Source organism: Macaca thibetana, chromosome 6, assembly GCF_024542745.1.
Source record: "Macaca thibetana thibetana isolate TM-01 chromosome 6, ASM2454274v1, whole genome shotgun sequence".
NCBI lineage: Eukaryota > Metazoa > Chordata > Mammalia > Primates > Cercopithecidae > Macaca > Macaca thibetana.
This window is the reverse complement of record NC_065583.1, coordinates 118,726,260-119,218,948: the sequence shown is the minus strand read 5'-3', so window position 1 is coordinate 119,218,948 and position 492,689 is coordinate 118,726,260. Positions and strand designations below refer to the sequence as shown.

The 492,689-nt window shown below is 37.9% G+C and overlaps 6 protein-coding genes, 1 long non-coding RNA gene and 1 pseudogene across 12 annotated transcripts; 2 read left to right on the top strand and 6 right to left on the bottom strand.

Annotated features, from left to right (window-relative positions):
* Positions 1-43,410: 43,410 nt before the first annotated feature.
* Positions 43,411-44,534, bottom strand: LOC126956992 (keratin, type II cytoskeletal 8-like; annotated as a pseudogene).
* A 7,024-nt stretch (positions 44,535-51,558) lies between these two features.
* On the bottom strand, positions 51,559-148,039 carry ELOVL7 (ELOVL fatty acid elongase 7). Of its 3 annotated transcripts, XM_050794382.1 has the most exons (9): positions 114,759-114,911; positions 98,563-98,613; positions 85,717-85,848; positions 70,458-70,648; positions 66,346-66,426; positions 64,993-65,049; positions 62,640-62,745; positions 57,283-57,419; positions 51,559-54,613 (listed from the first exon to the last, which is right to left on the bottom strand). In XM_050794382.1, the coding sequence occupies exons 3-9, from the start codon at positions 85,778-85,780 to the stop codon at positions 54,404-54,406; spliced, it is 846 nt and encodes a 281-aa protein (XP_050650339.1). In that variant the 5' UTR covers positions 85,781-85,848; positions 98,563-98,613; positions 114,759-114,911; the 3' UTR covers positions 51,559-54,403. The 3 variants fall into 3 exon arrangements, with proteins under 3 accessions (XP_050650339.1, XP_050650341.1, XP_050650340.1); XM_050794384.1 differs by lacking the exons at positions 98,563-98,613; positions 114,759-114,911 and adding an exon at positions 147,924-148,039; XM_050794383.1 differs by lacking the exon at positions 98,563-98,613.
* LOC126956990 (dihydrolipoyllysine-residue acetyltransferase component of pyruvate dehydrogenase complex, mitochondrial-like) lies at positions 112,826-114,425 on the bottom strand. The gene is given in 2 exon segments (XM_050794379.1): positions 112,826-114,297; positions 114,300-114,425. Coding segments are annotated over 2 exon segments (1,476 nt in total). The 5' UTR covers positions 114,337-114,425; the 3' UTR covers positions 112,826-112,858.
* A 21,279-nt stretch (positions 148,040-169,318) lies between the features above and the next one.
* Positions 169,319-256,236, bottom strand: ERCC8 (ERCC excision repair 8, CSA ubiquitin ligase complex subunit). Of its 2 annotated transcripts, XM_050794380.1 has the most exons (12): positions 256,090-256,236; positions 231,978-232,073; positions 225,094-225,195; positions 221,376-221,499; positions 207,524-207,605; positions 206,425-206,493; positions 205,250-205,316; positions 202,435-202,535; positions 201,094-201,218; positions 180,279-180,476; positions 176,856-176,936; positions 169,319-170,170 (listed from the first exon to the last, which is right to left on the bottom strand). In XM_050794380.1, the coding sequence occupies exons 1-12, from the start codon at positions 256,164-256,166 to the stop codon at positions 170,102-170,104; spliced, it is 1,191 nt and encodes a 396-aa protein (XP_050650337.1). In that variant the 5' UTR covers positions 256,167-256,236; the 3' UTR covers positions 169,319-170,101. The 2 variants fall into 2 exon arrangements, with proteins under 2 accessions (XP_050650337.1, XP_050650338.1); XM_050794381.1 differs by lacking the exon at positions 231,978-232,073 and having other exon boundaries at positions 256,090-256,225.
* Positions 181,188-190,031, bottom strand: LOC126956988 (guanine nucleotide-binding protein-like 3-like protein). Its single transcript, XM_050794376.1, is given in 2 exon segments — positions 181,188-181,508; positions 181,510-190,031. Coding segments are annotated over 2 exon segments (1,629 nt in total). The 5' UTR covers positions 182,893-190,031; the 3' UTR covers positions 181,188-181,262.
* Positions 256,237-256,336: 100 nt separating the features above from the next.
* Positions 256,337-454,664, top strand: NDUFAF2 (NADH:ubiquinone oxidoreductase complex assembly factor 2). Its single transcript, XM_050794386.1, has 4 exons — positions 256,337-256,540; positions 370,270-370,359; positions 405,129-405,169; positions 454,341-454,664. The coding sequence occupies exons 1-4, from the start codon at positions 256,414-256,416 to the stop codon at positions 454,590-454,592; spliced, it is 510 nt and encodes a 169-aa protein (XP_050650343.1). The 5' UTR covers positions 256,337-256,413; the 3' UTR covers positions 454,593-454,664.
* Positions 271,718-369,295, top strand: LOC126957002 (uncharacterized). Its single transcript, XR_007726627.1, has 3 exons — positions 271,718-271,749; positions 285,057-285,128; positions 369,243-369,295. It is a non-coding gene; the product is annotated as an uncharacterized LOC126957002 (long non-coding RNA).
* Positions 454,665-461,183: 6,519 nt separating the features above from the next.
* Positions 461,184-465,174, bottom strand: SMIM15 (small integral membrane protein 15). Of its 3 annotated transcripts, none has more exons than XM_050794389.1 (3): positions 465,052-465,174; positions 463,670-463,812; positions 461,184-462,779 (listed from the first exon to the last, which is right to left on the bottom strand). In XM_050794389.1, exon 3 carries the CDS (start codon positions 462,749-462,751, stop codon positions 462,527-462,529), a length of 225 nt encoding a protein of 74 aa, XP_050650346.1. In that variant the 5' UTR covers positions 462,752-462,779; positions 463,670-463,812; positions 465,052-465,174; the 3' UTR covers positions 461,184-462,526. The 3 variants fall into 3 exon arrangements, with proteins under 3 accessions (XP_050650346.1, XP_050650345.1, XP_050650347.1); XM_050794388.1 differs by lacking the exon at positions 465,052-465,174 and adding an exon at positions 464,831-464,948; XM_050794390.1 differs by lacking the exon at positions 465,052-465,174 and adding an exon at positions 464,800-464,902.
* Positions 465,175-492,689: the final 27,515 nt, after the last annotated feature.

Genomic DNA, 492,689 nt, shown 5'->3' with positions numbered 1-492,689 from the left:
ATGGTAGTTTCAGAAAGGGCAAGCTGACCGGCCTCTTCCGATGCAGCAGGCCATAAAGATTTCTCTGGGTCGGGCATCCTCTCCCTACCACGGTGAGAAAATAGTCCGTATCACCAAAGGCTTGGAATTGAAGGCTGCAGTTGACCTGAATAAACATTCTTAACGAAGTAACCCTATCTTCCACTAGGAGATACAGGAAATTTTTTACATTTATCTTCTAGTGACTCCCTAGAAAATGTTACTGTCTTTGTGAGCTATGGAAGTTACTCGAGTCACAGGGCACCAAAATATGTTAGCAGCTGCCCATATCCGAGACACCACCCCAAAGTATGTTACAGGCAGCGAATCCCTATAGATCTGCAGCACCCTCAATCGTTGCCTCCTCAGAAGAAAGAATTCGAGTGAGGGGCTTAAGACGGAAGGAGAAACCCAGGCAAGTATTAGACCAGAAGTGAAAATTTATTAAAAAGCTTTGAATGAAAGGAAGTACACTTGGAAGAGGGCCAAGCCGGTGACTTGAGAGATCTAGTGCATAGTTTGACCTTTTGACCTGGGGTTTTATACGTTGGCATACTTCTGGGGTCTTGCTTTGGGGCTTTGCATTACTTCTCTCCTGATTCTTCCCTTGGGGTGGGCTGTCCACATGCGCATACTTGAGCCCACTTGCCCAACTCCTAAGCTCTTATCAGGAAGCCTCTGATCAACAGTTCAAGTGTTTTCTATTAGGAGACTGCCTTTCCCTGGTGCTGGCTGTGACCAACTATTATTTTAGAGAGACAATTAACAACCGCCTGACCATCACCTGATGGCTGCCTGACATTCCTGATGTGTGTGTGTATGAGGGGGAGCCCTCTCCTGCCCTGCTCATGCCTGACTAGCTACTTATACTGTAACACCTTAGCCAAATTTTCTTTGTCATGGGTTTTCTTCTCAAATGTATCTCTTTGTCTAAAAAAATAAGTGAAAGCATCTTCGGCCACTTCTTCAGACTTCACTCTCTTGTGAAGATCCCCATGTGTATGTAAAACTAATAAAATGTGTATACTTTTCTCCTGGTAATCTTCCTGGTGTCAGTGTGGTTTCTAGATACAGCTGGAGAGCTCATTAAGAGGTAAAAGGGAGCTTGGAAGTGACCTCTGGCTCCCCTATAACATGATGAGAAAGACCTAAGTAAGGGATTGGACTCCCACCTCTTCTCATCCTCAAAACCACACCACTACCACCACCCATTTGCTGCTTTAGGTTTTTACTTAGAAAGCCCAAGAAATGTCCGAGATGATACATACATATTGCTTTTGTAATTAGAAAAAACAATTAAAAATTTTTTTGTTACTTCCAGTAAGTGAATCCTTATCAGAACTTTTTTTTTTTTTTAACCTCTAAGCTCTATGGAAGAGAGCTTGTCTTCTGTGCTGCTTGTCCTTGGCAAGGAATATAAAGGGATACTTGTGTTCTTGACACAAGAAACAGGAGAAAGGAAATTTTAGAGCCTTGTCTGTCTGAGACCTGCCACCGTCTATGATGGTGGTGAAACTGGAATCTGATACAAAACATCGTGTCCAGCATTATGCAGCTCTATAGTTCTGTAAGTATCACAGACTGTGAAACTCCATAGATCTGGATTTCAATAATGACTGGTACTACTTACCAGCAGAGTGACTTCAAGCTAATTATTTAATTTCCATCTACGCACTGGTAAACTGGGAACATTAATGATTATCTTGCAGAGTCATAAGGATGTATGTAAAGTGCTAAATATAGTGCTCAGCATATATTTACAGTGCCCAGCATATATCAGTAATAAAAAGAACTATATATATATATTTTTTAAATGATACCAGCTTCTTGAGCATTTCCCAAGAGCCTGTTATTAGCCATAGACAAGATGGCTATTACTACAAAGGCATACTTCCAAAAGATCTACATATGAGAAGCCACAGAGAGTCGTTGCAGGGGCCGGGGGCATCTGGACAATGCTGTGCAGCACCCTTCCCAGACTTCTGCACCCACACAACACAAACATGTACACTGTTTCTCTACAAAAGGGTCAATAAAAGGTTGTCATCCAGTGATGCCTCACGCCTATAATCCCAGTACTTTGGGAGACCAAGGCAGGTGGATCACTTGAGCCCAGGAGTTCAAGACCAGCCTGGGTAACATGGCAAAACCCTGTCTCTACTAAAAATATGAAAATTAGCTGGCTGTGGTGGCACACTCCTGTAGTCCCAGCTACTCAGGAGGCTGAGGTGGGAGAATCGCTTCAACCCAGGAGGTGGAAGCTGCAGTGAGCCAGGATCGCCCCACTACACTCCAGGCTGGGTGACAGTGAGATGTCTCTAAATAAATAAATAAATGCCTCAAAGAAATCGAGGTTTTACATTTGTTCATTCACTTATTCAGCAAGTATGTAAGAATACACTACTGTGTGCCAGCTGTAATTCCAGTCACTGAAATCATGCAATAGATAAAATGCAGCTTCTAGGAGCTGACTCCTAAGTAGAGGAAGGGATGACAAGCTAGCTATAATACATTCAAATATGTATTATATATCAGGTGGTGATTGAGTACTGAGAAGAAAAGTAAGACTAAAGTGGAGAGGGTGGTAGGGTGAAGTTGCTCTTTTGGTTCGGGTAGTCAGGGAAGGCATCTTTGATGACGTGACATCTGAGTAGATGATCTGAGTGAAGTAAGGGGTAGTTGTCTGCAGAAGAGCTTCTAAGCCGAAAAATGAACAGCCCATGAGAAACTTTCAGGAGACATGGGAAGGAGGCTGGTGCTGACTAAAGTGAGGGAGTAAAAGGGGCAGTGGAGAAGATGGGGTTGAATACAGAACGGAGTGGGGCTTTCAGGCCACATTATGGGCCATGGGATTCTGATACTATTCTGAATTAGTGAAAATATATTGGAAAGTTTTGATCAACAGAGTGATCAAAACAGATCACAATCACTCTGCTAATCTTTGGCCAGTCATTTTGGCCAAATCACTCTAGCCATGTGTGGATACTGGACTCGGGTAGGCATTGAGGGTGAGAAAGGAGGCAGGAAAATCAGTAGAGGAAGCTGCTACAATACCTCATTGGAGAAAGTAAACAAATTTGCTTTGTGTGGTGCTTGGCACATAGTGGCATTCAATAACCATTTACTGAGTGAGTAAATGAGTGAGCAAATGAAACTAAGCTTTAGAAGTTATTCATTTCTTAAAGATCAATTTGATTCATTCATTCTGTTTGCCATTTCTCATATGAGTATGGGGAACAAAATAATAGCTAGCTTTTATATTTTTATTTTAATGCATCAGATTTGTTTTTAAAACTCTTACTTTTTATCATTAAAGTCCTCTGAGCTTTTGAGTTTGGGAAAATACAATCTGCACATACTCCATGACTTGTGTTATAATTGCCCCTCCACCTCCTGCCGCCTCACACTTACACCATTACAGTACAAAGTTACCATAATAAAACCTGTGCCAAAGAATATAGCTGAATGGATTTTCATATTTGAGAATAAGCTCAATTTCTGACACATCACAGTTATGCCAAGGCATATATGGTAAAGTATAATTCTCTACACCTTGGAAAGAGATGTAATGAAAAAAGTTTTTAACTAACATTGATCTGGCCAAGAAATATAGGATAAATTAAAGGAGGAAGATTCTAAAGATAAGAAAGCCATTTGGAAGACAGCTGAAGGAAAACAGGCATAGAATTCCATGAGTAATAGAGTGTTATGAGAAAATACCCATATAATCTTGAGCAAGACTCAACTTCTCTGATTATCAGTTTCCTCATCAGTAAAATAGAAATAATAATGGTACCTGCTTCATAGGGTTGTTGAAAGACTTAACTGAGGAAATATATACAAAGCTCTTAGAATTTTGTTTCCCTTATATGGTAGGCAGAATTCTAAGAAGGCCCCTATTTCAGAAAAAGAACTAATAGAAGACATATACATATATGTACAGAGAGAAAGAGACAAAGACAGACAGAGATTTATTAAAAGGAACTGGCTCACATAACTATGGAGCCTGGTAAGTCCCAAGATCTGTAGTCGGGAAACAGAAAACCCGGCAGACATGATGGTATATTTACAGTCCAAGTTCAAAGATCTGAGAACCAGGGCCAATGGCATAGCTCCAGTTTGAAGTCTGGTAGGCTTGAGACCAGGAAGAGCTGACGTTTGTTTCAGTTTGAGTTTAAAGTCAGGAGAAAAAAAAAAAAAGTTCCAGCCTGAAGGCATTCAGGCAGAAGAAATTCCCTCTTACTCAAGAGAGAAACAGTCTTTTGTTTTATTCAAGCCTTCCACTGATTGGATGAGGCCCACCTATATTAGAGAAGGCAATAACTTTAGTCTATTGACTTACATGTTAAACTATCAAAAACACCCTCAAGAAATACTCAGAATAATGTTTGACCACATATCTGGGCACCCTGTGGCAGATAAATTAACCACAATTTTATGGTTAACGTAAAATTAACCATTATAGCCCCTGAGACCCCCAGCCCCTGATATACATAAACCTTCTTCCCATTATTTAACCAAACACTAATGTAGATACTGCTGTAACGAGATTTTGCACATGTAATTAAGGTTGTTGATCTTGAGGTAGGACAAATATCTAGGTGGTCCTGCTTAATCATATGAGCTCCTTAAAAGGACAGAATTTTCTCCAACTAGTTGTATAAGGAAAGCCAGGACTAAATTCCATCAACCTGAATGAGCTTAGAAGCAAATTTTCCCCTAGAGCCTCTATAGGAGAACTCAGCTGACTGATGCCTTGATTTCAGCCTCCCAATACCTGATACATTGAGCAGAGAGCCACCACACTGTGCCAGATTTCTGACCAACTGAACCGTGAACTAATAAATAAATGTTGCTTAAAATCCAGTAAATCTGTAGTAATTTCCTATGTGCCAACACAAAACTAATGTACCTTTTACATACAAAATTCTCAAATGCTTGTTCTAGTTACTCTATGGCTAGAGTAGGAATGGGAGGAAAAAAGTCAATATTTAATGAGTAATTATTTACAAGGGATGAGGGAGAAGAAAACGTCAAAGAAGGCTCCAAATATATTCTGGAAAGCTGGCAAAAAATATTGTGCCATTAACCATAAGGAAAGAAGAATTGTCTGAGTAAGCAAGAAGGAACATGGAGAAGGGGTCTCAGACTTTCCTGTGCATAAGAAGTGTCATGGTTCTTATGCATAGTAAAGTGCATAAAACTCAATTTTATGGGTTCCACCCACAGAGGTACCTAGAAGTACCTAGATCCCATAGCTAATTTACTGTTTGACTATTTGCTAGTAGCTCCAAAGATCCCTGATATGTACAGATTTCTAATTTTGATGAATCAAAAACTTAAAATCCCCACCTCAGGGGCTGGAGTGTAAGAGAATATCATCCAGCTTGTAATTAAGCCCATCCAGCCACCTGAGATCTTCAGCTCAATATGGCTTTCTACTTTTCTAATAGAGAAAAGTCCAGTTGGGGAAGTTAGAGGGAGAAAGAATACAGAGAGGAACAGAAGACCTTTCCAATGTCCCATTTCAAGCCTTTTGGTTTACGGCCTTGACTGACCTGTTTCTCCGGCCCTCATACTACTGCCTCACCCCTGTGTCTAGACTTATCTGCCTGCACCTGGCTCTTCCTGTACCACAATCTCTCAGCCTTCCTTGGGCCCTTGATAGATCTTATGATAGGGGCTTGTCCCACTCTTGGCTCCATCCCTGGAGGCTAAAGCTCTGGACATTCATCAAAGACCTTCTCCTCTGTTTTACTCTTAAAGGCACAAGATTCAAGTTTCTGCCTCAGCAGAATTACAAATCATTGCATATTACTGAACTTTGGGGTAGCTGACACATAGTCAAACAATATATTGTTTGATATCCAGTATTAGCAGATCAGTTTTCTGGCCCATGGCACCTAAGCTCAGTTTTAAAAGAAATGAAAAAAGTAAGATAAAATTATTGCCTTTTTTTAAAGATTCATCACAAATGGTCCCCGAAATAGCAACTGTACTTAATTTAGCTGGGGGGAGGGGCGGGGGGGAAACTCAATTAAAAACGTAAAAAGGAAGTCAGGGTGGAAGGGGTGGGGAATATACAGAACTTTTGGGAAGCACTACTGCCAGATCCTACAGACACTTATAAGAAGTAAGGTGCTCAAGGCAGAAGTTGCTTCCTTCAGGAAGATATTTAACAGGAAATTTCCTACACCTGGACTCAACAGCGGAGCGTCCTGGATGCCTAGACCCATGGACCACACGCACATGCAAGAACCCAGAATCAGAAGTGGAGAGTAGCTGGGTGCACAATCTCAGCGACTGCAGAGGACTGCTTGAGGCCAAGAGTTTGAGATCAGCCTTGGCAAAATAGTGAAACAATTGTCACTACAAAAAAATTTTTTTTTTAATTAGCCAGACTTGAGGGCACACACCTGTGGTCCCAGTTACTGAGGAGGCTGAGGTGGGAGGATTGTTTAAGTCCAGGAGTTTGAGGCTGAAGTGAGCTATGATCATGCCACTGCACTCCAGCCTGGGAAACGGAGTGAGATTCTGTCTCTGAAAAAAAATAAATAAATTTTAAAAAATGGATAGTGGTCAGCGTCACTAAGCCAGAAACAGGATGAAATTGAGATTGTGAGCAAAAGCAGTTGGGGAACAAGGAAGGTCTGTGAGCTGGGGTTGGGGCAGGGTGTCTGTATGTATTGGGCTACCTTGAAGGGCTAACAAAGGCAACAATGGTTATTGTATTCGCCCGCAACGCTGCTACTCTTATTTTCTGGCAGAGCCAAGCAACAGAAACTTGCAAGGATATAAAAATATAAAAAACAAAATCATTTTAAGCTTTTGTCCTTGCTGATGATGATTAGATTTTATATTTTACTTTTGTTTATTCTTAATATTTTTGCTTTTTCTATCTTTCTTTTATTTTCAAAGGTTTTAATGAGAGTTCAAATATAGGCTTATCATTTAATCATATTAAATGTTTTGAATCTGATAAATCCTCTGTGGTATAAAAAAATACATTTTATTAAAAGACTTTTTAGAGTAGTTTTAGGCTCACAGCAAAATTGAGAGAAAGGTTCAGAGATTTCTCATATACCCTTTTACCCACGTGTGCATAGCTTCTCTCATTATCAACATCCTCCACCACAGTGGTGCATTTGTTACAACTGATGTTTTAACTTTTTGGGGGGTTATAATACATTGATATATATTCTTTTTTAGTAGGAATCTAAGTCCCTTCCCAAATCTTAAGTGAAATTGTAATCCCCAGTGTTGGAGGTGGGGCCTAGTGGGAGGTGACTGGATCACGGGGGTGGTTTTTAATGGTTTAGCATCATCCTCCTAGTGCTATTCTCTTGAGGGAGTTCTCACGAGATCTGGTTATTTTAAAGTGTATAGTGCCTCTCCCCTTTCTCTCTTCTTCCTGCTCCCACCATGTAAGATGAGCCTGCTTCCCCTTTGCCTTCTGCCATAATTGTACGTTTCCTGAGGCCTCCCCAGAAGCTGAGCAGATGGCCAGCATCATGCTTCCTGTACAGCTTGTGGAACTGTGAGCCAATTAAACCTCTTCTTTATGAATTATCATCCCAAGTATTTCTTTATAGCAATGCAAGAATGGACTAAAACACATATGGAGAAAAGTACACACATCTTCTTTATATTTCTTGGCGAATTTCACAACCGAAACACAGCCTGTAACCAGCACCCAGATCAAGAAACAATATATGAAGAGTATCCCTCCTCCAGCAGTTCCACAGTGCAATAGTGAACACTCTGGATTCTGAATCCAGCTGTTCAAGTTCAAGAAACAAAGCACGACCAGCACCTGTGAAGATGCTCTCATGCCACTGCCAGTCTCTACTCACTAAGGGTAGCTGAAACGGATATTTTACTGTGTAAGAAAAAAAAGAAGCAAGAAAAATTATATAACAGACCAAAAAGGGAACGGAGGCTGAGACACAAGTTACTAGGAATTTAGTCCCTCTACATTATAACCCAAAACCAATGTTGAAAACTTAAGGAGAAAAGGAGAAAAGGATTTTATTTAATAGACAAAACTCTTATAGTATCCAATTTCAGCCTTGACTGGATCTACCATTTGTGAATTTTCCTGTTTCAATTAAAACTAAAAAGTGACTTTCTAGACATTGAAACCTATTTGACTGCATTTTCTTGTCTAACTTTCTCTGAAAAGCCTTTGGCTTGCCCTGGAATTAATTTGCACGGCAGTGGTTTTATTCCAGTTCCAATGAGGGATTAGTAGAGAGAGTGGCTCTGCAGAATTCACTATGAAGTTGCCTCCAAATCTGTCAACAAACCAGAACCCTGGAAAGTATTTTAAAAAGAGTTACCAAGGCCTGACTTCAGAGCTCTTGAAAGTAGCTGCTTTTAGGAGAGAGGGACCAGAAGAGTTACCACAGAAATGTCTTTTTTTTTTTTTTTTCTTTTTTTAAGACAGGGCCTCACTCTGTTGCCCAAACTGGAGTGCAGTGGTGTTATCTCTTGTCTCACTGCAATCTCTGCTTCCTGGGCTCAAGCAATCCTCCCATTTCAGCCTCCCAAGTAGCCGGAACCACAGGCGCATGCCACCATGCCCAGCTAATTTTTGTATTTTTTGTAGAGATGGGGTTTTGCCATGTTGCCCAGGCTGGTCTTCGACTCCTGGTCTCAAGAGATCTGCCCACCTAGGCCTCTCAAAGTGCTGGAATTACAGACATGAGCCACCGTGCCCAGGCCTTTTTTTTTTTTTTTTTAAAGACAGAATCTCACTGTCACCGAATGACATCACTGGAATGCAGTGGTACAATCACAGCTCATAGCTCACTGTAACCTCAAACTCCTGAGCTCAATTATCCTCCTGCCCCAGCCTCCTGAGTCGCTAGGACTATCACACCTGGCTAATTTGTTTTCTTAATTTTTGTAGAGAAGGGGTCTTGCTGTGCTATCCAGGCTAGTCTTTAGCTCCTGCTTGGATTACAGGTATGAGCCACCCTGTCCAGCCAGAAATGCCATTATTACCTGATCTCCTCCTGCAAGCTAGCTGACAGCTGAAAGTGGGGTTCTGCAGGCCTTGCTAGTAAGTGTCATGAGGACCTGGGCAGAATCCTAGGAGAGAATAGCTCTTGCTGTTCTTCTGTGCTTGAAGCTCAAGCTATCAGAAATAGCATCTTAAAGGAATATTAGATAAAGGTCATAAAGAGATTCAAGTCAAGTCTTCAAACTGAGCCAGGAAAAGTACAGAGCTGAAAGAGATGGAAACAGAGGAGGTACAATCAGAGAGGATGTTGAGGCAGAGGTTGGAGCAACTGTAAGCTGCAGTGCAAATAGCCAGAGCCAAGTTGTGACCAGGAACCTTTAAAGAAATAAGGACCACAGCTCCATCTACTGACAGTTCTTGCCCCAAAATTTAACCTAAAACTGACCATACCTCATCATTATGATCCAATTACCAATTTACAGGAATGCAGAGGATAGAAGAAAAGAGGGGTGGGGGTGCAACGAGTAAAATTTTATAAATGTGGGAAATTCTATACATGATCAAGTGTTTGCAATTGCAGGAAGAGGGAATGTGACTTAGATATTTAAGACAAATTAACTAATCACAGTATGTGGACATTATTTAGATCATTACTCAATGAACTGTAAACATAATGAAAATGAAAAATTTTAAAAGCAATTATGAGATAATTGGAAGTTGGAATTCTGAATCGCTATTTGAGGATAATCAGAAATTACAGTTTAATTTTTTACACATGATTGTTGTATTGTGGTTATTAAAAAAAAAAAGAAAAAGAAAAAGAAACTCCTGAATCTTTCAGGTAGTGATTCTAGATCTGGAGTGGGCATCAGAATCACCAGGAGTACTTATTAAAACACAGATGATTGGGCCCTAGTCCCCAAGAAATTCTGATTCAGTAGGACATTGTTGGCACCTAAGAATTTCCATTTTGAACAACTTTCCAGTAGATTGTGATGTGCAAGTCTGGAGACCACATGCTAAAAACAATTGTTTTAGATGTATATTTTGAGATATACATGATTAAAGGATACAATTTCTAAGATGTGCTTAAAAATCATATGGAGGAATGGGCATGGGTGGAGACAGACAAGATTGCCTGTAAATAATAATTGCTGGAGCTGGGAGATGATGGGTATACGAGGGACTATTGTTACTTTTCTGTCTACTTTTATTATGTTTGAAATTTCCATTTTAAAAAGATTTTTTCAGATACAAGAACATAAAAACCAATAAAGCGTTTGACGAAATTCAACATCCATTCCTGATTTTAAAAACCAACCATGGATGCTTGGTACCAAAAAAAACTCTCAACAAACTAAGGAATGGACAGAAACTTCCTCAACCTGATAAAAAGAATCTATGAAAATCCTACAGCTAACATTACAATTAACGCTGAAAGACTGAATGCTTTATCCCTAATATCAGCAACAAGGCAAGGATGTCTGCCTTCATTATTATTATTTTTTATTACATCCATGTAACTTTCTGTATTGTCTTTTTAAATTTGATTTTATTTTTTATTATACTTTAAGTTCTGGGATACATATGGAGATCGTTCAGGTTTGTTACATAGGTATACATCTGCCATGGTGGTTTGCTGCACCCCTCAACCCATCATCGACATTAGGTATTTCTCCTAATTCTATCGTTCCCCTTGCCCCCCACCCCTTGGCAGGCCCTGGTATGTGATGTTCACCTCCCTGTGCCCATATGTTCTCATTGTTCAACTCCCACTTATGAGTGAGAACATGCAGTGTTTTGTTTTCTGTTCCTGTGTTAGTTTGCCGAGAATGATAGTTTCCAGCTTCATCCATGTCCTTGCAAAGGACATGGTCTCATTCTTTTTTATGACTGCATAGTATTCCATGGTGTATATATGCCACATTTTTTTAATCCAGTCTATCATTGATGGGCATTTGGGTTGGTTCCAAGTCTTTGCTATTGTAAATAGTGCTGTAATAAACATATGTGTGCATGTGTCTTTATAGTACAATGATTTGTAATCCTTTGGGTATATACACAGTAATGGGATTGCTGGATCAGATGGTATTTCTGGTACTAGATCCTTGAGGAATTTCCACACTGTCTTCCACAATGGTTTAACTAATTTTTTTTTTTTTTTTTTTTTTTTTTTTAAGATGGAGTCTTCACTGTCTCCCAGGCTGAACTGCAGTGGTGCAATCTCAGCTCACTGCAACCTCCGCCTCCCAGCTTCAAGCAATTCTCCTGCCTCAGCCTCCCAAGTAACTGGGATTACAGGCACCCGCCACCACGCCCAGCTAATTTTTTGTATTTTTAGTAGAGATGGGGTTTCCCTATGTTGGCCAGGCTGGTCTCAAACTCCTGACATCATGATCCATCCACGTTGGCCTCCCAAAGTGCTGGGATTACAGACATGAGCCACTGCATCCAGCCAGTTGAACTAATTTACACTTCCACCAACAGTGTAAAAGCGTTCCTGTTTCTCCACATCCTCTCCAGCATCTGTTGTTTCCTGACTTTTTAATGATCTCCATTTTAACTGGCATGAGATGGTATCTTATTGTGGTTTTGATTTGCTTTTCTCGCTTTTTTTCATGTTTGTTGGCTGCATAAATGTGTTCTTTTGAAAAATATCTGTTCACATCCTTTGCTCACTTTTTGATGGGGTTGTTTTTTTCTTATAAATTTGTTTAAGTTCTTTGTAGATTCTGGATATTAGGCCTCTGTCAGATGGATAGTTTGCAAAAAATTTTTTTTGCTTTCCATTTGCCTAGTAAACCTTCCTCCATCCCTTTATTTTGAGCCTATGTGTGTCTCTGCATGTGAGATGGGTCTCTTGAATACAGCACACTGATGGGTCTTCACTCTTTATCTGAATTGCCAATCTGTGCCTTTTAATTGGGGCATTTAGCCTGTTTACATTTAAGGTTAATATTGTTATGTGCAAATTTAATCCTGTCATTACGATGCCAGCTGGTTATTTTGCCCATTAGCTGATGCAGTTTATTCATAGTGTTGATGGTCTTTACATTTTGGTTTGTTTTTGCAGTAGCTGGTACCAGTTTTTCCTTTCCATTTTTAGTGCTTCCTTCAGGAGCTCTTGTAAGGCAGGCCTGGTGGTGAAAAAATCCCTCAGCATTTGCTTGTATGTAAAGGATTTTATTTCTCCTTTGCTTATGAAACTTAGTTTGCCTGGATATGAAATTCTGGGTTGAATCAGAGAAATGCAAATCAAAACCACAATGAGATACCATCTCACACCAGTTAGAATGGCGATCATTAAAAAGTCAGGAAACAACAGGTGCTGGAGAGGATGTGGAGAAATGGGAATGCTTTTACTCTGTTGGGGGGACTGTAAACTAATTCAACCATTGTGGAAGACAGTGTGGCGATTCCTCAAGGATCTAGAACTAGAAATACCATTTGACCCAGCCATCCCATTACTGACCATATACCCAAAGGATTATAAATCATGCTGCTATAAAGACACATGCACACATATGTTTATTGCAGCACTATTCACAATAGCAAAGACTTGGAACCAACCCGAATGTCCATCAATGATAGACTAGATTAAGAAAATGTGGCACATATACACCATGGAATACTATGCAGCCATAAAAAAGGATGAGTTCATGTCCTTTGTAGGGACATGGATGCAACTGGAAACCATTATTCTGAGCAAACTATCACAAGGACAGAAAACCAAACACTGCATGTTCCTACTCATAGGTGGGAATTGAACAATGAGAACACTTGGACACAGGGTGGGGAACATCACACACCAGGGCCTGTCATGGGGTGGGGGGAGGGAAGAGGGATAGCATTAGGAGATATACATAATGTAAATGATGAGTTAACAGGTACAGCACACCAACATGGCACATGTATACATATGTGACAAACCTGCACGTTGGGCACATGTACCCTAGAACTTAAAGTATGATAAAAATAAAAATAAAAATAATTTTAAAAAGAGAAATTCGGGGTTGAAAATTCTTTTCTTTAAGAATGTCAAATATTGGCCCCCACTCTCTTCTGGCTTCTAGGGTTTCTGCAGAGAGATCTGCTGTTAATCTGATGGGCTTCCCTCTGTGGGCAACCCACTCTTTTTCTCTGGCTGCCCTTAACATTTTTTTCCTTCATTTCAACCTTGGTAAATCTGACAATTATGTGTCTTGGGGTTGCTCTTCTCAAGGAGTGTCTTTGTGGTGTTCTCTCTATTTCCTGAATTTGAATGTCGGCCTGCCTTGCTAGGTCGGGGAAGTTCTCCTGGATAATATCCTGAAGTGTGTTTTCCAACTTGGTTCCATTCTCCCCGTCACTTTCAGGTATACCAATGAAATGTAGGTTTGGTCTTTTCACATCATCCCATATTTCTTGGAAGCTTTGTTCATTCCTTTCATTCTTTTTTCTCTAATCTTGTCTTCTCACTTTATTTCATTAAGTTGATCTTCAATCTCTGATATCCTTTCTGCCACTTGATTGATTCAGCTATTCATACATGTATAGTTTCATGAAGTTCTCATGCTGTGTTTTTCAGTTCCATCAGGTAATTTATGGTCTTCTCTAAATGGGTTATTCTAGTTAGCAATTCCTCTAACCTTTTATCAAGGTTCTTAGCTCCCTTGCATTGGGTTAGAACATGCTCCTTTAGCTCGAAGGAGTTGTTATTACCCACCTTCTGAAGCCCACTTCTGTCAATTGTCATACTCATCCTCTATCCAGTTTTGTTCCCTTGCTGGCGAGGAGTTTGGAGGAGAAGAGTCTTTCTGGTTTTTGGAATTTTCTTCCTTTTTGCACTGGTATTTCCTCATGTTCATGGATTTATTTACCTTTGGTCTTTGGTGTTGGTGACCTTCGGATGGAGTTTCTGTGTGGTGGTCCTGTTTGTTGATGTTGATGCTATTGCTTTCTGTTTGTTATGTTTCCTTCTAACAGTCAGGCCCCTCTTCTGCAGGTCTACTGGAGTTTGCTGGGGGTCCACTCTAGACCCTGTTTGCCTGGGTATCACCAGCGGATACTGCAGAACAGCAAAGATTGCTGCCTGCTCTTTCCTCTGAAAGCTTTGTCCCAGCGGGGCACCCACCAGATGCCAGCCAGAGCTCTTCTCTATGAGGTGTCTGTCAACCCCTGCTGGGAGGTGTCTCCCAGTCAGGAGGCACGGGAGTCAGGGACCCACTTGAGGAGGCATCTGTCCCTAAGCAGAGCTCAAGTGCTGTGCTGGGAGCTCTGCTGTTCTCTTCAGAGCCAGCAGGCAGGAATGCTTAAGTCTGCAGTAGCTGCCCCTACAGCCGCCTCTCCCCCCAGGTGCTCTGTCCCAGGGAGATGGTAGTTTTATCTATAAGTTCCTGACTGGGGCTGCTGCCTTTCTTTCAGAGATGGCCTTCCCAGAGAGGGGGAATCTAGAGAGGCAGTCTGGCTATAGCAGCTTTGCCCGTGCTGTGGTGGGCTCTGCCCAGTCCAAACTTCCTGGTGGCTTTGTTTACACAGTGAGGGAAAACCACCTACTCAAGCCTCAGTAATGGTGGATGCCCCTCCTCCCACCAAGCTCAAGCATCCCAGGTTGCCCTCAGAATGCTGTGCTGGCAATGAGAATTTCAAGCCAGTAGATCTTAGCTTGTTAGACTCAGTGAGGGTGGGATCCACTGAGCAAGACCACTTGGCTCCCTGGCTTCAGCCCCCTTTTCCAGGGGAGTGAAGAGTTCTGTCTCACATGCTTTCCAGGGGCCACTGGAGTACAAACAAACAAACAAACAAACAAACAAAAAAACCACCTCCTGCAGCTAGCTTGATGTCTGCCCAAATGGCCGCCCAGTTTTGTGCTTGAAACTCAAGGCCCTGGTGGTGTAGGCACCCAAGGGAATCTCCTGGCCTGTGGATTGTGAAGACCATGGGAAAAGCATAGTATTTGGGCCGAAAAGCTCCATCCGTCACGGCATGATCCCTCCTGGCTTCCCTTGACCAGGGGAGGGAGTTCCCCAACCCCTTGTGCTTCCTGGGTGAGGTGACACCCCCCACCCCCCCTGCTTCTGCTCATCCTCCATGGGTTGCATCCACTGTTTAACCAGTCTCAATGAGATGAACTGGGTACCTTAGTTGGAAATGCAGAAATCACCCGCCTTCTCCATTGGTTTCCCTGGGAGCTGAAGACCAGAGCTGTTCCTATTCAGCCATCTTGCCCCAATCAACTGCCTTCATTATTTTTATTCAACATTATATTGGTTGTTCTAGCTAGTGCAGTGAGGCAAAAAAAGAAATAAAAGTTCTTCAGGTTGGAAAGAATAAGTAAAATTGTCTTTCTTTGCAGAAAACATTATAGTCTATGTAGAAAATATTATGACGTCTACAAAATAGCTACTGAATTAATAAGAAAGCTTTGCCATTTTCAGGATATAAAATCAATAAACAAAAATCAGTTGCACTTCCATATGCTATCAATGAACAATCAAAAATTTGAATTTTTAAAAATGTCATTTGTAATAGCATCAAAAACCCATAGGGTTAAATATCTAGGGATAAACCTTATGAAAGATGCATAAGACCACACACTGAAACTATAAAACACTTAAAAAATTAACGACATAAATTAATAGGGAGATACATAATGTCCATGGATCATAAGACTCACATAACAAAGATGTCTTGTCTCCAAAAATTGACTTATAGATTTCATGCAATCTCAGTCAAAATCTCATCAGAGATGAGATTTGCCATAGAAAACATCAAGGTAATATCAAAATTTATAAGGAAATGCAAAGGACCTAGAATAGCCACTTGAAAATGAAGAACAAATTTGGAGGATTAACACTCTCTGATTTCAAACTACAGTAATCAAAAGAATGTGTGGCATTGGTATAAAGATAGACAAATAGACAAATGGAAAAGAAAAGAGTCCAGGTATTAATGTATTATAATCCCAACATTTATTTGTAAATAAATTCTTTGAACTCAAAACACAAATATTCTATATAAACTGGAAATACTATACATTATAGAAAGATTGCCAACACTCCCAACAAGAGCCTATTGAGCCCTCAATACCGCAAATTTACTGTTCTACTAGTATTACCATTGAATGTCACCACCACACTTAAATATGTTAACAAACTCTTCCGTTCTTGGGTCTAACTGGCAAGCTCTGTATCTCCTTCCCCAAGCCCACCTGCTAGGAAATTGGAGGAGGAATTCTCTCCACTATGTACCACTGGGGACCATCCCTGAAGCCAAGGATAGGAACTCTAGCAGGGTAGGGGCTGAATAATTGTAGGGCTCTGATATGGTTTGGTTCTGTGTCCCCACCAAAATCTTATGTTGAATTGTAATCCCCAATGTTGGGGGAGGGACCTGGTGGGAGGTGACTGGATCATGGGGGTGGATTTTTCCCTTTGTTGTTCTTGTCATAGTGAGTGAGTTTGCATGAGATCTGGTTGTTTGAAAGTGTGTAGCACGTCCCCCTTTGTTCTCACTCTCTCTCCTACTGGCCATGTGACCAGGTAATTGCTTTTCTTTGCCTTCTGCCATGATTGTAAGTTTCCTGAGGCCTCCCCAGAAGCAGAAGCCTGGATAGCCCACAGAATCATGAGCCAATTAAACCTCTTTTCTTTATAAATTACCCAGTTTCAGTTTCAGGTAGATCTTTATAGCAGTGTGAGAAAGGACTAATACAGGCTTTCTATTGTAAGAGTTCCTAGGAGCATATTTCTTTCTAAATCTGCATTCTGTCCCCAACTTGGGAGCCCCGGGTGGGTTTATTTTCTTCCTTAACGAATATTGAGAATGAATACCTATTCTGCTCTTAGTCATATTACCACATGGAGAAATTTCCTTAAAGCAGTGGTTCTCAAGCTTGTCTGCACATTGCAATCACCTGGGGAGTTTCAAAACTACTGATGCCTGTGTTCCACCTCCATGGATTGTAGTTTAATGGTTCTGGGATCGGGGAGCATAAGATTCCCAAGCATAAGATTCAAATGTGCAATCCAGCGTAAGAACCATTGCCCTTGAGGAGTATTTCTGGCCTTGTAACTTGTCTGAACAGGTGGTTTAGGAGGTAAAACTGGAAAGCATGTTTCAGACACTTCTGGGTTATCTGCGGGATCTGACTGCCTGCAAAATCTACCAATTCTGTACTGCTGTTCTGAGCCATCAATTTTTATAAGACCAGGCCTTACGCAAGGGGCAGAGGGAGCAGTAAGTGGAAGAAGTCTATTCTTGCCTAGGAGTGACTATGACAAGATAATTATGACTAACTCAGGCATAAGGAAGTATCAGCAAGCTCGTTTAGTCATAGACCTAAAGTCATCTAACCACTTACCTACCCAACTTTTTATTAGAAAAAATTTCAAAGGCACAGAAAAGGTAAAATAATCCAATGACACCTATGTACTCTCCACCTACATACATAAATTGTTAACATTTTGTTCCAGTTGCCATCTGTCTCTCTGTCTCACTCACCCTCCCTCTGCGTGCACCTGTATGCACACTTTTTTTTTTTTTCCTGAACATATACAGCTGACTCGAATGACATGGGTTTGAACTATGCAGGTCCATTTTGATGAAATTTTTCAATAAGAGTTATACCAATTGTTCGTGCCTTTCCTGCCTCCCCTTCCACCTTCTCCAACTCTTTCACCTCTGCCACCAGAGACAGAAAAACCAACCTCTCCTCTTCCTTCTCCTCTTCAGCCTATTCAGTGTGAAAACAATGAGGATGAAGACTTTATGATGATCCATTTCTACTTAATAAATAGTAAATACATTTCCTCTTCCTTATGATTTGCTTGAAAACATTTCTCTAGCTTAATTTATTATAAGAACACAATAAATAATACATAAAACATACAAAATATGAAAGCTATTAGTAGTTGAGTTTTTGGAGAGTCAAAAGTTATATGTGGATTTTTGACTGCACAGGGGATTGGTACTCCTAACCCCCATGTTGTTCAAGGGTGAACTATATATCTCCACAGGTATCTCCTAAGAACAAGGGAATCTTCTACTTCACCACAATACCACTTTTACACTTACAGTTTAACTTTGATAAAATAATGTTATCTAATATATGATTCATATATACATTTCTCCAATTTACCTCAAACATTTCTTTATAGCTATTTTAAAGAAAGACTACATACTGCGTTTGGTTTGTTTCTTTACTCTCCATAATGTAGAATAATCTCTCTCCTTTTTACTAGACATTGACAAATTTGAAAAGTCCAGACCACTTGTATCATAGAATGCCCTATAATGATTGTTCCTTATGATTTAATTCATGTTGAAAATTGAACAAGAATAGTATGTTGATGATTTTATGCACTTCCAGTTGTATCAAATCAGGAAGAATGTAGTGTCAGTTTGTCCCATTATCTAAAGCTAAATTTAATCATTTGGATAGGGTAGTGCCTACCAGATGTCCCCATTGTAAAGATAACCTTTTCCTTTATACTTAATAAGTAATATGTGGGATGATACTGTGAGACCATACAAATATCCCGTTCCCCAACAAACTTTCACTCAATGTTTTTTGACAGTATTCACTGTATAATTTAGTACACTGGTGGTTTCAAATAATGATCTTCTAATTCAACCATTCCTCCTACATTTTTAACAGGTATTCTTCTGTTAACAAGAGCTTTTCTCATGATTAGAAATGACAAAGGGTGCATTACCACTGACATCACAGAAATACAAAAAACCTCCAGACACTATTAGAAATTATGCATACAAACTAGAAAACCTGAAAGAAATAGATAAATTTCTGAAAACATACAATCTCCCAAGACTGATTCAGGAAGAAATTGAAACCCTGAATAAACCAAAAATGAGTTCTGAAATTGAATCAGAAATAAAAAGCCTACAATCAGAAAAAGCGCTTCATAAGTTCTACCAGACATATGATAGAGGAAGATCTACCAAGCAAATAGAAAACAAAAAAAGGCAGGGGTTGCAATCCTAGTCTCTGATAAAACAGACTTCAAACCAACAAAGATCAAAACAGACAAAGAAGGTCATTACATAATGGTAAAGGGATCCATTCAACAAGAAGAGCTAACTATCCTAAATATATATGCACCCAATACAGGAGCACCCAGATTCATAAAGCTAGTCCTTAGAGATTCACAAAGAGACTTAGACCTCCACACAACAATAATGGGAGGCTTTAACACCCCACTGTCAACATTAGACAGATCAACGAGACAGAAAGTTAACAAGGATATCCAGGAATTGAACTCAGCTCTGCACCAAGTGGACCTAATAGACATCTACAGAACTCTCCACCCAAAAACAACAGAATATACATTCTTCTCAGCACCACATCACACTTATTCCAAAATGTACCAGATAGTTGGAAGTAAAGCACTCCTCAGCAAATGTAAAAGAAGAGAAATTATAACAAACTGTCTCTCACACCACAGTGCAATCAAACTAGAACTCAGGATTAAGAAACTCACTCAAAACCGCTCAACTATATGGAAACTGAACAATCTGCTCCTGAATGACTACTGGTTATGTAACAAAATAAAGGCAGAAATAAAGATGTTCTTTGAAATCAATGAGAACAAAGATACAACATACCAGAATCTCTGGGACACATTTAAAGCAGTGTGTATAGGGAAATTTATAGCACTAAATGCCCACAAGAGAAAGCAGGAAAGATATAAAATTGACACCCTAACATCACAATTAAAAGAACTAGAGAAGCAGTAGCAAACACATTCAAAAGCTAGCAGAAGGCAAGAAATAACTAAGATCAGAGCAGAACTGAAGGAGATAGAGACACAAAAAAACCCTTCAAAAAATCAAAGAATCCAAGAGCTGGATTTTTGAAAAGACCTACAAAATTGATAGATTGCTAGCAAGACTAACAAAGAAGAAAAAAGAATCAAATAGATGCAATAAAAAGTAATAAAGGAGATATCACCACCGATCCCACGGAAATACAAACTATCATCAGAAAATACTATGAACACCTCCACACAAATAAACTAGAAAATCTAGAAGAAATGAATAAATTCCTGGACACATACACTCTCCCAAGACTAAACCAGGAAGAAGTTGAATCCCTGAATAGACCAATAACAGGCTCTGAAATTGAGGCCATAATTAATAGCCTACCAAGCAAAAAAAGTCCAGGACCAGACGGATTCACAGCTGAATTCTACCAGAGGTACAAGGAGGAGCTGGTACCATTCCTTCTGAAACTATTCCAGTCAATAGAAAAAGAGGGAATCCTCCCTAACTCATTTTATGACTCCAACATCATCCTGATACCAAAGCCTGGCAGAGACACAACAAAAAAAGAGAATTTTAGACCAATATCCCTGATGAACATTGAGGCAAAAATCTTCAGTAAAATACTGGCAAACTGAATCCAGCAGCACATCCAAAAGCTTATCCACCATGATCAACTGGGCTTCATCCTTGGGATGCAAGACTGGTTCAACATGCACAAATCAATAACAAAATTCAACAGCCCTTCATGCTAAAAACTCTCAATAAATTCGGTATTGATGGAACGTATCTCAAAATAATAAGAGCTCTTTATGACAAACCCACAGCCAATATCATACTGAATGGACAAAAACTGGAAGCATTCCCTTTGAAAACTGGCACAAGACAGGGACGCCCTCTCTCACCACTCCTATTCAACGTACTGTTGGAAGTTCTGCCCAGGGCATTCAGGCAGGAGAAAGAAATAAAGGGTATTCAATTAGGAAAAGAGGAAGTCAAATTGTCCCTGTTTGCAGATGACATCATTGTATATTTAGAAAACCCCACCATCTCAGCCCAAAATCTCCTTAAGCTAATAAGCAACTTCAGCAAAGTCTCAGGATACAAAATCAATGTACAAAAATCGCAAGCATTCTTATACATCAATAACAGACAAACAGAGAGCCAAATCATGAGTGAATTCCCATTCACAATTGTTTCAAAGAGAATAAAATACCTAGGAATCCAACTTACAAGGGATGTGAAGGACCTCTTTAAGGAAAACTACAAACCACTTCTCAATGAAATAAAAGAGGACACAAACAAATGGAAGAACATTCCGTGCTCATGGATAGGAAGAATCAATATCTTGAAAATGGCCATACCACCCAAAGTAATTTATAGATTCAATGCCATCCCCATTAAGCTACCAATGACGGTCTTCACAAAATTGGAAAAAACTACTTTAAAGTTCATATGGAACCAAAAAAGAACCCACATTGACAAGACAATCCTCAGCCAAAAGAACTAAGTTGGAGGCATCACGCTACCTGACCTCAAACTATACTACAAGGCTACAGTAACCAAAACAGCATGGTACTGGTACCAAAACAGAGATATAGACCAATGGAACAGAACAGAGCCCTCAGAAATAATACTACACATCTACAACCATCTGATCTTTGACAAACCTGACAAAAACAAGAAATGGGAAAGGATTCCCTATTTAATAAATGGTGCTGGGGAAACTGGCTAGCCATATGTAGAAAGCTGAAACTGGATCCCTTCCTTACACCTTATACAAAAATTAATTCAAGATGGATTAGAGACTTAAATGTTAGACCTAAAACCATAAAAACCCTAGAAGAAAACTTAGGCAACACCATTCAGGAAACAGGCATGGGCAAATACTTCATGTCTAAAACACCAAAAGCAATGGCAACAAAAGCCAAAATTGACAAATGGGACCTAATTAAACTAAAGAGCTTCTGTACAGCAAAATAAACTACCATCAGAGTGAACAGGCAACCTACGGAATGGGAGAAAATTTTTGCAATCTACTCATCTGACAAAGCGTAATATTCAGAACTTACAAAGAACTCAAACAAATTTACAAGAAAAAACAAACCACCCCATTAAAATTGGGCAAAGGATATGAACAGACACTTCTCAAAAGAAGACATGTATGCAGCCAACAGACACATGAAAAAATACTCATCATCATTCACCATCAGAGAAATGCAAATTAAAACCACAATGAGATACCATCTCACACCAATTAGAATGGTGATCATTAAAAAAATCAGGAAACAACAGGTGCTGGAGAGGATGTGGAGAAATAGGAACACTTTTACACTGTTGGTGGGACTGTAAACTAGTTCAACCATTGTGGAAGACAGTGTGGCGATTCCTCACGGATCTAGAACTAGAAATACCGTTTGACCCAGCCATCCCATTACTAGGCATATACCCAAAGGATTATAAATCATGCTACTATAAAGACACATGCACACATATGTTTATTGCAGCACTATTCACAATAGCAAAGACTTGGAACCAATCCAAATGTCCATCAATGATAGATTGGATTAAGAAAATGTGGCACATATACACCATGGAATACTATGCAGCCATAAAAAAGGATGAGTTCATGTCCTTTGTAGGGACATGGATGCAGCTGGAAACCATCATTCTGAGCAAACTATCACAAGAATAGAAAACCAAACACTGCATGTTCTCACTCATAGGTGGAAATTGAACAATGAGAACACGTGGACACAGGAAGGGGAACATCACACACTGGGGACTGTCATGAGGTTGAGGGAAAGGGGAGGGATAGCATCAGGAGATATACCTAATGTGAATGACAAGTTAATGGGTGCAGCACACTAACATGGCATATGTATACATATGTGACAAACCTGCACTTGTGCACATGTACCCTAGAACTTAAAGTATTAAAAAAAAAAAAAAAAACCTGGCAGAGACAGAGAAAAAAAAGAAAGAAAACTTCAGGCCAATGTCCTTGATAAACATAGATACAAAATACTAGCAAACTGAATCCAGCAGCACATCAAAAAGCTTATCTACTATGATTAAGTAGGCTTTATCCCTGGGATGCAAGGGTTGGTTTAACATATACAAATCAATAAATGTGAATCACATAAACAGAACTGAAAACACAACCACATGATCATCTCAATAGATCTGGAAAACACTTTTTCAATAAAATTCAATGCCCTTCAATGTTAAAAACATGAATAAACTAGGCATTGAAAGAACATACTTCAAAATAATAAAAGCCATCTATGACAAACCCACAGACAACATTATACTGAATGGGCGCAAGCTGGAAGCATTCCTCTTGAGAAGCAGATCAAGATGAGGATGCCCACTCTCACCATTCCTATTCAACATAGTACTAGAACTCCTAGCCAGAACAATCAGGCAAAAAAATGTGAATCAGGTGATCATACATTTGATTTTTAATCAAATTTTGATCAAATTTTTGATTTAACTAAAAATAGGTTAAGTACTCCCAAAATAGACTAAGTTCTAGGAATGTAACAAGGAATCTGATACATACTGGGTAGTTAGGAAGAGGCTTTCCTAAAAATATAAACTGAGACCTAATGTCTGAAAAATGGGTAGAAGTTACTGAAGCCAAGGGTGAGGGGTTTATGTTCTTGTTAGTGGGGAGATAGAGCCTGGAGGAAGGTAGTCAAGCGAGCAGGTTCAGACACAGGCAGGTAAACTTGGACATTTTTTTGTTTTTGTTTTTGTTTTTTAGACATAGCCTGGGTGCTAAGATTACAGGTGTCAGCCGCTGCACCCAACCCCTAAAACTTGAACATTTGAGAAACCAAAAGAATATTTAGGTCCTTATACAGCAGCTATAGCTAAAAGTCTGGGCAGATGCTGACTCCTTGAGGGTCTTCTTCTTTCTTCTTTCTTCTTTCTTCTTTCTTTCTTCTTCTTCCTTTCTTCTTCTTTCTTCTTTCTTTCCTCTTCTTCTTCCTCTTCTTCTTCTTCTTCTTCTTCTTCTTTCCTCCTCCTCCTCCTCCTCCTCCTCCTCCTCCTCCTCCTCCTCCTCCTCCTCCTCCTCCTCCTCCTCCTCCTCCTCCTCCTCCTCCTCCTCCTCCTCCTCCTCCTCCTCCTCCTCCTTCTTCTTCTTCTTCTTCTTCTTCTTCTTCTTCTTCTTCTTCTTCTTCTTCTTCTTCTTCTTCTTCTTCTTCTTCTTCTTCTTCTTCTTCTTCTTCTTCTTCTGTTGTTGTTGAGTCTCGCTCTCTCACCCAGGCTGGAGTGCAGTGGTGTGATCTCGGCTCACTGCAACCTCTGCCTCCCGGGTTCAGGTGATTCTCCTGCCTCAGCCTCCCGGGAAGCTGGGATTACAGGCATGTGCCACCACGACCAGCTTTTTTTTTTTTTTTTTTTTTTTTTTTAGTAGAGACGAGGTTCCACCATGTTAGTCAGGCTGGTCTTGAACTCCCAAAGTGCTGAGATTACAGGGTGTGCCATTGCACCTGGCCAAGGGTTTTAGTCTTTATTCTCAGTGTATTCTTAGTAAGAAAGCTATGAAAGGGCTTAAGCAGGATAGAGGCATAACCAGATCTATATTTTAAAAGGGATATTGTCTAATACAGAAATGATTAGTTGGAGCAAGGCAGGATGTTAGCATGCCAGCTGGAAGTCTCTTTGCAATAGTGTAGTAGAGAGAGCTGACAAGTAATGTGTTCTAGGGTGGTGTCTGTGAAATTTCACTGTCACTTCCCACCACTGAACAAGCATACATCTTTTTTTTTTTTTTTTTTTTTTTTTTTTTGGCCCTCTAAGGATTTCTATGGACAATAGGAAATCTAGTTAATGGGCTTCTTGCTAAGCTCTCTGTCCCTCCATTACTCTCTCTGTTCCCCATTTTTCTTTTATGCCTAGTAGAGAAATACAAAAGCGAGCCTGAAATTGATGAATTGATGATGAGACTTTAGGAACACAAAGCCAGTAAACAAATAGACTCCAAAAGTCTCCAAAAGTAGAGTGGGGGTCTCTGAGGGAAGGCACATAAATGGAACCGGAGCTGGCAATTTATTTGGATCTTTGGAGGGGAGAAAAAGAGGGTAGGTGAGAGGGTAAAGGAAGGAAGTGCCTAGCAGAGGTTTTACTTTCATTCCCCCCTTACTCCAAAGGATCTGCTCCTTTGCCACCATAAGATGTGGCACCACTAAAAATCTGCTCATCCCAGCACTGAAAATGGTTTGAAACAGAGAGCAGTGGTAATGGTTAAGGGTTACCACCAAAAGGATGTTGAGGAAGGTCTGAATTTTAGGAGTGATAGCTGGGAGGAGAGCCAGAGACTAAATGGAATGCTTCTTCAAAATTATATAAAATTATTATGCTATGTGAAAATATTCTAAAAGATTTTTAAAAACTCAAATGTTTCCCAACTCCTTTTACAATGCTAGCATAACTCTGACATCAAATCTGATGGTCATAATAAATGCAAAGGGGAAGGGATAACACACAAAAGTTATGAGCTTAACTATTTTGAAGTGAACAGTTCAGCAGTGTGAAGTGCATTCACATTGTTGTGCAACCAATTTCCAGAACTCTTTTCAATTTGCAGTGTTGAAACTCTGTACCCATGGAACAACTCCCGACTCTGCCTTCCCCCCAGCCCCAGACAACCACCATTCTACTTCCTGTCTCTATGAATTTGAATATACTAGGTACCTCATGTAAGTGGAATCACAAAGCACTTGTTTTTTTGTAACTGGCTTATTTCATTTAGCATAATGTTCTCAAGGTTCATCCATATTGTAGCATGTGTCAGAATTGTGTTCCTTTTTAAGGCTGAATAGTATGATATTGTATGTCTATACCACATTTTGTTTATCCATTTATCTTTCAATTTATTGCTTCCACCTTTTGGCTATTGTGAACAATGATGCTATGAACATGGGTGTACAAATATCTCTTCAAGACCCTGCTCAGTTCTTTTGGATATATACCCAAAGTGGAACTGTCAGATCAAATGGTAATTCAATTTTTAATTTTTTGAGGGACCACCATATGTTTTTCATAGGAGCTGAACCATTTTATAATCCCACCAACAATGCACAATGGTTTGTTTCTCCACATCCTTTCCAATATTTGTTATTTTCTTTTTTTTCTTCTTCTTTTTTTTTTTTTTAATAGCAGCCATCCTGTCAGGCATGGTGGTTCATGCCTATAATCCCAGCACTTAGCACTTTGGGAGGCCGAGGTGGGCGGATCGCCTGAGGTCAGGACTTCAAGACCAGCCTGACCAACATGGTGAAACCCCATCTCTACCAAAAATATAAAAATTAGCTGAGCAGTAGTGGCACGCGCCTGTAATCCCAGCTACTTGGGAGGCTGAGGCAGGAGAATTGCCTGAACCCGGGAGGTGAAGATTGCGATGGGCCAAGATCATGACACTGTACTCCAGTCTGGGCAACCGAATGAGACTCTGTCTCAAAAAATAAATAAATAAAATAAAAAAATAAAATCGAGTGTTTTTAAATGTTACATTTTAAAATAAAAAAAGCAAAACTTTGCTATGTAAATATAAAAAGAGCCATTATTTTTAAAAATATAAAACCTTTAATAGAAAATTGAGCAAACAACAAACAAAGGAAGAATGCCAGGGATGAAATAGAAGTAGCTAAGAACTATATGAAAGAGCTGGTTTTGGGTGATAGGGAGCCAGGGCTGGAGACTTCTCTAGCTCTCTGATTGCTTCTAAGGTAGTCATGAGGGTGAAGCGGTCTCATGCCCCTATTGCTGCAGGGAGTTGTCAAGGGCAGTTTTGTTCTGCTCTGCAGGGACTATAACTCCAATTGGTTGATCTGTTTAATACAAGAAAATAGAGGCCAGACAGCCAGAGGAAATATTTCCTTTTCTAATGTCAAAAATGATATATCGGGAATGCTCCAGGGAAGACAAGGAAAAGAATCGAGTACTTAAAAAGCTCTACCAACACATCTGAGATGGCTGAACCACACATTTTGTTTCAGAGAATGAATACTTGGGCTATTTGGGGGTTAAAAAAAAAAAGGATATTAAAGGACTCTGTTTAGACTGCAAGGCTAGACTGAAATTACCTGCAAACACATCATTTATCAAGCTGATAATGCAGCACATGACCTGGATAGTTTGGAAGGTGCAGTAGCGCTACATGAAATCTAAAATTGCAGTGGTTTGAAAACATGGCCTCAGAACACTTTGAAATACCTCCCATTAAGAAGTGAGCTCTATGTTTCCTCCTGTGAATCTGGATGAACCTGTGACTCAGACAAAAATGTATGACGAAAGTGATACCATGTGATTTCCAGTTAGGTGCTACAAAGCCATGCAGCTTCCCCTAATGTTCTCGGACCACTCTCTGTTCAGATGTTCCTTCACTGGATACACACCGGTGGAACCCAGCCACCATGCTGTGAGGAGCCAAGTTATGGAAAGGCCAACTACTGGTGCACCACTGACTGTCTCAGCAGAGCCCAGCCTTCAAGTCATCTCAGACCAAGTACCAGATGTAAATCAAGCAGCCATCAGAGAGTTCCAGGCCTCAGTCTTTTAAGACACTCCCAGCCTTTTGAGTCTTCCCAACTGAGGCCAAACATCTCATAGCATAGAATAGAGATGAGCCATGTATGCTATGCCCTGTCTGCATTTCTGATCCATGGAATCTGAGAGCATAACAAATGGTATCTCCCATTCTGTTTCTTATCAAGCTTATTTGGATTTTCTCTCTTCTTTTATTGATTAATCTTGCTAATGGTCTATCAATGTTATTTATGTTTTCAAAGAACCAGCTGCGGTGGCTCAAGCCTGTAATCCCAGCACTTTGGGAGGCCGAGACGGGTGGATCACGAGGTCAGGAGACCGAGACCATCCTGGTGAACACAGTGAAACCCCGTCTCTACTAAAACTACAAAAAACTAGCCGGGCGAGGTGGCGGGCACCTGTAGTCCCAGCTACTCGGGAGGCTGAGGCAGGAGAATGGCGTGAACCCGGGAGGCGGAGCTTGCAGTGAGCTGAGATCAGGCCACTGCACTCCAGCCTGGGCGACAGAGCGAGACTCCGTCTCAAAAAAAAAAAAAAAAAAAAAGAACCAGCTTTTTGTTTTATTTATCTTTTGTATTGTTTTTGTTTGTTTCAATTTCATTTACTTTGGCTCTGATCTCGGTTATTTCCTTTTCTCTGCTGGGTTTGGGTTTTATTTGTTCTTGTTTCTCTAGTACCTTGAGGTGTGACCTTAGATTGTCTGTTTGTGCTCTTTCAGACTTTTTGATATAGGCATTTAGGGCTATGAACTTTCCTCTTGGCACTACCTTTGTTGTATCCCAGTGGTTTTGATAGGTTGTGTCACTATTGTCATTCAGTTTGAAGAATTTTTTAATTTCCATCTTGAGTTCATTTTTTTACCCAATGATCACTCAGGAACAGGTTATTTAATTTCCATGTACTTTCATGGTTTTGAAAGTTCCTTTTGGAGTTAATTTGCAGTTTTATTCCACTGTGGTCAGAGAGAATGCTTGATATAATTCCAATTTTCTTAAATTTATTGAGGCTCATTTTGTGGGCTATCATATGGTCTATCTTAAAGAAAGTTCTGGCTGAGCATGGTGGCTCATGCCTGTAATTCCAGCACTGTGGGAGGCCAAGGTGGGTGAATCACAAGGTCAGGAATTCAAGACCAGCGTGACCAAGATGGTGAAACCCCGTCTCTACTAAAAATACAAAAAAATTAGCCAGGTGTGGTGGCAGGCACCTGTAATCCCAGCTACTTGGGAGGTTGAGGTAGAGAATCACTTGAACCTGGGAGGCAGAGGTTGCAGTGAGTTGAGATCACACCACTGCACTCCAGCCTGGGTGACAGAGCAAGACTCTGTCTCAAAAAACAAAAAGGGTCACTTCCAAGATGGCCAAATAGGAACTGCTCCAGTCTACAGCTCCCAGTGAGATCAACACAGAAGACAGGAGATTTCTGCATTTCCAACTGAGGTACCTGGTTTATCTCACTGGGACTCATTGGACAGTGGGTGCAGCCCACGGAGGGCGAGCCAAAGCAGGATGGGGCATCGCTTCACCTGGGAAGCACAAGGGGTCAGGAGATTTCCCTTTCCTAGCCAAGGGAAGCTGTGAGTGACTGTACCTGGAGGAGCAGTACACTCCTGTTCAAATACTGTGCTTTTCCCACGGTCTTCCCAACTGGCAGACCAGGAAACTCCCTCCCGTGCCTGGATCAGCAGGTCCCATGCCCACGGAGCCTTGCTTGCTGCTAGCACAGCAGTCTGAGATTGACCTGGGATGCTGAAGTTTGGCAGGGAGCAGGGCGTCCACTATTACTGAGGCTTCAGTAGGCAGTTCTATTCTCACAGAGTAAACAAAGCGGCAGGGAAGCTCAAACTGGGTGGAGCCTATCTCAGCTCAGCAAGGCCTACTGCCTCTCTAGATTCCACCTCTGGGGGCAAGGCATATCTGAACAAAAGGCAACAGACAGCTTCTCTAGACTTAAATGTCCCTGCCTGATAGCTCTGAAGAGAGCAGTGGTTCTCCCAGCATGGCGTTCAAACTCCAATAACGGACGGACTGCCTCCTCAAGTGGGTTCCTGAACCCCGTGTAGCCTGACTGGGAGACACCTCCCAGTAGGGGCCAATAGACGCCTCATACAGGCAGGTGCCCCTCTGGGACAAAGGATCAGGCAGCAATATTTGCTATTCTGCAGTCTCCGTTGGTGATGCCCAGGCAAACAGGGTCTGAAGTGGACCTCCAGCACACTCCAACAGACCTGCAGCTGAGGGGCTGGATGGTTACAAACAGAAAGGAATAGGAACAACATCAACAAAAAGGACATTCACACCAAAACCCCACCCATAGGTCACCAACATCAAAGACCAAAGATAGATAAAACCACAAAGATGGGGAGAAAACAGAGCAGAAAGGCTGAAAATTCCAAAAACCAGAATGCCTCTTCTCCTCCAAGGAACACAACTCCTCACCAGCAAGGGAACAAAACTGGATGGAGAATGAGTTTGATGAGTTGACAGAAGTAGGCTTCAAAACGTTGGTAATAACAAACTTCTCCGAGCTAAAGGAGCATGTTCTAATCCATTGCAAGGAAGCTAAAAACCTTGAAAAAAGGTTAGATGAATTGCCAACTAGAATAACCAGTGTAGAGAACAGCTTAAATGAGCTGATGGAGCGGAAAACCACAGTACAAGAACTTCATGAAGCATACACAAGCTTCAATAGCCAATTTGATCAAGCGGAAAAAAAGATATCAGCGATTGAAGATCAAATTAATGAAATAAAGTGAGAAAACAAGATTAGAGAAAAAAGAGTGAAAAGAAGTAAGCAAAGCCTCCAAGAAATACGGGACTATGTGAAAAGACCAAATCTATGTTTGATTGGTGTACCTAAAAGTGATGGGGAGAATGCAATCAAGGTAGAAGACACTTCTCAGGATATTATCCAGGAGAACTTCCCCAACCTAACAAGACAGGTCAACATTCAAATTCAGGAAATACAGAGAACACCACAAAGACCCTCCACAAGGAGAACAACCCTGAGACACATAATTGTCAGATTCACCAAGGCTGAAATGGAGGAACAAATGTTAAGGGCAGCCAGAAAGAAAGGTCAGGTTACCCACAAAGGAAAACCCATCAAACTAACAGCAGATCTCTTAGCAGAAACCCTACAAGCCAGAACAGAGTGGGGGTCAATATTCAACACTCTTAAAGAAAAGAATTTTCAACTAAGAACTTCATATGCAGCCAAACTAAGCTTCATAAGTGAAGGAGAAATAAAATCCTTTACAGACAAGCAAATGCTGAGAGATTTTGTCACCACCAGGCCTGCCTTACAAGAGCTTCTGAAGGAAACACTAAACATGGAAAGAAACAACCAGTACCATCCACTGCAAAAACATGCCGAATTGTAAAGACCGTCAACACTATGAAAAAACTGCATCAATTAACAGGTAAAATAACCAGCTAGCATCATAATGACGGGATCAAATTCACATATAACAATATTAACCTTAAATGTAAATGGGTTAAAGGCCCCAATTAAAAGACACAGACTGGCAAATTGGATAGAGTCAAGACCCATTGGTGTGCTGTATTCAGGAGACCCACCTCACGTGCAAAGACACACATAGGCTCAAAATAAAGGGATGCAGGAAGTTCTACCAAGCAAATGGAAAGAAAAAACAAAACAAAACAAAACAGGGGTTACAATCCTGGTCTCTGATAAAACAGACTTTAAACCAACAAAGATCAAAAGAGACAAAGAAGGTCATTACATAATGGTAAAGGAATCAATGCAACAAGAAGAGCTAACTATCCTAAATATATATGCACGCAATACAGCAGCACCCAGATTCATAAAGCAAGTTCTTAGAGACCTACAAAGAGACTTAGACTCCCACACAATAATAATGGGAAACTTTAACATCCCACTGTTAATATTAGACAGATCAACAAGACAGAAAATTAACAAGGATATCCAGGACTTGAACTTAGCTCTGGACAAAGCCGACCTAATAGAATATACAGAACTCTCCACCCCAAATTAAGAGCATATACATTCTTCCCAGCACCACATCACACTTATTCTAAAACTGACCACATAATTGGAAGTAAAACACTCCTCAGCAAATGTAAAAGAACAGAAATAACATCAAACTGTCACTCAGACCACAGTGCCATCAAATCAGAACTCGGGATTAAAAATCTCACTCAAAACCACACAACTACATGGAAACTGAACAACCTGCTCCTGAATGACTACTGGCTAAATAACAAAATGAAACCAGAAATAAAAATGTTCTTTGAAACCAATGAGAACAAAGACACAATGTACCAGAATCTCTGGGACACAGCAAAAGCAGTGTGCAGAGGGAAATTTATAGCACCAATTGCCCATAAGAGAAAGCAGGAGAGAAAACAAGTTCAAAGATCAGAGCAGAACTGAAGGAGACAGAGACATAAAAAACCCTTCAAAAAAAAAATCAATGAATCCCGGAGCTGTTTTTTTGAAAAGATCAACAGAATAGATAGACTGCTAGCCAGGCAAATAAAGAAGGAAAGAGAGAAGAATCAAACAGACACAATAAAAAGTGATAAAGGGGATATCACCACTGATCCCGCAGAAATACAAACTACCATCAGAGAATACTATAAACACCTCTAGCAAATAAACTAGAAAATCTAGAAGAAATGGATAAATTCCTGGACATATATACCCTCCCAAAAATCAACCAGGAAGAAGTTGAATCTCTGAATAGACCAACAACAGGTTCTGAAATTGAGGCAATAATTAACACCCTACCAAGCAAAAAAAGTCCAGGACCAGACGGATTCATAGCTAAATTCTACCAGAGGTACAAGGAGGAGCTGGTACCATTCCTTCTGAAACTATTCCAATCAATAGAAAAAGAGGGAATCCTCCCTAACTCATTTTTTGAGGCCAGCATCATCCTGATACCAAAGCCTGGCAGAGACACAACCAAAAACGAGAATTTTAGACCAATATCCCTGATGAAAATCAATGCAAAAATCCTGAATAAAATACTGGCAAACCGAGTCCAGCAGCACATCCAAAAGCTTATCCACCACGATCAAATTGGCTTCATCCCTGGGATGCAAGGTTGGTTCAACATATGCAAATCAATAAATGTAATCCATCACATAAACAGAACCAAAGGCAAAAACCACATGATTATCTCAATAGATGCAGAAAAGGCCTTTGACAAAATTCAACAGCCTTTCATGCTAAAAACTCTCAATAAACTAGGGGTTGATGGGATGTATCTCAAAATAATAAAAGCTATTTATGACAAACCCACAGCCAATATCATACTGAATGGGCAAAAACTGGAAGCATTCTTTTTGAAAACCAGCACAAGATAAGGATGACCTCTCTCACCACTCCTATTCAAGATAGTATTGGAAGTTCTGCCCAGGGCACTAGGCAAGAGAAAGCAATAAAGCATATTCAGATTGGAAGAGAGGAAGTCAAATTGTCTCTATTTGCAGATGACATGATTGTATATTTTGAAAATCCCATCTCTCAGCCCAAAATCTCCTTAAGCTGATAAGCAACTTCAGCAAAGTCTCAGGATGCAAAATCAATGTGCAAAAATCACAAGCATTCCTATACACCAATAACAGACAAACAGAGAGCCAAATCATGAGCAAACTCCCATTCACAATTGCTACTAAGAGAATAAAATACCTAGGAATCCAACTTACAAGGGATGTGAAGGACCTCTTCAAGGAGAACTACAAACCACTGCTCAACAAAATAAAAGAGAACACAAATAAATAGAAGAGCATTCCATGCTCATGGAGAGGAAGAATCAATATTGTGAAAATGGCCTTACTGCCCAAAGTAATTTATACATTCAATGCTATCCCCATCAAGCTACCATGACTTTCTTCATAGAATTGGAAAAAACTATTTTAACCTTCATATGGAACCAAAATAGAGCCCGCATAGTCAATGCAATCCTGGGCAAGAAGAACAAAGCTGGAGGCATCACGCTACCTGACTTCAAACTACACTACAAGGCTACAGTAACCAAAAGAGCATGGTACAGGTACCAAAATAGATATATAGACCAACGGAACAGAATGGAAGCCTCAGAAATAGCACTACACATCTACCACAATCTGATCTTTCACAACCCTGATATACACAAGCAATGGGGAAAAGATTCCCTATTTAATAAATGGTGTTGGGAAAACTGGCTAGCCATATGCAGAAAACTGTGCCCCTTCCTTACATCTTATACAAAAATCAACTCAAGATGGATCAAAGACTTAAATGTAAGACCTAGGACCATAAAAATTTTAGAAGAAAACCTAGGCAATACCATTCAGGATATACGCATGGGCAAAGACTTCATGTCTAAAACACCAAAAGCAATGCAACAAAAGCCAAAATTGACAAATGGGATCTAATTAAACTAAAGAGCTTTTGCACAGCAAAATAAACTATCATCAGATGGTTTATTTTGAATGGGAAAAACCTATAGAGTGGGAGAAAATTTTTGCAATCTCTCCATCTGACAAAGTGCTAATATCCAGAATCTACAAAGAACTTAAACAAATTCTCAAGAAACAAACAAACAACCCCCTCAAAACATGGGCAAAGGATATGAACAGACACTTCTCAAAAGAAGACATTTGTGCAGCCAACAGATATATGAAAAAATGCTCATCATCACTGGTCATTAGAGAAATGCAAATCAAAACCACAATGAGATACCATCTCACGCCAGTTAGAAAGGCGATGATTGAAAAGTCAGGAAACGACTGGGTGTGGTGGCTCATACCTGTAATCCCAGCACTTTGGGAGGCCGAGGCGGGCAGATCATGAGGTCAAGAGATTGAGACCATCTTGGCCAAGATGGTGAAACCCTGTCTCTACTAAAAATACAAAAATTACCTGGGTGTGGTGGTGCATGCCTATAGTCCCAGTCACTCGGGAAGCTGAGGCAGGAGAATCACTTGAACCAGGGAGGTGGAGGTTGCAGTGAGCTGAGATCATGCCACTGCACTCCAGCCAGGTGACAGAGTGAGACTCTGTTTAAAAAAAAAAAAAAAAAAAAAAAAAAGTCAGGAAGCAACAGATGCTGGAGAGATTGTGGAAAAATAGGAACATTTTTACACTGTTGGTGGGAGTGTAAATTAGTTCAACCATTGTGGAAGACAGTGTGGTGATTCCTTAAGGATCTAGAATTAGAAATACCATTTGATCCAGCCATCCCATTACTGGGCATATACCCAAAGGATTATAAATCATTCTATGATAAAGACACACGTACATGTATGTTTATTGTGGCACTTTTCACAATAGCAAAGACTTGGAACCAACCCAAATGTCCATCAGTGATAGACTGGATTAAGAAAATGTGGCACATATACACTATGGAATACTATGCAGCCATAAAAAAAAGATGAGGTCTTGTCCTTTGCAGGGACATGGATAAAGCTGGAAACCATCACTCTCAGCAAACTCACAATGACAGAAAACCAAACGCTGCATATTCTCACTCATAAGTGGGAGTTGAAGAATGAGAACACTTGGACACAGAGAGGGGAACATCACACACTGGGGCCTGTGGTGGTTGGGGGATAGGAGAGGGATAACATTAGGAGAAATATCTAATGTTGGTGATGGGTTGATGGGTGCAGCAAGCCACCATGGCATTTGTATACCTATGTAACAAAACTGCATATTCCACACATGTAACCCAGAACTTAAAGTATAATTAAAAAATAATAAAACCAAAAATAAATAAACAAATAAAAGAAAGTCCCATGTGCTGTTGAATAGAATGTATGTTCTGTGGTTGCTGGATGGAATGTTCTGTATATATCTGTTAAGTCCATTTGTTCTAGGGTATAGTTTAAATCCGTTTTTCTTTGTTGGCTTTCTGTCTTGATGAACTGTCTAGTGCTGTCAGTGGAGTATTGAAGTCCTGCACTACTACTGCGTTGCTTTCTATCTCGTTTCTTAGGTCTATGAGTAACTGTTTTATAAATTTGAGAGCTCTAGTGTCAGGTGCATATATGTTTAGGATTGTGATATTTTTGTGTTGGATAAGTCATTTGTCATTATATAATGCCCCTCTTTGTCTTTTTTAACTACTGTTGCTTTAAAGTTTGTTTTGTCTGATATAAGAATACCTACTCCTGCTCACTTTTGGTGTCCATTTGCATGAAATGTCTTTTTCCACCACTTTACCTTAAGTTTATGTGAGTCCTTATGTGTTAGGTAAGTCTTTTGAAGGCAGCAGATGGTTGGGGGGTGAATTCTTATACTTTCTGCAGTTCTGTATCTTTTAAATGGAGCATTTAGGCCATTTGCATTCAGTGTTAGTATTGAGATGTGAGTTACCATTCCATTCATTGTGCTATTTGTTGTCTGTATACCTTAATTTTTCGTTTTTAAATTGTATTTTTTTAATATGTCCTATGAGATTTATGCTTTAAAGAAGTTCTGTTTTGATGTATTTCCAGGGTTCATTTCAAGATTTAGAGCTCCTTTTAGTAGTTCTTGTAGTGGTGGTTTGGTAGTTGTGAATGATCTCAGCATTTGTTTATCTGAAAAAGACGGTATATTTCCTTCATATATGAAGCTTAGCTTCACTGGATACGAAATTCTTGGCTGATAATTGTTTTGTTTGAGGAGGCTGATGATAGGGCCCCAATCCCTTCTAGCTGGTAGGATTTCTGCTGAGAAATCTGCTGTTAATCTGATAGGTTTTCCTTTATGGGTTACCTGGTGCTTTTGTCTCACAATTCTTAAGATTCTCTCCTTTGTCTTAACTTTAGACAACCTGATGACAATGTGCCTAGGCAGTGATCTTTTTGTGATGAATTTCCCAGGCATTCTTTGTGCTTCTTGTATTTGGATGTCTAGGTCTCTAGCAAGGCTGGGTAAGTTTTCCTCGATTATTCCCCCAAGTATGTTTTCCAAGATTTTAGATTTCTCTTCTTTCTCAGGAATGTTGCTTATTCTTAGGTTCAGTTGTTTAACATAATCCCAGACTTCTTGGAGGATTTGTTCATATTTTCTTATTCTTTTTTCTTTGTCTTTGTTGGATTGAGTTAATTTGAAGACCTTGTCTTCGAGTTCTGAATTTCTTTCTACTATTTGTTTGCTTCTGTTGCTGAGACACTCCAGAGCATTTTGCATTTCTCTGTGTCCAATGTTTCCTGAAGTTTTTATTGTTTTCTTTGTGCTATCTATTTCATTGAATATTTCTCCCTCACTTCTCATATCATTTTAAAAATTTCCTTACATTGGGCTTCACCTTTGTCTGGTGACTCCCTGATTAGCTTAAAGACTAACCTCCTGAATTTTTTTTTCAGGTAAATCAGGGATTTGATTTCTTCCTGGTTTGGATCCATTGCCGATGAACTAGTGTGATTTTTGGGGGTACTAAAGAATCTTGTTTTGTCATATTACCGGAGTTGGCTTTCTGGTTCCTTCTCATTTGGGTAGGCTCTGTCAGAGGAAAGGTCTAGGGATGAAGGCTGTTGTTCAGATTCTTTTGCCCCACTATTCCCTTAATGTAGTACTCTCCTCCTTTTCCTATGGATGTGCTTCCTGAGAGCCAAGGTGTAGTGATTTTTCTCTCTCTTCTGGATCCAGCCATTCAACAAGTCTACCAGGCTCTGGGCTGGTACTGGATTGTCTGCACAGAGTCCTGTGATGTGAACCGTCAGTGGGTCCCTCAGTCGTGGATACCAGAACAGTATTTGGGGTGTATCCTGGGTCCTGCAGGAACAATCCACTTCCTTCAGAGGGTCTGTGGGTCCTCTTGGGTTTCCTGATTTATTCCTGTAGTCATTCTGGAGCAAAAATTCACTATGTGAATTCACTATGTGAATTTTTCGGATCGTGTGGTTCCTCCACATGTTGTTCTGTCCATCCAAGTCAAAGTTACCATCTAGTCCTGCCACCTATCTGCCACAATCCCTAATGTTGAATGGATTTTAAAATGTAGTATTTACGGCCAGGTGCGGTGGCTCCCGTGTGTAATCCCAGAACTCTGGGAGGCTGAGGTGGGTGGATCAACTGAGGTCAGGAGTTCGAGACCAGGCTGGCCAACATGGTGAAACCCCATCTCTACTAAAAATAAAAAAATTAGCCAGGCACAGTGTCAAGCACCTGTAGTCCCAGCTACTCAGGAGGCTGAGGCAGGAGAATTGCTTGAACCCAGGAGGTGGAGGTTGCAGTGAGCTGAGATCATGCCACTGTACTCCAGCCTGGGTGACAGAGTGAGACTCCATCTCAAAAAAAAAAAAAAAAAAAAAAGTAGTATTTATATACAGTACTGTTTGGCCTTTAAACACACACACACACACACACACACACACACACACACACACACACAGAGGAAATTCTAGGCCAGGCAGAGTAGTTCACGCCTGTAATGCTCCGGGAGGCTGAGGCAGGAGATCTTGTGAGGTCAAGAGTTCAAGACCAGCCTTGGCAGTACAGCAAGACCTCGTCTCTACCCTCTACTGTCTTTAAACACCTAAACCACACGTTTCTGCCTTATTTTAAAAACAGTTTGTTAATTGTAAAACAATAAAAAGAGAGACTGTGAAGGATTGACATGTTATTTAATCATCAACTAACTACAGGGAAAAGATTGAAATGTAGCTCTCATGATAGTGAAGAATCCCACCTATTTATCTACTTTTAAACCATGATAATACTCTGTTCCACTTTCTTATTTCATGTATCACAGTAAAAGTTATTTATCTATACAGCTAAGTTCTTTTTCCATATTAGCTCATATTGTCTTTAATTATAAGTGAGTGCCCATGTTTGCTACCTAGCTCTTTTCAGCCATAAAAACATATGCTGGGGAGTCAGAGCAAGATAGCTAAACAGAAGTCATCGTCCTCCCAACAGGAACACCAAATTTAACAACTGTCTACACAAAAAAGCACCTTCATAAGAACCAAAACTCAGATGAATGGTCACAGTGCTGGTGCTGAAGAGGGTAGAAAAGACAGTCTTGAATCACCAACACCACCCCTCCACCATTCCCCAGCAGCAGCCATGTGGTGCAGATAATCTGTGCACTTTAGGGAGGGAGAACACAGTGACTGTGAAACTTTGCATTGGAACTCAGTGCTGTCAACATTAGGCAGAACTCAGCCAATGTCCACAGCAGGCGCATTTGGACCAGCCCTAGCTAGAGGGGAACCACCCATGCCAACAGTCAGAACATGAGTTTCAGCAAGCCTCGCCACTGCAGGTTAAAGTGCTCTAGGGAACTAAATAAACTTGAAGTCTAGGCCACAAGGATTGCAACTCCCAGGCAAGTCTGAGTGCTGTGCTAGGTGAGCTCAGAGCCAATGGACTTGGAGGGCATGCAACCTAGTAAGACACTAGCCAGGGCAGTTAAGGAAGAGCTTGCACCACCCCTCTCACAAACCCAGGCACTGTAGCTTACCACTCTTAAAGATGATTTTGTCTTGCAAATTGGATACCAGCTCAGCTGTATTACAATAGGGCACCAGGCAGAGTTGAGAAGCCCCTATTCCAGGCCTTAGCTCCCAGATGACATGTCTAGACACACCCTGGGCCAGAAGAGAAACTGCTGCCTTGAAGGAAAAAACCGAGTCCTGGCAGGATTCATGACCTGCTGATGGAAGGCTGGGCCCTGAATAATCAGCAGAGTAACCAGGTAGTACACTCCATGGGTCTTGGACGAGACTCACATGTGTTAGCGTCATGTGTGACCCATCATATTCCCAGCTGTGATGGTCATAGGGAGAAACTCCTTCTGATTAAGAAAAGGAGATGGAAAAATAAAGGGGACTTTGTCTTGCAGCTTAGATACTAGCTTGGCCACCCTGGGGTAGAGCACCAAGCAGGCCTGTGGGGCCCCTGACGCCAGGCCTTGGCTCTTGTACAGCATTTCTGGACCTACCCTGGGCCAGAGAGGAGGTCATTGCCCTGAAGGATGAGTCCCAGGCCTGGCAGCATTCACCACAAGCTAACTGAAGAGTCCTTGGGCCTTAAGTGAACATTGCTGGCACCCTGGCAGTACTCCCTGTGGATCTGTGGTGGTAGTGGCACAGGGAGAGATACCTCTGCTTATGGAAAGGGGAGGGAAGAGTGGGAAGGACTTTGTCTTGTGGTTTTGGTACCAGCTTAGCCATAGTAGAATAGAGCAGTAGGTTGAGTTCAAAGGTTTCTGACTCTAGGCCCTGGCTTTTAGACAGCATCTCTGGACCTGCTTGGGACCCAGGGGAACTGGCTGCCCTGAAGGGAAGGACACAAGCCTGGATGGCTTCACCCCTTCTGACTGTAGAGCCCTAGAGGCTTGAGCAAACATAGGTAGTAGCCAGGTAGTAGTCACAGTGGGCCTTGTGCAAGACCTAGGGCTGTATTGCTTTCAGGTATGGCCCAGTGCAGTCCCAGTCATGGTGGCCACAGGGGTCCATGTGTCACCCCTTTCCCAGCTACACACAGCTCAGCACAGAGAAAGAGACTCCATTTGTTTGGGAGAAAGTAAGAGAAGAGAACAAGAGTCTCTGCTTGGTAATTCAGAAAATTCTTCCAGGTTTTATCCAAGGTCACCAAGGTAGTACCTCTATGAGTCTGCAAGAACCACAGATGCAGTGGCCAAAAACTTAGATCACAACACCCAAGTCCTTTCAAATACTTGGAAAGCCTTCCCAAAAAGGATGAGTACAAACAAACCCAGTCTGTGAAGACTACAAGAAATACTGAACTCTTCAATGCTCAGACACTGACAAACATCCACAAACATCAAAACCATCCAGGAAAACACCCCCTCACCAAATAAACTGAATAATACACTGGAGACCAATCCTGGAGAGATAGAGACATGTGACCTTTAGACAGATAATTCAAAATAGCTCTTTGAGGAAACTCAAAGAAATTCAAGGCACACAAAAGGAATTCATAATCCTATCAGATAAATCTAACAAAGAGATAGAAATCATTTAAAAGAATCAGGCGGAAATACTGGAGTTGAAAAATATAATTGACACACTGAAGAATGCATCAGAGTCTCTTAATAGCAGAACTGATCAAGCAGAAAAAAGATTTACTGACCTTGACAACAAGCTGTTTGAAAAACACATTCACAGAAGACAGAAGAAAAAAGAATAGAAATGAATAAAGCATACCTACAAGATATACACAATAGCCTCAACAGGACAAATTTAAGAGTTATTGGCCTTAAAGAGGAGGTAGAGAGAGAGAGGAGTAGAAAATTTAGTCAAAGGAATAACAACAGAGAACTTCCCAAACCTAGAGAAAGGTATTAATATTCAAGTACAAAAATATTTAACCCAAAGAAGACTACCTCAAGGCATTTAATAATCAAATTCCCAAAGGTCAAGGATAAAGAAAGGACCCAAAAGCAACAAAAGAGAATAAACAAATAACATACAATGGAGCTCCAAAATGTCTGGTAGCAAACTCCTCAGGAGAAATCTTACAGGCCAGGAGAGAGTGGCATGACATATTTAAAGGTCTGAAGGGAAAAAAAATCTTTTATCCTAGAATAGTATATCCAGCAAAAATATCCTTCATGCATGAAGGAGATTCAAAGACTTTCCTAGAAAAACAAAAGCCACGCGATTTCACCAATACCAGACCTGTCCTACAATAAATGCTAAAGGGAGTTTATCAGTCTTCAAGAAAAGGATGTTAATGAGCAACAATAAGACACCTGAAGGCACGAAACTCACTTAGTAACTACACAGAAAAACACAGAATATTATAATGCTGTAATTGTGATATGTAAAGTACTCATATCTTAAATAGAAAGATGAAAAGATGAACCAATTAAAAATAATTACAATAACTTTTTAAGATATACACAGTATAATAAGATATAAATGGAAACAACAAAACATTAAAAAGTGGGGAAATGAAGTGTAGAGTTTTTATTAGTTTTCTTTTTGCTTGTTACTTTGTTTGCTTATGCAATCAGCGCTATCATTGGTTTAAAATAATGGGTTATGGCTGGGTGCGGTGGCTCACGCCTGTGATCCCAGCACTTTGGGAGGCCGAGGCAGGTGGATCACCTTAGGTCAGGAGTTCGAGACCATCCTGGCCAACATGATGAAACCCCGTCTCTATTAAAAATACAAAAATTAAGGCCGGGTGAAGTGGTTCCTGCCTGTAATCCCAGCACTTTGGGAGGCTGAGGCAGGTGGATCATGAGGTCAGGAGTCCAAGACCAGCCTGGCCAATATGGTGAAACCCTGTCTCTACTAAAACTACAAAAATTAGCCAGATGCGGTGACAGGTGCCTATAATCCCAGCTACTCTGGAGGCTGAGGCAGGAGAATCACTTGAACCTGGGCAGCAGAGGTTGCGCTACTGCACTCCATCCTGGGCGACGGAGTGAGACTTTGTCTCAAACAAACAAACAAACAAACAAAAAACAACAAAAATTAGCTGGCTGTGGTGGCAGGCACCTGTAATCCCAGCTGCTCGGGAGGCTGAGGCAGGAGAATCGCTTGAATCCAGGAAGCAGAGGTTGCAGTGAGCCAAGATCGCTCCATTGTACTCCAGCCTGTGGGAGAAGAGCAAGACTTTGTCTCAAAAAACAAAAACAAAAACAAAAAAAAAACACAAGGATTATAAGATAGTATTTGCAAGCCACATGATAGCCTCAAATCTAAAAATATACAACAGATGCAAAAAAAATAAAAAATAAAAATAAATTAAGACATACCACCACAAAAAATAACATTCACTAATAGGAAGTCAGGAAGGAAGAGAAGACTACAAAACAATTAGAAAACAAATAACAAAATGACAGAAGAAAGTCCTTACTTATCAGTAATAACATTGAATGTAAATGGAGTAAACGTTCCAATTAAAAGACATAGGGTGGCTGAATAAATAAAAAGAAAAATATCCAATGATCTGTTGCCCACAAGAAATACATTTTGTCTGTAATGACACACATAGACTGAAAATAAAGTGATGAGAAAAGATAATCCATGCAAAGGGAAACCAAAAAAGGGCAGGAGTAGCTATACTTATATCAGACAAAATAGATTTCAAGACAGAATCTATAAGAAGATACAAGGACAGTCATTATAGAATGATAAAGGGGTCAATTCAGCAAAAGGATATCACAATTGTAAATATATGTGCACTCAACACTGGAGCACCCAGATGTATGAAGCAAATATTATGAGAGCTAAAGAAAGAGATAGACCCCAACACAATATTAGCTGGAGACTTCAACACCCCACTTTCAGGATTGGACAGATCTTCCAAACAAAAGATAATGAAGAAATGTTGGACTTAATCTGCCCTATAGAACAAAGGGACCTAATAGATATTTACAGAACATTTCATCCAACAGCTGCAAAATACACATTCTTTTCTTCATCACATGGATTGTTCTCAAGAATAGGCCATAGATATACTACAAAACAAATCTTAAAACATTCGGGAAAACAAATAACATCAATCATCTTCTCTGACCACAAACAACTCACCATTCACCCCGCCCCTCCCATCCCAATCAATACTTCTCCTGGTCCTGCACTCTTGAAGCCAAAACACTGGGCTCGCCTTTCACATTTTCCTCAAGCTCAGGCCAGGGTGTTTCTTTCCTTTTCTCATCTGCAATTACCTGTTGGGCACACTCTTCTCCCTCATTTTCTGTCTAGCAAACATCCCCTTATTGTTCATGAGGCAGCTGTTATTACCTCCCCTTTCAAGTCTCTGCTTAAGTCCTACCCACAGCCCAGATAGAACTATTTCTCCTTTCTATCCCTACATTGTACAGGCTAAAAACTTCTTCCTTCTCCCTTCGCCTTCCCTTCCCCTCCCTTCTCCTCCCTTCCCCTTCCCTTCCCCTCCCTTCTCCTCCCTTCCCCTTCCCTTCCCCTTCCCTTCCCCTCCCTTCTCCTCCCTTCTCCTTCCCTTCCCCTTCCCTTCCCCTTCCCTTCCCTTCTTCCCTTCCTTCTTTTCTTCCTTTCTTTCTTCTTTCTTTCTCTTTCCGCAGAGCTAGCTGAGGTTTTATTTTGGACCCCCTCCCCTCCCCCCAAAAAAAGCAATTGAATTGTTTTGTAGCTGGAGGCACGGGCAAGGGGGATCCTCAGGCAGTAAACTCCCCTGGGGGTGGGCTGAGGGCTAGGGCTGAGCCTCAGGTGGGTGGGTCTCCCATTCTCTGTTCTCCTCTGCACAGCGGTCGCCCTCGCGTGCTCCAGGGCAGCCGCAGGAGGGGCAGGCTGGGAGGGGCTGCCGCCTCAGCTGCTCACTTGGGCAGGACGTCAGAGGACTCGGACACCAGCTTCCCGTCGCCGGTGTCGATCTTCTTCACAATCATGGCCCTGATGGAGCTGGTGCAGCCGAAGGCGCTGGAGCCCAGGCCTTAGCTGAGGCCGGGGCTTGTGAGGCCGCCATAGGTCGAGCTCAGACCACCTGCATAGCCGCTGGTGGTCTTCGTATGGATACGCATGTTTTGAATCCCAGACGCCAGCCGGCTCTCATCGCCCTCCGGCAGCTTCCTGTAGGTGGCGATCTCAATGTCCAGGGCCAGCTTGACGTTCATCAGCTCCTGGTACTCACGCAGCTGCCGTGCCATGTCCTGCTTGGTCCGCTGCAGGGCGGCCTCCAGCTCAGACAGCTTGGCGTTGGCATCCTTAAGGGCCAGCTCCCCAGGCTGCTCGGCATCTGTGATGGCGGCCTCCAGGGAAGCCCGCTGGCCTTCGAGGCGCTCAGTCTCAGCCTGAAGCCAGCTTATGTTCCAGTTCATCTGGGAGATCTCAGTCTTCGTTCACTGCAGGTCATCCCCCTGCTTCCCAGCCAGCATCTGGAGCTCCTCATACTTGATCTGGTACATGCTCTCAGCCTCAGCCCAGCTGCAGTTGCCGATCTCCTCGTACTGCGCGCCTTGACCTCAGCGATGACGCTGTCCATGTCCAGGGAGCGGCTGTTGTCCGTGGACAGCACCACAGACGTGTCTGAGATCTGGGACTGCAGCTCCCGGATCTCCTCTTCATACAGCTGCCTGAGGAAGTTGATCTCCTCAGCTTCATCTTCTCCTGGCCCAGCCTCCAGCTGCCACCTAAAGTTGTTGATGTAGCTCTCGAACATGTTGTCCATGTTGCTCCCAGCCTTCTTCTGCTGCCGCAGGAGGCTCCACTTGGTCTCCAGTATCTTGTTCTCTGTACCTTGTCTATGAAGGAGGCAAACTTGTTGTTGAGGGTCTTGACCTGGTCCTTCTCCTGGGTGCGGACTCCTGGATGTTGGAGTCCCTCTCCAGGTAAGGGGGCTCAGCAGGCTCTGCTTGACCATGATGGTGGTGATGCCTTCCATGCCACTGGCCCCACTATGGCCTCTGCCCAGGCCACCCTGGAAGCTGCTGCTGCCCACTTGGGAGAGGCTCCAGGAGCTGATGCAGGCACCGGGCCCACAAGGTGGACACCTTGTAGGACCTCTGGGTCATCCTGATGGACATGGTGGAGGCAGGAGAGGAGGCAGGTGGGCTGAACCAGGCAGAGATTCCAGAAGGAGAGGAGAAGCTGCTTCTTGGTATTTACTTATTTATATTTTAAATTCAGGGGTACATGTGCAGGTTTGTTATATAGGTAAACCTGTGCCGCGGGGGTGTGTTGCATACATTGTTTCATCACTCAGGTATTAAGCCTAGACTCTCATTATTTTTCCTGATCCTCTCCCTCCTCCCAGCCTTCACCCTCAGATCCCAGTGTCTGTTGTTCCCTCTATATGTCCATGCGTTCTCATCATTTAGCTTCCACTTATAAGTGAGAACATGTGTTATTTGGTTTTCTGTTCCTGTGTTAGTTTGCTAAGGATAATAGCCTCCAGCCCCATCCAGTTTCCTGCAAAGGGCATGACCTTGTTCCTTGTTATGGCTGCATGTATTCCATGGTGTATCTGTACCACATTTTCCTTATGCAGTCTACCATTGGTGGGCATTTAGGTTGATTCCATGTCTTTACTATTGTGAATAGTGCTGGAGTGAACATATGTGTGCATGTGTCTTTATGATAGAATGATTTATATTTCTTTGGATATATGCCCTGTAATGGGATGGCTGGATCAAATGGTAGTTCTGTTTTAAGCTCTTTGAGGAATCACCACATTGCTTTCTACAGTGGTTGAACTAATTTACACTCCCACCAACAGTGTATAAGCGTTCTTTTTCTCTGCAACCTTGCCAGCATCTGTTTTATTTTTTGACTTTTTAATAATAGTCATTCTGACTGGTGTGACATGAAATCTCATTGTGATTTTGATTTGTATTTCTCTAATGATCAGTGATGTTGAGGTTTTTTTCATGTGCTTACTGGGCGCATATATGTCTTCTTCTGAAAACTGTTCATGTCCTTTGCTCACTTTTTAATATTTTTTTTTCTTTTACGTTTGTTTAAGTTCCTTGTAGATGCTGGATATCAGACCTTTGTTAGATGCATAGTTTCCAAAAATTTTCTTTCATTCTATAAACTGTCTACTTATGCTCTTGATAGTTTCTTTTGCTGTGCAGAAGCTCTTTAGTTTAATTATATCCATTTGTCAATTTTTGCTTTTGTTGCAATTGCGTTTGGCATCTTTGTCACGAAATCTTTGCTTGTTCCCATGTCCAGAATGGTATTACCTAGGTTGTCCTTCAGGGTTTTTATAGTTTGGGGTTATACATTTAAGTCTTTAATCCATTGTATGTGGTGTAAGGAAGGGGTCCAGTTTTTATTGTCTCTACTAAAAATACAAAAATTAGCCAGGTGTGATGGCAGGTGTCTACAATCCCAGCTACTCAGGAGGCTAAGGCAGGAGAATTGCTTGTACCCGGAAGGCGGAGGTTGCAGTGAGCTGAGATCACGCCTCTGTACTCCATCCTGGACGACAGAGAGATACTCCATCTCAAAACAAACAAACAAACAAGCAAGCAAACAAACAAAAACTACTCATTTAACAGCAGAATATCTGACTTGACTTGTTTACATGTTTGTTGCCCTCTAGCCAAGTGAAAATCTCTGTGGGGATTGGTATTATTTGACTTGTTTTTTTATATTCTAGCACAGTGGTTGGCATACAGTAGGAGTTTAACAAATTGTTGGATGATTGCCTAAACCACTAACTAGAGTGAGCAGAGGAAGAAAACTTGTAACAATAGCACATGCTTATTCAGTGCTTCATTCATTCATTCAACAACAGTTATTGAACTCCTGTAACATGCCAGTCATTGTTCTAGGCACTTGCAGTGAACAAAATAGACAAAATCATCTACCCTTGAAGAGATTACTTTCTCATGAGGAAGACAGTTAATAAACAATATTAATAGTAACTAAATGCATTGTATAGCATGTTAGAAGGTAATAAGTGCTGTATAGAAAAAAGAAAGATCAGGGTGCAGGCTGCAGTACTGAAAAAGTGAGATTTGAACAAAGGAGGGAATTGAAGGGTTTAGCCAAGCAGTTATTTTGGAAACAGTCCTGTAGGCAGAGAAAAATAAATGAAGAACCCTAAGATGGAAATGCACTTACAATGGTCCAGCAACCAGCAAGGAGGCCAGTGTGGCTGGAGCAGAGGGAGCAAAGTGGGGGTTTGTACGCGGTGAGAACAGAGAAGCAATGACACGGTTTTTATGCTCAGTAAAACCAGAAACCTTTGGAGGGTTCGGAAGAAAAGAGTTACATGGTCTGATGTATATTTCAAGAGATGACTTTGGTTGCTATTTGGACAAGAAGTTTTAGGGAAGTAAAGGCAGAAGCAGAGAGTCAGACAGGAAGCTATTCCAGGAATCCAGGCATGACATGATAAGGGCCCAGGGTTGGTCAGATTCTGGTTATACTTTGAGAGGAAGCCAGCAGGATTTCTTGTTGGATTTGACGTTGAGTGAGAGAGAAAGGACCTGAGGATGACTCTGAGGTTTTTAGCCTGAGTAACTGGAAGGAAAGCACTGCTCTAAAAGTTTTCCCTGTTTTAACTCATCTAATATCCCTCAATAACTGGATAAAGAAGTATTGTCTCCATTTTCAGTTGGGACACTAAGAGACAGAGAAGCTGTCCAGGTTATAGAGCGATTAAAAAACAGAGTCAGGATTTCACCAGGCAGGCTGTGCTCCCAACCAGTGTACCATGCGTCCTCACCATGACAGCATCTAGTAGGATGAAAGGCTTTTATACAGAGATAATATAATAATATTATAATCTAGGCAAATATTATTATAATATAATCTAGACTATATTATAATCTAGGATAATATGATAATCTAGGAAAAATTATTCGGGTCTGAACGAGGGTGGCCACAAGAATAAAAGGAAAGGCATAAATTCATGGGCGAGATAACCCCTAATGGGCAAAAGACACACTGACCAGAATTTGTGCAACTTTTAAGATAGAAGGTTAGGCAAGGGGGCTCCTGTCTGTAATCCCAGTGCTTTGAGAGGCTGAAGTGGGAGAGTCGTTTGCTGCTAGGAGTTCCAGACCAGCCAGGGCTACATGACAAGACCTCGTCTCTACAAAAGATAAAAAAAATTATCCAGGCATGTTGCCACTCAGGAAGCTGAGGCAGGAAGATTGCTTGAACCCAGTAGTGTAAGGCTACTGTGAGCTATGAAGGTGCCACTGTGCTCCAGCTGGGGCAACAGAGCAAGACCCATCTCTTAAAAAAAAAAAAGAAAAAAGAACACAGTAGCTCTGAGTTTACATCTCCACATTCAAATACTCAGATGCTTATATCATTCTTATTTAAGTTGTAAGGACTATGTACAGAGTGTCCTTTGGTGTGGCCTGGGCACTTAGAGATACTACCTCATGCCAAGCTTTCTCCCTTTAGTAACCTGAGTGCATCCCACACTCATTGAATCCTGTAGGTCCTAGAATACAAACAAGGTGCAGCAATGTTTTCATAATGCTGTAGTTTGAATATAGGCAAAAATGTTCATATTTAGATTTGAAGAGTGTTATAGTTTGTAACTTTGTTGAGTTATAGGTACATGTACAGCCTGACCTGATACCGGCTGTCAATAAAAGGTATGAACATGCCCAGCCAGCACCAGGAAGAGCCCTGTGGCCCTCTCTCTGGGGCAGCCTGGTATAAAAGACATGTTGTGTGGCCTGTTATATTGTGGTTGTATCTGCTAGAAACATCTAGAGGGATTTCCATCCCCACCCCCTCCCCAATCATTATGTACCTTATGCTGCTTGAAACAAAGAGAACTATAACCCTTGCTCTCATTTAATCAAGGGACCTACCTTCAACTCCACACTCAAATCTGAGTCTATTTCTCTGTGCAAGGGGCCATTTTCTTAGTGAAAAAATAAAACAGCACTTACTTTCATCTACAGCACTAGTCAATACAAACCAGAACTGTGTGAATTAAAGATAGGCTTTAACTCTTCTAAAGAGAAAAATAAGTATTCCTATCCATTTTAGGTAATACTTTGTGTGGCAGACTGTATTTTCCAAGTACAGTATTTCTCCCATCCTACATGTTCTTATGAGGTAACTTTTACATTCCTCCCATTGAGGGACATGGTCTGTGTCCTCTCCTCTTGAAAACGGGTGGGCTTTTGTACAGGGGAAGTGACATTCCCTGACTTCTATGGCTATGTTATAAAAGGCAATACTGCTTTCATTTTGTTCACTGGAATGCTTACTGCTGAAGCCTTCGGTCCGACTCCCCTGAGACTGCCATGCTCTGAGGAAGCTCAAAGTAGCCCAAGGGGAAAGATTACACGGAGAGGACTTGAGACTACACAGAGATCTCCAGTCATCCCCCACTGCCTCAACCCCCTGGTTCCTGGTTAAGCCACAGTCTGACTGCAGTTGCACTAGGGACCCCAAACAATAACCACTCAGCTTCTCAAATCATTGATCCTTCAAAGTAGTGAGAGATGTAGCTTTGATGTAGCTGTAAGTCATCACATTTAGGGGTGATTTGTTAGTCAATAATAGATAAACTGTAACAGCTTGAGAAACAACAATACTATTTATATAAAGATAATAAAGGCTATACAAATAGTATACTGATGGAAAAATATATGTTAAATATATACACTGAATTATAATATATAGACTATATTTTAAATTATATTAGTATATCATTTTGAATGAATCTATTATATATAATACATTATGTGTAACTTATGTGTATATATATTCATCCAAAAGTAATGATTTAATCATTTGCTGATGCCAGGCACAGTGCTGGCCCTAAATAAGTGTGTTCAATCACTTTTCCATTTAGACACTTGAAAAATTATATGTACTTCTGTGCAAAATAATGGCCCATCATGGTGGTGGATTGTCAGTGGGTGAGGTTACATCAGGTGCTTACTCAAACTTCATCTCTTACCTTCTTTCTAACAGAATCTAATTTCGTTGGAGAGGACAATGTACTCGTCTAGAAAATTAGTTCACAGCTTCCCTTGCAGCTAGAGATGGCCATGAGGCAGTTTTGACCATTGACATGTAAGTGAAAGTTGTTGTGTAGGACTCCTGGGAAAGTAGAAGGAAACAGACCTAGACTCTATTGTATTTGGTACCCAAGGAGGCATACAAAGACATCTTCTTCCCTGGTGGTATATGGTATATGCAGATTTTCTCTGTATCCCTGCCCCTCCCCAGAGTACTTAGCTACATGGCATGATGCTTTGGAATGACAGACAATAACTACAGTCTGTTACACCCAATTACCTCCTACAAGAGGGAAATACTGGAAAATGCTGGTGACGGGGAGCCTTGGGCTCCATGGAAGGGATTCTTTTCCAGAGGCTCTCCTAACCAGGCTGATATTGCTACTCCTCCATCAAACATCTTCAGTGGGTCCTGATGAACATTATTTTTTGTTTCATCAAAGGTAACTACTTAACATTAGGAAAATATATATTGCAAATCTGTAATACACTTTTCACTTGTCAACAGGTATGCCACCTTTGTTTTTATTAAAATTTGATATAGGCCTGTCTTTTTAAACTGTAAACATTTTAAGGGCAGGGACCACGTCTAGTACATTTTAAAGTTTTTCATGACACTTAGATGCAGTGAGCACCCTAAATACTGACTAACTACCAGTGAAAATCATGTCAATTCTGTCATTTTGGTTCCTAACTTAAATAACATCTATTCAAAATATTATAATACATACATTGCTTTTTAAAAACTGGATAATTTCAAACATACACAAAAGTAGACAGAAGAGTAAAATAAACTCCTATTAAGTGAACCCATTAGCCAACTTTAACAATTATGAACACCTCCTTTCTTTTTACTAGAGTATGTTAAAGTGAAATCAGACAACCTATCATTTTACATATATGTACTTCAGTGTATGTATCTCACAGGTAAGGACTTTAAAAATATACATCTGCAATACAGTAATAATATCCAATATTAATCATTTCTGTCTTTTAAAATTTAGTTCTTGTTCAGTTATATCTGATTGTTATAAGAATATCCTTTTATGATTTGGTTTGTTCAAATCAGGATTCAAATGACATTTGGTTAGTATATCTTAAGTCTTTTATCTACAAAAGTTGCCTTCTCTGCTTTTCTTTTTTTTAAAATGTCATTTATTTATTAAAGAAACCAGGTCATTTGTTCTATGGAATTTCCTACATTTTGGACTTGGCTGATTGTATCCTCTTGGCGTCTTTTAACTCTTCCTCTATATATTGTATTTCCTGTAACTAGAAGTTTATAAAAAGAGGATTGATTAGATTCAAGTTCAAAAAACTTTTTGCCATGAAAACCTCAGAGTATTATAGTGTATTAAGAGACAAAATATCTGGTTGTCCCACTCTGAATGACATTAAGATTGATCAATGTGTTCGGTCGTATCAGCACAAGCCATCCCCATCAACCTTTCATCTAATTGTTTTAGCAACCAGTGATCCCATTTATTAGAGCCAGCAGGATGGCAAAATTATTCTTTTTTGTTAATTCTTTCCACTTAAAAAACCTTGCCTACTAACATACCACCAATTTTGAAATTCTGTACAACCAAAACACATAACTCAAATTCAAATTCCTTCATAGAGTCTTCCCTGTCTGCTAAGTGGCAGAACTGTCACTCATCTGGCACCTGTCATCTACTGCCCTGTCACATAATTTCATCCGCCAGTTGGTAAGCTCCAGGAGATCCCAATTATGTCCCAGGTATCTCTGTACCCCAAAGATGAACACAGCACGTGTACAAGAAACATGTAAAATAACTTTGATTTGTGAGTATTCAAATTAAAAGCCACCAACCCATGCAAACACATGCAGCTAGATTCCAAAATGAAAAATACACACACATATACATGCGATATCACAAATTTATTATAGTACACGGAAAAACAAACTCAAACTTTGACAACATCCACAGAATGTTCCAGTCTTTAAAAAGTTAACAGAAATAAAGGGTAATGGAGAGAAAATAATCTCATAATTTTATAATTAAGGCTGTAAATGGCAAAGTCCCATAGATATTTAAAAATCTATATTTGTATTTATTTATAATATAGATATAGGCCCTCAAGGATTCATAGAGATTTATGTAATAAACTAGATTTTGGAACTGCTTATTTTGTTGTTGTTGCTGGTTAGGTAAGCAAACCCAAACAAAATAAGTCCTGAAAAGTGGGATGAAATCCCAAAAGAACTCTATGTGACCAAACAGAACTCTTTTAATAAATATGGCCCATACAAATTCTATATCCAGTGAAAATCATTTTGATCCACAATCATGTTGATGTTTCTATGGAGGATACTTCTAGCAGCCGTGATTTCTTTTGTAGCATTCTGGCTCTCCACTTCTATTCATATAATTGAGTACGTGCTTTATTACATGTTAGCTCATAGGCAAGTTAAACATTTTAAAGACTACGGGGAGGTTAGGAGAGGTTGTATGATGAAGGTCGGAAAGTATGCAAGAAATAAACTCTCCTGTTTCATCTCTTTTATTTTTGCCTCATTTTGGTCTCTATACTACTTGGGGTCTTTGGAAATGGTGTGATTTATAACAGCACCTAGCATACCTTCTCATTTTAGCACAGGTTAGATATGAAGAGCCAAACCTGGAAAACAGTTAAGGAGTCCTGAGACCTTTCCAGTGGAATAAATTAGAGCAGTAGTTTCATTTAGCTGTGCTTTTTTGTCCTTTATTCTTTTTTTTCTAAAAATATAAAATTATGGCCGGGCGCAGTGGCTCACCCCTGTAATCCCAGCACTTTGGGAGCGCGAGGTGGAAGGATCACCTGAGGTCAGGAGTTCGAGACCAGCCTGGCCAACCCTGTATCTACTAAAAATACAAAAATCAGCTGGGCGTGGTGGCAGGCGCCTGTAATCCCAGCTACTTGGGAGGCTGAGGCAGGAGAATCACTTGAACCAGAGAGGCGAGGTTGCAGTGAGCCAAGATCGCGCCATTGCACTCTAGCCTGGTCAACAAGAGTAAAACTCTGCTTCAGAAAAAAAAAATAATAAATGTTATATATATAATTACTCCCATTTATCAACCTTTACCTTCTCATACAGTAATCAAGTAAAAATCACAAGAGATCACTTAAAGGCAAATAACCTTATGAATCTGGTAAGTGTAAACATAAAAGGCCATGGTATTGAGTAAAACTTAGGCATTGTTGTACAATAAGTATCTCTGTGTGTTCAACATTCACTGGGGCTTTAAGTACTAGTTGTTTAACGTCCTACAAACATAAACAGTCCTTCAAAATTGACTATAAATAAAAGAAGAAAAAAATAGGGAAAAATTCACAAATGTCCAAATATTGTTATTGCTTGGACAAAACTCTACTGACTAGTAGTTTTGATTCTCTAACAGGAAAATGTAAAAATAACAGAATTTTAGAAAGTAGCAATTTTAAAGAAACAAAGCCTATGCCAAATGAATTTCAGTCTTTCATTACATGGTTTATAGGTCTGGAAACAGAAATCCAGGTTGTTAATTAATTCATAATTCCAGAAAATACTTTATTGGTCAGTGTATCTATAACATTAATTATATAATCTATAACTATTATATAGTCTGTCTGTCTCTCTCTCAAAGTAGAACAGCCCTTGCTTACATAATCAATTTTCCCCTGGATATTCTCTGTGCCACAATTTGCCTCTAGTTGCTTCACAGCCACTCTAAACCATATCTGGAAACTGTGTACAATGGGTAATATTATTTATAATTTAAGGGTAGTACCTGTAGTATGCTCATGATATGAACATTTAAGTATCTAACCTATATATTTAACCAAGATAATAATTTAAACCATGACAATGTAAGACAGTGATGTGATACTATAACAGACAACTTTTTCCCACTGAACCACACAGTACTTTTTTCATTGACAAATTCACCTCTTTCCAGAGATCTACAAAGTTAATTGTAAAACAGTAATAGCAAAGTGTTCATTAACCCATTAAAACAAATCACCTTGTTTTGAAAATAATCAGCTGAATGAAACTTGGTGTCAAGTGCATTAGCGTACTAACCCAAAGTATGGTTACTCTGAAACAGTTTGTACAACAAATGGGTTGTGAGGAACTCTTATCAGCAAAACTGGTGATGGCTACTCAAAAGATCCATTGAAAATTATCAATAATGATTTTGAATGACAAGTTATCAAAAACTCACTCAATTTTCACCTGTGCTAGCTTGCTAAAATGGGAGTTAACTCTAGAGCAAACATAGCATCTTCTGAGTACAGCCAATAAATGACAAAGCTAGGGCCTATGGTTGGTTTCCAGACTTTCCAGACCCGGCAGAAGGAATCTATTGTAACACATGGATCTCTGTCTGTGCTCAAAATATCTAATGATATTTTTCATCTTTACTGGACTTCCTTGAAGAGTACTGTATTGCTTCATATCTTTTTGCACTGTAACAAAATGTGTTAAACAAAACCTTTGGATTAGCTTTAAAAGCAGCTAAAAAAAAAAAAAAAAAAAACAACTTCTGGCTGCTGTAGGCTCTAATTATCAGAAGACTGTTATCTGGAAGCTTTGGGCTCTCAAATATCAGACATCCCAATAACTTATCATAAAAATACAAGCTCTTAGTTTTGAAAAATATACAAAATGCACTGCATAGGCAAATATCTCTTGATTGTCAAGGAAGACAATGTATCAGTTTCAATCATAGACTTATGTTGGGCTTCAGTTATCTTTGTATTTGCAAGTTCCATTTTTCACAGTTTTGGGCAACCTCTGACCTTTGGTGTAAGCACGGTACCAAAAATGGAGAAAGAGCAGCAGAAACATGCAACTGTAACTCATTATGATGCACGCAAAGACTGGAAACTGATACTTGCAATCCTCCATGAAAAAGAACTGGCTTATGTGGATGGTGACAATAACAAACTGGACCTAAGAAATGAAAACACGAAAAAAAGTTATTCAGATATCGAGAGTTACAATTCTTTACCTACCTATGTTTATCCACTCCCAAAGTGCAGGGAGTGCACTGTTGGGCAGAGAAGTCCATCTTTAAATCTAGCCTCCCTGGGAGTGATAATGGGTAGTATAATGTCAAAAGCCAGTTGGAAGTATGGATCCACTATTCAGAACCACAAAATGGCACAACCGCAGGGTCTATATTTAAATGTTCCCTGGAGCTGTGCAGTGCAGCAACCTTTTTACTACTCAGAGAATCAACAGAGCAGGTTTTCCCTATAAGTCTCTGACTTGAGTCCTTGACTATGATGAAATGACCATGTACTACATTGTGGCCTATTTTCTCAGGATGAGTTCAATTTCAAATATTCTGTCCTGTTATTGGACCAGATATATTAATTTTTGGAAAATAATTACATTTTACTTAGAGCCCCTTGAATTTTGTAGTAGCCAAAGCATCTCTGAGTCCTTATACCTGCCACTTGTCCTCCACGGTCATAGATAAAAATGTGTCTGGGCCAGGTGCAGTGGATTACGCCTGTAATCGCAGCACTTTGGGAGGCTGAGGTGGGTGGATCACGAGGTCAGGAGTTCGAGACCAGCCTGGCCAAGATAGTGAAACCCCGTCTCTACTAAAAATACAAAAATTAGCCAAGCACCTGTAGTCCCAGCTACTCAGGAGGCTGAGGCAGAAGAATTGCTTGAACCTGGGAGGCCGAGGTTGCAGTGAGCCGAAATTGTGCCACTGCACTCTAGCCTGGGTGACAGAGCGAGATTCCATCTCAAAAAAAAAAAAAAGGGTCTGAACTGCCAACTGAGGCAGAGAATCTATAAGGTGTGAGAGAGAAGGTGGCCCTTCTAGTAGTGCTCAAGGGCTCTGTGGGGCAGAACATCTTACACAGTCCCAAGAGGGACCTTTTCTAAGCTAATATTCAGATTTTCTGGTTATCATGTTTTCCCTGATTAAAAAGCAACATGTGTTCTGCAGAAATTTTAGAAAAGTAAAACTCTATAAAGAAATAGGTAACAATTACCCACAATTGGTCTTATTAATCATGGTTAAGATTTTCTTATAGTTTATTTTATTATTTTATCCTTATCATCAACTTTCCTTGCATTATCTTAATGTATATTTATGACATTCCCATAGCATAGCCACTTATTCCTCTCATTTTGCAAAAGAGAAAAAAAAAACTTTAGGAAGGCTAAGCGATGTCCTCAACATTCTATGCATGTGTATGTTTGTGTATAATTGACATCTTTGAGAATATAATAAACAAATGTTCATCCTATTTTTTCTACATCCATATTTTTCCACATTATTAAAAAGTTTGTACAACATTTAAGAGTATGCTAAGAGAAAAAAAAAGCCTAAATACAAAATACAAAATTATATATGCAATCTATACAAATAATGTAAAAGGTGTACACATATGCCTGAGAGAAAAACTGGACGAAAACAAAATAAAAATATCATCAGTGATTATCCCTGGGTGGCAGAATTACATGTATTTTTTTCTCTTTTCTTAATTAGGTGTTCTCACATATTTGCAATGAGCATATACTACTTTGAGAAAATAATATTTTTTAAAGAAGCAATGGTGAGTAATTTTCATGACTTCATAGTATCTCAAAGTATGAATTAAAATAATCTGTTTTACCATTTCCTTATGGTTGGTCATTTAGTTTGCTGCCTGTTTCAGATACAACAAATAACTGCAAGGAAATACTCTGATCTTGATTTAGGATCCTTATACATTAAAATGTCAGTCTCTCACCTGGGAGAATACATTATATGAATGTGCCAAATTTCATTTAGGAAGTTACAGAATTTTAATAAAGAATTAATCTTCAACATGCTATCTAAATCAAATTCATACTTTCTCATTGATGTTACTGGCAGAATATGACATCAATTTATCATAGATTGCAAATGTGGAAATACAAGGATGGCAGAATTCTCCTTTTAATGGACACTAATAAAATGTAAAGCAAATCATCATCTCAATCCCATAATGAGTCTCCAAAAAAGTTAAATACCATATATGTTGAGAATTAACACTTAGAATGTATTATTAGGTCTAAACTGAGTGCCTCTGCTCTTTCAAACATTGTTTATATAAGGGCAGTATTCAAATTTAGGTAATACATATATGTTGGTCTAACCCTCTACATGTTTAATTCTCACAATGCTTTTTATTGACTGGAGGAAAGACGAACTTATAAATGTTAGGACTAGATAGGTAAGCACACAGGAAGGCTCATCGTTCCCTCAAAGTTGCATTCCCTCAAGGCCATCTAGAGCTAATGGAATTTCTAATTTCTAACAGGTATTATGCCTATTGAGGGTCATATAACTTTGGAGTTACTTTAATCACAAATTTATTTATTCTTGTATAAATGCATAAAATAGTATAAAGATGGCATAAAAATGCACACTTGTTTAATTGTCTCAGCCTTTTGGTTACCAAAGTTCATCTAATGTTATTAAGAACAATGATGGCATATCATGTAGGGGACAGACACTCTACCCCTATTGTTTTGTTAACTTTCTTCTTTATATAACTAGTATCCTAGTTCACAGTGAAAACAAGTGACTGTAGTTGCTTCATATATGGTTTTAAAGAGAGTTAATTACTCACAAGTTGTAATGATGTCAAATATTTTTTCCACCACAAATACTTCTGGTAGGCTGGTCCCAGTGCTGAGAGTCCGTAGTAGGAATACATGACTACATGTACAGCTGTATTTAGAAGGGCATGGAATGTTCCCAAACCACCTGGAAAATAAAATTATTGTAACGTGGGGCCATTGTTCCTTAAAATGAACCACATTTTCATCCGAACTGAGATTTTTGTATAATTATTTCTTGAATTTTGGAAAAAAATATATAAAATATCAATCCTGTTAAATAACTATCAACTTAGAGGGGGCTGGATAGTATATTTAGTAAAATATAAGATATGAACCTGAGAAAGTAAATTAGCATATCTTCATTTTGTTATATCTTAGCTTAAGGTGGTCTTACAATTTGAGTTTACTTACACTTAGTTGAGTTACCTTTTAAATATATGTTGCTAAATAATTATGCTAAATGCTAAAAATATATGCTAAATGCTAAATAAATATATGTTGCTAAATAATAATAGTTGCTAAATAATGTTAATTCATATTTTAGTGAGGGTTAATGTATAAAAATATACAAAGTACATTAATCTTAACTTGATGATTTTTCATGTATGTATACACCCATGTCACTACCAAGATCAAGATATAGAACATTTCCAACACCACTTAAGATTCCCATGAGCTCCCAAGGTAGCTTTAACTTCTTATCACCAACTATTACTTTTGTCTGCTATTAAACTTCACATAAATGGAATTACACAGGATGTACTCTTTTGTACCTGGTACATATATTGGTAGTTTGTATTTTTACTACTGTGTAGTATTATACCATATAAATGCATCATCATTTACCCATTCTCCTATCGACAGACATGTGGGTTGCTTCCAAACTGGGCTATTCTGAATAAAGCTGCTAAGAATATTTTTGTATATGTGTGGAATCAAATTTACTTTTCCTACTCTCAATAATCTTCATTAAATAATTTTGGCAGTAAAACCACTGGCTTTCATTAGCAAACTGCTGAATTTACTTTAATGAATTATTGTTTTCCCAAAGTAAATATCTACTAACTGTTACACCATCCTTATTTACGGCTTCCAATTGATTATGCCTTCCCATCTTGGTTTTCCTCTTCTCATTTCACCACATTTCCTACCGATCCCCTTCAATTGAGAATAGAAGCAAAGAACACATGGGAATGTAAGAAAAGATCACTTCAGTTGTCTTTAGCTGGACCAGTAATACAGCAGAAGGGGTAATGGTGTTTAGCTGAAAGTGTGGCAGAGGGAACACTCTCCCTGGGGTCCCTTGCCTAAGAGAACAATCTGGAAGAATATGTGTTCTTTATGTATAGCCTGACTCAGCTTAGTAATGTTGACCTGGAATTTACATTTTTCTCAGAAACATTCTATTTTCTTAATTCCAGTATTCTTTAATTCTGGAAATAAAGCAAAACCTCATCGATTTAGATTATGGTAGAAGAACTGAATTCATAAACACTATGCATTACAGAAAGTTTAAAGGAAAATACAAATTCATCACTTCTAATATAATCTAATGAAAAATCTAATAAAACCATTACACAGTAGAAATTGCTTTTAAATAATTATTCATAATTGCAGCAATTCTAGATATTTCTAGATACTAGCAATGCTGAAGTACTCTGTTAAAATAACCTGTTTTAAATAATTACTTTTAAGTAGTTAAGTATTCTCCCAAAGCCTCATTTATGCTACACTGTTCTACATAAACTTTCTCCTTCTGACGAGAGAAAGCCATATTTTAGCTAATCCCTCAATTACCATAAATTTCAAGTCAGAAGGAACTGAATTAATTAAGCTTATTAACAACTTTCCAGCTTGTATTATTTACATTTGGATTGGTCTTCTTTCCCAAAGGAAATTTGAATAAACACATTATTGTGGTGTAAGAACACCTTTTCTAGGTTAATTTAAAAATAGAATAGTTGTCTACTACTGATAGTTTAGGAGTCAAGGTGCTTAAAAGGAAGATAAGCCAAATACCTCTCAAATTCATTTGTGTTTCATAATAATACACACATAGGAAATCTATTTCACTTTTGATATGGAACTATGTCAGAGCTTTTCTAAGACACCTATCCTATTATTTAATAGAGGAGTGCCTATTTTCTGTTTGGATACTGTCACCATTAAATGTCCTAAAATGAGGATGTTAGACACAGGGATTTAACAAAGCACTAGCGTAGCCAAAAGTATTTAGTAAGGTTTACTGATCAAAATAAGCTATCAAATAAAAGTAACATGTTTACTTTCTCTAGTTATGATTTTTTCTGACAAGCTATTTTAATAAGTTTATTTACAAAACAACCATATTTTAATTAGTAATGTTTTTTGTATCTTCTTTGGAAAGCTTTCCTAACAAAATATTTTCTAAGCCTGTTTGTTTTCTGCTTTATGACAATGGGTCTGTAAACAAACATCTCAGAATGAATTAGGATTAGTACCCATCACATTTTACTCCTTTGCACAAAACAAAGGAATCACCTGGGTAATTATCACAATTCTCCCTATCTCTGGAAGGGGATATATGCATAAATTAATATTATAATTCACATAATTAATATTATAATATAATTAATATTATAATTAATATAAAAACCTACCACAGAAATATTTTCATTCTATTCAAAAGAAAAGCTGGATTGCTATTACCCTATTGAAGAGTACAACAGAAAAACAGGAAATTAAATACTAGATAGAGATCAGCTGTGCTCAAGTTTTTGCAAAGAACAGTTTAGAATGGACAGTTTCATTCTAGGAATGGACATCAGTACCAAACATTTCTGGGAACAGCTTTTGTTGCTGTGTTTGTCACTGAAATAGGTATCAGATCTGCTAAACAAGTGTTTACTAGAATTCCACATGTAAGACTGAACAGAAGTGCCAATGCATGGAACATATGAGAGAGAAGAAAACTATCTTGTACTATTTTCATTTTGTAAAGAAGAAGAAGGATTAAGGTGTGGACAAGAAACCTGTTATAAAGTGACTGATGTCCATAAACATAGTACCACTTAAAAACTGTGGTATGTCACTTGAACCTGGGAAGAGGAGGTTGCAGTGATCCGAGATCACACCATTGCACTCCACTTGGGCAACAAGAGTGAAACTCTGCCTCAAAAAAAAAAAAAGTTGAGGTATATCGTATTTAAATTATCATTATTGAAAGCACTGTTTGCTTTTTAAATGGAAACCACACTATCAATGAACTCAAACATAGAAGTTAGAAAAATGCTCAATTGTATTCATTAAATAAAATTTACTTCTCCCATTCTTTAACAGTAGGATATTCAGTATTTAACAATTAGAAAATACAGAGAAAGGGAGGAAAACACAGAGGGAGAAAAAAACCACTTTTTGTTTCAATATCTCCCAATTACCTCTGTTTATATTTTGGGATATTGCCTTCCAATCTTTCTTCTATTCACATTTAGTTTTCAGTGTGTATCCTGGCCTCATGAGAGAAATCAGAATAAATAAACTATAAGAATATGAAAGCACCTTTTCTAGCATACTTTAAAAATAGAATAAGTTCATCTACTTCTGATAATTTTGGAGTCAAGCCGCTTAACAAAGAAGATGAGCTTTGTTAAATCCTTGTGTATAGAATCCTCATTTTAGGACATTTAATACCTCTCAATATCATTTTTGTTTCACAGTTATATACACACAAGTAATAATAACCACTCTATTAGTGAATGTTTAGGTATTTTCCAGTTTTTCACAAACACCAGTAAGTGTCAATGTATATCACTGTAGAAAGAATGGGAAGGGGCAATATGCATATAAGAGGAAACAAAAACACAGAAAGTAAGGATAAGTAAAATAATGGAGATTAATATAGTCACTGTTGATTTGGCAAATGGACACCGCTGAGACTATCTTGTTTTAATGTAAATGAAATGTTTATACTAACAAACCTCGTAAGAAAAAGCAGCCAGTTTTAAGCCACTTTTGAGCAAGGAGGTACTTTACATCCTGGAAAATCCGATGCCCATAAGCCATGGTAGCGACAACTGTTCACTCATGATTCACAGCCCCTGTGGCTCCTCTGAGTTTTGGCATCCCCTTCCTGACATGGGCTTATCCATGTCCTCTCATGCTCTGAGACACGCAGATCTTTTTCCTCCATGCTTAGAGAGTCTAGAACTCAAACAAGAGTTCCTCAATTGTGGTTCCCCCTTTCTTTTAGTCTGGCAGAGTTAGAAAGGCCAAAAGAGGCAAGCTATTCACAGAAATGTTATGAACTATGGGTCTATTTGAAGACTTTTAAAATTTAAGAGCCGGGCGCGGTGGCTCACGCCTGTAATCCCAGCACTTTGGGAGGCCGAGGCGGGCGGATCACAAGGTCAGGAGATCGAGACCACGGTGAAACCCCGTCTCTACTAAAAATACAAAAAATTAGCCGGGCGCGGTTGTGGGCGCCTGTAGTCCCAGCTACTCGGGAGGCTGAGGCAGGAGAATGGCGTGAACCCGGGAGGCGGAGCTTGCAGTGAGCCGAGATCGCGCCACTGCACTCCAGCCTGGGTGACAGAGCAAGACTCGTCTCAAAAAAAAAAAAAAAAAAAAAAAAAAAATTTAAGAAACTGGAGCAAATAAATCCCCCAACCAAATTTTCCTAAGGTAAAAACATATCCTTGGGGATATCACTTATTTAAAACTGTGTAATAGGATAAAATTACTTCTGGTTTCTCCAATTCTAGACGATCAGAAGCCTAAAACGAAAAAGAAACAACCAACCTGTTTTCCACGCTTTCAAATTAAACTATTTTGGACCTTAAAAATAGTATCAACACATTCTTTACTATGGTAGGATGCTTTAGGAAGTTGGGTAACCACAATTTGACACATCTTTAAAGAGCTGTTAGGGGTTACAGTGTGTGTCAGCTATTAGAAATTTGAAGGCAAATAAGACATAGAATTTGAGATAAGCATTCTAACTTCCTGGGAACATGCAGGAAATTGTTCTCTATACTTCTATAAAGTCAAAGCTTTTGGCATTTTAGTTATTTGTTTGTTTATATTATTTATTTCTTTAAATGTATTTAATAAACCTCTCTGGGAAAATAATAAAATACAAACAAAATGACTAAAGAATATGTGCAGAAGGCTGTGCCCGGAAATTATGCATATCTAAAGAGTGGGGCAAACCTAATTATTATGAGTCTTACGTTTATTTTTCAAGTAATAGTTAATGAAAGAAGTAGAAACAAAGGGACTCTTTGATTTTTTGAGTTTCTTATAAATCACATTTCAGAAAAATATTTTGTTTATAGCATATAGAAATGTTATTGTTTATAACACATGATCCCAACTCCCCCTTATCTACCTGCAGCAAATTTGACTCCAAACCACCAGGTCCACGGCATGATGGTATGATGGAATACGTGAAGGAAAGTCACTTGGTTATTTTTCTTGCGCAGAACAAAAAAGATCTGAAATAATTTAAAGAATATCAAGTTCATAGAAAATCATGTGATAGTGTATTGAGTATTATTAAAATATTGGCAAAGTGCAAAGTATTTCATATCATGATTTCCTCTAAAAGCGTTGCCTTATAGAATGCTTACAGAAGCAGCTAATTCCCCGAAGGGCAGCTCAAAATCTCATTATTATGAAGTAACTTAGGTACGATGCCTACACATGGAAGAACCAACAAAAAGGTGAAAAGAAATTGTATGCTGATTTAAAAATCAAAGATATAAAGTAAGGAATATGGCCAAAAATTATTGAAAGAAACTGTATTAGTAAAAAAAAAAAAAAAAAAAAAAAAAAAATTCCAGTGGATTTTGAAGTATATGGGAAAGCAGAAGACTTAGGATTGAAATATTCTACTTGCTCTCTAATACATCTTACCGATATGGATAAGGGATTAGGCAAACGAAGAGGACTTGCAACAAATCAAAAGTTAGCAAATTATTATTAAAGAAAAATGAAGGGAGAAAAAGTTGAAAAGTTAATTTGAGAAATATGAGAGAAAATAAAGCAAAACTGTATAGAAAAAAATGAGAAGGGGAAGGAAGGTAACACTCAGAATGAACATTATCCAGTGGTTTGTAAAAACCCTATAAACAAGATGGTAGAATTTGGGAGAGGGGGAAATGTTTAAAAAATATTCGAAAGTGAAATTCAGAATACAAGTGTTAAGATTTTTAAACACAAGACTAAATAGAATAGCACAAAGAAAAGTATTAAGAGGAGTATTTGAGAAATGTAGTTTAGGGAAGGACATAGAAGCAGTACAGTTTCCTTATGGAAGCTGGAACTGAGAATATGCAAAGCAACTGAGAATATGGAAATTTTGCACATTTCCAAGTGCAAAATGCATTTGCTTATGCACATGGAAGAAGGCTGAGTGGCGCAACAGAAAAAGCCATACACTAACAATCTAGGTCCTTGTCCCACTTAGTAGGAGCATTCCTCTGGGTAAGTCACTTAACTTCTTGGCTTCAGTTTCTCAGAGTGAAGGTTCTGGACTAATGCTTCTCAATCCTGGCTGCATATTACAATATCCAAGAAGCTTTTTAGAAATAGCTATGCTTGGTCTCTGTTCCAAACCATTTGGCACCAAATCTCTGGAGGTAGGGCCTTTTCTTGTCGTCGTCGTTTTCCCTAATGCAATTAATTCTATTGCACAATGAGGGCTGAGAACCACTAGAATACAGGTTCTCAAAACGTGGTCCCTGTATTAGTATCATCTGAGAACTTGTTAGAAATGCAAATTTTGAGCCCCCATCCAAGGCCTAGTGAATCAGAAACTCTGGGAGTAGGGGGTTGAGGCATCTGTGTTTTAACAAGTCTTCCAAGTGATGCTAAATGCATAAAGTTTGAGAACCACTAGATTGTTCACACAAGTCCTTTCCAATTCTAACGTTATGTGATTAGTCATTTCAAAAGGTGAAGCATATTGAGATTTCCTACAAGAAATACCATGGTATGCATTCCAAAGAAAACACACTTTTCAGTCTCAGAGCCAAAACTAGCTCCAAATAACTAAGATACACTTGCTGCAAAGATACAACAAATATTCAGCTTTCCTAAGCTCCTCTGGAAACAAAGGTTCATGGCTTTCTCCTCTAAATCACAGACCTAATTCATGACACTTGCTTCTCCCAGGACTCGTTCATACAAGTTCAGAGGTGATCCTCACTAGGATCTAAAGTAGGAAGAGATAGGGCCCAGTAAGCAGAGACTTCAGAAAAGCAGCTGAATTACTGATACCCCAGGGGTAATGCAACATTCTCACGTAAGTTTATGAATTTTTAAGCATTTATCCTCCTAAAGGAATATAGAGGACTGTGCTTTGGGATTAAAAAAAAAAAAAAAGTAAGATGTTTTCTGCTTTTTACTTCCTGAACTTGATTCATAAAACAACTGTCATCCATCTATATAAAGATGCAGTTTTGTAGTATATGACACAGTTACCGTGCTTATCTTAATCAACTGATAGCTACATAACAGAAACCTTTTAGAGTTTGTAAAATACTGAAAAAATAAGGTTATCCTATCTATTCTCTAAAGTTACTGATAATAAAAGGTAAAAAAGATAACAGTAGGTCTGCCTGAAAAGGAGAAATGACCAAAGTTATCAGACAACTGAAACTACAGCAGTTTATTGGTTTCATTGAAAGATCAAACATTTAAGATCAAACATTTACCAAATGTGGTGGCCATATACTCACCGTATCTAATAGCTCAACAAATTTGGAGAAGTAATAAAGCCAGCAGGTACGTGCCATCTGCAGAAGCACAAATAAATCTAAATTTATTTTATTTTACTTTGTATATGGAAGAAAATCTTGTATTTTTAAATTTTGGTAAAATATGCATATATTTAAACATAATGGTTATGTTAACCATTTTTTAGTGCACAGTTAAGTGGCATTAAGTACCTTTCACATTGTCATGTCACACTGTCATGTTAACCATTTTTTAGTGCACAGTTAAGTGGCATTAAGTACCTTTCACATTGTTGTTCAACTATTACCACCATCCATCCATAGAACTTCTTTCATCTTGCAAAACTGAAACTACACCCACTAAACTACATCCCATTCCCCCTTTCCCCTCACCCCAGCTACAATTCTACTTTCTGTGTCTATGAATTTGACTATCCTAGGCTCCTCATATAAGCCAAATCACGCAGTATTTGTCCTTTTGTGACCTAATTATTTCACTTTGCATAGTGTTCTCAGGGTTCATCCATGTTGCAGCATGAGTTAGAATTCCCTTCCTTTTAAAGGCCGAATCATATTCCATTCTATGCATATGCCACATTTTGTTTATCCATTTATCTTATTTATCTTCTTTTTCTTTTTTTTTTTGAGACGGAGTCTCACTTTGTCACCTAGGTTGGAGTGCAATGGTGCGATCTCGGCTCACTGCAACCTCTGCCTCCTGGGTTCAAGCGATTTTCCTGCCTCAGCCTCCCGAGTAGCTGGGACTACAGACCCACGCTGCCATGGCCGGCTAATTATTGTATTGTAGTAGAGACGGGGTTTCACCACGTTGCCCGGGCTGGTCTCAAACTTCTGAGCTCAGGCAATCCACCCGCTTCAGCCTCCCAAAGTGCTAGGATTACAAGCGTGAGCCACTGAGCCTGGCCTTGTTTATCCATTTATCTATCCATGGACTATTGAGTTGCTTCTACCATTTGGCTATTATGAATAATACTGCTATAAACATGAGTATATAAATATCTCTTCAAGTATCTGTTTTCAATTCTTTTAGGTATATACCCAGAAGTGGAATTGCTGGATCTTATGGTAATTCTATTTTCAATTTTTTGAGGACCCAGATGTTAATTTATTTTTAAATCCAAGAAATTCAAAAAGTAAAGCACCAATTTTCATTTTATACAAAATTATACACATGACCTTCTTTTATTCTTGTAATTTTTCACTTTCTCCACCACAACACACACAATCTGATAACTGAGTCATTTGCTTATTCTAAGTTTACATTCAATGTTACAAACAGTTCACAAAATTTTAACACTGATTTTGAATTTCAAGTTTTTCCAAAGAGAAACTTACCCTCAAAGCTGTGGGTGACTGTGAATAGTCAACAATTTCACATCGAAATGAATAACCTATACCCCAGCCAGACATCACAAACTGCAAGAGAGCACATGCATATTAAGAAAGGAAAGCATTTTCCCAACAGCCACAACAAAGGTAGTTTTGATAGTGTCTCTTCATTACATTTTCAGCTGAGTCAGTGCAGAGGAAAAGGTAGCTGGAACAAATACAAACTATGAACATGCTTGATATCAGAGCTTGATATCAAGAATTTTCAAAACCACAAACCCATATATTATTTATATAAACTGTGTTCTGACTAAAATGCTCATCTCTTGGGATGATTATTCTAACATGTGAAGAATAAAACACTTGCAGTGTTTTGCTTAAACAGCAAATACTGGTAGGTGACTTATCTTAGGTTCATCTGTATATGTGTGAGTGAATGTGTTTCTATACTCTTAAAGGGGACACTTGGATCTGAATCAGTCATTTCTAGCAATTTCCAGTCTTTCTACTTAGTCAAGAACTAAACATGCAAACCAAAATGCCTCAATGTACTCATAAGATGGCTGCGAAAACTAGGCTTTTCCCATCATTGGCTGGTGAGTGTGATGTGAGGTGGTAGTCCATGGCTCAGATATTATTAATAGTTTTACTGTGGATTCACAAGACAAGTAAAAGAAGAAAATGCTCTTGTTAACAATAAAAGTGCAATCTGGCACGCCTTAATTCCAACACACCCACAAAGTGATCCAAGGCTGATGGTGAGAAGAAAGAGCCTATTGTTGATAAATCTGAACTGTAATTCAAAGATTATAAAGATTATACTGACATTCTTTCAGTCTGATGGTGGGAAGGTCTTCTTTTAAAACAGTATCTGAAAAGGAAAAGCCAAGGGCTCCAATTTTAACTTAACACATATATGAAATGATTGGCTTAATTTAGGGTACTGACAATACGATCTGTTCTTCTCTTTTCTGACTTCTTATTCTCATACACGCCAAATCCGCCCTGGGAGATCTTCTCTCTCAGTATAATGGTTATATCCTTTTCTGCCATCGAATCATATTTTAAATTTCTAGTTTTAATTACTATTAAAGCTAAAATTGCAACCTTACAATAAATTAAATTCTAAAAACAAAAGCTTATGAGGCATTGTCAGAATAAAATTCTGATGGTGTAAAGAAAAGAAACGAAGAACAATTATTAGACACTATGGTATTATAAAATGCATCGCTCTTTTCTGAGACTAGCCCCTAGCTTGACTATAAGATAATTTAATCACACTGTTAACTTAGTAAGTTATAAAATCTTGAAAATTAAGACTCAGAAAAGCACAAGACATATATTTCATGAATGAGAAAAATATTTAACAAAAACAAATCAATAGATTTTGCCAAATGAAAAAGGGGACATGACATAGAAATGGCTAATTCTGTTTTGAAAATCCTACTGTGAGTGAGTGCCCTCATATTCTCTTGTGCTCAGACTCATTTTTGACTAATGTAACGCTCCATGGCCAGGAGCTATTTACTGGAATTGTGATGAATAATTCTCCACCTTACCCTACCCCAAACAAGCACTGTGTTGAATGAAAGTTGCATGACTTGGCCTTCTGTTGGGTCTTAAGTGGTCTCTGCTAGTGTCTGACTGGTGCCAAGTAACTAGCACTTTCAAACAATCACTACGCAAGAAGGCATCTGAGTTCCTTGAGTCTGATGTGCTTCCCTTTCAACTTCCTCAAATTTGGCCTAATATCACTGGTGGAGGTGTTTGCTTTGTTAACCAAATGAAATCATACTCCATACAATAAACCATGTGTTCAGATGTGCCATCAACAGATGGATGGCATGCTGTGTGGCTATTAAAAGCCTTTGTTTAAATAAAGAAGAACATTTAAGAACATTCCAACAGCCTGTGGAACTTTTTACATATATGTCTATATTCCAGGCTAGTAATAAGAAAAATCAGGCCAGGCCCAGTGGGTCACACCTCTAATCCCAGCAGTTTGGGAGGCTCAGGCAGGTGGATCACTAGAGCCTAGGAGTTTGAGACCAGTCTGGGCAACATGGCAAAACACCATCTCTACAAAAAATACAAAAAATTAGCTAGACATGGTAGCGCATGCCTGTAGTCCCAGCCACTTGGGAGGCTGAGGTGGGAGGATCACTAGAGTCTGGGAGGTCAAGGCTGCAGTGAGCCAAGATTGTGCCACTGTACTCCAGCTTGGGCAACAGAGAGAGACCCTTTTTGGAGCGGGGGGAAGTGGGGGAAGAATTCCCTGAATTCAAAAGTAATAATTTATATTTGGCAGGTAGTTCCTGAAACTGACACATAAGTAACTCAAGTATTAGCAGTAAATGAGAGTCAGAAACTCTCAAATTCAGATATTTTAAAACCTTCTTTTACATTGTAATTCATCAAGTAGGAATCAAAGCTGCCTGGTGATGACTGGATTCTTTCCAAGCCTGAGAAATATATTTGGGGACATTACAATCAATGACAAATCAGACATAGACTCTAAGAATATGAGAGCAAGGAGGGACCTGAGTGACTATTTGGTTCAATCCTGTCTTTATAAAATGACAGAACTGAGGCCCAGAGAGGTTAAATAACTTGCTAAAAATCAGGTAGCCAGTCAGTGGCAGAACCAGAACTAACTAGTCCCTAACCTCCTGGCTTCCAGGTATGTTCTTAACACCTTACTACAGCATGCTGTCCCCTAAGACCATGCTAGGACCTTGTGTTTTCTTTGCTCTCACCTCTATCACTCTTTTCCTCTCAGTTGCTCATACTCCTGAAGGGACATTAAGAGTGGCCTGTGAGTTAATTTTGAAAATAAAATAGAAGAAATGGAAAGCAGCAGAGTGAGTCTAGATTATAGGGAGGACTGTGAGAAATAAGGCCAGAGTATTTTATTTATTTATCTATATATTTATTTATTTATTTATTTATTTTGAGACAGGGTCTTGCTCCATCACTAGACATGATCACGGCTCATTGCAGTCTCGATCTCCCAGGCTCAAGTAATCCTCTCACCTCAGCCTCCCAAGTAGCTGGGACCACGGGCATGCACCACCATGCCGGGCTAATTTTTTTTGTATTTTTTGTAGATACGAGGTCTTCCTATGTTGTCCAGGCTGGTCTCAAACTCCGGGGCTCAAGCAATCCTCTTACTTCAGCCTACCAAAGTGCTGGGATTACAGGTGTAGGCCACCACACCTGGCCAGCCAGAGTAGATTTAAAGTGATCAATATGATGGATCTATAGTAAGAGTCAGGTCAGAAGAATGTATGTGGAGAAACTATGGTGTCAGGAGAGGTCAGTGGGGCCACATTGGGCCCTCATGAGCCCTACTTATGACTAAGCATGAGGTATGCTATAGAGGAAGTTAATAAAAAAGGATGATGAAGCCAGCCAGAGTTGGAAAAGAAGGAAGCAATCTCAGAAAAGAACATACACGGGGGTGGCTGAGGCATGTTAATAGCACAGGGGAAGAGAGAGAATTCATGAATCTGTTTTAGGGTCCTGGAAGAGCCCCATCTCTCTTATTAACAATTAAGGAACAGCAATGAATTAATTAGTTAATAGGAAAAAAAATGAAGGAACAGGCTCCCTCACCTACTGCTTTATATGAGTCTATGCTCTCTGTCCCCACAAAGCCCAGCTAAACCAACCAAAACAGTCTACCATCCTATAGTTCATCAGAGTATCCAGAAACCAAAGGTTCCTACCATGATGATGACATAGTGAACTCTGATGTCAGACAGACCTGGGTTCAAATATCAGCCCTCCACTTACCAGCTATGTTACTTTAAGTTATGAGTTTCCTCAAAACTAAAATTTATGGATTAATTCAATCATCCATTAAGGCAATTATGTACAAATCCATGGACTAGATGTTAATTTTTCTCATTATCTGTGAGATAGATTATACCGAGATCCTCAAATGAGGTTATTATGTGGTCTATACCCAACACTATTTTGGCAAACACCTGCTCTAGTGAGATCAGTTTCTTAATTCCTTAAATTGCAAAGGTTACCCTTATAACAGAAAACATAATGACACATAGACAGAAAAACTCAGGCAAAATTCTCCCATTAGGAATACTGAAGACACTTGCCTCATAACACATATACACAGAAAAGAGTACTATTAAAAAATTGTACGTTATCATCACTTTCTTGAGTTCAAAGGGCTTGCGATTTTCCATGAGCTTTGGTCCCAGAGAAGTGACAAAATAGACGTAGAATCCTAGAAGGATGGTTTGCGGCAGAGGCGAGGACATGAGGAGCCAATCTTCAACTCTTGGATCTAAGAGAAAAACAATATGTGAGTATACACCTGCTTAGCCAAGGGATAACTAACAGCAACCAACATTTCTTTAATTGAGCATCCAGATCCTACTATTGACTGCAAGCTATTTGGACAATGATCACTAGTATCTGTAGAAAGGTGGAAAATAAATCAACAGGAATAAGGAAGTATCCTGGGCCTAGAAACAGTGGGGCTCTCAAGAACCCCAGGCCTCAACAGGCTAGGGGAAGTAGTAGTTACCAGAACTCAAAAGGAAAGAGAAGCCCTCCTGGAGAGGAGCTGTGTTATGCTCTGATCGCCTGCATGATGGTGTCAGTGCGCTGATAAAAGGCACCCCAGGGAGCCCTCTTTCCCCATGTAAGGATACAATGAGAAGATGGCAGTCTGCAACCTGGAAGAGGGTCCTCACCAGTACCTGACAGTGCTGGCACCCTGATCTCAGACTTCTACCCTCAGAACTGTTAGAAATAAATTTCCATTGCTTATAAACTACCCAGTCTATGATAATTTCTTATAGCATCCTGAGTATGCTAAGACAAGCTTTGACTGTCAGTTGAGGGATTCGGCCAGCCCAAGACAATTTTGTAAGTATGGGGCCAGAGAAATAGATACCCCAACTCCACCCTCCTCCCTCTCTCCACTGGGTGAACCTAACCAGAAAGTATACGGCAGGGGAGCAAACCCAAGGATACAGTCTTCATGGATCGTTCTCCAGGGCCCAGCACAGGGCACAAAGCTATCTGGAAGAGAGAACATCCAGCAACATCCTGCCATGTGTCTATAGCCACTATTAATATCTTGGAGTTTTTCCATCCATATGTGCTTTTATATATTTAAAAAATGTTTGTATTTGCTGCTTCTTATTTTTTTCCTTCCCTAGGAAAACTGGCACACTTCCACATATACTGCATCACAGGATCACAGAATAGAAAGGGAGCTGAACATCCTCTAAGTAGCTAAAGTATGGGATTTTGGAGTCCATGTGGGCTAACCACTGTGATATTCTGAGCAAAAAAAATGCACCGGCCTCACAACTGCAAACAGAAACTTATCTGCTTACTGTCAGCTCCAGGCCAGCAGAGATGGATGAATAAAAAATTACAACTCAGGATGAAATGTGATTAAGTCTATAATTTCTAGTAGTTCAAGTTTAATTTTACTAAATGGCCTCATGAAGCCAGATTATTATAAAGGAAAGGAAGTATGGACAAGTTTTCAGAAGGATCTGACTCAAAATTATGCCATGACTAACCTCAGGATGCTAACTACTATCACTTTTATCAGTTGGAAATGAAGGGTAGGGAGAATGCTGCTCTTGCTTTTTTAAGCTGCTAATGATGTGGCCAAGCACTGACAAATTCTGAATACCCCTGCAAGTGTGACTTCCCACTCAAAATTTCTTCAGTAGGACTCTACGACTGATAACTCACTTGGCCTCAATTTTAGTGCTGGAGTGCTTACATTTGACCGTCAGATGTGCATGGGTGATTATTCTGCATTCAAATAGCCTCCCTCAAAAATACTGGCAGAAGTCTCTGTCTCAAAAAAATAAAGAAATAAATAAAGCCAAAGAGTCAAGAGTCAGCTCCAGACTAGATCCCAGGACATTTAAGAATTTAATATATGATTAAGGAAGTGCTCGCTTCGGCAGCACATATACTAAAAATAGGAAGTCCCAGAAACAAGCAGGGAAGGAAGAGATCTTTAACAAATGTTGACAGGAAAACTGACTGCTTGGGAGAAAAATGAGTTTGGTTCTTATCCGATATTCTATAAGAGTATGTTCCAAACTATGCATGGAAACAAGCTATTTAAAGACTTTCCACAAAGAATTGGGGAGTACTGGAATGCTGGATTAAACAAACAGGTTGCATTACTACAGGATTTCTTAATACTTCATGTTCATCATGAATTGCCAAGATGGGAATGGTAGTATGCCATAGTCTCCAAACTTATTTGACCAAAAAACACTTATTTTTTTTAGTAGAATATTATTTAACATCTTATGAAACTAGTGTTCTGTGGAACACAGTTTGGGAAATATAGCCATTCACTAAAATAAATTTATAAATTAAACGACTGAAGATTAGGTGGTCAGACATACAAAGAAGAGTTAGTACCAATCCTACGGAAACTATTCCAAAAAATTGAGGAAGAGAGATTCCTCCCTAACTCATTCTATGAAACCAGTATCATCCTGACACCAAAATCTGGCACAGACACCACTATCACCACCACCACCACAACAAAGAAAACTACAGGACAATATCCCTCATGAACACAGATATAAAAATCCTCAACAAACTAGCCAGGTGAATCCAGGAGCACATCAAAAAGTTAATTCACCACAATCAAGTGGGCTTTATTCCTGGGATGCAAAGTTGGTTCAACACAGTCAAGTCAATAAATGTGATTCACCACATATATAGAATTTAAAACAAAGACCATATGATTATCTCAATAGATGCAGAAAAAGCTTTCAATAAAATCTAACATCTATTCATGATAAAAACCCTCAACAAACTAGGCATTAAAGGAATATACCTCAAATAATAAGGGCCATCTATGACAAACCCACAGCCAACATCATACCTAATGGGCAAACATTGGAAGTATTACATTTAAGAGCTGCAACAAGACAAGGATGCCCACTCCTATTCGACATAGTACTAGAAATCCTAGCCCAGAGCAATCAGGCAAGAGAAAGAAATACAAGGCATCCAAATTTGAAAAGAGGAAGTAAAATTATCCCTGCTTGCTGATAATATGATCTTCTACCTAGAAAAACCTAAAGACTCCACCATAAAACTCTTTTTTTTTTTTTTGAGACGGAATCTTGCTCTTGTTGCCCAGGCTGGAGTGCAATGGCACGATCTCAGCTCACTGCAACCTCTGCCTCCTGGGTTCAAGCGAAACTCCTGCCTCATCCTCCTGAGGAGCTGGGATTACAGGTGCCCGCCACCATGCCCAGCTAATTTTTGTATTTTTAGTAGAGACGGGGTTTCGCCATGTTGGCCAGGCTAGTCTCAATCTCCTGACCTCGTGATCTGCCCACCTTGGCCTCCCAAAGTGCTGGGATTACAGGCGTAAGCCACCATGCCTGGCCAAAACTCTTATATTTGATAAATGAATTCAGTAAAGTTACAGGATACAAAATCAATGTATGAAAATCAGTAGCATTTCTATGCACCAAAGTATTATCCTCAAGAGCTGGAACAGCTCTTCAACCCTCAAGCTGACAGCCAAATCAAGAGTTCAATCCTATTTACAATAACCACACGCACAAAAAATAAAACACATAGGAATACATCAAACCAAGGAGGTAAAAGATCTCTACAAGGAGCATTACAAAACACTGCTGAAAGAAATATGGAAAACACAAATGGAAGAACATTCCATGCTTGTGGATTAGAAGAATCGACATTGTTAAGATGTCCATACTGTCCAAAACAATCTAAAGATTCAATGCTATTCCTATCAAATTACCAATGTTATTTTTTACAAAATTAGAAAAAACTATTCTCAAATTCATAGAAAACCAAAAACGAGCCCAAATAGCCAAAGCAATCCTATGCAAAAAGAACAAAGCTGGAGGCATCACATTATCTTACTTCAAACTATACTACACAGCTACAGTAACCAAAACAGAACGGTATTGATACAAAAATAGACACATCGGCCAATGGAACGGAATAGAAAACCCAGAAATAAAGGAGCATACCTAAAACCAATTGATATTCAACAAAGCCAATGAAAATAAGCAATGGGGAAAGGATTCCCTATTCAATAGATGGTTCTAGGAAAACTGGCTAATCATATGTGGAAGACTGAAACTGGACCACTACCTACCACCATAAACAAAAATTAACTTAAGATGGATTAAAGACTTAAATGCAAGACCTAAAACTATAAAAATCCCAGGAGAAAACCTAGGAAACACTCTTCTGGACACTGGCCTTGGCAAAGGCTTTATGACCAAGTCCTCAAAAGCAATTGCAACACAAATAAAAATCAACAATTAAGACCTAATTAAATTAAAGAGCTTTTGCACAGCAAAAGAAACTAACAGAGTAAACAGACAACCTGTGAACTGGGAGAAAACACTTACAAACTATGCATCCAACACAGGACTAATATCCAGAATCCACAAGAAACTTAAATTGACATGAAAAAATAAATAACTTCATTAAAAAGTGGGCAAAGAACATGAACAGACACTTCACAAAAGAAGACATACAAGCGGCCAACAAACATTAAAAAGTCAAATAATTACAGAAGTTGTTGAGGCTGTGGAGAAAAGGGAATGCTTAAACACTGTTGGTGGGAATGTAAATTAGTTCAGCCACTGTAGAAAGCAGTTTGGAGATTTCTCAAAGAACTGCAAATAGAACTATTATTCAACCCAGCAATTCCACTATTGAGTATATACTGAAAGGAAAATGCCAAAAATATACATACACTTGCATGTTCACTGCAGGACGATTCTTAATAGCAAAGACATGTAATCAACCTAGGTGCCCATTAATGGTGGATTGGATAAAGAAAATGTGGTACATATACACTGTGGAGTACTATGCAGTCATTAAAAAGAACAAAATCATATCCTTTGCAGCAACATGAATGTAGCTGGAGACTATTATCCTAAGCAAATGAACACAGAAATGCAAAACCAAACACTGCATGTTCTCACTTATAAGTGGAAGCTAAGTCTTGGGTACACGCAGGTATAGATGGGAACAACAGACTGGAGAATCCAAAATGTGGGAGGGAAGGAAGGGGACAAGGGCTGAAAAACATCCTTTTAAGTACTATGTTCACTATATTCATGATGCAATCACTAAAAGCCCAAACCTCAGCATCACGCAATATACCCTAGTAAAAAACTTGCACGTGTACCACCTGAATCTAAAATAAAAAGGAAAATTTTAAAAACAGGTAGTGATAGCGAAAGATAAATAGGAGATTATTTTGATATACAGTAAGGAAGAAGAAAATATAAAAATTTATAATTGGTTAAACACAGGGAATGGAAATAGGTAAATGTTAAGAAAAATATTCAGATGATCTCATTTATATGTGGGATGTAAGAATCAAAACAATTAAGCTCATGGAGATAGAGTAGAAGGGTGGTTGCCAGAGGCTAGGAAGGGTACTAGGCGGGGGGGGGGGGGGGTGGCAATAGCTAATGGGTACAAAGAAAATAGAATGAATAAGACCTAGTATTTGGTAGCACAACAGGGTGACTTATAGTCAATAATAAGATCTAGAATTAGGAGAGAGATCTGTGCCAGAGATGTAGGATTGAGGGTTGCCATCACGTAAATGATGAACAATAGAAGCAGTGAGATTGGCTTAGGCTAAGTGGGTAGAGTAAGGAGAGTAAGTGCTGAAGTCAGGATCCTGAGGACTCAGCATTCACAAAAGGAATTACTGAAGGAAAAAACATAAAAACCAAAAAGGAGCAGTTAAAGAGGTAGAGTGAAAACCATAAAAGTGAGATATCCTGAAGCCAGAGAAGAGTGAATTTTCAGAAGTCAAAACATTAAGTGTGGCAGAAAGGGGAAATAATATATGGAAAGAAAAGTGCCACTACATTTAACAAAAAGAAGTCATTGATGCTCTTAGCAAGAATAATTTTAACAAGGTATCATGCACAAAATGAAATTAAACAAAAGTTTGATGACAGACACTTTTCAAAACATAAAGTTCTAACAACTTTGGAAGTATTTTCTCATATTAAGATTTGTCACAGTTCTAAATCAGGAAAAACTTCGAAATCAGCTATCCAGGTACACATCACTGAAATCTTTTATTGTTTCTATTGGTTCCCCTCCTTGCTTTTAACAATGACAACTTTTCTAGGATGTCTGATTGCTTTGTGCAATTAAAACCACCACAAGGAATGCTTGCTATGGGTCTGCATGTCACAAAGAAGTCTCCAAATATAAAAGTTGTCACAGAACCAGGGACCAAGGGAAAAAATTAGAACTGATCAAACTTTGATAGATTTCTTCTATAAGTGGGTAGTACAAACCTTAAATACATGAATATCAGTGTATTAATCCATTCTTGCGCTGCTATGAAGAAATACCCGAGACTGGGTAATTTATAAAGGAAAGAAGTTTAATTGACTCACAGTTCTGCATGGTTGGGGAGATGTCAGGAAACTTACAATCACAATGGAAGGCACCTCTTCATGAAGTGGCAGGAGAGAGAATGCGTGCCAGCAGGGGAAATGCCACACACTTAAAAAACCATCAGCTCTTGTGAGAAACAATCACAAGAACAGCATGGGGAAACCGTCCCCATGATTCAATTACCTCCCACCAGGCCCCTCCCGTAACATGTGGGAATTATGAGAACTATAATACAAGATGAAATTCGGGTGGGGACACAGTCAAACCATATCATTCTGCCCCTGGGCCCTCCCAAATCTCATGTCCTCACATTTCAAAACACAATCATGCCTTCCCAACAGTCCCCCAAAGTCTTAATGCATTCCAGCATTAACTCAAAAGTCCAAATCCAAAGTCTCATCTGAGACAAGGCAAGTCCCTTCTGCCTATGAGCCTGTAAAATCAAAAGCAAGTTAGTTATTTCCTAAATATAATGGGAATACAGGCACTGCATAAATATATCCATTCCAAATGGCAGAAATTGGCCAAAACAAAGGGGCTACAGGCCATGCAAGTCCAAAATCCGATAGGGCAGCCATTAAATCTTAATGCTCCACAATGATCACCTTTGACTCCACATCTCACATCTAGGTCATACTGATGCAAGAGGTGGGCTCCCATGGCCTTGAGCAGCTCTGCCCCTGTGGCTTTGTATGGTACAGTGCCCCCTTCCTGCTGCTTTCACTGGCTAGAACTGATTGACTGTGGCTTCTCCAGGTACACAGTGCAAGCTGTCAGTGGATCTACCATTCTGGGGTCTGGAGGATGGTGGCCCTCTTCTCACAGCTTCACTAGGCAGTGCCCCAGTGGGGTCTCTGTGTTTTGGGTCTGACCCCACATTTCTCTTCCACATTGCCCTAGTAGAGGCTCTCCATGAGGGCTCCACCTCTGCAGCAAACTTTGGCTTGGATATCCAGCAGTTTCCATACATCCTTTGAAACCTAGACAGAGGTTCCCAAACCTCAATTCTTGATTTCTGTGCATCTACAGGCTCAGCACTATGTGAAAGCTGCCAAAGCTTGGGGTCTGCACTCTCTGAAGCTATGGCCTAAGCTGCACCTTGGCTCTTTTTGGCCATTCCAGGAGCAGCTGGCATGCAGGGCATCAAGTCCCTAGGCTGCACACATCAGGGAGGCCCTGAGCCCAGCCCAAAAAACCATTTTTTCCTCCTAGGCCTCCAGGTCTGTGATGGGAGGGGCTGCTGCCAAGGTCTCTGACATACCCTGGAGTTCAGTTCCTGCTACTTATGCAAATTTCTGCAGCAGGCTTGAATTTCACCCTAGAAAATTGTATTTTCTTTTCTATTGCATCATCAGGCTGCAAATTTTCCAAACTTTTATGATCCTTCCTCTTGAATGCTTTGCTGCTTAGAAATTTCTTCTGCCAGATACCCTCAATCATCTCTCTCAAATTAAAAGTTTCACAGATCTTTAGGGCAGGGGCAAAATGCTGCCAGTCTCTTTTCTAAAGCATAGTATTATTTATTCCAGTTCCCAGCAAGTTCCTCCTCTCCATCTGAGACCACCTCAGCCTGACCTTCATTGTCCATATCACTATCAGCATTTTGGTCAAAGCTATTCAACAAGTCTCTAGTAAGTTCCAAACTTTCCCACATTTTTTCTTTTTTTTGAGATGGAGTTTTGTTCTTGTTGCCCAGGCCAGAGTGCAATGGCGTGATCTCGGCTCACTGCAACCTCTGCCTCCCAGGTTCAAATGATTCTCCTGCCTCAGCCTCCCCAGTAGCTGGGATTACAGGCATGTGCCACCACACCCAGTTAATTTTGTATTTTTCGGTAGAGATGGGGTTTCTCCATGTTGGTCAGGCTGGTCCCAAACTCCTGACCTCAGGTGATTCACCTGCCTCGGCCTCCCAAAGTGCTGGGATTACAGGCGTGAGCCACCGTGCCCAGCCAAACTTTCCCACATTTTCCTGTCTTCTTCTGACCCCTCCAAACAGCTCTAACCTCTGCCTTTAGCCTGTTTCAAAGTCAATTCCACATTTTTGGGTATCCTTATAGTAGCGCCCCATTCTCTGAGATACCAATTTACTGTATTAGTCCATTCTCACACTGCTCTGAAGAAATACCCAAGATTGGGTAATTTATAAAGGAAAGAGATTTAAATTTGCTGGGGAGGCCTCAGGAAACTTACAGTCATGATGGAAGGCACCTCTTCACTGGGCAGCAGGAGAGAGAATGAGTGCCAGCAGGGGAAATGCCAGATGCTTAAAAAACCATCCGATCTTGTGAGAACTCACAATCATGAGAAGAGCATGGGGGAGCTGTGCCCATGATTCAATTACCTCCCACTGGGTCCCACCCAAGACACGTGGGAATTATGGGAACTACAGTCCAAGATGAGATCCATATTACTATGTCTAGTTTTCATTGCTAATGAAATTAAAAACTACTGAAAACAATACTAGCCAGGCGCCATGGCTCACACCTGTAATCCCAGCACTTTGGGAGGCCAAGGCAGGTGATCACTTGAGATCAGGAGTTTGAGACCAGCCCGGCCAACATGGTGAAACCCTGTCTCTACTAAAAATACAAAAATTAGCCAGGCATGGTGGCGCACGCCTGTAATCCCAGCTACTTAGGAGACTAAGGCAAGAAAATAGCCTGAACCTGGGAGGTGGAGGTTGCAGTGAACTGGAGATCATGCCATCGCACTCCAGCCTGGGCAACAGAGTAGGATCCTGTCTCAAAACAACAACAACAACAACAACAACCACAACAACAACAACAAAAAAAAAAAAAAAAAAAAAAGGAAAGGAAAAAAAACAATACCAAAAGAAGACCTCTGGAAAGATGTTACATCACCACCTTTGCATGGTGAGAGTTTAGTTGACTTTTGTTCTTTCTTTTGCTCTATAAACAATTTCAAATGACTCTATTATTAACAGTCATCACACATATGGTTAGAAACTAGCTTAAATGTCAGTAAAAGAATTGCTGAATTAGAGATATATTTTATTTTATTCTTTCATTGACTCAGAAGGGGGAAAAATCAAATGATATCATTTCTCTGTTCTTCCTCTGGTAGCAGTAGAAAGAAAATAAGCCAGGAAAAGCATGCTGGGCTGGCTCAGGAAGCAGAACAAAATAATTTTAAAATAAATAACTTTTTCCTGTAATTTAATATTTTCAGCACACACCTTAAGTCCTGTATGTGACTTTCAAGTTCTACAGATAAAAAATAATTATGGGAAACACTGATTAATTTAATTGGATATTTTCAAAGCAAGTAATAAAACAAAATACCAAGCTTTAGAAATTCTACTTCAGCAAAACTCTGGAGTCAGATAGTTTGCATTCTGATCCTGGTTCTCCCACTGGCTCACTATGTCACCTTGGGCAATTGACTCACCTTCTTTGTATTTAGTTTCCTCATCTGCAAATTTGGCATTAAAAGGCATGTATTTCATAGAGGATTGATTGAGTTATTATATGTAAAGAGCCTAAGTACTCAGTATGCTTGCTACTGTTATTACAGCAGATCTCAATTCTGTTAGCACAGCCAAATTGCCTCCGCAGTATTTAAAAGTCAAATTGCAAAAAGCAATCTTGGTCCAATTGAATCAGAATCCTAGGACGTGGTTTCTATGCATCATTTTTTTAAATGAGCAAAGGACCTGAATAGACATTTCTCAAAAGATGACAAATGGCCAACAGATAGATGAAAATAATTCTCAACATCACTAATTATCAGGAAAATGCAAATTAAAAAGACAAAGAGATATAACCTTACACCTGTAAGAATGTCTGTTATCAAAAAGAAAAAAGATAACAAGTGTTGGCAAGGATGTGGAGAAAAGAGAACCCTTGTACAATGTTGGTGGGACTGTAAATTACTATACCTATAAGGAAAGCTACAGGGAGGTTCTATAAAAAACTAAAAATAGAATTACCATATGATCCTGTAATCTCATTTCCAGATATATATCCAAAGGAAATGAAATCAGCATATTGAAGGGATATCTGCACTCTCATGTTCACTGCAGCTTTATTCATAATAGCCAAGATGTGGAATCAACCTAAGTGTCCATCAGTGGGTGAATGGATAAAGAAAATGTGATATCTGTCAATCTAAAGTTATGCCTTTCTGAGTTACAGACCTGTAGATATATAGAGAGAAATAACCAATGGACAATTATTCAGCCTTCAAAAAGAAAATCCTAAAATTTGTGACAATGTGGATGAACTTGGAAGACATTATGCTAAGTAAGATAAACCAGGCACAGAAAGACAAGACATGTTCTCACTTATAAAGAAGTCTAAAATAATCACATTTATATAAGCAGAGTAGAATGGTGGTTACCAGAGGCCAGGGGGTTGGGGGAGTAGGGAGATGTTGATCAAAGGGTACAAAGTTTCAGTTCAACAGAAGAAATATCTTTTTGAGATTTATTGAACAGCATAACTAGAGCTAATAATAATGTGTATTTCAAAATTGTAGAAAGTAAATTTCAAATGTTTTCACCACAAAAAGATAAGTATTTGAAGTGATGGACAAGCTATTTAGATTGATTTAATCATTTTACATTGGATACATATATCACAACATCACTTTGTACCCCATAGATATATGTAATTATAATTTGTCAGCAGTCAACAATTTGTTAATTGGTAACTGTGATGAGCTGTCATTGTTAAGAGCTAGGGGTCTGGTGTGAGACCAAGTTTCCTCACCTATATTTAGGGCTACAGCACCCCTCACTGGGTATTCTTCAATAGTCTTTTATATGGTTTCACTGCCTCCTGATCCAATCTGCTACACTAGTCTTCCATGCAATTGTCAAATTCATTTTCTAAAAATCAAGTTGTCCCTAAATTCTTCCTTTCATTAAATTAGCTCTCCCTTACTGAGCAAATGAAATTGCTTAAATTAGCTCTCCCTGACTGAGCAAATAAAATACAAAATCATTAGGATGACACTCATGACTCTGGCCATTGTTCACTTTTCTGGCTGTCTCTCTTAACAACAATTATACCTTTCTGAATAGAGTCCACTTCCATGTAAGGTAGTGGGCATGTTACAGGGAGTATCAATGTACCTGCTGGGTGACAGTTAAAGTTAATTCTGACTCCGTCTATGATCCCATTTGGGATAGTGAATAGCAACATTTGGATAGCAGGGGATCTGTTCTTCAAAACAGCTCTATTTCAAAAAAACTGCACCCAAATCTACTTGGTTCCTAAGCTCAAATAATTAGAGTTCAGGTAGCAAGGCACATCTCTATTTGAAAAGCAATGAAAATATTAGTACTGAAGTTAAATACTGAATTTATGAGAACTACTATAAACCTTCAGAAAAGGATGACCCCCTAAAGAAACTTGAATGTTCCCTGTATCATTACATAAGTTGAAAAAGTTAGATTTAGGCATGAGGTGCTCTGTCTGCCCCAGAAAAAAAAGGCTAATGGGGTGGGGGATGTTTCATGTACCTTCTTTTCGGCATCAGATTTGGTTTAAGTGTCATGAGTAGAGCCATGATAGAAGCAGAGGATGGGAAGGCTGTCTGACAGTCTATATCCCAATGATTACCAAAGTTCTGATTTATCACTTGCTTAATAATTGTTTTCTAAGAGTGTCCCAGGGAGACAGCATAGGGAAAGTAGAATGCCACATACATAGAATATTAATGAGCTTTTCCATCATCTGCTTCTAAGAGAGTGTTCTCTTCTTAAGTAGCATGTACTGGCTCAAACAGTACATCTTTAAAATACCAAGTACCAATGAAATGAAGAAGCTGGAAGGAAAAGCAAACATGTACCTTAAGTACTTTTTGAAGTACTAAAGTTTCAGAATGGCAGCAATCTTACTCATACTCCATCTTCTTGCAAAAAAGGATCATGACTAAGTCTGAAAAGTCATCATTTCTAATCAAATACAAGGAAAGCTGTATTTTAAACATTAAAAACTTTTTTCATTTCTCTATAATCCAAAATGCTACTATAGAATTATTTCAAAATCTCACATTTCACATCTAAGAATCCAAATAAATCCTCTTATAGCTAAGTATTAATTAAACCATTTTTTATTCTGTAGCTGTGGAATTTTTCCACATGAAATAACTATGCATGACCACTACTTCTCTAGCAATCAGAAAGCCAATTAATATCAGTAAGTTTCCTTAGGCTACTCAGGGTTAGGGCTAAAGCCAAGAATACACTTGAAATTCTTGGCCCTTGATCATAAGTTCAGATATTTCCAGGGTAAGCAAACTAAAACTGGACTAAGATGGCCAGAAATGATTACTAATGGATCTCAGAGATCAATATTACACTAAGTAGAAGGCAAAAACTTCCCTGTTACACCTGACAGGGTTTCCATAAAGCTGTATATCTCAAAACAAAACATTTTAACCCTTTTAGACCATGCCTGGGAAAAAATAATGTAAAGAAAACAATTTTCAAGTATACGCTATATGAAGAGTATTTTCAGATGAAATCTATCATCTGTAACAACCAGCACCACTATTTATGTTGGGATACTTCCGAAATAGCAGAGCACTTTCATGTATGTTACCTGGTAGCTGGTAGATGCTATTCTCACTTATGTTTTGCTAATAAAGAAACAAAGACTCACAGCCAATAAATAACACGTTCAAGATCATCCAGCTGGGCTACAGCAGTGTCAGACCTTAAATCTAGGTATTCTCACTCCACATCCCCGTACCCTCTTTCCCCTCCCAAGTCTTCAAATAAGCATAACTTCAAATACAGGTATTCCTTGCCTTCTCCCTGTCTCTCTCCCCTCATCTGCCCTGCACCGTTCGCAATGCTGTTTTCAGGCCTCCACTCCACATCTAATCTAATTTTACTCAGCAATTTCAATGTAGGTATTCCTAATAAAAATTAAGGAGTTGACCCAAGGATAAAAGTGGAAGTGGAATTCTAAAGAAGTTCATATTAAGGCATTTTTAACTTCTAGGACTACATAGATATTTATCATTATCTACATCTATTGGGCTCTTAAATTAGCATGTTGATTATTTGAGTCTCGGATTCTTGTATTTGGCATAATGACTGTCAAGAATTGGATAGCAAGAGATCTGTTCTTCCAAATAACTCTATTTCAAAAACCATACCCAAATTTACTTGGTTCCTAAGTTCAAATAGTGAGAGTTCAGGTAGTAAGGCACATCTCTCTTTGAAAAGCAATGAAAATATTAGTATTTAAATTAATACTGACTTTATGAGAACTACTGTAAACCCTCAGAGAAGGATGACTCCTAAAGAAACTTGAATGCTCTCTGTATCCTTACATATATTGGAAAACTAAGAAAAAAGAACTAAGAAGAAAAGATTGGCACAGTCACTATGTATCCCCTACCAGAGTGAAGTTTCTCTATCTATGAGATACTTACAAAGAGCCTTGGCGTTCCTCAAAGGAAAAACTGTTGGGAACATTTTTAGTGAAATAAATTTGGTTTTTAGCAGCTACTGAGAAAGCTGCAAACCATGAAACAGGGTATCTTTGCTGAAATCATTGTAAATTTGAATATAATTTCAACTGTGGTAGGTGCCAAGAGGTGGTGCATTTCCCTCCTGAATTTGATAGACTTGCAATTTCTAGGTGATAGGTAAGAATCAACCTAAAGTAGTGATGTTGGTAAGTATGTATAGCTCAGTATCTCAAAAATAAACTCAAATGTTAAATACCATAATACTACAACTAATAATCAGAACACATAGGTTCTACTCTTTTCTGCCATCAACTAACCATGACTTTGAGGTCACATTTCTTCAACTGTAAAATGAGGCATAAGCTTCAATGATATCTAAGATCCATCTCAGCTGTAAGATGCTCTGATTCTTTCTTTTTGAAATTTTACTTTTGTTCTGCTTTTAAAACTTCAAAAAATGGTTATAAAAGCAACACAACATATTTGCTGTGATTTAAAAATATGTAGACAAATATAGGTAAGGAAATAAAAAAATACCCATAATCCTACTACCCAGAGATAACTGCTAAACCCCGTGAAAGAAACGTATGGAGTATTTTATAACCTGCTTTCATTTAACATATTTTAGACTTCTTGCTATGGCATTAATGTTCTTCTGAAACACTGACTTGTAAAATAAATGGGCAAGGGTAAAACGCAGGCATATCAGAATCACTCAGGGGTGTCCCAGGCAGTCATTCCCTGGCTTTTCTGTTCCCTGTTCACTCTGACAGGTTCCTGGGGGCTGCAACTCTTTCATTCAAAAGAGCTGGCAGTGGCCGAGTGCCGTGGCTCACGCCTGTAATCCCAGCACTTTGGGAGGCCGAGGCAGGCAGATCACGAGGTCAGGAGATCGAGACCATCCTAACACAGTGAAACCGTCTCTATTAAAAATACAAAAATTTAGCCGGGCGTGGTGGTGGGCGCCTGTAGTCCCAGCTACTCGAGAGGCTGAAGCAGGAGAATGGCGTGAACCCGGGAGAAGGAGCTTACAGTGAGCCAAGATTGTGCCACTGCACGACACAGCGACACTCTGTCTCAAAAACAAAAAACAAAAAAGAAAAGAAAAGAAAAAAAAAGAGTTGGCAGTAACTGTAATTTCCCTCAGGAGCATTAGGGAAGAATCAAGCCGAAGAGCACTGTCCCTCCGAAATCACTTTTAATGGCTACTCAGTTAGAATGAGCCATCATTTATTGATCAGTTCCTTTCACTGGATATCTAGGCTATTTTCATTACTGTAAACATTGTAATGAACATCTGTGTAGCTCCATCTTTGTACATATCTGTAATGAAACTCGTGCACTTCCTCTTCGTTAACTAGTAATAAGGGACTGTTAAGTTGCAAAGTCTCTCATTTTGTTCCAATGAAATCCTATTAAATATGAGAATCTGACATAAAAAGGAAGGATGAACCTCAATTAGGAAATGTGGCTACTCACCAGCATCTTTGATCCAATTATCATAAAGATGGACAGTCCTCGATGTAAGATCACTGAAGGCCATTTTCCACTGGATTTACTGGCTCTTTTAATGGGTTCTTCAGTAAAATAAACCAGAAATGAGTTTATGATCTATAAATGCAAATAAAGATAAGCTTATAGTAATACATTATTTAAAATGCTAAAAATTTAATATGAATAACTGGCAAGACAACAAACTCCCACTGAAGGCAAATGCATTAGTACATTACTTTAAACCCTGATGCAGTTGCAAACATTTCAGCTTTTCTATCCTTCTAGAGACACTGCTAACTTCACTGAAAAAGACTAATATTCTATGTACAAGACTCAAAGCAGTAAATGAGTCTAAGAACTTTCATAGGAGCAGCTCCCTTTTATGCTGACAATATAGATCAGGAATGGACTGCACTTGAAGTGACAAAGCTAAAGCAGAAACCCAGGAGAAGAAAGTCAAGAGATACACAAACTTTCAGAGAAGATAAGCTGATCCTAGACTTAGAGCTCATCTGCAGGCCTCATAAGGTCATCTACATGAAAATTTTTATAATTTAAGTAGAATAGAGACAGAAAGAGGGAAAGGAAGGTCTATAAGAGCCAAGGAAAGGCTGCTTAGTTTATCTAGACAGATACACAAGAATAACTGGAGAAAGAAATCTGAAAAAGAAGACCAGTGAGGAGAAACTAGCCTCATTATGTATTAAAAGATATTGTAAATCTGCAATAATTAAGACAGTGTGGCACTCGCACATGGAGAGAAAAATGAATGTAATAGATTAGAATGTTCAGAAATAAACTAAATACACTTGAAAACTGAGAACTATACTTCAGTAACTAAATATTTTAGTAACTAAAATATACCTAAGATGTATATTTTACCATATTTTAATATCTCTAAAATCAGGGCTTACCTTACAAATGAATGGTATGTCATAAAATTACTGGTATATTTGATTCAAAGCCATGTGATGGGAACATGAAAAAGTCCTAGAGATGATGGTGGTGATGGTTGCACAACAAATGTAAATATATTTAATGCCACAGAACTTCCCACTTAAAAATGGTTAAAGTAGTAACCATTTAAATTAAAATATATATAAAACATAAAAATAATATTTTACCACCATTTTAAAAAATTGGCTGGGCGTGGTGGCTCACACCTGTAATCTCAGCACTTTGGGAGACTGAGGCAGGCAGATCACCTGAGGTCAGGAGTTGGAGACCAGCCTGACCAACATGGTGAAACCCCGTCTCTACTAAAAATATAAAAACTAGCCAGGCATGGTGATGGGCGCCTGTAATCTCAGCTACTCAGGAGGCTGAGGCAGAAGAATTGCTTGAACCCAGGAGGCAGAGGCTGCAGTGAGAAGATTGTGCCACTGCACTCCAGCCTGGTCCAGCCTGGGCGACAGAGTGAGACTCGGTCTTAAAAAAAAAAAAATCCTCTAGTGTTCCCACAAGACAATTCAGACTTTCCCCTAGGATTCTAAAGTAAAGCCATTCTATTTACATAAGTATAGATAAAATTATATATGGCATATGGAATATGATAAAGGTGGTATCTGGGGATTGAATTACCAGGTATTATTCACTAAATGGTGTGGTACACCTGGACAGCCATCTGAGAAAAAAAGGTTCAATCCAAGTGTTATAATATAAACCAAGGCCGGGCGTGTTGGCTCAAGCCTGTAATCCCAGCACTTTGGGAAGCCGAGGCGGACGGATCACAAGGTCAGGAGATCGAGACCATCCTGGCTAACACAGTGAAACCCTGTCTCTACTAAAAATACAAAAAATTAGCCGGGCGTGGTGGCAGGCGCCTGTAGTCCCAGCTACTCGGGAGGCTGAGGCAGGAGAATGGCGTGAACCCGGGAGGCGGAGCTTGCAGTGAGCCCAGATCGCGCCATTGCACTCCAGCCTGGGCGACAGAGCAAGACTCTGTCTCGAAATAATAATAATAATAATAATATAATAATAATAATAATAATATAAACCAAGATAAACTCCAAGTAAAGCAAATATTTAAGTAAGAAAAACAGAACTATGAAATCACTAGATGACACAGTAGAAGACTTGTATAACCTTGTAGTGGGAAAGGCCTTACTAAGATCTAAAATTCAGAAGACATAAGGGAAGGCTAACAAGTTTAATCATAAATAAATGGCAAACAGTAAAAAATATGCTCAATTCATATCATAGACAAGGACAACTTTCCCTAATATATGATGAGTTTCTAGAAATTGATAAAAGACCTTAAGAGGAAATGGGCAAAGTTCATAGAAAAGGAAATACAAGTGGCACTTAAAAATACGAAAAGCTGCTTAACTAATCATATTTAAATAATCTGCAATATTTCTTATCTATTGAATAGGCCAAAATCCAAACATTTTTAATCAAATGGGCCAAAATCCAAACAACCATTAGCTGTGTTGGCAGGAGTGTGGGAAATTCTCTCACTTCATGCATTACTAGTGGAAGTACAAATTAGTATAACTCTTATTGCGGATAATTTGCCATTATCAGTCAAAATTATAAATGCATACTTTTAACACAGCATTTCTACTTCTAGAAACTTATCCTGTAGAAATACATACACATATTTAGAGTGGCATATATGCAAGTTTATTCATTGCATCAGTAAGAGCAAAAGACTGGAAACAACCCAAATATCTGCTAATAGAGAGCTGGTTAATAAATGATAATAGATTTAACACCATGAAATATTATGACATTGTAAATAAGAATGAAGAATCTCTCCAAGTGCTGATATGGAAATATTTCCAAGATAAATCACTATCTGAAAAAGCAAAGAGCTGGGCACGGTGGCTCACATCTGTAATCCCAGCGCTTTGGGAGGCTAAGGTGGACAGATCATCTGAGGTCAGGAGTTCGAGACTAGCCTGGCCAACACGGTGAAATCCTGTCTCTATAAAAATACAGAAATTAGCTGGGCATGGTAGCAGGCACCTGTAATTCCAGCTATTCGGGAGGCTGAGGCAGGGGAATCACTTGAACCTGGGAGGCAGAGGTTGCAATGAGCCAAGATTGCACCACTGTACCCTAGCTTGGGCGACAAGAGCAAGACACTACCTCAAAAAAAAAAAAAAAAAAAAAAAAAAAAAAAAAAAAAGAAGAAAGAAAGAAAAGAAAAAAGCAAAGAAAGTACAAAATTTAAAAATGATGACCTTGTATATAAAAGGAGAAAAGGCATATGAATATAATTTTACATTTACTCAAAGTTGTATAAAAGGAATTCTTAAGAGGTAGACATGAAAAAGGGAATGGGGTATAAACTGGGCTGAAGGAATAGAAGAAAGATTTTATATTGTTGTTTTGTGGCTCATATGGATATTTTACCTATCTAAAAATAAAGAATAAAATCAGTTGTACCTTTACTGGAACATTCCTATTTAAAAGCCCATAAATAAATACACATACGTAGATACACCCAAAATAGAAATTTCCTCTAAATTCTTTAAGAGTCCATCCTCTCCAGAGGATTTCTCCAAGTCCAGGAAGTCATGTCGGCATGGCCTCTGTATTGATACACCCAGTCATCTCAGCTGAGTTCAGACTCAAGACTGGTGTGGTGATGCCAGGGTCTTGCCAGAGTCAGCCTGGACTCTTAGTTTCCTAAAAAATCATCTCTCATCTCTATAGCAAAGGTGTAATGTGGGGCTGTGAGCAGGGGCTCTGGGCTCACAACGACCTTGGTTTTTCAGCCCCACCATTTAATAGCTGTGTGACTCCAGCAAAATTACAGCTCAATTTCTTAACCTGTAAAATGGGAATTCCATTCATTACTCACCAAGATAAAAGAAACTAACTCACAGAGTTGTTTTGAGGACCACATTAAATAATATATATTTGTAAAGTTTGTAAGCACAGAATCTGATTTTTAAGAATGAACATTCAATCAAACTCATCCTTTTGTTTTAGTTTTAGGGTTTCTTTTTTTTTCTTTTTTCTTTTTTTTCTGAGACAGGGTCTGGCTCTGTCACCCAGGTTGTCGTGCACTTGAGAGAGCTTGGCTCACTGCAGCCTCAACCACTCAGGCTCAAGAGATCCTCCTGTCTCAGTCTCCCAAGTAGCTGTGACTACCAAAGAGTGCCACCATACCTGGTTAATTGTTTTATTTTTTGTAGAGATGGGTTTCACTACGTTGCTTAGGCTGGTCTCAAACTCCCTGGGCTCAAGCAGTCCACCTGCCTCAACCTCCCAAAGTGCTGGGATTACAGGTGTGAGCAACCGCACCCAGCCAAAATCAGTCATTTATCATTTAGAGAGAGAAGTTGTGCCAATTTATGGGTATATACAGACATAAAGATTAGACACTGGAGACTTCAAAAAGGTGGGGGAGGAAGAGGAAAGGAGAGAGGAGGACGCAGTCTGTAAAACTTCCTATGGGTACTATATGGGTGACAAGGGTAATAGAAGCCCAAATCGCAGCATCACACACTATATACCCTTGTAAGAAACCTGCACATGTACCCCCTAAATCTAAAATATATATATTTTAAGTTGTGCCAATTTAATTGGAAAATATCTGGCCATCTCATTAGCTGGTACAGTTAAATGGCAGTTTATGGAACAAATCTAGAAAAAACTCTACTACTTTTCTTTTAAGAGCTAGCATATAACAGATTGCATGATTCTTCCCTTTGGGTCTTCCAGTTGTCTTAGTCTGAGTGTTTTAGACCACACAAAAAGCTACATTTCCCCTCATCTTAACCACAGATATACCAGCCCTTGACCCATTATTCTCAAAATTAAAGTAATGAAATAATGTTCATTAAGTTATTTAGAATCAGAGTGAAATATTCTAGTTTTACAAGCCATGTGGCAGGGTTACATTTCAAAGTATTATTCTGTTTCTGTGTGATTTTTTTCCTCTTCTTCTTTCACTAGCTCCACATAGGCCATTTTCCCCTCCCCAGTCCTCACCAAAGCACAAAGACTCAAAGAAACCACACTCTAATGCAGGTCAGAAATATTCACAGGCAGCCAAGAAAGCTGGTTTATCCAACGCCAAAACTACACAAGACTGAGACGAAGGAAGGAAGAAAGGCAGAGAGAAGAAGAACCCAAACTGGATGAGGCAGGAGTAGATGTTATCAAAGCCAGCAGGAGATGAAGGACTACAGAGGTATGAAAAAGATCCAGTAACCATAGCTTTTTGGAGTGTGGACTCCTCTCTCACTAATCTACTGCTTGTAGATAACCTGTTTTCCTGTCGGACTCCTCTCTCACTAATCTACTGCTTGTAGATAACCTGTTTTCCTGTCGGACTCCTCTCTCACTAATCTACTGCTTGTAGATAACCTGTTTTCCTGTCCATAGTCTTTAACATTTGTGGGCCCACCAGAAAAGAAGGAACATCCACAATTGCACAGGGATGGGGCACGACAGAAAAACCTGATCCCCTTACCTTACTGGAAGTGAACACAAACTACTGAGTATTTCGTTATGAGCTGAGAGTGATGGACTGGATGCCAGTGTTGCATTGTAGGGACTGACTGATCTAGAAAACTGTTAACAACTGAATTATACTGCAAGTATAGTGATATCCCTAGACTAGACCCAGACATATCTTTGCCTTCTTTTACCATGACTCATCATGGGCACTTGATAGCTAGACAATGGGCACATAAAGATAGGAGGCAAGCCTGGCATGGTGGCATGTGCCTGTAGTTCCAGCTGTACGAGAGGCCGAGGTGGGAGGATTGCTTGAGCCGGGGCAACACAGCAAGACCCCATCTCTAAAAAGAAAACAAGGGGAGCAATTTGCTCCATGTGGTATAGGTGTATAGGTAATAGAGATATCCTTTAGTTAGCAGAACTAGGACCTGAAAAGACAATTTAGAATATTTGATGGCAAAGAAGCTCAGACCTGGCAGTGGCTTAAAAATCAAGGCTCTTGTATGAATGAAGCTCACCAGACTATTAAGCACAAGAAGGAAGATCCTAAAAATGATCTACAAACCTATCCTTTTGATGCATCCCTGCCTCATCCCAGATCTGACCATCGCTGGCCTAAGTTTAGTGGAGGTGCCCCATAGCCTAAACATGGCCCATACAAACTTTTCATGGAACAGAGAGCTGGAGCAGGGAGTTGGTTGATTGCTTGAGCTATTATGAGAAGACTGAAGAGATACTATCAAGGGTTTGAGGAGTGGGAGGCCCTTCATGATGGGTCACAGGGAGCTTTCATGTTCAGGTTGTTCTTGGACAAGCACCCACTGTACCTCTCAATGCAGTAGTTAAAGAGGTTGGTGTTATGCCACAGAGGTTCAGAAACTCATCTCATACTTGGGTAACATGATCATTAGATTGCAATTTCTCAAAGGAAGAGTGGTAATTCATGAATAGGATAATACCGCTACGATTTTTTTTGCTCAGACCTGGAAGCCATGGGGAGAAAAATGGACTCACGAGACTGAACTCCAGCATCTTCAAAGTGCTAGCTCAACACTGCCCTAAGCTAGCAGGCACCAAATACCAGGATGACATGTTGCTGCTTACGGTAAAATCAAGTAGAGGAAAACTAGATTTGGGTTTGGGGGTAGCATCCACAGAGCCCTGGAAACATTAAAGTTCAAGAGCTTTAATCTGACAGACTTCTGATACCCAAGAAATGAAGCAGAGACTTAAAACTCTAAACCAGGGTAATATCTTATCCTGCTGCTAAGGGGATGTGGACCTTTTACAAAGTGAGCAGCAGAGGACAGAAGCAAGAGATCCTTGTCCTTTTTCTGGGAGGACTCTTGGAGGACTTGTCTGAAATGATCTACTTGTAAGACTACAATAAAGAGGTGCTAGCTGCATACAATATCCAAGTCCTGGGGCCCATGATGGTGAAAAAGAAAGTAGACTTAAAAAAAAGGTATTGTACCATAATACTATCTGACTATATTTTTAGCAGTTGTTAGAGATCAGAGCTCAGCAATGAAGACATTGAGAGGTTGAGAGGAAGGTAATCACAAGCAAGCAGTGGCCCAGAATTTGGGGCTACGTTAGATTACAAGGCAGTAGAAAAATCACCACCCCTCCATTAAGGGTGGAAGAAACAAGAGAGGTACTTCAGAGAAATAGCTAAGGCTCACAGTCAGAGCTCAGCCTGCTTCCAAAGGCCTGAAAAATGTGTGGCAGGAGTAGAGTAAACGGGAGCTTACTCTTGAGTCCTGGTGCCGGTGTTTCATTCCCCTCGCCTGCAACTGCCCCATGAATACTGCTCCTTGATTTTGATAGTATCACATGACAACTCAGTCATTTGGTAAAGAAGTGACTTAATTTGCCTCTTTAGACCCAAATTAAAGATGTCAGGTTCAAACGTGAGAAATATGCCTTCTTCGTAGAGCAGAAATCCCTTCCCATAGGATAACCTACCTGGAGACTACTCAGAGCCACAAGCTGCCTACGTTAGCATGATGTAGACCTAACACCAGAACATACACAGTGTGCTTGGGCACCTCGTCACTTTGTCCTTTTTGCTCAGGTCTATTTCAACAGTGATCAGAAGGCAGAACTCTGGGAGAGCATCTTGCTGGAATTCACTCAGATGAGGATGGGACCTCAGAGGTGCTTGCAGTGGGAAGTACCAGACAAGAGCCCAGAAATCATGGCCAACCATTTCCAGGTGAACTTTCAAATGTACAGATTTATTCTAATTCTGCAACAGACATTGGAGACACTGTACCTGAGTGAAAGGAGTGGTAGAACCAGCACATGGCTTTCTAGGGCATGTTTTAATCCAGGAACAGAGCCATATGGTTTTCTCTTTCTCTTTTGAAGTTTGGGAGGATCTGGCCTCCCCACTGATCTCTGCTTTGGGAATCAGATATCAGGGACAAACCTGGAAGAATAAAACTGGCTAGCCACAGATGCTGCTCAAGGGACCACACACTGAAATGAATTGCAGGAAGGTACCAACATAGGGATGGAACTCTGTGGTGGAATTACGGACTACAGGGTAAAAACCAAACAGCTAACCTTCCTATGGAAAGCTATGTCTGGCCTCATATGGGGGATGGGGTATTTGAAACTTTACCCTTGCACACAGTAAGGGAGGAGAAGGGTACACGGCAAATCAAGCTATTCCGCAGAAATAACAAACGCTTAATAAAGAATGGATCAGAACATGCCTTCAAATGCAGAAACTGTTGAGCAAGAGCAGTGTGGAGAATAAAAAGGCAAAGGCAGCTAACTGTGACTGATTAGATAGGGACAGGGAAGTCCAGATGTGAGTCAGAATGGGGCAGTGGGATCACAGCCCACAAGGTGGTGAAAGCCTCTCCGAGAGGAAGGTATTGAGAGACAGGACTAGCTGGATTTCCTGGGCCAACTAAGAATTCCTAAGCCTAGCTGGGGAAGGTGACCACACCCACCTTTAAACATGGAGCTTGTAACTCAGCTCACACCCGACCAATCAGGTAGTAAAGAGGGCTCACTAAAATACAAATTAGGCTAAAAGCAGGAGGTAAAGAAACAGTCAAATCATATATCGCCTGAGAGCACAGGAGGAGGGACAATGATCGGGATATAAACCCAGGCACTGGAGCTGGGAGCGGCAACCCCTTTGGGTCCCCTCCCATTGTATGGAGCTCTGTTTTCACTCTATTAATAATCTTGCAACTGCACTCTCTTCTGGTCTGTGTTTGTTCCAGCTTGAGCTGAGCTTTCGCTCGCCATCCACCACTGCTGAACGCTGACGTCGCGGACCGGCTGCTGTCTTCCACCCCTCCGGATCCCGCAGGGTGTCACTGTTTTTCTGATCCAGTGAGGCACCCATTGCCACTTCCCATGGGGCTAAAGGCTCACCATTGTTCCTGCACGGCTAAGTGCCCAGGTTCATCCTAACCAAGCTGAACATTAGTCCCTAGGTTCCACGGTTCTCTTCCATGACTCATGGCTTCTAAAAGAGCTATAACACTCACCGCATGGCCCAAGGTGCCATTTCCTGGAATCCCTGAGGCCAAGAACCCCAAGTTAGAGAACAAAAGGCTTGCTGCCATCTCGGGAGCGCTTGCCACCACCTTGGGAGCTCTAAGAACAAAGACCCATGTGCGGTAACAGTATTGCACAGACAGTCTCTCTCTGGGTTATGACCCTAGAAAATCAGAGGCCCCAAGTCTCTACTCCTACCATGTTAGGCAGGAAAAATCCCTGAGATAAGACATAAACTTCTTAGTAAGCATTCAAAGGTTGCTAGGGAAACTTCCACCTAGATATTACTCTACACATATCCTAGTATTCCTTTCCTCATCTGTTTTCTTACTGGAACTGGTTCCCCAGTCTCGTCCCCACCCTTTATACTTTAGCAGACACAAAATCTCAAAGAGGTCATGAGGCTGGAGGAAAGTGACCAGAAGTTCTGAAGTATATTAAAACATGAGGGATGACTATAAAGTAATTATTTGTTTAAAGCAGGATTTCTCAACCTCGACAGTATTGATATTTGGGGGCAGACAATTCTTAGTTGTGGGGAAGTGTCCTGATTATTGTAGTCCTGGCTTCTATCCACAAGTGCCAGGAACAAGTCCTACCCAGTTGAGACGATCAAAAACATTTCCAGAAATTGACAAACGTTCCCTGTGGGGCAAAATCCTCCCAAGTTGAGAACTATTGTTCTAAAGGAAGCTACCAACATGTATTCATTCAAATAAAAGCTTGCTTCTGAGTAATCACTTTGGCAATTATACATTTGTGTCAGTGATACAGTCATTAAAACAATTTTTGAGCTTTTCTTTAAAAATCAACTCCAGAATTTTTTGGAATTTCATTTAAATGGTTTTAAAGGAGGACAAATTTTGGCCTACTGCTTCTATACAACAAGTTCATAACTAATCAAAAGTTAAGGTTGGTTTAGAGGCAAATGGATCAAGTGGAGCTATATTTTGAGGTGGGAAAGGGTGGGGAATAAAGCTGGGTTTAATGAAAAAGTAATTTACTACGGACATTTTCAGCTCATGGTTTATAAAACAAGAACAATTCCAAAAAAACTTGGGAAATGTTTGGGGCTATGGCAATATTAGTGGAAAAGATATATAGTAGGCTGAGGTGAATATTTTTGAGGAAACACTCATTAGATGTATATATTCCAGCAGAACAGTTTATCTGCTGGAATTATCACTTATTATAACTCCAATTAAAAGGAAGCAAACCTAGAATGTGGAACAGTCTCAGTGAAAAATTATTTCAAATGACAAATTTTCAAATGTGTTAATTATAACATACATGCATGTCTGTATGCAACAATATATACATACCACACACACACACATTACAGAAGCAAAAATACATGTCCATTCCACCTACTACACAGGATTTTGTGTTTTGTTTTGAAGGTTCATGTTTATTAACCCACATTTCTCCCTGGTATTTTATCACCCTCCATTCTCTTTTTGCCATTTCTCTCCATTGAATAGGTTGTTAACACTGCCTTGGAAATAAAAGAGAACAGCAGAAAGCAAAGAAAGTTTTATCGTAGCTTTTGGGTTACAAAAGCTTAGGCACCTAGCCATACAGAATACAGGGTAGAGACAAGAGGTGCCCATGCGTCCTGGCACAGAAAAGCATCCTTCAGGCTTGAGGGAAGGAGAGTCCGAGGAAAGGAATTAGTACAGATCCCGGACAGAAAGGTAATAAGCCCTGAGGAAGTGCCAGGTAGGAAAACGGGAGGCAAGAACAGAAGAACTCAGGCACTATTGCCTAGGCAGAGCTGGGACAGGTGGCCAGTTGGACTTTAGGTAGCCACTGAAAGTTTCTTTTGCTCCAGTCTGGTGCAAGAGCAGTATAAAGACTTCTGAGCACCCCCAATAGGCATGGAAGTGTGAAAGGAAAATATCTTGGGCCCCCATAATCACTAAAGGGAAAAAGCAGCTGTGAACTGCTTAGGGCAAATCTGCCCCCAATTCTTTTCAAAGTTATCCTCTGCTCTCTGAGATAAATGCGTTCCTGATCACCTCTTTTGTAAAGGTTAATCAGAAATGCAAAAGAATGCAAGCAATCCTTTGTCTCTCACCTATCTGTGACCTGCAAGCCCCCTCCCTGCTTCGAGTCTTCCTGCCTTTGCTTTGAGTTGTCCCGCCTTTCCACATCGAACCAATGTACTTCTTGCATACACTGATTGATGTCTCATGTCTCCCTAAAATGTATAAAACTAAGCTGTGCCCTGACCACCATGGGTACATGTTGTCAGGACCTCCTGAGGCTGTGTCACAGGTGTGTGTCCTCAACCTTGGCAAAAAAAGTTTCTAAATTAACTGAGAAAACTTTCAGATTTTCTAGGTTTATGGAAGTATTGCATAGGAGCCATAGAAAATGAAGGAGTCATAAAAGTAGAAACAACGTATATCTCTTCGGATCTGCAAGTATAAGTGGCCAAAGACCTGATGGGACCCTGAATATCTCAAAGGATGGCATTGTAGACAGAGAACATGGAGGATTAAAGGGTTCCTCCTCCCAATTACCTTGATACTACATAAGCTTTTTTAACTTGCTGAGGTCGGAGGGGAGGTGCTTAGAGATTAAAGCTGACTAAAATAGTTTTCTACCACCCCAAGGAATAAAAGTTTGAAATAAAAATAAAGCTGTAAAAAAATAATTATTTTCTTATATCAGACCAAATAGACTTTAAGTCAAAAACTGTCACAAAAGGTAAGATCATTATATGGTGATAAAGGGGTCAATTCATCAAGAGAATATAACAATTATAAATATATATGTATCCAACATAGTAGCACCAAAAATAATGCAAAGATTAATAGATCTGAAAGGAGGGAAAGACTACAATACAACAATAGTAGGGGACTTTAATGTCCTACTTTCTTTTTTTTTTTTTTTTTTTTTTTTTTTTTTTTTGAGACGGAGTCTCGCTCTTCTGCCCAGGCTGGGGTGCAGTGGCTGGATCTCAGCTCACTGCAAGCTGCGCCTCCCGGGTTTACGCCATTCTCCTGCCTCAGCCTCCTGAGTAGCTGGGACTACAGGCGCCCGCCACGTCTTTGGGAGGCCGAGACGGGCGGATCACGAGGTCAGGAGATCGAGACCATCCTGGCTAACACGGTGAAACCCCGTCTCTACTAAAAAAAAATAAAAAATATGGCCGGGCGCGGTGGCTCAAGCCTGTAATCCCAGCACTTTGGGAGGCCGAGACGGGCGGATCACGAGGTCAGGAGATCGAGACCAGCCTGGCTAACACCGTGAAACCCCGTCTCCTACAAAAAAACTAGCCGGGCGAGGTGGCGGGTGCCTGTAGTCCCAGCTACTCGGGAGGCTGAGCCAGGAGAATGGCGTGAACCCGGGAGGCGGAGCTTGCAGTGAGCTGAGATCCGGCCACTGCACTCCAGCCTGGGCGACAGAGCCAGACTCCGTCTCAAAATAAATAAATAAATAAATAAAAATAAATAAATAAAAAAAAATAATGTCCTACTTTCAACATTGCATAAATCATGAAGACATAAGATAAATAAGGAAACACTGAACTTGAAGTACGCATTAGACTAAATGAACCTAACAGACATGTGCTGAACATTCTATCCAACAGCAGCAAAATACACATTCTCCTTAAGTGTACATAGAACTTTCTCCATGACAGATGATATACTGAGCCACAAAACCAATGTTACCAAATTTAAGAAGACTGAAATCATATCAAGCATCTTTTCTTATCACAATGGTGTGAAACTACAAATCAGTAACAGGAGGAAAAGTGGAAAATTCACAAATACATGGAAAGTAAGCAACATGCACCTGAACAACTCATGGTCAAAAAAGAAATCAAAATGAAAATTTTAAAATATTGAGACAAACGAAAATGAAAACACAACTTACCAAAACTTATGGGATGCCACAAAAGCAGTTCTAAGAGGGAAGTTTAAATGCCTATAATAGAAAAGAAAAAAAAACTTCAAATAAATAATTAACATTACACTTCAAGTAACTAGAAAAAGAAAAACAAAGTCAGCAGAAGCAAGAAAACAATATAGATTAGAGTCGAACTAAATGAAATAAAGACTAGAAAAACAATAAAAAGATAACAAAACTAACAGCTGGTTATCTAAAAAGCTCAACAAAATTGACAAACCTTTAGCTGGACAAAGGAAAAAAAGAGTATTAACAAATAAAATTGGAAATGAAAAAAGAGACATTGTAACTGATACCACAGAAATGCAAAGGATAATAAGAACTGCTACGAAAAATGATACACCAACATATCCCAGAATAAATGGATACACTCCTGGAAACATATAACCTTCCAGGATTGAATCATGAAGCGGGAGAAAATCTAAACAGACCAATAGTGGGTAAGGAGATCAAGTCAGTAATCAAAAACCTCCCATAAAATAAAAGTCCAGGACCTGATAACTTCACTGTTAAATTCTACCAAACATTTAAAGAATAACTAATAGTGATTCTTCTCAAACTCTTCCAAAAAAAACTGAAGAGGAGGGAATACTGAAGAGAAGGGAATACTTCAGAACTCATTTCAAAAGGTCAGCATTACCCAGATACCAAAGCCAGACAAGGACACTACAAGAAAAGAAAACTTCAGGCCAATACCCTTGATGAACACACAGGCAAAAATCCTGAAGAAAATACCAGCAAATGAAATTCAATAGCACATAAAAAGATCATTCACTATGATCAAGTGGGATTTATCCCTAGGATACAAGGATGGTTCAACACATGCAGATCAATAAATGTGATACACCACATTAATAACATGGAAGACAAAGACCACATAATCATTCCAATGGATGCATAAAGAGCATTTGACAAAATTCAGCATCCTTTTATAATAAAAACTCAATGAATTTGGTTTAGAAGAAACCTCAAAACAATAAAGGCCATATATAAAAAGCTAACATAATACTCAGCAGTAAAGAGTTGAAAGCTTTTCCTCTAAGATCAAGACAAGGACGCCCACTCTCACCACTTTTTTTGTTTTTTGTTTTAAAAAATAGAAATTTATTTCTCACAGTTCTAGAGGCTGGAAGTTCATGATCAAGGTGCCAGCAAGATAAGGTCCCACTCTGAGGTCTCTTCTCTTGGCTTGTGGGTGGCAACCACCTCACTGTGTGTTTGAATGACCTCTTTGTTGCGCCCTCACTTCTATTCAACACAGTAGTCTTCCCTCCATATTCATGGGTTCTGCATCCATGGAATCAGAGGGTCAATTATACATATTTTCAATCCACTGTTCGTGGATGTGGAATCCTCAGTTATGGAAGGTCAACTGTACTATACCATTAAGCATTCTACTTTTAAAAAATGTTTTACTTATTTATTTGGAGACAGGGTCATGTTTTGTCACCAAGGCTAGAATGCAGTGGCATGATCACAACTCACTGCAGCCTTCATCTCCTGGGCTAAGGCAATTCTCCCACTATAGCCTCCCGAGTAGCTGGGACTACAGGCATATGCCAAAATGCCTGGCTAATTTTTTATTTTTTGTAGAGATGGGTGTCTTACTGTGTTGCCCGGGCTGGTCTCAAACTCCTGGGCTCAGGTGATCCTCCCACCTTGACCTCCCGAAGTGCTCAGATTATAGGCATGAGCCACTGTGCCTGGCCTGGACTACAGCAATCTCAGATTTTGGTATGGGGTCCTGTAACCAATCCCCCACAGATACGAAAGGCAGACTGTATTGGAGGATCTAGCCACAGCAATTATGCAAAAAAGAAATAAAAAGGCATCCAAATCAGAAAGGAAGAAGTTAATGTGTCTCCTTGTAGACAATAGGGTCTTACAACTAGAAAACCCTAAAGAGTACTGGGTGTGGTGGCTCACATCCATAATCCCAGCACTTGGGAGGCCAAGGCAAGGGGATCACTTGAGCCTAGGAGTTGAAGACCAGCATGGGCAACAAAGTAAGCCCCCATCTCTACAAAAAGAATTAAAAAATTAGCCAGGCATGGTGGCGCACACCTGTGGTTTCAGCTACACAGGAGGCTAAGGCAGGAGGATGGCTTGAGCATGGGAGGTCAAGGCTGCAGTGACTCATGATCGTGCCACTGCACTCTAGCCTGGGTGACAGAGCAAGATCCTGTCTCAAAAAAAAAGAAAAAAAATAATGAAGAAACTAGAACAAAGCAGGCAGAAGGAAGGATAAGCAGCTTGCTGAGTCTGTTCACTCTTTTTCCCTTGCAGGACGCTTGCTCCATCTCCTCCTGCCGTTGAATGTCAGATTCCAGGCTCTTTGGCCTTTGGACTCTGGGAACTTGTACCAGCGGCCTCCCAGGGGCTCTCAGGTCTTTCACCTCAGACTGAGGGCTGCACTGTCGGCTTTCCTGGTTTTGAGGCTTTTGAACTTGAAACGAGTCACACTACTAGCTTCTCTCTCTCCAGCTTGCAGATGGCCTATTGTAAGACTTTGCCCTGTGAGCTAATTCTCCCTAATAAACTCTCTTTTATATATATACATATATCCTATTGGTTCTGTCCCTCTGGAGGACTCTAATACAGACTTGTGAGTTTGTCAAGTGAGATTTAAAACCATTTACTTTAGGTATGGGATTGGGTCAGTACAATTTTTCTTTTATATCCCTTATGTCAGTGGTTTTTAAACATGGTTGAAAACCAGAATCACCCAGAGAGAGATCTGGATTCAGTTAATGTTTGGGAAAATTCTGATGGGCCAGCTTTGAGAATCTTTTCTTAAAGCTTCATAAATCATTCTCAGACATGACGACACCCATGACAACATGAGCAACAGGCATAAAATACGTGACAAAGGATTCAGTTAAAGAAGGTCGGAGCAGTGTGAAGAAGAAGCGAGAACGACCCCCGGACCAACCAAAGCCCGCGCGCGCTGCATCTGGCGTCCAGCTCCTACCTCCCGCCGCCGCCGTCGCCACCACGCCCAAGAGAAAGGCTGAAGGGGATACTAAAGGAGATAAAGCCAAGGTGAAGGACGAACCACAGAGAAGATCCGCGAGGTTGTCTGCTAAACCTGCTCCTCCAAAGTCAGAGCCCAGGCCTAAAAAGGCCCCTGCAAAGAAGGGAGAGAAGGTACCCAAAGGGAAAAAGGGAAAAGCTGATGCCGGCAAGGAGGGGAATAACCCTGCAGAAAATGGAGATGCCAAAACAGACCAGGCACAGAAAGCTGAAGGTGCTGGAGATGCCAAGTGAAGTGTGTGCATTTTTGATAACTGTGTACTTCTGGTGACTGTACAGTTTGAAATACTATTTTTTATCAGGTTTTATAAAAATGCAGAATTTTGTTTTACTTTTTTTTTTTAAAGCTATGTTGTTAGCACACAGAACACTTCGTTGTTTTTTTGGGGGGAAGGGGCATATGTCACTAACAGAATGTCTCAAAGCTGGATTGATGTGGGGAAAACACCATTCCCTTCCAGTTTTGAGAGACTTCCTCTTGGTTCCCTGGAGGAGGGATTCCCTGACTTTGACACACATGGCCACCTTGGCACAAAAGCCTTGTGGTATGGAAAAAGAAGTTTGTTTTTATGTCCTCTTCTCCATTTCTACCTTTCAGCACAGACTTAACTCCCTTTAGCCCAGACATCTCTTGGGACCTGACCCCCAGTCATTGGTTACCAGTGTGTCAGGCAATCTGGACTTTCCAGTGATGCCACTGAGATGGCACCTGTCAAAACAGCAGTAGTTTCATTTCTAGATTGTGGATCTTCAGATAAATTCTGCCATTTTCATTTCACTTCCTGAAAGTAAGTCAGGGTCGGCTTGTGAAAAGTTGTTAAACAACATGCTAAATGTGAAATGTCAACCCTCACTCTAAACTTTCCCTGTTCAGACCATCAGATGAAGACTTCATTGGGTTTTATAGTGGCTTTCTGATTTTTGGTAGTCCATTGAAGAAGGGAGTTTGAAAGTTGTTGTATACTGTTAACAACTGTCTGCCCATGTCCTGCCTGAAATACCATGATTGTTTATGGAAAGTACCTTTAATAAAGCTGGATACAGTTTGGCTTGGGAAAAAAAAAAAAAAAAAGGTCACTCAGGAATGATAAGGCTTCTGGGTCAAGAAGGGCAGGAATAGGAGGTGCAATCAATGCTGGAAAAGATTAATCTGGGGTTTCAAAAGAACTCATGAGAGATGTGAAATATGGGGACAGATGTTTGAATCAGCACATATATCCAGGATGTAAACTAACATTTAATATCAGGGACGACTGCTTAAAGTTCTTAAGTATCTGTGAAAGAGAAAATCACTACCTACTATATCTTGTATCTTAGTAAATTACAGAAAATTAGACCACAAGCCTTGTAATTTAGGCAAACAAAACTGATGGAGAAACGTTAAAGATACTAGTCACCTAACTTTCTATTTTTCAAATGGCCATGTTACCGAATCAGGGAAGATGCTTTCATCTGCAAGTAACAGAAAACTCAAAATGGCTTAACCAGTAAGAGGATATGTTTTCTCATAGTATAAGAAGTCCAAAGATAGGCGAGTTCTACTGAGTTGGCAAAATTCTCTTTTGTCGTTTTTACGGAAAAAGATAGTAGCAACCATTCCAAATAGCACATTCTCATACACCTTTATTTAGAGCAGTGAAAGAGAATTTTCTCTGTGTCTCTTTTTAGGAGCTTCAAAATCCTTCTCAATGCTCCTCCAGGGGCCCTTAAGTGTCCCTTCCCAGAATTGCATCACATGCCAACATTTAAACCAAGCACTGAAAACAAAAACAAAAACAAAAACAAAAACAAAACAAAACACTGGGACTGCAGTGATTTCTTTGTTAATCTACATTATATTTTACCGTCCCATCCCACCCCACAAGTCACAGGCGGAAGCACATGACCTCAGGGAGAAAGGAGAATCCCAGAATAAGGAAGAAGAGTGGTTAGCTCACATGGAAGAAGGAAGGCTGAGAGACAATGCTGCCTGTAGCCGTGACACAGAGATTACCCTGCAGTGTCTTTTCAAATATAAACTGAAGCTTACAGCCTAAGCCTATCCAAGTGATCTCTACCTTTCCTCTGATAGGTGCTTAGGCTAAACGAATCTTGATTTTCATTTAAACAAAGCATGATCAATAAGTGAATATGTTAAGTATGCCTGATAAACATACTTTGCAACACCATATAAGACTTGTTAGTGAATTTTATATCTGCTATTTAGAAGTATCTTGTGCCATTGTCTCTTTGATACAGATAACACACTATAAGCCTATAAACACAGAGAGCTTAGGGTTGGGCTACTACTTGTAATTGTTGTTTTATCACTTCCATGAACTCATGTTGTTCTGACAGGTATACAACGTATTTAAAAAAAATAGATGTTTCCCATCCCCCAATAATATAACATATTACCACATTTTCTATATGAATTAACTCAGGCCTGTCTTTCAATCAGGTTTAAAAGTAGTCATTTCCATGTCAAACAGAACCTCAAACAAGTATTTTTACCATCCTTTCCACTCCCTACTACTCCGTTATTTCATCTCAATTTTCACTTCCTCATTTTCCCTTCATAAAGGGATTTATTAAGAATTAAATGCCTCTAGAAAGGAGGCATTTATATGTGCATGACCCACCAAAGTAATTCAGATTGCATTTCTGTTTGGCACAAGCTCTTCAGTATAATCATGACTCTTGAGTTTGAGCAGAGGCAAACAAACTAGATGTTTACTCACCAACCTCAACTAGTTTACATGATAACTTGTAAGAAATGAAGGAGTCCTAGAAGCCAGTGATACAGCAACAGGAACCACTAGCAAATACAATTCATGTAAAAACCTTATCACGAGTGCTAAACATTGTGCTACTTATTGCGCTTATTTTTACTCTTATTGATAATAGACGGCCTCTCAATCTAAGCAGAGCAATCAGTATCCTTCCGGAGTCTCTGGTTCTAACTCAGCATTCTATAATTGGAGAGACAGGGCAAACTTAGAAAAGAGTCAGAGAATCTTTAGGGGAAATAAAGGACCCACTGAAGTCACCATCAAGTATAAGCTCAGTGCTAGGCAGTGCGGAATGGGAGGATAAAGACAAGGGCCCTACTCTCAGGCAGCCTTAACATGTGCAAAGAGTCTAGACTCTGGGATGAATAAATGTGAGTAAAGAAAAGCATCCTAAAAACTGTATAGATGATAGTGACCACTGGGACCAACTGGGACGTCTATCAGAAGAAGTGATAAGTACCCCAAAGGCAGTTTAATTCTTGTTTGTAATTTAAGTGCTAGGACTTGAATAGTCCTAGTCTTGAATAGAACAGGTGCTTAATAAATATCTGCTGAATGAATTTAAAAATGTTGTAAACTCAGAAAAATAAGGGAAGGCAAGAGGGACAGACCAAATGCTCCATTTCTTAGGCCTTCTTCCCCACTTTTTTTGAAACAAATACAAAATACTCCTCTCATTCATTTTCTCTTCAAACATAAAGTAACTTTTGAGCATCTATTATTGTGCAAGAAGTGCTAAGCAAGACACAATATTATTTTTAAAATATGATTCCTAAATTCAAACAACTGAATCTGGCAGGGAAAAGGTACCTACTCAGGTTTCTACAACGCAAAGCAGAATGCAGGGGCATGCAAACAGTTCACACGGACTGCAAAAGTCTTTAGGAATGAAGAGTCACATCTGTGTCCACACGTGACCTAGAAGAAAGGCATAATGGAGGAAAGGACACATGAGCTGAGCCTTGAGAATAAAATTTCAATAGGGCAAAAATGTGCACAGCTGAGAGAAAGGAGAGGCCTGCATTGCAAGTAGAGAAAATTCATTTGCTTATTCAACCAATATTCTGAAGTATATGTTATAGGCCAAACACTTTTTTAGGTGACAATGATACAGCAGGAAACAAAACAAAAATCCTGGCTTCATAAGATTATGAAAAGTTGCAGATGTGTTTCCAAAATGTTTGTTGCTACACTTGGCAACATACAGGGCTAACGATGGAAACAAAAGGAAGATCAAGACAGGAAAGGTAGATTACAGCAGTGGCACCTGATTCTGGAGGAACCAAAGGCCAGTGAGGCTAAATAATTTCTTTAGAGTTAGTTCTGTTGACCATGAGGAGTCATTACAGGTTTCTCAACTGAGAAATGTCTTAATCAAAGTGGTGCTTTGGAAAGATCGACTGGGTGGTGGAATCCAGGGCTGGGTAACTAAGGGTGTGGTTTAAAAGCAGGGAGAGCAATTACACAGTATTGCATCCTATTGGGAAGGATCCAGCATAAGCCCGTATTGCATCCTACTGGGAAGGATCCAGCATAAGCATCACTTCCTCCGAGATGTCATTCTTGATTCAGCCAGTCAGGGCCAGGTGTGCCACTAAGGTATCCTCAAAAGAATCTCTCATCTATGAGAGCACTTCCTGTATACAGTATTGCAAATCTATTCTTATGTTTTCTACTCATGAAGAGGAAAGAGACTGAGCCTCATCACCTCCGTGTTCCCAGGGCCTAGACCAACGCCTGGCATGTAGCAAGAAATATGTGTGGTATGAGGAAATATCCAAGTGTTATGGATTGAATTGTGTCTTCCCAACATTTCCATGTTAAAGTCCTAACCTCCAGGATATGACCTTATCTGGAGAAAGAGTCTTTCCAGAAGTCATCAAATTATAATGAGGTCATTACGTGGTCCCTAATCCACTATGACTGGGGTCTTTATAAAAAGGGGAAATTCAGACATAGACATGCACACAGGAAGAACACCCACCTATAAGCCAAGGGGAGAGGCCTGTACAGATCCTTTCCTCACAGCCCTCAGAGAGAACCAACCCTACCAACACTTGGATTTCAGATTTCTCATCTTCAGAACTATGAAGTAATAAACATCTGTTGCTTAAACTAACTAGTTTATGTCACTTTATTACAGCAGTTGTAGCAAACTAATACACCAAAGTGAAGATGTTCACTCAACTTGAAGAAAAATCCAAAATTGGAGCCCAGGATTAAGGCCAGGGTTACCTATAAAGAGAAGCAATCATTGTCGTGGGAGCAGACTAAATCTCTGTGAGAAATAATATAGGAGGAGACATGGCAAAGGGTAACACTTAGGGGACACCAGTGTTTAGGAATCAGGAAGAGCAGCTGAGACAAATTTAAAGAAGCAACAGCCAGAAAGGTGCAGAAGGAAGCTGCCTGGTAGGAGCTTCAAATACTGCAAAAGAAGAAGAAGAAATGATGGAAAAAAAAGGAACAGAAATTTATTCTCTCACAGTTCTGGATGCTAGAAGTCTAAAACCAAAGTGTTGGTAGGGTCGGTTCCTTCTGAGGGCTGAAGGAACTGTTTGTGGTCTCTCTGCTTGGCTTGTGAACTGCCATCTTTATGTTCATAGAAAGGCAGCCCCTCAGGGAACACCCATGTTGGGGAATAGAAAGAGAATCCAGGGACAAACATAAAGAAGCAAGTCAGAGAGCTGCAGAAGGGAGTTTCTACTTTGGTATTGGTAGCAGCTGCAAATACAGAAAAAAGAAAAATAAATGGTCAAAAGAAAAACTGCCCACAAAATTTCAGAGAGGCAACCAAATAAGGAAGGGCTACACACAAATGTTCTAAATTGCAAAACGCTGTGGCCCAGGAAAGGGTTGGGAGCACAGTGGCGTCTACAACATGGCAGGGTTCCTAACCCAACATGGCCTCTTCCTCCAGCTGCGCTGGGGATGCAAAAGAGCCTGAGAATCCTCACAAGCAACCCCACATCGGAGGAGAAGCAAATGGACTAACAATCCTAATTTTTTTTTTCTCCAGGTGGTGAACGGAACAACAGGATTGATTCTGATTATGGAAACTCCATATACTAGTGAACAGATAAAAATGCCTTAAAGGGAATGGGATGCAACCTATGAGGTGGAATGAATCTTGGTATGAATATTGAAAACTACTTAAAAGTGAAAATACAACCCAGGTTCCTGAATTCTTCTTTCCTTCACTTTTCATGTCCTCAGGCTATAGGAAAAAATGACTATGAACTGAAATTATCAGCCCTCAAACTATTGCTCAGTGAGAAAAAACAAACTGGCTCAAAAATACTGAGGGAAAGAGACAGCAAAGCACCCAAATTGTATCAGAGCAAGTCTGACTAGAGGTGCCCTAATAGTCATTTGATGAAAAAAAAAATCACTGGAAAACTTTATAAGTAAACTGTAAGGGGAAAGAAAGCAAAGCAAAAAGGACCCAGAAGACAAAAAAGAACCAAGAACAACAAAAGGTAACTAAAGGAACAAAAGGAAATTCTCCAGAAGTGTTTTGAGTTAAAGACATGTATTCATAAAATGATAAAAGAATAAAATGGAATGGGAGACTGTAGAACCAATGAAACAAATTGAGGACCGAAGCATCATTAGCACACTAAAAAATAAATCAGAAACAGCCAGAAACAGAGTATTCAGAGCCAAGCAGTGATTTCTAGGTATAGGAGAAAAACTGAAGCGTTCAAATGAAAATGATAAAGGTTAAAGCAATATATATGTTTAAAAAAAAGGAGGGCAAAGATGATCCTAAACAAGGGTAATTGGTCTTTCTAAAGTACAGGATTCAACAAAAGAAAAAGTAACATATTCAAATACATAACAAAAAATAATTTCCTACTGACTTTATAGACAGACTGAGAAAACAAAATTGTAAGAAAATCTGATGCATAGCAAGACAAATCCTGATTAAATTGATGAACTCAAAGAATAAGAAAAAATTCTTATGCATCTATGCAGAAAAATCAAATTAAAGAAATCAAAGAAAACCTAAATAAATGGTAAGTGATACCATGTTCATGGTTTGGAAAACTTAATATTGTTATCAATTCTCCTAAATTGATCAACACAATTCTTATTAAAATCCCATACGCTTAGCACATGACCCAGCAATTTTACCCTTAATATTAACCCAAGAGAAAGACTTATATTCATTCCAAAACTTGTACATAAATGTTTACAGTGACTTTATTCATAGTCACCCAAAATAATACACAACTGAAATTTTCTTTGACTAATAAACGGATAAACAGTGGTATATCCATTCAATGAATTGCCACGCAGCAATAAAAAGAAAAAGGCTACTGATACAACATGGATGAATCTGAACTGTATTTCTGTTAAGTGAAATAAGCCAGACTCCAAAGAATACATACTATAAAATTCATTTATGAAATTCTGGAGAAAGCTAAACTATAAAGATAGAGAACGTGTCAGAGGTTGCCTGGGGTTGGAGGATGGAGGGGGGTTCACTACAAAGCACAGCACAAGAGAATTCTGGAGGGTGATGGAAATGTTATGAGAACAAAATGATTTTTTTCTTTAAAAAATAGTATTAAGAGACTGGTGAAATGTTGACAATTTTTGAGAATGATTGATGATAGTACATGGGTGTTAATCTCTACTTCTGTGTATGTCTGACAACTCTATTTTAAAATGTTTAAAAATGAAAAAAAGAAAATGTTAAGGATGACAACTGGTATTGGTAGTGTCAAAGAATCTAAAGAAGAACACTAGTTCTTCAGTGTTGAGTGAATATGAAGAAAAAACCTACTGAATTATGAAACTAGCTAATAATTTATAAACTTCTACAGTATAATACACAGTTGGGTGGCAGAAATCAAACCTAGGCTCCAAGGAGTGAGGAGGCATTGAAAGTAGCTTGTCTTGATAAATATAAACTCATCCTAGAGGAAGGTTTGGACTGGAGGGACTTCTAGAGTTTGTCTAGCTGTGATGACTGAAGTTCTGAAGGATTTTTCAAGAAAGAGTTGGATCCAACACTCAGCTCAACCGACTTCTGGGATCGCTCCCTTTCTATGATCCAGTTACTCAAGATACTTATTTATAGGAGGAAGAAAGAAGGTAGTAGAGAGGACAGACTTATTTCAAGGACGAAAACATCTTGAATACATTTGTAAGGCCAAGAAAAGTTGGTGGAAGAGGAGAAGCTGAAATTGCACGAGTGTTTAGGGATATGCCTAAGGCGAAAGCTTTGATTTCACAGGAAATCAGAAAAAAGTAGGAAAATAGAGAAACCATAGCTTCAAGTGAAGTTCCACTGGACACAAATGCAAAGCAGGCACGCAAGATAAAGTCCTTATTTTAGCATCTGCACTCAACCTAAACCAGCTAGGGTTCTAAAGCATATTTGCATTTCAGTCAGCTGGAAATTCACAGTAAGTATTTCACTGAAACAAAAGCATAATAGGTAGTTTTCTAGATAAGCCACAGACACTGACTTAGCCCACCGTCTGAGTACGTTTTAGCTGGAGTTCTAGTTTTGAGAAATGGAGAGATGATTGGCGCAACAGAAGGAAGGAACAGAAGGGTGTAAGATCCCTTACACCCAGGGATCTCATTCTGTCCTAAATCCATCAAGGCCTTAAATCCACCAAAAATGTCCCAAGTACACAACTGCCTAACTCTCCTCAAACAAACAAACAAAAAGTCAGTTTATTAAACTGCAACACATGTTGGCTACATAATGGAAAGAAAGTAATTTCATCATTAATTCTGAAGCTTGAATGTACATTAGGCTTTCCTGAGGTACTTGGTGAAAGATATTTCCAGGGCCTCCCCCACAGGCAATTTCATTTAGGTGGTCCTTCAACCACACTTAGGGAAACACAGCACTATGATTTTCTGGTTTTGTTTTTTAAGACAATGCTTGTTAACACAAATGAATCTTTGAATGTTTTAGGTACTTAAGAAAATGGAGCATTTCTTATAGTATGAAGGAGAACATTTGTGGGCAGAAGAACAAAAGAAGCAGTTTGGCCCAGTTTAAGGCAGTACCCCTAGGATCCTCCTCCTGTTATATTTTAATACTTAACACACACCTTCATTTCCCATTCATGGGTGAGGACATGGACACTGGAATCACATACTGAAGGGAAAGGGAGATGGTGAATTCATTCATTTATTAAAGGCTTTTCATGTGGATTTTTCTAAGCCCACTGCTTATCTAAACTTCTGTTTAAAAAGCTTCTACAAAGGCCGGGCGCGGTGGCTCAGCCTGTAATCCCAGGACTTTGAGAAGCTGAGGCGGGTGGATCACGAGGTCAGGAGATCAAGACCATCCTGGCTAACACGGTGAAACCCCATCTCTACTAAAAAATACAAGAAAAATTAGCCGGGCATGGTGGCGGATGCCTGTAGCCCCAGCTACTCGGGAGGCTGAGACAGGAGAATGGCTTGAACCTGGGAGGCGGAGCTTGCAGTGAGCCGAGATCGCGCCACTGCACTCCAGCCTGGGCGACAGAGAGAGACTTCATCTCAAAAGAAAAAAAAAAAAAGCTTCTACAGAGAATTCATGTTAGAAACATTATTTTATTCAAAACTGAAGATAGATTAGCCCATTACCTATATGTGATTATTCAGTGGAATCAATAATTACTAAAATATACAAATATGCAATCCTACAGCACATTATATGTAACCAGTACCGATATTCCACTCTTGTGCTTTAGGACAGGCAGGACAGTTTTTCAGGGCTGGCATCTGATCTGATTCATTGGACATCCATACCACACTAGTTTATTAATATTTTGGTTCTAACTCCTGCACAAACCTCTATATTTGGGAGTCATTATCTTGCATTTCATTTGCAGATATGTTTCACCTCACCTAGAATTTTGTAAGTTCTTTTAGGGTAGGGTGGAAGGGTTTCTTAAGCAAATTTGTATTGTGTACAGTACTGACTCAGGGGAGGTGAGTCAAGGACTAAATATCCATGGTATTCATCAATCAGTAAAGAAATTCTCATAGCTCTACTGGGCAGTAAGAAGGCCCAATTTTGTCAGTTTCAATTTTAACTTAGAAGAATAAGTAAATAAGGTATATTTATCTGTAAATAACTCACATGACAAGGTCAACCTCTCAGCTTTCTGTTATCTAACTGTATTCTATTTGTGCTTCTGCCCTTTACTGAGAGGCTGTATTTGATATTCTCAAAAGATTTTCTTCACTGAGATTGGTTCTCAAAAACTTGAGGAATGCATTTTCATTAAGGTCAGTTGTACTTTTTTATTAAAAAAAACTTTGTGAATTAGCTGCATTTTATTCATTTGAATTATGATCACTCATACCTAGAAGGAAAAAATAGTATATCGCATGTGTGTGTATATGCACACACTATATATATATATATATAGTACTATATATAGTATAGAAGACAGTATAGTCATTAGCATACTGGGCATTCTAAGTGTTTCTCTTTATTGGCTTCAGTGTCTTTCTCAAGTAGTCCATCTGACTTATTTTCTGATAAGTAGCAGGCACCTTCCTCTTTCCCACTACATTTTGTTAGAGTAATAAATAATGACATATTCCTGAAAGGGGAAATGGAAAAGGTAAAAATAAAAATAAATAAATAATGACATACCAAGAATAAAAGATTAGAAACTGAAAAACTGGGGCCCGTATAACTCACACAAAGGCCATCAACCTTTGTCTTCACGGATGTATATATTTTTTCTTTCATTTATATCAAGTGGCTGGTTTATATTTAGATTATCTCAAGAGGAAGGGAAACAACTGTGTATAGGGATTCACAGAAAAATAAACAATCAGCTGAAAAGGTCTAACAAAACGTTGACTTTGAAAATTTCACTTATTTTCCTTGAAGTTTTCTACCCTTCCCATCGGTGATAAACCAAGATCATATAATGGAAAATTTCAAACCAGGATTAAATTCTAAAGTAAAGCTTCAATTCAAGCCCTTCCCCTACAAGAATTAATTTTCCTGATTTCTCCTTCTCTCACATCTAAGGAGAACATTTTAGGAGATTAAATTTCAGAACTTCAAGGTTCCATCCAGGTTACCTTTATGTCCTTTTCTTTAGGGAACCACAATTCTACCTATTCTACATTTCCTAGTGGAAGTACCAGAGGGCTAGGCAAGGCCACATGTCCCTTAATTAGGAGTACAGAGCTAAAAATCTGGTGTCTGATTATTAAATGTGCACAATATTTGGGTGTAATCGGCATTTTAAAAATTCAGTAATGTCCATTATAAATAACTTATCTAGACAGACTCAATAATAAAAATAACTGGTTAAAATAAAACGAACCACCTGTTTAATACATAAACATCTTGATAAGAATGAATCATTGTGACCTGGGAGAGTCTTTTCTTCATACCCCTGCACTTCATACCCCTGCACTGGAGGATTTCTCCCCTCAATCTTTGGTGCTCTCTTTTCTTTCTATTGAGTTAGTTACAACAACATGGTGATAGGTTTTTCAAGGTACTTTCTAAACTCAGCAAGCCACTGGTCTCTAACTGCTCCATCCACCACCTGGTGATCACAACTGAGTGTAACAGACATCATGCTAGCCACATCAAACCCTTTTTCATTATCTGTGGGAACCAGTTTATCCTCTGAAGCACCAATTGCCAAAATACATGCTTGAGGTAGGTTAATAATAGCAGAGAAATTCTTAATTCCAAACAGTCCTAAATTGGAGATCGTAAAAGTGCCACCCTGGAATTCGTGTGGCTGTAGTTTACCCTCTCTTGCTTTGGTTGCTAAAGAAACAACATCATTAGTAATGGTTTCTAGCCCTTTTATATGTGCATTAAACACAATAGGTGTGATGAGTCCTATAGGAGTACTGACTGCAACACTGATATCAACAATGTGATTTTGTCTCATAACTGTGTCCATCCAAGAAGAATTTGCTTCGGGAACTTTTAGACATGCCAAAGCTGAAGCTTTTATGATAAAGTCATTGACAGAAATTTTGCTTCTCCCTTCTAAAATCTTATTAAGTTCTTTCTGTACCAACAAAACTTCTCCCATATTTACATCTATAGAAAGGTAATAATGAGGTATGGTTTGCTTTGATTGCATTAATCGTTGTGCAATAACCTGATGAACGTTGCTAATTGGGATATCTGTGAAGACATCTGTAGGAACTGGTGCCATTCCAGGACCTGTGGGAGGCACAACAGCTGCTGGAGCCGGAGCAGCTTTACTAGGCACAAAAGAGTCAATATCCTTCTTGGTGATTCTACCATCTGGTCCTGTACCTTTTACTTGTGTAAGATCAATCCCTTTCTCTACTGCCAACTTCTTGGCAAGAGGGCTAACAAACACCCTTCCCTTTGGTCCAGCAGGAGTAGCTGGGCAGGGTGCTGAAGGTGTAGGAGCTAAAGGCTGGGGAGTTAGAGGAACAGTGGCCACCGGGGGTGGGGTAGGTGGTGGTGCTTGTGGTTTTAAATCTGTTACTTCAGTTGGCCTATAGTCAGCAAATGCTGATATATCTGCCTCTTTTTCTACAATGATACAGAGTGGGGTTCCTAGAGGGACATCTCTTGTGCCTTCAGGGACCAGGATTTTTGCCAGATAACCTTCTTCCTGTACTTCAAAACCTATAGTGGCTTTGTCAGTCTCTATCTCTGCCAGTAAGTCTCCTTCACTTAGCTTCTCACCCACTTTTTTTTCCCATCTCTGAACTGTGCCCATGGTCATGGTGGGAGAGAGGGCAGGAAGAAGTACCTGCATGTGAGGGGGATATGAGCTACCAGGAGCCTGAGCAGAAGGTGTAGGTGGTGAAGCAGTGGCAGCAGGGGTTGGTGCTGGGGCCGCCTGTGGGGTAGGTGCTGCTGAGGAATCCAATGTATAATTTTTAAAAGCCTCAATATCCTCAGGCTTGCCAACTGTGATACAGATGATCGCTCCAATGGGAACATCCCTGGTACCTTCAGCAACAAGTATCTTTGCCATATAACACTCCTCCAGGCTCTCAAATCCAACAGTGGCTTTATCAGTTTCAACTTCTGCAATTAGGTCACCTTCGTTGATTTTGCCCCCCTCTTTTTTTACCCAATGGGCTATGGTGCCTGACTGCATTGTGGGGGAAAGAGAAGGCAATGGAACCTTCTGATGCGGGGGAAGACTGTAACAGCGGCGGCCAGGTGACCCCAAAAGCTGCAGCAGTAAGCGGTTCCGTGGCGTGGCCCCAGAGCTGGGGGTCCAGCCACACAGTGCCCGGACTCCGCCATATCCTGTAGTCGGATGTATGTTTTTTAAGACATCCATGTTGTATCAATAGCCTTTTTCTTTTTATTGCTGAGTAGTAATTAATGGGTTATGGAGGGAGTGAGTTACTTACCAGGAGAGTGAGTCTGTTATAAAAGCCAGTCTAGCCAACTCTCATGAGCCCCTCACCATGTGATGCCTTGTACCATCTCAGGACTTTGTAGAGAGTCCCACCAGCAAGAAGGCCCTCACCAGATGTGGCCCCTTGGCCTTGGACTTCAGCCTCCAGAACTGTAAGGAATAAATTTTTTCTTATAAATGACCCGTTCTTTAGTATTCTCTTATAGCAACATAAAGGGTAAAACACCTAATCTCAATCTTAATCTAAATTTTAGAAAAAAAACATAAAAGAGAAATATAATTCCAGGTACGGTGGCTCAGACCTTTAATCCTAGCAATTTTGGCGGCCGAGGCAGGAGGATTGCTTGAGACCAGGAGTTTGAAACCAGTCTGGACAGCACAAAGAGACCTCATCTCTACAAAATTGTTTTTAAAAAATTAACTGGGCATGATGGCACACACCTGTTGTCCCAGTTACTCAGGAGACCAAGGCAAGAGGATCACTGAAGCCCAGTAGTTTGAGGTTACAGTAAGCAATGACTGTGCCACTGCACTGCAGCCTAAACAACATAACAAGATCCTCTCTCTCAAAATAAATAAATAAATAAATAAATAAATAAATAAATAAATGAAAAGGAAAGAAAATATAAAGAATAAAATGCCATCTTGAGAGGAAATGAAACAGTTCAATGTTTAACAAAGAGTTTCTTGCTGTTAAGTTTGACAATAGAGAACCAAATTTATTGCTTGGTATATATTTAATTTTCATCAGAAAATGTGTTAGAATAGAAAAAAGTTTTACTGGTTGTGACCTATGTTGTTCAATAACAATAGTGACAAGCCCTCTCTAGGCTGGAGAGGACAAGCTGCAAAATTTAATTGGGAAAAAAAAAAAGAATAGGCATATAATAATGAAATAAAGGAAAGGGATAGTTCTTCAGTAGATCTGACAGACTGTGATTCAGCACGGCAGGGATTCTGGATCACAGCATCCAGAAAAGGGATGCTTGATGGAACGTGTGACTCTTCTCAGGTAACCGTCTTGCTTGGTTAAAGGTTTCCTCTCTCACTGGAATTATAAACAAAGGTTAGGAACCTCCCTCTTGCTAAACCCGAAGGCTTCTCCTAAGTTTTTGTCTACTCTGATCTGCCTGCAGTCCCTCATTGTTGACCTCTCCTTCCTTCTCACAGCCCTGACCTTGGCTTCCACAGTATAGCATTCATCGCACTGGCCTCAAGCCTTTCCATCATTTAGCTCTTGCTGCTTTTGTTTCGCTGGTTCTTTTCTTCATACGCCTGCACTGGAGGATTTCTCCCCTCAATCCTTGGTGCTCTCTTTTCTTTCTATCTACTTGCTCCTAAAAAAATGGCAATGACTCCTAAGTCTACACTCTGAACCCCAACCTTTCATCCATGCCAGAGTCCATTTTTTCCAACTGCCGATAAACATTATAATTTGAATATTCCACCATCACAGGAAGCCTAACTAATCCCAAAAGGAACTCATCTTGCCCAGCTTCTGTCTTCAACCAACAGGTTTCTTTATTCATCACCTTCACAGGTGTTAATGGCTTGACTTTTCTTTTACAAAATCCAAACCATCGGAATCATCTTTGACCGTGTTCTTTCACCTCCAACCTGTGAGCTGTTACAACTTGACTTTTCTCAAGTGAAAATGTTCCCCACAATTCTTACTGCTAACAACCAGAACTTCAGTTGACACGTGTATTACTATAACTGGGCCTGGATAACTCTTGCCTCTACTCGTATATCTCTTAAATCTATGCTTAGGGTGAATCTTAAGAGAAAAAAATAGTCCTAAAATACCACTTTCATCACCTTTTCCCCTTTCCCTATTTTAAATTACATCAAGTCCCAAGTTCTCAGCTCCACTATCTGACTCCACTCTTCTCATTCAACATTCCCTACTGCCCTCTGATACAAAAATCTCTATTTCCCTTCAGTAAGTTATTTCTCACCTGCTCCCATTCCTCCCTCCCAATTTCAGGAGTCATCAACTCTTTGTTTTTGTTTCTATCATATTTTTTTTCTGTCAACAGAAACTGGGATTGTTACTTCAGAGAACACTTTTTAAAAGACCACTAGCCTGGTTGTAGTACAAAACGGATTTGCAAAGAGGAGAAGCGGGAGCTAAAACTGGACAGGTAGATTGGGGCTGACTAAGAAGGTCCCTAAGGGCAAGTGCATCACAGTCTTTTCTCTTAGACAGTTAGTTCTCAGGCAAAAACACTGAAACAATCATCAAATTATGGTAAAGCCCAGACAAGCAAAACAAAATACGACGGTCTCCCTTGTGACCACCACATATGAGATTTGTAAGAACAAACATGTCCTGCCATGGGAACTTTGCCACTGTCTGCCTCAGATGAAAGCAGTTCCTCTGCTTTCATACATTAACCAAGAGGCTCAAAAGCAAGGTGGCAACAAGAACGAACTCAGCTAAGTTACTTCTCTGACAAAAGTCGGAAAGACTTCTCAGTTGCCCAAATCAGCCTGTGCCAACCTGGAATCCTCATTATCGAAATCTTTTGCAATAAGAAAGCTGTCTTGATTAAAGTTTTAAAAATTGGTGGTTCTGAAAAGAATAAAATTTTCATAATGAGTTATTATGAAATCTGTGAAATGGGTCAAAAATGCATAAGGAAGAAGCAGAACCACAGGTGACAATCAGCCTTCTCATCCAGCCTCAGTAGTCATCCTGGAGTATTGCTCAAAAGTCAAAGAGGTGTTAACAGATTCTGTGAGAAGATTGCAGAGTTTTCTTGAAACAAAGGGAGCTGACCCAGCATACCACACACAGCCTCTACTTCTTGAGGCAAAGGAGTACAGTGAGTTGCTACCCAAGTTATCCAAGAGAATAACAACAACGCCCACTAACTGAAGGCTCTGGGTCATGTACTGTGCTAGGTATTCCACTGACATTATCACATTCAATCTTCCTAGCAGCTCTATCAGAGAAATGCCATTATCTTTATTTTACAGATAAGGAAACTGAAGCTCAGAGAAGTTAAGGAACTTGCTCCAGATCACATAGTTATTAAGCTGTAGAGAAAGTGTTCAAAGTTCAGGGTTCCAGTCTATGCTCGTCATGATAGCACACAGCTTCCCAGTGTGAAGGGCAGTAAGAACAAGATGGTGAAATGAATTTTGTCAATCAACCAACATTTATTAACAGCACACTAAGCACTATGCTGGGCTTAATTATGAATGGTAGGCAGAAAATACAGGGCTGGAGACTCACCTCCACCCCATCCCCATTTACTGCTCCTAAAATCCCTATCCCATGAAAAACATCACATGAACTACATTGCAACTAATTGCCAGGAAACTACAAGAGGACCTAACAAAGCATATGAGCTGATAGTCTTAAATTCTAAGTATATACAGAATTTTAAGTGGTAGCCTTTAAACATATGCTACCAAGCTGATATATAATGAACTGAAATCAAAACTACTATTATACAATAATCAGCCCACATGACTTTTCATAACAAGTGTGATTTTAATTGGATTAAGGAATTTGTAGCATGTTTTCCCTCTAAATAACCCACATGAAAATACTTATCATTCTTTAAATGTTTTTGTTCACTTCCTCCTATATGGGAACATAAAACTATGGAAAATACTAGCAAGAATCATACAGCTGGGAAAGAATTTTAGAATTACCTAAATCTAAATAACCTAAATATACACTAAATCTACTACTTACATTCAGATAATGAAATAAGCAGATGAGTATTTCATTTTCCTTTAGCATCACTCAGAGTGAAATCACAAAAACCTTGCAGAAGTTATCTACCTTTGCTTAACCCTTTCATTAAAAAGTAGGAACTAAAAATGAACATCACATTACATTACGCAAATATACACAATAAAATTTATTTATTTTTTTCAAGACAGAGTCTCGTTCTGTTATCCAGGCTGGAATGCAATGGCACTATCTCAGCTCACTGCAACCTCTGCTTCCCGGGCTCAAGCGATTCTCCTGCCTCAGCTTCCCAAATAGCTGGGATTACAGGTGTGCACTACCATGCCTGGCTAATTTTTGTATTTCTTTTTAGTAGAGACGGGGTTTCACCATGTTGTTTAACATTTATTTTAAAAACAAAATAAAAATGGTGAAAGTCTTTAGGTTTGCTAAAGCAAAGATGGAATAGTAGAGTTATGTGTAGCTCACAGGTTATGGTAGTTTTTATCTGAGGTCAATGGAGTGAAAACACATCTTGGGCAGATCTGAGGCATGTCCTGGAATGGTATGGAATAACACTAGTAATCAAAAGACCAGAACCTGGGTTTGAGCTCTGCCAACTTGCTCTGTGACTGGATATCAGAGCAACTTTAATCTTTGAGTCTCTATTATCTACAAAATGGAGATAATATATGTCATTTAAAAGAGTTTTGGGAAGGGCCAGGTGCGGTGGCTCACCCCTGTAATCCCAGCACTTTGGGAGGCCAAGGCAGGTGGATCACTTGAGGTCAAGAGTTCGAGACCAACCTGGTCAACATGATGAATCCCCGTCTCTACTAAAAATACAAAAATCAGCCAGGCATGGTGGAGGGCCCCTGTAATCCCGGCTACTCAGGAGGTTGAGGTAGGAGAATTGCTACCAGGATTCGGAGGAGATGGCGGTTGCAGTGAGCCAAGATCACGTCACTGCACTCCAGCCTGAGCAACAGAGCAAGACTCCATCTCAAAAAAAAAAAAGAAAAGAAAAGAAAAAAAAAAAAAAGAGTATAGGGAGGATTAATTGGTTAACTTTAAGCACTACATAGTCTAAAGACTTCACCTGAATAGATTGGGATCAATAAGACAAGGTGAACTCCTGGAGGGCAAAGAATAAATGTTATTTACCTATACCCCACCACAACCCATAAGACCACACAGTTCTAGCCAAATAGGCCAAATTACACTATAAACGGATTTTTGAAACAAAGTCAGCACTGGTTATTTCAACATGTGGCCCTTGAAAAAATGTACAATGATAATGCCATGGCAACTTCTCTTCCAGTTGATACTTTAAATATTTAAGAAATTAACCAGTAGACGCAGGAATTAGTTGATGATAGATACACATGCATTTTAAATTATTGGGGAAAATACAGATTATTCAACAAATTATGTGAGGATCAATGGGTAGCCAATTGGAAAAGAATAAATTGAAATCCATATCTCACATTAAAACAAATTTCAGATAAATAAAACATTCAAATGTAAAAATGAAATTATAAAAATACCTGGTGTTTGGGGGAAACTGAATGAAAAGTACACAGATCTCTCTGTAGTAATATTGCAACTTTTTGTGAATCTATAATTATTTCAAAATTAAAAATTAAATAATTGGTAAACCTGAGATAATTATTTTATAATACTGGAATGAGGCAGGCTTTTCCAACAATGACACAAAACATAGAAGTCACAGATGTAAAGATTGAATATGACCACTTTAAATATTTATACAGTGAAAAGCTTAAGCACACAAAATCAAAAGAGAAATCAAACTGAAAGAAAAATGTAAGTATCTCATATTCCAAAACATTACTTTCTCTGATATATAAAGGCTTTCAACAAATTAAAAAAAAAAAAAAACAAACTCAACATGTCTCAGGGGAGAAATGAAAAAAAAGACACAAAAAACAGAGGGCTCACAGAAAAGGAAATACAAATAGCTCTAAAATGTATTCAAAAAGATGCCCAATGTTACTCAACAATGTGACAAGTGCAAATTTAAATTAGAGTGAAATATCATTTTTTACTTATCAGATTGGCCAAGACCATAAAGTCTGATAACACACTTTGTTAGTCAAGGTGTGGAGAAACAGGCACTCTCATACATTGCTGATGGGAATGTGAACTGGTACAACTTCTATGGGAGTGATTTGGCAATATCAACTATAAAACAAATGGTGTGTGTGTGTGTGTGTGTATATATGTATATGTATATATATGGTGTGTGTATATATATGGTGTGTGTATAAATATGGTGTGTGTATATATACATATACATACCATATATGCACACCATATGTATATACCATATATACACACACCATATATATACCATATATACACACCATATATATACACACATATATATACTTATACTTGCATGAAAGATAAACACGGGAGATTTTTTATTGTAGCAATCTTTTAATAGCAAAAGAAGTGGAAACAATCCAAATATCCACCAATATGAGACTTGTTTTAAAAAACTGGTATATTTGAACAATGGAATACTATGCCATAAAAAAAGAATAAAGTTATAAAAAGGGCCAGGTGTGATGGGTCACATCTGGAATCCCAGCACTTTGGGAGGCTAAGGCAGGTGGATCACTTGAGGTCAGGAGTTCGAGAACAGCCTGGCCAACATGATGAAACACCGTCTGTACTAAAAATACAAAAATTAGCTAGGCCTGGTGGTGGGCACCTGTAATCCCAGCTACTCTGGAGGCTGAGGCGGTAGAATTGCTTGAACCCAGGAGGCGGAGGTCGAAGTGAGCCAAGATCGCACTACTGCGCTCCAGAGTGGGCAATAGAGTGAGGCTCCATTTCAAAAAAAAAAAAAAAAAAAAAAAAAGGTTATTAAAAGAATAAAGGAATGAAATAGCTTTACCTATGCTGCTATGGAATAATCACTAAAATATATAATTAATGCCAGACACAAGACAAATACTTCCTTGTATATGCACAGATCTCTGGAAAGAGTAATAAGCAACTGTAACACTGGTTACTTGAATAAAGTTAAAAATGAAAGCAACGATAAGATACATGTAGTAATGGTTCCTAAATTTTATGGCCATACATAGAAGGAAGTAAACTAAACAGTAATTATAATAATTACTCACATTTACTGAGAACTTGGTACAGGGCTTGAAGCTATAGCATACTAAAAACAGATAATTCACTACACAGAGAAGAAAACATCAACATAAGACAAACTTATCAGTAGACAGCATAGATTTAAGAAAATTTGAGGCTGGGCATGGTGGCTCATGCCTGTAAACCCAGCACTTCAGGAGGCTGAGGCGGGTGTATCACGAGGTCAGGAGTTCGAGACCAGCCTGTCAACATGGTGAAACCCCGTCTCTACTAAAAATCCAAAAAAATTAGCTAGGCATGGTGGTGGGCACATGTAATCCCAGCTACTAGGGAGGCTGAGACAGGAGAATTGTTGGAACCTGGGAGGCGGAGGTTACAATGGGCTGAGATACTGTGCCACTGCACTTCGGCCTGGGCAACAGGGTGAGACTCCATCTCAAAATTTAAAAAATAAAGAAAGCGGGGGGGGGGGAGAGAGAGAGAGGGAGAGAGAGAGGGAGGGAGGGAGGGAGGGGGAAAGAGAGAGAGGGAGGGAGGGAGGGAGGAGGGGAGAGAGAGAGAGAGAGAAAGAGAAAGAAAGAAAGAGAAAAGAAAAAGAAAAGAAAAGAAAAGAAAACTTGATATAGACCTCAATATACTAAAAGTGAACTGACAGAAATCAGGTGTTATCTTTGTATCTCACTTTCTTCCTCATTTCTCAACCTAGCATAGACTCTTTTAAAAAAGCAGCTACTCAAATGTTTATGAATTAATGAATGAATGACTACTAGTTGAATAGATGGGATAGATGGATAGACAGATGGATGAGATGGACAATGTACTCATAGAAGAAAGAGTGGAAGCTGAAGGGTCATGATCTATCTCTGTTCCCATTCCCTTCTGACACTGAGCAAATTCAGTCTCCTTTTGCTTCCCTGTACAAATGAGAGGTCCTACAATGCATACGTGTTTAAGAACCATGATCATAGGCTGGGAACGGTGGCTCATGCCTGTAATCCCAGCACTTTGGGAGGCTGAGGAGGGTGGATCACCTGAGGTCAGGAGTTTGAGACCAGCCTGACCAACATGGTGAAACTCCGTCTCTACTAAAAATACAACAATTAGCTGGGTGTGGTGGCTGGCGGGCGCCTATAATCCCGGCTACTCAGAAGGCTGAGGCACAAGAATCACTTGAACCTAGGAGGTGGAGGTTGCAGTGAGCCGAGATTGAGCCACTGCACTCCAGCTAGGGTGACAGAGTGAGACTCTGTCTCAAAAAAAAAAAAAAAAAGAAAGAAAAAACCACAATCATAATGCCTACATGACTTGGTGGATAACTACCATTGTAGTAGACAAAATGATGCTCACCCCTCCCACCAATATGTTCAAAAGGGTTTCTACAGATGAAATTAAATTTATAGACCTTAAAATAGAGAGTTACCCTGGATTATCATGGTGGGCCCGATGTAATCAAATGCATCCTTTAAGGTAGAGAACTGTCTCTGGCTGGAAGAAGGATTTGAAGCATGAATATTCAATGCAACTTTGCTGGCTCTGGGATGGACTGGCCCACATTCAAAGACTGGGGAGAGGTTCCTAGGAGATAAGGGTGGCCTCTGACAGACAGCCTGGAAACAGGAACCTCTGTCCTACAGCCACAAAAAAAGTAAATCCTGCCAACAACCTGAATGAGCTTAGAAATGGATTCCAAGCTCCCACTGGAGCTCCAAAAGGAGCCTCCTAATAAGAGCCCAATTGACCAACACCTTAATTGGGCCTGTGAAACACAGAGCAGAAAAACCAGCTGTGCCAACCTGGAATTCTGACCTACAGAACTGTGAGATAATACATTCGTGTTATTTCAATGAACTTAAAAAGTTTGTGGTGATTTGTTACAGCAGCAATAGAAAACTAATACACTATCTTTCAGTTTAGTTTAAGAACCATTTGTTAAGCCTGTTCCACATGTCAGGCCCCGTGCCCCATGTCTGGGATAGAAAAATGGGTACACATTCTCAAGGAGCTCACAAGTACTTCAGCCCAATGGACAATTCTATGCAAGAAGTTAGCACAAAGCATTACAGGAGCACAGAGAGGCACCTAACTGGTATGACATCTTTAGATTCATGACTTCTCACTCCTCCAACACCCTCCCCTTCTATTATGCATTCTCTCAATGAGTTGGACCATGAACCTTATCACAAATCAGAAACTGTGAGCCATCCTTAAACTTCACTGATCCCTTAAGACCTGTGGTGTATACCACCTTTATGATATTTCTCCTAAAAGTCCCTTTCCCTTTCCTTCAACCCCACTTCCTCCCCTCAACCCCTGACTGCTACTTCCTGAGCTTTATCATCTCTTGGCCACACACAGAAGGAAGTGAACTAATAAGTTTGTCTACTGATAAGTCTGTCTTGTGCTGATGTTTTCTTCTCTGCTTAGTGAATTATCTATTTTTAGTATGCTGTAGCTTTAAGCCCTATACCAAGTTCTTAGTAAATTTGAGTAATAATTATAATTACTGCCTAGTTCACTTCATTCTTTGTGTGGCCAAGATTACTGAAATCACCTTTCAACTAACTTTCCTAAATGAACAGCCATCCATTGTACACAAGGCCACCAGAGTCATCTTCCCAAGGATTAAAGCAATCACACCATGCTCTACTTCAAAATCCTTCAAAGACTGCCTAAAGTTACTAAAAAGTCTAACTCTTTGGTGATGCTTAGCACCCTTCTAATCTCTAGTAGAGAAAAACTGTCCCTGCTGGACTTCTAACCCCAGTGCCTAGGCAGGGTCTGGCACATGGTTGATTCCCAAAAAGTATTCGCTGAATGAATGATCTCAACCCCACGTGACTCTCTAGCCTCATCTCTTGCCTTACAGCAACCTTTTCTACTATGTCCCCTCTATCTTCCAACTCAGCAGGCCTAAGTGCTCCTCCTTCCCCCTCTATCTATGCTCCAGTTTCTGTTCATGACTAAAAATCCTTGTTCGGCTGGCTGGGAAGCCTAGTTCACTTTTTACAATTCTGCCTTCCTCTAACATGCTTTCTGTTCTCCTTACAGCTAAACCACCCAGGCAAACTGTCCAGTCTCTTCTGAGCCCCTGACATAAGCTGTCCCCTCTCCTACCATGGCACCTATAGCAAATACTCTAGGGCAGTGGCCTGTGACCAGTACTGATGTACAAATTGTTTGTTACTAGATTGGTACCAGCTAAGTCCAGAAATCAAGTGTAAGCATTTAGAAATGTTTATAGCAATTTGACATTGCTGTGACATCCAAGGATGCGATGCCTGTTGAACAAGACATAGACCAGTTCAAGTGTTGCTGAATTTGTGAGGTGAGTCACATGTGGTGCAACCTGCATATTCATTATGTGCAATAGGACCATTGAGTGATCCACGATAGGGAAAAAAAGAAAAAAAACAAATTGAAAACCCAGTTGGTCTATCACCACAGATAGTTTGAGAAGCACTTCTCTAATGCCTTCTGGCATGTTCTTACCTTCCTCCTTTGGGGAATGTTGTTTGCTGCCTGGGACAATGCAAGTGTCTAATAAATATCAGTGAATAAACAAATGAAGATGTGAATGATAAGAAGGATTTGTGAAAGATATGAGACTGAGCTATTTCTTGGTGAAGAGTAGGAATTGGGTACTTTGGGGTGATATGATGGGCAAATGCACTGAGAAAGGAGTGCAAATGAGGAAGAGTGTGAAAGACATTGCATAGGCAATAGGAAGTGCTGAAAAGGTGAAATATTATTCAGAAGCTTAATATGTAAAAGAGCTCAACCACACAGGTCACCAGAGTGCTACCCACTGACAACCCCAAGTCTGTACCAGAAGAATCCCCTGAGTGCAAGCTTTAGCTATAGGCAAATCAGCTATGCAAAGGATGAATGTGAGGGGTGAGCCTAAGAGCAAGGAGACCGAGTGGGGTTTCATTCCAATCATCCCAGTGATAAATCCTTACAGGCCTGAACAAGGGCAGAGATAGTTTGGTGAAGTAAATCCCAATGTGACAAGCCCAGGGGACATTCAGGTGGAGATGTTTAGCAGACACTTGGGAGGAAGGTCAAGGCTAAGGATACAGCTTTTGGAACTTCACATCTAGATGGTGATTAAAACCACAGTAATAGATGCATGAGAACAATAGTGGTCTAAAGAAAAATGCCTGGAGAATACCATCATTTAAAGGGTGGGCCAGAAGATGGAATCTCACAAAGAAGACAAAAAAGAAAGAGTCAAAAAGACATGAGGAGAACTCAGTACATGCAGAATCACGAAAACAAAAGTGGGAAAAATTCTGAAGAGGGAGGCAGGGATGAACAGGGTCAAATGCACCAGAAAGGTTCAGTGCATAGAGTTGAATGGTCTTCAGCAAATTCTCCAATATTCTAAATTTACTTGTTTATAGTCTGGACTTCTCTGCCCCCAAGAATGCACTATAATATAAGCTACCTGGGGGCAGGGATCTTCTTCTGTTTTGTGCACTGCTGCCTCTCTGGCATCTGAAACAGTGCTTGACATGTAACAGACACCAAAATACTTGTTGAATGAATGAATGGATGAACCTTCTCATAAGCAGTGTATGGGCCTGAGGTTGAGGGAAAGAGCTGTGATTCAGTCATATATTCTGTGACTGGAAGGAAGGGGAAATTAAGCAATGATAAGGCTGAAGCCAAAATGCAAAGGCAGGTGATTAATAGAAGGCATTGAACAGGTATTGTTCAAAAAGCCTGGCGGTGAAGGCTAGAAGAGAAGGAGAGGCAAAATCAAGTTTTATTAGTCTAAAGGTGATAATAGCTTGAGTATTTTTGCAGTGAGGGGATGAAAGAATACAGAGAAACAGGAAGGAACAACCAATGAAGGTCTAGAGGAGAAAATGAGAGGGGATGGACAGAAGCCCTACAAGGCAGCATTCTCCCTCTACTGGAGCAAGGGTGATACTCCTCCAAGAAGGAAAACAGGAAAGAAGGAAGTGAAATAGATGAGTTACTAAAGGGGAGGAAGCCTTCTCCAGGGCCTAAGTCTGGATTAGGGCCCTTCCTACATGTGCCCGTAGCACTTACCATGTCCAGTAATTGCCTAATTAACCTGCCTGGATGCAGGGCTAGACCATAAGCACCAGGAAGGCATGGACTATACCTGTCCCATTTACCACTCTATGCCCAATACCTAACACAGTGCCTGGCTTATCTAGGCCCTAATTAAATGTATAGTTGACTAAATGGAGACTAAAAATTAAAGAGGATTCACCAATAGATGCTTCAATTTTTCTAGCAAGTAGGAGGCGGGATCAATTGCCAACAGTTTATAAAACGGAGTTAGGTAGAGGGTTTTTTAGAGATTAGTGAAAGAATAGAATAGCTTTTCAGGGAAATGGAAACTGAAAATCCTTCCAGAACAAGTTTAAAGTAGTGGTTCTCAATCTTAGTTGCACATTAGAATCACCTAAAGAACATGAAGAACTACTGATGCCTGGGTCCTGCCTCCAAATTTCAGATTTAACTGGCCTCCATAGCCTGGGCCCTAGGATTTTTTTAAGTTCCCAGTTGACTCTAGTATGCAGCCAAGATTGAGAGTCACTGAGTGAAATACTTAAGTAATGCTGGTCAGGATTGAGACAAGACTGGAAATCACAAACTGATCCATTTACCATTTTACCCAGTTTTCCACCATACTGTTCAGCTGCCTGGGTATCCATGCAGAGGATGACTGTAGGATTAATTTGGAATTAGATAAATATGGAGGTAGGATAAATAAAAAATTAAGAGATCAAGGGAAAATTGTAGTCTCTGTAAGAGTGAAGAGAGGAAGGTATAAGACAGTTGAGCAGCCAGAGACTGTGGCTTGAAAACGAGATAGTAGAGTTAATTATATCTTCTTGGCATATTTCTAGGTGATAAGGCTCAGAGATTGGCCATGAAGGCAGGTGGTTACAGTGCTGTAAAGGTTATCACAGTTGAGTCAGACAAGGAAAAAGGCCACTCACAAGTTGGCATCTGAAGGGACTTGGAAGTCTCCCAGAGCAACAGCAGGAGTGAGGATGGAGAAACGTCAAAGTCCCTAAGGCATGTGGGATTGAAGTGAAGAACAACAGACAAAGAGGACTAAGAAAGGCAGAGGCAACAAAGCCCAAGAGTGAGATGTTCAAAAAAGGAGATTTTTGTTTCATTTTCCTTTGGAAGTGAAAAAGTAACAGATTCAAATGTGGCAATGGATAGATAGGGGAATCCTGGCCAGTCCACCCAGACCTTTAAATATGGAAGAAAGCCTCCATTTCTTTCTACATAAAATTCATGACTACCTCATTTTCTAAATATATTCTAGAATCCAAATACTTTACTTTAACGGTGGCCCAAGCCACTGTTCTGCTTATCTGGATTGCTGCAGTAGCCTCTTAGCTGGTCTCCCTGACTTCATCTTTGTCCCTCTTTAATGTCTTCCTCACATTAAAAACAACAAAACAAAAACCCAAGTCATGTCCCTTCTCTGTTTAAAATGCACCAATATTTTCCCACCTCACTCACAGTAAAAGTCAAAGTTCTTATAATGGGCTCTATGGCCTTACATGATCTGGGCCCTGACTACCTCTCTGATCTCTGACCTTTCCTTCTTCTCACTTCTTTTTTTTCTTTCTTCTTTTTTTTTTTTTTTTGAGACCGAGTCTCTCTGTCGCCCAGGCTGGAGTGCAGTGGTGCAATCTCGGCTCACTGCAACCTCTGCATCCTGGGTTCAAGTGATTCTCTTGCCTCAGCTTCCCAAGTATCTGGGACTACAGGCACACACCCAGGCTGGGCTCAAACTCCTGACCTCAGGTAGATCCACCTGCCTCAGCTTCCCAAAGTGCTGGGATTACAGGCGTGCGCCACCATGCCCGGCCTCACTTCTCATACTTAGCTTCAGCCACATTGATCCCCTTGTCCTTCCTTGAACACAGCAAGAATGCTCTGCCTCAAGGTATTGGAAACCACTGTCCCCACAACCTGTAGTTCTTTTCCTCCAGATATCTGCCATGGCTCATTCCTTCACTTTCCTCAGATCCCTGCTAAAATGTCACCACCCCATGAACACGCACTTCCCTTACCTTGCTTCACTTTTCTCCATCGTACTTTTCAGTGTTATATATATTTATATGTATTTCACCAATATTCTAAATTAACTTGTTTATGGTCTGGCCCTCTGTGACCCCAAGAATGCGCTATAATATAAGCTACTTAGGGGCAGGGATCTTCTTCTGTTTTGTCTGCTGCCTCTCTGGCACCTGAAACAGTGCTTGACATGTAACAGACACCGAAATACTTGTTGAATGAATGGATGGATGAACCTTCTCATAAGCAGTATATAGGCCTGAGGTTGAGGGAAAGAGCTGTGATTCAGTTATATTTGGAAAATGAGGATACAAGAGAGCTGGAACGCAAAGGAACACCAGTCTCAGAATAAAGGACAGAGCTGAAAGTATGGTTAATAGTAACAGGAGCCAATAGAATATATAGCCAATAGAAAGGCTATAATACCCAGTAAAGGGTTTCTCTTTTAGTCAGTAACCAAAAATTACAAGAATGAGAGGAAGGGTGGGAATCAATAGCCTTAAATACCTTGCCTGAGACAAGCAAGAATTGGCAGCTATAGGTTCAGTCCAAGTAGGGACAGGAATAGGGCATGGAGCCCCATCAGGGGAAGGAATGCCCAGCAGTGGACACACAAGGCATGTGGACTGATGAATCCTGTAGAGAGCAAAAAGCATGATGGTCTTTCCTATTACAAATCTGAACATAAGGGAGGTATTACATACATATACACCAAACAGAACGTATCTATATAATGTACAGGTAAGCCAGAAAGCGAGGAAAAATAAATGGTACTCAAGGAGAGGGGTGATTAAGAAAAGTAACCAACAGTAAGATCAAATTAATTCAACCTGTTTTGTATTTATGAGTACAGCTCATTTATCCAGTCTCATCTTGTAACGCAGTGTTTCATAAAAGTATTTTAGATAACTGAAATGCTTATCTCTAGGTGTAATCAAAGATACACCTGCCCAGATACACCTGTATCTGTGATTCTCATTTTTTTACTACAAAACATTTTTTTAAAGATTTCAATCATCTTATAACTGAACTTTTCTGGATGACTCAGGGATACTATTAAGAACAACAGTATCATAGCAGTGTCCTCTGGGACTACCCCTGTTTATGGCTATGGATCTTTGCCCTGCACTAAAAGTTCCAAATTGCAAGGCATTTCTAATGCCTGTGTCTGTTTTTTAACAAATTTCCTGTCCCCTCCCTATCAGTTTGTTAGCCAGCCACTGCCCTTCTTACTGTTTGTTACTAGAATTCCTGTGTCTACAAAATCTCGCTCATTCTAATTTGTTTTCCCTAATATGCTATGGGATGGGAAATGAGAAAAACAACGATGTTGGAATGTTTAAAATAGTGCTAAATGGGCGGAGATTAAAAACTAGGGGGTTTCCCTCTGAACAGAGCACAGATGTACTCAAAAGACTTTTGGACATTGTTTTCTCTGATTGGGGATAATTTCTCTTCTTACTCATTTCCAGAAACATTTTAGGTACTGAAACTTCATGAAAAATGGCCTCTGGGTTAGCAGACTGTATCTGTATCCACACTACTTTCTTCAGTACAGTTACACTGAAACTATTGTTATTAAGGTGTCTCAATTTTCTTTAACAAATTAAACATGAACACAGATTTAGGACAACAGAGGATCTTCATTTATTCCATGTCTGCAAAAAACATCTCTAATTGAGAACAAAATTTATAATTTAGTTATTTTAGCTAAAGAAAACATTTTCCCAGGGAAAGTGTAGTTACACACCTAAGCTAGTAGACAAATTGATTTAATGCATAATATGTGTATACATTTGCAATACAATATTGCTAAAAATATCATTACTTAATTTTTAGGTTACATAATTTCGAGATTAAGGAAAAGATGCCAGAAACAACTTAGACTAATATTTCCTTCCACAATCTATCTGGATAATATATATATAGTTTAATTCAATATTACCTCAATGTAGGTTCCTCCAACTATGGCCCTTTCAAACAGCAGCTGAGCATCAACAAACAAACTGTAGACAATGCAAAATTAAAACAATGACTACCCTATAAAAAGCTGTCATGTCTAATATTTACAAATATCTTTTTACGTAAACACAGAAAAACATTTTCTTTCTAGACAATTTTATACAAGGTACTCAAATACCATGGGTTTTCTTCCTAGTTAGTTGGGAGTAGGAGAGAAATCCTGATTATTCTGGCTGGCTTTATCTACTATAATGAGATTTCATACACTTGATGTTTGAAATAGCCCAATAATTTCTAAACCTTTAAATGCCCCATCATGAAAGAATTGCCCAGAAGAGTGAAAAGTCTCAAATTCTACAAATGAGCATGTAATTTATTAACTTAACCTGCAACGATTAATAGGGAATAGAAATAAAGGAATTTTCATGATCACAACCAACACATGCCCTTGACCTAGTTTCCCTAGGTGACCAGTTTTGGCACCACAACCCACCTGCGTTACAGACCCAACCTTGGCCTCCTATCCTTCCTGCACACCCAGACTCTCCCCTTCTTCACCTTTCTTTCATTCTTTCTGCCCTTCTCACTCCTTTCCATCCACAGAGGCACAACCTCGTCTAGGCTTTGTGCTGGACCAAGTCCTCAATTTCCCCCATTTTACACCCCTAGTTCCCTCTCTCCTAACAGTGTGTGGAGGCAGCAATCTGAATCCCCAGCTCAAAGCACCTCTCACCAGGTCCTTTGTCTTTTCAGAACCCTCTAGCAATTTGTTAGTGGAGTCTGGAACCAAGCTGGACCCCGTTTACCCCTCACCTTCACCTTGCACTCTGATTCCTGATAAACTAATCTTTCAGCCAAGTAAACTTTTTTGCTGTTCCCTGCATTCTCTCTGTTACACCCTCATATGGTAAAAATTATAACAGGAATAAATTATGCAGAGACTTGGAGGATTTAGCACTTTTCATTAAAAATTAACATATATCGGCCAGGCGCGGTGGCTCAAGCCTGTAATCCCCGCACTTTGGGAGGCCAAGGCAGGCGGATCACGAGGTCAGGAGATTGAGACCATCCTGGCTAACACGGTGAAACGCTGTCTCTACTAAAAAATACAAAAAACTAGCTGGGCAAGGTGGCAGGCGCCTGTAGTCCCAGCTACTCGGGAGGCTGAGGCAGGAGAATGGCGTGAACCCGGGAGGCGAAGCTTGCAGTGAGCTGAGATCCGGCCACTGCACTCCAGCCTGGGTGACAGAGCGAGACTCCATCTCAAAAAAAAATAAATAAATAAAAATAACATATATCTTTAAGAGCACAAAAATTATTTCTACTACTGAAATTCTAAGAATGGATTTGCTCTGCTTTATTAATTTAACAAAGCATATGCCTAATATCTCATTTTTACTTTACTTCAGGTATTTATAGCTTTAGAAAAATATATTAACTGTATCATAGTATGGAAACCTATGGAAACATGTCAAAATGCTGACTTTGATGCATCCAGTTCATACTTTTTCCCTGTGCTGAGCCCAAAAATGCATAAGAGATTTTTTAAAAAATCATTAGGCATAGATGAACACTGCATTTTGAATTTAAATCATGACAATAAAGAAATAGCAAAGTTATTAAAATATAAAATGACACATTGTTTACCAATGTATTAATAGTTATCTACATGCAGTAAGCACAGCTAAATAAATTACTCCTATTGTTTTAAAACTTTTCTTGTGATTATTTATACAATTTGCTCCTTAGACTGCATATCATCCTATTACCCAAGAATCTCTCACTACTTTAGTCATAACAAAGTGGTGGTTTTTAAATATTTTCAGGTTGATCGACTATATGATGACAGTAAGGGACTATTTTTAACCTCTTAGGCATGATAATGGTATGGCTGTAATTTTTTGAAGTCCTTATTTTTAGAGGTATACTGAAATATTTACATAGGAAATAAGATTAGCCATGATTCTAAGTGATGAGTACATCAGTTCATTACGTCATTCTACTTTTATAAATGTTTGGAAATTTCTATAATAAGAGTTTTTAAGAAAGAAATAAAATGTTTATGTTGGAAAGGTTTATATTTTATGTTTAGAGCTTACAAAAAAAGCATACTAGGAAATGGTTCTTGTTCCTCATCTAAATATTTCCCAATTCTTTTCCTCAAGAAAAACTTCAAGAAGCTTTTTAAAAAGGCTACAAGAAGCTGTAAACCAGTTTATCAAAATGTTAGCAATTGTTATTTCTGGTTGGTAAGATTATAAGGGATATCTGTTTTCTTTGTTGTTTAAGTTTGTTTTATTTGTTATTTTCTGTTATAAGTTTTCTATATTTCTAAAGTCAGCATATATTATTAATACAGTCAGAAAACGATCTGATTTTTCTGATTACATGGAAGATTTTTGCATGCCAAGTACAAAAAAATCTGTCTATATCATAAGTCCCTCTATCTTTTATATTTACCATGAAAAATATTAATGAACACATGAACACAAAAGCCTAGTTGTCTATAAATCTAACTGTCTGTGACAGCAGGATGGAAAGAGTGAGTTTTGATTGTCATAGGAGAAAGGCATACTAGAGAAGAAGATAATTCTGGAATGATGGAAAGGCTGGTAAGATTTTGGTCTCATTCTGGCAAGGCAGACATATTGACTCACACAACTGAGTGCTCATAATGGGCTCTCTAAGGGCAGATGATGCACAGGAGTCAGGCATTTCTGGGAACGTGACATACAATATCTTACACCACTTTCATTTTACATTTGGCTTAGGCAAGGTTCATGAGTGGCTACTGATATATAGTTTTATTTTTGTTTTCTCTTGTTTTTATTTTAGATGGGCAGGGAGATAGAAGAGAGAAAAAGTTTATTCTACCCTTGAATAGAGGAAACATTTACTGTAATTTTGGCTCTTTGCCTCCTACATCATCTGCTCCTCTTTCTCCTCTCCTGATCATTTCATTTTGAGAAATCATTGTCTATTCTCTACATGAGGCCTGGCTGACAGGTTCTTAAAGTCCTTGCTCACAGTCACAGCTCAGGGCTCCTGAGAGTCAGACAGTATCAGAAACTGTCAGGTCCTTGAGGTACGGGACCATGTCTCTATTCATTTATTCAACAAATATTTGGCACCTGCTATGTGCCAAGCAGCCTTCTTGACACTAGGGATACAGTGAGATCCCTGCTCTCATGAAGTTTACATTCTTGTGGGAAGACATACAAGTAAACAAAGATACAAACATAAAAATAAGACAAATAGTGGCAAAAGTGATGACGAAAATAAAGTGCAACAGAGTGAAGTGATAGTAACCGGGGCAGAGGGCTGTAATAGTAGAAGGGTAGTGAGAAAGAGCTAGAATACTGGGGAGGATGTGGCAGCCGAGTGGTCCTGAAGGACAACAGCAGAGGAACAGAAAGCAGAGCACAAGGACAGTGATGCTGGATGGCACAAAGAGATGGGCACTGATGGTCTTCCAACCTCAGTAAGGTACCTGGGTTTCATTCTGGGTACAAGAGGAAACCATCAGAGGCTTTTTTTTTCTTTCTTTTTTTTTTTTTTTTGGTAGTATGACTATTCATTTTCCAATTTTAAAATTTATAGTAAAATACAAATAAAATTTACCATCTTAACCATTTTCAAAAGTATATTTCAGTATTAAATGAAATACATTCAGACTGTTGTGCAACCATAATTACCATGCATCTCTAGAACTCTTCATCTTGTGAAATTGGAACTCTCATCAGAGGCTTTTAAGCAAAGCAGTGACATGATCTGTCTTACATTTTAAAAAATAATTTTTGCTTGGTAGAGAATTGATTGTGGTAATACAGCAGGAGTAGGAGTTCCCTGAAGTAGATGGTTCAGGATGTATTTTGTTGACATAGCTGACATGAGTGCTACTAATTTACATATGGGCATGAGAAAGAGAAAAAATGAGGAGAGATGACTTCTAGATTTCATATGTCCAGTGTCTAACACATTGCAAATAGCTAATGTTTATTACATAAATGAATGAATACTGATTTAACATGTAAAAAGTAAAAACCTTTCTTCCTAGACAAGTAGGACAACCGAAAGGAAACTACTATGGACACAGGAGATTACCTTTTTTCTACTGTCTGACTATAATAATCATGTCCTTATAACATGGATAAAGTCTGTACAGTCGGTTCATGTCAACATAATTTGCCTAATTTCAATATTACCATTAAAGGTCAACCCTTTATAATGCATACAGTAAGTTAAGTTTTACTAAGCATTTTACATATATTATTTCATCCCTTTCTAAATAATAGCTTTTAAAATTTGAGACTATGGTGCTATGGGTCACCTCTCCAGAGATTACACGAATACACAAATGGGATGTTTTGGGAGTTTATGGACCTTCTGAAGTCCATCCATAGAGCAGCCTGAAGTTTTAAAAGGCTCTGCTCCATCTAGCGCTAGAGTTTTTATTGTATACATCATCAGGATAATCTTATTAGCCTAGCCCTGGAGTTTTTAGAGAAATGCTTTCAAAGAGTTTACCTTCATTAACATTCACAATTAGTGAGTTATCAAGAACCAATATTAATTTTTAAAATATCTTTGCATCTTCAGCAAAACTGTTAAAGTATTATCTATAAAGCGATTCAAGACCCTCTTTATTAGAGCCAACTTGATAAATTCCTTTTGCACTTTACTTCTAGGACAAAAAGTACCTTATATATTTATGCTTTTTTTTTTTTTTTTTTTTGAGACAAGAGTCTCACTCTGTTGCCCAGGCTGGAGTGCAGTGGCGAGATTACGATTCACTGCAACCTCCGCCTCCCGGGTTCAAGCGATTCTCCTGCCTCAGCCTCCTGAGTAGCTGGGATTACAGGTGCCTACCATCACGTCCGGCTAATTTTTGTATTTTTAGTAGAGACAGGGTTTTCTCATGTTGGCCAGCATGGTCTTGAACTCCTGACCTCAGGTGATCCACCCGCCTCAGCCTCCCAAAGTGCTGGGATTACAGGCGTGAGCCACCACGCCCGGCCATCATATTCATGCTTTTTAAAAAGCAAAAAACAAACCATTAGAGTTGTGGTTACTCTTTCAATATAAGCTGTTGGCTAACCATTAAAATCTAGTGTTCCATTTATCACAACTGCATTACCTAGATTTTCCCCTTCTATGCTCAGATCTTAATATATTTATTGCAAATATTTCAAGTCCTTCTGGGAAAAAAGTAGAATGTGAATTATATATGATCATATTTAAAATTTGCAATATTCCTATTTCATAAGCATATTGGCTACCTCTCCCAAACCAGCAATTTTTTTCTGAAGATAAGAAAATAAACTCTAAGGCAACATGTAGTAAGCAGCAAGCTGTATAGTCAGAATCTTTATATTCTAGGAATCCAGGTCTGCCAGCCACCACTCAGATGTCCTTGGGGAAATTCACTTAAATTTCTTGGAGCCTCAGAATTTTTGGTCTCTAAAAGTGAGTTTAGAGCACATGCCACATGCAGTGTTGCAATCAGAATTGAGCAGCAACATATATTTGCCTATTAATAAGGAGATGGCAACTCATACTTGCTCTGTGCTCTGTCTACTGATGAAATAGTAAAACCAAAGGACTGGGGATTGATAGATTTTTTTTTTTTTTTTTTTTTTTTTGAGACAGAGTCTTTCTCTGTTGCCCAGGCTGGAGTGCCGTGGTGCTATCTAGGCTCACTGCAACCTCCGCCTCCCAGGTTCAAGCGATTCTCTTGCATTAGCCTCCCAAGTTACTGGGATTACAGGCGCCCACCACCACACACAGCTCATTTTTGTATTTTTGGTAGAGATGGAGTTTCACCATGTTGGCCAGGATGGTCTCGATCTCTTGACCCGTGATCTGCCTGCCTCGGGCTCCCAAAGTGCTGGGATTACAGGCATGAGCCACCATGCCTGGCCGGATTTTTTTTTTTTGAGAGTGCACACCAAAGCAATGTGCACTAACTCTCCATTAACCTTGCCCCTTCCCAACTCCAAAAGTGCCACTTCCATGAGTGAGATACTCAGGCAGTCACCTAATGGGGATAAACTCAAGTGCTAAGGGCAGAGAATGAGAAAAGGAAGAGGGCTGTTAGATAAAGTCCAGGGCTTGGGCTAGGTAACTTAGTCACATCTGCTAAAATAATACCGCTTCTTCTTTCACACCTTTACTTATGGTTCAGGCTTAGGTTTTATAATACATGGGCCTCAGGACTAGGCACAGCATTGCATTGACTCAAGCTTCAGTTTCTGTACTTGTAATACGGGGGAAGCATAATCCTCGCCCTGCCATATTCTACAGTAAGTCTACAGTAAAATATTCTACAGTAACATCTGTAGGAGTAATTAATGTTGTTACTTGTAGACAAAGATGGAGGTGGGCAATCCAAGAGCTTCAAAAATTTAGTGTCAAGTCATATTCAGAATTAAGGCTAATGATGAAAATATGACTATCAGTTAGCACCTGGGCTCTAGTTGGGAGAACTTGTTTCTGGTCCCAACATACTAAATAGGCTTGTGATGTTGGCTAAAATGAAATGGCATCATGTCCTCAACAGCATAAAAGGTCAGCCTGAATGACCCCTCAGGTCCTTTGCAGCTCAAAACACTAATGTTTCTCTGAAAAACGACCAACATGCTCATGTCCCAGCAAAAGCTTCACTTCTCAGCTCCTTGGGTGGGACAATGATGAGAGATGTCCCTTGGGACTGAGTGCCAGGTGTCCACAGAGATAGCAGACTCTTCATTAACACTCCCTGTGTTGGCTGCCTCCTTTTCCTGTCTCACTTCCCCACTCCCCAACTTGTGGTACTGTCTAGGATTACCTCTCAAATAAGTTGTTTACACTAAAAAAAGAAAAAAAAATTAAACCTACATCAGAAATTAAATTCAGTTTTAAAGTACTAAGTTACAAAGTAGTAAGCGCACGAGCACTGAAGTTCAGACTAAACTAGGTCTGATTCCCAGTGCTATCACTAATCACGTGACCTTGGGCAAGGTTCTTCACTTCCATTTGTATCAGTTTCCTTGCTTATAACATGGGAACAATACCACCTTCTACGGCTTCTGTGAGGATTAAATGAGATAAGGCATAAGTAGACTTTAGCACAGTGGCTGGAATATAGCCAGTGCTTAATTGCTAATGTTATAAAATATAAAATGATATTTTATAATTATAAAAGTATAAAATTAAAATTAAAAGTATAAAATTAAAAAGTATAAAATATTTTATATTTTATTATAGTAAAATATCATTTTATTTTTATATTTTTTTAAGTTTGGCCTTTTTTCATCAACCTACTCATACTTCAGAAAAGCATAACTATACTTTTATAACTACTGTTTGAATCTAAAATAAGTTACACCTTGACCAATTCAACTTGTCAGCTTAATAACACTAATAAATTTTTCAAGTTTAATAAACTCTAGCTAATGTTATACTATGTATTTTTGCTTTCAGTTTTTATGTAAGCCATTTAATGCAGGTAGGAACCAGCTCTAAGTTCTGCATATTGGCTCACATTATTAAAATAAACTTAAATGTTATATAGATGTTACTAATGAAAGCCCAATTTAAAATAAGAAGCATGAGCCAGGCAGAGTAGCTTAAACCTGTAATCCCAGCTACTTGGGAGGCTGAGATGGGAGGAATGTTTGATGCCAGAAGTTTGAGATCAGTTTGGGCAACACGGTAAGACACTGTCTCTCAAAAAATCACATAAAATAAGAAGTATGAGTTGATTATATACCATTAGTACGGTATGCTAAATGAAGGTTCTGACTACGTACTACACTATAGCGTAAACTATTACAGTCAGACTAACAGGAGCAGGAATTCTGACTAGTTTTGATTAGTTGATTGTTAAAAATTTATTTATAGCAAAGAATCAGAAATTTATTTAGATACTATAAACATTTACTTTTTCTTAAAAAATATAAATAGGTATTAATTCTCCAATTTTCCAAAGTAGTCCCAAGGGCTGGGCACAGTGGTTCACACCTGTAATTCCAGCACTTTGGGAGGCCAAGGCGGGTAGATCACTTGAGCTCTGGAGTTCAAGACGAGCCTGGGCAACATAGGAAAACCCTGTCTCTACCAAAACACAAAAATTAGCCGGGTGTGGTGGTGCACACCTGTAGTCCCAGTTACGTGGGAGACTGAGGTGGGAGGATCAATTGAGCCTGGGAGGATCAACTGAGCCCAGCAGGCAGAGGTTGCAGCAGCTGAGACCATGCCACTGCACTCCAGCCTGGGTGACACAGTGAGATCCCATCTCGGGGAAAAAAAAAAGACAAAGTAGTCCCAAGGCTGTCCTTGGGGAAGAGGTCCTCGCCAATATTTTTCCGATATAAACCATACCTAGAACTTATCTTCTACAGTTTCCAATTTTAACTTTCTAAGTGAATTGAAAACAAAACAAAACAAAATAAAATAACACAACTACACACACTTTTCTGGCAAGCTCAGGATATTTTTCAAATTTTTACAATTTCTGTTTTTTTATTTAAAAAAATTTTTTTTAGACAGGGTCTCTGTCATCGAGGCTGAAGTACAGTGGTGCAATCATAGCGCACTGCAGCCTCGACCTCCTGGACTTAAGGGATTCTCCCACTTCAGCCTCTGGAGTAGCTAGGACTACAGATGCATGCCACCACACCCCGTTATTTTTAAAATTTTTTGTAGAGATGGATGTCTCACTATGTTGCCCAGGCTCGTCTTGAACTCTTGTCCTCAAGTGATCCTCCCACCTAGGCTTCCCGAAATGGTGGAATTACAGGCATGAGCTGCTACACCCAGCCATCTTTCTGATTTTTTTAGTTTTCCTGACCCCTTAGTGACTCACTTTTATGGAACCTTTCCAAAGAATTCAACATTCCTTTCATAATAACAATATTCTTTTTTTGCACTTACATTTCATAAGTTTATGCACATCTAAATTATCTATCACAATAACAAGTATAACTGGCACTAACATATTTTCAATAAATACAATAAATTGTTGTTAAGCCAATAACCCAGCAGTTGGAGAAGGAAGGAGACTACTAGAAGCCAGTGTTCACCATGCCTGGGCACCACCCCATGTGCTTATAGGGAAATGAAGAGCTCATTGGTCAACTGTTAGATGTCAACGGGATTGTATTTGAATCAGGATGAACCATATGCAAACTGCCAACATCCAACTGTTTATTCACCTATAGAAAGGGCAACTGTGTATGTTCAACCATATATATATACACACACACATACACATACACACACTTTATTTAAAAACACTGACTATATTTTATGTTAAATATCACATCCACTACCATTTTTTTCCTTTTGAACAATGAATAGTGGTTCTCACAGCTTGATTTAAAAAATTCCATTCCACATTTGCTTAGGAACTCACCCTAAGCTACTGAATAATCAGTCATTGGACTCTGGATTCCTAGGAATGCCATTTCTATCTTCTTTCTTTCTGCAAGTTAAAGTCACACCTGTTAGAATTACAAAGAAGAGGATGAAGGATGAAGCTATCAGCTGTGCTTTCTAGCTAACTGAATGATAAGCGGCAGAGGGATTAAAATGTGGGTCAACATTGTTCAATGGCTGGTTTATTTCTGAGACATAAATCTTTCTGTCCTGCAGGATGCAGCACAGCACTGTCTGCCTGAAGAAGGCACAAAAAGACAGGTAAGATGAGGGACAGAGAAGTCCCTGAACAGACTTAAAATAAGTCACCTTTAAGTAATAAGTACCCTTTACTTTTGTTCTGCCCTTGTTAGAGCATTTAATTAAAATAAACACACAAACAAATCACAAATGTGCTATTAGGACAAAACCCAAAAATTTGGGAGAGAAAGAAGGAGAAGGGTTGGGGGATGGGGCTGCATTTAGATTAAGGGCTGCTAATGAAACTCTCTTTGTCTAGATCTCACATTTCTACCATTGACCCTAAAAAGTCTGTATTTATTTTTATGGTTGCCCTTATGCCCTCACAAAACTATTGTAAGATATCAGAGTACTAGGGCCTCCTATATTCTCAAATATATCAATCCACAGAGTAAGTATTCAGAGGGGGAAGAGCCTAAACCTTGTAATTACACCTCAATTGAAACCCTGGCTGCATACTTCTAACAGTGTAGCCTGAGCACCCTTTCTGCTTTTTTCACCTTTCTGGACCTGTGCATATGATAAGCCAGACTTTGCTGGCTTCAAAAGATTCATTAGAAAATACATGTAAAGAGACTCACTGCAGGACGGACGCAGCGGCTCATGCCTGTAATCCCAGCACTTTGGGAGGCCGAGGTGGGCAGATCACCTGAGATCGGGAGTCGACACCAGCCTGGCTAACATGGTGAAATCCTGTCTCTACTAAAAATACAGAAATTAGTCAGGCGTGGTGGGGAGGCGTGGGAGGGTGCGCCTGTCATCCCAGCTTGTCAGGAGGCTGAACCAGAAGAATTGCTTGAACCTGGGAGGCAGAGGTTGCAGTGAGCCGAGATCGCAACACTGCCCTTCAGACTGGGTGACACAGTGAGACTCGTCTCAAAAAAAACAAAAAACAAAACAAAACAAAACACAAAACTCATTGCAACTATTACTTATGCCTAAAAGATGACAAACCTTTCACCCCATAATTTTCAATAAGATTTTTAAATGTAAATGCAGCCTTGAGTATCCTGTAAGGACAGAGGTACAGATGATGCCTATGAAGTTGATTTTCTGTTTCAAAATTCACATGCAAGCTAAGCATAATCAAGATATTTAATGTCGGCTGGGCACAGTGGCTCACACCTGTAATCCCAGCACTTTAGGAGGCCAAGGCAGGTGCATTGCCTGAGGGCAGGAGTTTGAGACCAGCCTGACCTAACATGGAGAAACCCCATCTCTACTAAAAATACAAAATTAGCCAGGCATGATGGTGCATGCCTATAATCCCAGCTACTTGGGAGGCTGAGGCAGGAGAATCACTTGAACACGGGAGGCAGAGGTTGCAGTGAGCTGAAATCACGTCATTGCACTCCAGCCTGGGCAACAGGAGCGAAACTCTGCCTCAAAAAAAAAAAAAAAAAAAAAAAAAAAAAAAAAAAAAATATATATATATATATATATATATATATATGTATATATATCTAGTGTAAACAAGGAAGGTAGCTGTCCTTTCCCAATCAGATAGGGAAAGGAAGGAGATACAGGCTTGATGGGAGGAGGAGAGGTTTCATAAAGGTGAAATGACAAGCACCAGAGAGATACAAAACTTAACAGGTCCTTTTCCTTCTTATAGGCTTCCCAGGATTCCCCACTGACGTTATGACAAAATCCAAAACCTTTTTGGGGTCAAAAAACGCTCTCAGTAAGCCTGGCCTCTACATGCTTAGGCAACTTCAACTTACACCCTCTTCTTGGTTACTTTAAAGTATCTGCATTTGCCTGATTGCACCTGCACTCTCTCTCCCTAGATTCTATTTCCCACTCCTCATTCCATTTCTCAGCTGCCCTAACTCACACTCTTCCTTCTATCCTCTCAGAAGGACTTCCTGTCTGCCCACCTCTGCCTTGCTTCCCCAGGACCTGGTGTGTGTATATCACAGCACAGTTTATCATACTGAACTGTAATTTTGTAACTTACGTTTACTTATCTATAATTCATATGGACCTGGACTGGCTTTAGCATCCTGCCAGCCACTTTGCCTGACACAAAGCTAACACTCAAATGTTTGTTGAGTATGCAGCTTCTGAAACTCCCCAGTTTTATCTAGGTTTGGCTCTATTACCCTATATTAGAAAGTCCAGGAAGCAGGGCTGCTGGTGTTCATGGCTTAAGTAGCTGCTTATCCAGATTGATTAAGATTTGTCTTTAACACGGGGAACTTGTAAGCTATGTGGAAACTTATTTCATTTGAATAATAGTCTGTATAAAAATATTTAGGGGTCAGGCGTAGTGGCTCATGCCTGTAATCCCAGCACTTTGGGAAGCTGAGGAGGGCAGATCACCTGAGGTCAAGAGTTCAAGAGCAGCCCGGCCAACATAGTGAAACCCTGTCTCTACTAAAAACATAAAAATTAGTCGTGCATGGTGGTGAGCGCCTGTAATCCCAGCTACTCAGGAGGCTGAGGCTGGAGAATCACTCGAACGCAGGAGGCAGAGGTTGCAGTGGGCAGACATGGTGCCATTGCACTCCAGCCTGGGCGACAAGAGTAAAACACTGTCTAAAAAAAAAAAAAAAAAAAATATATATATATATATGCATATATTTATGATGGGCCAGGCATGATGGCTCATGCCTGTAATCCCAGCACTTTGGGAGGCCGAGGTAAGCGGATCATCACCTGAGTTCAGGAGTTCGAGAATAGACTGGGCAACATGGTGAAACCCCGTCTCTACCAAAAATAGATAAATAAAAAATTAGCTGGCCATGGTGGCATAAGCCTGTAGTCCCAGCTACTCAGGAAGCTGCGGCAGGAGAATCGCTGAACCCGGGAGACAGAAGTTGCAGTGAGCCAAGATTGCACCACTTTACTAGTCGACAGAGCAAGATTCCATCTCAAAAAAAAAAAAGAAAGGAAATTACGATGGTATGTCAACTTCTATCATTTACAAAAACAGTGATTTCACTTGCCAGTGTAGTAATATGTACTTTTAGAAACCAATTAGAAATAATGGAAATTTCAAATTTTTTAGAAGACCAATGTTATAAAATGCCTAACTGGTATTAGTTTTCAACTTTTCGTAACTGCCTGGTCAAAACTGGATGAGTCACTGAAACACATGTAAGACATATTTCTAAAACTATGTTTATGGCATGCTTCTTTCCATGCTATATGATGTATCTTATTGAAATTCTGGCTATTCTCAGTTTAACATGCTAACATTTACCATGGCTCCAGAATTATGTGTTTGGTAAATAGTATCCTTCCAGGCCATGTACAATGGCTCACATCTGTAATCCGAGCACTTTGGGAAGCTGAGACAGAAGAATCACTTCAGCCCAGGAGTTCAAGACCAATTTGGGCAACATAGTGAGACTCTGTCTCTATAAAATACACAAAAAATTAGCCGGGCATGGTGACATGTGTCTGTAGTCCCAGCTACTGGGGAGGCTGACGTGGGCGGATTGCTTGAGTCTGGGGATTGAGGCTGCAGAAAGCCATGATTGTGTCACTGCACTCCCGCCTGGGTGACAGAGAGAGACCCTGTCTTGGGGGAAAAGAAAAACATCCTTCCGTATCTTAAAACTGATAAGCACAAGTGGCACATCATGGAGAATAAACAAATCTCAAAAATTAGAAAAAATCTTACTTTCTCAATTTGTCTAGAAATTATTTGCAGATACAGGCTTTCTTTTATGCATATTTGAAGACCCTATGGCTGGCTGAATTGTGTGCCCCAAAGAGGATATGTTGAAATCCTAACCCCCAATACCTCACAGTGTCCTATTATTTGGAAATTGAATTTTTACAGATGTTAAAATGAGGTCATACTGGAGTGGGGTGGGCCCTAAATCCAATATGACTGGTGTATTTATAAGATGGTTATGTGAAGACACAGACACAAAGGGAGAATGCATATGAAGACAGAGGCAGAGATTAGAGTGATGCTGGCACAAGGAATGCCAGAGATTGCTGCTGTCACCAGAACCTAGGAGAAGCATGGAACAAATTCTCCCTCAGAGCTTTCAGAAGGATTCAACACTGCTGACACCCTAATTTTAGACTTGTAGCCTCCAGAACTGAGACAATAAACTGCTGTTTTTTCAAGCTACCCAGTTTGTGGTACTTTGTTATGGCAGCCTGAGGAAACCGATACAACATTTAATAATACTGTTCATGTTTAATTGAATTGCTGTTACTTCATAGAGAGAAAAGTTAGGCAAAATGCATTGATCCTCTTTTTAAAATGGCTTTTAGGAATCTGACAATGCGTACTGAGAACCATAAAAATAACCATACTTGCTGACAAAGTAATTCTACTTCTGGAACAGTATCATTAGGAAACGAGTCCCAATTTGTAAAATGATACAGTTGCAAAGATAAGTATTACTATAACTTAGGTTGTTTACAATTTGTTGCTAATATACTTGTCCAACAATAGAGTTTTAGTTAAGTAAATCACATTATAATTACTAGAATACAAACAATATGAGTTCTGAAAATTACATAAGATGAAAAATGCTTACTAGGTATTATATGGAAAACAGAATACTAAGAAAAAAAATCCTTTCCTTTTTTTTTTTTTTTTTTTTTTTTTTTTTTTTAAGACAGTCTCCTTTGTTGCCCAGGCTGGAGTGCAGTGGCATGATCTCAGCTCACTGCAACCTCTGTTCAAGCAATTCTCCTGCCTCAGTCTCCCAAGTAGCTGGGATTACAGGCATGTGCCACCACACCCAGCTAACTTTTGTATTTTTAGTAGAGATGGGGTTTCACCATTTTGGCCAGGCTGGTCTCAAACTCCTGACCTCAGGTGATCCACCTGGCACATCCTTCCAAAGTGCTGGGATTACAGGTGTGAACCACCGTGCCCAGCCGGAGAATACTAAAATTCTATATGGAGTATGATGTAGGAAAATACGCATAGAAAAAAAGAGAGAGACAAAAGCACCCTGGTTAAATATTCATTGTGGTAGAATTATGCTCAGTGGGTCAGAACTCTCTTCTTGGCTCCCTGATTTTACCCTTTTGGTACCAATTTCCAGTCTCATTTTCTCCTCTCCTCAAGCCTCTCCATGCACAGCCAATTCTTTCTTGGCAATGCCTCTTGGGAGCAGTCCAGGCTCACTTCACCTTACACAGGTTTTGTGAAAAGATTCCTATTTGGCCTGACTGTAGCCTATCTATGGCCAGAATAACACAGTCATTCTACTGCTGAATACATCTACTGTGTTAATCTGTCCATTTATGTTTTATGCACTTTTATGTATGTGCTGTTTTCCAATAAAAAGGGTTTTTTTCTTAACTTTCTGCGTTTTCATATTTTGTTTTGTCAAGATAAGGATAAATGGTTCTCCGCTGATTTGCCCTGCTTCATTATACCTCTAAGTGTAATGTTTCATCAGAACAGCAGGGTACCTGTTTGTGACAACAGAGTGAACACAGGCCTTTCTCTCCTTCATCTACAATGTCTACCAGCTCCTCCGCGTTTACCAATGCAAACTCCTTAACATCCTGTAAAACCTGGCTTAAAAATTTCCACCATCATCAAACCTGCCTGATCCGTGCTACCAAAATTTATACTGTATCATATTCTATATGTATCAAGCAACTACTAGCTGTAAGGCCTGAAGATTTAATGTCCTAAGCTCTTTGCAATCTTTTTGTGGAAAGCAAACATAAAAGATGATAACAAGTAGTAGAAAAGGGCATATGATGTGTTCAAAGTGGGGAAGAGAGTGGTGAAGAGAGGATGGGATGGGTGAGGCTGATAAAGGCTAGAAGAGACCATGTAAAAATTGGATAGAACATATTTAACGAATGGGAGAGGAATGGCATGAGACACCGTGGAGACCAGGATAATGGCAGGACCCTTAATGCAAATGAGCATCTAGAGCTGTTTTGGGGAAAAGCCAGTCAAGTCCAAGTAGAATATTATAATGTGCACTGAGAGATGTTACACTAAAACTGAAGAAGACATGGAAAGCACAGAATCTTAAGCCAGATAAATACAGGTGACAGATTAAGTAACAAAGTCCCATAAATCTATTTTTCTTAAAAAAAAGAAAAGCCAGGGGGAGCGTGTGGGGATCCTAAACTAGTATAAAGACACATAAGAAGGAAAGGAGGGACCTGAGATTGACAGCCTGGTCAACGATGCCTGAAACAGCACAGGACTTCAGAAAATAAGGACGAGCAAAGGAACTCTAGGTGAGGCAGTGTAGGACAGTGGTTAACAGCTCCAGTGCTGGAGACAGAACTCCAGAGCTGGAATCTCCTACTGCTGAGATGGGTGTGGCCTTGGGTAAGTTACTTAACCTCTCCGTGCCTCAGTTACCTCATCATTAAAATGAGAATAATATTAATATCTACTTCCCAGGATGGTTGTGAAGATTAAAAGCTTTAATACAAGAACTGATATCAGTGCCTGGCACCTAAGCACTGATAAATGACTGCCACGGGGTGAGGGGTGGATTTTATTTGGTTCTCAGTGACCTTGGGGAGACCAATTTCTGAACAGTAGTACGAAGGGAAACTACAAAGAAAGGGAATTGAATAAGCTGGTGCGCGGTAAGAACGCAGACGCAGCCACCAGGTATCGATGACCCTTTGGGAGCACGTAAGCAATAAAAGCGAGGAGCGAAATAAAGGGTAATCCGAGAACACAGGGTTAAAGTGAACATGCTTTCCAAGGGGAGATCGTAGCAAGAGGGAAAAGACCACTGGCGAGGAACTCGGGTCGCTAAAACTGTTCTTCAGTCGGCGCGGGACTAATTACACAGGGAGTGGGACAGGTGTAAAGACCCGCTCCTTCCCATCCCGAGTTCCCCAGGGAGCTCCAAAGAGCGCTCTCCTCCGCACCGGGTGAAGTTTGAAACAGCGCTGACTTGAAGGGAGAAAGCCCATTTCCCAACGAACCAATGATACCTGGGACGACAAAACAACAGGCTTTCCTGTTTCCATCTCCGGCAGGACCTGTTCCACGGCTCTGTATTCATCAGCCTCCTCCCGGCCAGCAGCAGCCACCGGGACAGGATGCGGCTCGGGGAGCCGAAGGGACAGCGCCCCAAGTTCATCCGGCCGCGGGACCAAAAAAAGCTCCCAAAGGGGAAGGAAGGAAACAGAAAGAAAGGGGCTCCGGAATTTGGAGGGCTGGCTAGCGAGACCAGACCCCGGAGCTGGGACAATGACCTCCGCGTCCAAGGTCGAGCAAGTCCTTCTCCCTCCCAGTCCCGCCGACGAGCACCTCTGTCCCTCCCGCTCCGCAGAGCCGGCGCCGCGCGGGACCCCAGTCCAGGCTCCGCTCCGCAGCGCGCCCACCGGGCCCGACCTTCCCTTCAGGATGCTGCCAGGAGTGGGCTCCTGGAGAAGGCGCAGGTGAGCGCCGCGGCCCCGCGCTCTGGCGGAAAAGGGCCTCGGCCCTCCCCACGCGCAGGCGGCGGGGACAGAACTTCCCAAACGCCTCCCGAGCCCAGGGAGGGCCTGGCCCGGCTCCCGGGGCCCCCGCACCCGGGCCCCACTTCTCGCTCGCCGCGCCCAGGTTCCTCCATCCGGCCGCTCCCGACGCCGTTTCCCTCGGCTCTGCCTCCCTCCCCAGTCTCTTCTCCTCCGCGCCCCGGGAAAGTTTGGCCCCTGCCCGCCGGCCTGGAGCCCCGCACTCACCGCACAGGGAGCGGAGCCGAAGCGCCCGGCGCGCGCGGTAGAGAGGGCGGCGGCTGGCAGTGCGAGCGCGGAGCTCCTCACAGCGGCCCCTGCTGTCCCGGCCGCCGACTGGGCTGGAAAGGGGAGGAGGCCGCCGGGTGTCACCTGCCCGCTATCCCACCCAGACGCGTGACGCGCGCAGCGCCGCCCCCTGCCCGCCGCCGCCAGGTGCCCGCCGAGGGCCGGAGGGAGGAGCCGGCGCGGCGCTAGGGGGAGCGGCCGGGAGGGGCGGGGGCCGCCCTGGCGTCGCCTCCGCCGCGCGCCGTGACTGTACTGGGGCTCACCGGCCCCTCTGGGCTAGCGGGGCTGGTCGTGGTACCGATGACCTTTCTTTCCGAGAGCAGATGCCATCACTTGGGGGACATCTCCAGGCTGACATAGCAGAGTGGAAATTGTCGTCACGCGTGACTCTTTGGGAATGAGTTGTAGAAAAATCCGAAATGAGGAAAACCAAGCTGAGGCTGAGGCTGGAGGCGGAGAAAAAGGGGACTCTCTGCTCCTGAAAGGGTAATGGGAGGGTTAATTCGCACATAAAATGGAGGCCAGACCAAGAGGAGAAGGCCCTGAGAGGGGAAGGCCGACTTGGGTCCCTTCCTTATAACGAATAAGAAACTAGAGAATTGCGGCAGCCTGGGGGCCATGAGGAGAGGACTTTTAGAGCAATGAAGAGTAGATTGTATATAATCTAACTTTGTTTCTGGTAACAGCAACTGCTGCAGGAACAAAGTCTAGCAAATTCATTTCTCGTTATCTACTGTGGGATTGGAAAGTGGGATTGGGGATGAGTGTTCAGCGTGTGCACCTGCTCTTGGTTTATTTATTTTTTAAACGTACCTGGCCTTGTGTCTGGTAATGATCCTCCTAATCGCTGGTATGATTTGGAGTCGTGGCATCAATAGCTGGAAGGCAAAATAGGGGCCTAGAGAAGTTCCCTGCTTCTGAGGCAAAACCAAAGGCTGGTACTGAGCGGTCCAGAAACCTAAAAAAAAATAACCATTTTTAGTTGCAGTCCTGACCCAAGCACCTCACAAATGTGGGCTTTGAGTTTGTGTTGTGAGTTCTCAGCATGGAATCAAGAAACACAAAAAGGGGCGGGGAGCATCAGGACAACCAAAAAAGATGGGCAGGGAGAAAAAAAAATTGGGGGGATCAGAAACATATTTTCCTCACGTTTAGGGATTGCCTTCGACAGCTTAATCCCACTACATTGAACAAGAAGTTTTAATGTTTTATGTAAAACTTAAAGTGTCCATTGAAAGGAAAGAAAAAAAAATCTTAAATTGCAAAGAATCTCCAAGTCGAAGAAACTGAAGATTTCTCCTTCCTTTTAGATAACTTTGCTTTCATATTAAAAAGAGATCATTTAGTAGACTTAGAAAGTCTTTTGGGAATGGGAGACAATTACCTAATGATACTTGCCTTTGAGTCTATCACTACTTACCATTTATATATACTTATGAAATTTCAAATATGCAGAAGCTCAAATGGATTCATTTATTTAACAAATACTGGAGTGCTGCTATGTTCCAGGCCCTGAAGTTTCAATAGGTAACAAATTTCCCGTTCTTAGGGACTAGACGTTCATTCTAGTTGGAGATGACAGATAATAAATGAATAAAGAAGGTCAAAATGTAGTGTTCGGCCAGGCGCGGTGACTCACGCTTGTAATCCCAGCACTTTGGGAGGCTGAGGCGGGTGGATCATGAGGTCAGGAGTTCGAGACCAGACTGTTCAATACAGTGAAACGCTGTCTCTACTAAAAATACAAAAATTAGCTGAGTGTGGTGGTGCGTGCCTGTAGTCCCAACTACTTGGGAGGCTGAGGCAGGAGAGTCGCTTGAACCTGGGAGGTGGAGGTTGCAGTGAGCAGAGATCAAGCCACTGCACTCCTCCAGCCTGGGCGACAGAGCTAGACTCTGTCTCAAAAAAAAAGAAAAAAAAATGAAAAAAATGTAGTGTTCAGGGTTTGATAAGTGCTATGAAGAAAAATAAAGAAGGGGCCAGGCGCAGTGGCTCACGCCTGTAATCCCAGCACTTTAGGAGGCCGAGGCGGGTGGATCACAAGGTCAGGAGATCGAGACCATCCTGGCTAACACGGTGAAATCCCGTCTTTACTAAAAAAAAAAAAAAAAAAAAAAAATTAGCCAGGCGTGGTGGCGGAGGCTGAGGCAGGAGAATGGTGTGAACCGGGGAGACGGAGCTTGCAGTAAGCCGAGATCGCGCCACTGCACTCCAGCCTGGGCGACAGAGCGAGACTCCGTCTCAAAAAACAAGCAACAGCAACAACAAAACAAGCAAAGAAAAGAAAAATAAAGAAGGGAAGAGGATAGAGACTTTTGGAGGTAGGGAGTTGTGTTAACTGTTAAAGTGGTTAGGAAAGGCCCCAGTGGAAGCAGGCATTTCAGCCAAGATTTTGAACAGGTAAGGTGACGCACCTGTATGCCTATCCAGTAACATTCCACTTAATGGGAATGGCAAGGCTAAAAGCCCTGGGGGCATGGCGTGGGATATTCCATTCACAGACCAGCAAAGGGGAGAGGTCAGATGAATTTCAGTGAGTGAGGACATAAGGACAGTGAGAAATGAGGTCAAAGAGTTAAGGAAGCAGTTTAAGTAGAGAAGTGACATACTTTGACATTTTCAAGAGTATTTTGGCAACTTTTTTGAGAATAGGGCATGGAGTATGGAGGTGGAGAGGAAGGACAGAAGTAAGATGATGATCAGGAAGCTCTTGGGAAATCCAGATGAGAGATAAAGGTGGCTTCGGTCAAGTTGGTAGTAGTGAAAGATAAGATTTTAAGAAATACATTCCTAAGGTAATATCAACAGGATTTCCTGAGTATTTGATATGGGCTATGAGCGAGAGAAAAAGGAAGTCAAGGATGGCTCCAGGGTGTTTGCCTTGGGTAGCTGGAAGAAAAAAAAAAAAAAAGCCATTTACTGAAAGAAAAAAAAAAAAAAAGACTGTGAAAAAAAGTAGGGAGAAGGGCAGGTCAGGAGTTGTTTGGCATTGCTTTAATTTGAGATGCCTGTTACCTATATAAATGGGAATGAATGTCAAGTAGGTAGTTGATTACACTAGTCTGGAGGTCAAGAAAGAGAGGTCTGGGCTAGCAATATAAATCTGGGTGCAGTCAGTTTCCAGATGACACTGAAAGGCATGAGAATGACTAAGAGTACCAAGAGTGAGAATAGAGAAGAGATTATCCCTTCCTCCTCCATTTGCTAAAATCCCACACACATGGGGTTCTGTGTTTAGGCTCTTGATTCCATTCCACGGTCTATGTGTCCTGCCTTATATTTTCTTTTTCTTTTACTATTTTATGTAAATGTGAAAAGAAGCTTTCTTTCTTGTTTTCAATGAAAAGCTATGGCCGGATTTTTATTTTAATTGTCTTAAAGTTATTTAGGGTTAACCTGTCATCTTTATGATATTGAGGTGACCCTTCCATGAACATATATCTCCATTTCTGTAAATCTTCTTTTTTAATGAAGCTTTCATTTTATCTCCATTGGTCTTTCACATATTTTATTATGCTTATTCTTAGGAACCTTATAATTATTGCCATTACTATCAATATATATATATTTTTTTAGACAGGGTCTCACTCTGTTGCCCCAGGCTACAGTGCAGTGACACAATTATAGCTCACTGCAGCCTTGAACTTCTGGGCTCAAGCGATCTTCCAGCCTCGGCATCAGAGTAGCTAACACTACAGGCATGCACCACCATGGGGGGCTAATTTTTTAATTTTTTGTAGAGACAGGATCTTGCTATGTTGCCCAGACTGGTCTCAAACTCCTGGTCTCAAGAGAACCTCCTTCTTCAGCCTCCCAAAGTGCTGGGATTACAGGTATGAGCCACTGTGCCTGGCCTGGTATATGTATTTTTAAATTACATTTTCTGAATGTAAATATAAGAATTTTAATTTTTGTTTAATGGTTGTAAATCCTTTGTCTTTACTAAACTATTAGTAATTTTAGAGCGCCTTTGGTATTCTCTTGAGGCAATGAAAACCCTTGTGAATAATTACAATTTTATTTTTATCACTGTATTTTATTCTTTAAGAGAAAATTGAACCCTGTCAACTTCTTACTCTATGTATCATATGGATTTAACTTTTACCAGTGATTCTCAAACTTTGCTGAGAGTCACAATCCTTGGGATGTTATGCAAGTTCCTGAAAATTATTTTCACATGCTGATTTAGTAAGTCTGGAGAGTGGGCCAAGAAATGTGCATTTTAACACACACTCTAAATGATTCTGTTAGAGTTGCTGAGACACCTTACGTGTGACCTATCTTTTCTGATATTTATCATTGCCTCCCCAGCAGCACTATAAACCCTAAAGGGAAGATATTTTATCTACTCTCTCTTTATATCTGTGGTGCCTAGGATATTAGCCTACAAACAGTGGGTGCTAAATAAATATGTAGATGGCAAAAATAAATTTAGAAAAGTTGTGGAATGTACTATTGTGAGTTTCATATTTAAATGCTTTACAATATTTTCTTATGTTTATTTTATATAGATTTCATAATGCTAACTCTGATATCATCAGAGGAAGAACATAATTGCAATATGATAGGTTAATTGAGTGACTATCAACCATTCCCACATCTTGTTTCTTTACCACAAGGTATCTGTAGCCTGCCAGACTTAAAGGCTTCATCCTTTTAATTTTTTTTTTGGCATTGAAATGCAAACTGTGAGTTCCAGAAAAATAATTTTCTTTCTGGTAATTCTGCTCACATATCTAAGATATATGTAAAATTAATATCTCCAAGGCAATGTGAGATACGGAATGAGACCATCTCTTAAGTTATTATAACAATCAATATAATTATTTTCCTGTAAACCCCAATCATTTGAAAATACTCATGATTTTTGACTGTGAAGAATTGCCACTTATTATGATCATGAAATTAACTTTGATCTGACTTCAAATATCATAAAAATGCTTTCTGTGCCAACTGTATTATCTGAATGTTTATGCAGTTTATCTTGATATCACAGTTTTGTGAAGGCCAAATCTAACATAGTATCTAGTTAAAATTCTCATGTCCTATATTTCATAATAATAAACTGCTCTTGGCTGGGCGCGGTGGCTCAAGCCTGTAATCCCAGCACTTTGGGAGGCCGAGGCGGGCGGATCACAAGGTCAGGAGATCGAGACCACCCTGGCTAACACAGTGAAACCCTGTCTCTACTAAAAATACAAAAAATTAGCCGGGCGTGGTGGCGGGCGCCTGTAGTCCCAGCTACTCAGGAGACTGAGGCAGGAGAATGGTGTGCACCCAGGAGGCGGAGGTTGCAGTGAGCCGAGATCGCGCCACTGCACTCCATCTTGGGCGACAGAGCCAGACTTTTTCTCAAAATAAATAAATAAATAAATAAACTGCTCTTTAAATAGATAAGACTACTATCATAATTTATATTTTATTGCATGGGTAAATAATATACCATCAGGAAAAACTATATTTTAGTGATTTAATGGAAACAAACAAGAAAACATAAAAAATATTCATACTTTAAAACTCCATTTAACTCTCATGAGTTTTGGGACTTTGTACTAGACACTATATGTTATTGGCACTGCATGTTACTCATAATTTTTTGTGCTATATGTTACTCTAAGTTTTATGTAATAATAGTTAACTGATGTCTAATGTATCTTATAGGTTTACATAACAATTCATCAAATGGAGGCTCTGTCTTCCTGGAGGAGTATCGTTTATGCTAGGTTGGTGTTTCCCAAATTAGCCTGATTTTAATAATCACTAAGGATAAATGCTAAAAAACACAAATTAGTAAGTCTGGAGAGTGGGCCAAGAAATGTGCATTTTAACACCACTCTAAATGATTCTGTTAGAGTTGCTGAGAACGTGTGACCTATCTTTTCTGATATTTATTGCCTCCCCAGCAGCACTATAAACCCTAAAGGGACCAGTCATACTTTGGATGGCAATGAAATAACCAATGAAAAGAATTTTAATGAGTTTCATCTGTGTCTTTTCACATTGTACATTTTATTTTTATTCCCTAGATATACCTGCTTTTGGAGAGATAACCTGTATATTTTATTATCAATCCTGGATGATTACTTTCTTGGATAATCATTACAGTTTTAGTGTAGTGATTGAAAGGCTTATCAATTTGGGGTAAGAAAAAAACAAAGAATACTTTTATTAATAGGCTATCACATTTTATAAGATTTTATAAAAACATTAGGATTTATATATTAGATTTTACATATTGTATGATACTCTGTTAAAAAATTTCTTTTTAGAGATGGAGTCTCACTATGTTGCCCAGGCTAGAGTGTAGCAGCTATTCACAGATGCAATCATAGTGCACCACAACCTCAAATTCCTGGGCTCAATCCTCCTGCCTCAGCCTCCTGAGTATCTGGGACTAGAGGCATGTGCCATCATGCCCAGCTCGTAAATTTTTTATAGGTTTTGAATATTTCCAAGACTTCTTGTCTTAGTCTGATCAAGTTGTTACCACACTGAGTAGCTTATAAAGAGCAGAAATGTATTTCTCATAGTTCTGGAGGCTAGGAAGCCCAAGATCAAGCAGCTAGCACATTCAGTGTTTGGTGCAGTCCTTCTTGATTTATCAATGGCTCTTTCTTTCTTTTCTTTTTCTCCCTCCTTCCCTTCCTCCTTTCTTCTCTCCCCTCCTCCCTTTCTTTCTTCTTTCTTGTCAGGGTCTCACTCTGTCACCCAGGCTGGAGTACAGTGGCACAATCACAGCTTACTGCAGCCTCAACTTTCTGGGCTTAAGCAATCCTCCCACCTGAGCTTCCCAAGTAGCTGGGACCACAGGCATGCACCACCGCACCCAGCTAATTTTTGTATTTTTTTTAGAGATGGGGTTTTGCCATTTTGCCCAGGCTGGCCTCGAACTCCTGATCTCAAACCATCCTCCTACCCTAGACTCCCAAAGTGCTGGCATTACAGGAATGAGCCACTGAACCCAGGCTTGATGTCTCTTTCTATGAAAGGGGCAATCTGGGGCCTCTTTTATAAAGGCACTAATACCATGGTGTGAGGGCTCCTATCCTCATGATCTAATCATCTCTGAAAGGCCGTCCCTCCTGATATCATCACATTGGTGATTAGGTTTGAACATACGAATTTAGGAGGACAGAAACATTCAGACCATAGCAATACTACCCTAATAAAATTGTGGTAAGCAAAATGAGGCACTGGGGATTTTTTTTAAATATATATATATATATAAAATATATACTACCCTATGTATCATATAGAGTTTTTATATATATATATACTCATATAGAGTTTTTATATATATAATATATAAAATATAAAATATATAATATATAAAATATATAATATATATAAAATATATATACACACATGCACGCGTGCACACACACACAAACACATATATATATATGTATATTTTTAAAGATGGAGTCTTGTTCTGTCACCCAGGCTGTAGTGGAGTGGTGCAATCTTAGCTCATTGCAACCTCCATCTCCCAGGTTCAAGCAATTATCCCACCTCAGCCTCCGAGTAGCTGGGATTACAGGCGCCCACCTAATTTTTGTATTTTTAGTAGGGACGGGTTTCACCATGTTGGCCATGCTGGTCTTGAACTCCTGACCTCAGATGATCCATCTGCCTTGGCCTCCCAAAGTGCTGGGATTATAGGCATGAGCCACCAAGTCCGACCTAGGGGATTATATTTATTAGACAATATGTGTGAACCTTGGTTGCATACAAGAATATCAAATTAGTCAAATTATTTTTACTTGTCCAAGGAACATAGTCTTTGATTGAAATGTACATTTTAAACTGTTATTAGAATGTTTTTATTTTACAGTTTAAGATATATTTTCACAATGATTTATCATATGGTATAATCTGTAGTCAGTTAATCAGTGTTTACTGTAGTCAGTTAATCAGTGTTTACAGATCTTTTGGCATAAATGACAGTGGAGGCCAGCTTTAAAAATCAGACTGAGTAGAGATGAGCGTATATGTGTTAGTGACTGATTTCCTTTTTTTATTTTGAGACGGAGTTTCGCTCTTGTTGCCCAGGCTGGAGTGCAATGGCACGGTCTCAGCTCACTGCAGCCTCCACCTCCCGAGTTCAAGCAATTCTCCTGCATCAGGCTCCTGAGTAGCCGTGATTACAGGTGTGCACCACCATGCCCGGCTAAATTTTTTGTATTTTTAGTAGAGACAAGGTTTTACCATGTTGGTTAGGCTGGTCTCAAACTCCTGACCCTGTGATCCGCCCGCCTCGGCCTCCCAAAATGCTGGGATTACAGGCATAAGCCACTGGGCCTGGTCATGACTGACTTCCTAAGTGAAGAAAAGAAATTGTAAATTGCTTTATATTACTCATGTTTCTTTTTCTTTGGTATCGATCATCAAGAGCTGACCCTGCAAATTGATGTGATTTAAAAAATGGTATCTTTTATCTCTGTTGTTCTTGGTTTTATATATCCATTTAATGCATTTAAAATGAGTTCCCTATCTATTTTTAAGCAATTCTGCAGATAAAGCATTCTAGGAAATGAGGATGAAGGAGCTGTGACATACCCCCAAAGCAAAGTTTGTGAGTCATTTATTTACAGCTCATTTGTTTCAGCTGTTTTTTCTAGATTAGGATGAGGAAAAATTAGACTTGTTCAGAACGCTTAAGAAAAGAGTTATTGTAAGGGAAAACAGTGATGGGCAAAGAAATGGTGAGATTTAATTTAATTTAATTTAATTTTATTTTTAAGAGACAGGGTCTCGCTCTGTCGCCCAGTCTAGAGGGCAGTGGAGTAGTCATAGCTCACTGCAACTTCAAACTCCTGGGCTCAGGTGATCCTCAGGCGACTAGCTGAGACTACAGGTATGAGCCACCACAACTTTTCGTTGTTGTTGTTGTTGTTTTAGATAGGATCTTGCTCTGACACCCAGGCTGGAGTGCAGTGGTATGATCTTAGCTCATTGCAACCTCTGCCTGCTGAGTAGAAATGAAAAGCATGCCCACTCACAGTTAAAGTAGATAATGGCTAGTTATTCACTAGATTTGTTTCCTCGTTCTCCTGGGCACGCAGCTGAATTATATCTCCCAGTCTTCCTTACAGTTTAGCAGTGGCCACGAAAGTGAATTCTGGCCAATGAATTTGAGCAAAGTGTTGCTTGTCCCTTCCAGGACTCGCTCATTCACACTTACCAAGTGAAATCCTATGTGCTCTTTCTCCTGCATCACCCTGAATGATTCTGCATTCTCAAATTACCCTGTGGAGGGGAAGGATCTTCTAGGAATTATAAACAAATTTATATTGCATTAAGCCTCTGAAATTTTGTAGTTAATCTGTTACAACAGTTAGCCTGCCTCAAGTGATAAAATACTCTGAGAAGATAGTACCCAGAGAAGGATTTACAGTCTCACCCTGCAGAAAGCAGGAAATGGTTAGCTCTTCCTTTGGCCTCTCCTTGATATTTTGCTAGGTCAGGGTGGACCACCTCTTGGTGTTCTTCCTTAATGGACTAGTTTTCCTAACTTTACCTTATTACAATAGCCTCTTAACTAGCTCCCTACTTCTGTTGTTGCCCTTTGCTCTTAGAGTTTATTATCAAAACAATGACCAGACTGACCTCAGGACATTCTGCTAAATCCTCCAAGCTTTCCATTTGTTTGAAAGAATAGCCAAAGTCTTTTCAATGACCTACAAGAGCCTTTGTGATCTGCCACCTCTCCCTATTACCTTTTACCCTAATCTCCTATACTCTCCCTTTCTGCTCAGTCTGATACACCTACACAGATTTCCTTGCTATCTCTTGGACCTGGCAGGCATGCTTTAGCCTCAGGGCTTCTATGCTTGTTCCCTCTGCCTAGGATGCTTTTCTCCCAGATACCCACATGGCTTGCTCTCTTAAATCCTCCCAGTGTTTGCTCAGAGAGGCATTTTCTGAGCATGCTATTTAAAACTAAAACTCACGTTCCCTATCCCTCTCTTCTACATTATTTTTCTACATAGCACTTATCACCTAACATACTATACACATTTCCTCTGAAATATTGTCTATTGTCTGCCCCTCTCCACACCCCAATTAAAATGAAAGCTTCATGAGAAAGAATTTTTGACCTTTTTTTTTTTTAAATTGCCCATCTAGAGTAGTCCTTGGCAAACAATAATACATGTTTTAAAAATAATTAAGTGCTATTATATAGATAAGCAAAGTATGCCAAAGGAACACTAAAGAGAAACTCCTAATTCAAACTGGTTCTGGCAGGGGAAAACTTTCTGGAGAAATTTGCTCCTCTTCCAGGACTAAGGGGTGATGTAGTTGTTGCGAGCCTGAGCCAGTGGTCACTTCTTAGTCCTTATCTTAGCTGACCTATCGTCATCATTTGACACAGTTGATTACAGTTTTCTTGAAATGCTGCCTTCACTTGACATCAGGGATACCACACTTGCCTGGCTCTTCTCCTTTTTCTGGAAATTCTTTTTTAGGCTCTTCACCAATTTTTCCCTCATCTTCCACCTCTAAATTTTGCAGTGCTCCAAGGTTCAGTTCTTAGCTGTCTTCTCTCATCTATCTGCACTCATACTTCAGGTGATCTGAGTAAGAAAGGCTTAAATGCCATCTCTATGGTCATGATTCCCAAATGTGTTTTCCAGCTGTGTCTTTTTCTTGAACTCCAGATTTGTATATCTGAGTGCCCACTGGGCCTCACCATTTGATTAATAATTTGTATCTCAAACTTAAATGTCCAAACCAGAGCCACTGGTATTTCCCCTTCTTGTAGTCTTCTCTACCTCATTCAATGGCAACTCTATTCTTTTGGTTGCTCAGGCCAAAATCCTTGGAGTCATCTTTGACTCTTCTCTTCCTCTCTGCCAACTCGTCAAAATATATCTAAAACCACTTCCCACCGCTTCCACTGCTATCATGTTAGTACTGCCACCATCATCTCTTGCTTGGAATATTTCAATAGCCTCTTAACTGATTTCTTGGATTTTGCTTATTGTTCCCTTAGTCTCTTTGGGCTGCTATAACAACATACACTAAACTGGGCGACTTCTAAACAACAGAAATTGATTTCTTACAGTTCTGGAGGCTCAGATGTCCAAGATCAAGACACCAGCAGATTTGGTGCCTGGTCAGGACTAGTTTGCTGTTTTGGTTCATGGTGGTGCCTTGTTGCTGTGTCTTCACATGGTGGAAGGGGAAAAGGCAGTGCTCTGTTCTCATGACCTAATCACCTCCTAAAGTCCCTACCACCTAATACATTGGTGATTAGGTTTCAACATATGGATTTAGGGGAGACACAAACAATCAGACCATAGCACTTTCCTTCAGCCAATCCCCAATCTGACACCAGAGTTCCCCTGTTAACACCAAAGTCAGATTATGTCTCTCCTTTGCTCAAAACCTTTCAATGGCTTCCTGTCAGCCCTATAGGTACCTACAAGGCCCTTCTTGACCTGAGGTAATCTGTTACCACTATCCCCCTAATTATCCTTCTCCATCCAGCTTTCTTGCTGATCCTCTGACATGCCATTGTGCTCTTATCTCAGGGCCTTTATACTTGATACTCCCTTTGTCTGGAATGTTCTTTCCTCAGATATCTGTATGGTTAGGTCCCTCACTTCCTTGAGGTCATTACTCAAAATTCACCTTTCTCAATGAAGATTTTCCTGGATACCACATCTAAAATTTTAATGCTGTTCCCTCCTCCCACTTCCCATTCCTTTTCTCTGCTTCTTTTCCCTCCTTTGTAGTTTAATAATATACCTTATTTTACACATTTACATTGTCTTTTTCCTCCACTGCAGTATAATAAGGTCATATATGCTCAGTTTTTCAAGCCTGCTTTCTTTCACTATGCCCATTTCTGCAGTCACAACTTTAAATTCATGCTACTAAACATCCACTCTCGAGGGGAATGTTTGAGCATAGGTAAGGATTTGGTCTGTTTTATTCATTGTCACTTAGTTGGAGCTCAACTCGTGAATGAATGATTCAATAGATGAATTTGAGCTGGTAAAACTGTTTCCTAAGTGAATAAGGGTCTTTCCACCCCTAGGATTTATTGGATTTGTGAGTTGTTTAGGCTATGAAAATTTTTTGAATTGTCAACATCTGAAAATTTCACAGTTTCATATAAAAATATGAATTTTTCATTTCTTTTTGGATAATGAGCATTTCTAGCCACAACAGGCCCACATTCCCACATGGTGTAAGTTAGCTGGAGTTGAGTAGTCAAATACCATAGACTGTTGATTACTCCCAGTCTCTGTTTTCTTTTTAGGGAAGAGTAATGGAACTCCCATTTTTTGGCTGAGGACATGGCCACCTGGAATAAAGATAGCTTCCTTTTCAGTTAGGTGTGACCAGGAGTTCTGGCCAATAGGATGTCAGTAAAAATGGTATGTGAAACCTCTGGGAAGTGTTCACAAGGGGAGGGAGCGTGCCTTTTTCCTTCCTCTTTTTCCTGTTGGGTTAGAATGTGGATATCATGATTAGAGCAATTACCTTGTACCACAAGGAGGAAGCTGTTGAGAGAGGGTGCAAGACTCATCTGATAGAAAGAGCCTAGGTTCCTGATGATCTTGGAACCAGCATACCAACTGAGGACTACTTTCCTGGATTTTATCAAAAGAAACTTAATCTATATTCTATTGTAGGTATGTTATTTTGGGTTTTCAGATAAACCTACTTCTAATTCATGAAAGTCATTGCCATTGGGCAAGTGTTCTTTTTTTTTTTTTTTTTTTTTGAGACGGACCTAATGCTCTGTAACCCATTGCTGGAGTGCAGTGCCGGATCTCATCTCACATGCAAGCTCCGCCTCCCGGGTTTAGGCCATTATCCTGGGACAGCCTGAAAAACTGACACAGCCCCGTGTTTCAAAAGAAGAGCTACAGTTTTTTTGTATTTTTAGTAGAGACGGGTTTCTACGGTGTTACCAGGATGGTCTCGCACACCAACTATTAATGCACTAATTGTACATGATTAAGGAAGCTATTTCAAAACAAAATACAGTAAGAAATAATGACCAGAATAGTAAAGACATGTAATGAGAAACTTAATTTAATTAAAAACTACAATAATGAAAGCTCCCTAACATTGATAGCGGGACTTTTCATCATCACATCACAATAGTGGTTTTGCTCATTTAATGAAAAAAATGGGACAGTGAAAAACTGCTTGTGCCATGTGTTTCAAAAAAGATTGCATACAGGCCTTGGGAAGTAGGTGGTTCCTACATGCCTAAATGCCCACCACTATTAAGGCCACTAATTGTACATGATTTCAGGATCGAGCTATTGGCAAAACAAAATCGTCAGTAACTAAAATAATGACCAGAATAGTAAAGACATGTAATGAGAAACTTAATTTAATGAAAAACTCAATGAACTGAAAGCAGGGACTAGAATTATAGCAGACTTTTTTCATAAAAATACAGTAAGTGGTAATGGTGCAAAATACATTTAATGAAAAAATTTTCTTGGCATGAAAACCTTGTGCCAATGATGAGTTTATAAAAAGATTGATTGCAGCAAAAATTGTGTCCTGAACAGAAACTAATATTTGCAAATAGAAGTTTAACCAGGTATAATATTTCTTAGTATAGTGAAGCTGGGGTGAAGGGACTTATACAAAGTTTCATGAAAAGGTTAAACTATTTGTAGCTTTTTTTAAGCTATTAAGAGTAGAGATATAAAAGATATAAATACCGTCCAGTTAGCTATAGTCATTTGTGGTATCAGAAAGGTTTTAAGTGTTTGAATAACTTTTTTTTTTTTTTTTTTTTTGAGATGGAGTTTCGCTCCTCGCCCAGGATAGAATGCAATGGCGTGATCTTGGCTCATTGCAACCTCCGCCTCCCGGGTTCAAGTCCTTTTGAGTAGCTGGGACTACAGGTGCACGCCACCACGCCCGCCTAATTTTTGTATTTTTAGTAGAGCTGAAGTTTCGCCATGTTGGTCAGGCTGGTCTCAAACTCCTGATCTCAGGTGATCCACCCGCCTCAGCCCGCCAAAGTGCTGGGATAACAGGCCTGAGCCACCGTGCCCGGCCTGAATAACTTTTTAAAAACTTTTTTTTTTTGAGACGGAGTCGCACTCTGTTGCCCAGGCTGGAGTGCAGTGGCGCGATCTCCGCTCACTGCAAGTTCTGCCTCCCAGGTTCACGCCATTCTCCTGCCTCAGCCTCCCGAGTAGCTAGGACTACAGGCGCCCGCCACCACGCCCAGCTAATTTTTTTGTATTTTTAGTAGAGACGGGGTTTCACCATGTTAGCCAGGATGGTCTTGATCTCCTGACCTCACGATCTGCCCACCTCAGCCTCCCAAAGTGCTGGGATTACAGGCGTGAGCCACCGCACCCAGCCTAAAAACTTTTTTAAAGACAGGATCTTGCTGTGTTGGCCAGGCTGGTCTCAAATTCTTGGCCTCAAGCAATCCTCCCACCTTGGCCTCTCTGTGTTGGGATTACAGGTGTGAGCCACTGTGACTGGCCTTGAATAACTTGAACATTGTGACAGCAGTGGGTACATCAGGAAATCATTTTTGTGTGTTGAGTGAAGTGCTTATAAACAGGACTGCAGGAGGTACTCCAGCAAATCAATGTTAACACCGAACTTGGTTTAGAAAATGTAAACCCACAGAGGCAATTTGCACAAGTCATATGATGTTTGTTTCATAATTCAATAGGAGTAATGTTTAACTGAAAAAGAAAACATGTTATGAATGTAGTAGTTCATCCTATGAAATGGATGTGCTACCATGGTTTGAACCACAGGAGGCATATCCATGCTTTACTTGATAAATTGTGCACAATAGAAGAGGTACGAAACTGGAGATCTTTTCTTGGATGGTTGTGAGAAATTGGTTTGTGTTGTCTAAAGCAAGTGTTAGTTAAAGATTTAGTCAAAGATTGTGCCTTTGGTTGAGATTATATACACTCTATTTCTCTGCAAGTATGTTTATAACCAGTTACACAAATGAGCGTATGTTCATAACCAGTTACATACACTCTATTTTTCTGCAACTATGTTCATAACCATTTTATTGATCGAATTTCTTGCCAAACTGTGTCTTTGGGAAATTCAGCCAGGAAAAATCTGGCCTTTCACATGCAGAAGTTATTTTCCAGAAATTTAAGTGATGTTTACCCTTCGGGGGGCTAAGAATTGAATTCCAAAATAGTTGAGTTTAAAATTTATAAAATGAAGGAACTTGGATCAGTTTGCCTTTTTTCTTTTTCTTTTTTTTTTGAGACAGAGTGGGCTCTGTTGCCCTGGCTGCAGTCAGTGGCACAATCTTAGCTCATTGCAACCTCTGCATCCCGGGTTCAAGGATTCTCCTGCCTCAGCTTCCAAGTAGCTGGGACTACAGGTATGTGCCACCACGCCTGGCTTTTTTTTTTTTTTTTTTTTTTTTGTATTTTTAGTAGAGATGGGGTTTCACCGTGTTAGCCAGGATGGTCTTGATCTCCTGACCTCGTGATCTGCCTGCTTCAGCCTCCCAAAGTGCTGGGATTATAGGCGTGAGCCAACGTGCCCGGCCGCTTTTTTTAAACTAATATTAATAATGGTAAGGCCGGGCGTGGTGGCTCACTCTTGTAATCCCAGCACTTTGAGAGGCGGAGGTGGGCAGATTACCTGACAGCAGGGGTTTAAGACCAGCCTGGCCAACATGGTGAAACCCTGTCTCTACTGAAAATACAAAAATTAGCCAGACGTGGTGGCATGCACCTGTAATCCCAGCTACTCTGGAGGCTGAGGGAGGAGAATCGCTTGAACCCGGGAGGCGGAGTTTGCAGTAAGCTGAGATCACGCCATTGCACTGCAGCCTGGGCGACAGGGCAAGACTCCATTTCAAAAAAAAAAAAAGAAAAAAAAAAAAAAGAAGAGCTCAAAAATTGAAGTTACCACAGTATACTGTAGTTTTGAAAACTAACCTTGAACTGAATTATATAAATAACTCATGTTGATATTTATTATTATTTTTTGAGACAGAGTCTCACTCTGTTATCCAGGCTGGAGTACAATGGCACAATCTCAGCTCACTGCAACCTCTGCCTCCCGGGTTCAAGTGATTCTCCCTCCTCAGCTTCCCAAGTAGCTGGGATTATGGGCATGCGCCACCACGCCTGGCTAGTTTTTGTATTTTTGTAGAGACGGGGTTTCACCATGTTGGCCAGACTGCTCTCGAACTCCTGACCTCAGGTAATCTGCCTGCCTCAGCCTCCCAAAGTGCTGGGATTACAGGCATGAGCCACCATGTCCGGCCCAGGTAGCTATTTTAAGTGTATGAAAAACAAAACAAAACAAAACAAAACCCACAAAAAACAAAACTGAGCAAGGAAATCTATTTTAGAAAAACCATGTCTGTGAAAAACTTTTTTATTTATTGGACTAAAATATTGACCCCAAATAGGGCAGGAGAAACTGTCACAATTCTCTGGTTCCAGGCAAAAATATTTATTTATTTATTTATTTATTTTTGAGACGGAGTCTTGCTCTGTCACCCAGGTTGGCATACAGTGGCATGATCTCGGCTCACTGCAAGCTCCGCCTCCCAGGTTCACGCCATTCTCCTGCCTCAGCCTCCCTAGTAGCTGGGACTACAGGTGCCTGCCACCACACCTGGCTGATTTTTTGTATTTTTAATAGAGACGGGGTTTCACTGTGTTAGCCAAGATGGTCTTGATCTCCTGACCTTGTGATCTGCCCGCCTTGGCCTCCCGAAGTACTGGGATTACAGGCATGAGCCACTGTGCCCGGCAGGCAAAAATATTTATAGAAGAAAAATATAATCAAAATACCTATTTTTAATTGGATATTTGAATTTTACATCAGAAAATTTAATCTCTAATATAGTTATGTTACATTCTTATGCCACAGTACAATACAAAAAATAAAATTCTTACATTTGATTCTTGCTACCCCGACTCTTTCATTAATTTACCATGTCCTCCTGCCCTTTGTGAGGATTTGAGATTTCCTGCATTTTTTTCTGGGTACAAAGCAGTGACCTGAAACATTCAGACTTTTCAGAACAATTTGTCATTTTTCCATAATGGAGGAAAACAAGAGCAGAAAGTCCAGAACTTTAGAGTCAAGGGCAATGGAGAAATTCAGTCCAACCATATTACCAAATGGGAGCAGACTAGAAGTGAAGATCTTATTTAAAAAATCTGAACTCAAGATTTCCTAAAGTTCTCTTACTTTTGTTTTGCTGTTGAGTCACAAGGCAAGTCTCAATATAACCTGTCTATGGGAGAAAATTAGTAAGCCCCAAGAGCCCACTAGAAAGATGCAGGGAGGATCTGTGTTGGGTGTACAGGCCAATAGCAACTTAGAGAATGGAACCCTCTGCCATACTGTGAGAAGAAAAACTGTAAGATTAATGTGATACCCAGCTTATCAACTAGTATTTCATAACACCTTAAAAAATTCATACATCATAAATTACAGAAATAATAACCAATTAAGAACTTAATCATTTGTGAAGTAGAGCTATTGGTTCGTAGTTAAGTGCTTGGTAATTGTGTTGTTCCCTAATTAATTTTAAAAAATATGTATTTTTTGGCATCAACTATCTGCCAAGCAGTTTTCCAGGTGCTGGAGAGCAGTAAGAACAAAAATCTCTGCCCTTATGGAGTATATATTTTAGAAGGGAGAGAAAGACTAAATAAGCAGATCATGTCCTGGAGAAGGTGAAATTTGAGTGAATTTTGACAAGAGCTCAGAGCCCAATAATCCTGAGGTTTTTAAGTAAAAACAGTGCTATTGGCCAGGCGCGGTGGCTCACGCCTGTAATGCCAGCACTTTGGGAGGCAGAGTCGGGCGGATCATGAGGTCACGAGATCGAGACCATCCTGGCTAACATGTTGAAACCCCATCTCTACTAAAAATACAAAAAATTAGCCAGGCGTGGTGGCGGGCACCTGTAGTCCCAGCTACTGGGGAGGCTGAGGCAGGTGGATGGCGTGAACCTGGGAGGCTGAGCTTGCAAAGAGTCAAGATTGCACCACTGCATTCCAGCCTGGGCGACAGAGTGAGACTCCATCTCAAAAAAAAAACAGAATTCTATTGGCTGAGTGATTCTTATAATTCAGAAGTTTATTTCATTTATTCTTACAACTTTCTAAGGGGTATTTTATTCCCTTTCTACAAATGAAGAAACTTTCAAAATCAAATAGCTGATCAATGATGGCTTCATAATAATTCACATGGAAACTTTACTTTAAAAGTGTAATTCAGGCAAAATTCATTCCATTAGAATTTGAGTGTTCTTTCACTATTAAGACAATTCATGAAACTTTTATAATGACACTCTACCTCTGCCTTCAATGAACTTTAATTAGTTTTGAACATAAGCCTCTAATTATTTATGCATACCATTTTAAAATGCTTTCTAAATATGACAACATGTGATTTCAGAGTGGGAATAAACCTTAATAATTTTCTATTCCAGTTTTCTATCCCCTTCCTTTTATTTTTTTTGAGATGGAGTCTCGCTGTGTTGCCCAGGCTGGAGTGCAGTGGTGCGATCTCACATGCCTCTGGGGTTCACGCCATTTCCTGCCTCAGCCTCCGGAGTGGCTGGGACTACCGGTGCCTGCCTAATTTTTTTTTTAATATTTTTAGTAAAGATGGAGTTTCACTGTGTTAGCCAGGATGGTCTCGATCTCTTGACCTCATGATCTGCCCACCTCAGCCTCCCAAAGTGCTGGGATTACAGGTGTGAGCCACCACGCCCGACGCTTCCTTCATTTTTAACCAATGAAAAAAAGAAGGTAAAAAATATCCAAATATATGTGTTTCCTTGTTAGTTACCTAAGACGGACTCAGGCCTTTTGATTTCCAGTCCACTGTTATTTATTTCTCTTTCTTTTCTTTTCTTTTTTTTTTTTTCGGAGTCTCGCTTTTTTTGACTGACAGAGTCCCTCGCTCCTGCCTCAGCCTCCCAAGTAGTTGGGTCACCCATGGTAGGAGTGCAGTGGGGCGACTTCTCAGCCTCCCAAAGTGCAACAGGCTCTGCCTTTTCTTTTATTTTTTTTGAGGGTTCAAGTGGGGCGATCTCGATTCTCCTGCCTCTGATGCCCAAAGTGCTGGGATTACAGGTGTGAGCCACTGCTCCCAGCCTTATTTTTTTTAATAAAACTATTATGATTTAAAAAATAATCTTACCATTCTGTAATGTCCATAGTGATCATCAGTGATTTATTCTAATAACTTTTTCCATAGTACTCTGCATTTTGCATATATAATATATATAAGAAACCATTACAATAGTACAATAAAAAGTTAATAACTCAGTTCTCAAAGACTTATTAGGAATGTTGTTTCAGCATAACTTTGAACAGTGTATTTATTTAGAAAACATACAGATTTACACAACAGTGGATGATACCATCATGCAGGGTGTAGAGAAGCTGGAATTAAGTGTCTGAGCCACATGGGAGAAGCAGCTCTCTGGCTCCTGCTGGTGTTTTTACAGAAGGTGTTGACAAACTCTCATTTAGCACTGTTGCTGATCCTTGCCACAAAGGATGAAATGAGCAAAAGAGAAGTGGCTTGTGCCAGTCACCTGAGCCAATAAATTGTTGCCTTAAAGAGCTGACTACAGGCCGGCCGCGGTGGGCTCATGCCTGTAATCCCAGCACTTTGGGAGGCCAAAGTGGGCAGATCACCTGAGGTCAGGAGTTCGAGATCAGCCTGACCAACATGGAGAAACCCTGTCTCTACTAAAAATACAAAATAAGCCGGGCATGGTGGCGCATGCCTGTAATCCCAGCTTGATATGATCTCAACAGCACAATAACAAAAGCACAAGTACAGAAATGAAATTACATGAAACTAAAAAGCTTCTGCACAGCAAAGGAAACAATAGGGTACAACCTACAGAATGGAGATACAACCTACAGAATGGAGAAAAAATATTTATAAACTATAGATCTGATAAGGAGTTAATATCCAAAATACATAAGAAAGTCAACTCAATAGCAGGAAAACGACCCATTTAAAAATGGGCAAAGAACCTGAAAAGACAGTTCTCAAAAGAAGACATGCAAATGGCCAGCAGATATGTGAAAAAATTATCAACATCAGCAGTCACCAGGGAAATGCAAATTAAAACGAGATATCACCTAACACCTGTTAGAACGGCTATTATCAATAAGACAAAAGATAACAAGTGTTGGCAACGATGTGGAGAAAAAGGAATTCTTGCATATTCTTGGTAGGAATGTAAATTAGTACAGCCATTATGGAAGACAGTATGGAAGTTCTGCAAAAAGTTAAAAATAGAACTACATATGATCCAGCAATCCTACTACTGGGCTTATATCCAAAGGATATGAAATCAGTATGTCAAAGAGATATCTGCACTACCAGGTTCATTGCAGCATTATTCACAATAGCCAGGATATAGCATCAACCTAAGCATCTATCAATGGTTGAATGGATAAAGAAAATGTGGTACACATATGCAAACAGCTGATCTCATAGAAGTAGAGAGTAGAATGGTGGTTACCAGGAGCTAGGGTGGTTGGAGAGACATTGGTCAAAGGATACAAAACTTCAGTTAAATAGGGGGAATTAGTGCAAGAGACCTATTGCACAACATAGTAACTCTAGTTACAAGATTACAATTAATTTTGAAAAATGATAAGAGAATGGATGTAAAGTGTTCTTACCACAAAAATGGTCACTATGTGAGGTAATGCATATGTCAGTTAGCTAGATTTAGTCATTCTATAATGTATACATGCTTCAACACAGTATGTTGTACATGGTAAATACATACAATTTTATCTGTCAATTGAAAAAAAAATCAATTGTAAAAGCAGGTGCTTGGAACACATTTAGCTGGAAAGGTCTGATATGAGGTCTAACCCTTATACACTTAAAAACTGAACAACTGGCTGGGTGAAGTGGCTCACGCCTGTAATCCCAGCACTTGGAGAGGCTGAGGCGGGTGGATCATTTGAGGTCAGTAGTTCACGACCAGCCTGGCCAACATGGTGAAACACCATCTCTACTAAAAATACAAAAAATTAGCCAGGCGCCATGGCGGGAGCCTATAATCCCATCTACTTGGGAGGCTGAGGCAGAAGAATTGCTTGAACCTGGGAGGCGAATGTTGCAGTGAGCCGAGATGACAACACTGTACTCCAGCCTGGGTGACAGAGTGAAACTCCATCTCAGAAAACAAAACAAAACAAAAAAAACCCTCAACAACTGTATACTTTTGGTATTCAAACTCATAAAAGCCTCATTTACTAGTCTACTGCTGGTAAGGATCAGGAAGGGAATATTAAGATTACCTTCATGATAATCACTTGTGGGTTGACACAGGAGACAGTAACATAGAAATTTTATTACAACATTTCATATTTAAGCCAGATTCCCCGCCAGGATATTTTCTGCTTGAATTAATGAGGCAGGATTTCATCATATCTTAATGAGTTTCATAAAAAAAAGAGTTCAAGCATTAGTGCAAACTGCCTTCTGACATTAAAATAAAATAAAGCAAACATGGGATTTTCACAAAGTTAAAAGCCTCCTGTGATGCACATTTTGGATTGTAGGAGACATTAAGCCCAAAAATGTTTAACATAAAGCATGGTTAATTAAATGAAACCATTGAAAAATGTGAATACATGAAGAAGAAAGAATAAAATAATTTTGATGTTACCATTTCAACTACTATTTTTGATATAATTATTCTTGGCAAAATCATTCTTGAAGGTGGAAATGAGCAGGCTGATAGTATAGCAAGTAAGAGAAAGTCAATACTGGTGGCCTCCACTTGCTGATCCTCTGAGACTGCATCTTATAGTTCATAAAATCTGCTGAAGGTCACAATTGAGGTACAATGACTTGTGTACTTGTACTGTAGCAAGGAGGGCTTCCCCAGGCCACAGCATCTGGGATCAAGGAACACATTTTGACTAAATAAACTACACAGAAGCCTGTTTTAGAATTTTATGCAAATATTAACCTCATTTTAAAACATGAGGAAAAAAATTACCCACATTTAGAGCTAATTTAGCTGTCAGGAATAGACCGTACAGTTGAAAAAAACATACGGTCTCATTTAAAAAGTTTCAGCAGAGACACAAAGGTACTAAAGGTGATATTCATCCTTCTTCATCACTGCTGCTCCAGGCATCTTCAAAGGCTGGATTTAATTGTGATTTTGTTGCAGTCTAAAAAAAGAAAAAAGAAAAAGGAAGGTTCTGTTTTTTCTACTTCATAATTTTAGGCTCATAATAAAGTTACGAAATATATCAGATAAATAGCAATTACATTATTTTGGAAGAAAATGTAAAACTGTTAATTTCAGAACAAAAATAATATAAGAAACAACCCATATACAATATAAGATAATGTAACTTCATTTTAAACAGACAATACTAGACTTTACCCAAACATCGTTTTCTTTAATCACCTCACAAATACATACAAACATACATACATACATACATATACTATGATGCTGCTATTTCTCAAGGTATTTCTCAACAACTCTTTGGAATTATCTGGTGAAAGTGGCACTCTGATATCCATGGGCTAAGACTGGACTCCAGCCCAAAATATCAATGTTGGCAACTCTTTAATTGTTTAGATGAAAATAACTTTTATAAATAAACAAATACCCAAATATGGAGAATAAGGTATTCAAGCTGAAAAATACTTTTTAGTCCAAAAATAATGTTTTTTGTTTGTTTGTTTGTTTGTTTTTTTGAGGCAGAGTCTCTCTCTGTCACCCAGGCTGCAGTGCAGTGGCCGGATCTCAGCTCACTGCAAGCTCCGCCTCCCGGGTTCACACCATTCTCCTGCCTCAGCCTCCCGAGTAGCTGGGACTACAGGCGCCCGCCACCTCGCCCGGATAGTTTTTTGTATTTTTTAGTAGAGACAGGGTTTCACCATGTTAGCCAGGATGGTCTCGATCTCCTAACCTCGTGATCAGCCCATCTCGGCCTCCCAAAGTGCTGGGATTACAGGCTTGAGCCACCGCGCCCGGCCAATGTGGGTTATTAAGTAGTGATATTTATGTACTTATTTGTAAGTAGTGATATTTATTTACTTATTTTTGTAGGTTGGCAGGGCAGTTCAGTAAAACATGCAAAACAGGTCAGAAATGGTAACATGTTTATAATCAGCACATAGGTTTCCCTCAGGGATTTGTCTGAAGGATAACATCTATCTAGATGATGTTTATTTAAAACAACAAAAAGGTGATTAGCAACTAGAGAAATTTTAATCATCTGTGGTATTTCAAATCAGTTCATTTTGGGGAAAACTTCTGAATAGCTACTTCTGATGCTCTTGCAAATAACTAAAAGGGCTTATTTGGTCTCATTCTTAAAGTAACTGCGTATTATGAGCCAGGTTTGCTTCTTTTTGTGCAACTTTTACAACTGCTACAATTTTATTCAGATTCCAATTCCAATGCTGTATTAGCATCGAGACTACTGTTAAATTATTTTAGATGTACTGCCTTTTATAACTTACAGAAATATTTTTTAAGGATAACCCCTACTGCATGTCTGAGAATGTTTATTTTTCTTTTGATGAATATAACTGTGAATATTACAATTCGAACAATGAAAACAGTAGAAAAAGTTAAGTGTTCCCAGTAAATTTCCCAAGTATCAGCTAGAATAGTTGGAAAACAATATACTAATTTAGGCGTTCTTTACTGTTAAACAGATTACATTATTAAACCTAATGTCGACTATACTCCAAATGTCCAGATACAAAATTATTATTATTATTATTATTATTATCATTATTATTTGAGATGGAGTCTCATTCTGTCGCCCAGGCTGGAGTACAGTGACATGATCTCGGCTCACTGCAACCTCTCCCTCCTGGGTTCAAGCGAGTCTTCTGCCTCAGTCTCCTGAGTAGCGGGGACTACAGGTGCGTGCCACCACACCCGGTGAATTTTTGTATTTTTAGTAGAGATGGGGTTTCACCATATTGGCCAGGCTGGTCTCGAACTCCAGACCTTGTGATCCACCAGCCTTGGCCTCCCAAAGTGTTGGGATTACAGGCGTGAGCCACTGCTCCCGGCCATGAAACTATTATTAAACCTCAGCTAACTACTCACCGATTTCTAGCCACAGTCCACTTATTTGCAACAGTTGTATACTGAAGTCTCTTCATTTATTCTTTCATCCAAACATTTACTGAATTTCCTGTCTTTTTGGGTTTTCAATTTAACTATTAAATTACGTTATTTAGTGAGAGTTTATTAAAAGACATCTTGTCATTAGGGGTTAGCTGACTACTCTTCCCTACTCTGTCTCTAGAAGCCTTTAACTTTGCCTTTGATAGCTACCAAAAATAGCCCTGGGAAAACACACACACACACACACACACACACACACATGTCCCTAGGTGGATAAGCCACACAAGGGCCATGCTTCCTAATCCTACTATGGAAACCTAGTATGTAACCTATTAAAAATTTTAATTTCAGTTGAAAACTCAACAGAAGAGCAAAATTACACTTCATTATATGTTATTTTTGTATGGTAAACAAAGAAACAAATGAAAATCATAATCAGTTGCATATAAATTATTTCACTTTTCAGTGACACAATGATATATGAGTGCATTACAGTATTTTAGAAATATATTTTATTGCCAAAACAATCACAAATAAAATATTATACTGGTAGTATGATAAAGCTGCAGTAAAAATGTGGTAGATGGATATGGTACACATTACCATTTGAGACCCACTGATCAAGTGTCACTACTATTATTTCAGTTTTCTCTACATCTCCTCCTAGTAGACATCCAGTGTGTGCTTGAACATATTCATCTATATCTCACCAGGTTGTCAGTTCTACTGACAGATAGTGTCAATGTTATAGAAATAATGAAGCATGAGTTTAGAGGGGACCTAGTTATGAGTTTAGAGAAGAAATAGAACCAAACTTAACATCTACAAGGATATTTCTTGATAACTTTCAAATTTCTGACTGGTAATTAGTGGCAAGTCTCAGGGTTGTTTGTTAGCAAGTACATCGACACAAGTGGTATGTAAAACAGTTATATATTGTGTGAATGTCAAAACAAAGTAAAATTCTTAGTGAGAGGTCACCTGTAAACTGGAATAAACCTGCCCTATAGATCTCAGGCAGGAAAAAGTAATTAGGAGTTATAGATAGGCTTGTCTTGACCAGACCAGCTTTTAGAAAGTAGGGTCAAAAGGAAGCCACATTCCTCAAAATATAATAAAAGAGTCTGCCAATTAAATAAAAGGATTTATAGTTAAAGACCACAAATCCTGTCCCTATCATCCAGTGTTCTTCCTTTCTTTAGACAGAATTAAATTCATCTTCTACTTTGGATATCAGGAGAAACACCCCTAAGGGATTATCTTGGTTGATGGGGAGGTAACTCTCACCTGAAGAATGCATTGGAAAGGAAACCTAAGAATAAGTTTGATTAGACAATTCTGATGTTTGGAAATATCATGAGCTTGTCCCAGATCATAAGTATAATAAATGGCAGAACTGGGATTCAAACCCAGTTTCCTGAAGCTAAAGACTAAGTATGTGTATGTATACGTGTGTGTGTTCTTTTGTTTTGTAGTGTGGTACACTGCCTCCTTGGGAAATAAATATCAAATAAATATACTTATTTTATAGTTGGGATAAAAGCACTTTTAAACATGGCTTAAATTATAAACATACATGTAAGGAATAGGGTCTTCTGGACAGACTATTCTACTGGGATCTGCATTATGATCACATTCATATATTCACAGGAATGTTTCAAGCTAAAATTTTACGGGAATAACTTTAGCACATACCATTTTATATTAGTATGAGAATGACTGCTATCTTTAAATATATGAACATGACATTTTAAAAGGTAAGGTTTTATAGCACTAAAACAAATACAAAGGTCAACTTGATTTTTGTATATCTCTATGTGATTTTCTAACTTGTTTTGCTTAATTTCTCATATATACAAGTTTGTTTACACAAAGAGTTCAAACTATCACTATAATGACATAACAAGGAAATAAACCATCAGTCACATATTATCTTTTTTTTCTTTGAGTCAAGGTCTCACTCTCACCCAGGCTTTGAGTATAGTGGTGCAATTGTGGCTCACTGCAGCCTTGAACTCTTGGGCTCAAGTGAGCCTCCGACTTGATCACCCTCTTAAGTAGCTGGAACTATAGGTGAAAGCCACCAAACCTGGCTAATTTTGTTTATTTTTTGTAGAGATGGGGTCTTTCTATGTTGCCTAGGCTGGTCTTGAACTCCTGGACTCAAGTGATTCTTCCACTTCAGCCTCTCAAAGTGCTGGGATTACAGATGTGAGCCACCACACCTGGCCACATATTATCTTTATGAATTAAACAATTTAGTATTCTTCTAACATCCTTTTCTATACGTAAGTCACTATAGATTTTTCATTCATTTTTAATGTTTTCATTTGGTAAATAAAATGTTAACTTCCTAACATGGCTTACAGTGTCATAACTTGGTTTTAATGTATACAGCAATTCCCAAAGAGCAAGACACAATAATTACATAATGAAATGTAAAATAAATGGCTAAATCTAATTATTTGACCATACTAAGCTTTATACAGAAGAATATTCTGACATCAAAAGCAGCTGTATGCTAAAGTTAATCAAGCCACAATAAACCAAATTAGACATGTGATAAAATCTGGAAGTATGCATATGGCATTGGCTGGCTACTTAAAGATTTATCAAAGCGTATTTTTTTTTCTCTTTCTTTGGATTAAGGACAAAAGAAAATAATTCACAGGTTTGTACTGCAGTAAACCCTAGCAGTTGAAAATTTAGGTATGAAATACATATTGTCAATAGCTCTGAGATGCTATCAACTACCTCTATACAAATTATATTTTCATGTGGATTTTGACATAGTCCTAGTTTTATGAAGGAACTAAACACAGTATATGAAAAATGTTTTTTGAACGTCAAAAGTGCTTTACCAGTAAGTTTTCCTCCACCTCCATTTAAGATGCTTTTACTATGACTTGGTTAAGATTACCTTAAGGTATTTCTAACTACATTATCTATATTTCCAAATTAAAGAAATATACATATATATATATAAAAACTTTGTTTTTAGACATTGCATTTGGATTTTTTATATTGTAGAAATTAAGATAAATGAGGATGATTAAGAGTGCTTAGGAGAATAAACCTTGTGGGACAGAAACCACCTTTAAACAGCCTGTATCTTCCAACTGCTTGATGCAAAAGCTAAAAAAAAATACAGAAGCTATTACTTTAGGTCAGGGACAATGGTCTTGTTCATCTTTGTTTACCTACTGCGTTTTTAAGGTCTGTATTTACACTGTCATGTTTATACTGATTTATTTTCTATGAAAGGCACTGTCAGACTGCTGGTAGGGGTGTAAACTGGTAAAATTTGACATAAGAATAAAGTCTTAAAAATGTCGGCTGGGAGTGGTGGCTCATGCCTGTAATCCCAGCACTTTGGGAGGCCAAGGCAGGTGGAACACTTGAGGCCAGGAGTTGAAGACCAGCCTGACCAACATAGTGAAACCCCATCTCTACTAAAAATACAAAAATTAGCCAGGTGCAGTGGTGGGCACCTGTAATCCCAGCTACTTGGGAGGCTGAGGCAGGAGAATTGCTTGAACCCAGGAGGCTGAAGTTGCAGTGAGCTGAGATTGCGCCATTGCACTCCGGCCTGGGTGACAGAGTGAGACGCCATCTCAAAAAAAAAAAAAAAAAAAAAAAAAAAAAAGAAAAGAAAAAAAGTAGGCTGGGCGCGGTGGCTCAAGCCTGTAATCCCAGCACTTTGGAAAGCCGAGACGGGTGGATCACGAGGTCAGGAGATCGAGACCATCCTGGCTAACACGGTGAAACCCCGTCTCTACTAAAAAATACAAAAAACTATCTGGGCGAGGTGGCGGGCGCCTGTAGTCCCAGCTACTCGGGAGGCTGAGGCAGGAGAATGGCGGGAACCCGGGAGGCGGAGCTTGCAGTGAGCTGAGATCCGGCCACAGCACTCCAGCCTGGGCGACAGAGCGAGACTCCGTCTCAAAAAAAGAAAAGAAAAAAAGTCATATATAATAATTTAAGAGATAATTCCACTTCTAGGAATCTATCTAAAGACATAGTCAGAAATATTAACAATTTTTAAACAGATATTTACCTTGATATTTATAATAATCAACAGAAATTCCTCCAAAGAGGTAAATATTTAAATTGTGTTTTATCAATGACAGAATAATATATCATTAGAAATGTTTACACATAGTTATTAATGACATGAAAAAAGGTTTATTGACATGAAAAAAAAAGGCCTGTAATTTATTGTATCACCATCCTGTTGTCTCTACTAAAAAAATACAAAAAATGCGAGGTGGCGGGCGCTTGTAAACTCGGGAGTGAGGCAGGAGAATGGCGTACCAGTGAGCTGAGATTGCAATGTGACCAACCATGATACCAACCATGATATGAACTATGTTAAAAAACATACTCATAGGAAAAAACAGTTATGAAACAAATCAAAATGTTAATATTGATTAATTTGATTTGAGGAATTTTATGTTCTTTTTATATTTCTCTGAATTTTCAAAATGTATTAAAACAGTCAAATTATTTTTACAGAAAATGCCAAGAAATGCTTTTTTGTTGTTGTTGTTTTGAGATGGGGTCTCACTACATTGTCCAGGCTGGTCTTGATTTCCAGGCTCAAGTGATCATCTTGCCTCAGTCTCCCAAGTACCTGAGACTATAGGTGCATGCCACTGGCAAGAAATGCTTTAAAGTCTCTCTCATATAAAGGAACAAAACATTATTTCTTATGATTTAGAAGTCACTATACAATTTGTGAAAATAATGTTTACCTCATCATCATCAGGAACTGGTTCGTATAAGGATGGAACCCAAGCCAGAATGTTGCAGTCTCTGCTACCACTGTAAAGTTCCTACAACACAAAAGGCAAAGATGATATTGTGGATCAAGAGCTGATACCAAACTGAAATGAATTATACCATTTTTGAAATAATTAGGTCACAGTAATTAGATTAATGCTATTTCTACTCCCTAACGAAACTAGGCCGATGCTCTTTTTCCTTTGTTTCTTTGTTAGTAAAGCTTTGTTTTGTATTTAAAAATAGTATTAGGATTTGTCAAGCTTACTAATGGTGTGAAAATTTTACAAATACACCCCAAATCCTAGCAGTTTTATCAATTATAGTATCCATATATTTTTAATGTCAGAGAAAGAGTTTGTCTTTCTGTGTCCAAATAACTGAGCTTCAATAAAGACTTCAGTGAAGAAACCATATGAGCTTCTAAAACAGGCCAAGTTCTCAAAAAGTTTTATTTAACTTACAGCTGCCTAACTGGCTGCAATTCAACAGAAGAGCTTGAAGATGTATATTCCATGCCTGTTGAGAAGTTTACTTCATAAGGAAGCTTGGGGTGATGCACAGCCTATGTCAATGTCTATGGATATAGTGTTTGCTTATGGCTGAACAATGCTCACGCCCCTCCCTGCCAAAAATCAAAGAAATATGTTATATTGGCTTTTTTCCTCTGCTGTTTTATACAATTGTTTTTATTATTGTACATCTCAAAAACAATATGAGGCATGGTATAACTGTGTTTTTTATTTAAGGATGTGGGAAAAGGGAAAATAAGATTATATATTTATAGAAAATGTAGATTTAAAAAATTGTTAGATATACATTATCAAATTTCCTAACTACAAAATTTTGTTGACTATATTACAAAATCTAGACTATATGGCTACACAAACTAGCTGATGCAAAAATATATATGTTCAGTGCCTTGAGTAATTTTATTTCCCTGAGAAGGCCAGGTAATGCTCAAGATAACTTGGTCAGATAAGGTTATAGGGCAATTCACAATAAGTATTAACACACCCAGTGAAGACATAAAGGATATTCTGTACATGTTCAAGAAAGAGATATTGAAAGCAGCAACATTTAAATTAGAGTGACTAATAAAGAACACTGAGATAGAAAGATTTACATTAAGCCTTGAAGTGTCTGTGATAGATGGAGGAGTTCATTTGGGCAATAAGATTTTCTTAAAAAATAAGCGCAAAATGTAAGTTACAACTGCAGTCCAAAAGACTTTTTTTTCCCCTGAGTCATATGAGAGTAAGTTGCCAACATTAGGCCTTATTACTCTTGAATAATTCAGTGTAATTTTCCTGTGAACAAGGGTACTTTCCTTTGTAGTTACAAAGTAACCAACAAAATCAGAAAATTCATATTACTACCACCATCTAAAGACCCCATTCATGTTTCATCATTTGTTCCAATACTGTCCTTTATAGCAAAAGGGGCCAGTTAAAAATCACATCCTGCACTTAGTTGTCAAGTCTCTTCAGTTTTCAAGCTGGAACAGTTCTTCAGTCTCTGGCTTTTCTGACCTTGACAATTTTGAAGATATACACCAGTTACTTTGTAGAATGTCCTTCACATTTGGATTGTCTTATGTTTCCTCATGATTAAATTTGAGTGATCCAATTTGGCCAGGGATATCACAGAAGTGATGTCCCATAACTGGGATGCTAACTTAGATTATTTGATGAAGGTGATATGTGCCAGGCTTCTTCAGGTTAAAATTAATGTTTTTAGTTTTGTACTTCATATTTTGTAGGGTGATACATTGAGATTATGTAAATATCTCATCCTCATCAAATTTTCAATTTATTAATTTACTTACTTATCCCAGCCTAGATTCATGAATTCCTATTCTCTTGCCCATGTTGGAGTGCAGTGCTGTGAACACGGCTCACTCAATCTCCTGGGCTCAAGCAATCCTCTCGCTTCAGCCTCCTGCACAGCTGGGACTACAGGCATACACCACCACACCTGGCTGATTTTTTTATTTTCTGTAAATACAGGGCCTCATTCTGTTACTTAGGCTGGCCTGGAACTCCTGGGCTCAAGTGATCCTTTCGACCTCCCAAAGTGCTGGGATTACAGGTGTGAGCCACTGTGCCCAACCACTGGCACTATTTTAATCCATTCTAGGCACACGTATTAGATAAGCTCCAATTTGGTGGAAAGAAATAATTTGTGGTCAGAGTATCTGGGATGAAATTTCGGCTGTATCTCTAAGTAACCTTAGACAAGAAAAGAGGGACAATATTTTAATAATTTCTTTGAATAGAAATACATGTGTTATCAATAACTACTTGCAGGTTAGGGGCAAGTCATGTCACCTCCCTAGTGCTTTAGTTTTCTTCTCTCAGAACACTAAAAATGTTTAACAACTGGTATACACCTTCTTGCTGACTAGTAAGAGATAATGGCCATAGGGTTGGAGTAGGGTCTTGTAGGTCCTCTTTTAGTTGCTGGGTTAAGGTGAGGTCTAAGAGGTCCCAGGGAAGGGGCTGAGGCTGGCAGTCACTTGGGGGGCTTGGTGCAGCAGCTGTTTACCAGCCAGTAGGATACATCAATATTTAAATATTTTAATAATGAATACTGCCATAATGGTATATACTGGCTAAAAAATCAGGTCTATATATCTTGCAGCACAGTGTCAGCCACAAATTAGGCAATCAGTATTAAAGAATGAATGAATAGGAGATTCACAAAGTGATAGTCTCCTGGAGCTCTAATAATCCGTAATTTTCATTCTATCAGTATTTAACTTACATGAGTTTCATTTTCCTTACCTACAAGACAGGGAAAATACCAACTATCTTGCAATGTTAGACTCATTTAAAGGAGTACATGAGGTAATTTGTGCAAATGTTCTCTGAAAAAATGAAAAATGATCTGCTCCATTGGTGATGTGAAAAGGTCTGAATGTAAAACAAACAAAAGTCAGGGTATTTAAGAAATTATATAGGTTGTATTAACTTCAAAACCTCCCTTTATTAGCCATTGATAGAAAATAAGAATAGATAATTCACACATACATAAACCAACATATACAAATTATATTTTATAATTAAATGCCTGTATTTCATTTCTTACCCAAAAGATTGTTTGCAAGAAATTATTTTAATTCACCACAGATTTTCAATTGTTAAATAAATGAAGGTCATATGCAAAAGAAAGAGAATTCATACCAATCAAGTTGCACAGCATTATATTGATTCATTCATATATTGTATGCCATCTAAAAATCTAGACTGTGCTAGTCTCTATTAAATAAATCCTACTACAAATGTGGATTAAAAGTATAACTCCTCAGAATGAAATCATAATTTATTCTTTTACATATAACTGGTATGGCAAGCTAGCTAGCTGAACATTTTCAATTCCTGTATCATTCTTACCTGGAAATTTGACTGAAATACACAGCAGTCAACAGTTTTATAATGTCCCTTAAGCATAGTTATCTGTTCTCCTGAGTAAACTGTATAAACAGCAATGGTGCTACCATATGGTACAAAAACAAATTCTGAACTGCAGCCACAGGACACAGTGAATTTCAATCCTTTTTTACTGTTATTACAAACTTTTCCATAGTTCACCTGTAGGATTAAAATCATAAAGTTACTCATCTCTTAAATCTGAATTTAAAAGACAACAAAGACTAGGAGAAATACTTAAAATATTATGCTATAAAAAGGGCTCTTTTAAATTTAAGGAAAATGTTCAACGTTGACAGAAGAAGGGCCAATGACATGAATGTACATTTAACAAAAGAGGAAATACAAATAGTAAAAAACCACAAAGGTAAATGTTTACTTTTCAATCTTAATAGAAGTAAAATACAGACTTCAACCTTGAAGAATCATTTTAGACCATTTAGCAAAAAAATTAAAAAACGTTAAGACATTAAATACTGGTACAAGCGAGGTAAACATGTTGGTGGCAGTGTAATTTGGTTATTCTTTCTAAAAGGGAAAATGGTTTATTAATGCTCTTTCTTTTCAAAAGAATAATATTGCTTCAAAAGAATATCCCCCAAGAATATTTTTTGGGGGTAATACCCCCAAAAACCATTCTTTTCAAAAGAATGGTATTTTTTGGGGGGGGGGTTATATTCTTTTCTTTTTTTTTCCTGCTGATACTTCTTTTATTTCTGTTATAAAACAGAGTAGGGGTTAAATAAAGGGTATTGAGTTTGTCAGCTCCAGTCTCTTGGGGCTCTTTTTCCTGGAGAGAGTGCAGAGAACAGTGGGAAGAAAGAAACATAGATGTGGAAGGGTTCTTTTAATGCACAGATGCTTCAGGGAGAACCAAACTATTTCATTGGTAATCCCCTGTCCCACTGGAACTGGTGCTTGGATCAGAAGGGAAGTGAGATCAGACAGTTAGTCATCAACACCGCCATCAACATTGCCAGAAAGGTTGACGGCAGACATCATGGAATCAGACAGCTCCCTGACGATTTTATCTGCACATTTCTGCATATTCTTATTCTTTAGGGAGGATGCCAGAGCCCGGCCCTGTTATAGGGAGTCCATCCCCATGATCCTCCGCAGTACTGGGCAGCAGTCCACTGGGCACACATCCACTTTACTGTTGTTTTTAGGGTGGTGATCCACATTGAGTTTAGCCCCACCCCTTCTGATGACGATTTGGATTGGTGCAATACCCAGTGAGATCTCCGATCTTATACATGGTGGCTTTATTTTCAATGGCATCTGCTATTTTTATCATCGGATAATGGAGCGACTTGATCTCCATTTTGAGTGGGTCCAAGTCACCCAACACCTCATCAGATTCTCCAGTGGCCAAGCATTCCATGGTGTCTTCATTGACCTGCTCGGTATTCTCGATGTGAAAGACCTTGGTCATTTCCTTAATGATCTCAGTGCTGAGATAGGCAGGCAGTGTGAGTGGGTGGTGGTGGTTATAGAAGCTGATCTTCCCGCTCACCCAGTCAGCTAGGACAGCTTTGGCTGCCTGCTCCTGACTGCATAAGTCTCTCTTCCCCAAATGATGGGCCACTGCCATCAGAAAGTGCTCAGTGGTCTGGTACCCAGAAAGGAGGTAATAGTTGGAAATCTCCAGGTTGCAGCTCTGCAAGATGGTCTCCACTGGGGTTACCGCGTCTGCCAGCCTCTGCACGTGGATGCAACTATGCAGAATGGTGCCCACCTCGGAGCTGGGCCCTGGGACAATGGCTAGAGCATCCAGCAGCCAGATGAACTTGTCCAGGTAGACCTCCTGCATGAATTTTGTGACCCCAGGAACGGCTCCCACGCGGCATGCATGGCTGTGCTTCAGGCTATTAATCAGGCTGCTCTTCCCAACATTGGGAAGGCCCACAACACCCATATTGATGTGGGTGCACACTTCACCAAGGTGGCAATAGTTCCCCAGAACCCTCATGAGGTTTTCAGCTCCAAAGCTGACATGCTGGGTCCTGGCCTTGAAAGCCACAGTTGGCAACTCATTCCGAAGGTAATCCAGCCACTTCACAACCTCCTTGGGGTCCAGGTCAATCTTGTTCAAGACCAGGACCAGCTTCTTGTTGCCTTCTGCCCATAGAACAGCCTCCTCCATTTGGAAGCAGCAGCAGCCTAATGGGTCTCTGGCATCCAGGACTTCCAGAATCACATCAGAGTATTCTACCACCTTACGGAACTCCTTGTAATAAGCCTTCCTCGTGGCCTCATCATCCAGCTGAGGAAACATATTTAATTCCTGCACAACTTCCTCCTTACACTCAAACTCCTCCTGGCGTGTTAGGATATCCTCACAGTAGCTCTTGATAGACCTGCGTTTTTGTCTTTCTTGCTCCTGGGCAGCTTGCTTCTCCCTCATCTCCTCAACTCTCTTCTTTAATTCAGCCTCTTGAGTGGCATGATCATTGGAATGAACAAATTGAGGAGCAGAGGGCACTTTGGAGGTTGCTTTCTTCCCATTTTGTTTTGCAGGCTTCTTACAGCCCTTGGAACCTTTACCTGGCTTTTCATTTTTGTTTCTAAGTTTCATCACGATCACCAGCTTGAAAGCAGATAGGCTCAAATCTGCTTGCTCTCTTCCTACACTTCAGGCGGGGATCTGAGAAGACAGGGTAACAGATGTTCTTGCACTGCTAGGGTCCAGACTTTGGACTTCCAGATGCCAGCCTGGAGGTGCCCGACTCTGCCGGTGTCTCCCTTATCTTTAGAGTTAAAAATTTTTTCATACACATAACATAAAATTTACCATCATAACCATTTTAAATGGTACTCAATGGCATTAAGTACATTCATGTTGTGCAATTCTCATCGCTATCCATCTCTAGAACTCTTTTCATCTTGCAAAACTTTACCCATTAAACAGCAAAGATATTCTTACCCCCTGACTTGGTAATTGCTCCTGTGAATTTATCTTTTTTTGTTGTTGTTGTTGTTGAGACGAAGTCTCACTCTGTCGCGCAGGCTAGAGTGCAGTGGCGCGATCTCGGCTCACTGCAAGCTCTGCTTCCCAGGTTCACGCCATTCTCCTGCCTCAGCCTCCCGAGTAGCTGGGACTATAGGCACCCGCCACCATGCCCGGCTAAGTTTTTGTATTTTTAGTAGAGATGGGGTTTCACTGTGTTAGCCAGGATGGTCTCGATCACCTGACCTGGTGATCTGCCTGCCTCGGCCTCCCAATCCCTCCACCGGGATTACAGGCCTGAGCCACTGCATGCAGCCGGGAATTTATCTTAAGGAAATAATTAAATAGCAAAAGTTATATGCCCAGAGGAATTCTATCCAGCATTATTTAGAATGGGGAAATAACTGAGAATAGGTGTATATTCCTAATGTCATATTAATTTTATGATTTATATAAATCATAATTATGAAACTTATGCAGAAAACAGGGATAAAGGCTAAGTGTAAAAAAGCACAGACCATAAATAGTTTGCACACTGTAGTTTTATCTTTAAATAAATAATTATGTATTTGGGACAAAAATTAAAATTCTACACTTGTACTCCAAAGGTGTTGTATGCAGGCTCAGTAGTGTGAGCATCACCTGAAGCAGTTAGACATGCAGACTTCCAGGCCCCACCCCAATCCTACTGAAAATCATCTTCATTTTAACAAGATCCCTAGGTAATCTGTATGCTCATGCAAGTTTGAGAAGCTTTGGGCTAAATAAATTGATGGGTTTACTTCCTGATAATAATTTTGATAAGAAGCTTGGGATGAGTGTAAAACCAGTAACTAATCATTTGGGAATCATGATCATGCATATCAACAAAATCCATTTGTCGTCACGGCTAATACTGAAGTTTAAATAGTGATTTGTTGGCCGGGTGTGGTGGCTCACGCCTGTAATCCCAGCACTTTGGGAGGCCAAAGCAGGCGAATCACAAGGTCAGGAGTTCAAGACCAGCCTGGCCAAGATGGTGAAACCCTATCTCTGATAAAAACACAAAATAATTAGCCAGGCATGGTGGCAGGTGCCTGTAATCCCAGCTACTCAGGAGGCTGAGATACAGAATTGCTTGAACCTGGGAGGCAGAGGTTACAGTGAGCCGAAATGGCGCCACTGCACTCCAGGCTAGGTGACAAAGTGAGGCTTTGTCTCAAAAAAAAAAAAAAAAAAACTAATATTTTCCCCAAAGGTTAGATGGGAGAGAGAGTGTGTGTGTGTGTGTATGTGTATATATGTGTATATGTATATAAACATATATGTGTGTATATGTATATATGTATGTATATACACATATATATCCCTTCTCTTTAAACATTTTTTCATACACATAACATGTGTTCCAGAATCACATGAGAGTATTCTACCAACTTACGGAACTCCTTGTAATAAGGCTTCCTAGTGGCCTCGTCATCCAGCACATATATATATGTGTATGTATACACATACACATACACACAAATAAAAGCCCTGAGGTCAAAATGGATATATGCTAATAATCTATGGACACTATACTTGGCTTACTTTCCCTTTAGACTAACTTGGGCCAGAAATGGGTACATGCATTTAGCTACCTCATGGCAGCAGCAGTATAGTGGGTTAAATATTAAACTTATATTTGGCGGACTTGGGTTTTAAACACTCATCTTTCTTTTGTCCCTTATGAATAATGATTTAACCACTTCATTTCATTCTTCTTATCTGTTAAATGGAGTTAACATCATTTACTTAAAGAGTTTTTTATCGTGAAAAAGCAAATGAAATAATCCATATGAGAGTACCTGGAACACAAAGATATTCAGTAAGTTCCTAGATTAATTCCTATACATGTTTAAAAGTATAACATTCCCTCATCTGTGTTTTCTGATGCTACATGTGCAACAATTTGCACAATGATATGGGGGTGGGGTGATGAAGAAAAAGTACAAAACAGTTTTCAACTACTATTTCACTGGTCCCCCTGGAAAAATTATAAACTGCTAGACTGTGATGGGCTTATTCACATTTGTTTTATCAGGACACCTAGCTACAAAACCTATGTTCTCCCAGTATACCACATTGCTTTCCAAATATGAACTGGAAAGTGTTCAATGAGGTATGAATATTGAACTAGTGCATTAACTTTTGTCTTGTCCTTAGGGTTTCTTCCTCCAATCCATTCAACTTAATGTCATATTAGTATTTCTTTTTTTTTGAGACGGAGTTTTCACTCTTCTTGCCCAGGCTGCAGTGCAATGGCATGATCTTGGCTCACCACAACCTCTGCTTCCCGGGTTCAAGCAATTCTCCTGCCTCAGCCTCTGAAGTAGCTGGAATTATAGGCATGCGCCACCATGCCCAGCCAATTTTGTACTTTTAGTAGAGATGGGGTTTCTCAATGTTGGTCAGGCTGGTCTTGAACTCATATTAATCTTTCTTTTTTGTTTGAGATGGAGTTTCACTCTTGTTGCCCAGGCTGGAGTGCAATGGCATGATCTTGGCTCACAGCAAACTCCACCTCCCCGGTTCAAGTGATTCTCCTGCCTCAGCCTCCCGAGTAGCCGGGATTACAGGCATGCGCCACCACACCCAACTAATTTTGTATTTTTAGTAGAGACAGGGTTTCTCCATGTTGGTCAGGCTGGTCTTGAACTCCCGACCTCAGGTGATCTGCCCGCCTCGGCCTCCCAAAGTGCTGGGATTACAGGTGTCAGCGACTACACCCGGCCTTCATATTATATTTCTAAAGCAACATCGTGATCAAATCATTTGTGGGTTCAAAAACTGTCAAAATCTTTCCAATGCCTATGGAATGAAGTTCAAATAACAGATTAAGGAAGGGAGGGATCTACCATTTATTAAGTGCTTACTATGTCACACACTGTGCTAGGTAATTATCTAAGAACCCCATTTTATGAACATAAATGCTTATCATAAAGAGTGGTATGTTAAACATTATTATGAAAGTATTGAGGAACAGGCTACTTTAAGATATGATGTCTTAAAAGTGGCATTTAAGGCAGGCTTTGAAAAGATTTTGATAGGGGAAGAGAATTTTGTGGACTTGGGATAGGATGATGGCAAATCTAGTTCCCTTATATTAATATGTGTTCCTTTTGTTGCCCCAGGAAAGATACATATCTAGTCACTAAGTGAATACCTATGTTGATGCAGAGACTACATCACAAGGCAGCTCATTTTACTGTCAAACAAGTACCAGCATAATAATTAACAATACAGCATTTACTGAATGTCAACATTTGCTGTACCAGATAATGTGCTAAGTGTTGTACAAATGTTATTGCATATCCTCAGCACAATAGGAATATGATGAGATAGGCATTACTACACAAAAACAAAACACTTAGAAAAGCTAAATAATTTGATCAAGGTCTCTTGGCTAGTGAATAACTGAACCTAGACTACATCAATAAGAAACCACTGTGCCGTACTGTTGTAAATGATTTTTCTTTCATTCCGTGAAGTGATCATCACAGTACCTTACAATACAAGTGAGCACAGAATATTCTGGGAGCATCTAAGTTAGACTGGAGGAATTAAAGACAGAAGAGTCTTGAAAGCTAAGAAGCCGCTAGGACAGGAAGAAGAAGAAGGGTATGCTAAAGCCAACATAACAGTCTATGCAGCAGAATGAAAGGATGAGGGAACATGGTGTATTTAAAGATTGCTAAGTAGTCCAAAGTCAGGGGAAAAAATGGTAAAGTTGTAAGACATAAAGCTGGTAATCTAGAAGGCACTGCTTAGTAAAGTCTTATACTCAAAAGACAAAGGCATTCAGTTTTAATAACCTGAAAATACTGGGGAACTACTGAGAATTTTCCACTGGGATTTGAGTTTGGGAAAAATGATGTTAGAGTAATTAAATAAAGAGACAACCCCAAGAGTGAGGCTGGAAGGGATGACAGATAAAAAAAAAATTGAGAAGGAAGAATTAATAGTTGGGATGAGGGACAGGAAAGAATAAAGAATAGACTCATAGGGTGACTGATAAAACCAGTAACTAAAATAGTAAACATCAGAATACCTACTTTTTAAATTTTAGGCTTTTTTCCTCTAATCCATCCTGCAACTTAATATCATATTAATCTTTCTAAAGCAATGCTGTTATCAAATCACTTGTGGGCTCAAAAATTGAAGATGTTTTTTCTTTTCTTGTGCCAAAACCTGTTACTTTGTGAAGTTTCCTGGTAGGTACTTGTTCTGTACTCTATGGCAATGGTCTCCAGAGGGTGGTTAACATACCTCAGGGAGTTTGCAAGGTATGAGGGGAAAAAATGTGATTTTTATCCAAAAATTAAGAGATTTTACTTTATTAAACATATTGACTCACAACAGAATTTGCACATAATTTAGAAATAACTATACATATATCAAAAGTATATACTTAAAAAATATTATAGTAAAGATACTATTACTAAGGCAACAATATATAATAAAAACAGTTACTATTTATAGTATGCCTATTATTTAGCAGGTACAATACTACTCTTTATTTACCTCTGTTTTACCCTTACAACTGAATTTTAGGTAGACAATATTCCCAATTTACAGGGTGAGAACACTGAAACCCTGACAAGTCTTTCATGATGTCAGCTTAAGTAACTGCCTAATGCTCTCAATTACTACATGGAAGGAGAAAGAAGCAAGAGGGTGCAAAAGGACTCTCCAGTGATTGTCCCCCTGCAGAAACATCAATTTGAACTATCCACGTAAAAGCTTCACAAGAGCTAATGAAACCAGATGAGACATCATAGTACCTGACTATAGCTTACCTGCATTACCCCTTCCACAACTCCAGGCAGCACAGCATGGAGAGTGATACTATCCGCTTGCGGGAAACAGGGGTAAGTAAGCATAGGGCTTTGTCTTAGACGCCAATACCATGCCTACCACAATAAAACTCAGCAATAGACAGACCCCCACAGCCTCTGACTCTAGGCCAGAATGCATGGACTGAGTCTTAGACCCACCCTGGTGTGGCATGGGAACCAGTATTCCCTGTGAAATGGACTCAAGTTGTGGACTGCATCACCACAGGCCAACTACCCTGGGCTTGGCCTCCAAATAACCCACATTAACAGGCAGGTCTCACCAACTGCCAGCTTCAAGGACACTCCAGTGATGGGCGAGCCTCAGTGGCCATGGGTTTCAGATGTGCCTCAGCACTGTGCCAAGTCATGGTAGTCCTGGGCATAGGGCACCCTATAGTGCTACCATTGTCAAGGGCTTAGGGATGACACCAGATGAACAGCCCAGAATCTCTGGACAGACTTATTGTTGAAGGATATTCCCAGACAAAGCCAGACTGGAAAGACTAAAATAAGTATCTACTTCTTTAATGTTCAGGCATTGATGAATGACCACAAGGACGAAGAGCAATCTGGGAAACATGATGTCACCAAAAAGACAAAATAAGATGCCAGTGACTGGCCCTAAAGAGATGAAGATATAGGAAAGGTCTGATAAAGTATTCAAAAACAGCTCTTTTAAGGAAGCCTACGAAACTTCAAAACAAAACAAACCAAAAAACGGAGAAACCATTCAATGAAATTAGGAAAACAGTAAGTGACTGGAATGAGAAATTTAACAAAGAGATTAAAATAATTAATTGTAAAAAAATCAAAGAGAGATCTTGGAGCTGATACATGCAATAAACAAAATAAGGAATGCAATACAGAGCATCAATAGCAGAACTGATGAAACAGAAGAAAGAGTCTGTGTGCTTGAAGACAGGTAAAAGAGAAAAAATAATGAAAAGAAATGAAAACTTATAGGACTTAAGGGATGGCATCAAAAGAGCAAACATATGTGTTATTGGGAATAAAGTAGAGGATGATAAAGGGGATAGAAAGATTATCTAAAGAAATAATAGCAGAAAACTTTCCAAACTGGGAGAAAGATACAAATATTCAAGTACAAGAAAGGTCAAAGGTATCTTTTCACATTCAATGCAAATAAAGATTAAAGACAAAGAGAGAATCCTGAAAGTAGCAAAAGAAGCAAATAACACATAATGGAGTTCCAATACACTTAGCTGCAGACTTCTCAGCAGAAACCTTAAAGGCCAGGAGATAATGGGATGATATATTTAAATTGTTGCAAGAAAAAAAATTGCCAACCAAGAATTCTATACCAAGAAAAGTTGTTCTTCAGAAATGAAGGAGAGATAAGACTTCCAGACAAACAACATCTGAGGGAGCTCATTACCACCAGACCTGTCTTACAAGAAATGCTAAGGAAGTTCAAGCTGAAAGAAAAGGATCCTTATGTATAACACAAAAACATCTGAAAGTATTACATTTACTAGTAAAAGTACACAGTTATATTCAGAATAATCTAATACTGTAATGGTGGTGTGTAAATCTCATATCTTTAGCATAAAGGTTAGAAGACAAAACTATTAAAAATAATAATCACTATAATAATTTGTTGTAAGATATGCAATATTAAAAGATGTAAACTGCCACACTCAAAATTGAAAATATGAGGTGGGGAAAGTAGAGTTTAAGTGCAGAGTTTGTGTGTGTGCGTGTGTGTGTCTGTGTGTGTGAGATCAAAGTAAAGCTGTTATTGGCTTAAAATAGCCTGTTATGTTTTTTATAAACCTTGTTGTAAATACAAAGCAAAAACCTATAATAGATTCACTAAAAACAAAAAACAAGGAATAGAAACACTATTAGAGAAAATCACTTAACCACAAAGGAAGACAGTAAGAGAGGAAAAGAGAATCTACAAAACAACTATAAAACAATGAAGAAAATGGCACTAGTAACTCCTTGCCTATCAATAATTAACTTAAATATAAATAGATTAAATTCTTCAATCACAAGACATAGAATGATTAATGGACAAGAAAACAAGACCAATGTATATGCTGTCTACAGGAGACTCACTTTACCTTTAAGGGTACACACAGACTGAAAGTAAAGGTAGGAAAAAAGAAATTCCACGCTAATGGAAACCAAGAGAGCAGGATAAGCTATACTTAAATACGTAAAATAGACTTTAAGTCAAAATGGTAAAAAGAGACACTGAAGGTCTTTACATAATGATACAAAGATCAACTCGGCAAGAAGACATAACAATTGTAAATACATATGCTTTCAATATCGGATCACTTAAATATATAAAGCAAATATTAATAGATCTGAAGGGAGAGATAGACTGTAATGAAATAACAGGAGACTTCAACACCCCACTTTTGGCAATGTATAGATCACTCTGACATATAAAATCAACAAAGACACATAAGATTTAATATACAATCAACAAAGACACATAAGATTTAAACTCTACTCCAGACCAAATGGACCGAACAGACACATACAGAACATTCCATCCAACAGCTGAAGATACGCATTCTTCTTAATTGACTATAAAACATTCTCTAGGATAGATCCTATGTTAAGCCATAAAACACAGCATAACAAATTTAAAAAGACGGAAATAATATCAAGTATTGTCTCAAACCACAATGATATAAAACCAGAAATCAACAACAGGAAGAACTCTGAAAAATTCAAAAGTACACAAAAATTAAACAACATGCTCTTGAAGTAGCAATGGGTCAATGAAGAAATTAAAAGAGAAATTTAAAAATTTCTTGAGAAAAATAAAAACAGAAACATAGCTACCAAAACCTATGAGATACAGCAAAAGCAGTTCTAAGAAGGAAGTTTATAGCAATAGATGTCTATATGAAAAAAAGGCCTCAAATACAACCTAATGTTGTTATCTCAAGGAACTACAAAAGCAAGAGCAAAGTAAACCCAAAATTAGTCCAAGAAAGGAAATAACAAATATCATAACAGAAATAAATAAAATACAGACTGGACAAATAATATAAAAGATGAAGGAGACTTGTGAGAGAGGTGGCACCAAGATGGCTGAATAGGAACAGCTCCAACCTCCAGCTCCCAGCATGCGCGACACAGACGATGGGTGATTTCTGCATTTCCAACTGAGGTACTGGGTATATCTCACTGGGGCGTGTCGGACAGTAGGTGCAGGACAGTGGGTGCAGCCTAAGGAGTGAGAGCCGAAGCAGGGCAAGGCATCGCCTCACCCAGGAAGCGCAAGGGGGAAGGGAATTCCCTTTCCTAGCCAAGGGAAACCGTGACACACAACACCTGGAAAATCAGGTCACTCCCACCCTAATACTGCACTTTACCAAGGGTCTTAGCAAACAGCACATCAGGAGATTATATCCCGCAACTGGCTCAGAGGGTCCAACGCCCACGGAACCTCCCTTATTGCTAGCACAGCAGTCTGAGATCTAACTCCAAGGTGGCAGCGAGGCTGGGGGAAGGGCACCGCCATTGCTGAGGTAAACAAAGCGGCCGGGAAGCTCAAACTGGGTGGAGCCAGCCACAGCTCAAGGAGGCCTGCCTGCCTCTGTAGACTCCACCTCTGGGGACAGGGCATAGCCAAACAAAAGGCAGCAGAAACCTCTGCAGATGTTAATGTCCCCGTCTGACAGCTTTGAAGAGAGTAGTGGTTCTCCTAGCATGGAGTTTGAGATCTGAGAACGGACAGACTGCCTGCTCAAGTGGGTCCCTGACCCCCCGAGTAGCCTAATTGGGAGATATCTCTCACTAGGGGCAGACTGATACCTCACACCTCACACAGCTGGGTACACCTCTGAGATGAAGCTTCCAGAGGAACGATCAGACAGCAACATTTGCTGTTCAGCAATATTCACTCTTCTGTGGCCTCTGCTGCTGATACCCAGGCAAACAGGGTCTGGAGTGGACCTCCAGCAAACTCCAACAGACCTGTAACTGAGGGTTCTGACTGTTAGAAGGAAAACTAACAAAAAGAAAGGATATCCACACCAAAAACCCATCTGTACGTCACTATCATCAAAGACCAAATGCAGATAAAACCACAAAGATGGGGAAAAAGCAGTGCAGAAAAGCTGAAAATTCTAAAATCAGAATGCCTCTCCCCCTCCAAAGGAACACAGTTCCTTGCCAGTAATGGAACAAAGCTGGATGGAGAATGACTTTGACGAGTTGAGAGAAGAAGGCTACAGACGATCAAACTTCTCTGAGCTAAAGGAGGAAGGACGAACCCAGCACAAAGAAACTAAAAACCTTGAAAAAAGATTTGACAAATGGCTAACTAGAATAACCAATGTAGAGAAGTCCTTAAACGACTTGATAGAGATGAAAACCATGACACAAGAACTACATGACAAATGCATAAGCTTCAGTAACCGACTCGATCAACTGGAAGAAAGAGTATCAGTGACTGAAGATCAAATGAATGAAATGAAGAGAGAAAAGAAGTTTAGAGAAAAAAGAGTAAAAAGAAATGAACAAAGCCTCCAAGAAATATGGGACTATGTGAAAAGACGAAATCTACATCTGATTGGTGTACCTGAAAGTGATGGGGAGAATGGAATCAAGTTGGAAAACACTCTGCAGGATATTATCCAGGAGAACTTCCTCAACATAGCAAGGCAGGCCAACATTCTAATTCAGGAAATACAGAGAACGCAACAAATATACTTCTCGAGAAGAGCAACTCCAAGACACATAATTGTCAGATTCACCAAAGTTGAAATGAAGGAAAAACGGTTAAGGGCAGCCAGAGAGAAAGGTCGGGTTACCACAAAGGGAAGCCCATCAGACTAACAGCAGATCTCTCAGCAGAAACTCTAGAAGCCAGAAGAGAGTGGGGGCCGATATTCAACATTCTTAAAGAAAAGAATTTTCAACCCAGAATTTCATATCCAGCCAAACTAAGCTTCATAAATGAAGGAGGAATAAAATCCTTTACAGACAAGCAAATGCTTAGAGATTTTGTCACCACCAGGCCTGCCCCACAAGAACTCCTGAAGGAAGCACTAATGGAGTGGAACATTCCTCTCCTTTGATGGAGAGGAACAACTGGTACCAGCCACTGCAAAAACATGCCAAAATGTAAAGACCATCGATGCTAGGAAGCAACTGCATCAACTAACGAGCAAAATAACCAGCTAACATCATAATGACAATATCAAGTTCACACATAACAATATCAACCTTAAATGTAAACAGGCTAAATGGTCCAATTAAAAGACACAGACTGGCAAACTGGATAAAGAGTCAAGACCCATCAGTTTGCTGTATTCAGGAGACCCATCTCACATGCAGAGACACACATAGGCTCAAAATAAAGGGATGGAGGAAGATCTACCAAGCAAATGGAAAACAATAAAAGATAGGGGTTGCAATCTTAGTCTCTGATAAAACAGACTTTAAACCAACAAAAATCAAAAGAGACAAAGAAGGCCATTACATAATGGTAAAGGGATCAATTCAACACGAAGACCTAACTATCCTAAATAGATATGCACCCAGTACAGGAGCACCCAGATCCATAAAGCAAGTCCTTAGAAACATACAAAGAGACTTAGATTCCCACAAAAAAAAATTTTTTTTTTTTTTTGAGATGGAGTCTCGCTCTGTCGCCCAGGCTGGAGTGCAGTGGCTGGATCTCAGCCACCCCATCAAAAACTAGGCAAAGGATATGAACAGACACTTCTCAAAAGAAGACATTTATACAGCCAACAGACACATGAAAAATGCTCATCATCACTCACCATCAGAGAAATGCAAATCAAAACCACAATGAGATACCATCTCACACCAGTTAGAATGACATTCATTAAAAAGTCAGGAAACAAAAGGTGCTGGAGAGGATGTGGAGAAATAGGAACACTTTCACACTGTTGGTGGGAGTGTAAACTAGTTCAACCATTGTGGAAGACAGTGTGGCGATTCCTCAAGGATCTAGAACTAGAAATGCCATCTGACCCAGCCATCCCATTACTGGGTATATACTCAAAGGATTATAAATCATGCTGCTATAAAGACACATGCACACATATGTTTATTGCGGCACTATTCATAATAGCAAAGACTTGGAACCAACCCAAATGTCTATCAATGACAGAGTGGATTAAGAAAATATGGCACATATACACCATGGAATACTATGCAGCCATAAAAAAGGATGAGTTCATGTCCTTTGTTGGGACATGGATGTAGATGGAAACCATCACTCTCAGCAAACTATTGCAAGAACAGAAAACCAAACACCGCATGTTCTCACTCACAGGTGGGAATTGAACAATGAGAACACTTGGACACAGGGTGGGGAACATCACACACTGGGGCCTGTTGTGGGGTGGGGGAAGTGGGGAAGGATAGTATTATGAGATATGCCTAATGTAAATGTTGAGTTAATGGGTGCAGCACACCAATACGACACATGTATACATAAGTAACAAACCTGCACGTTGTGCACATGTACCCTAGAACATAAAGTATAATAAAAAAAAAAAGTTGAAGGAAATGAAGAGTTGTTTTTTGAAAAGAGAAATAAAAATGACAAACCTTTAGTTAGACTAATAAAAAGAAAAAACAGAGTAGATAAAATCACAGATAAAAAAGGAGACATTACAACTGATACCAGATATACTTCAGAAATACAAGGGACCATAAGAGACTATTAGGAACAATATCATACCAACAAATTGGATAGCCCAGAAGAAATAAACTGAATTATGAAGAAACAACAAATCTGAGCAGGCTAATAAGTAAGAATATTAAATCACGAATAAAGAGTCTGCCATCAAAGAAAAGTCCAGAGCCAGGTGGCTTCACTGATGAATTCTACCAAACTTTAAAGAAGTACTAGTATAAATTCTTTCAGACTCTTTTAAAAACCTGAAGAGGAAATACTTTCAAATTCATTCTACAAGGATAGCAATACCCTGATACCAAGATGGCACAGGAACAACAACAAAAAAGAAAACTACAGCCCAGATGCGGTGGCTCATGCCTGTAATCCCAGCACTTTGGGAGGCCGAGGCAGGCAGATCACCTGAGGTCAGGAGTTCGAGACCAGCTTGGCCAACATGGTGAAACCCCCATCTCTACTAAATATACAAAAACAACAACAACAACAACAACAACAAATAACAACAACAAAAACTGGGTGTGGTGGTGCTTGCCTGTAATCCCAGCTACTCGGGAGGCTGAGGCAGAAGAATCAGTTGAACTCAGGAGGTGGAGGTTGCAGTGAGCTGAGATTGCGACACTGTACTCCAGCCTGAGCAATAAGAGCAAACTCCATTTTAGAAAAAAAGAAAAAAAAAAAACAACAAAACTGCAGGCCAATAGTCCTAATGAACATAGATGTAAATATCCTCAACAAAATATTAGTAAATCTACTCCAATAACTTATTAAAAAGATTACTCACCATGATAAAGTGGGATTCATCCCAGGGATGCAAGGATTTTTCAGCATATGCAAGTCAACAAATGTGATACATCACATTACCAAAATGAAGGATAAAAAGCATGTGATCACTTCAACAGACATGTAGAAAGCATCTGTTAAAATTCAAAACCCCTTCATGATAAAACTCTCATTAAATTAGGTATAGAATGAATGTACCTAAACATAGTAAAGGCCATATATGAGAAACGCAAAGCTAACATCACACAGAATGGGGGAAAAGTGAAAAGCTTTTCCTCTAAATCTGAAATAAGAAAGGATGCCCACTTTCACTCCTTCTATTCAACACAGTACTAGAAGTCCCAACAAGAACAATTAGTCAAGAGAAAGAAATAAAAGACATCCAAATTGGTAAGGAAGAAGTTAAACTGTCCCTACTTGCAGATGACATAATCTTATAGAAGACACTGAAGACTCAAGCCAAAAACTATTAGAACTAGTAAAAAAATTCAGTAAAGTTGCAGAATATAAAAATCAATATACCAACACCAGTAGTGTTTCTATACACTAACAGTGAACTAATTTGAAAAAGAAGTCAAGAAAACAATCCCACTTACGATAGCTATATAAAAAAATACTGGCTGGGTGCAGTGGCTCATGCCTGTAATCCCAACACTTTGGGAGGCCGAGGTGGGTGGATCACCTGAGGTCAGGAGTTGGAGATCAGCCTGGCCAACATAGCGAAACCCTGTCTCTACTAAAAATATAAAACATTAGCTGGGTGTGCTGGCGGGCTAGGGAGGCTGAGGCAGGAGAATCGCTTGAACCCAGGAGGTGGACATTGCAGTGAGCCGAGATTGCACCAATGCACTCCAGTTTGGGCAACAAGAGCGAAACTCCATCTAAAACACACACACACACACACACACACACACACACACACACACACACCAAAAAAACCCCAAAAAACTTAGGAATAAATTTATCCATGGAGGTGAAAGATCTCTACACTGAAAACTGTAAAACACAGATGAAAGAAATTAAACAAAAAATAAACAGAAATACATCTGTGTTCGTGGATTGGAAGAATTAACACTGTTAAAATATCCATACTGCCAAAAGCAATCGACAGATTCAATGAAATCATTATGAAAATATCAATGACATTCTTCACAGAAATAGAAAAAACAATCCTAAAATTCATGTGGAACCATAAAAGAACTTGAATAGCCAAAGTAATCCTGAGAAAAAATAACAAAGCTAGAGGCATCACACTGTAGCTGAGATCTGACATGAAAACATACTACAAAGCTACAGTAACTGAAACAGCATCATAGTGGCATTAAAACAGACACACGGATCAATGGACAGTATACAGCCTAGAAATAAATCCGTCCATTGAACAGCCAACTGATTTTTGACAACAATGCCAAGAACACACATAGGGAAAGGATAATCTCTTCAATAAATGGTATTGGGAAAACTGGATCTACAAATGCAGAAATATGAAAGTAAATCCTCTCTCTCACCATATACAAAAAAAAAATCAACTCAAAATGGATTAAAGACTTAAATATAACACCTGAAAATAAAAATCTAGTAGAAAATGACAAGACAGAAGCCCCATGACATTGGTCTGGGCAATGGCTTTTTGGATATGACCTCAAAAGCATAGGCATCAAAAGCAAACATAGATTAATGGGATTACATTAACCTCAAAAACTTCTGCACAGTAAAGGACATAAGCCTCAGATTAAAGAGGCAACCTATAGAATAGGGGAAAATATTTGTAAACCATATATATTTGATTAATATCCAAAACATATAAGGAACTCAAACAACTCAAGAGCAGGATAATAAATAGCCCTATTAAAAAATGGGCAAAATACCTGAAAAGACATTTCTCAAAATAAGAATTACAAATGGCCAAGAGAGGTACACAAAAAAATACTCAGTATCAATAATCATCAAGGAAATATAAATCAAAACCACAGTGAGACACACCTGTTATAATGGCTTTTATCAGTATGACAAAAGATAATAAATGTGGCAAGGATGTTGGTGGGAATGTAAATTAGAACAGCCATTAGAAAAACAGTATAGAGGTTCCTCAAAAAATTAAAAATAGAACTACCACATGATCCAGCAATCTTACTACTGGGTTTATAACAAAAGGATATGAAATCAGTGTGTCAAAGAGATACTTGCACCCCCATGTTCACTGCAACATTATTCACAAGATATGGAATCAATCAAAGTGTGCATGAATGGATGAATGGATAAAGAAAATGTAGTGTACATATACAATGGAATACTATTCAGCTATAAAAAGAAGAAAATCCTGTAATTTGTGACAACAGGGATGAACCTGGAGGACATGATGTTAAGTGAAATCAGCTAGGCACAGAAAGATGGATATTCCATGATTTCACTCATATGTGGAATCTGAAAAAGTTGATCTCTTAGAAGTAGAGTAGATGGTGGTTACCAGAGGCTGGGGTGGTTAGAAGAAAGGGGGTTTTGGGGAGATGTTGGTTAAAGGATATATAATTACAGTTAGATAGGAGGAGTAAGTTTAAGAGATCTATTGTTCAGCATGGTGACTACAGTTGATTATGATATACTGTGTTATTGAAAAATGCAAAGACAGTGGATGATAAGTATTCTTATTGCAAAAATAACCATGAGATAATACATTTGTTAATTAGCTAGATTTGGCCGGGCGCGGTGGCTCAAGCCTGTAATCCCAGCACTTTGGGAGGCCAAGACGGGCGGATCACGAGGTCAGGAGATGGAGACTATCCTGGCTAACACGGTGAAACCCCGTCTCTACTAAAAAAAAAAAATACAAAAAACTAGCCGGGCGAGGTGGTGGCGCCTGTAGTCCCATCTACACGGGAGGCTGAGGCAGGAGAATGGCGTGAACCCGGGAGGCGGAGCTTGCAGTGAGCTGAGATCGCGCCACTGCACTCCAGCCCAGGTGACAGAGCGAGACTCCGTCTCAAAAAAAAAAAAAAAAAAAAAAAAAAAAAAAAAAATTCTTTTTTTTTTTTTTTTTAGCTCGCTCTGTTTGGAGTGCACCGGATTCAGCTATAATGCCTCCCGGGTATCAATTGTCCTGCCTAGCCTCCCGAATAGCTGGGACTACAGGCGCCCGCCACCTCGCCCGGCTAGTTTTTTGTATTTTTTTTAGTAGAGACGGGGTTTCACCGTGTTAGCCAGGATGGTCTCGATCTCCTGACCTCGTGATCCGCCCGCCTCGGCCTCCCAGAGTGCTGGGATTACAGGCTTGAGCCACCGCGCCCGGCCTATAATGTATATATTCTATTTACTTCAAAACATCATGCTGTACATACATATGTACCATTTCATCTGTCAACTTTATTTTATTTATTTATTTAATTATTTGGTTTTTTTGAGATGGAGTCTTGCTCTGTTGCCCAGGCTGGAGTGCAGTGGCATGATCTCAGCTCACTGCAAGCTCTGTCTCCTGGGTTCACGCCATTCTCCTGCCTCAGCCTCCCGAGTAGCTGGGACTACAGGTGCCCACCACCACACCCAGCTAATTTTTTGTATTTTTAGTAGAGACGGGGTTTCACCGTGTTAGCCAGGATGGTCTTGATCTCCTGACCTCATGATGTACCCATCTTGGCCTCCCAAAGTGCTGGGATTACAGGCGTGAGCTACCATGCCTGGCCTGTCAACTTTAAAGTGAAAAAAAAAGAAGTTACTAAATGGCAGGACTGGTTCTCTCTGATAGCTCTTTAAAAATATGAAGACAGTGTGTTTTTCCTTAAAGTAATCTTTTCTGGTATCAACTGTAAGTATTCTATGTAGGTCAGTTTCTGGGATACCCTAGTCATCTATGCATGAATTACTTTTACTTTGATCAAGTCCACTCTAAAATGTATTATCCATTTTCAACACACTATTTTAGATATGGACTTAATAGAAAAAATCCAAAGGGCATGAGACTCACCTTCAAGAAGGAAAGAAAAATGGAATAGAACCATATGAACAATTTATATATACATTCAGTACCATTTATATTTATCAAATTAAACTTTGACACACATGCCCAGCTACTCTTCCAGAGTGATCCTGTCACTTCTCCACTCACAAGCCTTCAGTGGCTTTCCATTTCATCCAGAGAAAAGCCTGAGCCCTTACAAAGGCCTGCAGGGCCTGTATGCTCTGGCACCCTAGTTCCTTCTGTTCCTCATCTGTTATTCCCTTCATATTCCAAGGCAAGAACCTCTTAGCTCTTCCTTGTGTATCCCAAGCAAGTTCTCGCCTCAGGGTCTTTGTACCTTTTTTCTTTCTCCGACTAGAATGATATCCCTCAGCAAACAACTGATGAGCCACTTCCCCATTTCCTTCAGGCCAAATGTCACCTTAGTGAAGCCTACCCTGACTGCCCTATGTGAAACAGCAACTCCAACTTCCCAATATTTCCTGTGCTCCTTTCTTTGCTTTTCTTCATAGTCCTCACTCAATCTAATATATAATTTATCCATCTGTCCATCTATTAATTGATTGATGCCTTTCATCCTCTTGCTGAAATGTAAGCTCCATGAGGATAGGACTTTTTCATGTTTTGCCCACTGCTGTCTAATACTGCCTGGCAAATTAAATGCTGATTATTATTAGCACAGTATCTGACATATAAGCTCTCAATAAATATTAGCTATTATTATTATCACCAAATTATAAGCTTTTAGCAGTTTATTCTGAAAATTACTAAACCACAGGCATACCTGGTAAGACTACAACATACATAAAAATAAGTATCAGAAATTAATAGCCACATAAGAATACAGCACCTTCAAAATATATTTATTCCAGTAGTATTAATAGTCACATAAGAATATAGCACCTTCAAAATATATTTATTCCGGTAGTATTTAAATAAAGTACTACATATTCTAGCACCATAAAATTCATTGTGAATTTTGCTTACAAGTCATATATAGTACAGGTTAAGTATCCCCATCCAAAATGATGAGGACTAGAAATATTTTGGATTTTAGAATATTTGCATTACTGCCTGAACATCCCTAATCTGAATATGCAAAATCTGAAATGTTCCAATGAGCACTTCCTTTGTGTGTCATGTTAGCACTCAAAAAGTTTCAGATTTTGGAACATTTCAGATTTCAGATTTTCAGATTAGGGATACACAACCTATATAAAATTTGATTACTTAGCTTAATATCTTTAATTTATATCAGTGGTCCTCAGTCTTGTTTTGCATACTACACTTTGCAGTTCCATTGAGAACAGTTTTCTCTACTACACTTTGCACTCCCATTGAGAACAGTGGCTCAGTAGAACAGTGATTCTCTGCTAAGTAGGGGGAATGTGGTAGGTAGTGGGTAAGGGTGGGTTGTCTTGAGTTGAGAATTACTAGTCCACGTAATGGAAACACATTTTTAAAAAGAGTTGTCATTCAAAGGGAATAAATGAGTTACATATATTAAAAAAAAAAATCAAGTATATGTCACAGATCCATTTCTTAATTTATACCCAAATATATACTTAAAAATCTCTTACAAGTGTGTTTTCTCCATTGGAACTATTCCAGAGCCTCATTCGATTATCTGTACCAACAGTGAGGAGGTGAAGCCCATCACTTGTAAAACATAAGCCATTAACTTTCCCATTATGAGCAGTGTTTGCTGCAATGAAAAATATGGTTCAGTTTATCTGTTCTTGTATTCAGGACATATTTAATGTTTGATGATATAATTATTTAAACATATTAAAGGACAACTACTTGAGTTACTTAAAAAATGTAAGTGGATTATACTTAAAATTAACCAACCCTTCAGATTATTTGAATAGGATAAACTATATAAATCAGAACCATAAAAATAGAGGAAAACAAGAAAAAAGGGAAAAAATTTCTGCCAAACATCCTTTTTTTTTCCAGCAAGGAAGCTGTGCCATGAAATTCAATTAAGTGTGTAGCTTAACACTAAAATTTAAAATTAAATGCCTTTCATCTCTCTTATATTTTTATTGCTAACCTAAAAATAACTCCATGGACTATTAAAATCAGTAATTCTAGTGTTTTCCATTAAAAAAAAAAAAAAACCTTAACGGGAAGGATGACTGTTGTAGTCTCAAAATTTATATCACTTTCAAAATTAACAAGTTTGAGAAAGCATAATTCTAAAACAGCCTAATTAATTTAAAAACATATAAAACATGTTTTATATAGTTTACATGTTCATAAGGTTCTTAAAAAAAAACCATATAAATTCTAACATATGAAATATATTAGGATGAACTATATAAAACCTATGATTGTTTTATATAGTTTTTTAGTTTAAAAATACATAGTTTTTTAGTTTAAAAACTTAAACAATCATAGGTTTTATATAGTTCATTCTGATATATTTCTGGTCCAGAATTAATTCTATACCAAAATTTCTACATAGGAATTAAATTCTACTGTAAAAATGCAGTTTAGGTACTTTGTCACATGGATTGCAGCTGACTCACATTTAACACAATTTTATGTTGATACAATGGCCACAAAATGTTACTATTTCTGTAATTTATTGTGACTTTTTAAATGGCATTGAATTTGTATAGCTGGCCTCAATGGAGCAAAAACAAAATAAGTAAAGCAAGTTAATTCAGAAAAATTTCTACTTTTGAAAATCTGGGGGCAAATGAAACTGTCATTTTTATTTGTATCTTAAAGAAAGAGAATCATAAGTTTTTTTTACATAAATTAAGAAAGTGATATATGATGAATGCCTTTTTAAAAAATGATAAAGTTCGCAATTTGTCAATATGCATTTATTATTTGGCTTCAATTAAAAATGTTCAATGTGAAAAAATACTATCATTGTCGTATTTCTTCATTAACGTGTTCTTCCTTACCTGATTCAACAGCTTGTGACTTTTTCCCATTATGTTGATCAAGAGTAATCAAACATCCTGATGCTCTTCTCACATCCCATAATTTTACTCTACTGTCAGCACTGAGAATAAATAAATGTTACATTGACATATGTAGCTAGGACAATGACTGTACCCCTCACCCACCTTTCTAGTTTTACGGCACACAGAGGTCTTGTTATATAGGTACGTATGTATTCATACATTAGGGTTGTTGAACTTTCGCCTTTTCAACAAATATTCAATAGTCAACAGTAGCTCAAATTAGTGAGTAAATAGCAAAAAAAAAAAAAAAAAAAAAAAAAAAAAAAAGTAACCCTTCTTTTCCAGATAACAAGAACAAAATTTTGCTACTTTTTATACCGTTTTAAATTACATGAGCATCTTTTCTCCCAAGGACCAGAAAGGCTTGTAGCTTGTCCCTAGTAAGTTCCTTACCATACCTTCTCTACCGCTTGTTATCCAAATGCTGTCAAGACAAGCAGTTAACTAATTTTACTTTGCTCAAGAATCTATTTGCTATGATTTGGTGTTTTTTTCCTTTTTATATAAAAAACGGTAAGAGTTAAGGTGAATAATGAGGACAATGCATTTCCATTTGGTTTCCTATACTCAAATCAATCTTTGCCATATATGAGAGAACTATATTTAATGTTGCCTAGAAATTAAACACTTACTTCTATTTTCTTTCAAGTAAGCGAAAAGAAGAAAAGTAAATCTATGATCAGACATCTATTTCAGCTTCTAGATTATTTCTAAAGAAAAATGCCCGGCAATCCAATGTGCTCCTAATCAGTTCAACTGATGCTATCATGTCCTCACAAGGACCTCAACAATATTGTAACCCAGGGGGCTATTCAATGTCATTTTAATGAGAGAGCACTACATTACATTTTTATAAGCCTATTTTTTATTTATAAGTTTTAAAAAAATATACACACAAGGTGTACTGGTTTCTATAATCTCGATTCTTTTCACAGATGATCATCAAACCTAGCCAACTGGAATAGTCAGCAAAAAGCTAGCATTTCCCATTCTTAAGTTGGTTTTCTTTCTTTCCAGGTGAGGGAAACGAAATCAGTATGAGGATTTACGTTTCTTCTGAAACAGATTAGATTTGAACATATCCAACTTTTAACACTGATTACTAGGTCCATTCTGGTACTGATTCAAATTTCTGGAGTATTCTTATAATTGAAAGCTTCTTAGCTCTCCTCTTACCTGATGAAAACCAAGGTAAGCATGAAAAATGTAAAATCCACCCAAGCATAAACAGCACCTAGTTCCTAACCTTCATACCTCTTTAGCTAGTCTTCTTATGGCTACATTATAGACCTTGCTGCACTTTAGAAATGGTAAATTTCAACATCACATTCTGCCAATTATTAACAGAAGCTTCTTTGGGGCCTAAACTGTGGCAGGGAGCGAGGGCTGGAAACTTAAAAAAAAATCCAGACACAGATCTTTATAAAATTAATATGAATAGCTTTTGTAATAATTCTTCTTCTACTTAAAGCTTTATGAAAATATATCAAAATATTTGATTACTACTTCCTATCCCTTCAGTTTTTAAGTTTTCTTAGTCTAACTCTCCTACTTCATTAGATCCTTGATCCTTTCTACAAGTCTTTTTGTGATTTTATTTTTTTCCTTTTACTCACGACTTCTAAATTTTCAGGCTCTGAGGTACTTTCCTGTAGACACTGAAAATTGTTAAGCCTTTCATTTAATGTTTTAATTTCTGTGGCTTATTACAGCTGTGCTCTACATCTTCAACTGAGAACAACTGCCCAGTAATCCTATGTGCCCTTAATCAGCTCCCTCACTCTTTCAATCTATTATTCCAGATCCATATTCTTTCCTCAAAATTGCATCCTCATTCCTATATTTTCAAGAGGTGACATCAAGTTCTACTCCACTAAAAACCGAGAAGTCATTAAGTCTGAATTTCCTGAGCTTCTCTGCCAAAGCTACAAACTTGTATCCACGTTCACCTTTTCCTTTTTCCATTTAGTCTCACAGTGCTCTTCATGTGCCAAACTAGGTGTCCCCTCCACCCTCATCTGGATCCTCGATACTAACCACTTCTGTGTATTTGAGGACCTAATGCACCAATTATTCCCTCCATTTCTTATCTTCACCTGTTTCTCTCTACTGGTACTCTTTCCCCAGCATATAAATATGCAATACTCTTTTTTCTCCAGCAAACAAATAAACCTCCCCACATCTTTTGATCCTCTCAGAGTTAAGTGATCCTGTTTTCTTTTCCTATATTACTCCTTCTAGAGATGTACCTCTATTAAAGCATTTTTCAGAATGCCCTGTAATCACTGATTTTTGACTATATGCCCCATTAGATCATTAGATTGTTGGCTTTTCGAAGCCTTAGTTACCTGTGTCCCTAGCACAACGCTTGGCATGTGGGAGGAAGTCATTAAATATCAGAAAATTGAATCAATTAATGTGTGGATATATCACATTCAAAAGAATTCCAGGTTAAAGATAATGCATAAAAATGCTCTATTTAAAAATTTGCAGTGTTATACTTTTGTGTGTAAGAATGACACAACACAGTTCCTCTGTGTTCTAAGGTGAAACACCTTGAAAGTGGATAGGATTAGAATTAGAATACAAAGGAAGACTTCTTTTGGTGACATGAATTAAAATTTCTAACTCAAGACTTCATTTTAAAGGAGTGAATTAATAATTAAATATGCTAAAATATATACATTACATAAATGTAGACTTTTCAAAATGCTTATTCTTAATTACTAACTTCAAAAGCAAATAATTTTACCTTGCCGTTGCCAAGATATAGTCATGACGTGGCGACCAGGAAACTGCTAATATTTCTTGTCTGTGACCTGCAAATACAACTACATGAAAAGTCTTGCAAGATATCCGAAAAATCAGAAGATAAAGTGCCAATAATTTTGCCTGATTCTGAAGAAAGTGAGGCTAAACACTCAATGTGAATAGATATGGTCATTTCTCAGATTTATAATAATTGACATTTCAATGCTAATGTGAAGTTTACAGGAGTAAACTTTTTGCTTTGGAAAAAACAGAGTTAAGTAAGTCTTTCTTTTTAAATACAGTAGTTAGCCTATGGCAGTAAATCCATATAACTCAAGCTCAGTTACTGTAATAAAATATACAAGTTAAACATTTTAAAGGATAAAAATGTTTCCCAATTTCTCATAAAGTTATGAGAAAATTACTTTAATTCATGATTGTAGAAAAGCATTTATATAAAATGTTTTTTTTCTAGAAAGCACAGGTGATAAGTTCAAAGGGTAAGTGATTTCAATATTTTAATTCACTTTTACCTAACTGAACTATTCACATAAGACATTTCCATCTGCTCAGCTTATATTAATAAAAATTCATAATAATGTCAAAAATGCTACCCATCTCACCAACTTTTCTTAATATATTTGTTATATGTTTCTTTGAGATGACTAAAAATATATAAATTATATTCTATCTTTTCATTGTTTAGAATTAGACAATCTAATACTGATAAAAGTAGCAAGAATAATTTAAATACACCTTTACCAAAGAATTACTTCAATATATTTTTCTAAAATGTTTTTACTGAGAAAAAATGTACCTAAATATTAAGAACGATATTTACTCATTAGCCAGAATATTAAATAATACATGAGACAAATACACTGATGTGAGTTGCGTTAGTTTTTTTAAATGTAGAAATAACGCAAGGTTTTGAGTTAGAACTATTTTTCATATCATTTGAGCTTCCCCAATGACCACTGTTCACATAAATGTCTTTTCAGTGGTTCAGTTTTATAAGAATAATGCATGGAAGGATCTTTATTTCTCTGCTGACTTTTAGCAACTAGCACAAAGTACATCAGTCATGTCACTTACAAAGAATACATTGTTAGTAACGTTTCTTTTTATTGAATTGTTTACTCAAAGTAGTTGCTGTTTGAAATAAAATAAAAATACCCTGTAGAATGTGAGAACAGGATCCAGACTTCAAGTCACAAAGTTGTACTTTAGGTCCTCTAGTACCAACTGTAAAAACAGAACCGGTTTAATTTTATCATAAGTTATCATCAAAAGGAAACAAGACATTATCATTAGTAATCATGACATTTTCACTGTATCATGCAGAAATATACAGATATATGCCAAAAATACATTGTCATTTTTAATGTTTACATTTAGAAAAGTTATTTTAACTACAGTTATATTTTAGTAGTAAGAGACCTCTATTATTCCATTTATTTTTTATTCTGAAATAATTATAGATTTGCAAGCAGTTGCAAAGCTAGTATAAAGAGAACTGTGTACCCTTCACTAGGTTTCCCCAACGATTATGTGTGAGCTTACTAAAACACAGTATCAAACCCAGGAAATTTATATTGGTAAATGTGTACGTATGTATGTATAGTTCTACTCCATTTTATCACATCAAATCATTGTATTTTAAAAGCTTTGTTTTTCCAAGTTAATGATATACTTTCAATCACTAGTAACAGATTCACGGAAACTCTGGACACAGACTGAAAGGACCTCAAAGACAACTTAGTTCCTAGCTCTTCTTTACAGATAAAAGAGCTGACTGATATCCAGAGGTAGAGACTCACGTGATGCCACAGAAATAATGAATCACAGGGCCCAGATACCTGATACCAGAAAATCATTTTTTCTCCCTTATAATATGAAGATGTTTGTTGCAGTTGCTTTTATATAAATTGATGCTTAATTTGAATCACAATCTTAGAGAAAGAAATAATTTTCTTGTTTTATTGTGTCAAATTGGGAAAGCTGCCAAATTTTATTCATGTAAAATCTCTGAAACTTCGGTGGTTTAAAAGGAACTCTTTAGAGGACAGAAATATGCTCTTATTCTCTGAACCCTGGCCACTAGCATAGTGCTTGCCTTGTACAATATCTGCTGAACTGAATATAAATAGTACATATATATATATAAAGAATTGTGATATTCCTGTGGGTTAAAATGTCTACATCAAAACTAACTAGAAATAAAAAGGGAGAAAGTTTTCAATATTTCAAAAGACAAAAGAATACACTCACAAACCTGCTACCAAACAGTGCTTGGTGGAGACTGGAGACATATGATGACTATAAACTGTTTCCTCAAAATTAAATACATCTGCAGTCTGGTAATCAAAAGACATTAAAAAAGTATAAGGTTTAAGTAAAAAAGCAATAAGATTTCTATTTACTTTTCCCTAAATTTATAGCTATTTTTAAATTGACTGTTAGCAATTCAACTTAAACATAGGAATGTAATACCCCAAAAAACCTTGTTAATTTGAAATCCTGTCATTTACAACATTCTTTTCCCTTCTATGAGAAAAAAATATGTTTTCCCAATAAATCCCACAAATTAAGAAAATACAAGCATGTGCCTCTCCATATTCCATATTCCTGGTGGGGAGAGAGCTCAGCATCTACATGGATGATGTAGTCAGCACTGCATCTCAGTTCCATATAACCTGAGCTACCACACCCAGGACACTGTCACTACCTAGAATTGCCCCTTCTTTGAAATCATACATTTCAGTTATCTATGACCACAGTCTTCTATAATTTTCAGCTTTTCCCCACCAAACTCTCAAGAAATCCAAATAAACTCTGGAACCCCTATCAGTTCCTTTCATCTACTTCTCTTCCTCTCCAGCTTGGATTTCAAAGTCCAATACCAATACCAAAGTCAACTGCCAATATCTGCAATTCCTTTGCTAATATCCTTCCATTTGTCAAGACTTCAACCCTGGGCAACTCCAAATGTCTGCCTTCTCTGTACTTATATCCAAATTGACCTACATTAGGGGTTGGCAAACTTTCTGTAAAAGTCAGATGGTAAATATTTTAGGCTTTTAGGACCAACTACTCATCTCTGTCACTGCAGTGTTAAAGCAGTCATAGACAATAAATGAACATATTGTAACTGCTCACCAGGTTCTTTCTGCCTGCTGCACAAACAAAACCAATTCACAAAGACCATGGCATTGCAGTAAAGAGTTTAACTGATGCAAGGCTGGCCGTGCCAAGTGGGAGATGGGATTTATTAACATTAATCAATCTCCTTGAAGTCTTGTCGGTTAGGGGTTTTTCAAAGGTAGTTTGAGGGAAGGGGTGGGAGTGGTTAGGCAATGAATGGGTGCTTGCTGTTGACTGGTTGGGGGTGCAACCATAAGGGTATGGGGAATGGCCCTCTTGTCCACTGAGCCACTTTTGGGTGGGGCCACAGGGGCAGTTGGTAGGTCCAGGTGGTGCCACTGGTGCCAGATATGAAAAAATCCTGAAAAGATATCTCAAAAGGCCAATCTCAGGTTCTGCAGTTGTGATGTTATATACAGGAGTAATTGGGGAAGTTATATATCTTGTGACCTCTGGAATAATGGCTGGCAATCATTTATGTCTCTTTATTTATTTATTTACCTATTTTTGAGACCAGGTTATGAGACTGGCTAATTTTTGTATTTTTGGTAGAGATGGGGTTTTGCCATGTTGCCCAGGCTGGTCTCGAACTCCTGGGCTCAAGCAATCCACCCTCCTTGGCCTCCCAAAGTGTTGGGATTACAGGTGTGAGCCACTGCTGAGCCTATATCTTAGCAGAATTCAGGCTCCTCTCCTCCTCCTAGTCTGGTGGTCTCTCATTAGCTTTACAAAGGTGGCTGAGTTTTTGGAGAAGGGCTATTATCATTTAAACTATAAAATGGCTGGGGGCATTGGCTCACTCCTGTAATCCCAGTACTTTGGGAGGCCAAGGTAGCTGAATCACTTGAGGTCAGGAGTATGAGACAAGCCTGGCCAACATGGTGAAACTCTACTTAAAATACAAAAATTAGCTGGTCATGGTGGCGGGCGCCTGTAACGCCAGCTATATGAGAGGCTGAGGCAGGAGAATCGCTTGAACCTGGGAGGCAGAGGTTGCAGTGAGCTAAGATCACGCCATTACACTCCAGCCTGGGCAACAGAGTGAACCTCTGTCTCAAAAATAAATAAATAAGTAAATAAAATTAAAAAATAAGAGTATTAACTAAATGTCTTCCAAAGTTAGCTTGGCCAAAGTCCAGGAATAATTAAGGCAGCTTGAAGGCTAAAAGCAAGAGGGGGTGTTGGCTAGATCAGATCTCCCCTACTGCCACAATTTTCTCACTGATATAATTTTTGCAAAGGCAGCTTCAATATTTGTGTCTAAAACCTACTTTATTTACAAAAAAAGGCCATGAGCCAGACTTGCCCATGAGCCCAGAGTTGGCCAATCCCTTGCTCTACCCAGGTAAAAAATCTTACAATTAGGGCAGTGTGACATCACTATAAAAGAATATTCATTTCCTCTGGATTTCAGTAATGACTGCCAGTCCCACTATATTTCACTAGTATTCTTCTCTGCAGTATTCCTCAGCTATTTCAAATCTTCTCCACAAATATACCCACTCAGTCACAACAGGTAATCTGATCTTTTATTTCAAGGAGAAAATAGGAGGCACTCAATCAGAATTTCCTTAATGTCTTACCAACAAACCTACACATTTACTTCCACTATCCTTTTTCCTTCTTCACTCCTGTTATCATAGAAACATGATTCCTCAACCCCGCCTTTTTTTTTTTTTTTTTGAGATGGAGTCTTGCTCTCTTGCCCAGGCTGGAGTGCAGTGGCACAATCTCAGCTCATTGCAACCTCCGCCTCCTGGGTTCAAGTGATTCTCCTACCTCAGCCTCCCGAGCAGCTGGGACTACAGGTGCCCGCCACGATGCCCAGCTAATTTTTGTATTTTTAGTAGAGATGGAGTTTCACCATATTGGCCAGGCTGGTCTTCAGATTCCTCCCCATTTTTAATGTTAATCCCCCTACTTGTGTTCAGATTCCCTTCAGCACTGTCAGAAATCGCACCCTATAGATTATCTTCTGGGTATTTATAACCTCTGTCCCCACTGGCTCATTCCCAACAGCACTAAAAGTTCAAGTCTTTTTCATCTTAACACCCCTTCCCTAAGACAAAAACAAAGAGCCTTTTCACCCTACGTTCTCCCTAATCTTTCCTCCTCTTCAAATCCAAACTTTGGCTATCTCTAATTCCTTATCTCCCATGTATTTCTCAACTAATTGCAATCTTATTTTTATTGCACTACTCTAAATCATACTACTCTTCCAATATTACCAATAACCTCCTCATCTGATTTAATCTGTTCGTAGCATTCAACACAGCTGATTACTCCCATCTTCTTTAAAGCAATCTTTTACTGGCTTCCATTGTATCATATATTCCTGATTTTCCTTTCTCTCCTTGGCTACATCTTTTCATCACCTATAGCAGAGTTTGGTTTCCTTTTTCTGTCCTATTTATCTTTGTCTTCAAGGTTTTGTTCTATGCACCCCTTTCAATTGCCACTTGTATGTTATGGGTTAAGTATCCCTTATCCAAAGTAACTGGTACCAGAAATGTTTCAGATTTCAGATTTTTTTTGGTTTTGGAATGTTTGCATTATACTTACTGGTTGAGCATTCCAAATCTAGAACTCAAAAAAACTTCAAATTTTGAACTTCTGGATTAGGGACACTCAATATGTAGTGAGGCACAAATCTGTATACTCAGTGTAGACCTCACTCCTGAATTCTGGGTATGTATAGATCGATTCCTGGATTATCTTCATTTGGATTTCCCATAAATCCCTCAAACTCAACAAATCAAAAATTGAACTCATCATTCCAACCCTTCCCTATCTTAGTAAATAACAATATAATCCACCCAATTGCCAAGCTAGAGAACCTGGGGTCATTCCTATATATATATATATGTATGCGCATATATATATATAAATATATTCCTATATATATATAAAAATAATGGCTTTGTCAAGATAAAATTCACATATCATACACCTTGGAACCCATAAAAAGTATCACTAGTGATGCTGCAAGTGGTCCCAAGAAGCAGAGAAAAGTCATGACATTACAAGAACAGGCTGAACTGTTTGACATGTACCATAGATTGAGGTGTGCAGCTGTGGTTGCCCACCATTTCAAGATAAATGAGTCCAGCATAAGAACCATTGTAAAAAAAGAAAATTTGTGATGATGTCACTGCAGCTATGCCAGCAGATGTGAAAACCTTGTATGTTTTGTAAAATACCTTTGACCTCTTATTGAGAATCCAACTTTTATGGGGGTGCAGGATTGTTAAAAGAAAGGCATATCGATATATAGACTCTAATATGACTTTTAAAAAGCAAAGTCAATATAGTCATTATATGACAATGTGAAGCCAAAGGAAAGTGAAGGATCTAAAGCTGGAGAATTTAATGCCAGAAAAAGATGGTTTGATAATTTTGGAAAGAGGTTTGGCTTTAAAAAAGTCAAGATAATAGGATAAGAAGCTTCTGCCCACCAAAAGGCAACAGGTAAGTTTCCAGATATCATTAAGAAAATCATCGAGGACAAAGGATATCTGCCTGAACAGGTTTTAAATGTAGACAAAAATGCCCTATTCTGGAAAAAAAAAAAAAATCCACAAAGGACTCTTATGATATGGACCCTTCGATGATATGGGCTCTGAAACTAAAGCAAATAGTGGAAGAAGGATCAGTACTGTAACAGAAACATTTTTAGAGAAATAAAGCAGAACACACAGAAATTACGACGTATTTCCATAGTTATACCAAGTGTGCCTGCCTTTCCTTCCAAATCTTCTTACACCTTTTGCTACCCTACAGACAGCAAGGTCAACCCCTCCTCTTCCTGCTGCTTCTCCTCAGTCTACTCAATGTGAAGATGATGAGGATAAAGACCTTTATGATGATCCACTTCCACTGACTTAGTAAATATATTTTTCTTCCTCATGATTTTCTTAATAACATTTTCTTTTCTCTAGCTTACTTTATTGTAACAATACAGTATATAGGCCAGGCGTGGTGGCTCACGCCTGTAATCCCAGCACTTTGAGAGGTTGAGGTGGGTGGATCAACTGAGGTCAGGAGTTCAAGACCAGCCTGGCCAACATGGTGAAACCCTGTCTCTACTAAAAATACAAAAATTAGCCAGGCATGGTGGCACACGCCTGTTGTCCCAGCTACTTGGGAGGCTGGGGCAGGAGAATCACTTGAACCCAGGAGGCGGAGGTTGCAGTGAGCTGAGATCACGTCACTGCACTCATCACGTCACTGCACTCCAGCACAGGTGACACAGAGAGACTCTGTCTCAGAAAAAAAATAAATAATAATAATAAAATACAGTATATATTACATATAATATATAAAGTATGCGTTAATCGACCGTTTATGTAATCTGGAAGACTACCAATTAACACTAGGCTATTAGTAGTTACCCTTTTGGGGGAATAAAAAATTATATATAGATTTTCAACTGTGATGGGAATCAGCTTCCCTAATCTCCACAGTATTATCATAAATATGTATTATCATAAATCAAATTATTGTCATGAACGGGTACATTTCTTGATTCTCCTGTTTCACTGTGTGGTGTGTGTTTTTCTTTTTTATTTATACCAATATCACATTGCCTTAACTAGTATAACTTTATAGCAAGTCTTGATAGCTGATAGTGAAGTCTTCCAACTTCACTCTTTTTCAAGAGTGCCCTGCCCTTCTGCATTTCCATGTGAACATTAGAATTAGCTAGTCAATTTTCAAAAAAGAAATCTTGTAAGAGTCTAATAGAAAATGCATTGATTCTATAGATCCGTTTGGGTAGAACTGATATTTTTACCACACTGAACCTTTTAATTCTTGAACATGGAATATCTCACAATTATTTAGGTCTTAATTTCTCTCAATAATGTTCTAAAGTTCTCTGTGTATTCAGAATAGTCTTGTATATTTTTCATTAAATATATTACTAGGTACATGACAATTTTTGATGCTATGGTAAACAATACTGGTTTTGAAATTTCATGGAATTCAGAAATATAATTTACCTTGTATCCAGAAAATTTACTAAATTTACTTATATTAATTCTAATAATTTGGCTATAGATTCTTTTGAATTTTCTACATTCATAATCACGTCTTCTGTGAATGACAGTTTAAATGCTTCCTGTCCAGTTTCTGTCCCTTTTATTTCCTTTGTTTGCTTTATTGCACTGACTAGGACATTCAGTACAATGTTGAACAGAGGAAATAACGGGGATAATGCAAAGGGAAAGCTTTCAACATTTTACCACCAAATATAATGGTTGCTTTAGATTTTTTTAAAAAATAGAGACTTTTTATCAAATTAAGGAATTTCTCTTCCATTCCTAGTAAGCAGAGAATTTTTTTTTTCTGTCTTTTTAAAAATTATACTTTTAAGTTCTAGGGTACATGTGCACAATGTGCAGGTTTGTTACACAGGTATACATGTGCCATGTTTGCTTGCTGCATCCATTAACTTATTTCTCCTAATGCTATCCCTCCCCCGTCCCCCGCCCCACGACAGGCCCCGGTGTGTGATGTTCCCCTCCCTGTGTCCCAGTGTTCTCATTGTTCAATTCCCACCTATGAGTGAGAACATGCGGTGTTTGGTTTTCTGTCCTTGTGACGGTTGACTGAAAATCATGGTTTCCAGCTTTATCCACGTCCCGGCAAAGGACATGAACTCATCTTTTTTTATGGCTGCATAGTATTCCATGGTGTATATGTGCCACATTTTCTTAATCCAGTCTGTCATCGATGGACATCTGGGTTGGATCCAAGTTTTTGCTATTGTGAATAGTGCCACGATAAACATATGTGTGCATGTGTCTCTACAGTAGAATGATTTATAATCCTTTGGGTATATACCCAGTAATGGGATGGCTGGGTCAAATGGTATTTCTAGTTCTAGATCCTTGAGGAATTGCCACACTGTCTTCCACAATGGTTGAACTAGTTTACACTCCCACCAACAGTGTAAAAGCGTTCCTGTTTCTCCACATCCTCTCCAGCATCTGTTTGTCTGGACTTTTTAATAAGGCCTTCTAACTGGTGTGAGATGGTATCTCATTGTGGTTTTGATTTGCATTTCTCTGATGGTGAGTGATGATGAGATTTTTTCATGTGTCTGTTGGCTGTATGAATGTCTTCTTTTGAGAAATGTCTGTTCATATCCTTTGCCCACTTTTTGATGGGGTTGTTGTTTTTTTTTCTTGTAAATTTGTTTAAGTTCTTTGTAGATTCTGGATATTAGCCCTTTGTCAGATGGATAGATTGCAAAAATTTTCTCCCATTCTGTAGGTTGCCTGTTCACTCTGATGGTAGTTTCTTTTGATGTGCAGAAGCTTTTTAGTTTAATTAGATCCCATTTGTCAATTTTGACTTTTGTTGCCATTGCTCTTGATGTTTTAGACATGAAGTCCTTGCCCATGTGTATGTCCTGAATGGTATTGCCTAGGTTTTCTTCTAGGTTTTTTATGGTTTTAAGTCTAACATTTATGTCTTTAATCCATCTTGAATTAATTTTTGTATAAGGTGTAAGGAAGGGATCCAGTTTCAGCTTTCTACATATGGCTAGCCAGTTTCCCCAGCACCATTTATTAAATAGGGAATCCTTTCCCCATTTCTTGTTTTTGTCAGGTTTGTCAAAGATCAGATGGTTGTAGATGTGTGGTGTTACTTCTGAGGCCTCTGTTCTGCTCCATTGGTCTATATCTCTGTTTTGGTACCAGTACCATACCAAACAGTAACCAAAACAAGTTACTGTAGCCTTGTAGTATAGTTTGAAGTCAGGTAGTGTGATACCTCCAGCTTTGTTCTTTTGGCTTAGGATTGTCTTGGCAATGCGGGTTCTTTTTTGGTTCCATATGAAATTTAAAGTAGTTTTTACCAATTCTGTGAAGAAACTCATTGGTAGCTTAAGGGGGATGCACTGAATCTATAAATTACCTTGGGCAGTATGGCCATTTTCACGATATTGATTCTTCCTGTCCATAAGCATGGAATGTTCTTCCATTTGTTTGTGTCCTCTTTTATTTCGTTGAGCAGTGGTTTGTAGTTCCCCTTGAAGAGGTCCTTCACATCCTTTGTAAGTTGGATTCCTAGGAATTTCATTCTCTTTGTAGCAATTGTGAATGGAGTTTACTCATATTTGGCTCTCTGTTTGTTATTGGTATATAGGAATGCTTGTGATTTTTGCATATTGATTTTGTATCCTGAGACTTTGATGAAGTTGCTTATCAGCTTAAGGAGATTTTTGGCTCAGATGATGGGGTTTTCTTAATATATAATCATGTCATCTGCAAACAGGGACAACTTGACTTCTTGTTTTCCTAGTTGAATACGCTTTATCTCTTTGTCTTGCCTGATTGCCCTGGCCAGAACTTCCAACAATATGTTAAACAGGAGTGGTGAAAGAGGGCATCCCTGTCTTGTGCCAGTTTTGAAAGGGAATGCTTCCACTTTTTGCCCATTCAGTATGATATTGGCTGTGGATTTGTCATAAACAGCTCTTATTATTTTGAGATACATCCCATCAATACCGAAGTTATTGAGAGTTCTTAGCATGAAGGGCTGTTGAATTTTGTTGAAGGCCTTTTTGGCATCTATTGAGGTAATCATGTGGTTTTTGTCGTTGGTTCTGTTTATGTGATGGATTATGTTTATTGATTTGTGTATGTTGAACCAGCCTTGCATCCCAGGGATGAAACCAACTTGATCATGGTGGCTAAACTTTTGATGTGCTGCTGGATTTGGTTTGCCAATATTTTATTGATAATTTTCGGATCGATGTTCATCAGGGATATTGGTCTAAAATTCTTTTTTTGTTGTGTCTCTGCCAGGCTTTGGTATCAGGATGATGCTGGCCTGATAAAATGAGTTAGGGAGGATTCCCTCTTTTTCTATCGATTGGAATAGTTTCAGAAAGAATGGTACCAGCTCCTCTTTGTACCTCTGGTAGAATTCAACTGTGAATCTGTCTGGTCCCGGACTTTTTTTGGTTGGTAGGGTATTAATTATTGCCTCAATTTCAGAACCTGTTATTGGTCTATTCAGAGATTCACCTTCTTCCTGGTTTAGTCTTGGGAGGGTGTATGTGTCCAGGAATTTATCCATTTCTTCTAGGTTTTCTAGTTTATTTGCATAGAGGTGTTTATAGTATTCTCTGATGGTAGTTTGTATTTCTGTGGGATTGGTGGTGATATTCCCTTTATCATTTTTTATTGTGTCTATTTGATTCTCCTCCCTTTTCTTCTTTATTTGTCTTGCTAGCAGTCTATTAATTTTGTTGATCTTTTCAAAAAACCAGCTCCTGGATTCAATGACTTATTGAAGAGTTTTTTGTGTCTCTATCTCCTTCGGTTCTGCTCTGATCTTAGTTATTTCTTGCCTTCGGCTAACTTTTGAATTTGTTTGCTCTTGCTTCTCTAGTTCTTTTAATTGTGATGTTAAGGTGTCGATTTTAGATCCTTCCTGCTTTCTCTTTGGGCATTTAGTGCTATACATTTCCCTTGACACACTCCTTTAAATGTGTCCCAGAGATTCTGGTACATTGTGTCCTTGTTCTCATTGGTTTCAAAGAACATCTTTATTTCTGCCTTCATTTCGTTATTTACCCAATAGTCATTCAGGAGTAGGTTGTTCAGTTCCCATGCAGTCATGCAGTTTTGAGTGAGTTTCTTAATCCTGAGTTCTAATTTGATTGCACGGTGGTGTGAGAGACAGTTTGTTGTGATTTCTGTTCTTTTACATTTGCTGAGGAGTGCTTTACTTCCAACTATGTGGTCAATTTTGGAATAAGTGCGATGTGGTGCTGAGAAGAATGTAGTATATTCTGTTCATTTGGGGTGGAGAGTTCTGTAGATGTCTATTAGGTCTGCTTGGTGCAGAGCTGAGTTCCAGTTCTCAATATCCTTGTTAACCTTCTGTCTCGTTGATCTGTCTAATATTGACAGTGGGGTGTTATAGTCTCCCATTATTATTGTGTGGAAGTCTAAGTCTCTTTGTAAGTGTCTAAGGACTTGCTTTATGAATCTGGGTGCTCCTGTATTGGGTGCATATATATTTAGGATAGTTAGCGCTTCTTGTTGAATGCATCCCTTTACCATCATGTAATGGCCTTCTTTGTCTCTTTTGATCTTTGTTGGTTTAAAGTCTGTTTTATCAGAGACCAGGATTGAAACCCCCACATTTTTTTCCTTACCATTTGCTTGGTACATCTTCCTCCATTCCTTTATTTTGACCCTATGTGTGTCAGTATGCAGAGAATTTTAAAAAATGAGGATGGGCACAGTGGCTCATGCTTGTAATCCCAACACTTTTAGAGGCCAAGGTGGGAGCACCATTTGAGGCCAGATTTTGACACCAGCCTGGGCAAGACAGAGAGACACTGTCTCTACAAAAAGTTAAAAAATTAGCCGGAGATGGTGGTGCACACCTGTAGCCTTCACTACTTGGGAGCCTGAGCTGGGAGGATCTCTTGAGCCCAGGAGTTTGAGGTTATAGTGAGCTATAATTGTGCCACTGCACTTTAGTTGGGGCAACAGAGCAAGACTCTTGTCTCTTAAAAAAAAAAAAGGATATTGACTTTTATTTCAAAATTTTCATATCTATTGAGATGACTAACATGTAGTTTTTCCCCTTCATTCTATTAACAGGATGAATTACATTAGCTGATTTATAGATGTTAAAACAACCTTGTTTCTGTTCACTCATGATATATTATTATTTTTGTATGTTGCTAGATTCTACACATTAACAGTTGATTTAGGATTTTTGTATTTACATTTATAAGAGACGCTGGCCTGTAATTTTCCAAATAATGTCCTTGTAAATTTTGAAATCATGGATATGCTGGCCCCATAAAAAAAGTTTACAAATGTTTCTTTTTTTCCTCTTGAAGCATCTGTATAAGATTGGTATTATCTCTTTTATAAGTGTTTAGAATAATTTACTGGTAAAGGCATCTAGGCCTGGAGATGTCAGTCTTCTTCTACTGCCTGTTTTTCCTCCTAAGCTCATTTGTTGGTAAGCTTGGAAGTTTCTGATAAAGTGCTAGAAATTACATAGAAAAAATTGGGAGAGGTTCTGTATCATGTTATCCTCCTCCAGAGAAGATCCAGTCTCTCTTTGGCAGGTAGGAGAGGGAAGATCATATCAATTCAAACATAAAGCTTGTCTGCTATCATAGAGTTCTGTAATAATTTTCTATCAATGCAGTAAGGAATTACCACATACTTAGTAATTTATAACACAGATTTATTATCTGTAATAAATCTGTTCTACAGGTTAACATTCTCACATAGGTCTCAATGGACTATAATCAAGGTGTTGACAGGGCTTCATTCCTTTTTTGGAGGCTCTAGGAGAGAATACTTTTTTCATCTTCTACAGATCACACACATTTCTTGGCTTGTGATCCCCTTTATCCATCTTCAAAGCCAGCAATTTTACATTTTTCTGGCCATTCTCCCAGTCAAATTTACCCCATCTCCTTCTACCTCCCATTTCCATTTTTTAAGACTCTCATGATTATGTTGGGCCCACCAGGATAGTTCAGTATTATCTTCCAGTCTTCAGGTCAGGTGATTGGCAACCTTAATTCCCCTTTGCATGTTCTAGAGATTAGCACATAGACATGTGGGAGCAGGACATGATGCTGCTTACCACAGGCTCCATCTACCTCCTATTTGTACCCATTATTAGAATATACCCCTCTAGGTGCCCTAAGAGCCTGGGTGTTTTCCTAGGCCCTGTTCTACTTAGGAAGTACTGCACTGCAATTCTTCTCTCCAGTACCATGTAACTGGGGAAAACTGCTGTTTTTCAAATGTCTTCTGCTTCATTTCTTAGTCTATGGTCTCGCATAGCTTGGTTAGTGAATACCTCAATGACAAAACCAGTGCAAGATGTCAGGCTGATTTCTCTGCATCTCTCTTCTTTCTGTGATCTTGATCCTTTAATTTCTGGCTGTCTTGGCAGCCCACATTCCAATTTCTGTCTCTCTAGCTGTATGAAATGGACTAAAGTCCCACTCATTTATCTGCCTCTTAGAAGCTATCCAATGTGTGTCTTCTCAGTCTCTTGCCCTACATTAATGACAAATGTCCAAAGAGAAAAACAGTGTGTGGAAAGTTGAATGCATTTCTGTAAGTGTTCTCTCTAGGATCTAATTCTCAATTCCTAGATTTCTTGGCAGCTTTCTAAAACCCTCAACTAGATGTTTGTTTATGCTTTATCTAGCTTTTCTCAATGGAGGTGCTGGTTTGGCTACAAGATACTCCATTATAATCAGAAGTGAAAACTCATGACATTCATTTAATTGTTAAAATACATTCTCATTTTCAATGACATGTATTTTAATAAATACACTTTGCTATGAAAATAAATCTGAAATAATAGGATTATTCTAATGTAGTAAGGTCAAAAAATCACATCTATTTAGTTTGAATTACTAGAATGGTATTAAATTGGAATTTATATACACAACACTGTTTTGTTTTGCTGACTAGAATCACAATACACTTCATGATTTTATTACTTATTAATATGTAGCCAGTTACATACATTGTTAGTCATCCTTAAAGCATTTACTCAGCAGTTACTGTACATAGCACTGAATTTAGTAATGTATAAGACATAGTACTTTCTTTGGGGAAGTAACAATATAGAACAACAAATAAGACAAACAAGTATGAAAATGATATTATAAAGTAGTATGAGAGTGTGTTGAAATAAGAATACAGAAAACAGTGCTATAAAGTAAAATAATGGTTAATATGTACTCTGGAAGCTGAAATCACTAAACTGCATGATAGCACTAAAAGGGACCTTAGACACCATCTAGTCTGACACTTTAATTTTATAGCTGAAGAGACATTTGCTAACAAATTAAATGACTTATCTAAAGCAACAAATTTCATAAGTGGCAGAATGGAACTAGAACTCTGGCATCTGCAGTCTTGGCTCAATGTAATTGTAAAAAAAGGATGTGACCTTAAGAGAAGGGAAAAGTTGCAAGGGAAAGGGATGTGAGGCAGGGAATACAACAGATTCAAAGTATGATCAATTCAGTTGCAGCAAAGCATTTGTGTTGAAAACTGGTAGAATGTAGGATTGAAGGAAAAAGGGCTGATGTTATGGAGAAATTAGAATGCTAGGCTGAGTTTAGATAATGGGAATCCCTAGAGGGTTTGGACAGTGACATGATGAAACTGCTTTATAAGATTAACTCTGGGGTAGAACTTAGTGTAGAAAATGTAGAAGGAAGGTAAGGCAGTGATTTTAGTAGTCTGGATGTGCAGTAAAGGCAAGGGAAATAGAAAAGAGAGAAGAGAGAGTTCGAAGAAAGAATTGCTAAGATTTTATGACTAAATTTAATGAGATGTGATCATGTTCAGTTTGGAACATGTTAAGTTTGAAGGGGTGACACTACATTTAAGTATAGAGGTACTGTAAAAAAGTAGAGAAATATCAGAGTAGAGCTCAGAGAAAAGATTAGTACTCAGAATGTAAATCTGACCAAATATCACACAAACTATTATCCACTGCCTGCCTTTACTAAGTAACAGTATTAACAGCTTTTTCCTTCAAGTTTTTAGATCAATCAAAGATAAATCCAATTTTCTACTTTAGATTACTAGATCATTATAGTTTTCACAAAGGGATAATAATATTAGCTAATAGTTTTTGAGCATTTACTATATGGTATGTTCTGTACTAGGTACTTTACATATATTGGCTCATTTAATCCTCACAACCATACTATAATCATTATTCCCATTTACAGATGAGAAAGACACACAGAGGTTTGGACATCTGCACAATGTCATACAGCTGGTCAGTAGCACAGCCAGGATATGAACTCAATCAGTCTAGCTCTTCTTAACCACTGTACTGCTTTCACATTTAACATATATGACATCTCAGCAAATAACATACTAAAATGGTTTAGGATTAAATTCTCCTTCATCCTACAAAGCAATCTGCAAATGTTTTAATGTACTTACTTGTAATGTATTTGTATCCCATACTTTCAGAGTTTTATCAAATGAGCTTGATGTGAACATGCCAGTGTCATGAGGATACCACTGTACCGTCTCCACACTGTATCTGTGAACATCAGGATGATCTCTACAAAACAGCAATCAAAATTTACAGATAACTGACTTATGTGAGTTTCAAAACTGGTACTATATTAAGAACAAGCAGTAGTCTCAGGTAGGATGACAGGAATGGTCAAACTGAGATCACATGCCTGTGTCCTGGCTGTGTAGAAGGCGAGAATCAATGTCCAGGCATCTCTAATTTTAGGCTCCCATAGTGTGACGTAGAGGCATGCCTCCTACTAAGGGTCATAATATGAAAGATTCTCTGTTTCTGTACTATATATAGCCTGGAGGGATCAACCAACTACAATGGACTTCTTTCATCTTGGAAGAGTGATTTGGTCTTACTGGAAGAGACAGCTGTTTTGGTTTTGGATTTGCTTTCCCAAAGTCTCTTTTCTAAAGCACTACTATTCTTAGAATTACTGAATGCCTCACACACCTCCATGGTATTCCATACAATATTGCTTCTTATCAAGGAATTTACTCTATGACAAAAGAATGCAACTGGTGAAGGCCCATGAGATTCACATCTTATGTAACCCACCAGCCACAATAACATAACATGTTAAAGATTCAGTTATGACGTCAGCTACAATACACCACCTTGTGAGGGTGGTATGCTGCCCTGAAGGATGTAGTATATGCTCTGAACCAGTGACCAACATAGTGTGTTACCTAACTGAATCCTGATTCAAACAAACTGGCTGTTAAGAGAGATTTATGAGACAAAGAGGGAAATTTGAACACAGACTGGATATTTAATATAGATAATTTTTGTGTACTTAAGATAATGGTACTGTAGTTATGCTCATAAAGTCTTTTTCTTTTACAGATATAAATAATTAAGAATGAAATGATACATTGTTCAAGATTTGCTTCAACATAGTTATGAGGGTGGATGGGTGGGAGGTAGAGACAAAACAAGATTGGTTATGATGGTTGGTGAAGCTGGGTGATTGATATACAGGTCATTATACAACTCTCCAATCTTGTATATGTTTGAAATTTCCCATAGAGCACAAAAGTTAAAAGACGACTTCTGTAACCCTATGCAGATACAATCATGATGCTTTTGGATTCCTTAAGATGAAGGTTTGGACCTTAAACAGTTGTGGTGCTATCTGAAGGAATGAGAACATGAAGAAGGAAAGTCTTAAGTACCAGATCTGGCATTAAAACAGCTGCAAAATTACAAGAACTATAGTGCCTATTCATATTTCCTTTTTTTCTCTGTAAATATTTATATATTTTAGCGAATTTTCCCTTTCTTTCCTCTCTTAATTATTTTTATAGGTTAACTATATAATTGAGTCCACAAATTGTGTAATACTGATATAGGATAAATTAAACTCATGGAAAAATGAACATGACCCTGAAACGGAGCCAGGTGTGGTAACTAAAATAACTTAGGATCATCACCCTTTGGGGAAGAGGATGATCACCTTTTTGGCTGTATAGTGAAGACTTGCATTAGGTTAGGCTGGAACGTTCTTTTAAAAAATGGTAAGTATGGGAAGAAAGGTGTATATGCATGTTGGACAGCCAAATGGGTGGACTGTAGGGGACATGTGCCTTTTATTCTTGACTGATGAGCATTCAAACTCCTATTTGGGGGGAATCCCCTTTGTTTTACTGAAAATAAGAGCTCTATCTCTTGTTACAGAAAGCAAGCGACTCTAGACATTCTCTTTTCCTGGGAGAGTTAGCCATTATTCAAAGCTGAGGAGTTGAGAGTATATGTTGGTGACATATAGCAAAACCCAAACTAATGTTCCCGTGGTGTGACCCTGACTGTGTTCTCTATCCTGACTTCTCTTGTTTTCTGCTCATTTTCTAAGTCTGATTCTCCCATCTTCCTGACAGTTATGTAAGATAATAAATATTCTTCCAATAAATTTCTGCTTAAGATAAGCAGACTGATTTCCTTTTGCTCCTAAGAATATTGACTTCTACAGAGATTTTTCCAGTGACACTACTTTTAAATAAAACAAATTTTTAATGTAGTGATAACAAATAAAAGCTCACTTATATTTTAAGTTTAAATTTTAAAATACGATAAAATATCTTATTATGTTACTATATATGTTCTGTTATTCTCATTTATATTTAATAAGAATTTTGGTAGAGGAATCTTTTTAGTGCTCAAGGACAAACACATTAAGTATACTAACAGTAAGTATCAGAAAATAGTCTAAGTCACATTAACTTAATAATAGTCTTTATTGAAATTATTTTTAAATTAGATTGTGAACTCTTCAGATATACAAAATGCTATTATAACTCATTTTGTAAAGATGCATACTATACATCCATTTTCAAATTCAAAGTCACACTTTTAAATATAGAGTCTGAATCCAAGAATTAAATTATTGTAAAACAGGATTGACAAATAAGGCATTTACCAAAAAATGTCACATACCAAAAAAAAAAAGCAAATCACAGTCCCTCATGGAATATTATATAGCACATGGAATAGATGAAAATACTATTTTGCTATGTAACAAAATAAATTCAGTGTTAAAATGTTAGCTAGGATAAAATAAGATAAAAATGAATTTAATTAATTAACATGACTTTTTTGTTATTGAGGGTGGGAAGAGAGTATAAATGGCCTAAGTCTCTAAGTTCTAGAGTATTTGAGGCATATCTTGTTTTGTACTAAGTTTTCCTGTAAGTACATTGCTTTTCACTTACACAGTGCTTTTAGTTTTCAACATGCTTTTAAAAAGATAACATTTCATTTAATGCTCATAGAAATGTGTAAGAACCACAGGGCATGTATACTGATTTCTAAAACAAAATAATCTGAAGCTGAGATTAACTGATTTTCCCAAATTTGTATTTCTAATGTGAAGCACCAGAGCCAACAAACAATAGCAAATCTCTTCATAAATATTCCATAGCATATATTCTAATGCATTGGGAAGAGCTGTAACAGATTGTTGATGTTAATGTTTACAAAGTTTGCCCTCTTGAAAGCATTTTCTCAGCGCCCATTCTCCCTGTTAATTCAAAGGTCTGCTCATTATCAGATTGGATATAAGTGACGAGAAAGGATTAAATGACCACAATGGAAAAATTACAATGCCACAAAACATTTTATTAGAGACTTAAAAAGAATTACCACAAGATTGGTAAGCCAGTAGAGAACAGTCAGAGAAGACAAGTATTATACATGTATGTTTTTAAGTTAGGCATCTTTGAGTAAATAGAGAGACAAGAGAGGGTAAGTGGGTATATGTGTATGTGTATTTGGTGAAGGAATACCAATATGTTTAGTATATCTAAACTTTTTTCTTCCATTAGTATCAGTTGAAAATCTAATTTGTGTTTATAATTAGCTGAAGGACTATAAATGAATCTTACACTAAGTGGTACTAAAAACTCTAATTAGTTACTGAGATGTAAATTGACACCAAAATTGCTTTGGGGAAGACACTTGTTAAAAAAACTATACCTCAATGTCAGTTACTATTTTCAACAAAGTGTCAAGGAACAGCCATGCAAATATGTCATCTGAACCATTCACTTGACTGCAATTTTCATGTTTTGCATTCGATGTAAAAAATACTCAACTATTTACAAATTCATAAATTTTTACATTTTTAATACATACCTGCCAATGGAACACACTGCTTTACATGTATAATAAGACTGTCTGCCGGAGTTCTCAAGGTCATAAAGTACAATCACACCATCTGAACCACCTGATAACATGCTGATAATAAAAAAGTTCACATTAGTTTATCATTTTATGTAGTCAATTTATTCATGACTGCAAATTTCCAAAAACTGATTTGCAAACACCCAAATGTATTAAGGATACATTAATTTGTAATAAGTTAATCCTCAATAACACAGACTTAATAAACTAGAATTTTTTAATATTTAATAGATGAATATAAAAAAATTCATTCTGTGATCATTTCAAGTTTACTTCCGTAATTTCAAAAAGAAAAGGTGACAGAAACAAGATGGCAAAAGAGATTTCTTAAGAAAGTAAAATATTACAAAGTTATTTTAAATGTCCTAATTACAGCTATGCTAAATGAAAAAGGAAGTAGGCAAACCAACTATTACTGACACTTGCTATTTGGCCCTGGGCAAGTTATACCACCTGTCCAAGACTCAACATTTGTAAAGGAGGGGGACATTTTTATCTGAATCACAATGTCGATAATAAAAGTTAAGTGCAAAATTCTTTTTACAGTATCTGGCAAAAAATAGGGGCTCAATAAATGTTAGATTCCTTCCTTCTCTTATGAATGCATTCACTCAATTCATTCAACTTTAAGTTCCTACAATGTTAGACACTCTGCTAAAACAACTGTGAACAAGGCAGGCATGATTCCTGTCTTTTCAGAGTTTACAGTCCAATAGGGAAAACGGGTAGTAGGCATAATCACACAAATTATTAGTTACGATTGGGATCACTGTGACAATAACTTATCTTTATTCTAGTTTGGAAATTCAGGAACAGTTTCCCTGATTGTAATATTTAAGCTGGTATGTGAAGGAGGATTCAAAGTTAGCCAGACAGATGTGAAAGTAACAATCCAAGCCCATTCTAGGAACCAAAAGAAGGGATGTGTTGCTGGAGCAGTGTGGAAGGGAAAGAGTGGTGAGAGATGAGAAGGAGGAGCCAAACCACTGGAAGTCTTACTTTTGAGAGTAAAAGAGGGCGCTAAAAAATTAGCAATCTCTTTTTTTGGAAACAATTATTGACTGACTCTCAAGCTGGTCTATTATATTGGTAGAATATACAAAATTATTCTATTCAAAAACTTTGCAAAAATATTTCTAAAAAGTAAAAGTAGCAAGCATATATATTAAAGCTATATACACTGATTGAACTTAATAATTTGTAAACATCATTCTTGGTACTTCATATACCATACATATGGTTAATCAGTTTCTTAACCATATTTGTCTCTAAGACTGTTACTGTGTTTTTTTAAATGTGATTTTTCAATATGATCTTATTAGTTTCTTTTTTTTTTTGCATAAAATTGTCTAAAATCATCTTTAAATCTGGAGTTGTTTTCACCTTTAACTGACTTCCCTAAAAGCTATAATATGTTTAATTTAGGAAATAGAAACAGATGATGAGGTATATATGGTAAGTTCAGAGAAAATTCTACAAAATGGAGGATATTCTTGAAATGTGCAAATATTTCAGATTCTTTTCACTGTTTCCTTTTACCTTAATTCAAAGTACGTTTCTTTAGTACTTCTTTTTTTACAAGATAAAATTCTCCTTCAACAAATTCTCTATTTTATGTCTTTTTTGGATGCTACACCAAATTTAAATATTATAAAATCTTAGACATTGTGAATGTTATTCAATTACAAAATATACATTTATCCCAATTACAAATATACATTTATCCCAATTAAAAATAGGGGCACCATCAAAAATTCTTCACAGAGGTCCAAACAATGCAATATCTCTAGATCATCGCTCCTTACTTTTCACCTCAAAGTAACTCATTATCATGATTTTTATCGTAATCACTGTCTTTCTCTTCTGTACAGTTCATAGTTCATCACCCTAGAGTGTACACATGAATATTAGCTTTGCTTTTAAAAAAAATTTTAATGTCTTTTAACTTTAAGCTATAGGTCTCCTCTACCTTTCTTTCTCCCTCCCTCCTGTACTTTTTCCCTCTCTTGTAATTTATTTGTTGCAAAAACTAGATCACGTGTCCTGCAATGTCCAGCCTGGACTTTGGTGACTGCATTCATGTGCTATAATTTAAAATAATTTCTATTTGCCATTGCTCTTGTGATGTGATATTAGCAGACAAACCAATATCTAGATCCATCAATTTATACATCTATATAAAGTGTTGCTATCTGCTAATATTATTGCTCACCATCAATCCTTACGTTGCTGTCTCTCTCATCATTCTAGTTGAATGATTTCATTCTCTGGTTGATTCCTAAAGAATGGCTAATGAGAACAACAGTCTCTGAATTCTTGTGTTTTTGACAATTTATCTGTCCTTTTTGTACTTGAAATCAGTTTGGCTAGATATAAAATCCTTGACTCACATTTTATTTCCTTGAGCGTCTTGGGTAAGAAGCTTCATTTCTTTGGCCAGAAAGCCCAAAGTTAAAGTCTAGTGACAATATAATTTTTTCCCCCTTATATAAAGCTCCAGATCTTATTTATCCTAGAAAAGCTTTCTTGAATTATTGTTTTAATATTTATTCTGCTCTTTTGCCTTGGTTTTCTTCTTTGGGAACTTCTTTTATGTTATGCTGGATCTTCTTTGCCTATATTCTATATATACACCTCTTGAATTATTTTCCTCTCTTCATTTCTTTTTGGTTTTCAAAATTTTCCTCCTTTCTAGTTTCTATTTCTAAGGCATTACCTCTTCCATTTATTTGTGTTCCTTATGCTTTTAGTCAGTCTTCATTTCTCAAATATTTTTATTTCTAATTTTTTGAGTTTGAGCATCTCATTTCTGAGGTTTTCTAATTCCAACTTAACATTATTCTCTCATTTATTATACGTTTATAAAACAACTTTTACCTAGTTTTGAAGTATTAGGCTAGAGTTCTCATCTGTTTTATAGACACTTCTTTCTGGTGTGACTTCACTCTCCGTAACAGCATTAGTCCACTTCTTATCCTCTTTGTTTTTATAATAATTTTGTAGGAACTTTGACCTTAACCCTATTCTTTTGCTCATTTTTATGTAAAATTAATTTTCTTAACCTTTTAGAATGGAGGCTTAAGAGTAATGTTTAAATTTTATATATTAAAACATCCTCTTCCCTTAAAATTTTTTTGATGGGTAAGATTTCAAAATATGGCAGCTTGCTTTCAGAGATTTCCTGGTTCTGTTCACCTCCCCAATTTTATCGGGGACATCTTTTTCCTTTGTTTCTATTGTCTCTGTACTGCTCAATTTGGATTTTATTTCCAGCAGTTTTTCCTCAGTATGTAGTTCTGTACTGGAGGGGCACTTTGACTGGTTAGCTCTTTGGAGAGATATTAAGAGTCCAGACTGCTATAGCTCCTTCTGATCTTACCATGGACCATTAAAACATACCTAGAGAATATGCCATCCTCTCCCAGTTTGAGCTGCTATAGTTAAATTTGCTTGCTAAGCTTGTGGTTATTTTGGACTTATCCAGGTATATCAGATGCCTTATTGCTTTTTACTGCCTCCTGTGGCAAAAATGCTGGTAGTGCACAGATCTTGTAGTTGTCAGTGGTTTGTTCCCACTTATTCACAGTTTGGGGTTTGTGGGGATACTTCATGACCTAGTTTGGTTGTAAGTGTTAATCTTGTTTTTTCTACTTATCATTTTTAGTCTCTGTATGTGTTTCAATGGAGAACTAGAGGAACATTAAAAACTGCATTGACATTGTCATCTTTCTTTTTTTCTTTCTTTTTTTTTTTTTTTTGAGAAGAAGTCTCACTCTGTAGCCCAGACTGGAATACAGTGGCATGATCTCGGCTCACTGCAACCTCCGCCTCCTGGGTTCAAGTGATTCTCCTGCCTCAGCCTCCAGAGTAGCTGGGATTACAGGTGCGCGCCACTGCACCTGGCTAATTTTTTGTATTTTTAGTAGAGATGGGGTTTCACCACGTTGGCCAGACTGGTCTTGAACTCCTGACCTCAGGTAATCCACCTGTCTCAGCCTCCCAAAGTGCTAGGATTACAGGTGTGAGCCACTGTGCCCGGCCTGTCATCTTTCAAGAACAGCACCCAAACTACAGTTTTTGGCACTACATTCACTGAATATTTTGATTGAAAGATTTTTACCTGATTTTAAACACAATACAATTAGAAGTAGAGCAGTGCTATTTAACTCTCCAAGATAAGGAGCTTGTGCCAGAAACAAACACGTCTTTCTTCATTGAGAAAGTCTTGTTACAAACATATCTTAACTTCTTTAAATGGTGTGTGTAATGATGTAGTAGATTTATGTTTTAGCCCAAGATCCTTATCTTGTGACCCAGTCACAAATAGTTCATGAACTAGTAGCATGTACCGATTATAGACTTGTTTTTAAGATAAATTCAATACCAATTTATAAAACAATAAGGTTAATTTAAAAGTAGTTATTTGAAGGCTCAAAAATCCAGTTGAAGGGCAGTAAAGAAAGACTGCTAATAATGCCCTACTTAGTTATTTTTAAAAATATTCCACATTAGCTTTATTACAAAAATTTTGTAGTTCAGTTACTCTAATTGTGTACATAGAGAAATATTTGTAAATTTTAACAACTACAACTTTTATTTAGATTGATAAAGTGTTTGGACACAGTTGTGAGTTACATGTATACCTCAACCAATTCCCAAGACACTTCCGCTTCATACTTAATCTTCACAAAACATTGCTTTTCTTGACATACAGATGTATTATCAATATAAAACAAAATTATGTTAAAAGTTGAACTTTTAATCTTAACTGACATGGTATTAGCAATAATGTCAGATGTTTCGACTTTGTTAAAATGGCTTCCAAAAGTTTTTCTCTGATTCCATTAACTTTCTATTTGAAGTATCTGATGGCATTAACTATGAAGTATCTGACATTATTTAACTATGAGATACTTTTTGCTGACAGAGTATGAAGAGATATGGTTTCATGTTTTTATATGGACAAGAAAACTTAGTATTAAAGATGAATGAAATTAACTTAGAAGAATTTAAAATTATAAAAGAAAATTCAAGCTTCACAGAGTGATATGCAAATGCACCCTCTGCAATTGCACCTGTTAAACTGTAATTTTCAGATAGTTTTTGTAAAATAACACCTAACTTTGAAATAAATGCTTCTCTACCAGATTTGTGTATTCTCTCTGGTTTCCATTCTGATTTTCAGTGACATCTTTACAGCTCTCATGGTGGATGGTAAATTTTAACAGGTATTTTGAACAAGTTATACATACATCGTTTTTTTAGTTTTCCACAGAATGTACACTTTCCTTTTTGTATCTCTTGTCGCTATCAAAAGGGGTTAATGCAAAATATAAGTATTAGCAAACAATGAAATAGTTGTAGACTTCTACCATGCAATAAAGGGGAAAACCACTGTAGCAAGAGTCTTCAGACTTTTCTCTATGTGCTGTACCAAAAGATGCCTCATCTGCATTTCTCAAATATATTTCATGCACATATAATCTATAACTTCCCACATTTCTCACCAACTCTGCCAACTGGTAGTCCACTGGCTTCTCATACTTCACAGGCCACACAACTGATTACTACACCAAGTGGCTGGCTGGAGTAACAGTACTGAATACTTTCCTGACCAGCACCCAAACCCAAAAGTCAGCTATCTCTTGCTGCTCATGTATGCATGTTTCATAAGTGAGTGCCCCCCAGCTGTCCTTGAATAGAAGGTGTTATACTGAGCCTGGAAAAGGTCAGGAAAAAGAAAAGAATGATTACTCATCATCTTTTAGATTTAACCACATCCTAAAGTAAGATGTTTCTCAAATACTACTAGATGAGACCATGGTGGAAGCTGGAAGTAAAAAGTGGAAGTTTATCAAATCTGTTCTGACTTGACTTAATGTACATAATAACATTTCGGTATAAAATAAAAATTCTGGGGCAAATGCTAAATATATCATAACACAACAAACTGTTTCCTTTAGTTAATGCTATATGTGGCCTAATTATAGGCACATGAAATACACCATAACACAAACTGTTTCCTTTATTTAATGCTCTATGTGGCCTAATTATAGGCCACATGGAAGGTTTTGCACTGTCTCATAAGAGTAACATGGTGTTATGATGAATTGTAAGTAGGAGAATATGTTCAGAATTGCATTTTTCAAAGCATTTTGGCTGCTGTGTAGAGACTGGGCTGAAAGCAGTAAAAGTATATGTAATACTGCTTTTGATTAATAGTGGCAGCAGTGGTGTCAACCATTTATGATGTGCCAGGTCTTATGCTAATCATGTTGTGCATATTATCTCAATTAATCCTCAAAACAAACTTGTTAGGTAGGTACTGTTGTTCCCATTGCATAGCTAAGGCAACTGAGAATTAGAAAGGTTAGGTAAATTGTTCAAGGTCACAAAGCTGGTAAGTGGTAAAGCCAGGAAGAACTCAAATATAATTCTTATTTGTTTCTAACCTAATTCTTCAAAATAGTCTTCCACTTTTTGTATTTATTTTCCCATTAGACTATTTTGAGAGTAGCAACTATGTTTTAAAATAACACCTAAAGACACACTCTAGCACTTAAAAGTCCTCTGCATCCAAAAGAAGTTCAATGTTTGTTAATTTAACAATAAGTACATATTTATATTAAAGTAGCTTGGAAATGTTTATTTCACAACATTTGGTAGGTTTGATGTTTTGTATTTATTTGAAAATAATAATGCCAGATTAAAAAAATGCTACAATTTGGGATTTTCATTAATTTTAATGAAACTTCTACATCATTAATCTAAAAAAGGAGGTTTTAACTGCATTTCACTTAAAAAGAAAAATGATTATACAAGTATAATAAACTTACTATCTCCCTTCAACAGGTTCAATGTCAAGGGTGTTAATTCCACCGCCGTGGATTCTTTCAACATCTCTGTCTTTATTTAATTCCAGTCCCAAAACTCTTTAAATTAAAAGGGGGAGAAAGAAATTAACAAGTAATTTAACATTTAAAAATTTCTTATTTAACTAAGATTACTTATAGTACAAAAATCACAAGAAATGTCTAAATCTTCTACCATACATCCTAATGTATTTATAGATTTTTAGAGACCTTGTACAAATGTTTAAAATATCAACAGTAGTAACAATTACATGCAAACTTTTAAAGGTATTTAGAGACTGAAATTTGTATTAAAAAACTTAAATTCTGATAAATGTAGCTGAGGACATCTAATGGACAAAAACAAAAATTACAGGATTTAAAAAAAATTCCTCGAAGTGTTTCTTAAAGATGGACAGAAATAAAAAATGAGTATGGGCTGGGTGCAGTGGCTCATGCCTGTAATCCTAGCGCTTTGTGAGGCTGAGGTGAGAAGACTGCCTGAGACCAGGAGTTGGAAAGCATCCCCAGCAACATAGCGAGACCCCATCTCTACAAAAAAATAAAATACAAATAAGCTGGGCATGGTGGTGGGCTCCTACACAGGAGACTGAGGCAGGAAGATTGCTTGAGCCCAGGAGTTCAAGGATGCAGTGAGCCACGATCAATTCATTGCACTCCAGCCTGGGTGACAGAGTGAGATCCTGTCTTGAAAGAAAAGAGACTATGTTCAACTTAACACTTACATGTATTTAAATAAAGCCAATTAAATATCAATACAAATAATTAACAAGTACTCTCACAAACTAAGACAAATGACATTTCTGATATTTTATAACTGTAAACCATCATTATCCTGGTGAGCATATTATTAAGATTAAATGAGTTTGTATATAAAAAGTGCTAATTACAACACCGAGTACATTGTAAGTCTAGTGAATATTAACTATTTGAATCTGTCTTAATCTGTTTGATGTTATTAGCATCTACACTAATTTAACCAGAATGAGTTCTAAATTCATTAATTAAAATAATGCTAGTTTAAATATCAAATTATAAAATTTTTGCCTATAAAATTGTCAGTTTTTTTAAAAGATAACAATACACAATGCTGGAAAGGCATAAACTGATACTTTCATTCATTGACAGTAGTACAAGTAATTATAAGCATTTTGGAAATTATTTTAGCAGTATAAAGTACCTGATTTGAAGATATACATGGCCCTTTGTCTTCTAGACATTACATATAGTACGACAATGACAAGCAGGCCAGGTGCAGTGGCTCACGCCTGTAATCCTAGCACTCTGGGAGGCCAAGGTGGGTGGATCACCTGAGGTCAGGAGTTCGAGACCAGCCTGGCCAATATGGCGAAACCCCACCTCTACCAAAAATATAAAAATTAGGCTGGGCGCAGTGGCTCACGCCTGTTATCCCAGCACTTTGGGAGGCCGAGGATCACGAGGTACGAGACTGAGACCATCCTGGCCAACAATGGTGAAACCCCATCTCTACTAAAAATACAAAAATTAGCTGGGCGTGGTGGCACGTGCCTGCAATCCCAGCTACTCGGGAGACTGAGGTAGGAGAATCACTTCAACCTGGGAGGCGGAGGTTGCAGTGAGCCGAGATCACACCATTGCACTCCAGCCTGGGGGACAAGAGCGAGACTCCATCTCAAAACAAAAACAGAAACAAAAAAACTCAAAAATCAGCCAGGCCTAGTGGTGCATGCCTGTAATCCCAGAGGCTGAGGCAGGAGAATTGCTTGAATCCAGGAGGCAGAGGTTGCAGTGAGCCGAGGTCACGCCCCTGCACTCCAGCCGGTTAAACCATTCCTGTATCCCTGGTATGAACCCCACTTGATCATGGTGGATTATATTTTTTATATGCTGTTGGATTTGGTTAGCAAGTATTTTGTTGAGAGTTTTTGCATCTATGTTTATCAGGGATGTTCGTCTGCAGTTGTCTTTGTTATGTTCTTTCCTGGTTTTGGTATTAGCATGATATTGGCTTCACAAGATGATTTAGGGAGGAATCCCTCTTTCCTATCTTTTGGAACAGTGTCAATAGGATTGATACCAATTCTTCTTTGAATATCTGATAGAATTCAGCTGTGAGTCTGTACCTAAACTTTTTTGGGTAGCTTTTAAATTACCATTTCAATCTTGTTGCTTGTCGCTGGTCTCTCTAGGGTTTCTATTTTTTCCTGATTTAATCTAGGAGGGTTACATATTTCCAGGAATTTATTCATCTCTTCTAAGTTTTCTAGTTTATGTGCATAAAGATGTTGATAGTAGCCTTGAATGATGTTTTGTATTTCTGTAGTAATGGTTGTAATATCTTCCATTTTGTTTCAAATCGACCTTACTGGATCTTCTCTCTTCTTTCGTTGGTTAATCTTGCTAATGGTTATCAATTTTATTTATCTTTTGAAAGAACTGGCTTTTTGTTGCATTTATCTTTTGTATTTTGTTGTTGCTGTTTCATTGTCATTTATTTCTGCTCTGATCTTGGTTGTTTCTTTTCTTCTGTTGGGTTTGGGTTTGGTTTGCTGTTTCTCTAGTTCCTTGAGGTATGCCCTCAGATTGTCTATTTGTGCTCTTTCAGACTTCTTGAGGTATGCATTTAATGGTATGAACTTTCATCTTAGCACCACTTTTCCTGTATCCCAGAGGTTTTGATAGGTTGTGTCACTATTATCATTCAGTTCAAGGAATTTTTAAATTTCCATTTTGATTTCATTGTTGACCCAATGATCATTCAGGAGCAGGTTATTTAATTTCCATGTATTGCATGGTTTTGAGGGTTCCTTTTGGAGTTGATTTCCAATTTTATTCCACTGTGGTCTGAGGGAGTGCTATAATTTTGATTTTCTTAAATTTGTTGAGACTTGTTTTGGGGTCTATCATATGGTCTATCTCGGAGGATGTTCCAAGTGCTGATGAATAAATGTATATTCTGCAGTTGTTGAGTAGAATGTTCTGTAAATATCTGTTAAATCCATTTGTTCTAGGGTATAGTTTAAGTCCATTGTTTCTTTATTGGCTTCCTGAGTCTTGATGACCTGTCTAGTGCTGTCTAGTGCTGTCAGCAGACTACTGAAGTCCCCCACTATTATTGTGTTGCTGTCTATCTCATTTCTTAGGTCTAGTAGTAATTGTTTTATAAATTTGAAAGCTCCAGTGTTAAGCTGCACATATATTTAGGACTGTGATATTTTCCTCTTGGACTAGTCTTTTTATCACTATGTGATGTCCCTCTTTGTCTTTTTTAACTGTTGATGCTTTAAAGTCTGTTTTGTCTGATATAAGGATAGCTACTCCTGCTCACTTTTGGTGTCCATTTGCATGAAATATCTTTTTCCACCCTTTAAGTTTATGTGAGTCTTTATTTATTAGGTGAGTCTCTTGAAGACAGCAGACACTTGGTTGGTGAATTCTTATCCATTCTGCCATTCTGTATCTTTTTTTTTTAGACTAATGATTACCATTGACTGTATTCCTAATGTTTCCCTATATGTGACATATATTGCCTTTCTTTTTATTTTTATTTCTATTACACTTTTAAGTTCTGGGATACATGTGCAGAATTTGTTACATAGGTATACATATGCCATGGTGGTTTGCTGCACCTATCAACCCATCATCTAGATTGTAAGCCCTTAATGCATTAGGTATTTGTCATAATGCTCTCCCTCCCCTTGCCCTCCAGCCCCTGACAGGCCCCAGTGTGTGATGTTCCCCTCCCTGTGTCCATGTGTTCTCATTGTTCAACTCCCACTTGTAAGTGAGAACATGTGGTCTTTGGTTTTCTGTTCCTGTGTTAGTTTGCTGAGAATGATGGTTTCTGTATCTTTTAAGTGGAGAATTTAGGCCATTTACATTCAACATTAGTACTGAGAAGTGAGGTACTGTTTTATTCATTGTGCTAGTTGTTGCCTGAATACCTTTTTTTAATTGTATGGTTTTATAGTTTGGGTAAAAGAAAGAGAGATCAGCCTTTACTGTGTCTATATAGAAAGAAGTAGACATAAGAGACTCCCATTTTGTTCTGTATTTGAGATGCTTTTAATCTGTAACCCTATCCCCAACCCTGTTTTTGCAAGAGACATGTGCTGTGGTGGCTCAAGGTTTAATGGATTTGGGGCTGTGCAGGGTGTGCTTTGTTAAACAAGTGCCTGAAGGCTTGTTAAAAGTCATCACCATTCTCTTAATCTCAAGTAGCCCCAGGGACACAAACACTGCGGAAGGTCACAGGGACCTCTGCCTAGGAAAGCTAGGTATTGTCCAAGGTTTCTCCCCATGTGATAGTCTGAAATATGGCCTCGTGGGAAGGGAAAGACCTGATTGTCCCCCAGCCTGACACGCGTGAAGGGTCTGTGACTGAGGAGGATTAAATATAAGAGGAAAGAAGGCCTCTTGGCAGTTGAGATAGAGAAAGACATCTGTCTCCTGCCCCTCCCTGGGCAATGGAACATCTTGGTGTAAACCTGATTGTATGTTCTATTTACTGAGATGGGAGAAAACAGCCTTAGGGCTGAAAGTGGGACATGCTAGAAGCAATGCTGCTCTATATGCACTAAAAAGGTTTATGGAGATGTTTACATATGCATATCAAGGCACAGCACTTTTCCTTAAACTTATTCATGTCACAGAGATCTTTATTCATATGTCTTACTGCTGACCTTCTCCTTACCATGATCCTATTATCCTGCCACTTCCCTTTTTCCGAGATGGTAAAAATAATGATCAATAAATACTGAGGGAACTCAGAGACCTGTGCAGGCGCGGGTCCTCTGTATGCTAAGCGCCGGTACCCTGGGCCCACTGTTTCTTTCTCTATACTTTGTGTCTCATTTCTTTTCTCAAGTCTTTCATTCCACCCAACGAGAAACGCCCACAGGTGTGGAGGGGCAGGCCACCCCTTCATTATAGGTCCTGTGAGATTTATGCTTTAAAGAGATTCTATTTTGGTGTATTTTAAAGATTTGTTTCAAGATTTAGAGCTCCTTTTAGCAGTTCTTGTAGTGCTGGCTTCATAGTGGCAAATTCTCTCAGTATTTGTTTGTCTGAAAAAGACTGTATCTTTCCTTCATTCATGAAGTTTAGTTTTGCTGAATACAAAATTCTTGCCTGATAATTGCTTTGTTTAAGGAGGCTAAAGATAGGACCCCAAACCCTTCTAGACTGTAGGATTTCTACTGAGAAATCCGCTGTTAATCTGATAGGTTTTCCTTTATAGGTTATCTGCTGCTTTTGCCTCACAGCTCTTAAACATCCTTTCCTTTGTCTTAACTTTAATAGCCTGAAGACTATATGCTTAGGTGATAATTTTTTTGTGTGATAAATTTCCAAGGTGTTCTTTCAGCTTCTTGTATTTGGATGTCTAGATGTTTAGCAAGGCCAGGGATATTTTCCTTGTTTATTCTCTCAAACATGTTTTCCAAAGTTTCAGATTTCTCTTTTTCCTCAGATAATTGGGAACACCAATTATTTTTAGGTTTGGTTGCTTAACATAATCTCAAACTTCTTGGAGGCTTTGCTCATTAAAAAAAAATTTTTTTTCTTTGTCTTTGTCGGATTGAGTCATTTTAAAGCCTTGTCTTTGAGCCCCAAATGTCTTTATTCTACTTGTTTGGTTCTATTGCTGAGACTTTCCAGGCATTTTGCATTTCTCTAAGTGTGTCCTTTATTTCTAGAAGTTGTGAAAGTGTTTTATCCAAGCTATTTCACTGGAGATTTTTTCATTCATATCTTCTATCTTTTTTAAAAATTTCTTTAAGTTGGACTTAACCCTTCCCTGTTGTCTCCTTGATTAGCTTAATAATCAACCTTCTGAATTATTTTTCTGGCAATTCCAAGATTTATTCTTGGTTTGGAGCCAGTGTTGGTGGGCTTGTGTAATCTTTTGGGGATGTTAAAGAACCTTGTTTTGTCATATTACCAGAATTGTTTTTCTGGTTACTTCTCATTTGGGCAGACTATGTCAGAGGGAAGATCTGGGACTCAAGGGCTGTTCTTCAGATTCTTTTGTCCCACGAGTGCTCCCTTGATTTGGTGCTCTCCTCCTTCTGCTAAGGTTGGGGCTTCCTGAGAGCCAAACTGCAATGATTCTCTTTTGGATCTAGCCAACCAGCAGAGCTACCGTGCTCTGGTTGGTACAGTGCAGTTCCTGCAAAGAGTCCTGTGATGTGATCTGTCTTCAGGTCTCTCAGCCGTGGATACCAGCACCTGCAACCGTAGAGGCAGCAGGGGAGTGAAGTGGACTCTGATGGCCCTTGGTTGTATTTTTGTTAAATGCGCTGGTTTTGTGTTGGTTGGCCTCCAGCCAGGAGGTGGCACTTTCAAGACGGCATCAACTGCAGTAGTATAGAAAGGATACAAGCTTGCCCTAGGGTCAGGTGGTAGGCAGGACCATAGAGCTCCCAGGAGAATATGTCTTTTGTCTTCAGTTACGAGGGAGGTAGAGAAAAACTAGCAGGTGGGAGCAGGGTTAGGCATGTCTGAACTCAGATCTGCTTGGGTGGGGCTTGCTGCTGCTGCTGTGGTAGATGGGGGCATGGCTCCCAGGCTAATGGAGTTATGTTCCCAGGGGGATTATGGCTGCCTCTGCTGTGTCACACAGGTCACCAAGGAAGTTGGGTAAGGCCAGCAGCCAAAGGCCTCACCCAGCTCCCATGCAACCTGCAGCCTGAAGGGCTGGTCTCACTCCCACTGTGCCCCCACAACAGCTCTGAGTTTATTTCCAGCAGGGCTGAGAATTTGCCCCAGGCTTCAAGTCTCCCAGCTGAGAAAGCCAGAGGACTCACAGTTCCTTGGCCGTCCTGCAGTGCCTGCAGCGGCAATCCACCTCCTTCAAAGGGTCCGTGGATCCTCTCAGCTTTCCTGGAATTTTCCTGTGGTAGTTTTTGAAGCAAATGTTCACAATATGCATCTCCACATACTGCTCTGTCCATCCGAGTGGGAGCTGCCCAGTTAGTCCTGCCTCCTATCCACCATTTCCTCTCATTCTCCTCTGTTTTAGTGTCTTAAGATGGCTACATATTCTTTTTGTTCAACGAGTTAATATGTGTGTGTGTGTATTTTTTTTTCTTCTTTTTTTTTTAGGTTGTGAGTTTCTCTGGGTCCCCTAAGTTGTAGAAGTGGTTATTCTCCTTTTCCTGATTTCCAATTTGTAATTTCAATTTTCATTTTATCTTTGATTCTGGAGTTTTCTGAAATGTAATTCTGAATTTCCAAAACATGAGAGGTGGGGGTGATGTTACCATTAATTGATTTATTTCCAGTTTCTATAGCTTACGATCAAAGAAGGTGGCCTGTAAGATAGCTACCTTTTTGAATTTGTTAAAGTTAAAGTTTACTTAATGGCCAAGAACAATTTTGGCAAACGTACCACTGACCTACAAAAAGTATGTACATTTTCCATTTAAGGGATGTAAAGTCATGTATCTACTAAATCTAATTTGTTGTTTATTCATTTCCTCCATATATATGTATATATATATATATATGTCCTTCTTTAAATATTGTCCTTCCTTTATATAATGTCCTTCTTTAAAACGTCTGGTGCTTTTAACCTTAAATATTACCTCATCTAGTATTTGTAGTGATGTCCACATTTTATTTATAGTTGCCTGATCTCTCCTTATTCTTTAACTTTTTAACTATTTAAGAATTTTGTATTTTAAAATATTTTAACTTAATCTATTTATGAGAAACAGCTTTTAGCTTTACTTTGTTTTAAAAACTAATCCGATAATATATGCTTCTTAATGGAAGAAATCAGCCTGTTCACCTTTGCTATGACATCTGATATACTTGGTATTATTCCTTCTTTATTTAATGTCATGGTTTCTTCTTTTACCTTTATTTTTGCTAGTTTAATGCAGTTGCTATTCATTTCCATCTTGTCAATTGAGAAGTGTCTAAAAAAATTTAGCAACCATATTATATATTTCCAGCTTGTTTATTATTATATATTTACATTTAATCATACACATACTGCAAGGTTCACAGGTTTCCTCTCCTCTTCATCTTTTATGTACCTTCAGATTTCATTCAAATACATTTGTTTTTTGATTAACATTCTTTCCTATTTTTTTCCTGAAGGAAAATGGGGTAAAATATTTCTATGAATCTTAGCACAAAGATATTTCTTCTGATAGACTGGTTTGTTTGGATTCCTGGGTTGTAATACTTCTTTTTTTATTTTTAGATAATTTTTAGTTGCTTTTTGAGAGAGTCCTGCTCTGTCACCCAGGCTGGAGTGCGGTGGCACAGTCTTGGTTCACTGCAACCTCCACCAAATGAGCCTCGTGCCTCAGCCACATGAGTAGCTGGGATTACAGGCACCTGCCACTGCACCCGCCAGCACGCCCAGCTAATTTTTGTATTTTTAGTATAGACAGGGTTTTGCCACGTTGCCCAGGCTGGTCTCGAACTCTTGAGTTCAAGTGGTCTGCCTGCCTTGGCCTCCCAAAGTGCTGGGATTACAGGCTTCGATACCCTTTTTTTGTGAGTAGTTATCATTCCAGTGTTTTCTAGTCCCTAGAACTACCGATGAAATGTTTTACCTTTGTGAATGGTAAATTCTTTACCATTGGAAGCTTTTAATAATTTCTTCTTCATTGCTAGATAAGTTATTGGGTATACATACTTTTATGTCTTTTTTATCAATCTTGTCTGGACTTCACGGAGCCCTGTTAGTCTGCGAATCCAGATCTTTTTGCAATTATTTTTCTTAATTACTGTTTGTTTGTTTTGCTCTTCTGGAATTATTATTGCCTGTTAGATCTTTTGAATCTACCCTCCTAATCTCTTATCATTTTCCTTACTAGACTTTTAATTCTTGTTTTATGAGTTGTGATACTGAATTTGATCATTTCATTCATTATTCAATACTTCAGTTCTGGGTCATACTACTGTAAAAACCAAACAAAATGCATAGACAGCTACTTGAGGACTCTGAAAAGTAAATAGTCACAGACAATCACATGACAGAAAGGGCTACGGCTAGACACAGTGGCCTGCAGAAGCCGGAACTCTGAGGGAGGGAAATTGTTTTCTCTGTTCATCACAGCCCCGATTCCAAGAGGGTAGGGGCAATCCCCATTGCTTATTGCCTCTCTCCTCACTTCTGAGCCCAGACTTGGGCTTAAACATGGTAATGTATGGCAGAACAGGGTAAGTGGCCCCTAAAGTTTCTGGCTAGATGGCCAAAACAGGGAGTCCCAGAAAATTGGGAAGTATCCAAGAGATCACAGAGAAGAAGGAGCTCAGGAAAGTGATCCCATAAAGTTGTTTATAAACTCCAGAACTCATCCCTGAGTGAGGCATGCATAGATCTAACCCTGAGTAGTATACAAAAGATTTTAAATATTGAGCTAACCACTCAGGTCACAGTCTGACCACTGAATGGCATACACCTAGGGAAGATATTAAGAGACTTTGAAAACTGAGCTAACATTAAAACTACAGTCCATACAAGTAGGTAGGTTCTTGTAGCCTGAACCTAATCTTGCTAATTAAATGTTACAACAAAAATATCAACATTCTTCATAAGATTAAAACAATACCCAGAGTATTCAAAATGTCCAGGATGCAATCCAAAATTTCCCTGCATATAAAGAACCATGAAAATTTCAACTTGCATGGGAAAAGACAAACAAAAGAAGCCAAAGCTGAGATGACGCAGGTGTTGAGATTATCTGATAAAGACTCAAGGCAACTATTGTAAAATGCTTGAACTTGAGCAACATTGGCATGGTGGTTCGAGTCTGTAATCCCAGCGACTCTTGTGAAGTTGAGGCAAGGGGATCACTTCAGCCTAGGAGTTCAAGACCAGGCTGGGAAAAACAGTGAGGCCCCATTTTTAAAAATAAAAAAAAAAAAAGCTTGAGCAAGTCATTGGGCACACACTTGAAACAGATGTTAAAATAGAAAGTCTCAGCAAAGAAATAGAAGACATAAATAAAAACCAAACGGAAATTTTAGTTTTCAATATAAAATTATTTTAACTTAATGTATTCACTAACAGATTGGAGATGGCAGAGGAAAGAATCTGTGAACTTAAAGACAGATCCATTAAAATTATACAGTCTAACAACATAGAGGAAAAAAGATTGGAGGGAAAAAGAACAGAGCCTTTGGGACCAGAGGAACAATTATAAAATCACTAACATTTATGTCACTGGAGGTCTAAAAGAAGAAGGAGTGTACTGTTGAAAAAATATTGGAAAAAATGGCTGGAAAGTTCCCAAGTTTACGGAAAGATATAAGTCTACAAGTTCAAGAAGCAGAATGAACCCTAACTAGAATAAATCCAAAGAGATCTGCAACCAGACACATCATAAACTGCTGAAAACTAAAGACAAAGCCTTCAAAGCAACCAGAGAAAAATGATAAATTACCTATAGGAAAACAATGATTTGAATGGCTGCAGATTCCTTTTCAGAAACCATTAGACCTACTTTTTTTTTTTCCTCATTCAACTTAGAAGTTTATTTTGCCAAGGCTAAGGACATGCCTGTGACACACACAGCCTCAGGAAGTCCTGACGACATGTATCCAAGATGGTCAGGCTACAGCTCAGTCTTATACATTTTAGGAAGACGTAACACATCAATCAATACATGTAAGATGTACAATGGTTCAGTCAGGAAAGGCAGAACAACTCAAAAACTCAAAGTGGAGGCTTCCAGCTCATAGGTATGTTAGAGTAGGTGGTTAGGCAGATACAGACAGGGCACGAGAGCAACCCACACACACACCCCCACCACCTGTTGCCCCTAGGACTGCCAGGCGACCATGAGGTAAAGATCAGGTGGTTGTTAAACTGCCTCTCTAAAATGATAAGTGGTCACAGCCAGCACCAGGAAGATAGTCTCCTAATAGATAGAAAACACTCGGAGCTGGTGTTATCCACTTCTCAGTAAGATCTCAAACAGGCCCACTCAGAGGCAAAATGGCCTCTTACACGACCTTCCACTGGGAACGCTCGACAGGTAAGAGAAAAATTCCTCAAGTGAACACATGCACAACTTCAGCAAAAACCCCAGGACCATAACAATGTATAAAACCCCAAGTCAAGGGATGAACAGGGCACTTGGATTTTGCAAGTCACCTGCCTGGCCCTTCCAAGTGTACTGCTTCCTTTCACTCCTGCTCTAAAACTTTTAAACAAATTCTCACTCCTGTTCTAAAACTTGCCTCAGTCTCTCCCTCTGCCTTAAACCAACTACTGCCCCTCAGCAAAATTCTTTCCTCCAAAGAGGCAAGAATCAAGTTGTTGCAGACCCATATAGATTCACCACTGCTAACAGGTGGATTCGAAGATTTTCCAATTGGCAACTTGTCAAAAGAGTTTACCTAAAGACCAGAAACCCAGTCGGGCATGGTGGCTCATGCCTGTAATCCCAGCATCTTGGGAGGCTAAGGCAGGCGGATCACTTGAGACCAGGAGTTCAAGACCAGCCTGGCCAACATGGCAAAATACTGTCTCTACTGAAAATACAAAAAGCTGGAGTGAGGCTGGATCATGGTGGATCACACTTGTAATCCCAGTACTCTGGAAGGCTGAGGCAGGTGGAACACTTGAGGTCATAAGTTCAAGACCAGCCTGGCCAACATGGTGAAATCCCATCTCTACTAAAAATACAAAAAAGTAGCCAGGCATAGTGGTGCATGCCTGTAATCCCAGCTACTCAGGCAGCTAAGGCACAAGAATCGTGTGAAGCCCAGAGGCAGAGGCCGCAGTAAGCCGATATCGCACCACTCAATCCAGCCTGGGTGCTCAAAAAATAAAAAATAAAAAATAAACACCTAAAATTCCATATAAGGGAGTGTCTGGGTTAAGATAAGGAGTTGTAGAGACCATGGTTCTTATTAGGCAGATGAAGCCTCCAGGTAGCAGGCTTCAGAAAGAATAGACTGTAAATGTTTCTTATGAGACTTAAAATGATGAAAGACTCAGATAAAAGAAAAGATCAGAATCAAAGAAAAGACCTAGAAAGGGAAAGGCATTCTCTACAGAATGTAGATTCTGCCTATAAGAGACAGTTTTACAGGGCCATTTTAAAATATGTCAAAGGAATATATTTTGGGGCAAAATACTTCAATTTCTCCTGCGGCCTGCTATCTGTCACGTGATGCTTTACTTTAGTCAGGCTGGAATTCAGTGTCTTGTTGCTACAAAAAGTCGTAAGATCTCTGTTTTAATGTTAATGCTGGCCAGTTGTGCCTGAATTCCAAAGGGAGAGTATAATGGGGAATGCCTGATGGCCCCCTCCCCATCATGTCCTGAACTGTGGAATGCTCTTGGCTGAGAGGATGGGTTCATTCAGACAATTAAGAAGCTTGAAGTTTTATTTTTAGTTTACACTTCCATATTTCAGCTATTGTGAATAATGCTGGTATGAACATGGGTGTACAAATTATCTCTTTAAGACCCTGTTTTCAACCATTTTGGGGATACACCCAAAAGTGGCATCACTGCATCATATGGAAATTCTATTTTCAATATTTATAAGGAGCCACCATACTGCTTCCCACTGTAACTGTACCATTCTACCTTCCCACTAACAGTGCACAAGTGTTCCAATTTTTCCCATGTCCTCACCAAAACATATTATTGTTTGATGTGATAGTAGCCATTCTAATGGGTATAAGGTGGTATTTCATTACAGTTTTGATTTGGATTTTCCTAATGATCAGTGATGCTGAGCATCTTTTGGTCTACCTGTTGCCATTTGCATATTTTCTTTGGAGAAATGTTTTTCCAAGTCACCCATTTTCAAATCAAGCTGTTTGTTTTGTTGTTGAGTTGTAGGAATTCTCCATATATGCTTTATATAACCCTTTTCAGATATATAATTTGCAAATACTTTCTCCATTCTGTGGTTGTCTTTTCACCCTATTGACAGTGTCTTTTGATTAACAAAGTTTAAAAATTTTCACATAGTCCTCTACGTTGTTGTTGTTTGTGTCTTTGATGTCATACCCAATAAATAACTGCCGAATAAATCACTGTCATAAAATTTTTTCCTTATTTTCTTCTAAGACTTTTATAGTTTTGGGTCTTACATTTATGTCTTTGATCCATTTTGAGTTAATTTTTGTATATGGTGTTAGTTAAGGGTTCAACCTCATTTTTTACATGTGGATATTCCATTTTCCCAGCAGCATTTGTTGAAAAGACTATCCTTTCTCCATTGAATAGTCCTGGCACTCTTGTTAAAAATCATTTGACCGGCTGGGCGCAGTGGCTCACACCTGTAATCCCAGCACTTTCGGAGGCCGAGGTGGGCAGATCACGAGGTTAAGAGATTGAGAACATCCTGGCCAACATGGTAAAACCCCGTCTTTACCACAAATACAAAAATTAGCCAGGCATGATGGTGGGCGCCTGTAATCCTAGCTACTGGGGAGGCTGAGGTAGAAGAATCGCTTGAACCCAGGAGGTAGAGGCTGCAGTGAGCTGAGATCGTGCCACTGCACACCAGCCTGCGACAGAGTGAGGCTCCATCTCAAAAAAAAAAAAAAAGAAAAAAGAAAAAAAGAGAAAGGAAAAAAATCATTTGACCATATACATGAGGTTTTATTTCTGGGCTCTCTCTTCTATTTCATTGGTCTATATGTCTTCCTTATGCTAGTACAACACTGTTTTGATTACTGTAGTTTTGTAGTAAGTTTTAAAATCAGAAGAGGTGAGTCTTCAAGCTTTGTTCTTCTGTTTCAAGACTGTATTGTATTGACTATTTGAGCTCCCTTCAGATTCCACATGAATTTAAGGATATGCTATTCTATTTCTGTAATCCCAGCACAGTGGGAGGCCAAGGTGGGAGGACTGCTTGAGGCCAGGAGTTCAAGACCAGTCAGAGTAACATGGTGCGACCCTGTCTCTGTAATCTCAGCTACTTGGGAGGCCTAGGAGGGAGGATCCCTTGAGTCCTTGAGATGGAGGCTACAATGGGCTATGATTGCGCCACTATATTCCAGCCTGGATAACAGAGTGAGACCCCATCTCTTTGGGGATAAATTTATTGGTCCACAAATCCGGTTGACATGTGAAAATGCATGTTCCTGTTATAGATTAAAAATGACTTAGGCTCAGTACAATACAGTTCTTCAAACACAAGTCTTGGTTAAGAAACAGAAATTGAAGAGGAATCAAGAAACAGAGACAAGCCAAGTTCTCCCTCAACCGAGCTGCTGGAAAAACACCATCTCCAGATTTTCTTTCAGGTTTGAGAATTTTTCTCCCATTCCACACTTTTATCTTGATACTCATATCACTGTAGCGCAGAAGGGCTCCCCAGCTTCTCTTCCTTGAATCCTCCTCCTCCTCTCCTCCTCTTTCTCTGTCTCCTCAGTTTCGGCAGGGCCCGGCCCAACCTCAGAGAACAGCCAGGCGCTTGCGGTGAAGCCACGGCACGGGCCCGGCCACCTCCTGCCCAGAACCTAAAAGATAAACTGGGCGCGGTGGCTCAAGCCTGTAATCCCAGCACTTTGGGAGGCCGAGACGGGCGGATCACGAGGTCAGGAGATGACCATCCTGGCTAACACGGAAACCCCGTCTCTACTAAAAATACAAAAAACTAGCCGGGCGAGGTGGCGGGCGCGTGTGTAGCTGCGGCCACCCAGGAGGCGGAGCTCCTGAGCCGCATCTGGCCACCTACTCTTTCAAAAAAAAAAAAAAAAAAAAATTGATAAACTATGCACTTCAGAGAGAAGAAAAAGATATAAGAAGGAAATTTCAGACATCAGGAATAAAGAGACAGCAACAGAAATGATAACTATCTGGTTAAATATAATAGGCTATTCTTTTCCTTAAAATATGATTGATGGTTGAAAAAAATTATGTCTGATGGAGTATATAATGTATGTAAATATAAAATATAAGACAACAATAAATATGGTGCGGGGGAAAGGTTGATAAGGTTTCTACATGCCAAATGAAGCAGTAAAACAATGAAATGACCCAAAATAGACAATACAAAGTATGTATTTTATAATTCCTAGAGCAACCACTAAAAAATTATACAAAAAGATATAGTTGAAATCATAGTATATAAAATAGAATACTAAATAATGTTCAAATAGTCAAATGACAGCAGGAAAGGGGAAACATAAACATGGAGCAGCTAGCTTTCTCATAGTGGTGGGACTGGAAAATGCTTTTGGAAAACTGTCAGTTTCTTAAAATGTAAAGGATATATCTAGTAGCTCCACTGTTAGGCATCAACTTAAGAGAAATAAAAGCATATGTTCATGCAATGACTCATACGTGAGTTTTCAGAGCAGCTGTAAATGTATTAGTCCTGAACCGGAAACAACTCAGATGTCCATCGACAAGTGACTAGATAAACTATGGTATATCTGCACAGTGGGATACTCCAGAGCAATAAAAAGGAATTGATACAAGCAATAACATGGAGAAATTTCAAAATAATGTAATTATGCTGAGTGAAAGAAGCCAGACAAAAAAGATTCCATTTATATAAAATTCTAAATATGCAAACCATAGTGACCTAAAGCAGATTAGTGGTTTCTAGAGAAGGAAGAGGGTAAAGCAGAGAAAGAAGGGAAAGAAGGATTATAAAGGACCGTGAAAAAATTTTTAGGGTTATGGATGTTCTCTTGATTATGGTAATGGTTTCAAAAGTAAATATATGTCAAAATTCATCAAATTGTATATTCTCATTTAATGTGCAGTATATCATATGTCAATTATACCTCAATAAAGTTGTAAAACTTTTTTAGAGGGTGTAAATTGTGAACACTGCATATCAGTGTTCATGCTTTTGCCCTTATGTGATGACAAGGAAGAACAGTAGACATCTCCTATGAATAAAATGGAACTATACAGTTGTTCAATTAAGCAAAAACATCACTTAATGATGGAAATATTTTTTTAAAAATTTTAGGCTGCATGGTAGCTCGCACATAAAATCCCTGCACTTTAGGAGGCAAAGGCAGGAGGATCACTTAGCCCAGGCGTTTAAGACCAGAATGGGAAACACAGGGAGACCCCATTTCTACAAAAAATTTAAAAATTAGCTAGGTGTGTGGGCACGTGCCTGTGGTCCCAGCTACTTAGAAGGATGAGATGGGAGGATCGTTTGAGCCTGGAAAGTCGAGGCTGCAGTGAGCTGAAATTGCACCACTGCATTCCAGCCAGGGTGACAGAACAAGACCCTGTCTCAAAAAAAAAAAAAAATTATACTTTGTCTTAAACATATAAGCAATCCTCACTTGGCTCAGTCTGATATGAATTTCAGTTACCACAGTTTGTTAACTGTGAGAAATAGCATAAAAGTTTGCTACTAGCTTTTCAGTCCACAAATAATTACATAAATAACATTTCTGTAATTACACAAATGAATCAAAATTATTGACCAATTTGCAATTTTACTTCTTTCAAAGTCTGTGGGTGATTGGTCACTGTGCATCTGTTATTAAGTTCACACACAGGCTGCAAAGCACGTAGGTTTGTTATTAATATTTCTGTGCCCTTAAGATAAGCCCACGTGGAATTTTACTGATTAAAAGAGGAAATTGGCCAAAAGAATGAAAATGCATTAAAAGAGTGATAATACGGACCGCGGAGCAAGATGGCCGAATAGGAACAGCTCCAGTCTCCAACTCCCAGCGCGAGCGACACAAAAGACCGGTGATTTCTGCATTTTCAACTGAGGTACTGGGTTCATCTCACTAGGGAGTGCTGGACAATCGGTGCTGGTCAGCTGCTGCAGACCGACCAGCGAGAGGTGAAGCAGGGCGAGGCATCGTCTCACCTGGGAAGCGCAAGGGGGAAGGGAATCCCTTTTCCTAGCCAGGGGAACTGAGACACACAACACCTGGAAAATTGGGTAACTCCCACCCCAATACTGCGCTTTAAGCAAACAGGCACACCAGGAGATTATATCCCACACCTGGCCGGGAGAGTCCCACGCCCACAGAGCCTCCCTCATTGCTAGCACAGCAGTCTGTGATCTACCGGCAAGGCAGCAGCGAGGCTGGGGGAGGGGCGCCCGCCATTGCTGAGGCTTAAGTAGGTAAACAAAGCTGCTGGGAAGCTCGAACTGGGTGGAGCTCACAGCAGCTCAAGGAAACCTGCCTGTCTCTGTAGACTCCACCTCTGGGGACAGGGCACAGTAAACAATAACAAACGCAGCAGAAACCTCTGCAGACGCAAACGACTCTGTCTGACAGCTTTGAAGAGAGCAGTGGATCTCCCAACACGGAGGCTGAGATCTGAGAAGGGACAGACTGCCTGCTCAAGTGGGTCCCTGACCCCTGAGTAGCCTAACAGGGAGACATCTTCCACTAGGGGCAGTCTGACACCCCACACCTCACAGGGTGGAGTACCCCCCTGAGAGGAAGCTTCCAAAGCAAGAATCAGACAGGTACACTCGCTGTTCAGCAATATTCTATCTTCTGCAGCCTCTGCTGCTGACACCCAGGCACACAGGGTCTGGAGTGGATCTCAAGCAATCTCCAACAGACCTACAGCTGAGGGTCCTGACTGTTAGAAGGAAAACTATCAAACAGGAAGGACAACTACACCAAAACCCCATCAGTACGTCACCATCATCAAAGACCAGAGGCAGATAAAACCACAAAGATGGGGAAAAAGCAGGGCAGAAAAGCTGGAAATTCAAAAAATCAGAGCGCATCTCCCCCGGCAAAGGAGCGCAGCTCATCGCCAGCAACGGATCAAAGCTGGCCGGAGAATGACTTTGACGAGATGAGAGAAGAAGGCTTCAGTCCATCAAACTTCTCAGAGCTAAAGGAGGAATTACGTACCCAGCGCAAAGAAACTAAAAATCTTGAAAAAAAAGTGGAAGAATTGATGGCTAGAGTAATTAATGCAGAGAAGGTCATAAACAAAATGAAAGAGATGAAAACCATGACACGAGAAATACGTGACAAATGCACGAGCTTCAGTAACCAACTCGATCAACTGGAAGAAAGAGTATCTGCGATGATTGAGGATCAAATGAATGAAATGAAGCGAGAAGAGAAACCAAAAGAAAAAAGAAGAAAAAGAAATTGAACAAAGCCTGCAAGAAGTATGGGATTATGTAAAAAGACCAAATCTACGTCTGATTGGGGTGCCTGAAAGTGAGGGGGAAAATGGAACCAAGTTGGAAAACACTCTTCAGGATATCATCGAGGAGAACTTCCCCAACCTAGTAGGGCAGGCCAACATTCAAATCCAGGAAATACAGAGAACGCCACAAAGATACTCCTTGAGAAGAGCAACTCCAAGACACATAATTGCCAGATTCACCAAAGTTGAAATGAAGGAAAAAATCTTAAGGGCAGCCAGAGAGAAAGGTCAGGTTACCCACAAAGGGAAGCCCATCAGACTAACAGCAGATCTCTCAGCAAAAACTCTCCAAGCCAGAAGAGAGTGGGGGCCAATATTCAACATTCTTAAGGAAAAGAATTTTAAACCCAGAATTTCATATCCAGCCAAACTAAGTTTCATAAGTGAAGGAGAAATAAAATCCTTTACAGATAAGCAAATGCTTAGAGATTTTGTCACCACTAGGCCTGCCTTACAAGAGACCCTGAAGGAAGCACTAAACATGGAAAGGAACAACCGGTACCAGCCATTGCAAAAACATGCCAAAATGTAAAGACCATCGAGGCTAGGAAGAAACTGCATCAACTAATGAGCAAAATAACCAGTTAATATCATAATGGCAGGATCAAGTTCACACATAACAATCTTAACCTTAAATGTAAATGGACTAAATGCTCCAATTAAAAGACACAGACTGGCAAACTGGATAAAGAGTCAAGACCCATCAGTCTGCTGTATTCAGGAGACCCATCTCACATGCAGAGACATACATAGGCTCAAAATAAAGGGATGGAGGAAGATTTACCAAGCAAATGGAGAACAAAAAAAAGCAGGGGTTGCAATACTAGTCTCTGATAAAACAGACTTTAAACCATCAAAGATCAAAAGAGACAAAGAAGGCCATTACATAATGGTAAAGGGATCAATTCAACAGGAAGACCTAACTATCCTACATATATATGCACCCAATACAGGAGCACCCAGATTCATAAAGCAAGTCCTTAGAGACTTACAAAGAGACTTAGACTCCCATACAATAATAATGGGAGACTTCAACACTCCACTGTCAACATTAGACAGATCAACGAGACAAGAAAGTTAACAAGGATATCCAGGAATTGAACTCATCTCTGCAGCAAGCAGACCTAATAGACATCTATAGAACTCTCCACCCCAAATCAACAGAATATACATTCTTCTCAGCACCACATCGCACTTACTTCAATATTGACCACATAATTGGAAGTAAAGCACTCCTCAGCAAATGTACAAGAACAGAAATTATAACAAACTGTCTCTCAGACCACAGTGCAATCAAACTAGAACTCAGGACTAAGAAACTCAATCAAAACCGCTCAACTACATGGAAACTGAACAACCTGCTCCTGAATGACTATTGGGTACATAACGAAATGAAGGCAGAAATAAAGATGTTCTTTGAAACCAATGAGAACAAAGATACAACATACCAGAATCTCTGGGACACATTTAAAGCAGTGTGTAGAGGGAAATTTATAGCACTAAATGCCCACAAGAGAAAGCAGGAAAGATCTAAAATTGACACTCTAACATCACAATTAAAAGAACTAGAGAAGCAAGAGCAAACACCTTCGAAAGCTAGCAGAAGGCTAGAAATAACTAAGATCAGAGCAGAACTGAAGGAGATAGAAACACAAAAAACCCTCCAAAAAATCAATGAATCCAGGAGTTGGTTTTTTGAAAAGATCAACAAAATTGAGAGACCGCTAGCAAGACTAATAAAGAAGAAAAGAGAGAAGAATCAAATTGACGCAATAAAAAATGATAAAGGGGATATCACCACCGACCCCACAGAAATACAAACTACCATCAGAGAATACTATAAACACCTCTATGCAAATAAACTGGAAAATCTAGAAGAAATCGATAATTTCCTGGACACTTACACTCTTCCAAGACTAAACCAGGAAGAAGTTGAATCCCTGAATAGACCAATAGCAGGCTCTGAAATTGAGGCAATAATTAATAGCTTACCAACCAAAAAAAGTCCAGGACCAGATGGATTCACAGCGAAATTCTACCAGAGGTACAAGGAGGAGCTGGTACCATTCCTTCTGAAACTATTCCAATCAATAGAAAAAGAGGGAATCCTCCCTAACTCATTTTATGAGGCCAACATCATCCTGATACCAAAGCCTGGCAGAGACACAACAAGAAAAGAGAATTTTAGACCAATATCCCTCATGAACATCGATGCAAAAATCCTCAATAAAATACTGGCAAACCGGATTCAGCAACACATCAAAAAGCTTATCCACCATGATCAAGTGGGCTTCATCCCTGGGATGCAAGGCTGGTTCAACATTCGCAAATCAATAAACATAATCCAGCATATAAACAGAACCAAAGACAAGAACCACATGATTATCTCAATAGATGCAGAAAAGGCTTTTGACAAAATTCAACAGCCCTTCATGCTAAAAACGCTCAATAAATTCGGTATTGACGGAACGTACCTCAAAATAATAAGAGCTATTTATGACAAACCCACAGCCAATATCATACTGAATGGGCAAAAAAAAAACTGGAAAAATTCCCTTTGAAAACTGGCACAAGACAGGGATGCCCTCTCTCACCACTCCTATTCAACATAGTGTTGGAAGTTCTGGCCAGGGCAATCAGGCAAGAGAAAGAAATCAAGGGTATTCAGTTAGGAAAAGAAGAAGTCAAATTGTCCCTCTTTGCAGATGACATGATTGTATATTTAGAAAATCTCATTGTCTCAGCCCAAAATCTCCTTAAGCTGATAAGCAACTTCAGCAAAGTCTCAGGATACAAAATTAATGTGCAAAAATCACAAGCATTCTTATACACCAGTAACAGACAAACAGAGAGCCAAATCAGGAATGAACTTCCATTCACAATTGCTTCAAAGAGAATAAAATACCTAGGAATCCAACTTACAAGGGATGTAAAGGACCTCTTCAAGGAAAACTACAAACCACTGCTCAGTGAAATAAAAGAGGACACAAACAAATGGAAGAACATACCATGCTCATGGATAGGAAGAATCAATATCGTGAAAATGGCCATACTGCCCAAGGTAATTTATAGATTCAATGCCATCCCCATCAAGCTACCAATGAGTTTCTTCACAGAATTGGAAAAAACTGCTTTAAAGTTCATATGGAACCAAAAAAGAGCCCGCGTCTCCAAGACAATCCTAAGTCAAAAGACCAAAGCTGGAGGCATCACGCTACCTGACTTCAAACTATACTACAAGGCTACAGTAACCAAAACAGCATGGTACTGGTACCAAAACAGAGATATAGACCAATGGAACAGAACAGAGTCCTCAGAAATAATACCCACACATCTACAGCCATCTGATCTTTGACAAACCTGAGAGAAACAAGAAATGGGGAAAGGATTCCCTATTTAATAAATGGTGCTGGGAAAATTGGCTAGCCATAAGCAGAAAGCTGAAACTGGATCCTTTCCTTACTCCTTATACGAAAATTAATTCAAGATGGATTAGAGACTTAAATGTTAGACCTAATACCATAAAAATCCTAGAGGAAAACCTAGGTAGTACCATTCAGAACATAGGCATGGGCAAAGACTTCATGTCTAAAACACCAAAAGCAACGGCAGCAAAAGCCAAAATTGACAAATGGGATCTCATTAAACTAAAGAGCTTCTGCACAGCAAAAGAAACTACCATCAGAGTGAACAGGCAACCTACAGAATGGGAGAAAATTTTTGCAATCTACTCATCTGACAAAGGGCTAATATCCAGAATCTACAAAGAACTCAAACAAATTTACAAGAAAAAAACAAACAACCCCATCAAAAAGTGGGCAAAGGATATGAACAGACATTTCTCAAAAGAAGACATTCATACAGCCAACAGGACACATGAAAAAATGCTCAGCATCACTGGCCATCAGAGAAATGCAAATCAAAACCACAATGAGATACCATCTCACACCAGTTAGAATGGCGATCATTAAAAAGTCAGGAAACAACAGGTGCTGGAGAGGATATGGAGAAATAGGAACACTTTTACACTGTTGGTGGGATTGTAAACTAGTTCAACCATTGTGGAAAACAGTATGGCGATTCCTCAAGGATCTAGAACTAGATGTACCATATGACCCAGCCATCCCATTACTGGGGATATACCCAAAGGATTATAAATCATGCTGCTATAAAGACACATGCACATGTATGTTTATTGCGGCACTATTCACAATAGCAAAGACTTGGAATCAACCCAAATGTCCATCAGTGACAGACTGGATTAAGAAAATGTGGCACATCTACACCATGGAATACTATGCAGCCATAAAAAAGGATGAGTTTGTGTCCTTTGTAGGGACATGGATGCAGCTGGAAACCATCATTCTTAGCAAACTATCACAAGAACAGAAAACCAAACACCGCATATTCTCACTCATAGGTGGGAACTGAACAATGAGATCACTTGGACTCGGGAAGGGGAACATCACACACTGGGGCCTATCATGGGGAGGGGGGAGGGGGGAGGGATTGCATTGGGAGTTATACCTGATGTAAATGACGAGTTGATGGGTGCTGACGAGTTGATGGCTGCAGCACAGCAACATGGCACAAGTATACATATGTAACAAACCTGCACGTTATGCACATGTACCCTAGAACTCAAATTATAATAATAATAAAAAAAAAATCTAAAAAAAAAAAAAAAAGAAACCTAGAAAAAAAAAAGAGTGATAATACTAGAAGTGAAACTTGCATTAAACATAAAATGGAGCAAATGAAAACAATAGCTGCCTGTGGGAACATACTGATTGTGGGAACAATGACACTGCCACCATTTGAGACATTCTAGATATGCAGACTGAGGAAATCAGTGAAGGTGAACCTACAGACATAAATGAGGAAAAGTGGTTGTGATGAAAGGCTGATGATGTGTCAGAGGAAGTGACACTGGCAAAAAAACACATTAAAGGAACTCTCAGAGATATTTCACAACACTGAAAACGTAACAGATAAAATGTTGGAAACTAATATTTAAATTTCTCCGGAACGCAGAACTCATATGCAACTGTGTTCTCCACTGTCCAAGTAAATATCTTCAAAGGTTCCTCAATTAACGTGGGCAAAATTAAAAGTAAAACTTGCTTCTTCCCTTTGGAAAACCCTCTCTCAGAGTATATTACCAACATTCAACTTCTTATACAAGACATAAATCTGGGAATCATTAATCATTCTTCCCTTTTCGTCATTCACGTATCCAATCAATTTCCATGGACTGCTGATTCTATTTCTTAGACGTTTTTCAAATGTCTCCACTATCTTTATTCTACTTGGGAACTCTGTGGCCCAGGCTTCCATCAACTCTCTCCCGGACAAGTGTAATCACAAGAGTTACCTAACTTGGCTACCACTGTTGTTCTCAGTTGCAACCCATTCTCCAAGCAGAAAACAAAAATGCAATAGCTGTTACCTTATTCTCATCTTCACACCTCTACCCAAGTACACATGGCTCTTCCTCATCCAGTTTCTGTCTACTTCATCTCTTGTCAATGGTCCCTACCCCAATTCTCCGCTCTAGTCATTCTGAACTTTGTTCAATTCCTGGCCTGTGTCCTCTGCCTTTTTAATAGGCTGCCTGACACACTGTAGGAACTCACTAAATATGCAGACTGAATGAATGAACGAGTACTTGGAGGGCAGTTATTCTTACCAGTAACTTAAGAGAGAAGGAATACAGTACAACGAAGTATCCTTATTTAGGTTTATAGTATCTTCATCTGAGCCCGCGGGCGAACCCCCCCCCGCCCCCGCCCCGCGCCGCCCCTCGCCTGCAAGTTGTTACCAGTAAATAAAAAGGATCCTATTTTCGCAAGCCACACCGCATTAGAGGATAAATAAGAGTTTGGTGGCAGGAGAGCGATGAGACGGGAAAGTGTGGGGCAAAGTTTACAGTTATTGGTCCAGATTCTAACTGGCCTGTTAGCCAAAAAGTAAGGTTTTCTTTACCTCCGTGTTGACTCTGCTCTCCGAAGGCGAAGAGGGTCCTCCAAACCCGTTTGTCGCGCGGACAAAAACCCCAGCATAGCGTGTCCTCACACCGGCTGGAGTACTGGACGTCGCCATGACAGAACTCAGGGGCGGGACTGGAACAGCAGAGTCTCCCATTGGTCAGGCGGTGATATATCCGGCCAATGGTGAGCGCCGTTACTAGAAGGGCTCCAGGATGGAGGCCGGCCTGACCTCTCCGCTTCAGTGGGCTGGGTTGGGTGCTGGAGCATTGCTCCTACTGCGGATCCTGCTGCTGGCAGCGCTGGAAACTGGGTGGACGGCATGGGTTGGTCTCAGGATTTGTTCCGCGCCTTGTGGAGATCGCTGTCAAGGGAAGTGAAGGAGCACGTGGGCACGGACCAATTCGGGAACAAATACTACTGCATCCCGCAGTACAAGAACTGGAGAGGTGAGGAGGGGGCGAGGGCAGCGATTGCGTGGTCAGTAAAGGAGGGAAAAGTGAGAGCCCCTAGTCAACTAACGCATCATGAGACACTTAGGGTGTCACCGGAGGGAATTTCTGGAGTTCGTTGGCCACTGTCGACCCCTTCACTCTGCCATCGGAGCCCTACCCGGCCCGGCTCTGGGGGCCTTGGCCCGGCCTCGTGCGTCCGCGGTCCCTACGACCCAGCGCTTTCCCCCGGCGTGCCCCGGGCTGCTCGCGCTGTTAAGGCACACATGACTTTCCTCCCAGCCACGCCGGTAGAGGAGCCTTAGTTTTAGCCCTGGATCGGCGACGGAGGCGGGGAAAAGTCCACGCAAATCTTTCACCAAAGGGGCTAGGAAGGGCCAGGGAAGAGGTTTTTCGTACGCTGTGCCCCGCCTTGTGACCCAGAGCTGAGTGGTGTAATTGAAGAGGAGTATCTTCAGGGCCTCGGGTGTCCTCTTTCTTGGTGTTTACCCTTTTCGGTGGCACCCTGGCTCCGGCGCTGGCCCCATGCGCCTTCCTCACTACCAAGACTTGTCAGAAGTGGGTCCGTATCCCCATAAGGCTCGCTGATTCCTTTCTCTGGAGTTTACATTCCAAGACCCCGTTGAGCTCAATTTAAGAAACTTGGCACTAATCATGGTGTTTCTGTGTAGGATTCGTGCCAAGTAGTTGAGCGGGTTGTTTGGGGACTAAGGAGGCGTTGCTGTCCATTGAAATCACACTGTGTAGCCGCCGTCGTAACCTCTTTTCTGTTGTTCCATCGCCGCATGCAGAAGATGTCAGGCTTTGGGCGAAAAGGGGTGAGTTAGAATCTCAGCTTTGACACCTGATAGCTCGAGAATCACGGAAAAAGTACTTGTCCTCTCCAAGTCTCATCATCCTCACTTGAAAATTAGAGATAATATAAGATCAGTAATGTTGAGAAGCACTAAGACCTTTCCAAAATTATGTGCCATTCATTTCCCACATATATAAAATGTATTCTGTGATTTATCACTCAATTAATTAATTTTTTTTTTTGCCTAGCCTTTTTCTGTAACTTATTTTAATATTTAGTCTTGTTTCCCCAATGAGCTCCTTTGTCAGGCAGGGAATATGTCTCTCACACACACACACAAAAAGCCTACGAAGAACCTAGCATGGTGTTAAGTATTTCTTGACAGATTGCAGCAGAGAGATGTTTCTTTTCCATAAGTTGTCAGTAAAATTAAAAAAATATGCAAACTGTCACGTTGAGTTTTTTAAAAATTGAAATATAATTTACATACAGTAACATTCACCCTTTATGGTGTACAGTTTTATGGTTTTTGACAAATAAGTACAGAGTAACATCACTGGATTCAAGTAATAGAATAATTCCATCACCATCAGAATTTCCTCTAACTCCTTAGTAGTTCATTCCCACACCCTTTGGCAACCACCAATGTGTTTTATGGGCCTATAGTTTTGCCTTTTCTGGAATATCATATAAATGGAATTATGCAGAATTTAGACTTTTGAGCCTGGCTTGCTTCACATAGCATAATGTAGTTGAGATTCATCCATGTTTCAGTAGTTGTTCCTTTTTATTGCTCAGTAGTATTCCATTGTATAGGTTTGCCAGTTTATCTGTTCACAAGCTGAAGGACATTAGGATGTTTCCAGTTTCTGTGATTGTGACAAAAGCCTCTACAAACATTCCCATACAGGATTTTGTGTGAACGTAAGTTTTCATTTTCCATGAGTACATACATACCTAAGAGTGTGTGTGCTAGACCATAGCAGCTCCAGCTTACTCTATAAAACGGAAATAACAGTACCTACCTAGCCTCACAAAGTGTTTTTGCTACTCAAGAGAGACAAATTGGATAATGTAGCACTTAAGAGAATGGGATTTAATGTCAAAGTCAGTTTGACTTAATTCATAGAGATCTTTTACTTGATCATTTTTAAAAATTTATCACTGATTTGTAGTTTTCAACATAGAGGTCGTGCTATGTTTTGTTACATTTATTATAAAGTATTGTTATTATAAATGATGCTTTAAAAAACTTAATTTCTAATTCTTTATTACTAATATATTGAAGTACAATAGATTTTTCCATCTTGAGCATGTATCTTGCAACCTATTTTACTCACCTACTAGTTTTTGAATGAAGCTTTTTGCAGATTCTTGGACATTCTCTGTAGTTAATTATATCTACTGTGGAGAGAGACAGTTTTGTTTTTTCCTTTCTAACTTATTTGCATTCTCTTTCCTTCTCTTGCCTGGCTGCCCTGGGTGAGCCTCCAGTATAATGTTGAATAAGAGTGGTGAGCATGGATATTTTTTTCTTGTTCCATATCTTAGAAGAAAAACATTTAGTCTTTCATTTTTTTTTTCCCCAAGATGGAATCTCACTCTGTTGTCCAGGCTGGAGTGCAATGGCGTGATCTCGTCTCACTGCAACCTCCGCCTCCTGGGTTCCAGCGATTCCCCTACCTCAGCCTCCCGAGTAGCTGGGATTACAGGCATGTGCTGCTATGCCTGGCTAATTTTTTATTTTTAGTAGAAATGGGGGTTCACCATGTTGGATAGGCTGGTCTCGAACTCCTGACCTCAGATGATCTGCACACCTTGGCTTCCCAAAGTGCTGGGATTACAGGCATGAGCCACCGTGCCAGTCACTAGTCTTTCATTGTTAAGTATGGTGTTAGCTATAATTTTTAAGATACCTTTTATTAAATTAACAAAGTTCCCAGTACCTCGTTTGCTGAGCACTTTCTTTTATGAATTGATGTTGAATTTTGTCATATGCTTGCTTGCTGTTTTTTTTTTTTTTTTTTTTTGGTTTTGTTGGAATGATCATGTGGTGAATTATACTGATGGACTCTTAAAAATTTACAGACTTTATTTTTTAGAGCAATTTTAGGTTTACAGAAAAATTGAGTGGAAACTACTCAGATACTCCTTCTCCCCCAGTGCAGTTTCTCCCATTGTTAATATCTTACATTAGTGTACCCTCATTTCCTCCCTTCCTGCTACCAAACCCCTAAGTGGCCACTGATCTTTTTCCTGTGTCTAGTTTTGCCTTTTCCAGAATGTCATATAGTTGCTGTCATACAGTATGTGGTCTTTTCAGACTGGCTTTTTCCACTTAGTAATATGCACTTAAGTTTCCTCCATGTTTTTTTGTGGCATAAGAGCTCCTTTCTTTTTATTTATTTATTTATTTATTTTTGAGACAGGGTCTCACTCTGTTGCCCAGGCTGGAGTGCAGTGGTGTGATACTGGCTCAGTGCAACCTCTGCCTGTCAGGTTCAAGTGATTCTCCTGCCTCAGCCTCTCGAGTAGCTAGGATTACAGGTGTCCACCATCACGCCCAGCTAATTTTTATAATTTCAGTAGAGACGGGGTTTCGCCTTCTTGGCCAGGGTGGTTTTGAACTCCTGACCTCAGGTGATCTGCCTGCCTCAGCCTCCCAAAGTGCTGGGATTATAGGCGTGAACCACTGTGCCCAACCATCTCCTTTCTTTTTATTGCTAAATAATATTCTGTTGTATGGTTAGAACCACTGTTTATCCATTTGCATATTGAAGGACATCTTGGTTGCTTCCAAGTTTTGGTGATTATGAATAAAGCTGCTATAAATATTCCTGTGCAGTTTTTTTGAGTGGACGTAAGTTTTAAACTCATTTGGCATTGATTGATTGTTGAATGTCTTGAATATTGCATTTGTCATGTAAGCTGCACTTGGTCATGAAACATTATCCTTTTTATATATTGTTGGATTGATGTGCTCACATTTTATTGAAGAATTTTGTTTTTCTTCAGGATCTTCATTTCTTCCTCTTAATGTGTTTTCTAAGTTTGTTTTTAGGTTAATGCTGGCCTTATAAAGTAAGTTGAATTTTGTTTCCTTCTTTTGGATTTTCTGGAAGAGTTGTGAAGAATTTGTATTGTTTATTTCTTGCATGTTAAATATAAATTGCCTGTGAAGCCATCTGGTCCTGGAGTTTTCCTTGTTGGAAAGCTGGAATTAAAAATTCAAAGATAATACATTTTTAACCTGCAAATTTAATATCTTTAACAGGTATAAGACTACTCAGGCTATCTATTTTATCTTAGGTGAGTTTTGGTAGTTTTTATCTTTTGAGTAGTTTGCCCTTTTTATCTAATAGGTTGAATTTACGGTCATAAAGTTGTAATATATCTTCATTATCTTTTTAATGTTTGTACGATTTGTAGTGATATCCTCTCTTTCTTTCCTGAAGTGATAATTTGTGGCTATTCTTGTTTTCTTGGCCTACCTGATGACTGGTTTGTTAATTTTATTGATCATTTTAAAGAATTAGCTTTGAGTTTCACTGATTTTTCTCTGTAAGTTTTTTCTTCATTGGTTTCAGACTTAGCGCTTTCTCTTATATCATCATCATTTTCTTCTGCTTTCAATTGGTTTTATATGTTCTTATAGTTTCTTAAGGTGGCCACTGAGATCATAATTTGAGCTGTTTATTTTTTAATATACATTTTTAATGTTAAAATGTCTTGTAGGCACTGTTTTGGCCACATTTCACAAATTTTTATCTTAAAATTTTCATGCAACTAATAAATTTTCTTATTTATTTTTTCCTATAAGACCCATGTATTTATTTAGAAGTATGTTCTTTAATTTACAAATATTTGGAGATTTTCTAGATGGAGATTTTCATTGACTTCTAGTTTAATTCCATTATATTCAGAGGACATATTTTATATGATTTCAGTTATTTTAAATTTACTGTAAATTGTTGTATGGCCTAGAGTATGGTGTGATTTGGTAAATGTTCTATTTGTGCTTGAGAAAAATGTATTATCTATTTTGCTATTTTGGGTTGAATGTTCTGTAAATGTCAGTTAGCCCAAGGTGCTTGATAGAGTTGTTCAAGCTGTCTATATTCATACTGATTTTTCTTTATACTTATTGTATCAATTATTGAAAAAAGTATGTTACCGTCTCTGAATATGAGTGCACATTTATCTTTTACTCTTTCCAGTTCTATCAGTTTTTACTTCATGTATTTTCAATACCTATTGTTAGGTCCTTACACATTTATAATTGAAAGATAATAATACAAATTGCCCAAAATAAAACACAGAGAGAAAAAAGACCAGAAAAAAAAGAGCAATTAGCAAGCTATGGGATACCCTCCAGTGGCCTAATATATGTAATTGGATACCATGAAGGGTAAAGGTCATTTTGGAGACCAAAAATATTTGAAGAAATAATGGCTAAAAATATTCCAAATTTGATGAAAACTATAAACCCACAGACCCCAAATCATCCACAAATTCCAAAAAAAAAAAAAAAGTGTAGAAAACCACACCAAGGCATATTATAATCAAATTGCTGAAAGCCATTGATAAAGAGAAAATTTTTATAGAGCTAGTGAAAAAGACACATTGCTTGCAGAGGAAGAAAGATGAAAATGAGATCAGGTTTTTTTAAAAGAAATAATATAAGCTGGAAGACAGTGGAACAATATCTTTAAAGTACCAAAAGAGAAAATCTGTCAACCTATAATTTTGTACAGAACAAAAATATCTTGTTAAAACAAAGGCAAATGAAGATTTTTTCAGACATACAGTACCTGAAAGAATTCATTACACAGAGACCATAATTCCCTTTCCTCTTCCCTCTACTGGATATCCTATTCTCTGGATTCTGGGCCTTTCACCAGTTTTGTAGCATATATGCTTCAGTAGCCTCCTGAGAAGAGGTTCAAGGTGGATAAAGTTTCTGAGTCTTTGAATGTCTGAAAAGATTTTTATTCTGTCCTCATTTGTTGATGTATTTGTTGGGTATAGTTTCTACTGCAGACATAGTGAGTAAATGTCTAGAGAAAAGCAAGCAGTAAATTCTGTGTGAGCTTAAAAGGAGTAGCCTGTGAATTGAGGAACAGTATATGTATAATGTGGGCTTTGGTAAATGTTTTTAATGTAACCTAATGCTATGGTTTACTGTATTTATGAATATATATTTTAAAATGCATGATTACATTGAATAAAAGTATCTTAGCTTTAATAGTAAAAGTTTTTTTCAAATTTAGTAGGTATAAAATTATTTCAGATACTCACACATACTTTGTATGTGCCATATTGACAACAAACAAAGGAATTTATCCTTTCCGTGAAAATGAAGAATACGTAGACACAGATGTAAATGTTCTAGATCATTATTTCTAGTGATATAAGTGAGAAATTTTTTACTGGAAAATTGTCTGTGGTGCTTTTTGAGGGTTGCCTGTGTATTTTAGAGAAGGTAGCTGGCAACTTGGACTAGTTCCAGCTTTACAGGTCATCATGATACCCATATCCATGTGTCTGGTCCCAAGTGATTAGCTGTAAGATAGCCAAAGACCTATGATGTGACTGGGTGTGAGAATTCTGCCCCAAATAGGCATTCTGTATTGGTTGGTAACAGACCAAACATGGTCAATTTTTTTTCTGTTGAAATTTTAACTCATAGATATAATACTTAGAGAGAAGAAAATATGAGAATAATTAGGGATCAATAGATGTTCATTTCTAAGAAGTTAGGGAGGCAAGCATGTCAAAAGGTTTCTATTAGACCACAATAGGTATTGCTGTGTCCTAAATCATGTTCCATTTCTCTCTATTTTGCAGCTGTTGAGTTTGTCATCTTTCTTCCTGTATCTTTATAGTATTCCCTGGTTACCTGAGATAATTTGAGCGTAATTGTTCTTTGAAATCTGAGACTAGCTAACATATATACTATGTACTAGATTTTAGAAAATTTTAGGTATCTGAAAATACAACTTTTTCCTCTCATCTGTTAATTTTGTCTTTAGAAATTCTTCCTGTTAAATATCAAGGAACTCATTACCTCAAGTGATCTGCCCGCCTCAGCTTCCCAAAGTGCTAGGATTATAGGCGTGAGCCACCGCGCTCTGCTGTCTTTTTTTTTTTTTTTTTTTTTTAATAGTAGCCATCCTAACAAGTATAAGGTGATAGCTTATTGTGATTTTAACTTGATTTCCCTGATGGCTAGTGATATTGAGAACCTTTTCATATACCTGTTGGCTATTTGTATGTTTTCTTTGGAGAAATGCCTGTTAGTTCCTTTGCCCATTTTAAAATCAATGTGGTTTTTTTTTTTGTTTGTTTTGTTTTGTTTTTTTTTTTTTACTATTAAGCCATAGAAGTCACTTATATATTTTGGTTTTTAATCCTTTATGAGATATGGTTTGAAAATATTTGTCCTATTCCATAGGTTGCCTTTGTATCCTTTGCTTTGCACAAGTATTTTGGTTTGATGTAATCGGACTTATTTTTGCTTTTGTTGTTTTGTGCTTTTTGTGCTTTTGTGCTTTGGTGTCATATCCAAGAAATCATTGCCAAAGCCAACGTCGAGAAGCTTTTACCCTGTTTTTGTCTAAGAGTTTTGTAGTTTAAGGACTTACATTGAAGTCTTTAATTCATATTGAGTTGATTTTTATATACAGTGTGAGATAAGGGTCCAATTTCGTTCTTCTGCATGTGCATATCTAGTTTTCCCAATACCATTTATTTGAAGAGATTATCTTTTCTCTGCTGTGTGTTCTTGGCATAATTGTCAAAACTCACTTGCCCTCATGTGTGGGTTTATTACTAGGTTCTGTCTTCTGTTCCAATAGTTTACATGTCTGGTTTTATACTGGTACCATACTGTTTTGATTACTGTAGCTTTTAAATGTATTTTGAAATCAGACAGTGTGATGCCTCCAGATTTACTGTTTCTGCTTGAAATTGTTTTGTCTACTCAGTGTCTTTTTGTAATTTCATATGAATTTTAGGATTGTTGTTTCTATTTCTGGAAAAAAATAATTGGAGTTTTGGTAGAGATTGTGTTGAATCTGTAGATTGCTTTGGGTAGTATGAACACTTTAACAATATTAATTCTTCCAGTCCATGAACGTATCAGATATCATTGCATTTATTCGTGTCTGCTTTAAAGCATTTCTTTCATCAGTGTTTTATAGTTTTCAGTGTATAAGTCTTTCACTTCCTTAGTGTATTCCTAAGTATTTGACTTTTTTGATGTTATTGTAAGTAGGTTGTTTTCTTAATTTCCTTTTCAGATAATTTGTTGATAGTAGACATGCAATAGATTTTTGTATGTTGACTTTGTTTTTTTTTGAGACAGAGTCTCTCTCTGTCACCCAGGCTAGAGGACACTGATGCGATCTCAGCTCACTGCAACCTCTGCCCCCCTTGCCTAAGTGATCCTCCTAAGTACTGGGACTACAGATATGTGCCACTATGCCCAGCTAATTTTTGTATTTTTTGTAGAGATGCGGTTTCACCATGTTGCCCAGGCTGGTTTTGAACTCCTGGGCTCAAGTGATCCACCTGCCTCGGCCTCCCGAAGTGTTGGGATTATAGGCATGAGCCACCATGCCTGGCCTCTATATTGACTTTGTATCCTGCAACTTTGCAGAGTTCATTCATTAGTCTGAACAGCTTTTTTTGCATGTGGAATCTTTGGGGCTTTCTATATGTAAGGTCGTCATCTGTGGCTTCTTCCTCTCTAATTTGGATGCCATTTATTTGTTTTTCTTGCCTACTTGCTCTTGCTAGGACTTCTGTTTTTGAATAGGAGTGGTGAGAGTAGGCATCCTTGTCTCATTACTAACCTTAGAGGAAAAGCTTTCAGTTTTTCACTCTTGAATATAATGTTAACTGTGGATTTGTCATATATGGCCTTCATTATGTTGAGGTGCATCCCTTCTATACCTGACACTAATTTTTATCATGAAAAAATTGAATTTTGTTGAATGCTTTTCCTGCATCTATTGAGATGGTCATACAGTTTTTGTGCTTCATTTTGTTAACGTGGTACATCACATTGATTTGCATAAGTTATCTCAATTTTTTTAGTGTTACTTATACATTTATAAAAGTTGTGAGCCAAGAAAAATTTATGCTGAGGTTTTTATGAAAACATTTTCTGCCAAACTTTATTTTCTATACTTTATATATTTCTATGTGGGTATATTTAGACACACATATATTTGGATTATCAGTGTGCCAAACATTATAATATCATTTCCTGAATTTTATATTTTATGTTTTTTAGTTAAAAAGAAAATGCTGGCTTTTGAATATGAAGTTCTCAAACACTTTTGAGAAACCAGATCAAAAGATGTATTAACCAAACTTTAAAGCTGATAATTTAAAATTGAGGTTTGCTAATCAGAAATAGAATTTTGCTTATAACTGAAGGGTGTTTTATACCTTTTGCGCTTCCTTTTTAAGAATATTAGTTGGATTTTACCTTTTGGTTTAACTTGAGAATCACTGTTTTATTTATTTTTAATGATTGAATTAAAATATTTCAAACATGAGAAGTAGAGAGAATGAGAAAGCAAACCTCCACATACCTAAAACTTACTTTTTACAGTTATACTTGTGGTTAAATATCATATTCTTCCTAACCCCCAGTTATCTTTCCTATATTATTTTGAAGCAGGTAAAAAGCATCTTGTCAATTTACCTATAAACATTTCAGTATGTATTTTTTAAACACAAGCACTCCTGTTTTTAAATGTAACAATAACATCATCATCATATATAGAAATAAAAAAATCCCTTAATATCATCAGATATCCAGCCATTCACATTTTCTTGGTTGTTTTATAATGTTATAATGTTCTGTTTATTAGCTGATCTGTTTTTTTTTTTTTTTTTTTTTTTACAGTTTAAGTCTCTATAGAGTCTCCCTTTATCTTTTTAAAAACTGTTTTTCTGATTCCTGATGACTCTCCTTAGATGTCTTTTGCAGTATAGCCCTTAATTTACTTGAAATTAGCTGTCTGTACCCAGACAGACCCCAGTGAATATTACAGGCCAGTAGCTCCTCATAGTGCTGTGGTAGAATTACTTTAGTAGAACTGTACTCAATAAAGGGCTCCTTCACTTTCAGCCCCTGCTAGTGGGAAGCTTAAGACTGTCAGTATTAGGTGAAAGTTTTAGTTGCCTATGAGAAATAGGGAATGGGCTCATTGGGACACTCACCACATGTTATTGTTTGGGTTTGTTCTTTTGGTGTTTTCTTTCTTTTTTTTTTTTTTTTTTTTTTTAAAAAAAACCCTGTATTTTGTGTATAACCTGCATTAGTGATAATCAGGACTCCCTGTATTAGCACTGGTGGCATTTTTGAATTTTTTTGGGCTTGACTGTTAACGTTTGCCACTTGCTCTTAGCCTTGCTCCTCCAATTTTGGGGTTTTCTCAGGACCTATTTTTGGAAAACTATATTGATTCTTTCTCGGCAGGCCTGTTCAGTTGTGCTGCTTCACAGGCCAGTCAGCACTGCTAAGTTTGCTTTTCATCTCATCCTATGTCATTTGTTAATTTTCTCATGTGACAGATAGTTATTGACTACTGATCTAAGCAAAACATCTGTTTTATGTATTTCAGACCTTTTGGCCTTAGTTTCTGACATTTTAATGGTACCTTTGTTTTCTAGCATAGCTGTATCTCCTCTCATATATTCTTTAATAAATTCAGTTGGGTTTTGGGAGATAAAGGAAGTAAACATGATTCGTGGGCTATTTTAATCTGAAGTTTTAATATTTAATTTGTAACAAATTGAAAACACAATATTTTCATTCATTTTGTTCTCAGCTTCTTATAAGCTTCCAATCTTTTTAGTAATACTTAAAGTAATGATGGCTATTATTTGTTGGGTGCTAACTCTGATTATTTCACATTTTTATACCAACCATGTAACCAGGGATTATTATCCTCATTTTAAATATGAAGTGATTGTTACGTTTCTGAATACTTAAATGTACTTTATATGCGTGTGCCTGGATATAAAGTAGATGCTGAAAAAGCAGCTATTCAATGAATTGAGATGTTTATGGACCTAGAGGCATAAAAACCCAAAACAAAATATAAGAAAACCACAGAAAATGGTTTTTCTGTTAACTAGTTTTACAAAATCTTAAGACAGATGCTTAAGATAATACTTTTCTTTTTATTATGATAAATTGGCCAAATTATTCTTTAGGGACTGAAATATTGTCATTAGAAATAAGAGTATCTTTTCATAGTGTCATAACCTCTAATGTGGTTCAGGTTTGGACTTGGTTTAGTCAGTAAATATAGTTTCATTGCCAGCCTCAAACTTAAGACACCCAGTCTTATTTTTTCCTTTTAGGATAAGTATATCAAAACCTATGTTATCCACTGTTACATGTAATTGTAGTCCTGCATTGTTTTAAATTATCTCACCTCAACATATTTATATTTAGGATTTAAATATGCTAAAAATTATAATGAATTAGTATGCAATTAAGTAGTTACTAAGGATCAAAAGAAATGGTCAGAATTACAAGTAAAGTCTCTGATTTTAGTAGCTATTGGAAGATCATCATATATTGCTCTTTTCAATGTGATATTTTCTCTTTAACATTTGGGAAATTATGAAGACATTTCAGATTTTTCCAGTAGATGGCAGTGAATAATTTAAAAAATTATAGATTCACTGTTAAATTTTTCTGGAATTGATTTGAAGGCATAATCATTTCTCTGAAATAAATGGATGTATTTTTTCTTCCAAATAAGCCCTGCACTACTGTTTTATAAACTAACTTAAGAAAAAGATTTTTAAATGATAATATAGATCATTCCTAATCAGTATGACAATTATATTTTGAAGAATTGATAAAAAAAAATTAAAAATCAAACATTTAATTTTTTTCAATAGTAAGTAACATACTTTCTTTAGTTATCAGAGATCCAGAGGTCACATGATGTAATCATCACCATGGGCTTCATCAGATTGATAGAATATCCTAAAATGTTTTGATTTTAGCAAAAACGTGCCTTCGGTTTAGTGATATCTATAAAAAGTTGAACTTACTTTAAAATACTTTGTTGAATATAAAATAATAATTTAAAAGTTTTTATACAAGTTGTTGTCTCAGGGTTGCTTGAAGGTTAGATTTTTAATTTTCTGATCTTCATTTTGAAATTTCATGTCTTATGTTTTCTTCTGAGACTATTTCAAACACTTCCTGAATTCCCTTAGTTCGTGTGTATATGTGTTCATGCACTTAAACACTTAATTGTATTTTGTTGAAGGGGAAAAAAAAACCCTTTTCCCTAACTTACACAAATAGTACCACATCTGTGTCACACTTTCAAACAGAGAAAAACAGGAAGATGAAATGTGTTCACAGTCGTACCTGTCAGTTCTTTATGCTTTATGCTTACCAAGTTAAGCAACCTTAATCTTGAATTCTAGTTTTCCCTGCCATAGAAATATGAAGCGTTTTAACAGAAATGGAACTAATAATGGATGAGTGACTAAGCTAGGTTATGTTTCTAAGTGAGGTTGAAAATATTTCATGTAAGAGAAAAAGGGTTACTTGTCTCCTTTTGTTTTGAGGGTTTTATAATTCCTTTATATTAAGAATAGTAGTGTCAATTATAACAATAATGAGAATTAGTATTTCTTAAATACTGTGTATAGGCACTATTCCTAGCATTTGTTATGATTCACTGTATTTGTTGAAGAATATAATAAATGAGGGAAAATAGTGTGTCTAGTGTTGATTGGTTAATATCAGATAGCTATGAAACTCAATTTGCATTCTTTTCGTGTAAAACCCAGTTTATCTGCATCAATGTAAATCACATGAAGCTATTACTTTTCATTTTTCCCCACTTTTCAAAGTACTACTCAGTCCAGCAGTTCCTTTCTGTTGCTGTTTGAAGACTCTGTGTGAGTTACTCTGCAAGAGTTATAGAAGTGAGTTGACGAGGTTGTTTTTGAGATTTTTCAGTTGAATCGGGTTTGGTAGAGATAGTATCTTCAGAACTATATGTCAGACTTCACTGTTTGATTGTTTGAATAAATTTCCATTCTTATAAAATGAATTGGAAATGTACCTGATTTTTTTAAAAATTAGGTTTGTTATTTTTACACTTAAAAGGCTGTTTTTTGCTTTTATTTTTATTTCCTTTTAGGTGACTGGTGCCTCCATCTTGTGGTCCAACTGACAAACTGCATCCTTTGCTAGAGATTGTTTACACTTTTTTCCCCCTCAGCTGAATAAATGACAGAAGATTATTTTCTGTTTTATTTATTAAAAATATAACTCTGATTAAACATACATCACCCTCAAAGAGGACAGAAGGTGCTCAGAAGGCACCACCTAAAGCGACCTGTTCAAGGATGAAGTCTTGTAAAATAAATTATTATTGTTGATGGTAGTGGTGATGGATGATGATGGCGGTGGTGGTGGTAGTGGTGGTGAATGAGAGAGAGGGTGAAGTGAAGTTCGATTTGCTCTTTATGTTGAGAAATGAAACCTAAAGTCTTTAGCCAAATTTACTATATAACTTGGCCAGGCATGGTGGTTCACGCCTGTAATCCTAGCACTTTGGGAGGCCAAGAGGGGGTGCATCATCTGAGGTCAGGAGTTCAAGATCAGCCAGGCCAACATGGTGAAACCCTGTCTCTATTAAAAATCCAAAAATTAGGCCTGGTGAGGTGACTCACTCCTGTAATCCCAGCACTTTGGGAGGCTGAGGTGGGCGGATCACGAGGTCGGGAGATCGAGACCATCCTGGCTAACACGGTGAAACCCCGTCTCTACTAAAAGTACAAAAAATTAGCTGGGCATGGTGGTGGGCACCTGTAGTCCCAGCTACTTGGGAGGCTGAGGCAGGAGAAGGGCGTGAACCTGGGAGGCGGAGCTTGCAGTGAGCTGAGATTGTGCCACTGTACTCCAGCCTGGGTGACAGAGTGAGACTGCGTCTCAAAAATTAAAAAAATAAAAAAATTAGCCAGGCATGGTGGCACATGCCAGTAATCCCAGCTACTCAGGAGGATGAGGCAGGAGAATCGCTTGAACCCAGGAGGCAGAGGTTGCAGTGAGCTGAGATTGCGCCACAGCACTCTACCCTGGGTGACAGAAGGAGACTCTGTCTCAAAAAAAAAAAATTTACTATGTAACTACAACCTTAGCTAATTATTAGAATTAAGAATGAATCAATGTCTGTGGTCCTAGTTACTCAGGAAGCTGAGGTAGCAGGATCACTTCAGCTCAGGAGTTTGAGGTTACAGTTAACTATGGTAGCATCACTGCACTCCAGCCTGAGTGACAGACCAAGACTCTTTCTCTAAAAAAAAAAATCTTAAAAAAGAGTGAATTAAGTACTATTTTTTCCTCCAGCTTTATTGACATTTAATTTATACGTACAAATTGTGTATATTTTTATTGTTCAGTATGCTTGAACACAATAAATATATGTATACATTGATATATATACACTTCGTGATTACCACAATCAAGCTTAGGCAACATATCCTTCACCTCACATAGTTATCTTGTATTTTTTTGTGGTGAACAAGTACTGATTTTTTTAACATAGGTTTTCCGACAGAACTATGATAGCACAATATGACATTCTTCATTTCACATTTGTCTCCATGAAATTAACAGAAGTGTCATTTTTTGCAAAAGTTGAAAGCATCATCAAATTTTCTAAAGATTAATCAATGATTAATACTCTATTCACTGTCCTTTAAATATCTTTCATGTTCCAATTCTTATTGGTCTAACTACCTTGGCCACCTTTTCAATTAGAAAGTAATTTTCTCATGATGCTGTATTATTTTCATAGACTTCATGAAACTTTATCTCTTCTGAGATTTGCAATTTTACTTTGCATTCACCTTGTGCTACATTTATAAACATTAGAAAATTGTGTGGTGGCTCATGCCTGTAATCCCAGCACTTTGGGAGGCCGAGGTGGGCGGATCACGAGGTCAGGAGATCAAGACCATCCTGGTTAACACAGTGAAACCCCATCTCTACTAAAAAAATAGAAAAAATTAACCAGGCGTGGTGGCACACATCTGTAATCCCAGCTACTCAGGAGTCTGAGGCAGGAGAATCGCTTGAACCCTGGAGGCAGAGGTTGCAGTGAGCCAAGATCATGCTACTGCACTCCAGCCTAGTGATAAAGTGACACTCCATCTTAAAAAAAAAAAAATTGGAGAGATTGACTTATAAACAAAGTGATTGTCTTTCTCTTTTTTTTTTTTTGACAGAGTCCTGCTCTGTAGCCCAGGCTGGACTGCAGTAGCACAATCTCGGCTCACTGCAACCTCCACCTCCCAGGTTCAAGTGATTCTCCTGCCTCAGCTTCCCAAGCAGTTGGAACTACAGGTGCGTGCCACCATGCCTGGCTAATTTTTGTATTTTTAGGAGGCAGGGTTTCACCATGTTGGTGAGGCTGGTCTCAAACTCCTGACCTCGTGATCCACCTGCCTCGGCCTCCCAAAGTGCTGGGATTGCAGGTGTGAGCCACTGTGCCCAGCCAAGATTGTCTTTTAAAGATGAGGTAGAGATTCTAATATTGAGTAGATGTCTAAATATCCCCTAATATAAGTTGCATAGTGAAGATTTTTATTCACATTGAAACTATTGTTTTCCTACATATACTAGGAACTTCAGTTACTCTGTTAATGAGTACACAGTCAGTGAGGAATTCATGGATGTAAATAACTCTGCAACTTGCCTTCCCCTCAGTGGCAAGATTTTTGAAAAGGGAGTCAACCTACTGACTTCATCCCTCATCTAGAATTCATCTTTCCCTAAGTGTAATTGTACTGCAATCATCTTTCCGTAAGTGTAATTGTACTGCATTTCCCATTTGGATTATAGGCGATTGCTTGTATAGCTAGGTCCCTGACTCTGTGTTCTTCTGGACATTTTCTAGATTGTAGCAGGTGTTCAGCAGAACTTGTTCATCCATTTGACTGATATTTATTGTATAGCTACTGTGGGCCAGGCACAGCCCTAAGCATTTGAGATACTATATCAGTAAACAGAATACTGAAAAATCTGTGCTTTTACTGAGCTTACATTGTAGCTGAAGGAGTCAGATGGTTTTAAAAACTGTCATAGTTGTTACAGTGTGGTGAGTGTCAAGAGAAAGGAAAAACTAGGTTAGAGTTGAGATCAGAAGTGTGGCGATAGAGCGTGGGTTGAAATCTTAAATGCAATGCTTAGGGTAGATTCATTGAGAAGGTGATATTTGAACAGAGACTTGAAGGGAGTGAGGAAGTTAGCTAAGTGGATATCTGGAGCAAGAGCACACCAATCAGAGGGAATAGCAGTATACATTTTACTTTCACTGTGAATAAAATGGGGAATTATTCCATGATTTTTAGCAAAGGAGTTACATAATCTATGATTTTAAAAGGATTGCTGAATTTTTTTAAAATTGAGAATAGAATGTAGCAGGCACAGATTGAAGCAGGAAGATCATTTAAGAGACTTTTTCGATGTTGTTTTTCTTTTAACTCTTCAACAATTTTAGACTTACAGAAAAGTTGCAAGAATAATACAAAGAATTCTCACATACTTTCCCCAAATCAACCAGATGTTACTGTTATACCACATTTGGTTCATCTTTCCAATTTTTAAGATTTTTTAAATTAACAAATAAGATGTATGTATTTATGATGTACAGCATAATGTTTTGATATATGCATATATTGTGGAATGGCTAACTCAAGCTAATTAATGTATGTATTACCTCATAATTATTTTTTTGTGGTGAGAACACTTAAAATCTCTCTTAGCACTTACCAAGTATACAACACTTTGTTTTTTCTTTTTTTTGGGGGGAGACAGAGTCTTACTCTGTCACCCAGGCTGGAATGCAGTAGTGCCATCTTGGCTCACTGCAACCTCTGCCTCCCGGGTTCAGGCGATTCTCCTGCCTCAGCCTTCTAAGTAGTTGGGATTGCAGGCGTGCACCACCATGTCTGGCTAATTTTTGTGTTCTTTGGTAGAGACAGGGTTTCACCATGTTGGTCAGGCTGGTCTTGAACTCCTGACCTCAAGTGATCTGCCTGCCTTGGCCTCCCAAAGTGCTGCGATTACAGGTGTGAACTACCACACCCAGCCACGTAACGTTAACTACCGTTACCATGTTGAACAATGGAACTGTTGAACTTACTCCATTCTGTCAAAAAATGTTCGTATCCTTTGACCAACATTTCCCTGATACCTACCACCCACCAGACTCTGGTAACACCTCCTGTTCCTGCCCTTTTTTGACCCAGGTGCCTTACCATTTTCAGATGACTTTCATTAACTAAATCCTTTGTCACATATTTTTTGTCGTTCTTCATGTTGTGGATGTTGCTATGTCTGAGAATAGTTTAATGCAGTACTAGGAAGAGGTTCCCAAACCTGGCCAATTATCAGAATTTCCCCAAATACACTAACGTAATTAGAATCTCCCTGGGTTTTTCTGATTTTTCAACTAGGTCTACGAACCACTGACATGACAGATATAGAAGACAGAAAAATTGTACTGACCTGAGCCAATACCTAAAGTAAATGGTTTCAAATCTGACTTGACATAGCTGAGAACATAATTTTCCTCCAAATTTATTAAGGTATAATTGACAAAAATTGTGTATATATTTACGGTGTACAACGTGATGTTTTGATATATGTATACATTGTGAAATGATTAAATCAAGCTAATGAATATATCCACACCTCACAGACTTATTTTTTTGTGGTGAAAACACTTAAGATCTACCTTCTTAGCAATTTTCAAGTATATAATACATTACTATTAGATATAGTCACCATGCTGTACAATAGATCTCTTGAACTTATTCATCCTGTTTAAGTCAAACTTTGTACTCTTTGACCAGTGTATCCCCATTACCCCACCCCTAGCCCCTGGCAACCACCATTCTACCATTTGTTCCTATGAGTTCAGCTTTTTAAAGATTCCACATGTAAGTGAAATCATGTGGTATATTTGTCTTTTTGTGCCCGTCTTATTTCACTTAGCGTAGTATCTTCCAGGTTCATCCATGTTGTCATAAATGGCAGATTTCCTTCTTTTTAAATGTTTAATAGAGTTTCATTGTGTCTATATACCACATTTTCCTTATCTGTTCATCTGTCAATAGACACTTAAGTTAATTCCTTATCTTGATTATTCTAAATAATGCTACAGTGAACATGGGAGTGTAGATAACTCTTTGGCATACCGATTTCATTTCCTATGGATATATACCCAGTAGTGGGATTGCTAGATCATATGGTAGTTCTATTTTTAGTTTTTTGAGAAATCTCCATATGGTTTTTCCATAATGGCTATACTAATTTACATTCCCACCAAGAGTGTGCAAGGTTTTCCTTTTCTCTTCATTGTCGACAACACTTGTTACCTTTTGTCTTTTTGATACTAACCATTTGAATATGTGCGAAGGTATCTCTTGTTGTGGTTTTAATTTGCATTTTCCTGATGATTATTGATATTGAGTATTTTCTTCATATGCCTGATGGCCATTTATATGTCTTCTTTTGAGAAGTGTCTTTTTAGATCTTTTACCCAATTATGAATCGGTTATTAGTTTTTTTTTCTGTTGAATTAAGTTCCTTATATGTTTTGGATATTAAACCTTTATCCAGTGTACAGTTTGGAGATACTTTCTTCCATTCTGAAGGTTGTGTCTTTACTCTGTTGATTATTTTGTTGTGCTGAAGCTTTTTAATTAGAGGTAATCCCACTTGTTTATTTTTGCTTTTCTTGCCTGTGTTTTTGGGGTCATAGCCAACAAATTATTGCCAAGGCCAAAAAGCGTTCCTCTCTGTTTTCTTCTAGTTTTACAGTACAAACGCTGTGTTTAAGTCTTTAATCTATTTCAAGTTGATTTTTGAATATGGTGTGAGATGAGGGTCTAATTTCATTCTTTTGCATGTGGATATCCAGTTTTCCAAGCATCATTTATTGAAGAGACTTTCCTTTTCCCATCTGTGTTCTTGGCATCTTTTTAAAAATCTATTGATGGTAAGTGCATGGCTTTATTTCTGGACATTCTATTCTGTCCCAATGGTCTTTGTACTAATACGATGTTGTTTAGCTACTTTAGCCTTATAGTAGATTTGGAAATCAAGTAGTGTGGTGCCCCAGCCTTGTTCTTTCTGCTCAAGATTGCTTTGGCTATTTAGAGTCTTTGGTGGCTTCATTGAAATTTTAGGATTGTTTTTCACTATTTCTGTAAAAAATGTTATTGGAATTTTGAAAGGGATTGCACTGAATCTGTAGATTGCATAGGGTAGTATGAATATTTAGCCAATATTAATTCTACCAATACATGAAACAGAATATCTTTCCATTTAGTTGTGTACACTGCAGTTTCTTTTGTCAGTGTTTTATGGTCTTCAGTGTATGGATTTTTCACCTCCTTGGTGAAATTTATTCCTAAATATTGTATTAATATTATTTTATAGCTATAGTAAATGGAATTGATTTTTTTATTCTTTTATTGGATAGTTTATCAGTGTATAGAAACACTACTGATTTTTTGTGTCTTGATTTTTGTACCCTGCAACTTCACTAAATTTATTAGTAACAGTTTTTTGGTGGTTTTTAGATTTTTTTTTTTTTTTTTTGAGACGGAGTCTCGCGCTGTCGCCTGGGCTGGAGTGCAGTGGCCAGATCTCAGCTCACTGCAAGCTCCGCCTCCCGGGTTTGCGCCATTCTCCTGCCTCAGCCTCCCGAGTAGCTGGGACTACAGGCGCCCGCCACCTCGCCCGGCTAGTTTTTTGTATTTTTTAGTAGAGACGGGGTTTCACTGTGTTAGCCAAGATGGTCTCGATCTCCTGACCTCATGATCCGTCCGTCTTGGCCTCCCAAAGTGCTGGGATTACAGGCTTGAGCCACCGCGCCCGGCCGGTTTTTAGAATTTTTTTTAAGAATATAACATCTTGTTGTCTGTTAACAGATACAGTGTAACATCTTCCTTTCTGATTCAGATGTCTTTTATTTATTTTTCTTGCTTAATTGCTCTTGCTAGTATTTCTGGTACTATGTTGAATAGAAGTGGTGAGAGTGAGCATCCTTGTCTTGTTTCAGATCTTAGAGAAAGAGCTTTCAACTTTTTACTCTTGAGTATGTTAACTATGTTTATCATATATGGCCTTTATTGCATTGAGATATATTCCTTTTATATCTAATTTGTTGAAATTTTTTTTTTAATCATGAAAGAGTGTTGAATTTTGTTGAATGCCTTTTCTACATCTATTGAGATGATCGTAGGGTTTTTGTCCTTCATTCTGTTATTAGAGTTTATCACATTTATTGGTGTGCATTGGTGAACCATTCTTGCATTCCAGGGATAAGTCTCACTTGATCATGGCGAATGATATTTTTAAGGTGCCCTTGAATTATGTTTGCTAATATTTTGTTTAGGGATTTTGCATCTATGCTCATCAGGAATATTGGCATATAATTTTCTTTTTTCTTAGTGTCCTTTTCTGGCCTTGGTATCTAGTAATGTTGGCATTATGAAATGAGCTTGGACGTTTCCCTTCTCTTCAATTGTTTTGGAAGAGTTTGAGAAGGATTGGTGTTAGGTCTTCTTTAAATGTTTGGTAGAATTCAGCAGTAAAGCCATCAGGTTATGGGCTTTCCTTTAGTGAGAGACTTTATTACTGATCCAGTCTCCTTATTTGTTACTGGTCTGTTCAGATTTTATATTTTTTCATGATTAAGTTCTGTTAATTGTATGTTTCTAGGAATTTATATATTTATTCTAGGTTATACAATTTGTTGGGAAATAAGTGTTCATAGTAGTCTTTTATGATCTTTTGTATTTCGTTCTGTAGTATCTGTTGTTGCTTCCCCTTTCATTTCTGATATTATTTATTTGTATCTTCTCTCCTTTTTCTCAGTCTATCTAAAGGTTTGACCATTTTTAAAAACTCTTTTAGAAAACCAATTTCTTAGTTTCACTGATCGTATTTATTGGATTTCTAGTCTCCATTTCCTTTTTATCTGCTCTGATATTTGTTATTTCTTTTCTTCTGCTAACTTTGGGCTAAAAATTTAGCCCAAACTAAGTAGTTTGTTCTTTTCTACTTCCTGAGGCATAGTGTTAGATTGCATATTTGAGATTTTTTTTAAAGTAAGTGTTTATTGCCTTAAATTTTCATCATAGAACTACTTTTGTTACATGCTGTATGTTTTGGTATGTTATGTTTCCATTTTGGTTTATTGAAAAATTTTTTTATTTAAAAATATTTTTAGTTTTTAATTTTTGTGGGTACATAGTAAATGTATATATTTATAGGTTACATGAGATATTTTGATATAGCTATGCAATGAATAATAATCAAATCAGGGTAAATGGGGTATTAATCACCTCAAGCATTCATCCTCTGTTTTGTGAACAATTACACTCTTCTAGTTATTTTAAAATGTAAAATTAATTTATTTTTGACAGTTGTCACCCTGTTGTTCTATCAAATACTAAGTCTTATTCATTCTTTCTATTTTTTTATATCACTTAACCATCTCCACTTCCCCACGACCCCTCTACTACCCTCCCTAGCCTCTGGTAACCATCCTTTTCTGCTCTCTATCTTCATGAATTCAGTTGTTTTAATTTTTAGCTCCCACAAATAAGTGAGAACATGTGAAATTTGTCTTTCTTGTGCTGGGCTTATTCCACTTTACATAATGACCTCTGGGCCCATTCATATTGTTGCAAATGACAGGATTGCATTCTTTTTTGTGGCTGAATGGTACTCCATTGTGTATTTGTACCACATTTTCTTTATTCATTTGTCTGTTAATGGACATTTAGGTTGCTTCCAAATCTTCATTATTGTGAATAGTACTACAGTAAACACGGGAGTGGAGATATCTCTTTGATATACTGTTTTCTTATCTTTTGGGTATGTACCTGGTGGGGGATTGCTGGATGGTATGTTAACTCAATTGTTAGCTTTCTGAGGAGGCTCCAAACTGTAACCCATAGTGATTGTACTAATTTACATTCCTACCAACAGTGGACAAGGGTTCTCTTTTCTCCACATCCCTGTCAACACTTGTTATTGCCTGCCTTTTTTATATAAGCCATTTTAACCAGAGTGAGATGATATCTCATTATAGTTTTGATTTGCATTTCTCTGATGATGAACGATATTGTGCACCTTTTCATATACCTGTTTGCAATTTGTATGTCTTCTTTTGAAAACATGTATTCAGATGTTTTGCCCATTTTAAAATTGGATTATTGGTTTTTTTTCCCATAGAGTTGAAAACAGAATATAGAGCTCCTTCTATATTCTGGTTATTAATCCCTTGTCAGATGGGTAGTTTGCAAATATTTTTCCCCCATTCTGTGGATTGTCTCTTCACTTCATTGATTGTTTTCTTTGCTGTGGAGAAGCTTTTTAACTTAATGTGATCCCATTTATCCATTTTTGCTTTGGTTGCCTGCACTTGTAGGGTATTACTCAAGAAATGTTTGCCAAGACCAATATCCTGGAGAGTTTCCCTACTGTTTTCTTTCAGTAGTTTTGTAGCTTGAGGGTGTAGATTTAAGTCTTTACTCCATTTTGATTTGATTTTTGTATATATTAAGAGATAGTGGTCCAATTTCATTTTTCGCATATGGATATCCAGTTTTCCCAGCATCATTTATTGAAGAGAATGTCATTTCCCCACTCTGCGTTCTTGGCACTTTTGTTGAAAATGAGTTCACCGTAGGTGTATAGATTTATTTCTGGGTTCTGTATTCTGTTCCACTGACCTATGTATCTGTTTTTATGCCAGTACCATGCCATTTTGGTTATTATATCTCTGCAGTGTAATTTGAAATCAGGTAACGTGATTCCTCCAGTTTTGTTCATCTTGCTTAGAATAGCTTTGGCTATTCAGGGTATTTTGTGGTTCTATATACATTTTAGGATTGTTTTTCTGATTTCTGTGAAGAATGTCATTGGTATTTTGATAGGAATTGCCTTAAATCTGTAGATTGCTTTGGATAGTATGGACATTTTAACAAAATTGATTCTTCCAATCCATGAACATGGAATATCATCCTATTTTTTGCATGTGTGTCCTCTTCAATTTCTTTCATCAGTGTTTTATAGTTTTCATTGTAGACATCTTTCACTCTTTTGGTTAAGGTAATTTTTAGGTATTTTAGTTGTACTTATTAATGGGATTTCTTGATTCCTTTTGAAGATTGTTTGCTACTGATTTTTTTGTATGTTGATTTTGTATCCCACAACTTAATTTATTTTTCAATTTCAATAGATTTTTGGTGGAATATTTAGGTTATTCCAAATATAAGATCATATCATTTGCAAACAAGAATAATTTGACTTCTTCCTTTTCAATTTGGATGCCCTTTATTTCTTTCTCTTGCCTGATTGCTCTAGCTAGGACTTCAAGTACTGTGTTAAATAACAGTAGTGACAGTGGGCATCCTTGTTGTATTCCAGATCTTAGTGGAAAGGCGTTTAGTTTTTCTCCATTCAATATGATAGCTGTAGGTCTCTCATATATGGCTTTTGTTAATGTTATGTTGGGGTATGTTCCTTTTATACCTTGTGTGTTGAGGATTTTGATCATGAAGGGATATTGAATTTTATCAAATGCTGTCTTAGCCTCAGTTGAAATAATCATATGACTTTTCCTCTTTATTCTGTTGATAGAATCTATCACATTAATTGATTTGCGTATTTTGAACCATATTTGCATCCCTGGAATGAATAGCACTTAGTCACAATTAATAATTTTTTAATGTGTTCTTGAATTCAGTTTGTTAGTATTTATTGAGGATTTTGCATCAATATTCATCAGTGACATTGGACTGTAGTTTCCCTTTTTTGATGTGTCTTTATCTAGTTTTGGTATCAGGTTAATACTGGCCTTGTAGAATGAGTTTGGAAGTATTCCCTCCTCTTCTGTTTTTCCAAGTAGTTTGAGTAGGACTGGTATCTGTTCTTTGAGTTTTTAGTAGAATTCAGCAGCAAAATCATCAGGTCCTAGGCTTTTCTTTGCTGGGAGACTTTTTATCATGACTTTGATCTCATTACTTGTTATTGGTCTTTTCATGTTTTGGATTTCTTCATGATTCAGTCTTGGTAAGTTGTATATGTCTGAGGAATTTATCCATTTCTTCTAGGTTTTCCAATTTATTGTCATATAGTAGCTCATAGTAGCTGTTAATGATCCTTTGAATTTCTGTGATATTAGTTGTGATGTCTGCTTTTTCATTTCTGATTTTATTTATTTGAGTTTTCTCTTTTTCTTTATTACTCTGGCTTTAATTTGTGTCTGTCTCAGATATTTTTAATTTTCCTTTTAATTTTCTTCTTTGACGCAGGAACCTGTTGTTTCATTTCCATGTATTTGTAAATTTTCTGGTTTTCTTCCTGATACTGATTTCTAGTTTTATACCATTGTGTTAGGAAGGATACTTGATATGATTTTTGTCATATATTTGTTGAGACTTGTTTTGTGGCCTACTGTCTGATCTATCCTGGTGAATGTTCACTGTGCACATCAGAAGAATGAATTATGCAGCTGTCAGATGGATTGCTTTCTATATGTCTACTGTGTGTTTGGTGTAAAGCATGCGTCAGGCGCAGTGTTTTCTTATGATTTTCTATCTGGATCATTTATCCGTTGTTCAAATTGAGATAGTGAAGTCCCTACTATCATTGTATTGCAGTTTGTCTCTCTCTTCAGATCTATTAATATTTGCTTTTTATACTTAGGTGCTCTAATGTTTGGTGTACATCTATTTAGTATTGTTATTTTGGTGAGTTGACCTCTTTTATCTTGGTGAGTTGACCTCTTTGTCATTATATAACACCTTTTTTTTGGTCTCTTACTGCTTTTGACTTAATGTCTATTTTATCTCATACAAATATAGCTACACTCACTCTCTTTTGGTTTTCATTTTTATGAAATATCTTTTTCATTGCTTCATTTTCAACCTATGTATGTCCATCAAGGTGAAATGAATGTCTCTATTTTTTTTTGAAATGGAATCTTGCCCTGTTGCCCAGGCTGGAGCACAATGGCTCAATCTCGGCTCGCTGCAACCTCTGCCTCTTAGGTTCAAGCTATTCTCCTGCCTCAGCCTCCCGAGTAGCTGGGATTACAGGCATGTGGCCACCACGCCTGGCTAATTCTTTGTATCTTTAGTAGAGATGGGATTTCACCATGTTGGTCAGGCTGGTCTTGAACTCCTGATCTCATGGTCTGCCCACCTCAGCCTCCCAAAGTGCTGGGATTACAGGTGTGAGCCACCACACCCAGCCATGAATGTCTCTATTAAGCAGCATATAGTTGGGTCTTGTTTTTGTTAAAAATTTATTCAGCGACAATATGTGTTTTCATTACAGATTTTAATTCACAATAATTATTGATAAGGATTTACTACTGCAGTTTTCTTAACTGTCTTCTGGTTGTTTATAGATTCTTTGTTTCTTTCTTACTCTTACTGTCTTCCGATGTTATTAGATAAATTTCTGTAGTGATATGTTTTGATTTTTTACTTTTTATATTTTCTGTATCTATTATAGGTGTTTGTGGTTATAATGAGGCTTACTGAAAATATAGTTACAACAGGATATCTAAAGCTGATAACAACATAACTTTGTTTGCATAAAATAACTATGATTTTACTCCAACTCTCTTACATTTTACGTTTTTGATCCTACAATTTACATCTTTTTATATTGTGGTTCTCTTAAAAATTAATATAGCCTTTATCTTAACCTTTAGTTTTTAACCTTTTAGCCTTTATACTGAAGGTTCACATACTACCATTACAATATTTGAGTATTTTTAATTTGACTATATACTTACTTCTACCACATATTTTCACATTACTAATTAGTATCTTTTTTTCCCCAAGTTGAAGAACTCTGTTTAGCATTTGTTGTAAGGCTGGACTAATGGTGATGAACTCTCTTAACTTTTGTTTTCCTATCTTTCCTTCATTGCTGAAGAACAGCTTTGCCAAGTAAAGTATTCTTGGTTGGCAGTTATTTTTCTTTAGTCCTTTAATATATAATTCCACTTCCTCCTGGCCTATAAGGTTTCTGCTGAGAAATCCACTGACAGCCTTATTAGAATTTTCTTATGAGTGATGTACTGCTTTTCTTTTACTGCTTTTGGGATCCTCTCTTTGTCTTTGATTTTTGACACCATGACTGCAATGTGTGTTAGTATGGTCTTTTTTTGTGTTCAATTTGATTGGAAATCTTTGACCTTCCTATACCTGGATATTTACATCTTTCTTTATTTTTGGGACATTTTAAGCTATTGTTTCTTTCAATAAGCTTCCTACTCCTTTCTGTCTTACCTCCTATAATGCAATGGTTTTCTCTGTTTCTGCCTCACAAATTCTATAGGCTTTCTTCACTTCTTTTCATTATTTAATCTTTTTTTCCTCAGACTATATATTTTCAAATAACCCATATTTGAATTCACAGATTCTTCTGCTTGATCGGTTTTTGTTGTTGTTGTTGTTGTTGTTGTTGTTGTTAGTTTTTTAAAAGAGATGGAGCCTTGCTGTGTTGCCTTGGTTGGTTTCAAATGATCTTCCCACCTCAGACTCCCTGGTAGCTGGGACTACAGCCATGTGCCACCTTACCTGACTTGCTTTATGAGTTTTAATGGTGATGCTTCCTATTATAGTTTTCATTTTATTCATTGTATTCTTCACCTCCATAATGTATTTTTTAAATGCTTTTAATCTCATAAATTTTTCATTTTATTCATTTATTGTTTTCTTTATTTTTGTTAAATTATTTCTTTGCATTTTCTTGTTTGATGAAATTCCTATTTTAATTTTTTGTTGGACAGTTCATTGATTTTTATTTTTTGGGGGTTCACCAATTGAGAAATAATTGTGTTCTTTTTCTGGTGATATGCTTCCATAGTTTTTCAAGTTTCTTGTTGTCTTACATTGATGTCTGCACATTTGGTGGAACAGTTACCTCTTCCAGACTTTATAGACTGGTTGTGGAGGGGAAATAACTTTTCCTATAAGAGAGTTTATAGGTCTTGGCTTGGTGGGGTGTAGTGGTTCTGGCAACGGTGATGATGCAGCAGTTTAGTCTCTGCATCACTTTGTCAGCTGTGGTTGCCATTGACAAAGTTTGCAGGAATCCTCAGCAGCTAACGTTGTGTATTTCTACAACAGTGGCAAGGGCTATTGGGATCTCCTATGTCAGTGCCTGCTAGGGTCCTCTCAATCTTTTTTTGTCCCCACTGGTGAAGTGGTACCTGAGGGAATTCTTCCTGGTATTAGGTCTCAGTTATGGGCTCACTTGTGCTTGTGGTGGCAATGTTGTCTGAGTCATGGGTGGGCATAGTGCAGGCATAGACCTGGGGTCTGATGTGTGACACTCACAGAGTGGCCATGGCTTGGGGAATCAGGAGTACATGTGATTGGGAGAAGTGCCCATCTTGGTCCAGGAGCAGCACAGCAGTAGCTGCTTCTTGTGTGCAGCCACTTCTCACTTTTTGGAGTTTCCTGGCTTGAATTATTTTTGGTTACCTCAGTGGCAAAAGATGCTGGTGTCCTCTGTGGAGCAGGCTGTGGGGGACTTTGTGATTGATACTTGTAGCCTCTGCCTTTCTTATTTGTTTCTAGCTGTCTCCTGCCATCTTAGGTGTTTTGATCCCACCAGTGATCCTTGCTTTGTGGATATTCTTTGTTTTTTTGCTTCATTGTATTGCTACAGATTCTTAAATGAGGCCTTACACTCTCCCTGGGCTATTTTGTTCTGTGAATTGCTGTCTATATTTGTTTTTTCTTTTTTTTTTTCTCCTGTGGGGATGAAGGCTGGTATCTCCTACTCTGCCATCTTGGTGTGTCACCTGTCACATTTTTTTACTGAGACATTTGATAGTATATTGTAGATACTGTTTGCACCATATTATCCCTGAATGTGGCAATTCTTTTACATAACCATAGTAGAGTGATTAAAATCAGGAAATTAACATTGATTCAATACCTGATTTCAGTATCTAATTTATAGACCTTGTGCTAGGTCATTTTTGCGTTGCTATAAAGAAATACCTGAGACTGGGTAATTTGTAAAGAAAAGCACAGTTCCACAGGCTATACAAGCATGGTGCTAGAATCTGCTCAACTTTTGAGGAGGTCTCAGGAAACTTTTACTTATGGAAGAAGATGAAGTGGGAGCTTGCATGTCACGTGGCAAGAACAGAAGCAAGAGTAGGAGAGAGGTGCCACGTACTTTTAAACAGTTGGATCTAGTGGGAACTCACTATTGTGAGGACAGCACCAAGCCACGAGGGACCCTCCCCCATGACCCAAACACCTCCCACTAGGCCCCACCTCCAATAATGGGGATTACATTTCAACGTAAGATTTAAAGGGTATGCATATCCAAACTATATCAGACCTTAACCAAATTTTGTGAAGTGTTTCTATGATGTCCTTTATAGCAAAGAATATGTTGCCTCATTCATTACATTCGCCTTTCTTTAATTTTCTTTAATCTGGAACAGTTCCTTAACCTGTCCTTGTATTTCATGACATTGATGTTTTTGAAGAGTATAAAAAGTTAGTTATTTTGTAGACTATCTCTTATTTGATTTTGTTTGATTATTTTCTCATGACTAGATTTAACCTATGTATTTTTTGCAGGAATACCACAGAAGTGATGTGTTCTCAGTCACTATATCAAGAGGGACATGATACTGATTTTTCCCATCAATGGTGATGTTAACTTTGATCATTTACTAATTTGCTTTGGTTGCCTGCACTTGTAGGGTATTACTCAAGAAATATTTGCCAATCAGTAGCTGACTCCTTGGTCAAAAAGGAGTGATCCATAAAGTAGAGGGAAAATTATGAAAGTCAGGTGCCCTGGAAACCAAATAAATTTTTTTAACAAGAAGGGAGGGAAAGGAAGGGAGGAAAAATGTTACTGATGCTGCTGATAGTTCAAGTACGATATGCCGTTAGAATTAAGAACTGGGTTTAGCAACATGTAGGTCATTGATAACAATGACGGGAGCAGTTTGTGGAATTAAATTATAAGTAGCAATACAATACTTTTAAAGTAGTTGTTGTCAATTTGGTGCCCTTGGCATATGAGCAGGATGAAGATGATCCAAATAGCGTGGCCTCTGGCCATCACTTGTTTTAAAAGAACTGCTAATCTTTGTTCTAATTTTGTATACTGGGTTTCCACATAATATTGTCTTTGGGATTGGTAGTTATAAGGGTCTGCTATAAAGTAAATAAATTCACTAACAGTTTCAAAAATAATAAAGAACTTTTTAAAGAACATATTACTAGGTGTAAATTTTTAAAAAAATTTAACGGTAATTTTTTGTTGTAATAACGTCTCTAATTCTAGTATCAAATGAAGTAGACTTTGATTAGAATGTATGTTTTTTTTTTTTTTTTAGCTTCTCTTAATGTGTAAGCTTAAAGCTTTTTTAGGTTTTATGTATGCCCTTAGACTCATTCATTTCTTTAAATTTGTCAGACTCTTCTACACTAATATTCACATATTAATAGTCTTTCTGTCCTCAGCACTCATGATGATCCTTAACGTATAGTTGATATTTAGTCAGTGTTTTTTAAATTGAAAGAAATGGACCCCATGGGGGTAGACTTTGGCTTACCTTGTCTCATTTCTTTTCTTGCAGTGCTTCTGCTGGCCTCTCTCTTAAGCAGTAGAAGAATAAAAAGTAGTTTCTTTGAGGATATAAAAGCCCTTGAGATAGTTTCACTTTAAGTTTAAAAGATTTTCTTGTCATTTTACCTCTAAAATTTGATTTTCACTTTTCTTTTTAGTATGTATTTTCTGAACCTTCCTATTGTGCATTTTAAATGAACCTATATTTAGTAACTGTTCCCAGCAGTGCCTTTTTCTTTTTCTTAAGGAACCTGATACGTTGTTCTATGGCTATGTGGTATTTAGGGAGGCAGATGGTATAATAGAAGGAGAAATGAGCAGTCCATCAAAACCAGGGCCAGCTTCTGCCACTTTCATTCATCTTTTTAGTAAATAATTATTGAACATCTATCTTCTCTGTGCCAGGTATTTACTGGAAGTTTGTCTGTGTTTGTGTTTTAATTAATAGACTTTATTTTCTTGGAAATGCCATTTTCACAAATTATTTTCTTTTAGATACTAAGATCTAAAAGAACAAAAGAAAGCATACAAACAGCAAAGAAGTAAATGAAAAGCTACCCACATGTAGGAATTGTGGGAGTTACAATTCAAGATGAGATCTGGGTGGGGACATGGCCAAACAAACAATATCACTGATTATGAGAAAAATTAAAATCAGAACTACAGGGATATATCTCATCCAGCTAAATGGCTTATATCCAAAAGACAGGCAATAACACACTGGAGAGGATGTGAAGAAAAGGGAACCCTTGTACCATACTGATGGTATTGTAAAATAGTATTATCACTATGGAGGAGGGTTTGGAGGCTCCTCAAAAAACTAAAAGTAGGGCCACCATGTGCTCCAACAATATTACTGTTATGTGTATACCCAAAAGGAAGGAAATCAGTATATCAAAGAGATATCTACACGCCTGCGTTCATTGTAGCACTATTCACAATAGCTAAGATTTGGAAGCAAGCTAAGTGTCCATCAGGAGATGACTGGATAAAATGTGGTACATTGTACAATAAAAATGGAATTTAATTTGAAGAAAATCAGTCAAAGCTATACAGTTATATGGGAATTAAACATGCTCCTGAATGACTTCTTAGTAAATAATGAAATTAAGGCAGAAAACAAGAAGTCTTTGAAACTAATGAGAACAAAGATACAACATACTAGAATCTCTGGGGTATAGGTATGGCAGCATTAAGAGGGAAATTTCTGGCACTAAACACTCACATCAAAAATTGGAAAGTTCTCAAATTAACAACCTAATGTCACAACTAGAAGAACTAGAGAGGTAAGAGCAAACCAACCTCAGAGCTAGCAGAAGACAAAAAAACAAAATTAGAGCTGAACTGAAGGAGACTGAAACATGAAAAACCATAGAAGGACCAGGAGATAGTTTTTTGAAAGAATTATTAATATAGATAGACTGTTAACTACACAAATAAAGAAGAAAAGAGAGAAGATCCAAATAAACAATATTAGAATTGAGAAAGAGAATGTTACCACTGACACCACAGAAATATAGATCACCATCAGAGACTACTATGAATACCTCTATGTATACAAACTAGAAACTCTAGAAGAAATGGCTAAATTCCTGGACACATACATTCTCCCAAGACTGAACCAGGAAGAAATTGAATCCCTGAACAGACCGATAATGAGCTCCAAAATTGAATCAGTAATAAATAGCCTACCAACCCCAACAAAAAAGCCCAGGATGAGACAGATTCTTGGCTAAATTCTACCAGAGGTATAAAGAAGAGCTGGTACCATCCCTACTGAAAATATTCCAAAAAATTGAGAAGGGATTTCTTCCCAACTCATTCTATGAAACCAGCATTATTCTGATTCCAAAATTGGCACAGATACAACAACAACAGTAGCAATAAAAGTTCAGGCCAATATCTTTCATGAATACAAATGCAAAAATCCTCAACAAAATACTAGCAAATCCAATCGAGCAGCATATCAAAATGGTAATCCACCATGATCAAGCAGGTTTTATCCCTGGGACACAAAGTTGGCTCAAAATACATAAACCAATAAATATGATTCGTTACATAACAGAACTAAAAACCACGTGATTATCTCAATAGATGCAGAAAAGACTTTTGATAAAAATTGAACATCCTTTCATGTTAAAAACTCAATAAATTAGGCATTGAAGGAATGCAAATAATAAGAGCCAACTATGACATACCCTCAGCCAACATTATACTGAACGCTGGAAGCATTCTCCTTGAAAACTGGCAAAAGACCATAATGCCCTCTCTCACCACTCCTATTAAACATAACACTGGAAGTCCCGGCCAGGGCAATCAGGCAACAAAAAGAAATAAAAGGCACCCAAATAGGCAAAGAGGAAGTCAGACTATCTGTTTGCAGATGACATGGTTCTATATTTAGAAAATCCCATAATCCTGGCCAAAAAGCAACTTGAGCTGATAAACAACTTTAGCAAAGTTTCACGATACAAAATCAATGTACAAAAATTAGTGGCATTTTTTTACACCAACACACAAGTGAAGAGCCAAATCAGGAATGCAATCCCATTCACAACTGACAGAAAAAGAATAAAATACCTAGGAATACAGCTAACCAGGGATGTAAAAGATCTCTACAATGAGAATTACCAACACTGCTCAAAGAAATTAGAAATGATACAAAGAAATGAGAAAACATTCCGTGTTCACTGATAGGAAAAACCAGTATTTTAAAAAATGGCCATACTGCTCAACTCAATTTGCAGATTCAGTGTGATTCTAATCAAAGGAACAATATCCTTATTCATGGAACTAGAAAAAAACTATTATAAAATTCATATGGAACCAAAAAAGAGCCCGAATTGCCAAAGCAATCCTAAGCGTAAAGAACAAAGCTGGAGGCATAATGTTACCTGACTTCAAACTACACCCACAGGGCTGTAGTAACCAAAATAGTATGGTACTGGTATAAAAACAAGCACATAAGCCAATGGAACAGAATAGAGAGCCCAGAAATAATGCCACACACCTACAACCATCTGATCTTTGGCACGGCTGACAAAAACAAGCAATGGGGAAAGGACTCCCCATTCTACAAATGATGCTGGGATAACTGGCTAGGTATATGTGGAAGATTGAAATTGGACCCCTTTCTTACGCCTTATACAAAAGCCAACTCAAGAATGTAAAGCTGTAAATGCAAAACCTAAAACTATAATACCCTGTAAGATAACCTAGGCAATACCGTTCTGGACATAGGAACTGGCAAATATTTTATGACAAGGACACCAAAAGCAATTTCAAGCAAAGCAAAAATTGAGAAATGGGATCTAATTAAACTGAAGAGCTTCTGCACAGCAAAAGAAACTATCACAGAGTAAACAGACAATCTGCAAAATGGGAGAAAATATTTGCAAACTGTGCTTCTGACAAAGGTCTACTATCCAGAATCTGTACGGAAAATTAAAATTAAACAAATTTTATAAGCAAAACCCAAACACATGAACAGATGTTTTTCAAAAGAAGACATACATGCAGCCAACAAGCATATGAAAAAATGCTGTACATCAGTAATAATTAGAGAAATACAAATCAAAACCACAGTGTGATATCTCATATTAGTCAGAATGGCTATTATTTTAAAAATAAAAAAATTACAGATGCTGGAGGGGTTGCAGAGAAGAGTGAACACCTATACACTGCTGGTGGGAGTGTAAATTAGTTCACCCATTGTGGAAATCAGTGTGGCAACTCCTCAAAGAACTTAGAACTATTTTAAAACCCAGCCATCTCATTATTGGGTATATACCCCAAGGAATATAAATCGTTCTACCGTAAAACATATACACTTGTGTGTTCATTGCAGCACTATTCACAATAGCAAAGACATGGAGTCAAGCACCCGTGAATGGCAGACTGAGTAAAGTAAATGGAGTGCATATACACCATGGAATATTATGCAGTCATGAAAAACAAAATGTCCTTCTCAGCAACATGGATGGAATTGAAGACCATTATTCTTAGCAAACTAACCCAGGAACAGAAAACCAAATACTGCATGTTGTCTCTTATGAATGGGAGCTAAGTAACAAGGCACATGGACACAACAAGGGGAACAACAGACACTGGGGCAAACTTGAGGTCGGAGAGTCGGAGGAGGAACAGGATCAGAAAAAATACCTATCGGGTACTATGCTTAATATCTGGTGACAAAATAGTCTGTACACCAAACCCCCATGAGCTGAGTTTGCCTATATTCCAAATGTGTATATGCATTCTTGAACCTAAAGTAAAAGTTAAGAGAAATATTTTTTAAAAAGAAAATGTGGTACATATATAAAATGGAGTACTATTAAACCATAAAAAAGAATGTGATCCTGTCATTTGCAACAACATAGATGAAACTAGAGGACATTTATTAAGTGAAATAAGCCAGGCACAGAAAGACAAACTTCATATGTTCTCACTTATTTTGGGGAGCTAAAAATTAAAGTATTGAACTCACGAAGGTAGAGAGTAGAATGATGGTTACCAGAGGTTAGGAAGGGTTTCGGGGAGGAGTGGAGTTGTTAATGGTTGCAAAAATATACAGAATGACTAAGACCTAGTATTTGATAGCAAAATAGCATGACTACAGTCAACTATAATTTATTGTACTTTTCACAATAACTAAAAGAGTATAACTGGACTGTGACTGGGCATGGTGGCTCACGCCTGTAATCCCAGCACTTTGCGAGGCTGAGGTGGGCAGATCACGAGGTCAGGAGATTGAGACCATCCTGGCTAACATGGTGAAACCCTACCTCTACTAAAAATACAAAAAAATTAGCCGGGCATGGTGGCGGGTACCTATAGTCCTAGCTACTCTGGAGGCTGAGGCAGGAGAATGGTGTGAACCCGAGAGGGAGAGCTTGCAGTGAGCCTAGATCGCTCCAGCCTGGGCGACAGAGCGAGACTCTGTCTCAAAAAAAAAAAAAAAAAAAAAAAAAGGTATAACTGGATTGTTTATAACACAAAGGGTAAGTGGTTGAGGTGATGGATATCCTGTTTATTGTGATGTGATTATTACATATTATATGCCTTATCAAAATATGTACCCCATATATGTTCTTACTATGTACCCCTAAAATTAAAAAGTGAAATTATGAGCAATTGATAAGGTATTAAATGTAGAAGTAGAATATATAAATGTTAGGTGCATTTTAAAATTATTTTATGTATTTATTAAAATAGCATCTAGCTATGTTGCTCAGGCTGGTCTTGAATTACTTGGCTCAAGTAATCCTCCTGCCTTGATCTTTCATGTTTTCACATGAGAGGATTGACTTTGTATTTGTAGTCTGTCAATTGTGTTGATCTTATCAAAAAACCAATCATGGATTAATTATTTTTTGGGAGGAGTTTTTTTTAGTCTCTATCTCCTTTCTGATCTTTTTTCTATATATAGCAAATTTTTACAAAAAGTCTAAGCATAATTTGTATTAAAAAGTATTTCTAATTTAAATGTTTTTACTCCAATTTTGTTTCAGAAACCACATAACCACCTTGAAGATGAAAGATAAATCATTATTATTAAAATTTTTAATTTTGTATATTTCTAGACATGTGTGTGAAACTTTAACACGCTGTTATTGCCTCCCAGATATGGAGGCAAACATTGACAAATGCAGAGCCTTTTGGATGTGTCCTTTTCTTCATTTATGGCTGAGGCAGTTGAGATTTGGAGAGCTTATGACTAGCCTAGAGCTCCTACGAACTCAGGCTGTATTTTCCTGGTATAGTTGAACAAAAACAATTTTCAAGGTGATTTTTTACTACGCTACTTTTTATTAATGGATACCACAAAAAAGACCAATTAACACTTTTCCTTTGAACTAGTTGAAAATTTTCTTAATGCCATTAATACGTGTTGCAGTCTGATGCATTTATAACGACATGTTTTCACATGAGAGGGATTGACTTTGTATTTGTAGTTTTTCTATATTGCAGGTGATGGATATTACATATTATATGCCTTATCAAAATATGTACCCCATATATGTTCTTACTATGTACCCCTGTTTCACCTGTTTTTCTTTTAGGCTGGTCTTTTATTTTAAATTAAAAAAATGTTTTCAGAAACCAAAAAATGAAAGATAAATCATTATTATTAAAATTTTTAATTTTGTATTTTTGTGGGTATGTAGTAGGTATATATATTTATGGGGTACATGAGATTATTTATACAGGCATGCATTGTGAAATAAGCACATCATGGAGAGTAGGGTATCCATTTTCTCATACATTTATACTTTGAGTTGCAATCAATCACATTCTTTAAGTTATTTAAAAATTATTATTGACTATAGTCACCCTATTGTCCTATCAATAGTAGGTCTTATTCATTCTTTTTAACTCTTTTTTATACCCATTAACTATCCCTACTTAACCTACCACCCTTCACAGCCTCTGGTAACCATCCTTCCACTGTCTAGCTCCATGAGTTCAATTTTGATTTTGAGATCCCACAAATAAGTGAGAAGATGTGATAAACGTGATAAAAACATTGTTTTTCTGTGCCTGGCTTATTTCACTTAACATAGCAATCTCCAGTTCCATTCATATTGTTGCAAATGACAGTATCACCTTTTTTATGGCTGAATAGTATTCCATTGTGTATATGTACCACATTTTTTTATTCATTCATCTGTTAATGTACACTTAGGTGACTTCCAAATCTTGGCTATTGTAAATAGTGCTGCAATAAATATGGCAGATATCTCTTTGATACACTGGTTCCATTTGTTTGGGGCATGTACCTAGGGGAGGGATTGCCAGATCATATGGTGGCTCAATTTTTAGTTTTTTTGAAGAATCTCCAGACTGTTCTCCATAGTGGTCGTACTAATTCACATTCCCACCAACAGTGTACAAGGGTTCCTTCTCCACATCCTTGCCAGCATTTGTTATTGCCTGTCGTGGATATAAGCCATTTTAACTGGGGTGACATGATATCTTATTGTACTTTTGATTTGGATTTCTTTAATGATCAATGATGTTGAACACTCTTTCATATGCCTATTTACCATTTATATGTCTTCTTTTGAGAAATGTCTATTCAAATCTTTGCCCGTTTTTTGATCTAATTATTGGATTTTCCCCTGTAGATTTGTTGGAGTTCTTTGTGTATACTCTGGTCATTAATCCCTTGTCAGATGGTAGTTGACAAATATTTTCTCTTATTCTGTGGGTTGTCTCTTCTCTTTGTTGATTGTATCCTTTGCTGTGCAGAAGCATTTTGACTTGATGTGATCCCATTTGTCCCTTTTTGCTTTGGATGTCTGTGCTTGTGGGGTAATTACTCAAGAAATCTTTACTCAGTCCAATGTCCTGGAGAGTTTCCCTACTGTTTTCTTTTAGTATAATAGTTTCATAGCTTGAGTTTTCAATGTAAGTTTAATCCATTTTGATTTTATTTTTATATATGGTGAGACATTATTTTTGATTAATTCATCGTTTAGTCTTTCTACTTATTTAATTCATCATTTAGTGTTTCTATACCACAGTTACAGTGTTATAATATTCTGTGTTTTTCTGTGGACTTATATATCCATTGAGTTTTGTACCTTCCGGTGATTATTGCTCATTAATGTCCTTTCTGATAGAAGTATTCCCTTTAGCATTTCTTGTAGGACAGCTCTGGTATTGATGAAACCCCTCAGCTTTTTTTTGTCTGGAACATTATTTCTTCTTCATGTTTGAAGAATCTTTTCACTGGATATGCTATTCTAGGGTAAAAAAAAAAAAATTTCCTGTAGAACTTTAAATATATCAGGCCACTCTCTCCTGTCCTGTAAGGTTTTCACTGAAAAGTTGGCTGCCAGACATCTTCTTGCAGGATCCTTAAGGTGTCACTTTTCTGGCCAGAAACCTCTTTGGCCCGTGGTGCCTTTGCCTGAGTTTTTCGTGGGCCCACTGGTCTCGTTCCACACACTGGACCTGGAAGGCCATGCTTGGCTCAGGCTACTAGTCTGGATCCCATGCCTGCCAAGGATGAGCCAGACATGGAGCCGCAAGAGGTATGTGAGCTAGTGAGCGTGGGGTGCAGCCACTGCTCACAGTCAGGCACACCAGCTGCTGCAGCAGGGCGGGCAGCTCCAGGTGCAGCATGGACTCCGGCTCTTTGTTATGCTGCAGCTAGACCACATCGCAAGCAGCTTCCATAACTGTCACTGGGGAAAGTTGTGTCGCCCAGCAGCTTAAATACTCCAGGTACCTCAGGGCCCCAAAGAGGGAGTCACAGCCCTGACTTGGGTGTTCCCAGGTCTGGGCTCCCTGAAGAGCTGCAGCTCTTCTGTTCACCCACAATATGGTGAGCATGGGGTGTGTTTCAGCCCTGCTCGTGTTACAGCTATTTCAGTTCTGCCATTTGGCAGGTCCCAAGTTCTCCTGAGTCCAGGAAGAATGAGGTATGTGGACAAGTGGAGGGTGAGCAAGGTGAAGAGGAGTTTCAGTGAGTGACAGAATAGCTCAGATGAGGCCCTGGAGTGGGTAGCTCCTCTCTGCAGCCTAGTCATCATGCTGAGTGTTTAACCCTCAGCAGATAGGAGACCCCGGAGTGGATAGTTACTCTCTGCAGGTGGTCATCCTGACATCTGCAGCTGTCAGCAGAGGGGAGGCCCTGGAATGGATAGCTCCTCTCAGTAGCTGGTCACCCCAACATCTGTAGCTCTCAGCAGAGAGGAATCCCTGGAGTGGGTAGCTCCTCTCTGCAGCTTGTTGTCCTGGTGTCTGCTCAGCTCTGGCTGAGCCCAGGGCTTTTATGGGTCTCGGGAGGAAGTGCCTGCCAGTTTGTCCATGGGTGGCCATGAGCAGGTCCTGAAAAGGCACCATAAATTCCCTCTCTGGTCTGCAGGACTGGCAGCCTGGCCCCCAACCTTTAGGCCCTGCCTGGCCTGAAGTTGGGGCCTCACTGGGGACCTGCTCCCTTCTGTCCAGGCTGTTCATGCCAAGGGGCACCTGCAGGCCAGCACTGAGCTGCCCTCAGCCCCCCATGGCTTCCCTCCCATGCTCGTTGGTGCCCAAAGTCCCGAGGGGGCCGATGTGGCAGGGGGCTGGTATCAGCAGTGCCCTGATCATGGCACACACCCAGCTAGGCTATGACAGTGCCTGGGCTCAGTCCCAAACTTGCTTCAAGATAGGAGCAGGCACCTGGAGTGGGAGCAGACACTTCTGAGCCTGTTGGGGCAGGAGGAGCCTTCTCAGTCTCCTGAGAGTGCACAGATGCCCAGCTCTGCAGCTGTGGCTTGGGTGGCTGTAGCTGCACCTGGGAAAGCGTGGCTCCTGTCTGCTCCAGGAGTGGGAGGCCCGGGTCCACAGCCACAACTCTGTCACTTGGGCAGCTGCAGCTGCACCTGGGGAACTCCCGCTCCACCAATGTGGAAGGAGCAGGGGTCCCACTTTTTCCCAGCTCCTGCAGGGTCTGTGGAGTGTGTAGCCCTGGCCATGTTTCCCTGCTGTGGACTGGGTGATGGCAGCAACCACTCCAGATGACTGCCGCTACCATTAATATTGGAGCTGCCTTGTATGTTGTTTATTTTCTTTTGTTGCTTTTAGGATCCTTTCTTTATCCCTGACCTTTGCAAGTTTTATTATTAAATGTCTTGAAGTAGTCTTCTTTGGGTTAAATCTGCTTGGTGTTCTAGAACCTTCTTGTACTTGGATACTGATATCTTTCTCTAGGTTTGAGTAGTTTTGTGTTGTTATCCTTTTGAATAAATTTTCCACTTTGATCTCTTTCTGCCTCCTCGTTAAGGCCAGTAATTCTTAAATTTGCCCTTTTCAGGCTATTTTCTAGATCCTATAGGCTTACTTCATTGTTTTTTATTTTTTTTCTTTTGTCTCCTCTGATTGTGTATTTTCAAATAGCCTATCTTCAAGCTCACTAATTCTTTCTTTTGTTTGATCAGTTCTGCTGTCAAAGGACTCTGCTGCATTCCTCAGTATGCCCATTGAATTTTTCATCTCCAGAATTTTTATTCTTTTTAATTATTTCACTCTCTTTGTGAAATATATGTGATAGAATTTCTTCTCTGAGTTATCTTGAATTTCTTTGAGTTTCCTCAATACAGCAATTTTGAATTATCATCTGAAAGGTCACGTGTCTCTGTTTCTCCCAAATTGTTACCTGGTGCCTTATTTAGTTCATTTAGTGAGATCATGTTTTCCTGGATGGTGTTGATGCAAATAGATGTTCTTCAGTGTCTGGGCATTGGAAGGTTAGGTATTATAGTCATCACTGTTTAGACTTATTTTAGCTGTCCTTTTTGGGAAGGCTTTCCAGATATTTGAAAGGACTTGGTGTTGTGTTCTAAGCTGTATCTGCTTTAAGGGGCACCCCAAGTTCAGTAATGCTGTGGTTCTTGCAGACTCGTAGAGGTACTGCCTTGATGGTCTTGAACATGATCTGGGAGAATTCTCTGGATTACCAGGCAGAGACTCTTGTTCTCTTCTCTTTCTCCCAAACATATAGAACTCTCTGTCTCTCTGTTCTAAGCCATCTACAGCCGGGGGTGAAGTGCAACAAGCATCCCTATGGCCATGAACACTATGACTACACTAGGTCAAACCTGAAGCCAACACAGCACTGGATCTTGCCCAAGGCCTGCTGCAACCACTCCCTGGCTACATACTGCCTGTGTGTACTCAAGGCCCTGGGACTCTTCAATCAGCAGGTGAAAGCCAGCCAGGCCTGTGTCCTTTCCTTCAGAGTGGCAAGGTCCAGAAGTACTGTCTGCGAGTCAGGGTCCAGAGTGAAAAACCTTAGAAGTCTACCTGGGGTTCTATTGTATTGTGGCTGAGCTGGCACTCAAACCACAAGATTCAGTCCTTCCCAATGTCCCTCCCAATTGCAAAGGCCACTGCCACCCCAGGCCACAAGGAGTACTACTACCCCTGATGTTTCTTTTAGGCCCAAGGTCTCTTAAGTCTGCTTTTGTTAAATGCTGTCTGGCCTAGGACTCACCCTTCAGGACAGTGGACTCCCCTCTGGTCCAGGGTAGGTCTAGAAATGTCATCCAAGAGCCAAGTCCTAGAACTGGGGAGTCTAAGAACCTGCTTGGTGCTCTACCCCACTGTGGCTGTGCTAGTATCTGAAACCAGCAAGTCTCCGAGACTCATCCAAGGTCCTCGATGTAGTACCTGGGTGTTTCTGCTGGTTACTCAGGGCTCAAGGGCTCTTCAGTTAGCAGATTATGAATGCTGCCAGGATGTGTCATTTCCTTCAAGGCAGGGGGTTTCCTTTTGGACCAGGGTGTATCTAGAAATGTCATCTGGGAGCTAGGGCCTGGAACAGGTGCCTCACAACTCTGATCATTGTGCAGTCCTGCCTTGGCTGAACTGATACCTTAGATGTAAGACAAAGTCCTCCCCACTCTTCCATCTCCTCTCCTCAAACAGAAGGAAGGGGTCTCTTTTGAAGCATGGAGCTGTGTAGCATGGGGTTAGGGGAGAGGTGATGCCAGCACTCCCTTGGCTGCCCCACAGTGGACTGTGCCCTTCCATTCCACTGTCTCTGAGCCTAGTTCAACACCAGGACTCATCCGAGAGTTGCAGTCCTTATGGCCTAGACTGCCTTCAAGCTTACTTGGAGACACAGTGCTACAGGCCTTGGTGGTAAGATTTGCAGGTACTTAAGTTCAAACTGCTGGGATTAGTGATTCCCCTCTGGCTAGGGCTGGTTTTGATGTTCCCTCTGAAGGTGGGCTTAGCTCAGTTTGGTCTGGCTTTCTGGTTCTAACAGAAAAGCACTGAGTTCTGTGCCATACAATTGCTAAGGTCAGGGAGGGGTGGCACTGGCAATTCAGGACTGATTTTTTGTCTCTTCAGTCCCTCTTTAAGGGCTATGAAGTTCAAACCAAGTACTATGAGAGCTCACCTGATTTTTGGTTCTCATGAAGGTATTTCTTTTTGTGTGTGTAGAAGGTTGTTAAATTGGTGTCCTTTCTTGGGGGACAATTGGTGGAGCTTTCTCTTTCTCCATCATGCTCTACCCTCTGTCTCACCTGCTTTCCTTTTAAAAACAATCTTTTATTTATCAGAATAATATCAAGCTTTATAGCTAGTTCACCAAACTGAAAACAGATGGTTTTTATAATAGAAGCATTGATGCATATTAACAGCAGTAGCCCAAATAGTGTGTTACAAATGTGGCTTATGTTTATCAACATAAAGGTTTGGTGATTTCATTATAGTTTCTAGTCATTCCCTTTTGTAACTCATTAAAAAGGTCTGTCTGACACCATTGTGGAGTATTCTTCTAACTGTATATGACTTCACTGAGATGTTTTCATTAGTAAAATAACTGAGACATTGGAAATACTGTAAAAATAATAAGTTAACTAGAAGAAAGGAAAATGAGTCAAAGCCAATGTGAGAATTTAGTCACCCATATAAGGGGGTTGTTTAGATCAAACAGGTGTGATAAAGATGCTGCTAATGATGGAATTTAAAAACTTTATTAAACTCTGTTTGTATAACATACCTTTGATTCATAAACTGGAAGGTAAGTCTTCACAACATTTGATATGACATTAGATTTTTAACTAGAAAATAAAAGAATTGAGCATAATTAGTCATAACTAATAAAATTATATTTTTCCTTTTTTGAATTAGTTTAAGGACTGCTATTTTACACCCATAAACAAATAAAATGTTTTCAGGATCTGCTTTTCTGTTCTTCACTTCACTGTGCTTGAATTCCCTCCATTGTGCTTGGATTCCCTCCCTTTTGTATTCTTTCTTTATGTGCTTATGAGAGGACAAAAATTTTTAAGTGTGTAAAATAGCTGACTGTAAATGAGGTATTACCATCTTGGGGAAAGGCTTATCATCCTAGATTTTGATTCACTGGCCACCTTCCAGGCTTCCTACTAAATTATTGGCAGCAAAGCACTAATGTGCCTCCCAGTCAACAAGTGGTACCAACCTATATCTTTTCTTTTAGAGGTAGAAAATAATCAAAATTTTAAACTCTAGAATTCTCAAACTATAAATCTGGGTCAAGTTTGTAGCCAGCAAAATGAAATTTGTAGGTACTGTTTAAATTGTCTAAAAGCTAACATGTTCAGGAACATTTTGGGCAATGTAAACTTAAATGAATGAATAAATAAACCAACAAATTTAGATCTTTAATTTTAGTAAGGCTAATTGTTATTGGTAACATTTGATAGTGTCCTTTGAGAAACTGATACTGAAGAAACAAAAAAATTTAATGATTACTTTCTTGTTTCTGGAATGTATTATTACAGATGATTCAAATGATATTTGGTTTCTGAAAATTATGAAATCAGATATGTGAAACCTCCAAATAAATTGTTGTAGCAAAAAGAAAGTAATGATATTTTGGAACTATAGTAGCTTGATAACCTTTTATAATGTAGTTTTTAAAAATTAATAGATGGAGTAGGCTTGTAAGATTATATTTTTTCCCAACATGATGAAACTGATTTTTATCCCATTAATAGGCATGAATGTTGGAATCAGAGACTTACTTAACAAAGGTCTTTGACTATTAATGAATAAATTATAAAATGTGATAGGGGTTTGAGTCATGTATTCTCTTCAGAGTGAAAGATGCTATGACTCAACCCTAATCTCTGTGATCATTCTTTTTTCCTGTAAAAATTCCATTTTTTTTTTCTCCTTCCAACAACTTTGTATTCTACAAAGTAAATGAAACCTTTCTCTGGCTGCCTTCTCAATGTATGACCTAACCATGTAAAATTTTAAATCAATTTTTCATAAGTTTTAATTTCATTTTATTTTTTGCCTAGATAACTTGTTGTTAAGGTGAGATTTTTTTTCCGTGTAGGAGACCCATTGTATTCAGAGATATATTTTTAAATTTTTGAGAATTTGAGGGCACTGTACCAACTTCCACTTTTAGTATGCTATGAAACATGAAGCGACTTACTGTGGTAGAGAAAATGGAATTGGAGGCTTCGAGGGGAAATGTTTCTAATGTAGTAGATTGTGTATATTTCAAATCCTAGAAGACCAATGAAAGTTGAGTGAAAATAATGACACGTTAGCCCAGATGCATAAGGAGCATAAAAGGTCTCAAATACATTTTCCACAGAGCAGTCTTCCCACTAGATATTGATTGTTTGATTGTTCCTCAAGTTAAACATTGAATTACCAGGTGAACCAGCAATTCCACTCCCAGTTATATACAAAAATTCAAACAGATACTTAAATGCCTATACACAAATGTTCGTAACTTCACTATTTACAATAGCCAGAAGGCAAAAAACAACCCAAGCATCTATCGATGGATGAATGGTTAAACAAAATATGGTATATACATACAATGGAATATTACTCAGCCATAAAAAGAATGAAGTACTAATTTATACATGCTGCCACGTGGATGAACCTGTGAACATGTTATACTAAGTAAAGAAGCCAGACACAAAAGGGCACGTATTGTATGATTCCGTTTATAAGAAATATCCAGAACAAATAAATTCACTGGTAGAGAAGCAAATTACCAGGATTCGGGGAAGGAAGAAAACAGTGTGGCTGCTTAATAGTCATGGGTTTTTCTCTTGGGGTGATGAGAATGTTTTGGAACTAGACAAAGGGAGTAGTTCTGAACATGCTAAGTGCCACTGAATTGTACACTTCAAAATGGTAAATTGTATGTTGTGTGGATTTTACCTCAAGTTTTTAAGAAAGAATAACTAGTTATGCTAGTACTTTGGATGAATGCTGTCAATATCAGTGTCTTTACATACAGTATATTTTTGAAAATGTTTGCTATGGAGTCAGAGTTCCTTATTCTGGAATTAGAGAAAGTTCTCCAAAAATTAGATATCTTATTATTTTGCTTTGTTGTATGATTTGGTTTTGTTGTTTGTGTTTGTTTTTCACTGTTTCTAAATCAGAAAAACTAACAATGTTTAGAATTCCAGATTGAGAGAAATTTTTTTTGGTCTGGAATTTGCATAATGACTTTTGATGGACAAAATAAAAAAGTTTTAGAAGACCATATGATAGAGGAAAAAATTAAAATTGTTATCATTGATTGCTGAAGAGTTTAATAAAATCTTCACAGTGTTTAAGGATCCGTGGTTGACAGACTATGGAATTTGTCAGTATTAAAAATGTAGTAATCATCTGCCCAACAAAAAAGATGAACCAGGGAATTAAAAGAGCTTCAGTATTTGGTGCTCTTTTTTGATAGAAAATGAGTAGATTTAGTGTTTATTTGCCACATATGGTTTCATTAATAGCAATTCAGCTTTTCTCGGTCCCATTTTAGGCTTTACACTTACAGAGGTAAAACCAGCCCCCATCAGATTTACCGTGAGATTTCTGTGTGTACTGTTTGTTCAGAAGTTACCTTTCAACACTTTCTAAGCTATATTATCGATGTTTAGAAATGCTTTATTTAGAATTAATTTATTTCATGTTTATGGTAAGTAAATGGCATGTTAATATTATGTTTGTTAAGAAAATATACTATATCCAAATAAGACTGCTAATTATCTATCTCTAACAACAATGAAATTAACTTAGAGTCAGACTTAACCTGAAGTGAAAACACACTGCATTCTTCAGGTTAACCCTTTTGGCTCTCTTTCGGTTCTCATTTAAGAAGACCTGGAACTCCTACCTGCTTTTTGCCCTGTAGATGAGGAATTTTCACCTGGCTCCTTTGTCCATCAGCCTCTTTTGTTAGTCTTATGACCAGTGACCGCTGGAGATAGAGCACTTGGTATATGTAGCATGTTTTCTGAAATAGTTTGCTTTAGGTTATCAATTAATGAAATCTCCACTCATATTAGTATAAGACTAATTACAGAATAACATTGAGAGATACTAATAGAGAATAAGTTATAGAATGCCTAGAAACCATAGAACAGCTTAAGTTTAAATAAGAGAGAGCATTGGAATGAAGCAGAGGTACAAAATATGATTTCTGGTCCACTTCTTTCTCTTATTCATCTGTGAATCATTACCATATTATACCATGGCCTTTTTCTAGCAGCACTCTCTTTGGGAGTCCAGCCACCATATGATACTATTCCTGAAGGTTCTATTCTCATTCTCCTTCTTTGGCAGAAACACCCCAGCGAGGGAGCCAACTTGAGTTCCCCTTTCCCAATTACCTTCTAACTATTTCTCCTATCCCACATCCACAGCTATTCCCCTCAAGGCTTTTCTCTGACTGATAAGTCCAGGTGGGCCCAACCTCCTTATACTTTTACTTTTAGGTTATATTTGTCTTCTATATCTTTAATGAGCTCTTCACTATTTCACATTTGCCTGTGTTTAAAAATGATTGGGAGAACGCAATGAATAATTTCCCCGTACAACTTTTATTTCTGAAGGGAAAACCATTGTGAAGATTGTGCAGCAATGTATATAGACTCATAATTCATCACACCTATGTGCTGTCTGCTGTCCATTAGTATTTTGTAGGGTTGCCCTGAAAGTATTTTCCCCACCTATGCTGTTCTAATAGTCGAAACATACAGAATTTAATTGGTCTTTAAGATACTGAATCCTTATTAAATGTAGTTTGATTAGAAGTCATGTCTCAGAAAATATTTTATGACTTTAGGTATTTAGTAAAATCTTATAACCTTGTGATGAATAACTTAATAAATAAAAAGTCAGAATTTTTATTATTAAACTATAAAATATTTTTATATTGAAGACATTTGTTCTTTTGCTTCTTTCTCTTTTAAGTACTAACCTCAGGGTTTGGCATCTCAGGCATCATCCACATCCCCTGATCAAACCTTCTTATATGGTCACCTTATATAACACAGCAATGCTGCTGGCCCAATGCCAACCAATATTACACCTTAAAAATGAAGCAAAATGATAAATCCTTCTTATTTGACTTGCCTTCTAAAACTGGTATCATCATATTTTCTTAGCAGCTGGACTAAGGATTTAATGAGTTGGGAAAGAGAGGAAAGGGTTGATAGGAAAACTGAGTGGCAGTGTAGGGTGGTGCAAGCTACCTACATGGATCAGCTCTATCAATAAGCAAGAGATGACGATGAGAGCAGTGTGAAAGGACCAACCAGGACAGCATTGTCAGAAAGTATAGGAGGTGGAACTTCAGATAATCAAAAGGAGCTCAACTCAACTCTTTCCTTAGTTCATAACTCATAGGATTGCTTATTAACTTTAAATCATCAAACAAGTCTTCTTTCAGTTACCTGTTCTGTGAGTCCTCTCTAATACTAGCTTAAAATAAGAACTGTAGTTTTACTTTAATGTATCACTTACTTCTCTGTTAGATCAAGCAAGGAGGATATTCAGTCTTAACTCCTTTAGGATCTTAAGTAGTCGTATTTTTTCTTATTCATTCTGATTTAAGATTACGAAAATCCTGAAAACATCATTTTATATTTCAGAATCAACTACATTTAATTCAATGTATAAGTTCAAGGACATTGGAATCAGTATAATTTATGGTTCTTTCTTCTCAGCATGAATAACTTCAAAATTCAGTGAAGTGTTACTTTGGCTTTTCTTACCCAAATGATCTACTTATCTGATTCACTTCAATAGTTGCCTATTTTCCCTTTCAGAAATGTCTGTTCTCTCACCAGGAGACTAAAACATTGTGCAGATGTACAGTTGGATACAATGATGCCAATATAATATATGCACTGTTCAATAATTTATTTTGTATCTGGAGTGATGCATCTGTTTCCTTCTTGTGGGAGGGGGTTTGAGCTTCATTTCAAAGTCATTTTAGGTACTGGTCCAATTCTTCCATCCAGTTAACCAAAAATGAAAATTTCCATCTGTTCAATTGCCATTCAGAGGAATGTTTTATCTCTGAAGCACATTATGACAACTAAAATTGACAGCATAATCTGTCTGACTTTTTTCTCTTTTATTCCCTCTTCAGATTCTCTTGAGATTTAACAAGAGAGGATTCTTTTTTACAGCTCCTAAGATTATAGGACTTACTCTTTCTTCTCTCTAGTAACTGTAGACCAATAGAACATGAATGGCTGTCCACTATTCAGTGCTTTATTATATATTTTTTTCTGTCCATTAGTGACTCTACAGGAAATATACTTGTTAGCATGCTATTAACAGAACAATGCAAACATAGCATTCTCTTTCTATAAATGTCTGCCAGTACTATTTGGCATTCCACTGAATGCACATTCTCTGCAATTGACGTTTGGAAGGTACAGTTACAGGCTGATTTTTATTGATCATTCTGTACTTTAGAAAACTGGCTGAGAAGGCCTTTGGAATATACTGCTTCTAAAGTTTTTTAACTCTTAGAATTCTAAGAACATTGTCTCAGGTTTTGTTGCTGAAATGGCAAAAACGTTTCTTTTTTATTACTATTACCATTCCAGTTTAAATTTTAAAAAAGGAGAACTTTTTTATTTATGAGCCAGGTAAAATTTTTCTGGTACACTGAATAAAACAAGGTACTATCCATCAAATAAAGGGTTATATCCTTGGGGCATCATGATTAGGATAAGATAACTAATTTTTATGGCAGCCCTATGTGGAATGTAAATAGCAATACACCAGAATTCAGATATGTTGAACCCCATAAAAATATTATCCTGGATGGCTGGGTTTCTTTGAAAAAAAAAAAAAAAACTTTACTTTTTTTTTTTTTTTTTTAAGAGACAGGATCTTGCTCTGTCACCCAGGCTGGAGTGCAGTGGCAGGATCATAGCTCACTGCATTCTCAAACTCCTGGTCTCAAGTGATTCTTCCTTCTCCCATTTCAGCCTCCTGAGTAGTTAGGACTATAGGCATGTGCCACCATGCCTCGTTATTTATTTATTTATTTATTTTAAGAGATTGAGGTCTTACTCTGTTGCCCAGGTTGGTCCTGAAGCTCTGGCCTCAAGTGATCCTTCCACGTTGGCCTCCCAAAGTTCTGAGATTACAAGCATGAGCTACTGTGCCCAGCCCTAAAATCTGTACTTTTAGTAAACATCTCCGATGCTTGTATCCTTTCTTTTTTTCTTGAAGACGTGGCATGATAATTTACACTGTAATAACGACCACTGCTTACTTGCCTATCCTGTAAAATATTTGTGCCTTTATAGCCCTTTGAAGTTTATTGGGCTATTCGCATCTATGTTATTTATCCTATGTGGCTGTGTTCACTAAATTTTCTGTCTTTATTGTTTTTATTTTTTCTCTTTTCCTCTGCTATTGGCTTACAGATATCCCTTCTATGTTCATATATCTCATGTACTTTCTTATAGCAAACATGATTTCCTGTGAATTAAATCAGTGAGTTAGTACCATATTCCAATTATATATTGTGCTACCCAATGTGAAGGATAATACTTAAAAAACTGAAATGGATTTTTTTATAATACAAGAGTCTCATATAATGGATAACCAACTGTAAACTACTCAATATGTGGAGTATTTCAAAAGCTTTAATTGTGAAATCTACTGGAGTATCATATAAGGGAATAAAAGCATTCTTGAGACTGTTAAATATTAGAACTGAAGGATTTCAGATGTTTTAGACATTTTTTAGAGGGAATAACATGAAAATAATGTATATTTGTATATTTTATGGGAGGCTGAGTAAATTTAAGTCTACTATTTTAGGTCTTTGGGATCTCACTGAGAAATTCTCCAAACTAGCATGGTAACTGGCACTTTTACAGGTGAATAACCATCGTAACTCTACCAGTCATAGAGAGAGACATGGAAGGAGCTGTTTCAGATCAAAGACACATACTAAAGAAGTTAAAACTTTTCTGAGATAAGCTGGATTACTCATAGCGTTGACCCAGAATAGTCCACTTAAGCCCCTAGAACTCTTAATCCAGCAACTGGAATACTAAATCCTATATGGCTATAAAATGTACTCTCGCTTCAATAGGGCTTGTACATTTATTCTTTTAATTAGAAAACTATGTTTAAAACACAGTGTATTGTTCCCAGGGATGTGTCTAGAGAATGTATTGGAGTATGGGTATTACCATCTAGTTAGTTAATATTGTAATAGAAACTTGAGCTTTAATTTACTTAAAATTAATGATCATTTTGGTCAAGGCATTTGAATCACCAGAGCTTCCAAAAATACTAGTAACACTAAGTCTCTGGTTTTGGAACAATATAGTAGAAAGAAGCTGTCAATATTTATTTCTTACAGAATGGGTGTTCACATCTCTCAAACCTTGATAATTGATATTACTACAAAGAATAGTCTTTGTAAGAAAGATTAACAAGCAAGTGTATACAGTTAGCAAAGGCATTTATTCACATACTTATTTAATAACATCCAAAATTTGTATGGAGCTTTACAGCCTTTAGAATAGTTCATCCACACCTTATTTTTCTTGATGTTCAGAACAATCTCAAGGTCTTAGAAAAATTGCTTAAATGCACTGAGCTTCAATTTCATTCCCTGTAAAATGAGGATGATTCCACCTCTCTTGAAGCATTGTGAGTAGTAAATAAGTATGTAAAGGGCTTGGTGTGTAGTAAGTGATCAATAAATGGTAGTCAGTATTATTACCACCTTTATCATTACTTTCATCAACCATTTGTGGCACATATTGGCTGGTTAATTTAGTTAATAAGTGACAGAACCCGAATGTAAACATAGCTCCTTCTCATTCCAAATTTCAGGTTTGTTTCTTTCTATTATCTCTTCCATAGAGGAAGATATTTTAAGCTCTGTAGAAAAAATATTGACTAGGGCCCTGAAGGATGAGGGTTGCTTTTGTAGCATCCAAGGCTTTTTATGAACTGCCTTCCTTGTCTGTGTTATTAGTTTTTCTTCTCTTATTATTTATTTTCCTAAGTGTGTCTTCTATTTGCGTTTCTTAATTCCTGCTGTTTGTGTCTTTGTACATTATCATTTCTAGGGGGCATGTAAATCTTCTACTGTGTTTTTTTCTACTAATCCATATCTATTATTGTTGTCATCATGGTTTACAGTGATTTCTTACATTTTTTTAAAAAAATTGAAAATTGAAAGACAACATTCTAATATTTTCTACATTTTGTTAAAACTCTAACAGTGTTTTCAGATCACAGAATATTTTAGGTGTTGTAAGATAAATGTATTCTGAAGCCAAATATGTTTAGGGAACAATTTGTTGAACAGAGTTAAATAGGTTATCTAACAAAATACAGAACTTATTGGAGCATTTAATTTGCTATTGTGCACTGGGATTCTCCAAGAGGGAAAGTAGAGGTATAGGGGTATAATAGGCAGCATATAGTATGTAACATCTCCTAATCTCACCAAGGAATCAACCCCCTCCCTCAAGAGCATTTCAAGAGATTAATTCATTGGACTGCACAGATTTATAACAATGATACTTAGAATACTCTTGACCTGTGACATCAGAATCAAACTAAATCAATTAAAGTCACTTTTTAAGTTTCAAAATTTTGGACCTACCAGTCCTACTAAAACAGAATCTTTGAGAAGTGAAATAAAATGTCTTGTAGTTTTTCTTCTATCTCTTTAGTAATTGGGCTGATTAGAGCTCTGTTCTCAGCTAATTACTAGTTGTACTGTACAACTTCTTCAAGCCATGGAATTCACTCTCATGGCTCCAGTGCTGATTGTTCTAAAACAAATCAGATCCATTCTCCCTGTGTTCCGATTCCAGACAAAAACAGCAGCTTACAATCAGATATTTAATGGGGCCTCAGAATCAGCATGTTAAAACTGAAACTAATTATCCCCTTCCTCTAAAAAAACAAAACAAAGCAAAACAAAAAACTCCACATCTCCTCTAGTATTTCCTGTCTTAATAAATGATGCCACCCCCAACTAGATGTCCAAGTCAGAAACCTGAGAGTCAGGCTTAACTCTTTCTGACTTACTCCCAATGTTCCTTCAGTTGCCTGTCAATTAGACTTTCTAACAGGCTCTTGAATCCTTCCACTTCTCTCTATCCTCAGTACCTCTACCCTGGTCTAATCATCTGTCACTTTCTCCTGAACTACAACTACCTCTTGATTTTCTACCTCCAACCTTATCTCCTCTAATCCAGGCTTCACACTCTGGTCTTGGTGAGATTTCTGAGTTTCAAATCTGATTATATGACTGTGTTGCTTTAATTCAGTGACTTCATACCATCCTTTGGATTAAGTCCAAGCTGCTGAATTTAGGAGGCATTATTATACAGTATCTGGTCTTTGCCTTTCTGACAAGTATTATCTCACTCTACTCTTCCCTTTGCTCTCTATCCTTCAGCCCACTCGAGCTTCTTCAATTCCGTTTCTGTGTATCATACCAGGCCTTTACACATGTTTTGCTTGTCTCTAACTACCTTCCCCTCCTTCTCTCCTTTCTGCATTCAACTCTTGCATATAGCTAACCTCTCATGCTTTACTTCTCATCTAAATACATCTTCCCCAGGGAGGCCTTCCCTATTTTCTAGACTGGGTTAGAATCGTGTACTATATGTTCTCATAGTTCTTTTTTGTAGTTGTCTTACCACTCTCTGTTATTACATATCTTATTTTAGTGATTGCTTTTCACTGTGGGCTTGCTGTGGCTTATGCAGCTATTTGCCTTGCATTATAATTCATCCCTTCTTCTTTCAGTAATAAAAACTCTAATTTTTAGCTGGACATATTGCCACATAGCAAATCACTACATTCACTCTTTTCTGTTACAGCTAGGTTGGCTTTAGGGTTAAATTTTGGGCAGTAAGATATATGTTGAGTATGACTTCTGTAATGTATCACTAAAGGGGAAGGGCATTTTCTTCTTTTCCCCTTCCCTTTTCTCCTGCTGGCTAGAATGTGAATGTGCGGCTGGCCTTTTAGTAGCCATCCTGGGTCATGAGGTGGCATTGTAAGGACAGCAGAGTAGTCAGATAGAAGGAGCCTGAATCCCTTATCATTATGGATCTGTCACCATTTGAGCCCTGGAGTCTTGTCCTCCATATCTCCTTTATGTGAGAGAAAAATAAATATCTCTCTTAAGTTAGTGTTATGTAGTTACTTCCTTATGTATTTTTACTTGCTGATATAGCTGTTCTTCATATGAGGTTTGTCCTGTGCTTTGATAATTCTGTGCCTTATGAGTAGTTTTGTAAGGAGGCAGAGCTCTCCCCACTGCCTCCCCAGAGGAAGAACTGTGTACTCACTCCTCCAGCTTCCCTTGTAGCCAGGCCATGGACATATGATCTAGACTCAGCCAGTGAGAAGTATCTGCCCCACTTTTGAGTTTATGAATTAGTGATACAAATAAATAAATGGAAGCAGCTGATAATTCTTCCTGGCAGTGGTTTTCTTTGGGTAGTTAGGGGAAGAGGGAAGGACAACCACTCAAGCTTGAGGCATCACCTGTTGTTTAGTGCCAGTGAGATTAGTGGTGCAAATTGTAGTATCTATTGCTGCGTGGTGGCTGCCATAAGGTAGGTCTTCACTGAACTAGTTCTGTGGCATCATATTCGATGGTTTCCTTTTTCATTTCATAGCTTCTGAACTGTTTCTTCAGCCTCCCAACAATTCTGTGAGCCATCCAACATCTCCTTTTAGGTTTAAACTAAGCGAACGTTTCTATTGCATGCAGTTAAAATCCTCTACTGACAACATTATCATTGGTCTTCCCTGGCAGAGTGTAAATGCTGTGAGGGCTGTCTTGCTCATCAGTATATCCTCAGTGCCTAGCATCTCGTTATACCCGAACTCAATGCCTGGCACATTAAATAGGTGTTTAGTATGTTCTCTTTTGTAAAAAATAAATTTGGAATCCATGCCTCCAATCTGAACTTTCTTACCTGCTCTAGCATTTTTGCTTCTAGCTCCATTCATCTACTCATACTGCTTCTGATAAGATTACTACTGGTAACCTGTTTGCTGAATTCAGTGAATATTTTTCACAACTCGATTAACTTCTTTAAAGCTTTGATAATGCTATTTCTTCCTTGTTCTCATTTTACCATTCACACTGTTTTGTTTTTTAGATTTCTGGAACTATTCCTCATTATCTGTCAGCTCTCACATCTTTATGTTCCTCCAGAATTCTTTCTTCAGCTCACCCATCCCTGTAGCTTCAGTTGCTGTATATGATGATGATTTTCAGACCTTATCTCCACCCAGACCTCTCTCTTGAGCTTTAAATCAGTGTATCCAACTGCCTACTCGGTATTTCCACCAAGATCTTCTACAAAACTCTCAAATTCAACATTTTTTACATGTTTAAAACTAAATGAATTTTGTTTTTTCTTCCCCACAGACAGATATTGAAAATATAGCTATTACCTAAATCATTTGGCTTACTCTAATTTTCAGCCAATTCATTGAAATTAAGTAAATATACCTGTGTAAATTCACAATTAAAATTTATTGTAATTTTTTCCTTTTCCAAACTAGTAGTTTATGATTTTTTAATTAGTGTACAATTAAAACTGTTTATAATTTCCAAAATTCTGCTTAGTGTCAAGACTTTACTATTGAATATGGACATGTTGAATAATAATATATATTAGTATTGCGTGTTGAGTAAATGTAGATTGTAGAATACATTTGGATCTATATTTCTCTACTTTGAAAAATTATTTAATTAAATTTTAAACAATTGTGTTATTTTTGTTTAATAGAGTTTTTAGCTTTTTCCAAGTAGAATGAGTATTTTAGCTTTCAGAAAAATATAAAATATTTTACAAAGAAATGGGGCGCCGGGCGCGGTGGCTCAAGCCTGTAATCCCAGCACTTTGGGAGGCCGAGACGGACGGATCACGAGGTCAGGAGATCGAGACCATCCTGGCTAACACGGTGAAACCCCGTCTCTATTAAAAAATACAAAAAACTAGCCGGGCGAGGTGGCGGCGCCTGTAGTCCCAGCTACTCGGAAGGCTGAGGCAGGAGAATGGCGGGAACCCGGGAGGCGGAGCTTGCAGTGAGCTGAGATCCGGCCACTGCACTCCAGCCCGGGCAGCAGAGCGAGACTCCGTCTCAAAAAAAAAAAAAAAAAAAAAAAAGAAATGGGGCATAGTAAATGAAAAAAGTAGTCAAAGTCACATTTATTTCTTCTATAATAGTTTCACCTGTAATCTCATTTATTCACTTCGACATTTTCAATTAATTGATTTGAAAATTGTAACAATAATTTAATCAAATTTGTATCTTGCTTGAACTCTCTAAGTAGCAATTGTGTGAATAGCATGACAGGGCAATTTCAGTTAAAAACTTCTCCAATAGCTTGGTTACCTTGGAATAAAAAAAAATTATCTTCATATTGGGGTACTATTAAGCCACATAAACAAATAAAAATGATTCTTTGTGTTGCAAGCATTCAAACAGAGAAGTTGAGAAAATTATTGAAATTTGGAGAGTAGCTTTTAAAAAAAATGTAATCTGCCCCAGGAAACAACTGATAAATAAAAAATATATTAGTACAATTTTGTTCATTTGAAACCCTCAAGCGTAATTAAATTTTTTTTTCAACACTTAATTTATGGAAGAGCAATTATTTCTTCTGGACTTCAATTTTGTTTAATGTCTTTTGTTCAAAGGTACATAAAAAGAAAATTTTTCCCTTTATAATAATTTCTTTCAACTCTCAAAGTATTTTAAGATTTTTTCTGTATTATATTGATTTAATGCTCTGTGCCTTATTTGGATTATATTAAAGCTAATGGATTTATTTCTAACTAGTTATTCTTTTTTATTGGACATCTGCCTGAATGTTTGAATATTTTGAATAAAGCCAGTTTTAAAAAATTCATTGCTCTGAATTATATAATATTGAATGTGCTTCTCTAGTCATGTGTTCTCTGTACTGTTAATTGTGCATCACTGGAGACTCAGCCAAGATATCTTTTGGTGCTGATGTTCCAAAGTTTATCTCCTTTTTTTTTTTTTTTTTTTTGGTAGAGTTAGGAATTCCTAGTTTAGGTGAAAAAGAATGAGTGAAAATAAAATAAGCATTCAACATAGTAGTTTAGAGAAAACAAAGATAGAAATTTGGAAATATATTAGGAAATTCCTGAGAAGTAATTTATGTGTAGGTCATGTGCAAAGCACCTTTATAGACATGCTAACTTGTGTACCTGACCTTGGGGTAATTCCTACTGGAGATTATTGAATTTGATTGTAGGTATGGTACCATGGGAAATACATATTTAATCTTTGTCTCCAGTTTCTGGCACACAACTCTTAAAACCCTTGGAATCTCTGTAGTGATGAGAGTGTTTCTTGTATGCTCATGAGATGGCTGGTGGCAGGTGTCCCCTAGATACTTTAAGAATGGGACTGGTCCCCAGAAAGACCATGACATGATTAAGAAGGTGGAGATTTACAGCCTTACTCCGTCAATCTCTGGAGAGGGGAGAGGGGCTGGACGTTGAGCTAATCACCAAGGCCTGTGATTTAAGCAATCATACCTATTTAATGAGACCTCTGTGAAAACCCCTAAATGGCAAAGTTTGGAGAGCTTTCAGGTTTTGACAACAGCCACAAGTTGGTGAACACATCTACGTGCCAGGAGAGTGGCACACCTCAGCTCCATGGGGACAGAAGTTCTTGTGCTTGGAACCTTTCCAGATTTCACCCTATATACCTCTTCATCTGGCTGTTAATTTGTATCCTTTATTATAAGTAGGTGATAGTGAATAAATTGTCTTCCTGAGTTCTGTGAACTGTGCTAGGAAATTGTCAGACTTGAGGAGGGAGTCCTGGGAACCCCGGTTGGTCAGAAGTACAGATGGCAACCTGGGACTTGTAACCTGTATCTGAAGTACCAATAGTCTTGGGACTTAACCTATGGGGTCTGCACTAACTCCTAGGACTTAGTGTCAAAATTGAATTAAATTGAATTTTAGGACACCCAGGTGGTTTCTGGAGAGTTGAAGAATTGGTTGGTGTGAAGAAAATCCCCACATATTTGATTTCAGAAATGTTGTAAGTAAAAATAGAGTAGGCCATTCTAACATTTTTGTTTTGGCATAATTGTTACCCTTATTTGCAGCTTTATTTTGAAACACTAAGGCTGATAGACTTTCTATTATTGTTAATTATCCATATAACAGATCTTTGGTTTTATAAGTTTTAGAAAGATGTTAAACTCTAACTATACATAGGGAGAAGAGAACATCTTTTGCATATGTTTAATATTTATTCAACACCTATGATATAGACATTAAATAAGAATGCAGAATTTTTGTTTCTCCTTTTTCTTGTTTATTACTTCTTGAGACTAAATTGAAGTCAAAGAACCATCACAAGCAAGGCTGACTTTTGGGACATTGGCTTTGTTTTGAGGTAGGCATGCTTAGGCACGAACTCCTGTTAACTCTGAAAGTAGGTCATATCTAATGGTAGAGTCTTTTAAAAATTTCAGTGACTAAAACAATATATATACTTATCTGACACACTATTTTTAATTACTTTAAAATGTTATTAAATATAACACCTGATTTTTAAAATTAATTTTTAAAGTTTTTCAGACAGGGTCTTGCTCTGTTGTCTAGGCTGGAGCACAGTAGCATGATCTTGGCTCACTGCAACCTCTGCCTCCTGGATTCAAGCAATACTCCTGCCTCAGCCTCCTGAGTAGCAGGGACTACAGGTGCACGCCACCACACCCAGCTAATTTTTGTATTTTTAGTAGAGACGGAGTTTCACTAAGTTGGCCAGGCTGGTCTCGAACTCCTGACCTCAAGTTATCCTCTCGCCTCGGCCTCCCAAAGTGCTGGGATTACAGGCCGGAGCCACCTCACCCAGCCCAATTTCTTATATTTTTGTATTTAATATGAAAGTCTTGAAAATGTAATGATGTTGAAATATTTCTGGATGTCCTTTAGTGCTAAGAAATCTTTCCACATTAGTGCACAGAAAATTCTGCATGTCAGAATAGCAATCAGTACTATAAATTTCCAAGTTTCTATTTAAAAAATGTTTCAAAAATCTAAAGCAGAAAGGTTAAAAACCAACAACAAAAATCATTATGGATTATATATAGTTTTCTTGCCCTGTCTTATAGTGGTGATTATGGATTATATTTTAAGAATTAAATCGGCTAACAAATTTCTGTTTTAAAAAAGACTTAAGGCTGGGTGCGGTGGCTCACGCCTGTAATCCCAGCAATTTGAGAGGCTGAGGTGGGCGGATCACAAGGTCGAGATTGAGACCATCCTAGCCAATATGGTGAAACCCTGTCTCTACTAAAAATACAAAAATTAACTGGGTTTAGTGGTGCATGCCTTCAATTCCAGCTACTTGGGAGGCTGAGGCAGGAGAACCACTTCAATCCAGGAGATAGAGGTTGCAGTGAGCCGAGATCAGGCCACTGCACTCCAGCTTTGCGACAAAGCGAGACTCCATCTAAAAAAAAAAAAAAAAATTTACACAGAGGTAAAATGATTCACCTTTGGGATTTAAAAGACACGTATATATTTGGCACCCTTTTTATATAAAATTTAAAAAGGACAAAAGGCAGCAGAGGAAGGGAGTGGTATGTTATATAAGATGGAAAAGCAAAAGACTGAAATTACAAAACTGTATATTGGGGGACATAAGGCTAGTTTCAGAGAAATCCTGTTGGATGATTGCTTTCATTGTATGCATATTGAAATTATAGTAGTGGCATTTCTGGTAGGTGGCAGCCATGTAGCATGAAAGCTGGTAAATAACTATGTGGTTGGAAAACTATGAGATAACTGTCAGTAGGGTATTTGACACTTTCTTCTTTTTTCACTAATTATGCCTTTTACCACACTAATATATTGTCTTGACAGAGTATTTTTTTTTTTTTTTTTTTTTGAGTCGGAGTCTAGCTCTGTCACCCAGGCTGGAGTGCAGTGGCCAGATCTCAGCTCACTGCAAGCTCCGCCTCCCGGGTTTACGCCATTCTCCTGGCTCAGCCTCCCGAGTAGCTGGGACTACAGGCGCCTGCCACCTCGCCCGGCTAGTTTTTTTGTATTTTTTAGTAGAGACGGGGTTTCACCGTGTTAACCAGGATGGTCTCGATCTGCTGACCTTGAGATCCGCCCGTCTCGGCCTCCCAAAGTGCTAGGATTACAGGCTTGAACCACCGCGCCCAGCCTACAGAGTATATTTCTTAAGGTGGAGATAAATGCTTGAGTACTTAACTATGCTGTCCTCCGCTATCGTGGTAGGAGTCTGTGGAACAGTTCTGTCCCCAAAGCCTGAGGATTCCAGATCAAATGCCTCTGTTTTTTAATCATCTGAATGTTATGTAAAGTGGTCAAAGCTTGCAGTTTTAGGCATCGACGTGGCTTATAAATCTTGATAATAATTGAGTCTCAGTTTAAAGGATTGGTAGGTTGTTTGTGCCTGTGTAACCTTGAGCTTTCATTGTACCCTTGATGTATCTGGGATATCCAGCACCTGCTGCCTGGCCACCCTTGGTGAGATCAGGCCTATCCCAAAGAAAGTAGTCATCCTTAGTATTCTCAGGGGATTGGTTCCAGGTTTCACAAGGATTCCAAAATCTGAGGATGCTCAAGTCCCTTACTAAACTCATTTTCTCTGCTTCAGTTTTAAATTAGGAACTCAACATTTGCCTCAAATCAAAAGCATATTCCTTTCTCTACTTTTCACTCTTGCTTTTTTCTATTCGAATGAGATAGGGGTAGGCATCAAACAGCCTACAATAGATAGTAAGTTCTAAAATAATTGATTATGTCCTAATAAGATGATTTTGGAATAAGATAAATTCATACTGATGTTATGTTGGCAGTGTATATTAGGGCAAAATAAACACGTCAGATTCAGAGAATTAAGTATGGGAGTCCTCTCTATATTAACCTAAATTTAAAAATCTTGTAGAAGCTTTGAACTAAAATGTAAACAAATAGATTATTGATTCGGATTTTCTTTGGGCACACTGGTTTTTTCTAAATTAATTGATTTTTGCTCAATTAGATAACTTTATAGAATGTTTGAGACAAAAAAATGAATGTATAATTTTATGTGAAATTTCATTATGTAAAATTTCAGAAAGCAATAGTATGGGTTTCAATGGTGTAGTGGAGCCAGCTTACACCAGCCTGTTGGAACTGATTGGAAACTTTGTAAACTAGTTATTAAATATAAACATTAGTAAAAATTGAATTAGCTGTGCAGGGTGGTATGTGCCTATAGCCTCAACTCTGTGAAACATAGAGGCAAGAGTGGAGGATTGCTTGAGCCCAGGAGTTTGAGGTTAGTCTGGACAACACAGAGGAGACCCTGTCTCTTTGTGTTTATTTATTTATATATGTATTTTTTGTGATAGAGTCTCACTGTGTCGCCCAGGCTGGAATACAGTGGCACGACTTCGGCTCACTGCAACCTCCACCTCCGAGGTTCAAGAGATTCTTGTGCCTCAGCCTCCCAAGTAACTGGGATTACAGGCATGCATCACTACACCCAGCTAATTTTTTTGAATTTTTAGTAGAGATGGGGTTTTGCCATGTTGGCCAGGCTGATCTTGAACTCCTGACCTCAGGTGATTCGCCCACCTCGGCCTCCCAAAGTGCTGGGAGCCACTGCGTCCTCATACTAGCTTATTTAATTATAAGTACATTCAAAGGTAGTAAATACTCAAAACTCAGTACTTTCTGATTAGCTTACTACATTTTACTATTATATATACTCTTGAGGTTATTTATGCCTATCATATTTATATGGTAAAATAATATATAATGGCTGGCTACTGGGTATGTCACTCCACATTTAGTGACGTCATATTAGAACTTGAACTTAGCCATAAAAGAGTATTTATTTAAGCCACAGAAATAGGCAAATGCTACAAATCAGGGCTTAATTTATTCTTTTGTTGATTGTGTTTAAGGAAGTGATAGAGAAAATGTATATCGTGTCTATAGCCATTATATTCTGAATAGCACAAAAATTAAGGAAACAGTCTTCCAATATTCAAGTAAGTTTAATCCAATCAGTATTTATGTTGGAACTATGCCCAGAAGATTATTAAACATTTGTCATTATACCACTGGTTTAAGTTCATCAAACTTTATTAATTTTTTAAATTAACAAATTAGAATTTAACATAAGTATTTTAAGTTTAAGCTATACAAATGGCAATAAAATGTATTTTTATTTATTCAATACCAGTTTACCACTTAGAACATGAGATGTATTTATGCATTTATAATGAAAGCTAGTTTGTAGTGTTCTTAAATTTGTATATCCTCATTCACCTCTATATAGAGGTTCCCTAAGTGACTAATCAAAGTAATGGAAACTTTTGAAACAGTGACAACAAAACTGAATTTTATACCAGCGATTCTGATTCCGTAGGCTTATGGATGGTCTAAGAGCCTGCATTTTATTGCATATCTTATATGGATGTTATTAGAATACCATTAACAATATAGTAAAAACCTTTTTAGTTCCTCACTAAGAAAATTTTTTAAAATATCAATATGCACACACAAAAAATAAGTCTTAGGATTTGTTTTCTTGTACTGACTGTCATTTTAGAGTTCTGTTACGTTATGTGGGTAGTTCTCATTCTCTTTAAAAGCCTATATTTCCTCATCTGTAAAATAAAGACATTATGCTAGATAATCTTTGAGGTAGAAATGATGATTGATCAAAACGTTACCTTTCATTCATAGGGATTAATTTTTAGTGCTGCTTCTGAATCCACTGAGTATCTTATCCCACAGAGAAAACTGAAGGACTGTAATTTTTTTTTCACTTGTTTCTTTAGTTGTATTATGGGGGTAACAATAGTACCCATCATCATAGCGTTATTTTGGAGATTAGGCAAGTAAACCTGTTAGTGTTTAGAAGAATGTCTGGCACATAGTAAGTGCTGTATAAGTATTAGCTGCTATTCTATCTTCTTCTTCTTTTCCCCCTTCTCTCCTTTTCCCTCTCTTCACTCCCCTCCCTCATTTTACTCTTCCCCTTTCCTTGGAGGATTGATGCTAAACTATAACTTTTTTTCTTCTGTACAAGTAGAGTATTAATAAATATTCTTTTAAAAAATGCAATGCACTTCAATAAGTTCATAACAAGTTAAGAAAATTTTAAAGTTTCTTAGAAAGACTACTTTTTTTTTTCCCAGCAACAAGGCAATTTAATGTAGCTAAAATACCCTCCTTGTATAAAATACCCAGTAGTGCTGGATAAAATGTAAATTAAAAAAAAAAATCCAGCCGTGAGCTTTCGAGACAATAAGGAAAATATCTGGTTTTTAAAAAATGAATGATTTTTACGTATATTCTTATAAATGAGATGGGCCTTACCTTTTTCTTGTACTGGCCTCTTCTGATTTTTGGTATCAGATTATATTTGCCTCTTAAAAAGAACTGAATCATTTCCTTCTTTTTTTCCATTCTCTGGAACGGATTGTGTAAAACAGAGGTTAGATGTTCCTAAGTGTCCTGGAAAATTTAACGGTTAGATTTTCTGGTCTTGGTGGTGTTTTTTACAGAAAGATTTTTGACTACAAATTCAATGTCTTTAATAGTAGCAGATTCTATTTAGTTTTTCTAATTCTTCTTTCATCCATTTTGATAATATATGTATTTTGGAAAATTATACTGCTTAAGTTTTCAAGTTTATTTGCATAACATTATTTATTGCATTCTCTTATGCTTTTTACATGTATTTATAAATTCCTATCACTGCCTTTTAAAACTTGACCAATTAATAAGACGTTTGTCTATAATTCTTTTCAAAGAACCAGCTTTTAATTACATCGTTTTTTATTTTGTTTCACTAAGCAATAGTTGTCCTCTTTTATCTCATATATTCTACTTTGTCTGTTTCCTTCTCCCACCAACCCCCACTGGTATTATTTTTCTGAATACTTGAATTGAATTTTAGATAATCAATTTTCAGTTTTTTTGTTTTCTGTTATAAACATTTAGGGCTGTATATTTTACTATAAATTATAATTTAGATGCATCTCTGAATATTTGATACATTTATGCTATGCTTGTCTGATAAGTTTTAATTATCTTATAATTTCCATTCTGTCTTCTTTGACCCATAAATTAATTTGAACTGTGTGGGTTTTGTGTGTGTATGTGTTTGTTTAAGAGACAAGGTCTCGCTGTGTTGCCCTGGCAGGCCTCCAACTCCAGGGCTTAAGCAGTCCTCCTACTTCAACCTCCTGAGTTGCTGGGAGTATGATCTTTGTTTTTTGTGTTTGTTTTTTTTTTTTGAGACAGAGTCTCGTTCTGTTGCCCAGGCTGGAGTGCAGTGGCGCAATCTCTGCTCAGTGCTCACTGCAACCTCTGCCTCCTGGATTCAAGCGATTCTCCTGCCTCAGCCTCCTGAGTAGCTGGGATTTCAGGTGCATACCACCACACCCAGCTAATTTTTGTATTTTTAGTAAAGATGGGGTTTCACCATATTGGTCAGGCTGGTCTCAAACTCCTGACCTCATGATCCGCCTTGGCCTCGCAGAGTGCTGGAATTACAGGCATGAGCCACCGTGGTGCAGCCCTTTTTTTTTTTCTTTTTAAAAAAGTTTCCAAATATGTTAGGAAACTTGATCTGGTGCTACTCTTATTACTGGTTTCTCATTTCTAACTTTGTGGCATAGTATTAATTTCCTGTTGCTGCTATCAGAAATTACTGCAAATTTAGTGGCTTAAAACAACACAGATTTATTATCTTACAATTCTAGAGGTCAGATAGCCAAAATTAGTCCCTCTGGGATAAAATCAAGTTATTGACAGGGCTGTGTTTCTTCTTGAGGATCTAGAAGATAATCTGTTTTTCCTCCTTTTCTAGCTTCTAGAGCCTACTTGCATTCCTTGGCTTGTGATCCCTTTGTCCATCTTCAGATAGCTCTGTTGCTGACTCTCAGACCTCTGCTCTGCCCTCACATTTCCTGTAACTCTGACCCTTCTGTCTCCTTCTATAAGGACTCTTGTGATTACATTGAGTCCACCCAGGTAATTCAGGATGATTTCTTCATCTCAAGGCACTTAATTTGGTCACATATACAAAGTCATTTTTGCTATGTAAGGTAACAGTCACAGGTTCCAGGAATTAGTACATAGACATCTTTAGGAGGCCCTTATTCTGTCTATTCACATTATTCATATTGTTTTCCTTCCCCCACCTTTCCCACTCCACTGTTTTGGATGTTATACATTCTTTTTCTTTTCCTCGGTATTGATATTATTTATGTGTTTAACAGTATTTAATAGTATACCTTTTTACCTTTGTATACCATGCTCATTTGTACTTTCCTTGCTTGTATTGTTTAGCATTTTAGTTTCCCTTTGTTTCTAAATGCCTTCTGCATTAGTCAGGCTTCTCTAGAGAAACAGAACCAACAAGTGAGAGTGAGATTTATTTTAAGGAATTGTGATTGTGGAAGCTTGGTAAGTCCACAATCTGCAAGATAGGCTGGCGGGTAAGAGACCCAGGGAAAAATTGTGATTCTAAAGACATTATGTTGGCAAAATTCCTTCTTGTTCAGAAGAGGTTGTCCTGTCTTTGTTCTCTTATGGCCTTCAATTGGTTAGATGAAGCCTATTCACATTATGGAGGTTAATCTGCTTTACTCAAAGTCTACTAATTAAAATGTCAACCTCATCTAGAAAACACCTTTACAGAAACATCTGAATAACGTTTGGCCAGGAATCTGGGTACCATGACCCAACCAAATTGACAAAAATGTTAACTATGACTCTTTCCAAGTTACTTAGTTTATCTGTTACTGTTATTATCAGTATTTTGTACTTATTTAACTTTCTAATGTGTTTACCAATATCTTTTCTCCTAATGTATTCTTGCATTCCATTCTCCTTTCTTTACACATATATTTCCCAAGAGACTGGGAGAAATAAATTCTCAGTTTTTATTTGTCTGAGAATGTCTGTTTTCCTCTGAGACCTGAATGGTGGTTTAATGGGGTATAGAATTCTTGGCTAACGCTTATATTTCCTTAGCTCTTTCAGGACATTATTCTGTTGTTTTCTAGCATTTGTTCTTGCATATGAGACATCTACCTTTATTATCGTTTCTTTGTAGATAATCTGACCTATCCTTTGCTGGTTGTTTTTAAGATCCTTTCTTTACCCTTAGGGTTTTTGTTGGTGGTGGGTTTTTTTGTTTGTTTGTTTGTTTTGAGACGGAGTCTTGCTCTGTGGCCAAGGCTGGAGTGCAGTGGCGTGATCTCAGCTCACTGCAACCTTTGCTTCCCAGGTTCAAGCGATTCTTCTGCCTCAGCCTCCAAAGTAGCTGGGATTACAGGTGCATGCCACCATACCCGGCTAACTTTTGTATTTTTAGTAAAGACAGAGTTTTGCCATATTGGCCAGGCTGGTCTTGAACTCCTCACCTCAGGTGATCTGCCTGCCTCGGCCTCCCAAAGTGCTAGGATTATAGGCGTGAGCCACCACGCCTGGCCTGCCTTTAGTGTGTTACATTTTCACTGTACTTTATTTAGGTATGAGTTTCTTTTCTTTTTCTGTACTTTATTTAGGTATGAGTTTCTTTATCTTTTCTTTTTATTCTGATTTTTGTTTCTCCTGGACCTGGGAAGGGATTCATGTGGCTCATCAGCTTTGGAAAATGTCAGCCACTGTCTTTTCAAATATATGTTCCCCGCTTCTTCTGTCATTTCCTTCTAGAATGCCTAATAAAGATATAGATTGTATTCTGTCCTCCATATCCACTATTCTAATCTGCCATTCCTTGAGGTTTTCTTTTTCTTCAGTGAATTTTTTAAAATTGAATTTCTCTTTGGTTCTTTTAAAAATATTTTAGTTATTTTTTTGTATGACCAGTGTTGTCATTGTGGCTTTTCTCTATTTGAAAAATCATTCTAAACATTTTTACTGGTTTAGTCATTTTCAGATTCTATTTATAGTTTTAGATTATTTTATTTGTAGTATTTGAAGGGTAATTTGCCTATTATTACATCAGCTAAAACTTTCTCCTCGTAATGGTTTCTTCAAGTTATAATTTCTTATTATGAGCTAATCTTTACTAGGGACTATGTATTCTATGGAAGTCCAGTATAGTATATGAGTATCCTTGTGAGACTATTTACATTTATATCTTTTGGTCCTTAAAAATTTCAAGGGTCCAGTCAGATTTTATATTACTTTTAAATTTTACACCATGCAATTATGTAAATTTAAAACCCTCACATACATAGGATACTCTTCTAGAGTTTTTTATGTTTTGCTGGTGACTGTTTTCCCTGGCTTCAAATTAATGTCTGGCTTCTTTCCTCTTTCTCAGAGTTCATGGGCCACTGTTTTTCTAGTTACTTTTTCATGAGTAGCACCCTTCTTTGATTCTGTGAGCTTTAGGTGGATGCTCAGTTCTTGATCCCCCACCTCACATCAGCTATGGGTATGTTTTCACTCCTGACAAGCGATTTAAAGGTGTATGTCCAAGCACTTAGTCCTTAAAGCCTAGAGCTGAGTTTGAAACCCCGTGGATTGCTACAGTATCTGTTTAAGCTTATGGCTCTGGCTTTGACTTCTATTTGTTTCCAGCACTTGAGGAATTTTTAAATTATTTTTAGCAATATGTTATTTTGAAAGTATTTTACACTTTGGGAGGCCGAGGCGGTCGGATCACAAGGTCAGGAGATCGAGACCACGGTGAAACCGCATCTCTACTAAAAATACAAAAAATTAGCCGGGCACGGTTGTGGGCGCCTGTAGTCCCAGCTACTCGGGAGGCTGAGGCAGGAGAATGGCGTGAACCCGGGAGGCGGAGCTTGCAGTGAGCCGAGATCGCGCCACTGCACTCCAGCCTGGGCGACAGAGCGAGACTCCGTCTCAAAAAAAAAAAAAAAAAAAAAAAAGTATCTTATCCAGTATATATCTATGTTTGGAGCAGGAAAGAAGCCCTTACATATTGGCTTGGACTATACCATGTTATAAGAATTTTCTGTATTTTTTAACATTGATGTAATTTGATTGAATCTTAATTTCTTTCTATTTTAAGGATATTGGTTGATTCTCTATATTAATAGATTTTTAAAAATTCTGTTTTGGGATTATTTTAACTTTTCTTTTTCCTCCAGTGTGTTTTTCAAACATTTTTTGTTTTGCATGTATCTGGTACCTAATAAAATTCAGTAAATGTTTTCTAAGTGAAAATAAGTCAAATGTTTAGTTTGTGCCAAAGGGTGTTCTAGGTAATTTTAATAAGATTATTTGTTTTAGGACTCAAATATGTTAAGTTAGACCGATAGACCCTACCAAATTATAAAATGATAATAATAGTAATAATAATAGCTTCAAATAATTATAAGACACTTCATTTTCATTCTAACCCTCCTGTATGTAGTATTATTATCACTATTTTACTGTTGAGATAATTGAGAAATAGAGAAAGTAACTTGTCCCAAATCACATAGTTACCACATGGCAGAGCTGTATTTAAACTAAGTCTGGCTCCAGGGGCTTGTATTCTTAATCATTATACTGTAGCTTTTATATCCTGTTGAGAGATATCCTTGATTATTGTTATACCTCTGCTTAAAATATTTTCCCACTGCTTTCTGGATAATGTTTAAATAAGTACTTTATTATTTAAAAAATAAATGTTTAGATAAGTATTTAAATATTCTAGCCTACCTTATTCTACCATACTACATGTCAGCCCTGTTCTCTGTTTCCAATTGCTAACAGTTTTCCGAAGGCCCTCTGCTATTTCATGCTTCCATGTGTTTAATTGTATTCTCCCCTCTGCCTAGAATGTCTCTCCTTCTGCTTCTCTCCTGGCTAACTCCTATACATCCTTAGAAACTACAGCTCTTTTTGAAAGCTTCCATAACTGCTTATTAGTATAGCTGTCCCTCTCTTCAGTGTTCCCCTAAATTTGTCCTCCCTTAATGTACCAGCTTATAGCATTTATTTTACTGTTTTAATATTTTTTTTTCTTTTTGCCTCTTAACTAAACTGCCTTCTCTGAGGTAAAGGACTGTATTCTGCACATCTCCGTAACCCCATGACCTGGTAAACATTACCTGGCACATAGGAGATGTTCAATATATATTTATTGAATGAATCGATAATTGTGATTTCATTACTTGTTTTACAGACCATCCATAAGATTTGTCTACTGCACTGTCTTGTTGAATTTTTAAATAGGACTATGAATTATTTTGTTAGTAACATTAATAAAAGATGTTTATAAAAACAAGTTACTGTCTTGGAATACAAGTTACTTAATGAATTTCTTAAGATACCTTTTTTAAACATATAACATTTTTGCTTATTTAGTTGCAAAACAATGTGATTTCCATAATAGTGTGTTATTTAAAAGCAGTTCTGTTTAGCTATTTAGTTGAAAATGATTCTTTGGTGAAAAATTAACTCAGTAAGTTTGTGTTAAGAGGAATGCCTGCTCTGTTTTGATTCTTTGTTTTAATATTTTTACTCTTGGCAATATTTAATGAAAATGTGTCTCATTAACTTTGAAGTTACTAGTCATTATTTTGTGACTGCTTTTGATTTATTTACTGTCTTGACTTCATATATAGAAAACACTAATTTTATCAAAGCTCATTGCATTATTTACCACTAATTACAAAATAAATAAGTAAATAAATAAAGATGATCACATAGAAAAAAGTCTTGGGGTGAAAAATCATTTTTAAAACATATATTAATGGCTTTTATATGTTCATTTCCTTATATAAAAAATTTAATTGTTCAATTGGGGGCAGATGTTTTATATCATGGCTTTTTTAAAAAGTTAACTCTTTAAATGGAATGAAGGAATAGGAGAAAATTACTTGTTTGAGCCTTATAGGAAGTATATCTGAGATAGCACTATTTTACTGCAGCTGAAATTCAAACATGAGGAAATTGCAGAAATTTACAATTCAATGTGTGTTTCATCAGGGAGAAATCCACAGATTGTTTTGACACTCAGTTAGAAATTCAGCATGAAGATGGACGTCTCATGAAATTTGCAGCTGCTGATTGAATTTATATTTCCATAAAGGCCATCAACAGTAGCAGCCTGCAGGGGAAGAGGGGGGAGAAATGACAAAAATCGTGAGGCTAGCATTTTTCCTCAGCGTTATAGTCGCAAATTACTGGTAATAAGGGTTTATACTGACCAGGATTAAAGAAAAATATAGACAGCCAGAGGGAAGGACTTCTCAGTTTAATTGATTTTAACTAAATATGTCCACATTTGATATCTAAATATGTGTTTAGTCATCTGTAGAAAATCTAATATGTATGTAAAAATCAGTTTATCTTTTACTATTTAAACAGAAAGAATAAGGTAGCTCTTGAAGTTAAAAACGGTTGTATTTTACAGGTTATTTTCATAAGAGTCTTTCAAGATAGAAGATGAGTATTGTAGGAATATAGTACGGGCTTGTTTTCTATGTCATTGAAATAATTATTTCATGTTCTTGCAAGTAACCTACAGTTGATGTTTTTGAGAATAACAATTATTATTTTAAAATATGTTTTAAAAATTTTTTGAATGGATATCCAAATAATAGTCACAGAGAACAAGTTGCCTTTTCAAGGAAATTATTTCATTTTCAAGTGTGGTGGGGTTTTTTTTTCTTTTTCGCAAAATGTACAAAAAGTTATTTCTTTTGTTTAATGCGTATCTTGTGGCGATTTCATATTATACACGATTTTAAAATATTCATGGATTGTAGGTGAACTGAAGGACTTAGGAGTGTGTTCATTGTTCCTGCAGAGTTCTTTGTCTCTGTTGACAGTGTGTACTTTAACCATAACAGGATGCCCTCAGATAGCTTTATTTGAAAACTAGAATTTTCACAACTATATGTAAAAATATTATCCTTATTAAGAAAAAATTTTATGTAATTTAATATTAGATAGTCTATAAAAAGTGAGAACATTACCCAGAAAACATATAAATAAGTGTTGGTCTTTATCTTTTTACATACTCAATTAAGAGTTTAGGAACATAGTGCAACTGATTACAATTGTTTTGTTATGTTTAATTATATTTGAGAACATCTAATTTATAAACTATTCTAATTGGAAAAGAGGAGTGTATATTTCTGCTACCTGTGCTTAAAAGGTACACGTGGACATTTTTTTTGAGTTTTAGAATTTTCTTTAGGTGTTAAATAAGCATAATCAGGCTAGATGACAAGAATGTCATCTAGGAGTCTATAAATGCTTGCTTTTTCAACATCACTTCCTATTGTTTTACTTTCTATATGTTAATACCAAAATCTAACAGTTAAATATGTTTTAACTTTTTATACACCAGTTTAAAAAACAAAGCAAAACTATTCTGTAGGAGAAGTACCACTGTGTCCAACAGATAAAGTTTATAAATATTTGGAAAAACTATTTTCTCATTTGTACTTTCCTTTCACAACATTATTCAGGCATACACACTTTGGGTCATTCATGTAATCCAGAGCTTCCTCTCTTTCTTTCTTTCCTCCTTGCCTACCTCACTTGAGAATTTGCTATATTCAACATTCCAAAATATATTAGCTTAACTAATTCAATTTACTACTTTTTAAAAGCCTCCTTTTTTCTTTTTATCAGTTGCTGTCAATTTCAGCACCCAATGAAATCAATGTCTTTATTTGCTCTTTTAGCTTGTTGTCCCTGCCCATACGTATTTTTTGTTTTTATGTATGAGATATAATTCATTCATTCTTGATTCAACAAATATTTATTGACTGCTGTCTTTGTATGAGACATTATTTTAGGTTCTGGGGATACATTAATAAACAACACAAAGCCTTCTTTCCACCTTCATGGAGTTTGCCTTTTAGTAAGAGACACAAACAGTAAACAAATGAGTATGTAATATGATGTCAAGAAGAAATATGCAAAACTTATAGTGCCAGGTAAAAGGCTAGAATGTGACAGAATTAGAGTTCAGCAACTAGATAGGAACTTCCAGAAGGATCTCTCTGAGGATGTGGCATTTGAAAAGAAACCTGAGTGAAATAAGAAAGTGAGTAATATTATAGAGTTCTATATATTTTCCTTTTACTTTATAGCATGAACATTCCCCCCACCACAATTTGCTATGTGCATATTTGTTTTCCACTTATCCCCTTCTCTTATCACATTCAATATTAGAAATCTGAAATGATGCTTCTACAGCTCCCATCACTTCTCCATACTCTTAAAATGTTGTATTCATATACAGATACAAATAAGGTTTCCTGGAGGGGGCATTATTTATTTTTTGCAAAAATGGGATTATCCCATTTACCTTCTTCATCACTTGCATTTCTTGGTAAACAGTAAATAATAAACATCACTTAGGTCAGACCTAAAGTATTATTGTAATAACTGTATATATTTCCATAGTATGGATATACCACAGTTTATTTAACCTTTGATTAATATATTAATTAACATTTTAGTTGTTTGCAGGTTTTTTTTCTACTACTAAAAGTGCTCCATAAACATCCTGTACAAATATCCTTTTCAACTCATGCTTTTACCTTTTGTAAGATGAATTCCAAGAAATGGCATTACTGTGGCAAAGGATATGTGCAACTTTTATTAATAAATATTACCAGAGTACTTTCCAAAAAGACCTTAGCAGTTCACATGCTCACCAGCAAGGTAGGTGAGTGTCTTTTTCCCCACAGCTTTACCAGCACTAGGTAACTTTGTTTTATATTTTGTGTATTTTCTCTGTTTTTAATCCATCTGTCATCTATCTCCCTGATGCTCAGATTATGTGTACACTAGGCTTACTCTTTGCAGTCTTATAGAACTCTGTGCCCTTATAAAACTGTACAGATCACTTTTCAGCAATCTTAGCATGTAGTATTTGAGTTACACATTTAAGTGTATATCTTTACCCACTCTGACCCCCAACACCTAAATAACATGAGGCCTAGCACAAGGTAGATGGTCTGGGCAAATACTCACTTTCCAAAACAAATTTATCTGGTGGAGAATACTGATAATAGGGCTGGCTATACATGTATAGGGGTAGGTGATATATGGAAATCTCTCTACTTTTCCCTCAATTTGGCTGTGAACCTAAAACTGCTCAAAAAAAAAAATCTTTAAAAATAAAATATACAAGATTTTTTGATTGCCATGCATGTTGAATTATTCGTACAATTGATTTCTCTTTGTGAAAGCAGATAAGCAAGAGTTCACTGCATTTTAAAGTTGTTACCTGAAAGGTCAAATGTATTCCTTTTTTGACACTATGTCCCTTTGGGGTTTAAGCAAACATTTATCTTAGGTTGCACATTACTGTGTTCAGGATACAGTTATTATATTTGTCAGATTGTTGCCAGCTACTCTGCATTTTTTTCCTGGCTCTGAAATCACATGCATATTCTAGGCCTGTGCTCTGAAATTTTTTGAAGTACTATTGTTGATATTTAGAGCATTCTGTGCTGCAAGTGTCCACCCCAGAATGCGATGTGCACCAGTGAACAGAGGTCAGGCAAGGCGAAAAGCTGTTTGTCATCTGCCAAGCTGTTTGTAACAACCAGATAAAAGTATATTCCTATTTTCAGATTTAAAGTGTAAACATACATCTCTAGTCCCAACCAGTCTCTTCATTTTAGAATGTTAATGTAGAAATGTCCCCTTGCCAGCAGCTAACCCAATCTTCTTTTCACAGTCACCCATTCCAGAGGTTATGTTTATAGCTAGAACCAGCATATTTTGGCTTTTGCCTTTATTTATTCTTTAGGAGAACTGGGAACTATGGTGACCCAGCAAAAGTCTGGATGGCCATGGAAGTAGTCTGTATTAGTGCCTGGACTCCAGAGAAAAGGGAAAATGTGATCTTCATTAAGCCCTAGTTGACCGAGATCATGCCTTTAAATGGTCAGTCTCAAAGATCATTCAGTTTTCACAAATGCAGATTACTAGTTGACAGTTCAGATTGTTACTGTGCGGTGAGTGTGAGGGTCTTTGGAACTGGTTTTAGTAATGTAGCATATATACAGGAATCTTAGGGGATATGTCATACTGTTTTCCATAGTCAGGGATAGCATATTGGTTAATCCCAGGCACTTTTGACACATGGTTCTGAGAGTGTAGGCAGAATGGGCATGACGAGGAGGGAACCTTATCAGCTCTTTAAACTAAGTCTGGTTTACATTAGACAGACCAACCAATTCTTTGCCCTCCTATTCCCATTTTCTCATTCCCCAGTTTATTCATTCTTACCATTTTAATGTGATCAGAGTCGACACTGCTCATCTACTATTTGTTAAGAGATTCATGGTCTGGTTCAGAAACGGAAACTTGGAATAAAACTCTTCCAAGCTCTGCTGTCAACAACAGACCTCAGCTCTTGGATCCTTTTATTGAATCTTACTATTTAGTATGGACCACTTTTTTTTTGAGGTATCAACTCTTTAATTTAGGTCTTTTATATATAAAACCATTGATTTTGTTTTCAGGTTAGTTTTCTGCCCTAGCTGTTTTCTTTCTTAGCATTTTAAAAGTGTGAAGTCAATCTATTTTATTAAAAGTTCAATACATCTAAATTCACAAGAGATGTTATGTAATGTCTGGATAGTGTAATGATTTGTTTCTGGTTTCCTCTTCTTTCTTCTTTCATTTCTTTTAAAAAAATACTTAAAAGCATATGTGAAGATTACTTACAATTCTTCAGATAACTAATGAGGTCTTTTGTAGCACAAGGCCCACCAGTTTACATAATATAATCTTTTTATTTTAGATGAGAGCATTACTATTTCCTGAACCTACTTCTACCCAACATCTATTTCACCTTTAGTTACCTTTGCCTTAGGTATCCCCCCTTTCCATTTTGTTAACTTTTTTCTCTGACTGTCCTGTCATATCATCAACATCTCTTCTGGTTAGCTCCTTTGGCTGCTTTATAAAACTTAGTTTTATATAGACTCCTTGAGAGTATTCATTATGCTTATCAACCACTTGAACTCAGAGGTATTGATATTGGCGGTAGGCTCTTCACCTCTTAGCAACCATCAAATCACTATTATGTTTTCTTTTTTAAAGTTATTATACTTTGAGTTCTGGGATACATATGCGAACGTGCAGGTTTGTTACATAGGTATGCACATGCCATGGTGGTTTGCTGCACCCATCAACTCATCGTCTACATTAGGTATTTCTCCTAATGTTATTCCTCTCCTGGCCCCCCACTCCCTGACAGGCCCCGGTGTGTGACGTTCTGCTATCTGTGTCCATGTGTTCTCATTGTTCAACTCTCACTTATGAGTGAGAACATGTGGTGTTTAGTTTTCTGTTCCTGTGTTAGTTTGCTGAGAATGATGGTTTCCAACTTCATCCATGTCCCTACAGAGGACATGAACTCATCCTTTTTTATGACTGCATAGCATTCCATGATATGTAGGTACAACATTTTCTTTATCCAGTCTGTCACTGATGGGCTTTTGGGTTGGTTCTAAGTCTTTGCTATTGTGAATAGTGCTGCAATAAACTATACGTGTGCATGTGTCTTTATAGTAGAATGATTTATAATCCTTTGGGTATATACCCAGTAATGGGATGGCTGGGTCAAATGGTATTTCTGGTTCTAGATCCTTGAGGAATCACCACACTGTTTTCCACAATGGTTGAACTAACTTATACTCTCACCAACAGTGTAAAAGCATTCCTGTTTCTCCACATCCTCTCCAACATCTGTTTGTTTCCTGACTTTTTAATGATCACCATTCTAACTGGTGTTAGATGGTATCTCATTGTGGTTTTGATTTGCATTTCTCTGATGGTGAGTGATGATGAGCATTTTTTCATGTGTCTGTTGGCTGCATAAATGTCTTCTTTTGATAAGTGTCTGTTCATATCCTTTGCCCACTTTTTGATGGAGTTTTTTTGATTTTTTCTTGTAAATTTATTTGAGTTCTTTGTAGATTCTGGTTATTAGACCTTTGTCAGATGGATAGATTGGAAAAATTTTCTCCCATTCTTTAGGTTGCCTGTTCACGCTGATGATAGTTTTCTTTGCTGTGCAGAAGCTCTTTAGTTTAATTAGATGCCATTTGTCAATTTTGGCGTTTGTTGACATTGCTTTTGGTGTTTTAGTCATGAAGTCATTGCCCATGCCTGTGTCCTGAATGGTATTGCCTAGGTTTTCTTCTAGAGTTTTTATGGTTTTAGGTCTTATATTAAGTCTTTAATCCATCTTGAGTTAATTTTTATATAAGGTGTAAGGAAGGGGTCCAGTTTTAGTTTTCTGCATATGGCTAGCCAGTTTTCCTAACAACATTTATTAAATAGGGAATCCTTTCCCCATTTCTTGTTTTTATCAGGTTTGTCAGAGATCAGATGGTTGTAGATGTGTGGTGTGATTTCTGAGGACTCTGTTCTGTTCCATTGGCCTATATCTCTGTTTTGGTACCAGTGCTATGATGTTTTGGTTACTGTAGCCTTATAGTATAGTTTGAAGTCAGGTAGTGTGATGCCTCCAGCTTTGTTCTTTTTCCTTAGGATTGTCTTGGCTATACGGGCTCTTTTTTGGTTCCATATGAAATTTAAAGTAGTTTTTTTCCATTTCTATGAAGAAAGTCAGTGGTAGCTTGATGGGGATAGCACTGAATCTGTAAATTTGGGGGCAGTACTGCCCATTAATGGGATTACTCAGTCAAGTGATATTTCTGGTTCTAGATCCCTGAGGAATTGCCACACTGTCTTCCACAATGGTTGAACTAATTTACACTCCCACCAACAGTGTAAAAGCATTCCTATTTCTCCACAACCTCTCCACCATTTGTTGTTTCCCATTATTTTGGATAGTATGGCCATTTTCATGACATTGAGTCTTCCTATCCATGAGCATGGAATGTTTTTCCATTTGTTTGTGTCCTTTCTTGTTTACTTGAGCAGTGGTTTGTAGTTCTCCTTGAAGAGATCCTTCACATCCCTTGTAAGTTGTATTCTTAGGTATTTTATTCTGTTTGTAGGAATTGTGAATGGGAGTTCACTCATGATTTGGCTCTCTGTCTATTATTGGTGTATAGGAATGCTTGTAATCAAATCACTATTATGTTTTCACATAGACAACTTTAAGAAGTTAGGCTTACATAGGTTTTATTTGAACATTAATTATTACACTATGTGAAGACAGTGATGTAAAATTTTTTATGCCAGCTATGTATGGGAATACATAATTAAGTTGTTACAGTAATAACATAGATATTAAAGACATCATTTCAAGTAGGGACTTTATAACATTTCCTCGTGGTATAAATGTTTCATCTTATTCCACATGAAACCTGCTTTGTGATATAGATTTAATTTTTATTAAAGAATTGTTTGCATTTTCATTTAATGGAAGCTGTAATTATTAAACCTAAAACTACTTAAGACACTTGTTTATGATAAGATTTGAAAATATTTATACATACAAATTCATTTATTTCAGTATTTGTTCAGCAAAAATTCATGTTGTTTTGGCTATGGTAATGTTAAACTCTCCTTAGGTAGAACTATTTTTTCTTGGAAAATGTTTTGGTTCAAATATATTTTTAAAAGTCAGAACAGGGATAAACCAAAGCTGTACTAAGATGGCTACTTAGAAGGAGTTATAACTTCAAACAAAAAAATGTTATAGGGAGAAGTTTGGCAACCAAAAGAGATGCTTTTATATTTCACTCTGTTGGGAAAAACTATACATAAACAAATACAGCCTGTTTCATTTGATAAATCAATAGCTGAAGTTATTGTTATATCAGAAGGAGAACTAGACATCTGTAACTTATGGCCTAATTGTGATCATCAGGGAGAAAACTGATTGGCAAAGTAGAATCTTGAGAGAAATCAGTATATAATTTCTGAGTTTATTATAGCCAAGGAGGGCAGTGCTATAGGGATTTGAATGCATATTCTAATTTAGACATTAGAAGAGGAGCCTTCAAAAAGCTCTGCAGAAAAAAATAGGTATTTATGTTTCAAGAGGAATGGAAAGATCTTTTTGTAAACAACTATGGGCAATATACCTGTTAGTGATCCTGATGAGCAGGAGATGGAAAAATGGCTAAAGGGAGTGCTTTGACTAACTAATACAGTTATGTGTCACTTAATGATGGGGATAAATTCTGAGAAATGTGTTGTTAGGCAATTTTGTCATAGATTGTATTTACACCAACCAGTATGCACCTAGGCTATAGGGTATAGCCTATTGCCCCTGTACAGCATGATACTGTGCTGAATGCTGTAGGCAGTTGTAACACAATAGTATTTGTGTACCTAAACATAGAAAAGGTACAGTAAAAATGTGGTATTATAATCTTACAGGACCACTGTCATAGATGTGGTCCTTCATTGGCCAAAATGTTGGTATGTGGTTCATGACTGTATTTTAAGTACACAAAAATGTTTGTAACCATAGCCATAAGGAAATGTGATGACAGCAAGATAGGGAGCTTGAATAATTAAACACACACCATATATTTTTGATACATTATATATGCAATAATTGCTAAAGGCATTTAAAAACAAAATTCAACAAAACAGCATGTTCAAACTATGAAAGGTACACAAAGCCAAGGACATTGCTCAAATCAGTAAAATATAATACCAGAAAGACTAAATCTCAGAAAGAGATGAGATATGGAAAAGTCTCAAATGACACAAAATAGCTGTCTACTTTTATATGTGAATTCATGTATGTGTACATATTTGGGTTTTTTAGGTAGGCAAATATATATATATATATGTATATGTAACAAGTATGTTCTCTTTTTTAACATTCTTCTGTCTAAATATGAATATTAAATATCCACGCGGAGCTAAAACATTGGGAGCATAACATCTCAAAAGCTTAATGCACTGCTTCAGAAGATAGTGTTTTGTTTTGTTTTGTTTTGTTTTTGAAACAGAGTCTCCCTCTGTCACCCAGACTGGAGTGCAGTGGCGTGATCTCAGCTTACCGCAACCTCTGAACCCTGGGTTCAAGCAATTCTTTCACCTAAGCCTCCCAAGTAGCTGGGATTACAGGCATGCTCCACTACACCCAGCTAATTTTCATATTTTTAGTGGAGTTGGGTTTCACCATGTCAGCCAGGCTGGTCTTGAATTCCTGACCTCAAGTAATCCTCCCGCCGCCTCGGCCTTCCAAAGTGCTGGGATTACAGGCGTGAGCCACTGCACCTAGCCGATAGTGTATTTTTAATGGATGACAGAGAATAAGACAACTCTCTTTCTTTCTCTCTCTCTCTCTCTTTTTTTTTTTTTTGGTAAAGGGCTTTTAAAACAATATTTAAAAAACAAAACCATGAGGGTATTAAACATAAAGGAAATATCCAGCAAAACTGAAAATGGTCCAAGCTTCTGGAAACACCGTTTTTTATACCTTGTTCTTTAAACCACAGAACAGTCTCTTCTCTCCTTCTCTTCCCCACTACACCAAAAGGGACGAGACACAAATCTGTGCCAGGGGTCTCAATCTGGAGGTAGCACTCCTCATCATCATCACTTCATTTTATAATTATTTTATTCTTAGACTTACCGAATGCTAAACAAGTAAAAAGAATGTTTTAGTTTTTTTCCCAATTTGTCAATAATAAATTATTGTTAAGATATTTATTTTCATTTATCATATAGCTTAGAGCATATGATTAGTCTACATTCTATCTTGAAAAAGCAAAAATTTTTATAAGCTGTAATAGCTAAAGAGAAAATCCATCGTACTATTTAAAATGTTGAATTGTTACAAATAGAGGATACTTGGATGCTGTATTAAATAATAAATAAACCACAAAACTCAGTGGCTTAACACAAGTGTGTATGTGCGTTTGTTTTTTTTAATTGAGCAGCTCTCATTTATCTTATTGACATCACTTGGAAAAGTTTTCAACATTGACAAGAGAAGAAGAGAGTCAAAGGCTCACTTGGGATGATGTTAAGGGCAGGCCTGGAAGAAGCACACATCACTTTCACCCGTGTTCCACTGGCCAGACCCTAGCCACTTGACCCCCATCTAACTGCAGGGGAGGCTGGGAAATGTATACGAGCTTGTACATATTTGGTGAGTGTTGTTTCTGTCATAGACTGTTAAATTAGTCAGATGAATGTTTATTGCAAACAGTGTGCATGGGACTTTTCTAGGCACAGGGCTGAATATGAAGATGAATAAGTCACGGCTTCTTCACCCAAGTGGATCATAATCCAGCACTCATTGTAGACTATAGCTTATATTTAGTTTTAGATTCTCAAAACAAATTCATTGCCTATTCTTAGTGTTATGAGACTAATAACTATTTTTTAAAACAGCCAAGCAATTTATATCTACCATCTGTATCGGTTAGAATTTAGGCAAGAAACAGATGGCACATTCAAATTAGGTAATTTGAAGAGAGCTAAATAAAGGACTGTGTAAAGGTGTGGGCTGGACCTAGAAGGGAAACTACAATGTATAGGAAACCACCACAAATGCAATACTGGAAGGATGACAACAGCATGTCTTTGCCATTTCCAGTGCTGAAACAGTGAGGGGGAAGAAGTGGTTTCTGGGATGTAGAGACAGAGTTGTGACCTTGGGCCAGTGGGAATAGCCTTCTTCCCATTTGACCTTGCAAGAAGAGAGCCAACAAAATAAATTACCTAATGTTACTGTCCTTGTTCCTTCTGGTCTCCTGTAGGTATTGCCTATTAGCTGAATCCCACTGGAAGCCAGAGGGCAAGGGAGCCTGTTGATGTAATTTATGTAGGTTACCTTTCTGGGCCAGGGGTCAGAAAGGTTGATCCTTGATCTGGAGAAGCAAATAGCACACCATCCTAAAATGTTTTTCATCTATTTGGCCAATATGGAGGCCCTGCTAATTGCAAAGCTGTAAATAGTATAAGACATACACAAAAGACATGTCTTTTTTTTCAGGGATCTTGCTCTCCAGTGTGGGAGAAGAGACCACCAACAAAAACAAAATTTAAAGATAAGTCTCTGGAAGATTTGTGTTTAGGCAGTGATTGGGTGCCACATGGACTGTTAGATGAAGTGAAAGTTGTATCGTTCAAAAAAAGGAAGAGATTCATGTGCACACAAATTGTTAGGGAAGGCTTTGTAGAAAAAACAAAACTTGAACTTGGCTTAAAGGGTTGACGGTTTTTGTAGGTAGAGAGGAGGGCAGTCACACATGTGTATAACTGGCTCAAAGTACAATGAGTGTAGAGTCTAGATGAAGGTGGAAACTCATACAAAGTTAGAGATTTTTGAAATAATTTGAGGTCAGACTTTAGAAGGTCATAAGGAGAAATCTCAGGGTTTGTGCTTTTTAAAAACTGTCCTAATGTTCTGGGAGAGGTTACAAGGTGCCATGTGGTAAAAGTGTCCTTGCAATGAAATAAATTTATAAAATGCATACTTTCCAACCCTTGGATGTATGCAATGAGTATTCAACTTATTAAAAGCTCCAAAAAAGCTTGCTATAAAGAAACCACTTTTTCCATTTATCTACACTTGGCGAAAGAACCCATCCCCTTTCCCCTACTCCCTTTTAAAAATCAAAACACGCTAAAAATCATGTGAAACTTCAGTATTCTATAAAACATATTTTGGGAAATGTTTCTATAAATAATGGGAAGCCTTTGAATAGTTCTGAAGGAGTTATGATACAATTAGAGGGGTATTTTAGGGTATCATTCTGACAAGATGGATTTTAGTGCACATGATCATTTAAGAACAATTGTTATTGCAGTAATACAGGCACATGGTGCAAGTCTGAAGTGAAGGGTAGTAGTTGAGCTGCAAAAAATGCAGACTTGTGAGGGCCATTAGGAAAGACCTGACAGCATGACTTGGTGGTTGATTGAATATGGGTGATGGGAGGGACTGAATATGGGTGATGAGAGGAAGGGAGGGAGGGAGGGAGGGAAGGAATGAGGGGGGGAGGAGGGAGGGAGGGGGAGAGGGAGGGAGGGAGGGGGAGAGAGAGAGAGAGAGAGAGAGAGAGAGAGAGAGAGAGAGAGAGAAAGTCAGCGATGTTACAAACTATAACTTTAAGGCCTGGATCTTCCAGTTCTGTGGGAGTTTGTTAAACTGCAATCTATATTGTGCATAGATCATCAAAAATGAAATTATCTAAAAGACTTTTGAGAAGAACTAAGTGAAAGTATACAAAAGGCAACATAATGCCTATTCTGAAAAAGAGCGTAAGAGAATATGTCCTGCAAATAATTGTACATTATTACCCTGGTATTAAAATTGATTGTGATTCAGAGACTTAGAAGAGACTTAGAAGAGCTGTGTTCTGACCAAACAAGGTTGATGGACCAGACCACTGGGACTGTAGCCAGCTCAAACTGTACTCATTGGTCACACCTATAAATATAGAACTTTTATTAATCCCATCCCCCAGAAAAAGAATTTTGGCACAGACCAGTTTACAGTAAGAGACAACTGTATCTTGTTTATTTGGGGTATTATTAGGAGTGATAATCTAAAGTCATTGCTAATTTTTATAGTATTTTTCTCTCTTACCTTTTAAACCAAAATCGAGTTAGGGACCAACTGCTTGCTTAATGTTTGGTTAGAGCCACATACTAAAAGAAACTGATTGGTGTTGGGTAAAGAGGTAAATGCTAAGTAAATCTTTTCAAAATTATTTGTTATTAAGTTATTATTAATCATCCGAAAGGGCTGAAAAAAACCAGTAACTCCATAACATTTGAGGTCATATTTCCTAATTGATGCTCTCTTTGCAGCTATAACTTTTTTTTTCATTTCATTTTATATGCTTGCTGTCATTTGCCCATTTCTCTTCTTTGCATGAATGCTTTTTTGTTTATCTTCTATATTGTGTTTTTATTTATAGAAGACAAAGTACAATGTGATACTTCTTCATTATTACTTGCTAAATTCCTTGTTTAAATGGTAAGTCCCTATTTTAATATAGTTTTGGGGATAACTTTACTGAAATATTCAGTGCTTATATTTTCAGTTTTGAATTTATTCATATTGTGACAGTAATTGGTAGAAAACTGTTTCTCACAGCTGACAGGCCAAAAAAAAAAAAAAAAAAAAAAAAGCTTGAGGACAAAGCTACCACATGCCAGAGTGCTGAGGACCCATCAGATATTTAAGGAAGTGGCATTTGTACTCGCATTATTTAAGCTACTGTTGAAAAAAAGAGATAGGAAGAGACTATATTTGTAGCAAGCATATTATAGAATTCATTTTCTAAAAAATCATGTTTCTGAAGAATAGAACATCTATCAGATGTTTTATAAAGCACATATAACTAATAGATCATAGTTCTTCTCCAAAAGAACTGGAAACCATGAATGCTATGACATCTATCTTTTTCAGAATCCCAAAATTTAAAGAAATATTTCTGCTTCCTAGAAAATAATAATTAAGCCCAAATTTCAAACTGAATCTCAATCAATAGTTGTACCATTTTCTACCACAGAAATACTATTCAGTAAATGGTATAAGTAATGATATATAATGTATGCTTAACCTCTATTTTGCTGATTAACTTAGATCATTCTCAAACTGTGATTTAGGGGACCTCTGGTGTCTTTAAGAATCCCTCAGGTGGTGGGATAGCCAGTCATTAGTTTTAATGATTATGGCTATATTTCTCTTCTTTCTGGCAATGATGAATAATTATGCTTAGTAAGAACCATACCATCTCATTGATTTCTCATCAAAGAAAACAAACATTGCCCTTAATTCTGATGAGGTATGCTGAACAAACAGGAATGGGTGGAACAGTCATCCCTACTTTATTTTATTTTTAATAGTTTATGAACTAAATTTTAAGGAGCCATTACTATAGATCAAGATACAATAACTCTTTAGAACTTTGAGGATATTCTATTAAATCATCTCAGATCCATTACAGAAATGAAGGCTTTTTAAGACCTTCTTAAGAAGTTGCTAAGTTATTGAACACTTGAACCTGAAGTTTACACAATCTGGCAAGTATTTTTTTTGTTCTTTTTCCTCATACATGGTCAAGATAGTGAGTTGAATAGTGTGCCCCCCAAAAATGTATGAGAGTGTGATCTTATTTAGAAATAGGGTATTTGCCTATACAGTTAAGATGGGGTCAGATTATGGTCGACTCTAAATCTAATGACTGGTATCTTTATAGGAAGAGGAGAGGACACGCACACACACACACAAGAAAGCTGAAAGCAGAGATTAGAGTAATGCAGCTACAAGCCAAGGAAGGCCAGGAGCCACTAGAAAAGTCAAAGAAAGATTCTTCCCTAGAGCCTTCAGAGGGCCTTCCCTCCCTATACTTTCATTTCAGACTTTAGCCTCCAGAACAGAGACAATGAATTTCTGTTGTTTTAAGTCGCCCAATTTGTGGTTCTTTGTCATGGCAACCCTAGGAAACCAAAATAGTCAGTATTCCTGAACATTCTCCCACAAACATATATTTTTTTGCCTATTTTTTTTTCAAATTTGTATCATTTACCAAGCTATGAAGTCCTTGAGAGCAGAACTGTGTCACACTTGTTCTATACCTAATTCAGAACTCCACAAATATTTATTAGCATATAACTGTGGGATAGTCTTATTTTTTAAGATTCACAGATACATTATTCATGAGAACACATGTTAGTTTTTATTAAGTATGCATATTAGAGAGAGACTGGAGTATAAATAACTGTAAGGATATTTTGTATGGAAAAAAATTGTAAATAATTACCAGGCTTGGGTTTCTATAGTTAGAAAAAGTAGAATAACTGTTGGTATCATGTTTATGTCCCATTCATATGAAAAATAAAATCCAAAGTGGGTTTTAAGTAAATGAAATCCCTAAGGGACTGTCAACCTGGATTATCCAGAGAATATTCAGTTTGTCACAATTTTGCTCCAATATTATAGAGCACAGCTGAAAATAATTGCTTAACTATCAAAATTCTATCCAAGGCACAGATCATTTATAAAGATTAACATTTAGTAAAAAGACTTAAAAATGTAATATAAAGTAACATGGTATTTTATGAAGAGCTAGTATTCAGAAGTAACGTCTAAGAGGATATATACAAATTTAAATTTTTTAAACTTTGAAAGATTAGATTATAGCCTACATTTCTGAGATATGAAAAATTACCATCAAGTAATATTCTTATCTCAATGTAAACATATTCTCCATTTACTAGTATAATTTTTATCTCTCTTTAATTAGAAGTAGTTTTATAAGTATTTGAATATTTTTGATTGAAGAGTTGAAATAGTACCAAGAGATGCTAATGACTATTTGAGGTGGTTATAGGTTGTTTTTTCACCTGTACCAATTTTTTTCGTGAATTTTAATATACAAAGATTCCCAATGTTGGTTTTAAATTCTTAGAGGCTAAGAGAGACTTAGTCTTAGAGAGATTGTAGGTAAGAAATATTAATTATTTAACTCATTACTGAGAATAGACCAATATTAGAATAAATGACTCAAGTTTAAAACTTGGCAGACTTAACTGTGTGACTCTTACAGTTACTGCAAGTAATAAATTATGAATTATAAGCAACATTTAGTTTATCCAACCAGGTGAATAAGCATCACTTGTAATGGTTAAATCTTTATGTGTCCATGGGCAGACATTCAAGTTATCTTCTACTAATAAGGAGAAAAGAGTCATTGTTCTTAGTTGGTAGGTGACATTTTTTCCCAGACATTTGTTCACCATGTGTCTTAGAGGAAAGTGAAGATTTTAAGGGCTACTTATAATTATTTTCTCTCTGCTTTCCAATGATGCTTTCACATGCCATGAATCAATATAAAAATCCCCATCGCAGTCATGGGCAAACCAGGTGTGCTTCTTGAAGCCTGACAATTTTCCTGACATACCATGTGAGTGAATCATATGGGTAACATTTTTTATAATAAACTCCAATTTAAAATCCAGGTATGACCACATAGATTTCTCACTAATATGCTAGAGTCTTTTTTAGAATGTATTTGTACTTTTGGACTTAGAACTATTATTTTAAATACCTAAATTAGCACAGTAACTTTGATAGCACTGTTTTAGCCATAGGAGATTATTTAACCTTCATTCAAAATTCATTGGTCCTTTATAAACAAATAATTCCATGATTATAATTTAAATTTTTTATAAACTCACATGCTCATTATTAGAGGGCCAGTTCCATAAATTATGGTACATTTACACAATGGATACAGCTGTAAAAAATAATGAAGATATGTTCTATGTATTTGTATGAAAAAAACTTCAACTATATTATTATGTAAAAAGGAAAAGTACAGAACAATTTGTAGAATAAACTATATGTGGAAAAACAAAAGGGGGGAAATTGTATGTACATATTTGTGTGTAATATATATAGAGAGATATACATTTATATTGACTTTGTATGAATAAAAATAATCTGAGAAAGGATAAACTAATAAAGAGGGGTTGCCAGTTGTGTGTGTGCATGGATGGGAACTTAGCTGATGGGACTGCATGAGGGAGTTTTTTCATTATATACCATTTTATGCTTTATTCTTGAACCATGTGAATATATTAGTCCAAATTTAGACAGATAGATAGATAATGTTCTGTTTTTAAAACTACGGTGGTGAATTCTGTTTCACGAAAAATCCAGTAAACAGAAACCAACTTTAAAAATGGTTACATTCATTCAGACAATGGGATATTATTCAGTGCTAAAAAGAAATGAGCTATCAAACCATACAAAAACATGGGGAAACCTAAATGCATGTTACCAGAGGAAAGAAGCCAATCTGAAAAGGCTGTAATTCCACCTATATGACACTTCTGGAAACGGCCTAACTATGGAGATAGTAAAAAGATCAGTGGTTGGCCAGGTGCAATGGCTCATGCCTGTAATCTCGGCACTTTGGGAGGCCAAGGCAGGCGGATCACTTGAGGTGAGGAGTTCAAGACAAGCATGGCCAAGATGGTGAAACGCCGTCTCTACTAAAAATACAAAAATTAGCCGGGCATGGTGGCACATGCCTGTAATCCCAGGTACCCAGGATGGTGAGTCAGGAGAATCGCTTGAACTCAGGAGGCAGGGGTTGCAGTGAGCTGAGATCACGCCACTGCACGTCAGCCTGGAGGACAAGAGCGAAACTCTGTCTTGGGGAAAAAAAAACAAGAATGATCAGTGGCTAGAGGGACAGAGGGATGAATAAGCAAGCCAAAAGTATTTTGAGTGCAGTGGAAGTACTCTGCATAATACTATAATGGTGAGTGCATATCATTATAAATTTATCCAAATCCATAGAATGTACATCCCCAAGAGTGAACCCTAATATTAATATAAACTAAGAAGTCATCATGATGTATAAACTCTTGAACTTTTTCCTCCTAACTGGAACTTTGTGCCCTTTGATCAATATCTTCCCAAACCCCTCACCCACAGCTTCTGGCACCCACCATTACCTCTGTTTCTATGATTTTGAGCTTTTTACACATCACATGTAAGTGAGATCTTGTGGCATTTGCCTTTCTGTGCCTGCTTATTTTACTTAACATAATGTCTTCAAGGTTCATCCAAGTTTTTGTAAATGACAGGATTGCCACTTTTTGAAAGGTGAATATATGTCTGTGTGTGTGTATGTGTGTATCTACATCTATATTACATTTTCTTTATCCAACATCCATTGATGGACACTTAGGTTGTATCCATATCTTGGCTATTGTGCTGCAATAAACATGAGAGTGCAGATATCTCTTCAGTATACTGATTTCATGTCCTTTGGATATATAACCAGTAGTGGGACAACTGGATTATTTGGTACTCTTATTTTTAAGTTTTTGAGGAACCGCCACATTGTTTTCCATAAAGCCTATACTAATTTACATTACCACCAACAGTGTGCGAGAGTTCGCTTTTTCCCAAATCCTTGCCAATACTTGTTGTCTTTTGCCTTTTTGATACTAGTTGTTCTTTTTTTTTTTTTTTTTTTTTTTTTTTGAGACAGAGTCTCGCTCTGTCACCTGGGCTGGACTGCAATGGCCGGATCTCAGCTCACTGCAAGCTCCGCCTCCCGGGTTTACGCCGTTCTCCTGCCTCAGCCTCCCGAGTAGCTGGGACTACAGTCACCCGCCACCTCGACCGGCTAGTTTTTTTGTATTTTTTAGTAGAGACAGGGTTTCACCGTGTTAGCCAGTATGGTCTCGATCTCCTGACCTCGTGATCCACCCGTCTCAGCCTCCCAAAGTGCTGGGATTACAGGCGTGAGCCACCGCGCCCGGCCTGATACTAGTTGTTCTAACAGGTGTAAGGTGGTATCTCATTGTGGTTTTAATTTGCGTTTCCGTGATTATTAGTGATTTTGAATATGTTTCATATACCTGTTGGCCATTTGTAAGTTTCCTTTTAAGAAATGTATTTAGGTCCTTTCCTTATTTTTTTAATCAGGTTATTTTTTTACTGTTGAATAAGTTCTTTATATATTTTGGATATTAATCTCTTATGAGATGTGTCGGTTTTCAGATATTTTCTCCCATTCTCTAGGTTGTATCTTCCCTCTGTTTTTAGTTTGTTTGTTTGTTTTACTGTGCAGAAGCTTTTTAGTTCAATATAATTCCACTTGTCTATTTTTGCTTTTGTTTCCTGTGCTTTTGGTATCATATCTGAGACATCACTGCCAAAGCCAAGAAGCTTTTTCTTTTTGTTTGCCTCTATGATTTTTTTTACCATTTAGGTCTTACATTTAAGTCTTTATTTGGAGTTGACTTTTGTGTATGGTGTGTATTCTTTTTCATGTGTATATCCAGTTTTTCCAACACCAGTTTATTGAAGAGACTGTCCTTTCCGCATTGTGGATTTTTGGTGTCTTTGTGAAAAAGCAGTTGACTGTAAAAGTGGTTTTATTTTGGGTTTCTGTTTTCTGTTTCATTGCTCTTTGTGTCTGTTTTTATGCCAATACCATGCTGTTCTGATTACTATAGCTTTGTAGTAGATTTTCAAATCAGACAGTGTAATGCTTCTGGCATTGTTCTTTTTGCTCAAGATTGCCTTGGCTATTTGGGGTCTTTTGTGGTTCCATTCAAATTTTGAGATTGTTTTTTCTATTTCTGTAAAAACTATCACTGAAATTTTGAAAAGGGTTGCATTGAATCTAGATTTTTTATGTTGATTTTTGTTTTCCACAACTTTACTGAACTTGTTTATTAGTTCTAACAGTTTTTTGGTGGAGACTTTAGGATTTTTAAGATATAAGATCTTGTTATCTGTATACAGAGACAATTTAACATCTTCCTTTCTGATTTGAATGCCTTTTATTTGTTTTTCTTATCTACTTGTTCTTTCTAGGACTTCCAGTATTATATTGAATAGAAGTGGTGAGAGTGGGCATTTTTGTCTTGCTCTAGACCTTAGAGGAAAAGCTTTCAACTCTTCACCATTGTGCTGTAAACTGTGGGCTTGTCACATACGGCCTTTATTGTGTTGAGGTACATTTCTTCTATGTCTAATTTGTTGAGAGTTTTATAGTGAAAGGATATCAAATTGTGTCAAATGCTTTTTCTGCATCTACCGAGATGATTATGTGGTTTTGGGCCATTATTCTGTTAATATGGAGTATCACGTTTATTGATTTGTGTATAATGAACTCTTCTTACATCCTTGGGATAAATCTCAACTTGATCATGTGAATGATCCTTTTAATATGATGCTGAATTTGGTTTATTAGTATTTTGTTGAAGAATTTTGCATGTGTATTCATCAGGGATTGGCCTGTGGTTTTGTTTTCTTATAGTATCCTTCTCTGGTTTTTAGTATTAGGGTAATGCTGGCCTCATAAAATGAGTTCAGAAATTTTTTGGAAGAGTTTAAGAAGGATTGCTATTAGTTCTTTAATTGTTTGGTAGAATTCAGCAGTAAAGCCATCAGGTCCTGAGCTTTTCTTTGATGGGAGACTTTTTTATTACTGATTTACTCTCCTGACTCATTACTGGTCTGTTCATATTTTGTATTCTTCCATGATTTAGTCTTGGTAGGTTGTGTCTCTTATAATTAACCATAGTCTTAATATCCATTTTGCTATATATTATCTATCATAAAATCTCTTCTGAAGGGCTTAGATAGTGATAACACATCTGAGAAAGAGGGAAAGTTAAGAATTTGCATATGTTTGGTGAGGGAACCAGAATTAAAATTCAAGATAACCTTGGGACTAAGCAGTTTTAAAGACCAAAGTAAAGTAGGTATCCCTTCATTATGCCTGGCAAATAACTCATGCATACTTATGCTATTCTTTGTGGATCCAAGCTGGGCTACATAATGATATTCTCTACTGTTTTGCATTGTAATTGCACCCCAGATAAGTGAGGGCCTCCCCATGCTTGGAAAGTTAATAGTGTTGCCCAAAATCATATTTGTTCCCCCACCAACCTACATTTATTTCTCTTTTGATCTTTCTACCAGCTTTTCTGAAAGTTTCTTTGATCCTAAAATCACTAGAGCTTTCTAGGTGGAAGAAGTATGGCTGCTCTACAGAGTGCTAGGGCTAATCTGAATATCAAGAGCATCAGGACTTCCTCTTGCTCACCCCTCCCCTTCAGCAGCACAATGGCTAGGTCTTAAACATAATCTTGACATTGTGTGGTCAAAACCTGACTTATGATGATCCTTCTACTCTCTCATCCAAAGAGTATTAATACAAACTAATAGTACAAAGCTAATGCATATAATGCTTACTAAGTTCCAGGTACTATTCTTGGAACTTTACATATAGCAACTAATTTTATCCTATGATCATATTTTATTATCCCTACTTTTTATATAGGGAAACTGAGGCACAGGGAAGTTAAGTAACACTAAAAAATACAAGTTTCAGAGCCAGATCTCGCTCTAGAATCTGCACCTAACCAATTGCCTTTGCAGGGAAAAATAAAAAAAGAAAAAAAAACATCTAAGTTGATTTGTTTGTCAGCATTTGTCTGTCAGCTTAGCTAGTGTCAAAGCATTTCCAGGAAATATTAGCCATTTCTAGAGACTTGAGAGGTATTTGAGTTAGGAGCTGACCTCAGCAATTTCTGAACCAGCCATGGCTGTTCCCACTAGGTGCACATTGCTCTTGGATCTCAGTGTTGTAACATCCATTTTCTTCTCTTCTTTCTGATCTTTCATGTTATTTAAACTGTGATGAGACTCTTGTCTTTATCTGGTAGGATTATAACCTGCCACAGAGCCCAACAGTAAAAAACAGAATCAACCCAGCTATTTCCAGAATCATTTTCATTCCAGTAAGGTTTCCTACTGAGATATTAGGGTCAGGAAAAGTAAAAAGAGTAAACTGGAGTATTTTGGTGATGCCGTATGTGCCTAGAGTTAAAGTGGCATTTATGTAAGGGTATATACTGTCATTACAGTGAAAGGAAAGCATTTCTAGCCATTTATCAATGATTTTATAGTCCTTACTTCATGGCAGATGGAATAAAAGAACAAAGAACGTTTACTTCCAAAGCAATTTAATAAACATGAAGTGAAAAAATCAAGATAGACTTGTTTCTTTTCGCATTTCTCCCTCACAAGTGCCTTATTGACAAATGAATTCGTTTCTTTTTCATATCACAAATTTAAGTGTGTCCCTGAATAACACCCAGCATCTAATACTTTTTTTAAGTTCTAATATGTACTGGAACTGAGTTTGGAAATTCATTCCCTTGGCTGTTTCTTCCCTTTACAATTTGGAGAGTTTGGAAATTACCTTTGGATGGCTTTCACTGAGGAGATATGTTTGCTTGTTTATCTATTTTAAATCAAGAAAAAACAGATAAATATTCATATTATTTCTCGTTAACTAACTCAGTTGGCAGATTATTTTTGTATCCTGGGGTTAGTGCCTACTCAGATTAAACTTTCTTTGTTTTTTTTTTTTTTTGAGACAGAGTCTCACTCTGTCACCCAGGCTGGAGTGCAGTGGCGCAATCTCGGCTCACTGCAAGCTCTGCCTCCCGGGTGCACGCCATTCTCCCGCCTCAGCCTCCCGAGTAGCTGGGACTACAGGGGCCTGCCACCACGCCCGGCTAATTTTTTGTATTTTTAGCAGAGACGGGGTTTCACTGTGTTAGCCAAGATGGTCTCAATCTCCTGACCTCGTGATCCGCCTGTCTCGGCCTCCCAAAGAGATTAAACTTTTTAAAAAGGAGATTGAGTTTAAAATGAGGCCACTCTTTAATCAGGTAGGATGCCTGGAACTATTTCAAAGGCATGTATGGTTTTTGTTTTTATAGGAAGTGAAGAATGAGACATTAGAGTTATGAAATTAAGATTCTTCATGAATAAGTAAATTTGCCTAAGGATAGGGATAATGGAAGTGTGTAATGATTTGCATTGAGAGGTTAGTGTTGTCAAAAGCTATCTCCCAGGCAGCTCTCTTCAAGCCATTATACCTGGGCCAATAAACTTGTTTCCCAGTCTCAGCAAAGTTGATCTTAATCCTAACATCCAAATAAGAGTTATTCCTGTAACCATTGTGGTTTTTTTCTTGAAGACATTTGAGTGAAGAACCGCCACTCCTCTCTATGACTTAGATGTTACTCATCTTGTTGCTAGAAGGCAACCAGGCAGTGGAAAATATCATCTTTGAGATCATACAAACATCATGGTTCTGACCACAATGGATTAAGATGGGTGATTGGAGAGGGGAGTTGTGGTAGAACCACATTCACAATGGGATGCACTTTTTCAGGCTGCGTGGTTATGTCTCGTTTTTGACACAAACGTGCAAGGTAAACATGCATCCTTATCATCTGTTGGGGCCAAGGTGTATTTTAAAAATCAGTATACAATAATGCCCAAAATTCAGTATATTACATTAGAGTTTTGTTTTCTTTATATATATATAGAATTTTAGTTTGGCAATTTTAAGGATCAATTATATCCTTGTGAATTATAGCTGCTAATTATATACTATTTGAATCAATATATTGATGTAACCTTTTATTAAAAATGTTATAAATAAGTACCAAGAGTATATAGTAAATTTTTTATAAACCCAGCCTTACTTGGTACAAAGAGTTTTCTTTATTAAATATATTTTTAAATCACAGGTAAAAGTTGTTTTTAGTCCACATAATTTAGGATCTCAAAAAGGACCAAAAAAAGCTATATAAGGAATAAGACATGGATTTTTACCCTCCTAAAGTTGAAGAATTATCATAACAGGGTTACAATATCTGTAGTTTGTGAATTTTTATTTAGTTGTGGTAAAGTACACATAACATAAAATTTACTATCTTAATCATTTCTTAGGCTGTAGTTCAGTGGTATTAAATATATTCACATTATTTTGCAATGAATCTCCAGAACTCTTTTTATCTTGCAAAGCTAAAACTCTGTATCTGTTAAACAACAAGTCTTCATTCTTCTTCTCCCCCACCATTCTGCTTTTTGTCTTTATGAATTGAACTACTTTAAGTACCTCATATAAGTAGAAACATACAGTATTTGACTTTTTTGTGTCTGGCTCATTTCACTTAGCATAATGTCCTCAGGTTCATCCATGTTATAGCATGTATCAGAATTTCTTTCCTTTTTTAAGGCTGAATAATATATCATTGTATGTGTATATTTTTATATATATATTTATATATCTACACATACACAATGAAAATTATATATACACAAAATATGCAATTTAAATTTTATATACACAATTATATATATACATACATATATACACACACACATACACACACACAATCTGATATATATAGTTTGATGAGAGTCACTTGGGTTGTTTCTATCTTTTGGCCATTGTGAATAATGCTGCAATGCACATGGACATACAAATATCTTTCTGAGACTCTGCTTTCAATTCTTTTGGTTATATACCGAGAAGTGGAATTGCTGGATAATGTGGTAATACTATTTATATTTTTGGGTTTTTTTGAGAAACTGCCTTACTGTATGCCTTACTACATCATTTTACATTCCCACCAACAGTGCACAAGGGTTCCAGTTTCTTTACAACCTTACCAACACTTGTTATTTTGTTATTCTGGGGTTTTTGTAGGAAGAATAGTAACCATCTTACTGGTTGTGAGGTGGAGTAGTGTATTTTAAATTCAACTTAACCTAGACAAAATTATAATGGAAATGATGATGAAATGTACAATCTCATTTACAGATTATGGTCAAAGTCTAAATTTGAATACTGTACTAACTGACCCTTTTCTACTCTATTGTCGTGCAAATGATACTCTTCAAGTAAGGATTATGGCAGCCTGAGAAATCAGGAAAGCATGGCTGGGAACTGGCCAAAACAAAACCCAACAAGATCTCTTTGAAGGTAGTGTTTAAAAAAAAAATAAAAAATCATAAAATTTATGTACTTTGAACCTTGTACAGAATACAACTGTGCTCAGACTAGAACTACTGACTTGGTATAGTATGTAAGGTGAGGGATTTAGCAAGCTCAGTTTTCCTTTCATTACCAATTTATTTCCTTAATTTTCTACATGTAAAAGATTGGAAAAGGGCTGATAGACAGTGGTTAGCAGTAACACTAATTGACAATAAGAAATATCTGCATTATTGCAATGTGGAAGAATCATTTAAAAGCCAAAAAGTCACATTAGGACACTATTTTAACATAGTGGACTATGTTTTGTTTATAATTAGCATGTGATCCAAAGAGAAAGTGAGTACACAAAGGGTGTTTAGTTCACTACGGCAGGAAAAAAAGAACTCTAAAGTATTTTAAATTCTTTTCATTAAAATGATCAGACTGAGAATATTTGCTTTTCAAAGGAATTGGCTTCATTTATCTAAAAAATGCTATCATATGGATTAGCTGATTTTCCAGTGATGCAGAAAAGATGACATATGGTACAGAGTAGCATATATTCAAGTGTCCAAAAATATTCTCATAATCTTTCCCATGTAAAATCCAGTTGTTCTCTTAATTTTAATTTTCTAAAATGATCCTTCTAATCTCTATTAGCCTCCTCTTTTGCCCACTTAACTGCTATTTGACAGATATCTCTTACAGAAAGTTTCCCATTTCTCTTTATTTCACAATTCTGGGTTCCTTATTTTTCCTGTGTGGTATCACAGCACACAGCATTTTCTCTCTTACACTTATCTCTCTCTATTGCAGTCAATCTGTGTTCCTAACCATCTGACCCCTGAGACCACCAGTGTGTCCCAGATCAGTAATAGCCAAAGAGACAAAGTTGTTATCATGCTGAGAACTGTATATAGCATACATCTTGGTATGCCTCCAGGAATGTGAGGCCATTAGGTTGTCAGATATGAGTCACAGTGGGAAAAATATTAGGATCATTGAACTAGAGTATGAGCAACTTGAGCCTTCTTTCTTTTTCTCCCATATATAGCAGTGTTTGACCTAGGCATTAGTATAAACATTAAGGTGAAGAGTTTGGATTTTTGCTGTATTAAAAAAATATGCATTGTAGAATTGAGTTTTGTATAGGGATAGTGTTAGAATTGTGGTACAATAAAACTATTACAAGATCATTCTCTTCCTTCTTCCAGAAAGGACATAAGATTGAAGACTCAAAGATAGAGGCATAAAATTGCAGTGAAAGGAGGAATGAAAAGTCAGGGTGGGGAAAAAGTAGAACCAGATATGAGGCACTAATATAAATTCTGATTACCTATGCATTTTCTAAGAGTGGACTCAAATGCAATTCTGACCTTTGTAGCAACCAACTCAAAAAGGAGAAACCTTTATGTCAGAACTTCACAATGGCTGTGAGGTCAATCAAACAACTATTTGGAAGACTATAACTATTTTTTATTTTCCAAAAATAAAGTAGCCTTATTTTGCTTTCATTCGAAAAACAATATGTTACTTATTTAAAAAAAAAAAATCAAGCAATAAAGTACAAAATCTTATATAATTACCCCACTAGGGCACTTGTGGTCATACCCCTAAGCTTCTTGGTAGTTAGTCCAGAAAAGGAAACAGTTGGTCGCACAACTCATACTGCTCAATTTATATTCCAAACAGTATAAGAGCTTGTTAATTTTCCTACACTCTTAATAACACTGGGTCCATGTTGTTAATCTTTCCTGGTCCTATAAGAGAAAAATTATGTTTGTTATTTTCTCTTTTTTTCTTTTGAGACGGAGTCTTGCTCTGTCGCCCAGGCTGGAGTGCAGTGGCGCAATCTCGGCTCACTGCAAGCTCCGCCTCCCGGGTTCTCGCCATTCTCCTGCCTCAGCCACCCAAGTAGTTGGAACTACAGGCGCCCGCCACCACGCCCGGCTAATTTTTTGTATTTTTAGTAGAGACTGGGTTTCACCGTGTTAGCCAGGATGGTCTTGATCTCCTCACCTCGTTATCCGCCCGCCTTGGCCTCCCAAAGTGTTGGGATTACAGGCGTGAGCTGCCGCGCCCAGCCTATTGGTTATTTTTTATTATCCTTAATACTAATGTCTGATGTGACTTTTTCTATGGTTTTTATAAGTGACACTAATGTAATGAACACGTATTCTTGATAACATACTTTGATTAATTTGATAAGTTGTTTTCTGGAGTATTTCTTATAATAACACTGAATTATGGGTAATGGTCTTTCACCAGGTTTTTAATTCAATAAAACCAGTTTTTCTGGGGGCGAATATGATAGTGTCTGTTATCAACCTTTTTGTTGATTTGGCTTTATTCAGGAACATATTTGTGGTAGAGACCACTAGCTTCCTACCAAAATCTACTCTTTCCTTCTTCGTGGATACACAAACTACCTTTAGCAGCTCCATTTGAAATTAAGTGTGGCTATGTGACTAAGTTTTCTCTAGTGCATTGTAAATGAAAGAAATGTGAGTCACTTCATTGGCCTGGGCCATAAAAATCTCCATTATGTGTTCCTGGGTGCTCTTTTTTCTTTCTGACTAAATGAAATGGCAGTGTTCAGGGAAACCTTAGAAGTCATGTGTTGAAAATGACTGAATAGCCATCAGCCTGGATCCTTGAGTGACTGCGTGGAAAGAGCTGCATGGCCTACCTGAACATTCACCCAGCACTGTTGCATAAGAAAGAAATACACTTCTAATTATTTAAACTACTTAGTTTTTTAGAGTCTATTTGTTACTGCAGCTTAGCCAATCCCAATTAATACAGTATTTTAGAAAATATAACTGAACAGAAATTGAGTTAGATTCAAATGATCCATATCATCAGGATATGCACCATCTCCATAACATGACTCTGAATTGGTTTCATTCATAGATAGATTTTCTCCACATAGTAGAATAGATGGCCCAGCAATCCCAGGTCTTACATGGTCTTTATAGCTTATGATCATAGAAGCTGACAAAGTATCTTTTCCTAGAAGCACCATCAAAAGTTCTAGGAAAACTCTTAATTGGCCTAGCAGGGGTCATGTACCCATCCCTGAAATAGTTTCTGTGGCTAAAAGGATAGAATACCATGGGTCAAACTTGGTTAACATTCCTACCTCTAAGTAGAAGGGTGATAGTTCCACACAACCCCATGGACAAAGTAGGATCATATGGACTGGAGTAGCTCCCTAAAGAAACAATAAAGAATAGAAATCAGAATACAATATGGTTAGGTTTTTAAAATTAGTATAGACACAAAATGAGAGGGACCTGGATGAAGGTCTTGGTGTAGATATAAAATAAAGGGAAATATTGAAATAAAATATATTTTGTTGAAAGTTTGCATTGTCAGGGAGGGAAATAGCAGGAAAAAACAACTAAACTTTAAAAAATAATTTAAAAATTTTTAAATTGTGGTAAAAAATAAAACATATGAGGTGGTAGGATTGCTTGAAGCCAGGAATTCAAGACCAGCCTGGGCATCGCTACAAAAAATTTAAAACTTAGCTGGGCAAGGTGGCATGTGCCTGTAGTCCTAGCTACTCCAGAGGCTGAGGTGGGAGGATTTCTACAGCCCAGGAGCTCAAGGCTGCAGTGAGTCATGATCACACCACTGTACTCATTCCTGGGTGACAGAGTGAGACTATGTCTCTAGAAAAAACAAAAATAAAATAAAAATATAACATCTTAACTAGTTTGAAGGGTACAGTTTAATATTGTTAAATATATTCACATTGTAAAGCAACTGTAGTTTTTGAATTAGGAAATAAGTAAAGTAATAGACCTATCAAAACATTTGAGAGATTTGAAAGGAAATGCAGTTCAGGCCTGGGAGAGGTGGATGTCATAAACACTGATCAAGCAGGCCAGACCATAGGTTTCCAAGTCCCAGGAAGCCAGTAGAATACTCCTGGGCAGGTGATTTGCGAGACAGGAATAGCTAATAGTGAGGAAAATGGTCTACACCTGGGCAGTTGACGTCACCATTAAACCAAATCTCAGTAGCATTCACGATTTCTAGAACTGAGATACAGGGCAAAATCCAAGGAAAAAAACCCCCTTGCTACTTAATTGGTACCAGCAACAAAAGTGACTTCATACTGACAAATTGACTTGGGATATCTTACATGTTCCTCTGCTTCAATGCAAAATTCCCACAGGTAGGAACTTATAGGCCTTACTCATAAAGATCAGACAATTTCAGGGACTAGATGCTCAGCTCAGTATTATAGGACGGTACAGAACTCTGTGTAGCAGAAGTATAAAGACATTCAAGTAGAGAGCATTGCTTTAAACAAAAGTTTATGACTGGAGCTCATTGAGTGGTTAGAGTTATAGATGTAATCTTGTTAGTTTCTATTGTTGAGATAAAGTTAAAATAATGAGAGCTGTTCTCTCTTGTGTCATTAGTATAACTTTAAGGGGTCACTGCAAAAATAGGAGCAGACCTTATTGTTATCAACAAATATTTGAGTGTTTCATTATATGTAGTGTAAGATTCAAATTTCACAAGACAAGGAGATGTATATTAACTCTTAAGAGGAGAAAAATATGTATAGTATTGCTTTGTTTTAGCATTCTATTCCTTTATTTACCATGTATGCCACTACAGAAGACTTCATACTTTTATATGTTTTAATAATATGGCAAGTTTCCCAACTTACAAATCAGTTGAATCCTGTAAGTTTCATGTATGTAGCTTGTTTAAATTCAACACATTTTAAAATAGAAACTGCATTGTAAATTGTAGTTCAGTTTTCAGAATAATTCACGAATTGCTTTTAATTCACAATTCATCTTCATTGCTTCATCTTAGCAAACATTGATTAGCAGTGAAATCAAGAGGTAAAGTAACTACAGGTTTTTGAAAGGTGATATGAAAGATAAAAAAGGAGATGTACGTATACATGAGCAAAATGCTTTTTCAGGTGGGTGTGAATCAGCTGAAATAAAAAAGGCAGAATAAAAAGACAGCCCAAATTATGCATTATCTTTCCAAAGGTAAGAAAGCAGGTACTGATTTCAGATTATTCCAATACCTTTGCCAGCCAATAAGTGGTGCTATTGTCACAGAATAGTTAAGTTGTTCTGCAGCACAAAGCAAAGGGAGGATGTGGAAAGTATATGCAAAGTGGTTGTAAATGAGTGGTGAAAAGGAGGCAGAAATAAAAAAGGGAGGCAGTGTGAACCTGACTATATGTGGACACTGTTTTTGTAGTATAAGAGGTGATTATGCTAGTACATTTTCTTAAATTTCCATGTAAAAATTAAAAGTAATTCAAGACACACCTTTCCTCATCCATTCAGTTTTCTTTAAGCTTTAGTCTCCTCAATTATAAAAGTGAAGATAGTTGTGAGAATTAAACAAGAAAATTAAAAAAAAGTGTGTAATAATACCATATACATAATTGTTGCTCAATAAATGTAATTCTGCTCATGTAAATGAGTCAGATAACATTAAGCCAAATTAACATAATATTATTGGTACATTGCTAAATTAGCCTAAATTACATGATCTTCAGAACCTGGAAGCTTACAGGAAAGTAGCAAGAAATAGGGAAAAAATGTTAAGCTTTGTCATTTGCTACTAAGAATAAAGAATTGTTCAACTCCAATTATTTTATTCTTTTGTAGGTAAATATCTGGGCATGGGCTACCAGTACATCCTTGAGTAGAGAAGCAGGCTCCACTTTTATATGCACTCTATTTTTGGAGACCCCTATCTTAAAGTAATGCCATGTTGCAAATCTTACTCTTAGTGACTGTAGTGTTTATCTTTTTGCGCATCATTGAGAAATAATGAATAAGTAGGTAAAAATAGTAAGATTTTTGCAGCCTTCACAAGCAAAATGGAATCAGCTTTTCTTTTTCATGCTCCTACAGCCTGCCTTTTGGTGCAATCACAGCTTATTAGCATATCTTTCTACCAGCAAACTAAAGTAGAGAACAAAGGTAAAATTCATGTCATCCAATTTTGTTAGTTATTAGCCAGGGTAAAGTTTGTCATTGGAAGAGTTTAAACTGATGACTAAAATCATATGATGCTATGGCCTCGCATGGTGGCTCACACTTGTAATCTCAGCACTTTGGGAGGCGGAAGCGGGCAGATCACCTGATGTTGACAGTTCAAAACCAGCCTGGCCAACATAGTGAAACCCTGTCTCTACTAAAAATACAAAAATTAGCTGGGCATGGTGGCGTGTGCCTGTAATCCCCAGCTATTTGGGAGACTGAGGCATAAGAATCGCTTGAACCCAGGAGGCCAAGATTGCAGTGAGCTGAGATCACGCCATTGCACTCCAGCCTGGGCAACAGAATGAGACTCCGTGTCAAAAAAAAAAAGATATACACACACACACACATATATGTATATCTATATACATATGTATATATATAGATGTACATATATATGTATATGTATACATGTGGGTGTGGGTATATATATGGTGCTATATAAAATTTTTTCTTGCTGAAATTTTCTATCCTGTGTTTCCTTTTACTGCTGGTTATTGGCCTCAGACTACCTAAATATTCTCCTTTAAAGCAGCCTGCAGTTTTGGGAACTCAAAAGTATTAAAAATGCCTCTCCAGTGAAGGCCTGCTTCCTTGATGACAAGTGAATTGGAGAGTTGTTTTTCCCTCTTGTTATTCAGACTTTGTCTTTTCCTAAGCACTTCTTATTCCAAGGTGAGAAAATGACTTCTCACTGAACTCATCATTTCTGAACACTGGAAGCAAGCCTTAAATCAAGTTCCAGCTTTAAATCATAGATTCACAGCTGAAGTAGGCTTTACATGTTCTTGGAGAACAGGACTGTAGGGAAAATCCTACATTATCTTACTACCAGTTACTCAGTAGTTTGTGAAAGATTGCTTGACTAACTAAATGAAGAATAGTATAGGGAAAGAAGTAAATGTATGGTGGTCTTTCTGCCCATTGGCAAGATCTTGATTTTGTTTAGTAAATGAATATATATATATTCATAGATGGACTGGGGAAGCTCAGAAGTACAATACTTGGTCTGAATGGGTGATTTGCACAGGACTTTTTAGAATCCTAGGAGTGTGAGGAGGTAACTACATGTAAGGGGAGGGGAGAAAAGGTGGGTGGTTCTCTGGACCCCTCCCTCAACCAGAGAGGCTCTGCTTGAACAATTTTGTAAATTGAACCTCTAAAGAAGATATTTTTAAAGACAAAAGTTTGAAAATTATTGGCACCCCAGCCTTTTAACAACTAAACCTAATTTTTGAACTTGGGGATCTGGTTCACAAATACTAGTGTAGTTCCTGTTAACTTGATAACTATCACATTTCATCAGATGATTATATGGTCTCCTTCTATATCAGAATATGTTTCTATTTATTAATGATCGGTGGTGCCTGGTGGCTAAATTAAATAGATTAATGAAGGGTATTAGTAATTTCATGGATTAATAAATATAATTTTTTAAAATTGAGAACTGATGTACCACAAAATGCACTCTATTTATTTTTATCGAATTATTCATATTTAAAACTGCTACATATTCTGTGAATCAGTAACAGTAGATAACAGTACGGTCTTTGACTCTTTTATGGTCTGTGATTAATGACCAAGTACTTGATTTCTATGAAACCATTTGGGTCTAGAAATCAATCATATAATCAACTGCATCTGCTACATTTCAAATCTGAAAATAAAGTTTGGGCTTGGCCCAAGCTTTGCACATACTATAATTTTATAAATCTCTAAATTCTAGTAATATTTGCATTAATTTTTAATTATTTCCTTCCATTTCTCTTTTTACCTGTATACTGAAAGCCCCAGGTGTTCAAATTAGATTTTCAAAGTGAAAATTAAATACTTGATTATATTATTTTATGCCACACTATGAATATTTACTAATTTTGAAAGAAAATATTCTTTTTATATATTTTTTATATTAAGGGTGTACTAGATTGGAATTTGTTTGCTTGAGTCACTACAAAATAAGATTTCCAATCACATTCATAAATGTCCTCTTATTGTAAAACAGGTTTGTTAAAACTTGAAATTCTTGTATAATGTCTTAAAGCCTATTTAATTTAGCTAAAAAGAGTTTCATACCCGCCTTTTTTCCTTCCTTTTTGTGTGTATTTAAGTATACATGTTAACTTATGTTATAATTTAGATATATTCATAGCAGAATCACCTAATATTCATTTTTCTGATATTTTATTAAATGTTCACATTTTCAGTTATGAATATACTTCATACATTGGAGATAATTTAGCTTTATAAAAAATATAGAATGTATTAAGTGAATGAAGTACTTTCAAAAGTTGATTCCTACACATCAATCAAAACCTGAAATGGCTGCTGCTTTCAGCTCTTCATAGTGAGCACATTATTACATGTACTAAATAGTCACGCATTCATCATTTATATTTTTTGTTTGAATGGTTACCTTCTTTTGGAGAGTAGATCAGGTGTAATTGTAACTGTGCTTTTTCAGCAGATCAAAAATTCCTTTCAGTTTGGAAAATAAATGATTTTTCAACATAATATTCAAGTGTTATTTCTTTGTTTTTAAAAACAGTTTTTGATGTATGATTTCCACAGTAAATGGAAAGGAAGTAAATAAAGTAAAGGCATTTCTAAAACTTACATGTTTGATTTGGGAATATAATCAGAAAACCCACTTAACTTTTAATTATAAATCTTCTTAGATTAATGCAATAGACTATTCAGTGTATATTTGTTGACTGAATTACAGATGTTTTTAGAACTTTAAATTTTTGTTTGAAAATAATGCTCTCATGGAACTTTCAAAAATTAACAGTCAATAAGAGTTTATTGTCCTTGTGCAAAGCACAAACACACATTTACAATAGGTTAATCTTTTTAAAAAATTATGATATTCTTATGTATTTTCAGATTGAAATGTTATTTGTGACTTTAAAAAAATTCATTAATGAAGTCCAGTTTAAGCAGAATATTGGTGTGCTATAAACTTGCCACAAGACATTTTCACTAATATAGGAAATAAGTTACTTGGAATTGTTCTACCGTCTTTCTGGGTGTAGTTTAAGACCTTTTATCTTTCCAGATCTGAAGGGCTAAATCATATTATGTAAAGCATTTCAGAATAACCAAGCATTTTGATGTAATGTTGGATTTTCTGTGATAGAACAATTTGAGATTCCTTATAGGACACTTGTAAATATGAGGAAGCTAATAAGATTTTAGGTAATCCATTGAACTAGTTGGCAGTCTTAAAAATTCTGAAAGCTTATCTGTAAGACTTCTATAATTGCTTAAAAATTATTATCTGTGGAGATAGTCTTCCATGTTCACATAAGTATATGTAGGACATGTCAGATTATAGAATCATCACATTTTTAAGCTGGAATGCCTCCTTTAATTACTGTGAGGTATAATAGCTTATGATAGTCATGAATAAGATGTTAGTTTTTAATTGGGTATCTGTAATAATACTATATGCAAGCTTTATAAATGCTAATTGTAAAATCTTAAACAGAAGGAGCTTATGCTTGGAGTCATAGAAATGCTTAGGTTCAAATGCTAGCTATACTACTTTAATCAGCTGTGAACATTTGGATAAGTTAACTACCCTATGCCTTTTGTTTTTTTCTCATCCATAGAACATTGTTTTAAAGATAAAAGATAAAACATGAAAGGAACCTAAACACTGCTTGGTGAACAGCAAGCTCTTACTAAATAGATGCTGCATCTGAGTAACTTTAGTCAAATTGCGCTTTAAGTCATATGTAAAAATGGCTTTCAGTATAAGAATTCCTATTTTAATGCTCTTAATTTATGTTCATTTTATTTGCAATGGTTCAGAATAACAAAGTTTGAAAGCCCACAAACCTAATATATGTAGTGTGGTGCTTGGCTTTCAGTAGTTCTCACTTTCATACATTATGCATTGATACTTCTAAACCTCCTTTTGTATGCAGAATTCAGTCTCTTATACATCACCGCTAGTCAGCAAACTGATTTAGAGTTATCACCTGGTTGTACTGTTTGCTGCCACTGCTATAAAAGGACAGACATCAGTCAGACTATAAGGATCTTATTCTGGTTGTCCTACCTATTTGATCACCATTCCTCCAACCCAGGGGCTCCTGTCAGGCATCAAAAGCCTGAAGCTTGCTTATATACAAGGGAACAACTATCTCAGAAGTGTGTCACCTCACTCAGCCGAACCACTCTTTCAACCCTGAAGTCACCTCCAAATTCCACTCATCTCTCCTTATGCTACCCCATCAATGTAAAATATCAGGCTAGAAGTAGACAATTGGTTGAAAACTATCACCAAGGATTACATATGCTTGTGGGTTACAGCTCTATAGCCCTCTACCTTTGATCTGGTACTAGTGGAAGAAAATCCCTCCTCCAATGTCTTATTTTATGAGCTCTGAAACTCTGAAATGTAAAGATTAAAGGCTGCCCAAATATCTCTTCTGGCCTGTGTGAATGGATTAGGAAAAAGGAATAGTGACCCAGGAAAGGAGAGCTGCCTTTGGTGGTGAAAGACACCTTCAAGAGTCATACTCACCTACAGGGTCACTGAAACTCTAGGAGGACAGTGTTTGTAAGGAGTAATATTAGAAATCTTATTTCTAACCATCCTTTAAATAATATCTTGTGCAGCTTTCAAATATGTAAGAACACTATATGCAGAAGAAAGGGAACCCTAAATAAAAAAAATCCCTTTCCATTAGTAATTTTTACCAGAATTAGTCATGATAGTTAGAAAATGATGATTTTCCAATTCTGGTACTTGTTCCACATTTGCTATTCGTCATCATGGTAAGTAGGAGCCCTTTTATCTCTCCAATTTTTATTTATTCATCTATTTATCTATATTGTTTAGTGCTGTGGCTTTATAAATTCCTGTTTTGTTTTTTTTTTCCCAGTGGTATATATAGTGCTCAGACATTTTGGTTTCAAAATTCCTTTAGACTCCTCATAATTATTGAGAGTACTTTGTTTATGGAATATGTATTGATATTTTTTATAATAAAACTAAAGGGTCAGAACCATAGCTATATCTCAGCCCCTTGGGCCCAAGATGCTAGTGTGCCTCAAAGCAGTAGACCACGGGTTAGTGAGAGAATTGCATTCACTCATGCCTTTGAGAGTGAACCTATACCTCAGATCCGAGGTGCTACAGTAGTTTTGAAAGACCTTGAGCTGAGGAACCCAACTCTCCAGATACTCTGAGCATCTGTGCTCTGGATCCCAGTGCTGCCTTTTCCGCCTGTGAGCCATGTTAGATCTGACACTGAGAGAGATCCCCTAAGCTAAGACTCACCACTGTGAGGATAACAAGAATGAGAGGATTCCTAAAGCCTGTGCCCTAATAACCTACACTGCTGCAGTCAGTAGCACAAACTCCTGAAGCCTAGACCATGGAGGCACCTGAAGTTATTACCAACATAGGTCACTGCTGAAGATGCTGCATGGCATCACATCACTGTGGTGACATAGAATCAGAGCCACCATATTCTACTTATCTGGTGGCATCCTTGGTCCCATCTACATGTGAAAGTCTTCACCTACAGAAACCACTCTGTAAAGTTTGGAAAAGGTGACTGTACCAGCAGATGTGTAGATATCAACACAGATACACAAGAAACACGGAAAAGCAAGGAAATATGACACCACTACAGAAACAAAATAATTCTTCAGTAACTGACCCCAAAGAAATTGAAGTTTACTAATTATCTAAAAGAAATTCAAAATAATGAACCTGAGGAAAGTCATTAAGAAACAAGACAGTGCAAATAGGCAATTCAGTGAAGACAGAAAACAGTTTATGATCTGAATGAGAAATTCAATATAGATAGATATCATAAAAATGAACAAAACAGAAATCTTGGAGCTGAAGAATGCAACCAATGAAATTAAAGATACAATTGTGGGCTCCAACAGCAGGCTAGATCAATCAAGCAGGAGAAAGATATCTGTGAATCTGAAGATAGGTCTGTTGGAATGACTCAGAGAAAAAAAGAAAAAAGAAAAAAGATTGAAAAAGAGTGAAGACTGCCTATAAGACTTATGAGACACCATTAAGAAAAAAAAAATGCACAATGGGAGAAATGCACTTAGAGGAGAAGAGACAGAGAAGGGGACAAAAAGCTTATTTAATGAAGTAATCGCAGAAAACTTGTCAAGTCTTGGGAGAGATATGGATATCCAGATCCATGAAGCTCAGAGCTCCCCAAATAGATTGAACCCAAAGAGATCCTCTTTGAAGCACATTATAATCAAACTATCAAAAGTCAAAAACAGAATTGTAAAAGAAGCAAGAAAAAAGCCTCAAGTCACATATTAAGGAATCTCCATTAGACTGTCAGCAGATTTCTCAGCAGAAACCTTGCAGGCCAAGAGAGACTGGAAAGATATATTCAAAGATATATCCAAAGAAATAAACTGACAGTTAAGAATACTATACCCAACAAAGCTGTTCTTCAGAAATGAAAGAGAAACAGTCTTTTACAGAGAAGCAAAAGCCAAGGGAATTCATTACTGCTAGTCCTTCCTTACAAAAAAAAAAAAAAAAAAAACTCCAGCAGATACATGAATGATAAAGAGAAATGAATCAAAGCTCAGCTACAGAAAATTGTGAAATCATAAAGATAGGCAAAAAGAGGAAGAAAAGAACAAAGGAACTGCAAAACAACCAGAAAACAAATAGCAAAATGACAGTAGTAAGTACTTATTTATCAGTAATGAACTTGAATGTAAATGGATTAAATTTTCCAATCAAAAGTGATAGAATGGTTAGATGGAGTTAAAAAGAAAAACAAGATCCAACGATATGTTACCTACAAGAGACCTACAACAGCTTTAAGGACACACATAAGCTGAAAGTAAAAGAATGGAAGAAGAAATTCCATTTAATGGTAATCTAAAGAAACCAAGCATGGCTATACTTACATATAATAAAATAGACTTCAAGTGAAAAACTATTGCAAGAAACAAAGAAGGTCATTAGTTAATGATAAAAGGGTCAATTCATGAAGAGGACATAACCATTGTAAATCTATATGTACCCAACATTGGAGCACCTAAATACATTAAGCAAATATTAATGAACATTAAGGGAGAAATAGATAGCAATACTATAATAGTAGCAGACTTTAGTACCGCACATTCAAAAATGGGTAATCAGACAGAGAATTCATAAGGAAATACTGGACGTGAATTGCACTTTTGACCAATTGAAACTAACAGACATATTCAGAACTTTGCATCCAACAACAACAGAATACACATTTTGCTGTAGCACACATGCATAGAACATTCTTCAGGACAGACTTTGTGTTAGGCCACAAAAGAAGATTGACCATATATCTAGTATTGTTTCAGACTCCTGTTATATGAAACTATAAATCAGTAGCAGGAGGAACCTTGAAAAATTAACAAATATGTGGAAATTTAAAAATTTGTTCCTGAATGACCAGTGGGTCAAAGAATAAATCAAAAGAGAAACTTCTTAAATGTTTTAAGACAAATGACAGTGGCAGCACAGCATACCAAAACATGGGATGCAGCAAATGCATTTCTAAGAGGGACATTATAGCAATTAATGCCTATGTTAAAAAGAAGAAAGATTTCAAATAAATAGTCTAACATTACACCTCAAGGAACCAGAAAAAGAACAAACTAAACCCCAAATAAGCAGAAGGAAAGAAATAATAAAATTAAGAACAGAAATAAATCAAATAGGGAGCAAAAGAAAAAACATAGAAAGAATCAATAAAACAAAGAGTTGGTTTCTTGAAAAACAAAATTTACAAACTCTTAACCAGTCTAAGAAAAAAAATTCAAACAAAATAAAAAATGAAAGTGATGAAATTATAACAGATACCTCAGAAATAAAAAGGTCATACAGGACTATTATGTACAAGTATGTGCCATCAAATTGGATAACCTAGAGGAAATGGATGAATTCCTAGAAAAATACAACCTACCAAGATTTAGTCAGGAAGAAATAGAAAGCATGAATAGACCAATAACTAATAAACACATTAAAGAAGTAATAGAAAACCTCCCAACAAAGAAAAGCCAAACACCAAATGACTTTACAGCTGAATTCTACCACACAGTCAAAGAAGAATTAATACTGATACTTCTTAAACTCCTCTGAAAAATAGAGCTACAGAGAATACTTCTAAACATATTTTATGAGGTCAGCATTACCTTGATACCTAAGCCAGACAAAGACATCAAAAGAGCTACAGGCCGATCTTTCTGATGAAGATTGGTGCAAAAATCTTCAATAAAATACTAGCAAACCAAATCCAACAACACATCAAAAAGTGTATACACCAGGACCAAGCAGGGAGATTGCTGGCATGCAAGACTGGTTTAACATACAGAAATCAATGTGACACATCACATCAACAGAATGAAAGATAAAAACTACATGATCATCTGAATTACTGCAGAAAAAGCTTTCGACAAAGTCTGATATTTTTTCTTGATAAAAATTCTCAACAGTTTAGTTATAGAAGGGAAGTTTCTCAATGTAATAAAAGCCATTTATTAAAAACACACAGTTAACATTATAATCCATGGGGAAAAACTGAAAATGTTTCCACTAAGATCTGGTGCAAGGCAAGGACACACACTCTTACCACTTCTGTTCAGCGTAGAAGTACTAGCAAGATCAATCAGATAAGAAAAAGAAATAAAAGCCATCCAAATCAGAAAAGAGGCAGAATTATCTGTATTTGTAGAAAACATGATCCTATACATAAAAATATTTTAAAGATTTTAGCAAAAATAAAAAACCTGTTAGAATAAATGAATTCAGCAAAGTTACAGGATACAAAAATTAGCATACAAAAAATCAACATACAAAAATTAGCATTTTAATACACAACCTAACTGAAAAAGATATCAAAAAACCATCCCATTTATGACAGCATTAAATAATATAAGATACTAAGGAATAAATTTAAGCAAGGAGGTGAAAAATCTGTACACCAAAAACTATAAAACATTGATGAGAGAAATTAAAGGAGACACAGATAAATGGAAGGATATCCCATGCTCATGAATCAGAAGAATTAATATTGTTAGAATGTTCATAGTACCCAAATCAGTATACATATGTAACATAATCTCTATCAAAATTCCAATGGCATTCTATACAGATATAGCAAAACAATCCTAAAGTTTGTATAGAATCTTAGAAGACCTCAAAGAGCAAAAATAATTCTGAGGAAGGAAAACAAAATTGGAAGCAACTTTGATTTAAAATTAATAAACACTTACTTTCTGATCTAAAATTTTATTACAGAGCTATAATAATCAAAACAGTATGGTACTGGCATAAAAATAGGCACGTAGATCAGTGGAACAGAATAGAGAGCCTAGAACTCAATCTAAACATGTATGGTCAACTAATTTTTGATCAAAAAATTTTGACGAAAAATCTGCAGATGATCAATTCACTTATACAACATGGCATAGTATTTGTATATAACCTATCCACATACTTCTGTATACTTTAAATTATCTCTAAATTACTTATAACACCAAATATAGTCTAAACAGTATGTAAATAGTTGTTATACCGTATTTTTTAATTTGTATTTTATTGTTGTATTGCCATTTTATCATTTTTTTCCCCATATATTTTCAGTGGTGGTTGATTGAATCTGTGACAGCAGAACCCATGGATTCAGAGGGCTGATTGTATACAGAGATCAGCAACAAAACAGTGGTTACCTGGGACATGAAGGGGTGGTTGGGAGAAGTAGGGAGACGTATGTCAAAGGATACAGAGTAGCAGATATGTAAGGTGAACAAATCTAGAGATCTAATGTTCATGAGGACTGTTGGTAATAAAATTGTACTGTGTGTGGGATTCATGCTAAATGAGTAGATTTTAGTTGCTCTTGCCACACACAAAAAGGGATAACTGTGAGATGATGTATATTTTAATTTGCTTCACTCTAGTAACCTTTTTACTGTCTATTCATATCCCAGAACATCATGTTATATCCCTTAAATATATACAATGAAATTTATTTTAAATACATAAAGTGCAAATTTTTGTGTTTATTAATTCGTTTAAAAATATCACTAATAAATCTATTACATGTTAACATAAAGAACATATGGATCACTATACTTTACCTCTTTCTTTCTTCCTGATCTTGAAGTTCTGCCTTAATTTGTACAACCTCCTTTGTATGGCATATCTGATACATATCTTTAATTGATATAAATTTTCATTTTTAGTATTTTTTAACTTGCTTTACTGCCTATGCTTAACAAGGCAATCTTTTTTACTTTTATGTTCACATTTTAAACACAGTTGAACAAAAAAAAGTTATTAACACATTTTTACAAGAAATTTCTTTTTCCTCAGAATGTCAGAATAAGTTCAGAAACTGAATATTGATTTTCCTTTTTAAGTTATGGAACAATGACATGAAAAGCTTCATATTTTCCATGTGGTAGGGAAAAGGATATAGATACAATTTTAATCTCATAAATACATGTGCACATGTATATGTGTTTGTGTATTTATAATCTATTAGTTATAATAGACTGAAGGGAACAGAGTAACATGTTAATAACGATATTTTGAGTCACGCGCTTACAGGTCATTTTTATTTTTTTCTACTTTTTGGTATTTTCCAGATTTTCTTCAGCGAAGTTTTAATGAATCTATTACTAGGGTTAAGTTAAGTGATTTAAGATATGTTTTCTGCATTCTGAAATGCCTTAATGAAAGGCAGTGGTTTTTCTTTTTTGGAAAGAAATGGTGATTTTTAATCTTTTAAGAAATGGCAGTAACTTTTGCTTTTAGCTTAGCCCTTATATTTTACCTACTGAAATGTAGTCAATTTGTAGATGTAACATTTGTAGTCATCTGAAAGTCTGGCAGCATATCTTAGTGGTTAAGTGTCTAGGATCTGGAGTTAAAAGACCCATGTTCAAATCCTAATTTCTGTTTGCTAGCAAGTAAATGTCTTAAGTTCTCTTAAGCCTCAATTTCTTTATAAATGAAATATATAAATTGTTTAGTAAAATGAAGTAATAATAGTACCTCATAGCATTGTAAAGCTTAAATGAAATTACTCATGCAGAGCTAAAACTTAGTTCAATGTCTGGCACATGGTAAACATGCCATAAATATTAGTGCTTTTTTTTTCTTTTCCCTGACTCTTTCTGGAAATCTAGGACCTCTCCCTTCTTCCTTCAAACCTAACAAAACATTGTTGTGAATTACAGGATTTTTTGAAATCAAGGATAAACATAATCCAAGACTTCGATATTCAACAGCCATTCCCTGTCCATAGGAATTTCCTACTGGTTATATTGGTTTCTATGCCCTGTATCACCGTATGTGTGGCTGGGCCTGTCTCTACAAACCAATGTGGTCTGCAGTGTGGTTTCCCAAGTGTGGTCTATAAGATGATTTTAGATGACACAGAGACAACCCTTTAAATTTTTTAAATCTATTTTTATGGGTGAGCAAAAAACACAACTAGCACATTAAGTCAGTGATTACATGAATATTTTTTAGAGTAAGGTAAAAATAAGTATTGAAGAAAAATGCAAATTATTGTAAAGAAAAATATTAGGATATAGTACTCTAAAGTATGCAAAAATTGCAAAGATGGTACTTGAAAGGCTGAAGTTTGGGATTCTGCTCTAGAGGCTCCTTCCCATGTCTGTGTCCAGGATGCTCATACGTTATCCCAGAAGCTCAGTAGAACAGGTGAAATCTGTCTTTTACCTAAATCCCTGTCATCTACAATATGCCTCGGGATCTCACCTTTTATTTTTTTTATCTTCCTTCCTTTCTTTCTTTTCTTAAAAACTAAATGACCTCCATATATTTCTAAACAAAGAAGTAGGAAATCTGCCATCCTCCTAGGGCAATTAGCTCAACAGCAACCAGCTTTAAAGTTTTTAAAGTTTAGAAAAATATACTGTTATATCTACAGTCTTTAAATCCATAGATTGTTGACCATTACTACCTTCCTGAATTCAAATCTGTGTTTCAATTAAATATAATATTGTTTAGTATTAAATAAAACAACTATGTACTCTTTTGCTTAATAATACTCATTGAGTCCACCAATGTCAATTATTTTTGTTGTATTAGTACTTATTGAACCTATACATATATTGTATTAAATGTTTTTGTTACCAAGTTAATTTTTAAATGTAAATTAGATCCTAAAATTTTGACACTTGAGCAGGTACTTAAACTTGCTCTATTCACTAGGATGGACATTTTTTTGCTATGATAAATAGAGTTGTCTTTACAAATATTGCATGAAAGCATATTAGTATAAGTAAGTGTACAGTTTGTACATAATTCCTTACTCAGTGGGAGGCATAAATTCCATTCCCAATTCATAAAAATTGAACAAGTAGTATTTATTCCAAAAAAAGGGAGTAGTTTTACAGTAATTTATTGAGGAAATAAACGTATCTGATTACAAAGAATTTATTTAATAAGCTAATAGCTTTATTTTATATTACTAAAAGATGTATACTTTTAAAAAAAAATATTTATTTCACCTATTAACCAAAGGTTTATTCAGTGATTGTCCTGAAATTAAACTAGCTAATTAATTACTCTTCCTGTGTTTCCATACACACATGCATACACACAAACAAATAGGTATAACTTTTGATTTTTTAAATCCTTGGGAGACCTTACATGAAGTTGATAGACCTAAGAGTAGGAATAGAAAGTTAATTTTTTTGTTGCAGATATGCCTGTAATATATATGCATTTAGTACTGCTACTGAGAACTATAGACCTGTCTATCCTCTCCCCATGTGCTAAACTTTATTGATTACATTTAAAAACTTATAGACCACACATGTACTTTGAGGATCCCATGTATTTGCATTTTTATTTTAGACAATAGTTTTCCTCTCTATAACTGTTACTCCAAAAAGTCATTCTTACATTTCAGTAATTAGATAAGGACTATTTGAAGACATAGGTATTTGACTAACACATTTTGAAAATTGTCATACAAGCATACTTTAATGATGCTAAATTATAAATACTAAATTTATAGTAATTTGTTATGATGTATTTATATGTGAATGTAAATAGCATTTTAGTAAAAATATGTGTACATATATTGAGCCTCTACTATGAGAGAAATGCAGTTGTCATTGTTGTATGCTCCTTGTACCCTAATCCTTCTTCCTACAACTTTTACTATCAGTCCTTTGTCCTACTGTAAATTTACTGGATAAGATAAGCAAAAGGTAACTCCTCTTTGTAGAACTTGGGGAACCTCTGCATTAGGATGAAATCAGCCTAATTAAATGACCTCATAATGAAATGCAGAACTTCCTGACCACATACTTAAGGTTTATTAGCCGTTAATGGGTTGTCTATGAACTCCCAGCCTTTCACTTAATATTACTAAGATGGAAGAAATAAAACCAGCCATTGAGTCTTCTCAGGCTTTCCTTTTATGTCTTTCTTTCTCCTGTACAGTCACTCCCAGGAGTTTCCTGTCCACACTTAAAGGAATTTATAGTTAATAGAATCTCAGGTAGTGTAGGAGAGAGATTTGTAGGCATCAAGTTTGATTTATTTAATTATGTAAGTCAGTATATTTAGCATAGTGTAAGACTGGCTTAGGAGTGGTAAGAGAAAGGACTATTTTGTAAGGTCCAAATTTCTCTCCCTGGCTGGCCTGATCACTGTTAAGCCATGCTGCTCCCTTTATCATTCCTCACTGATGACTTCTCTGTCTCAGCTCACATTCCCCGGAGTAGGCAGGCACACTTGTTAAATAGTAGAAAGTAGAAAGCCTACCTGGTTTCCCCAGGCTCAAAGTTTCAATGAGAAAGAAACATGTTTTGAAGCAACCATTTTGACAAAGCTGTTTTGAAAGATATAATGAAGACTTTCTGAAAACAGAAGAAAATAACAAATAGTTTTATGCCTCCTGTATAAACTTAAAGTATGCACTAATCAACTTTTATTGAGAGATATAAGCAATAGGCATTCTCATTACATTCTTGAATTCTCACCAACTTTTATTTTACTGTTCTCTCTGCTTTCATGTTTCTGCATTGCTGCTATTCCACTCCAGATATTTATCTCTCATCTGAAGAACCATAGACTTTGAAATTAAGATAAAAGATCAAAGGAAGACAAAACAGCAGCAGTTGGTCTCTCAATGTGGCTCTAACAGTAACATATGAACTTAGAAGCTTGTAAGTGCTCACCTTCAGTCTACCATAGCCATAACCAAACCAATGACCAGTTTTGTTATTCTTCTTTTAAATTCCCTAAAGAGCCAGTGATTAACATGGGCCACAGAATTCAACCTATGGCTTGGTTCCCTTGGGTTTGCCAGTGTATTAGGGACAGGGTGGTTGCAGGGTCTTGTGGTTCGTTACATACTTGGTAACAGCCATGAATATCGATTTTCTTGGGTGATTGCAGCAGCCATTGCTACCTGTAAGATATCCATGTAAGTCAGAAGGAGTTGAACTTGCTGTTGATTATTAAAATATTTTTTATTGGCCATTAGTGCTCTATAGGATTAATTTTTTTTGCTCTTTTTCTGTACATTAAATCTAGATTTATTTATTTATTTTTTTTTTGAGATGGAGTCTCACTCTGTAGCCCAAGCTGGAGTGCAGTGGCGCGATCTCGGTTCACTGAAGCCTCTGCCTCCCGGGCTCAAGCAATTCTCGTGCTTCAGCCTCCTGAGTAGAGTAGCTGGGACTACAGGTGTGTGCCACCATGCCTGGCTAATTTTTTGTATTTTAGTAGAGATGGGGTTTCACCATGTTGCCGAGGTTGATCTCGAACTCCTGAGCTCGGGGGATCCCCCTGGCTTGGCCTCCCAAATTGCTGGGATTACAGGCGTGAGCCACTGCAGCTGGCCTACCATTAATTTTTGTACGCTGTGGTAAATAATTATAAATTTTTGCAGTAGTTTAGAATTTGCCTTTTGTAATATGCCTAATTCAAAATGAAATCTATTCTCTTTTTCCTGTTAATTTAATTCTTCAACCATATAAGGGGTTATGCAATATTAAAAGATTAATTGTAGTAACTACTGTATCATAGGTTCGTTTAAAAATGTATTAATGACTTTTGTCTTGTAGGACAAACTATTCGAGAGAAGAGAATTGTAGAAGGAGCAAATAAAAAAGAAGTAGACTATGAAATAGGGGATATTCCAACAGAATGGGAAGGTAAGTTTCTGCTTTTAGTGGAATCTCCTGGGAGGTAAATTGTATAACGATATACAAACTCAATAAGAGCATATATAATTATATACTGTATCTCTTTGCAAAAAAGTTTTAGTCTCTGAATGTTTGAAACTGTTTTTTTAACATTGCATTTCTTTGGAAGTTGTAAAGGTGCTGAATTTTAGTAAGCAGATGCATGTACAGCAAAAAGAACTATTAAGCATTAGTAGAGCTGGCACTAAGGTGAGGCAAGCCAAAATCCTAAGATGCAAAATTTAAGCAGGCACTCACTTTCATGTAGTGACCCAGCACTTGCACAGTCTTAGGATTTGAATCCTGTTTCTGGCACTCACTACACACATGAACTTGCAAAGTAATTTAAACTTTTAATTTTTTCTTTTATAAATTATGCATGATATTTGCTGCAGATACCATTTGGAGTATTTTTTCAACTCACAATAACTCTATGTTAACTGACCTCCTGTTAAGACAAGGATGGATGCTTGATCTCTTTCCTAAGACTTTGAAATTAAAATAAAAGATCAAAGGGAGACAAACAGCAGCAGTTGGTCTCTCGGTGTGGGTCTAACAGTAACATATGAACTTAGTACCTTGTTAGTGGTCACCTTCAGTCTACCATCAAAGTTTTATTGCATAAAAAAGCTAATTGATTTTAGAAAAGGTGATATTGCAGAAAAAGCTGATTTACTGAGAAGAAAATGGAAACTAGTTCATAATGAGAAGTACATAGACAGAATATTTCCTAGTTTTCCAACAGCTTTCTGGTTCCCAGTTCAGTTTCTCTCTGAGTGAAGTTCAGCTGCAAGACTGAGTTCAAAATGGCACCTGATAACCATGTTATGTATTTCCGTTTTTTTGCTTACCAGTTCCTAGCATAGTGCCTGGCATATCGTAAGGCACCTAGTAGGTACTTAATCAGTATGTATTGAATACATGAAATCTAGCTTGAGTTAGCTTTTGGTATGTGCAACTAAAAGAGCCTTAACTGAAACCTCAATACCTTTATTGTGTATATCGCTTAACACATATCAAGTATTTACCTGCATGCCTGATATTATGCCATTACTTTACCATCACTGTGTTTAATTATCACAAAATCCCATAAGGTAGACACTGTAATTAACCCAGTGTATTAGGTCATTTTCACACTGCTATAAAGAAATACCCGAGGCCGGGAGTGGTGGCTCACGCCTGTAATCCCAGCATTTTGGGAGGCCGAAGCGGGAAGATCATCTGAGGTCAGGAGTTCGAGACCAGCCTGGCTAACATGGTGAAACCCCGTTTCTACTGAAAATACAAAAAATTAGGCGAGGTGTGGTGGCTCACGTCTGTAATCTCAGCACTTTGAGAGGACAAGGCAGGCGGATCATGAGGTCAAGAGATCAAGACCATCCTGGCCAACATGGTGAAACCCTGTCTCTACTAAAAATACAAAAATTAGCTGGGCATGGTGGCACGTGCCTGTAGTCCCAGCTACTCGGGAGGCTGAGGCAGGAGAATCACTTGAACCTGGGAAGCAGAGGTTACAATGAGCTGAGATCACGTCACTGCACTCCAGCCTGGTGACAGAGCGAGACTCCATCTCAGAAAAAAAACAAAAAATTCAAAAAATTAGCCAGGTGTGGTGACACAGGCCTGTAATCCCAGCTACTCAGGAGGATGAGGCAGGATAATTGCCTGAACCTGAGAGGTGGAGGTTGCAGTGAACTGAGATTGCGCCATTGCACTCTGGCTTGGGCAACAAGAGCAAAACTCCGTCTCAAAAAAAAAAAAAAAAAAAAAAAAAGAAATACCTGAAACTGGGTAATTTATAAAGGAAAAAGGCTTAATTGGCTCACAGTTCTGCGTGGCTGGGGAGGCCTCAGGAAACTTACAATCATGGCAGAAGGCAAAGGGGAGGCAAGCACCTTCTTTGCGTGGCAGCGGGAGAGACAATAATGAAGGAAGAACTTCCAAATACTTACAAAGCCATCAGATCTCATGAGAACTCACTCACTTCACAAGAACAGCATGGGGAAACCGCCCCCATGATCTAATCACGTCCCTCCTTCGACACGTGGGGATTACAATTAGAAATGAGATTTGAGTAGGGACACAGAGCCAAACCATATCACCCATTTAATAGATGGAGTACAAAAGGCCTAAAAAGATTAGTTAATTTGCCTGGGTTATATAGGTTCATACACGGGTAAACAGTAGGCTCATTGCTTCTTGGTTGGCATAGTATGATATCTTACATGTGTTAGCTATAGGCATTATGTTACTTTTATGCCAGCATGTGAATGTAAACATCATTTCAGTAAAAATATTTTTCCATTTCTGCTTACTAGCTATGAAGATACTGGAACTATGATTTTAAAAAACCACAAAAATAAGTAGATACCAAAGGTTTTTTGAAGAAATACAGAATATAAATTGGCAACTTCTAGGAGGGGTAATTGAGCTTTCTTATTTTAGCAGACTCTCCAGTGTTATAAACTACATTTACAATTCTTGGATAATGCGTGCACCTTCTTAGAGTTAGTTTGTTTTTATCATTTTTTCCAATAATAGTATAGAATTAAGATGTTTATAGAAATAAGTTATAAATAAATGAGTAGGTAATGATTCATTTTTCAGCCTTTGAGACTTTCAGAGAGTTTGAATGAAGTTCTAATCTGTTTATGGCTGTCCTGATCTAGTAATTTGGCATAACTCTCCCACGGGACACATGTTTAAAACAAATGTATCAATCAAACACTAAACAAAAATTATTTTTATGGTGGTACACATCAATTAAATGTGAAAAATAATAGCTCAACACCATGAAAAAGTAAATTAAGTATTTTCGGGTTCAGATGAATATTATATTTATCAATTATTAGAATACTGGGACCTGCATGTTGCATATTCTCCCACAGTGTAGATTAAACAATGTGCCCTTTTTCTTCATTTATTTAGTAGGTATCTATTAAGGACCTCTACATTCATAGAGCTTATGTTCTAAGGTGGGAGAAAGACAATACACCAGATAAATAACCGTACTATATTGTATGTTAATGGCCCCAGATAATAAAGCAGGGAAAGGGCATAGGGAGTGTTGGGGAAGGTTTTGTAGTTTTTTGGTTTGTTTGTTTGTTTGTTTTGTCTTTTGAGACGGAGCCTCGCTCTGTCGCCCAGGCTGGAGTGCAGTGGCGTGATCTCAGCTCACTGCAAGCTCAGCCTCCCGGGTTCACGCCATTCTCCTGCCTCAGCCTCCCGAGTAGCTGGGACTACAGGTGCCCACCACCACACCTGACTAATTGTGTTTTTGTATTTTTTAGTAGAGACGGGGTTTCACTGTGTTAGCCAGGATGGTCTCCATCTCCTGACTTCATGATCTGCCCGCCTCGGCCTCCCAAAGGGCTGGGATTACAGGTGTGAGCCATGGCGCCCAGCCGTTTTGCAGTTTTAAATAGTGTTCAGAAAAGACTTTACTGCGATGACTTCCGAATGAAAACAGAAGGAGCTAGTCATGCAGCTAACTAGCTGAGGAGCAATACTGGAGAGCAAGTACAAAAGCCCTGAGACAGGAACATGCTCAGATGTTTAAAGAACAGCAAGGAAGCCAGTGGGATAGGAGAGAGAAATTAATAGATAAGGTTAGAGAGTTAACAGGATTGTCTATCTGTGGGGCCTTGTAGGCCATTTTAAAGACTCTCGCTTTTACTCTTAGTGAGACTGGAAGCCATTGTAGGGTTTTGAAAAGAGTAGTCATATGTTCTGCGGTATATTTAACAGGATCACTATGGCAGCTGCATTGCAAATAGACTTAGGGGAACATAGGCAAAATATGGAGTCAGAAAGTTCTTGTCATAATTTAGGCAAGAGTTTAATTGTGACTTGGGCCAGAGTAACAGTGGGAGTGGAAAGAAGAAGTTGCATTCCAGATCTATGGTAAAAGTAGGACCAACAGGATTTGATGACATACTGGATATGGAACATGAGAGGAAAGCAGACAGTAATTACTCTTAATCTGTTTTGTCCTCACCTGGAAAAAGGAGTTGCTGTTAACTGACGTGTGCAGGACGGTGAAAGGAGCAAGTTAGGGGTGGAAAAATGAAATCAATTTTGGACATGCTAAGTTTGAGATGCCTATTAGACATCCAAGTAGAGATGTTAAATTGTATATGAGCCACGAATTTAGTGGACATATCTGTACTAGAGATATAATTTGGGAGTTGTCAGCAAATAAATGGTATATAAAGCAATGAGACTGAAGAGATCACACACAGAATGAGTGTAAATACAAAATGGGAAATTCAAACAGTGACCCTTAGGCTGCTCCAAAGTTTAGAGACAATGGAGACCAAAAAGGAGCTGCCAGTAAAGTAGGGGAAAAAAAGAAACGTGTCATGTACTAGAAGCCAAATAGCAAGGAGGAAGAAGTAATCAAAATGTCAAATGAGGACTGAAAATTAACTCTGCTTTAAGAACAGGGACGTCTGACAAAAAGAGTTCTGTAGAGTGGTAGGAGCAAATGCATGATAGGAAAAAAAGTATAGCAAGGGAGGATTTGGAGAGACTGAGAATAGGCAGTGTTTATGAGGAGTTTATCTGTAAAGAAAAGGAGAATGATGAAGCAGTAGTTGGAGAGGAAAATGGAGTCAATAAATATTTTCTTTTGTTTTAAAGACAGAAGAGAATTTTGTAATAGTGATGGGAAACATCCAGTCAGAAAGAAAAATTACAGGAAAGAGGAAGTCCTTGAGAAGACAAGATGAGGCAGGATCTAGTAAACAGGTGGAAGAATTGGCCTTTGAACAAAAGGAAAAGTCATCAATAGTAATAGCAGAAAAAGAGTCTGGGCATATATGCAGGTAGATGGGTAGATGTGTAGTGAGGAATTGTGTAAATTCTCTTCTAATTCTTCCTAATGAAGAAGAGTGATTTAAGTAACTTCCTAAGTATCAATAGCAACTAGAACTCAGATTTGAACCCAAATTATCTGCTTCCAAATTTTTACTCAATATTATATTATACTGCCTACATCATTTATAATTTGGCTAACTCCTATTTATTACTCAAGTTTTGGAGCGGACATTGATTCCCTTTGTAAGCTTTTTCTGACCTGGCCCCTTACCCCCAGTGATAGGTGAGATGTTCCTTTTTTTTTTGTTTTCATCTTACTTTGGACCTCTTCTAATCATGACACTTAACACACTATGGGGGGTTCCTTGTTTACTTATCTGCATCCTCCACCCTAACTAGAAGATTTTTTAGAAAAGAATCCTTACCTTATTCATTTTTGTATTCTCAGGGCCTAGCTCAATAGTTTATATTAAGTAAATATAAGCTCAATCAACATTTGTTGAATGAATGCATTTCAAATTGAAAGTATGTTATGTAAGTATGTTTAAGGAAAAGGCATTTTGGGGAGTCTGCTGACTTGCTGAAAATAGTCTGTTTTAAGAAGAAAGACGTGGAACAGCAGACCAGATCAGTTTTTTTCAAATATATAGAAGATTCGATCAGGTACAGTGGCTCACGCCTATAATTTGGGAGGTTGAGGCAGGCAGGTAACTTGAGTCCAGGAGTTCTAGACCAGCCTATATGACGTGTGAAACCCCGTCTCTACCAAAAATACAAAAAATTAGCCAGGTGTGGTGGCACATACTTGTAGTCCCAGCTACTCGGGAGGCTGAGGTGGAAGGATTGCTTAAGCCTGGGAGACAGAGATTGTAGTGAGCTGAGATCGTGCCATTGCACTCCAGCCTGGGTGACAGAGTGAGACCCTGTCTCACAAGAAAAAAGAAAACATAGAAGATTCTTGGGCAAAGATTCAGCTGTGGGAGATAGTATAGTACTAACTACTGGGCAATGTTACAAAGTTTCAGTGAACCTTGTAAGTTTAATTCATGGCATTATTTGTAGTTCTTATGTAGAGGCTCTCATATTTGTCTCTCTATAATTCAGATTGTTGTATTTATCTTTCATTTTTGTTATTTTTCTTGTTTTTGGTAAGTTTAAGCTTGTTTCCTGTTAACGGTAATAAACATTTTTTATGAGAACCCTAAAATACATGCAAAGCAGAATATAGTTGGAAGAGGCAGAAAGGCCCTGATCCAGTTAAGCTTTACTTATCACATGTACTCATTAAAACAGAAGATTAAAAGCTCAGAAGAGAGTTAGGTAAAAATTACTTTTTAGGTATATTAGACCATACCTGTCTATCATTAACAGTGTTCATAATTAATATCTCAGTTTAAAATGTCATACCCACTTTTATTGCTTTTAAGATTAATAATTGTTCATAATTATTCAACATGTCTTTCTCAGGCCACAGAAGTTCATCAAGAATTTTCAAAGTAAGCTTCATAAAATAATAGATCGAGATGGTGCTATCCCTGTTCTAGCATCAAGACCTACATTACATCCATGTTCTGCAATGGTCATTTACTACCTTGGTCGTTTTGGCAAAGGGATTTACCTCCCTATTTTTCATCTGTAAAACTAAAATGCTGAGTTCAAACCCTTTAAGCCTCGATCTATCTCTAATGCTCTATGATTCATGACTCAAGAAGTATCTGAAATCGACTCACATTGCAACGCAGAATCTCTGGACTTCCAGAGCAATTTGGTTGAATCTCCAGTACACTTGAATAGAAAAGATTAGAGAGGATATTCTTGCATTGTTTCTGACCTTAGCATTCAGTCTTTCACCATTAAATATGTTGTTTGTAGATTTTTCTCATAGATGCCTTTATAAAGTTGCAGAACTTCCTTTCCTTAATGGGGCCCTCTGCCAATCTTGTAGGGTTTGTTCTCTATGTAGCTGTCACCCAACTGGTACTCTGAACTGTGAACTTATGTGACCTTGGTCTCCCTAGACTCCCAGCTCCATCTTCTTAATGTGTATAGCCTGCTGGGTTTTGACAGGATTCCCTCCCTGGGGCACAACCGAAACTCAAAGCGGTAAGCTGGGGCAATTGTGAGGGCAGCCTTCGTTTATTTAACATTCTCTGAGACCACCGTGTTACATTATTCAATGTCCATTGTTTTGAAGATTGTTATTTTATGTAATTTGTCCTTGTTGCTCCATCTTGACTCAAAGCAAAAGGCAACTTTTTTTAAAAGATAACTTAATACATTTGAGATTTGCTTGTGTACTGCATGAATCAGTAAGTTTATTCCTTTTTATTGCTGACTAGAATTCTGTCATATTGATATATCTTTTTGCATTAACTAGTTGAAAGACATTTGAGTCCTTTCTACTTTATAGCAATTATCAGTGAAGTTGCTATATTAATTCATATATACATTCATGTACAAATCTGTGAACAGAAATTTTCTTTCAAATAAATCCTTGGGCAGGATTGATAGGTTTTATTTTAAGTATAGGTTTGAGTTTATGAAAAACTGCCAAGATATTTTTCAATGTGGCTGTACCATTTTGTATTTAAGTGTAAATTTGATTTTATAAAAAATTGTCAAGATATTTTGCAATGTGGCTGTACCATTTTGCATTCTCATTAGTAGTGTATGAGAGTTCAAGTTGTTCATCATCTTCTCCAGCCATTGCTGTTGTCAGTTTCATTACATTTAAGCCATTCTAACTGGTTTTGATATCTCATTGTGGTTTTAATTTTTATTTTTCTAATGACTAATGACCTAGAGCATCTTTTCATGAACTTATTTGCCATCTGTATATCTTCTTTGGTGTACTGTTATTTATATCTTTTTGCCCAGAATTTTTTAATTAAAAAAATTACTTAGTTTTGAGAATTTCCTATGTATCATAGATACAAGTCCTTTATCAGAAATGTGATTAGCAAATACTTTCTAACAGTCTGTGCCTTGTCTTTTCACTCTCTTGACAGTGCCTTTCAAAGAGTACACATTCTTAATTATAATGAATTCCAGTTTATCAATGTTTTTGCTTTTATATATCATGGTTTCAATGTTGTATGAAAGAAATCTTTGCCTAACCTGAGGTCAAGAATATTTTCTCCTGTGATTTCTTCTAGAAGTTTGGGGTTCTACAGTTTTGAGTTTTACATTAAAGTCTATGATACATTTTGAATTAATTTTTGTGTAGGTATCAATTTCATGTTTTATATGGCAATCTAATTTTCCACCACCGTTTTTTTAAATGAACACTACTTTTTCCATTGAATTGCCTGAGCAACTTTGTCAGACATCAATTGACTACAGATGTGTCTATTTCTGCATTTTCTATCCATGGAGTTACTTATTTATCCTTTTGCTAGTGCTGATTATCTTGATTACTGAGGCTTTGTAACAAGTCTTGAAATAAATCATTTTGAGTCTGCCAACTTTTTTCCCAAAATTTTTGTCATGGTTAGTTAGGGCCTGTATAATGTTTTTACACTTTGTGTGCAGTTTATTGTGCATCAATTATACCTCAATAAAGCTGTAAAAGAATAATGTAGCCATCTTGGAAAAATAAATTACTGAATGAAGATAGTAATAATGATACAAGCAGGGGATATAATAAAAAAGTGTCAGAACTGACCCTTTTCCCAGTCTCAGGATTTGACTTAATCCAGAAGACTGTTTGAAACATGGATTTGCCCCAATCTCTTTAAATGAAGAAACTCTTTAAATGAAGAACCTCACCATAGATTAGTCTTGAGATACTAAGTTATATAATATGAAGTTATCCCAAGTAACAGATCAAATGTAAAGATCAAATGCCCAGACAAACCTCTATAATTTTTCCAGAGATATTTAAAGTTGTATCATATTCAATCCAGGACTTTCCAAAGTTTCTTTAAATTTAATGATAAATGTTTTGAAATCTTTTCTGAGGTTTCTTAATAGCAAAAGCAAAAACTTACATACCATTGGGAATCGTTTGTTCTTCCTGTTGTGATAAAAATGCCTGTAGTAAAAACTTTAACAGAAATAAACAACAATCTAGCAAGGAACTAAAATATATTTCTTCATCAGCATACGTTATTGGAAAGCCAACAGAAAGCATGGCTGAAGGAACAAAGTATGAAGGGCACTGCACTGCCAAATGGATGTTAAAAATGTTTTTAGCATGTCTTCACTTATGACAGAAAGACCATACTTCTTAATTTTTGTTAGTCCCCAAAGCAAAGATAAACTGGAGAAGATATAGCCTCAACAGTAAATGACCCACTTAATAAAAACAATGATTCACAGGCGAAAAAAAATGTGCATGAGTATAAGTATTGATGGAGCTGCTGCTTTAGGCTGCAAGGACCTAGAATGAAGTTACTGAGATCATGCAAATAGAATTCATCATTCTTGGGGAAGAAATAGAAGCCAAGAATGCACGTGTATACTTTATTTTTTAGAGATGGGGATCTTGCTATGTGGCCCACGCTGGTCTCAAACTCCTGGCCTCAAGCAATCCTCCAGCCTCAGCCTCTTAAGTAGTTGGGACTACAGACACACACCACCATGCCTACAAGTACACTTTACTTTTCTTTCTTTCTTTTTTAAATTTTAGATTCAGGAGTTACATGTGCATGTTTCTTACATGGATATATCGCATGATTCTGAGGTTTGGGCTTCAACTGAACCTGTCACCCAAATAGTGAGCATGGTACCCTCCCTCGTTTCTGTTGTTCCCATTTTTATGTTCATGTATACTCAGTATTTAGCTCTCACTTATTAGGGAGAACATGAAGTATTTGGTTTTCTGTTTCTACATTAATTCACTTTGGATTATGTTCTCCAGATGCATCCATGTTGCTGCAAAGGACATTACTTCATCCTTTCTTATGACTGCATACTAGTCCATGGTGTATATGTACCACAGTTTCTTTATCCAATCTACAATTGATGGGTATCTAAGTTGATTCCATGTATTTGCTATTGTGAATAGTGCTGCAATAACCATGCAAATGCATGTGTCTTTGTGGTAGAACGATTTCGTTTTCTTTGGGTATATACTCAGTAATGGAATTGCTAGGTCAAGTGATAGTTCTATTTTTATTAGTAGTTCTTTGAGAATCGCCAAACTGCTATCCACATAGACTGAACTAATTTATAGTCCCACCAACAGTGTATAAGTGTTCCCATTTCTTTGCAACTTCACCAACATCTGTTATTTTTTGACTTTTAATAATAGCCATTCTGACTGGTGTGAGATAGTATCTGATTGTGGTTTTGATTTGCATTTCTCAGATGATTAGTGATCTTGAGTATTTTTTTATGTTTGTTGGCCACGTGTATATCTTTTGAGAAGTGTCTGTTCATGCCCTTTGCCTACTTTTTAATGGTGGTGTTTTTTTCTTTTTGATTTATTAAAGTTTCTTATAGATTCTGGATATTATACTTTGATGTCTTACATTTAAGTCTTTAAACCATCTTGAGTTAATTTTTGTATATGGTGAAAGGTAGGGGTCAACTTTCATTTGTCTATGTATGGCTAGCCGGTTATCCCAGCACCATTTATTGAATAGGTTTTTCATTCCCTATTGTTTATTTTTGTTGCTTACTGCAACCTCTGCCTCCTGGGTTCAAGCAATTCTCCTCCCTCAGCCTCATGAGTAGCTGGGATTACAAGCACACACCATTACGCCCAGCTAATTTTCTATTTTTAGTGGAGATGGGATTTCACCATGTTGGCCGGGCTGGTCTCGAACTCCTGACCTCAAGTGATCTGCCCACCGCAGCCTCCCAAAGTGCCGGGATTACAGGTGTGAGCTACCCCTCTGGTCTGTAGTTTCAACTATAGATCTTGCACATGTTTTATTAAATTAATACCTAAGTGTTTCTTGATTTTTTTTTGGTGCTGTTGCTAGTTTTTTTAAAATATCAATTTCAAATTATTCATTGATAATACATAGTAATACAATTGATTTTATATATCAACTGTGTACTTTAAGTGACATTGTTAAACTCACTTATCAATTGTATCATCTTTACTGTAAACTTTTTGTGGTTATCTGCATAAAGTCTTTTCTTTCTGTTTCTTCTATTCTCATGTGTAAGCCTTTGTTTTTTCTTGCCTTACTGCACTGGCAAGGAACCTCCACAATAATGATGAGTAGAACTGGTAAAAGTGAACAACTTTGCCTTGTTCTTGATCTTAGGGGGAAAGCATTCAGTTTTTCACTATTAGGTGTGATATTAGCTGTAAGGTTTTTTAGATGCCTGCTGTCAGATTAAAAAGCTCTCTTCTATTCCTAGGTTGCTGGTAGTTTTTATCATGAATGCTGTTGGATTTTGTCAAATGTCTTTTCTTCATTTATTGAGATTATTTTTATGATTATTTTCTTTCATTCTGTTAATATGATGTATTACATTGATTGATTTTATTTTTAAATTATCCTGTCTTTTCATTGCGGTAAAGTATACATAACATAAAAATTTCCATTTTAGCCATTTTTGAGTATACAGTTCAGTGACTGTAGGTACATTCACTGTTTGCAACTATCAGCAACATTCATCATCAGAACTTTTTTCATCTTCCCAAACTGAACTTCATGCCCATTGAAAAACAACTCTCCATTTCCTCCTTTTTCGCAGTCTTTGGCAACCACCATTCTACTTTTTGTCACTATGAATCTGACTACTCTAAGTACGTCATAGAAGTTGATCCATACAGTATTTGCCCTTTTTATGTCTGGCTTATTTATTTCCCTCAGCATAATGTCTTCATGGTTCATCCATGTTATAGGATATATCAGAATTTCATTCCTTTTTTTGGGCTGAATAATATTCCATTGTATATATAGATACCACATGTTGTTTATCTCTTCATCAAATGATGGACACTGGAGCTGCTTCCCCCTTTTGATTATTGTGAATAATGCTGCTATGAATGTAGGCATACAAATATCTGTAGATTTAAACCTATGTAAGTAGGTACAGTAAATTTAAATGGTCTAGAAATGCCACACAAAAAGCAGAAATTGTCAGAATGACATAGAAGACAGCTACATCAAACAACATGACCCAATTGACATAGGACACTCCACTGAGCAATTGTAAAATGCACATTTTTTTCCATGTGCTCATGGAACATTCACCAGGATGGGCCACATATTCTTTCCAGAAATGTAGGAGATAGGAATACTTCTGTACTCATTTTATCAGGCCCTGTTTCACCTGATATTAACCCGACAGAAACAATAAAGAGATTCTACAAACCAATATCCTACATAAACATAGATATAGAAATCACTAACAAAATATTAGCAACCTGAATCCAGCAATATATAAAAAGGGCAGTATACCACGACCATGTGGAGTTTATCCCACTAATACAGATTGGTTTAACATTTGAAAATCAATTTATATTCAGCATAATAACAAAAAGGAGAAAAATCATGAGTTAATTCCAGTTGGTACAGAAAAGAATTGATAAAAATTCAATATACATTTATGATGAAAAATTCTCCACAAACTTAAAATAGAAAAGAAGCATAAAGGGCATTAAGGAGGGGAAAAAAAAAATTATAGTTTACCTCACATTCAATGGTGAAAGAACACTGTCCCCCTAAGATTGGGAACAAGACAAGGATATCTTCTTTGACTATTTACATTTCACATCATCTTGGAAAATCCTTGTCAATGCAATAAATCAATAAAAATAAATGAAATGAATACAGATAAGAAACAGGTGATGTGATTACATGTAGACAATCTACAAAAAGTATGTAAAAATTAAGTGAATTTTGTAACTTTTCAAGATACAGGGGAATATAAAATCAATTATATATCTACATAATAATACCAAACAATTCCTAAGTAAAATTTTAAATTATATTACTTAAAATACTATTAAAAACTTGAAGATTTAGGGATAAATGTGCAAAAATAAATCCAAGACCTTTACACTGAAAAACATAAAATATCAGCCGGGTGAGGTGGCTCATGGCTACAATGCTAGTACTTTGGGAGGCTAAAGTGGGAAGATCAGTTGAGGCCAGGACTTGCAGTCCAACCTGGACAACATAGCTACACCTTGTCTCTACAAAAAGTAAACGCTTTAGCCAGGCATGGTGGTGTGCACCTGTAGTCTTCCCAGCCTACTCGAGAGCCTGAGATGGGAGAATCACTTGAGCCCAGAAGTTTGAGGTTATAGTGAGCTGTAATCACTCCACAGCTCTCCAGCCTGGGTGACACAGCAAGATCCTGTCTCTTAAAAAAAAAAAGAAAGGAAGAAAAGAAAAATATAAAATATTACTGAGAAAAATTAAAGAAGACTTAAATAGAGAGATGTACAATTTTCATAGATCAGAAGAGTTAATACTTAAAAGATATTATTTCCCTTCAAAATGATCTGTAAATTCAGTGCCCTCCAATCAAAATACTAGCAGCCTTTTTGGAATTGATATGCTGATTTTAAATTTTGTATTAACATACAGAGAACCTAGAATACTCAAAACTTTTTTTGAGAAAGAACAAGAATGGAGAATTTAACTTAATATAAACCTACATTTATCAAGGTGGTTTGGTACTTATGTAAGGATAGTTATAAAATTAATGGAACCAACCTGAATATCTAGAAATTTTCTCACACTTATATGGTCAATTGATTTTTCAGTAGCAAAGAAAATTCTTTCCAATAGCTTGTGTTGAACAACTGAATTTCCATATGGAAAAATACAAACCTTGAACATTACCTTATATAATCCCCCAAGAAATTTAACTTGGGATTTATCACAGACCTAAATATAAAGCTAAAACTAATAAACTTTTAGAAGAAAAAGATGAACAAAAATCTTTCAATTATGAGTACTCAAAAAGCTATTAGATAGGACCCTAAAACACAGTTTTAAAAAAAATGATAAATTGGACTTCACTAAAATTTTACAGATTCTTATTTTTAACAGATTTATTAGAGCAAAGGAAAATACAAGCCATAGACAAGGAGAAAAATTTGCCATACATGTCTAACATCGAATTTGTATTCAGAATATGTAAAGGACTCTCACACCCCAGTAGGAGAAACATTAATTTTAAAATGGGCAAAAGGTATAAACAGACACTTTACCAAAGAGGATTTATGGTGTGGACTAAATGTTTGTGGTTCCCGCACACTCTTCTACCCCATTCATGTGTTCAAGCCCTAACTCTAAATATGATGGTATTTAGAAATATGGGACCTTTGGGAGGTAATTAGAGTTAGATGAGGTCATGAGGGTGAGACCTTAATGATGATATTAGTGCCCTTAGGAGAAGAGGCACCAGAGAGCTGTACTCTCTCCCTGAGCATGCACAAAAAAAGAAGTCATGTGGGTACACATTGAGAAGATGGCTGCCTACAAGCCATGAGAAGAGGCCCCAGAAAGAATCCGATTATACTGGCACCTTGATCTCAGACTTCCAGCCTCCAGAACTGTGAGAAAATAAATTTCTGTTGTTTAAGCCACCCAGTCTGTGGTGATTTGTTATGGCAGCTGAAGCAGTCTAAGACAATACGTAAAATCAGTAGTCATCAAGGGATGCTAATTAAAACAACAGTGAAGTACCACTACATACAACTAGACTGACTAAAATTTTAAAAATTGACAATACCAACAAAACTGACAATACATTCATGAAGATGTAAAGTACCTGAAATTTTCATGTATTTCTGACTAGAGTGTAAAATGTTACTACTACTTTGGAAAACAGTTTATTAGTTCTTTAACAGTTTAAACATACACTTATCCTACAACCTGGACATTCTATGGCTAAGTATTCACCCAGAGGCATAAATACATAAGTCCAACCAAATTCTTGTACCCGAATTTTCCCAGCAGCTTCATTCATAATAGCCAAAAACTGAAAACCAATAAAATATCCAACAAGTGAGAGGATAAACAAATTGTCATACTTCCATGCAAAGGAATACTACACATCAATAAAAAATAATGAACTGCTGATATGTTCATTGTGTTTGTTTTTATTGCTGTATGTCAACATTACCACAATAATAATAACTTAAAATAAGACACATTTATTATCTTACAGTTTCTGTGCATCAGGAGCCCAAGCACAGCCTAGCTAGGTTCTTTAGTTAAGGGTTTCACTAAGCTGTAATCACCCCAAGGCTGGGTTCTCATCTAGAGACTTGATTAGGAAAAACTCTACCATCCCACTTGTGTGGTTGTTGGCAGCATTCAGTCCGTTGCAGTTGTAAGACTGAGAGCTTCGCATTTTTGCTAGTTGTTGGCCAAAGACCACACTGAGTCCTAGAGGTCACTGGCAATTTCTTGCCAGTGGTGTTTCCCAATATGGCCACATTTTCCTTACAGCCAGCCAGGTGGAAGAATACTCCAGCCAAGATAAGCACCATAATCTTATATAATGTAATCACATGAGCACATATATCCCATCACCTTTGCCATGTTCTTATAATTAGAAGTCATGGGTCCTACCCTCACTGAAGGAGAAGAGATAATACAAATGTATGGATACCAGGGGTTGGTGATTGTATAGGCTACCTTAAGAGTATCACTCATTGCCTGGGGACTATGGGTAGGGTAAGGTGGGTGTTTCCATGTAAACAGACTGGGGAACTTTTATAGGTGATGGAAATGTTCTGTCTATTGATTGTGGTGCTAATCACAGGATTGTAAACATTTCTGTTAGAAGCTGTGGAATTGCACACATGAAATGGCTCACAGTATTTTGTAAATTATACCTCAATAAAGTTGATTAAGAAAAAAGACAGTAATAGCTATGAGCACCACAAAATTTGCAACTTAAAGATGCCAACTTAATTTAATGATATCCCTAAGATATCCTTAAAAGTCAATAATTGGAAAATGATTTGTTTCTTAATATATCCTTTGAAGGATTTTCACAGTGAAAACTGTGAATCTCTTATTTTTATAGTCCTTTATGAAGTGTCAACACTCAGAACTAGCAAAGATTATTTTTTTAAAGATGAGGCTTTATTACAGTCTCTTCCGTAAGTGAAGTAAGCACATATTTCTAATGTAATATCTTTTGGATGCAGACTATTGATAACCTTTCCATAATTTTGATTCTGAATGGTTACCTACTGGATCTGGTGATAGAATATTTCATTTACTTTAGCCTCTGCTGACAACGTTTCTAAAGGTGTATTTGCCATTTTTAGCACGTATGGAGATTTGAAAAATGTATGCTTCATGAAATATTTTCTTGCTTGATTCTTCTAGTCTTTTTAAGTGATTAATGGGTGCTTTAATTTGCATACTCACCTTTAATCTTATTATAGTGGGTTATATTATAATAGGAATATTAAAGTTCAGTGAAAATCCCATGCATACTGATGAGAATGCAAATGAACATTGATGAAAGAATGCTAGGATCATAAGGTGTAAACGGTCCAGTTATCTTGCTAAATTCATTTCAAACAATGTTTACATTATAATGAGAACGGATACAGATTTCACCACATAAATATCACTAGCAGTGGCAAAATTATATAATTTATAATTGGATAATGGTTCAGTTTCAGACTGTTTTGAAGTTAACAAAAACAATGAAGTAATGACTTCATATTAATGCAAACTTCAGCTGGTCATTTCCTTTGTATGTAGTAGTTGGGAAATTAGGTACGATTTTACAAATAAGCAGTCACGTTGAGCATTTCCGGCTGTAACCTTTACAGGATGCATAACAAATAGTAGTGGCATCACTCATCATCCCAACAGGACATTTCAAGTATCTGGTTATTATACAATTATAAATATACAAGCTTATTTCAGTAGTTATGTTTATATATCTGCATAAAACACAGATTCATTATATGGTCATTGAAATTGAAGCTAAAAGAGGTCGCTTTGTCTTTATTAGAGACTAGTGTCACCTGACAGTAAATAGACTAGGTGATATTTATTATAATACATTCAGTTTTTAAGTTCTATTACATTCTTATATCAATTGATGAATTTGATAAACTTAAGCAAAACCAGTAAGCTTTAGAAAACATATAACAGTTTCTCCAACCTCTTTACTACCTTGGAATTTTTTTAATGATTTGTATTCAATTGAAGTATTTTTTTTTCCAGCCTTACAAGAGAACTGAAAATGCTATTTTATAGACTCATCAGTAGGGCAGATTGTTATTTAGAGTTTTTTTTCTGATGGTGACAATAGTGTGCATTATGCCATTATACTTGTTCAGCACGGTCTTATGCCCACTGGTGTGTGTTCATAGACTCTAGAATACATGATAATCATTAGTTAAAAGTATAATAATCAGTAATGATTTTTATTTTAAATAATATGAAAGTGTTTTTGCATCAATATATATATTTTTCACTAAAGGGATTATACTTAATGGTAGCCCTGGCACAGAGGTTGGCAAACTTCTTCTTTAAAGGTCCAGATGGTAAATATTTTAGGTTTTTTATGGGCCACTTAGTTGGTTACAACTACTCAACTCTGATGTTGTAGCACAGAAGCAGCCACAGATAATATGTAAACAGATGTGTGTCTGTATTCCAGTCAACCTTATTTCTAGACACTGAAATTTTGAATTCTCTATGATTTTCATGTCATGAAATATTGTTCGTCTTTTGATGTTTCTGCAACCATTAAAAAATGTAAAACGTGGTGGGCTGAACTTGGCTTGCAGGCTATACTTTGCTGACACCTGCCTAGCAGTTGATTTTTCTAAACTTAGAATTAACTTCTACTCTACATTAAAACTGAGGATATATTGCTTAAAACCTTTTATAGATATATAGTTCATGTTGAGTTATTTTAAAAGGAAGCTCTTTTCTAGAAAAAAGTTCTTAATTATACATAAATAACTTTATTTTTAAAAAAACTTTTATTTTAAGTTTGGGGTACATATGCAGGTTTGTTACATAGGTAAATGTGTGTCCAGAGATTTTGATGTGCAGATTATTTAATCACCCAAGTATTAAGCCTGGTACCCATTAGTTATTTTTCCTGATCCTCTCCCTCCACCCTCCAGTAGGCTCCAGTGTGTGTTGTTCCTTTCTAGGTATCCATGTGTTCTCATAGTTTAGCTCCCACTTATAAGTGAGAACATTTGGTGTTTGGTTTTCTGTTCCTGTGTTAGTTTGCTAAGGATAATGGCTTCTGGCTCCATCCATGTCCCTGCAAAGGCATGATCTTGTTCTTTTTAATGGCTGCATGTATTCCATGGTGTATATCTAACATGTTTTCTTTATGCAGTCTATCACTGATGAACATTCAGGTTGATTCCATGTCTTTGCTATTGTGAATAGTGCTGCAATAAACATACACATGCATGTGTCTTTATAGTAGAAAGATTTATATTCTTCTGGGTTTAAACCCAGGAATGGGATTGCTAGATCAAATGGTATTTCTATGTTTAGGTCTTTGAGGAATCTCCACACTGTTTTCTTCAATGATTGAACCAATTTACGCTCCTACCAACAATGTATAGCATTCCTTTTTCTCTGCAACTGCAACCTTGCCAGCGTCTTGTTATTTTTTGACTTTTTAATAATAGCCATTCTGACTAGTGTGAGATGGTGTGATGTGCATTTCTTTAATGATCAGTAATGAACTTTGTTGTTGTTGTTTTTTGAGACGGAGTCTCTCTCTGTCGCCCAGGCTGGAGTGAAGTGGCACAGCCTCAGCTCACTGCAAGCTCCGCCTCCCAGGTTCATGCCATTCTCCTGCTTCAGCCTCCCAAGTAGCTGGGACTACAGGCACCCACCACCACGTCTGGCTAATTTTTTGTATTTTTAGTAGATACAGGGTTTCACTGTGTTAGCCAGGATGGTCTCGATCTCCTGACCTTATGATCCGCCTGCCTCAGCCTACCAAAGTGTTGGGATTGCAGGCGTGAGACACTATGCCCGGCTGAGCTTTTTATTTTATGATTGTTGACCACATGTATGTCTTCTTTTGAGGAGTGTCTGTTCATGTCTTTTGCCTACTTTTTAATGGGGTTGTTTATTTTATTTTCTTATAAATTTGTTTAAGTTTCTTACAGATGCTGAATATTAGACCTTTGTCAGATGCATAGTTTGTAAAAATTATCTTCTAGTCTGTAGGTTGTCTGTTGACTTTGTTGATTGTTTCTTTTGCTGTGCAAAAGTTGTTTATATCCCATTTGTCCATTTTTGCTTTTGTTGCAATTGCAGCAAAATTGCAAATTTTGTTTTGAAAATTGGTGTCTTCTCATGAAATCTTTGCCCATTCCTATATCCTCAGCGGTACTGCCTAAGTTGTCTTCCAGGATTTTGTAGTTTGGGGTTTTACATTTAAGTCTTAAATCCATCTTGAGTTAATTTTTGTGTGTGGTGTAAGGAAGTGGTCCAGTTTCAATTTTCTGCATATGGGTATATGGCTAGCCAGTTATCCCAGCACCATTTATTGAATAAGAAATTCTTTCCCCATTGCTTGTTTTTGTCAGGTTTGTTGATCAGATAGGTGTAGGTGTGCAGTCTTATTTCTGGGCTCTCTATTCTGTTTCATTGGTCTATGTGTCTGTTCTTGTATCAGTACTATGCTGTTTTGGTTACCATAGCTCTGTAGTATAGTTTGAAGTTGGATAGTGTGATGCCTCCAGCTTTGTTTTTTTGTTTGTTTGTTTTGCTTAGGATTGCCTTGGCTATTCAGGCTCTTTTTGGTTCCATATGAATTTTAAAATACTTTTTTCTAGTTCTGTGAAGAATGTCAATGGTAGTTTAATGGGAATAGCATTGAATCTGTAAATTGCTTTGGGCAGTATGGCCGTTTTAGCAATATTGATTCTTCCAGTCCATGCGCATGGAATGTTTTTCCATTTGTTTGTGTCATCTCTGATTTTTGGGCAGTGGTTTGTAGTTCTCCTTATCAAGATCTTTCACCTCCGCTGTATTCCTAGGTACTTTATTCTTTTTGCGGCAATTGTGAATGAGAGTTTGTTCGTGATTTGGCTTTCTGCTTGAGTTTTGTTGGTGTATAGGAGCGCTAGCAATTTTTGCACATTAATTTTATATCCTGAGACTTTGCTGAAGTTGCTTATCAGCTTAAGAAGCTTTTGGGCTGAGGCAGTGGGGTTTTCTAGATACAGGATCATGTCATCTGCAAACAGGGATAGTTTGACTTCCTCTCTTATTTGGATGCCCTTTTACTTTTTTTCTCTTGCCTGATTTCACTGGCCAGAACTTCCTATACTATGTTGAATACAAGTAGTGAGAGAGGGCATCCTTGTCTTGTGCCAGTTTTCAAGGGGAATTGTATTAGTCAGAGTTCTCTAAAGGGACAGAACTAATAGGATATATGAATATATGAAGAGGAGTTTATTAGGAGAATTGACTCACATGATCACAAGGTGAAGTCCCACAATAGGCCGTCTGCAACTGAGGAGCACGGAAGCAAATCTAAGTCCCAAAACCTCAAAAGTAGGGAAGCTGACAATGCATCCTTCAATCTGCAGCTGAAGGCCCAAGAGTCCCTGGCAAATCACTGGTGTAAGTTCGAGAGTCTAAAAACTGAAGAACTTGGAGTCTGAAGTTCGAGAGCAGGAAGCATCCAGCATAGGAGAAAAAGGAAGGCCAGAAGACTCAGCAAGTCTGCTCATTCCACTTTCTTCTGCCTGCTTCATTCTAGCCATGCTGGCAGCTGATTAGATGGTACCCACCCAGATTGAAAGTAGGTCTGCCTCTCCCAGTCCACTGACTTAAATGTTAATCTCCTTTGGCAACATCCTCATAGACACACCCAGGAACAATATGCTGCATCCCTCAATCCAATCAAGTTGACACTGAATATTAACCATCACAGGAATGCTTCTAGTTTTTGCCCATTCCATATATTGGCAGTGGATTTGTCATATATGGCTCTTATTATTTAAGGTATGTTCCTTCAATGCCTAGTTTATTAAGAGTTTTTAACATGAAGGGATGCTGATTTTAATTGACAGCCTTTTCTGCATCTGTTGATATAATCATGTGGTTCTTGTCTTTAGTTCTGTTTATGTGATGAATCACATTTATTGATTTGCATATATTGAACCAGCCTTGTGTCCCAGGGATGAAGCCAACTTGATTGTGGTGGATAAGCTTTTTGACGTGCTACTGTATTCAGTTTGCTAGTACTTTGTTGAGGATTTTTGCATTGACGTTCATCAAGGATATTGGCCTGACGTTTTCCTTTTTTGTGGTATCAAACACTGCCAGGTTTTGGTATCACAGTGATTCTGGCCTTGTAGAATGAGGTAGGGAGGAGTCCCTCCTCTTTAATTTTTTGGAATAGTTTTAGTAGGAATGGTTCCAGCTCTTCTTTGTACATCTGGTAGAATTCAGCTGTGAATCTGTGTGGTCCTGGGCTTTTTTTGGTTGGTAGGCTATTTATTACTGCCTCAATTTTAGAACTTGTTATTGGTCTGTTTAGGGATTCAGTTTCCTCCTGGTTCAGTCCTGGGATGGTGTATGTGTCCAGGAATTTATCAGTTTCTTCTAGACTTTCTAGTTTATGTGGATAAAGGTATTTATAATATTCTCTGATGGTTTTTCTCTCTGTGGGGTCAGTGGTAATAGCCCCCTTATTTCTAATTGTGTTGATTTGAATCTTCTCCCCTTTCTTCTTTATTAGTCTGACTAGTCATCTATTTTATTAATTTTTTTTTCCAAAAAGCAGCTCCTGGTTTCATTGATCTTTTGAATTTTTTTGTGTGTATTTCCTTCAGTTCAACTCTGATTTTGGTTATTTCTTGTCTTCTGCTAGCTTTGGGATTTGTTTGCTCTTGGTTCTCTAGTTCTTTTAGTTTTGGTGTTAAGTTGTTAACTTGAGATCGTTCTAATTTTTCTATGTGGGCATTTAGTGCTATAAATTCCCCTCAACACTGCCTTACCTAAATCCCAAAGATTCTGGCATGTTGTATCTTTGTTCTCATTAGTTTCAAAGAACTTCTTGATTTCTGCCTTAATTTCATTACTTACCCAAAAGTCATTCAGGAGCAGGTTATTCAATTTCCATGTAATTATATGGCTTTGAGTGAATTTCTTAATCTTGAATTCTAATTTGATTGCACTGTGGTCCAAGAGACGGCTTGTTATGATTCCAGTGCTTTTGCATTTGCCAAGGAGTGTTTTACTTCTGATTATGGGATCGATTTTAGAGTAAGTGCCATGTAGCAATGAAAATAATGTTTATTCTGTTTTTTGGGGTGGAGAGATTTGTAGATATCTATCAGGTCCATTTGATATAGAGCTGAGTTCAGGTCCTGAATATCTTTGTTAACTTTCTGTCTTGATGATATGTCTAATACTGTCAGTGGGGTGTTAAAGTCTCCCACTATTAATATGTGGGAGGCTACATCTCTCTGAAGGTCTCTTAAGAACTTGCTTTATGAATCTGGGTGCTCCTGTGTTGGGCGCATATATATTTAGGAGAGTCAGGCCTTCTTATTGAATTGAACCTTTTACCATTATGTAATGTCCTTCTTTTTTGTCTTTTTTGGATCTTTATTGGTTTAAAGTCTGTTTTGTCAGAACTATGATTGCAACCCCTGCTTTTTTCTGTCTTCCTTTTACTTGGTAGGTTTTCCTCCATCCCTTCATTTTGAGCCTATGTGTGTTATTGCTTGTGAGATGGATCTCTTGAAGACAGTATACCAATGGATCTTAGTTCTTTGTCCAGCTTGCCACTCTGCTCTGTGTCTTTTAATTGGGGCATTTAGCCCATTTACATTTGAGGTTAGTATTAATATGTGTGGATTTGATCCTGTCATCATGATGTTAGCTGTTTATTTTGCAGACTTACGTGGTTGCTTTATAGTGTTACTGGTCTGTGTATTTTGGTGTCTTTTGTAGTGGCTTGTAACGGCCTTTGCTTTTTGTATTTAGTGCTTCAGGAGCTCTTGGAAGGCAGGTCTGAGATTCCCTCAGCATATGCTTGTCTGAAAAGGATCTTATTTCTCCTTTGCTTATGAAGCTTAATTTGGCTGGATATGAAATTCTGGGTTGGAATTTCCTTTCCTTAAGAATGTTGAATATTGGCCCCTACAAACCCAGAGTGGCTTACAGGGTTTCCACTTAGAGGTCTGCTGTTAGTCTGATACGCTTCCCTTTGTAGGTGAGCTGACCTTTCTCCCTAGCTGAGCTTAATATTGTTTCTTTCATTTCAACCTTGGAGATTGTGGTCATTATGTGTTTTGGGGATGATCTTGTGGAGTATCTTATTTATTTATTTTTTGAGATGGAGTTTCACTCTTGTTGCCCAGGCTGGAGTGCAATGGCACGATCTCAGCTCACTGCAACCTCCACATCCCAGGTTCAAGTGATTCTCCTGCCTCAGCCTCCCAAGCAGCTGGGATTACAGGCATGTGCCACCACGCCTGGCTAATTTTGTATTTTTAGTAGAGACAGGGTTTCACCATGTTGGTCAGGCTGGACTCGAACTCCTGATCTCAGGTGATCCACCCGCCTTGGCTTCCCAAATTGCTGGGATTATAGGCGTGAGGCACAATGCCCAGCCTCTTGTGGAGTATCATACTGGGGTTCTCTGCACTTCCTGAATTTGAAAGTTGGCCCATCTAGCTAGTTGGGGAAGTTCTTATGGATGTTATCCTGAAATATGTTTTCCACATTGGCTGCATTCTCCCCATATCTTTTAGGTACACCAATCAGTCAGATTTGGTGTGTTTACATAATCCAATATTTCTCAGAGGTTTTGTTCATTCTATTTCATTCTTTTTTCTCTATTCTTGTCTGCCTGTCTTATTTCAGAAAGACAGTCTTCAAACTCTGAGATCCTTTCCTTCACTTGGTCTATTCTGTTATTAATACTTGTGATTGCATTATGAAATTCTTGTATTGTGTTTTTCAGCTCTATCATGTTGGTTACATTCTTCTCTATGCTGACTGTTTTGTCCATCAGCCTCTGCAATGTTGCATCACGATTTTTAGCTTCTTTGCATTGGGTTACAACATGCTCATTAGCTCAGTGAAGTTTGTTTTTATCCATGTGCTGAATTCTACCTCTGTCATTTCAGCCATCTCAGCTTCAGCCCCCATTCTGAGCCCTTTCTGGGGAGGTGATGCGGTCGTTTGGAGGACAGAGGCCACTCTGGCTTTTTGAGTTTTCAATGTTCTTGCACTGATTCTTCCTAATCTTTATGGACTTATCTACGTCTGATCTTTGAAGTTCTGACCTTTGGATGGGTTTTTTATTTTTTAATTTGTTTGTTTCTTTTAATAGCCTGGTCAGTTTTCCGCAGGGCTACTCCAGTTTTCTGGGGTTCCACTCCAGTCCCTAGTCACCTTGAATTTTCCAGTACTTATAGGCATCACCAATGAAGGCTGAGAAACAGCAAAGATGGCAGCCTGCGCCTTTCTCTGGGAGCTCCTTTCCAAGGAGGTACAGACCTGTCACCAGCCTGAATACACTTGTAGGAGGAGGTTAGAGACCCCACTTGGGAGGACTCACCCATTTAGGAGGAATAGGATCGGAGACCTGCTTAAAGAAGGAGTCTAGCTATGCTTGCTTGCTTGCTTGCTTGCTTGCTTGCTTTCTTTCTTTCTTTCTTTCTTTCTTTCTTTCTTTCTTTCTTTCTTTCTTTCTTTCTATTATACTTTAAGTTCTAGGGTACATGTGTACAATGTGCAGGTTTTTTACATATGTATACATGTGCCATGTTGGTGTGCTGCACCCATTAACTCATCATTTACATTAAGTGTATCTCCTAATACTATCCCTCCCCCCGCCCCCAACCCCACAACAGGCCCCAGTGTGTGATGTTCCCCTTCCTGTGTCCAAGTGTTCTCATTGTTCAGTTCCCACCTATGAGTGAGAACATGCAGTGTTTGATTTTCTGTCCTTGCGATAGTTTGCTCAGAATGACGGTTTCCAGCTGCATCCATGTCCCTACAAAGGACATGAACTCATCCTTTTTTATGGCTGCATAGTATTCCATGGTGTATATGTGCCACATTTTCTTAATCCAGTCTATCATTGATGGACATTTGGGTTGGTTCCAAGTCTTTGCTCTTGTGAATAGTGCCATAATAAACATATGTGTGCATGTGTCTTTATAGCAGCATGATTTATAATCCTTTGAGTATATACCCAGTAATGGGATGGCTGGGTCAAATGGCATTTCTAGTTCTAGATCCTTGAGGAATCACCACACTGTCTTCCACAATGGTTGAACTAGTTTACAGTCCCACCAACAGTGTAAAAGCATTCTTATTTCTCCACATCCTCTCCAGCACCTGTTGTTTCCTGACTTTTTAATGATGGCCATTCTAACTGGTGTGAGATGCTACCTCATTGTGGTTTTGATTTGCATTTCTCTGATGGTGAGTGATGACGAGCATTTTTTCATGTGTCTGTTGGCTGCATAAATGTCTTCTTTTGAGAAGTGTCTGTTCATATCCTTTGCCTACTTTTTTGGTGGTGTTTTTTGGTTTTTTCTTGTAAATTTGTTTGAGTTCTTTGTAGATTCTGGATATTAGCCCTTTGTCAGATGGGTAGATTGCAGAAATTTGCTTTGATTCTGTAGGTTGCCTGTTCACTGTGATGATAGTTTCTTTTGATGTGCAGAAGCTCTTTAGTTTAATTAGATCCCATTTGTCAATTTTGGCTTTTGTTGCCATTGCTTTTGGTGTTTTAGACATGAAGTCATTGCCCATGCCTATGTCCTGAATAGTATTGCCTAGGTTTTATTCTAGAGTTTTTATGGTTTTAGGTCTAACATTTAAGTCTTTAATGCATCTTGAATTAATTTTTGTATAAGGTGTAAAGAAGGGATCCAGTTTCAGCTTTCTAATATGGCTGGCCAGTTTTCCCAGCACTGTTTATTAAATAGGGAATCCTTTCCCTATTTCTTGTTTTTGTCAGGTTTGTCAAAGATTAGATGGTTGTAGATGTGTGGTGTGATTTCTGAGGCCTCTGTTCTGTTCCATTGGTCTATATCTCTGTTTTGGTACCATGCTGTTTTGGTTACTGTAGCCTTGTAGTATAGTTTGAAGTCAGGTAGCGTGATGCCTCTAGCTTTGTTCTTCTGGCTTAGGATTGTCTTGGCAATGTGGGCTCTTTTTTGGTTCCATACGAACTTTAAAGTAGTTTTTCCAATTCTGTGCAAACAGTCATTGGTAGTTTGATGGGGATGGCATTGAATCTATAAATTACCTTGAGCAGTATGGCCATTTTCATGATATTGATTCTTCCTATCCATGAGCATGGAATGTTCTTCCATTTCTTTGTGTCCTCTTTTATTTTGTTGTGCAGTTGTTTGTAGTTCTCCTTGAAAAGGTCCTTCACACCCCTTGTACGTTGGATTCCTAGGTATTTTATTCTCTTTGAAGCAATTGTGAATGGGAGTTCACTCATAATTTGGCTTTCTGTTTGTCTGTTATTGGTGTATAGGAATGCTTGTGATTTTTGTGCATTGATTTTGTATCCTGAGACTTTGCTGAAGTTGCTTATCAGCTTAAGGAGATTTTGGGCTGAGACAATGGGGTTTTCTAAATATACAATCATGTCATCTGCAAACAGGGACAATTTGACTTCTTCTTTTCCTAAACGAATACCCTTGATTTCTTTCTCTTGCCTGATTGCCCTGGCCAGAACTTCCAACACTATATTGAATAGGAGTGGTGAGAGAGGGCATCCCTGTCTTGTGCCAGTTTTCAAAGGGAATTTTTCCAGTATTTGCACATTCAGTATGATATTGGCTGTGGGTTTGTCATAAATAGCTCTTATTATTTTGAGATACATTCCATCAATACCGAATTTATTGAGAGTTTTTAGCATGAAGGGCTGTTGAATTTTGTCAAAAGCCTTTTCTGCATCTATTGAGATAATCATGTGGTTCTTGTCTTTGGTTCTGTTTATATGCTGGATTATGTTTATTGATTTGCGTATGTTGAACCAGCCTTGCGTCCCAGGGATGAAGCCCACTTGATCATGGCGGATAAGCTTTTTGATGTGTTGCTGAATCCGGTTTGCCAATATTTTATTGAGGATTTTTGCATCGATGTTCATCAGGGATATTGGTCTAAAATTGTTTTTTGTTGTGTCTCTGCTAGACTTTGGTATCAGGATGATGCTGGCCTCATAAAATGAGTTAGGGAGGATTCCCTCTTTTTCTATTGATTGGAATCGTTTCAGAAGGAATGGTACCAGCTCCTCCTTGTGCCTCTGATAGAATTCGGCTGTGAATCCATCTGGTCCTGGACCTTTTTTGGTTGGTAGGCTATTAATTATTGCCTCAATTTCAGAGCCTGCTATTGGTCTATTCAGGGATTCAACTTCTTCCTGGTTTAGTCTTGGGAGAGTGTAAGTGTACAGGAAATTATCCATTTCTTCTAGGTTTTCTAGTTTATTTGCATAGAGGTGTTTATAGTATTCTCTGATGGTAGTTTGTATTTCTGTGGGGTCGGTGGTGATATCCCCTTTATCATTTTTTATTGCGTCTATTTGATTCTTCTCTCTTTTCTTCTTTATTAGTCTTACTAGCAGTCTATCAGTTTTGTTGATCTTTTCAAAAAACCAGCTCCTGGATTCATTGATGTTTTTGAAGGGTTTTTTGTGTCTCTGTCTCCTTCAGTTCTGCTCTGATCTTAGTTATTTCTTGCCTTCTGCTAGCTATTGAATGTGTTTGCTCTTGCTTCTCTAGTTCTTTACATTGTGATGTTAGGGTGTCAATTTTAGATCTTTCCTGCTTTCTCTTGTGGGCATTTAGTGCTATAAATTTCCCACTACACATTGCTTTAAATGTGTTCCAAAGATTCTGGTATATTTTGTCTTTGTTCTCATTGGTTTCAAAGAACATCTTTATTTCTGCCTTCATTTTGTTATGTACCCAGTAGTCATTTAGGATCAGGTTGTTTAGTTTCCATATAGTTGAGCGGTTTTGAGTGAGTTTTTTAATCCTGAGTTCTAGTTTGATTACACTGTTGTCTGAGGGACAGTTTGTTATAATTTGTGTTCTTTTACATTTGCTGAGGAGTGCTTTACTTCCAACTATCTGGCCAATTTTGGAATAAGTGCGATGTGGTGCTTAGAAGAATCTATATTCTGTTGATTTGGGGTGGAGAGTTCTGTAGATGTCTATTAGGTCTGGTTGGTGCAGAGCTGAGTTCAATTCCTGGATAACCTTGTTAACTTTCTGTCTCGTTGATCTGTCTAATGTTGACAGTGGGGTGTTAAAGTTTCCCATTATTATTGTGTGGGCGTCTAAGTCTCTTTTTAGGTCTCTAAGGACTGGCTTTATGAATCTGTGTGCTCCTGTATTGGGTGCATATATATGGATATATAAGGATAGTTAGCTCTTCTTGTTGAATGGATCCCTTTACCATTATGTAATGGCCTTCTTTGTCTCTTTTGATCTTTAATGGTTTAAAGTCTCTTTTATCAGAGACTAGGATTGCAACCCCTGCTTTTTTTGTTTGTTTGTTTTCCATTTGCTTGGTAGATCTTCCTCCATCCCTTTATTTTGAGCCTACGTGTGTCTCTGCATGTGAGATGGGTCTCCTGAATACAGCAAACTGATGAGTCTTGACTCTTTATCCAATTTGCCAGTCAGTGTCTTTTAATTGGACCATTTAGTCCTTTTACATTTAAGGTTAATATTGTTATGTGTGAACTTGAACCTGTCATTATGATGTTAGCTGGTTATTTTGCTCGTTAGTTGATGCAGTTTCCTCCTAGCATCGATGGTCTTTACAATTTGGCATGTTTTTGCAGTGGCTGGTGGTGGTTTTTCCTTTCCATGTTTAGTGCTTCCTTAGGAGCTCTTGTAGGGCAGGCCTGGTGGTGACAAAATCTCTCAGCATTTGCTTCTCTGTAAAGGATTTTATTTCTCCTTCACTTATGAAACTTAGTTTGGCTGGATATGAAATTCCGGGTTGAAAATTCTTTTCTTTAAAAATGCTGAATATTGGCCCCCACTCTCCTCTGGCTTTTAGAGTTTCTGTTGAGAGAGCCACTATTAGTCTGATGAGCTTCCCTTTGTGGGTAACCCAACCTTTTTCTCTGGCTACCCTTAACATTTTTTCCTTCATTTCAACTTTGGTGAATCTGACAATTATGTGTCTTAGAGTCGCTCTTCTCAAGTAGTATCTTTGTGGCGTTCTCTGTATTTCCTGAGTTTGGATGCTGGTGTGCCTTGCTAGGTTGGGGAAGTTCTGGATAATGTCCTGAAGAGTGTTTTCCAACTTGGTTCCATTCTCCCCGTCACTTTCAGGTACACCAATCGGACGTAGATTTGGTCTTTTCACATAGTCCCATGTTTCTTGGAGGCTTTGTTCGTTTCTTTTTACTCTAAACTTATCATCTCACTTCATTTCATTCATTTGATCTTCAGTCACTAATACCCTCTCTTCGAGTTGGTCAAATTGGCTACTGAAGCTTGTGCCTGTGTCACGTAGTTCTCGTGCCATGGATTTCTGCTCCATCAGGTCATTTAAGGACTTCTCTACACTGGTTATTCTAGTTAGCCTTTTGTCTAATCTTTTTTCAAGGCTTTTAGCTTCCTTGCAATGGGTTCGGACATCTTCCTTTAGCTCGAAGAAGTTTGACCGTCTGAAGCCTTCTTCTGTCAACTCATCAAAGTCATTCTCCATCCAGCTTTGTTCCATTACTCGTGAGGAGCTGTGTTCCTTTGGAGGAGAAGAGTCACTCTGATTTTTAGAATTTTCAGCTTTTCTGCTCTGGTTTCTCCCCATCTTTGTGGTTTTATCTACCTTTGGTGTTTGATGATGGTGATGTACAGATGGGGTTTTGGTGTGGATGTCCTTTCTGTTTATTAGTTTTCTTTCTAACAGTCAGGACCCTCAGCTGCAGGTCTATTGGAGTTTGCTGGAGGTCCACTCCACACCCTGTTTGCCTGAGTATCACCAGCAGAGGCTGCAGAGCAGCGAATATGGCAGAACAGCAAATGCTGCCTGACTGTTCCTCTGGGAGCTTTGTCTCAGAGGGTCACCCAGCCATGTGAGGTGTCAGTCGGCCCCTACTGGGAGGTGCCTCCCAGTTAGGCTACTTGGGGGTCAGGGACCCACTTGAAAAGGCAGTCTGTCAGTTCTCAGATCTCAAACTCTGTGCTGGGAGAACCACTACTCTCTTGAAAGCTGTCAACCAGGGACATTTAAGTCTGCAGAAGTTTCTGATGCCTTTTGTTCAGCTATGCCCTGCCCCCAGAGGTGGAGTCAACAGAGGCAGGCAGGCCTCCTTGAGCTGCAGCGGGCTCCACCCTGTTCGAGCTTCTTGGCCGCTTTGTTTACCTACTCAAGCCTCAGCAATGGCGGGCACCCCTCCCGCAGCCTCACTGCTGCCTTGCAGTTTGATCCCAGACTGCTGTGCTAGCAATGAGTGAGGCTCCGTGGGCATGGGACCCTCCGGGCCAGGTGCAGGATATAATATTCTGGTGTGCTGTTTTCTAAGACCTTGGAAAAGCACAGTATTAGGGTGGGAGTGACCCGATTTTCCAGGTGCTGTCTGTCACAACTTCCCTTGGCTAGGAAAGGGTATTTCCTGTCCACTTGCACTTCCCGGGTGAGGCGATGCCTTGCCCTGCTTCAGCTCTCACTCAGTGGACTGCACCCACTGTCCTGCCCCCACTGTCTGAAAAGCCCCAGTGAAATGAACCTGGTACCTCAGTTGGAAATGCAGAAATCACCTGTCTTCTGCGTCACTCATGCTGGGAGCTATAGACTGGAGCTGTTCGTATTCAGCCATCTTGGAACCTCTTAGATATGCTTTCATAGAGCAGATGTGCTGTGCTGGGATACTGCTTCCACCACTGGTCAACTTGGATTCTCCAAAGCCTGATGGCTGGAATGTCTATGTCACCCAAACAGCAAAGATGGCGGCCTGTCTCTCTCTCTGGGAGCGGTCCCAGGAAGTTCTCAAATCTGTCAGCCTGAGAACATGGGCAGGGGTGACTGGAGGCTCCAATGTGGAGGTCCTGCTCAGTGAGGAGGAACAGATCGGGGACCCACTTTAAAGAAACAGCCTGGCCTCATTTTGGTAGAACAACTGTGCTGTGCTGGGGGATCCATTTTGTTTCTGGTCGGTTTGGACTCTCCAAAACTCACAGGTTGGAACTGCTGAGTTATCCAAACAGCAAAGATGGTGGCCCTTCCCTCCTCCAAAGAACTCTGTCCCAGGTGGGGCGACACTGTTGTCAGTGGTTGACTGGAATTCTAAGCCAGTGGATCTTGTCCTGTGAGGCCCTGTGGAAGTGGGGCCCGCGGACCATCACTCCTCAGCCTTCTCAATTCAGCCTTCTTCCTAGGGGTATGTACAGAGGTCCAACCTCCTTCCCTCACAGAGCTGCAGTCACTCTTGCCAAGAAGCCTGGAGCCTAAGTATGTAAAGCTCCTGCGCATCTGCACATGCCTGAATGGCTGCTCTGCCAAGAGTCCACACAGCTCCGTGTGTCAGACTGAAGACCCTGGTGGAGTGGGTTTAGGAGGAGATCTCCTGACTCAGGGTTGCAAAGATCCATGGGAGAAGCATGGTTTCCCAGGGGCACACGTTAGAATACTCACCACTTCCCCAGGTGGGGGAGGTTCCCCTGGCTCCATGTCACTCCAGCATGGGCCATTGTGCTATCTTGCTTTTCTTCATTTTCCAGGGGTCGAGTTGTTTCCTTGATTAAGCCCAATGAGAGTACCTGGATGTTTCAGTAGAAGGTGCTATATTTACTTGCCCCTTTGGTTGCTCTCCATGACAGCCACGTACCCTAGCTGCTTCTAGTTGGCCATCTTGGCCTGAATCTAAGTAACTTTAATTTGGGCCATAAAGAGGCAATTGAAAAATTCCCAAAGTCACTTATTTCCTTGACTACACAGAGTAATTGTGGTATTGCTAAGCTGGATTTTCTAATAAAGATCAAAATCCTGATAGAACAAATATTTTTCAGAAGAAATATTCATTCAATAATTTTTAAAGTACCAACTCTTTTAAAGCATTTAAAAGAGTAAATACCCCCAAAGAGTAGGTACTTACAATGACAGAAAAATAAATCTCCCATGGGTACCTCCTGCCTTTGACAACCTTACAGACTCACAAGGGAGATAAAATCTGTTCAAGTTGCCCAGGTGCTGTGGCTCATGCCTGTAATCCCAGGACTTTGGGAGGCCAAGGCGAGCAGATCACGAGGTCAAGAGATTGAGACCATTCTGGCCAACATGGTGAAACCCCATCTCTACTAAAAATACAAAAATTAACTGGGCATGGTGGCACATGCTTGTAGTCCCAGCCACTTGGGAAGCTGAGACAGGAGAATCACTTGAACCAGGGAGTCAGAGGTTGCAGTGAGCTGAGATTGCACCACTGCACTCCAGCCTGGCAACAGAGCAAGACTCCATCAAAAAAAAAAAAAAAAAAAAAAAAAAAAAAAAAAAAAAAAAAAAAAGCATAAAAGAAATCTGTACAAGTTTTGGCTAGAAATAGGCCAAATAGGAGTAGAAACTAATAGAAACAGAATGCAGGCTGGGTGCAATGGCTCACGCCTATAATTCCAGCACTTTGGGAGGCCAAGGTGGGCTGAAGGTCAGGAGTTCAAGACCAGTGTGGCCAACATGGTGAAACACCATCTCTACGAAAAATACAAAAATTAGCTGGGCATGGTGGCGAGCACTTGTAATCTCAGCTACTTGGGAGACTGAGGCCGGAGAATCACTTGAATCTGGGAGACAGAAGTTGCAGTGACGTGAGATCACACCACTGCACTACAGCCTGAGTAGCAGAGCGAGACTGTTGAAAGAAAGAAAGAAAGAAAGAGAGAAAGAAAGAGAGAGAGAGAGAGAGAGAGAGAGAGAAAGGAAGGAAGGAAGGAAGGAAGGAAGGAAGGAAGGAAGGAAGGAAGGAAGGAAGGAAGGAAGAGAAAGAAGGAAAAGAAAGAAAAGAAAAGAAAGAAAGAGAATGCAGAAAGAATAACAAGGATAGAAGTTCAGAAATGGTAGTAGAGAATGGAGAACATTGGAGATACATGTGAGGGATAAGTGCAAGAGACAATAGAGCAGGGGGAAATGACTGATCCCAAGCCTGCAGGTGAATGTTGCTGTTTCCACCCCCACAAACCATTCAGTGCTGGGCTTTTTATGAAGACAGGTCCTGGTGCTATTACAGATGATCCTTGGTTTACGATGAGGTTATGTCCCAATAAGCTTATCATATGTTGAAAATATCATCATGTAGAAAATGCATTTAATACACCTAGACTACTGAACATCATAGCTTAGCCTAGCCTACTTTAAATGTGTTCAGAACACTTACATTAACCTATAGTTGGGCAAAATCATCTAACACAAAGCTTATTTTATAATAAAGTTTTGAATAACTTATGTAATTCATTGAATAAGTACTGAAATGAAAAACAGAATGGTTTCACACCATGATAATGTTGAAAATCCTAAGTCAAACTGTTGTAAGTCACTGACAGTCTGTGCCTAGATGAATAAGGCCAGCTGTTAGAGATAGTCACGAGAGAGTGGCTGGTAGATGGATAAAGCTAAGACTTTAGAGCCAGTTCAACCAGGGTTTATTTCCCAGTCGCTAATTATATGGCATTAGGAAAGTTTCTTAATCTCTCTGGGCCTCAGTTTCCAAATCTCTAAACTGGGATCAATAGTTCTTATTTTTCTAACATGTAGTTAGGGTCACACCTAGCCTGGCTTCCTCTTTCTGGTTTAATGTTCTTTGCATGTTGTTCACAAACTTTGAAAGACTGCTTAGTTGAGCATGGATGGTTTTTAGAGCCAGAGACAGTGTCAGATCTGAATTCAAATACAACCATTACTATTTAATGTATAAACTTGGGGAAGTCATTTTGTTTCTATTTCTTCAATTTTGTAGTGAAGAGTGAATCAACTAAAATGATAAAACAACGGCCTTCAAGATCATATTCCCTATAGTATATTTTCTCACAATCTCCTATATAACATTGTAGGCTAAGCAGATATTATTGATCTTTTGTTTTTTTGAGTCTTATTTTTAAAAGGTTTATTGAATAATAATACTTATATTAATAACTTAGATTTATGTGCCAGGCTTTAAGGTAAGCATTTATATACATTATCTCATATAATTTTCACAACAACCCTGAAGTGTAGATACTTTTATAATTTCCATTTTATAGATGGGAAGCCTGATGCTTACAAAATTAAATAAGTTGCTTCAGGTGACATTGACAGTAAGTGATGAAGCTGGGATTTAAATCCAGAAAATCTGACTTTAGAATCGTTCTCATAAGCACTATACTATACTGTCTTCCATGTGATTCTGATAACTTCCCTAGAGGCAGCTGCCCCACTCCCTTCCCATTGCTGCAAAGCATCCAGCACAGTACCCAGTTCCCAACAACCACTTAACAAATGTGGGCTCTATCTCTGCAGCCCATCTCCCAAGTGTTAGAGCTAAGGCCTGATGATATTTTTCAACCATTGAGTAGCTGTTTGCTGGAGCAAATCAGAAAAGAAATCTCTATAAATGAAAACTTTTCTAAGGAATTGAACAATAACTAATTCAAATTTCCAGAATAATATAATTTTGATATTGCCTTGAAGTTTGCTGTATTTTGGTTTGGCTTGCATGCCATAAATATACCTAGTTGAATTTAGATAATTAGGAGGTATGATTTTAAAGATATGAAATTGTCCCCTCTTTATCTTCTCTACACTATTATATTCTCATCATGACACATATCACCACCAAACATATGTTTGTGTGTTTATTTTCTGTAACCCCTTCAGTAGTACATGTGCTACAGTAGAGAAGGGACTTGATCTGTTTTATTCCCTGCTGTATCTCTGGTACCTAAAATAATATAGAGTAGGTACTCAAAAAAATTTGTTTTATGGATGAATGATTAAAATGTTTGGACAAATTATGGGAAACTGACATTTAAATATTATTTTTCTTTCTAGCTTGGATTAGAAGAACAAGAAAGACTCCACCTACTATGGAGGTAAGACTACACAAGGAAGATATAATTTAGGAGTATATATTCCCAAGGATACATGAAACTTCAGAAAAACTATGATGTATTTTCCCAAAGTGTTGATTTTATTCCATAGAAAATAACTTAAAACATTTTATAATAAATTAATATATAAACCTATATTATTAATAAAATAATATATGATAAAATAAATGCTCATATTATGGAATATAACAAAATTTGTATAAATTTTAAAGTGGAAAAATAAAAATTTAAAACACTTTTTAGAAAGTCTGGACTTGGAGCAGCTTGCACCAGGTCATTTCCCCTGGGTCCTGGGAGTTCTCTGTGCAAATACTCAAACTTTTGTGGAAAAGTTTGAGAAACATTGAATCTCTTTGACCTATCGAAATCATGCTCTTATGTTTCCCTTAATATTATATATTTAAATCCATCAAGTATCCAAAGAAACACAGAATTAGCAAGTATTTTATAACAGTAATTATTAGTTGAATTTTTATTTAAAACTTAAAAATGGGTAGTCAGTGGTAAACAATAAAAAAACATAGAAATGCTATGGTATATGTGTTTTACAACATAATTTTTATATAGATTATTTTATAAAAATTATTTTATAATTTTAATTTTAAAAATACATAAAGATCTCTAAAGTTATTTTATAAGAAGTAATTTCATAAAAGGAGAGTCTCTAAATGCATTAGTATACTGCCTTGTTTACTATTTTTCTAGAGGCATTCCCTTTCTTCTACTATTTAGGACTTCCCTCCTCTTTTCTGTTGCCTATTCCCTCACTACTACAAACCCTGATGACAACATAAATGGGCTCCAATACTCAGTCCCCATTTGTTGGGAGGTGGAGTGCTCTAGAGCAGAATCATGATGATACCTCAACTGGCATGCTTATCTTTACTTGCTGCATACATTTGTCATATACTGAACCCATCAATGTTCATTCGGCCAGCGTCTGACTGAGTACATCTCTTGACCCGTTTCTAGCTTTGTATATTGCTTCTGCCTTGGCCTGCTTTTCTCAGACCCTTCTTTCCAACACTGATAAAATTTGGAATAAAAGCTGTTTTGGGGGAAAAAAATAAAAGGCAATGTGATCCAGGATTCAGAAGTATGCCCAATAGTTTACAGTGAAGGATGGATTGAAGAGCTTTCTGTTTCTCCTTCTCTTGGTCATAATAAGAGCTACTGTTATCACTTGCTTCCTCCATCCTCAGAACTTTGAAAGCCTTCTTCATAGAAATATTAATGTGCAAAGTGATTAATGGAGGCAATTGCAATAGTTGGGCCTCAGGCACGACGTCTGTAAATTTTAGGTAATTTCAGCACCTCAAACAATCTCTAGCCAGAACACACCAAGTCCTTCCATCCCTGAGCTCACTCTTGTTAATTTTGATTATCCAAAATGAGCCCTCTTTTGTTGCCTCCCTTTTAGTGTACTGTTAATCACATTGTTCTTTATGCTGCTTTGTACCCTCCCTAATACACACACACACACACACACACACACACACACACTCACACACTCTCTCTCTCTCTCTCTCTCTCTCTCTCTTCCTTCCTCTTGGCCCTTTCCATTGTGTTTCAGGAATTTCTGTTTCTTTGTTAGCAAATTACCATTCATGATTAATATTTTCCTGGGAACTTTCTCTACCACATAACCTCAACTGAAATCTGTCTGTGCCTGCAAGATAGTGAGTTCCTTTTTTTCCTTGAAGTAAGTTGTGCTCACTTTCCCATGCCCCACAGAAAGAGAGTTCAACTGCTTCTTGCTTCCCCAAATAGTCTTTGTTTGTGGGCCCAAGAGAGTGGAGAACCTTTGTAAGCCATGTATATTTCTCTGTACCTGACCATCATTTTGTTTGCCAACATCCAAGACAGTCTACCATACTGATGGCTGAGATTAGAATCTGCCATATGGTCTTCTCCTTTCAATGCCTTCCCAAATTTTAGCTGCCCAGTTCTTTGACTTTATCCACACTAGTATCCCTGCCTCAAGTGAACAACCACTTCATTAGGCACACTTTAGTTTTTATCAAACACAGTTCTTACAACTGTAACTTTTACACTCAAGTCCAAATTCTAGATACATCATATTAAGAGGAAAAAAATTTTCTTAATGTAAAGTAAAACATATATTTATAAACCATAACAAAAAAATAGCTTATTTAGTTATTAAGCTGTGAAATTATAAGGCAAATTCCACCCAGGTCAAGAAGTAGAACTTTGCCATCTACTTCAGCCCCATTTATCCCATCCTAATCACAACTTCTCTCTCCTGACAAAAGCAAACCTTAACCCAACTTTTATAGTAATCATTTCCTCTCATTTTAAATAGTTTTTTCATTGAAATATACATTATAGTTTAGACTTGTCCATTTTGTAAAAACTTCATATTTGTTTTAAATCTTTCAGTCTATCCTCTTCCATCCCTTTTACTTCCTTACAAATTTATGTGTTAAAAAACCCAACCTAGTTGGCCTGTAGAGTTTGCCACTGTTTAGATTTTGCTGATCTTATGTTCCTGGTGCACTTCATCATGTTCCTCTGTCCACTATCTTCCTTCCAAATTGACAGCTGGATCCAGAAACTAAATTTTTTTTTTTCAGATCTTTTAGTGAATACCCAACTCCAAATAAACTTCCTTCCATATCTCGTATATATTATGGCTAAAGATTAGCCAGCAGCCATTAGAATGCCATTTACAACAGTATTAGAAAACATAGAATACTATGGAATTTAGTATTCTATGTATTAGAATACTATTAAAACATGTGCAAGATCTGTGTACTCAAAACTACAAAATGTTAGTAAGATAAATTAAATAAGACCAAAATAAATGAGGAGAAGTATCTGTTCATGGATTGGAATGTACAATATTGCTAATGTATTCATTCTTCCCAAACTGATCCACAGTAGTTCTTATGCTTTTATTTTGCATCTGCATCACCTGAAAGACTTGTTAAAACACAGATTGCTGGACCCCAAGCTTTAGAGTTTTTGATCCACTGGTTTTGGGGTAGGTGTGAATATTTGCATTTATAACATGTTCCTGGATAATGCTGATGCTGATGGTTCATAGCCCACATTTTGTGAACCACTGATTTATAGATTTAATAAAATAAATATCCAGTTAAAACCACATCAGACTTTCTGGTAGAAATCAACATGCTGATTTGAAAATGTATTTGGAAATGTAAAAGACCTAGAATAGCTGAAAGCAGCCATGAAAAAGGAGATGAAAATTAAAGAACTAATACTGTCTGACTTTAAGAATTACTTTAAAACTATAGTTATCAAGACAGTATGATACTGGCATTAGGATACTGGATAAATAAATCAATGGAAAAGAACAAAAGTCCAAAAAGTTGATGCTGTTCAACCAGTTGGTTTTTAACAATGACATCAAAACAATACAATTAGGAATAGAAAGTCTTTTTAGCAAATGATTCTGGAATAACTTAATATCCATATAGGGAAAAAAATGATCCCTACCTCACATCATACACAAATATTAATTTAAGGTGGATCATAGACTAGATGTAAAAGCCAAACTATTGTGCTTCTAGAAGAAAAAAACAATGGAATATCTTTGCAGTTTTGAGGTAGACAGGAGACAGAACAATCTGTAAAGGAAAAATAGAGACTAATCAGATTTAATCAGAATTAAATTGTAATACTAGTTATAAGAGAACATTAGGAAATCAAAAGACTAAGAGAAAATAATCATAGTACATATATCTCACAAAGGAATTGTTTCCAGGCTACAACTCAGTGTTATAAAAAAGAAGCTAATAAATATTGGGCAGAAATCTTGAACAGGCACTCTGTAAGATACATTTTAGGTATATGAAAATATACTTAACAACACTAGTAATCAGTGGAACCACAATGACATACCATTACACACCCATTAAAATGGCTTAAATTTAAAAGATTGGCAACACCATCACTGGAGCACCCACAACTTTTGTACAGTGCTGGTTGGGGTGAAAATGATACAATCACGTTTGAAAACTGACAGTTTGTTATAAAATCAAACATATACCTACCCTATGATCAAACAGTAATTCTCCTGGCCACATTGAAAACTGAAGGGATCATTTTTTAGTCACACTTTCTGGGAGCTCTGGCCAACAGTAGGTCTAACTCCTTGGCATACTATGCAAGGCTTCCTGATTTGGGTCCAGCTCAACTTTCTGGCTTTGCCTCCTTAGGCTTGTTCTATCTACCCTACTCTTCAAGGAACTCCCTGCTCTTTCGTAAATTTAATGTCTTCTCCTTCTCCCATCAACTGGCATACTCTTGCTTACGTTTAATTCCTTTTAAAATGCCCTTTTAAGTCCTCGGTTGTTTTCCTCACCTTTTTTTCTCCTCAACTTCTTAACTGATAGAGCTAATCACTACTTTCTTGGTATAACTACACTGCTGTGTACTCCTGTACAACCCTTTAAATTCAGTATTAAAATTGTGTGTTTTATTTGTCCATATTTCTAACTATTAGCTGTTTGGCACAGGGATTATAACTTACTCATTTGTGTGTCATAAGCACCTAACACAGAGCCTGATTCATTATTGGTTTCATTGGCCATTATAGACTTAAAAATCACAATACTATGTAATTACATGGTTTCTGTAAGATGGGTTTGAATTTCTATCAGCCCACTAGAAAATAATGTTGTGAAAGTAAACATATTTCCAAGTTGATCGTTGTCTATATTTTGTTCATAGGAATTCACATTTAACTGCAGGTTACCAATGCAGGCAGTCCCTTACTTAGGATAGTTCAGCTTAGGATTTTTTAACTTCACGATGGTGAAAAAGCAATATGCATTCAGTAGAAACTATACTTCTGAATACCCATACAGCCATTCTGTTGTTTACTTTCAATATAGTATTCAATAAATTACATGAGATATTTAACACTTTATTATTAAATAGGCTTTGTGTTAGATAATTTTGCCCAACTGTAAGCAATGTAAGTGTTCTGAGCACGTTTAAGATAGGTTAGGCTGAGCTATAATATTTGATAGGTTAAGGGTATCAAGCGCATTTTGACTTAAGATATTTTCAATTTTGTGATGGGTTTATATGGACATAATCCCATCATAAGTTGAGGAGCATCTGGTAATAGTTCAGCACATGTTCTTCAGTGCTGTATAAGGTGAATTCACGTTTCACAGAGCTAATGAGGTGGACTTTTTCTAGTCCTAACTCTATTCCGTTAGAAGCCACTTATAGCAAATACTTTGAAATATTGCTTCTTTTTTATATATACTAACAAAATAGGAACAGAGTAAAGTTTTTTGTTTGAACAAGTGGTTACATTTATTACCAATTTTTTACAAAATATATGATTTAGTATAGGTTTACAGGCAGTAGAAAAAAGTTACAATATTAGAGCTCTGCCTACTTCGTTTTTAATATACACGCTCCATAAAAGAGAAAGAGGAGATTCTAGAAACCAATAGAGAATGGAGTTGGAGATGGTGCTGCTGTGGTCTAAAAAAAGGATGGGATGGCTGGATAGGACAACACATCATAGTATCTTGTTTACTTGACCATATTCTCAAATCTAGGCTGGGGGCTCCAAAGACTCACTTTTGTTCATGTCTAAGGTTGCTTGGCCCTAAAGGACATCACAATGACTAAAATGCATGTGAATTTGAGATGGTGGCCAATTCCCATGTATTAATTTACAGTAAGAAATGAAATTGGCACAGTAAAAAACAAAACAAAACACAACAAAAAACAAAAAAAAAACCAGGAGACTGCTTGGAAAATATGACATTAGAATAAGAGGAGTTAAGTAAAATAAATGTTTAATTGCCTCAGGCTTAAAATTTCATGTTGCATCCACCTTATAACAAGGATAGTCTGACCCCCAGCAATAGAAATATTTAAAGAAAATTAGCTACAATTTTCAATTCTATCCCTGTATTAGAAATAGCCTTACGAATTGGAATAGAAAAATTACCAGGTGCTGGTTAAGTCTTCTATTCCCATGGACAGTGTTACTATGGATTGCCAGCATTTGTCTCTATGATTCTATTTTTTTCTTTGCTTCTCTGTTCTGGTTGACATATTTCCTTTGCTATGAAAGTAGTTATACTCTGGTCAGATGTTACTGGCCCTGCAGCTATTTTTTGTTTTATCCTTTTCATATTTCTGCTGTGGCTTATAATGTGTTGATCTTATAGTTTAACATTGAGAGAGGAATCTTATTTCCGAATTTTTCAGGCCCATTTCAGTGTTGTCTCCAAATAACTGGCATTCATGGAGTGAGTTATCTGTGCCCAGTATTACTAGGTTCATTTTATAAGTTACAGAATTAAAATGTCTTAAAATTGCCATTTTATGTATAGAATCCTACTTCCTGTTGACTTAAATTGCAAAGAGTTTATGTATATTTTTATGGTAAAATGGACCTCCCACTCCCCACCCCAAACTTCACAATATCACTTTTAGTAATATAGTGGAAATGAATGAGAAAATTGCAGTGTGTTCATACCTGTTTAACATCATTCATTAAAATGAATGAAAAAAAAAACTACTTAAAAAAGAATGAACTAGAGCTGTATGTTTTAACATGGATAAATCTTAGAGGCAATGATACTGAGCAAAAAAAAAAAAAAAAAAAAAAAAAAACCTACAGAAGATTTCATACAATATACCATTTACATAAAGTTTGAAAGCAAGGAAAGCATAAAGGGCTTTCAAGTAACGATGGTGGGTCAAACACATAAGTTAACTCTCAAGTCTAATGAAAATGGTAGTGAAGGAATTTATTTTAAAAGGCGTAAACCCACAAGGTCAAAGAAATGTAAGCATGCAAACCAGCAATAATGTTTTGGAGGCCAGAAAGCAGATGGACAAGTGGTAATGGATTTAGCAAAACTGAGAAGAATGAATCCTAATCTGGCAAAGGAGAAACCTGAGAAGTAACCCAATTTAAACCACAGAACCACAGAATACTCAGTAACTGGCAGTGCCAGAAAACTCTGAAAGTGAAATTTAAGCTCACACTAAAAACAATTACCTAGTTAAAAATCTGTTTAAGAAGCAATTAGATGCTAATCAATAAATGTAGAAGAAATAATAGAGTTGGAAAATCACCACTATCCAAGTGGTAATTGGGAAAAAATTATCAGCCGATACTAAAATCATTGAGTCAAACTCTGTTAGGGAGCAGGCTGTTGACATGGTCTAAAGGCATTTCCCTACAGATTACTTATCAATTACAAAGGGGAAAAGGGACCTTTCTAGTAGACAGATCTGACGGATTCCATGTTAACTAGATGGTCAGAAGTACTAAGTAGGGCAGATTCATATTATGTGTGCTTCTTTCTATGATGCACTGAGGATTAAACATTATTCACATAGTATTCTCTTTTTAATTTTTGATTTTGTGGGTACTTAGTAGTTGTATACTTAAAGGGTTCTTGAGATATTTTGATGCAGGCATACAATGCATAATAATCACATCAAGGTAAATGGGTTATCTATCACCTCAAGCATTTATCCTTTCCTTGTATTACAAACAATCTAACTATACTCTTTTAGTTATTTGAAATATACAATAAATTATTGTTGACTGTAGTCACTCTGTTGTACTATCAAATACTAGATTTTATTCATTCTATCTAATTATATTTTTGTGTCCATTAACCATTCCCACTCCCTGTAACACCCAGACTTCTGGCAATCATCCTTCTACTCTCTATTTCCATGAGTTCAACTGTTTTAATTTTTAGCTCCCACAAATGAGTAAGAACATGTGAAGTTTATCTTTCTGTGCCTGCCTTATTTCACTTAAAATAATGACCTTTAGTGCTATCCATGTTGTTGCAAATGACAGGATCTCATTCTTCTTTTTGGCTAAATAGCACTTCACTGTGTGTATATGCCACATTTTCTTTATCAGTTCATCTGTTGGTGGACATTTAGGTTGCTTCCAAGTCTTCACTATTGTGAACAGTGCTGCAGTAAACATGGGAGTACAGATATCTCTTTAATATTCTGATTTCCTCTCCTTTGGATAAATATATATATACATATACACATATACACATATATATATGCCTAGCAGTAGAATTGCTAGATCATATGGTAGTTCCATTTTTAGTTTTTTCAGGAACCTCCAAACTCTTCTCCATGGTGGTTGTACTAATTTACATTGCCACCAAAAGTGTACAAGGGTTCCCTTTTCTCCACATTTTCACCAGAATTTGTTATTGCCCATCTTCTTGATAGAAGCCATTTTAACTGGGGTGACACGATAGCTCATTGTAGTTTTGGTTTGCATTTCTATGATGATTAGTGATGTTGAGCACCTTTTCATATACCTGTTTGCCATTTGCATGTCTTCTTTTGGAAAATGTCTATCCAGATCTTTTGCTCACGTTTTAATCTGTTCATAAGATTTTTCCTATTGAGTTGTTTGAGTTCCTTATATATTCTGGTTATTAATCCCTTATCATATGGGTAGTTTGCAAATATGTTCTCCCAGTCTGTGGGTTGTCCCTTCACTTTGTTGATTGTTCCTTTTGCTGTACAGAAGCTTTTTAACTTGATGTGACCCCATTTGTCCATTTTTGCTTTGGCTGCCTATACTTGTGGGGTATTTCTCAAGAAATCTTTGCTCAATACAGTGTCCTAGAGAGTTTCCCGAATGTTTTCCTTTAGAAATTTCATAGTTTGAGGTCTTAAAGTCTTCATTTTGGTTTGATTGCTGTTTATGGTGAGAGATGGGGGCCTAATTTCATTCCTCCACATATGGATATCCAGTTTTCCCAGCACCGTTTATTGAAGAGACTGTTCTTTCCCTAATGTATGTTCTTGATACCTTTGTTGAAATTGAGTTCACTGTAGATGTGTGGATTTGTTTCTGGATTCTCTAATCTATTCCATTGGCCTATGTGTCTGTTTTTATGCCAGTACCATACTGTTTTGGTTACTATCACCGTATAGTGTAACGTATGCCAGGTAATGTGATTCCCCCAGTTTTGTTCTTTGTGCTCAGGATAGCTTTAGCAATTCTGGGTCTTTTATGGTTCCATAATAATTTTAGGATTGTTTTTTCTATTTCTGTGAAGAATGTCATTGGTATTTTGATACAGATTGCATTGAATCTGTAGATTGCTTTGGGTAATATGGACATTTTTAACAATATTTATTCTTCCAATTCATGAACATGTAATATCCTTCCCTTTTGCCAGTGTCTTCTTCATTTTCTTGCATCAATGTTATATAGTTTTCATTATATAGGTCTTTCACTTCTTTAGTTAAGTTAAATCCTAGGCTTCTAGTTTTATTTGTCGCTATTGTAAGTGGGATTTCTTTCCTGATTTCTTTTTCAGATTGTTTGCTGGTGGCATATAGAAATGCTATTGATTTTGTATGTTGATTGTGTGTCCTGCAACTTTACTGAATTTGTTTATCAGTTCTAATAGTTTTTTGGTGAAGCCTTTAGGTTTTTCCAAATATAAGATTATGTTGCCTACAAACAAGGATACTTTGACTTCTTCCTTTTCAGTTTGGATGACCTTCATTTCTTTCTATTGTCTGATTGCTCTAACTAGGACTTCCAATATTATATTGAATAACAATAGTAAAAGTGGGAATTCTTGTCATGTTTTAGATCTTAGAAGAAAGGCTTTCAGTGTTTCTCTATTCAGTATGGTTAGGCTTTGTGTCCTCACCTATATCTCATCTTGAATTGTAATCCCCAGGTGTTTAGGAAAAGACCTAGTAGGAAATAATTGGATTATGGGGGTTGTTTTCCCCATGCTGTTCTCATGATAGTGAGTAAATTCTCATGAGATCTAATGGTTTTATAAGTAGTAATTTTTCCTGTGCTCACACACACCCTATCTCGCCTGCCACCATGTAAGACATGCCTCTTCCCCTTCCACCGTAATTGTAAGTTTCCTGAGGCACCCCAGCCGTGCAGAACTGTGAGTCAGTTAAACCTCTTCTTTTAATAAATTACCTGGTCTCAAATATTTCTTTATAGCAGTGTGAAAATGAACTAATGCAAATATGATACTAGCTGTGGGTCTGTTGTGTATGGCTTTTATTGTGTTGAGGTATGTTCCTTCTATAACCAGTGTGTTAAAGGTTTTTATCATGAAGGGATATTGAATTTTCTCAGCAACTGAATGATCATAGAGTTTTTGTCATTATTCTGTTGATATGATTTGCATATGTTGAACATCCTTGCCTCCCTAGGATAAATCCTACTTAGTCATGATGAATGATCTTTTTAATATGTTGTTGAATTTGGTTTGCTAGTATTTTGTTGAGGATTTTTGCATCAGTGTTCATCAGGGATACTGGCCTATAGTTTTCTTTTCTTCTTCTTCTTCTTTTTTTTCTTTTTTTTTTTTTTTTTTTTTTTTTTTTTTTTAATGTGTTTTTGTCTGCTTTTGGTATCAGACAAAGGTTTGGTATACTGACCTGCTAGAGTGAGTTTGAAAGTATTCCCTCCTCCTCCATTTTTCGGAATAGTTTGAGGAAGATTAATATGAGTTATTCTCAAAATGTTTGGTAAAGTTCAGCAGGGAAGCAGTTGGGTCCTGGGCTTTTCTTTGCTGGGAGACTTTATTATGGTTTCGATATTGCTCTTATTGGTTTGTTCAGGTTTTGGATTTCTTTGTGGTTCAATCTCAGTAGGTTGTATGTGTCTAGGAATTTACCCATTTCTTGTAGGTTTTCCAGTCTTTTGAATTTCTGTGTTATCAGTTGTAATGTCTCCTTTTTCATGTCTTATTTTTTGCGTTTGGGTCTTCTGTCTTTTTTCTTAGTCTGGCAAAAAGTTTGTTGATTATGTGTATCTTTTAAAAATAACTTTTCTTTTTTTTAGTCTTTTGTATTATTTTCTTCATATTATTTTCTTCAAATTTCATTTGTTTCTGCTTTGATTTTTGTTATTTCTTTTCTCCTGCTAATTTTGGGTTTGGTTTTCTCTTGCTTTTGTAATTCTTTAACTTTCATCGTTAGGTCATTTGAAGTTTTTCTACTTTTTTAGTGTAGGCTCTTATAGCTATAAATTTTTGTCTTGTACTGCTTTCTCTGTATCCCATAGGTTTTGGTACATTGTGTTTCCATTTTCATTTGTTTCAAGAAATTTTTCAGTTTCCCTTTTAAGTTCTTCATTGACCCACTGGTCATTCAAGGAACATATTAATTTCCATGTGTTTGTGTAGTTTCCAAAATTCCTCTAGCTCTTGATTTCTAGTTTTGTTCCATTGTGGTCAGAGAAGATACTCGAGATGATTTCAACTGTTTTGAAATTTTTAAGAGTTGTTTTGTGGCCTAACATATACTCTGTCCTTGAGAATGATCCATGTGCTTAAGGAGAAGCATGTGCATTCTGCAGCTGTTTGATGAAATATTCTGTAAATATCTATTAGGCCCATTTGGTCTGTAGTGCAGATTAAGTCCAGTGTTTCTTTGTTGATTTTCTGTCTGGATGTTCTTTCCAGTACTTAAAGTGGGATGTTGAAGTCTCCATTTATTTATTTATTATTTATTTATTTATTTAAGATGGGATCTTACTCTGTCACCCAGGTTGGAGTGCAGTGGCATGGCCCACTGCAACCTCCACCTCCTAGGCTCAAGCGATCCTCCCACCTCAGCCCCCCAAGTAGCTGGGACCACAGGTGCACGCCACTAAATACGGCTAGTTTTTTTGTATTTTATAGTACAGACAAGATTTCTCCATGTTGCGCAGGCTAGTCTTGAACTCCTGAGCTCGAGTGACGTGCCCACCTTGGCCTCCCAAAGACCTGGGATTACAGGCGTGAGCCATGGCTCCTGTCCTCCAGTTATTTTTGTTTTGGGGTCTGTCTCTTTAACTCTAATTAAATATTTGCATTATATGTGTGAGTGCTCCAGAGTTGGGTGGATATATATTTATAGTTCTTATATCTTCTTGGTGAATTGATCCCTCTATCATTATATAATGACCTTCTTTATCTCTTTTTTTTTTTTTTTTTTTTTTTGAGACGGAGTCTCGCTCTGTCGCCCAGGCTGGAGTGCAGCTGCATGAGCTGGGCTCACTGCAAGCTCCGCCTCCCGGGTTCACGCCATTCTCCTGCCTCAGCCTCCCCAGTAGCTGAGACTACAGGCACCCACCATCACGCCCGGCTAATTTTTTGTATTTTCGGTAGAGACGGGGTTTCACCGTGTTAGCCAGATGGTCTCGATCTCCTGACCTCGTGATCCACCCGCCTCGGCCTCTCAAAGTGCTAGGATTACAGGCGTGAGCCACCACGCCCGGCCTTTTTTTTTTTTTTTTTTTTTTTGAGACAGAGTCTTGCTCCTTCACCAGGCTGGAGTGCTATGGTGCGATCTCTGCTCACTGCAAACTCTGGCTCCCTGGTTCAAGCAATTCTCCTGCCTCAGCCTCCCAAGTAGCTGGGGTTACAGGCACGTGCCACCATGCCCAGCTAATTTTTGTATTTTTAGTAGAGGTGGGGTTTCACCATGTTGGCTGGGATGGTCTCTGTCTTCTGACCTCGTGATCCGCCCACCTCAGCCTCCCAAAGTGTTGGGATTACAGGCATGAGCCACCGTGCCCGCCCTTTATCTCTTTTTATAGTTTTTGTCTTAAAATCTATTTTGTCTGATGTAAGTATAGCTACTCCTGCTCTTTTTTGATTTCCATTTGCATAAAATATCTTTTTCCATCCTTTTATTTTCCGTCTATACGAGTCTTTACAGATTGTTGGGTCTTGTTTTTTAATTCATCAGCTAATTTGTCTTTTAGTAGAGAATTCATGCTATTTACATTTAATGTTTTTATTGATAAGGACTTACTCTTGACATTTTGTTGTTTCATGGTTGTTTTGTGGGTTTCTCTTCCTTCTTTCCTTCCTTCCTGTCTCCCTTTTAGTGAAGGAGATTTTCTGTGGTGGTTATGTTTTAATTTATTCTTTTGTGTGTGTGTGTGTGTGTGTATCTATTGTATGTTTTTGCATTTGAGGTTATCATGAAGCTTGCAAATACTATCTTATAACCCATTACTGTAAACTGCTGACAACTTAACACTGATTGCATAAACAAACAGAGGAAGAGAAAACTAATAAAAACTGTACACTTTAACTTTGTCCCCTCTGCTTTTTAAGTTTTCTTGTTTCAATTTGTATCTTACTCTACTGTCTTGAAAGATTATTGTAGTTATTATTTTTGATCAGTTTATCTTTTAGTCTTTCTCCTCATCATATTAATAGTTTACAAATATTACAGCACAATTATAGTTTTACAATATTCTATATTCTTCTGTTTATATACTATTACTAGTGAGTTTGTTACCTTCAGATGATTTCTTGTTGCTCATTAACATGCTTTTCTTTCTGATTGACATTTTTTGTAGGAGAGGTCTGGTGTTGAAATTTCTTAGCTTTGTTTATTTTGTAAAGTCTTTATTTCTCCTTCATGTTTGAAAGCTATTTGCGCTGGGTATTCTATTCTAGGATGATATGATTTGGCTGTGTCCCCACCCAAGTCTCATCTTGCATTGTAGTTCCCATAATCCCCACGTGTTGTGGGAGTGACCCGGTGAGAGGTAACTGAATCATAGAGGTGTTTGCCTCTATGCTGATCTCATGATAGTAAGTGAGTTCTCATGCAATGTGATGGTTTTATAAGGGTTTTTTCCCCTTTTGCTTGTCACTTCTTCCTGCCATTATGTGAAGAAGGACATGTTTGCTTCCCCTTCCGGCATGATTGTAAGTTTTCTGAGGCCTCCCCAGCCATGCTGAGTTGTGAGTCAATTAAATCTTTCCTTTTTAAATTACCCATTGTCAGGTATGTCTTTATTAGTAGCATGAGAACAACTAATACATAGGATAAAAGTTTTTTTTCTTTTGTACATTAAATATGTCATGCCACTCTCTTGGCATGTGCAATTTCCACTGAAAAATCTGCTGCCAAGTGTATTGGAGCTCCATTGTATGTTATTTCTTTCTTGCTACTTTTAGGATCCTTTATCCTTTACCTTTGGTAGTTTGATTATTAAATGTCTTGAGGTAGTCTTATATTTGGGTTAAATCTGCTTGGTGTTCTATAACCTTTTTATACTTGAATATTGATATCTTTCTTTGGGCTTGGGAAGTTCCTTGTTATTTTCCCTTTGAATAAACTTTCTTCCCCTATCTTTCTACTCCTCTTTGAGACCAGCAACTCTTAGATTTGTCCTTTTGAGTTATTTTCTAGATCATGTAGGCATGGTTCCTTGTTTTTTATTCTTTTTTCTTTTGTCTCTTCTGACTGTATTTTTTCAAATACCCTGTCTTTAGGCTCACTAATTCTCTCTTCTGCTTATCACTTCTGCTGTTAAGAGACTCTGATGCATTCTTCAGTATGTTAATTGCATTTTTCAACTCCAGAATTTTGTTTGAGTCTTTTTAATTATTTTAATGCCCTTGTTAAATTTATCTGATAGAATAGTGAATCCCTTCTCTCTGTTATCTTGAATTTCATTGAGCTTCCTCAAAATAGCTATTTTGAATTCTCTGTCTGAAAGGTCACATATCTCTGTCTCTCCAGTATTCTTTACTGGTGCTTTATTTAGTTCCTTTGGTGAAGTTTTGTTTTCCTAGATGGCTTTGATGCTTGTGGACATTCATCAGGTCTGGGCATTGAAGAATTTGGTATTTATTTTAATCTTCACAATCTAGGCTTGTTTGTATCTCTCCTTCTTGGGAAGGGTTTCCAAATATTTGAAACGACTTGAATGTTGTAATCCAAGTTTTTAGTCACTGCATCTGTATGTGCATTAGCGGGGGACTCATAGCCCAATAATGCTGTGGTTCTTGCAGACTTGTTGAAGTATTGTCTTGGTGGTCTTGGATAAGATCTGGAAGAATTCTCTGGATTACCAGGCAAAGGCTCCTGTTGTCTTCCCTTACGTTCTCTCAGTCTCTCCCTCTATGCTACCACCAATGATGTTCGCTCAAGGCCCTAGGGCGCCACTGTCAACAGGTGATGAAGCCAGGCAAGCTTGTGTTCTTTTCTTCAGGGAGGTGAGTTCTTTGGTTCCAGGTGAATCTAGAGATGCCAAACAGGAGCCAGGGCCTGGAGTTGAGAACCTTAGGAATCTACCTGATGCTCTGTTCTACTGTGGCTGAGCTGGCACCAGAGCCAGAAGAGGAAGTTCTTCCCAGTCTTCTCTCCCCTTTCCACAAGCTAAGGAGTTCTCACCATGCCCACTACCACCCCAAGCTCATGGCGAGTAATGCCAGGCTACTGCTGATGTTTATTTAAGGCACAGGAGGGTTCTTCCGTTAGTTTGTGGTGGATGCTGCTAGGCCTAGGACTCTCCCTTCAGGGCAGTGGACTTTCTTCTGACTCAGGGCAGGTCCAGAATTGCTTTCCAAGAGTCAAGGTCTGGAATCAAGGACCCCAAGAGACTGCTTGGTGCTCTACCTGACTGCGGCTGAACTGCTGCTTAAGCTGATTTTTGATTCTTATGAAGGTGCTTTTTTGTGTGTGAATAGTTTTTCAATTTGGTGTTCCTGCAGTGAGGATGATTGATGGAGGCTTCTATTTGGACCTCTTGCTCCCATCTCCTCATATAGTATTCTTGCTAATAATTCATAACCTTAATCTAACCAGAAGGAAAAAGACGGAAAGAAACAACCAGAAATCCTAAATTGGGAGACATTTCATATAACACCAGGCTTGTCATGTCAGTGACATGAATGACTAAGAAGGACTGATACATGACAACTAAATGTAACATGTTATCCTAGATTGGAGAAATAACTTTGCTGTAAGGAAAAGTATTGAGGTAACTGGTGAAGTTTGAACATGACCCTTATTAAATAATAACATTATATCAATTTTAAATCTCCTAGAAATAAAGAAAAGGGTGCTGTTTTATTCCCTTTGTGATATCGTACAACTAGACAACTGCCTCTTCTCTATCCAGTTGAAAACTAGAAGTTTATGCATGGGAAAGATAAAATAGTCCAGACTTTGTAGCACTGCTTTCCTGACTAATTTGAGAGAAGATATACCATTCTGAAAAATAGAGGAATTAAATGAATATGTACATACTGAAAATGAGACCTCTAGATCTTTTTCCCTACTGGGTTTTCAAATGAAGACAAACAGGCCTTTATGTTCCAGGCAGAGTATTAGAAGATTCATCTTTGGGGACTCTTACCAACCAAGAAGAAGGACCTGAAACCCTAATTAGATTATAGTGAAACTGAGCTTGCAACAAGTTTCACCTGTGGCATCAAAGTTTCCAGCTAGATTTACCTAGGAACACTAGACATCTGAAGAAAGTATCTGAAATGAAAAACAGAGACCCATACAAATAAATAAATAGGGTAAAACACTTGGATAAAACAGACTACTTAAAAACTTAAAATAACAGCTATCCTCAGTGATTCAAGAAGATACTACAGTCATGAAATGAGAACTTAATGCTACAAAATAAAAGGAATATTTAACGAACAAAAAGGAGTACTTGGAAAAATACAAATACAATAGAAATGAAATATTTAACTGAAGGTTTAGAACCTTCTATTGAAGCAATTTCCTGTAATATAGGGCAGAAACAAACAGAAAATAGAAAAGAAAAATTAGGGAACTAGTAATACTAGAAGCTAGAAGACAGAGAAGTAACAATGGTTTCAACATTCTGACAGTTCTAGTCTAGATTGTATACCCAGTTGTATGATTTAAGCCTGAATGTAGGCTAAACAGAGTTTTAGACATGCAAAGTCTCATAGAATTATCTCCTACAAACCCTTTCTCACAAAGTGACTAAAGGAGTGAACAAAGAAAAAGGGAGGGGTGAGATCCAAGAAATAAAACTGCAGCATTGGCAAAGGCTACTAGAGTATGAAAGGCAACCAGTCCAGGCAGAGTGAATGGAGAGATTTTTTTTCCCCAAAAGCATGAAATACATAGAGTACCTGATACATCTGAACATACCAAGTGGGGCTGAATTATCGAACAGTACATGGTAAATAAACAAAATTCATTTATTTGCGGAAAAAACTTGGGAAGGAAAGGAAAAATAATCCTTTTCTGCTACATAACTCACTTGTTGACAGTGTTTACTCATAATATCTGGATCTACAACTATACTAGGGCATTAGGGAACACAAAGAATAAGGCAAACCCTCATTTTCAAAAATGAGAAGTTAATATATAGTACCTAAAACTGAAAAAATAAGTAACAGTTTTAAAATGTTAGTTAGCTATTATGGAGTGTTTAAGTGCAAAGTCTGCTTTGTAACTGTCAGACGCTTTTATGGCTCCTTGCTTTGGCCTATACTATGACCATAAACATCAGCTTAAAGAATATGAATTATTGCTTTTGAGAAGAGGGAACTATTATTTGTCATAACAAGCCTTTTAGAATGAAATGGCTCTACAATACAAAGATATATAATTTTTTAAGAGACAGGTCTTGCTCTGTTTCCCAAGCTGGAGTGCAGTGGCACTGTCATAGCTTACTGCAGTCTTGAACTCCTGGGCCCAAGAGTTCCTCCCACTTCAGCCTCCCAAGTAGCTGGGGCTACAGGTGCACACTATCATGTCTGGCTAACTTTTTTGGTTTTTTTGCAGAGATGTGGTTTCACTATGTTGCCTAGGTTTATCTGCAACTATTGGCCTCAAGCAATCTTCCCACCTCAGCCTCCCAAAGTGCTGGGATTATAGGCATGAGCCACTGTGCCCAGCCCAATGCATTTGATTGATAATTTTTTAAAAAGAATGTTAAAAACCACATATACAGTGATATGGATGAGCAGTGGCAATTTTTTTCGGCAGAGTATCAGGTAGTAAATATTTTAGGCTTTGTGACCCAAACGGTCTCTGTTGAAACTACTAAGCTCTGCCACTGTAGTATGAAAGCAGTTATAGATGGTATGTAAACGAGTGAGTGTGGCTATGTCCAGTAAAACCTTTATTTACAGAAACAGTTGGCAGGTGGATCCTAGTTTGTCAATCCTGGTAATGATCAATGGTTTTCAAATTGGGATGTCTATACCACTGGATACACAAAGACTTACTATGGGATATACAGTTATGAATAGCTTTAAAAAAATAATTTCCGTCCGGGCGCGGTGGCTCAAGCCTGTAATCCCAGCACTTTGGGAGGCCGAGACGGGCAGATCACGAGGTCAGGAGATCGAGATAATCCTGGCTAACGCTGTGAAACCCCGTCTCTACTAAAAAAAATACGAAAAACTAGCTGGGCGAGGTGGCGGGGTGCCTGTAGTCCCAGCTACTTGGGAGGCTGAGGCAGGAGAATGGCGTAAACCCGGGAGGCGGAGCTTGCAGTGAGCTGAGTTCGCACCACTGCACTCCAGGCTGGGTGACAGAGTGAGACTCCATCTCAAAAATAATAATAATAATAATAATAATAATAATAATAATAATTTCCTCATTCTCTCTTTCCATATGCAGTCCTTCCTAAAAACTATCTACCTGAGAACTCCTTCTGGTCTGCCAGTTCTCCTTTCTCATTTCTTTCAAAATCATCTGTCTCCCACTTTTCAGAAGAAAAGCTTACCCCTTTTCCATACTAAATCTTACTATGGTGTCTTGCGTTGCAGTTTAAAAATCTCCTGGGTGCCACTCAAGCAGACAATTGGAGAGTGAATCTCTCTTGAGGGATAGTCCCTTGAGAGCAAAGCAAAGAAAGCATTAATAAAAATTAGTGAAGGGGTAATACATTATTTCATCCAGGCAACAAACTCATGGCCAGGCTCCATGCCTTATGTTATAGCTTCTTTGTCTACCTAGCTAGCTAGCTGTCCATTTATCTATCTTAAAATTAAAATTCACAAGTGAGAAAGTTGTCATGGGGATGCATAATAACACATTTATTTGAATTTTAAAATTAAGTCAGACTTTTTCTGACAGATAGTAAGTCAGATTTGACTGGTTGAGTTTGACAATGAGGACTAGCCTTGCCAATTAAGTTATATGGTTGTATTCTCTGTGTATTGAATAAGCTGAACTGCAGCTCCAAGGCTTTGACAAAAACATACTTAAAGCGTGCATTCAGTATACAATAAGCTAGAAAATGCATCCTTTGTCATTACTTAAGTGTCACCTGAAATGTGCAAGATGGTGCATAGTTTTTCAAAAGTCTTTGAAGATAAAATGTGCAAAAAATGAAGAAAAAACACTGCTACTATTATTTATGGATATATAGAGATGTTGTAAAAGTATTAAAACATTCATGAAAATGATAGATGAGAAACAGCATAATTATTATCTCGGGGGAAGGAAAATGTTGGGGTTCACAGTCATAGAGAGCTTTGGTCATGTCTGTAGTGTTTTATTTCTTAAGTTGGATGGTGGGTTATAGGTGTATATTATTAGTTCTGTTTATTTTTACACATGAAATACTTTATTTTAAAAGAATATACCAAAACCTTGTAATTATATATTTTAAAAGAACATGTTGGGTCCCTGATAGAAAAACAAGTTACTCAGGATAAACTGAAAAATGGGATACTTGAAATTTGAAAATACCAAAGGTACTTGAGAAATTGTCACAGTAATGTGCATAAAAAACAAATCAGTGTGGTTTAGTTCTTGAAAGTCCTTTTAAAAGTCTTAATGCTTATATATTTGTATTATTAATTCAGTTACTTATCATCAGGCATCTGGTATGCTCAAGAACTAACAATTTCTTTGCGTGTAGACTTCTTTTGTACATACCAACCTGCCCTGGACATGACACTAGACATAACACTGTTAATTTATATTTAGATTCTGCTTTTAGTATTTTTTTTCTATATGAAAATTACTCTGATACTTTACATTTTCAGGGAAAATACATTCATGTATTATTTTCAGAAATTTAATCTTATTGCAAATTTACACAGAAACACTATGTTTTCAACAATGAAGTTATTCTGGGATTTTTGACTTCCAGAACTGGAAAGGATATATCCTGAACTTAGTCAACATCCCATTTTTTATTTGCCTACTAGCATTTCTGCCTCCCCAAAGGAAAAGATGTGGTCGAATGGGTTAACCACGATCCACAGTGGAAGGTCCCTGTTGGGCAGTTTTATGCCAGTCATTTGACCTACCTCAGGCCTAACCATTTGTTCCTGCCTTTGATCAGGCAAAGAGGTAGGGTTGTCTGCACTCAGAGGTGCCTGAGGCTCTGCAATGCACACCTGCAAGTGTAACTATTGAGCACTTTTGGGACTCTCTGGCTTAGCCAATACTATGACCTTACTTGATTTGTTTTCCTTTATTTTATTAAAAATTTAATATAACAGTACATTTAAAAAAATTTTTAAATAGAAGTAATAGATTACCTGAAATCCTATGTCTGGCTGCACAACTCTTAATTTTAGCAAGTTAATTTGCCTATGCATACATTGGTACATAATTGAAATTTTTGAAACTTATTCTTTTGTGTTCTGCTGTTTTTACTTAACTACCATAATAAATGAAGAAAAACAAGCACTTGAAACATAGTAACAAAACACATGGAGATCTCTTTTCTCTGTGTACCTTCTTTGGTAATGACCTCTACCTCTGTGAAAACTAAGAGAATATAAAATTTATCATACTTTAGATAAATGTGGTAGGCAGTGAACATGAATCATTTGAATGTTTTGAGCTCCTCAGAATTTGTACTCTTAACCAGTAAGCTATTCTGCCTCTCTAACTGTAGATGTTTATTTATTAATTGTACAAGAAATGTTTATGCTAGTTTGTGTTATAAATCTTTCTAGTTTTGAAAACATTTATTTTAGGCAGGTCTTCCTCAGAAGTAGTATCTCCAATTTCAAAGATCCCACCTTTCTCAGTCTAAAAGGATCGTTTCTTACCTACTTCTATACAAAGCTAATGTCTAAGTTTGAGCTTAGATCATTCTTAGCATAATTTTCCCTCTATTTTGACCTTTATCTGACTTTTAAGGAGCAAAATATAAAAGGTTTTTAAAATCAGATGTATATAAGTAAGGTGCTATTATGAATTATTTTTAGATATACTCCTGCTCAGGTTCTTTTAAGGGTCATCAAAACTTACTAGGTGCATATTAAAAGTATACAGAATTAGTTCTGAAGAGTTAACCTTCTGAGTCATATCATTAGTCACTAAGACAAGTCTCATTTAAGTTTTAAAACTGGGTTTAGATCCAGAGTGAAAAAAGGTTAAAGGAACTAAAACGAGGTTAGCTGTTTTTTGGTCTTTTTTTTAATCCATACATTTTTTCTCAGTTGTCTCACCAAAACAATTTATGTTTCTCCTCTTATTCTCTCCATGCTGAAGAAGTAATGATTTTCTCAATCTAAATTTTAAATAAATTACTTGCTGATCACTTTTATCAGATATAATTTGACATTTTTTTAATGGGAGGAATAATGGTGTTTAAGAGAATTGTATTGATCACATTGGTGATAACCCCTATAGGATACTAAGCTGCAGCTGATTGCCTCTGATCTTATATCTTTAGGCATGCCTGATTTTATTCTCAAATATTTATCATGATGGTGATAAAATACTATACCCATATGTTAGTCCTATAGTGATAAGGAATTAGGCATTTTATATATTTTTCTTATATACACATGTTCATTATATTTCATGTGTTCAAATGTACTCAATTTCCTTCTCAAATATTATATTCTGGTGGCACTGTGATGCATTTATTTACCAGTATTCTAAAACATCAGTAAATAGATGTGTCATCTAGAGCAGTTTTTCAATCTGTGTAATACATTTCTGGGCTGTGAAATTAAATTGATGGGTTACAGCATGTTTTTCTTTTTAATGAGCTAGAAAAACATGGAATAGAAAATGTCAGTGTACAAAGGTTTACTGGGAGTACTTATTGCTTTCTGAAACTCTTGTAGATACACTTGCACATATGTTTTGTTCATGAAGTTGTAGTGTAAAATGTGTTTCTTACTGTGTGGGTTAATTTTGTGTCAACTTGACTAGTACCCAGATATTTGGTGAAATACTAGCCTAGATTTTGCTGTCAAAGTATTTTTTTAGGTGAGATTAATATTTAAATCAGTAGACTTTGAGTAAAGCAGCTTACCCTCTATTAAAGGAGTAGGCTTCATTCAATCAGTTGAGGACTTTAAGGGAAAAAAACATGGACATCCCTCTAGGAAGAGGGAATTCTGCCTGAAGACTGCTGGACTGCTTTCTTTTTCTCTTTTATTTTCTTTCTTTCTTTTTTTCTTTTATTTTCTTTTATTTTTTATTTTTTTATTTTATTTTTTTTTTTTTTGACAGTCTTGCTCTGTCACCCAGGCTGGAGTACTATGGCATGATCTCGGCTCACTGCAACCTCTGCCTCTCAGGTTCAAGCAATTCCCATGCCTCAGCCTCCCAAAAAGCTGGGATTACAGCATGTGCCACCACACCCAGCTAATTTTTGTATTTTAGTAAAGATGAGGTTTTACCATGTTGGCCAGGCTGGTCTCAAACTCCTGGCCTCAAGCAATCTACCCACCTTGGCCTCCCCAAAGTGTTGGGATTACAGGCGTGAGCCACTGTGCCTGGCCTGAAGACTGCTTTCTGACTTCAACTCTTTCCTGGGTCTCCAGCCTGCCAGCCTACCCTGCAAATTTGAACTTGGACTTGCCTGCCTCCGTAATCATGAGAGCCAATTCCTTACAGTCACTCTCTGTTTCTCTAGAAAACCTTGACTGTTGCACTCACTAAAGGCCATACTCTAAAAAGTTTGAAAAATTACTAATCTCGAGAGTAATTTTTTTAATCTAATGAACTGTTGTATAAAGTGTTTAGCCAGTGCATAACTCAAAATATGATAGCTGCTGTTATTTTACTATCATTTGTGTCCGTTATTTGAAGTCCACAAGAATCCTAATTTGAAGTGAAGTTATACAAAAATAATTCTGAACTCTACACTCATTTAAACTATCTTTTGAAAAAGATTAATTTGTGTTTGTGAATAATGCTATGGTATTTTGAAGGTTTGCTTTGCAGAAATTATTGTGAAATTTTCTTCTATGTTTTTGTCTCCCCATTTGTATGGCCTAAGAGCCACCTCTGTTTTCTCATCATAATATTCAGGATAATTTAATATATTTGAATTTTTTAAACTACTTTTTCTGTAGTCCAAGGTGATTGAAATTCTCAATCTCAGTGGAAAAAGAGACAAGCATATAAAAGTCCTGTGGCAGACACCTCTTGTGCCCTACCTCCCATCCTTTTGTATTTTTACTCCAACCTTGCTGCAGCAATCAGCTGCTAACAGGTGTAACCTCACTATAGCTCTACAGAATGTATTTTGCTTTCTTCTCTGACACTGTGGTATTGGATGTCTGTGGGGAACCAACTTGGAAGTGTGAGAGGGTTAACATACCATATAAACTTTGATACCTGGTATCAAGGGGATAGAAGCTAATGGGAAAAAGCTCCTTTCCTGCCCCTTGAGCACATAGTTCAGGCATATTCAACATGACTTCTCAGAAGGTCTCGGCAGGGATTGGGTCCCAGCACCCAGAGCAGTGACCAACTCCAGAACACACACCTTTATTTTGGCTTTCCCTCCTTCCCTGTTTCATATTCTCCAGTATCTTGCCCCTCTTCCCTGGGATCACTTGTTCAACATAAGCCATAAAAATTTCAGAACTGTTAACAGATATGAACTCAAAATGTAAACAGTACCAGTACCGTCATGTGTCACTTGATGACAGGGATATAATCTGAGAAGTACATCATTAGGTCATTTCGTCATCGTGCAAACATCAGAGTGTACTTGGGGAAAACTAGATGGTATAGCTTACTACACACCCTGTCTATATAGTACAACCCATTACTCCTAGGCTATAAACCCGTACAGCATGCTACTGTACTGAACTGTATGTAGGCAACTGTAACACAATGGTAAATATTTGTGTTTCTAAGTATATCTAAACAGAAAAGGCACAGTGGGACCACTGTCTTATATGCTGTTCATTGTTAACTGAAATGTCATTGCATAGCACATAACTGTAATTAAATCCAGAAGGCCAACTTATGTTGTAACCGTAGTGCATGTTAATCCTGCTGGAGTAAAATATCTTCCTTGGAATATTACTGAAATGTGTGTGTGTTTGTTTGTGTAGCCAAAATTCAATTATATCTTAACTTAGGTAAGATCAACACAACTATCGAAACTATTGATATGAGAAAATTTTGCTGAAGTTCACTCTTACTGAGAAATGAAAGACTTGTAAATTTACATGTACTTCTAAAATGTAAGTACATTATCGCTTATTGATAAATGCTGCTAGCTAATTAACTCCTGGAGACCTCCTTTTCAAACAAGTTTATTACAATTAGCAATGAAGGTGTAAATGTGAATCTAATTAGTCATTTGGTTTAGCCTGTTTCCAGGCTGATGTCTTCTTTATGTGTTTAACCCTTATAAACACATTGTATGAGAATGAATTTTAAAAAGAAGAAAATTATAAAATATACTGTATGATCTGACCCTGTTATTTTAAGTATTTTCAAAATAAAGGGATTTTTTGTATGTAGAAAATAGACTGGAAGGAAACATAAATACAGAATTATAATGGGTATTTGGGTGATGAGTTGCTTTTTATTTTGTTGTGTATGCTTTTTTGTATTTTATGAATTTGCTACATAAAGAGAACATTTTTCTTTAATCAGAACAATATTTAAATTTTAAAAAGGAAATTAAGAATGCTAGCTGAATAGTTTCTTCTTCCCAGTAACTAACTGACAGATGGTGCAAAGGACATGACAAGGAAGAGGCCCATCATAACTACCTCATTTCAATTCAGCAAATATTTGTAAAGTGCTGCTGTGCTCTTTTTATCAGATAATTAATGCTTTTTGTCTTTAACATGATTGTTTATATACATTCATTTTTACTCTTTACTTTCTTACATTATTCTTTATATACTTAATTTCTATACCTACTTCTTTGAATGGGTATTGTTTCTAGTTTCTAAAGATTTTTATTCAAATGTCAGATTATGGAAAGATTTCTATTTTGGACATATTACTCTCATAATCGTTCTCAAATTTTATTTTTATTGTTATAATTTATAAATCTGTCATCTTAAAATTTCTCTTTGTTACTAATATTTCTCATCTTTGATCTAGACTGTCTAGTCCTGTGTTATCCAGCACAGTATCTACTGTATTGTACATGTAGCTATTGCAATTTAAGTTAATTAAAATTAAAATTAAAAATTTAGTTTCTTGGTTACCCTACCACATTGAAATGTTCAGTAGCCATGTAGCTAGTGGCTACCATATTACACAGCACAAATTAGAACATTTCCATTCATCACTGTGTTCAATTGGATAGTATTCCTTCAGCCTCACAGTACTTTTTAATTTTAAACTTTCTTTTCATTATACATTAGTTCATTTTCACATTGCTATAAAGAACTACTGAGACTGGGTAATTTATAAATAAAAGAAGTTTAATGGACTCACAGTTCCCCATAGCTGGGAAGGCCTCAGGAAACTTACAATCATGACAGAAGGCAAAGGGGAAATAAGGCACATCTTACATGGTGGCAGCAGACAGAGCAAGGAGGGAAGTACTACACTTTTAAACCACCAGATCTTGTGAGAACTCACTCACAATTATGAGAACAGTGTGGGGGAAATCCATCCCCATGATCCAATCACCTCCTACCAGATCCCTCCCCTGACACCTGAGGATTACAATTGAACATCAGATTTGCCTGGGTACACAGTGCCACACACTGTGCCACATTGTTTCTTTATTTCTTTTTTCTACGTTACCTTTCATACTATATTTAATTTTTTAATGGAAAATGTTAATTTCTACTCTTTTTTGGTAAGTAGAATTAGATCTTAAATACCAGACCACGATATTAGAAAGTTATAGGCAACCAACTTTTGTTGGTATGTATTTTGAACTATAATTATTACCATTTCCTGTCCTGAACTCTGGGATGCTTTGTAGTTTCCATCACTGAATATTGTCAGCTCTTTTTGTATGCACTGTATTTTTTTATCAAGGCAAAGCAACTTGAAATTTTGGTTCTAATAGCATCTCTAGAAGAATACAGTGGCAGCCTTTGGAAGGGAGTAGGTAGCTGGGCATGTGTAAGGGGGCAGTGTTACTTTTTATCTCAAAATCTTTTGCATCATTCAAATTTCATGCCATGTGCCTATAGTTCTTATTTTAAAAGGAATAATTTTTTCAAGCCCATTGAATTCAAGGTCCACATGAGTAACTTGGCCTTAATATTTAGGCGGTCCCACAAATAAATTTAAAATAGAATAAAATCTACATTTAAAACTGTATATTGACAAGGCAGATGGCTTAAAGAAGTAGAGGCTCCCACATCTTCAGATCAAAGTAATTAAACTCATTCCCCAAAATGAAAGATAAGCCTGTTGCCAGTTGGATATTAACTATGACAGTGTTATTTATTTAAAATTTAGAAATGACTGCTTTTGTTATAGGCCAAGTCTTTTGATTTTGATTATCCTAAATAATCTTGGATAACTTTAAAGCCTGGCCACCATAATAATAAATAACCTACACAATATAAAACAGTAATACAGCTCAATGTGTTCTGCACTAAGTGTGCTCCAAGTCCTATGCATCCAATCATATTGTTAGCATAGAAATTCAATTATATAGAAAGAGAAATAATACAGTAGTACCAAAGGAAAGATCCATTTCTGAGGGAAGGTGTGGAAGGTTCTTCTGCTTAAAATAAGTGTCATAAATCTAGGTATTTGCTTAACTTGATTTCTTTTTTATTAAAAAAATGTGTTTTTCTTTCATTTGTTCTCAAAGTATGAAAAACATTCGAGTTAAAAATTGATTGCTTTTCATCTTTAATGTATGAAGTTCTTGATATGTAGAAATAAAATTAAATGTTTTCTGATTTGCACAATTGGATATAAGGTTAAATGTTGAAAAGGAAAATAAAGTTTTTGTGACAGGTCCCGTCTTTCAAACTGTTTCTAGCTTTTCTATAATTATCTGTTTTGACAGTGCCTCTTCTTAAAACAAGGAAAAGGTTTATTTTAGTGACGACTAATAAGCATAAGGTTTCAGTAATTGTCTCCTTCACAAAGTTAAACTAATTGTATGATGGATTACCACCAAGTTACATGGCAGTTTATCATAAAAACATTTCATTATGTATGTGTTTGTTGAAAATAACCTCACTAATAAGATTTTCTGTAGAATGATTTCCACACTTTAATCACCAAATTGATGTCTTTATCAGTAAATTTACATTGCATTGTGATTTAAATGCAATCATTTTTAAAAGTCAGTGCACATTTTCACACTGCAATAATACTTGCTAACAAAATTTATTTGCATATTGCCAAAATACTTACATGTAACAAGTCCAATGACATATTCAGGGAAGATTAATACATCCCATGGATTCACCTAAGAAAACATCACAGTTTCCTCTCAATTTAAGAAGGAAAAGTACGGCCGGGCGCGGTGGCTCAAGCCTGTAATCCCAGCACTTTGGGAGGCCGAGACGGGCGGATCACGAGGTCAGGAGATCGAGACCATCCTGGCTAACACGGTGAAACTCCATCTCTACTAAAAAATACAAAAAACTAGCCGGGTGACGTGGCGGGCACCTGTAGTCCCAGCTACTCGGAGGCTGAGGCAGGAGAATGGCATGAGCCCGGGAGGCGGAGCTTGCAGTGAGCTGAGATCCGGCGACTGCACGCCAGCCTGGGCGGCAGAGGGAGACTCCGTCTCAAAAAAAAAAAAAAAAAGAAAAGAAAAGAAAAGAAAATTACTTGTAAGTAAATAATAAGAGTAGAATATAAATGCTATTAGCATACGCTATGCAAATAAAACCCAGCTTTTCGTTCAGCCTAGGCATGTTAAAAAGACTTTCTAATTCTAGGGCCGGGCGCGGTGGCTCAAGCCTGTAATCCCAGCACTTTGGGAGGCCGAAACGGGCGGATCACAAGGTCAGGAGATCGAGACCATCCTGGCTAACACGGTGAAACCCCGTCTCTACTAAAAAATACAAAAACCCAGCAGGGCGAGGTGGCGGGCGTCTGTAGTCCCAGCTACTCGGGAGGCTGAGGCAGGAGAATGGCGTGAACCCGGGAGGCGGAGCTTGCAGTGAGCTGAGATCCGGCCACTGCACTCCAGTCTGGGCGACAAAGCGAGACTCTGTCTCAACAACAACAACAACAAAAAAAAAAAAAAAAAAAAAAAGACTTTCTAATTCTAATATTACAGGTATTCTTGAGAAATTTTCCAGATAAGAGTTTTTCTAATTCCTGCCACAGTTAAAAGATAACTTAGTATAAAAGAAAAGAAACATTCTCAATAATTATTCTAAAAAGCGTTCATCTAATCTGAATACCACAGAGCTTTTTTTGCCAGAATGCAAAGGAACCAACATTGATATCTTTTAAATAAATGGTTTTGCCTAGCAAGTGGCAAAATGAACCTTTAGTTTGTATCCTTATTAGCTGGTACTATTCAAGGAATTGACTATCACTGTTGCTGAAGCTTGTACTTAAATACCTAAAACAAATATAATTTCCCTTGAAATAAGTTATGAATTGCCATCCCAGAGGATATCAATAGAAACCAAGTTGTAAGTTCCCAACTTTTGGGGTGCTCTGGCATCACAAGACTCTTCCTAAATTTGTTGTATGGCATGTACTTCATTTTGAAAAGGGAACAGTAGATTTTGAAACCATCAAAATTCTTGAGAAACAGGATTTGGATGCACTCTTGGCTATCATGAAAGTAACATTACAGGTTATTGAACCCGAAGAATTTCCCCGAAGATCTTATATAACTTGCCTGACTCACTTGCCATATTGCAGTGTTCAGTCAAGCCCAGTCCAGGATTTAAAAAACAAAACAAAACAAAACAAAACAAAAATTAATCCCCCCCCCCCCAGTTTTTTAAAAATCCCTGAAACAAATGAACCTATTTGTTTATCAAGTAGGTAGCATAATCACATGGGAAAAAAATGATTTCGCATGACTTTAAGACGTTGTATATCAGTGAGTGTATTCATTTTTTATCCTTTTTAAAAATTTTTTTTCTTGTTTTTATTTATTTTTTATTATTATTATACTTTAAGTTCTAGGGTACATGTGCACAACGTGCAGGTTTGTTACATATGTATACTTGTGCCATGTTGCTGGGCTGCACCCATCAACTCTTCATTTACATCAGGTATAACTCCCAATGCAATCCCTCCCCCCTCCCCCCTCCCCATGATAGGCCCCGGTCTGTAATGGTCCCCTTCCCGAGTCCAAGTGATCTCATTGTTCAGTTCCCACCTATGAGTGAGAACATGCGGTGTTTGGTTTTCTGTTCTTGCGATAGTTTGCTGAGAATGATGGTTTCCAGCTGCATCCATGTCTCTACAAAGGACACAAACTCATCCTTTTTGATGGCTGCATAGTATCCCATGGTGTATATGTGCCACATTTTCTTAATCCAGTCTGTCACTGATGGACATTTGGGTTGATTCCAAGTCTTTGCTATTGTGAATAGTGCCGCAATAAACATACGTGTTCATGTGTCTTTATAGCAGCATGATTTATAATCCTTTGGGTATATACCCAGTAATGGGATGGCTGGGTCATATGGTACATCTAGTTCTAGATCCTTGAGGAATCGCCATACTGTTTTCCATAATGGTTGAACTAGTTTACAATCCCACCAACAGTGTAGAAGTGTTCCTATTTCTCCACATCCTTTCCAGCACCTGTTGTTTCCTGACTTTTTAATGATGACCATTCTAACTGGTGTGAGATGCTATCTCATTGTGGTTTTGATTTGCATTTCTCTGATGGCAAGTGATGCTGAGCATTTTTTCATGTGTCTGTTGGCTGTATGAATGTCTTCTTTTGAGAAATGTCTGTTCATATCCTTTGCCCACTTTTTGATGGGGTTGTTTGTTTTTTTCTTGTAAATTTGTTTGAGTTCTTTGTAGGTTCTGGATATTAGCCCTTTGTCAGATGAGTAGATTGCAAAAATTTTCTCCCATTCTGTAGGTTGCCTGTTCACTCTGATGGTAGTTTCTTTTGCTGTGCAGAAGCTCTTTAGTTTAATGAGATCCCATTTGTCAATTTTGGCTTTTGCTGCCGTTGCTTTTGGTGTTTTAGACATGAAGTCTTTGCCCATGCCTATGTCCTGAATGGTACTACCTAGGTTTTCCTCTAGGGTTTTTATGGTATTAGGTCATGGTACTGGTACCAAAACAGAGATATAGACCAATGGAACAGAACAGAGTCCTCAGAAATAATACCACACATCTACAGCCATCTGATCTTTGACAAACCTGAGAGAAACAAGAAATGGGGAAAGAATTCCCTATTTAATAAATGGTGCTGGGAAAATTGGCTAGCCATAAGTAGAAAGCTGAAACTGGATCCTTTCCTTACTCCTTATATGAAAATTAATTCAAGATGGATTAGAGACTTTTTTAAAATTTTAAAAAATGTTTGTCTTACTCTTCTTACTGTCATTCCCAATCAATTCAGTGCATATATTCCAAGGACAAAAAGAAAGGAATACAAAGAAATCCTCAACTATATTTAATAATTTTGTTAGCAGTAATATTGGCATGTTTATTTTACACACATATTTAAAATAAATATATTAATATTCTTAGAAACCAAAGCTTACAGCATAAAAGAAAAGAAATTAAAAACCTACAATATTAAATTTGAATTGGAAATGTCATTATGAACTAATGACATATTTTTTCTGAAAAAATAAAAAAGCATATTTCCTAGTTCTGTCCACTGGAAAGACCTAACAGCAGTGACAGTCCAGTAGCAATTAACATCTCATTTCGGACTATGAACTTTACCATTTTCTGCTCTAAGGAACCAGGGCTCCTTAGAGAAATAGCTGATGTCAAGTCTCGGGCAGGAAATGTACAAAGAGAGTCTAGGACATCTTTTTACACTAGAGAGCAAAGAAACCAAGAAGATCCTGTCAAAAGGATATAGGAGCCAACTGGAAGGGGCTCCCACTGGCCAAAGATGGGTCAAGTTTGAGCATCAAAAATAGAAATACTAACGAAAACAATGGATTGAAACATTCAAATATATAAAATGAAATATATGAAATATATAAAAAATGAAATATATAAAATATATCATAATATTAAAACGTATTACTTGATCACCTTCGAAAGTTTCTATAGTATGAACTTACTATTTTGAATATTGACAAGGGGGGAAATTTCAAGCATTTATTCTGCTTTTCCTATACAAACTATTTCAGTAACCAAATAGTTGATGAGGGGAAATTCTTCCTTATATATTAATAACAGCTAATAAATTTAAGAACAATAGGATCAGAAAAATTACAGTTTGTCACCCTTAAAGAAATAATACATTAAGCAGTGATCATGACTGGGTACTAAAACCAAGGTCAGTGGAGTACTTCATAATGGACGATAGGCCTGAAACCACCACTGAGTCTGGACCAGCTAGACTTTGTTTCTCCTGACGTGATACACTTGTGAAGTTTTCATGCCAAAAAATCTAAGCAACCTTCTGGATCAAGGGTCAGCAAATTTTTTTGGAAAAGGACTCATTAGTGTTTTCATTTTTGCAGGCCACGTGGTGTCTGTCACAACTACTTAATTCTGCTGTGTAGCACAGAAGTGGACAAAGACAGTATATAAATGAACGAGCATGGTTGTGTCATAGTAAAACTTTATTTACTAAAAAGGAGATAGGCTGCATTTGGCCCATAGTTTGCTGACCCTTGCACACTATGGAGTAGTGGCTCTCATGTGTAATCTCTGGACCAGAAGCATCAGAATCACCTAGTAACTTGTTAGATGTGCACATCAGGGACCCTATCCCCAGTTATTGAATCAGAAACTCTGAAGGTAGAGCCCATCAATCTGTGTTTTAATAAGCTTCCAGGTGATTCTAAAGCATACTGAAGTTTGAGAACCACTGTTCTGGATATAATTGCCAGTTTACATGAAATACAGGGGTAAAGAAACATGTTAGATGATGCCACCAAGGCTGTAATTAGCCAGAATCACATGGGCAATGCTACAGAATTAATAACCTTTACTAATAAATCAGTAGGATTGGGGTGGGTTGTGTATGTTTAGCTGCTGGCCTTCTCAAACTGAGTGGATATAGGAGCTTGAGGGGCTCACCGTTTGGAATGCAGATTTTTACTTAGCCATCTTCCACTATATTTATAAATATATATATATTTATATATATATATATATATATTTATATCTTGTCTCCTACGGGAATGGAGAAATAGAAAAATAACTGCTGAGATAGATGTGGTATCCTAAGATAGTCACTTCTTCTTACACAGCCTTTCAAATTAATCTTCCAGCTTTTAGTTCTATATACCTTATTCCCCCTTTCTGGTATTTCTGGTTTCTGTGCCTTTCTGAGGGTCTCTAGGGTGGACTGCTGTTTTTCTCACCGGTATGCCTGTTTGCAGACATTTAGGATTGTTCCTTTTCTACTCTGCTAAATTATTTGTTGTTCTATTTATTTCCATCTTTTTATGTTGTCATTTGGTGTTTTAGATGACACTCTGTTTATCAAAAAAGGGCTTTGAGTTTTTGTAATCTTGGTATCTCTTTTATTTAAGGGGTAGGTTTCCAAAAGGAGTGGGGGAAATTTGGGGACTCTTGAACTGGAAAGTCTGTTTCCCAATTTGATTTTACCATACAACTTTTTGGCGTGTCAAGCACCTTTTAATTTCCTGGAAAGCTAGTGTGATCTATGGAAGACTTATTTGGGAAGTGTTTCCTCTCCCTCCAGTACAATCTGCATCTGCCTCCATAACCTCCTTCAAACTTCTCTCTCAAGGTCACCAAGTACCTCTTTGATGCTAAGTCTGTTGGATATGTGTCAATTCTAACCCCACCTGCATTTCATAGAGTTAACTGCCTTCCGTCTTGAATTTCCTTCCCCTTGTGGCTTCTTTACTATCTTGGTTTTGTGTTCCCTTCAAACCAGGATCTGAGACAAGAATTTGGATACAAGTAACTTATTTGCAAGGCCATTTCTAAAAGCATTAGAGTTGAACAGTAAGAAAGGGAAAAAAGGAAGGTCACTAAAAGGTGCCTTAATAAGCTGGTTAAATGCTATGGGCAAACTGGAGCTCAGTTTTGCCAGGAGCCCTCTGCGAGACTGTGGAACACATTACAGAGTTGTTCCATTGAAGAGCAGGGAAGCTGAGGTATTTATCCACCAATTTCTCACCAAGACTCACTCCTAGGGAGTGTTAACTCCCTGGTATTTTCATCCTGCCCATTATATGAGGTGAATATGGTGCTCAGACCAAGAACTGCAGAAGTTTGAAGTAAGAAACAAGCTTCATCTAAATAAGCTATTCAGAAAGCTACAGAGTAAGCTGAGAGAATATGGGTGAGGCATCAATATTTGCTACTTTTACCAATGCCGTTTTTATTATCCCCTCACTTTTTAGACCATTCTTTCTCAACCCGTTGTTGGTTCCTGTTTTTCCTTTACCTCTTAAATTTTGGTGGTCCACGTGAAGGATCTGTTCTTGACCTTTGGCTCTTCTTCTTCTCTATCATTTCTCTGGACAATCTCATCCTTGTCTTGGATTCAGCCACTACATATACTTCCAGATTTCCAGCCCTGGCCTCTCTCTTGAGCTAGACCCATTGAGTCATTTATTCATTCAACAAATTATTTTTCAACACTTACATAATATGCTAAACTTGATGCTGGGAATGTTAACAGTGAACTATACATATTCCTGGCCCTTGGAGTTTATATTCTAGTCAAGCCATATAAACAAATACATAAACAATAAAGATTATGAGATATTATAAGCACTACAAAGTAAACTGGGTGTTGTTCTTGTGTCTGGTAGGAAAGATCACCAACCAGGGATCTCATAGATTAGCCAGGGAAGTTCTGTTTAAGTTATTGGTCTTCCCTGAAGTATGAGATTTAGCTAGCCACGTGAAGAACTGAGAGAAAAAGACTTTCCGGCAGAGAGCCAAAAGAGGCCACGTGAAATGCAGTGTTTAAAGAACAAAGAAGCTAGTGAGGTTGAAGTATAATAACCAAAGCAGAAAATGACATGAAATGAGATTGGAGAGGTAGGCAGCAATTGGGTCATTTGGAGCCTTATTAAATTTGGGTTCTTCAGAAGCAGACGTTGAGATAGAAGGTATTTATTAGGCATCCTTATGAAAGGAAGAGGAAGAAAATAGGAGTGGACAGAGGAAAAAGTCGAACTGTGATGTAGGCCCAAAAAACTTCAGCCAATTTAGTGGGAAGCTCTGGAGCAAGTATTGCCCATCAGAGTCTTTGTACATCTGGTTGAAATGTCCAGGCCTTTATGGCCCTGCCTGCCTTATTCAGTTACTAGATGTCGGCTGCTCTGGAAAACCACTAGAAAGGTGGCTACAGGCTGTGGCACATGCTAAAATTGTTGACAGCTGCAGGCTGTCTGCTCACAGCATTCACTGCAGCTGGGAAGCAAGTCCTTCCTTGAAGAAGGGCTTATCCAAATATCTCCATATTTGCCACAGGCAAGTTTGGATTTTGTTCGAAGGACCCATTTAAAGGGTTGTTAGTGAGAAATGGCATGAAAGGTCACTCTGATTGCTCTGTGGACATTGGGTCATAGAGGACCAAGGAGACTTATTAGGAGGCAATAATAGTCCAAGCAAGAAATGCTATTGGCAATAGAGATAAAGAGAAATGCACAATTCAAGGTAAATTTTGAAGGAAGAATTGATAAAATATAGTACTAGGTAAATGTAGGTGGTAAAGAAAAATAGGAATCATTTTAGTAAATGTACACAGTTGCAGGAAGGGAAGCTAATTTAGCTGCTGCTGTCTAAAGTGCTTCTTCGCACCATGTGAACATCCCAGTAACAGCCTCCTCCTCCCCAGATTGTGCCCATTGGTGTGCATTTGATATGTCACAGAGACTACTTTGAGAGTATAGTAATTAACTTTTGGACTTCCGGTTAGCTGGAAGGCTCCTCTCTATGTTGCCTTGGATCTTGCTTATATCTTAGCATGTGAGGAAAGGGAGACTAGGCCATGTTGAAACAAGGCAAAGCTTCTAGGGGTCAGGGAAAACAAAGCTTCTAGTAGTCAGGCAGCAGGATACCATGTATGCAAAGCCATGTGTGTGGCTTGCTAAGAACTGTGTATAGAGTAATGAGTAGTGGAAGGTAGAAGGAAAATATAGTGGAGGCAGAAACTTATTTCAAGTGTAGTCTAATTGTATGACCTTAAGTTAGCCCTCTGAGCCTAAGGCATCTTTGGACGTATTTAATTTTACATGTTTGTTAGACATCCATGTCCACCCAGATAGTTGGCTATATTATTCTGGAGCTTGGGGAGCAGTCAGGCTTGAAATGAATTTGAGCTTCTTCCGCATATGTAGACAATATTTAAACTTGGGATAAGAAATGATTACTTTGAGAGAGAGTATAGCTACTCCTTAACTTACCATGAGGTTATATCCCAATAAACCTATTGTTAAATCAAAAGTGCATTTAATACACCTAACTTACCAAATTCATAGCCTTGTCGTCCTTAAACCTGCTCAGAACACTTACATTAACCTGCAGTTGGGTAAAATCATCTGGTAACACAGTACACTGTAGAGTGTGGGTTGTCTACGCTTGTGATCAAATTGATGACTGGGAGCTGCTGCTCAATGCCACCACCTAGCATGACGAGAAAGTATTGTATGGCATATCACTAGCCTGGGAAGAAATCAGAATTCAGAATTTGAAAATACAGTTTCAACTGAATGTGTGTCGCTTTTGCACTATCATAAGTTGAGTCATTGTAAGTCAGGGACTGTCTGTATAGTAAAAAAAAAAGAGGGCTAGAATTGAGTCCTTGAAGCATTTCAGTGTTCTGAAGTTTGGCCAAGAAGGAGCTAACAGTTTGATGAAAAGATATTTGGATATTTTACAGACAACTTAAATTTGGTATGTTTAAAGCAGAACTCTTTTTCTATGTTTCCTACCATGGTTAATGGCATTATCTGTTGATAGTGATAGGAGGCAGCCAAATGCCTAGGCTAATAGCGGCGGGTCCCTGGTGAAACCCCACCTTCAAGCCAAAAACAGCCTGGAGTCTGAAAGACCAGGCTGCTGGTCCCAGATGAAACCCGCAACCCAGAGTGAGAACTTATGTTCCTGTTTGCCTGCCCTTTCCTGATTCTTTCTGAATAATGCCTTTTAATAATTGAATGTTGCCTTTTCCAATACTCCCTACAGCCTGTCCCTTTGCCATTCTGAGCCATAAAAAGCTCCCGACTCAGCCATATTAGGGGTACTTTCCCACTTTTGGATAGGGGGACCACCCCTACATCCCCTCTCCCCTGAAAGCTGTTTCATCACTCAAGAAAACTCCCTGCCTTGTTCACTCTTTGAATTTTAGCACATCCTCATTCAAGAACTCAGGAACCAGTGTGTAAGCCAGGCTTGGCCCAAGTGGGCCGAGTAGGTGAGCTGTCTCCTGCAGCAGGTAGCGTGGTCAAGCAAGGCCTGGGCGGGGCATCACCAGCCAAAGTTCCTCAGCTTGCAAAGTGTCACTGTTATCACTGATTAGAAACAGGGATTGTTCTCATCTTCTTCACCTCTACATATTGGTGACTAAGACCTTTTTCCTATTGAATATCTTAACAATCTTTTTTTCTCTGTCTCAATACCATTGTCTTGGTTCCTGCCCTAATGATTTTCTTACTTGCATTTCTGCAGTGGCATGCTATCCAATTTCTCTATTCCAGTCTTGCACCTCTCCAATCTAATTTCTATAGTTGCCAGAGTCATCTTTTTAAAAATATGGGATAAACATGTAAGTCTTCTGCTTATGGTTGCCAGATTTAGCAAACAAAAATACAGCATACCAGTTAAATTTTAATTTCAGATGAACAAGGAATAATTTTACATGTACATCCCATATAATTTTTAGGACATAAATACTAAATTATTTGATGTTTATATGAAATTCAAATTTAACTGAGCATCCTGTATTTTATCTGGAAATCTTGCCCTTCCTTCAAAGCCTAAAATGTTTCACCATCACTTTCAGGGTGAAACCTAAATATCCTAACACTGCATTGCAAGATTCAGCATGTTTTAACCCCTATATACCATATGAACCACTCACAGTGTCCTAAATTTGCTTTGCTGCTTTACTCCTTCATACCTCTGATCACATGCTTACGTTTTCCTAGAATGCCCCTCTCTTCTTAGTTCTCTGGTTGATTCTGATTGATTGTTTAATACTGAAGTATCACCTTCTCTAACCCTCCAGTCCACACTCTGTGGATAATAATTGGGACATCAGGGCTGGGAGCGGTGGCTCATGCCTGTAATCCCAGCACTTTGGGAGGCCGAGGAGGGTGGATCACCTGAGGTAGGAGTTCGAGACCAGCCTGACCAACATGGAGAAACCTCGTCTCTACTAAAAATACAAAATTAGTTGGGTGTGGTGGTGCATGCCTGTAATCCCAGCTACTCTGAAGGCTGAGGCAGGAGAATTGCTTGAACCCGGGAGGCGGAGGTTAAAGTGAGCTGAGATCACGCCATTGCGCTCCAGCCTGGGCTAAAAGAGCGAAACTCCGTCTCAAAAAAATTAATTAATTAGTTAATTAGTTAATAATAATAATTGGGACACTAGCTTTTCTTCTGCATTCTCATAACATTCTTTGCTTTATATGATTGCAGGATTTATCATATTATAATTTAATTTTTTTAAACCTGCCTCTATTCCTTAGATTGTGAGTTCTTTGAGCACAGGGTAAAAGTGCTCAAGGTAAAACTCAATCCTTGGCACTTAGTGGGCTCTCAGTTAATATATGCATGAACCAATCAGTTAGTGAATGGGAAAGTAGGAAAGGACCCATAAGCATTAGCCACATAATTGGCCATTGGCGCTTACCCAGCCTTTCCCTATGGTACCTCCTTTGACCATCCTCTTTGTTCCTCAAAGATGCTTCATAAGAATAGGAACTAAGTTTTGATCTCTGTATCCCTAGGCCTTTAAATTGTAGGTGCTCAGTATATATTAAATGAATGAATGAATGAAAAACACATGAATGAATGAGTATATCTTTCAGGGCCATAGCTCCTGTTGTCCCCTGCAACAAGTCCTAGAGGGTGCTGCCTCTGGCCACATTTTTTATTCTCTAGGGCAGGCTCTATATAGCCTAAGTTGCAGCTTCTTTATGTCTTACTTCTTCTCATCCAACTCTTCTTCCCTCTCTCAACCTAGGCCAGAAGAGTTCTTTTCTCCCTACAGCAGCTAGCACATAACAGCTCAATGAATGTTAGCAGTCATTCACAAATGGAGCCTTTTCTTTCCTCCAGGGCTCTTGCCTTTCTGCCATTTCTTTCTCTGTCTCTGAGGCCAAGCCTGGAAAGCCATGGGGACCTGACATTGCTTTTTCTCCCAGGGATTATGGTCTTTCCTCTTCCCACACAAGGGAGCAAGGTTTTCTTTGTCTCCCACCAGAGTAGTTCAATTAAATAGGACTAGCATTAAGTGACTCTAATTATTTTTTATTAATGTTTAACTGCTAACTTTCTTTTTCAATTAAATAATTGTGTCTTTATGCTCAGAGGCCCTTTTTGCATATATATGGAAGTTCATTTATTTTATTAAAGGAAATACCACCTGCAAAACTATTAATGACTTGAGCTCTGTGATTAGTTCATTTTAGTGACATTTTGAGATTTAATAATTAATCTGGCTCAGGTTCAAAGAAAGAAAACTCAATACCAGAAATTCCTAGCCAGCAAAGAATATAAACAAACCATACAATTGTCCCCTCAAATAACAGGAATCATTGAGATAGCCTTCGTGCAATTAGAAATGTTTTGAAAAAATGCATGAGGAAGGTTCAAGAAAGCATGTCAAAACAACAAAACTCAGTGTACATTCTCATTATTGTAATTGATCAAAGGATGTTTGCAATAGATTTGAATGTGAATAAATTAAATGTGACATTGATTTGGCAGAGGCGCACTAGTGATTGGCAAGAACATGTAGCAGGAGCAGCTTCTGCTAAAGCGTAACTCACTTGCCTGTTGTTTTATTCTAATAGATTTCTTAGCAACCCAGTACTATCATACTAACCTAAGCTCTGTCACTTATTTACTCTTTGGGTTTCTACTCCTATCTAGGCAAGATTAAATTTATTTTTGATTACTAATCTTGCAGGCGTTCTCTCGGGCCTAAATACAGAATACCTTTTGGTGATCTATGCACCTCCCTCTTTTTTCTTTTTCTTTCATAGATGAAAAAGGGTGATCTAATAACTTATTTCATCCTGGCAGTTCAACTTGTAGAACTAGAAAATGTAGTTTAATTAAACAACTTGGCAATATATTCAAGCTGAGACATCACTATAGCATTTGCTAGGCTTGAATTGTTTCTCAGCATGTTACAAAATTAACATTGTAAAAGAATATTCAGCTCTGAACATTTTGAAACACCAAATTCCCATTATAATTTTATAATTATATCGAGGATGGGGGAGCTGTGTGGTATATTCTGAGAGGCTACTTTCTGGGTGTGACCATCTAATAGTAAACAAATGTTACTGGTATGGGGTCCCGAAACATAGTTGATGCCAAATTTCACTTATAATCTACATTAATCCTTTGTAGTCTATGAAAAACATTTTAATTGACTCAAAGGCAATGTACTCATACTTTAAAATTTTTAATATTTACTAAAATAAAAAATTATTCACTAATGTATATAGTTTAAATTATGGAAAGAAATTAGTAGAGCTGAAATTATACCTTTTTATAAATCCAGGTTCTCATTTTTTATATGTAACATAACTTGAATATGTAATATAACTTTATAAATAAGCTATGGTTTTGTTCCCACAGAAGACTGAAAAAGAACCCAGTGACATGGGCATAAGACTGACTCCTGAGTCTTAACTTGCTCTTGAATGTAGCAAACTTTCTAACAATGAAGCACTGTTGAATTTATTTTAAACTGTATTTAGATTTTTGTCTTGGCATGTGTTTTGAACTTCAGTTTGAACATAGTTATATATGATATACTTGGAATCCACAAGTACTTGAAGCTAAATGGAGACCATTTATAAATACTAAACTTTAGAGGAGCATGGAGCCAGAACATTAAAGAAGAAATGGCATATTTGTGTGTGTGTTTGTGTGTGTGTTCAGCCTGCATTTTTTCTCCCTGGATTCATAACATTTTTAAAGCAAATTTCTAATTCCCTAGTAAAGGACTGAGCATTAACTCTATTCCATTTCCATGTCTATCAATATAAAAATTATTCAAATACTTTTGAAGTCTATTATTATGGAATTTTATGCTTACCATGAATATTACACCATCAACATCATATATATGTACATATAAAGTATTACTGAAACACTCCTTCATAGAAGAATTCTCAATTGACTAGGTTTGAGCGTTTTAAGGAGAAAAATTGGGCTAAGGGATTGAAATCTTGAATGATAGTTTGAAAACAGTTACTCATTTTTATTTATATACACATCACAGACAACATAAAAAAATTCTAGTGACATTTTACATAAATTAGAAAAAATGAGTAATTTATAATGTGTGTAATTTGTATTTACCTTCTCTTGATTCATTAAGTATACGTATAATAGATAATATTCCTAAAAAATGTTTTGTATATATACTTAGATCCACATCTAAATATTTGATTCCATTTGATAGTATAGACTGAGAAATGTTCACTCCCACACCTCTGGTCCGAGTGTGACTCCAGAGAAGCAGAATGTGGATACCTGAGGTTGAAAACTCTTTGGGTAACCTTTGAACCTTTTCAGATATTTTTCAGCCCTTCCCTTTCCCCAATACTCATCAAGTAATCTAAACTTATCTTCCAGTCATGATAACTTCATCAGAGAGCACTCACTGGTCATCAGCTCTTAGCCTTGCCTCAGATATTAGAGTGCATTTCCAAAGCCCAGGTTTACATAGCCTTAGTTTTCTTTCTGTCTCCCAACACATCATTTGCAGAGACCTCTAGTATTTTTCTGCCATTTGTTTTACCTCCTCTTTATAATTCAAATATCCACTTATGTTATCTAATAACTTCCATAGCGATAAGTGTATATTAAAGCTGAATTCCTTGCCTTTGTGGAAAGTTAATGTGTACTAGGATTTTGCATGAGAGACTGTATGATTGGAGCAGCATAACTACTTATTATAATATCATGCCTAATGTCTGTGAGTGAGCGATAAGTCAACATGTTAGTAGATTCCATATTTAAGTTTTGTTTTTTTAAAAAACAAACTTTAAATCTCTTTTGTCATTACTACACATAGCAAGTTGCAACACTGAATGCTACAATAATATAGCTACCAAAAGGGCTCTTAACCAGGGCTCTTGGCAAAGTAACAGCATTGGAAAGGACTTGAGCCACAACCTTTTGAGGGCTTAAGTTCACATCACTGAGTAAATGAACAGTACACTATAAATAACCATTAACTCCATTACAAAAACAACAATGAGCTTGTTAAAGGCATTTAGAGCTTTTCACATTTTCTCTTTTTTAATCTAATCCTTCCCAAGCAATGATAATTTATATTAAATTTTGACCAGAAAAATATATAAATTCAAACATTAAATACATGCAAGTTGAGCAGCTCAAATTCAAAATCCAAAGTGCTCCAAAATCCAAAACTTTTTGAGCACTATTAAGGCACTCAAAGGATTTGGGATACTTAACTGTTAGGTAAAAAGCAAATATTCCAAGATCCAAAAAAATCCAAAATCCCAAACACTTCTGTTCCTAAGCATTTCAGATAAGGGATACTTACCCTATAATACTTTTTACAACTGATAATTTGTTTTCCCAATATTAAGGCTCCATACACAACTCAAGCCTAAACTAATTTGCTCCAGCTGAACACCCCTGAAATGAGAGAGACTGTCACAGACCATTGGTCATTCATAACACATACATTTAAGGAAAGTTTGGACACACAGATTTTGATACAGCTCATGCCTTTTTTTAATTGTCAGTATGGTTTATTTCTCTTCTTCCCTGAGATTGGTGGAGAATGGCATTCTTCAATATTTCACTCCAGGAGCCTCTTTATCTGACCCTTTCAGAAGGGGTTGACCTCATGCAACCCTTTAGAAGGGGTTGACTCTCAATTGTCAACTCCATGAGGTTCTGCTTCAAATGGACAAGAAGGCCATTGCTGATATCCTGCTCTATATCCCTAGTCAGGGGAGCCAAGACAATGGTGTAAAACATGGAAGCGTTGGTGAGTAGAGACTTTTTGTTGATGGGAATAAGGAGGTAATGAGGCAGAGTGTTGTTAATTTGAGGGCTGCACATGGTAACAACAGCCCTCTTGTCTCTCAGGCTGTGCGTCTCCTGAACCAGGTTTACAAAGCTTGAGAAGTTTGCTTGGCAGTATAGTCATGACTGGCCTCAAAATCCATATTGGTAGTTTCAATGAACAGTGTAACAATGTTCCTCATGTGCTCAGGGAACTTAGATTTGGTGGACATAGAGTTTCAGGTATCCAGCACCTAGCAGAGTGTCCAAAACTCTGGTGTTTTTCTCTGCAATGAAGTCCTTCATTCTGATCATTTCCAGTGCTATTCATTCTACAAGGTTTCCATCTTGCATCATTTTCCTTCAGCTGAAGTATTTCCTTTAATGTAGTAGAGGTTTACTTGTGACAAATTCAGCTTTTGTCTGAAAATGTTCTTATAATACTTTCATTTTTAAGATATTTTCACTGGATATAGGAATCTAAGTTGTTTCTGATGAGAACTCAGTGTTATTTCTTATCTTTGTCTTTTGTATAAGTGTCTTTTTTCCTATGTCTAGTTTTAATATTTTATCATTAGTACTTAGCAATTTGATTTGGATGTGCCTTGGTTTTGTGATAATCCTGCTTGGGGTGTTGAGCTTCTTAGGTCTGTGAATTTATATTTTTATCTCTTTGGAATAGTTTAGTCATGATTTTCTCTTCTCCTTCGATGACCACATGTACATCAGACTGCATAGTATTGTCCAGTAGCTCACTGAGGCTCTGTTCATTTTTTAGCCTTTTTAAAAAACTCTCTCTTGCTTCAGTTTTTGTATTTTCCATTGTCTTATATTCAGATTCACTGTTCTTCTACAATATCTAACCTACCATTAAGCACTCAATTTTTTTTATTTCATAGGTTATGTTTTTCACCTTGAAGTTATATTTGGTTCGTTATAACAGTTCCCATTTCTTTCCTCATGTTGATTTTTTTACTTTAACTCTTTAGACATTTTTTTTTTTGGTCTTTTTTTTTTTTTTTTTTTTTTTTTTTTTTTTTTTTTTTCCTTTTTTGTGGAGAACGGGGTCTCGCTATATTACCCAGGCAGGTCTCGAATTCCTGGGCTCAAGCTATCCTCCCGCCTCTGCCTCCCTGAGAGCTGGGATTACAGGCGTGAGCCACCGCGCCCGGCCTAGACATTTTTATAGTAATTGTGATAAAGGCCTTGTCTGTTGATTTCATCTTTTCTATCATGTCTAGGTCTACTTCTGTTGACTGGTTTTGGGTCATCCTTTCCTCTTCACCTCTTGATTACATGATGAACAGTGAAATATTATGTTTAGTATCTCAGTTTTGTTGTCTTCCTTTAGAAAATACTGAGTTTTGTTCTGGAAGGCCATTAATTGACACTTGAATCAGCCCAAACTTTTGCAAGTTTTGTTGGGTTTTTTTTGTTTTTTTTTTTTGGTTTATTTTTTGTTTTATTTTGTTTTGTTTGTTTTGTTTTGTTTTGTTTGAGACAGGGTCTGACTCTGTTGCCCAGGCTGGAGTGCAGTGGTGTGATCTTGGCTCACTGCAGCTTTGACCTCCTGGGCTCAAGTGATCCTCCTACCTCAGCCTCCCGAGTAGCTGGGACCACAGCTGCATGCCACCAGACCTGGCTAATTTTTGTATTTTTTTGTAGCAACAGGGTTTCACCATGTTGCCCAGGCTGGTCACAAACTCCTAGACTCAAGAAATCCACCCACCTCAGCCTCCCAGTGTGCTGGGATTACAGGCGTGAGTCACCATGCACGGCTAGAATCTTACTTGTAAGTTTTGTTAGGGTAGATCTAGAGCAGTGCAGTCCAATCCAAATTTTTGCAATGATGGAAATGTTTTATAACTATACTTTCCAATATAGTGGCCACTCGTTATACTTGGCTATGAAATACTTGAAATGTGGCTAGTATAACTCAGTAACTGAATTTTTTATTTAATTTAAATGGTATGTGGCTAGTGCCTACTGTATTGTACAGCATAAGTCTTCAATAAGCTGTACTCATGCCAGTTTAGCCCTACACCTAAGGAGTGACCCTTCCGGGATCTTTACAATGTCTCAGATGTTCAACGAGCTCTCCCTGGCTGGTGAGAACTTGACTTTTTCCTAGTCCAGTGCCAGCTCCAGCAATTTTCATTAAAATTTCACTACAGTTCCCCAGTATTCTTTAGTGAGAAGTTGTCCTTCTTGCTTTATGGAGTTTCACCCTGCACATGGACAGCTTAATATTTAGCTGAACACTCAACTGGATTACTATGCAGATTTCTAAAACTTACTTACTCTGTGTATTCTGGTACTCTGCCTAACATATCCTAGCATATTCCAACTTTCTCACACTCCCTAAACAACCATCTCTATCTCTCCCTAAACCACCATCCTCTGGTTGGATTCCCCCACCCTGTGTAGCAGCCAGTAATGTGTCTCCAGCCAGAAAGCTGGGATGATATAGGGCTTATCTAATTTGTTACTCATTGATGCCCTTCAGGGATCACACTACTGTGCTGCCTTTTGTCCAGTATCTGAAAAATGTATTTTTGTCCAGTTTTCTAGTTGTGTCATGGCAGGAGGACTAGCCTGGTACCAGTTATTCCATCTTTTGTCTGAAACTAGTAGATTACCTCTTACTTACTAACACCTCTACCCATTTCAAAGAGAGATGTGTACAAGTTTGATATGTTTATTTTTTACCAGAATGAAATAAACAATCACTATTTTAAAATATATTTGTACCTTCTTCTGTTGTACTATCACTGCCCGGTAGCCAGTTCTTTCCCAACCTTTACAACAGTCCACTGAAGAAGACAACATTATTTCCATTTCACACAACACAAAAGTGAGACACAGGGAAGTTAAATAATATTCACAGAGTCACACAGCTGGTAAATGGTAAAACTGGGATTTGTATTCAGTGGTCTGGCTTCAGAGCCCAAATTCTATGCCACTATTGAGAAACGTTCAGAGAATAACAATGTGAAGAGTATACATATGAGTAATTTGAGGTATAAATATTTGTACTTATATAGTCACATATAAACAATATTCAGTTTTTAAATCAATAATGTTTGGCTTACATTAGAATACGGAAAAATCTGTAATCTGCATAAACTTTTCGATCTTTAAGGGAATTCTAGAGGTTACTTAAGGGGAACGAAAGGAAGATACTTCCATTTGGTATTGTTTGTTTACTTATTTATTTATTTATTTATTATTTTGAGACAGAGTCTTGCTTTGTCATCCAGGCTGGAGTGCAGTGGCATGATCTCGGCTCACTGTAACTTCCACCTCCCAGGTTCAAGCAATTCTCATGCCTCAGCCTGCAGAGTAGCTGGGATTACAGGAGTACACCCCCACCCGGCTAATTTGTGTATTTTTAGTAGAGACAGGGTTTTGCCATGTTGACCAGGCTGGTGTCAAACTCCTGACCTCAAGTGATCTGCCCGCTTTGACCTCCCAGAGTGCTGGGATTACAGGCGCGAGCCAAAACACCAGCCCATTTGGCATTGTTTTATAAAAGCTTACTCACCTTGTAATACATAACTATCTTAAGAAACATAATACTGTTATGAGTATAAACCCCATTTTCAGGTAAAAAAAACTGAGACTACAAAAGTTAAGTAGCTTTCTTGGTGTCACACAGCTAGCAAATGGTAGATTTGGGATTGAAACCCTGTCTGAGTCAAAGAATTACCCATGTGGATTGTCATCAGTGTTATTTTTTTAAATGAAGAAGTGAAATATTGGAAGCAACAGTAGAGGTGGTTGTTAAGTAAATCATGGTGAGAAAATACCATTCAGCCATCTTTTTTTTAAATGTTAAAGAAAAATATTTATCAGCAGCAAGATAAGTAAAATGATGAATATTTATTTTTAAAATACAAACATTTATGTAGAGAGACACCCGTTCCTGCTTTATCCTTACACAAACACTGAAACATACTGTTATTTGATAAACATATGGAGATATAGGGTGATATTGTTCCAAGGAATTGTAAGGAAAAATACTTGCTTTATGGTAGTTTCTATTTGAAAATAGACTTTCTTAACAGTCTTTAAGGTCTACAGTTCCTATCCTGTTTTCTCCACGTAACTACTTCCTTATCAATTCCAAATATTTTCGTTGTTGTTGTTTGGGTTTTTTTTTCTTTTGTTTTGTTTGAGATGGAGTCTTGCTCTGTCACCCAGGCTGGAGTGCCGTGGCATGACCTCAGCTCACTGCAACCTCCACCTCCCAGTTTCAAGTAATTCTGCTGCCTCTCAGCCGCCCGAGTAGCTGGGACTATAGGCATGCGCCACAATGCGCAGCTAATTTTTATATTTTTAGTAGAGACAGGGTTTTCCCATGTTGGCCAGGTTGGTGTTGAACTCCCGGCCTCAAATGATCTGCCCACCTCGGTCTCCCAAAGTGCTAGGATTACAGGCATAAGCCACAGAACCTGGCCCTTCAATTCCAAATAGTTACAAGACTGTATTTCCTTTCATAAATGATTTACTCTCTGTTTAATTTTGCCTGGTACCAGTTATGTTTTTTTCAGAAAAACAAAAAAATTCTTTTTTAGGAAAAATTATGGTCTCCATATTTTTCAACTCTGAAATCTTTAACCATCTTCATATGTAAAAATAATTAATATATTCAGATTGACTTTTCATTTGCCTCAATAGCTATTATAAGAAAGTCTTAGAAAAGTAATGTTGAATGAAGAGAAATTATGTGAAGGCAGGAGAAACAAGAACAGATCTTTGTCCTCCATTTTCTTTTCATCAAAAAGCATATGCATGTACCAACTGTAAGACTGCAACTATAGAGATTACATAAATAAAGTAGGCATGGGCACAGCTTCAGGTGATGTGACTGATCTATAATACAAAATCCAACCAAGCTCCATACCAATTTCTGAGTATCCTCTTGCTACTTGAGGTCGGTTACTAGTGCAAGTTTAACCTGGTCCTGAACTTTTCATTCCGCTCTGAAGAACGAGCTTCCATGAAGACACAGGAACTTGAATTTTTGTCTACTTCCACTATTTCCAGTATGATATTGAGGGATTTCCTTTGTGATATATCGTCACCTTACATAACAATTCTAGAGGTTATAGGAAAAAGAAAACCTGATTTCTCTACTCTCACCCTCACTTGTAGCAACTACCCAGAAGCTCAGTTACTGTGGTGATTAAACTACTCATGGGGAATTGCTCTGTGTTGTGAAAATTACAAGAATATTTATAAGTATTGTTCTTTCCTGCACATATTTGCTTTGAGGGAGAAGTTTCATTAGATGGGCCCTTCTTCACATCTAAAACTAAGTCTATAACACTAAAACCACAAAAACTTTTTCCCCTTTAAGTACAAACTGTTATTTTAGATGTCACTTTAATATCAGAGCTTACCTTTTTAAAGGACTATACAATCAATATTACTTGAAATTCACTTGAGAAACAGGTGATATCATACATTTAGATATCCAGACATTGCCCTATAATTGACATTTTTTAAAAGTTTTGAAATTTTAAAATACTTTAGAGAGCTTTTTTTTTTGGTCAGTGTTGTCGGATATTAGTTACATTAACGTTCTAATTTCACATTACAAATAACATGTTCTAAAAATCAGATAATACAAGTAAGCAAAAAGAACATTAAAAAATTTCACACGTTTAGACATGCATTGTGAAAACAGAAGGAATGGGCCAGGCATGGTGACTCACACCTGTAATCCCAGCACTTTGGGAGGCTGAGGCGGGCAGATCACCTGAGGTCAGGAGTTCGAGACCAGCCTGACCAACATGGAGAAACCCCATCTCTACTAAAAATACAAAATTTGCTTGGTGTGGTGGCATATGCTTGTAATCCCAGCTACTCGGGAGGTTGAGGCAAGAGAATCACTTGAACCTGGAAGGTGGAGATTGCGGTGAGCTGAGGTTGTGGTGAGCCGAGATCACGCCATTGTACTCCAGCCTGGGCAACAAGAGCAAAACTCCGTCTCAAAACAACAACAACAATTAAAAAAAAACAGAGAAGGAATGAATAAAGACCAAAGATGTAATTACTGTATTGCATTTGTTTATAAGATACGTATCTTTTCAAATATTAATATCTCTGAAACTATGTGTGGAATTTGCCTTTTTTAGTGCTATAGTGATGCTTCTTAAATGTGATGGTCTTTTATTCAAGGAAACACAGTAACAAAGGATTGATGGTAATTTTTGGTATAGATCCTCCTAGGTAGAATTCTGAGGAACAGAACTGCATTGTACAATCTGTTTGCACAGATTTGAGAAAGTATTTCCAATAGCAAAGAGCCTCTCTGCAACAGTGTCTAGGGCATGCCAAACCCTGATTCCATTCCTATCCTCCTCCTTTCCTGCCATACCACTCCAGAAGAGAAAGGGAAATATTAATAGATGGGGCTTGGTTCTGGTACTACAGAGGGTGACATTAGCATTCACACATTTGAACAGCAAAGAAAAAAAAAAAAGGTAGTCAGAGCACTTCTTTCTCACCAGTGGAAAAGTACAGTCACTGAGTTTTAGGGCAGAAATCAATGTTAAGCTTAGGAAATCTTTCATAGAGTGTCTCAGGCTCTTGTGTAATATTTGACATTTATTTGTTTCATTTTTTGGGTAGTAAATATTTCTACTATGGGGTGCTTCATGTCTATTATAGCATAAAATCAGGACAGAACTGTTTAACGCTAGTATGTAATCATACAGCTTTTTCAAACTTATATACATATCTGTATATTATTTAAATGCAAAGTATGTATGTATGTATTTATATGTATATAATATGTATTTTTTATTGTCTATTTTTATAAAAACTGTTTGTTTTTTTAACTAGAAATTTAATAATTTCTTCCATTTATATATACATGCAGGAAATAGTAAAGAATGAAAAATACAGAGAAGAAGTCAAAATAAAAAGCCAAGATTTTTGTGAAAAAGAAAAACTCCTTAGTAAAGAGACCAGTGAGGAACTCTTGCCTCCACCAGTTCAAACTCAAATTAAAGGCCATGCCTCTGCTCCATACTTCGGAAAGGAAGAACCCTCAGTGGCTCCCAGCAGCACTGGTAAAACCTTTCAGCCAGGATCCTGGGTGCCACAAGATGGCAAGAGCCACAGTCAATGAATGCATTATGGTCAAATCTTTTCATGTATATGGATGTGACTATTTTAACAAATAAAAGAAGTCAAAACTTAATTACCTTGTATTTTCTGAATGTACAATAGTTTCCTATTCCATTAATCTTAAGAGTTCATTTTTAGTATGCACAAGAAATGTGAGATTATGTACTATAGAAACCTAACTACTTTTAGATTAAAATCCTTCATTTGACTTAGTCATTGTTATTTATGAATTTGCTTAGATTTGTTTTTCCCTCTTTGGATTAATCCCTTGAGAAGGATCCTGTAGCTGTGAATGCTTAGTACATTTTGGATCTTTATGATCATTTGGGAACCACTCATAGATATAACTGGGTACAAATAATGAGGGTAAAATAGTGAGCTCTCCCAACTGATCAAATGTAGGAGAAAAAAGAATGAAGATTCTTATTTCTGGAGAGGTGACCTGTAAGATTCTAAAAGACTAATAAAAAATGTGAACTTGGATAAAACATGTAGAGGCAAAGAAAACTTAGTTGATAAGTGAAAAAAAACCACTAAGACCTTGATGAGAGGATGGGACAAAAGCTACGTTATGGTGGGACTCTGGTTGGAATTTGGAGAGAGAAATTAGGACCAATAGAAGTATACAATCCATAACAAAGTCTGAAAGGACAGTAGAGAAAGAAATAATGCAATAACTGGAGTTCCATGAGAATGAAAATTACTTTGAAAAAATAGAAAATTGGAGAAAGCTCTCAAAAAGCAGAAATTAATTCCACTAGAAGACAGAAGACAATGTACATATTAAAGCATTATATACAAAAGTACATTAAGAGGGCCATACATTTTCTGGAGTGCACAACAAAGTTTTTGTTGTTATTCCAAAACAGAGTTTTTCTCACAGTGTTTGGCATACAATAGATGCTCAATATTTACTGAATGAATGACCCAAATTTGTGTGTGTGTGTGTGGGGTGTGTGTGTGTGTGTGGGTGTGTGTGTGTGTGTGTGTATGTGTGTGTGAGATTATGAATGCTTTTATTTTCTTTTGTATTTTATTATTATTATACTTGTAAGTTCTAGGGTACATGGGCACAACGTGCAGGTTTGTTACATAGGTATACATGTGCCATGTTGGTTTGCTGCACCCATCAACTCATCATTTACATTAGGTATTTCTCCTAATGCTGTCCCTCCCCTAGACCCCCATCCCCCAACAGGCCCTGATGTGTGATGCTGCCCTCCCTGTGTCCATGTGTTCTCATTGTTCAACTCCCACTAATGAGTGAGAACACATGTTGTTTGGTTTTCTGTCCTTGTGCTATTTTGCTGAGAATGATGGTTTCCAGCTTCATCCATGTCCCTGCAAAGAACATGAACTCATCCTTTTTTATGGCTGCATAGTATTCCATGGTGTATATGTGCCACATTTTCTTTATCCAGTCTTTTATTGATGGACATTTGGGTTGGTTCCAAGTCTTTGCTATTGTGAATAGTGCCACAATAAACATATGTGTGCATGTGTCTTTATAGTAGCATGATTTATAATCCTTAGGTATATAAGATTGCTGGGTCAAATGGTATTTCTAGTTCTAGATCCTTGAGGAATCGCCACACTGTCTTCCACAATGGTTGAACTAATTTACAGTCCCACCAACAGTGTAAAAGTGTTCCTATTTCTCCACATCCTCTCCAGCATCTGTTGTTTCCTGACTTTTTAATGATCACCATTCTAACTAGTGTGAGATGGTATCTCATTGTGGTTTTGGTTTGCATTTCTCTGATGACCAGTGATGATGAGCATTTTTTCATGTGTCTATTGGCTGCATAAACGTCTTCTTTTGAGAAGTGTCTGTTCATATCCTTTGCCCACTTTTTGATGGGGTTTTTTCTTATAAATTTGTTTAAGTTCTTTGTAGATTCTGCCTATTAGCCGTTTGTCAGATGAGTAATTGCAGAAATTTTCTCCCATTCTGTAGGTTACCTGTTCACTCTGATAGTTTCTTTTGCTGTGCAGAAGCTCTTTAATTAGATCCCATTTGTCAATTTTGGCTTTTGTTGACATTGCTTTTGGTGTTTTAGTCATGAAGTCATTGCTCATGCCTATGTCCTGAATAGTATTGCCTAAGTTTTCTTCTAGGGCTTTTATGGTTTTAGATCTTACATTTAAGTGTTTAATTTATCTTAATTTTTGTATAAGGTGTAAGGAAGGGATCCAGTTTCAGCTTTCTACTTATGGCTAGCCAGTTTTCCCAGCACCATTTATTAAATAGGGAATCCTTTCCCCATTGTTTGTTTTTGTCAGGTTTGTCAAAGATCAGATGGTTGTAGATGTGTGGTGTTATTTCTGAGGCCTCTGTTCTGTTCCATTTGGTCTATATATCTGTTTTGGTACCACACCATGCTGTTTTGGTTACCGTAGCCGTATAGCATAGATTGAAGTCAGGTAGCGTGATGCCTCCAACTTTGTTCTTTTTGCTTAGGATTGTCTTGGCTATGCAGGCTCTTTTTTGGTTCCATATGAAATTTAAAGTAGTTTCTTCCAATTCTGTGAACTCAGTGATAGCTTGATGGGGATAGCATTGAATCTATAAATTACCTTGGGCAGTATGACCATTTTCACAATATTGATTCTTCCTATCCATGAGCATGGAATGTTCTTCCATTTGTTTGTGTCTTCTTTTATTTCGTTGAGCAGTGGTTTGTAGTTCTCCTTGAAGGGGTCCTTCACATCCCTTGTAAGTTGGATTCCTAGGTATTTTATTCTCTTTGTAGTAATTGTGAATGGGAGTTCACTCATGATTTGGCTCTCTCTTTCTTGATGTATAGGAATGCTTGTAATTTTTGCACATTGATTTTGTATCCTGAGACTTTGCTGAAGTTGTTTATCAGCTTAAGATTTTTGAATGACCCAAATTTTTACACTCTGAATATCTTGGTTAAGCACTAACAATGAATTCCTAAAAACACATAGATTAAAATTTTTACTTAATAGCAGGTAAAAATTTTAACTGCCTAAGAAATACACTACAGAAACATAAAACTATATAAAACATTATTACTAAAACAAGTAATCAAATGACAAAATCACCATAGTTAAGACAACAAGCCCAACATTCCAGCAGCCCTGTTATATAATATCAGGTTAAATATTTTATCTTATTATATAATTACAAAGTGATACTACATTTTCCCACAGAGGCAAAAAAGGAACTAGTCGCTAGGTAATATGAAAGGAGATATATACAGCCAGCAGGGTGGCTCAGACCTGTAATTCCAGTGCTTTGGGAAGCAAGGATGGGAGGATTGCCTAGCATTTGATACCAGCCTGGGCAACATAGCAAGACCCTATCTCTAGAAAATTTTTATTTTTTGAGATGGAGTGCAATGGCACCATCTCGGCTCACTGCAGCTTCACCTCCAGGGTTCTCCTGCCTCAGCCTCCCGACTAGCTGGGGTTACAGATGTGTGCAACCATGCCCAGCTCATTTTTGTATTTTTAGTAGAGACAAAGTTTCATGACCACGTTCGACACCATGTTGGCCAGGCTGGTCTCGAACTCCTGACCTCAGGTAATCCAGCCGCCTCAGCCTCCCAAAGTGCTGGGATTACAGGCATGAGCCACCATGCCCTGCAGCAAAAATTTTTTTTAGTTAGCTGGGCATGATGGTGTGTACCTGCAGTCCCAGCTACTTGGGAGGCTGAGGCAGGAGAATGGCGTAAACCCGGGAGGCGAAACTTGCAGTGAGCCGAGATCCGGCCACTGCACTCCAGCCTGGGCAACAGAGCGAGACTCTGTCTCAAAAAAAAAAAGAAAAAAGAGATATAACTTGTGGTATAGTTGGGACTGTGAATTGAGGTGTTCTTAACTGCTAGACTGGATTGTAGAGAAAATTGTAAATGTTTTAACACACTAGTGTTTCTACTGCCAAATTCCTGTTACCTCATTAATTGCATTCCATATACACCTTTTGCAAATGTTTACCACATAGTCTGTTTATAAACATCTTAGATATGGCAGAAGTTAACTACTAATTTTTATGGTTTTCATTTTAAAATACCTGTTTTGCATAAACAGCATGAGAAAATCTTGGCCAGGAGTCCCTTCTAGAAAATGCCTTATGTTAAAGATGATGATATACAGCCACCATTATTAGAAGAGCTTGTACTTTCAAGGGGATTTCTGGGGTGGTGGAAATTAAATTTGTAATAACCTATCCATATCCCTTTCCTCCAGGCTGACATGTTTAGGGTGACTGGTCACGTTAGTTAGGTGGTATTGGCACAGAGTTAAATATCCTGCATACAAAGTGAATTATAATCTTGGCCTAATTGATATTTATTTGCCTTTCTAAACAACTTTTCTTAAATAAAAAAAAAAAAGAAAAAACGAACCTTGCGTTTAGGCCAGACACAAAGCAGAATTAAAAATATTAAATATTAGTTTGCCCACCATACTTCATATCATAATTATACTCTGGACATTTACAAGTTTATTATGAAAATGTCTATTCAAGACAGATTTCAAACCTATGCCAAAAAAATTCTTCAATTTCAAAAGTAAAACTGTTCATGTTAACATGAAGAATATTATTTATACTTAAGTACTTTCTCAGAAGTAAAGCCTTCCATTCTATGCCTCTGCTATACATGCATATAGCATACTTTTGGTTTTTACAAAAATAGCTTCATATTACACAAACTGACAAAGTACAGAAAATGCTGGCTACTGGGTTTAATTATATAAACCTAGCTTATTACGCCTTAGGTACCTGAAGTTAAAAACCAACAAAAATGGAGGAAATAATCCTTTTCCATTCTTAATAACAGATTTCTGGATGTCATTTAATTAACCTTGAATTAATATAATATCCTTATATTGATTGTTTAAAAGCTATCTCATTAACTACGCTATTTAAATGTAATCTGAGTTTTAGAGTAGGCTTTCCCAAATTGTACTTAAGTTCTTCGGAGAAAAAGAGAGGTGTAGAGGACAATCTATGGTAGTCAAGTTAAAACACTCCAAGAGATCATCCAGAAATTTGTCTAAGTTGTACATGTGTTTCCCAAACTTTGGGTATTTGACCATGTGATCCCTTTTAATATGTTTGAGAAATGCAGAATTTGTCCTTATTTATTCCAGATATGAAGTAAATCAGCATGATTCTATAACCAGTAGCAAACATAAAAGCAATCATTCCTAAATAAGATCAAATTTCCTCCAACTTAGAACCATATAAAATATAAGATCTATTTCAACATTAGGTTTCCAGCCCACAGCTTCCTTTGTTGTTTCTTTTTTCTGTTTTTTGAGACGGAGTTTCGCTGTCGCCAGGCTGGAGTGCAGTAGCGCAATCTTGGTTCACTGCAACCTCTACCTCCTGGGTTCAAGCAATTCTCCTGCCTCAGCCTCCCCAGTAGCTGGGGTTACAGGCACATGCCACCGCACCCAGCTAATTTTTGTACTTTAAGTAGAGACGGGGCTTCATCATGTTGGCCAGGCTGGTCTCGAACTCCTGACGTCGTGATCCACCTGCCTCGGCCTCCCAAAGTGATAGGATTAGACATGAGTCACTGTGCCCAGCCTCCTGTGCTTATTTCTAGTCTGCTTATTACAAATAAGTAAAATTTAAAATGTCCTTATATATCTGATAAGTAGTAACATGCTGTAAGTTTTCATATGGATACTATGGCTCAAGTTCTGACACACAAACTTTTATTTATTTGCTTATTTTTGATAAAATGTTTGTTACAGGCAGCCAGGGGACAGCTTCCTTTTTCCGCCCAAGACCAGCTTTAGAATGGTAATTGATTGTACTTAGTTCTCAGAACTTCAGAAACGTAATAGATAAACAATTTCTTAAAAGTATTCTAGATAATGCAAATGAGATTCTTTAACAACAGTACTCTGTTGCAGTGAGAGGTTTTTTCTGAAGCATCCCAAACCTCACAATATTCTCTTTACTCCCCCAATCTCACACACACACACACACACACACACACACACACACACACAGAGAGAGAGAGAGAGAGAGTAAAATCTCAATCTCACATATATAAAAAGGCTCTCTAAATGATGGGAAAAAGTGGGAAAAAAAGCATACGTCAAACAAATACAAAATTGGCATGTGTTAAGGCTAACAAATTATAGAAAAACAGAACTTTAGTTAGATACCTTTAAGTTGTTACAACGGAACGGATAAAACCGTAACTTTAGCAGATAACTGAGAATTATGACTATATCCTTTGCTTCAATACTTTTACTCTAAAATGTGACCCTAAGTAAAACATGTACATAAATTCTTTCCATGAACAGCTTGATTGCAGAAAACCACATGTATTTTAGATCTATCTTAACACTGAATTATTTCAGTGCCTTGAGTTATAATGTGTTGCTCACACTGGCACCAAGTAGAGACTGATAATCTAAAAGAATAGCATTAAGTGTTATTCAAACTCGTCCATAAACATTCTCAGTGGTCCTTAGGTTCTCAGATATAGTCCTGAAGTTTTACAAGTATGCTTAGCTGTAATTGAAAATTCTAACCTGCATAACATAATGTAACTTAAAAATGTAGTTCCACCAAAAAATAAAATAAAATCCAGGACCTTACAAAAAATTATCAAATTTATTTTAATATCTAGTTTCATTTTTAAACTGTAGCTGCTGGATAATTTTTTGTAATTTAAAATTCATTATCAGGGTACAGAAAACAATAAGCTGACAGTGAATTAAATACTAACAGTGAACAAAATTATTGGACCATGCATTTATAAAAGCCACGTTTAATAGTAAAACATTCCAGTTATACTACTTAACTGAAAGAAACATCCTTTAGCTCCTTACTTCCAATTACAGCACATTCTCATTTTGATATAATTTATCCTTTTCACCCAATTACTACTATGCCCAACAAAATGTTTCCAAATTTTATACCTTTCTTTACCACTTAAGAAGTATGACATCACTGTTATGCTTTACAAGTTCTTTAAAAGAAATGTGAAATTTAAAGTTTTACTTTGAAACTGTTTGATCAGAAAGTATTAAATATCACTACCACATGAGTTAAAACAAAGAATGAAATAAAATACAAAAGTGGTGTCTATATAATCAGCGAATTACTTGATAAGACATTTTAACTGTTTTACAGTTCTGCTTAGCACAAGAATAAACCGGTTCCAAAGTACTACAGTGTTTGGCATTTTTACTGCAAGCTTTAAACCATAGTGTTACTCCTCTCAACAAGCCATCTCTAAGAAAATGGCAGTGTTTGTGAGTACAGAAATTGTTCTATCCAGTAGGTGGTATTCTACATAGTCAAGAGAATGCTTTATAAAATTGTTTTAAAAAATGCAAAATGACTTGATAATTACCAGCTGTCTCAAAGGCTATAAGAAAAATGCAGCAAATAGAAGTACTCATTGATTAATATTATTTTGTTTTGAGAAAGTCAGAAATGATTCTAAGAAATAAGCAATAATAATAAAAGACGTAATTAATATACTGTATCTCTTTTAAGCCAAAGCACACTTTTATCTCAAACAAGACAGTTCTGACTTTTACATTCTTAATTTCCTTTGTCCAAAACAGGACCCCATTTTAAATAGAGTTCATTTGAATTGAGTTCATAATCTAAAGTCACTTTTCCCCACAGGATGTTTTCATTTCAGTAGATAAACTGCTAAGCGGCAAATGACTAAGTCAGTTATAAAGAATTTGTACCACAGTAAATGATAATTTATAATAACTGTCAATAGAAACCTACAAACTTCTACACCCAAGCCTAAAAGTTACTATAGTATTGAGGTCAGAACTAACATGATTCTTCCATTTGGTCAGATTTCATTTACTAAATAATACTGTCAAGAAATCCAAAGAAGAAACTTTAGTGGGTTCTTCCAAAGCTGCATAATTTTCCAAATGATTTTCCTCTGGTTGCAGAGCCTATTCAGTCCTTCAATCCTTTTTTAGTCGTTTAGCTTTTGCAATGTTTTCTTGGCGTTTTTGTTTCTTCTTCTGCTCCTTCTCCCTGGCCTCAATCATCTTGGCCAGTTTCCAAGACAGTACAGCACTTGCTAGGAACAGTGGAGTAAGGGCCAAAATAACAGTTGTAAGGAAGCCATATGGGTCTTTTGCAGCCCATTCCACAACATACTCAGCCCAAGCCTTTATATCAAACATCTTCACTGCAGTCTTATGAAAACTGGGGCTGGAGAAGGTGGGTGGAGAAAAACAGGAGAAAAACAGAGGAAAAAAACAGGAGAAAGACTGTGGTTAGTCAAATTTTGAAAAAGTTTCCTCACACAACCAGTTAACTCATGATTCCATTATCACTCAGTTTGCTTTTTTAAAAAGTACTAATTAGTACTACTGTAATAAGGACTAGTATTTCCAGTTAGGAAAAAGCAATTCATCTAGGACAGCCAGAATAGTGACACTTCAAAGATGTAAAGTTATAGAAGATTTTAAAAAGCCATGTGACTCTGTCATAAGGACTATGCATTCTCACATGCCTCCTATATGGAAGACAAACTTTATTTAGCAGGAGGCTTTCATAAGAATCTTGAGTTTTCTATGGTCATTAAGAGCTGAACACAGTTTGTCATTTTTTGACATATCCTTAGTATTACTAATTAACAAAAATACAAATCAGCAAATTTGGTGTTTAAAAGGACAAGCCACAGAGCATGTGCAATACTCGCAGAGAAGGAGAGATGGCTATTTCCAGGAATGGGAAAGGGAGGGTAAGGGAGTCATGACATCACATTAATATGCCAAAGCAGCAAAAAGTACTGTGCTATTTTATGCCCTTTCAGCTTTGAGGACCTCTGCTGGAATAAGCCTAATTTAATAAATGAGAAAAGTAGCCTTAACAAGATGCCATGTGTTTTGTTTCCTTTTTGAGTGTAAGGAAAAGGCATCTGGCAAATGAGGATTATGTGACTTGAGTGATGTTTTCTATTTTGCCCCAGAGGCTTTTCTACCTTTCATGTTTGTGTCAACCTCTATTCAAAGTGGAGAATTAGAATACCTGGGTAGGGAATGAGGTATATACATCCACTTACGATTTCAACTGGAATTTTTAAAAAAATTATCTACCTTATGCTTGAGTAGTGATCTCTAACTTTGTCCTGGTATTATTAGTGACCCAATCACGACTTCAGATGACCCTTGGTAGTCTGTCTTCTTGAGTTCTACTGTACACATCTGAGAGATGATTTAAATTCTGTACAATTGGCTAGCTGGAAAGAATACAAAAAATAAAACAAAATTTAAGTCACAACTTTCAGGATAATTGCAATAAAATTTTAAATGGAAAATTTCTATATTGTATATACGCAATCTATATGACATCTAAAATTGCCTATCCATTATAGTAACTTAATATGTTTCTTCCTCATTTGAATTTACCACAATTGCAAGTGCCCTGTAAGAAAATCCTAATTACTGGAAATCAAGTATTTTACTAAGTTAGTTATTTCAATAATAAAATTTTTTTAGTTCATTGACATATAGAAGACAAGTTGGCTCACTGACTTACACAGTATATCCGTTCCTAGATTTTCAACTTTCTATACTAAAAATGTTGCCATTCATTCATTTACTGGATTAGGTACACCACTACAAAATCAAACACCTCATCTTACTCTTTAAAGGTTTTCTTGGGTCTATCATACAATTTGTGTCCTTTACTTAAAAAATTAGAAGACATAACCAAACAAATTATAGTAATTCACCCACAGTCCCATTACCCCAGGAAAACTATGACTGGTTTTAATTATATCTTTCCCACGATTTTCAACTGAACACACATGAAAGTGCCTAATACGTTAAATATCTTCTCCCGGACTTCATAAGACCTCACCCATAGTCAGAATTAGGTACTACTCAGATCGATCTGCCTTCACCTTCTCCAGCCCAGTAGCGAATAAACAATGTAAGTTTCAGAGATAAGCAAAAGAACTTTTGCAGTAAGAGTCATGGTCCACAGGCCACACATCTCCCTGCACCTCAACTTCAGACCCAAACACCCGCGCCTCCACACTTTCAGGAATAAATCCTACTCTTCCGCCCAAAACGGATCGACCCGGCTCGATCTCCCAACCAGACCCGCGTGGCCCCTGCGGCTGCAACTGGTAACACTTGACGGCCGTCCGCACTTCCTCCTTTCTCTTTCTCTTATTTCTTACGTTTCTCCCTTGCTCCTTTGTCTTTCCCTCATTTCTTACGTTTCTCCGCTGCTCACTCTTCCCTCCTTACCCTATCGGGGCCGCAGACCCACGGGGGCCACGTTCACTTCTGCCCCTCGGCCTTGGCAAGCGCGGGCCCGTTGTCGCGCAGAGCCGAGGGTCCTGGGGAATCCTGGATTGGCGCAAGGGGCCGCCGCCGTTTCTGCTGGACACCAGGAGAAAACCACGGAAGCGGTAGCCGCCAGCTTCCTCTACCTCGCCCCAGGGGCTTGGATCCCACTCCCCACTCACCGCCAGACCGGAAGCAGGAAGGCGGAAGTCGCGGCCTTTGCGTCCCGCCCACAGACGACCCGAACCGCCAGCTGGGCGTTAGGAAGTCTAGGAGCCGGTTTCCGGCTGCGCCATTGCTGTGTGGGTCTTGGGACCTCGAGTTGGAGGACGCGGGAGGGTGGGGGGCGGGGACAGAGTGGCGCTGAGATTTCCGGGGAGCGGCAGGTGAGGCCGCGCGGGGCGGGTGACGGCACCCAGGCTCCTTTCCAGGCTTCAACCCGAGACTGCCACGTCCTGCGGGGACCAAGTGATGGGCGAGGAGGCGTGCAGCGGCTTCAGGACTCGAGGAGAGGTTCCGAAGCAGCTAGGAACTTTTGCCTTTGCCTCCCGAGGTCGATCGGAAGACAACCCCCATCCCCTGCTGTAGCCGGACAGTTGGAGGGTCCCGGGTGGGTGAGGTGTTTGGCTGAGAGAAACTCAGACCAAAGAGCTGCGGCAAGAAAGCATTTGGGTTCCCACAAACCGCCCGAAGTCAAGGTAAGGGTCACACAACGACCCTTGACAATTCCGACGAGTTCATCCTGGTTCACATCCCACTCCACGCCTCTCTCTTCTGGTTGGGCAATAGTTACATCCTTACGTAAAGGAGGCAAGCTGCGGGGCCTTGGTGGATCCACTCAACCTTGTTACCAAGGGACATGCGGCCATGCTATGTGAAAAGGGGGATTTTGTTGTTTGTTTTTAATTTAAGTACCTAATTCGTTTCACGAAAGAATGATCAATACCTGCCCAGAGTAAACTTGATAAGTAATTAAACTGTCAGGGCATAGAGTTCCCATAGAGGTGCTTGTTCTTTCAATACACAAATAAAAGGATGCAAAAGTCAACATGCAAAAAGGGTGAGTTAATATTGTCTTCTAATCTACGGGAACTGAAAGATTAGCTCTGGTTTGGTTGGTGACCAAATTTTGTGATTGCTTGCACTGTTTGACTACCTCTGACAAATGTTGCAAGACCTCTTCACTGTTTGATTCTCCAAAGACTATATAATGTTCTCTTTCAGGAGCAAGCTGCGACATGTTTAACTAGTTTAGGTAAAACAACAATAACTGTTATTTACCAGGGAACAGACTTTTGGCAGATAATCTAACGATCTACGATACTGTCCGTTGGGCATATGTTAATGTTTGAGATGTTGTATTACCAGCAGTTGTTTTCTTACCCCTTTTTATTTGAAAACCTGGATTATAGTTTCAAAGCCTATGCTGCTTAGGCCTAGCCTGTACCTGTAGTAGCCAGAAAAAGCAGACTCAGTCACTGGATTGTGTGCACTGAATACTTACTTGAGATAACCGATTTTTCTAAAACTTCTCCAAGTCGTGAATCCAAGATGTGGTTAGAATGTATTTTAACATCCTTCGTTCCAGAGGCCAATGCGTGTTTTATTTTAATCAGATGATTTTCCCAGTTACTGCCTCTGGATACTTGGAGTGCTGCATCCCTGGTTAAAAGCATGGAAGTCTTGGGCAGGAAGAAAGGGCAAATAAGGAGAAAGCCTTTGTAGCTCTTCAGCTGTAATCTAGACCAGGGATCCCCAACGGTGGACTGGTACCTGGTTTGCAGCCTGTTAGGAACAGGGCCTCACAGCAGCAGGTGAGCGATGGGTGAGTGAGCATTTCCGTCTAAATTGCGCCTCCTGTCAGATCAGCAGCATCATTAGATTTTCATGGTGCGAACCCTAATGTGAACTGCATGTGTGAGGGATCTAGGTTGTGTGTTCTTTATGAGAATCTAATGCCTGATGATCTGAGGTGGAAGAGCTTCATCCTGAAACCATGCCCCCTCCCCATCCATGGAAAAATTGTTTTCCACGAAACCAGTCCTTGATGCCAGAAAGGTTGGAGACTGCTGATCTAGACCATGCCTTTACAATCTAAGTTTGCTTATCTAGCTTCAAGTTACAGGACAGTCTGTAAGACCAAGAACAGCATAGGGGTTGCCACAGTGGAGCTCCTTACTGCAATCTGCATTGCCTTAACTAAAGGTGGTGTCAGGATTGGTTCAAATACTGTGAACTACTTTCCATAATGAGGAGTCTGAGCTCGTGAACTGAGATTCACAGTCTTGGTACAGTAATGATATGTATACTCTGATAAATCACTCTGAGTGTGTTTCCACTTATATCTGTGGAAAGCATACTAGGCAATCTCCAATGCCCTTTCAGCTTTAAAATCTGTAAATTGGACTGGATTTGGTCATTTTTCTTACCTAAATAAATAACATAGTAAGGTATTTGATAGAAACATTATTGCAAGTTTTCTTAAGGTCTTTTATTTTTTTTTTTTTATTTTGAGACGGAGCCTCTGTCCTGCAGTGGCGGGATCTCGGCTCACTGCAACCTCCACCTCCCTGGTTCAAGCGATTCTTCTGCCTCAGCCTCCCGAGTAGTTGGGACTACAGGCGGACGTCATCACGCCCAGCTAATATTTGTATTTTTAGTATAGATGGGATTTCACCATGTTGGCCAGGATGGTCTCAATTTCTTGACCTCGTGATCCGCCCGCCTCGGCCTCCCAAAGTGCTGGGATTACAGGCATGAGCCACTGCGCCTGGCCTTTTTTTTTTTTTTTTTTTTTAAACATGGTCTTGCTCTGGCCCAGCTGGAATGCAGTAGTGCAATCATAACCCACTGCCTCTTCGAACTCCTGGGCTCAAGGGATCCTCCCTCCTCACCTTCTGAGTAGCTGGGACTACAGCCACAAGCCACCGTGCCCAACTTAGCATACTCATTATTTTTAAAAACTATGACCAATGTTAATTTTCTGCTTACTGTATTCAGTTCAAAGTCAAGCCCAACTAGAGAGAACGAGTTTCAGTGATTTTTCTTTTTTTTTTTTTTTTTTGATACAGGGTCTCACCAAGTCACCCAGGCTGGGGTACAGTGAGTCCATCACAGCTAACTGCAGCCTCGACTACCTGGGCTCAAGCAATCCTCCCACCTCAGCCTCTAGAGTAGCTGGGACTACAGATGCATGCCACTATGCCCAACTAATTTTTTAAAATTTTTTTCTAGAGACAAGGTTTCACTCTGTTACCCAGGCTGGTCCCAAACTCTTTGCCTGAAGTGATCCTCCTGCCTTTGCCTTTCAAAGTGCTGGCACTACAGGTGTGAGCCACTGTTCCAGACCAAGATCTTATTTGTTTGTTTGAAAAGATCCTTAATCAGGTTTTTATTCTCTCTCAAATGTCTGTCAGAATACCAATTTAGAAAAACAAGGAAATAAGGTCTGCCTTATTTACTTCTAAGAAATGAGATCTTATTCATGTAAGTTTAGCCAAATTAACTAAACCTTATGCTGTTAATGAAGTACGGCCTGCCTTTGCATAAGATAATTCCTGTGTAGTATGTCATACCACCAGCCTCTTCAGCACTAGTGTCCTCTATTGCAATTATATTTTACAAGTAGAGCCTTATAAAATTATTTTTTCTATTGAGAATGGAAGTCCTGTGGCAGTCACATGCCATTTTTTTGCTTAAAAAGTATTTTTCCCTTGATTGGTACAAAATTACATCTCATTCTAACCCATGTCAAAGTTGTAAGTAGTGAAACCAGAATAAGATTCAGATAATATTAAAGATGATAATATAGTTTAATAGTAACAATTGAGTCTTGTCTAAAAGACTTTGAGAGTTCTCTCACCTGCACCTTACTTTGATGGAATTAGTTTCGTCCCTAAATTTTATTTTGTGAGGTTTTTTTACTTCCATTGAAACATAATGTAAATACATTTCTTAATAGGCATATTTATTTATTTTTATTTATTTATTTATTTTGAGACAGAGTCTTGCTCTTTTTCCCAGGCTAGAGTGCAGTGGTACAATCTCGGCTCGCTGCAGCCTCTGCCTCCCAGGTTCAAGTGATTCTCCTGCCTCAGCCTCCAGAATAGTTGGGACTACAAGCATGCACCACCATGCCCGGCTAATTTTTGTATTTTTTGTAGAGACGGGTCTTTATCAGTCGGGCAGGCTGGTCTTGAACTCCTGACGTCACGTGATTCGCCTGCCTAGCCTCCCAAAGTGCTGGGATTACAGGCATGAGCCACTGTGCCCAGCCAGTGATTTTTTTTTTAGCATAATCAGATTTTATTGATATTTGAAAGTTTATACTGAAGAAGAATACTGTTTTTTAAAGCTGCTTATTGTGGCCAGGTGCAATGGCTTACACCTGTAATCCCAGCCCTTTGTGAAGCAGAGGCGGGTGGATCACCTGAGGTCGGGAGTTTGAGACCAGCCTGATGAACATGGTGAAACCCGTCTCCACTAAAAATACAAAATTAGCCAGGCGTGGTGGCGCATGCTGGTAATCCCAGCTACTTGGCAGGCTGAGGCAAGAGAATTGCTTGAACCTGGGAGGCGGAGGTTGCAGCAAACAGAGAACGTGCCGTTGCACTCCCACCTAGGTAACAAGAGCGAAACTCCATTAAAAAAACAAAAAAAGCTACTTATTCCAGCACTTTGGGAGACCGAGGTGGGCAGATCACCTGAGGTTGGGAGTTTGAGACCAGCCTGACCAACATGGAGAAACCCTGTCTCTACTAAAAATACAAAATTAGCTGGGTGTGGTGGCACGTGCCTGTAATCCCAGCTACCCGGGAGGCTGAGGCAGTAGAATCGCTTGAACCTGGGAGGCAGAGGTTGCAGTGAGTCGAGGTCGCACCACTGCACTCCAGCCTGGCAGCCTGGGCAACAAGAGCAAAACTCTGTCTCAAAAAAAAGCTACTTATTGAGTACTTAGTATGTACCAGGTGCTGGGCTAGGTGCTTCACACTTATTATCACTAATCCTGAAACTAAACAACCCCACAGGATTGTTATTTTTATACTAATTTTACAGATAGAGAACCAGAGACTTTAAAAATAAAGCAGGATTTTTAAGTTATCTGGCCAAATCACTGCTGTTTTCCAATCAAAACACAAAACAATTGTAGAATCATAAAACATACTTTCATTTTATGAAATCAGCATTGTTTGTCTTTCATTTTTCTTGACAAAAAAATGCTGATTTTATAAAATGAAAGTATGTTTTTTGATTCTATAATTGTTAAAGGATAGTAACTAAAATCCCCCCAAACTTCAGAATTGCCTATTGCCCAGGTGGTGGCAGCATGTCTCAGAGAGCTAATGTGCTGGGGAAGGTTTTTTCCAACCTTGCCAGTTGATTGGCTTCTTCATCCCACATCCATGACATTATAAACCTCTCAATTATCTGTTGGGCTCTTTCACTGCTATTAGACCAACCCATCAGTGGTTCATGGTCCCATTAGCCTCATCTTCTGAATGGGTTATACTCTGCCTGTTTCAGCCTGTTTTCCCTGCAAAGTGTGACCAAATTATTTTCTGGAAAACTCATTTAGGCCTATCCCATAAGTTCTTTCAGTTATTATTTTTCCTACTACTATTAAGTGTTACTTGGCAGAAACACCTCCTAAACTAAATGTTAGTTAATATTATTAAGAAATGCTTGTTTAAATTAGAAGACATGCATCTTAAACTTTTGGAATACACCAATTAAAGGAGATAATGAAAAGCTTGTAAAAGATAGAATTAGTCTTCAAAATAAGAACAATAAGATTCAATAGGGAGCAGTACAAGGTTATATAATTTGGAAGGAATGCATATAAATATATAGCAGAATAACTCGTTAAACCTTCATTAGCCAAAAATTGCTTAAAAGATTCTTTTCATATTTTTGCAGGGCTACTGCCTTCCTAGAGGTTTCAAATGAAGTGGTACCTATTATAAAAGGCTTCTTCACCCCTCTTTACCTCAATCTGATATCTTGTGTACTGGTTCACTGTCTGTTTTTCCCACTAGAATGTAAGCTATATGAGGTCAGTTACCCCAATACCTAGAACATTGTTTTAAATAATTGATTTCATGATATAGCATTGTTGCTTACAAATAAAACTGAGAATGTTTGGAGGAATTATGAAATAATTTAAATTCTGGATATTTGTGAAGCTCATAATAAAGTACCAAACTGTTGAAGTATGTTTGGAAAGTGATGAGATATCCTAGTAGGAAGAGGTCTAAAGATTAATGTTTGGGGAAAGGTTCAAATAATTGTAGTTATCTTGTTAATGAGAGAAGACTAGTTACTTAATGATTTCCAACTTTGTAAAAGTATTTACAGGAAAGTAGTGATTCATCATTTTCATTGATAAAAGGAATTAGTCCTAAGCTGTAGGTGCTACGATTTAAGATAAGAGCAAGCTGGACTAGAGATCTAAATAGAGATCTTTGAAAATGGGATAAGAGTGTGTATGCAGACTAGATGCCCTCACTAGATACTTTCTAGCCTGTGATTCCAAACGCAGATTATGGGAGAAAGATTAGATAGCAGGTGCTTCTCTTGTTGATAATTCCTTGCTTCCCACGGCCATTGCCATTTTAAAACCAATTCAGTGTGTTTTTTGAGCATAGTCAATATAGGTGATTATATATTGCTGTTTTGGGTAGTTTATATTTGTTGACATAATACTGAAAATTGGGTGTGTGCTTTTTTAACTCCAAGACTTCATATTTACAATGCTTAATCTCCAGAATGCCACCATACATGCACATGCTGCAAACTAATTCCCTGTAGTTAGTGGCCATCGTTTTGGAGGAGCAAAATGTCCAGTAAATCTGAAGCCTTGGGTTGTAGTCCTGCTAAAATTATAAGAGACCCTGAACTTTCTGGCTGAATCTAAAGGATCAAATGTTAGGCCTGTCCCTAAATGATTTTTAGCTATGTCAAGTAACTTTTTATTTCTGTACTGGGTTTTCCTAGCCATTAAATTAGAATTGCTATCCCATTGGGAAGACTAATTCACATTTAAGAAGCCTTCAGTGTAAAAACTTTGTATTGCAAAAGCAGCCCCTAGCACAATTGCCTTCACCAAGTAGCATTTTAATTTGGACCTTCCACCTTCACCTAAGCTAACTGCTTAAAGTAACCATGCAAAAATTTTTAACTGGATTTGCAATATGATGTTGTCAAGGGTATTGTCCTCTGTGTCATATTGTGCCCTCTAATTTTTTAATTTTTAAATTTTATTAGAGATGGGGTCTTGCTGTGTTGCCAGGGCTGGTCTCAAACTCCTGGCCTCAAATGATCCTCCTGCCTCAGCCTCCCAAAGTGCTTGGATTACAGGTGTGCGCCACCACACCCAGCCTCAGTATCGTTTATATAAAGTCCCATGTAAGATATATTAGTATGTGATTCTTAGAATAGTTTCGGAAGCCAGTTTTTGATAGTGAAAATTTTGTCAGGAAGCTCAAGCCAAATTTGAAATTCATGTTTAACATTCATGCTGTATACTGTATACTTGCATTTCTTTTTAAATATGCTTTTCCTAGAACAGATATCCTTTATCATTGTTGTGTATATTCACATAGGAAGACATTGCAATCCCTTGTGAAATATGGTGGGGTACAGATTGCCTGTAGGTAAAGTGTTTGAATCTCAGAAGTTTACATAGAGACCCCTGATATGTAACAAGTAGTTACAAGTAAAATTCTCCCACTGATCCAAATTTTATGTTTATTTTTAAATCTCATAACTATTCAGAACCATTAGTTCTCATTCAGAACTATGGAACATAAGAAATCATTTGGAATTGCATGCCAAAGTCTAATTCTGAAAGCTAGTTTGTGTCTTTAAAAAGCTCTGAGTATAATGTGTATATTTGGAATCTACTTGAAAAAGTGAACAAAAATTTAATGGTACCAGGCTATAAATATAGTTTCCTAAACCATCACTTACACATCCTGGTCCCTCACTTAAAGACATCCTGGTCCCAAATTTTTAATTGCATCTGCTGAGTTCAGTTTATGTTTTTAGGCTTCCTGGCTTAAAGTAAGGAAGTGGAACAGTCTGAAATCAGGAACTCCATTCTGTTTCATATATGTCTTCTTGAAGTAGGATAAGTAATACTGGCAAGTTTGATGAGTTTCTGGAGGCTTTGAAGTTTTCCTAAATTTTTAGATTTGCCCTTGATCAACTAATTTTCCACTCTCTGTAATAAGCAGATAATAATAATTCCTGCCTTCAGACAGAAAGTTGGACCAATGTTTTTTTGATTTTTTTATCTCTGTGTTTTAATATTCTGTTGTAGGACTGTGCCACAATTGTAGAGTTCTACTGTTAATGAATATAGGTATATAAGAATCTGATGTAATCTCTAGTTCTGGGTTCATATTTTATCTCATTATGTTGGTCAAGGAAACTTTATTTTTGTGCCTAGATTCCTATATCCATAAAATAGTGTTAATACCTGTTTATTGTGATACTAATTAATAACCATGTAACTTCCTTTTGATAATAAAAAGGTTGTATTCTGTAGAACTGATTTGTAAAGTGATTTTTGGTAGCTTACACAGATTGTCATGTAATTAATATTATAAATAGTAGTTAAGTTCCTCATTTAGCCTGTAAATGCAGATTTGACAGCCTAAGTAGAAATAATGCCTCTGTGTAAAAATGGTAGAAATTTTAATACTGGTAGTAAATAGTAGCCAGACATGGTGACTCACACCTGTAGGCTCAGCAATTTGGGAGGCCAAGGCAGGAGGATCCCTTGAACCCAAGAGTTCGAGACCAGTCTGGGAAATATGGCGAGACCTCCCATCTCAAAAACATAAGTAAATAATTAGTAAAAATTTTTAAATAGTAAAAATTCAGTGAATTTTTGATTGCCTTGTACCACAGTATGATTTTGTAACGAGTTATAGAAAATGAATTTGTCTTGGTCCTTTTTTTCAAACTTTTATACCCTAGAAGTTATGAATGCTTTGTCAGCACTTTTTGGACCACTTTACCATATATGTAGCATTGCACATCTTATCATATATGCAGTGCAGGAATCACTTTTTGTTGCATCTGTCTTCAAATCTGCTAATCCTTTTATACCACAGAGAACTCAAAGCTACACATGGGCCTATAAATTATTCATGCATGTATATAATGCATATGGAATATAGTCCTATACATTATCTGTGATGTGCCCCCACCCTGTATCCCCCACATTATTGTCTGTAGAATGAGATACAAACTCCTTAGAGGATCCTAGAGATCCTACTGGTCAGGCCCAGGCTCCTTACAAATCTTCTGCATGATAGATTTATGTCAGACCTCTGTAATTCCAAGACACGTCTTCTGGTTCAGTAGTTGAGAGTATAGACTCAAACCAAACTACCTGGTTTGAATCCCAGCTCTGCCTCTTACTAGGATGCTGCTGCTATGAGAACGTACCTCACAGACCCCCAACTACAGGGAGCTAAATTCGCCAAGGGCCCCCAGCTGCTTGCTATGCTGTGAAATCCATTACTATGTTTGTGCTAAGACCTTGCTTTTCTCACAGTTCAGCAACTGAGCATCATAGAGATTCTAGGAGACACAAGACTTTTCTGATAGCTAATTTAGGCTCAAGGACATCCCCATTGCTTTGCCAAGCCTTCCTTAGGCTACATGGCAGCCTGATACACTTCCACCCAACCTTCCTTCACTCTCTCTTACATTTGGGGTCAGACTTGCATCCTAGTGTGATAGTCCACCAGTTCTTTCCCAGCTCCTTCACCATCTTCTCTCACAGATGTTTTCCCTAATAAAAAGTATTGCACATTTAGTCCCAACTTGGCATCTGCTTCTGGTAACAGTCCCATCCATTACCTGACCGAGAAGATGTCACCCTTGTTGGTAGATGGAACATTCATAATCCCTGGCATAACTTTGCGGCTTAATTGCTTAATTGCACCAGTGTTGACTTGGAACCCTGTCCCAATAGAGGGAAATAATGGTGCTAAGTGTGATACAGGCATTTGAAAATGCTTGCAAAGACAGCAGAGTTGGCTGGTTATTGCTAACATATTTAAACACTGCAAATGGAAAATAAGAAATGGGACTGTTCACAAGCAGTTAATAGCTAAATATGAGAGGCTCTGTGGTAACTTATAAAGAGGCCTTTATTACCTGTAGGACAGATTCAGTTGAACCACAGGTTCAAGAGCTAATTGTTAAGAGTCACAGAGCTCCAGAGACAGAGCACTGAATATTTAGACCAGGCAGATCTATTAATGTAGAGAAACCTGGGATCCTGAACATGGAATGGGGTCTGGATGGATGCCCCTGCAGCTCCCTCTGGACCCTCTGGTCTAGTATGTCTGCTGTGCTAGAAGATACGGAAGCTGGCTGCCACAAGGCAGTAGCCCTTTCTCCCACCTTCTCCAACTTCCCCTACTTCCTTTCCTGGCTGCCAAGCCAGTAACTAAGATTAAATCCCAACATAACCCAGCTGGGACATGCTGACGTATTCACAAGAACCAGGGGAGCACTCTTGGGATTAGATTTTAAGGGTGCTTCGGTCTGTGGACTAAGCTGTCTTAGTGAGGAGAGCCAAGTAAAACACTGAAACTGCCTCCCACTCCTGCCAAGATAGTAAATCAGATACAATATTGTTTCCTGGGGGAATGACAGAAATTATTCCCACTATTTAAAACCTGAAGGATGGAGGAGTGGTGGTCCCAGTCATATCTTTTAATTTGCAGGCTGGTCCTTGAAACTGAATACATCCTAGACAGTAACTATAGACTACTCCTAACTTAACCAAAGAATAATCCTGCTCTCAGCTGCTGTGCTGGACTCATTGCTAGAGCAGATCAATACAGATACATGGTATGCAATCTTTGATTTGGTAAATGCATTTTATACCATTCCAGTTGGAAAACAGGATCAGAAATAGTTCACCTTCATGTAGAACAGACAAAAATATTCAGGCTGAGTTTTGCTTCAGCCTATGTTAACTCTGACCCTCAGTCATAATATGAAGAACTCTGGACCATCTAATCCCTCAGAACACCACACTGATCTGGTTTATTGACAACATCCTACTTATAGGACAGGATGAGGAAGAGATAGCTAGTATGGTGAAGGCCTTGGTAAGATACATGAATGCCAGAGGATGGGAGATAGACACTGAAGATTCAGAGACCAGTCACATTAGTAAAGTTTTTAGAGGTCCAGTGCTCAAGGCAGTGTCGAGATATCCTCTCCGAAGTGAAAGACAAATTGCTGCATCTTACAGCCTCTACACCAATAAGGAAGTATAGCACTTGGTAGGCCCCTTTGGGTTCTGGAGGCAACACATTCCACATCTAAAAGTAATGAGCCAGCTCATCATACACCAAGTGACATGGAAGGCCACCAGCTCTGAACAGGGCCCAGAGCAGGAAAGGGCTCTGCAACAGTTCCAGGCTTCAGGTATAAGCAGCCCTGACACTTGGATCATATGACCCAGCAGACCCTAGTGTGTCAATGGTGGGAAAAGATGCAGTGTGGAATTTATGGCAAGTCCAGTGGAAGACACATAACATAGGCTCCTGAGATTCTGGAGCAAGGTGATACCATCTGCAGCAGAGAACTGTATCCCCATTGAGAAACAGCACTTTCATGTCACTGGCTACTATAGAGACTGAATGCTTTACCATGGGACACTTAAACCTGTTCCTCCTCCCTATACTTGAGTGACTAATTTTTCTAACTCAATATTTATTAGTTGACATTCTACTGAAAGAAAGCGTTTTCCTTTCTCCCCCATTCATTTTTTCATTTGTTTATAACAGAATGGACTCATGGATTCTTAGTCAACAAATCAAATACTGTTGTTACTTATTTTTATGTTCTAACTGTCCCAGTTTTGACCAATGGGAGCCCCAGGATGTCTATGTCCTTTACTTGTGTCCTCATCATTCTTTGGGGACTTTCTTGCTTTTTGGTACAAGATGTTCCAGGCTCATCTTGTACTGTTCCCACTCTAGCCCTGTAATTAGCTATTTCTCCAAGGAGCTCTGCTTCCTTTCCACATGGAATGGTATTCAGGAACCAATATCTACTGAGTGCCAGGTTTGCTCATTGCTACTGGTATGTCATTGCTTGTAGTCCCTCAGCAGACGGATACATACAAAAATACTTATATTTATTTCTAGCTACTAAAAACCACAAATTTGTACTGATATCTTCAACTCTAGTCAAATGCTGCTTTCTAGTTTCCCCCTTTTCCATATTTATAATTCCTTTAACAGAAAGAAACCTGGCTGCCATTATCCTCAAAATATTTATTTATGTGCTCATGACTAGAATACACAGAAAGTAATTTTAGAATTGCTCACTCATACTACTGTGAAAAGAAAGCTTACCAGGTTTTGGAGTGACCTGTCTGTTTCATTTGTCTTTCAGTTTGGCAGCTGAAATGCCATCTTTTAAATAAGGTTAACATATTCACACTTAAGCCCCAAATAACCCTATCTGGATGGTTCAGAGGCTTGTTAAAGGGCTGTAGGGATTCAGCAGTCTTTAGGTTACTGGCTTTAATCCTCACATCTACTGTAACTAACAGTGGTTGACATGGAATTGTTTATGTTGGCTAATAGTAGCCGATCATGGCTTTATCTTCCAGGTCTTAGTGATTATAATCACGTCACTGAGAATTGCCACCTCAGCTGAAAGAAAGGGCAGATTTCCCCCAACGGTGCTGTTTAATCTTTTTAAAAGCAAACTACAACAGATTGTTCATAAGTAATTTCTGTGCATGCAAAAAGTACTTAAAGCACAATTCTCAGTTACATCTATTATAAGTGTGCAATATGATCATATCCTTTTAAAAATCCCATCAGGTTTTACAAGCTGCAGATATTTTTGAACAAATATTTAGAAAATGATTCAAGGAAAAAGGTGCTATCAAAAGCAGTACTTTGAATCTGGAAGGCCAGTGCTTTCTCTCTGCACCAAAACCAAATTGATTTTAGGAGATAGCATTTTTTAGTTGGAATATAAATTCAGTTTAGGATTTTGTGTAAATGTCCTGTCAACATCAGGTTTCAAGATTGCAAGTCATTTGTGCCCTCATAAGGGTTTCTTTTCACTTTTAGTAGTTTGTATCACTTTGCTAGATATTGTTAAGCACTTCTAACTTGCATTCTTAGCATTAAATGCTGAGCACTCCACAGATAAATGAATCTTTTAGTATTGATAGGACTTTGAGGAAGGCTTATAGTTAGTAACATCAGTATTCAGTGTTGTTCAATACATTATCTTGTCCCTCTAAAATGAGCAGCAAACTTAAAATTTATTACTCTCATCAGCTTAGTGTCAGTACATCAACTTGCCTATTTTGCTTGATATTTTGCCTTTAGATTTACTGTATCTGCTCTTTACTAAAACCACATTTTGTGTTGAGTCCTTAGAGTGGCCTATTTTCTGTGAACTTGTATAACTAGGAAAATGTTAGGGAAAAGAAGAGGGAACACTTTCAGTCTTTGGAAAGCACATTGACCTAATTCATAAAGCCATGTAAAGGCTGGAATTATGCAAGCTGGCCTGCCTTGATATTATCTTGTCTAAATGGCCTTAAATTAATGCAGCTATAGTTAATTAAACAAAAATATAAATTTATTATTAGAAAGTACACCTGTCAGTTTACTTTTAGTTCATCTCTACCAAAGCATATGACATTTGTTCTTCAAGGAAACCATTGATGTGCATGCTCCTAATTTTAAGACGGTCCAGTTGGGATTCCTTTAAGGTAGATTAGTTTTTAGGCAGAGTATCATCATTAAATGTCTGTGGTAGGCAGTGCCTAAGATGACTCCCAAAGATATTGTCTTCCTTGTGTTTGTGCCCTTGTATTATCCCCTCCCATCAAGTTTGGGTTAGAGCTTTTGATAGACAGAATCTGGCAAAAAGCAATGGATGTCACTTCCAGGTTACAGACAAACTCTGACTTCCACCTTGCTCACCCCCTCGTTCTCTCACATGCTTACTTTAACGGAAGCCAGTTGCCACGCTATGAGCTGCCCTGATGAAAGGCAGGAGAGCCAAAGAAAGCTTCTGGCCAACAGCTAGTGAGGAGCCATGTTTGCCAATAGCCACTTGAGTGAGGTCACATGCAAGCTCTCCTCCTCCCCGCACCCAGCCTGGGCTGACACCCCATGAATGCAGTCTTCAAGAAACCCTGAGCCAGAGGACCCACTAAGCTGTGCCCAGATTCCTGACCCAGAGACACTCTGAGAGAAGGGCTGGCTGTTTGAAGCACTAAATTTTGGGATAATTTGTTACCCAGCCATAGATAACTAACAAAATGTCCTTTAAAAAGCAAAAGCCCATCAAACTTCCTGTTTTCTTGAGAACAGCTTCAGCTCGCATTTGAGATCAATAGTTTTGCACAGTGGTTTTCAACCCTGTCTATACATTAGAATCACCTGACCAGTTTTTTAAAACTACAAGTATCTGGGCTTCACCCCGAGCAATTCCACTTGAATTGGTCTGCAGTGGGGTCCAGGCCTCAGTATTTTTTTGAAGTTTCCCAGGTAATTCCAGTAGGCAAATGAGGAATCACTGATTTAACACAAGTGGACTCAGCACTTTCCGAGTCCTGGGTATATTGAGCAGGATGTGGAGCTCCCTGTCATAAATAAGGCGAGAAGACCAACATATAAGAAAGAAATTACAAGGTGTTATAAGCAGCACAGAAGAGGAAACACCCAACTCAGCCTGATAAATCAGAAAAGGTTTGACAGAAAATATTAGGCCATTTCTTAAGCTTAAGTGTATCAAAAGCTAGTTAGCAAGAACTTGGGGAAATAAACATTCCAGGCAGAGGAGAAGCAAGAGTACAGGTGCACAGCTGTCAGAGAATAAGCAGGGAGATGGTATGCTTATGTTTGAGTAATGGGTCAGGAAAAAACTCCAGAGGGGTGAAAGATGAGGACACGACCTGTAGTGGTGGCGACCCATAGTGGTGGCCAAAGGAATGGAGAGTAGGGGTAAATGAATTTGCTAGTGAGGATCTACGATGGCTAGGACGTGGAGGGAGGCACTGAAACACAGAGGAGCCGGGGATGACTCCCAGTTCTGGTTTGCTGATTGCGTAGGTGGGAGACTAACTTTGGCAGCAAGTATGGGGGAAACAAAAGCAGAAGACGGAGGGAAATGAACCCTCCATCTGAAACTGAAACAGTTCAGTTTGGGACCTGTTATGTTTAAAGCCTCAGAATAAACAACTGGTTGCAGTTGGCCCTTGAAATGAAAACCCAGTTGCCATGTCACTTGTCAGAAGAGCACGTTCTTGTGGATGATTTGGTGTATTTGGAAATAATCGACAACTACCTTCTATTTTGGTGCTTTGGTGATTTGCAGTCAGCTTTCAGTGAGACTGGGAAGATCTTGAGAATTAGCTTTCTTGACATTTGGAACACATTCCATTGCATTAAACCAAAGAAGCCTTTAAAACTGAACCATGCATGCTGCTTTTTACTATTTTTGTCTGCTGGCTACAGTTCACTCCCACCATACTCTTCTCTTAGGCACCATTACCCCACATAAGCAGGTAATGCCTTGGTTTGCCCAGCTATTGGTAGAATTTTGAACTGACAGCAGATTACATTGTGTCATGAGGTGGGAAGGACTGGGAAAGCAACATCTACATATCCCCATTATGATCTAGTCATTGTTTCCATGTCAAAGGAGCAATACATTCAGCTCAGCACTTCTGTCTACTTAAGATATGTTAGCTCCATGAATCAGAATGAAGCTGCATATTCCCATTGTGAACCTGACACTGAAATATATGTTTTTTCCAGTTTCAATCTACTCACCTGTTATGAGTGAGGCTTACTTTTTTTTTTTTTTCCCAAAAAAAAGGAGGCCGGGCACCGTGGCTCAAGCCTGTAATCCCAGCACTTTGGGAGTCCAAGGTGGGCAGATCATGACGTCAGGAGATCGAGACCATCCTGGCTAACACAGTGAAAGCCCATCTCTACTAAAAATACAAAAAAAATTAGCCGGGTGTGGTGGCGGGTGCCTGTAGTCCCAGCTACTCTGGAGGCTGAGGCAGGAGAATGGCGTGAACCCAGGAGGCGGAGCTTGCAGTGAGCCGAGATGGCGCCACCCAGCCTGGGTGACAGAGCAAGACTGTCTCAAAAAACAAAACAAAAAAAGGAGCAGAGATATTTAGTATTCCCAATGTTTGCTTTTAATAAACTGATACTTTTGACCTTTTAAAACTATTCTATGTCTTCTGTACTCACAGCTCATATACCCCCACAAGAATGGAGAAGCCACAGGGAAATACAACTGGATCTTACTGTGAAAGGAAGGATTATGAGGTCTCAATATCAAGGCTGCCTAAAGGCTGGTATAAAAAAATGCTGAAGTCCACATAACTTGTATCTCTTAAGTAAATCAAACCTGTAATTCAGCTTGGCTGCTTCTAAGTCATTTTGATTCCTGCCAACAGAACATTAATGAACTTAGCTTCTCCACAGGTTTATTCATGTGTAATATCAATTCCTTCTTCCTCATTCCAGCAGTTGCCAACCTGGTCCATCTGATAAGGTGGAACGTTGGACTAGGTCGTACAAATCCAGATCATTACTTAAACCCAGATTATTATAGACAGTGTTCTCTGATTATTCCATCTGGTTTTAGAGTGGCAAACAGAAGAATGTTTCTAGGGCTTGAGTTTAGAAAAAAATCCATACACTAATAATTCTTGTCTGAAAGAAACATTTTATAAATCTTAGCTTATTCTAATGCCTTTATATTTCCTAGTTTTATTCTCCTTTTGACAATGATTCATAAATCAATTATATTGCAGTTTTGCTTTTGAATCTTGGTTTACCTCCATGGATTTACAGTTATGAGAATATTCTAGTCCTCTAGAGTAGTCCTCTAGATTTCCCCAGATACCCTGAGACTGATATAAGAAGCATACTAAAATGGACATGAACCTAATTTTTCAAAAATATAAAATAATATAAACCAGTTGTGACCAAACTTGTCTGCACATTAGAATTGCCTGGAGATCTCTCAAATGCCAAAGCCCAGGACATATCCCAAACCAATTAAATCACTATTTCTCGAGGTGGGACATAGGTGCCAGGAGAGCTTTAACTCCTTGGGTGATTCCTATTTGTAGACAAGCTTAGGAACCACTGACCTAGACAACTGTGTTTAGGATTCTAAGTGGGCACAGCTGTGGCATGTTCTCCACTACCCAGCCCTGCCCTTGGCACAATGTTCTCTCCTATCCAGCTTCTCCATCATCTTCCTCCACCTGATTCATAGAGACCTCTGGACATCTGAGCCTAAAAGGACCACTAAATGAGAGGGAATTCCATCACTGAAAAGCAACAATGAATATATCAAGGACCACAGGTAGATTACTGCAAATTTTGTTAAGTAATTGTTATTTGTTATAATTTTTCCTGATAACAGAAGTTTTAATCAAAGATTTTTGTCTTCCATTTTTAGTTTCTTATGCAGTAGTTTTAGGAAACTCTGGTGTGCCAAGATGATATTTTTTTTCATGCTTGGATGATCGTTTTAGAATCCTTGTTTGAGTTCAAGAACAACTTTAAAATATCTAAGTATTATGTGTGTTGAGTGAGAATTGTCCATCTGCCTTCTTTAAAGAAACACAATTTGACACAAAGATAGGTATTTAAATTTTTATTTTCTGTGTATACACAGCACATTACTTATTTATTTAAGCAACCACTGGCTCTCCAAAAACTGAGGGAAGCATGATTTTAAATATAACAACCATTGTTTACATAGCATTTATCACAACTCAGAGCTCTAGCATTGAACAAATAATCACATATTGTCTTTAAAAATTAAAAAAATAAAGTAATCCAATAAAATAATGATTTTGCTCTCTGTATCTTAGGAGAGATAAAAGAAATATTGCAATTGAAGCTGCTAGATAGTTATGATTATCTGAATAGGTGTGATCTTAACTCTAATGAATTAACTTCTTACTATGAGGTTGGTGCAAAAGTAATTGTGGTTTTTGGTAATTGCACCAACCTAATATAAGTACTTCATTAATTTTAAACCATATTTGATTTAGAAACCATTTATACGTAATTTCTGGACTTGTATTCAATTAAAATAATCTATGCTAATATGTGCAAATTCTAGATCCTGCTCTTGCTTTGATCATCTGTTTTCTGCCACTAACTGCCACTGAGGAGTGGAAAAAGAAGGCACATAGCTATAGTCTAATTTCAAATAATATTTATCAGGGAAGATGTTTGGTTGGAAAATGCATGGCTTTTTTAACTCAAATTTTATTCTATAAGTTATTATTGGGGGCAGAGGATAGAAAAAAATGAGAATACATGTCTGTCTCATGATAAACAAAAGCCTGAGATGTTACAGTTACTTACTAAAATTGCTTTTATCATATGAAGATTTTGGATAAATCATTATTAAGCAAACTAAGGACAGCTGTGGCATGGAATCAGAGGACTTTCAGTTTGAATCCTAGTTACTCACAAATGTAAAGTGGTATTTTTATTCCTCTTGTTAAAATTCTTTTTTAAAATGTAAGAAGTTTACATTTTGTCCTAGATCACATTGGTTTCTGCTCCCACAGAAAATGTTATATGCTATATGTCAGTTTTCATTTCATTAAACGTGAAAGTAAACATGGTATGCATCAGCCAAATAGTAACTAATCCTGACATAATTTCAGTATGAAATGAGGCTTGGCATATGTATTTGAATGGGCATGATAGTTTGGGAAACTCTAATTCAGAGATGCCCCATTTATAACAGTGATGTTGGGGAATAGGGTTACCAGTTATGGCCTATATTTGCTCTGTCATATCACGTTCTTACAGTCAGTATGTAATTAACTTTGGAGAAATATCCTTTGAGCCATAGTATTTTGGAGTCAAGTATTAGGCTGTAATTTAGACATCATTTAAGTAGAATAATGTAAGTTTATAGGATTGTTCCAGATCTTTGTTCTATATCTCTTTTATCCTTCCCCCTTGCAGAAGTCATTCCTATTTACCTTATTTAAAAAATGAGAAAAAGTATAATTCAGGCTGAAATAAAGCACCAGACTAAAAAGAGATGCCCATTTTCATTCAATGTTTATCTTTGCCAGAATAAAGAGAGACAAATAATTATTTTGCCTTTAAGGCCTGGATTCTGGGTGATAGATTAAGTAGACAGACTGTTGACCACATGTGACTTAAGTAATATTGTTAATTATTTTACCAAGTTTTGGATCAAGGTTTGCTTGAAGTAAGCTATGCTATGGATAACCTTTGGATGATAAAGAGTGAGCTGTATTGCCTTCAATATTGTTTGCACCAGAACATTACTAGGTCGTATCGATTTTGAAAAATAAAATTCAACTTTCTGAGAACATAGACCAGATTCAGGTATTTTTACCTTTTTTTTTTTTTTTTTTTTTTCCTTTTTTCAGAGAATGGAATCTCTATATTGCCCAAGCAGGTCTCGAACACCTGGGCTTGAGCTATCCTCCCACCTCTGCCTCCCTAAGTGCTGGGATTACAGGCATGAGCCACTGTGCATGGCCTTAGGGACTTTTAAATGTTAAATTGATTTTGACCTACACAGGAGCTAGAGAATACCGATGATTGCAGAGGGGAGAATTAAATTGCTGTATAGATTTTCTGTGCTCCTTTAGAAAATCCATTCTGGAGTAAAGAGATGGGAAATTGGTCAACTCAGTTTCTTTCTGATGTAATATGTCAGAGTTTGATATTGTCAGTCTGTTAACCAAGATTTTTATTGGGATAATTGCTGAAAGAGGCTCTAAGGATATCCCATCACCAGTAATTAGAATTTGTTACAGGTTTCATTCAGGGCAGTTGAAAGGGAGCTAATTTGGTAACACAATAACCTAGTACCCAACTAATTCAGGAATATGGAGAAAAATTGGTTGTTTAAGGCTTAAGTCAGATAAATAATATTATAGGTTGACATGGCTGGGTTAGCTCAGGTTTGTATATTTGTTTTTTCAAAGAGGCAGACTTTTCCTAAGATTAGAATCCACAGTAATGATGGAAGCAAAACTTAGGGGCAGGCCATAGGTGTAAGATCAAAGTTGAGCTGCTTCTGTGTCACAGCTGTAAGCACAGGAAGATGCCCATTTTTTTTCAAGCACTACTTCTGCATAGTCATATATCAGTTAGTGTTGTCAACAGACAATGAGAGAGAATAGGCATACATGCAATTCCACCATCAGTCAAAAAAAGCCACATAAGTCTTTGAAGCTCTCAAATAACACTCATGACACTGAATGGTACATTTTGACGCACTTTGAAACTCTTATCTCTTTAGTTGGTAAGTACATTTGACCACTTAATATGTGCTCAGCAGAAGGAGAACAAGGGAAGTCTAATATAAAATCAAGGTTTTTTCTTTTCTCTTTGAAGCCAGTTAGAATGTGTGTGTGTATGTGTGTGTGTGTGTCTGTGCGTGTGCGCACGCATGTGTGTATTAGTGTAGTAACCCTTGGGTTTTTTAAAAAAAACATATTTTACTATGAAGTGTAACATACAGGAAAGTGATAACATATGACATGTACAGCTTACAAATGGTTGTAAGAATTAATACACTTTGTAACTGCCACCCATGGTAAAAATAAGTAGGTGGAGAAGGAGGAGAAGAGAATAATTTGACTAGCATGTCAGAAGTCTTGTGGATCTCTTTCCAGTCACAACCCTCTCTCCAAGCTCGATTCTTATTCCCTGAGTAAGTTCTAATCTTACTTTTTTTTTTTGAGACAGAGTCTCGCTCTGTCACCCAAGCTAGAGTATAGTGGTGCAATCTCGGTTCACTGCAATCTCTGCCTCCTAGGCTCAAGTGATTCGCCTGCCTCAGCCTCCCGAGTAGCTGGGATTACGGGCATGCACCACCACACCGGGCTAATTTTTGTATTTTTAGTAGAGATGGGTTTTTGCCATGTTGGCCAGGCTAGTCTTGAACTCCTGACCTCAGGTGATCCGCCTGCCTCAGCCTCCCAAAGTGCTAGTATTACAGACATGAGCCACTGTGCCCAGCCTAATCTTACTTTTAAAGTAATCATTTATTGCTTTTCTTTACAGTTTACTACTTGGATGTGCATCCATATGTACCATATACAACCACGTAGTTTAGTGTTGTGTGTCTGGAAACTTTACGGAATGAGGTCATACTTTATACATTCTTTTGTCTTGTTTCTTTCACTTGTTATCTATGATGTTGAATGTAGACACAGTCTGTTCATTTTCATTGCTATGTAGTATTCCGTTATATAAATGACAACTTATTTATGCATTCTACTGTGTTGGACATCTGGGTTGCTTACAGTTTGCATTACAGATAATGTTGCTGTGAATATAGTTATGCTATCCCTTAATGCACATAGGCTTGCATTTCTGTTGGACATAGTCCTAGTTAGTAAAAAGGAATATGACAGAAGTCAATGAAACTGTCTTTTTCTGAGTGAAAATTTAGTGAGCCAGTAATCTAATGAGGAAAACAGCTATTCTTTTGGTTATTCTAGTGGTAAATGCTGTCTGGATTATAAAGATGACCATTTTCATCCATGTAACTAAAAAGATTATTCAGGATTGTATCTTTGCTTAATATTAATGTCTACAAGTATGTTTCACCAAGAAAATAAAATGCATTTTAATTTTAAACCATATCTGGTATTATTTCTAGAATTTTAAAATTAACAGGATAAAAAGTCCTTAGAGGGCAGGGATTGTATCTTTCATTTTTTAAATGTACTTCACAGTGACCATGGCAATGCTATTAAGATGCTAAGTCTCAACCAAATATGCATTCCCTTGATAAATATACTGTGGAGTAAAATTATTTGTACAAATGGATATGACTTTTCAGATGTCCAGAACTTTAATTTTTCCTTTATTCTAAAAAGGGGGAAAAGATGGATTCCTTTAACTTAAAACTGTTTCTGCTTTGAAAGCCTCTTTCCTGAAAGATAGAAAATAATAGTTTTGATGAATCCATGTAATAGTCTGTTTTCTCCACAATTTTTCTTACAATGTTATTCCTCTATACATGTTCTTAGTATAGATAATATTAATGTATTTCTGAAGCCATTAATAATTAAAATTTGGGCCTTTTGTTTCCCTTTGGAACCTGGAAGACAAAATAGATAGTATATTAAGATACAAATGTATATTGTCTAATGGACTTGTGCTTCAAAGCCTATGTATTTAAGGGCTTGGCCTGATTTTGCCAGCTAAGGCCAGATCATTGTAAATTGATTTCAGTATCTTTCTGCTTTTATGAGCTTTGTTCGAAAGCTTCACAGGAAGGAAGAATCAAAATAATGTTTGTCACACTATTCTAGCTTAGCTGAAGTCTTGTTCCTGTTTACACTAAATGACCATTGGCCTAATGCAGTTAACATGAGTGCTTTACAACTCATCTGAGAACTATTTCAAGTGTTGAGGAAAAGGCACCTTAATTGAAAAATTACTTATGCAGGATCAGACTGAGCAAGAATGCTGTTTTTTGTACAGTCAGCATATTACACATACCATGATCCATTTTGCTCCTTTGTTATAACAAATGTGTTTGAATTCTTTTTTGCAATGAAAGGATTCTTATGGTTTATCTTCCTTGGGGATTGTAACTTTCAAAAGGTACTCTTAAATATATTACTACTTTATTTAAACTATTCACTTCCCAGATGTGCAGCGCTTTGCACAAAGAATAATTCACTAATGCCCTGAACACAACAAAAGGAAAATGCTCTGCTGGGTTTCCCTTTTTATTTTACTTTCCCGTGGTAGGTTTATGATTTGATGCCCAGCTTCTTTATAGATTCACCTCTCGCGGGACACAATTCTCTTTAATATGTTTTCCATGCTTATAGAAAGAAACACTGTATTAGCAAACACCAGTAGAAATTTCATTTTCACCACGTTGCTTTCTCTGGGTATATATAGAGAAACCCCTTAAAGGGCTTCTCCAGGACAACTGAAAGTTATCTTTTTCATTGATCTCTTCTGTGGTTTTAAAATATTTTATTGCCAACATATTGTTTTTATTAATCTGAATTAAGCATTTGAGAGTCTTTTATGAATTTAAAGATATTAAAACCAAAGAATTGGAAAAATATCTAAGAAAACTTACTAATTTCCATGGTGGAGTACAGAGTTGGTGTATGTAGGAAGTTATACAGGCAGAGGAGCATTGGAAGAAAAGTGATGTTTAAGGAAGATTACTGTAAACTGGCAGCAGGCAAGAGTCCAGGACATTTACCTTTCCACCAAGTTTTCCCAGCCTGCTCTAGCCATGCTATTATTTTACAAGCTCCTGTACATATTATGTAATATATAAGCAAGAATGGATGGATGGGTCAAAATAAAATGCTTCTATCAGCAAGTATAGAATAGTTCCCCTGATAAGACAGCAATGGTTGAAATTCACATGAAATAAAAAGATCTTGGATATGGTTTCTTCCCTGGACTTAGAATTTTAATATGTTAATGTGCACTTGAGGTTCCAAAAAGGACCTTATATTTCAAGGAACACTGGTGTTTCAAGCAACAGAGTTTGAGAAACAACAAGTTAAATGATAATCTAATGCATTTAGGTAAGAGGTAAGTGAAAGTTAGAATATATGCTTGAGCAACATGTAACGATAATGGCTGTGGAGTCCCAGCTTTGAATATCTTGAAGAATAGACAATTATCAATGTTCCTCCCTCTCAAATGATCCTTCTCAACACAGGTTGTGCTTGATGAGGTAGAACAGAATCTTAGCAGGATTTTGTCAAATGCCTTTTCTTCATCTATTGAGATAATCATGTTTTTCTCTTTTAGTGTGTTACCGTGATGAATTCCATTGATTGATTTTCTAATGTTAAACCAATCCTATATTTCTCGGATGAACCCCACTTGGTTATGATATACTATCCTTTAATCCGTTTAATATATTGTTGTATTTGATATGCTAAAATTTTGTTTAAAATTTTTACATCTATGTTCATAAGGGATACTGGTTTGTAGTTTCCTTTGTTGTAATATCTTTGTATTTTCTGCTCTATTTTTGGAAATGTTTGAGTAAAATTGTTATTATTTATTCATTAAATATTTGGGAGAATTTACCTTGAAGCCATCTGTGCTTGGAGTTTTCTTTGTGGGAAGATTATAAACTGTGATGTCCATTTCTTTAACGGATACACAGTTCATACCAATACCGTCAATTCCAGTCCAACACCACAAAGTCTATTCTAGTTTTCATCCTTTCCATATTTGTAACTCCCTACCCTGACACTGAGAAACCCCTCTCCCATTATCTTTCATGTACTTCCTTATTTGGTTAATGTCTCTATATGTAACCCATCTTCCTTTGCCACTGCTACCTCTCCAATACAAGTGCCCTCTTCACCTCCCTTGGGGTCTGAAACTCTGCCAAGGGCATCAAGTGCTACTTCCGCTTCTACCCCTCAATGCATGCCCTCTTTACGCTACCCAGACTGATACCATGTGCCAGACTGCCCCCATTGCATGGCGATATGGTTTGGCACTGTACCCCACCAAAATATCATGTTGAATTGTAATTCCCAATGTTGGGGGAGAGAACTGGTTGGAGGGGATTGGATCATGGGGACAGATTTCTCCCTTTCTGTTATGATAGTGAGTTCTCACAAGATCTAATGGTTTAAAAGTATGTGGCACTTCCCCCTTCATTCTGTCTCTCTCTCCTGCCACCATGTGAAGATGTGCTTGCTCTCCTTTCATCCTTCTGCCATGATTGGCAGGAGGACTTCCTGAGGCCTCCCTAGCCGTCTCCTGTACAGACTGTGGAACTGTGAGTCAATGAAACCTCTTTTCTTTATAAATTGCCTAGTCTTAGGTAGTTCTTTATAGCAGTGTGAGAATGGACTAATGCAGAAAATTTTTACCAGAGAAGAGGGGTCTTGCTATAAAGATACCTGAATATGTGGAAACAACTTTGGAACTGGAAAATGGGCAGAGGATAGAACAGTTTAGAGGCATCAGAAGAAGACAGGAAGATTAGGGAAAGTTTGGAATGTCCAGGAGAGTTGTTGAGTGATTGTAACTGAAATACTGATAGTGTTATGGACAGTGAAGTCCAGGCTGAGGTGGTCTCAGATGGAAGTTTGGAAAATTTGCAGCCCGACCATGAGGTAGAAAAGAAAAATCCATTTTCCGGGGAGGAATTCAAGGCTGCAGAAATTTGCATAAGTGAAGAAGAGCTGAATGTTAATATGCAAGACAATGGGGAAAATATTTCCAGGGCATTTCAGAGACCTTCACAGCAGCCCTTCCCATCACAGGCCTGGAGGCTTAAGATGGAAAAATGGTTTCATGGGCCAGGTTGAAGGTCCTGTGCAGCCTTAAGACGTGGTGCCCTGCATCCCAGATGCTTCAGCTCTAGCTTTGGCTAAAAGAAGTCAAGGTACAGCTCGGGCCATTGCTTCAGAGGGTGCAAGCCCAAGCCTCGGTGGCTTCATGAGCTTGGGCCTGTGGGTGTGCAGAAGACAAGAGTTGAGGTTTGGGAGCCTCTGCCTAGATTTCAGGGGATGTATGGAAATGCCTGGATGCCCAGGCAGAAGTCTTGATATGACTTGGCTCTGTGTCCCCACAAATCTCATCTTGAATTGTAATCCCCACGTGTTGAGGGAGGGAGGTGATTGCATTATGAAGGCAGTTTCCCTCATGCTATTCTCATGAAAGTGAGGGATTCTCATGAGATCTGATGTTTTAAAAAGTGTGGCACTTCCTCGCTTGCACTTCTCTCTCCTGCTGCCATGTGAAGAAGGTCCTTGCTTCTCCGTCACTTTCTTATCATGATTGTAAGTTTCTTGAGGCCTCCTAGCCATGTGGACCTGTGAGTCAATTCAACCTCTTTCCCTTATAAATTACCCAGTCTCAGATATTTCTTTATAGCAGTGTGACACATGGACTAATACAAGTCTACTGCAGGGATGGAGCCTTCATGGAGACCCTCTCCTAGGGCAGTGCCAAGGGGGAAATGTGGGATTGGAGCCCCCACATAGAGTCCCCACTGGGACACTGCTTAGTGGAGCTGTAAGAAGAGGGCCACCATCCTCCAGACCCCAGAATCAGATCCATCAACAACTTGTATCATGCACCTGGAGAAGCCACAGGCACTCAATGCTGGTCAGTGAAAGCAGCCACAGGGACTGTACACTGCAGAGCCACAGGAGCAGAGCTACCCGATGCCTTGGGAGCCCACACCTTGCATCAGTGTAGCCTGGATGTGAGACATGGAGTCAAAGGAAATCATTTTGGAGCTTTAAGATTTAATGACTGCCCTGCTGGATTTCAGACTTGTGTGGGGCCTGTACCCCCTTTGTGTTGGCCAATTTCTTCCTTTTGAAATGTGAGCATTTAACCAATGCCTGTCTCCCCAGGAAGTAACTAACTTGCTTTTGTTTTTACAGGCTGACAGGCAGAAGGAAATTGCCTTGTCTCAGATGAAACTTTGGACTTGGAATTTTGAGTTAATGCTGGAATGAATTAAAACTTTGGGGACTGTTGGGAAGCCATGATTGTGTTTGGAAATGTGAGAAGGACATGAGATTTGGGAGAGGCCGGGGCAGAATGATATAGTTTGTCTCTGTGTACCCACCCAAATCTCATGTTGAATTGTAATTCGCAATGTTGGGGGAGGGATCTGGTGGGAGAGGATTGGATCATGGGGGCAGATTTCCCCCTTGCTGTTCTTATGATAGTGAGTTCTCACAAGATCTGATGGTTTAAAAGTGTGTGACACTTCCCCTTTGCTCTGTCCCTCCTGCTGCCATGTGAAAATGTGCTTGCTTCCTTTTTACCCTTCCACCATGGTTATAAGTTTCCTGAGGGCTCCCCAGCCATGCTCTTGTACAGCCTGTGGAACTGTGAGTCAATGAAACTTCTTTTCTTTATAAATTACCCAGTCTCAGGTAATCGTTTATAGCAGTGTGAGAATAGACTAATACACATGGACACCCTCCTTACTTTCTCCTCTCTTCCTGCCAACTGAGTCTGTCTTGTTCAATTTAAACTGTTTTATTCAATGTATCCATACATAACTGGCAAGTAATAAATATGTATTCAGTGACTTAAAAACTGCATTTTTAATGAACATGTTCTATATGGAGACTTTGAAGAAGATATTATTGAACTACCTGAGTGTATATTCCAGCTCTGCTGTTGTGTAACTGTGCAGCCATGGAGAAATTAAATCAACTTTTTAATATTTCCATGTCCTTGTCTGTTAAATGGGATGATAATAAAAACAATGATAAGATAATAGTAATGAAGATAGATTACACATGATGCCTACTATGCACCAGGTACCATACTAAGGACTTGACATATATTAGGTCATATAATCTCCAAAATGGTTTTTTGGAGGACATGCTATTATATTCATATTATAGAAGAGACAGTTGTCATTCGATGTAGGTGCCATTATCTTATTTTTCAGATGAGGAAATAAAGCACAAAGAAATAATTTATTCAAGCTCACATAACTAATAACTGGCATGGTTGTAATCCAGACACTATGCCTCCAGAAAACAATTCTGACACATATGAAAACCCCTCGTACAGTGCTTGCTACACAGTGGGTGCTAGTAAGTAATAATTATGTTAATGGATAAAGTGATTAATTATAATATATCTGAATCACTATTATCAGGTCTATGACACAGGAAGAATCATGGCACTGTCCAATTGGAGTGGGGAGGATGATCCATTTTTAGCCTGAACACAAATTGGCAGTAATTTTATTAACTAGT

Coding starts and splice junctions, on each gene's coding strand:
- ELOVL7 (XM_050794384.1), bottom strand. CDS start 85,780: ATGGCCTTCAGTGATCTTACATCGAGGACTGTCCATCTTTATGATAAT. Junction 70,649..85,716: donor TAATTGGATCAAAGATGCTG/GTGAGTAGCCAC, acceptor TTTTTCTCTTAG/ATCCAAGAGTTGAAGATTGG. Junction 65,050..66,345: donor AGTCACCCACAGCTTTGAGG/GTAAGTTTCTCT, acceptor GTGCTTCTGCAG/ATGGCACGTACCTGCTGGCT.
- ERCC8 (XM_050794380.1), bottom strand. CDS start 256,166: ATGCTGGGGTTTTTGTCCGCGCGACAAACGGGTTTGGAGGACCCTCTT. Junction 202,536..205,249: donor TATATCTTGGCAACGGCAAG/GTAAAATTATTT, acceptor ATTTATTCTCAG/TGCTGACAGTAGAGTAAAAT. Junction 176,937..180,278: donor TATTTCAGTCAAATTTCCAG/GTAAGAATGATA, acceptor TTTGTGTTGTAG/GAACTTTACAGTGGTAGCAG.
- NDUFAF2 (XM_050794386.1), top strand. CDS start 256,414: ATGGGTTGGTCTCAGGATTTGTTCCGCGCCTTGTGGAGATCGCTGTCA. Junction 256,541..370,269: donor GCAGTACAAGAACTGGAGAG/GTGAGGAGGGGG, acceptor TTTGTCTTGTAG/GACAAACTATTCGAGAGAAG. Junction 405,170..454,340: donor AGACTCCACCTACTATGGAG/GTAAGACTACAC, acceptor ATATACATGCAG/GAAATAGTAAAGAATGAAAA.
- SMIM15 (XM_050794389.1), bottom strand. CDS start 462,751: ATGTTTGATATAAAGGCTTGGGCTGAGTATGTTGTGGAATGGGCTGCA.